This window comes from Plectropomus leopardus, chromosome 16, assembly GCF_026936395.1.
Source record: "Plectropomus leopardus strain MGB_pleo_1.0 chromosome 16, ASM2693639v1, whole genome shotgun sequence".
In the NCBI taxonomy this organism is placed as follows: Eukaryota; Metazoa; Chordata; class Actinopteri; order Perciformes; family Serranidae; genus Plectropomus; species Plectropomus leopardus.
The window spans coordinates 9398608-9955971 of NC_142191.1; the positions used below are offsets into that span (position 1 = coordinate 9398608).

The window sequence follows — 557364 nt, forward strand, 5'->3', positions numbered from 1 at the left end:
AAAGAAATCAACTTTGAATGTAGTATATTGACAATAATCATTTTTTGTGTTTTCTTCTAAAAAATCTAAAAACTCAGTGGCATCATTGTAAAAACCTGGCATTGTGAGGTTAACATTCTGAAAATTAATGAATATTTGATATTTATGATTATGACTGATATTGGTTAAAAAGATGAACTCTAAGAAAGCAGAAAATCATTTAAGTCTATATTTTTTATAGCCTGATTTTGAAAAGCGCATTTTGTGTGCACATATGAGTGTGTGTAATATTCAAGCAGGCTCTAAGGGTTAAATGTGCTTATGTATTGATAGTTAAAGTACAAGTAAATGCTGTTTTAAAAAAAAGCAGTTTTATCAGAATTCTTCGAATTACAAGGCATATTTCTTCATAACATGTACACCACCTTTAAAAATGGCACATAGTTTACACAGGATCTACAAAAATTAAGTCGTCTTTACAACTTAAAGGTTTTAAAGAACAAATCCAGTTTCCTTTCATTTGTCCATCTGTCCGTCCCCTCCTCCCTTCCTATCACTTTTCCTGTTTTGTAGTAACTAAAATGCTTAGGGGAAATGTAAATGTTGTAAAATGTTACTTGCAAACCAAATTATTATTCAAGACTTGTGTTATGTGCTACAATAATGCAGCCGGTTAACTGTAAATTCCTGGCTTTTGAGTCTTGAAAAATCTGGGAGGCCTTTGCAGCAACATAAGGAGAGCTGCTGGTGAGGAGCACCACCAAGAGCCCACTTTGAGTATTACACAAGTCAAGTGTCATAACCTTAGCTGATCCTGATAGTTAAATTTGTTGAACTACTAGTATATGCCTATTTAAGATAAGATGTCTGTGTTTTATTTGCACCACACTAAGCAAATAATCGTCAGCCACAAGCCTGTTATATTTGGTAAAATTACATTGTACTTGAAAAGAACACACAGAAGGGGACATGGTTCTTTAAAAGTTTTATATAAAATGTACTAAACTGGTAATGACCAACAAACAATTCCACCCAAAACTAGGTCATTTCCTTTTTGTTGTGTATATCTTTGTAATGCAGTGTATACAGACTATGACAAAGTACAAAAACACTCTTATTTACAAGTTTACATCTCAACTTCCAGGAAACAGGTATAGTTTTTGTAACATACATATACACATTAGTGGAAAAACAAGTAAAACAAACAAATGAAGGAGAACAAGCTTAAAGACAAGTGAGACTGTCTTAAATGACTATTGTACAATTATTTGCTATTCAAAAAAAAAGAAAAAAAAAACTAAACGAAAGCTCAAAAAATTTCCAAGTGTGGCTCATAAACCTTTTTAGATTTTTCATACAAATTCTTACAAACTTGAAACATACAAGAGCTAACAAAGAAAAAGAAATATAAAAAAACAGCTTGAGAAATTCCACTGTGCCCTTTTTAGAACAAAACCTTAAAGCAAAATATTGACAGCCCTTTGCACGGAAAGATTTTTGTCAGATCTATCCATGTTTGTGGGCCTCCATTTCTTGAAAAGACTTTTAACAGTGAGCTCCACTCTGGTGCGAGTCAGCGGGCACATGTTCTTGCTCTTTTTCGACCAGCTGAACTGTAGTTATCGTTGGGTATGTCACCGCTTGAACTGGGATCAAATACTTAACACCCCCTGTGTTCAATCCAGTTATGTTACTTGCAGTGCTTGGATATACAGCAGATCCTGGTTCAGTCAGGATGTGATATAGGACATTCTGACTTTGCAATCCTGTTTGCAGCCCAACAGGGTTTGGAAACAACAACACTGGCGTAGAAGCAAGGGGTTCTGTAGGTTGACCTGTGACTACATGCTTGACATCTTCAGTGGTTGACTCTGTTTTGATAACATCATCATGCGGACGATATTTTTCCTCTGTGTCTGGTTCCGGCTTCATATCGCTATAATGTGGATCGTACTCCTCCTCTTTAATTTGTATGTTTTCCTGGAGAGGCTTGTCACAGCCTGCATTCACTAGACCTCCTCTCACCGACATAATTGACCCAGGATCTGTTGGGAGCTTTGTGTCCTCTTCATGGACCTCAGCTCCCTTTTCAGTTTTGTCATCATTAGGAGACTGGACGGGATTGACATCTGAATGTTGACTCTTCTGTGCAAGACTGCCTTTGTTCGTTTTCTTGCCTTGTTTTTCCTTAGAACGCTTGTTAGAGTTCTTATTTTGTCTCTTGGGAGGTAATACAAATGGCAACTTGAAGACCTCGTGTGGTCTGTTTCGATTTTTTTGATGTTGCTTCACCATGATTTGGACTTTAGATGAAGTGGCTATAGAAAATTCCCAGTGCCTATGATGTTGCGAGCTAAGATCAAAGTTATAGTCAAGGATGTCAAACACAGTGTGTGGCAAATAGTGTCCCATTTTCTTTGAAGCAAATTTATATATCTCCAAGACGACAGCTCTCGTCAAAAGGCTCAAGTCCAGTTTCTCTTTCTCACCTGATTTTGATGTCAAGTCCAGATCTAAACCTATCTCCGCGCAAATCGGAAAAAGATTCCCTTTATTTTGTTTTTTTGTCTTTGAGCTTACTCCACTTGTTCTATGACTTGGTAGTGTGGCTTGTTCCTTTTTAGTTTTAAGTGCCAGTTGCCTTTTTTTGATTGTTTCCTTCCTTTCACTTATCAGCATGGCAGCAGCCTCATTCGATTTACTTGCATGGTCAGGCTGTCTGTGAGAAAATGGCTGAGTATCAAAAACTTCATTGAACCAGGCAGGTCCGTCATCCTTACATGCTACTTCTCTACACAACAGCTGTGAAACAGCTACATCTAGGTTTTGCAGGCAAATGTTGAAGTTGTGTTCAATGAATGCACAAATTGTCATGTTTTTTGATGGACACAACTTTTTGGCAAAATCAGCCACTTCAACCATAATCCCATATGTCAATAAATGCAAGTCAAGTTTATCTTTTGGTTGGTCTTTGTTCACACACAGGTTCAAACCAATTTCTTTGCAGCGTGGGTAGCTGTCCATTATTGTCTTCTCTATTGCTGAGAAAGCAATGGGAGGCTTTTGTTCTGCACAGGTTGCATCACTAGTAACTGTGTCAGTCACAGTATGTGGCCCAGCACGATGCATTTGCCCAGAGTCAGATTCATCCTGACGAACCTTTTCATTTCTGTCTTGGTAGCATTTTGGGCAATATGTAAGTCTGTCATGAGTAGGTTCTTGGATGTCAGGGAGTTCAAACTGCATATTCATTTGAAGAGCCCTGTTCCTTATATGCTCAAGCATTCTGACTTTGTCAAAAATTTGCTGTGCAAAGGCAGTGTGATACAGCTCATTCCTAAGACCAAGATGGAAATTATACTCCAGTATATCCGCAATAAAATATTTCTGGGCTGACAGCAGTTCTGTGGCAAAAGTGTTTAATTCAACCATGATGCCATTTGTCAGTAATTTTGGATCCAGATTTTGCTTTACACCAGATGCTACATTAAAATCAATGCCCAATTTTTTGCACCTGGAGTAACAATAAAGTTGGCAACATTCTTCATGAGGTATTGAAAGAATTTGCTGAATGAGATTGGCCCGTAGTTTCCACAGAAATAAGTTGAGCTTGTTTTGGTGTTCATCCATGACTGCAGCCTGGGAAGACTGAACGCTGCATGTATTTAAAGCTTGGTGATTCTGGCAATCCTCTTTCGGTTTTGCTTTTCCTGTGCCCTTTATTTTTTGGTGTGTTTTTACCCAAAGTGACAGATGCCTTTGCCCAGTAACAGCAGGAATTTGTGCAACAATACTACTGGCAAGGTCTGGATCATCACTTTGCAAATCAAGATCTAAATTGTGTCTGAGGATGTCAAGACAAATCTGCTCAAATGTTCCACACAACTTTTCTGCAAAGTTTATCACTTCAGTCATTGCTCCGTTGGTCAGTGTGTTGATGTCCAGTGTTTTGTTTTGGTGACGTTCGTTAACTTGTAGCTTCAGACCTATTTCCTTGCAGAAGGGATAGAGATCCACAGTCGTCTTTAACATATGTTCTTTGGTTTCAGCATGTGAATCAGAACAACACACTGGACCAACATCACCCTTCGCCATTCTCGGTGCACTGCCAATTTCAAGATGGACACTGCCCAAGCTCTGATTTGTCATATTTATTGATGGCATTAGATCAGAAAGTTGAAAAACCTGTTTTGAGAATTTGACTGCGTCTTCACAATCTTTCAGCTTTTGTACCCTATCCATAATTTCACACGTGATAAGATTCCTCTGGTGCTGACTCTGCATGCCAAAGTCAAAGTTGTACTCAAGAATCTCCATAATGAAATCCTGCTGGGATGAATTCATTGCTAAGGCAAATTTAGCAATTTCGATCAGAACAAAGCTACGCAAAGAGTCAACGCTGATGTTTTTCTTCGGACCAAATCCAACATTAAATTCAAGGCCAAATTTCTTGGACCACCAAAAAGGACCAAACTCTTTGTTTGGTGAGGAGAGGATTTGTTTTACACGATTAGCACGCAACTTCCACAAGTTGTTTTCTGTTCCCACTTGATCTTGCCCCATGTCACACTTATTTGGTACATTTCTTGGAGTTGGTTTTTGGTCTTCACCTTCTGAGTCTGAGATGTCACTGGAGTCTAGGTCAGACTCTAAAGGACATGTGTAGTTGCTCTCTATTCCCATTTCCTTTTGCTCTGTGGCTCTTTTCTTTGTTTGTAGTGCCAGCTTTCTTTTTGTGAAAGCTTCTTTCAATTTACTCCTTCGAAGAGATGTTGCCTGTGGCACATCTGTTGCATATCTAAGTTGTTTGTGAGGAACTGGTTGTATTGAATAGACTTCATTTAACCAGGCCAGATTGACAGCATTTTTTTTCGCTACTTGAAGAAACACCATGGCAGGATCTACATTTCGCCTCCGCATGCAAATTTTGAAGTTGTGATCAAGGACATCATTAATGATTTTAAATCTTGTCCCACACAATTTTTTGGCAAAACTAACTACTTCATCCATAATCTCATATGTCAACAAATGCAAGCCAATTTTATCTTTTGGCTGGTCTTTGTCCACACACAGATTTAAACCTATTTTCTTGCAGCAAGGGTAACTATCCATTATTGTTTCCTCTGTTGATGAATGGGTAGAGGACAGGTAATTTGCAAGCTTTTGTGCTGTGCAGGTTGCATCAGCAGAGACTGTTCCAGTCATGCCAGTGATGGTAGGTGGTTGAGGATGATGCATGTCACTGTCAGATTCATCCTGACAAAGCTTGTGATTTCTGACTTGATAGCATCTGGCACAATATCTGGTAGATTCTTGTATGTGCCCTAAGTCAGGGAGTTTGAAAACCTTTTTCGGTCGAGTTACACTGTATCTTTTATAATTTATTTTACTGGTAACGAACTCCCAAGTTTTTGTTGCAAAAGAACTGCGATGCAGCTCACTGTTGAAATTAAGATTAAAATTATACTCCAGTATCTCTGTGATGAAATACCTTTGTGATGATAGCAATGCGGTGGAAAAAGTGTTCAATTCAACCATGATGCCATTTGTCAGTAATTTGGGATGAAGGTTTTGTTTAACTCCAGACCCTACATTAAAATCAATGCCCAATTTCTTGCATCTGGAGTAAGAATAAAATGGGCAGTGTTCTTCATGAGGTATCGAGAGGATTTGCTGAATATGATTGACCCGCAATTTCCAAAGCGCTAAACTGCGCTCATCTTGCTGTTTTAAGTCAGCGGAACTGTCTTCGTTTTGGTCTGTGATTGCAACCTCTAACGGAGCATCAATACATGACTCTAAATTTGGGCTGTCCTGGTATCGCAGTTTAACCATTGTGGAGGGATCTTTTCCTGTGTGCTTTATTTTTCTGTCATGATATAACTTACATGACAAATTATTTTGCTCCAGAACAGCAGGGATTAGTGCAACAATGTTTCTTGCAAGGTCAGAATCTTTAATATGCAAATCACAATCAAAGTTGTGTCTGACAATGTCAAGGCATGTTTGCTCAAATGTTCCGCACAACTTCTCTGCAAAGTATATCACTTCAGTCATTGCACCATTGGTCAGTTTGTTGATATTCAGCTTTTTGTTTGGTTGACAATTGTTTATATGTAGTTTCAGATCCATTTCCTTGCAGAAGGGATAAAGATCCACAATCTTCTGTAAATTATGGTCTTTGGTTTCAGGATGTGAATGAGAAGGACACACAGGAGCAACATCACATTCATTTCTTGATGTACTGCTGAGCTCAGGATTGACACTGCCCAAGCTCTGATTTGCCATATTTATGAACGACATGGGATCAGGAAGTTGAAAAACTTCTTTCGAGAATTTCACTGCATCTTCACAATGTTGCAGCTTTCTGACTCTCTTCATAATTTCACATGTGAAAAGATTCCTCTGTTGTTGACCCAGCAGGCCAAAGTCAAAGTTGTACTCAAGAATCTCCATGATAAAATCCTGCTGGGATGAATTCATTGCTAAGGCAAATTTAGCAATGTCAATCAGTAAAAAACTAGATACAGACTCAAAACGGATGTATTGCTTTGGGCCAAATCCAACATTGTATTCAAGACCAGCTTTCTTGGACCTGAAGAATGAATAAAATTCTTTGTTTGGTGAGGAGAGGATTTGTTCTACACGGTTAGCACGCAACTTCCACATGATCTCTGTTTCAGTATTCTCTCCGAAGTCACATTTGTCTGGTGTATTACTTGGAGTCTGTGTTTGCTCTTCACCTTCACAAAGCCCTCCTTCACCAGGCTGACTTGCAAATGGTGGGTTCACACTTGATGTTATCATTGGCACATTGGATGACATGTCAGTTGGGGAAGGTAAAGGTGCACAAAAACCCAAATAACTTGACTCTGATTTCCTAGCAATATCAGAGCACAAAGAAAACCTTTTTGGGATTTGTAAGTGATTCTGACTGCCAATGTTTATTGGATTTGTGACTTCATCTGAGTCTCCATTAGACTCTCCCATTGGGAATGTGTGACAATTATCTCCCTGTGCTTTTCCACTGGTACACAAATTAGTGTGATGACAAAGTGAGTCTGTCTCTATGTCTTCAAAGTGCCCTATTTTGTGCCTTTTGTTTTCACTTTCACTTGTTCTTAAAAGAGCCCTCTGTTTTTGTTTACTTTTTAATTCAGACCGCCTTGTTTTTGTCACCTCCTTTAAGTGATACTGCAGGGCTTCCATATTGGAAGATGTTAAACCGTCGGTACTTTTGAATGGATTTGTCTGGAGGGAAGATGGCTCATTTTTAAACTCCGGGCTTATTTTCCTTCCAGGAGCAGCAAGTCGATTACTTCTTCTCAACAGTTGTGATATCTTGAACCAAATTCGATTTCTTCTTGGTTGACTTTTGAGATCAACATCCAAATTGTGCTCCAACACACCAAGAACAATAGGGCTGAAGGATGCAGTCAGTATTCTGGTGACATGTTCCAATTCTAACATCACGCCCTTTGTTAACAAATCTGGATCTAGTCTTTGTTTTGACCCCACATCAAAGTTCAGACCAATTTCTTTGCAATAGGGGAACGCAGAGATAAGAAAATCATCCTTCAGATCTTCTGCTGACTGTCGTTCTTGTGAAAAGATGAAGTCATCTTCTTGTTCACTATCATCAGTATAGTCCACCTCTTCTGAGAGACTTTCTGCCTTTATGCTTTCTTTGGATGTTTCTTGCAAACACTTGAATTCGTCTTCTTGTTTATTGACAGTGTCATCCATCTCCATTGGGAACCTTTCAGTCTTGCGCTCTGTAGATGCTTTGGTCAGTCCATTGTTGCAGTTGCATTCTGGCTTAGATGTGTCAAACAGAGTGAAAACTTCACTTCTATCCTCAGGAGGTTTCCTGATCAGCTCTTTAACTTTGTAATGAATTTGAGTCGTAAAATCAATTCGCTGTTGCTCATTTTCCAAACCAAGATCAAAATTGTTCTCTAGAATGTTTGTCAGAAAATGCCTTTTACCCTTGTTTACTGTTTTAGCAAAGTCACAGACCTCAAGCATGACAGCGTTTGTCACTAATGGTAAGTGTATTTTTTTCTGTGTGCTGGATGCTACGTTAAAATCCAATCCTATTCTATTGCTACGATAGAATGGTTGAGGACATCTTGAATACTTCTTAACATGCATAATGCGCCACTGCCATACTTTGTTTGCATCCATCTTTTTTGTCCTGCAGGTGTCCCTGTTGTCGATCTACTGTGGTTTCCTGTTCTTCTTGGTCATCTATGTCTTCCTTTCCTGTATTAAGTACAGGAGAAACAAAAGGGATAAATTATTCACACTATATGTCACCTTTTAGTCACACTATTTTAAGACTAAAAAAAGACATGTCAGACTCATAGATTCTTAAATCTGAAGATATGTGGGTTTCTCACACAAGAAAGATAACGAAATTATGACTTTTATCGGTTGAATTGAGAATGTATCACAATTTCAGATAAAGCAGTCAGTGTTAAATACTTTTGACTTCATAGCGGCAACAAGAAACAAGCAGTGAAATTTATCTGCAGCACACCAAATAAATTACCATAAAACATAGGCATATCCTATTTCCTTAGTATTTGAAAAGAACACACAAGTAGAATGGATACTTTCATGATTTTATATAAAATGTATAAAAGCAGCAATGAGCAATCGACAGATCCATGTCATTTTAATTTCCATAGTGTACATCTGTATTATGCAGTATATAAACTATGACCAAAGTATGAACACGTTTATCTTTAAAAATTTACATCAGCTTTCTGAAATGGCCACAGTTTTTGTAACTAACTTATTTTCCATTTTTATTGTAACCTCGCCATAAAAAAAAAAATAAATAAATGAATAGTATAAAGTCAGAAAAGGCACTAATAAAATGTTGGAAAAACAAGTTTCAAAAAAACACTTCAAACAAGAGCCCACACTGCCTTAAATGGCTATAATACCATAATCTGCTATCATCAAAGTAATAAAACTAAATAAAATAGCAAATCTTTCGATTGTTAAATTTTTTCAGAAACTAACATCAGAGGAAAAATAAACTGTTAATGACAAATGTATCAAAGCATTTTACTGACAGCCTTTTTCATTGAAATATTTAAGTCAGATGTATTCATCTTTGTGGGCCTCCAGGACAGAATGTCTTTGATGAATAGTACAAATGAAAGAATAAGAATTTATGAAAATACACTTAAAAAATTAACATCTTGTCCTTTTCAGAACAAAACATCCAAGCATAACATTGACAGCCCTCTGCTTTTAAAGTTCTGCCCTATCCAAATTTTTGGGCTTCCATTTTATCAAGAAGAGTTTAAAAATGAGCTTTTTTAAAGCATACATTTCTGCAGCAGTCAGCTATTTTTTCTCCTCACCATGAGCGCAACAAATACATTATGTTGAGTGTAACGTACATCTTCTTCTTATAGGATCCTTACTTTAGTACTGTTTAAGAATCTAATTCCTGTTAGATGCCCACTTCATCTTCTGTGAACTCATGGTCCAAATCACCTGGTTCATGTTCTTGCTCTTCTTTGATCCATGTACCCTCATTGCTCTGATCTGTAGTTACCATGGAGGATTCATGGGATCCTGCTGATTCAACTGGGAATAAATTATCATCACCGTCTGTGTCCCTTTCGGTTTTTACGTTAGCCGTAGTGTTCGGATCGACAGCAGATCCCTGTGGTTCAGCCAGGACGTAATACTGGAGATACTGACTTGCTATTTCTGGTTGTGTTTTTTCACAGTTTGGCCATAATATTATTGAGGGATATGCAAAAGGTCCTGTAGGTACAGCTGGATCTACGTGTGCAAAATCTTCAGTGGTTGACTCTGTTTTGACATCATCGCAGTGTGGATGATATTTTTCCTCTGTGTCCGGTTCTGGTTTCAGATCGACAAAATGTGGATCATACTCCTCCTCTTTAATCTGTATGTTTTCCGGAAGAGGAACATCATATCCTCCCCTCACTGGACTTCCACACACCGGCTCCATCCCCCAAGGATCTCTTGGGATATTTGGGTCCTCATCATAGGACCAATTTTCCTCTTCAAATTGGAACCTATGAGGAGCATGGTGAGGACTGTCGTCAGAATGGCTTTTCACTCTACTCTTTCTTGGTTTTTCCCAGGAAAACTTTCCAGGCTCCTTATTTTGTATCTCCTCAGTAGGAAACACAAATGGCAACTGGAAGACCTTGTCTGGTTCGTCTATTTTTTTTTTCTGTTGTTTGACCATGTTGTGAACTTTGGATGAAGTAGCTCTGGAAAACTGCCAGCGCCTGCAATATTGTGAGCTAAGATCAAAGTTATAGTCAAGGATGTTAAACAAAGTGCGTGGCAATCTGCATCCTTTTTGCTTGACAGCAAATTTATGTATCTCACATACTACAGCTCTTGTCAACAGGTTCAAGTCCAGTTTCTCTTTCTTGCCTGATTTTGATGTCACATCTAGATCTAAACCTATCTCCGTGCAGACAGGATAACTATTTGCCTGTACTTTACTCTGACGTTTTCTCTTTACTTTTACAACACTTGTAGTATGACTTACCACTGTGGTGCTTTCCTGCTTTGATTGAAAAGCAAGAATTCTTTTCTTAACAGTTCGGTTAGCACGCAACTTCCACATGTTGTTCTCTGTTTCTGTTTCCTTTTTTTCAGTGTCATATTCATTTGGTTCATTTCTTGGAGTCTGTGTTTGCTCCTCACCACCATGAAACCCTATTTTATCAGGTTGAATTGCAGCTGTGTTCATATTTGAGTTTATAGCTGGTAAACTGGATCTGATGTCTCTGAGGACCACAAAGCATGATCTAATATCCGAACAATTTGATTTTGAACAACTTTTTATGTTATGTAAGTGATCCTGATTGCCAGAGTTTTCCTCTGGGTCTAGATCAGACTCTCCAAGAGGACAGGTGAAGTCCAATTTTGTTCCCTTTTCCTCTTGTTCAATGACATAGTTATAACACCTTCGCAGGGTGGCTCTTTTCTTCTTTTTTTGCCGTGCCCGCTTGCTCTTTTTGACAGTTTCTGTCCATTTCCTTGTCTGCATGGCAGGTGACCCTTTCCGTTTTATTGCAGGCTTGGGTTTTTTGCGAGGAGCTGGCTTTGGAACATAAACTTCACTGAACCAGGCCATCTCACCATCCTCAAGTGCTCTTGCTCTGTCAAACAGCTGCAAAATATTTGCATTATGTCTCTCTGTGTCAACATGGAAGTTGTGTTTTAGGATGGTATTGATGATTTTGTTTTTTGTGGAACACAATACTTTGGTAAAGTGAGCCACTTCAAGCATAATCCCAAACGTCAATCCACGTACGTCAAGTGCATCTTTAGGTTGGTCTTTGTTCACACACAGCTTCAAACCCATTTTCTTGCAAAGAGGGTATCTGTCCATTATCATTTCCTCTATTGCTGTGAAGGTAGAGGATGGATCTTTTGATGGCTTTTGTGCTTTTTTGTGGGCCTTTCTGGTGACGGTATGTGGACGATGATGATGCATTTGACCCTGGCCAGTTCTGTTGTCACGAATCATATGTTCTCTCTCTTGAGCGCATTTGGGGCAGCGCATAGCTCTGTCACAAAAAGTTATTTTCAAGGACCTCATATCAGGGAGTTCAAAACCCATTTTGCTATGCCTAATGATTCTTTGTTTAACTCTTCTTATCATTGAATTCATTTTAGAACAAACTTTGTGAGCAAAGGCACTGCGATATAGCTCACTGTGGAGATTTAGATGAAAGTTAAACTCCAGTATTTCTGTGATGAAATACTTTTGGGCTGACAGCAGTTCGGAGGCAAAAGTTGACATTTCAACCATGATGCCATTAGTCAGTAATTTGGAATCCAATTTTTGTTTTAGACGAGATGTTACATCGAAATCAATACCTAATTTCTTGCATCTGGAGTAAGAATAAAGCAGGCAATTTTCTCCATGCGGTACTGAGAGAATTTGCTGAATATGATTTGCCCGCAATTTCCACAACCATAAACTGAGCTCCTTTTGGTTTTCTATGTCAGGAAAACTGCCTATATCTAAGACAACATCGTTCCTTGACCTTCCTTGATCTTGTCTTTTGGCCATTATATTCCTGTAGTTCAGTACACAGACTGACAGATTCCTTCTCTCAACTACAGCAGGAATTCGGGCAACAATATTTTGGGCAAGGTCAGAATCTCCACTCTGCAAATCAGGATCCAGGTTGTGTCTGAGAATGTCAAGACAGATCTGCTCAAATGTTCCACATAATTTTTCTGCAAAGTTTATCACTTCAGTCATTGCTCCATTGGTCAGTTTATTGATATTTAGTTTTTTGTTTTGATGATGTGGGTTAACATGTAGCCTCAGACCTATTTCTTTGCAGATGGGATAAGGATCCACAATGGCTGGTGATAAATGTTCTTCAGATTGAGCATGTGATTGAGAATGGCATGTGGGAGCAACATCACACTCCTCTGTTTTATATTCATCGCTGAATTCAGATTTGACGCTGCTCACTATCTGAACTTCTTGGTCCTGTGTGGTCAATGAAGATGGCAAATCAAAGATCTCCTCTGAGCATTTTACTCCATCTTGACAATCTTTCAATTGTCTTACTGTATCCATAATGTTACACATGAAATCATTTCTCTGGTGTTCACTCTGAAAGTACAAGTCAAAGTTGTACTCAAGAATCTCCATGATAAAATTCTGTTGGGATGAATTCATTGCTAGGGCAAATTTAGCAATTTCAGGAAGAGTACATTCAATCGTAGAGTCAACACTGATGTTTTGCTTTGGGCGAAATCCAACATTGAATTCAAGGCCGACTCTTTTGGAATGGGTGAATGTGTCATCCTCAGAAAGGATTTGTTCTACACGGTTAGCACGCAACTTCCACATGTTCTCTGTTTCTATTTCCTCTTGTTCAATGTCACATTCATATGTTTCATTCCTTGGAGTCTGTGAGTTTACAGCTGGTAAACTGGATGAGATGTCATTGAGGATCAACAAAGGTGCTCCAGTGCCCAGATGACTCGATTCTGACTGTCTGAGAATATCAGAGGTCAGAGAACAATCTTTTGGGCTTTGATTTGTGACTGTGTCCGAGTCATCATCAGACTCTCCAAGAGGACAAGAGTCATCATAATCCCACTCTGCTGTTTGACTGGTACATAAATCAGTGTGATGAGAGAGTGAGTTTGTCTCTCTGTCTTGAGAAAGTCCTTTTCTGCACCTTTTGTTCACTCTTTCATCTGTTGTGAACAGGGCCCTCTTCCTCTGTTTATTTTTGAAATCAGGCTGTCTTCCTTGTGTCACCTCCTTGAAGTGGAACTGTGAGTCTACCGTATTGGCTGTCTCGAAGGAATATGGCTCATTTTCAAAGTCCAGTCTCATATTTCGAAAAGTGTTGATAAGTCGTTTTCTTCTCCTCAGCAGTTGTGATATCTTGAACCAAACTCGATTTCTTCTTTGTTGACTTTTGAGATCAAGATCAAAATTGTGCTCCAACACACCAAGAACAATAGGGCTGTAGGATGCGGTCAGTATTCTGGTGACATGTTCCAATTCTAGCATCACACCCTTAGTCAGCAAATCTGGATCTAGTCTTTGTTTTGACCCCACATCAAAGTTTAGACCAATTTCTTCACAATAAGGGAACGCAGAGATAAGAAAATCGTCCTTCAGCTCCTCTATTGACAGTGTGCTTGAAAATATGAATTCATCCTCATGTTCATAGTCTTCATGGGGTGCTCCACCCATCTCTTCTGAGAGGCGTTCGGTCTTTATGTTTCCGTTGGATGGTTCTTGTGAACACATGAATTCATCTTCTTGTTCACTATCATCAGTATCATCCATCTCCATTGGGAACCTTTCAGTCTTGTGCTCTGTAGATGCTTTGGTCAGCCCATTGTTGCTGTTGCATTCTGGCTTAGATGTGTCAAACAGAGTGAAAACTTCATTTCTATCCACAGGAGGTTTCCTGATCAGCTCTTTGACTTTGTAATGAATTCGAGCAGTAAAATCAATCTGCTGTTGCTTATTTTTCAAACCAAGATCAAAATTGTTCTCAAGAATTTTTGTAAGAAAGCGACTTTTACCCTTGTTTACTGTTTTAGCAAAGTCACAGACCTCAAGTATGACAGCGTTTGTCACTAATTGTATGTCTATTTTTTTCCTTGTGCTGGATGCCACGTTAAAATCCAATCCTACTCTACTGCAGTGATAAAATGGTTGTGGATGTCTTGAATTTTTCTTAACATGCATAATGCGCCACTGCCATACTTTGCTTGCATCCATCTTTTTTGTCCTGCAGGTGTCCCTGTTGTCCATCTACAGCAGTCTCTTGGTTCTTCTTGATCATCTATGTCTTCCTTTCCTGTATTTAGCAGAGGAAAAAAGGACAAACTACCAAATCAAATTCATTATATGTGAAAACCTAATAAGCAATAAACAAGATTCTGACTGCAGATCAGAAAATGTAGTATGATTTCAGTTTGTTACATACCTTGTAAGACATGATTTAAAACAGCCAAGAGCTCCTCCAATATTTTTGGCCCACACTGTAGGTCTGCATCCTACTCGTGTCAGTGATGGGACAATGCTGGTAGAGGGCAACCCGAAATGAAACAAGTTTGACTGTTAGTTAACTCGTCCCATCCAATACAATACATAATTATTTCTGAAGCACACTGAAAAACAAAACTAGTAAACCAAAATCTTATACAATCTAAAAACTATGTATCAAAAACTATAAACACACTACAGGAAAGCACAGTTGGTAGAAAAAAACCCAAACTTGATTGATGTCTATGACCAGCACAAATTTCTGAATTGTTGACCAAACATATGATCACCTCCAAAATAATCTACTTAGCATGTATCATATGGGAAATAATTAAGTTTCATATGCGGTTTTTCGCCCAAATCATAGTATTGTGTAAACAAGGTGGAATTCAAAGGATTACAATTCAAAAACATCAATACTAATTTGGTATTTATGATCAGGTCTGAAGTTGTTTGGAACATTAAACCAAAGAAATGGTAAAAATGCAGTTTTACAGCAGTTTCAAGAAGGTCCCATTTTGGGACCTAGGGCCTAAAAGGAAGTTTTTCTGATTATTTGAATTTATACAAAAAATAAAAATGCATAGAAGTCAATGTTGTTGCTAAATATTGACATATCCAAAACTATGATAATCCCTGCATTGTTGTTTTAATTAAATAAAGGTGGTAAATATCCAGTTCCCTCATCTTAAAGTCTATGGGTTTTTTGAATGGGTCTTCGATAAAATGCCCTAAATTAGGTCTGAGGTTAAAACAGACTAAAAGGTATTCAGACTTTTTGTTTTGCAACATGAAATACGTCTACTTAAACCCGATTTGTGAACTTTTAAGGTTTTACTTGTCTTTAAAAACGGTGGCTGCTAACAAGTGGCTAATTGGGCCTACAGTCTTTGTCGGCATCACACCGGACACAGAAACTCATTCAACCCACTTAACTGCCATAACAGCTTTACAGAGTCGCACTCGAACTTGTTCAAAACACAAAAGTGGTGTTCATCTGTGAAGATTATCATGATGAACAAAAAGTGTAAGTCTCATGAATTGTGTTCGTCAGAGAGCTTATTTTTGGCGATAACCTAAAATCCAATGCAAAACTCCCAAACACCCTGCATCCCAACACCCATACTCTCATACTATTGAGTATGCCAGAAAAAGATTTAGTATGTCCCAGTACTATGTATGTAAAATGCAGTATGCCAAAAATACCAAGATATCCTACTACATTCAGCCGCATTTTGCTGTATGCAAGCCAGCATGCTGTTCTGGCTATTCTGGCTATCCTTACCCACAATCCCCTGCATCTACATCTTGGAAGCTGAGTGACAGCTGACAGAAGCCACAATCATGAACGACAGTGCAATCTAGTGACTGCCGACCAGTCACATGGTAATAATAGCAATAGGCTATATATTGTTTAAGTAACAAAAAAAAAATATAGATAAACACCACCAAAAATAAATAAAAATAACAGTGATAGAGAAATGCATATGTAGGCTGGTAAAGTAAATATAATTTTAGAATCCACAATGTATGCAGTTATAACTAAAAAGTTAAAGGTTGTTGAGTAACAATAGAAGAGCTCGCTGTTGAGTTTGGTGAATGGCGATTTGTTTTATTTTCATGGTAACAGTTATATAAGAAAGAGGGTCAAAGTTCAGGGTGCAGTATTATGAAGAAGTAGTATGTCCTGATTGTGTGCACACTGCATGCAACAGTACATACTTTGCAAGGGCAGCCATAGTACCTACTAAAAGTAAAAAAAGAATTACGCGATTGTTTGCAATCTATTCCATATTATTAGTGTGAGTACAATATTAGTGCATTGGCATTTTCATTTAAGCACAATTCAATTCATAGTTCACTCTGCCTGTTTTACATTTATTGTCCAAAACTACCTTCCGTGACAGAAACCATCTTTGGAAAACAATTATTTATGATGTACTTTGAGTTTTTTTAGTTAAGCCTATGACCATACACTAACATGGAGGGGCGGGTCTTAGGATCTGCACTGCAGTCAGACACCAGGGAAGGTGGTCGAGATTGCATAACCGCACTTTGGGGGAGCAGGCATGCCGTCCACACAGTCTATTGTAAAGCCCTAAATAGCAGATTGTACCCCGGGGGGTGGGGGGTCAAGCAGCCTTGCACAGACTCGGGATCCCGTTTGATTTGACTATAACATGAAATCGACCGCATCTGCTGCGTCTCCGTCCAGCAGCCCTCGGAGCTCTGTCCAGCAGGAGAATTAATGCTCCTAATAATAGTTACTGTGCACGACAACGACAAAAGCAAATTATAACGAACAGGGGCACCGCATTGATAACAAAAACACGGTCACCTAGTGTGTCTACCTTGATCTATTTCGTTAATTATAAAATTAATTATCCATCTGACCGAATCTTCTATATTTTTCATGTGTAACCGGATTTGTAAAGCTATCACGTTGAGCTTTTTTGGGCTGTTGCCATGCTGTGGCCGACACGCTGCCGGTGGGATCGCAGGACAAACGTTACACACCACCAACTTTCGGTACTGCACACACCAAGTACAGCTAAAGTACATTCCACTTCGAGTTCACGATGAGTACTTTTTATCGAGTATATTTTGTGTACAAAAACATGAGCTTTTATTTGCTATACACAACATGGCAGGAGAGAAGGTACAGGGATAGACTTCATTAAGAAAAGCACAACCGCCGCTGTTATCTAAGCAATAGGACGAAACAAAAAGGTGTAAACGTACCGGATAAAGACGAAACAATCACCCAGACATCCTTCGTTGTTAAGACCGCGTACTGTTTTCCGGACGATGTTTTTTCCTTGTAAATAATCTGTAAATGGAAGAAGAAACGATAGAGAAAGTATTTGCAGGAAGTGACGAAGGAAGGTTTCACAGCCGGAACTTCAAATTAAAAGTGTTTAGGAATTGATAACTGGCAACGAGAAGCATAAATGCAGATATCTGTTCATAAAGATAAGATTGCCAGTAATTAAGACAATACAACAGAACTATAGCATTGCAAAAATGTTTGCTATGTCTTCACAATCTGTTTGATGCAATATTTTTTTTGTATGAAACCCTTTCCCTGTTGCCTGTTTTTATGTTATAAGAGTTCACACACACCTGCACACTGAATAAATTAACTGAGCAGCAGAAACTCTTGGTTTTGTGTTCCTTCAGTTCTGGAGAGTAAATATATACAAAATGAACCCAAATCGAGCAGATTATTGCAGTTTAGTCTAGAAAACATGCAGCCACTTCAATATATAGACATTTTAGTTACTTTTTCAAAAACAAAACACAAAATACTATAAATTAAGTTTTGTGTCATTATTGGCGTTCAGTGTCAGGGTTTACATTATGTAATACACTATTTTTTCAAGCAATGTGGCGAGGGCCTTTGACATTTTATCTTGTCAAATTAAACATTAAAGAAATTAAAATTAAAATTAAGAAAATTCTGACTTTTATGGAGTCTGGAGGGTCTATGCTGCATCTTAAAAGAAAGTAGAGGAAAGCTGCTGGTGTGGAGCCGGACCAAAAGCTGTCTACCAGTATTACACAAGTCAAGTGTCATATCCTTAACTGTTTCTGAGACTTAATTCGGTTGAATTGAGAATAAATCATGATTTCACATAGAGCAGTCAGTGTTGAAGACTTCCATAGTGGCAACAGGCAAAAACAAAAGAGTAAAATTTATCTGCAGCACACCAAATAAACTACCATAAAACATTTGCATATCCTATTTCCTTAGTATTTGAAAAGAACACACAAGTAGAGTGGATACTTTCATGATTTTATATAAAATGTATAAAAGCAGCAATGAGCAATAGACAGATCCATGTCATTTTCATTTCTATAGTGTACATCTGTATTATGCAGTGTATAAACTATGACCAAAGTATTATCACGTTTATCTTTACAAATTTACATCAGCTTTTAGAAATGGCCACCGTTTTTGTAATTTACTTTTTTAAAATTTTCATTGTAAGCTATACATAAATAAATAAATAAATAGTATAAAGTCAGAAAAGGCACTAATAAAATGTTGGAAAAACAACTTATAAAAAACTCTTCAAACAAGAGCCCACACTGCCTTAAATCTGCTTTCGACAAAGTAATAAAACTAAATAAAATAGCAAATCTTTAAATTGTTGATTTTTCCAGAAACTGACATCAGAAGAAAAATGAACACTAGGGAGAAGTTACAAGAATTTAAAACTATAGCATATAAACTGTTAATGGAAAACCTATCAAAGCATAATACTGACAGCCCTTTGCATTGAAATATTTTTAGTCAGATGTATTCATCTCTGTGGGCCTCTGGGACAGAATGTCTTTAATAAAAGTAACATGAAAGAAAAATACATTATGAAAATACACTTAAAGAATTTACATCTTGCCCTTTTCAGAACGAAACATCCAAGCATAACATTAATTAATCAATGACCTTTTTTAAAGCATACATTTCTGCAGCAGTAAACTATTTTTTTCTCCTCACCATGAGCACAACAAATAGATTGTGTTGAATGTGACGTACATCTTCTTCTTATATGATCAGTGATTTAAAACCGTATAAGAACCTAATCCCTGTTAGATGCATCTTCTGTGAACTCGTGGTGCAAGTCACCTGGTTCATGTTCTTGCTCTTCTTTGATCCATTTACCCTCTTTGCTCTGATCTGTAGTTACCATGGAGTATTCATGGGATCCTGCTGATTTAACTGGGAATAAATTATCAACACTGTCTGTGTCCCTTTCGGTTTTTACGTTAGCCGTAGTGTTCGGATCGACAGCAGATCCCCGTGGTTCAGCCAGGACGTAATACTGGAGATACTGATTTGCTATTTCTGGTTGTGTTATTTCACAGTTTGGCCATAATATTATTGAGGGATATGCAAAAGGTCCTGTAGGTACAGCTGGATCTACGTGTGCGGCATCTTCAGTGGTTGACTCTGTTTTGACATCATCGCAGTGTGGATGATATTTTTCCTCTGTGTCCGGTTCTTGTTTCAGATCGACAAAATATGGATCATACTCCTCCTCTTTAATCTGTATGTTTTCCGGAAGAGGAACATCATATCCTCCCCTCACTGGACTTCCACACACCGGCTCCATCCCCCAAGGATCTCTTGGGATATTTGGGTCCTCTTCATAGGACCAATTTTCCTCGTCATATTGTAACCTATAAGAAGAATGATGAGGACTGTCGTCAGAATGGCTTTTCACTCTACCCCTTTTTGGTTTTCCCTGTGAACACTTTGCAAGTTTCTTATTTTGCACTTCCTTCGGAGGAAACACAAATGGCAAATGAAAGATCTTGTTTGGTTTGTCTATTTTTTTTTTCTGCTGCTTGGCCATGGTTCGGACTTTGGATGAAGCAGCTATGGAAAATTCCCAGCGCCTGTAATATTGTGAGCTAAGATCAAAGTTATAGTCAAGAATGTCAAACAAGGTGCGTGGCAAATGGCATCCTTTTTGCCTGACAGCAAATTTATGTATCTCACATACTACAGCTCTTGTCAATAGTTTCAAGTCCAGTTTCTCTTTCTTGCCTGATTTTGATGTCACATCTAGATCTAAACCTATCTCTGTGCAGATAGGATAACTATTTACCTGTACTTTACTCTGACGATTTCTCTTTACTTTTACAACACTTGTAGTATGACTTAGCAGTGTGGCACTTTCCGCCTTTGATTGAAGTGCCAGCTTTCTTTTCTTAATAGTTTCCTTCCTTTCATATATCTGCACTGCAGATATCACAGATGCCATGTCTTGCTCTGTGAGGCTCTTTGGGCTGCATGGTTGTATGCAAGGTGCTATATCAACTGAGGCTGATTTAATCTGATTTGATTTCATACCCCGTTTACTTACAAGTGGAGGTTTTCTGAAAGAACACGACTTAGCATCAAAAGGCTCACTGAACCAGGCATTTGTACCCTCTTTCTGTGCCATTGCTCTGCTGAACAGCTGTGTCATATCTATGTTTTCCCCCCGCATGCTAACATCGAAGTTGTGTTCAAGGACTGCATGGATGATCTTGCTTTTAGTTGAACACAGTTCTTTGGCAAATGTAGCCACTTCCATCATAGCCCCATCTGTCAAGTAATTCAAGTTCAGCTTCTGTTTTGGTTGGTCTTTGTTCACACACAGGGTCAAACCCATTTTCTTGCAAAGAGGGTACCTGTCCATTATCATTTCCTCTATTGCTGCAAAGGTAGAGAACTGATCTTTTGCAGGCTTTTGTGTTTGGCAGTTTCCAGTACTCATGGTATGAGGACGAGGATGATGAGTGTGATCAGGTCCAGTTTCATCCTGACAAAGCCTTTGTTCTCTCTCTTGATAGCATTTTTTGCAACATGTGGCTTTCTCAAGAGCAGCTTTTTGTATAGAATTCACGTCAGGGACTTTAAAAAGCTTTTTTCTCCGTTTTATGTATCCTTTTTGCCCAAGCATTGGATGCATTTTACTCCAAGTTTGCTGTGCAAATATACTGCGATACAGCTCATTATGAAAATTTAAATTAAAGTTGAACTCCAGAATCTCTGTTATGAAAAACCTTTGAGCTGATAGAAGTTCTGTGACAAACATGCAAATTTCAACCATGATGCCATTGGTCAGTAATTTGGGATCCAGTTTTTGTCTTACGCCAGATGCTACATTGAAATCAATTCCCAATTTCTTGCATCTGGAGTAAGAATAAAGCGGGCAATGTTCTACATGAGGTATTGAGAGGAGTTCCTGAATATGATTGGCCCGCAATTTCCACAGCAATAAATTGAGCTCCTTTTGGTTTTCAGGGGAGCTGCTGACATTCAGGTCTTTGACTGAAGCCTGGGAAGAACCAACACTACACACATGGAAATTCTGGATGTCTTGGCGATCCCGTTTGGTTCTACCATTTGTTGGTTTTACTTTTCTATTGTTCTTTATCTTCTTAAAGACTTTTACACAGGTTGAAATATTCTTTCGCTCCATTACAACAGGAATTTGGTCAATCAAATTTTGAGCAAGGTCACAATCTTCACTTTGCATATCAAGATCTAAGTTGTGTCTGATGATGTCAAGACAGATCTGTTCAAATGTTCCACACAACTCTTCTGCAAAATTTGTCATTTCAGTCATTGCACCCTTGGTCAGTTTGTTGATATCAAGTTTTTTGTTTTGTTTATGTTGGTTAACATGGAGCTTCAGACCTATTTCCTTGCAGAAGGGATATGGATCCATAATGGCTGGTTCTTCAGTTTCCGCATGTGAGTCAGGATGGCATGTGGCAAGATCATTGTCCTCTGGTAGTGACATGCTGTCAATTTCAGGACTGACACTGTCCACACTCTGAACTTTCTGGTCCTTTGCAGTCAATAAAGATGGCAAACCAAAGATCACCTTTGAGAATTTGACTGCATCTTCACAATCTTTCAGTTTTCTTACTGAATCCATAATTTCACATGTAAAAAGATTCTTCTGGTGTTCACTCAACCCGCTAAAGTCAAAGTTGTACTCAAGTATCTCCATGATGAAATTCTGTTGAGATGCATTCATTGCTAGGGCAAATTTAGCAACTTCCAGCAGAGCAGAACTATGCAAAGAGTCAACAATAACGTTTTGCTTTGGGCCAAATCCAATACTGAATTCAAGACCCACTTTTTCGGAATAGGTGAATGGACCGACCTCAGAGAGGATTTGTTTAACACGGTTAGCACGCAACTTCCACATGTTGTTCTCTGTTCCTGTGCCCTTTTGTTCAGTGTCATATTCATTTGGTTCATTTCTTGGAGTCTGTGTTTGCTCTTCACCACAGAGCCCTTTTTGTTTAGGCTGACTTGCAGATGTGTTTACATTTGAGTTTTTGGCTGGTAAATTAGATCTGATGTCTCTGAGGACCACGAAACATCCCCTTATATCCAGACAATTTGATTTTAACTGTCTAAGAATATCAGAACTCAGAGAAAACCTTTTTGTGTTCTGTAAGTGATCCTGATAGACAAAGTTTTCTGAATCTGTGTTTTCGTCAGAGTCTGTATCAGTCTCTCCAAGAAGACAAGTGTCGTCCCATTTTGTTCCCATTTCCTCTTGTTCAATCACAATGTTACTGTTATTATAGCTTGGTAGGGCAGCTCTTTCCTTTTCTATTTTCAGTGCCAGCTGTCTGTTTTGGAGTGTTTTCTTCCTTGTCCTTATCTGCATGGCAGGTGACCCTTTACAGTTATTAGCAGGCTTGGGTTTTCTGCGAGGAACTGGCTGTGGAACAAACACTTCACTGAACCAGGCCATCTCACTATCCTCAAGTGCTCTTGCTCTGCCAAACAGCTTCAAAATATTTATTTTTTCTCTCTCCATGTCAATGTTAAAGTTGTGTTTCAGGATGGTATTGATGATCTTGTTTTTTGTGGAACACAATACTTTGGTAAAGTGAGCCATTTCAAGCATAATCCCAAACGTCAAGCCACGTATGTCAAGTGCATCTTTAGGTTGGTCTTTGTTCACACACAGCTTCAAACCCATTTTCTTGCAAAGAGGGTATCTGTCCATTATCATTTCCTCTATTGCTGTGAAGGTAGAGGATGGATCTTTTGATGGCTTTTGTGCTTTTTTGTGGGCCTTTCTGGTGACGGTATGTGGACGATGATGATGCATTTGACCCTGGCCAGTTCTGTTGTCACGAATCATATGTTCTCTCTCTTGAGCGCATTTGGGGCAGCGCATAGCTCTGTCAGAAAAAGTTATTTTCAAGGACCTCATGTCAGGGAGTTCAAAAACCCTTTTGCTTTGCGTTGTGATTTTTTGTTTAACTGTTCTTATCATTGAATTCATTTTAGAACAAACTTTGTGAGCAAAGGCACTGTGATACAGCTCGCTGTGGAGATTTAGATGAAAGTTAAACTCCAGTATTTCTGTGATGAAATACTTTTGGGCTGATAGTAGTTCGGTGGCAAAAGTGGAAATTTCAACCATGATGCCATTAGTCAATAATTTGGAATCCAATTTTTGTTTTACACCAGATGTTACACTGAAATCAATGCCTAATTTCTTGCATCTAGAGTAAGAATAAAGCAGGCAATTTTCTCCATGCGGTACTGAGAGAATTTGCTGAATATGATTTGCCCGCAATTTCCACAACAATAAACTGAGCTCCTTTTGGTTTTCAATTTCAGGGAAACTGCCTACATCTAAGACAACATCCTTCCTTGACGGATCCTGTCTTTTGGCCATTATATTCCTGTAGCTCTGTAAAAAGATTGACAGATTCTTTCTCTCAACTACAGCAGGAATTCGGGCAACAATATTTTGGGCAAGGTCAGAATCTCCACTCTGCAAATCAGGATCCAGGTTGTGTCTGAGAATGTCAAGACAGATCTGCTCAAATGTTCCACACAATTTTTCTGCAAAGTTCATCACTTCAGTCATTGATCCATTGGTCAGTTTATTGATATTCAGTTTTTTGTTTTGATGATGTGGGTTAACATGTAGCCTCAGACCTATTTCTTTGCAGATGGGATAAGGATCCACAGTTGCTGGTGATAAATGTTCTTCAGATTGAGGAGCGGGAGCAACATCACACTCCTCTGTTTTATATACATCACTGAATTCAAGTTTGACGCTGCTCACTATCTGAACGTCTTGGTCCTGTGTGGTCAATGAAGATGGCAAATCAAAGATCTCCTCTGAGCATTTTACTCCATCTTGACAATCTTTCAATTGTCTAACTGTATCCATAATGTTACACATGAAATCATTTCTCTGGTGTTCACTCTGAAAGTACAAGTCAAAGTTGTACTCAAGAATCTCCATGATAAAATTCTGTTGGGATGAATTCATTGCTAGGGCAAATTTAGCAATTTCAGGCAGAGCACATTCCAATGTAGAGTCAACATTGATGTGTTGCCTTGGACCAAATCCTACATTGAATTCAAGGCCGACTCTTTCGGAAAAGGTGAATGGACCAACCTCAGAGAGGATTTGTTCTACACGGCGAGCACGCCACTTCCAGATGTTGGCCCCTGTTCCTATTTCTTCTTCTAAACTGGATGAGATGTCATTGAGGATCAACAAAGGTGCTCCAGTGCCCAGATGACTCGATTCTGACTGTCTGAGAATATCAGAGGTCAGAGAACAATCTTTTGGGCTTTGATTTGTGACTGTGTCCGAGTCATCATCAGCGTCTCCAAGAGGACAAGAGTCATCATAATCCCACTCTGCTGTTTGACTGGTACATAAATCAGTGTGATGAGAGAGTGAGTTTGTCTCTCTGTCTTGAGAAAGTCCTTTTCTGCACCTTTTGTTCACTCTTTCATCTGTTGTGAACAGGGCCCTCTTTTTCTGTTTATTTTTGAAATCAGGCTGTCTTCCTTGTGTCACCTCCTTGAAGTGAAACTGTGAGTCTACCGTATTGGCTGTCTGGAAGGAATATGGCTCATTTTCAAAGTCCAGTCTCATTTTTCGAAAAGTGTTGAAAAGTTGTTTTCTTCTCCTCAGCAGTTGTGATATCTTGAACCAAACTCGATTTCTTCTTCGTTGACTTTTGAGATCAAGATCAAAATTGTGCTCCAACACACCAAGAACAATAGGGCTGTAGGATGCGGTCAGTATTCTGGTGACATGTTCCAATTCTAGCATCACACCCTTAGTCAGCAAATCTGGATCTAGTCTTTGTTTTGACACCACGTCAAAGTTTAGACCAATTTCTTCACAATAAGGGAACTGAGTGGTAAGAAAATCCTCCTTCAGTTCTTCTGTTGACAGTGATCCTGAAACTCTTAATTCATCCTCATGCTCACGGTCTTCATCAGGTGCTCCACCCATCTCATCAAAAAGGCATTCTGTCTTTATGTTTCCATTGGATGGTTCCTGTGAACACATGAATTCATCTTCTTGTTCACTATCATCAGTATCATCCATCTCCATTGGGAACCTTTCAGTCTTGCGCTCTGTAGATGCCTTGGTCAGTCCATTGTTGCTGTTACATTCTGGCTTAGATGTGTCAAACAGAGCGAAAACTTCACTTCTATCCTCAGGAGGTTTCCTGATCAGCTCTCTGACTTTGTAATGAATTCGAGCAGTAAAATCAATCCACTGTTGCTCATTTTCCAAGCCAAGATCAAAATTTTTCTCTAGAATGTTTGTTAGAAAACGACTTTTACCCTTGTTTACTGTTTTAGCAAAGTCACAGACCTCAAGTATGACAGCGTTTGTCACTAATTGTATGTCTATTTTTTTCTTTGTGCTGGATGCTACATTAAAGTCCAATCCAATTCTGTTGCTGTGATAGAATGGTTGTGGACGCCTTGAATATTTCTTAACATGCGTTATGCGCCACTGCCATACTTTGTTTGCATCCATCTTTTTTGTCCTGCAGGCGTCCCTCTACAGTGGTTTCCCGTTGGTCATCTATGTCTTCCTTTGCTGTATTAGTACAGGAGAAACAAAAAAGACAAATTAGTCACACTCCGATTTTAGTCATACACAATTTAAATGTATAACATATGTAATATTTGTTAGACTAAAAGAAAGACTTGACTGTGACAGAGCACCGAAGAAATGAGTCCTCCTTAAGGGAACTAACTATTATATTTTCCTTTCCTGAAACCTGCAAATAAGTTAGCAATCCTGAGTTTCCAGTTCCTCTCATCTCAAAGTCAATGGGTTTTTTGAATGGATTTTAGGTAAGATGGCTGAAATAAGGTCTTTGGTTACACAAGAGCGAGAGGCTATAAGGTATATTTACTATAATATAGTATATTACAGTATATTTACTATAATAGAGCATATTATAGTATCTGTGTCATCCTACAGTAAAATATCATCCCTGGGCCACTCTGTTTCAGACCAGTTCACATAGTGTGATTCCACTTTGCTACATACCTTGTGAGACATGATTTAGTTCAGCTAGGAGTTCATCCAGCATGTGGCTCACACTGTGAGTCTGTATCCTAATTAGACGTACTCCAATCGGCAACAGGACGATTCTGGTTCAGCGCAACCTTGGATGAAAAAAGTTTGAATGTTTGTTAACTCATGTATGCAACGCTCACGAGTGAGAAAAAGAAGTGAGAAACAGGAATAACTGACAACACATGTAAGCAATAGCTTAAGGTAGTCCTCTAACAGCCAGGAATGAGATTCTGACATCCAGTAAATCTGCCAATTTAAGTACATCGATCTGCTATTTAATTCAGACTGAATCAATAAGGAAACCAACAGTGTATGTGGCTCTGACAGAGGGAGGGGACAGACAGAAATTTAGGGTTTGTTGACCTGTCTGCAAGCAGGTTAGGTTCACAGTTACTATGGTAACTTACCCACACTTAGAAGCCTCCAGCAGACTGAGATTTTTGCAATTTTATAAGTTTAGTGCAAGCTACACTGTGCAGCATGGACCTAAATAAACTTGGGTACATCAGATTTGATGTATGACACTGTACAATGACAATACTTACTGAACTGCAGGCTACGACCTCCATCCATGAACAAAAATGCCGTCATCCATCTATGTTGCTGTAGCGGTGAGAGCAAAAGGAAGAAGTGACTTATTTAGGAATTAATATACACCAGACAGACAAAGAACAATCCAATTTCCAACCTCTCATTCCAACAATTAAAAACAAATGTGATATTTAGCTCATGAGAGATTTATATTCTAGAAGACAAGTTCTTTTGCCTCAAAACTGAAGCCAAAATGTTAAACCAAAACAAATACATTCAACTTTATCTAATTCTGAATGGAAAAAAGCCTCACTATTTAACTAGAAATGTTTTATGCAATTTATGCAATCAATGGGTCTTTGACGAAAAACACAGTTGAAAGTATTGACAATTATTTAATCAATGAGTTAGTGTTAAATTATCTGGACAGAAAAAGAACATTTCTTTAACACACTTACGAGTCTGAGGGTCTAATTAGAAAAAAAACAGACAAAAAATTACTTATAATAAGTATATAATAGTATATAATATAATATAAATATTATAGTCATAAATGTAAATGGACTGGGAAAAAAAACAATATACAAGAATTCAAAATAGAAATAGAACATTATATCCAAACATTACAGGGACTGAAATACAGAAAAGCTGAGAAAACACTGGACATTTATAAATGGTTAAATATTTTCTTTTATACCTTGGTTTTTATACTGTTTTGGGGGAGTTGTTTGTAATGTTAAGCTTTGTTTTGTCTTTTGTTTTTCTTATGCTTTGTTTGCAGTGACCACTACTTCCTGTTTGTTAACTTGTAAATATGCATGAGCCATGTATGCAATAGATGATAAAAAGCGTGGGAAAATATGGCGTAGAAGTGCACTAAGATGCATGTGTGACGGTGCAGCTTGCACTTAAAAACCGTTCAGTCTGCAGGAGGCTTAAAATACGACTTTAGATACCTATCTTTCTGAAAAGGAAACCAGCTTCCCTTATCTCAGGTTAATTTACTAAGAGTAAACCCATGGTGTGAAACAAACAAACACAGTCCTGGTGTAACGAGGATATTGTGGCATTTAAAGCTTTAATGCAAACCGTTTCCGACAAGTCCTGAAGCTAATTCAAAACCTCTTTCTTCCTCAACCCGTCGCCTATTAACGTTATTAAACACGTTTTCGGAACTGCAACAAAACAGGTAAATCATAAGTAGGTTCTGATGTGAATTTACGACGAAAATTGAGCACTTGGGTCGTGTTTGAGCCACTGCTTAACGAAACACAACATCAAGGGAGACAGAAAGGCCTTGTTCCTTTTTTTTGTAAAGCACAACCGCTGCCATGATCGAAACTGGACGAAAAAGCGGGTGTGAATGTACCTCATGTAAGCTGAACAACCACAGAGACATCCTTCATCGTTGTGAAATCACGGAAGACCTCTTTTGGTATAAATACAGGCCCGGAATCTGCGACGCAACTCTGTGCGACTCAAAATAAAAACAGAGGCGGCCTCACTTCCGGTAGCGTCACGTGATCATGTCAAAGTTGAGATTGTTCCACGATCGATGGATCGATAGATAGACATTGTTGAGTGAGTGACGGTGTCGGTGTTTAATACTCTAAAAATAGCAATGGGCGACTATAAAATATGAGCGAGATTTATCTGCAGTACACTGAGCAAATAATAAAAAACAAGCTTGTCCTATTTGGTACAAGGTCATAGTATTTGTAAAAAGATCACACAGCAGAGGATGAGACGCTTTTAAAATTTTATATAAAATGTAACAAATCAGCAACAGGCAATAGACAAGTCCATACAGATCAAGCTCATTTTCATTTATAGCGTATATCTGTATTATGCAGTGTATGAAAAAAATGCATTAAGTAAAGGCACACTCATCTTTACAAATTTACATCACAGCTTCAAGAAATGGCCACAGTTTCTGTTATTTACAAACCATTTCATTGTCTTTGTGAGCTAAAACATGAAAGAAACCAATAGTATGAGATCTAAAAAGGCACTCATAAACATTTAAGTGGAAAAACAAATCTATAAAACAAAAACAAAAAAATAGAAGAGATCAAGTTTATCTAAAAACAAGACTGTCTTAAGTAACAACAGAGTTATTTAAGACTGGTACAATAATCTGCGAACCACAAAGTAAGAAAACAATCTTAAAAAGTTTAATTGTTCAAAGAGACCACAGGAAAAAAACACAACTAAAAACTGCTTTAAAAAATCCACACTATGGCACATAGTTTTTGAACAAAGCATCAAAGCAGAACATTGTTAACCATGAATCTATCATAAATCAACCTGTTGTCAACCTGTTGCTTTGAAACATTTGCTATCCACAAAGTAACAAACAAAAAAAAGCAAATTATTCAAATGTTAAATTGTCCAAAAACTGACATCAGAGGAAAAATGAACACTACAAATAAGTTTCAAGAATTTAAAGCTATGGCATATAAACTGTTAATGAACAATGTATCAAAGCATAATATTGACAGCCCTTTGCATTGAAATAGTTTAGTCAGATGTATTCATCTTTGTGGGAACCCAGAATGTCTTAAATGAATAGTAACAAGAAAAAAAAGAAATTCTGAAAATATATTGAAAAGTATTTACATCTTGTCCTTTTCAGAACAAAACATCCAAGCATAACATTGACAGACCTCCGTATCAAAAGATTTTCCTCTATCCACATTTTTGGGCTTCCATTTTTTTCAATAAGAGTTTTACAATGACCTTTTTTAAAGCATACATTTCTGCAGCAGTAAACTATTTTTTCTCCTCACCATGAGCGCAACAAATAGATTGTTTTGAGAGTAACATATATCTTCTTCTTATATGATCTGTAATTTAAAACCCTATAAGAATCTAATCCCTGTTAGATGCCCACTTCATCTTCTGTGAACTCACAGTGCAAGTCACCTGGTTCATGTTCTTGCTCTTCTTTGATCCATTTACCCTCTTTGCTCTGATCTGTAGTTACCGTGAAGTATTCATGGGATCCTTCTGATTCAACTGGGAATAAATTATCAACACCGTCAGTGTCCCTTTCAGTTTTTATGTTAGTCGCAGTGTTTGGATCTACAGCAGATCCCTGTGGTTCAGTCAGAACATAATACTGATTTGCTATTTCTGGTTGCATTTTATCACAGTTTGGCCATAATGTCACTGTGGAATGTACAAAAGGTCCTGTAGGTACAGCTGGATCTACGTGTGCGGCATCTTCAGTGGTTGACTCTGTTTTGACATCATCGCAGTGTGGATGATATTTTTCCTCTGTGTCCGGTTCTTGTTTCAGATCAACAAAATGTGGATCATACTCCTCCTCTTGAATCTGTATGTTTTCCGGAAGAGGAACATCATATCCTTCCCTCACTGGACTTCCACACATCGGCTCCATCCCCCAAGGATCTCTTGGGATATTTGGGTCCTCTTCATAGGACCAATTTTCCTCGTCATATTGTAACCTATAAGAAGAATGATGAGGACTGTCGTCAGAATGGCTTTTCACTCTCCTCTTTCTTGGTTTTTCCCGGGAACACTTTACAGGCTTCTTTTTTTGTATCTCCTCAGTAGGAAACACAAATGGCAACTGAAAGACCTTGTCTGGTTTGCCGATATTTTTTTTCTGTTGCCTGACCATGGCTCGGACTTTGGATGAAGTTGCTCTGGAAAATTCCCAGCGCCTGTAATATTGTGAGCTAAGATCAAAGTTATAGTCAAGAATGTCAAACAAAGTGCGTAGCAATCTGCAACCTTTTTGCTTGACAGCAAATTTATGTATCTCACATACTACAGCTCTTGTCAATAGTTTCAAGTCCAGTTTCTCTTTCTTGCCTGATTTTGATGTCACATCTAGATCTAAACCTATCTCTGTGCAGATAGGATAACTATTTACCTGTACTTTACTCTGACGATTTCTCTTTACTTTTACAACACTTGTAGTATGACTTAGCAGTGTGGCACTTTCCGCCTTTGTTTGAAGTGCCAGCTTTCTTTTCTTAATAGTTTCCTTCCTTTCATATATCTGCACTGCAGATATCACAGATGCCATGTCTTGCTCTGTGAGGCTCTTTGGGCTGCATGGTTGTAAGCAAGGTGCTATATCAGCCGAGGTTGATTCAATCCGATTTGATTTCATACCCCGTTTACTTACAAGTGGAGGTTTTCTGCGAGAAACCAACTTAGCAACAAAAGGCTCACTGAACCAGGCATGTCTACCCACTTTCTGTGCATTTGCTCTGCCGAACAGCTGTGTCAAATCAATGATTTGCCCCTGCATGCTAACATCAAAGTTGTGTTCAAGGACTCCATTGATGATCTTGCTTTTTGTTGAACACAATTCTTTGACAAATTTAACCACTTCCATCATAGTCTCATATGTCAAGTAATTCAAGTTCAGCTTCTCTTTAGGTTTGTCTTTGTTCACACACAGGGTCAAACCCATTTTCTTGCAAAGAGGGTACCTGTCCATTATCATTTCCTCTATTGCTGCAAAGGTAGAGAACTGATCTTTTGCAGGCTTTTGTGTTTGGCAGTTTCCAGTAGTCATGGTATGAGGATGAGGATGATGAGTGTGATCAGGTCCAGTTTCATCCTGACAAAGCCTTTGTTCTCTCTCTTGGTAGCATTTTGGGCAAACTGTAGCTTTCTCAAGAGCAGCTTTTTGTATGGAATTCATGTCAGGGAGCTCAAAAACCCTTTTCCTTCGTTTTTGGCAGTCTTTTTGCTCAAGCATTTGATACACTTTAGCCCAGGTTTGCTGTGTAAATATACTGCGATACAGCTCATTATGGAAATCTAAATTAAAGTTGAACTCCAGAATCTCTGTTATGAAAAACCTTTGAGCTGATAAAAGTTCTGTGACAAACATGCAAATTTCAACCATGATGCCATTGGTCAGTAATTTGGGATCCAGTTTTTGTCTTACGCCAGATGCTACATTGAAATCAATTCCCAATTTCTTGCATCTGGAGTAAGAATAAAGCGGGCAATGTTCTACATGAGGTATTGAGAGGAGTTCCTGAATATGATTGGCCCGCAATTTCCACAGCAATAAATTGAGCTCCTTTTGGTTTTCAGGGAAGCTGCTGACATTCAGGTCTTTGACTGAAGCCTGGGAAGAACCAACACTACACGCATGGAAATTCTGGATGTCTTGGCGATCCCGTTTGGTTCTACCACTTGTTGGTTTTACTTCTCGATAGTTCTTTATTTTATTAAAGCTTTTTACACAGATTGATATATTCTTTCGCTGCATTAAAAACGGAATTTGGTCAATCAAATTTTGAGCAAGGTCACAATCTTCACTCTGCATATCAAGATCTAAGTTGTGTCTGATGATGTCAAGACAGATCTGTTCAAATGTTCCACACAACTCTTCTGCAAAATTTGTCATTTCAGTCATTGCACCCTTGGTCAGTTTGTTGATATCAAGTTTTCTGTTTTGTTTACGTTGGTTAACATGGAGCTTCAGACCTATTTCCTTGCAGAAGGGATATGGATCCATAATGGCTGGTTCTTCAGTTTCCGCATGTGAGTCAGGATGGCATGTGGCAAGATCATTGTCCTCTGGTCGTGACATGCTGTCAATTTCAGGACTGACACTGTCCACACTCTGAACTTTCTGGTCCTTTGCAGTCAATAAAGATGGCAAACCAAAGATCACCTTTGAGAATTTGACTGCATCTTCACAATCTTTCAGTTTTCTTACTGAATCCATAATTTTACATGTAAAAAGATTCTTCTGGTGTTCACTCAACCCGCTAAAGTCAAAGTTGTACTCAAGTATCTCCATGATGAAATTCTGTTGAGATGCATTCATTGCTAGGGCAAATTTAGCAACTTCCAGCAGAGTAGAACTACGCAAAGAGTCAACACTGATGTTTTGCTTTGGGCCAAATCCAACATTGTATTCAAGGCTGTCTCTTTCGGAAAAAGTGAATGGACCGACCTCAGAGAGAATTTGTTTAACACGGTTAGCACGCAACTTCCACATGATGTTCTCTATTCTTGTGCCCTTTTGTTCAGTGTCATATTCATTTGGTTCATTTCTAGGAGTCTGTGTTTGCTCTTCACCACAGAGCCCTTTTTGACTTGCAGATGTGTTCACATTTGAGTTCATGACTGGTAAACTGGGTCTGATGTCTCTGAGGATCACGACACATGCCCCAATATCCAGACAGTTCGATTTTGACTGTCGACGAATATCAGAACTCAGAGAAAACCTTTTTGTGTTATGTAAGTGATCCTGATTGCCAAAGTTTTCTGAGTCCGTGTTTCCATCTGAGTCTAGATCAGACTCTCCGAGAGGACAAGTGTAGTCCCATTTCGTTCCCATTACCTCTCGTTCAATGACACTGCTACTGTTATTATAACTTGGCAGGGTGGCTCTTTCCTTCTCCATTTGCAGAGCCAGCTGTCTGTTTTGGACAGTTTTCCTCCTTTTCCTTATTTGCATGACAGGTGACCCTTTCCGTTTACATGCAGGCTTGGGTTTTGTGTAACGAACTCTCTGTGGAACAAAAACTTTACTGAACCAGGCCATCTCACCATCCTTAAGTGCTCTTGCTCTGCCAAACAGCTTCAAAATATCTGTGTTATGTCTCTCCATGTCAATGTTGAAGTTATGTTTCAGGAGGGTATTGATGATCTTGTTTTTTGTGGAACACAATACGTTGGTAAAATTAGCCACTTCAAACATAATCCCAAACGTCAATTCACGTACATCAAGTGCCTCCCTCCGTTTATCTTTGTTCACACACAGCTTCAAACCCATTTTCTTGCATAGAGGGTATCTGTCCATTATCATTTCCTCTATTGCTGTGAAGGTAGAGGATGGATCTTCTGAAGGCCTTTGTGCTCTTTTGCAGGCTTCTTTAGTCATGGTCTGTGGGCGAGGATGATGCATTTGACCCTGGCCAGTTCTGTTGTCACGAATCATATGTTCTCTCTCTTGAGCGCATTTGGGGCAGCGCATAGCTCTGTCAGAAAAAGTTATTTTCAAGGACCTCATGTCAGGGAGTTCAAAACCCCTTTTGCTTTGCGTCATGATTTTTTGTTTAATTCTCCTAGTGACTGAATTAATTTTAAAACAAACATCGTGTGCAAAGGCACTGCGGTACAGCTCATTGTGGAAATTTAGATGAAAGTTAAACTCCAGTATTTCTGTGATGAAATACTTTTGGGCTGATAGCAGTTCGGTGGCAAAAGTTAACATTTCAACCATGATGCCATTAGTCAGTAATGTGGAATCCAATTTTTGTTTTAAACCAGATGTTACATCGAAATCAATACCTAATTTCTTGCATCTGGAGTAAGAATAAAGCAGGCAATTTTCTCCATGCGGTACTGAGAGAATTTGCTGAATATGATTTGCCCGCAATTTCCACAACAATAAACTGAGCTCCTTTTGGTTTTCTATGTAAGGGAACCTGCCTGCATCTAAGACAGCATATTGGGAAGAGCCAACACTACATGCATCTAAATTTTGATTGTTGTGGCAATCCAGATTTTTCATCCTTGACGAATAGCGTCTTTTGTCCATTATATTCCTGTAGTTCTGTGAAAAGATTACTAGATTCTTTCTCTCAACTACAGCAGGAATTCGGGCAACAATATTTTGGGCAAGGTCAGAATCTCCACTCTGCAAATCAGGATCCAGGTTGTGTCTGAGAATGTCAAGACAGATCTGCTCAAATGTTCCACATAATTTTTCTGAAAACCTTATCACTTCAGTCATTGCTCCATTGGTCAGTTTGTTGATATCCAGTTTTTGGTTTTGATGATGTGGGTTAACATGTAGCCTCAGACCTATTTCTTTGCAGATGGGATAAGGATCCACAGTTGCTGGTGATAAATGTTCTTCAGATTGAGCATGTGATTGAGAATGGCATGTGGGAGCAACATCACACTCTGTTTTATATACATCACTGAATTCAGGTTTGATGCTGCTCACTATCTGAACTTCTTGGTCCTGTGTGGTCAACGAAGATGGCAAATAAAAGATCTCCTCTGAGCATTTTACTCCATCTTGACAATCTTTCCATTGTCTTACTTTATCCACAATGTTACACATGAAATCATTTCTCTGGTGTTCACTCTGAAAGTACAAGTCAAAGTTGTACTCAAGAATCTCCATGATAAAATTCTGTTGGGATGAATTCATTGCTAAGGCAAATTTAGCAATTTCAGGCAAAGCACATTCAAACGTAAAGTCAACACTGATGTTTTGCCTTGGACCAAATCCTACATCGAATTCAAGGCCAAGTCTTTTGCAAAAGGTGAATGGACCAACCTCAGAGAGGATTTGTTCTACACGGTTAGCACGCAACTTCCACATGTTCTCTGTTTCTATTTCCTCTTGTTCAATGTCACATTCATATGTTTCATTCCTTGGAGTCTGTGTTTGCTCCTCACCACCATGAAACCCTATTTTATCAGGTTGACTTGCAGATGTGTTCACATTTGAGTTTACAGCTGGTAAACTGGATGAGACGTCATTGAGGATCAACAAAGGTGCTCCAGTGCCCAGATGACTCGATTCTGACTGTCTGAGAATATCAGAGGTCAGAGAACAATCTTTTGGGCTTTGATTTGTGACTGTGTCCGAGTCATCATCAGACTCTCCAAGAGGACAGGAGTCATCATAATCCCACTCTGCTGTTTGACTGGTACATAAATCAGTGTGATGAGAGAGTGAGTTTGTCTCAGTGTCTTGAGAAAGTCCTTTTCTGCACCTTTTGTTCGCTCTTTCATCTGTTGTGAACAGGGCCCTCTTTTTCTGTTTATTTTTGAAATCAGGTTGTCTTCCTTGTGTCACCTCCTTGAAGTGGAACTGTGAGTCTACCGTATTGGCTGTCTCGAAGGAATATGGCTCATTTTCAAAGTCCAGTCTCATTTTTCGAAAAGTGTTGAAAAGTCGTTTTCTTCTCCTCAGCAGTTGTGATATCTTGAACCAAACTCGATTTCTTCTTTGTTGACTTTTGAGATCAAGATCAAAATTGTGCTCCAACACACCAAGAACAATAGGGCTGTAGGATGCAGTCAGTATTCTGGTGACATGTTCCAATTCTAGCATCACACCCTTAGTCAGCAAATCTGGATCTAGTCTTTGTTTTGACCCCACATCAAAGTTTAGACCAATTTCTTCACAATAAGGGAACTGTGTGGTAAGAAAATCCTCCTTCAGTTCTTCTGTTGACAGTGATCCTGAAACTCTTAATTCATCCTCATGCTCACGGTCTTCATCAGGTGCTCCACCCATCTCATCAAAAAGGCATTCTGTCTTTATGTTTCCGTTGGATGGTTCCTGTGAACACATGAATTCATCTTCTTGTTCACTATCATCAGTATCATCCATCTCCATTGGGAACCTTTCAGTCTTGTGCTCTGTAGATGCCTTGGTCAGCCCATTGTTGCTGTTGCATTCTGGCTTAGATGTGTCAAACAGAGTGAAAACTTCATTTCTATCCTCAGGAGGTTTCCTGATCAGCTCTTTGACTTTGTAATGAATTCGAGCAGTAAAATCAATCCGCTGTTGCTCATTTTCCAAACCAAGATCAAAATTTTTCTCTAGAATGTTTGTTAGAAAATGACTTTTACCCTTGTTTACTGTTTTAGCAAAGTCACAGACCTCAAGTATGACAGCGTTTGTCACTAATTGTGAGTCAAATTTTTTTTTTGTGCTGGATGCTATGTTAAAATCCAATCCTACTCTATTGCTGTGATAGAATGGTTGTGGATGTCTTGAATATTTCTTAACATGCATAATGCGCCACTGCCATACTTTGTTTGCATCCATCTTTTTTGTCCTGCAGGCGTCCCTGTTGTCCCTCCACAGTAGTTTTCTGTTCTTCTTGGTCATCTATGTCTTCCTTTTCTGTAATAAGTACAGGAGAAACAAATAGGATCAATTATTCAGAGTATTGTCAGCTTTTAGTCATACACAATTCAAATGTTATTAAGTATGTCATTCTTAGTATGCATTTTTATGATTATGTATCCCCTGTAAGAAGTATGTATCTATCTCAAGGAAGCACCTATCTGTCCATGGCAAAGTCTTAGTGCCTTAAAGTTATGTTTGACCATGGATACCTGAGCTGGACCAGTGCCAGTAAATTTAGCAACACAAATATATGCGACACTTCTCAAGGAACTCCTGTACCTGACATGTTTTTAACAGATACCTATCATCGATGTCACAGCATTGTATAAATACTACTACCTTTCTATGTGATCTGTGTCAGCCAGCTTTCTGTGTTCTGTGTCAGTTAGTCTGCATTTAGTCTGGTCTCTGTCTGGGCTGACCCAGGCACTCGTCTTTGTTGTACTTGTCTTCATTTGTTGTCTTTGTTATACTTGTCTTTGTTGTAGTCTGTTGTCTAAGTTTGTTGTTGTACTCATCTATATTTATGCCGTACTCATTTATTGTACTCATGTTTGTTGTAAATGTAATCATGATTGTATACTTATACTTTTGCTTGTATTAGCTTGTGCTGATTGAAGCTTCAACCAGTGTGTCTGCCCTTTAGAATTCATCACAGAAAACTCAAACTATCAATAATGTTTGCAAGACAAAAAAAAAGATGTCAGACTTATAGATTCTTAAATGTGAGGGTATGTGAGTTTGTCACTTTATTAGGGCCTGAGCACCATATTGAAATCCAAGGATATATTATTTTCTTATTATCATTTGTATAAATAAATTGCCTTTTGAGGGCTTTATCATACTCAAAAACTCAAGAGATTTTGCAGCCTTATCATGTCTGGTGAAAATTTTGATATTTTAAGCGTTCAGATGCAAATATTAAAAAATGGCTCTAGAACACCCCCTACACCATTTGTGCGCAACAGCCCCCATGCCTGCTTTCACCTCCATTAACGAAAATCGGTAGGCACATGTAACACTTTACAGAGGTCATAACTTTTCGATCTTCTCCCACAGATTTCATCTGAATTGACTTCAAAATGTTACAAATCCTCTCAAAAGGCCAGGGAAGACAAAAGTTATTCAGTCTGTGAGTTTTTGTCACACTGTGTGGGCGTTGCTGGGCCAAACATTTCCATGTCTCAACATGACCTAGGAAGTAAACAGGGAGTAGTTTATACCTCTTAGGGACATGGTCCAATCTCTACCAAACTTCACGTCACCCTGAACACATCTACATGACAGCCGTTACCATTATTTATAGCGCCCCCAACTAGTAACATGAAATGCCATGAAAATCACATGCTTTCTTCTTTGATGGACTGCTCCTGCAGGTTTTATCTGATGAATATCAAATCTGCTGGGTACCACTCAAAGAACTGTGTTATTAAAAATTAGTCCTGAAACTGAGGAAACTAACTATTACATTTTCCTTTACTGAAACCCGCAAATAAGTTAGCAATCCTGAATTTCCGGGACCTCTCATCTCAAAGTCAATGGATATTTTAAATGGATTTTAGGTTAGATGGCTGAAATAAGGTCTCAGGTTAACAAAAGAGTGAGAGGCTTTACCAGTTTGTTCTACAACACAAACTGCAAATATAGTAAATATTATAGTAAATACCCACTCGCAAACACAGACTTTTGTACGCATATTAAAAAAAGCGGTAACTAAAGAGTTGCTAAAGATACTACAGAATGTAATTATGCCGGGCTGCACCGAATACCGCATTAAAGCCTCCTTGCGTAGGCAACAAATTGTGCAACTGTTCAGTCATAGCTTTTAGCTTCTGCTGATTGCATTTAGGTCTCAAAATCCTATTTGTTAAGATTAGCTAACTGAACAAAACATGTATAAACATTTATTTGGCAAAGAGTTTATTTTCTGCCATAATCCAAAAACCAATAAAAAAATCCTTTGGTCTCTTTGACAGAGGGAACCAGGGCGATGCTAACTTCCGTGTCATCCTACAGTAAAATGTCATCCCTATTGACATTTCCCATCCTCTATTTCAGACCAGTTCACAGAGTGGGATTCCACTTTGCTACATACCTTGTGAGACATGATATAGTTCAGCTAGGAGTTTCTCCAACATGTCTGGATCACACTGTGAGTCTGCATCTTAGTTAGACGTACTCCAATCAGCAATGGGACGATACTGGTTCAGTGCAACCTTGGATGAAACAAGTTTGAATGTTTGTTAACTCATGTATGCAACGCTCACACAGCAGTAATTGAAACCATGACCTTTCTAAAAAAAAAATTTAAAAAAGCTGATTGTGTACCTGAGATTAAGTGGGCATCTCAATGCTAAATATTCCAGTACAAAATATTAAAGCCACTTGAAACCTAAATCTACAGTGTAAGTGTACAGTGTACAAACTGAATATATATTCATTTCAGTTTTTGTAGACTTTCCTTGTATCAGGTTTAAATTGTAGGTGGTTATGCACATTTATGATGAAAATTCTGCAATTAACTGTGCAAACCAATCGTGGTTGAAAAACAAAAAATCCACATCAGCTGTCCCACCCAAACAGGTGCAACAAAACCTCTTTCCCTGGATGCAAATCCCAATGTTATGACAATGTGTTTGTTAACTCATGCATGCAATGCTCACATGGCAATTGAAAAAATAGGAACAAAACAATAGAGTAACTGAAACCAGGAAATTACTAAAAACACATTGATTTTGTACCTGAGAGTAAGTGGGCATCTCAATGCTAAATATTCTAGTACAAAGTTTTAAAGCAAATTGAAACCTGACGAGTAATGGATGAAATTCGGGGGTGCACATCCTCAATGCGCATCGGGGGATTAATATTAGGATATTTAAACAAATAAATTATTTGTGCACCGTGCCAGCTTGTAGCCTGTTCCCAACCATGCTCCTCGTTAGAATGAATGAGTCCTGCGCTGAATTGCATTTGCGCATCACTTATGATGTGTACACTGATCAAATGAAAATGCTTCCTGTTAACGTGGATATATTCACCCTGTGATGATGCTTTTATAGCAATGTGTGCAGCCGATGGCTCCATTTACATTAGGAAAACTGGCTCTCACTGTGAATTGCGCTTTAAAGTCGGCCTGTTTAACTCCACTGTATGGGAATTTGATAGACCTGGCTGACATGTGGATAATTCAGTCCCATAAAGCTAGAGGGCTCGGCACAGGGTCGACTGGCACAGTCCCGATCAGTTGGCCAGCTCCCTCTGGAATGCCTCTGTCGCTAGAAAGCCCAGTGCAATATCTTCTAATAATGCTAAAGTTGCCATTATTCTTAACTTTATTTTCTCCACCATTTCCTGCATGCTTTCATATCAATTCATCTAATTGCTGACAGGTGGAAGTGTTAAAAGTTCACTGATAGAGAGAGTCATTGTTTTGACGTTATTAAAAAGTTTCCCTGCATCACCTCTAAGTGTCGTCAACGGATCAAAAGCAGTAGAAACGTGCACACGCCAGCCATGAAGTTGGCGTGGAGCACCACACATTTCTACGCATACGTCTGAATCCCTCTGAACGTGAGCGTGGAAAAGATCGTACGCCATGATTGTGTGCTTACACACTCTCTGTACATGAGGCCCCTGAACCCTTTTAACCCCAATGACCCACACTAATCCAATTTGTGTCATCTACTCACATGTGGCCTTAATGACTCTGTGGCACACACCTGCACACGGTTTAAAGCATGCACTCCCTTGATCAGAACTGAAGAAGCTTCTTGGATGAGAGGAGAAACATCTTCAAGAAAATGAAACTTAGTGCAGATGCCGACGAGGCAGCATTTCAGATAATTATAATGCCTGGATTATTCACTTTGAGTGCTAGTTTGCCTAGGTCACCAAATGTGCTACAGTCATCACTGATTATGTTATATCTGAAAGACAAAACAACTATCCACAGAAATAACTAACAACACATATAAGCAATAGCTTAAGGTAGTCCTCTAACAGCCAGGAATGAGATCCTGACATCCAGTAAATCTGCCAATTTAAGTACATCGATCTGCTATTTAATTCAGACTGAATCAATAAGGAAACCAACAGTGTATGTGGCTCTGACAGAGGGAGGGAACAGACAGAAATTTAGGGTTTGTTGACCTGTCTGCAAGCAGGTTAGGTTCACAGTTACTATGGTAACTTACCCACACTTAGAAGCCTCCAGCAGACTGAGATTTTTGCAATCTTATAAGTTTAGTGCAAGCTACACTGTGCAGCATGGACCTAAATAAACTTGGGTACAACATCAAGTTCGATGTATGACACTGTACAATGACAATACTTACTGAACTGCAGGCTACGACCTCCATCCATGAACAAAAATGCCGTCATCCATCTATGTTGCTGTAGCGGTGAGAGCAAAAGGAAGAAGTGACTTATTTAGGAATTAATATACACCAGACAGACAAAGAACAATCCAATTTCCAACCTCTCATTCCAACAATTAAAAACAAATGTGATATTTAGCTCATGAGAGATTTATATTCTAGAAGACAAGTTCTTTTGCCTCAAAACTGAAGCCAAAATGTTAAACCAAAACAAATACATTCAACTTTATCTAATTCTGAATGGAAAAAAGCCTCACTATTTAACTAGAAATGTTTTATGCAATTCATACAATCAATGGGTCTTTGACGAAAAACACAGTTGAAAGTATTGTCATTCATTTAATCAATGAGTTAGTGTTAAATTATCTGGACAGAAAAAGAGGGTCTAATTAGAAAAAAAAAAACAGACAAAAAAATACTTATAAGTATATAATAGTATATAATATAATATAAATATTATAGTCATAAATGGACTGGAAAAAAACCCAATATACAAGAATTCAAAATAGAAATAGAACATTATATCCAAACATTACAGGGACTGAAAAACCGCTGAGAAAACACTGGACATTTATAAATGGTTAAATATTTTCTTTTATACCTTGGTTTTTATACTGTTTTGGGGGAGTTGTTTGTAATGTTTAGCTTTGCTTTGTCTTTTTGTTTTTCTTATGCTTTGTTTGCAGTGACCACTACTTCCTGTTTGTTAACTTGTAAATATGCATGAGCCATGTATGCAATAGATGATAAAAAGCGTGGGAAAATATGGCGTAGAAGTGCACTAAGATGCATGTGTGACGGTGCAGCTTGCACTTAAAAACCGTTCAGTCTGCAGGAGGCTTAAAATACGACTTTAGATGCCTATCTTTCTGAAAAGGAAACCAGCTTTCCTTATCTCAGGTTAATTTACTAAGAGTAAACCCATGGTGTGAAACAAACAAACACAGTCCTGGTGTAACGAGGATATTGTGGCATTTAAAGCTTTAATGCAAACAGTTTCCGACAAGTCCTGAAACTAATTCAAAACCTCTTTCTTCCTCAACCCGTCGCCTATTAACGTTATTAAACACGTTTTCGGAACTGCAACAAAACAGGTAAATCGTAAGTAGGTTCTGATGTGAATTTACGACGAAAATTGAGTACTTTTGGTCGTATTTGAGTCATTGTCTAGCGAAACACAACATACAGGGAGACAACAAGGCCGCTTGTGCCTCTTTTTGTAAAGCACAACCGCTGCCATGATCGAAACAAACGAAACAAACGGGTGTGAATGTACCTCATGTAAGCTGAAGAATCACAGAGCCATCCTTCATCGGTGTCAAACCACGGACATATTCCCAAACGACCCTCTTCTTTTGTATAATTACAGGCCGTTAATCTGCAGAATGGCGACGGAGCTCTGAGTGCGCGGGAACTGACGAAGGAAGAGCTAAGTGTAAGGACTTCAAAATAAAAGCAGAGGTGATGTCACTTCCGGTAGCGTCACATGACAGTTTGAGAGTGTGCTGCGATCGATTGATAGATAGAATATATTTTTATTATATTGTCATTATTGCTATGTAATTATTAGTGGTAGAGTATATAGTATATGAGGTTATAGGATTAAGAGTCCCAGGTCTAGGGTGTGGGAGTAGAGAGGCAGAAAAGCCAGCTGAGGCCAAACAATGTGGAGAAAATATCATTTCTAAATTAAAATGCTTTAACTAAATGTCTCTGAATATTATTGTTTATTTCACCTTGTTATCCATGTCTATTGCAGTTATAATGACGTTCAATGAGAACTAGCAAAATATTTACCAACAGTTCAGACCATTTATATGTGTAACTTGACTAGACACCTCAAATTTATTCTCAGTTAATGGATAAAACCACTACATTGCACTATCAACTTACTGACGCATAGCACCACCATCATTGGGTCATATAGTAATGATAAGAAATAGTTGCCATATCCTGCAAAAACTAAATAAACTGATGCACAACACCTGTTACATACCCTTTTGGGCTGGGGAGAAGGAAGCTTTCTACACAAACAATTAGTAACCTAGTGACTGCTGAAAAAAAAGTTGAAAATAATATAGGAGGTGGTGCGCACAAACATACATGCAAACTAAAAAAGCTCCGCCCCCCTCCCTTTTTGAAAAATCGTCATGATTTTTTACAAGATTGTTGGAAGTTTTGTGCATCCATTTATCATTTTAGACTACATATTTTGCATACTGCAATTCATACAGCAGAGCCCACTTTGGGTTTTACACAAGTCAAGTTTCTTAAAATAGCAATAGGCGGTTATCAAATGTGAGTGAGATTTATCTGCAGTACACTGAGCAAATAATAATAATAAAGAAAAAACAAGCCTGTCCTATTTGGTATAAGGACATAGTATTGAAAAAGATCATACAGCAGAGGATGGGATGCTTTTGCAGTTTTATATAAAATGTAACAAATCAGCAATGGGCAATAGACAAGTCTATACAGATCCAGCTCATTTTCATTTATAGTGTACATCTGTGTTATGCAGTGTATGAAAGCGATGAATAAAGTAAAGGCACATTCATCTTTACAAATTTACATCACAGCTTCAAGAAACGGCCACAGTTTCCGTTATTTTCAAACCATTTCATTTTCTTTGTAAACTAAAACATGAATAAATGTCAGTAGTATGAGATCTAAAAAGGCACTCATAAACATTCAAGTGAAAAAAAACAAATTTATAAAACAAAAAACATAAGAGATCAAGTTCATCTAAAAACAGGAAAGCCTGTCTTTAATAACAATGCTGACAAATATTGGTTAGTACATTAATCTGCTATCCACAAAGTATGAAAATTAAATTTAAAAAAAATAGACCACGAAAAAAACTCCATTAAAAATACTTAAGCTTTAGCATCAGAGCATGACATTGACAACACATTGCATTGAAACATTTTAGTCATATCTATTATATTTTTTGGGCCTCCAAGGCTAGAAAGTCTTAAATGACTATTATACGGGAAAGAAAAAGATCCTCATACAAATATATAAATAAATGATATAAATTAGTTAAAACAATTTCCATCTTATCCTTTTCAAAACAAAACCAAATAGTAAAATATTGACAGCCTCTGCATTCGAACATATTGGTCAGATTTATCAAGGATTTTGGGTCTTCATGTCTTCAAAGAGTTTAATGTTTACCCTCTTAAGTATACATACAGCACTGAAATAAATCATGAACTACATTCTCTCCTACCAGTAAAGGCAGCTGATGGCATCTGTTTTGTGTAAAACACACCTTCCTCGTATGTGATCCATAATTTAGATCTTCAAGGTTATAAATCCTGTTTGATGCAACCTTCATTTTCTGTGAACTCCATAATGGTGCAAGTCACCTGGTTCATGTTCTTGCTCTTCTCTAAACCATGTACCCTCTTTGCTCTGATCTGTAGTTACCATGTAGTATTCATGGGATCCTGCTGGTTCAACTGGTTTAAAATGATGAACACCATCTATGTCCCATTCAGTTTTTATGTTAGTCGCAGTGTTTGGATCTACAGCAGATCCCTGTGGTTCAGCCAGAACGTAATACTGAAGATACTGATTTACTGTTTCTGGTTGTGTTTTTTCACAGTTTGGCCATAATATCATTGAGGGATAAACAAAGGGTCCTGTAGGTACAGCTGGATCTACATGCGTGACATCTTCAGTGGATGACTCTGTTTTGACATCATCACAGTGTGGATGACATTTTTCTTCTGTGTCCGGGTCTTGTTTCACATTGCCATAATGTGGATCATACTCCTCTTTAATCTGTATGTTTTCCTGAAGAGGAACATCACATCCTCCACTCACTTGACTTCCTCTAATCGGCACCACTATCCCAGGATCTGTTGCAGACATTGTGTCCTCATCATGGGACACGTTTCCGTTGTTAGTTTGGACACCATCAAGAAAATGGACATGACTGACATCAGAATGACAATTCACTGGGCACACGCTACCCTCATTAGTTACATTGTTTGTTTTTTCTCCAGAACGCTTTCTAGGCTTCTTTTTTCGTCTCTCCTTGGGAGGAAACACAAATGGCAAAAGAAAGACCTCGTCTGGTCTGTTTCGATTTACTCGACGTTGCTTCACCATGGATATGACTTTAGATGACACAGCAATGGAAAATTCCCAGCGCCTATAATCTTGTGAACTAAGATCAAAGTTATGGTCAAGGATGTCAAACACAGTGTGTGGCAAATAGTGTCCCATTTTCTTTGAAGCAAATTTATGTATCTCACATACTACAGCTCTCGTCAATAGTTTCAAGTCCAGTTTCTGTTTCTCGCCTGATTTTGATGTCACATCTAGATCTAAACCTATCTCCTTGCAGATAGGATAACTATTTAACTTTGCTTGACTCAGACAATTTCTCTTTACTTTTACAACACTTGTACTATGACTTAGCAGTGTGGTATTTTCCTCCTTTGACTGAAGTGCCAGCTTTCTTTTCTTAATAGTTTCCTTCCTTTCATATATCTGCACTGCAGATATCATAGATGCCATATGTTGCTCTGTGAGGCTCTTTGGGCTGCATGGTTGTATGGAAGGTGCTATGTCAACCGAGGTTGATTTAATCTGATTTGATTTGATACCCTGTTTACTTGTAGGTTCAGTTTGTTTGTAACATGACTCAGTATCAAAAACTTCACTGAACCATGCATGTCTACCATCCTTCTGCACAAACGCTCTGTGGAGCAGCTGTCCAACATCTATGTTTTTTCCCTGCATGGAAATGTTGAAGTTATGTTCAAGGACTGCATGGATGATCTTACTTTTTGGTGAACACATTTCTTTGGCAAATTTAGCCACTTCAGACATAGCACCATATGTCAATTCATTCAAGTTGGGCTTCTCTTTAGGTTTGTCTTTGTTCACACACAGGGTCAAACCCATTTTCTTGCAAAGAGGGTAGCTGTGCATTATCATTTCCTCGATTGCTGCGAAGGTAAAGGACTGATCCTTTGCAGGCTTTTGTGTTTGGCAGTTTCCATCAGCAGAAACTTCAATAATCATGTTATGTGGGTGAGGCTCATGAGTGCGACCAAGTACAGCTTCATCCTGACAAAGCTTTTGTTTTCTGTCTTGATAACACTTTGGGCACCAAACTGTGGTTATTTTATCAAGAGAAGATTTTTGCAAACACTTCTGTAGACTCTCAGGGAGCGTAAAATGTCTGTTCATTTTAGTTGTACTCAATGACTTTATTTTGGGCCAAATTTGCTGTGCATAGGCACTACGATACAGCTCATTGTGGAGATTTAGATGAAAGTTAAACTCCAGAATCTCAGTCACGAAATTCTTTTGGGTTGATAGAAGTTCTGTGGCAAAAATGCAAATTTCAACCATGATGCCATTGGTCAGTAATTTGGGATCCAGATTTTGTTTTATGCCAGATGCTACATTGAAATCAATTCCCAATTTCTTGCATCTGGAGTAAAAATAAAGCGGGCAATGTTCTACATGAGGTATTGAGAGGATTTCCTGAATATGAGTGGCCCGCAATTTCCATAGAAACAAATTGAGCTCCTTTTTGTAACCAGTGTTGGGGGAGCTGCCTACATTCAGGTCTATGACTGGAGCCTGGGAGGGACCAGCTCTGCACGCATCCAAATTTTGGACATCTTTACTCTCCAGAGTTCCATTTGTTGAAAAGTCTTCAATAGTTTTGTTATGTCTTGTCTGTATTTTCTTAAAGGCCTGTGCACACCTTGATATATTCTTTCGCTCCATTACAACAGGAATTTGGTCAACCAAATTTTGAGCAAGGTCAGAATCTCCTCTTTGCAAATTAAGATCCAAGTTGTGTCTGATGATGTCAAGACAGATCTGCTCAAATGTTCCACACAACTCTTCTGCAAAGTCTGTAATTTCAGTCATTGCTCCCTTAGTCAGTTTGTTTATATCAAGTTTTTTGTTTTGTTTACATTGGTTGACATGGAGCCTTAGACCTATTTCCTTACAGTAGGGATATTGATGCACAATGGTTGGTAAAATATGTTCTTTAGTTTCTGCATCTGAATCGGGATGGCATGTGAAAGCAATACCATTGTCCTCTGTCGTTGATATGCTGAGCTCAGGGCTTACACTGCCCACACTAAGAAGTTTCTGGTCCTGTGCTGTCAATAAAGACGGCAAATCAAATATCTCTTTTGAGAATGTGACTGCATCTGCACAGTCTCTCAGTTGTCTTACTGTATCCATAATTTTCCACATACAAGTATTTCTCTGGTGTTGACTCTGAAAGTACAAGTCAAAGTTGTACTCAAGAATCTCCATGATGAAATTCTGTTGGGATGAATTCATTGCTAGGGCAAATTTAGCAATTTCAGACAGAAGATGTAACTGAAAAGGGTCAACACCAATGTTTTTGTTTGGGTCAAATCCAACATTGAATTTAAGGCCGACCCTTTCGGACCAATGGAATGGACCAAACTCAGAGAGGATTTGTTTAACACGGTTAGCACGCAACTTCCACATGTTGTTCTCTCTTCCTGCTTCCTCTTGCTCAGTGTCACACTCATTTAGTTCATTTCCTGAAGTCGGTGTTTGCTCTTCACCACTAAAAAGCTTGTTTTTTTCAGGTTGACTTGCAGATGTGTTCACATCTGAGTTTAAAGCAGCTAAACTGGATCTGATGTCTGTGAGGATCACGAAAGGTTCCCTAATCCCCAGACAATTTGATTTTGACTCTCTAAGAATATAAGAGCTCAGAGAACAACTTTTGGGGTTTTGTAAGTGATCGTGATTGCCAAATTTTTCTGGATCCGCAATTTCGTCTGAGTCTAGATCAGACTCTCCAAGAGGACAAGTATAGTTGCTCTTGGTTCCTATTTCCTCTTGTTCTGTGTCACTATTACTGTAACTTTGCAGGGTGGCTCTTTCCTTCTTTGTCTGCAGTGCCAGCTGTCTTTTTTTGACAGTTTTTTTCGTTTCACTTATTTGCACAACAGATGATCGATTCTGTTTCATTGCAGGTTCATAGTGCTTGAAAACAATGGACTCTGGAGCAAAAACTTCACTGAACCAGACGACCCCACCATCCTCATGTGCCCTCGCTCTGCCAAACAACTTAAAAATATCTATGTCATGTCTTTCCGTGCCAATGTTGAAGTTGTGTTGGAGGACAGTATTGATGATCTTGTTTTTGGTGGAACACAATACCCTGGTAAAGTGAGCCACTTCAAACATCATCCCAAACGTCAATCCACGTACGTCAAGTGCATCTTTAGGTTGGTCTTTGTTCACACACAGGTTCAAACCCATCTTCTTGCAAAGAGGGTACCTGTCCATTATCATTTCCTCGATTGCTGTGAAGGTAGACGTAGATTTTTTTGTAGGCTTTTGTGCTTGGTAGTCTGCATCAGTAGAAACTTTATTAGTCATGGTATGTGGACGATGATGATGCATGTGACCCTGGCCAGTTTCTTCCTCATAAATCTTATGTTCTCTCTCTTGATAGCATTTGGGACAATGTATAGCTTTCCCAGCATCAGTTTCATTCATGAACCTCATGTCAGGGAGTTCAAAAGCCATTTTCCTTCGTGTGGGGGAAGATTTCATTTTTGTAACTGCCGCTCTGATTTTCTGATAGATTTTCTGGGCAAAATCATTGCGATACAGCTCATTGTGAAAATTCACATGAAAATTATACTCCAGGATCTCTGACATGAAATATTTCTGGGCTAAGAGCAGTGATGTGGCAAAATAGCAAATTTCAACCATGATGCCATTGGTAAGTAATTTGGTATCCAGATTTTGTTTTATGCTGGCCCCTACATTGAACTCAATGCCTAATTTCTTGCATCTGGAGTAAGGATAAAGCGGGCAATGTTCTCCATGTGGTATTGAGAGAATTTGCTGAATATGATTTGCCCGCAATTTCCACAAGAATAAACTGAGCTCCTGCTGGTTTTCAATGTCAGGGAAATCTAAGGAATTTATAGCACTATGTGCATCTACATTTTGATTCTTCTGGATATCCTGTTCTGCCTTCTTCATATTACTTTGTCTTCTGTGCCTTATTTTCCTGTAGGCCTTTGTACAGATTACTAGATTCTTTCGCTGTACTACAGCAGGAATTTGTTCAAAAATATTTCTCGCAAGGTCAGAATCTTCACTTTGCATATCAAGGTCCAGGTTGTGTCTAAGAATGCCAAGACAGATCTGCTCAAATGTTCCACACAACTTTTCTGCAAAGTTTATCACTTCAGTCATTGCTCCATTGGTCAGTTTGTTGATGTCCAGTCTTTTGTTTTGATGATGTTGGTTAACATGTAGCCTCAGACCTATTTCCTTGCAGAAAGGATATGAATCCACAATAGTTGGTTGTTCTTCAATTTTAGCTAGCGATATGGGATCACCATTACACTCCCCGAGTCCTGAAACATTGCTGAGCTCAGGATTGACACTGGTCTGAAGTTCTTGGTCCCATGCAATCAATAAAGATGGCAAATTAAAGATCTCTTCAACATCACACTCTTCTGTTCTATATACTATATCACTGAATTCCAGTTTGACACCGCTCTCTGTCTCAACTTCTTGGTTCTGTATGGTCAATAAAAATGGCAAATCAAAGATCTCTTTTGAGCATTTTACTCCATCTTGACAATTTTTCAATTGTCTTACTGCATCCATCATGTTACACATAAAATCATTTCTCTGGTGTTCACTCAGAAAGTAGAAGTTAAAGTTGTACTCAAGAATCTCCATGATAAAATATTGTTGAGATGAATTCATTGCTAAGGCAAATTTTGCAACTTCAGGCAAAGCACATTCAAATGCAGAGTCAAAACCGATGTTTTGCTTTGGGCCAAATCCAACATTGAATTCAAGGCCGACTCTGTTTGACCAAACAAATGGACCAAACTCAGAGAGGATTTGTTTGACACGGTTAGCACGCAACTTCCACATCATCTGTGTTCCGATTTCCCCTTGTTCCATGTCACATTTGTTTGCTGTATTTCTTGGAGTCTGTGTTTTCTCTCTACCCCCACAAAGCACTTTTTGATCACGTTGACTTGCAAATGGTGGGTTCACATCTGAGTTTACAGTTTGTGAAATGGATTTCATGTCAGTTGAGGTCATGGAAGGGGCATGAATTACCAGACAACTTGAATTTGATTCTATAGCAAAGTCAGAGTTCAGAGAAGAATTTTTGGGGCTTTGAAAGTGATCCTGATAGCCAGTGTTCGCTGGATTTATGACTGTGTCTGGATCATAATCAGACTTTGGACAAGAGTCAAAATAATCCCAATCTGCTGTTTCACTGGTTTCTTCTTGTTCAAATTCAGATTCATTTGGTTCATTCTTTGGAGTCTGTGTTGGCTCCTCATCACCACAATGCCCTTTCTTAACAGGCTGACTTGCAGATGTGTTCACATTTGAGTTTACAGCGAGAAAACTGGAAAAGATATCATTGAGGATCAAGAAAGGTGCCCCAATGCCCAGACAACTTGATTCTGACTGTCTAAGAAAATCAGAGGTCAGAGAACAATTTTTGGGGCTTTGAAAGTGATCTTGATAGCCAGTGTTTACTGGATTTATGACTGTGTCTGGATCATAATCAGACTTTGCATGAGGACAAGAGTCATAACAATTCCACTCTGCTGTTTTACTGGCTGCCTCTTGTTCAGTGTCGCAGTCATTTGGTTCATTCCTTGGAGTCTGTTGTTGCTTCTCACCACCATGAAGTCCTTTTTTATTAGGTTGACTTGCAGATGTGTTCAAACTTGAATTTACAGCTGGCAAACTGGACGAGATGTCATTGAGGATCAACAAAGGTGCTTCAGTGCCCAGACAACTTGACTCTGACTGTCTGAGAATATCAGAGGTCAGAGAACAATTTTTTGGGCTTTGATTTGTGACTCTTTCTGAGTCATCATCAGACTCTCCAAAAGGACAGGATTCATCATAATCCCACTTTTCTGTTTGACTCGTACATGAACCAGTGTGATGAGAGAGTGAGTTTGTCTCCATGTCTTCAGACTGTCCTTTTCTGCACCTTTTGTTCACTCTTTCATCTGTTGTGAACAGGGCCCTCTTTTTCTGTTTACTTTTGAAATTAGGCTGCCTTCCTTGTGTCACCTCCTTGAAGTGATATTGCAAGGCTCCCGTACAGCACAGTGCTTTTTTGAAGGGGACTGTCTGGAAGGAATATGGCTCATTTTCAAAGTCTAGTCTCATTTTTCGAACAGTGGTGATAAGTTGATTTCTTCTCCTCAGCAGTTGTGATATCTTGAACCAAACTCGATTTCTTCTTTGTTGACTTTTGAGATCAAGATCAAAATTGTGCTCCAACACACCAAGAACAATAGGGCTGTAGGATGCAGTCAGTATTCTGGTGACATGTTCCAATTCTAGCATCACACCCTTAGTCAGCAAATCTGGATCTAGTCTTTGTTTTGACACCACGTCAAAGTTTAGACCAATTTCTTCACAATAAGGGAACTGAGTGGTAAGAAAATCCTCCTTCAGTTCTTCTGTTGACAGTGATCCTGAAACTCTTAATTCATCCTCATGCTCACGGTCTTCATCAGGTGCTCCACCCATCTCATCAAAAAGGCATTCTGTCTTTATGTTTCCATTGGGTGGTTCCTGTGAACACATGAATTCATCTTCTTGTTCACTATCATCAGTATCATCCATCTCCATTGGGAACCTTTCAGTCTTGCGCTCTGTAGATGCCTTGGCCAGCCCATTTTTGCTGTTGCATTCTGGCTTAGATGTGTCAAACAGAGTGAAAACTTCATTTCTATCCACAGGAGGTTTCCTGATCAGCTCTCTGACTTTGTAATGAATTTGAGTAGTAAAATCAATTCGCTGTTGCTCATTTTCCAAGCCAAGATCAAAATTGTTCTCTAGAATGTTTGTTAGAAAACGACTTTTACCCTTGTTTACTGTTTTAGCAAAGTCACAGACCTCAAGTATGACAGCGTTTGTCACTAATTGTAAGTCCAATTTTTTTTTTGTGCTGGATGCTATGTTAAAATCCAATCCTACTCTGTTGCAGTGATAAAATGGTTGTGGATGCCTTGAATATTTCTTAACATGCATAATGCGCCACTGCCATACTTTGTTTGCATCCATCTTTTTTGTCCTGCAGGTGTCCCTCTACTGTGGTTTCCTGTTCTTCATGGTCATCTATGTCTTCCTTTCCTGTATTAAGTACAGGATAAACAAAAAGGATAAAATATTCACACTATATCTCAGCTTTTAGTCATATGCAATTTAAATGAATAACGCATGTAATATTTGTAAGACAAAAAAAGATTTGATTCTTAAATGTGAGGATATTTGCGTTTGTCACTTCATTATTGTTTATTTCAAACCTTCAGGTTTTTGGATTGCTAATTAGAAAATACAAGTCATCTCATACCTCTTCCACAACAGTGTTAAGGTTAGTCTATGTATTGTATGTCTATAACTCTGTTTATATCCAATTTTTCTGCACAGCTGCATTTAAAAATCACGCACCACGAATATTGTCAGGACATAAAATTTGTAGAATTAAATCAGTTATTAAACAGCGGTAGCTGCAGAGAGTTGTTGCTGATACGTTTGATCCAAACATTTTCAATAACTCAGGAGCATTGTAAAGTGATTTAATGGAAAGAAATAAAAACATAGGCAATCATTACTAAAATCATTGTTTTTTGATCAAACAAAAAATTGTCCTTCTGTCTACATTCATTGCTGTTTAGACTTTTAACCCACCTGCTCTGCAGTCAAAAAACAGTTCGCAATGTCTTGCTGTACAAGAGACACCCAACAGGATGGTCTAGCAATAATCTTACAGCACCACAAATTACAGTCACGCTGATTAAAAAATTACTTCTCCTGTCTTAGTATTTGCACATACCTACAAAAACTGTACAGCTTTCTATAACTTGAAAAACAGATGTGTTTTGATATTCTGTAAATATTTTTTTTTTATGAATTGCTATTCTTTATTGTCCTTTTGTATCCTTTATTTTCATACTTTTAAAGCATACAGTTGCAGTACTAGTTTTTTAAAATCTTTTCTTACTGTGTTTATTCTCATGCAACACACTACCAAGGCAAATTCCTTGTATGTAAAAACCTATTTGGCAGTGAATTTGATTGTGGAAGAGCACCTAAGAAATGAGTCCGGAAACCATGGAAACTAAATTTTATATTCTCCTTTTTGAATGGAGTTTAGATTAGATGGCTGAAATAAGGTCTCTGCTTAACACAAGAATGAGAGGCTTTAACAGGCTTTGTTCTACAACATAAACTCTAAATATAGTAAATATTATAGTAAATACCCAGTCGCAAACACAGAATTTTGTATGCATATTAAAAAAGGCGGTTACTAACAAGTTGGTAAAGGAGACTACAGCATGTAATCACGCCGGGCCGCTACGAACACGGCATCAAAGCCTTCCTGTGCAGGCGGCGTCAAATTGTGCAACTGTTCAGTCGTGGGATCCCCTGCTAACTTCTGTGTGCCTACAGAAAATGTCATCCCTGAGGCACTGTATTGCAGACCAGTTCACAAAGTGGGATTCCACTTTGCTACATACCTTATGAGACATGATTTGGTTCAGCTAGGAGTTCCTCCAACATGTCTTGCTCACACTGTGAGTCTGCATCTTAGTTAGACGTACTCCAATTGGCAATGGGACGATACTGGTTCAGTGCAACCTTGGATCAAACAAGTTTGAATGTTTATTAACTCATGTATGCAACGCTCATGCAGCAACCAAAAAAATAGGAGCATAAACAACAATAGAGTAACTGAAACCAGGGAATTTCTAGTACAAAGTAAGTATTAAAGACAGTGGAAACCCAAATCTACAGTAGCCTTCAAACAATATAATATATTAAGCATCAGAAAGTATAAGAAATGACTTGATACAAATTTGTAATATATTCATTTCAGTTTTTGTTGACTTTCCTCACATTGGGTTTGAATTGGTTATGCTGGGCAAAGATGACGCGTGCATTTGGGAGAACCTCCTCTCTCTGTCAAATGTCATAGTTTGACAACTGGGTGAGTTTGAGAGTGAATGTTTGCATCAAATCCAACAAATGCAACTGCCTCCTCTAAGCTGCACTCTGAGAGGAGAGGAGGGAATAGGAGTGCAGGTGGGCCATTAATTACCATAGCAACGGTTACTGACACACAAACACAGAGAGGTGTGTGTGCTCTTCAATACACAGATTCCTGTGAACAGATTCAAACTTACAGAAATTTAAGTTTTGAAACAACTTCTTTGTGTCTCTCTGTCTGTTTCTGTGTATCTCTCTGTCTCTGTGTGTCTCCCTGTCTGTCTCATTGTGTCTCTATATCTGTCTCCCTGTCTCTAAATAAACGAACACAAACTGTGCATAGTGTAAGGAGCTGTTTGATTCAACGTCTTGAATTTAAAGGGATAGTTCAGGACTTTTGAAGTATGAGACAATTAATTTAAGTCATTGTATAGCATACAGTAGCTGGCGGTTGGTGCATTTCCTTGTTTGTAGAAACAGGCAGGGCACATACCCCACAAATCAGCATTTCGATTGTGTTTGTGTGTGCACGTGTTTTCCAACACAAAGGTGCTTGCAGATTCAAGCCATCAGAAGTTTCATATTTAAAGTGTCTCTCTCTTTCACAAACAGATACTTACACACATTTAAGAAATATTTCTAAACATCTCTCTCTCTCTTCAGTCCTGTTGCCAGGATTATGTTACTCTCTAAAGATTTAACACTCCACCTGAGGGGCCACAAGGGCCAATGCTGGTAATATAAAGGGTCAGTTAACCATTAATTACTAGTGGACAAGTAGACCAGGCATCACTAACTGGCATCTTTGTATTGGAAAAATCACACACACACACCAGGATGGCACTCTGTGTGTGTGTAAGTGCCCGTTGCCATGGTAATTAATGGCCCAGGTGCACCCCTCCTCTCCCCTCTCCTCTCAGGTCAGCTCAAAGGAGGCAGCTGTATTTGATGGAAATGTCCTTGTCAAACTCCTCCATTTTACAGCCATACCTTTCAACAAATAGTCAAAATATTACAAAGGGAAGACAGAAAGACAGAGACAGGCAGTAAGACAAAGAGAGATAGACACAGCGAGTAAGAGAGACAGACAGACAGAGAGAAAGACAGACAAGGAGATGAAGAGAGAGAGAAAGGTAGAAAGACAGACAGATAGAAAGACAGAGACAGACAGTGAGAAAGACAGAGGATGGCAGACAGACAGAAAGAGACACAGATAGACAGTAAGAGAGACACAGAAAGACAGAAAGACAGAGATGAAGAGAGAGAAAGGTAGAAAGACAGACAGATAGAAAGACAGAGACAGACAAAAAGACAGAGAGAAAAATAGAAACAGAGAGAAAGAAAGAGACGCAGAAAGACAGAGGCAGACACAGAGAAGGAAAAACAGAGAGACACAGAAAGACAGACAAAGAGATGAAAAGAGAGAGGAAGGGCCAATTAAGGGCCCCCTCCACCTGAGGGGCCACATGAAGGCAATATAAAGGGTCAATTAACCATTAATTGCTAGTGGACAAGTGGACCAGGCATCACTAAATGGCATCTTTGTATTGGAAAAGTCACGCACACACCAGGATGGCACTCTGTGTGTGTGTGTTAAGTGCCTGTTGCCATGGTAATTAATGGTCCAGGTGCACCCCTCCTCTCCCCCCTAAATAAGAAAAGTCATAGCAATAATGTCCTGAACGAGCTTAACTTTCTGGTCTAAATAGCACAAAGTATGCATTTGGACAACAATAGTGTGGATGCTTAAGCACCATCGATCAAATATGAGTTTGGCACATACTATAACGGAGAACTGTCCATTAAGGTTACTTAATATTTCATAAAGCACAACCGCCGCTATAACAGAAAAGAGGTTAAATAAATGTGTGTACACGTACCTAATTTAGGCTGAAAAATTGCTGAGACATCCATCTTCATTGTTAAAACCACGTATTGTTTCCAAGGCGATGTCTTCATGTGTAAATAAAGGCTCAAAAGTCTTCTCGACTGTCGAGGAAAGGAGTAAACAATTGCACTGCAGGTCTGGGTGTACTGGAAGTGACCAAGTAAGTTCCGGGGAGGGCGGCGGGACTTCAAAATAAAAGTGTTTTAGAATTAAGAGAGCAGTGTGACAAAGAAATATATGCAGCATTTCTTAATCGTTTCCCTGCTGCCTGTTCTTTTCTGGTGCAAAGTAATAAAGGAGGTAAAAGATGGATTTATTCATCACAAACCTCTACAATATATTTGCAGTACTGCACATGAGCGTGCACACTGAATGAATTCAAGGAAGGATGCTTCATGATTGATGGCAATTTTTTTCTGTCTTCAGATGTACATTTGTGAAAACTCAAAATGTTCAGTCCTTTGCAGATTATTTCAGAAAAGAGAACATGCAGCTGTCCTTTATGTTGAGGTAAAATTAAATATTTTATTCAACAAATTTGCATTGTGTCGCATCAGATATCAAGGATTCCACCTATATTCTGTAATATTTTTACAAGCACTGTAGTGAAGGCCGTATAGCTGAAGATCCCCTGACCCCCCATAAAACCTGAAAGAAGCAGACTACTTTTGTTTTGATGAAATACCTGCAGAAAAGGCAAGTGCATACAAATTCACCACAATGCAGGTAATTGTTTGGTGCCCAAATCTTTCAGATGGGGAAACCTAAAGTGCCCCATTTCCCATGTGTGAAAGCCACTGTCCATCACCTGTTTTGTGCTAAATTGTATGCTTAAAAAAAAACAAAAAACAAAAAAAACTATTTCTGACGACAAATTGAGAATATTTGATAATCTGAGGTAGAACGGTCAGTACTGAATACTTTTAAAACAGCAATAAGCACATACAAAAGATCAGTTAGATAACTCTGCATCCCATTTAATTTACAACAACACATCAATCCTATTCGGTACAGGTTCATAATATTTCAAAAGAACACACCAAAGAGGATGGGATTTTTCACAGTTTTATACAAAATGTAATCAATCATCAATGAGCAATAGACAAGTCAATCCAGATCCAGGTCATTTTGCTTTTTGTAGTGTATATTTGCTATTATACAGTGTATTCAAACTATGAATAAAGTACAGGTGCAGTTATATTTCTAAATTTACATCACAAACTTAACTATTAGCCCCAGTTTTTGTAATTAACAACATATTTTATTTCCACTGTAACCACACGAGTTCCAAAAAGGCACTAATATACAATACAGTGACAAAACAAGTCGAAAAATAAGGAGAACACGCACTTTCAGAAAACAGGTGCGACTGTCTTAAATGACAACAGCTTAACAAATACAATACAATAATCTGCTCTCCAAAAAGAAATAAAATACAATAAAAAGGATACCATAACTCAAATTGTACAAAAAAGAAAAGGAAAAAAATTAAAAAGAAGACTAAAGAATTTCCGGCTATGTCCCATACACTGATTGAGGAGCACTAAGGCTCTAACTCCTGTAAGATGACTGTTTCATTTTTTAACTCCATCATGGTGTGAGCCAGCTGGCACATTTTCTTGCTTTTGTTCAATCAATGTGCTCTCATTACTCTGACCTGTGGTTATCATGGGGTATCCCACTGCCTGGACTGGGATTAAATACTTAACACCTTCAGCATTCACTCCAGTTTTTATATTACTCGAGGTGTTTGCATATACCGCTGATCCTTGTGGTTCAGCCAGAACGTAATACTGGACACATCGATTTTCTGATTCTGTTTGCTGTCGTTCAGAGTCCGGACATAATATCAGTGAGGTATATTCAAGAGGTTCTGTAGGTTGACCTGAGACTTCATGCTCAACATCTTCAGTGGTTGACTCTGTTTTGACATCATCACATTGTGGATGATAATTTTCCTCTGTGTCCGATTTCATATTGCCATATTGTGGGTCGTACTCCTCCTCTTTAATCTGTATGTTTCCCTGTAGAGGGTCAAAATCTTCAGTGGTTGACTCTGTTTTGACATCATCACATTGCAGATGATAGTTTTCTTCTGAGTACGATTCTAGTTTCACATGGCCATGTTGTGAATCGTTCTCCTCCTTTGTATTCTGCATGTTTGCCTGGAGAGGGTCAAAATCTTCAGTGGTTGACTCTGTTTTGACATCATCACATTGCAGATGATAGTTTTCCTCTGAGTACGATTCTAGTTTCACATGGCCATGTTGTGAATTGTTCTCCTTTGTATTCTGCATGTTTGCCTGGAGAGGGTCAACATCTTCAGTGGTTGACTCTGTTTCGACATCATCACATTGCAGGTGATATTTTTCCTCTGCATCCATTTCCAAATTGTCATACTGTGGATCATGCTCCTCCTTCTTAATCTGTATGTTTTCCCGGCGAGGACTGCCACAAGCTACATCCACAAGATTCCTTTTCATTGGCTCTATCATTTCATCTGCTAAGAACTCTGTGTTCTTGTCATGGGACAAACCTTCCTTGTTATTTTTGAAACCATACAGAAAATGAAGCTGATTGGAATCTGAACAGTATCTCACTTGACGTACAAATCTATCCTCATTCATTTTCATGTTTGGTTCTTCCTGAGAAGAACAAACTTGATCAAGTTTATGTTTTTGATTTCTACCTCTACCCTTATTCGTCCTCTTGTTTGCTTTTCTCCGTGAATACTTTTTAAGTCTCTTACTTTGTCTCTTGTTGGGGGCAAGAACAAATGGCAACTTGAAGACCTCGTCCGCTCCGTATCCATATTTACGATAATTCTTGACCATGGTTTGGACTTTGGATGTAGTAGCTATGGAAAACTGCCAGCGCCTGTAATGTTGTGAGCTAAGATCAAAGTTAAAGTCAAGGATGTCAAACACAGTGTGTGGCAAATAGTATCCTGTTTTCTTTGAGGCAAATTTATGTATCTCCAAGACTACAGCTCCAGTCAATAGGTTCAGGTTCAGTTTTCTTTTCTTTGCTGATTTTGATGTCACATCTAGTTCCAAACCTATCTCCGTGCAAATGGGAAAGCAGTTCACTGGTACCCTACTCTGATTTTTTGTTTTTGATTTCTCCACAGTGGAAGTGTAACTTGGCAGTGGGGCTCTTTCTTCCTTTGATTGAAGTGCCAGCTTCCTTTTTTTGATAGTGTCTTTCCTTTCACTTATCCGCAAAGCAGATGCCTCATCCAGTGTACTCACATGTTCAGGTTGTGTTCTGTGAGAAAATGTCTGAAGAACAAAAACTTCATTGAACCATGTGGGCCCAGCATCCTTTTGTGCCATCGCTCTACGGAACAGCTGTATAATATCCATGTGTCGCCAATCTTGTGTGCCAAGGCTGAAGTTGTGTTCAAGGACTTCTTGGATAACCTTGGGTTTTGTTGAACACAATTCTTTGGCAAAGTTAGCCACTTCAACCATTATCCCAACTGTCAATCCATACATGTCAAGTTTATCTTTTGGTTGGTCCTTCTTCACACACAGGTTCAAACCCAATTTCTTGCAAAGAGGGTAGCTGTCCATTATCATTTCCTCTATTGTCAGAGGAAAGTCAGAGGACTGATCTTTTTCAAGCTCTTGTGCAGGGCTGTCTGCATCAGCAGAAACCTTAGCAGTCATGGTATGTGGAAGATGATGAAGTATGTCTTTCGGGTCAGTTTCTTCCTCACCAATCTTATATTCTCTCTCTTGATAGCATTTGGGGCAATGGGTTGTTTTCTCATAAGTAGGCTCCTGTACAAACCTCATGTCAGGGAGTTCAAAAGGAATTTTCCTTCGAAGGGTGGAATCTTTATATGCAACCCTAGCTCTGATTTTATCCCAAGTTTGCTGAGCAAAGGCACTGCGATACAGCTCATTATGGAAATTCAGATAAAAATTATACTCCAGTATCTCTGTGATGAAATACTTTTGGGCTGACAGAAGTGCTGTCGCAAAAGTACAAATTTCAGCCATGATGCCATTGGTCAGTAATTTGAGATCAAGATTTTGCTTTACTCCATAGCCTACATTGAAATCAATGCCCAATTTCTTGCACCTGGAGTAAGAATAAAGTGGGCAATGTTCTCCATGAGGTATTGAGAAGATTTCCTGAATATGATTGGCCCGCAATTTCCAAAGCAATAAATTGAGCTCCTTTTGGTATGTGGTGTCAGGGTAAGAGTCTTTATGTTGGTCTATGAGTGAAGCCAAGGAAGAACCAACACTACATGCATCTAAATCTTGATCATTCTGTTCATCTGGTTTCTCATTTTTTATGTAGTCTTTTCTTCTCCTCTTTATTTTCCTAAAGGCCTGTGCACACTTTGATAGAGTCTTTTGCTCAGCCATTGCAGGAATTTGTGCAAGAATATTAATGGCAAAGTCAGAATCTCCACTCTGTGTCAGGTTGTGTCTGAGGATATCAAGACAGATCTGCTCAAATGTTCCACACAACTGTTCTGCAAAGTTTGCCACTTCATTCATTGCTCCATTGGTCAATGTATTGATATCCAGTTTTTTGTTTTGATGACGTTGGTTAACATGTAGTATCAGACCTATTTCTCTGCAGAAGGGATATGGATCCACAGTGATTGGTAACATATGTTTTTTGGTTTGAGAATGTGAATGCGGATGGCCAATGGGATCAACATTACACTCCTCCATTCTAGATACATTGCTGAGCTCAGGTTCAATACTTCCCACATTCTCTACTCCCTGGTCCTGGGCTGTCGATAAATATGGCAAATCAAAGATCTCTTTTGAGAATCTTACTGTGTCTTGACAGTCTTTCAGTTGTCTTACTGTATCCATCATTTCACATGTGAAAATATTTCTCTGGTATTTACTCTGGAAGTACAAGTCAAAGTTGTACTCAAGAATCTCCATGATGAAATTCTGTTGGGATGAATTCATTGCTAGGGCAAATTTAGCAACTTCAAGCACAGCAGAGTTGGGCAAAGAGCCGTTACTGATATTTTGCTTTGGGCCAAATCCAACATCGAATTCAAGGCCAACTTTGTTTGACCAGTAGAAGGGACCTAACTCAGAGAGTATTTGTTTTACACGGTTAGCACGCAACTTCCAGATGTTGTTCTCTGTTCCTATTTCCTCTTGTTCAATGTCACATTCATTTGGTTCATTTCTTGCAGTTTGTATTTGCTCTTCACCACCACAAAGCCCTTTTTGATCAGGCTGACTTGCAGATGAGTTCATATTTGACTTATCGGCTGGTAAACTGGACCTGATGTAGGTGAGGCTCACGAAAGGTTCCCCACTACCTAGACAACTTGATTTTGACTGTCTGAGAATATCAGACCTCTGTGAGGTTATGTCTTTATCCAAACATATGTCAGTGCAGAAAGGAAGGGAGTTTTCTTTGCTTTGGTGATTTGTGTTTGACTTTTCTTCACTGATATTATGACTTGGCAGTTTGGCTTGTTCCTTCTTTGTTTGCAGTCCAAGCCTTCTTTTTTTGATACTTTCCCTCCACTCACTTCTCTGCATGACAGCATCCAACTTCAGTTTACCTACATGTCCAGGTTGTCTGTGAGTAGACTCTTGAGCTGTATATACCTTACTGAACCAAGCAGGACTGCCATCATTTTGTGACAGCTCTCTGACGAACAGCTCTGCAAATTTCACTTCTTGTCCCTGCATGTTGAAGTTGTGTTCAAGGACATCATTAATTATCTTATTTTTGGTTCCACACACTCTTTTGGCAAAACGAGCCACTTCAACCATTATCCCAAGTGTCAATACATGTGTGGAAAGCTTATCTTCAGGTTGTTCTTTGTCCACACACAGGTTCAAACCTATCTTCTTGCAGAGAGGAAAACCGTCGATTATTATGTCCTCTGTTGTTGAGAAGTTTGAGGACGGATTCTTTGCAGATTTTTGTGTGGTGCATTTTAAATCAGCAGAGACTGTGTTAGTCATGATATGTGGACGAGTATAATGCATTTGACCAGTGTCAGATTTATCCTGAAGAAGCATATGTTTTCTGTCTTGATGACATTTGGGGCAATAGCTGGAAGGTTCAGGGATGCTACTTAGGTCAGGGAGTTCAAAAGGCATTTTCATTCGAGAAGGGCTATTTTTTTTATACGAATTCTTTCCTCTAATTTTGTCCCGAGTTAGCAGTGCAAAGGCACTGCGCTGTAGCTCACTGTTAAAGTCAAGGTGAAAATTATGCTCCAGTATCTCTGTGATGAAATACCTTTGAGCTGATAGCAGTGCTGTGGCAAAGGTGTTCAATTCAACCATGATGCCATTGGTCAGTAATTTGAGATCAAGATTTAGTTTTACTCCAGAGCCTACATTGAAATCAATGCCCAATTTCTTGCACCTGGAGTAAGAATAAAGTGGACAATGCTCTTCGTGAGGTATTGAAAGTATATGCTTTATATGATTGGCCCGTAGTTTCCAAAGCTTTATATTATGCTTATCTTCCTGATCAATGCCAGTGTAACTGTAATCATTTTGCTCTGTGACTGTTGCCCCACAAGGACCAGCACTACTTGCTTTGGAGGAGCCAACACTACTTGCCTCAGAAGAACCAGCACTACTTCTATCTAAATTTGGGCTGTTCTCGCAATCCAGTTTTACATATTTTAAGGGTTTTTTTCTTGTGCCCTTTATTTTCTTCTCGATGCTAAAACAATTTGACAGATTTGTTTGCTCCATTATAGCAGGAATTTTTGCAAGAATATTTCTGGCAAGGTCAGAATCTCCACTTTGCAAATCAAGATCAAAGTTATGCCTAAGAATGTCAAGACAGATCTGCTCAAATGTTCCACACAACTTTTCTGCAAAGTCTGCCACCTCAGTCATTGCTCCATTGGTCAGTTTGTTGATGTCCAGTCTTTTGCTCTGGTGATGTTGGTTAACATGTAGCTTCAGACCTATTTCCTTGCAGAAGGGATAGAGATTCACAGTTGTTTTTGACATATGTTCTTTGGTTTCAGCATGTGAATCAGGAGGAAACACCAGAGCAACAACACACTTCTCCATTTTCGATGCACTGCCAGGTTCAGAATGGACATTGCCCAAGCTCTGATTTGTCATGTTCACTGATGACATGGGGAGATGGAAAACCTCTTTTGAGAATTTGACTGAATCTTCACAATTTTGCAGCTCTTTGACTCTGTTCATAATTTCACATGCAAAAAGATTCTTCTGGTACTGACTCTGTGGGCCAAAGTCAATGTTGTACTCGAGAATCTCCGTGATGAAAACCTGTTGGGATGAATTCATTGCTAAGGCAAATTTAGCAATTTCAAGAAGAACACAATTAGGCAACGTGTCAACACTGATGTTTTTCTTTGGGCCAAATCCAACATCGAATTCAAGGCCAAATTTCTTTGATCTGTAGAATGCTCCAAACTCTTTGTTTGGCGAGGAGAGTATTTCTTTTACACGGTTCGCACGCAACTTCCAGATGTTGTTCTCTATTCCCATTTTCTCTTGTTCAAAGTCACATTTGTTTGGTGCATTTCTCAAAGTTTGTATTTGGTCTTCACCACCACAGAGGCCTCTTTTCTCAAGTTGACTTGCAGGTGGTGTATTCATATTTGAGTTTTCCTCTTGTTCCATGCCACAATCATTACCAATGTCTGAGTCTAGATCAGACTCTCCTTGAGAACAAGAGAGGCTATTCTTGGTTTCACTTTTCTCTTGTTCCATGTCATATTCATTGACAATGTTTGAATCTAAATCAGACTCTTCAAGGGGAACAGTGTAGGTGGATTCTCTTTCCATTCCCTCTTGTTCCATGTCACAGTTAATTTGTACATCACTTGCCGTCTGTGTTTCCTCTTCACGTTCAAGACGTCGTCTTTTCTTTGGTTGACTTGATGAATTTTGAGCAAGCACAAATGGCAGTTTAAAGACCTCGTCTTCTCTGTCATGTTCTTTAGGATATTGTTTGACCAACTTTTTGATTTCAAATGCAGTTGCTGTGGAAAATTCCCAGCGCCTATGATGTTGTGAGCTAAGATCAAAGTTATAGTCAAGGATGTCGTACAGAGTTTGTGACAAATTATGGCATGTTTTCTTTGTTGCAAATGTATGTATCTCAAAAACCGCAGCTCTCGTCAGTAGCTTCAGGGAGAGTTTTTTTTTCTTTCCTAGTTTTGATGTCACATCCAGATCCAAACCTATCTTTGTGCAAATGGGATAACAGTTGGCATCCATCTTTTTTATCCTGCAGTTGTCTCTGTTTTTCATCTATAGTGATCTACTGGTGTCTTCTTGGTCACGTGTCTTCCTGTGTTTAGTTAGGGAGAAAAAAAGGAAATAAAGGATATACACTGCATCTCAGCCTCAAACAATATTTAAATGTATTTAATTGTTTAACATTTATCACATTAAAGTACCAAACTTTTTACAGTTGTGGCTTCCCAAATCTGAGGATTTGTGGGTTTGTCTCTTTCTTGTTAATTTAATACCTTCGGGTGTTTGTACTGCTGATGAGAAAAAATCAGAGGTCTTTGGTTCTCTGTTACTTGTGATAGGCATTAAGCAATATCTGACACTGCCTTGGTCAAATGATTGGTCATTCTATGTAAAACACTATTTTAATTGCAATTAAGTGATATGCATTTCTTTATTTCTTTAGAAATTAGAAGTAGTGATTCCCAAGCAGCAATGTGCAGGGGCTGATGTGTTTTGATATGTTTTACTTTTCCTGTAGTGATGGATACTTATTATATTTAAGACTAATTAAACCCCGGTTAAAAAGTTTTGTAAGTACGTACTCATGTGTCAGTAAAAGATTAAGACATCTCTAAGCATTTCAAGCACTGTACATGCTTTTAGTTATTTGTTTAAAAGAAATGTCTTGCTACTTTTTGGTTTGGATGCAACTGTTTGAATAAATTGGCTTAAAAGCTTTAGCCAAATTAATATAAACTTTTATAAACCGACGGAGTTTCTCTCTAAACAATTGTAAATGTAGTGTTTTAGAATTTAGTTTGAAACATACCTCATGAGACATTATTTAGATTAGCTGAGAGTTCCTCCAGATGTCTGGCCCACACTGTAGGTCTGCACCCTCCTTGGACAGACAATGGGTCTGTGCTGGTACAGGGCAACCCTGAACGAAACAAGTTTGGATGTTTGTTAATTCAAGCATGCCAAGCTTGCAGGGCATTCCAAGAAGTATTCAGATATTTTAATTCAGTAAGAGTAATAATACCACAGTATAGAAAAAATGTTCCAAGCGAAAGCCCTGCATTCAATATCTTACTCAAGTACAAGTGCAAAATTTTAAAAATATACTGAAAGTAGGCCTACTCAAAGTTCAAGAACGTATTTTGCAAAAAGGCTCATTTCACACTTGTACATATATTAAAATTGTAACTGTTTGTTTTGGTTTTGAGTTCGATTATCAACAGTCTCTCTACAGAATCATTGACCCCATCTTTAATACAAATATCAATAGAGTGCATCTTTTCCAGATGATGAACCCATCTGAACACATTTAAGATGGCATAATGTCAACATCTCGTTTTCTACCCCCAAAGTCCCAAATCTGGTGACCTGTGTAAACTAATTTATTTTTTCTGCATTAAGGAATGGTTAATTCAGATTAATAGTTACAATCCATGTTCATGCCAGCTTCCCATTGCTGTGTATGGCAATACATTGTTGCTGTTGTTGTTGTTGTTGTTGTTGTTGTTGCCGCCATTGTTTCTTTTCTTTTTGCGATTATCGCACTAACGGCTGATCATTGCTCACTTTTCAGCCATTGTTTGATGAGGAGAAAGAGGCGAGTCCTGCCATGTTTTTCTATGTGAGAGTAGCACGACCCCCGCCATGATCGAAATAAAGCATAAAAAACGTCTGTATACCTACCAAATTTGGGTTGAGTTGTGGGCTGATCAGTCACGGAACCATGTTAACAACCAGGCACTGTTTCCCAAACGATATCTTCATGCACAGTTAAAGGATTAAAGTCTCTCAACTGCAGCAGCGATTTATGCGGTTCTTCCTCAAGAGATGGCGGAAAAAGAAGGTCTTAGCGCGGGAGATTTCAAAATAAAAGCGTCTAAGAACGAGAGATTTGGAAGTTGGAACGTTTTCGAAACGTTTCGTCACTTCCGGTTTCGTCACGTAGTTCGAGCCTACATCGGAATAAAGTTAATATGTATGTAAAAAAAATAAATAAAAATAAAAATAAAGTTAATATGTATTATTACTATTAGATAAATGAGAAATCAAAGCTGAATTTGGATTGAAATGTCTCGAAAATTGTACAGTTTAATCACATTTCGATAAGGTACCATAAGAGATTAAGTTTTTTTCATTCTGGCTGAAATTGCTGTGCACCATTTGCAATACAAAGAGGGGTGCAGGCACAAAGCACCAAGTAAGAATTACCATACCAAGGTGAGAAAGCAATGAATATGCAAATATAAAATAGCTGCAACAAATAGTAAGTTTAAGAACTAGACCAGAGCAAGGTTCAAAAGGTAAAATATATAAAAAACTTTCTGACAGGTGTTTTCAAATAAATATCAAATAAACCAAATGTGTCTGAACACAGTAAGGTCATCCTTAATGGGAATCCACTGAAAATTTCATAAAATCTAACATTAAAAAAAAAAACAACAACTTTGATTTATTTATAATATGGGGACATTACAAATTTGTTATGTAGTTTGAGGGGACTCTCCCTTTGTATTTCTCAAAAAGCGTATGAGAAAATCTCACCAACACTTGAATGGTCGTAGTGAGGGTCTCCCACCAAAGGAATCTATTGGAAATTTCAGCTAACTTGTGAATCAGGTCAGAGAGGATCCTTTGATTTTTTACCACTGAAGCTCACTTTTCTAACTAAAAAAATGTAAAACAACTTAAAAGTTTTATATAAGTTTTAATTTCATATAATATGTAATATAATGCCTTTGCTTTGCACTTTGGAAAATAAATAAATTCAAGAGATGCTTTTACAATTGCCTTTCTAAGTGGTAAATCTAAAAATAAATCCAAACAGAGCAGGCAACAGCCGTTTATTTCAACAAAGAAAACACCCAGCTACTTAAATACATAGGTTTTTTTTGCCAATTACTCCATAAGAAAACTCAAATATTTCATTCAACCATACGAACCAAAAAAAAAAATCCTACAAATTAGGTTTTGCATTAGTGTTAGCATGAGATGTCAGGGATAATTCTCTGTAATATTCTTGTAAGCAGTGCAGTAAAGGCTTTTGAGATGGCCTTGTAGCCTACATACTGAATGTTGAGAAGCATTTGACTTCCAAAGCACAAATTCTTTACTTTTTGAGAGAAATGACACAAATACAGGAGAAAAATCATATCCGTTTGACATAGACTGCAGAGAAGTTTGGCATAAACTGGGAAATGTTGGCATTTTGCCACCTTGTAGTTAACATTTTAATGTAAATCATCTACAGCTTATGCTTACATGTTGATACTTAACCACTGCTTGGTTGCATAATTGCATCTTGTTGGTGCCACACATTAAAATGTTCTATTTTTCTTTATCTTGTATCAGGGCAGATACAGTGTTGTGCTGATTGGGGTGTGTTCAGAAGGCTCTGAAAAGCTGGTTCGGCATGTATCCCAGGTGTAGGAAGGAAGACTGGGCTTCTCTCTCGAGGTTTGCCAGCTCCTGGACCGTTGGGGCCAAAACGTCCACGTGACCCTTGTAGTTACCACCTAGTAAAGCGTAACAGATTTGTTGGTCAAAATCAATGTAATATATGTGTTTAGCCAAGTTACCAGCGAATCCATGCAATAACTGTGGATAGTTTGTATATCAAAAACCAGCAGTAACTGGAACTGAAAACCATTCTACCAGTATGGGTAACACACTCATCAGTGACTGTTTAACACATACCTCCCAATGCCCTACGCTGACCATAGGTGACCTTTCCATCAAAATCATCCACAGGTACTTTAATGTCTGGCTCACACTGGGTGATGGTGCACTTTAGATGTTCCTCAATATCTGACAGGAGCTGCAGTGAGAGAAAATGGACAAAGGACACACTTTTAGTCCACAATAGGTAAGTGCAGAAAGATATCAAATTGTGACAGGGTCAAAAATGCTTTCAGTGCTTTCAAAAGAAGCAAAATTATAACCCTTTGAAAGCTGAGCAAAACACAGGAAGAAGTAACAAGTTACCAGAGAAGTACCTGAAATTTAACAATAAATAAAGAAAAAGAAAAAAGGTCAGAAAAAAATCAAATAACTATATACTTATAAAAAAGAAATAAATATGGACAAAATAGTTATTTATAATAGTTCTATATATATATATATAGTTATTATCATCATTATTTTTTATTATTGTTTTTTTTTTTTTTTTTTCACATTTTCCCATTTTTTATTCTTTTTCATTTCTACTATTATTAATTAACTTACTAATATTTCCTCTCTCTTTTTAAAAACTATTTTTCAGGTAATTTTCTTATTTCTCATTTGTTTCATAATTTATTGCAATTTATGTAACATATCTTTCCAAGTTGCTAACTGGCTTTTTAGCTATGTTTTTTTTTTTTAAAAAAAGCAACACAATTTGCTCAGTTTTCAAAGTTTTAAATGCAAGTAAAAGGCGCCAAAAGCAGCGCAAGATGACTGATGTTGACCCAGGTTTCAAAGGGTTAACTGCTCACTAGGGTTTCAATATAAATACATTAGATATCACAACAGACACACTCCAATCCCTGGGGTGCTGTTTCTGCCAGGATGACAAATGCATCTGCTTCCTATCAAATAATTTAAAAAATCTCTCTGCTGAATCAGTTTTATTCCTAACAACAAATTTTACACGTTGCCTCAGCCTGATTAAGTTTGTGTCTGCATCTTTGTTCACCTCTTTCTCGTTGTACCAGATAGTGCAACCTCCATCCTCCTTCAGCCGGGTGTTGTAGCAGCCTCTGCCTCGGTTTGGGCAAACGTGGTACCACACCTACCAATTCAGAAAAATTCAAGTCAAACTATTTTCAAACCTAATCAGAATTAGTTTTCAGCGTACGTCTATTATTCACCCTACCTTCTCCTTCTCCATAGCAACCAAGGAGATGGCCAGTCCCATTCTGCAAGTTAAAAGGAAAGGAGATGATTTGAAATCAAAAAAAAGAAAAATAAAAATAAAAATCAGTATCAGTTGACCCCTACGTGAGTATGAGGGCAAAGACGGTTAAAATGTTTGAGACAGATGTATCTATTTTTGCACACAAAGGGAGCATAAGTAAGCAACTAAGTTACAATGAAGACTGTTTCTATACACGAATGTGATTTTCAGAACGCTATATATCACACAACGTAAAAAATATAATAATTCCAACACTTTCTGAGCCGTAACACACAAACTGAGTCATTTTCAAGAATGCCAGTGCTCACCTCTCGGCTCTCCCAACTCTACCGATACGATGGACATAGTTCTGCTTCTCATCTGGCAGGGTGACGTTAATCACTGGAGAACAAAGATGAAAGTTGTCAGAGCTGATGGCAGAAAGTGGACTTAAAGATACAAAATACAGCAAAGTATTCTTTTTTAATGAACACTGCATATAATCAAGGTATGTAGGAGTGGAATATAGTTACCATATGGAACCCCATGGACGTCAATTCCTCTGGCAGCTACATCTGTGCAGATCAAGTGCCTCACTTCTTTTCTCTGAGAGCACAGGAAGATGTTTTAACATTGACAGACAAGTTGTAATTTGTAAAATGGTTACCATTAAATTGTTCTTTTACCTTGAAGCGCTCCAAGTTAGATTTCCGCTCATTGGGCTTACGATCACCATGGAGACAGACGCAGGAGAACTGGTGGCCTTTACTGTCCGGACCTGAAGAAAGGAAACCAACAACAGATTACGTCTATATTCTTTATCAGTGACTACGTTTACAAGCACACTTGTATTCCTATTCAGAATTTAATACAGGTCATGTAAACAGCATATTCTGTTTTGATATTCGGACTTAGGGTTTTATCGAAATAAAGCATTTTCAGTTTAAGACATGTTGGACTTCAGCCAGAAGCACTCTTTGGTCATGTATACAGCGCATTCGGAATAAACATATCATGCTTTTTACTGAAGTTTGCATCCCACGGCCTCTTGCCTGTTGTTATGTGTAGCTCTGTGTTGTACGAAACCCATTTAGCCACCAGTTTGCACAGCTGGGATAGAGATGCATGCCTAAACAAAAAGCCCACGTCTTGTTCACAAGGAGAAACCCATCTTGTAAACAGTATGAAAGACCTGAATGTCAACAGGTTTTTAAGATATGTAAAAACAGTCCAACACATCTATCAATGGTGGAAAACTTTGAAAAAAATATTTAAATGCAAAGCAAAAAAAAATGGAAACAAGCAGCAAGTTCCATTCTTCCATATTTTGACACGATGAACAACATGTCAGGGCATGTTAATCTGAGTATACACGGCTGTATGTAAACAGGAATATTAGTTGAACATTCACCTTCATAAACCATGTAAAAAAAGTTTAGTAGAAATATAGTCTTTTGAGGAATAATGTCAAAAAACAGAATATTTTATGCATGTAAACAGTCGGTGTGTGTATGCAATGTGATGTTGCAACTTTTAAAATATCAGGTTCACTGATTGCAGAAAAGTGAAACTTTAGTGGGCTTAATGCCTCCTACCTCCACCCTGCTGAATGAAGTACTGCTCCATGTTGTCACAGTCAATCTTGGTGCGACAGAAGATTATGGCCTGGTCCATCTTGTGCTCTTTGATGGCCCTCACTGTGTACTCGCCCTTCAGCACCTTGATTGCTTCTGACCACATTTCTAAAACACACACGCACGTTTTTGTTCTCAATCAGGTCTTTTCATAGAAGGCAATGACTACATGATATCTGTGTTATTGTTAATGTTAATGTGATGTACACTGATAGGAGATGCCCTTCAAGGAATATATCATTGACACATCAGCCTTGAGTGATACATTCAAATGTTGCAAACTGTGCTTTGTGTCTGCTCATACCTGCAGAATTGGCTCCTGGTCTGGTGTTGTCTTTGGCGTGAACTTCATCAGTCTAAACAAAGCAAAACAGATAAAAGGAGAAAAGCTTTGTCAACATAATCATCTAAAGAAATAGCAAGATACAAGCTAATGAATGTGTTAAATCCTCTACGGTGCATCAACAGCACCATCCATTGTGCCCTTGGCCCGACACGACGGACTCACCCGGATGTGGTTCCTGCCCAGGCGCTCCCAGATACGATCGCTTTTGGGATTGACAGGCACCACTACATGGTGGACAGTCTCGGGGACAGAGTCCTCCCCTTTCAGGTCCACCCATGTGGGAAAGTGCATAATCCGCTCAGACAGCTTCTTCACATCAAATGAATGCAGCGTGGCTGAACAAACGATCACCTTGGAGAGACGATGTCAATTTAAGCACATGGACACAACTTGAAAAGAGTTCACTTGGACTTTCCCTGTCTTACAGAAAAAAATATATTTTATCTTATGTGCTACCTGGTGAAGACCAGAGAGTTTTCTTTACATACAATACATTTGCAATGCACATAAAAAGTTTGAAGAAAATACACAAAGACTGCTCTGAATGTCATCAAACTGTTCTGCCTAGATTGCAGTTTAAAAAGTGATTGTTATACATGCAGTTTATCTTCAGTGTTACCTGCAGCCTCTTGCCATCAGAAGTGACCTGAGGGATTTGGTTATGGATCCTGTTGATAAAGTCTGTATAGCCTGCGGTCAGAAGGCCATCCTAAAGGAGAACACAGACAAATAATAACTGACTTCAGGGATTGTTATGCTATGAAAATCAACGATTTAAAAAACAGTCAGTTTTATAGGTTGTGAAAATTAAATCAAAAACAAAGATTTTTCCTCTTACCTGTAGTGCCATTAATCAGTCTAGATCATTTTGCTGTGAGTTACAGAGTTAGAGTTACATGAGAAGGTGAACACCTCCTTCCGTGTCAGGATTTGGTTGGCGGGTGTGATTCGGTAAAAACAAAATAGTTCCTACAGAAAACTGCTCACGACAAGGTTTGTGGATTTCCTTGTATAACCAGCTCATAATTTCTGGAGAGAGACATTGCTGTTGAGTTTTTTAAAGTATTTTTTTGTGCTTTACGCACATCAAGCCAAGTGCCATCTTGTTTCATCATATTGGAGAGAAGAAAGACATCTCTATGGCCGATACCTCCAACACTTGGCAAATAACAACATCTAGATTGATAAACCACACGACAGGTAAGAGGAAAATTTTTTTGATTTTGGTGTGAAATGTCCCCTTAAAATACAGTAGATGTGTTGTACATACACACTCATCCAGGACCAGGAAGCGCACTTGGGAGAGACTGAGCTTCCCAGTGGATATAAGGTCGTCCAGTCTGCCAGGTGTTCCCACAACAATGTCAATCTAATAATAAGATGAAACAGGAGAGGGGACGTCTGTTAGTGAAAAGTGGTTTTAACTCTGTTTTTTCTCTTAATAAACTCTCAGTAAACTCAATTAAATGTGTGTTTGTAGACACTTTATATCACCTACCCCCTGTTCCAGAGCAGCCAGCTGGTCTTTGGCAGCCACACCACCAATCACCAGCAGGTTCCTGTGACAGATCAACCAATTACTGCATATGCTCATGTCAATATTTAAAATTAGGCACTGGTACCATCTGCTGGTATAAAACAAGAACTACATATATACTGGACAAAAACCCCTAACAACTGCAGCATGCATTGACTAAAGTAAAACAGTACATACAATAATATAATAACTTGAAATTCTATAGCATCCAAAAATGCTGTAGGCATAGTTTTGACGTGGCTCATTATTACATGTGCATTTTCTGTGCAATTCATAGTTTTTACAATATTTATGCCGACAAATGTTGACACCAGCTCTGTTTAGTTATACCTGAGTTTCGGGTTATCCACATATTTCCCACATTGCTTGACATTGTTGAGGGTTTGTTCCGCTAATTCTTTAGACGGCTCAATGATCAGGGCTTTGGGAGCGTTGGATGATGCCTTCACCTGACTCACTTTGGCACTTCCTGCACAAACACAGAGCAAAAACAACTATTCAACACTGGAATATGCCAGTGACATTGTCTTAGTGGTGATGAATTCATACGTGCATAAGCTACAGTAAAAATAAAGCTCTGTTGTCTTGTTTTAAAAAGCCTGGTGGAAGAAAGCTTTTATTGTGAAAAGATCTAATGCATTATCTAATGTCATCATCAAATTATCTCTGGTGTCTGTATGAGTGTATGATATTAACATAATAACCACGTTATATTTTCTTGCTGCACTTGAAATGAGGTAGCATCCACACACCTGTCTGAGTTGATTTGACCATGTGGCCCTCTGGCGCCTTGTCCAGGGCAACAAACCCACTCTTAGGGGCATTTTTAAAGTCTTCTCCACCAAAGTTGAACTTAAGCTCTGCATTCTGGCAAAAAGATAAGAAAAACAGCAATTTTTAAAATGCAAATCAGGCACCAGTTTGGCTTCTTTTGCACCATTTTGATGTGTTACCTTGAGCACACAGGAGGCAAAGAAGGCCTGATTCTTCACATGCTGAGGAATGTCAAACGCCAAACCAAGGTCATTACCTGAAGGAGGAAAACAGAGAGAGAAGGGGGCAGGAAACATGAGTAAAATTGCTTATTCAACGCCGAGCCTGCATGACTTGCACAATCATGATAATGACAATGATAAGTAGTGAGACTACCGTTTTTAGAGAAGGAAATTTGGCCCTTGTCTAGATCCAAGTAGCATCCGATAGTGTCGTGCATGGTGAACTCCTGCAGAGACAAAATGCCAAAGCGAAAACAGGTTTGACAATGATACTCCTAACTGTTTACATATGTATATATTATTAAATTATTGTTACCTCTCCGTAGCTGTCAAACTGCTTGTTGTTGGATTTCTTTCCAGTCCCTCCAAAACCAAAACCATACTTATCAGTTCCTAGAGAGAAATTAAGAGTTTTAATTTGATTTAATATTTTTCTATCAAGACAGTATATTTTACTTGTTGTATGTTCTATAACATGGCAATTGTGACGTGCAGAGGAGCATACCCAAATCCAGGGCTGCCTGACTGGTGGACCAGCCAATGCGACACAGACCCTGGTCATGACAGGTCACCTCATAGTAGTATTTCCCTGGACACACAAAGAAAAAAAAAAAAGATACTTTCATTGTTAGTCTGTCAAATAAAAATTTGGTTCTCTGTGAAATGCACGCATTCTGCCTTGAAATCCAATTTGCCTTGTTCAAAGTATTTGTGTGCATTACACACCTTTGGTGACCCCTTTTGTAGAGCGACAGCCGTGCCACTCTTTGAACTCCCTGCTCTGGCAACACAGTCCATCTGGACCGATTGCTGTAGAGGTAAAAACAAAAAGTGTCAGGAGGGAGAGGCCACAAAGTATCAAGCTGGTATATGACACTACATGCTTATTTTTCTCCTCTTACCAAAGGCTGTACTACGGTCATAAGGATTCATCTGCCAGCTGTTGAAAACTGAAAAATTAGAAATAAATAGGGTAAAAATACAGACAAGGAAATGACCTGAAAAAGTTGTGAAAGGTTTTTGAAAGCAGCAGACAAGGTATGTCCATCCAGGGTTCAGAGGGTTAAAACCAGGAGATGGCAAAACTCACAGTACTATCTACAATTCAATCTAGACTCGTACCAAGATATTTACATCACATCAATGTATTGTGCAGCCCTGACTGCAACCAAATAAGTCACTAATATTAGAGTGATCTTACTGGCTCCTCCAGTCTTGATGGACGCTCTGCCCTTTTTGCCCTCCTGTTGATCCTTCAGGGTCTCATACACGATCTGGATCACTGGGATACTGAAGGCCTGAGGATGGCAAGTAGATGTGCCTTAATGTTTACATGCATCCTGCAGTGGTTAAACGGATAGTTACGATTTTGTTAAGTGGGGTTTGATGAGGTATTTATCCATAGTCAATATGTTACAAACAGTAGATGTCAGTCAGCACACCCCCTCTTTGGTGAAGCAGATTGGAGTCCGCCACTGAAGCTAAGCACTGTACTGCTTTACAGAGGTCAGCAAAAAAAATTATTTTAGCTGCTTAAAAAAAAATCTATCTCAGTCTAAGGGTGTGCTATATTAAGAGTATTTTCACCACTTTACTTTGAGATCAGACACTGATTTCCAAAAGGGAAAATGAAAATTCAATTGCTCTTTTCAAAAATAAAAATAAAAATACTGATTTAACTTTGCTAAATTAGGGAGCTGCTGGTCTACTGTTGCCTCAATGAGCTCAATTTGTTTGTGTTATTGTGTTATTTAAAAAGGGTTAACTCAGATTCACAGACGTCACACAATAACACAAACAAACTATCTGATCAAAGCAGCAGAAGATCAGCAGCTACAGTGTTCAGTGAGTTAAAATGACTATTTGTCTCCATGGAGTCCGGTGGCTTTGACAACAGACGGGGAACTGAAGTAACGGAAAGTAACGGAATAGAAAAGCTGTAAAAAACACTCTCAATATAGTGCAAACTTAAAACTGCTATTGATTTTTTTTAGGTGACTAAAACAGATTTTGTTGCTGACTCCCAATCCACAGCAGTACATAACTTTTTTTCTGTGTCAGACTCCAGCTTGCTTCTCCAAACTGTGGGCGAGCTGACATACACTTATTGTTTCTAATACACTGACTATGGACAAATACCACATACAACCCCACTCCCAAAAATCTGAACCATGCCTTTAAGTTGTATTTTAAAATAAGTGCCTGTCAAGTACTTACTCCTGTTTTGCCGCTACCAGTTTCTGCTGCCTAAAAAAAGAGAAGAGAATGACATGTTAAATGTGCAAAGTGTAAAGTTTGAGTCTGAAGGAAACAGAAACAAAAAGGTTAAGTGCAAAACTTCACACCCACTTCACCACTTGTTTCAGCAACTCCCCTCGGACAAACGTTTCACATCATCTCTGACCGTTTTATTTCCATCACTATATACTTTTTAAACATGGCAAAATACTCACTACTTTTTCAATGTAACTTTGCACACGTGGTTTTGTTGATCTATAGAACTGTTGTGTGATTTAATGTGAGTCTCGTGGGCGTGAATGCTTTTTTCATGTTGTTTGAGCCCCGAGCAGAAGGAGTTTTCTGTCACTATATGACAGACAGACAAAGATTTTTTAATCTTGAAACTTACCATAAGTACATCTCCTCCTCCAAGAATAAGGGGGATAGACTCTGCCTGGATGTCAGTAGGTAGCCTGAAATAAATAGTCCAGTGTTAACTGTTACAGCAACAAGTGGCAGCTATAAAAAAAACAGGACAGAAAGCAAAAAAAACAGGCATGATTTAGCAAAAATATCCCGGCCGGCTTTACTCACAGCCAGTCCATCTCTTCCACAGCCTGCGCGATTTCAGGCATAACTCCCATTTCTGCCAAACAAAAGACATATTTTAGAATTGAGTACGCTCTTGCAGCTTCTAAATGTGAAGTAAAACACAAACGCGACGTCAACATTATGAAATAAATAAAAATATCTCACCAGAAAACGCTGCCATGATTGCACTTACGAACGCAGCTGAACCGGAAGGAACGTGTCTCGGTGCAACTCTATTAGTGGGCTGCTCCGGCAGATGTACGCCATTGGTTCCGTTTAGCGAACTAACGGTTAGTTTATAAAGTACACTAAACATTTTACCACGCATATGCAGAGACAGTCAGGAGCACATACTCATATTTTAATATCACATCATAGTAGCAAGCCATTATTGTGGTTTTTTTTTAAAATTATAATTAATTTTCTCTAAGCGGTGAGCTACAGTTTCAAAACGCGGTCCCCTTATATGTTTGTCCCCTGCGACTCGCCGTAGACGACTGACAGCTGGAGTTCAAGTAAATATGGCCGAAGAAAGCTTGATAGAAAGCGAAGATGAAAACATTTTGTACGATTTACTTGTTATTACTGAATGGCCGCCGGAGACGGACACTCAGGTTTGCCAAACTTTCATTTTTAACCGTTTCCAGTTTATTATGTGCATTTTTGTCGAACATTTATTAGTAAAAATGGTCCCCGAAAGTCAACTGCAATCAGTTGTGTGGGGTTAAACCGCTCAAAGCCACGTAGCATGAACATACATTGCTTAGATAAGTCCTCACGTCGACATATAGTGTCGTTTTCATATTTTATTATATTTACTTGTGCAAAAGGCAGTTAAATTCCATTTATGAGACAACGTTCGTATTTTGCGCCATTAAGGGGCTGTTCTTTATTTATCACAGGAGGAGCTGGTTTATCTTCTTTGAGTCTCCCTGAATGACTTTAAAACGTAAAATTCTCCCTCCACCAAAAATGTATTGTTAGGTTTTTAAACCCTTTGATGTTTGAAAGTTAAAAGTCTGTTTTAATGCTGGAGTATATATATATATATAAAGTGAGTTTGATGACATGTCAGTATTTAAAGCTTAGATGTGTTTTTTTTTTTTCTGATGGACTTCATACATAATCATCATACATGATTTGTCCAAATGCAGTCTGAAATTTGAAAATCCAATGACAATTTCTGTTTTTTACAGATTATGATAAATGGTGTACTTTTGGCAATGTTTTTGATTAAATTGGTGGTAAAATAGATACAAAATATAATCATTTAAAGTTAAATTAGTCAAAATATTTGACATGCCTCCTCCTTTTTGCACCACTTACTCCCCTCTCAGAAATAACGAACAGTCTTTTAGGAAGCTATAGCTTAATAAGTATGTGGCTGCTAGACCAACTTTGGCAGTGTCATACATAAATGATATTACGGAGTAAAGAATTCATGGCTATTCCTTTTGAAGTTCAGTGTTAACCAATAATGAGTGATGACCTCGACACTACTGACAGGCTCACTTTCTAACATTTGCAGTTACGAGGCAACAAGGAGCACAACACCTCACTTATTGCAAAAGCAGTCACGGGTAAGTTCTGATTTTTTTTGTATCCTAATAATGAAACTCATGTTGAAAAGGGGCACTTTAATATATACCTAACATCTGACCGTTGACCCTTTCTAGATTATATGTGTTCGCTTTTGAAATTAGCAATTACTTTTTTATTGAAATAGGGAAGGCCACTGAGAGCAATCTCTCTTTTACAAAGACACCCTGATTTCAGTGCAAAAAAAAAAAAATAATAGATGCGCACAAAAGTTACGGTATACATCAGTAATTTATAAAATAATAGGAGAACTGAAAGGTTACAGTATGTATCAACAAATTATACAAGGAACAGGACAAGGACATTAAGAACTTACCTACTTTGCAACTCTTCAAACTTAATATACGTCTTGAGTTTGCTTTCAACAGAATACAGTGTAGGACCGGTACCAAGCTATGTTGAAATTTGCTGCTAAATTCGCCTGCAGTTGAAGCTACTGTGGTTTTTTCTGTATGTGTTGTAGAAAATTCAAAATCTACATATCTACCCCAGTCTGAAATAAAGAAAGGATGCATTATAGGGATCTTATCATAGGCCTTAGTATGCAAGATATCTTAATTATTTAACACATTATACCTCATCACATTTGCATGTTTGCACAGTCAAGATTATGCTGGCTTGACTGTGATGAGTTTCTTTATAGCTCAGGAAATGTATTAATCCCAAATCCTACAGTAGGAGGTGTCAGAGTCATTGATGAACATGGTTATTAGTTCTGGAAGGTGCTGTTGTCTGGTATAATAAGACATCCTTTGAGTGGATAGAGGTAAATAGACTGTTTTTCAGGTCTCACACTATCACAAGTACTGTCCCTCTTGGTGCACCCATGTTTGAAAAAAGCATGCAAAAGTGTCCTCAAGGAGCCCCATGAGGTACATAAAAATTATTAAGTGCCCTTTTAGTAAAGTTAATGTGATTTATACCCCTTTCCCACCAAAATTAACACTAACACAGTTTTTTTCAGACATGAGTAAACCTGCTAGTAACAGACTAAAGAGTGCATTCCCATTGCCAGTGGCTTCTGTTGCTGATTGGCTGTTTTCAGTCTTGTAAAGTTCTCCAAGGGAGTTCAAAAGAGGAGAAGTCACAGTCTCAAATGACATCACAATATTGGGGTATAACACATGGGAAATCTGGTCTGTAGGTGCTGAATGGCTCAGTAGCTGGCGCACTATCATAGAACCAAAAAGCCCGTAATAGAGAACCAAAAACAAATGCTGTCTACGTGCAAATGTTCTATAGTATATATGCCACAATCAATGTGAGCATATCCAAAAGTTCTGTCAGGCTGAGTACTTTGAAGGAGGCTAAAAATACAGCACCCAAAAAGCACCTGAGCAGACATTAAACCTTTATTTTCAGCGCCATCTGCTGTAACCCTCCAACATCGCATTTCCAGTGACATTGTGCATGTGTCATACCCCACACTCCCGTGGGGTCAAAAAACGTGTCCCAGCCTTGTAGTTGCCATTATTGTCGGCACAGCTGCCTGTTCCATTAACACAGACAGACCTCTGGTGGCGTATGATATGCATTTATTGATTTTATGGGCGATCATTAAAATAAAAATCAGATTCTAATCTCAATTCAGGTCGTGAAAAGAGACAGACTCTATGACAATCAGTAAAATATCTCATTACTTTTTTCTTACAGGGCCATTCCGCTTAATCTTGCACTACTTGTGGTACAGGTAAGTTCATCATTATAATGCTGACAGGTGCACAAGACGCACCAGTATTATTACTCAGCGTAAAGGACTGACATGGCTCATGAAGCCGTGACTCATGCTGCTTATTATGATTTTTAGAATCATACAGTGACTCTATACACGCTTAACCACTTACAATTATAAGCACAGTTATTCTTTTTAATGTCTGTCAGTCAGCTTATATATGAATCTGGGACCTTTTGAATGTAAATGTGATGTGCATGTGAGTGCATTTTCCAGGCGCTGATCAAGGAAATAATTTTCAAGGACCAGTTGTAATGTGCTACAAAAGAACTTAAACATTTACACAATAAGAACTCTGTTGTAATGCTGGATGATGGATATAGTGCTGTGTCCTTATAGCAGCACTTACGCTGTACTACTTAAAAAAGAAAATAATCACAGCACTTTTTTTTTTACCCATTGTAAATAATCAGATGTAACCTTGTTCAGTTCAATTACAGCCACATAATATTAACCTGGAATCAACATATTTGTAAATAACAGCTTAAAGCTGTACCTTGTTCCCTCAGTGCAAATCCTTCAGATAAGTTTAATTTGCCACATGCTTGCAGAAGCTACAATTTAGGAAATATGACAATAAAAACTAAAGCAAATACATTTTTGCTCTGGGAATTATCCTGCCTGTGGTTTCACAGTTTAGTCGGGGTGTACTGAATTAAATATTACGTTATATTAGGGCTTTAGGTGTCTTATTTTTTTCCTAACTTAGATTAAAGGGAAAGTTTATTTGCATCTATTTGCAACAAATGTGAGCAGAACTATCTGTACTTCCTGAGATCCTCTGCACCAAAGTTTCATAGATAAAATCCTGTATTTAAGATGTATATATTTGTTTACACCCTGCTCTCACGGCACACTATCTGTTGGAGCCTGTTAACAGATGGCTGGATTCATCCAGCAGTGGATTCTTTAATGCTGTAGCACCGCGGCCTGCTTATCCGCTCAGCAGGTGGTTAGCTAGCACCATCAATAACCTTGTTAAATATTTAAGAACTCCTCTAGCCTTGCTTGTCTTTTAGCTCTCTTCCTTTTTTGGATGAGAAAGGATCGCAGATTTTATTAGAAATTACCAAACAGAGTGAGCAGACCGCCCTCCACATGCTGTGACATTTCTATTTTCAGCAGAAGCTTCTAGCAGTTTTTCTGTAGCCCAAAAACAGAAAAGACCAAAATACAACGACAATGAACTTTAAAAAGCATAATTTTAACTCAGCAACAAATAAAAACAATTCAATCCAATACCATATATACGTTTGCACTGCCGATGAACCTGAAATATCTCAGCTGTCTGTGGAGTTATTACTCCAATAATGCGCTTTCGGATTCACATTTCTGGCAGTTTATTAAGTGTACATTAAATAATCACCAAATGTAATCAATGAATCAAGCTAATTTTAGTGGCCATTTGATTTTTAATTAAATTTATTACTATTTTATTTAATTTAACTGTAAATTAATTTACATTAAATATACTCGAGTTTGATTGAATATCTTTTTTTTTATAATTAATACTTTAAAATTTCAAGATGTTAGCAAGCGGCCATTCAGAATTTCATTTCATTACAAATATTAATTTAACTTAATTGAAGTTTTAGTGTTATTGAATTTATTTAGTTTAATTGCATTACATTTGTTCATTTAACTTAATTGACATTTTAAACTAATTTGTATGTAGTTTTATTGAACTTAATCTAATACAATTTAAAAAAAAAAATGTTTTCACTTAAAGGAACAAATCACCCCAAAATTAGAAATGCATATTTTTCTTCTTTTGTGTTGTGCTATTTAATAATCTAGATTGTTTTGCAGTTGCAGTGTTGGAGATATCAGCCGTAGAGATGTCTGCCTTCGACATGAAGGCAGACATTTCGCGCTGTCACAAGCACCCGCCTTTTGTCAGTGAATAGATGCAATGATATGGTTGGTGGCTGTAGCTCGGTTGAAAGAAAATAGTCCCTCCATGAAACTGCTCACAACATCTGTGGATTATCTTGAATAACTGGGTTGTAATTTCTGGAAAGAGACATTGCTGTTGAGATTTTCAAATTTATTTCTTGTTGCTTCGAGCATAACAAGCCAAGTGACATCTAGTTTCATTATATTGGAGAGAAGACAGACATCTCTACGGCCGATATTTCCAACACTCGACAACTCAGATCAAAACAATGTGAACAGATGAACAGCACTACAGGTAAGAGGAAAAATATGTATTTGTTTATGTTTTTTTTCATTTAATTTAATTCTAAGTTTATTTTATAATTTAAATTTAAGGTTTTATTTAGATTTGTGCTTACTTACTTTTTCATTTTGTAATCTAATGGACTCATGCTCGCAATTCCATGTAATGATAAATATGTTATTTCTCATTCGGTCTCTCAGATAAAAGTACTCTCAGCGACTTTGTGAAAAGTTCTTAAGCGAAAACTCTATTCTGGGAACTTCTCACACTGTTGAGAAGGACTCCTGGGAAGATAAGACACTCACTGTAGATACTGCACTTATTAATGTGTTCATCGTCTGATTGTTTTGTTTGTTTAATTCTGTAAAACTCAGCCCCTCCAGCTCGTCTCTGCCTCTCGGTCTCGTCCGCCTGGCAAACAAGCAGATCAACTGGCAGCTGGTGCTTGCAAGGTACAACACACACACACACACACTCTGATCAATACCTGAATGTGGGCTACTTTGTTGCTGACATGCACTAAGCCTTCCTCTCCTCTGGATTGCTCTCCCTTTGTGTTTCCCATCAACCAATCATTTAATTGTACTCGTTACGACAGACAAACGTAGAAAGGCTGTTTTTAATTGGCTATCGATTCCACCATGTAAGACAGTGTTAAGCGTGGTCAAACGATGCTGCGGATGTCCATTAGTTTGATGTGCTTGATCCTTCCATTTGGGTTCTGGCTGCCCTTAAATCTCTCTTCCTCATTTCATTCCCTCTGAAACTATCTTTGCTCTGTTTAATGCCCCCAATTATTATTGTTCCTGCTCTCTTTTAGCCGTCCAATGTGGGTCCTTATTCCAGACTTTATCTTCCATCCAAATGGCCCTGTTAGACACACACACACACACACACACACACACACACGCATACACACACACACGCACGCTCTTATCTTCCTTAATCACCCCAGACGGTCTTCATTTCATCCCCCGCCTTTAAAAATCTTGGTCATTTGTTCACTTTTTTTTCTTCTGCTCTTTTTGTGTGTTCTCTCTCTTTTATTTCTTTCTCTTCACTCCTGATTGTTCCCTTGTTCTCTCCACAGTAATGGCAAACTGTTGGCGGTGGTTCAGGACCAGTGTGTGGAGATTAGGTAACTATTATTGAACTCTTTCTGTTGTTTGAGGCTCTCTGTCAGTGTGTGCAGAGCGATAGAGAGATGTTTAATTAATGGGGTGGTTTATTATGTTTCACTTAAAAAGAGCCACAGTCTCAGGTTGTATGTAAAGAATGGAGTTTTTATTTAAAGCATCAATACATTTAGTAACAATACAATGAGTTATAGTAAAAATATTTGTGTAGGCAAAGGCAGCGGAGACTTACTTTCATCTCTTTGCTGGTCATTAAAAAAATAGGCAGTAGACGGTAAGAATTATTTTCACAAAAATTTCTTTTCTTTTCACACGTTTAAAAAATTATAACATTATAACATTAAAACTATACACACAAGATAGACCATATTAACAACAAACCACCAACATGCCACAAACAGATGCCACAAAATGAGTAAAAAAAACAACACAGAGACAAAGACACTATTACCAAAGAACAAAACAAAGAAAATTACATTCATCATGATCATCAGTCTTAGTCTGGAAAATAAAAAAAGGAAATGTCAAACTTTCTTTTTCTTTCAGTTCAAAAATAAATCTCTTACCCAGTAAAATAACTGTATTTTGTGGCGTCTTCGTTTCTTCTGATCGGATAGTAATCCGGTGAGATCCACCCTCTGATGAAAAGTTGTAGAAACTTCTGTAATGTCAGAGATGCTTTGGCTTGTTGTGACTTTTATTATTTGATTGCGCCATGGTGTAGCTTCATTTCTAAATGAGAGTGACAGAAAGCCCCTGTATAGAATACCTATTGTGGCACTTAAGGCAACTCAAAAATAACGCTAGCAAATTAAAAATATGAGTGCTCCCTAAATGCTTCATTTATTTGTGTGTGTGTGTGTGTGTGTGTGTGAAGGATAGACGAGGAGACCAAAGCATACATACACATGAGTATGTTTGTGCTCATTTCGAGTGGTTGTAATTATTTTCAGACACAAATCCAATTTCCCCCGTACACAGAGAGAATGTGCTCACTCAGCAATGAGCTCTATTGACACAATGTAGTGCTTCAAATGGGGGAAAATTGAAATGAAAATCGATGGCGATGAAGCAGGTATACAAATACGTATTGCTCTCGAGAGGCTAACAAGAGTTAAACTGAACGCAGAGCTTCGGCTCAGAAGACTGCTTTGCTCTTGACCCTCTGCTTAATTGGAAGTCATTTTAATGCACACATCATTATGTAAAAACCCGGAGTGTGTTTCTGTTCTTCACTACGCTCGGGACTGTGTTGTGGTTGACCTGCTGTAATCGAGAGCAATCAAGCCTCTCCTCTTAAGCCCCGGTTTGATTTTGTGAGTTTCTGCGGTGTCCTTTGTTCGCACCACTGTTGTTTAATCACAGAGTGTTTTATAGCCTTGCTTTATGGCATTTGTTGGTGTGAGGGGGTGTTAAGTCAGCTCAAGGCCTTATCCACTGAGCTCTGTTTAAGAGTCTGTCTAAACACTGCCTACTTTCGAGGCCCTGTCTGCTTGATCCATTGAGCTACTTCAGTTGGCAGCCCATCAGTGGCGATTAGAACCAACCTTATACCAGGGCATATGAGGCTGAGAGTGTGTGATATTGCACAGTTGAGTGTGTGTATCCTTGTCACGCAGTTTAACGCCACAGATGTTTCATTTTCTGTGTGTGTTTGCTCCTCAGGTCTGTGAGAGATGACTTCGGCTCAGTCATCGGGAAGTGCCAAGGTAAGATCATCTCCCCTCCTGTTTTATCAGCCGCATGCAGACATGTTTTTTAACCTGTCGTCTTCATTTACAGTATCATAGCTGTGCCTGAGTGTCTGAGCCTGTTTGTGCACATGTACTTTGAGTTTGTTTCAAAGAGAAATATCGACCACGGGGGCTAATTGGAATGTGTGAGGGAGACTGTGAACAGCAACACAGATAATCACCCTCATCCCCCACACTGCCAGTCATTAAACGCAGCGTCGTAGTGGCTGATAAAAATAAATGGCCTCCATTGTTTGATTAGCTATTAAAATGGCCTGCTGCGTCGGCTCTAATTGCTCGAAACAGGTGGAGGCCCAAACTTTTTGCAAGTTGAGAAGTTTTAAACACAAAAAACACTAAAATGTTTGGAAATAATTCCTACTGACGTATATCTTATTCACATACCATAAAACTGCAAATAAAAGCCTAATCCCACTTATACGTCCAGTCCCTTTTACTTGCCAGGTGTGACCTCACATTTTGACAAATAAAGGCCCGTCTCAATTAGAAGCCCAGTCTGGTTGTCAAGTTCTTTGAATAAAATTTATAAAAATGTATAATTTATAAAACCAGGTTGTTGGCTATCTGCTGGAGATACTATAGTTAAATGCTTAGATCACGCTACAGCATGTATATATGTTTAAACTTTTGACAGTATGGACATGCAAACAAACGTTGTTAGCTTGGTAAGAGTCTCTACAGCTCAATCATTCAGTTCATTTTAGTGAAACTGGCAGAGTAAACAAGAAAGATGGAAAAAAGAGATTAGTAGATATATGAGACTTTTTTTTTTTAAAAAAGCCAGGGAAAACAATGTCCAGTGAACTATATTCATAATTGTATATTTAAAGTTATTTTACAGAAAAATATCATTTTTAAGCTATTTTTTTTAGTTCATTTCTTGCTTTGTATTTAATTATTTTTGTTTTGCTTTCTCATTTGTATTTGTTTGGGTTTTTTTTTTGTATTTTTTGGGACAATTTTTCAGGTAATTTTCCTGTACTTTCCACAGATTTCTTACTACCCTCTGGGTCATTTCCTCTTTTGCTGCTCATTATCTTCTTCCCATGTTCTTAAAAAAATAGAATTAATTTCTTTGTGAGAGAAATTAAAAGCCCTTACCATATAGATGCCTGTCCTAAATATAAGCCCATGGAGGTCAATGATTTAGGCAAATAATAGCTGGGGCTATTCATTGAAGTTTTATGGAATTTTAATTAATTTAATTTTTTTTTTTTTTTTTTACTTATGGGAGTTGTAAACTACATTCACAGTGCATCTATGATTCAGAGTCTGGGGTGGGATTACCTTCACAATGCTGTCAACATGCAGGTGCTTGAGCTGGCGGCTAGCTGCTATAAGTGTTAACAGTACAAATAGTGCTAATGCTACAATCCACTGTACTCTGTACAGTGTAAAAAATACATAAAAATCACCATGAAAAATATAAAAAGTGCAGACAGGAGGTGCAAGGAATTAAAAATCAAGTTCACAAATGCATTTTGCTGTCATTACAGGGTGGAGTAGGCAGTGTTAAAGAGGAACGTTTTTAGCTTTGACTTCAGAATCGAAGTTTGTCTTACATCCTCTGGAGGTTATTCCAGGTTTGTGATGCAAGATGACAAAATGCCCCTTCTCCATGTTTAATTCTAACTCCAAGAAAAGATCAAAAAACCCCAAGAATGACATTTATGTGGATTTTGTTTTCCCCACTTCTCGCCCCGATCATTCTCCTTTCTTTTCTTTTTTTTCCTCATTTTTCCCACCCCTCCTCTGTCTGTCTCTCTCTCTCTCACACTGTATTTGTTCAGCTCTGGCTCGCCGTCATTGTGGGCCGTTGTTCTAATGGTTCATCGTGTGGATAACAGTAGCCCCTGGGCCCGTGTAAAGCCCAGCCTCTCTCCTCTTTTCCATTCCATTTCATCTCTCCCTTTCATTTTACTTTTACTTCATTTCATTTCACGGAGATTTGTCCTAATGGATTTTGCTGTGATCCTGGCTTTAATGGCATTTGCTTTTAATGGAGGAGAGTGCACATGTGTGCGTTCGTCGCTGCTTTACTTGCTTGCGCGCGCACTTATGCATCCTCGAGCGAGAAGGTGCATCCACACCTGTGTATCACTCTCTGTCTCTTTCCCTTTACCTTCCCGCCCTGACTCCTGTCTGCTCCTGTTACAGAGGAGTCGTCTCTCATCCCTGTACATAATTCATAAGTGTTGAGCTCTGCTAAATGCATCTGTGAGGCTTTAGATAGAAGGCTGCTATTGGGTCGCTGGGTATAATTCTCCCCAACTTCCACCCCCGCCATCACTAGGAGGAGGAAAAAAACAACAACAAAAAAAAAGAACCAGAACAGTAGCATCCAATTTTCCAGCTCCCCAAAAAAGCCATCTATGTGGAAATGGAGCCCTCTCAGCTGCAGAACAACACACTGTATACAATTCATAATGGGAGTGAGATAGGAGGGGATGCCGGTGAGAGTGAAATGGGAAAAAAAAGATTGAAATAGGAAGCAAAAGAGCCAAAAGAACAAGAAGAGAACAGAGTAGATGCTTGGTACCTATGGCTCTCATAATGGCTCCGTGTTCTCGTCTGCTCCTCCTCAGACGAGAGTCTCAGAGGTGTGTTAAAATCGCCTACTTCCTGAGGTGCGCTCTGATACTTAGGCCTTAAAATTTGGGGAGCTATTATTTCTCTCAGTGGGTGCCGGATTCATTGTTTTCTCCCTTCTCTCTCTCTCTCTCTCTATCTGGCGCCTCTCTTTCTCTCCTATCTCCCTCTCTCTATGTCTGTCTCGCCTCCCACTTCTCCCCTTTGTTCTTCATTTAAAATTCTAGTCATACAATATCCGACGCCTCCATTCGTTTGCGGTATTGCCCACCAGGGGTTGCAGCAGCGTTCCTCAGCCAAGAAATTCAATACAATAAACGCCAATAGCGCTGTTATGTGATATCAACAAAAACATAACTTCCTTTTCATAACTTTATTGCTTAGCAGACACAGCACCCGTGGTGGCATATTATGTTTCACACTGTTCTCCGATGCAGAAATCTCAGCCTGCGTTTAAGCCTGTATCTAGTAAATATTCTCAGCTTTTTTTTTGTGCCCAAGATTGTGTTTGCCAAAGAAAAGCCTCCCCTTGTATCCCTCAAAGTGTTTAATGTGTCATAAGATAATCAGGTATTCAAAACAGACTCTGGATCGGAGGCCTGCCAGACCGCCCCAGCTCTTCCATCAGAGGGAAGTATGACAGCAAAGCCTTGAGAAAGTGCCAGCAGGCAGGGATGTGCTTCATCACAGCGATATGGTTACACTCACAGCACTGCTGAGCCAGCAGATTGGTAAAACAGTAGCCTATACTTCAATAAAATCTGGATTTATGATCTGGGTTCTCCTCCCCCTTCTTCTTCTACACTCTAGCTTTCTCCTCCTCTCATCGCGAGCGCGCCTGAAAGTGCGTGCGTCTTTGGAAGACAATTATTGAGATGTATTACTTTAGCTATCCGTCATAGATGAATTGGATAGGTCCTCAGACACACTGTGTTGATGTATGGCATTAGCTTTATCCTTCTCCTCCCATCTGTATTCATCATCGACGCACCACAGAACACCAGGGATTATTCAGAGAGTCTTCTCATCTGGCATAAAGGTCCAGTGTGCAGGATCAGAGGGCGAGATATTGGCAGGAATGGAATATAATATCATAAGCATGTTTTCTTTGGTGTTTAATCGCCTGAAAATAAGAGTAGATGTGTTTTTGTTGCCTAATAATGAGCCATTTATATCTTCATAGGGAAATGCTGCACCACTATGTTCTTACAGTAACCCAGAAAGGACAAACCAAACACTGGCTCTCACGGGCCATTTGTGTTTTTGTGCAAACAATGTCCGAGAAAACACTAATCTGTGTCTTTTAACTGCTTTATTCAGTGTTTTTACAGGTTTGATCACCTGGGGTCTCATTCATAACTATTAAAAAATAAGCCCTGTAAGAGGTATACGCCACTTTCCATACAAAATTTGTCATCTATAAAAACAAACTTGCCAGGAGAATGTACTGAAATGCTGACCCATGTGCACGAACATTTTGGAAGCAGGTAAAACTGGCGATGCAGATGATGCAGCAGTGAATTAAAGCCTGATTGTAGAAACTGATTATGAGAGGAATCATTATATGTTTAATAATACATAGGGAACCAGTCATCAGGGGGTTCTATGCATGCACATTCATGAGATGCTTTGCCTCGACTATTTCAAGTTGAATGTGTGTGTTTAGAGGCCGAGATATGAGGATGATCCACATGTAGACAAATCCACGTTTGGGATTTATAAAAAGAAATTTCACATTGGTAGGCATATGCACAGTTTTTTAAATCTAAATATTCTTTGGTGCACACCATATTTAGCTTTTGTCCATACTTTTAGTATGTATCCTACCTACTGTCAGGAATTTTGCCAGTTGAATTCAATTTGGCTGTTTAATATGAATATTTGATTCCAAATATACTAAACAAGCTAATGGTGCTAACAAGAGTTCGCACATGCACAACATTTTTTGCAGACACTAGATATCAAACAAAAGCTGTGAGCTGTAAATTCACCACTTCTTTACCTCACTGTGCTGTTTCTTTCTCACTCACTCTGTGCAAATGCTGCATATACGCAGCTGCAAAGAGTAACGTGACAGTTAAGAGCACTCACTCTGCAGCAAAATCTGGGGACCAAAACGTCTCCATTAGTACACTGCAAAGAAAAAAAACGACTACTCGACTTGATGCAATCTCAGTCGACTGAGGGTCTCCGACTGATGATTCGAATCTCCGACTTTCAAGGGGCGGTCCTAACACACTGTTTTATAAATGAGACCTCTGGTCCATTTGTTTTTTGAGAGGAACAGACCCTCGGCTCCCGGCAAAAACCTCCTGAATAATGACAACTGAAGGAATCTTAATCAGCAGTTTATGGGAGAAGTTTCAGCTGGTTTCAGTCTGCAGTCATCGCCATTAGATGCCACTGATTCCTACACACTGCTCTTTGAAAAGAAATCCCCAACTCTCTGAATCTCACTCTGTCTTTTTCTGTCTGAGCTTTCAAGTTTTCTTTCCATCTGCCACAGTGCCAAAGGATCCAAACCCCCAGTGGCGGAGGGTGGCGTGGAGCCATGACTGCACCCTGCTGGGCTACGCTGACAGCACTGGCACCGTGCGCCTTTTCGACCTCATGGGCAGCGAGCTCTTCGTCATCCCGCCGGTAAATGTGCAAGTCTCTCCTCTTTAACATCATTAGAAATATCTCCCTTTAAGCTATCCTTATGTCTGAAATATATATTTTTTTGTCTTGTGCATGCATTGATGCTAATTATAAGTGATCAGGATTCACTTGGCTTCTTTTCAGTTTTATCTGCAGATGATTGGTTCAGATTTCTAATACGGATTCATGTTTTGAGCACTGTACATGCTGAATCTGTTTTGTTTTTGAGTTAAATCATCAGACAGATTATAAATCGGGTAAATGCAGCTTCTTGTTCTGACTAAATGCTAATATGCTTTAGCAGATTTGGCTGTATTTGTAGCTTGACGGTGACACAGTTTTGAGGATTCAGACAACCATAATCTTGGCTCCAGAGATTGGTTCTGTTCTTTCAGTGTAGCACACATTTACTGGGCACTTTGAGCTGCCTGTCACCTTTTTTAAAGAAATGTGTCCTTGTCAGACACCCTCTGTGCTCTCTTTGTCTGCCATGTATGCTTTCTTTATTATATGATGCTTCTTGTCATCTCTTTCTTCTTTTCCATTTGCCCTTTTCTTCTCCATCTCCATCACCTCCTCTCTTTAATTTTTCACACGTGCTGCTCCCTAGGTCCTCCCCTCCTTCCCTCCTCGCATGTCTGTCTCTCAGTAGCTCTGCCATTTCAGCTCTGCCATCACTTTAATGCCCTCTGTGTGCTACATATTATCATTCCTCCATTTCTATCCGTCATTCCTTCCGTTTCTCTATTCGTGCCGTCAGAGACGATGAGCGCAGACACTCGTCCTTCTCCCCAGCCACGCTCATCTCTCCAACTCCGTGATCTTCATCCCTTTAGTGCAGCTCTACTTTGTTATGTATCTACAGTATGTGTGTCTGCAACCCCCCAGCTCTGCTCTGCTGTTTCTCTTGTTTGTCACCGTTAAGTGCACACATCGGTGACTTGCTGCTATTTCTGGAGGAGAGGATAAAAAAACGTCAATTTGACAGAAAGTATGCATGGATGAAAAAAATTAAAATTTGCTTCCCTGCCTCCCCCATCTCTCATTCGCTTTCTGTGTCTCGTATCTTTTGTTCCCTGCCTTCCCTGTCCCGTCACATTCTCTCTTAATCTTTTTTTTTTGTGTGTGTGTTCTTTAAGAGTTGCCGCTGATGTGATGTATCTTTGTTGTTTGTCCTTGTAAAAACTTGGTGGGGGCACAGACTGATAGATAATTATACATTGTTTGCAACTTCTTTTGATTTCCTCTGCCATTTACATCACACCGCCGCTGACTCTTCTTTCTCATCTCTGTCTTGTTCCAGGCGGTGAGTTTTCCTGGGGATTTCAGTTGTGCTGTGGCGGGCCTGATCTTCCTGGAGTACACGGCCAGCGCCCAATGGTCAGCTGAGCTGCTCGTTATCACATACAGTGGTGGGCTCAAGAGTTACCTCGTCAGGTGAGAGACTAAACTGTATCACAAATACATCAAAACAAAACAGGGTTTAGGCTCGGGCGGTATGTAATACTTTATACCTTCCTGAAATTTCACCAGGGTATGTGGTATATGGCGGTATAAAGGGTTGTTGGGAGCTCCTTTCTTGCTGCTGGGTTTCATGAACCATTAACGTCAGAGCGTACATATTTTGACCCCTTTGTCTGTTTAATACTGATTTTTGGTACCTTTCTCTAGTCACCTGCGGGTCCCGTCAGCTCCAACACTGATTCATCATGCTGTGTCAGCCAAAAAAATTTCAAATCGGGCCGTGTAGTGTCATTTTTGCAGAACATACTGCAAAAACACGTGTCCATGCTTTAAATTTACATTTCAACTGTGTTTGCCTTTCTCTGCAATTGACATTTCAACTTATTACACTAACATTTCAAACCTTTTCAGCTGTCAGGTCTTCACCTCTCAACTTTTTTTACTCAATTTTGTCCACCTGCTTATGGTCAAGCCGACACTTCAAATGACATCATCTTTCAGTTTATACACTTAAACAGTTGCAAAGTCCTTACAGAAATCCTCTTCATCTGACATTTCCAGCTCAATTAAACACCCACACTCCTGCATTTGAAACACTTTAGCTGAAAAGTTTCAGATGCAAGCACTTTTAAGTTAATCGCTTTCTAGCCATCCCATTTCTGTTGATTTTCTTAGCTGCTTTATTATCATCTGATTTAAATGCGTGTACTGTACATTCAGACCTTTATAGGAAATCGCAGCCTGTCTGTGGTAAGATTTGATGCTGCATGCTTGTCTATATGTAAACGTTAGGGGGAGTGATGTCTCTCTTTGCATACCAATTCCCCTCCTTGCCAGTTCAAATACACATTTTGAATATTTGATTAATGACATCTGATTTTTCTGCATGCATACCTGCAGGAGTCTGCGTGTGTGCTTTCCTCATGGCTGCACACGCCTTCCCTTTTAATTTGGTGTTATTTAATATGGCATTATTTCAGAGATTTCCCATTTCAGTCTGTATGATTGCCGCTGTCACAGTGAGCCCCCGGTGCGCCGACACTCAAAGACACGGGATGAGATTGTGCATGTGTGCTGAATCTCGATCAGACGACATCCCGCACATGACTTCCCACTCAGTTCTGTGTGTGCAGTGATGTTTGCCGAGAACGGAGGAAAATGCTGATTTACTTTTCTATTACGTGCAGATAAATAGTGTTAGCTGCCTTTGAAGCTGTCTGTGTCTGAATGTGTGTGTGTGTGCGTGTGTGTGTCTGAGGAGGTAATTAAGATGTGGGAGACATTTGCTCCAGATTTACTCTGAAAGTGCTGGCTTGTTTTTAAAGGTTCATTTTCAGAATGGATCTCATAGTCACTCCTTCTCTTCATACGACTGCATTCCAATATTGTCGCTCAAACACTTTGAATTAGAATTTCAGAATTATAGCTGAGCGTTGACAGTAAGTCCTCTCTCTCACTCTGTCTCTCTCTCTTGCTCTGACTGTGCCAGCACTTTGGTATGTGTGTGTTTGTGTTGTGTGTGTAACATACACACAAACATTTTACTGCGGCATAAACACCTAAATGTCTGGAGGAAGTTGAACAGTTTTGTGCTCTTTTTCTAACCCCGGGGTTCCTGCAGATCCTTAAAAAGTCTTAAAAGGCACTGAATTCATTAATTTAAATTAGGGCCTTAGAGGTCCAGTGTGTTGGAGTTTTTAGTGGGATGTATAATCAGAGATGGAATTTGGTATAATAAGGATGTTTACTTTAGAGAGTAATCACCTAAATGTAAGAGTAGTTGTGTTTTCATAACCTTAGAAAGCATCATTTATATCTACATAGGAAGTGGGTCCTCGTCTACAGAGTCCCCCATGTTGCACCGCCATGTTTCTACAGTAGCCGAAAACAGACAAACAAAACCTATAGGTGCATTTGTGTTTTCAAGTCAGCCACCATAATTAACAACCCTTCTGCGACAGCATTTCATTTTTTAATAAAATTAAAAAATTATAAAATTCTTTGCACCACACTCTCAGAGCGCAGTTTGTATGCTGGGCACAGACGGAGCAGCAGAACACCAGTCATGGTAAAAGAGAAGCTTAACTATTTATTCTACTGGGTGTAAAAGTTTGTATTCACTTGCAGCAGCTGCTCCTCTCAACCATCTCGCTGATCTGCTCAGCTCAGTTTTCCACGCTGTGAGTCACAAACTGCTGCTGAGGAAAAAATGAACTCATGGAGAACTTTACGTGCGCCGCGTTCACGGATCTGCAAAAACTTCTGATATTAAAGAGGGCACAAAGAAAGATACAAAAGGACACACTGGCCTTTAGAAGGAACAAAAACAGAAGTTTGCTGTCGTCCCCCACCCTGCGTCATCAGCTACCGCCACACAAATAACCTTAAACAAGATCCCACTATAAGCCTGAGAGACGTAAAAAATAGGATTATTAGGACTATTTGACCACTGAATGCACATGTCCAGTTACTGAACACAGCTCATTGATTGTTTGCAGTGAATTGGCTTTTTTTTCAAGGCTTTCTCTTGTTGCTTGTGTGTAAATTTTTTTATACGATTTGCTTTAACTTTTTGATGTTGTGTTTTGGTCTGTTTATTATTTTATGTGCAGCTCTTTATGCTGCATTCTTGGCCCGGACTCCTGTGCAGCACAGATTTTGAACCTTAATGGGAATATTCCTGGTAAAATAAAACTGAATAATAAAAAAATATATATTATTATGTGTGACATTACAAAAGTCTTAAGTCATAATTTTAACTTTCCTAATGGTGCAGGAACCCTTTTTCCCACTTTTATTTTCTTTACCTCCTTGTCTTCTTATCTCAATACAGTTTACAATGCAGCAAAACATTTCCCTGATGACACATGCCCGCACAAATTATACAACATCTCCTCTAGTACCAATCTAATTTAGATTGCCCACTTAAATTAGATTACATATTTTGCCATGTCTCATTTTAATTGCAGCTGGGATCTAAATTGCTCCGTCATCTTCCTCAAAACAGCTTTGCCGCACCATTAACGTTTTGCACGTGGGTGTTCGTGTTTTGATTGTTCATGTGCCAGAGTTCAATTATAGGTGACTCGTCATTTGACTTTGCGCTCTCTCTCTCTCTCTCTCTCTCTCTCAGTGTGGGAACCAATCAGAACTTCCAAGAAAACCACAGCTTCAGTTTCTCTGCTCACTACTCCCATGGCATCACCTCGGCTATTTACCACCCTGGACACCGGTAAGTTAGTTGTTTCTAACAATCCAACACCCTGTCAGCCTTGTGCGCTCGCAGAATGTAAGTAAATATCCTGAATAATGAACATTTTTGCCAGAATTTAGCTTTAAATCCATCAATGGCAGCATAATTAATGCCTCTAGCATTCACTTGACACCCTTAGTACGTTTATTTTTCTCTCGTGGCCTCCACAGTCCAAGCCAGCTTCGATTACAACAGTGTTTCATCAAGAGTGTTGTTCGTACATTTATATTCAAACATCTACAGACATCCTTTGAATCAATTTTCATCCTTAAATCCATTCCAGATGATGCTACATGATGCCATGTACATCTTAAATATCTGCATTTGAAAGCTGATGAGTGATTTCAAACACTTTCATCATTTGACATCATGGGGCAATGTGGAAAGATGCCAACATGTTGTCAATATGCTCGTAAATATGTATCGTATTGATCCCCCGTGCTGAACTTTGTGTGGTTTTATTGCATCTCAGTTGACTTGAAGTGAAAAAAGCTGTTTTGCAGACATGTTGAAACACTTAATAAAGGGATCGTTCAGATTTTTTGGAGTGGGTTTGTATGAGGTACTGATCCATAATCAGTGTATTACATACATGTTAGTCGGCACGTCCCTGGTTTGGTGAAGCAGACAGGAGTACTGACACAAAGACTAAGCAATATACTGTTGTAGATGGTGTCAGCAATAAAACATATTTTAGTCTCTTATAAAAAGTCTAGTGGTGTACCAGACTCAGAATTATGCCAGTCGAATCTGATTTGGCTGTTCAATACAACTACTCAATGATTTGTTCTGTTTTTCATACAAAGTTTTAAAGATAAAACAGGACATTCAGCGTACAGCATTTATTCATAGGCTTGTAAACAAGCTAAAGGCCCTAACGGCAGATCGGCAGTGTGCAACAACATTTTTTGCAGACACTAAAACAAAAGCCACAGCGTGTATCATATTTAGTTGCTGTGAGATCAGTAGACATCACTGAACATAGAGCTGCAGGTCTACTGCTGCCTCAAGCAATTGTTTGTGTTATTGTGTGACTTGTGTTATAGTGTGACTCTTGTTCACGTGATTGGTCAGGACTGTTCACATATGTATTTAAGACGACATCTTGCAGTGTAAATCTGGTCTGATGAAGAACAGTCTTGCTTGAAACACCATTTTGGCCCTGCAGTGTTTGAGCCATTGTGCCTTTTTACTTTTCGCTCATGTTTGGTTCAACACCTGCTCCAAGTTTGGATTGATTGCGCGTGCAAACTTTTGCTTAAGAATTTTAATTCTGCAGTTACTGAAAATATCCTTAATAAAAGACCATAAAAAATGTTTTCTTTATAATAAGTGTTACGCCCCCATCCTCTCTGTCAGGCCCTGCGCAACCGAAGAGGCTTAAAATAGCGCGCCTGAAGAGCATCTGAGCAGACACTTTCCCTTTATTTCTAGCGCCGTCTGTTGTAACCCTCCAACATCGCAGCTCCAGTTGCATTGGGCGTCTTGTCATACCCAATAGCTGTCATAGGGCCAAAGAGTGTGTCCCAGCCTCTCATGAATCGTCAGCGAGCTAAAATTGCGTCTGGTGGCTTTGAAGAGACAATAGATGTGGACTTGAAGCTGTTACTGGCTTTCCTGTTGGAACAAGCTGTCTGTGGAAAGATAAAGCGGTGAAAATATGCTCAATATAATGCGCACTTCAATTGATATCGACTGTTCTTTCTAAGGCAGGACTTTTTTAGTTTGCTGAAATACACTTTGCTTCTGCCCTTGCCCACAGCTCAGCTTGCTGGTGTGTCGGACTTCATCCTGCTTTTCCAAACTGGGGGATGTGCCAACCCCCATCTGCTGTGTTTAATACACTGTCTGTGGATAAGTGCATCATGTAAAAAAATCTGAACTATCCCTTTAGTAACAGGAACACATAATGAAATAAGCATAAATCAACACCAGAAAAAGAAGAAAAAAAGTCTAATGCAGACATTCCTGCACAGGCATGAGATGTTACATTATGGAACAAGGCCAGCTGGCCTACTCAGGAATAAATGAACCAATCACTTTAATGCAATACCTGCAGGAATTGACTATCGCAGTCTCTAATGCGTCCTTGGCCCTCCTCACCACGTGGCATTCAAAGGTTTCGGTTAATTATGTCTGGCTCACACCCGTGACCTTACTGTTTTCCACCACGCTCCCCCAGTTTGCACGCACCAGATTTAGTTTGGCCCGTGAAGCTCGGTTTGGCAGCTTAATGGATTTTGGCAGCTACTGTCAAGTGTTTGCCAACTGATAGATGAGATGAAACTTTAATGATCCCTGTGTGAAAACTGGGTCAGCAACAGAGAGAATAGGATAGAGGTAAGAAAAAGGCAAGGTGAGAAGCTGGGTATGAAAAAGTAATTTCAACAGCTGAACATACAGATGGAAAAAATCTGTACAGTAATAAAGATGTAAAATGTTAGTAGACATTGCGGAAGTGTTTACTAGTGACAAGTTTAAATTATGCGGCACATGTGGGAATACAAACACTCAGAAGTGTATTCAGATGTGCAGTTAGACATTGTGATCTTTTCATTTTCAGAGAGAGAGAGTTAATAAGGAATCTGAATCAAGATCCGGTTCCCAACTGTCTGAATTACTTGCCTCTGAGCTCATCAGTTCCTTTTATCGATGCTGACTCCGGTTGCTACGAGATTTTCACTATATGGCAACCAGACAATATTGTCATGTCACAATATTACTGTATTACAGAGTCATTATTACTATCAGTTACAATGACCCTTAAATGAATGAGAACAGAAGGTCGTTTTTTTTTTTTTAGTTAAACAGATAACTGAAATAAAGGTGAGATTCTCAAATTCACACCTGCGGCCAGTTTAGAGTCACTAATTAACCAGACCTGCATGCCTTTAGACTGTGGGAGGTAGCCAGAAAACACATGCTGACACAGGGACAACATGTAAACTCCACACAGCCAGCCGGGGGGTTTCGAATCCTGTTCTGCAATATGGTGCTATACACTACGACACCGTGCAGTGCTAAATTCAGTTTTATAGTTATTAATATACTGTATAAGTCATTAAAAAGTCCTAAATTTGAATTTGCAAGGTCATAATTTTCATATTTTATCTAATATCATTAATCCATCTTTTATTTCTTCTTATCAAATGACTCAAGCTCTTCTGCATAGAAGTCACATTTCTGATGTTATAAATCTTAAAATGCAAGTGCAACCTCATAGTCTTTTTTTTTTTTTTTTTACTGTGCACATGCACATACTTGTTGGCAAATATGTACATAAACCAAACTCACTCTGCAAAGAACCTCAAATACTACCAACTTTCATCTGCAATGCTTGAATAAGAAAAAGATGAAAAATAAATCTTAAATTTGACAACAAATAATGTTAAAAAGGTCATAAAAAGCATTACATTTTAGTGTCTGATACCTGCAGAAACCATCAGCTCTTGTCTCTCACTAAATGTCCACTTTCTGTGCACCAGGGGGCAGTGTTGAGCTGGACAGCGCTGCTCCGTCCACCTCTTCCCCCTGAGTTCCTGACCATTGTCGCATCTGTTCTGTTTTACTGCAAAGAGAGAGCCACAGATCACTGTGGTCATTGTGGTATTCTTTGTGTCTTTAGAAAACATCGATTCCAGCCAGACTTTTAACTCTGATAGATAACTTTTAAATCCACAACTTGGCTACTTCAGTGTCACTTCAGTGGTGGGAAAACTCACTGATACCCTGGCTTAAACTCCAGGCTGAACGATGACCTCACCGTGACCTCATTAATTTGCTGTCCTTGTTATGCGGCGTAAATTGATGTGTCAGGGGGCACAGTCACAGAGGTGGTAACCATGAGTGTGTGTGTGTGTTGTCAGGTTGCTGCTGGTGGGCGGCTGTGAGTCAGGGGACGATTGTACGTCCAAGGCCTCTTGCTGTGGGATCACGGCCTGGAGAGCTCTGTCTGGATCGCCACACTACAAGCAGGTCACCAGCTATGAGGACGCCACTGGTGCGGTGAGGAGACTATAAACATGTTTGTGCACGAGTTGTTCATGCAGTATCTAAGACACACACACACACACACACACACACACACACAAGTTATTGACATCTCCTCTTTGTGTCTGTTAGAATCAAAAGAGAGGATTCTTCAAGATCCCCAGCTTCAGATTGTTTTCCAGACAGGGAGATGAAAAGGTACTGCAATTCTCCTTTTTTCCTTCTTTCTTAAAAGCGTAAAGGAATACTTCATTCCCTAAATGGCTATTTGTATATCAAGTACTCACCCCGTGTTATGTTGAATTAGTAAAAAAAACAATGTTTTTTTTCTCGTTTTGGGTGAATGATGAATCAAAAAACTGAAAAAAAAATTCTTGGGGGACCGTTTTCACAAGAGCAAAACTATATAAAAACATCAGTTTACAAACTCTCACACAACTCAGTCATGTGTTCAGTGCTTCCCAAACAGACAAGGAACTGAACTAAAAGAGAAACGTATTTATGTTCTCTTTAAAGCCAGACTCCATTGACAAAAACATTAATTTCCCTCGCTGAACACAGGAGCTGCTGCTACCCTCTGTCATAAAAAAAACCTTTAAAAAGTCATACAATTTTACATTCTCATTTTTCGGGGCTGGGAAAGTCATGGAATTAGTAAAATCCTTTAAAGTTTGGAAAACTGATAGGATTTTGTTGTGTGTAGCTCTGATATGCTCCGATGTGTGACGTTTTGTGTACCATCACATACGTGTCTTCACTTTCCCCAGCGTTCTGTTTCTGTCTCCATGTGTGCCAGCTATCTGGATTATATTTAAATATTTTAAATATGATATGATATGAGAGGAAAATAATGTAGGGGAAACATGTAGGGTCATGAATTCCAAAGTTGCCATACCTATGCTATGCCCCATTACGACTTGTCAATTGTTAATGCACTTAACACATGGAGCAAACTTTGTGTTATACATTATAAATGGTCATGGAAATTTTTAGATGGTTTCTTGAAAAGTCATGGAATTTTTAAAAAAGTTTTGCCCATGAAAATGTGTGGGAACCCTGCAGTTAATGTGTGTTATTGTGTGACCAAGGTAAGTCTGAAACAATAAATTCACACAATTACACATGCAAACCAACTGATGGAGTTCAGCAGCAGACCAGCAGCTCCTGTGTTCAGCGAGGTAAAATTACTGTTTTTGTCAGTGAGTTCTGGCATTGAAGAGAGCGTAGATAAGTTTAACTTTTAGTTCAGTTCCTTGTCGGAAAGGGCTACCTGTTTGGGTAGAACTGAGCATACAGCTAGATAAATGAGACTTAGATTATACCAAACCAGTTATTTGAGAGTTTGTAAAAAGATGCTTTGATATACAGTACTGCACAAAAGTCTTAGGCCACAATAGATTTATTATTTTGGCAAAGTTGTAATGAGGATAGATATTTTGTATTTCTTTATGAAGATACAAAGAATTCAGAGAACATGTACAATGCATTAAATCACCTAAAAAATCAGAACAAAAAGGCTTCTTTAGACTTAAGTCAGTATTTAGTTTGAAATATGGAATCATACAACCATAACAAAAGGTAGCTCAAACAATCAAAATTGAGTTTTGGACAATGCAACTTGGTGTAAATACACCAGGGGATTAGTATTGTAAATTTCATTCTGTCAGCCCAAGAGAGTTCAAGACATATTTTAAGTTGCTTTATTTTGAGATATTTTAGTTTTTAATACTGTATACATGTTTCCTGTATGTTCTGGTTGTCTTTTAGTAAAGAGACTATTGGGAAATAAAGAATGGTTGATTGTAATATGCTTGCTAAAATAACAGTTTAAGGTGGCCTAAGACTTTTTGAACAGTACTGTAGTTATGCTGTTGTTAAATGTGGACCCCTATGACTTCAATTCATCAAGTATTTTCTCTGTTTTTCGATTCTTTGTTCACCGTGCAAGCATGTGAGAGGAACAACATTTGATTCACAACTTTAACATAACACAGGTTGAGTAATTAATGTGTAAATTGTCATTTCGGGGGGGGGTAAAGTAATCCTTTAATATGAAGGACCTGGCCTAAAATTGTGTGTGCATCTGTGATGTCCAGGACGGTGTATTCCGCATGAGCCTGAGCCCTGATGGCACCCTGCTGGCTGTCATCCACTTCTCTGGAAGCTTGTCTCTTTGGGACGTCCCCTCCCTCAGACAGAGGGCCACATGGAGCCAAGACCAGCAGGTACACCTTTAAGCTGCTACATGTGTATGTATGATTTTGTATATGCTGTGTGTATTATTGTTGTGTGCACTGCTATTATTTTGTGAATTAGATGCATGACTGAGTGTATTAATGTAATCTCTCTATGGCCCAAGTATGAGTGTATGTGAAGCGAGAGATCGTGTGTGTGTGTGTGTGTGTGTGTGTGTGTGTGTGTGTGTGTGTGTGTGTGTGTGTGTGTGTGTGTGTGTGTGTGTGTGTGTGTGTGTGTGTGTGTGTGTGTGTGTGTCCACCCATTAGACATTAAGTGAGGTGGCTTAGAGAGAGCTTATATTTGCAGAATGTTTTGCCGATTTGCGCAGCTTGTGTGTATGTTCTTTTTCATCGCTTGGACTGAGCCAACAGAGCTACTCTGTGTGTGTGTGTGTGTGTGTGTGTGTGTGTGTGTGTGTGTGTGTGTGTGTGTGTGCTGTAAGTGTAAACAGGGTTAGCAGATTAATTTCTTCCCCTTCTTCTTCTTTTCCTCCCATCCTCTTTGGTCCCTCCATCCTTCGGTCCTCCCCGCAGCCAGGATTTGAAGAGATCAACCCAGAGTGGAAGACATCGCTGGAGAGAAGGAAGAAAATAAAAGGTAGTTTGGTCCGAAGGGCAAAAGTGAGCAGACTTTGTTGCTGACACAGCAGTGCACACTGGATACAATTTAATGATCTTTGACATGTCTTCTTCTCTGAATTATACAGTTATTTAGACATACAACCATATAGCTTCTGCCAAGGCCAGAACATATTTTCCTTCTTCAGTGTCCACGCTTGTAAGTGTGTGTTTCCATGCTTGTGTAACTGCCTGTATGTGTCTGTGTGAGTGTCTGTTTATGCAGCTTTGCTGTCTTTTTTGACAGTTTTGGGCCAGTTATGACAGCAGTGACAGTTTGTGTTAGCAATAATCTGTGTGAGTCTTCATCTCATGCATGACAAGTGATGAATATGTCCACATGTGTAAATATGTCTTGGAGAGGGAAACCAATTCAAAAACGTTATTGGGGATTTAAGTAAATGACCCAAAATAGTGCAAGTTTTAATACAAATACAAATCTCACTCAGGTTTGGCCCTCCGTCCTCTTGTGTGCAACCATATTTGTAAGACTTGTGTCTCTCTATTATCTGTCCCAGATAAGGAGCAGTACTTCCCGCTGGTGGATGTGAGCTGGTGGAGTGACCTCGTGTTGATTCTGGCTCGCTGCTCCGGCTCCGTCACCGTGTCATCCGTCAGGACGCTACGCAACCTGCTGGGGAAATCCTGCGAATGGTTCGAGCCCTCTCCTAGAGTCACTGCGGCACACGACGGGGGCTTCCTCAGCCTGGAGGTAAATGTCAAGAAAGAGGTACACATGTGTGGTTAGGTAAACAGATAGAGGGACTTTGTAAGTTGATAGAAATGACATGCGAGACTTAGTAACCATCTTCCAGCGCTTGTCATACATCAGAGATCTTGGCCTTCAGGGCTTCAAAAGGCATATTACACAGTAGAGGACAATTTTTCATTCTTTCATACATTCTCTAAAGCAGCTATTCAGTTCAGGGTCATACAGAGCGAGAACACAGGGCGAGAAAAAGGGAACACACCGGACAGGTCACCAGTCTGTTATGGGGAATTAAGTTCTTTTGTTTTAATTAATAAAAATTTAAAACGAAAGTGCACTTTGTTTATGGTGCAAAGCAGAGTCAGATGCTTCACAGTTCTCTGTTGAAAGATTATGTCTCAGTGCAGAAAAGTCAATAATGGGACATTTAAAACCAAATTCTTGACATTATGATCGCCTGTAGTAATGTTGTAAGGTCGTCATGTACAATTTCAATGGCTGAACCAATTGGATGGTGAAAAGGAAAACAGATATAATCGTGGATCTTGTTTACATTCTCAGCTAGGTTAGGCTTCTATTTTTTACTATTATTGAATTACATAGTAATTCTATAATAGAATTAAATTAATCTGTTTCTATTAACAATGGATCATGCAAATACTCTATTTTTTAAAAGTAGTAGTGACAGTGAGAAAAACAAACATGCGGCTGTTGTAGGGAGGACACAGGGGGCGCCAGCTCCACAAAGTGAGCTGCAGAGCGCTCGAGAAATCAGAAATTTAAATGCATCAATAATCATATTATAATTGCATTATAGCCCTCTGAATTGTAAACAAATTGTTAGGTGCCCAGAGATTCCCACTAGAGCCCTACGTGAGGCTGTTTTCTTAATCCCACTCCCACTGGATTTTTGACTATTACCACCCGGACCCGCGGCCTGGAGGGTGTGGGGGTGCGCTATAGGCCTGTTAAGGTTGATTACATATGTAAAGCATGTGACAGTCATTACAACCCTATCCTACACAAAAATGCAAATATTAATCACATTTTGTGGCATGTTCTAAGGTAAATAACACTCCAAAAACAGTTGTTGTTATGTGGTTTATTTTCTGTCACAGAAAAGTCAGAGCATGTGCTCTTCTGCTGGCCGAGCCGGCAAACTTCCACTTCAGCACTCTGCTAACTTGAATGGGAAGACAAACAAAAAATTATTTTAAGTTGGAAAACATACACATAACATGCTATTACTGCCAAGTAAAATCAGGCCTTGAAGTTCACACAGTTAAGTCATTCTGACCAATTTTCATTGAAAATATCAGTTTGGGTTCTTGGTTTAAATGTAATTCACCGCTTCTTATTTCCTCATATTCTAATGAATCCAAAGCAAAGATAAAACCGCTTGCCTCCGTGAGATTTGTTTTGGCCTGCTGGTCCCTACAGGACGAGCAGGACCCATATACCAATGCAGTCCTCTAATTCCCATCCCTTCTGCAAAGTGAGGTTTTGTACAGTAAAGTCAATGTGTGCATTGATTTGTGAAAGATCGAGCTGATGTGATTTCCCAGAGGACATTTTTTTTTCTGACAAATACAAATATGAACCCAAAGCCCTATATGAATATATTTCCCAGTTTGTCAGTGTTATTGTGTAACAGCATGTGTACATGTGTGTGTAGAAAGTGTGTGATGATGAAATATGTATCCCCACGTCTTTATTCCCTAACAAAGACGCTGTTATCACATCACCCTCCACTTTTATTCCAGTCTTTTCTTTATTTTCTCCTCTGATTGCAAAGAGAGCGAGAAAGAGAGATTTCTTTACCAGCCAGCTGCCAACTTTTTGGAAAGGTTTCATCAGCCTGCTTCAGTGTGGAGCTGAGGGGGGGATGGGAGCCTGTGTAGCTGTATCTAAAGCGGAGGGTTTTTGTGTGTGCTGAAATTACCTTGAGCGTGGGGCTGTGCATGAGCATGGAGCTTGTGCTGCTTGTACGCCTTCACAGATGTGCAATATGTGACCTTGTGTGTTTACGATGATTACATGTGCACATCTTCCTGTGTGGGATGAGTTGGGGCTGTGTATTAGTGCAGCACTGTGGAAGCTGTCTCAGCTCCTCATTGATTAAAGCGCTTAATGCTTTACAGGTGCTAAATGTTTCATAAACCCTGGCTGGGAGCTCCTCGGCTAGGAGCTACCATTTTTTTTCTCCAGTGTGCTAAAACCCAGAGGGGCATCTTTACAAAATATGAGGACTTGCTGCGGATGAAAAATGGGCAAATAATATTCCCCCAACTGAGGCGATGAAAAAAAACTACAGAACAGGACAAGTTTGAGAAAGAACTCTGGACAGCTTGGATTTAGTTTTTTTTTTCATCAAGCAGCTTGACCTTGCTGTTGTTTTGTGTTTTAGGCAGCCTGCTGATCTGGCATGAGGGTGTTAAATTGTGTTTACCAGCTTAAGCACAGCTATATGTAAACAGTGCTGCATTGCTTCATTTTTCATTCATCACTTCCTGCTGGCAAAGAAGCGTCCACACTCAGCATCAGAAAGTCGTTCTGGGCAGGGGCTGTAAATCTGACAGCCTCAATCATCGGGAATGGGCGTTCTTCTGTTTTGCAGCCCTCGCTTTATGATTCGGTCCAACAAGACAGATGTATTTTTATGTAAAGAGACAACTGTGGCTTTATGATCGCATCCAAGGCATATGTTAGCAGTATAACTCAAAGTTATGTTTAAATCATTTCTTGTTACTCTTGTTCATCAATTCTCTTGTGCTCCATCATTTTTGAATCCCGCTGCCTCCATCCCCGGGTGAATGGGTTTTAAACTTATAGATATCACCATGAAACTTCCCCAGTTGATTACTCACATTAAGACAGTTTTTTTGTTTATGACAAGTTTTCTGAAAATGTATGTTTAAATATGCAAACGAGGCGTTACTTAATTAAACTTTTTTTAATTTTGTCTGATTTTTTTCACAATTTTGTTATTGTTTTCCGTTATGTATTTCTGTCGTTGAGTCTGTTTTTTCCTTTACATAACTTAGTAGTACAGGAGTTACCCATGAGAATACGCAAAGCAAAAAGTGTAGGTATAATAAGCTAAAGCTCTAGCCTACACCTTTTCAGTCTTTATTTTCTTTCTTTCCTTTTGTTTTTCCTTTTAATTTAATGCCTTGATGTTATTTTTTTGTTAAAGAGGAATGAAATAAATTACCTAAAACAAACAACAACCTAAATAGACGCTGATTTGCACACATTGTCACAATAAAAATCTAAATGTTGGATAAAGCCAGGTTTAACATTTTTGCTTCTTCTTTTTTTTTTTTTTACATCAGAGTTTGATGTAAAAAAAAAAAAAAAATGCTCCCATCCCCCCGTTTTTTTTTTTTAATTTTTTTTTTTTAAGTATGAGTATGAAAAAAAACCCTAATTTTAAACAACTGACTTTAAATATATATATTGTAAAATTTCATACATATTAAGACAAGATAATAGGTGTTGGTGTATAACATAACAGTTTTTACCAAGCCACCAATTTCATCAAGCCTCCCTAGTTGATCATTTACATAAAGCCATTAATTTTTTGTTCTCCGAAATTTCATGTTTAAATATGCAAATTATGCATTATGTAATTAAATATAATTTTTGCACACATTTCCAGAACAGAAATCTGCATTAAAATAAACGACTAAATGTTCATTTTTGATGTTTTCATTCCATTAGTCTGAAAGAAGCAAAAATGTCAGCAATATGTCAAAACTGACCGGTGCATGAATAGACTGTGTTTTCACCTGTAGTCTCACCTTAACTTTTGTCATCTCTCAGTTTACCTCCATCCTCTTTGTGACAATATATCTTTTACTATCCGCAGTGTGAGGTGAAGCTGGCTCAGAAGCGTGGGCGCCTGGAGAGCAACCTGAGTGGCGGGGCCAGTGAGGATGAGGAGGGCGATGATGGCGGAGACTCTGACTCAGACGAAGAGTCCTCAGCCAAAGCCCGCTACTTCGGCTACATCAAGCAGGGCCTGTATTATGTGACAGAGATGGAGCGGTTCGCCCCGCTGCGCAAACGCCCCCGCACTGTAATCAAGAACTACCGTCTGGTCAGCCTGAGGTCAACCACCCCAGAGGAACTGTATCAGAGGAAGGTAGGATTATAAATGACTGGAATATTAGTGTTCACATTCACCGGCTGATGCTTAACCCGACTCTTTTGAAACACTAATCTTGTGCATCTGGTTTATACTGTGAGGGCAATAGCTCTGAGTTCATCTCCAGATTTTTTATACAGAATGCTCCTCTTGACATAGCTTTTTTGATAGCAGGATGAGAGCTCAGTTTATTAAGTAGGGATGTAGATAATTTCACTGGTGTCATACTTTTGAATTTTAGACTTTCTCCGAATCCTGAATCCACGTTGTCACAGTTTCTGTTTGAAGGAGTTTGATCAGGCAGAAACGACCCCTTTATGGCTGTGGTTAAAAGTAATCTTAAAGATTTATATTTAAATAAATGTCAATTAAAGGGAGAGCAAATAAAATACATATTTTTTTATGTATTTTATATATTCAAGATTTATGTGATGCAATAACACCTCTTGTAGCGCCTGCTGCATCATCCAGAGGGAGTCAATTCCCACCGACAAGCACATAGCCATAGCATCATGTGACCTATAAAAGCGAAAAAAGTGTTTCCATTTGCAGTTTTGCAAAATATCACTTTTGGGAATCACTTGAAATACCACCTAATGTGAGCGTTATATTTTTTTGCGATTAATGGGAGCTTTTTTAAAACTGACTTGTTTCCTTTAGGTGTGTTTTGTATTCACAATTTCAATGTGCACAATGTGAGGGTTAATGGAAACCCACCGAATGACTTTGGTGACTTTTCCTGTAACTCCAGCATGTAGTTGACATTTGTAATTTTGGGTAAAATGTCTCAACTGTAGGATGAATTGCCATGAAATTTGGTTCTTGCATTCATCTTCCCCACAGGGTGAACTGAAATTACTTTGTTGATCCATTCACTTTTCATCTAGCCCCATCATCAGGTCAAAGTATCACTCAGTCAAATGCTTTTCTGAGCCTCCATGAGCCTCAACTGCACATTGTTTTGTGCTAATTAGCAAATATTAGCATGCTAACATGCACACTGTGCCAAAGATCAGCCTCACAGAGCTGCTAGCATCAGTCTTTGAGGTTTGAATGAGCAGCCAGTTGGTCGCTTGGTTACTGAGGTGACTCTGTGGAGAAGTCACATAACGGTATTCATATTTCATAACATTTACATAATTGGTGTGACCTGTCTGGAAAGGTACTTTTTATTTGACAAGTCAGGTTGCAGTATCAGTATGTTAAACCCAGCAGGAGTCCTTAGAATGAGGCAGCATATCTCAGTCTGAGAGTCACAATGAAGAGTCGCATTTCTGTCACTGTTTACTTATTCATCGCAGCACACACAACAAAATCTTATGTGCTTATGCGAGAAAAGCCCTCGTCAGTGCTCATGCCTTCATGTTTGGATTTGAATGTTCTTTTAGCTCAGCAATCTAAACAGCAATTTCAGAGCTGACGTGCAGTTCTCCGCCTCACACAGTGTTATAAATTCATTTTGGCAAAGAAATTGATAATACCTATTTAATATTTCAAACATACTCCATTCCTAATTATACCGCCTCTTTTGTAAAGCCTTTATCTTATGCAAAGTGATACATGAGTCACATGCGCCTCGCTGTAATGCCAGTAATAATTTTTTAAGATCAGTTCTCTTCAGGGGCGGATATCACATTTACCATGAAACTCTTCATTTCTTTTTGCAGCTTAATTTAGCAGCAACTGAAGGACGTCACATGAATCCGTTTGGTCACTGACTGAATTACAGCGGGCTGATCTGCGAAATTGGTTTCTGACTAAATAAATCCTGTGCCAGCTCAGTGAAGTGCTATTGTTCTGTTGGATCGGCTCCAGAGCGCTGTTGAGGAGAAATGAAAACCAAGCAAGATGTTCAGTCTGCTTTAAGGCTATTTCTCAGTCCCAGGGGTTTCTCTGAAATGCTAATTGCTGCATTAGAAATATGGCTGTTGTTGCCACTCGCTACAAATTGCAGCAAAGGCAACAACATGCTCTGTCATAAAGCACAATATCGGCTCTCGACGGTCCCAAGTTTAAGCATGGTTCATCAGTCATTTTTATGACCCATCATCTACTTCCTTCTTCATCATTGTCATCATCATTAGATGTCATTAGTCATCGCCATCAATCCTAACAGTGGAGAGTTACAAAGTAATGTATCATTATTATCTCTTTGTAACACTTGGTACCCGCGGCACTTCCCCAGCTGCTGCTCTCCTGTTGGAATTGGTTTTTTTTTTTATATTCACATGTACCACATGGAGGCGTGTAAAGGGGAGGAAGCGTGTGAGTACTGTGTGCATGCATACATGGTATGCATGCTAGAGCTCCATCAACACTGGATTGTTGTGCCAATGCTGATACAGATATTTGGATGCATTTTAAAAAGAAGTTTATAACCTGTAGCTTATGTTATTATTGCAAAATACACAATATATCACTATGTATTTGAATTTAAATCTATCTATCTATCTATCTATCTGTCTACCTGTCCTTCTATCTATCTCTTTATCTATCTTTCTATCTCTCTATTTATCGGTCTGTCTATCTCTATCTCTTTATCTCCCTATCTCTCTCTAATATGGTAACACTTGTGACAAAGATGTGATTGACAGTTTAATAATAACATTTACAGTCAAAATGACACTGAAAATATAAACTTCAATGAGATTTGAAAATTATAAATTATTCTAAGCATCTTTTTCTAAATTATCAGACAGCATATCAGACAACATATACACCAATATCAATATATTTGTGATCGGCAAATATTGGCTAATAAAATTGGCCAACCAATATATCAGTAGGGGTCCATTGAATCCATATTTGATTAATTGTGTATGTCAGTACCTGCATATTGCTTATATGAACAGTTTTACATTAACACTCACCCACACGCAGAAATCAGTGACCTGATCTCTCCTCAGAGTTTCACCTCACTTCAGGTTTGTAGTCCGGCTGACTGCGAGTCGACCAGAACCAGTGATTTCGAGTTATTTCCTCAAGTCAGCCTCTTCATGTGTTTTGGAGTTTGATGATGCGTTTTGTGGCGTAACCCTGCCTGCGTGAGTACCATACTGGCAGGGCTGCTAACAGTTTTATTAGCCGAATCCGGAGAGAGAAGGAAGCAGTTTTTGATGTCCTCCTACGTGAGGTTTAACTGTGTGGGGTTCTTATTGCCCTCAAGGAACCACAGTCTGGCTAATGTGTTGCTTTGTACTCCTACACAGAAAGAGCTGGATACTCTGTGTGTGTGTGTGTGTGTGTGTGTATACACATGTACTTTCACACAAATTGAGTGGGCCTGGATAAACTGAGGTGTCATGCTGCTGTTGGATCAAATTATTTCGCGAGACATTGATATGGCACAAAACCTACTTTAGCATCATTATATGTTAACATCTAAGCCAAACTAATTTCATAATAATAATGATAATAATGAAAACACCAACCAATACTACAACATCTGCCAAAGAATAATATATGCTGTGTATCGTAACAGTCGACACCATACTAGCAGTTGTGTGACTGTTTTAGAATACATGCATGAATTCAGTTAAATCCTAACATGTACACAATGAATGTTCTCCTTAATACACTCATGTGTTTAAGGGTATGTGCAGTATCTTTCAACCTGGACCCTGTTTAAACGTGCTTGTGTCTTAACAACGAATGGAACAGCAACTTTTGAAACTATTTTAAAATTTTGTCTGGCATGTTTGCGCTGTCAACTTGCGTTCACTAAAAGTGTTTGGTTAGAGATAAACCTTTTTTGTTTAACCAGAAACAGCCCTGAATTCACTAAGTGGTTTTCCATTACAGATTTGCATAAAACGTAAAAGATGTTTTTAAAATGTTGATAAAACACAATTGCGAGATGATTCTGTTTCCATTGAGTGATGTTATGTGACTTCTCCTCTCCTTATAACATTCCCAGAAGCATGGCGATGGATGTTCAAAACAGCACGTATATTTATATTGCAGCCACAGCACTAGCTGTCATTATTTCCAATCGGAGGTGATGTATGCCTGTTAGGCAAGCAATAACGGAAAGGCAAGCCCCTTATATGTAGGAGTGGCCACGTATTTTTTCAGTTTTGTTTGTGTGGCATTGAAAAAGTCATAAAAACCCTATGTTAGCACCTCTATTGGCCAAACTTTTTAAGTTATCTACTGGTTTGGTTTATTTCCAAAAACCTGCAAAACTGATACATATTCTGTTGTGCAAAGCAGCACATTTACAATGCCAACATGCTTAACTAAGATGGCCAACATTGTGAACCACTTAAAATCAACATGTTAGTTAACGTTGTCATTATGAGTGTGTTAGCATGCTGCTATGTGTAAGTACAGCTGCTTGCATGGCCATAGACTTTTTATTATTTTTGTGAAGTAATACTGACGCTGTGTATGATATATAGTCCCAATATCTGGCTCCTGGTTCCTCCTTCAGTTTTTCTCCCTCTGTGCGTCTGATTGTCTTTCTTCAAATATCCCCAAATAGTCCCTCCCTTCAGCCATTGTCCTTTTCCCTCTGTAGCAGACCCAATCCAGACTGTCACACCACACATTGCTGCACAGATTGAAATCTGTGTGTTAGAGCTGTTCCTATTCAGTCTTTGTGCATTCAGACGGCATATTTGGGATTTCGCAAGTGCCATAGCTTTTGCTTCTTTGTCCATCAGTTTGATGGAAAATTGGGCCATGGACTTTTCTCCCGTGTGATATTTTTTTGCCTAGACATTTGCTTTATATATATTCATTTAGTGCTGTTTAGGAACACAGTGCATGAAGATTGAATCAGTAAAATACCCTTGGGATGATAATTGGATATAAAACATAAAAATACCTCATAGAATTTGAAATAAATTAAACTGATGCACAGTTCTGTAGTTCTGCTCTATTTTTTGTACAGAATCAGACAATTAAATGTGTTTCTTAATTAGAGTTTTGTCTGCTCAAAGCTTGAAAAAGCTTCTCATCAAATGTTTTCTTTCATCTCACAAACTGGATCACTTCAAAATACATCGGCCCTTCTTTCCTGATCATGTTCATTTTTTGTTTGTTTGTTTTTTTTGTTTATCCCACAGATTGACAATGAAGAATACGGCGAAGCTCTGTCTCTTGCTCAAGCGTATAATCTGGATTCTGACCTGGTCTACCAAAGACAATGGAGGAAGAGTACCGTCAGCATCGCCTCAATACAAGATTATTTGGTAAGAGATAGAATGAATGAGACATGAGGAGAGTAAGAGGAGAGATGGTTAAGAAGAGAGAGAAAGAGAACTGTATTAGACTTGGTGTTTCTCAGTATATTAGATTTGTGGTAAGAAATATAAAGTATCAGTGTCCATACTGTCATGAAAAACCTGGAAAAGTCATGAAATTTGCAAATATCAACTTCCAGGCCTGGACTATGTATGGAAAACTAAATATACCATGGAAGTTTTAGAAGAGACATGGAATTTTGTTCCACAAACCTGTATGATAACACATGATGTGTTCAAGGACCGATAGATATTTAAAACTTAATAATTTATGTGTTTACAGTTTCTTGCTGTGCTAATTGGTATCATTTTTGGACATTTTTAGAGAGGCTCGTGGATTTGGAAGGCTTTCTTCAAGAATCAGCCAAAAAGAAAAAAAAAAAAAAAATTAAATTGCCTTTTTTTTAATTTTTTTTTTTTTTTTTTTACAGAAAAAAGGCAGACATTTTTTAAAGAAAAAAAAACAAAAAAAATTCACCAATGATTTTAAAAAACAGCCAGTATTTTAAAAGAAAACATTGCTGTGGGTTTGGAGGGCATGTTTTCTTTAAAAAAAATGGAAGTAAAATAAATAAAAGATACAGCAATATAAAGTTGTATGCTCCTCCCTTAAAGCCAAAATAAAAAACTTTAAAAAAAAATTAGTTCCTTCCCAATGCTTTAAAAAATTGTTTGACATATTTCTTCTTTTTTTGCAGCAACCAGCTCTCTCTCATAAGTAACAAACATTTCCTTAGATATATTTAAAAATTCAGTTCTAATCGTGTTCTGAATTCATTTTTTTTTCATTTTTTTAAATGATATATATTTACAAAAGCTTAAATTTGCCACAAAGTCACGAAAAGTCATGGAAATTTATTGGTAAAAATGTGTCTGAGCCCTGTCGTGTGTGTGTGTGTGTGTGTGTGTGTGTGTGTGTGTGTGTGTGTGTGTGTGTGTGTGGGTGTGTGTGTGTGTGTGTGTGTGGGTGTGTGTGTGTGTGTGTGTGTGTGGGGCTGAGGAGGGTACAGCACACGTTAAAGTGCAGCACAGCCCCCTTACTCTATTTCACGCATCATTTTTACCAATTTGTTGAAAATTTTCACACCCTTCCCATCCTAATTCTTTATCTCATTTTATCCCATCATTTCTTCTGAACTTATCCCCCCCCCCATCCCACCCAGAGCAAAATCTGCAAGCGCTCATGGGTGCTGCACGAGTGTGTGGAGCGCGTCCCGGAAAATGTCGATGCGGCCAAGGAGCTGCTGCAGTACGGCCTGAAGGGGACCGACCTCGAGGCCCTCATCGCCATAGGAAACCGGGAAGATGGGGGCAGGTAAGCCCTGAAAACACACTGAGGCAATCCTTAAACATAAATAGTATGAATGCCAGTCGATGTTTGTTCCTTCTTCTCTTCATAAACCCGAGGCTCATTCTGCTTGTCTCATTTTGTTTATCCATATTTACCTATTGGCTACAGAATGTGTTTCCTCACCATCTCGCAGGTTTATCATGCCAGGCGATGTTGACCTCGACGACCTTCCCTACGAAGACATCCTGTCAGGCGAGGAGGAGCTGGAGAGGAGGAAGGAGAGGGAGAACAGGAAGAGACGAGAGCTGCTGGCCAAGGTCGACTTCAGCAGGTACACAGACAGTCAGACTGTTGGTTAGTCAGCTCAGTTATTCAGTCAGACAGCAGATCAAGACAGAAAGTAGCAGAAGGCAGAAATGCTGCCAGTGTTCTGAATTTACAGAGACTACAGCATTTATTTGAACAAAATCACCAAGGATGGCTTGTGGTTACAGAGAAACCATCCTTCAGCCAGAGGACCGGAGCTCACTTGGCATGTATCTACCTTGCTGAAGTGTCCTTGTGCAAGTTTCCAAAGCCCTAACTTTATGCATACAATCCTTTTACAGAGTGGTTCTTCTTTTTAGGAATGGAAGCTGCATACATTTGTAGGTGGAAATGTTGGTCTGCTGTTTCAACCTAGTCACAAGTTGGCATTGTATGTTTTTGCAAACCACAAATAAGTTTTGTACTAATATGTATCATATCAACGTTTCTAAAGTGATGCAGTATGAGCGGACTTTCTCATCACCAGGTGGAGGGGGTGGGGTAAATGGCGTGACATCTAAGTGATGCTTGTCAAGCTTCAGACAAAACTTTTTTTTCTATAGCGACCTGATTCTGTGTTTCCTGCAGCTTTTCAGTTCCCAAACGTGGGTGTTTTAAAGAGACTCATCTGTTTTTCCACAGGGGATGTATGTACACATTGCTGGGTTTCCAACAGAGGCAGTGCCCTGAAAACTGATCTTCTCCTAACCATAAACAAGTGTTTTTTGTGCCTAAACCTAACCAGATGTAAACCACCGCATTGTTGGAATATTAAGAAACATAGAACAACTTATTCACTACATAATAATGAACAAATTTAAGAAGTAATTTCAGAGGTGTGCAGAAATGTACAATGCCAACATTTTTTCTTGCAGTTGGGTTGGTCTGTTGGTTGTGTTGATGGTTGTTGTGTTACTGTGTCTGATAGTTTGTCTGTTGTTGTAGATTTTTCTCTCATAATTAACTGAGAGAGAAATAGAGGGGCTGAGCGGATCAATACATTGTGCACAGCTGTACAGTGAAATCGGTCAAATTTGCGGTATAGTTGCAAGGTTGTGCAGAATTCACAGGGATTGGCTGAATTTGTGTGAATTGCTGCGATCGCAACGTCGTTCAATCCTGAAGGGAATAATTTGAAACAAAGCATTGTGGTGCTATAGAGAAGGCTTACAAATCATGTTCCCGATATGACAGAAAATGTTTGTGTGGTCCTGACATCACAGCAAACATCACTTCATCATTTTCATATTTTATTCAGTGAAAACATCACATCCAGACTAAAATGAACCAAGCCACAGGTGTGAAAGCACCCTTAGCCTTGTCAATAAACTGCTCAGCACTGTTTGTATAATTTCCCACTAAACTTTTAAGACCGCACCACCAAAATCCAACACCAGCCTCCGACTCTCAGTAGCAGTTGTTAGGTGGGTGGTAATATCCCACCAAGGGAAACCTGACTCTGACCCATGTGTGTCGCCAAGTCGGCAGGTTGTTGCCTACCTACAGAGCCTAAATTAAGTAATTAGTATTCACAGTATGAACTATAATGATAGGGGCTGCGAATGTGACTCGATTTGTTGAAAATAAAGAAAAGGAGAGATTGTGGTGGCGGTATTTAAAGTGCAGACAAGGAAACAATGAGGAAACGGGAGAGAGGGCTGCCAAATTTAACACTGATTGTTTGATTAGGTCGCACACCGGAGAGCGGGGATCATAAAGGCTGGGACATTAATGAGGGTGAGGGAGCGAGAAGGAGAGCACGTTGGTGGAGATTAGTGGGTAATCTGCTGAAGGTAATTTATGCCTTTGTTGTTGAGTGCCCAGGGAAAGACTAATGAAAAACCCTTTAGTGATCACTAATCACCTCTCGTACGCACACACACAAATACACACACATGCATCATGAAACACCCACAAGCTTAATATGAGTCCAAACACGTTACATACATCTGTAAAAATAAAAACAAAAGGAGATAAAGTGAAGTAAATTATGCATTTTTAAAATGTTTGCTTATGCAAAAAAGCGTTGTGCATACAGGTATTTCAAGCTTTAGTAGCTGGATTGTGCTGCTGTCTCTATTGTTCTCCTCACCTCAGATACTTAACCAGTGAGCCTCCGGTCTGCATTTGAATGAGGAAGAGCAAGAACGCTGTATTATCTCCCCCTCAGCGCCACGTTTAATTTTTTGTTTTTATCCCTTTGCCTGTTTGATTTTCTTTCTGTTTGGCTCATTGTGTTATAAAACTGTTTAGCTTCAGTGCAGACCTTTAGTCCGTGGTAGATAAAGAAAAGATGGAGGATGAAAGAAAGATAGAAGGGAGAGTGAAAAAATCGATAATTCGCAAACATTAAAAAAGGCCATTACATTAAATCGTCAGGGAATTACCTTCTTTAAAATTGCTGATGTTCCTCTTTGCTCTACCTCTGACTCTAAGTGTCTGCCAGAAAGCTCATATGTATCCCCAAAACATTTTTTATGCATATATATATACATATATATATATGTGTGTGTCTGTGTGTGTTTGCGTTTGGGTGCAGCGAAGCTCCTCACTAATGGATGTGCCCATGTTGCCTTGAGGCCCGAGGCTGAGGTCTGAGACAGATAATAATTCTCTTAATTTCTTTTTAACTACACCACCATTATAGAAATGGCTCGGTATCGATCACAGCTGCTCCGTGTGTGCTTTGTGTGTGATGCTCTTGTGAGTTGATAAGGACTGCATTTAACTTCTGACAGTCACACCGAGTGCATCTTTGGTCCCTCTATGTCTTCTTTGGTTGTCTGTGTATGTGTGTTTGTATATGTGTGTGCTTGGAAGACACAATTGACTTAGACTGTTTTCTCTTTCACCAGTCATCCAGTGAAATAAAGTGTGATTATTCTTGAAGCTGCAGTTGGAACTTTTACAAAAATGACATTTTGTCAAATTTGCTCTCACTATCAACACAGTAGTACATAAGAGAAATGATCTGTGAAAAAATCATGTTCATCCTCCTCGTAGTGCTTCAGATAGCTATTTTTTCAAAATCCACAGCAGCTAAAGTAAGCAACCAATCAGAGCCAAGGATTCGTGAACTGCGGTCAAACAAGGCAGCAATGATCAGATGAATCCAGATGTTTTGAGAAAGATATTTTAGTGTACTGTTTGTAAAATGAGAAAGTTTTGCTTTGGCCAATGGGTGGTGCTTCCTTTTTGGCTTGACTATTTCCAACATGCCAAGTTAAAACTCAAAGTCCACATTAAATTAATTGTTCCGGTAGCTCTTACCTCATTGCTTCATGTTCAGCTGTTCATTTTGCTGATAAGTTCGTAGTAGTTATTTGATTTCATGACACCCTGACAGCTGTGTGTGCCAGTCAGTGTGCTCACGATCAATGGCGCTGCTCACAGTTGGTTAGATGGGTATACGGGCATGAACTCAATACTGCAGAATTTTCCACTGCACAGACTCTGGCTCCCGTGTCACCAGCAGCTGTAGCTGGGACATTTTGATTTCATTTTTGTCCGGTTTTTATTCATTTGCAGTAGTTTCTTGTAAATGCCATTTGATGCAGTACAAGGGGGCAGAGCAATATGATTTTTTTCACAGATCATCTGTCTCATGTACTACTGTGTGGAAAAAAGTGACTGTTTCAGTAATTATGACAAAGTTATTCCTATGAAAATTAGGAGGCTGCAAAATACAGCTTTAACTCTTGGAAAAAAAAAGACTTTTGGAAGTCACTGTTAAGCCCCTTTTGCGCTGCACAAAAAAACCTGCTATTATCCGCTCACATATGGATTTTTAATGTAATGGGGAAGGTCAGAAATGGCATGTACAACTGGTCAAATGACTGTGCGGAAGACCCAGGTATTTATTGCCTCTGACTCCGATTGGCATTGATGGAAACACAACACTTGGGGTAATGTACTCATTTTTGGCCTTTAATCGGCCAGATGCAATGACACGCCGCTGCTAATTACTGTTCGTTTCTGCCCAAGCAGCGATAATCCAAATTAGTCTGCTTTGAGTTTGAAAGAGAGACTGAATAAGTAAGAGAATAGGAGAAGTAACTGTAAAGTTTTCACAGACCTCCATCCATGCTGCTTTCTACTGTTTACCACTAACTTGTTTTCCAGCCTGTCCATGACGTCGAATAAAACACACCAAAAAAAACCGCTACACACACAGAAAGGCATACTCATCTGCTGCAGAGCCGTGTACACAGCTCTAGTCTACTGGCAATGGGAAAGGAGTATATAGCCTATTTTTTAGCAAGTTTACCTGAAAAACCTGCGTAAAAGCGCTATTTTTTTAGGGAAAAGGGGTATTTAAGATTAACACTTTTCATTATATTATAAATAACTAGTCAAACTCAATTAATTCTTTCTTCCAGACGATGTTAATTTCCTTCTCAGCAGCATATTTTGTTTAAAGGAAATGATAGATGTTAATGCAGCTCTCTAGCTTCTCTTGTTACTACCAGCTTCACCCCTACAGGCAGTGTGTTGCACACACGCTGCATTCAGTTATCCTGAAATGTAATGTCACATAAAATACAGATTTCCTCGGGACTCAGTTATTGTTTCATATTCTTAACTGTCATGCTCTAGTCTGTTTTAAAACTGTTTTTGGCTTCATGCAGACATTTTTATCTTTTAGCCTCTTTCTCATCAGTCTGTGGATGCATAATAAAATATAATTCAGAATCTGCCATGGGCCTTTATATCTGCTGCTCTGACTCTCTGCATACAATGACAAGACGGACAATACTGCAGTAGTCGTGTGTGTGTGTGTGTGTGTGTGTGTGTGTGTGTGTGTGTGTGTGTGTGTGTGTGTGTGTGTGAGAGAGAGAGAGAGAGAGAGAGAGGGGGAGAGTCTGCTGCAAGGTGTTTATGCTCTTATCTGATCAGATTCAGACCTCAATCACAGGTCTCATTTTCTCATTTGCTCCAGCAGTGGTTGTGTGTGTGTGTAGGCGCGCGCAGGTGACTGCTTATGCTTTTACTGTGGCATCCATATGCGTGTGAAGACATGAGCCGAAGTATTTTTGCCTGTTTATGCAGTCCAATTTTGTCCCTCACACTGTGTGATAATCGCTTTTATCACACAACGCGTTTCTGTGTGTGTGTGTGTGTGTGTGTGAGTGTACATGAATGCGAATGTGTTGGTCTGTTTATGCGGCTCAGTCTCTGTCCAGTACAGTCATATCATTCAGGGTGTTTGTACAGAGATGGAGAAGAGCGATAGCATCTGATTGTAATAACCTGCAGTCCTAATAGCGCACGCATGCATTCACACACCTTGAGGCAATCAGAGTCTCATCTCTTTACGTTAGACAGCATGTGCAGTGAAGTGTAACAGTCTAAAGCACAGTTTAAGTTGCGTGCACATTACATCTGAAAGCTCACAGCTTTCAGTCTCCATTGAGATGTGTCGCAGTGTTTTTGTTCATTCATGACCCTCTCTTAACCACGTTTTCCCCTTGAGTCACTGTTTATTGTAAGGGCAATACCGGGAACTAATATAAACCTTCGCAAAGGCACAGGCACTCTGCTGCTACCCTTTTTGTGTAAAGCCAGGTTTCCCATTTGTATGTGTAACAGTGTACTACATGCTGTTTATGCTGCACGTCAGTGGAATCCAGCAGCAGGATTAGCAATTTAGAAGCGAGAGACGTGGACCTGAATTGAACATTCGGCCACCTCTAACCTGTTGGTGGCCGTTTCCACAGTGCCGCGCTGGTGTTTGTGTGTGAAGTGCAGACAGAGAAAGAGAAAAAGAAAAAAGACTTTTTAATCAATGTTTTGTGTTAAATCCCCAACTGGTAATTAGGATGGGGATGACATAGTTAGGCAAACACTTTAGTCACAAACCAAAGTATTGAACAGATGGAAATTTTGACCTGCTTGTGGCACTAGAGAACGTCCGAGGATCACCAAAGATGTAAGGCTACATTGTCTGGCCAGCATGATTAAAGGAGTGTTGTGTTTCCATCATTGCCAAACGGAGTCGGAGGCAATAAATACCCGGGTCCTCTGCACAGTCATTTGACCAGGTGTATATGCCATTTATGACCTATAGGAATGCCCTCACTCTGAAAAGACCTGTGATTGGCCAAAGTCTCCAGTCACAGGCTAGATTTTCTAAAGCCTGAAAACAGAGCCAAGAGGAGGTGATGCAGAGCTTAAACTGCCTGCCACAGTTTTAAAAGGTTTTTAAACCTTGAGAATGAGAGCTGTCCTTTCACCATGTTTACTTCTTCTAAGGTCATTTTGTTTATGTTTGAATTTATGATTGAGCCATAATTCAAAACCCCAAGAGGAAAATAGACGGGCTAAACTACCCTTCTAACATCTCCTCTCATCTTCACTCCTTCTCTCTCTCCCTCTTCTATCTATACTTTTTTTTTTTTGCTCTGAAGAGGCAGAGCAAAGCAATAATTACCACCAGTACGAGTGTTAAGCCGCCACTCTTTGATGTGCCAGAGAGTGTGTTGAGCCAGTGTTAATCTCTGTTAGTCTGTGTAGAGGAACCCTGATAAGGCCTGATAGCGCACTCTGTAATGAGGGATTAGGGATTAAGACGGCGGTGGAGAGGTCAGCTCCCCGTGGTCACACTGCGGTTGATCCGGGCCAAGTTTTTAGGGCTCCACCTGGTCAGGTTTGTTTCCTTGTGGATCGTGCTCGGAGGGCGTGTGAATATGTGGTGAAAAGTGTTTTATTTTACTGTGTGAGCTGACCACACGCTGTGGTTTTCAGCCCTGTGGTTCCCCTCCCCAGGGCATACCTTGGGTGATTGAATTGTAGGTAGATCCTATATAACCTAGCGCCTCAATGTTTGTGGACATCCAATTTATTTATGGTCGTGATTAAATGACATTGAAAATGGATTTGATTCTCGCAGGGCAATCACTCACCCCATTGACAACTAGCATCCCATACATAACAACCCAAGGGTTCTTGTGGTCATAAGCAGTTGATTTGCTGCCCTCAGAAAATGATTAGGTCTAGAGGGCACTGTGTGGTATTGTAGTCACCGGTCCCAGGCATTGTTATATAGGCCCCTGCGGGTGTACTGTATGGGGTCAATTTACAGTTAATTTAAAGCTGGAATGTGTGTTTGTGCAGTGCGCAGACCAAAGTGTGACAGCAAAACACCATTCAGATCTTGTAATTTGAGTTTTCAATGTGGCGTTTTGGATGTTAATTGTGATGTGTTGAAGTGAATGTGCAGGCTGATTAATGTGTATGCATGTGCACGTTCAGGCTGACTCTGGAGCAGAAGGAGCTTTGCCGGAGCCGACTGAAACTACTCTCTTACCTGGACCGGCTGGAAACATACGAGGTAAAAACAATCAACACACCCTTCGGCTCCTGGAAATCTTGAACATATTACACAGCCTGAAATCATACTTTAATTCAGACTGCAAGTAGAGATTGTTTTTTATTATGAATTAATCCTCTGATTATTCCATCAATCAATTGTTTGTCCATGAAATGTCAGAAAAAAAAAGAAAAATACCCCAAATGGCAGATCTAAATACTAAATACTTGTTTCAGCTCTAGATTAAATAATAAAAACATGACACTGACAAATGTGAAAATCTGCTTGTGAAGCAAGGAGTTAAATATTATTGTCTACATGGCAGCCTGTCAGCATCATCTTCAGTCCTCTGTCAGTGTCTGCGCTGGAACACTTTAGCAACATCTAAACTGTGGTTAACATGTTTAAAACGGAAGCAAATAGACTCTAAACCCAAGAACTTGACCAGTTCTTGGGTCTAAAAAAAAATCAGACTTAGTCCTACCTTCCACTGTACAGCTATAAAAAAATATATATATATATTTAAATCGTTTTTTACAAGCTAAAGTCAACTAAAGCCCTCTGAGTGCATTATCAGACATCTATGGAGCGATCGCCAAACACCTCCTACTAAATGTTCAACACAGCCCAAAAACTGTCATATACAGTAAGAGCCAATTCAAATAAACAGAGACTGTTCAACATTTCGCCTCATTAATAATAGGTGAGAGTCAGGATGGGTGGATGGCAGCCGAGCCCATACACTGTTCACACACACACTATAAGTATCGTATCGTTACCCCTGTATTGTGATATGTATCGTATCCTGAGCCACAGTCCCCCCAACCCTCATGACTTAAAATAAAGTGTCACAAAAAAAGAAAGAAAAGAAATCATCAGTGTTACTCATCATCATGAAAAGTTATTATAATAGTGTTTTAATTGGTCTGACGTGTAGCCAGCGAACTCTGTGGAGTCTGAATGAATGTTTTCTGGACTTTCTCATTATGAAAATGGAGCACACGAGATTTCGGCTTGCTTCTGTGAGACTTTATGTGAAGCAGACTGTGTTTGAAGTGTTATTAACTGCTATTAATATAATGAAGTTTGAGGGTCACTATAGTAAAATATTATGTATTCAATTAGATGTTTGTGTAACTTAATGTTTTTGTCAAACATTCTTCATTGCTTGTTTTCCCATTGACAACCGAATGCTTTCTCTTTTCACATCCCTCCGCAGCACCGAGGCTTTTCTCATCTGCCTTTTATTGATACTCTCTCTTAACCCTACTAATCTCTTTAGAAATATTGAAAAGTTGAGGGAGATATTTACGTGAGAGGCATTTCAAGTATGTAAATAAAAGAACAAAGGGTTTAGCTAGATGAGAGACAAATCTGACACAAGAAAATACAGTTTTTCTCTCATCTAATATGAATGGGCCCACAGTATGTAAGTACTGTGCAGCTTATATATATGTATATATACATAGACATGTACAGTTGTCTTAATAAAAATAAAAATAATCAGTGATTATCTGGATAGCAATCACATTGACCAAAAGTACTATTTTCTTGCTCTTTTAAAATTGACTTAAATTCCCTGATTGTTATCAGCTCAGACAATGTCAGTTCCTTCTGTAAATTATTCCATGAAGAGGAGGCAACATAATTAAAAACTTTTTTGCCAAGTTCTGTTTGAACCTTGGGGGCCAACATCAAGAAAATATTGTGAGAGCGCAGACCATTTTGGTTTTGTTTTTACATTTATATGTACACAGATAAAAAGGAACCAGCCCAAGCAGAGATTCATATACAAAAAACAAACATTGCAAGAATCTGCAGACAAAAAAGGTTTTCAGTAGTAGCATGCAGTGTACGGTGGTGTACGCAGTTTCATAAAACGTAGAGCACAATGATATACAGTATCCAACTTCTTCAGGCACTGGTCGGGTGCATTCATAAAGAGAAGATCGCTGTAGTCCAGTAAAGGTAAAAACGTTGCTGAAATCAAGTGTTTCATTGTCTGAAGGGAGAAACAGGATTTATTCCTGAGTAAAAAACTTAATTTAAGTCTCAGCTTGGAAAAAAAAGTTTTCAGTGTGTAGTTTGAAAGAAAGTTTCTGATCAGTGATAATGCCTAGATACGTATATGTTGTGAGCATTTCAACTTTAATCCCTTGAACTGTTGAAATCTGCTTTTTTTTTAGCCTTGAATCAGGTAGATGATGCGTGTACTTTATCAAGGACATGCTCCCAAACTTCACCAGGAATCTCCCAGATCCAACTCCCAAAGTATTTTAATAGTGTTTAAGTAAGAGCAGTTGAAATTTTAGGAAGAATAGATGGTAGCTTTTTTCTATTTGAGAAAAGCAGGAATTTAAATAGATACATGCTTAAAGTTGAACTTTGACACTTCCAACCACTTAAAACTCTTAGATTTCAGATTTACGGTGAAAAATGTTAACACGTACGCCCTTTTTCATCCACCATACATCACAAACGAACGGGTCCATACTTCCTCCCGTGCAGGAGAGGAGAGATGAGATTTCACCCTGCTACATATTCAGACAGAGTGACGTCTTTCTCTTTATTCGGACATTGTCATGGTAACTGCAGCACTCGTCAGATTCCTTTTGCCCCAATCCATTTTCGCTGGCTGTCTATGAATATCATATTAGGGTTTTTATCATCCCGACTTTGGCTGGCTCTGTCTGCATACGGCCCATTCAAAGGCTATCCATCACACACACACACACACATCGACACAATGATGCACACACACACACACACTGGCAGAGAGGATGCTACAGAGATTTTATACACACAGACACACATAAATCCCTCTAAGCCAAAGGCCAGGACAACAAATGTTCCCTCCTGACATCCACGCACACTTCCACACTCTCATACCTTCCTCTGATGGCTCCACCTAAAAGGACAAGACAGCTGTATGTGAGGAAGTTAAATAGCATCTCTGTTGACTTTGTCTCTGTGCATTCATCTGCAGTCACATCTTCGCACTCACTCTTTTTCCCTCTCATCTGTGGTTTGACTTTCTACCCACTCACACTATTTTCTCTGGAAAGATAACCCTCTGCTTCACAAATGTCTTTTTATGAACCGCGGCTGTATTCCTCAATTCATCTCCTCTCTCTCTCTCTCTCTCTCGCTCTCTCTCTCTCTCTCTCTCGCTTTACACTCTCCAGGAGATACTTGGCGGTCCTCACGCAGCGGAGCAGAAATATGATGCCGAGTTCTTCAAGAAGTTCCGCAGTCAAAATATCGTTTTGTCAGCAAGAAACTACGCCAGGGTAACGTCACACTCTTGTGTTCTCTCGTTGTCTGACTTAATTTGGTTGTCTCAGCTGTCTGAATCTCCACTCCACTAATGTGATAAAACGCTCATGAAACAAAAGCAGTCTAATGCAACAGTCCTGCAATAAATCCCAGCCATAACCTTCATAAAGGTAAGATTTATTGCTGAATTGTTGTATTAGGCTGCATTAGTTTTGGCAAGTTTCAGCTAATAAACTGGCAACTCTGCGTTTCTCTGTATTTTCTACAAAAGTATTTCTGATTTGTTTCTTCTATCAAGTGTTAACACTGACATCACGGTTCACTTGGGTGCAGCCATTATGGAGGCTCTGGGATGTAGACGACATAATAGATTGCTCACTGATTGATTAAATTAAGCCGATTTTAGGTTGTCTACACCAGTGGTTCCTAACTGGTGGGTTGCGGTCCAAAAATGGGTCACAGGTCCACTCTGAAAGGATCACAAGTGATAAGCACATGGCTTTTATTTTAAAGTGTAGTTTCCTGCTGTAGATTGAATGATTTCTTTTTGAGAGAGAGAGAACAGAAACTATTTTATTGACCTGTTCTTGGTTTATTTGGCATGTTAACATGCTGTGCCTTTGCACTGGTCCTGAAGAACTAATAAGCATTTTTTTTAGAAGTCATCCCAAAAAAAATTAAAGGAAAAAAAAGACCAGTAATATATAAAGAAAAAAATGCTTGAAGTTTAAAAAAAATTATCCATAATTTAACAGGGCAAAAAATCACCAAAAATGTGGAGCGTGTGTTTTTTTGTTTAAAAAATTTTGGTGGTGATTTTTATTTTTTTTTTAGCCCCCAGTGTCCTCAAATCCTAGACACACTGCAGGTATTAAGTAATTGCACTTAAATCTTGCACGATATTTTATTTCATTGTGTTTTAAACCCACGTGCTATTTTAATTTTTTCAAATAAAATTGAAAATGTAATTTCTTTTATGTGCGGACCTTGAGCTAATGACTAAGGAAAAGTCTGGGCCCAGTAGCTGGACCAGTACAGAACCACTGGCCGACACCTCTTAAATGTTCAGGGTAACTTGTGGAAGCTGCCCTCTATTTCCTAACCTGACAAAGTGAACTACCTGGTATTTGATAAGATATATATATTATATATATATATAAAATGAGGTCCACACAATTTTTACAGAAACTCTAGAAGTTTTGTGCTACTGTAGTAGGCTCTGAGTTTTTTAGCTAAGAATGCAAGAAACAGCAGCTTTATATCAATAATTTTACATGCTATTACACTACAAAAGTAATAAGGAGTTGCTGTTTTTAACAGAAATGCGCAGACTACACTCATACGTCATTAAGCTTCTTGCCCTGGAGTTCATTTTGGCTAATCACAAACGCCTCCTGTCCACAGACATTTAGTCCCTGATTAGTAATAACTCTTGGTAGTACTCCAAATTCTTTTCCTGGTCTGACCAATTAGTGCAGCCAAAAATATGCCAATAACTGACCATTTAGAGCAACTAAAATGAAGAACAGATGCTAGTTCAGTTGCATTGTTTATATTCAGTATCTCCAAAATGACCGACTTCTGGATTGATGACATGCCTTGAAAAAACTCAATAATTTACCTCTTTAAAATTTACTGCTTTGTGTCAAATTATTAGCTTATGATTGACATGAATTGTATGCCTTTCCATTAATAACATAATGATATAAACTCAGTTCTTTTGATTTACTTAAAGGTTTCTGTTGCTGGATGATGTCTTTGTTTGTCTGCAGGAGAGTAACGTTCAAGCTTTGGACATCCTGTTTACATACCACGGAGCCGAGCTCCTCCAGCATCGACTGGCTATCCTAAACAACTTCCCAGAAACCACCTCTCCACACGAGTACACCATCCTGCTGCCTGAAGCCTGGTGAGACGCACACAAATACACACTCACTGAGTTGAATTACTTCCTAAAATGTGGACTAAATTGAATATCCTTTTTTTGTATTCAAAGCTTCAGAGGTTTTCTAATGACACTTTGAATGTCTGTGATCATAATTTATGACGTTATCACCCTAAAAAAAATCCTTGAACATAATCAGTTTGAATAAACTGAGTTATTAGATGAAGCAAGTAAAGTCTTCCTTTATTAGATTAACCTTTTTTTAATGGATAAATGTAAGTAATGGTGCTGTTAGATTGCTTCTAGACTGCCACATTAATACAGATGCATGCCTTTGTGTGCGGTGTGCAAGAGAGCATCAAGTTCTTCAGCCTTAGTGAAAATGCTGTTTTTGGGGGGCTAAATGCCAAAAAATATGGATTCAAGCAGAAAATATTTTGTGATACAAAAACATGTTGTGAATTTTGAAAATTATTTCATGGGGCTCCCAGTAGCTCACCCAGTATAGCAGGTGCCCCACGTACAGAGGCTGTGTCCAAGCAGCTGCAGCTGCTTCTGCGGGTCCAACTCCAGCCTGTGGCCCATGTCGTCCCCTCTCTCCGTCTTTCATGCTTAAGTTGTTCTATCCTAATAAAGGCAAAAAAAGCATATTCCCTTCATCGTTTTTTAATACATTTTGACTAATAGACTTTACTAGATAAATGTTTAGTCCAATACAAATAATATTTGTGTAGCCTATTTTATGCAGAAATGCAGTTTTTAATAGAGTTATTGGGCACGCAAAAATAAATAAATTGTGTAACATTCAAATATTGATTCACTATTTGAATGTCAATGTTATGAATGAAGCTTTGCACTATTCGGTGCAGCCCTAACTAAAATATTTCTAGTCTCTATGTCTCTATGTATAGTATTTTTCACTACACTATGGAACAAAAAAATAATTATTAATGGGGACAAATATTTATATTAAATATGAAAACACTTTAAAAGTACTTGGAAATACTTATTTTTAACATAAACGAATGCATATGTGCAGATCAGAATTGCTGTAAAAAAATATAAATGAGCATTTAAAAATGAAGCCGAACTGAAGAACTATTTTATACTTTTATCTATTTCTTAATTCCCTCTTTGCAACATTTCACTTCGTGTAAAAAAGAGAAAGCAACTGCAGTATGAAAATCCACGCATTACCTCAGGGACACACACCCTCTCTGATGTCTGGAAATCAACATTTACACCTCTCAGCATTGCACAAGTTGCTCATCTCACTGCATGTCAAATTAAAGATCACCTAAATCAGGAATCGCACCTCTAAGCATGCACTCGCAGGTCTTTCTCACTTCTTCTTTGTTCTCACTGTCAGAGAGCAGGAATCTTTCTTACACAGTATTAAGGGCACACACCGCGCCACAGAGGAGGGGCTGACATTGGCAAACACAAGAAAGACACTTAATTGCCGCTGAATTTATTTGCAAACAGAATTTAACACTCAAAGTGTTACTTTTACTCAAAGTAATACAGTACTTGCGGCAGTGGTTGCACTTGTTCCAGTTTTCTCACAGTTCGTGCTTTTGGATCGGAAGAACACTGACAGGGAGTGAGGATATGTGAGAGGAAGATGATGGAGGAGTGTTTGGGAGGTGAAGAAGTCATTTATCACCTCTTTTTATGGTTCACTAATAGAGGTGACAGACTGATGAGTGCAGCCAGCCATACATTTTGACTTTTTTGTTTCCTATAACTCCCTTTTTATGCCTCTGTGCCAGTGATAACCGAGGCCAGAGGAATTATGTTTTTTGGGTTGTCTGTCGCCCCTCTGTCCAGCTGTGAATGCAAGAACAACGCTTTGAGAGAATTTCTTTAAATTTTGCCCAAAAATTTAGCTGGACTCAATGATGAGCGGAAAAGATTTTGGTGGTCAAAGGCCAGAGGTCAAGGTCACTGTGACCCCGTCAGTCTCATTGTTGTGGATGATATATGACGATATCTCAATAACACCTTGAGGGAATTTCTTCAAATTTGGCACAAATGCTCAAGTAGAATCAAGAATGAACTGACTAGATCTTGGTGGTCATAGGTCAAGGTCACCATGAGCTTACATTGATCTCATTCTTGGGAATACTATATCTCAAGAACATCTTGAGAAAATTTCTTTGAATTTAACACAAACATTTGAAAGACTAAAGGATGAACTGATTAGATCTCGGCAGTCAGAGGTCAAGGTCACAGTGACCTTACATTCATCTGATTCTTGTGAATGTAATATCTCAAGAACACCTTGTGAGAGTTACTTCAAATTTGGCATTAACTTTTGAGTAGACTCAAGGATGAACTGATTAGATTTTGGTGGTCAAAGGTCAAGGTCCCCATGAACTTGCATTCATCTCACTCTTGTGAATGCAATATCTCAAGAAGACCTTGAGGGAATTTCTTCAAATTTGACCCAAAAATTTACTTGGACTCAACAATGAGCTGATTAGAATTTGGTGTTCAAAGGTCAAGGTCACTGAGACCTCTCATCGGCCTCACTTTCATATATAGAAAATCTGAAAATGGCCTGGTAGGAGTTTCCTCAAATTTGTCACAAACATCCACTTGGACTCAAGGATTAACTGATCAGAATCTAGTGGTCAAAGGTGACCTGACATGTTTTTTTCCCATAACTCAAGATCCTTGGGTGTCCACCTTGAAACTGTGCTGATTGTATAGATCCTCTGTGTGTGAAGCATCCATGTTTTCACAGAAATGGATGTAAACTGTGAGCCTAACTTTAATAATGCATGGAGGCATACAGAACTCGCCTTTTTTCTCTTTGTTTTCTCAGCCCTCCATTGATACTTCACATACTGTGCAATATGTCATGCAATACACCGAGTCGCTCTACTCATATTTATTATTTAACTTATACCTCCTCACCCATGTACATAGCTGTATATAAGTCTATTTTTATTTTTATTTCTATCTTTTTTATTCATATTCCTATTTCTATTTTTCTACCTATTTCGTACTTAATTCTGTAAAAAGCTTTTGTACTTTGCACTGAAGGAATGGAGAAGCTCTCCAATCTCGTTATACACTGTATAATGACAATAAAGAGCATTCTGATACATTCTCTGTGCTGAGTGTATTCATACAGTATACCACACAGAAATTTGTATGAGGAAAAACATGAACACAAGGCCAAAGTCCGCTGCAGTCATGAGCTACAAAACATACATGTATAGAAATTATTATACGGCTTCCTCCAACACACACACACACACACACACACACACACACACACACACACACACACACACACACACACACACACACCACTGCTCCCTTTTATTAGCCATGTCTGCGTTTGTATGGAGGTCAGGTGGCTGTGGCTCTGCAGTGAGCATCCATCATGGCTCTGCCGCTGTGGGGCAGTTTCTTATTTTCCCCAGCCTGTGAGCACCAACTGCTCCTCCCAACAGCGCGTCGCTCCTCCACTGCAGCAGACGGATTCGGCTCACGCCATCTGTTCGGAGCCCACTTGCTATATACTAAACTCTTGCTTCACTGAGAGGGGAGAAAATATCCTCCTGTAATATTGATCAGATCTGCAAAAGGGACGCGTGGAAGAACGCAGATATTTTGTTGGAAACTTCGCCCCTACCGTGAAACACGGTCGGCCTGGTGGAAATAAAAATAAACTGCAGCTCCAAGTTTGCTCCGCATCTCCATTTTCCTCCCGTCCCGCTTCCCTGCCTCTCTCAGGCTGACGTGAAGTAGATTAGGAGAGCGGGCACAGAATAATTCATTCCTCCCATCGATATCCGAGCTCTCACACCAATATTTACTCTCCACCCTCTAACCTGGCTGTCTTTAATGAGAAAAGAGGACCGGGGAGTTGAGAAACGACAGAAAAAAAGGAGGCTCACTTCTGTGGGCACTTTAGAAGAAGAAGCGAGACTTCTCGATCTCTGTCATCTCAGTGTTTAAACTCCAATCTGAATGGATGAACTTGTGCCGGAGCGTTGGTAAAAATCTTCCTACTTTTTGTACGTTGATATAAATCACACCCGCTTGCTCGGACACATCTTATGTATTTTGTGATTGGATAGAATTTATGGCCGTGTTAAAAAACTGCTGCATCTCGTGTGCACTCGGCCTTTAACTGCACCAAAGCTATAGATGATTTGTAGCTGGCGCTATCTCCTTGAGTTTTACAGCAACAGTACATATTTTTCTGTCCACAGACAAATAGATAACAAGAAGGAATGCATTAATCCCAGAATAAGATATAAAACAGCTTCTGTTCACCCATAGTATGTGTGCATGCATTCATATACTCCTCTGAATGTGTGTGTCCAAGTGTCTGAGTCTTGTCAGCGCTGACATCTGAGGTTACAGAGTCATCCCTCACTTTGGTTTCTTTTCTTGTGTGTTCCCTATTTATCTTCCTCAGACCTGTCACACTCAAGGAGACCTGGAAAAAGTAAAGCTTAGTACCAACATGGCGTTTAGAAAATAAAAGTCCTGACTATTTACAACCGAGGCACGACTCAAACTCTTCTCCAAAGTTCTTTGAATTGTTTATTGCTTTGCTTTTTTTTTTTTTTTTCCCCACCCGATCTTTCCTTATTATGCTCTGCAGGTTCCATTTCCCATATGTTGCCACCTTCCACCACAGTTTTTCCTGTATTTTATGACCATGTTTAGTTTTGAGACAGTAAATGTCTTTGCTGATTTATCAGGCGCCATTATAGGCGGATAGCTGGGGTGTGGTGCGGTTTATTATTTGACTCTTGGCTAGTCATTGGTCTCTATTTGGATTTGCTCATGAGCATTTTTTGCCCTTAAACAGATCCCTCTTCCTTGAATTTAATGTTTCTCTCCTTTTTCCCCCCTCTATGTCTCATTCTGCCTTTGCCTCTTTCTCTCTTTTTGAAGAAAACTAATCTTGGATTTGCATTTGCATAGCGCTTTTTTAGTCTTATGACCACTCAAACTGCTTTTATGCTACGTCACATTTACACTAACATTCATACAGTCGTGACTGAGGCTACCGTACAAAGTGCCACAAGGTGTTCACACGCACTCACAAGCAATTTGGGGTTTAGTATCTTGATGTTACCCGCTCTGCGTCCTGAGTCACAGCCACCGCCCCTTGTGTTCATCCCAGATCAGAAAATAAAATAATGATGGAAAAACATTGCACAGGGTGTCCCTTGACCTCTGACCTCAAGATATCTGAATGAAAATGGCTTCTGTGGGTACCCATGAGTCTCCCCTTTACAGACATGCCCACTTTATGCCAGTCCCTTGCAGTTTTGTTGCTGTCATTTATGGACTTCAAAACTGTTTTGAAATGGAAAATAATGGAATTGAAAACGTGATTGAAGAATGTGATTAATCTTGATTAACTATAGAAATTCTGCAATCGTTTGCAATTAAAAAATGAATAATTTGACAGCCTTAATTAAGAATTTAGCTTTCAGAATATTGCTTGTGTTCCTGTACCCAGTATTTTAGATTTTAATGTTCATCATTTATCATTACTGTCATTTGTGTCCTAATTTGAATTTGTGATTTTTTTTTGTTTTTTTCTTCTACCTAGTATGCACCACTGGTGTTGGCACAGTTGCTTTTTCTTTATGCTTTGGAATGACGACTTGGTTAAACAATTATACATATACCTCACACTTACCCTTAAGACCCTTTCTTATTGCTAAAGCTTTAAAAAAATAATATTTTTGTTCATTTTCTCACGTTTATTTGCCTCTATCTGCTTCTTTCCTTTACTCTCTCAGCCTTGACGACAGCGGTGAGTTGATGTTGATTCCATGGGACGAGCAGAGACACAGAGAGATGGACTGGTGCGAGGCGGAGGAGTGCAGGTAAACAGTGAACATCACCTCTGACATAAACGTTATCACGTTCCACACCAAGCGTTGTAATAATAACGTGGGCAATACTTTAGCTCAGCTGATATCACAGTAAAATCTCTCCATACCCGTGATAACAAAGCCTCTCACAGCGTAGAATTGTTAAAATTCATGCTCCATACAGGCCAGATGCTTGTGCTGGCATCATTATGGAAAACAAAACATGACATCCTATTATCTAAATGTGAAACAGAACCATAACAAACTAATACCAAATCTTGTTGCACTGCCAATTTATGCCGTTTGCTTGCTTCAGTGGGGAGGCCAGCTTCATTTACAATTTCATTTAGCAAGCTCGTTTTATTGCTCTTTGGTGTAGAGTCATAATATCAGTTGGCTATTGTGGTGTGCTTGGCTGCGGACTGCAGGGTGAAATTTTGATACTGTGATTGTGTGATGGCAGCAGCAATGTTCAGGACTGTGTTTATGACACCCACGCTCCCTCATTTGCAATGATATATCCCCATTCTTCCCATTGTTCTCTCTTCTGTTCATGTTTGCTCTCCCTTCTCTCTCTAAACCTTTATCCTCCTCCTGAAAGGATGACTGCAGTGATACGAATGTTTTTTTGTATTCTCAACAAATCCAATAAGAGGGGTAGCTGTCTCTTTTTATTCACCATACATGTGTTTGCATTCCTGGTAAATGCAGGGTACGAACAGTCATGAAATGCCTGGAAAAGTCATGGAATTTGAAAAAGCTATTTCCATGCCTGCAAAAGTTTTGTAAAAGTAATCATATACCCTGAAGGTTTTGGAAAAACCCTGGAATTCTTTTTTAAAAACCTTTATAATAATGACTGTTGAAATTTGATAATCCAGTGATAATTTTTGTTTTTATTGTTTTTTGGTTGTGATAAATGGTGTCATTTCTTGATGTTTTTTTTATATATATATATATATATATATATATATATATATATATATATATATATATATATATATATATATATATATATATATATATATATATATATGTATGTATATATATATATCAAAAATGCATTTTTTAAAATATTGCTACAAAATTGGAAAAGGTGACCTTTTTTTCCTGACCTTTCTTTTCTTTTTTAAAAAAACATGCCTGCAGCCATTTAAAGAGCCATTTAAAGTTCTTTGCCCCTCCCCTAAAGCCAAAATAAAAAAAACAAAAGTTCCTCCCTAGAGATTAAAAAAATATTTTACATCCTTCCACCTTTTTGCACCAACTCCTCGACCCATATTAATATCAAACAGTCCTAAAGTTATTTTAAATATTCAGCTCTAATTCTTTTCTGAATACATTATTTTTTAAAATACATTTTATTTGAAAGAGCTTTTATATAGTAATGAAAAAGAACTGATGAGTATTGATGATTGTTTCAGAGGATTTTTGGTCTTGAAAAATTTGCCCCAAACTCATGGAAAAGTCATGGAAATCGATTGATAGAAATATGTATGAACCCTGCAAATAAATCAAGCAACACTCGCATGCATCTCCCTCCTCTCTCCCTGCATGTCCTCCTCAGAGCGATGCTGGACCAGAACTTGTTTGACGATGACAGCTTCCTGTATGAGGAGGCCCCAGAGCTGCTGAGGTTCCGCACAGCCACGGCGTCCATCGAGCTGCTGACCGACTGGTACCAAAGCAGAGCCAAAGATATCGACTCCTGCTCCAGACAGGTGGGAACACTTTATGTCGTTGCAGGTTCCCAGCTGTGGCTACAAATATAAACAGTGCCGACATCTGACTGCATCAGGAGAATTTAAGTATCAGACAGCTGATTGACAAAAAAGATGCTTTACCCAAGAAGGGTTTTGGCTTTCAACAGGTCTCACCAACCTTTGTAGGAATTCAGCTACACAATGACCATTTGTTTTTCAATTACTCACTCACTTTTGCTGTTGTTTACCCTTTGAAACCTGAAAAAATTTGCTTGATTTCTTTTGAAAATATGGGAAGAGGGCAATGAGGAATGTCTCCAAAATTTGCAAGAAATTGTTAAAAAGAAAAAGAAAAGTAGAAGAAAGAAGAGTAATGTTAAAAGAAGGAAATGGCCTCTGTTTAAAAAGTAAGAACAGTTCTGTAGCATGATATTTAATACAAAATTATGATAATTGTGTATGTATATAGTTTTCTAAATTCACTAATTTCAGCTTTTTGGCAAGTTGCTCATTGCCTTTTTGTTCCTATGTTTTCAAATTTCCTTGGGGTTTAAAATTTTAAATACTTGTGAAAGGTGTCTGAACACAGCACAAGAAAACTGATGTCGATCCAGGTTTCAAAGGGTTAAACTTTGATTCCTATGACTTCAATTCGTCAAGAAATGTATCCGTTTTTGGTTTCTTCCTCAACCATTCAGACGTGCGAGAAAAACAGTTTCCTTTACAAATTCAACTAAACACGGGTTAAGTTATTGTTAAACAAATGACCTTTTGGGGGTGAAGTATTCCTTTTAGGTGAAACATTTTTCACACTCTGCAAAAGTTTTCGTCTCCTTGATTCGAACTCAGGACAGCAGCAGAAAAGAAATAATAGAAGTCACACAATTGGGAAGATAATTGCACACTTCTTTTTCATGATTGGGGCAGGAAAATGTGACAAGCTCGGATTCAGACTGCAAAAGAGACGTTGCCAACCTCTATCAGTCAAGGTCACTTTGATCCTTTCTGTGACAGCCATTAGCATATTGGCCATATGGACTTCTAATGAAGAGTAACCAAAGCTTCTGTCATCTGCGTTCTGTCGCTGTAACTGAAAAATAGGACTTGATAGGACTTGTTTAGCGGAGTAATGGGATGTAACCGCTGGAGCTGCCCACTCTCCACCCACACCATCCACACGGCAGCCCCGTCCCCCTCTTTACCTCCTTCACAGTGATGGATCAAGGTTGTCACAGCGCTCTCTTTGTCTTTGTGAAATGTCTAACTAGGGTGCAGTCATATCTTTCCCCCTCATTTCTTCATTTCATGCCTTTCACTGGGTGTATGGAGGGGTGGGGGAGAAGGGATTTGGGGGTCCATTGCTCATTTTTGAAGACACTTGGGGAATTCTGCTTTTCATTTTCCACTCATAGAGAAATAAAAGAGAGTAACAGGAAGTCTCTGTTAATCTCTAGGAATCACGCTCGCTCTCTCTTTCATTCTCTCCCTTCCTTTTTAATGTGACCTGATCCCCCTCTGCTCTCTCACACGTTACTCCAAGAGCCTCTTGGGATCATCCCAAACTCGCGTGTCTCTTGCGCTTTTTCACAGACGTAACAGCGAGAGACACTGGAACATCTCTGCCGAGCTTCCTTTTTCCTCTTCTTTCTGCCCTCCTTACTTTTTTTATCTCATTTGTTCTCTCTTGTTTGCACCCTCCTCCCATCGCTCATCTGGCCGTGTTTATGCTTGGGAGAGCGTTTTAATGGAGGAAAATGGGGTTTGATTAAAAGGAGCCACATCAGAGGAAGCTGGAGTGTTTTAAACCAGTCACAGAGCCACAGGAAGCGAGGCACTGAATGGGAAGATTGACAAGATGACTCAGAGGAAGAGAGAGAGAGAGATGGCTTGGAAAAAGCAGAGAATGGAAGTGCAACAAGAAGAAAAAAGGGGAGATAAATGCTGGGCCAATGCGACATTTCTTGTTATAATAGAGTGTATTACAAACAGAAATAGGGGAGGACAGATGCTGAGGTAAAAAAGGAAAGCAATCTCATGGAGAGAGCTGTCTCTGGGAACGAAAAAATCACAGGTTATAAGGGGGTGAAAGGGTAGAAATAAAGGATATTAAAGACAAGTGTTGTTTGGAACACTGTTGGCAACAAAATGACACAAAATGAGAGGGTGGCTGCGGGAGGCAGACTGAAACAGGGGAGACAGGCATACAGAGAAGGCAAAGGGCCAGATTCAGAGTTCAAGAGGAGGCCAGGCATGGTGTTCTCGCAAGAGGTGGGAAGCAGAATTATGTTTGAAAGAAAGGGCCGATATAGGACAGGGAGGAGAGACAAAGGAGGATCAAATTGAGTTGGAAAATTAAACTGAAGAGTCGGTGAAATCTGGCGAGAGAGGGAGACGGCGCAGAGAGAGTGAGACAGAGGACACACGTCGTGTTACACGGTGCGGAGAATGATGAGGGGAGGGCATGGAGACGAGGTGGTAATTAAAAAGTGTGAGATTTTAACATCTGAATTGTCTGTGGTGAGCTGGGGAGTGTTTCTCTGGAGAGCAGGGAAAGAGAGAAGGAGGGAGGGGTGGAGGGAACGGGGAGGATCTTTACTCACAGTTAGATCAATAGACTTCTCTCTCTTGTTGTATCTAATTGCTCAGGCTCTGACTCAAGGTGATTTGGGTTTTCTCTCCTTCCGCGTGTGTGCATTTTTACAAATGAAGGCGTGCAATTATTTATTCAGCGAGAAATGTGTCGAGATCAGCTCAAGATGACAAGGTGTTGCAGGCCCGGCATGCATTTACTTGTGCTCGTGCACAAGCGAGATGCTGCGCTAACCACTGTGCCAAAGGGCTCTTCTTCTCTCAAAGGTAGAGAGAAAGCAATCATCACTACAGGGCCCAGCGGCATCTGCTATTGATGTGCTAGCGTCCACAGGTGGCTGAGCATCGATTGGCCGGGCGCGCTGCCAGCATATAGGTGGTCGGATATCGATTAGTTGCTCTTCTGGATGGGATTTTATTGATTAGAGTAGCAGGAAGCCCAAATCTTCCCTCTTTTATTGTCAAAAGACTAATGATTGGATATTAGTAATGACTGACTGGTATTATTTAGTCTGGAATTAGCTGGGATATTGTTGTTTTTGTTCACGTCCCGGTTCAGCGACCTCAGCAACAGTTTTTCAACGACATGGCACCCGTGCTCTAAACAGCCTCTTTAGTCACCTGCTGTGCAAGTTCTTTGACTGGGTTAATCGCATTGTAACAAGGCGGAAAGGTACACAGCACAAGATTCAAGTATAGGTAGCAGTGTCACAACATACCAATACTGACAGTAATCATGGGATTTAGAAATGTTATACTGATATCATGTCAGTTATACACATATAATACAAATTTAGTGTAAATATTTTAGCGCCTTTTTTTCCCACAAATTCGTGGCGGCCACCACGATTAAAACATCTGCCGCCACACCCCGTCGTTAGCTACAGCAACATATAAATTCAAATGCTGTGGGAAACACTCTAAATCATTTAACATTTTATCTCTTAAACTGTATTCCTATATCTAGGGCTGCCAAAATATCAGAATTTCACCACACAGTTCACTATATACAGGGCCAAAAGAGTTTGGGATAATTATATTATTACAACATCTAAAAATTTTGAAAAACAAAACAAAACAAAATGCTATCAGGAAAATTCATATTTAACTTCTTTGATTGTGCTTTTTTGGGTAAGTGACAAGTGCCTGGCAAATTACGCTCAAAATATGAATGCATGGAGCTGGAGAGAGAGTCTATAACCATTATTATATTAAACCGTACAAAAAGAGCAATAACATTTACTAGTTAGTTAAAGGGAGAGTGCTATACATCTACTAGATGGATTGGCAATACATTTTGGTAAAGATGTTCATGTTCCCCAGAGGATAAAGCCTTCTCGCTTGATCTCCTGACTTTTCCTCTATCAGCACCACCAGGTTATGCTTCAGCATGAAATATTTTGACAACAATTGGATGGATATTGATACATTGTCCTGTTCATATTTATGGTCTTTGTGAACTTTTGTGATCCCCTGACGTTTCATCTAGCATCTTTATCATAATGTCAGTTTGGCCAGTACATTGCTTTGTTCATTATATAAAAGTTTACAATAAGCACTTTGGCCCCACAGAATTACGAGCATGGCTGGAGACTCATGACTCAGCACAATAAACACCAGAGAATTACATAATGTCATGGTATCATCGATTTATAGAGAGGCTGACCAGCTGGATACTCTCCTACAAATGCCTATAACAAAATAAGAAAGATGTAAATGCTTCACACTGACTGTTCAGCATTTTTTTGTGCTTTTCCCCCCTCCTCCTTCATTGTCATTTCGTTGTGTCCACCAGGTGGACTGCGCCCTGTCGCTGGTGCGTCTGGCGAAGGAGCGGGAAATCCCTGGGCTGGAGCTCTTGTGTGATGACTTGGTCACCATGGAAACACTCGTATATGAGACATCATGTGAATTGAATCTGACATTCAAAGATTTGCAGCAGCTAAGTGACATCGACAAGCTCCGCCTGCTCATGAAAAATGTAAGTGACCTAATTTACATTTCACATTCTTTCCATAATATGCTTTGAAATCAGTAATGGGTTTGAAATGTATTTCTTCATATGGTTATATTAATGACAAGAGTCTGAATTGATGTTTTTTTTTTGAGGCATGTGCTGATGTAGCATTATCTGAGCCAAAGTGATGTTAGGTATGAAAGATCATCCTGCTTCTGAAATAAAACCGTCCCTCTCTACACTCTCAAAACACGATGGCCATGGAGATGTGTCATTGTTATTATTAGTTTTGCATCTTTACATATATTGAAGCATATTTCTTTAAAAGCATTTTCACAGTTTCTCCCAAACCGCTTTTGGAAATGAATAAATGTATCTTGTTTTTAAAAGGCAGTCTCTCCTGACAAAAATATTGCTGACCCCACTTTCCACGGTGTTAAATGTGCATTTCCCAGCATGCTGCTTTTTCTAGTTCAGCGATTCTCAACCAGGGGTCCTTTAGGGAGCTCCAGGGGGTCCTCAAAAAAATGAGTAACAGATTATTTTCACTATTTTATTCACTATAAAAGAGAACCCAATGTGAATAAGGATGCTTTTCATTATACTGGCTCAGTGGTTCTCAACATTTTTCATTTTTAGAACCCCAAAATTTATACACATAAGGTCCCAGAATCTGATTTCATAAGATTTCATGACAGGGGCCTCCATCTGAGAGATTTTGGTTGCTGTTTTGATCAAGACCTGAGTTCTATAGTTGTACTACTACAGTACTACACACCTACACTTGAGGAGATAACAGTGAAGAAAGTGAAGCCTATGATTATAAATAGTCACTCATATGATGCCCCTTTCCCACTGCACAAAAAAACTCACTTACACCCACTAAGATCTGGCTTAATTTTATTTAGTAGGAAAGGTTACAATTGGCTTGCACTCTCAGGTCAAATGACTCTGCAGTAGTCGTGGGTATTTATCAGCTCCAGCTCTGATCTGCTTCCATTGGCAGTGATGGAAACATAACACCCGGGTGGATGTGCTAATTTTTGCACCTTTGCGGGCACAATGCAATGATGGACCAGCAGAAAATACTGTCCGCCTCCGCCCGAGCAGCACTTGAACATTGTTCCAAATTGAGTGGGCACTGAGTCTGAGAAACAGACTACATAAATTATATAAAAAAGAAGTAACCATTGTAACATTTTCAATGGTCTCCATGCTGCTTTCTACTTTTTAAAACCTGTTTTCTGGCCCGTCAGTGAGAATATGAAACACCAGGGAAAAGAAAATAACACAAAATGGTGAACTTGTCTGCTGCAGAGCTGTGAACACAGCAATGAGAAAACAGACTGTCACCTATTTTTAGTGTGTATTTTGTATTTAAAAAAAAAACATGTTTCAAAGGCAGGTTTTCTTTAAAAAACTGTCAATTTATTTTTATCACTGGCGTTTTTTTCCTATAAATTTTTTGATGGAAAATAAATTAAATGAATGATGATGATAAACTTTGGTGATTTTTCCTTGACACATAAAAAGTTGAGAATCACTGATCTAGTTTAAAGTTTGGGGTTTTAATTGTTAGTAAAAAATGAAAGTGCTTGCTTTAATTTCTCTGCAATTACATTTGATTTTACAGTTCCAGAGTGTGATTTAAATCCTTTATTGATGCTTAAAATAACATTATGTCTGCTAATTGAACCTTAAATAGGCAACTAAGCAAACAGTAGTAAGTACATAATTTAAACCTTTTTTTTAAAACGATCTTATGGTAAATCAGTTTCTTTTAACTCTTGAAATGACATTTGACAACACAAATTTTTCATCCAACAACAGCAAGACACTGACTGTATGAAAGCTACAGTGTAGCAGGTACTACAGTTACAAGGCCCCTTTGGAGTACATAATGTGAGCTGTCCTCTAAATTGTAGCTAATAACTGCCAGCTTTAGCCTGCGAGGACCACTGCCAGTAGGATCTGCCACACAGGCAGGCAGCCAGCAAATGTTGTTGACTGCACTAACACATGCTCTTTGACTGGTACTCCCTTTGGGTGCTGTATGAGTGTATATGTGTGTGTGTGAGTGTTTACCAAACTTGCCTCGATTAAATCTCCCTCTTTGCCTGCGTCTGATGTCTTCCTTTATCAGAGACACCGTACAGCAAAGTGAAATGTTTGCATGTGGGTGTGCAAGTTTGCATTTAGCGTCTGAATATTTTTTGACTCTAATATCTCCTGTGGAAAAAAAATGTGCTGCATGATCTCTTATCTGTATATCCTGAGTCAGAGCTGTCGTGAGGTGGGTGCGAGGCCCTGCACGAACTTGACATGCATCTGCCTAAATCACAGCACAACCCACATACTGTAACTATTATTGTTCAAGTTCAGGTTTAATTGCATGACATGATTTCATTTAAATGCAGTCTTGAGTGCCTTGCAGGGATCTTAAAACATAAATCTATTTTTGAACAAGAAAGAATTTATTTCCTCTGTGGCAGCAACGTATAATATTAACAAGTATATGACATTTGGCTAATGGTGCGCTGCACTGAACTGGGAAATTGGAATGACCAAGTTCCCAATCGCAAATTTTACCTGACATGCCCTCTTAAGTTGGATTTCTGATTCAAAGGAACTTCACCAACCGCAAACTCAAAATCCAATACGACTGCTGTTTACAACAATAAAGCTGAAGTAATATACTCTTTATTAGCAATTCTGTCGTATTTTTGTCTCATTGACCCTTTGAAACCTGAGCACATTGGCTTCATTTTTTCAAAAACATGGAAAGTGGGTAATGAGCAACAAAAGAAGAAATTACCCCAAATTTAGCAAGATATTATTACAAAATACAAGAAAATTACCCGAAAATAATATATATTAAAAATAAATAAAAATAAAACCCCAGAACAAAACAAAAATGTAAAACAGCAATGAGAAAATTACCTGGGAAAAGTGCTTTAAAAAAATTTGGATTTTAAATTATGATAAATTTTCCCAAGCTTTTTTCATTTTCCCTTGACATTTTTCTCATGCTTTTTAAACATAATTTTCCAGATCAAATGAATTCTTGCAATTTGTGAAACATTTCTCAGCAAGCTGCTTATTGCCTGTTTGAGGGAAATTACACATATTTGCTCACAGTTTGATGGTTTAAGTACTTGAAAAAAGGCATTTGAAAGCAGCACAAGAAAAGTGACATTGTTCCAGGTTTCAATGGATTAAGTAAATGTCCTTCTATCACCAGTCCAGCACGGAGCGCTATGTGAAAGACGCCTTCCAGTGGATGGTGCCGTTCCTGCACCGCTGTGAGGGACAGAAAGAGGGCGCTGCCAAAGCTCTGCTCACAGACTACCTGGTCGGCCTGGCCCAGCAAGACCTCACCCTGCCCCTCATCATCTTCCAGCACTCCAAACCTGACGTAAGTACTCGAACGCATACAAACACGAGTGTCGGGGGCGTCACACTTGGCCAGGCATAACACACACACTGTGCCTCTGACTGTTTGTGCCATGTCAGGGCCGGTGTTGTACTCCTGCGCTGTAAATGTTATATTTATGATCTCATAAGGGCACAGCCAAGGACATGTCTCCTGGCTATTAGAAAACATGCACCACACACACACACACAAACACTCATCGGGAAGAAACTACTCAAATTGATACAGAGCCTTGGTGTTTACGTGCAGAAAGACTACAGGCCAGTCACGCCTCGATACACACACACTGACCTCTCCTCTCCTCTAGTGCCAGCAGAAGATCATCGGGGACCCTGACCAGCTGATGGCGGTTGCTCTCGAGTGCATCTACAGCTGTGAGAGAGATGACCAGCTCAGCCTCTGTTATGACATCCTGGAGTGTCTGCCGCAGAGGGGCTACGGGTCAGACACACAAACACACACTTATGGAACATGTTTAAAGTGATTCACACTGGAGATTGTTTTGTACTTTTAGTACACAGAAGGTACCAGAGTGCATAAAACACCGTCAAAATAGAGCTTGTTTATCAAAAAAGCGCAGGTGAAGGAGACCCCGCACCCCCGACAGAGATCCTAGCTCAACCCTAAAATTCAAGCAATGTCCTAAAATCTGTCCTTGATTCTAGAAATGTCCTAAAATCATAGAAACTTGCTAAAATCCTAGAAATCTCCTAATATTAAAGTAACACCCTAAATCCTAGAAATCCTAGAAATTTCCTAAAATCTTTAAAATGTCCTAATTTCTAGAAATGTTCTAAATCCTAGAAACATGTTTGGGACTGCTGCAACTGGCCCCTGGCCTCCTGATATTTTTCTGTTTCTCTGCCTTAGAGACAATAACAACTCCCCACTCCCCGAGTTCTTTACATAGAAATCAGTCCACAGGCTGTTACAGGCAGCTGAGGGAAAGTTACATACAGAACCTTTAATGTAAACCATGATAAAGATAGTCATGAGGTCCATTACCTCATACATAAGAATACATCAGTTCCACCCCTCCCACCTCTTTCCTCTCCTTCCACCTTTCCGCCTCTCTCCCAGGGCCCATCAATAAACCTAACTACCACCTCTGTTTCCGCTTCCCTCCCTTTGCACCTTTTCTTTTCCTCCTACTTCTCTCTCTCCGTCTTTCATGCTTTACTCTGACTCTAAGGAGCCATCAGTTAGCCTGGCTACAGTCTGTACAATATTTCCCACCTCCTGCTATTGCTGTCTCTGCCGCTCTCTCTCCCCCACCTCTTCTGTAACACATTTTATTTCATATGGCAGGAGGGCCCGTCCTTTAAGTCTCCCACGAGGCTGTGTGGGTACAGTATGCAGTGCATTTGAAGGAGAGTGAGTGATACAGTAATAAAAGAATGAGAGGTAAAAAGCAACAAAGAGAAAATTGTTGATAAAAATGGACCTGCAGAGTGTCTTAGTACTTTAAATGAATTAAAAGGACTCAATCATAAATGGATTATCCATCCTGTGTGCACCTTAATTGGAAAATTGAATTACTACTACAAGTAGTGCTGTGATTTTTTTCTTCTCAGCAGCTGGCTGCAATGAAGCAACCATACATTTTAACAATGGCATCTTTTGCCCTTTTCAACAGGCTCACGTAGCTCGCTTTGGCTGCGCCGCGGTGGTCTGTGCTGTGATTTTATGCTTTTCCACTGCACACTCCCAGCAGGGAATAACTGCAATGAAACAAGATATTATGGTTCGCCTTAGGAGCAGGGCCGCTCTCAACCAAGGTGTATTATTGTACTAAACCGAACAAGTCAAGTGCAGGTGACTAAAGGTGCATTAGTGTCTTGCTATGCAGCTCAAAACAATTAGTAAAGTCAGCAACTGGCGTCTAATAAATTGGTGGTTATTACTAGGGGTATAAATCACAACTTTCATCACCATATGATGTATATCAGTTCTTATATCAGTTCCTATATTATATCAGATAAAGAGCTTCTAGATGACAAATTTGGAAGAAGAGGTAGAAATAAGAGCAGAGGTGGACATGGAGTAAAATGTTTTTAGTGATCTGATTCATTTCAAGAAAGGAGGTGCAGTTTATCACACTAAACTAATTTTTAGACTCAGATGTTGCAGCACCACTTGGATTTTCAGTTAGTTTTGATGTTATAATTCTTAAAGGGACAGTTGTCCCAAAAATTAAACATGCATGTTTTTTTATTTTATCTCACCTGTAGTGCTATTTATCAATCTAGAATCAATCTAGTTTGTATTGGTTTGAGATGCTGCGTGTTGGAGATATTTTTCATTATACTGGAGAGAAGGAAGACATCTCTATCTCTTTATTTTTGGGGTGAACTGTACCTTTGAGGCACAGTTGATCTAGACACTCCACCAAAACAGGCACCTCGATTATTCAATGCTATTAAGATTTATTCTCCCATTAGTCGTTTAATACTGCAGTTTAGCATTTGAGCGTATTAACTTCTCAAAACAGGGTCTTACTGTATATAATACTCATACATGTTTCTTCTTAAATCAGCACATTTCATACTAAGCATTTCACTTTCCCAGACAGGCCTCTTTTCTGCGGTGTTTGGATTAGCATTGCTGCAAGGCTCTGCTGTATATGCTCTGCCTTCGGCTTCACATTTCTCCCAGGAGTGATTTCTCTGACTTGCTAATCTCCAAAATTGCCATCCCAGCGTAGAATATTACAGAAATGCGAGCTAGGAGAGAAACCACGACTTAGTAGTTTCAACCCAATTTTCTTTTTTTTAAATATTTTTTTGTGTGTGAGACAGCTTAATTAGGTCTAAGTCTGCTCAGAAGAATGTGATGTGCATTCACCCTAAGAGAGTGGGGAATGCGGAAATGGGCAGGGGATTAGATGGTGAGGGAGGGAGAGAAACAGAACGAGGGAGAAGAGGATATTAAAAAGAGGAAGAGCAAGAAGGAGGTGGAGCTGCAGAGACGGCCGGAGCACAAGACGAGAAACAGATTGAGAGGTTAAGATTTTTCTGAGTGTGAGAACAAAGACATGGTGTGCTCACAAACACACACACACACACACTCACACACTCACTGACGCACACACACTGACGCACTAACGGAAGGTTGTTTCATCAGGGTCAGTACTCTAGTGGCGGACAGGCCAGTCTGACCCAGAATCCTTTGCCTCAAGGCAAAGCATCATGGGGTTTTATTTTTAGTGGGGAATCAGTGCAACCTCACAGTGGTAGGCCACACACACACACACACACCCACACATAGAGCACGCCGTGTACACAGAAGAAGCACACAGGCATGCACTGTGCACACACTTTGTTCAGCAGAAGAAATTTATATTTAAAGGGTGTGTTTGGTATTTTTCAACCTGGATGCTATTTTCCCATTTTTTGTGTTTGTATCTTTGTGACAAATGTGAACAACAATTTTTGAAATTAGTCTGGTACTGAGCGAGACGGCTCCAAGCAGCAGCAAACAAACAGGCTGCAATGTAACCACTCTGGGCATGTTTGCAATTGTTGTCAATTTACATCCACTTGAGATTGTTTTTACTACTGATGGGCTCTGATTGTTATTCAGGGTAACTGACATCATTATAGGAAAGAACCCACTGATATGAACCTTTTTGTTTAAGGGAAATATTCCTACCAGCAAATTTTCACATCTGAGTGAATTTAGAGTTCATTTCAACCAAACCAGAGTTGGTGATTGTTGAAACAATGGATAGACAAACCAAATTTTTTGAGTTTTATTTTGTTTCTGTGACTTCAGATGTCTGTCTATGTAGACGTATTGTGGTGGGTTTGGCAATAGCAATTTCAGGGCTATTTCTGGTTAAATAACAATTAGGGCTGTCAAACAATCAATTTTTAAAAAAATTGTGATTAATCGCAGAATTTCAATAATTAATTGCAGTTAATCACATCTTATTTTCAGTTCTATTATTTTCCAATCCAAATCAATTTTGAAGTTCATATTGACAATATTGACATAATATTGACAAAATAAAGCAATTCTTTCCAGATTGTCTTGATGAGGAATCAAATGACAGCAAAAAACTGCATGGGACTAACATAAAGTGGTCATTACTGTAAAGGGGAGACTCATGGGTATCCACAGAACCCATTTTTATTCAGTTATCTTGAGGTCAGAGGTCAAGGGATCCCTGTGAAATGGCTATACCGTTTTTTTCCCATCACAGACATTTAGCATAACTTTAGAGCGTTATACAGCCCTCTTGTTGAGAAGCTAGCAGGACTTGGTTGTTTTGATTAACGCTGGCAGCCCTAATAGAAAGGATCTTACTCTTTAAATAAAAGGTCTATCTCTGTAGGGATCCCTTTCCATAGTTTTGTCAGACACTTAAAATCACAATCTGAGCCTGTCAGTGGCAAAAACAAGCACTTTCAATGGATGTAAATTGGCAGTTAAAATATGCCCAAAGTGGTTACATTGCAGCCTTTTTCAGCCCACTGAAATAAAATTGTTGTTCCCTTTTAGTCACTTAAAAACAAAAACATGGGAAAATGGGGCCCAAGTTATAAAACAAGAAAAAAAACCAAAACAGTACTTATCCTTCAATATTCAACTTTGTTTTCCTTCTCGATGACGTGAAGCTAAAATAACAAGTGCTTCTGTGTGTTTTATCATTCTTCAGGCCAGACACGGACATCACCTCATCCCTCCACGATCAGGTGGACAAACTTGAGAAGCATCTCAGGTACGTCAACACACGTTCACACCATCTCTCACCTGTCATTCCCTCTTTCTCTCCTCCATCTTCTCCTGTCCGTCCAGTTCAGCCGGGCATTCAGATCAGAGCTTCAAATCCAAACATAGGCTTGTTTCAGTCTTGCTGGTATGAATATTTGCTGTTTATTTATGTCTATTTTTTCTAACAGTTTTAATTGAATATCTTTTAGTTTTGGACAAAACATAATTCATTCTGGCACTTCGTCCAAAAATCTCAGCCGTACTCGTTAGCAGGATATTTTAAGTACTGAGGAGGAGCCCATCAGTTTGGTGATAAGTGCCACATTGCCTGGGAAGTGTTCACTTTGTTGCAATGCTTATTACTTCCCTCCCCCATTATGGGCCTGATGGAAAACACCAAGAAGGAGAGGAGACATGGATGTGCAGTCAACACACACACACGCACACACGCACACACACACACACACACACACACACACACACACACACACACACAGGCTTGATATCAAAGGACCTCTGTCTGTCTCATGGTATTCAAACAGCCTCGGGCGTTTCTCTGTTACGGGTTAAAATCACCTACGTGTCGCTCTCTCTCCTCCACCCCTCCCCTCAGGGTGAACTTCCAAACTCAGAGCAGTGATGAGGAGGAAGGAAAGAGGGTGAGGATGAAGGCAGAGGGAGGGCAGGCAGCCTGAAGGGAATGTAGATGATGATGAGGAGGAGGAAGCAGCAACAGGAAAGCCTGCATTGGCCTTTTGCAGACAAATATCCGCGCATATTTACACGTAGGCACACACAACCATGCGCAAACGCACCCCGGGGAGCTTGGGAAGTGTGTTCATGTATATTTTGTGCTGAAGCATTGTGACTCACACACACACACACACACACACACACACACACACACACACACACACACACACACACACACACACACAAACACGCACAGACACACTCTTACCCAGATGAATCAGGCAGTAAATGCGAAGTGTCTGCTCACCGAGCGCCTCCAGAATAAAAGCTGTTTTCAGCTGCTGCCACAACCACTCGCTGGCACATTAATATGTGGACGGGGAACATGCAGACACTCACACTCACACTCGAGCAAGCACACACTCACACGCACGCACACACACACACACACACACACACACACGCGCACACACGCATGTAAATATCAAGGCTTGTTGTCTGACTGTCTTTTGCTCACACACACATCCACACACAGTCACCTGTTTACTATGGTAATGAGTTGCAGCAGAGAGCGAACATCTGTAGCAGCACGACCCTGTTGAGACCGGGGGTGCCATGCTAATCCTACGCCAACACACCACACACACACACACACGCACACACACACACTCACTTTCTCCCTCGGTCATATATGACTGCCAGGATTCACATGCTCCCAGACAAACATGCTTACAAAGACTTGCTGTCTTGTCGGCGTGCCGTTTATCATGTTGCTGTTCAGTCTTGCTCTACACTTTCTCCATCTGCAGCGTGGCTTGCAAATGACTTTGTGCTGCCAAAATAATGAACAGCTTAGAGCGTACACATCTTCTGTCTTTCTCATCTCTACCCTCCCTTGAATTTTTAAGTTTTATACCCCCGTTTCTTCGTCTTTGGCATTTCCTACTGTGATATGTACTGCTGCCAATCATTCTGTCCTCTGCTTCTACTGACAGAGTGTGTTGATTAATGTGATTTGAAACTGTGTTTGTCTGTTTTTACTTTGTGGTCTCTCTACTTTATGACACCAGTGATTATATGAGTTTGTTTGTGTGCTTGTATTTCACAGTGTGGTGGAGGTTCTGGAGAAACACGGCCTGCAGAAGCCCATTTCATATGTGAAGAACAGCCAGAACAGTGAAGAAGAAGCCCATCAACTAATGGTCAAGCTGTGCCGCCACACTGGCCGCAAGTAATTGAGATAATATATAAGAAGTTTATTTTTAAGGTTACTAAGTGCTTTACAAAATACATGAAAATAAAACAGTAAAAATATAGTTACAATCATAAAAACAGTGTTAAGAGCTGAAAAAAATAGCATGCAGAGAGGCAAATGGACCAAAAGGAGATAAAAAAACAAACGTTCCAGTGATTCTTATAGGAATGACTGGACTTCTGGCTGGCTTGCATACCTACACAGGCATCATAGCATCATGATTCAAATACTCACTTATATAACTGGTAGCCAAACTATGTTGAGCCTAAAAAGTGATTTAAAAATCTAAAAAATTCAATTCTGAGGTTAACTGGCAACCAGTGAAGGGATGCAAGAATTGGGGTTATATGGGACCTACGATTGGTCCCAGTTAAAATTCAAGCAGCAGCATTCTGCACTAGCTGAAGCAGAGCCCCTGAGGATTTTCTAAGGCTGGTAAAAAGTTCAAGGCACCAAAAGATAAAGGCATGAAGAGGCGGTTCTAGGTCACGAAAGACACAGCTGATTTAATTTTGGTAACATTTTTTAGGTGGAAGCAGCAAGATTTAATAACATAGTTAAAATGTGGTTCAAAGTTCAGTTGAGAATCAAATGTGGTACCTAAATTCCTGACTGTAGGTTTGATATTAGCTGCCAGCAGACCAGTAAACAGTAAATGATTTGTTTGCTAGGTGATCAGGGCAGAAGATTACTTCTGTCTGAGTTTAGCTGCAGAAAATTATAACTTATCCATTTCTTAATAACAGTTAATCACTCATTCAACTGCTGGGATGGAGAGCATTTGGCTTAAAAGACAAGTAACTATGCGTATCATCAGCAGAAAATTGAGAGGAGACAAAGAAATATAAACCTAGAAATACACAATACATTATGACACTTAAAAACACAAACATCAGTGTCAAGATACCTTGAATGTACTTAAAATGTATGTCCTCGTGTGTCCAGAAACCCTCCTGTGAGTGAGACGGTTTGGAGAGGTCTACTGCAGGACCTGCTTGACATGCAGCAGAACGTATACACCTGTCTGAAACCGGAGATTTGTCACCAGGTATAAAAACAGCGAAAGATTACACTGAATAATCAAATTGGTGCCCTAAAAATGTGTTGATTAAAAAAAGCGAAACCTGTAATTGTAGGTGACAAAGTGTCTGAGTGCACATTTTGCTTCTAACACGACACTTTGGTCCATAATTAACACACTGAGCTGTGTGTTTTCACAGTGTTCAGTTAAACGCCATCTCTTTCCTCTCCTCCCTGGCTGCTGCAGGTCTTTGTCGAGTCCCTGCTGTGTTCCAGCCGCGTGGAGAACGTACGTCTGGCAGGGCAGCTCATGCACTGCTCCAAGGTATATTGAAACATGTCTGGCAACTCCACTTCACACTCACAATGCTCATTTGTGTCTCCAAGTATTTAAACACCCATAATGAATTCATATGCCACAGTTTTGCTGATCTCTAAATGTTATATTAATGTTTCCAGGTCAGCCAGGATGTTCCCATCAGCTTGTCTTTCCGGGGTAAAGGTTACGCTCTGAAGGTGGCCTACGACAACAGCTTGGAGTTAGTGTTGGCTGCATCCAGAGAGTACTTCAACTCATCTACAACGCTGACAGACCCCTGCATGGGCCTAGCCAGGTGAGAAAGGAAATATAAAGAAGTATTCCTCTATTAAGGAGGACCTGTTTGGTTTTTTTTAATGGTCATTTGGGTAACTTGAGTATTTTTGATCCTGGACCCTATTTTCCCATGGTTATTCTGCCTCATTGTTATTGATAAAATGTACAATCACAGAGTGTGTGTGTGGGTTGGTGGGTGGGGGTGGGGAGGTTGTCTCACCTTTAAGCTAGCATCAAAGCGACATCTGTAAAAGGGACAGCCGTCACCACGGACCATCGACAGGACAGGCATAATGCTTTGATGACGTGTTATGTAGCAGGGGGATTTTTAAAAAAAACAGCACCTAACTTGAAGAATAAGAACAGCAGCTGAACATTTCTGCAAACTGGGGAGACACAAAGATTTGGGAACCTCAGAGCAAAGGATCAGATCGAGTAGAAACTAGAAAGTCCTGCATGATGCCAATGTTATACGTCACATGTGCAGCTTACGCTGTTTTGTCAAACATAACCCCTTTTTTTGCCTCCGGGACCCTGGCATGCTGTAAAAAATCACACCAAAAAGTCATTTTTTTTGCCACTGACAGGCTCAGATTGTTATTGTGTCTGGAAAGAATCCCTACAGAGACAGATCTTTTTGATTGGAAGCAGGATCCTTTTTGTTTGACCAGAAACAGGCCCGAAATAGTCATTGCCAATCCCACCACACTCCATTTAAGTAAACCGTAATTTTATCATCATAAAGCACACTTATTTTAAAGTCAACACAAACAAAATAAAACTCACAAAACCTGTCATGGTTCCTCTTTCCACTGTTCCAACAATCACCGACTCTGTTCGAAATTAACCCTTAATCCACCCAGTTAGATGTGGAATCGTGCTGGCTCTATACATGCTAAAATTGCTGTTTACTTAAATGGAGTCTGGTGAATTTGGTAATGGAGATTTCGTGGCTGTTTCTGGCTGCATAAAAAGGATCTCACTCTTTCACAAAAACGTCTCTCTCTGTATGGATCCCTCCATAATGTTGTCAGACACTTAGAGTAACATCCTGAGCCTATTTGTGGTTAAAACAAGCACTTCTAGTGGATGTAAACTGATGGTGCACAAATGCCCCTAGTTATTACATTGCAGACTGTTTGGCGTTTTCGTCTGCAACGCTCTTGCTCAAGACTGAGCTAAGACTAAGAATTGTTGTTCCTGAAAGTCATTTAGACACAAAAACATGGGAAATGTAGTCCAGTTTGTAAAATACCAAAGTGAGCGCTCTAATTATTTAGAGCCTGACTTCACATTTACTTAACTGTGTCTGAGAGTAAAGACAAGAGTGACACGCAATATTGAGTTGAAGTTATGTGTTGGATGTAATTTCTGACCAGCTTGTACAAACGTTTCCATGCGGACGTGCTTGTATGCTTCCTTTGAGATGTTGACCTTGCTTGTTGTTGATGGAGGATAAACACCATTTATTCCTGAGTGGGTGAATGTATGTTTTCGTGCTCTTGTGTCTGACCAGGCAAGAAACTAATGGTGGCTGCTTTTATTTCATCTCCTATAGTACAACTCATGAAGTTTATGCCGAGTGTAAGTGTTTGTATGGGAGTGCATTTGTGTCTGTTGCTGCTTTCAGATCTCAGAAGGGGGCCAGTGGGTGTCTAACCTTACCGTCTGTTCCTAGTGGGGAAGTGGGACAGTAATTGGGTCGTCATTCATTTATAGTAACTAATGCAGAAGCCCCCCTCCACACGCTTGGACAACATCATCCATTGTAACACTCCCACTGTGTGTGTGTGTGCGCGCGTGTGCATGTGTGTGTTTGCTGGATGTGGATTTGAGACATGAGACAGAAAGTAGAGTCTGAACTTGTGCGTGTCGCTTTGAAATTAATAGTCCATGCAGACTGGCTGCCTGTGTCCTTTAGATTAAAATACCTGCTCCACAGACACACATTTTATCCTACGTACTAAATGCCAAAGACAGAGACACACACACATGCTCAGACAGATACACAAACTGCACCTGGTGGCGTCCTGAAAGGATGTGGTCAGCGGCACCAGGCAAGAGTTTACACAAGGACAAAAAGATCTCTCTCAAAATAACACAGGAATCCCCCTCTTACTGCTAAAGTGAACACACAGCATCACTCAGGACAGATAATAGAGATGCAAAAACACCATCAACAGCTCCTTAACGAACTTTTTTGGTTCATATATCATGTGAAGCTGCAGGAACTGATATTTTTACAAGAAAAATTGGTCAGATGTCTGCATGTGATGTGAAAGAATTTGTGCATAATGACAAACTCACAGAAAAATATCATCCAGCACTGAGGTTATTTTTCACTTTCACGTCTTTCTGCTTATTATTTTGGTTTTACAGCCCTCAATTTTAGAGTTTTGGTTGACTCTTTTGGTGCTCATCAACCTCGTTTACACCAGCATCAGGAAGCTGTTTCAGGTTTTAAAAGGTAGATGTGCCTTTCCTTCGGTATGGTTGGCGGATGTAGTTTAGTTGAAAGAAAAAATGTACTGGTGTAAAACTGCTTGCAGCAAGGTCTGTGGATTATCTTGAGTAAGTGGGACATGATTTCTGGAAGGAGACATTGCTGTTGAGTTTTTCAAATGTATTTTTTGGCACTTTGAGCACAACATGCCGAGTGCCATATAGTGCCATATACTGAAGTGCAGCCAGACATCTCTATGTCAGATATCTCCAGCATTCTGCAATTCACGCCCAAAAAATCTAGATTAGTAAATAGCGCTACAGATAAGAGGGAAAAATATGTATTTGGAGGTGATCTGTCCCTTTAAGGTTTATTATGGTACTTTTGCTCCCAGTTGGTCCCAGGGAGGTTGGCCTAGATGGATGTCTCTATCAGAATTGTACAAGGTCAATTCACCATGCCAAACAAATGTGAAAAAAATGTGTTTTTCCAACTCATCTTATGTTCCAGCCAGAGTCAGCTTCCTGTCGATTCCACTCTAGATATATGTGAAAGTTGTCAAAATGTCTCAGGTGTAGCTTTTCAAAACTTGCCGGTACTCTGGTGAGAACGAGGCACATATTTCAACGAGCATTATGCAGAAAGAAAATGGAAAGATGTCAGAAAAAAGCCCAGGAGGGGTGATTCATTTTGTCGCCAGTTTTCTCGCTCGTATTTGAGAAAGCTCATCTTGCAAGACCTTGTTTGAGCAGCAGAGGAGGGAGCTGGAGCGGAAATGACACAGAAATGAAGAAAGAGAAAGAGTGATTGCGTCAGTACGCCGCTGCTGCTTGATGGGCTTGTGCACGGCTCGAATTTGCTCAAAAGAAGGACAAGGTCTCTACTATGGCGCTCCATTGATAACTGCATCACAAACTTGTACTCTCCCGAGTGCCTGTTTAACAGGAAGTAGTTATCTGCAAATTACAGGGTGCATGCTACAGAGCAAATCGTGACTCTTGAAACTGTTTTTTGTTTCTTTTTATCATCATCTTTTTTAAGGCGATCTCCGCACAAACACACACGCCTGCATACACTTCACAGCCCAAGTATATAATCAACATGCCCTCTTTCTGTCTCTCATTCGCCCATCCACAGCCCTTTCCTCTGCTCTCATTTGCCAGGACAAACCTCTTGTTCCTGGCAAGAACGCCAGCAATGCTCAAAGAGTGGGTAGCTCTGGAGAGTGTTTTGCTGAGTGTGTGTACTCTCATCTATTCACAATATCGATTCAACCTATTTTGAGTATGTCTTTCGGATTGCTTTCATAACAGATTCTGATTCTTGCCTTTAACACACTGTGAGGGTTAAAAGAAACTGCGTGCTTCTTTTTTAAGCACACTCCAAGGACATGTTTCCTCTCCTGTAATTAAATGACACTGACGTCAGAGCGCCTCGCTAAGCTGTTGTTTTATGTGGGATTTATTTATTTGTAAATGAATCATTTCATTTTTTTCCCTCTCCCCTCTCAATCTTTGCTTTATTTTGCTTTGCTGTATAATTATACGATGAAAAACCAAGAAAACGAGAGTACTCGCATCTTAAGCAGGCGCACACACACACACATTCAGTGTACTGTTACATATGCTAAGTGATGTGCTACATAATCCTATTAAGGGTAATGAGTGTGGATTGTGTTGGAAAAGAAAACTCCCCTGTTGTAGATCTGTCAAATGAGTCTAGACTTTGTAAATAAATCCGTTCGAGCAGTCTCACCATGTCTCTGGTCACGACGTGGAAACTTCACAAACTTCAGATTTAATAAGCAATTTCTGCTGCGGCTTTGAAAGTGTGTACCTGAATAAGTGAAACTCATTTTGTCCTACCCGCCAAGTTTGTAATGCAATCAGAATTGTTGCTGCTGCTTTACAATAATTTTCAGTGACTGTTGGTGTTTGGTCAAACTAAATTCATCTAATGTGAAAAACAGTGAATGATTTTTATGGCTTTTAGTTTCACCTTGCCTTCCTGATACACAGTGAGAAAGTTTGACTTTTTTGGGGACACTGGTATTTACTTTCTCGTGGAGAAGATGGATAACACTCTAATGTCTTGAAATTAAATATGTCATATGATTGGGATGTTATCAGCCCATTAAAAAGCCATTTTCTATGGTCATGAGCCTTATAGATATATGTCAGTAGAAGTCTGCTACTGGTATATTCAGAAGGCTGTTATCAGCCCATTCAGTGGCTATTACTATTTTTTTAGGTTCCAGTTTCCTCAGTTTTAGGTCTCCGCCACAAAGCAAATAATTGTCAGACTTTATTTTGACCTCAAGTTTTTATGATCAGATTATACGAATTTGTGTGTATTTAAAATGTAGACTTCCATGTCTTGATCTCACAAGGTCATCTGGTTGGGTACCCCTGTGACAGATTAATTTAACTGATTAATTATCACGTGATTTTTTAAAAAAAAACGGTTGTTGTTTTCATCAGGGCGTGTCTCCAGCTGATCACAGACTGTTCTCCGACCATCCAGGAGGAACTGGACCTCATCAGCGCCCTCAGCCAACTGGAAGACTTCAGCGTCAGCATCCTCCCACTGCAAGGTACCACACAATGGGTTTGTCTGCGTCTGAGAACTAAATGTGCACAATGACAACAAGTGTTGTTGGATTTGTTGTCTGTGCTGTGTCTGCTCATTCAAGTGTTCTTAATATAAATTCAAACATGTAGACGATGTAAGGACGCCGTCCCCCACCTCCCTCACCCATGTACCATCCAGCCTGTCTCCCTCCCGTCTGTCAGCTCCTCCATCCCTCCATATGTCACTTCTTCTTGCCACTATATCTAAATATATGGTTATTTATGGATCAACTGTTGTGCAAACAACATCTGCCTGATGGCCTAATTAGGATTGAAGTGTTTGGGCTCTGCATGTGTGCTTTCTCTCTCTCTCCCCCACACACACACACGCACACAAACAAACACACCCTTACACACAGAACATGTCATTTTTTATATTTCCTCTCCATCTGTAAACCGGACCGATCAGTATTCACCTCCACGCTCTTCCTTTCTCTCTTTCCGGGCTCCACATCAGCACCCTATCGCAGCAGTTTCCAGACATGGCTCTTTGTTATAGGAAACTGTGGAGCCACAATGAACCAGCTTGGCCCCTCATCGCCTCACCTCTGAACCGAGGTGTTGTTTGCCTCCGAGGCCCGTGCTCCCTTCCCCCTTTTGCCCTCATCAAACTGAGCTGGCAGCATAAAGCCATTGTGACAGAGAGAGCCATAAACTGCCAGCTCTCCCTCCCTCACTCTCTGTCCTTCTCTCTTTCTGCATCACTTATTCCTTAGTTTTTCTTTTTTTACTCTGTTCTTGCTTCCTTGCTTCGCTTTCTCCTCACTCCCTGATGTCTACTTGCATTAGTTTTTCACTGCCCACTATTCCTTACCTGCGAGACTAAGTGAGAACAGCATCATCCCATGCTTGTGAACGCCCCATCTCAGGGACGTCTTGAGGGAATTTCTTAAAATTTTGGCACAAACGTTCACATGGACTCAGTAATAAACTGATCAGATTTTGGTGCTCAAAGGTCAAGGTCATTATGACCTTGTCTGTCTTTTTCTCTTAAATGCAGTTTCTCAAGAACACCTAAAGGGAATTTTTCAAATTTGACACAAACGGCCACTTTGACTCGAAAAGCTGATTAGATTTTAGTTGTCGAAGCACACTGTGACCCCGCATTTTCATGAACACCACATCTCAAGAATGCCTTGGGGGAATTTCTTCAAATTCGGCACAAACGTTCACATGGGCTCAAGTTGAACTGATTAGATTTTGGTGGTAAAAAGTCAAAGGTTAAGGTCACTGTGACCTTGTCTTTGTCATTCTCATGAATGCCATATCTCAGCAACACCTCAAAAGATTTTTTGTTCAATTTTGGCACAAACATTCACATGGATACAAGAATTAATTGGTCAGAAGTCAATATCACTATGACTCTGTCCATTGCATTCTCTTGAACACGATAGCTCAAGAGAGCCTGAGGGGAATTTTTTCAAATTTGGCACAAACGACCTCTTGGACTCAACAATGAACTTATTATAATTTAGTAGTAGTAGATCAGTAGTAGATCACAGACAAGTAGTAGATCACAGACAAGGTCAAAGTGATTGTGACGATCACTTTGACCTTGTCTGTCCCATTCTTGACAGCGTGATATCTCAAGAAAAACCTTGAGAGATTTTTTTCTTTTCAAAGAAAAATGTGACACAGGAAAGAAATATAGAAAGCAAGAATGAAAGAAAGGGAGTTGAAGTAAAAGGAAAACTCTTCAGTTATTACTCCTTTGTGCTATATGGGTTTTCTATCACTGATTATTGTCCAAAGCCTGTTTTCAAAGTCCAAGCTCCATGGCTCTGTATTGCCTGAGGTGCCCTCTTACAATCTTGTACCAACTCAAGGACACACACACTTACTGTCCACATAAAATACACTTTATCTCTCTTTTTCCACTACAGCCATATCCCTGTAGTTCACACAGTCACAGATAAACACGCACAAGTATGAAGTGAAAGAATTCAAGCATAGGTAATCCATCTTACCCAGCCCCCGACAGCGCCTTAGGCGACAATTCATACATACCACCCTTCCCAGAATTCCCTCTAGGCTTCGCCCAAAGTGATGCCAAGCCATAAAGATCCTCAGCAGGGTGCAGAGAAAGCAGGGAGGCCCGTGGAGGCACTAAACATGCTATTTCTCAGGGTTTCAGAATAAAAATACAGAACTGGATTTCTGGGAAGTTTCTGTTTCTGGAACTCAAATTGTAAAAAGTTGAAATCCTCCCAAAAAAGTTCACCACAGTCCTGTTGATTGGAAAAGAACTGATATGCACAAGTTACTGTATTGTAATTACAAGGTGCTGTAATTGCGAAGTGAAATGCAAATTGTAAATGCAAAACACTAAGCACTGAATCTCTAATCTCCCCAAATTATATTCAGCACTTGTATATACTGTTCTGTTTGTAACATATATGTACACTGTGGAGCTCCCAGGCTCAAACAAAAAAATAATGTATGTGAACAATTACCACTGATATTGATTAAATTGATCTAAAAAGGTATTGACTGATAAAGATGAGAGTCTGAGTGCTGTCCACATGAATGGCTGTACTTATTCTGCAGCTGTGTTTGGATGACAGGACCCAAGGTTTCCCAGCAGAACATAGCGTATATAATGTCAGCAAATAGTGAAAAATGACCCTCATGAGTCCGAGGTTTGTCTGACCAATAGTCCAAAACTCAAAGACATTAAGTTTACAATTATATTTTTAAAAAGAAAGAAAAATAACCAGTTAATTTCAGCTATTTTTGCTTAAAATGGCAAATTATTAATCCTTGTATACAAAATGGTGGCCAAATAATTGACGCAATTGATTAATCGATACATCTTTGCAACTTCAATTTCTTCTTTCAAGTAGTAGTAGTCAGATTTTTTTTTTTTGATTTTTTTTTTAAGATTATTTTTGGGGGATTCTTCCTTTTATCGATAGGACAGCTGTAGAATCACATGAAATGTGGGAGAGAGAGGGAGAATGACACGCAGCAAAGGGCCGCGGTCTTGAATCGAACCCGGGCCGCTGCAAAGGCCTTGGCATATGGGGCGCACACTCTAGCAGGCGAGCGAGAGGCCGCCCCAAATAGTCAGACCTCTATCATTTTTTACTATTTAAAATGTGTTAGCTTCTATATGCACTCATTCTTTTTTATTTTTTCTGTTATGTGATAATGCAAAAAAACAAAAAAAAAAACCCAAACCAAACATCTATCATCATCAGCATTGGCCAATATAATTAGGGTTGGGCTTTACTTTGCGAACTGTACAGCATGTGATTACACTGCAGACATAACGACAGCTGCTGCATCCATCATTTACGCTGCATCATTTGTATCGTCAGCTGCAACTTTTCCAGATTGAATACAGTAATTAGCAAAACATGTCTGACACCCCTCCCCTTCTGCCTTCTTCTCTCCATCCCAGTGCGCCTGCGATCAGACCGTCTGTCTCTCATAGAGGAGTGCATCGCCCACTGCCCCACGGCGTACAAGCAGTCCACCACACTGCTGAACCTGGCCTCGCTTCTCAGGGTGGCAGGTACTCACACACACACACTTGGCCTCATCACATCATCTTTCTTCTATTTTCTTTCGGGTTTTATCACGGGAACGAGGGGAAACATTCAATAAACATTCACTGACTTTTTCTGGTGGCAGTTTCATGACAAAGCTCATGAGATTAAGTGAGAAAGGACCGCCCACATGAGGTGCACAGACGCATCCTAGCAGCATGCGTGGGTACGTTCAGCGACAGTTCTCACACAAAAGGGAAAATTCATCTTCATGAGCGGCTTGCAAGCAAAAATCCATACTTAACCCTCTATGGTACGCACTATGATCCCAGTTGGTAAAAAAATGTTTGGGGTGTTTTTTTGTCTTAAAATAGACCAAGTAAACATAATTAAGAGACATTTTCAAAAAATATTATTTTTTTAGTAGTTTTTAGGGTTCGTTGCCATATGGCAACACCGTACCATAATGGAAAGTAATGAAAACATGAGTTTTGTTTAAAATTGTATGTAACATTTATTTTAAAACTCATGTTATAGTATAAACAATCCCCAGTAGCCTGAACAGGGTTAGGGTCAAGATGTTACCCATTTTACACTCTCTTACTGGTAATACCTGTCACTTCACTTTCATCCTCACTGTCCTCCCTCTCCTCACTGTCTCCATTGCCCTCACTGTCTCTGTCCTCACTGTCCCCACTGTCCTCATTCTCTGGCTCATAATCTTCATCGGTCTCACTGTCTTCATCACTCTCACTCTGTGTTTCCAGCAGCTCATTTTCCTCGTCACTGAATTCTTTGTCATCTTCACTATCATCTAGTGGGAGGGCTAGTTCAGCCTTTTTCCGCGATGTACCATAAAAAAAATTTGCATTCATTCTGTAAATGGAAGAAAGATGTGTCAAATATCATCATATGCAATGTGGAAAGGACTCACAAAGTGCATTATTATAGTTTAGAGACTATAGAAGATCAGTGTACACCAATGCAATTGCAAAGTAGGCCTATATACAAAATGTTATCAACATGCCAGGCTAGCAATCCATAATGGTACGGTGTTGCCATATGGCAACGTACACATTTTTAACATTTTCTATTATTTATTGATCGACTACAGTGCAAGAAACTACATGATAATGAACTTAACTAACCTATTGTTGAGTGTATATTTTTTTTCCCATTGAAAAACTTCAAAAAAACACTTTTTTTGTTGAATTTTTAGGCGTCAAATGGTGAGGCTCCTCCCGTCCATGATGTCTGCAGAAAAGGGTTTCAAAATGGCCTATAGAAAGTAATGTGACAAATTTAAACACTGCAATTGGTTTACTTAGAACCCCATCTCTTTTTTAATGCATTGCATCATAACTTTGAATGTATTATCTGTGTGTAGAAGGCTTAAAATGGGGTTGTTGCCATGTGGCAACGCTGTACCATAGAGGGTTAAGCACTCACATAGACATCCGAAAGGAGAGAGTTAATTCAATTCCCCAGACACATCATTTTGTGTGCTCACTAAACCTTTTTTTGTGCCAGAGTTTCAGGGGCAGTCAAGGGCACGTTCGGTTTTAGGGCTTCGGCTCAATCATAATATACCCCTTTCCTCTACCACTCAGCCCTGGCCCTCCATTATGCGCGTTCACATCCAGTGTTCAGATTTTTTTTGGGATAGAGGAGTCCAGCAAAGTGTTCTGGCTACATCACTCTCCAAACGGAGGTCCTTTTAGAGGCACACTCCTGTTTTAAGAAATCAATAGCAAGAAGGCTTTATGAGCGATAAAAGAAAACAGCAAATATATAGTTTTGTAATCAAGATAAAAAAATGACAATAACCATCGTATTGTCTGAGTTTGATGGAAAATGACACCTGAAATATTAATTTGTCTTTTTGATATCAATTTTTTATCACATAAATTAAATAAATTAAATAAGTACAAATGCAAATTAGACTTTTGCGAGAATAATAAAATCAATTGTATTTTATCAGTTTACCAGATGCAATTTTCTGCAATAATAATGATTGATGTGAGACAAACAGACTGAAAACTTTATATTATTACAACATTTCAATATCTATTACAAAGAATTATTACAAAAAATTACAATATATGTTTTCGCAATTCTCTGGATATCGCAACATGTTAAAAATCGCAGTTATATTGTATTGTGACTTAAGAATCGTGATAATAATGTATCATGTGGCCTCGTGATTTTCACCTCTAACCTCTATGAATAGGAAAGATGGATTTATGTTGTTTCTGAATGGCAGTCCATTCATAAATACCACCTCAAATAATACTTGTCATTTTTATGTTTGTACTTATATCAGCCCAAACAACTGATAACATTTTAGAGATATTAAGAAATATTACGAGTTTCGAGAAATCATCCATGTAAAAAATTCAGAGTTCTTGTGTTTGTTGTACAATCGAGGCTCTGACTGTTCGGCCTCTTTGAAGCTCAGCTTGTTGCCTCAGATAAAAGTATTGATCCAAACCGCCTTTAAAGCCGACAGGGACCCCTCTACACCTGGCATTAAAATGCATTTGTGTTCACAAAAAATACAGACATTATTGTTTCGATGTATAAATACTCAGTGCACTGTGGAACAAGTTGTGCTTCGAGAGGACTCAGCTCTTTCCGCAACATCCTGCAGACTCTCAAACCTGCCCAGGGAGGCTGCTGGAGAGCCTTGTCCAGATTTGGTAAACAGATCAATTTTTTATGGTGTTTTCAAATTACAGTGTAGGTACGATTGATTTGTACCGTGCCCAAGTGTGATTGTCCCCCCTCTCCACTCCTGTGCTGCTCAGCCATCACATAAGTGATGTTGTTTCTGAGCTCTCCGTCTCTCCCAGGAGCTGTCGCACTGTCATAGAGGAGGAAATAAAACGGCAAATATTCAGGTTTAAGAAGCTGGATCAAAGAATTCTGCCTGTTTTTTTATCTTAAAAAATTACTCAAATGACTGTCAGATTAGTTGATGATTAATTTAATAGTTGCCAACTAATTGAATAATTGTATCAACCATAGTAAAGCCAAAAAACAGAGCAATCTCCATATTGGATAAAATTAGATCACATTATGCGGCAGGAAGAGACGACACTGACAATATTAGGATATCTAAGATGATATCTAGTCTTATCAATATAATATTGATTTGCTGCTTTTAATTCTTTGGAACTGTGATTGAATTATAATTCTCTGTTTAGTTTTTCTGTATTCAATGATAAACTGACAACATGAGCTGTTTCATTTGTTGTGTTTGTCTGTAGTATCGTTGTAAGTGTTGAATGTATGTGTGTGGACCCCAGGAAGAATAGCCAGTGCTTATGCTGGTGCTAATGGGGATCCAAATTAAGAAAGAAAAGACGCGGGCGGGGATCGGGGTTCTGTGCACACTTATCAAACAAACTGGACTTTGGGGTCAGGTGTTCTCGGTCCATAATATGAAAGCCCGCTAAGTTAAATTTTTCTCTCTTCCCCTCTATAGACTCTGTCCTTTCCTCTGTTTGCCTCTTTTTTCATCCTCTTATGTTTGTCTTTCTGTAGGAGTTGGCATAAGCTTATGACCAGAAAAATGTTTACACCAGTTTGCTTGTGGTAATTCCAAATGGGATTCTCCGATATTTAGTTTATTTTTTCATGAGGGTCTTTTTGGAGCTTTCATATCTTTTGGGATTACAAACGGCGCCGCAGTATCACTGAGAGCACACACTGCAGCTAACTGATGAGTCCAAACATGAGACGTGACTGGTGTTGGCTGTATTTTGGTTTGACTTTGAATTCCTCGTAAAAATAAAAAAATGTATTTTGTATACTGGGAGCCTCCTAAACACCCACAGTCAACGCCATGAAAACTACATGAAACTACCATGTGTGAAAGTTTAAGATGTTACTTCTCACGCTCCGAAATGACACAAACACCGCCGTCTCTCTGTCTTTTTCTCTCTTTGTATCGCCATGTTTATTCTGTCGTCTCTTCAAGAACACGAGCTCGCCTCTCCTCCTGCGTGCGTCTGTCTCTCCGTGTGCGTTGCTTTCCCCTGTCTTCTGTCCTCCATCTCCTAACTTGTCTTCTCTCTCTGAGGCCTGTCACCAGCTAAAGGAAACCTGCTAACCGGCCTTGTGGCATTTCTGCGTCTGTGCCGCTCACATCGAGTCAGCAGGCAGCTCTCACTGTGTGGTTTTAGGAAAAAAAGAGGAGGCAGAGTGAGATGAGAAGAGGAATAAACAAATTTTTAAATAAATAAATGCAGGGGGGAGGCTTTTGAAGGGCGCATAGCTGCGGGGCTCTGTGGTGAATATTTAATGCAGGTATCACCAGCGCACCGGTTAAAAACCCTAAGGGTTCGGTTTCCGCCTCGGTCTACAGAAGAGCTCTGTAAATCATTCTGTCTTGTGGAGGAGAGCTACAAAAAAAATTTGTTTTTGTCTGAATAAATCAATAATCATGATATTCCAAATGAGAATTAAAATTGTGCTGACTCAGAGGATCCGAAAGAGCCTCGAGAGTTCATTTTGAAGTCAGAGTTTATTATATTTATTTGTTGTTTTTCTGACATTTCTCACCTTTTCATCCCACCCTCTGATTGGCACGACAGGTAAAGGCTTCAATTGGATTTCCAAAGATGTCTGATTTAGATCGGCTTGAAATAAATGCCAGAGAATGTCTCGATAAAAGGCCTACACACACACACACACACACACACACACACACACACACACACACACACAAACCTCCTCTATATTGAGGTCTTGACAGCTTTTGAAGACACCCTTTCACCAGTCACCCTGAAAATATTTGACCAACACCTCTTCCCCCTCTCGCTGTAAACACAGCATTTCTATCTGTCACTCACTTCACACACAAACACACACACACAGACCAATCGAGCGCCATTTCTTCATCTCAGCCCGCGTTCTTTGATCTGCAGTCGGCAGGTTTGTTCAGAAGTCCTGTTTCTCCCGATGCCTCTTTTGATCGTCCCGTCCTCTCCCTCTTTGTTTACTGAACTTAGGCAGAGATCAAAGATTGTCCTGAGCCGCCACTTGAATGTTAACACCACAGCCAATCCCGCCAACAGTGAGATATCAAACGGAGATTTATCCCGGTTTAGCGAGACAGTGGATGGTATTTTTAGGCCTCCGTGCGGGCGATAGCCAAGACTAGAGAAATGATGTCATTATTTTAATGTTTTTTTTTTTTTTTTGACCTTCCATCAAACATATTCTCACTCTGAACTTTCTCATGGTGCCGCTCTGTCAGGACCTGTCGCATCAACTCATAATGTTTTGGGTATCCCTGTGCGTCAGGTGTTTATGCTCCGGGATGCCGTCTTGGTGATGTTAACAAATGCACATGGTGGGATGAAGCAGCAATGTCCATGTGTTTACACAACAGCTTCAACTGTAACGACATTTGGGATTAACAACCAAAGTCATGAATGGTGAGGTTTAGGCAAAAGAAGCACATGGTAATGTATAGAAACATTTTTTAAAACACACACACACACACACACACACACACACACACACACACATACGAGAAGCAAACTGCAGACTCCCACACCAAAGTCAGTTGCTTGTGGGAGCCCCTCCACCTCCCCACCCACCCGAAAAGTGACCTTGTGCTCCTTGTTTTACACCGTTACCGGCAGCATTATTACCTGATGCTGTCCTTCAGCGTTTCTGGTGCACATGACCGGTTTTGTCCAGCTGTGTTGTCAAGTGCTTGACCTTGCATTTATCTCATTCTTGTGAATGCGATATTTTAAGAACACCTTCAGGCATGTTCTTCAAATTTGAGACAAATATTTTCTTGGACTCAACAATGACTGGATGAGAATTTGGTGATCAAAGGTCGAAGTCAGTGTGACCTCTCATTCATATCATTTTCTTATCTTAATATCTGAAGATGGTCTGCAGGAGTTTCCTAAAATTTGACACCAATGTCCACTTGTACTCAAGAATGAATTGATTAAAATCTGGTCGTCGAGGGTCAAAGGTCAACGTCACCTCATACAACATGTTTTTGGACATAACTCAATACAACTCATTTTTCACAAACATGGATGTAAACTGTAAGTAAATCTTGACCAGTGCACAGAGGCATACAACCACGTGGCGGTATATATGGTTTTTTATTATTTTATTCTCCCTCTTTGAGATGAACAGACACGGCAGTAACCTCATTTATGGCAGACACAGATTAATATGTAGTCCTAGACTCAGCCTGTGGTGCAGCTAATACAGTTAGACGCCCTTATGTTCCAACCTTGAGCCTGTGTGTGTGTGTGTGTGTGTTTATGTGTGTGTGTAGTCAGATGGAGATTTAATAAGAGGTTTATTAAGCCAGATGTTGTACGTGATATGCAGGATTATGAGATTTGATTTTTAGTGTGTTGGCTTTGACATGTTGAAATTTCTTAAGGTGTAAAAGATACTTTCAATTTTGTGTGTTGATGTCTGCTTATACAAATATCTGTCTGTGTATTCAGGTGATGACAAGGACGCGCGGAAAGGCCAAGTGCTAACCCTGCTGGCAGAGCAGGCTCTCCAGTGTCTGGACTTCAAGGCCTCCTACATCCATTGTCAGGACCTTATGGCTGCAGGTATGTAGCTGACAGCGAAAAACTTATGACGCAGCGCACCAGCAGGTAGTCGACAGGAGTATCATAGAGTGCACTGGAGCTTGTAGAAAAGCTAATAGGAACCTCTCTCCTGCCTTTCCTTTTTTTGGGTCAATTATATCATTACATGCTGGCAAAGCTTCCCCAAAACTTTCATTATCTGCTAAATTTCTTTGAATTTTAAAGGAATACTTCACTTCCCAAATGACCATTTGCGTGTCAGTTTGACCTCATACTTCACATTTAAGCTGGAAATCCTCTTGCTGCTTACATTTTACATTTTATCTATTCTTTTATCGCAGGTTGCTGTGTTTTCCTGCTCTCATTTGTTGAGGGACTACTTCACTGCCAAGTTACCATGTGCATATCAATAACTGTCTTACATTGAATTTGTGAGTGAAACTTTGTTTTTCTAGTGTGCCTCTGGTGAAAAAAAATCCAAAAACGTATTTGAACAAATTTTTGAATTTGAGTAAATAGGGGAAACATTTAACAGCAGTAAAACTATATCAAAACATCCGTTTGCAAACTCTCTCACAACTCATGCTGTATAATCCAACTCTCATATATCCAGTTACACTCAGCTTCCCAAACACATGCATTTTTGCTAAAACCTTATTATTTTAAACTGATCTGAAAGGGAAACTTATTCGTGCTCTATTTAAAGAATCAGAATACCTTTATTGTCATTGCACTGGTATATACAACAACATTTAGTTGAAGAAGCCAGACTCCATTGACAAAAACTTTAATTTTACCTCACTGAACAAGGGAGCTGCTGGTCTACCTGTCATTAGTTTGTTTGTCTTATTGTGTATATAACACAAACAAACCAACTAAATGATGCAACGTTAGCAGCGCCTGTGTTCAGCGTGTAAAAATCAAGTTTTTGTAAATTGAGTCTGGCTTTGAAGAGAACGTACTATACATCAATGTCACTTTTAAATCCCAGTTGTAAAGGACTGTGTTTGGGAAGAACTGAGCATACGACTGGATAAAAGAGACTTTGATTATACCGCACAATGTGTGTGTGTGTGTGTCAGTAAACTGATGTTTTTATATACTTTTGCTGTTGTTTAACATGTCCCCTGTGACTTCAATTTATCAATAAATTTCTTTGTTATTGGATTCTTTGTTCACCGTGGAGGCATGCAAGAAAAACAGAGTTTTCTTTATGAATTTAATGTAACACATGGTGACTGCACAAACTGTCATTTGGGGGCAGATATATTCCTTAAACATCCTGGAGTTAGAGCTTCAACAGAGTCACTGTCATCAGAGTTCCTTTTTTTTCTTTTTCATTTCTAATCTGCTCTTTGTCAGCCTTTGCTTAGCTCGTTTTGTGAACAATGAAGCAGCAACCGTTTCACAATCTTGGCTCAAAGAAGGGACTGTGTCAGTCATTAGTGGAAGGTTATCTTTTGTGGTGAGGAAATGCTGCAGAGCTCTTGACTGACAAATCATCCACTCACTTTCCATCCGAGGCATAGCTCAATCAGATATAGGTTACTCTGTATTAAATGTTTAGTTTAGATCTTTATTTTGAACATGCTTAATAAAGTGGAATAATAAAATAAAAGCAAGAATAACACCAGAAGGCCCATCAGACATATTCAGTAAACAACTTAAGTATTTCATGTCCGAAAAGAAGTAGGAGGAAAGTAAATGCTTGTCAAATCTTAACCCCCTAATTTCTAATTTATCAAAAAACTTAATACTAAAAAATACACATGCACTATAGCATTATGTCAGTTTTCATTTTTTTTGAACACACAGTATTTTTCTTCTAAGTATCAAAGGAATACTTCACCCTCCAAATGGTCATTTGTTTATCAATTATTCACCTATAATTATGTTGAATTTTTGAAGAAAGCCACATTTTTTCTTGCATGTCTGATGAATGAAGCATCCAAAAACTGAGAAAATTTAACAACAGCAAAACTGTATTCAATTCAATTCAGTTCAATTCAATTCAATTCAATTCAAGTCAATTCAATTCAATTCAATTCAATTCAATTCAATTCAATTCAATTCAATTCAATTCAATTCAATTCAATTTTATTTATAAAGCCCATTATCACAAATCACAGTTTGCTTTAGAGGACTTTACAGCATATCACATCCCTCTGTCCTTAGACCATCACATCAATTAAGGACACCCCTCAGCCCCCCAAAAAACCCTATAACGGGGAAGGAAAAAGGTAGAAACCTCAGGAAGAGCGACCGAGGAGGGATCCCTTTTCCAGGACAGACAGACGTGTAATAGATGCCCTAAAGAGCAGTAAAAGTATAGTAGATGACAAAATGATACATAGGAAAAACATCTCTTCGCAAACGCTCACAACTCGTGCATTATAATCCAAGTCTCATTTATCGAGTCGTATGCTCAGTACTGCATGCGTTCGACAACTGTGGCAAATGTTGGGATCACTTTCAGAATGATTTGATGAACAATGGAAACACTGACAGCCAATCAATATCTATTTTCCTAAGCTCGGCGCCACTCTCTACCGAACGTTGTGGTTCATCAGTGTGGATGCTCACATTGTTATAGTTGTTCTTAGTGTGGACGATCCTTTATGGTTTCAAACACTTGAGAATTATTCACTTTGGGCCTCTTACATCCTCCCTTGGATGGCAAAAAATCAAGGTTGAGTGACTTTATGTCTACTCATGCACAAGAACAATAATTACGACAACCACATCACAATAATATTCCAATTTGGACCTCTTGCTCCCCCGAGTTCCCCTGAAAGGATTCAGAGTGGTCACTGTGATAATGATATTTTGTTCGTCCCAGCTTCGTGTTACGCCACACATAAATTAAAGCGAATAGAATTTCACACAGTCTTCCCACAGTGCTGAGTAACGGGAGACAGCGTGGATGAGAAAAAGGTGTCTGGGAGAAAGAGAAGGTGTAATCAGATAAGCACCGGTGTTCTCTGTCTGCGAACGCGGTGGGAATAATTGAATCTGTTTGCAAGAATGAAGTCTTGCCGCCGTGTTGCTTTTTGACTGTGATGAAGCTGGAACAAATGTAACACAGTTATTACGATGCGGCGGGCTGGTATTTTCTTCAAGGGGAAGCGTGTTTTAGACTTAAATGTGTATTAATCCAGGGTGGGCGGGTGAGAGTGGGGTTTGTAATAGATAACCAAAGAACACTCTTAATGCCCTTGCTGATTGTGTATGTTATTAATGTCTGTGCAAAAAACAAGAAAGAGATTTGGGGGAAAAATGTGTTTATACCCCAAGGGCTTGGAGGGTTACACCTTATGGTGTCATCAATATCTCAGCATTATATCCTCTACATTTTTATTCTGCAAGTTCTCAGATTTAATACTGTGTGTGTGTGTGTGTGTGTGTGTGTGTGTGTGTGTGTGTGTGTGTGTGTGTGTGTGTGTGTGTGTGTGTGTGTGTGTGTGCTCTACCTTGTGTGTCTTTTGTGTATATAGACCTTGGTCTTCTATCTGTTGGGATTCAGGATAGATTAGCAGAGACTGAAGGACACTGATGGAAAAATGAAAAATGAAAGCCGCTCAGTTATAACAGATGATATATATATATATATATATATATATATATATATATATATATGTGTGCGTGTGAAGAGAGTAATTTATGTTTTATATTTGACCTTATATATTGTGCCATCTGTGCTTTTACTGTGTAACATTTTTATTGATTCTTTTATCACAGGTTGCTGTGATCTCCTGCACTCATTTACTTTAATTAAAGAATTTATTCAATTACTCACTTTGTGTTAAGATGAATTCATGAGGAAAACTTGCCTCCAGTGGGGGAAGAATCCAAAAAACGGGCAGAATTCTTGATGAACTGAACTCACAGGGGTCCACATTTAACAACGGCAAAACAATATCAAAACATCTCTTTGCAAACTCTCACACAACTCATGCTGTGCAATCCAAATCTCATTTATTCTGTCATATGCTCAAAATATCCTAAATAGACAGCTTTTTCACACTAGGAACTGAACTCAAAGGGATTCTTATGCTCTCTTCAAAGCCAGACTCCATTAACAAAAACAGTCATTTTACCTTGTTGAACACAGGAGCTGCTGAATTACCGCTGCCTTGATAAGTTAGTTAGTTTGGTCTAACTAACTTGTTAGTTTTTGGTGAATCCAAATTAACCCTTTAATACTCCAAAGTCACACAATAACATAAACTAACTACCTGATGGAAGCTCCTGTTTTCAGTGAGGTAAAATGACTGTTTTTGTCAGTGGAATTTGGCTTTAAAGAGAGTGCAGGTTAAGTTTCACTTTCAGTCCAGTTTTAAATACTAAGGTTTTAGCGAAAATGCATGTGTTTTCAAAGTACTGAGCATATGACCGACTAGGTGGGACTTAGATTATACTTCACAAGTTGTGTGAGTTTTCTGATATTTTGATCTAGTTTTGCTATCATTAAATGTGGACCCCTATGACTTCCATTCATCAATAATTCTATGTTTTTGGATTCTTCATTCAACATAGAGACATGGGAGAAAGTCTTAAGTTTTCAGCATAACACAATATGAGTACCTGACATAAAAATGGTCATTTAGGAGGTGAAATATTCCTTTAAAGCCACATCATCCATTTTTTTCACTTCTTCTCCTATCCTACTTCACCTTACCCTCTGCCCCCCTTTGTTCTCCTCCATCTGCTCTTCCTCCAGGTTACAGTCCAGCGTGGGATGTGTGCAGTCTGCTCGGTCAGTGTGAGGGCTACGGAGACCTGGAAGCCCGGCAGGAGCTTTTAGCCTTTTCTCTCACACACTGTCCCCCTGACAACATCCACGGCCTGCTGGCTGCCTCCAGTGACCTGCAAACTCAGGTCACTCTCTACCTTTCATTATGGTTTGACCAGTATGGCTTTTTATAAACCTGTACGGATACCTACAGTTTAGTTATTTCATTAATTTGGACACACCGTAAAATGCATAAAATACAGTTAAATAATGTTTTTTTTTATTTAATTTTTTTTAAAGTGTCAGGAGAGGTCAAGAAGCCAGAGGCTTATACAAATGGACTAAATAAATCTATGGTGGCCTGAGACTTTTGCACAGTACTGTGCACATCCGGAAATAATTTTACATCATGAATTAAATTGTAATGATAAAACACTTATATGTATATCTGTATCATATCTGTATATTCATATTGGGGAGGGAATACTGACAAGAAAGGTGAATCTGATTGATCTGTCTAGTATAATATTAATGCTTTCGGGAATTAAGAATCTTAAGAAATTGCTTAAGGATGATGGTATAGACAAAGGCAAGAATATGTATTTCTATATAAACACACACATCTGATGAATATTTATGTCATAGACTGAGAGAAGTTCAGTTTCCTGAACAGTGGAACAGAGGCCTCATTAAGGAATGAGAAAGTTTCCAATCTAACAAAACGGTTTTGCTGTAAATAAAGTTTATGAAGATCAGTGTATGTACTTTTTTCTACTTTTTACAATTAGAACTAATACCTGTATTTTGTGCCAATAGTCACTAACCTCAAATTTGGGAAATACTATGCAAAATAATGATATGAATAAACCAAAAATCATAACATGTAATTTGAGGGACCCAGTCAACAGCCGAACCATAATTAGTAACTTCTAATTGCTAATTAGTGGTACGAATACTGAGTCGAGCCTAGCATAACAAACAATCCAAATTCAGTGTAGTTAATGTGTCATATCTTATCAGAACCGAACATTGTTAAATTTAAAATTAATTCAATTTTTATAATTTTTCTTTTATCTTTTGAGCAACACAGTGAAAGCTCTCTCCTTTAACAGCAGCAATTATAACCACAAATTTAAATGAATACTTTTATCCAATGAGGTTGTTCTGCAAAAAATTAGCAAGTTGTATAATAACATAACAAGTCTCATCTGTTGTTTTCCTTCTTCCTCCCTATTTCTGTCCTCTAGGTTTTGTATCAGGCAGTTAACTATCAAATGGAGCCTGTTATTACTGAGAGTGGGCGAGAGGCCGATGAGACCGACTCTGTGAAGGTTTGTGTGTGCTATTATTCTCCATATGCTTTTTTTTTCTCCCCAGTATGTTAATGTGCTTTGCTCTTTTTCTGAGTTGTAGCTGTCTCTTTTACTATTCCTGTGTGGGTGTGTCTCTTTCGTTCGGTTTGTGTGTTTTCCTATTGCTCCATATTTGATGAGGTGTAAATCTAGTGTTAAGGTTGCTCAGCTCGCTTGGTTTATTAATGCCTCCCCTTCTCCTCCCCCTTCAGCACCTCCAGCTTTACGATGCCTTGAGTGGGTGTTAATGTTTCATGACTTGCATTGCATCCCCTTTGTGTGTGGATGAGTGCTCATTTGAAACTGTCTGTTGTCATTTTATCGTTGTATTGATGTCCCTACTCCTCACTCAAGTACATTTAAACCCCAACGTGTGTGTGTGTGTGCAGTCTGGAGGTGCATTTTTATTTATTTGTGTGTGTTGTTTTTACAAACATCGTGAGTGTTTGTGTGTTTGAGCTCCTTTCATTCGCTGACCCTCAATCCCCTGCCAAATAAAGTATTGATGAAAGGCACTAAACGATTTGGCCCCAGCTCACTGGCCCTCTAAATTTGGTTTTAAAATCCTTTTCAATTGTGCAATAACCAACATACCATGAAAACCAGTGGCACGCTTTCAGACATAACCCAAGACTGCAATTCACATTACAATGCACTGTTTTTTTATTATTATTTTTTGTTGATTTTAAACATGATGACAACTTTTGAATCTCACCTTAAAACACATCTTTTTTAACTTATACATATTCCGTTTGATCCCTTTACAGCTTGATCCAGTTACTAAAATTTTGTACATATGATTTTATACACTGTAATACACTGTTATGTGCCAGATTAATTTAAGCTTGGAAGCACAGACGTATAAAATAATGGACATAGCTACTGTGTCGTCAACCACTGGTTTGTTGATTTCCGTTTTAGAGCCCAGAGTTTGGCATTTTGGCCATCTCCATCATCAGAATCAGAAATAATTGATGGGGTGTAAACTTTGTAAGTCATTTCATGTCCTATTTTCAAGCTTTGAATAGCTTATCATTTACTTGAAATTATGTATCTATATTTTTATAGACTCTGTGGAACTGAAAAAAAGTAAAAGCGCAAGTATATAAAAATATAAATGTAAAAATAGAAATAAAGTAGTAGTAGTAAACAAGAAGCACAAATGTATGTAAATATTGTTTACTACAACTGCTATCTCACTTTTGGCTTTAGCCTTATATTTGACAGACAGACTTGAGAGTAGTATCTATTTCATCTACCTCTATGTCAGAGAGCAAATAATTTCCCCCAAAATGTTGAACTCTTAAGTAAGTAGCAGTTTGTGTTTTCAAAGTGTGTCAAGAAAGTAATCATTGACATTTGATTGTGTAATCCTCACCATCATGAGAGTTAAACAGTTATTTGTGTAATGATTCTGACCCAGAGTGACGCAGCGCTACACCACCGAGTGCTCCCTGTGTGACTTCTGGCACATTTTGTGTTCACGTACTCACAGTATGTGCCTCATGCAGGGCAGGGACGTCTCTGCGCTGCCTGAACTGTGCATATTGTAATTCCCTCACGCACAAACAAACCGACAAACACAAAGAGCCCTGCCCTTATTGAAGTTCTGCTCTCAAGTACCTAATAAAAATACAGAACACAACCATGTCTAATGTTACACTGATACTCAAGAGGCCTCAGCTCCAAATTTGTCCTTTGGTCTCATATAACAATACAGATGTAGCGATCAGAGAGCTCCTCTGATGCTGCGTTTTCATTTGTAAGGAAAAGAAGTGTTCAGAGGATTATGTACTACTAATGCAGGATGATTTCAAGACTCTACTACTGCAGAGACACCAGAATAACGTGGCTGTTTTATTTTTTTTGGTCCATCCTGTCACTGCTGTCACCTGCTTGGCCTCAGGCTGGTGCTCCCTCTGCGGGCTCCCCTATGGGGACAGCGGGCGACCTGCTGCACAGGACTACGGCCAAGACCATGGAGGTGCTGACCACCACAGGACTGACCACCAAGGCTGTGCTGACCGCTGTCAGCGACCACCGCTGGTGGAAGGACTCACTCAACTACCTCCGGCCGCTGCACGTAAGAACACTTTGGTTTCTGTATCTGTTGTGAAGCTGAGGACAGTTTTCTTTGTCAGGGGCAATAAAGTCTCTAATGAATGCACTAACAAACTAACTCGACAGTTTAAATGTGTGTGCTTTTTATGTGTTGTATTGACTTATGTGTGTTTATGGATGCATTAACAGTAATGTGCAGTAAAAGGCGTGATCAAGCAGCTAATGATAACAGAAATGACTGCTGATGTATTTGCTTTATGCTTGTTTCTAACTCCACAGCTGCACAGCATGGGGACACCTGAAAAACTGTATTTAACCCAGGGGGCGGTGCCTTACCAACCCTAGTGTTGTTGTGCTCTCATTGGGTCATCACGTCACGTTTTGGATTAGAATGCAAAACGGTATCTTAAAAAGTTGTTTGTTAATGTAATCTTTGCCTTTACCCCCAAATTAAACCAACAGGAGACCTCATGCCTAAACTCCAAACACTGATGTTTTTTCAAAAAAAAAATCATCATTGGTTTTCGGAATATGCATTTAGCTTTTGCTTTTTGCACTGCTGGCACGGCTGCGACTAGACTTCCCTGAAGATTTTCAAATATGGGATGCGATGATGTACGATTTTATCACAGATTGCGATAAAAAATAATCACAATAATTGGATTGTGGTAAATTTTCATTATTGAGATTATCATGAATATCATGTCCAGCGGCACCCAAAGAGATTCACATCAGGGACCCTGTCCCGGATCAGAGTACATTTGACCCCAGAATCCAGATCGACTGATTAGTGTGAACAGTATGTACCACTGTTGACCCGAGTCCACTTGAGAAATGGTCTCCAGTACGGTTCATTTGTACTCTGGTAAAGTACGCCTCAGGTGTAAACACCAACTGTACCAAAACACAGAAATGGTGGCTATTTAATGCGACTACCTGAGTTTGAAATTTACTGATGTCTCTATATCTGATGGCAAAGCAGCCCACCGTGGACAGATTCAGATCCGGCTTATCTGCCACCTTCGACCTGCATGTGGAGTCCCAGCAGGAGGGCGAGAGCAGTGGCTCCTCCTCTGGTCAGGTGCAGAGCCTTGTCTCGCTGCTCCGCTGGTCCCCACTTATAACGGTCACCAGTGTCTGACTGCAGCGCTCTGTTTCCTCCACTGGAGCACAACATAATTGTTACGTAGATGATCCAACTGTTGCTGAGAACAGGGCAGTAGTACTCGGGCAATTTCTGAAATTAGTTAGTTTTTTTTCCTAAAAAGGACATTCACATTTTTTTTACAAAATGTGAAGGGATTCCTGTATTTTTTTGTGCAATTTTAGGCATATTTTGCTGATTTTCAGGATAATATGGTCAATTGTAATTATTTTAGTCAGGATAATCTTGATATGAAATTTTCATGACATCTCACGCCTCCCGCTGATAAATTCTTACAATTACCATGATAACGTTATTCTTGAAAACATGTAAAGTTAAGTAGTAATAAAATACATTTAAATGGACATTTAAATGGATTAGATCATGTCCAGCAACAAAAAATCTACTCAGATTGGGCTTCTCTATTCAAATATCAGTGAAGCGTCCTGTATCAATAGATGCCCAAACAAGTTTGCAAGGCAGACTATCAATTTCAGTGTGTCCACGTGTGAGGCCAAATATGCAAATTATAGGCAAACGTGAATAGTATAATTATGTATGCCTTCTCAGTTGTGTATTATTTCTGTCCAATTTCCTAATTTTCCGAGTTTTAGAAATAAAACAAGCCCATAATTTGCTACTCAGTCCACATTCTCTTTTTTCATCAAACCAAAATAATTCATGTTTTTGTATAAAGCATGAACGTGCACTAACAAGCTGAGACAGTCACGGAGCTCAATGAAGCGTGCACTGCTGCTTCCCAAAAATCCACGCCCATCTGGGTGAAACACCAAGTTTTCGGGGAGTCCCTTACAGCATATGTGTGTTTGACTGTGTGTGTGCATGAAAAGAGACGGTTGCACGTCTGCCCCCATACCTCACACACGCACAGACTTCATAGGCCTCAGTCAAAAACAACAATCCAACAGCTCATCTCTTGCATAATTAATTAGCCTGCCTATTGAATATTTCAATATATGGCGGGTTGCCGGCGGCTGGGCTGGCGTGGTGGTTGCCGGGTTGGAGATTGATGGTGTCTCTGGTCTCAGCAGCAATTTGGGAGGGCGGCTCGTGGTCGCGAGTTTCTGAGAAAAAAAAGACAAACGTAGAGGATGCGAGCTGTGGGACAGAGAGAGATGACAGTGCTGTGGGCATGTTGTGAAAGTTTAATGATGTTTTGATGGCTCCTCAGGGTCACGACGCAGGAGCCACCAGTCAGGAAGGGGCGTGTGAGAACTCCAACCTGCAGCGTCAAGGCTGTAGCCCCTTTTATCAGGAACTCATTGATGATCCCTATGTAGACCTGGTGAGCAGCTAAAGAAAATTATTTTTTCTTCCTTCTGCATCCCTGTTGTCCTTATTTCTCCTTTTTTTTCTACCCCAGGCCACCTTCTTAAATTACCGCAAAAATGCCTGAGTAGGTTTATAACTTAAAGGCATTTAATTAGTTTTTTTCTCCTATGACTTATAAATTCCTTCAAAAGCAGTGTTGAGACAAAATGAATATTGATTTCAGACTAAGTAGTTTTAATGCCAAAAGCAATTTGGGAGATCTTTACAGAAAAAGGAGGATAAACTTGAACAAGTATTTCACTGATATAAAGAGGATCCTCACATAAAACTAGGCCGTCTCTACAGTAGAAAGATGGAAATACTTTTGAAATCGATGTTACATGACCAGAGAAAACAGAGAAAAAGTACTGTGGCATTCGCTTTGCTCAAAAGGTAGGAAACCTACATCTACCAGAATGCACCACGGTAAACTACACCATTAAATGCTCCTGCTCATGGATGACGTAAATTGAAGTCGTCTGTTTGAAAAACTGGCGGCCAGCTGGTAACAAACAGTTTTGTATTACAGTTAAACAGTTAAGATGAAAGATGTTTCCGAAAACATTTGAGGCATTAGGTGTGGCGCCCACTTCTTGAACTCTCGCTATTACAGCTAAACAGGGCCCTAAAATATGTTTCTGGAAACATATTAGGAGAGAAATAGGCAGTGCAGGAGCATACTCTTGATTTGTATTTGATCAGCACTGAGTAATTTTTATATTTGATGGGATTTTTGGGATTTGGGAGAGAGAGAGAGAGAGAGACGGGGCTGTCTCTTTATCGGCCTCTGTACTCTTTGTGTCAGTGGTGGCAGCATGGCTGCAAAAATCTGCAAAATATCCCTTTACAGGGTTCCCACAGTCATGAAAAACCTAACCCTAACCCTAACCCTAACCCTAACCCTAACCCTAACCCTAACCCTAACCCTAACCCTAACCCTAACCCTAACCCTAACCCTAACCCTAACCCTAACCCAAAACCTAAAAAAAAAAACCACTGAAAGTTTTAAAAAGTAGAGATAATGTCCACGTAATATAACACAACGGTAAATTTAATTTTTGTCGATGTAGCGTTTCTGTTTGTGTGTGACGTTTTGTTTACCAACACATACATTTATTCATTTTACAGTTTACAAAAAACACTGTGCAAGTGAAGCAAGAAAAAAAATGGGGTCCTTGAAAAATCACAGAATCTTTTTGAAATTTTGTCCATGAAAATATGTGGGAACCCTTTCTTTAAGAAAGATGGTACAATAACAGCGAATAAAATCAGAGATGTGATAAAAAAAAAACAAAACCAAAAAATACTGAGAAATTCTGTGTGTTAGGTGGAGAAGCAGAGATGAAGAGCATAAAAATCCCCAAAGAAAAGGATGTCGGCAGAAGGAGTTATGGAAAAGAACAAAAGTAAGAAAAGGAGTAGTTTGACCTTTATGCCTAGAAAATGGTCGCCCTGGGCTATGACTGGGCTTTTTACTCAAAGACACAAATCATGTGGATAGCTAAAAGAGTGGACGCGAGAGGAAACAGAGAAGGCCGATACATCTCTTCTCATGACATTTTAATAGGCCTCTCCAAATCCCTTCCTCCGCTCCATCTCCAGCATTCATCCATCTTCCATCATCCATCTACCAATAATGGCTCCCCACGTCCATCTGTCTATGAGCCGGCTGATCAATGGGATTGGTTTTTACCTTAACAGTTCCAATGAAGGGAGCAGGGAGGGAGGAGAGGCTGATTGAGAGAGAAAGAGAGACAAATACAACAAGACAGAAAGATGGATAGAGCCAGAGCGGCGTGGATAGACAGGGAACATTGTGTGTCAAAGCGATCGCTCCGAGGCCGGCGAGAGCGCAAACTTCACCTCTAAGACACTTGAGAAATAACTCGTACGAGAATCCTATAAATGAATTATCAAAAGGCGCCGTCTGAAAAGGCTTTATTTAGCTCTGAACTTCATTTGTTTACTCCCTCTCTCGTCTGTCTGATCCCTGGGAATTAAGACGCTCAGTCACCTTAATCACATCTCTGCGTGTCATTTTCTGATCTGCTCTCCCAACTGTTGGGAGTCCCTCAGTACAGCGATCGGTATTTATTCATCACTCTCTCTCCTCCGTTCTTCCTCACAGAGTCAAGATGTGTATTCGTCCTACAAAGATGTGCCTCAGGAAAACTTTGCAGAGGTTTTGCTGAGGACGGGGAAACTGGCTGAGGCCAAAACTGAAGGAAAAACCCTGTTTCCTGCGACGGAGGGTAAGCGTGCAGAAACAGATGTGATACACACAGACACAGAAAGTATAGAGTGGCCCTTTTCTTAAAGGGATAGTTTGGATTTGTGGGGTTTTGTAAGGTTTTTATATACCTTAGATGTCAGTCAGCACGTTCTCATTTTGGAGAAGCACGCTGAAGCACAGACACGGCAGTTAAGCAATGTGCTGCTGTTGACAGATGAGCAGCACTTTATATATTATATAATAGTTTAGATAATAGCTATATTGAGAACATTTTTACTGATTTACCTTTCTGTCAGACAGCCCAATATCAAAGTTTCAGGCATTTATTTTATAACCCAACCCTGATCCGCACTTCTCCAGAACTCTTCCGGTTGCCACTTGCGTGGCGGTGCTGCAGATTCGGGGGCCTTTTGCAACATTTCATATCTTTAAATTAAGAAGATGCTTTAAAACCTTTATTTGCGAAAGACTTATAAGCTGGGGGAGTGCTATTTCTCAGATTTTAGGATGTTTGGGGGGATTTTAGGACATTTCTAGGATTTTAGGACAGTAGGGGCTTTACGTAGGACCTCTGTTACGGGGTATGGGGGATCCTCTACTGGCACTTTTTTTGATAAACAAGCCCTATTTTGATGCTGTTTTATGCATTCCGGCACCTTATGTATACTAAAAATACAAAAACAGCTCCCAGTGTGAAGCCTTTTATTTTTATTGTAAATTAGAAAACGATTGGGGGGCAGATTTGGCCCACTTTGAAAGTGCTTTTTAAGTGTTAAAGATAGGTTGAGTGTATTTTGTGTAACTCGATCTGTTTGTTAATGCTCCGTCTTAGTGAAGTGTGGTATTTGCAGAAAGTGCAGTGAGGTTTCCTCCCCTCCCCCTCCTCCCCCTGCTCTCTCCTCTCCTCATCTGTCTAGCCAGGGAGCCCATACGTGGTGGACGAGGGGGGACAACATGGGAACAATAGCCTCGCATTGATTAATTAATGTATACCCACGGCAACAGTAAATAATGATGCGTCACTGCAGCGATACCAGAGAGATAGCATCAAGTCAAAACATCAAGGCCACGCTGCGTGATGGATCGCAGCCGCTCGCCAAAATCAATGCCACTACAAAAATAAAGAGCAAATGCATGTGTGTGTCCGTGTGTGCGTGTGTGTTTGAATACTAATACATGGACATAGAGGAAGGCGAGGTGCACACTTTGACCACATAGTGCGAATGCATAGATATGCACACACACACACACACACACACACACACACATTCCACCAAATCCATGCTGCTGTTGTCATTCAAACTAATATCTCTCTCCTTAAAAGTCACCTTCCCTTCGGAGCCGCCGCTGAGCACAACGTGTCGAGAAAAAGAAAAGGCATTCTGGACGGCACCGCGTCCGATAACAACCTTCGATTAATGACTCGCGTATCGGCCCGCCACACTGCCTGTCCTCAAAAACAGACTACGAGATGGCCTTTAAGAAAATAATAATATTGATTTTTCACCTAGCCCAGATAAGCTGGAGGTAATTAATGATGACACAAGTGGAAAGTGACTCAATGGGATTGAGCTGAGTAAGGTGCATAAACCGAGCACTTGGTGTGAAACAGATGGAGACACACACATACATAAACACACACGCAGCATGCCATTGGTCGCATGTTGACCAGGCCGTAATCAGTTGTTTTTCACACTGCCTGCACAGGTGAAATAGTAATAAGTCACTGTCTCACCATCCCGCTAACAATGTGCCCGATTTAGCTGACACAGGAGCAGGCGTGTGTGTACGTGGAGGCAAACAGACACACACACACATACACACGCACACATACACACGCACACGCACACACACACACACACACACACACACACACACACACACACACACACACACACACACACACACACAATCCTCTCCGCGATGTCTCTTTATCACTCTCCCTGTTTTCCTCTCTCCCTCACAAGCAGAAATACTGTATGCTTTTAAGTCAGGGTTATCTCTTCTGTGTGTGTGTGTGTGTGTGTGTGTGTGTGTGTGTGTTTACCCCTCTGGTAATTCCTGTCCCGATGGTATCAGTAGCTTTAGAGAGGCGTGTAATCAGCTCATTCTGAGGTGTAGCTCATTGAAACCCGGGGGGTAGGAGAGGAGGGGAGAGGAGAGAAAAAAACAGGAGAAAAGGAGGAGGGTGGGCACTCTCCTTAAGAGAGCTGTTATGGCTCTTTAAGCTGGCGCATCACTCCACCTCCCCCACCCTCGACTCACACACTCCGAACCTCCTGTGTCAGGTATCTGCCTGTGTGTGCACATATGAATATTAGTGTGCATTTTGTTCTACAGGATCTGTCTCTGCCTTTGCCCCCGCCTCTCTCCCAGTGTCCATGCTCCACTTTTCTCCACTCTGTCTGTTCCATTTTGTCTCAGGCTCTTATCACCAACACAGGCTTTTGTTCTCCTTGGGTCTGAGACTACAAAGTGATTCTGTCTGCCTCTGCTTCTCTCCGCCCGCTCCCACTGTTTCCTCACAGTCAGTGAGTGAGTGAGTAAGTGAGTGATTAACTTAGGGAGTCTGTGTTTACAGTGTTTGGTCTTCATTTACTTTTAATCATAATGGTATGTGTCTCCGTCTGTGTTTATGTGAGTTTGCATTCGTATGTTTGCCTGTTGTGGCCTCGTGGCCAGCAGTTTGGGACAAAAGTCCCTCCCTGTGCCCAAAGCTCTGTATAGACTCCAAATCCCATCAGCCTCTGGGGCACTGAAAACATGAGTGTCCCAATTCCATATTGCGTACTAACTCTAAGCTGTTTGTGAGTGTGTATTCGACTAAAAGACATTGGAAAAATGTCAAAATTAAGTGTGCTCAAATGAGTCGGTAGGAGGAAGATGCTCGATTGTTTGAGGTTGTTGATGGTAAATTACTTTAGACTTGCGTATGTATTGCACCTTTGTAGTCTTCCAACGACTCCGAGCCCTTATACACAACACGCAGCTAGGGTTGCTGTGGTATGAAGACTTTCACGGTACGATAATCGTCTCCGAAAATATGGCAGTGTCACGGTATCATGGTATTACAGAATTATTGTCATTATTATCTGGTAAATGACCCTTAAAGGAATGAAAAAGACAGAGGTTTTTATGTTAAACAGACGTTTTATTACAGTAATTAAAACCTGAAACCATTTTTTTCAAATGAAAGTAAATAGTCTCTAAACTAGTAGCTAAACTAAAGCTGCACTTTTTTCAATACCGCAGATAAGTAAATGTACACGGTATGATAACCGTTAATTTTCATACCACAGTATACTATACTACACTGGTATATTGCTGCAGCCTGTTCACACACATGCATGCACATATTTATACACTGTCGGCCAAGGCTACCATACAAGGTGCCGCCTGCTCACCTGGTAAACATTCACACACAGTCACAAGCAATTGGGGTTCAGTTTCATGCCCAGAAACTCTTTGACATGCAGACCGGAGGAGCTGGGTGTCGAACCGCCAATCTTCCAGTTAGTGTATGACCCACTCTAACCCCTGAGCCACACTGGGGACGTCATCAGAATAGATACTTCGATACCAAGTCGACAACATGACGGTTATTGTTTTTCTCTAGTATTGTTGGCATTGGGGATGCCATTCTTCAGACCTGATGAGCAGCATATACACCCATAAGTGTTCAAGTCTCCTGTTAAACACTGAAGGAAAAAGAAGAACGTCTACCAGCACTGTGGAGCAACGACTTGTGGAAGATGGCAATGAATGCGGCTGCAGTGCAGCTCCACCTCAATTATTCTATATATATCTTTATTTATTTATTTTTTTATTCAATGCAATTTAAGTGCTGAATATTTATATTATGCTACAAATACCAGCAGCGTAATGATGTGCTGAGCATCCACTTTGCTATGAGAGCTGCATGTTTAGCATTTTTTTCGGGCGGCAGAGTTGAAAATGTTAAACTTTGCGGAAAACACACGTCACCTTTTACCCAGCAGTCCAATCATAGTGGAGGAGGGGTGGGACGAATAACAGACAAACCGTCACATCTTGCATGTAGAAGTGCAAAAACAACAATTGGGGAACATGTTATATACTGTAGGCTTTATTTAATTATCAAAATTATAAAACCACACAGACTAATACTTTGCATTTGAGGTGGGTCATTAGGGATCAATGATACAATTTGTATTATATTAAAGTTAAATTAAAAAGTTTTGTTTTTTTGCCATACAAAATTGGGTATCGAGAATTGGAAAATTTCACAGGTATTGGTATTGACTTCTAAATTGCTGATATTTTGACATGCCGAGTTGATGCATACCATCCGGCAATGCAATGCACGTAAATAGCAGAGTAATACACGGCGGCAGCACATATAACTCCCATATAGGACGGAAACATTTTGAGGAAATGTTTGAATGACTGTAAAAACATTTTGGGGTTTTGTTGAGGCTTAATGCTTGGCCATGGTGGGTAGCATAATTGGCAGAAGTATTCTGAAGTTTCAGTTTGGCTCATGTCCATGGGCACACATTTGCATCATTTTCTCTTAAAGTTTAGGCACATAAATTGAAGACAGTATGACCTTTAGCCAGAAACTACTTATTCTTTCAAAAGCCCTGACTGTTGTAGTTTTTAAATCCATACTGAAAACCTGATTGTCCTCAAGCACTTTAAACTATTTTTTTTTACAATCCAAGGCATGATTATCATTGTATTATTACTTGAATTTAAAATCTTTTTATTTATTCATGCTGACTATGTTAACTTTTCTTAATTTTTGCTCCATAAAATGCATTGTTTTTAAGTTTTAATTGTGTTACTTTAATTTCTCTGTACAGCACCTTGAATCTACAGTGCCAATTTGTGTATAAAATTGGCTGCTTTATATATAAAACTTTTTTTTTTTTTTTTTTTTTTTTTTTTTACCTATTCAAAGTCGACCGGATCAGTGGTTCAAACAGAAAAGTCAAAACCAGTTAAAGATATTTTAGTATTCTCATAATCAATCTCCTCTGCCTGTCTTTGCTGTCAGTATGCAGAGGCTAATTTGGCATTCAGGGGATTCAACTTTAAAGTGCACTTAGATGAAGTTTGGACTCATCTGGAAAGCACTTATTAGAAGTGGGCATGTACTTACTCTTTGAATAATGAATACTCCCTGTGCAAGAATCCATACACATGCACGCGCAACCAGCCAAAATTTGTACACAGCATATGCAAACACGCACACAATAGCCCAGCGAGAAGATGGACAGAATCCCAGAACTCTGGGGGGGATTTTTAATGATGCTTCTTGACTTTGTCTCCCCCCTTTTCTTCTCATCCCTCCTCTATTTTTACCTTCTCTCTCTTTTGTCTGGCCCGCAGAGAGGTGTTTTCTGACAGGCACTGTCGTCTGTATTCAACAAACGTGGGATGAAACTGATCCAAGAGGGGAGGGTTGGCTGTTAATCCTCAGTGCTTTAGTTAAAGTCTTTTCTTCCCCCTATCTCCCTTTCTCTCTCTCCATCCCTCCATCCTTTTCCAGTTCTGCTGCAGCTGGCCAATGATGCATTTCCCAGGGACATGATGCTGGCTCTGTCCTACTTACTGGCCCTGCCTCAGGTAGGTGGACACACAGAGCTTTATTTTAGACACACACACAAACAGACTCTGGTGATATAAGTGTTTTAGTGGGATTCTTGCAAATGGCTGCGTGACTCCTTTACTTATTTCAACATTTCTATATGAGCTGGTGTGTTCAACAGTTTGCATCATCAGCGCATCAAATCAAAGTCGCACTTAAAAGGCACCACAGTTAAGTTGGCGAATGATATGTAATAGCAACAATACACGCCGTATCTCACATAGTTTCCCTCAAGTAAGCAAACATTCACACACTGCAACATGTAGCCCCTGTCGACCTTGTCTCTGCTGTCAGGAACAGACTGTGCATTTTTTTCTTAGTTTTTATTTCTGTTTCAACAGTTCATGCAATCATATTCACAATCTTGCACACAATTTTTCCTTTTTTTTCTTTAATGTTTTCTCCTTGTCCATAAAGTGCGACAGAGGATTAGGGCCATGTTAAAAAAAGTTATGTTAGAGTTCAAGAATAAAGTCATAATTTCGAGAATAAAGTTGTAATATCATGAGGAAAAAAGTTGTAACATTACGAGAATGAAGTTATAGTTTTGCAGGAAAAAAGTTGCAATTTTATGAGAATAAACCCGTAATATTACGAGATTCAATTTGGAATTTTATGAGAAAAAAGCTCTAATTTTACGAGAGTAAAGTGCTGTGGAGGTGTTGAAGGTGCAAAACCAAAATCAACAACGCAGGGTGGATATCAATTGGAGAAAGGGAGAGGACAAGTTAACACCTGGGCCAGCTTTTTACTGGAAGGTCCAGGTGAGCGTAATTAAGACAGTCACCCTCTAAAACTACGTTCATAAAATGACTACTAAATCAACTTTATACCTTATATGTCAGCCAGCTGCCTGATGAGGCTGGCTGTGTCATAATATGTTTTTTTTTTTTTCTTTTGGGGGCGGCAGTGAACTGATCCGTTAACACTTGCTGCATCTCCAGTGAAACAGTAAACTGCTGGAGTGAATATTACTGTGCATTTCCTAGAGAGCTTGTTAACTTGGATTAGGCTGACGTTACTGACAAACTGTGAGTTCTGCATGGTTTAATACGATGAACAAAGGGTTTGATCTACTGAATGCTGGACTTGTTTTGGTTTTTAAGTGCTTAGTTTTGGACATTATGAACTAAACTGTAAAAGGTTTTTTTCAGTAGTGGAAGGAAGTGGAGTTTATTTGCATTTTGCTCTTTTTCTCCCACCACCAGCAAACTCTCTCACTCAAATCTTGCCATCCATCTATGTAGGTACTGGACGCCAACAAGTGTTTTGAGAAGCAGTGTCACTCCGCCTTGTCGCTCCAGCTGGCTGCCTACTACTACTCCTTGCAGATCTACTCACTCCTCATGCCTTGCTTCAAGGACAAGAACCACACTCTTTACCAGGTTAGTGTGGAATAAGAATTATGTGTGTGGGTGGTTGCATGAATGGAGGTATTGGATAAAATGCAAAGGTAGGAGGTGTCAGAGTCTCCATCCGTCTTGTAATTTTCACTACGAAAGTGGCATGAATAGCACTTAATAGAAAATTCTGTATATATTTTTTAACCTGAAATGCTACAAATTAACATGACCATAAAAACATAAAAAGGAAGACATAATAAGATTCAGCCAACAAACAGCAGGCATTTATCACACAGATTTAATAAATAAATAAATAAAAATCCAAAAGTTTAAAGATGTGGCTTCAGCAGCAAACCCCCAAGATTGATCTGCTTCGAACAGATGGATTTTGAAGAAGTTTCTTGAAACCTGAGAAGCTCAGTGCAGATTTTTAGCTCTTTGGTCAGAGCATCTCACAGCCAGGGGCACCGCGGCAAAACACTGCACCGCCCATGGTTTTTAAGTCTGCTACAGGGTTGCTGGAGGAACTAGCAGAGTGAAGGCAGGTAGGAGGGTGCGTATGGCTTTTTTACAAAATCACAGAGGTAACAGTGGGCTGAGCCATGGATCCTTTCAGTGATGATTTGATTTTGTTTCATTAATATCTCTTTGAACCAAATGGGGTATTCTTCCAAGAGTCTTGAAACATGAAAGCATTACTTTAATAGATGCAAACAGAAACAAACAATACTTGTACAAGTAATATACTTAAAACCCACAATTAGCCCCACATATTAAACAACACTCAAAAATAATATTAAAAGAGAAGTTGATGCCCTGAATACAGCAGCGATTCCACCCTATAAACAATGAATTATACCATCATTTACCACATATTTCTATTGTCTTATATGCATTGGCTCAAAATATTTGTAAAACTATTTGTGTTAGAATTTAAAATTATTTGTTTTGAAGTCAATGTGAGAGTGACAAGAAACTGATGTGGGAAAATGCTTCTCACATGTTTGCATGCAGACAGTTAGGGACTCTGAGGCCTCTGAAAGTACCTAACCAAGACCATGGATGAATCATAAATTCATAATTACTATTATTACATATTCTGACATTCAAATACTTTTATATTGAATATTGTTTCCATGACCAGAATGTTGTGTCTTGAAAAGTTAATAATAATAATACATGAATAATAATGAGTGCTTACTATTAAACATATAATCCAGAGAGGATGGAAAAATCTGGCTATTATCACTGAGGAGTAAATGTATGTGTAAGTGCTGTCACAATACTGGAAATTCTAGGGTTGATACAATGCTTTTAAATAATTTCAGTATTCAATACCATTTTCAAGAAAAAAGGGATTTTTTTGGGGGGTGGCGGGGTGTTGACACTGAGAGCAAAAAGGCTATAACATGACAACTATGTCTTAGTTTGGTTAGTAATAGAGAACAACAGAATGACTGTAGTACACATTAGCAATAAGAGAGAGCTTGAAAGCACACCAGTAACCGTTGTATCGATTCTGCGGAAAATGAGTATTGAAATCACTCAAATATTCGCAGTTAGTATTGATGAATTAATATTTTTGCCAGTATTAATATGTAGTTAATGGGTGATCTAGTGCCCATCAGGAAAACCTCATTTTTTAAAAACTGTTTTAAGCAGTTTTGGAAAAAGTCAGGTTAGGGTTATATAAATGAGCGTGTCGTCTGCATAGCACTTAACCAATACTAAGCCATTTAGCAATATTAATTCAAGAGATGAAGCAAAAATAAGCAACATCATCAATCTGTTTACATAACTTTAGGTCTATATGACACAGCATGTGATAACTCTACTTTCCAACTGGCTTATTGAAGCTAATCTTACGTATCTAATGAAATGCAAACAATCTGTAAACACACGTTCAACCCTGTAACACCTTTTCTCCTGTAATGTTTGCTTTTAAGTAGCATTGTGGTTGAAAAGTCATCTTGTTCCACATTGTCTGACAGTACCATATACTCACATACACATATATACTTATATTTTATTTCAGTTCATTCTGAGATATTTAGTCTCTTTGGAATCTTTGCAATCTCAAGTAGAATTTGAAATAAAATGAAGAGTGTTTGGCTGAATTGCACAACTATTTTTAGGACTGTCATTCTTGTGGGACAGTGAATTTGAAAAGCTGCAAATAATCATAGTCATTATCATCATCATAGGCAGGTTTCACTTCTATCTGAGTGTAAAAAAATTACTTTTAATCACTTTTTGGGGGTTTAACTTGCTCAAACACCATTGAGCTTTGTAGATAGAGAGCATTATCTGAGGCAAAGTGAGAATACAAAAAGGAAAGAAACTGAACACAATCAAACATGATAATAGAACAAACTGGAATAATAACGCCCAGGTTGAAAATAACTCTTATTATCCCTTTACACATTAGCATAGTAATCCACTTATTTATGCTTTAATCCAAAAGCAGCCCTAGAATGTGAGTCTGTGCTTTTGTTTGTGAATGACTTTGCATGTGTGTCTGCGTGCGAAATTGATTTAATTTCCCCAGATGTCTTAATTATAGCAGCCAGACATATTGAATAATTGACTGTTTCTCAGACTCTTTGGATTGTATGAAATTCGACCATGGGTAAATGTCAAAAGAAATGTATTCGTCGGATATTGTGATGATGATATTGTGATGTGATGACACGAATGTGATACTATTTTCTAAAACAATGAAAGCCATAAGAAGCTGAAGTCACATTGGCTGCATTGACATTAGTTATTTTTCAGAATATGACAGTACTCTGAATTTAATGCTGGTTATGTTAACAGCATACTCTGTTTAGATGTTACAAATGAGGCCTATTTCCAAATGTAGCATTCTTCGATTAAGACGTGTGATACACCAGTATTACTCAGTTTTAATAGCATTATTTAGGCATGTATACAGTGCATTTGGAATATCCGTCTCAGTTGGGGTTTTTACCACAGTTTGTGACACATGGCCTCTTGCCCGTTTACAGTCAGCTCTGTGTGTTGTACACAAACCAAACCGCCAACAGTTTTCAGGGCTGGTGTAGAGATGCATGCCCAAAATAAAAGCCAACATTTTGGGCTGTTGGGAGAAACTCACCTACTTTTAAACATGATGAAAGACTTCGATATCAACAGGTGTTTGGATATGTCACTTTGCAGTGGAATTCTGTGTCTACATATTAAACTCTAGGTATCCCTCTGTGTCTGCTTTTGACGTTCGGGATGCTGCTACTGTGTTTTCAGTCCAAGCAAATGGTGGGATTGAACTGCACATGATTATGTTTAGACAGCACAAGCACATGGCAACTAATGCCGGTGCGCCAACAAATGCACATGCTGGCATGGATGGTTAGATTTAGGTACAAGAGGCACATAGCGAGGTATAGAAAAAAAAGCCCATCACATTCAGACAGGAAGTGATCACCAGACTCTCACATGACAATCGGGGGTCTGTTTGATCCATCCATCGACCAAGGGACCTTTTTGCTCCTTATACTGCATCATTTTCGGCACTGTTTCAACCTGATATCATCCAGCAGCGTATCATGTGGGTGCACCAGGTTCTGTCTGGCTGCGTTCTCAAGTGACGCTGCCTGTCCGTGTATCATGCTGCCATGGCAGTTGCTGTTCGGCCATCTGGCAGTGTATCATAACACGATGAACGGTTCTTATGCGAATGCAAACGGTGGCTTTGGATTATAGGATCTTATACTGAAGACACTGCAAAAACAGGAGTATTTGACAACTTTAGAATGAGAACGGGCTGGATATGCGCAAATATCGCAACACTGATCTTTCGTTGTTGAAGAGGGAGGAAAGCTATGTTTTTATGGCCCAACAAGTCGACCACCATATGAAACTGATTAAAAAAAAACTATTCTTATATGAAGAAGCAAAATTGCACCAGCAGCTATCCCACCTATTCCACTTTTACAGATTTTGGTGTAATAACTGGCTTGTTTATTGGAGTATGCAGGGCTACACAGACTATTTTGTGCTTGTAAACGTACTCTCAGATGTTCTATTTCTTCTTACAAAGTGAGAAAAACAAGACTAGAACAAGAGATCAGAATATAAAAGTGGGATGAGGAAGAACAAGAGGAGAGTGGCAGCAAAAGAGTGGCGGCAGGGGTGTCTTGGTGGAGAATAAGAGAAGAAATGGTTCTGACCTTTTCCTTGAGTGGACCGTGGCTCTCGTGGGTTTTAGCCCAGGTGGAAGGAGGGGAGGTAAAATGTTGAAATAAAAGAGCGGAAGAGGGAAAGAGGCCAGCAGAAGAAGTGGATAAGTGTGTCCCAGTTGACATTCAAGGTCAGGACTGCGCACTACAGCTCGCGCTACTCCCACTCACACATCAACAAGTTATATTCAACACTACTCATCCCCACACATGCTCCCTGCAACCTAATGGCAGTAATCACTCCCCAACCTCCTGCCTAAAGTGAAGTTCAAGTCCATTAACTTAAAATATATACAGCTTTTTCTCCTCTGCTCCTCACTTTGCTAGTTGCACCTTCATTTTTAGCTCATTTTTTCTGCTTTTTTTTATATCTGTCATTTCCTTTGAATTTTTTCCTCTTTAGTGTTCTCTCCCAGAGTGTGTGCTTGTTATCGTTGTGTTCCAGGTCTTGCCTTCACTCAGCTCTTATTGATGAGGCAGTGGCAACTTTTACTCTAACACTGATAGAAGCAAGAGAGAGGAAAACCTTTCAGCCCTTCCACCCTTGTTTCTTTCTCCACATTCACCATCTTTTTCCTGGATTTTTTCTTCTCTTCCACTGTGTGCTCCCTGTGTTTTCCTCTCCCTTCTGTATTTTTTTCTCTGTCAGTTTAATGAATTGCTTTGTTGGCATGACAGTTGTGTTTTTATATGTCTCCACGCTGCTTCTTTCTGTCCACATTATGTTGCCCTTTCTGCTATCGTTCCTCTTTCTACTCTGTTGAGAGTCTTTCTCCCCCCCATAGGCCTGTCTCGCTCCTGTCAAATCTCGGGCCTCTCCGTCCACAATGCTATCTTGACTCTGCATACTTTATACATTTCTCTTGTGCTTTCTTTAGCTCTCCCGCTTCTCTTATCTTTCAAGGGCACACATTGTACAGCGTGTGATATTTAATTTCAGATATGTATGACAGGGTGCGTGTATCAAAATTTCTTGCACGTGCCTTCTTTGCATTGCAAATGAGATCGGGGGGGAGAAAAACATGTAACGCAAGCATGTGTTTTTATCCTTTTTATTTATGTATGTGCATGTAGCATTGTTTGCGTGGATGCTTTTCTTAGTGTGTGTGTGGTGTGTAACTGCAGGCTAACATGTTTGTGTGTGTTCGAGTGTTAGATCTGTTTTCGTGTGACAGCGGGTATGGTATTTGTGTGTGTGTGTGTGTGTGTATGTTGTGGTGGTGTGTCAAGCTGTCTCCCAGTGTTTCCCACTCTCCACTTGAAGAGCAGTAACACTGTGTCTCAATAACTCTCACGCTCTTTCAGTTCTCTTGTCACTATCACATAATTTCATACCTAAGCAATAAGACGGCAAACACTCAAGACACCGGAGTCATTCAGTTGCAAATAGGAACACAACTCTCTGAGGGTTTACTGGAGGTGTTTGATGTGTTTTTAAAGCCTCAATCAGCAGCCTGTTTCCTCGCTATTTTGTAGAAATAAAGGTTGTGGAGCCGACACATTTCCCTGCAAAGAAAACATTGAAACTCAAGGCGAAGGAATCAATTATTGAATTAAATATGCTTTCCTGTCAAACCACAATAGCCAGCAGTAAAATATAGGATTTAAACAATAAAAACAATACAGCCATTGCAGAAATGCATAATGTAAAAGAGCAATAAGAAAAACCACATTAAACACACATACAGTACATACATATTTATAAATGTCACTTGCAATAAAACTCAGCATCAACCCCCATTGTAAAAATGTGTCATAGTTACCACGTGTTAGAATATATATACCTTTAGGGAGGATTTTCCAATGCATCAATCATGTTGTTAGCTATCTTATCTAATCAGCACTGCCACGTCTTTACATCAGCTGAGCACATGCAAAATGTGTTTACCAGGTTGTTGTCTAAGCATTAAAAATTTTTCAATTACCTCAGAAAAGATGGTGTGTCACATTTCAGTTAGGAGTGCACCGACTGTGAATTTCTGGGCAGATACCGCTACCAGTGTTTAAAATAACAATTTGTCTGATAGCCAACACTGACGTTTTATGATGTTGTTTATTTTGTTTTTGTTGTCATGTATTCCTCCATTTGTGCCAGGGAAACAAAGAAATATGTACTATATAAAAATGAACAGTTTTTAGGTCATTCAGCCATCATTACACTGTCATATATATATATATATATTCTGTTCACCTCTGGTTTTTAAGCGCAAAATTGATGTGATGTGATGTGAATGTCATCTTATTTGACGATAGGCCGATGACATTCAACAAGGTGAATATTGGCCAATTATGATGTGCAGCTGATAAATTGGCGCATTCCTAATGTCACTATTAAAATTTTAGACACAACATGTGTAACACTGTCATTACTTAATTTGTATAATTACTATAAAGAAACAAGACCATCAAAGATTTGCAGTCAGAACCACGATTTGCACTGAGTCATTACAGCTAACAGGAGCTGATTTTAAACAATTCTGTGGACCTTCTAGTCGGTGTGAGACAGAAGCTAAAGTAACATTAACATTAATGTCATCTCTTAACTGCAGTCATACTAACGCATCCCAGTTAAATCAGCGGCAGTGTATTGATGTTTGAAATGCATTATGTTGCACATTAGTTAAGTTGTACTTTATTAATCTCTGTGGGGGAAATGTGTCTTCTGTGTTTGACCCTCCTACTGTAACTATTTATCAGCAGTGGGAAGCCACAGTGTAGCCTGGGGACTAATTTCAGTTTTGAGGTCAGGATTTTGGTCAAGGACAGTCACAAGAGTAACATAGAGTACAAAACCTATGTGGAAGGAAACCCACAATAACAGAGCGAGAACACGCTGACTCCCTTCTTCTTAAACGACAAATACAGGTTGTTTTTTTTTCAACTTGAAACCATTTTTCCCGTGTTGTTCAATCTAAGTGACCAATGGTAACAACAAATTCATTTATATATAAACAGTGATTTTTAAAATTATCATAAAACACACCTTATTCAACATCAACACACACTAAATAAAACCATCTTGGTTCATGTGTCCACTGTTCCACCAATCACCAACTCTGATTTGGTTAAAATAAACCCTCAATTTACTCAGTTAGACGTGAATCTATGCTGGCTCTAAAATAACTGTGTATTTAAGTGGAGTCTGGTGGGTTTGGCGACTGTGATTTTGAGGCTGTTTCTGGTTAAACAAAAAGGATCTCACTTTTTAACAAAAAGGTCTGTTACTGTAGGGATCTTTTTCATAAGTTGTCAGACACTTGTTAACAATCTGAGGCCGTCAGTGGCAAAAACACTTGAAATGGACATAAACATTCACAGAGTGTTACATCGCAGCCTGTTTTGCTGCTCCCGGCTGCATAGCTCTCAGTCAATACTGGAACAGTTAAAGAAATGTTGTTCTCATTAATCACATGGAGACAACAACATCAGAAAATAGAGTCCAGTTTGAAAAATACAGAAGTTTCCCTTTAGAGGAAAACAGTTTTTTGACAGGTTTATTCTTGTTTTTTTTTTTTAGCCATCATTAGTTTTGGCCAATTGGAAATACTAATTCTCACCATGTGAGAGATCTGGGAATGTGGCAACATTGCTCAAAGACGGAGGAACAATTGGCATCGATGCTCTGAACGGTAGCTGCCAAGAAGATGATTCTAACCAGCTGGAAATCTCCTACACCCCTCTGCTTTCAGAAATGGCTCAACGAAATGATCATAATCATACCAACGGAGAGAATATGGTTCTAAAACACTAAATAATCCAATAAATTTTTGAGCATATGGGGCCCATTAATTGACTATTTCAAAGATAATCAGTGACTGTGTTTGTCTTTTCTTTACCAGCACTTTTGTGTTCACTGACTATGTGACATCTTGAGTAAGTAATCTTGAATAAGTTGCACCAGCAGCTTTTCATTTTTTGCTATAGTCTGTTTTTTGACTTTGGTTGTTTACATTTCCTGTAAATGAGACTAAAAAAATTAAAAATAAACGTGTTAAATAAAAACGAAACAACAAAAAACATTGCTTAAAGAATGTCAGGTGTTGAGAGAAACATATGTAGTCAGATAGATATATAGACGTTTGCTTTGTTCTCCATACGTACGACCAAATATCATTATTCTATTTTAAGATGATGTTGGTATGAGACATTTGGAAAAAAACTGGTTACTTTACAACCCAACTAAAACCAACAAAATGTCAATGCCATCTGTCATCCGTATTCTGCGTCAAATTGATGTTGGCATTTGACATTGTCCTGATATTTAAGTTTGGTCACCCGATGTCCCAACCTAAATCCAACCAAATATCACCGTCTAACAGGGTTGGTGGCCTGCTGCTGCAGTTTTACCGTGTTTTGATATAAATACACACACACTTCCTGCACAATGAGGACTTATTTCTGAAATCTGGTTTTACCTCCAAATTAAGAAGTACTTAAAGGGATAGTTTGGGATTTTTGAAGTGTGGCTGTATGAGATACTTATGTAAAGTCTGTCTCTGATATACAGTTGCTGGTGGTTGGCGTGCTCCTGGTTTCCCAAACTATCCCTTTAAGTATGATCTGGGACAACATTCACTTCTTTGCCACTTTCCTGATCTTTTTATTGCTCATGATTTTTTGCTCTGTCAGACATTTTAGCAACATTGCCACATCCCCAGAACTGAGTAATCCATTGGTGTGCATACTGTGTCAAAACCAATAGAAACCATGACCAAAACTATGAAAGTAAACCAAGTTATTATAAAATGAAAATGATCCAGATTTAATTTAGAATTGTAATTATTTTTCTTCTACCTCTCTCCCTGCATCACCTTAATCCTTTAAATGCTCTTTAAATGTATTCCTAAATATTTTTACTCAGAAGATTTACCAAAATTGGTGGTTAACTTGAGGCTGATTCACATTTAGCATTTGTATTTAAACTGTGGGAAAATAAGCCAGCGGTCCCAGAGTCACTCTAATATCTTTCACAATATTACATTAATACTCAAGGTGTTGTAGCTTGTTTACTCATGTATATTATCTAATTTTGTAGCTTTTTAAGTGAACTGAAATATTGTCCTTTTAGTCTTGTTTAGTTGTCTTGCAATGCTGGCTACAGCACACTACAACGTGCAGCTTTTTGCCTCTTGAAGATTCTGTTGCCCACTATTGACTTTCAAGGTCTTTAACTGTTACTTTCCCATCCGATTACGGCTCCCAGGCATGACGGAGCAGCACCAGGCTCAATGACACGGATGCTGGGTTTCCATTATTCCCCAAGGCATAATGAGCTGATTTCCACTTGCTTGCACTGGAAGTTTTCATTATACAAACTAAAGTGCTCATTTGCGAAATCGAGGCGCTCTTTTGCCGTAATTGTTCTGCTGGTGGTGTTTACACCATATTGCACAATAGCCTTGTGTTTATGTAAGTGTTAAGTTCTGTTTACCTGCACTTGTCAGTGTTTCAGTGCGTCCTTGCGTGCTTGGTGTAATTGTGGCCGTGAATGTGCAGCCCACTGCACAGCAATGTGCTGACGAGAGAGATTGAGATTTTTCACTCAACCATTTATCTTCGCCTGCAGTCGCCATTCTCTCACTGAGTATTGATCACTCACACTCTGGCTGCACACACACAAACATGCATTTAAAACGTACACACTTGTGCTGTGGACACAGTGACTCTAGAAGACACCATGCGGAAAAACTGCTTAGTTCCTTAAACATCTCATTACGACATTTCCCTTCATAATAAAAGCCCATAAATCAGGGAAACTCAATTTGCCTTGCTTGGGGGCCACTTTTGTAAAATGACAGGATGCCAGGGGCCAGTCACAGCATCCCCATACATATTTCTAGGATTTTAGGATGACTTTAGGATTTTAGGACGTTTCCAGGGTTCCAGGACATTTCTAGGGTTTTTAGACATTTCTAGGATTTTAGGACATTACTAGGATTTCAAGACATTTCTGGGATTTTAGGACAATTCTAGAATTTGAAGACATTTCTTGGATATAGGACATTTCTTGGATTTCTAGAACATCTCTAGGATTTCAGGATATTTTGGGGATTTTAGGATGTTAGGTGCTTAGCTAGGACAACTATCTGGGGGCTGTGGGGGATCCTCCACTGACACTTTCATGATATTTTGACACTGTTTTATACACTCTGGCACCTTACATATAGCAAAATTACAAAAACAATTCCCAGTGTGAATCACCTTATTTTTTTAATGTGAATTATAAAATGGTTGGAAAACCACCGGGCATGCTATCAGGGGCCAGATTTGGCCCGCAGGACTTAAGTAGAGTATCTCCGCTATAAATTGTTTTTAGATGCTTTACTCTCAGTCCACATACACAGCTGGAGTCAGTGAATTAGAAATAATATTTCACATGAATTTGTTTTTAGATTCAACCTGAAGGAAATCTAAACAGTGTGGACAGTTTTCAGACTGGAAAGATAAAGTTTACTGAAGCACTCACCAGATGGAAAGTGTATTAGGAGAAAAGATGAAAGCGTTTCCCTAATAGAATCTAGTTTGCTTGATAAAAATGCACTTTGCTTACATCTAGCGACATTTTGTATTGCCTGTGGTCATCGCAGATGTGTTTTTTTTTCCAATTCACGGCCACAACAGGAATCAAGCTGCCGGCTGTGCGGGAGCTGACCGTGGATGTGCCGGACCTCTGCGTCCAGCTCTCTGTTGTTGAATTGACCGGAATAATGAGTTAGTTTGAATGACTTCCCCATCATAGAAAAAGCATTGCAAACTCAATGGCCTCGCTTTCCTCTTTTTTTTGTACAAATTGTGCACTTGTACAAACTGTACCCTTGTACCACAATCATTAGCAGTCTATATTTCACCCAAGGGAGCCCTGTAGAGCAGAGTAGCTGCAGAAAGGGCCCTATTAGAAAAATATGCACTCTTAATGCACTGTTGCAGTTATCAGGGAGGGTTTTAGACCACGTAGTCTCCAATCCTTTGATTAGATGCACTGGATTGACTGTGCAAAGTCAGTCCTGCTCCTCTTGCTCGTGTCTTTGCAGTCTTCATGGCAGGCTTGTATCTTGCTTGTGATCAGTCCCCTTCATGGTGTATTATGACCCACAGTGCAGCCGAGCCTGTTTATGGAATGATTATTCCTTTAAAATCGGTGCCGGGTTTCTCTCCCCTGTGCATTCCTCCTAATTATGAGCACATACTGTATACACCATTTGCCGAATTAGTGCTAATGAGGCCACTGACTGTATAGCTAAGTGTTAGGCATGACATAAACACAACTCATTAAGATCATTACTAGCTTACACTCCGCAGAGGGAAGGCTGTTTCTCTATAACCTCTGTGTGATCCTTACCTCACAAAGAGACAGACAGAGAGACAATGTGTTAAAATTAGCTTGTGTGTGGCACTGATGATGTGATGATAACACACACTGAATAATGAATAACTGAGAATGTGACATTAACCCTTTAAAAACCAAACCCCTCCTTTGAAGCAATGTGAAGCAGATTTTGACTATTTTGATCGTCACACTGTTGCAATGAATATGTATTATGGATACATGACTCTGATGGGATGCCAGACTGAAGAGAAAGTAAGGATACATGCTTTTTTGCTGCATTAGAGGTGAAGCTCCAGGGAAAGCAATGCTGTTTAGCCCGTCCGTTAGTCTGCTTTTGTCCAGACTGAAATATCCCAGCTAGGGCCGTCAGCATTAACATGTTAATTGTAATATGAGGTCCATACATAACAGGGTTTTTTATTTCTTTTTTAATTGTGTTAATTGATGACTGGCATTGCTGTCTTTAAGAGGCTGTACAGGACTGAGCTCTAAAGCTAGAGTGATGATACGGTTATCCAGTTATACCAACCATGTCATGCTTTTCAGTGAGGGGGCCAAAAACCACTCCAAAGTTAGGCTAAATTTTAGAAATGGAAAAAACGGCATGGCAATTTCACTGGGGTACCTCGACCTCTGCATCTGATTCTTAATCAAGACAATCTGGTAAGAATAATGGATTTAAAACATGATAAAAAATGTGGTTAAACACATTTAACTATTGAAATTTTGCACTTAATCACAATTTAAAAAATGTATTGTTTGACTGTCCTAATGCCAGCAAGTACTCAACATTTTCTTTGACATTCATGGTCCCCAGTGGATGATTCTGTGAGTGTAAAGTTGGATACCATTCACATTGAACTGGTTCCAGCAGTACCAGGAACCAGTACCAGATGGTAACTTTTTCTGATATTTAACTCTGTCAGTAATAACAAAAATGTAATTGCACCTGTAAAAACTAAGTCTTAACTTCCAGCTGCTGGGCGAAAGTTAAGGGAGGCTCTGTGGGTTTACAAACTAGAGCAGATTGTGCTGTTCTCTGGCTCTGTACAAAAGCAGCACACTCTGCTCCACCTAGGTTGGAAAATGCAGATAAATGTTTTTTTTTCAGTGTATTTTTATTCAGTAACAACCTCTCATTTATGAGTATATTATGGAAAAAAAAAGACTTGAAGGGTAAAGAAACACTTCAGGTCGCGGTTAAGCCCATGAGATTTGAGCCTGCACAGAGACGGTGCAGACAGATGCTCAGATTAAAATGAGAGGATATCTAATGTGTGAGATGAACAAGTGAAAAACGCTGACACCTTTGCGGTGTAGACACAGGGAAGGTAACTACCTTGTGCAACTGTGCTGCGTTCCGGCTGTAACCCGTTTTTTTTCTGGTCTCTGTTTACAAGAGTGACTGTAATCAGCTCCAACAGCTGGTACGCTACACACTCTCATCTTGATGTGCTCTTAGGTAAAGAAATTAATCATCAATTAATTTAATCAATATTTACTCATAGAACTGATGTAATTTGTTAGATGTACTCTTGAAAGTACAGTAGTTTTGTACCTAACCCTACTTTGGCATCCCCCTGACTTTTCTGTCAACAAATGTGAGATTGGCAATTTTGGCTATTAGCGAAATATCCCCCAAAAATATTGTGAAGATTTTCATGACATTTGCTACAGCAATTCAGACTCCTCAGAGGATGAATCTTTGTGAAATGTTATCGTCCCAGCACCAAGAGTAGGTCAAATGTATCTCCCCGCAAGTGAAAAATATCCACATCTACTTGTGAGATTATCTGCAAAACTAATAACATTGCAGTTGTCATAAATTCATTCTATTGGCCCCACTCTATGTCTATCAGTGGCTTTTACTGTTTCTCAACCAATGAAATGTATTCTAAAACCCCCTGTTGTCATTGGATCCTTTTAAAAACACAGCGTTTTTTCTAATTCCTGAAAAATAGCAATTTTGGAGAGAAGAAGTTTGAGCCCGACATCTGCGATATTCGTATTCATGCGACTTTTCATAGCAGCAGCAGTCTGTGAAAGTTTTTCATGTGCTAGCATCTGCGGGTGAAACAGCAGGTGGCAAAAGGGGAAAAAACAACTCTGTATGATGCAACATTAAGATTTGGTTAATCACAATGATATAACTGACATACTCAAAGAGTTCCCTTATAAATGTTTCATTTTACAGATTTTAACCACGCAGCTTTGGGAAAAGGCAATAGGGATTTTTATTGGGGCACGGTTGTGATAGATATATAACAACATGGGAAATTAGGAGTGAAAATGAGAGAGCAATTTGGTTGAAAAGATTTGAGGCAGGAGACGTAGACTTTTTATTTTCACACTGTTCCCTCTAAGCAGCATCACAGGAAGGAGGGGAGCGCAGAGAAAAGAGCCTGTGGCATCGGTGGAATAGCTGCAGGGGGAGTTGGAGAGAGCCGGCTTCCTCCCAGCTGTGCCACATCACACGCTACCTTCTGAAATTATACTTGACATACAGTTTATACATCCTTCCCTTTGAAGAAAGAGTATAAGTGGCTTTTTAAGAGACTTTGTAATTAAATAAGCAAGTAATTATATAAGATGAAGAGAAAACGAGGAACGAGTGTTGTCTTTAGTAAATTTGAAGACTAAATGGGATACTTATTAGAAAGAAGACGGATTTTGGAGATCATCAGTAATGAGGGAGGAGGGGATTTGAGAGATGCGAGAAACAGTAGTGTTTGGAGAGATAAGGGAGGGTATAATCCAGATCGCCAAAAGGACAAGATGAATGACAGACAGTGAAAAAAAAGAGAATGCAAACAGTATTTTGTCATGAAAGACTTATTTCAATAATATTTTTCAAACATCAGCCTGTCTATCAAAGTTCCAGCAGACTTTCTTCTGTCTTTCTTTGTTCTCCTTTGCATGTCATTCTCCCTCGACTGAAAAATTTGAAAATGATGCCAGCATTAACAAATACCATCCTACTTTTCCTCTCCCCTTTATTACTTTCCTCCTCCCATCTCCTGGCTTATTTCCTTCCCCCCTCTGCACTTTTAATATTCCCCTCTTTCTACCTCTTCTCCTCACCCGCCCTCCTGTCCCGCTTTTGAACTGTGAATCTGCCACCATGACTGCCGCTAAGGCCACATCTGAAGACACACATATACACACACACACATACTGAGAGCAGCAAGAGACGCACACACACACACACACACCTCTGTTTTCAAGCGCACACATTTCCAGCAGCCATAATTACCTTATGCAAATAAGATCAACAAATAAACCATCTCATCCTGCTGGGCGACAGCATACAAGATGCCAAAAACCAAATTCGGGAGCTCATTTAATTAGAACAGAGGTGATGAGAGAGATACAACGTTCACCTACCGCTCCCTGCGCATGACATTCTCAATCATAAATGTGTAGCCACCGTCAAATTCCCCATAGGCCTGAATCACCATCGCAATTATGGCTCCTGATACATTTACCCGTATTTTCCCAGCGTGCAGGGGAAAAGGCACATATTGAGTTGCCTTATTTAACTCAGGTGATGCTGTCAGTGTCTTCCTGGAAGCAAAATTGTACAAGCTGCAGAAGTTAGGTTAGGATAGTTGATCTATTCCTACCTTTTACAGACAATTTTTGAAAATTACAGTCATTTTTTAAAATAGCCTCATTAGTTCTTCACAGCAAAGCAGCTGTCAAGTTTTCAATACCACAAAGTGTAGGGTGTTTGAAGCCCGGTGTGTCACTTAGTTTAATCATGAGCCTTAAAGGGTAAGATATTTTTCAACTTGGACCCCAATTTCCCATGCTTTTGAATCAAAGTGACTAATGGAAAGAACAGTTTTTGAATTTGGCCCAGTATGAAGTAAGACAGCAGCCGTAAAACAGGCTGCAAAGTAACTATTTGGAGCATGATTGCACTGTCAATGTACGTCCACTAAAAGAGCTTGTTTTTGCTACTAACAGGCTCTGATAGTTATTATTAATGTCTGACAACTTTTTGAAAGGATTTCCACAAAGATAGCCCTTTTTATCAAAGAGTAAAGTCCTTTATTTAAACCAAAAACAGCCCCAAAGTCACCATTGCCAGCCACACCGGACTCCATTTAAATAAACTGTAGTTTTATCATCATAAAACACACTCAATTCAAAGTTGACAAAAACCCATAAAAACTGCCTTTCCACCGTTTCAATGATCACCCACTCAGACTTTAATTGATACCCTTAATTCATCCAGTAAGATGTGAAAATATGGCTTTGTACACGTTAAAATGACTGTTTATTCGAGTCTGGTGTGTTTGGCGATAGTGATTTTGGGGCTGTTTTTGGTTTAAAAAAGGATCTTACTCTTAAACAAAAAGGTCTGTCTCTGTCGGGACCCTTTCCATAATGTTGTCAGACACTAATAAAAACACATTTAAATGATGTTAGACTTAAAAAATACATGTAAACATGTTAGTCCAATGGAAATCATACTTTCTCAAATTGGACTAACACACCTAGATAATGCAGTTGGAAGTCGATTTACTCTTTGATGCGCATGCTCCATAGTCCCCACGGCTGGCTTTGACCTGAAGTCAACCAGCATAAATTTGTAGGAGAAAGCCAGGCAGAGTAAAAGAAGAAGAACCGAAGAAAACAAAACAAGATGTCACCGTCTGACATGCAATCCATTTGCTGCTTTCTAACTTGTTTGGTATGTTACATAATTGGTCAGCTGTAAGAAGGTCCAATAGCTACTAGCTGAAAGGGAACATAACACTTACTGCTAGACATACTTCTGTTAATAAATTAATTCTCCCCTGGTGCTTGTAAACTGGGACAAGGACAGTAGTAGTAAATGGCCTAATTCAGCTGTAAATGCCGCTCAACTTAACTGTGCATGTAAACGTATTGAGTAGCAAAAACAAGGACTTTTAGTGGACACAAACTGATGATGCAAACATGTCCTGAGTGGTTACATTGCAGCCTGTTTCGCGGCTGATGCCTGTAGTCCTCTTGCTCCATACTAGACAGATTTACAAAAATGTTTTTTTATTAGTCAGCTTTACACAAAAGCATGGGAAAATGGGGTCCACGTAAGAAATTACCAAGCTTACTCTTGAAGGTATATCATTGAATTTTGTGACACACTGGGCATCAAACACCCTGCACTGTGTGCAACTGGAAACTTGACAGGTCTTCAGCTGCGCTGCCATGATGAACTAATGAGGCTATTTTCAAAAATGGCTGTAATTTTCAAAATCGCCGGAAAAAGGTGGTTGAAAACCAACTATACTAGACAGACTTTTACAACTTGTATAATTCAGCTTCCAGGAAAACAATGACAGCATCACCAGAGTTAAATCAGGCAACTCAATATGTGCTTTTTTTCTACACACCATTAAAATCACTAAACTACAAAATACTAAACTTCAAGGACATTTTGCTTATGCCTTAGAGTGCAGTACACCTTCTGTAAGGCTCTATACAGGTAGCACTACTCTTTATGCTTGGCTGAGGAAGAAAAGTATGTGTATTGATTAAATACAAAATTCAATAAAGTGCAATGGAAAAAGCCGCAGTAAATAAACCATGATTAAGAATACGACTTTAAATGTCACTCGAGCTACCATTTCACTGAAGAGGTGAAGAATGGCAGCAGATGGGCATGAAATTAACATTAACCATATTTCCATTATGTTTGCACATGGTTTCTCAGTATTTACCAGGTATTAAAAGTTAATACTTGACATTATAAACAAATGTTTGCGTCTGCCTTTATTAGTCATTCTCCAATATCATTTCCTCAAGCTAATCTTAATGTTAGTATATACCAGTTAGTAAAGGATGTTTGCTGATTGCCATAGTTTTGGAGATGAGGACAGACACAGTTAAAGAGTTTAGAAGTACTTATGTGTGGATAGGTTGAAAAGTGGATTTGGTATTTTATACTTCTGGTTTAAGTCAAAAATGCCAGGTTAAAAAAATTACCCCAAAACTGAGGAGAACCAAGACAGTTTTGATGTTACTCCCATAAAATCTTTGAACTTGAAACCAAAACCCAATTTTATTCTTTACAACATGATTTAATACAGGGTTTTCCACCATTTTTAGGCTGTGGACCCTTTAAGACACAGAGACATCAAACTGACATCAAAGAACTGTGTAATGACGAAAGCCAACTGTTGCGTCTCCTCCCGTCACCATAAAGTTACACATGAGCACACCGCAAAGACTACAGCCATTGGTCAACCAACACATATGTTCTGACCATGCGTGAGAGGAAATAACTCTTCATACCAACAGACGGAGGCTATCTGTATTTGCCAGTTCAAAAGGGAAATTGTAAGACCGTCTTGACAGTAGAAAGGAAGTTGGCACATTACCAACACAATGTGATGCTGAAAGGACAAAGCAGTTTTACCATGTGCCAGTGAACAACAACACAAACTACCGTCAAACATTTCTTCCCCAAAAAGCTCAATGACAAAAAAAATCCAATCTTACTTAATATAACAAGTTTGCTCTGACCTCACTCCTTCATGACTTTAGCAGTTTTTTATTTTCCTCATGTAAGGTTGCTAACAGCACCTCTACAAAATGTGGGATTGTCTTTCGTGTGGCTAGCTGGCTCTGGAGATAAAGAAGTTTGTGAGACAGAGGTCCGTGCAAAAAAAACAAACAAAAAACAGGCATTTATTAACAAAACATGCCACAGAAACTGAAATGCAAAAGTCCTGGGAAACAACTGAAAAAGACTCCTCCACTCCAGTCAAATCCCAGGTGTCCTGATAACCCCTCCTGGTCCCACCCTAATTGGACTCATTCACTTCAGAGGGGTAGGGTAAACCAGGAGAGGGAAATAACAATTAAATTCATCCTAGAGATCAATATCAGTAATCAGCTGGCAAAACTTAAAACAGTTATACATGATTACTTTATTGATACCCCTAAGATGATCTTCACTCCCCAATTCCCAATTTGTCACCAGGGCCTGATCACAGCCACAGCCAGAGAGACTCAGGCTGCTGAGCCCTCCCCCTCTCTCGTCAGCCCAGGCTGCAGCAATCACAATGGCCCTGGTGAACAAAGAGCAAAACATGCTGATTAAATATTAACCAGGTGACAAGAACCAAAATATAAAAAACAAACACAAGACCTGGTTTATAAAAACCCAGTTTTGAGTCATTTCAGTGAGTACAATACAGAGAAAACACTAAATTGACAGCTTCAGTCTGACTAACAGGACACAGCTGTCCTAATCAAGCCTGCAGACAATGGCTGCTAAAGGGGATCAGGGCATGAGAAAGGGTATGGGGAGAGAACCCTTTCACACCTCACTTGCGTATCTTTTCCCATGTGTTAAGTTAAAACCGCCAATCAGAGTGATTTTATTCTTTGAGAGGCACGTCCATCTCCTCAACATGCTGAATTGGCTAAAAAAAGCAGACAAGGGCCAATAGTTCAGGAGCCAATGCAGCGGCTAGGGCGACAGACGCTAACCCTTGACTCAATATTGACTGACGGCCGACCGTCACCTTGGTGTGTCGGGGCCTTTAGCTGAATGAGACAGTGCAGGGGCCCCCTACTTCATATATAACTTTGAAATGCATATTAATTGGGCCTACAATAATGTGTTGGGTGGCCTTTATATGCCTACAGTACTAGGCTGTTAAAATAATCATTGACGGATTCATATATATAATAAATTAATTTGACTAGGACTCATTGGTAATCATCAGTGTTTTTTTCTGTACATTAAATGCGTTTTCTCTTTTTTTTTTAAATTCATTTTTATGAATAGGTCAGTTTATCTATGCTCATTATATGTTGGTTTCATGTAAATGTGTATTTTCAGACATTTTAATTTTTTAAGGAAAAAAAAAACTTTTAAAAAAATTATTAAACATCATTTAGATGGCCCCCCTGCAGTAACTCCTAGGACCTCCTATGGATTGCGGACCGCATGTTGAATAGCCGTGATTTAATATATAATTTTTCATGAACTCAATAACGATGCCGAAGCTTTCAATGGAAAGGACTGGAACAAATATAAACGATGGTAAATAGCAAGCTGGAAGACATTTTAAAGATTTAAGTAGTTAAAATCAGCAGTCAGTGTGTTCACTCCCCCGTTGTAATAGTGCAGGGATCTACAAGTCCAGTTTGTATTTGCTTTTCTTCAGAGAAGTTTGTATGATGATAATTCTTAGGATTACCAAATGTGGCTTTTAGCAGCGTGTCCGCCCCATATCCTTTTACCCTGTGAGGCTCCCAGCATGAAATAACACATTCAGCAGCAGTTTGTGTGTAAACATAAGATTTATTCCCCTTTTCATAGGCTGACCCCAAGGAGCTGATTCGATTGGTCACGCAGCATGTGTCTGCGTATTCGGATTGGCCGGAGGAGCTGCAGAAGTTGATCAACCAGCTGCATGTGTACAATGAGCGCCTGACAGACTTCACCCAGGCCCAGGTGTTACAGGGGCTGGGCCGCGGAGTGGACGTCCAGCGCTTCAGCTCCGACGCCGACTACAAGAAGGAGACCATCCTCGGACTCACAGAGTAAGTAGGGAGAGACACTTATCCTCAGCTGAAGGACGGCACTTTGAATTGTGTTGTCTGCTGGAGGTTGTGGTTAGAAATAAACACACATAAATTGGATTTGCTTTATTTGGTATGCATTTTTCATACCACTTAAGCGTATGAGTGGGAGTAATGGCTCTTACTGCTTCAGTACAATGAAATCTGATCATTATGTTCCTCTTCTCTACGTGTGTTTGTAGGACACTGGAGGACGACGTGTACAGAATCGCTCTGTCTCTGGCTAAGCGCTACAGTGTTCCTCTGTGGGAGGTCTACATGACTCACCTCGAGTTCCTCTTTACAGATAGCGGGTACATACACACACACACACACCACACACACTCTTTTACTCAGGTCACTTTGGGTGAAATTACATACTTAAGACTTATCCTGCCAATAACCAGCAGGCGATTTGAGGGGACAATGATATATCTCCCTTGTTGGCAAAATGACCATAATGTGTCTCAGTTATTAGCTTGTCATCCTTCTCCATCTGGGTCCAGACCCAGAAACTGTCAGACAGAAAACATTTTAAGCTTTCTGTTGACGTCATTATTGTTTTTGTACTCTAAATGTTTACCAAAATTTGTCACATTACATAATGACTGTGATCGAGCAATGATTTTGAGAAAAAATGCCTTTAAAGTTTGCAGAATGGCGGATACAAAGATACATGAATTGGGACCATATGCTGTACTGTTGGGGCTTTCCCAGATTGAAAAACATGCTGAAAAGCTGGGGGACATTTTTATTTTGTTACCAGCAAGGTAAAAAAAAACTTGCATACCCAACAAGGGGTCCAAGAAGATGAGAAAATATGTCAAAAGAACAGTGGTTTGTTTGACAAACACAGTTAGTATACAGACTTAGGATGGATAATACGCAATAATATTCACATCTTGGATTGGTGGATTGGTGGACCCTTGTGAACTAAAGGAATATAGATATTGGAGGAATGGACACACATTTGGGCTTCAGGACCTCTTCAAAGTTAATGTTAAGGAGTCAGACCTTTATTTCAGTCTCCCACATTTACCATGCCAGTAAATGTGAATAAATCACCAACCAAGCTAACTTAGTGCAGCATGTCTATGTTGACAATAGTTTAATATTAAACAGTATTGTGATGTGCAATGCTACACCGCTTGGAACTAGTTCAAGCAAATCCCCAGTGGCCTCCCGGTAAGTTTTTAATATTCTAAAAGTCAAAACTTTGTTTATTTCAAAAAAGACTAAAACCCAGGGAGAGTTGTGCTGAGTTTGACCAGAGTGAGGTTGACAAGCTTCTCATAATGCCTTTATAAGCTTCAAAAGTGTGTTTATTGTATTGGCAACATATTCCAAAAAGCCCAAACTTTGTTTATTTAGAATCAAATGAAAACCCAAAGTAACCCAAAATGGAGATGTTGACAGAGAAGTGTGATGTGGTTGGCAGGTGTAGTTCGTTATACTGAAAATAGTTCCTACATAAAACTGCTGACAACAAGGTCTGTGGATTATCTTGAGTCATGATTTCGAGAACGAGACTTTGCTGTTGAGTTTTTCTAAAGTACTTTTTGGTACTTTGAGCCCCACAGGCAGAGTGCCATTCACTTTCATTATATTGGAGAGAAGGCGGATAACTCTACGGCCAAATCTCCAAGACTCGGTAACTATGACCAAAAAAATCTAAACTGATAAAAAAAAACACCACAGGTAAGAGGGAAAATGTATTTTTCAGTTGGGGGTGAACTGTACCTATAACTTAACCCCTAACCTTGACCACTGACCAAAATGATCAGCTTTTTCCCACTTTGGGACACAGCTTATGTCCCCATCTGGACACGCCATCCCCAATTAACTGGTGTTTAGTCTGAAAATTTGTCTCCAAAAGTAGCCAAAGTCATGCTTGTGTCCTCATCCCTCCTGTTTTTAAAAAGTCTGAAAAGTGAAATAAAAAAAAAAAGTGAATTTTATGCAGCACCACTTCCTCCGAGTTACGACAAAACTCGCCTACATAAAAAGCACACTCAGAGCATCCCGGAGTAAATCAAACATGTTGTGAATCTGTGTGCGTATGTGTGTGGTTGTGTTTTAGAGGGGGAGAGGACGCGAGTGTGTCAGAGTCTATTTCCATAATTTATTTGCTCTCTGACTTCATAGCGGGGGATCTGACTAGCTCTGCACCTTTCCTTGTTTTAATAGAATGCCTTTTCAGCAGATGTGCATGAGTGTGTGTTTGTGCGCACACGCATGTGCATCCATGATAAATATCCCCCATCGCATCCTGATATAAGGAAATGGTTTATGGACTCCACTTAACGATAAATTACAACCTGAACCACAGCTGCTGTGTATGAGAGTTTCCACCAAAATCTCAAGATCATGACAAATGTGTGAAGAATATTCATACTACAATCTTGACGGGAAGCACCTGCAATATGCGTTTTGATTTAACGGATGGATGGACACGGGGACTGATATAAATAGAGCAGGCGAGAGGAATCTTTAACAACAGCAACGCACACGGACAGAAGCAGAGGTGCGAGATGGAATTCAGACTTTTATTGATTCCTGAAGGGAAATACATACTTTCACTCATCCTGTTTAGTAGCAGCAGACAGCGACAGCGCGGCACCCTGGGATCAGGTCCAGCTCTGAGGCCAGGACTCGGGTTAAAGGCAATAAGAGGAGTCTTCCGAATGCATTACATTTGTTTTGAATGATTCTGGCAGACACTTTTGTCCAAAGCGGCGCTCAGTAAGTGCGTTCTAACCCAAAAGAAACAAGAGCTAGATGTCATTGAAGATTGGAACTGCAACCATCCAAAATAAACATTGTTAGAGAAAGACATGCAGTCGATCTGATATCCCAACTTTAGTGGGGAGTTTTTCCACCATTAAAGCCAGAACAGACAAGAGCAGAATCATGTTTTTATACCTTATTTTTTAATATGGTTTATCATTGGACACTGTCTTAGCGCCACATTAAAACTGTTTCACAATTAAACTCCAGAGATTGATAAACAAAAACTTCCTAGTGGTAAAACACAGTAAGTTTTAAAATTAAATTTCCCCCCTTAGATTGTAACCCCCCCTAATTTTTGGATATTTCGTAATAGTAGGTTATTTTTTACCATTAACATTATTTTTTTCCATTTGAAATTCCACAAGATCTGTACATATTAATAATTTTGATTGTAAGAATAATGAGTTTGTGTGATCCATATATCCAACATTGTATTACTCATTTTTGGAAAATAGAAAGTGAGTGTAAAGAGAAAAAATAAACCATTTATTTACGGCAATAAACACAAACGTATTGCAGAATTGGTAGCAGGGTAAAATTGTTCGTACACAAGATAACCTAAGTCTTAATGCCACTGTTGAGATCTGCAGCCCTTGAATTATAAGCACATGTGGTGATAAAACAGTCAAAGGGTTACAAATGGAAAAATACATAAATGTATCTCAAGTCTAGAGTGAGCCGCCTAATGTTCAATGTTAAGTGTTACAAAAGCAGGATGTAGAGAGAGGTCGTTAGGTAGAGAAATACCCACTGAATCAGTGTGTGCAGGGAAGGACGGGGGAGGGGAGGATGGGGCGGATGGATGGAGGAAGGAGAGATGGATGATAGAGCCCTAGTGTCCCAGAGACAGTCCTATTAACTCAGAATAAACGCTTTAGAGGAATCAATGCAATGCTAAACACCACCGTCGTCAGCTGTTCTCTCTGCGTGTAGGGCTTTGTAGGTGTACGGCGGGACATGAATTTCAGCCATTTTTATTGACGTTTTAACGACAGCTATTAAATCATTTAAATGACTTTTCCAAAAATAGACGTGTTACTCAGAAATCATCTGCCAATTCTGTACTCTATCTCTCTTTGGTGCTACCTTTTTTTTAGTGCACTTAATGTCTTACAAAACAAAATACTGGCATTTTACCAGCATAACATTACTGGAACCCTGTTTGTTTTGCTGCATTTGTTTGTGGATGTCAAGATTTGGTCGATGAATGTAGGTTGAAGAATTGAAACTTGGGTTTCTTCAGGCAGGGCACACAAATAATGTGTTCCACATCAGTTGACAGTAAGCTGATCCAAACAAACCTCACGTTTGACATTTCAAACAGCAAGCTCCATCTTTCAGTTCCTACCTGCTGCCAGCAGCTGCCAACCGCCTGTGCTGCTCTCTCTGCAGATCAGTGATCGTCCGTGATAAAAAACATAAAGTCTTTTGTGGCGCTTTCCCTTCTGACTCATCCCTAAGATGTGTTTTACTTTGAACCTAATGAGGAATCCTCAGAGACACAGAGGACACCTTTGAATTCTGTACCAGCTCCTTCCAATCGCACATCTGGTGAACTCATCTGGTAAATAAAAGTTTAAATTCAGGCAGCACTCGGAAAGCGCAGACCTCCAGCAAGGCCTAAACCCCCCATATTTGAAAGTGTAATTTCAACTGTCAAGAATGAATACGTTGGTCATGCTCAAATTTGTTTTTGCAATAGAAAAGCTTTTCCTTACTATCGTTGACCAATGTTTTATGCTTTATTTTTTAAATGAATCATTTCAGGCACAGTTTTTGCACCCATAACATTTTAAAAGTATTGTTTAGGCACTGTTATCAGAAAAAAAAGCTATATCACTACTCCGCACTGTTGCCATTGTTAGCACTACACTGCTAACAGCCATTACTTTGGCTCAACTAACACCAACAGGCATGTGAAGGCGATTCTGCCATGGACTATTTCAAGAAAAATAGTTTTTGTATCTGCCCTTGATTCAGATACCCTTCAAAAATGAATGGGTCCATCTTTGGTCCATGCAACATTCTTCCACCAAGTTTCATGAAAATCAGGCTGGTATTTTTTCCATAATCCTGCTGAAAAACAGATGCACAAGCTGAGACAAAAACATAACCTCCTTGGCAGCTGTAATAGTTACATCGAGGGATGTCAGTTCATTTAATTTTGTTTTTGATAGCTGACATCCATAAACTACTAACTGGGTAATTTTTTCAGATAAAAACACAAAATGACATGAAATACAAGAGGTCATGCCCCAACAAAGGTCCTAGCTAAGAACCTAATGTCCTAAAATCCTACAAATGTCCCAAAATCCTGGAAACATCCTAAAATCCTAGAAATGTCTTAAGATGACCTAGAAATTTCCTAAAATCCAAGAATCACCTAAATTCCTAAAATTTGAGAAACTTCTTAAATCCTGGAAGTGTGCTGAAATCCTTGAAATGTCCTTAAAATCCTAGAAATGTCCTTAAAATCCTAGAAATGTCCTAAAATTTAAGAAACGACCTAAAATCCTAGAAATGTCCCAAAATCCTAGAAACATTTTTGGCGCTGCTGCAGCTGCCCCCCTGGCCTCTTTTATTTTTGCAAAACTGGCCCCCAAGCTAATCAAGTTTAGTATCTGCTGTAGACCCGGTTTGAAATATTCTCTCCAGTTATCTGCTGACATCCCTTGTTACATCAGAAATCGTCAGTGTTACACACCATACAGTCATGACTTTTTTGGCTTCCCACGTGGTAAAACAATATGACTGAATGGTCTTTAAACACTGCTGGTTGATAAGCACTTTACAGCTCCGAGCTGATAATGTACTACATCACTAGATCAATATAAAGCACCCCAAGAAGCCTAATTATTCTCTTTCTGTAGTTCCTGCACTGCCAGAATCCAAATACTTGCTGCTAAGACCCCTAAAACAACTTAGCTACTTCCTTATTTAAAATCAACTTCATTTGAAACCTTACTTCTACTTTGCTCAGTCTAACCTTCCAGGGACCTTGTGGCATGCAAATTATATCAATACTTTAAGAACATTGTGAACTGCAGTCACCCCAACCACAGCAAAATTCCCTCTCCTTCCTCTGTCACTGCAGTTTCACCTTCACTGTTTTATCCTAACAGGGCTCTTCTTTCCTGTCATGCATCCCCTGTATTTTGATTTTACAAAATATAATTTATTAGGAAAGGGGCTGATTGTTGATTTTCAATATCAGGTCATTTCTAGAAGCAAGACTTTTGTTTTTGGCATATGCATGAGTGCACTAACATGCCACTAGCTGTTAAGCTGAGTAAAAATGCATGCTGTTATTTGTGTCATACTGTTTGAGACATTCTACATTTAATTAATTCAGATATTTTCCTCTCATTACTCGCTGTGTGTTCATATGAGTGTGCTTAGCATGCTAATAAGCTTTGCTGCCCAGGGTAAAAAACAAACAAACAAAAAAAACATTCAGTAGGAATGAGGATCATGCTTTTGCTTCACACAGGTTAGTAGCCATACATTCAGCTGCTGTTTGTCCTGATGCTTTGGGATTATCGATGTGCTGTCCTCTCTGCAAGGTTTGAGCCCTGAGCATGACCATGACCTGGAGCATGACCATAAGCAGGCTTCTCAGAGTCATTGGGGAGAACTGGGGAGAGCAGGACATGGACTGACAAACACGACTGCATAACCTTGAGTGACGGTTTCCAATGTACAAAAGCTGTACTTCAGACTGAGTTGAAACGGGGGCTATTGCGTGGCACTTTGGCAATCCGGCTTGACACATCAGACAAAGCAGTCGGCCCACTTATGCCATCAGGCCATGCAACCTGCTGTTTCTAACTACCACATGCTGCATTGAATAAGCTCGTTTTTGAAAATTAAATACATACTATATAAAAGACGATTAACTGAAATGGATTGAGAGTGATTATACTCACATCATGTAGGTGAAAGGCTATCAAAAGACAGCCTGAATGAAAAGAGGTGACGCCTGCACACTTACAACATACCACACGTTTCATAAAGACAACAATTCGGTCTTGGATCTTCATGGGGTCAGAAAGTTTTTATAGGTGGAAACCACATCTATATTCATACATAATACGTACCAGAAGGCTGAGCTCTATAATGGCAGGTATGGTTTACCATCTAAACCAAGGTGATAAAAAAGTTGATAATAAACAATTCAGTAAAGTACGCAGACGGAAAAAAAAAGACAAAAACCATATTTAAAACTATCGAACAAAGATCTTTATTTATAAAACATCACATTCATCTTCCCATATATCAGTCTGCATCACCTGTATTCAAAAATATATTTTATTAATTTTTTTACATTTATTAAATCAGAGGCATAACAGAAGAAATCTTGAATGATGAATTAATAATGTTCAAGCTGTAGACTCATATTAGAGTTGAGGTTTTTTTTTTAAATGGAGCCCTCTAAATGTCAATTTGGCAGCTATAATCAATATTTTTATTAAGCCTCTCAGCGTTTATGCATTACCCGCGATGTGATTAAGTGCTCTCTTGCATTAAAGAGAGTGGTGTCATGAATAACAGTAGTCAGTTAGTTAGTTCACTTGTTAGTTTTGATTTCTGTGTCATGCCATTTCTGGCCCATCCCATATGGGATTGCAAGACACCATCACAATACAAGGCATGTTTCATCCAGTTTTACAGATATCGACAAAAGAAAAAGTAGGCACACAAATAATATATTAATTTTACAGATCTACAGCTTGTTTTCTCATCTTTCTTGCTTTCTCCAGATAATGAGCTAATCTAAATGTTTCATAAGTGAATAACCACCTTAATCTCTGTGCATAATGCATATACTAAATCAATATCTGTTCTTATGTTACTAAACAAAAAAATGCGCAGTTCCACGTAAAAACAGCGGTAGAAAACAAATTGTATTCTGAATTTGTTTTCTATATCAGCATATCGGTATAGATTTTACAATACTGCTCCTAAATAACGGTCCAGCTCCAAAACTATAAAATCACTTTTTTTCTCCACTTTCATGTTAGCGGTGGAGCTCCAGACACGTATCTCCTGTGCAGCTCTATGAAATCTTCATATCTCGATGTCCGTGAAATTGTCTTTTGTTTATCTCTGACCCTCCATAATAACATTGCCGCAAACGATGACTGATAAGCTTTACACTGGTGAGACAGTGGAAGAATTTTAATGTATCCTAGCAACGCGTGCGCTGCTCGGCAACAGCTGTAGTTGCTGCGGATTCACGTGAATGTGCATAGCTAAGACCAGGCATAGTTAAGACTAGGCTTACGCTTGGTTGGTGCAACTGTCCTAAAGTCTGTTCTTGAGATTAGTCTTAACAATGGCCGACTGAGCAGTTGGGACCAGTCTCAGTTTAAGACCAGTTGGTGCAATCAGCTCCTTGCACTTGAGTTACATGTTCTGTATACTGTATGACTCTTTCAGGGTTGCTTGTGTGTTTGCAGATGTTATGTAAGGACTTAGTGTTGTTGTGTGTTTGTTTTGTGTGTGTAAATGTGCAAAAGGCTGCAAAATATTGCCTCACAATGAAAAACTGAACCAGTTGTATGCCTCTTATTGTCAATTTCTAAGTGCTATTGTCTTGTGCAGCACAAAAACACTTTAACAAGCCCCCCCGCTGGACAGTCATTTGTAAACAAATTATCAGCACCGATTTTAAAATAAAAGAAAAATTACAGCTGTCGTAAATTCAAACAATGACGTGCTGAATGATCATCACCGCTCCACTAAAGGCCCCATAGAGTTTGATTCTGGCTGTCAGATTACCACAGCAATGAAATATGCTGAATATGAGAAGCCTGTTTCTGTTTGGACATGGTGGAAGAGACAAGAAAAAAATATGGTAATGCAAGATGGGGAAGGAAAATACAGAGGACGCTGCGCCGTATTAAATCGGTTCCTTGCCGTGGCTTTTGAAAACGAACAAGAAAAGATTGTAATGAGAAGCTCCTGATTTTACAGCCACATGAACACAACAGAGATAGAGCGCTGGGATTGTGTTGTGTACAGAGAGAAAACACCGGCGAGTGGCAAAGCACGCGTGCAGCAGATAAAACTATCAGCGGGGACAAAGAGATGCTGAAAGCTGCGGAGAGAAGAGAGGAGGTGCTCACAACCTTAGAAAAAAAAAAAAAAAAAAAGAGGCGCCTAAACACTTTTCTGTCGCTGGATAGAGAAGAAAGACAAAGAGGAGATGACAGGCCGGCTTTGAAGAACTACAGTAACACACTTAGCTGAAGCGTAGTCTGACATGAACACCGGGCGCCATTCACAGCTGTGTGTACGTCTGCCTGTGTGCACTTGCCAAAGAAAACTTTTAACACCCCTCAAACAGGCCTACCTGGACAGTTTGTCGCCATTGTTCTCTCGCCTTGGTGCTTTCAGGAGTTAACATGATTAAATAATGAAACATCACACTTTGATAGGGCTGCCTGTGGAAAAGAGAGTTAGTTGCTCTGTTGACTCGGGTTTTATTAGAGCCCCTGTTGTGAGCATGATTAGTGTTATTTACATTATCGGGCTTATTGTCAGCTGCCTCCATGCTGCCGCCGCTGTCTATGTTTTTTTCATTAGCGAAAGCCTCCCAGCGAGCTCAGATGCAGAGCCCCGAGGAAACATTGTCCTCTTTGATGTCGTCCCGTTCTAACAGATAAACAGTCTCGCACAAACACACTCCCGGACAGCCGCAGATTGCTCAGAGCCCCTCGGTGACTACCAGCAACTCTCTTTGCCTTTTCATTCTCTGTATCTTCACTTGTTTAACCTTTGTTTTGCGTCTCTCTGAGGTTTTTCCTTCTTTCCCGACTCTCCTCTCTCTGGTGTTTTGCTTGTGTTCTTTTCACTTGTCCTCTCATCCTTTAGACCACCTGCTGCTGCTAACTGTGAGTTCTGTGGCAAAACATTTTTTTGTTTTTTTTGTCAAAGCAAAGCGTGCACAAGTTGTTTGCAACTTAAACAAATGGCTGGATAAGTTTCCAAACACAGATGTTTTCCACCCCATCACATTCTTTCTCTCATTCACATTTTGTCCCAACTGTTTTTATGTCAGCGCTGACCAAGTTCTTAAACATATTCTCACTGGTAATCTACGAAATCCTCCTCTTTTTTTTTCTTCGAGGGGCTGTATCTTTGGTGATAAGCCTGTGTGCTGTCTCTGCACTGCTGTCTTCAAATGCTACTCTGGGAACAAATCTTCTCCAGTGCTGATCGTCTTCCTCCTTTGATTTTCTTGCTGATGAAACTTGGGTTTTTGTCAGTTTTGCTGTTTGCTCTTATCTGTTACAGGCATGGTGGTTATCGCTGCGTATGTGAACAACTTAGTTCTTAATTTGTTTTGTTGTTGTTTTTATCAAACAAACCGCTTATTCTGATGCCAGAAAAGAACTGTTTAGTGTTTTATATCTTGTGTACCAATGGATATATTTTCCGTGGAGAAAACATATCTCACACAGCAGGTGTTTACAGCAGGAAATGTGAAAGCTTTGAGTTTTTGATTAGCTGTGTTATTGTTGAGTGTTTATAATACCATGAAAACTTTATGGATTATAGGGATGCACTGATTGTGAAATTTTGGACCGATGTCCAAACTGTGATCGATGTTCAAAATAACAATTTGGATAATAGCTAAATAGTTGTTTATTTTGTATTCTTCCTTATAAAAATGGACTTTTAAAAATCCTTTCATCCTTCATTACACAACCTTTGAGCACAAATCCAGCCATACACATTTATGAAACAACTTTTAAAATAACCTTCTTTCACATAAAAAAGCATTTTTTAAAATGATTTAAAAGCCTTTTAAATATATATCCAACTTTCCTCACCAATGCCTATTTCACATCACAGTCTTTTTTTTTCTTTTAACAACTGTATTTATTCAAGTTTCTTGGTATAAAATACATTTTGCAAAACTATTTTGAACACATCATGAGAACATTATGTTACCTTCACCCAATACTCCTTTTTACTGAATAGATCTTGAACACATCATAATGCTACCTCTGGCCACTGCTGCCAACTAGCTAATGTTAACTATCTGTCCTCTTACCGATTTCACCATGGATTGTTGTAGAATCATTTGGGCAAAATTAAAATGCATCTCCCGATGTGTCAGTAGTGAGTTTCCTACATCCCCTCACACCAAATGTGTCCTGGGAAAGATCTCTGTTCATCCCTTGCATGTTTTCTTTCATCGTGGGACGAGGGGATGCTGTTAGTCTCGAGCCCTGCTTTTTAGCCTCCACAAAATCGATATGACGCAGCGAAAAACATTGACCACTGCCATTGGTGAACGTCCTCTTATTTGCCAATAGGTCGATGACAGTCCACAAGGCAAATTTCAGCCAATAGGATGTGTGGCTGATAAATTGGTGCATCTCTAGTGGACTATTACATTCCTTGTAAGATTGAACCTTTCAAACTAAAAAGTCAAAATACGCGTCAAAATTTTTTTTCCCAAAGATGTTTTCTGTCATTTTAGGTATATCTTATCACCTTGATGTTTGTGAAAGTATTCTTTTTCCTGATAAGTTTGGTTTAAATTAATTATTTGATGCTATAACAAGGGGATTTGACAACATGATTGAAGGCTGTGTGTGTCAGATGAGTTTCTGATGGTGGCAGCCGTATCTCAGATATTTCTAGTTCAATTCTGTAGTGGGAGGAAGTGGAAACACGTTGTCCATCTTTATATACAGTCATTATATACAATATAATAATGTCTGTGTGTGAAGATTGTGACAGTCTCTTAGACACATCTTTCAACCATCTTCAAAATCTGTTTTTTCTTTTCAACATTAACCAGCCTAGCACATAGCGTATCTAAGTATAACATGAAAGGGGAAAGTTGACAGAGGTTCTGTGGGAGCTGGCTCAACTCTTATTGGAGCACAAGCAAAAAGAGGCAGGACTTAGGAAGGCTTATTTGTCTAGAACTTTTAGTTACATACATTCATGGTTTTATTTCGTCTCATTTGTTCCCTTCTCCCCTTTCTTTTCCAGTCTTTCCACCAAGGACATTGAAACTCGGAGCGAGTCCCTTGGCCTGTTTGGCACTCTGAAATGTAACCCTGAGGCTTTCTACAGCCACATGACCAAGTACGTTCTGCCCTCTGTGGAGGGAACTGACCAGGCCCGCCTGCTCTACTACTACACCTTACTCGACGCTGCAGGCTGCGAGCCTTACGTCACCACCACAATCAAGCCAGAGTCCCATGTCAAACTGCTCAAGAAGCTTCGAGCTGTTGCCAACGGTGAGACAGGTTTTTTTTCTCTGTCATTGTAATGCAGATCGCATAACTACTGCATAAGTAGTAGATGGTTTACAAGAAGGAAAAAGGGCATGGATAATATGCCTGTTGTTCTTACAAAAGACAGAGATTTGAGGATTGGAGTGGTCAAGAAGTGATCAGAAATGTAACTGGGAGCAAGGTCATGTAGTGCCTTAAATGAAATCAACAGGATACAGAATACAGGATATAGTTTATTCTAAATTTTTCAGGAAGCCAATGCAATAATAGGGGTAATGTGGTGACTAATGGCTAGCTCTAGTTTATAGCCTGGCAGCTGCACTTTGAACCACCTGTAAATGAGAAGCTTGCAACAGTTTGACTGATGCATGTGTAAAAGGGAATTACAGTAATAAAAATGGGAGAAAATGAAAGTTTGAATAATAGTTAAAGATCCATAGAGGACAGGATGTGTCCTATATTTACAATATTTCTTAGAAAAAGAAAACAGTACTGGACAAGCTTAGTAACATAATGGTTTAAAGTCAAACACTGGCCAGAGATGATACCATGATTCATACCAGTACATTTGATATTTGAGTCAAATGGGCCAATAAACTGAGCACCTGCAGTGGCGAAATTGTCAAGACCAACTAAAAGAATTTCTTTGTGGTTAGGGCTTCACTTGAGGAAATTAAGATATGTCCAGTCTTTGGTGGTGGTTAAGTAATCATGGAAGAAAATAAGTTTATTAAGGTTATTGGGCTAGGCTGAGAAATAGATGTGTGTCATTGGCATAAAAGCAATATGAAGCATCTTCAAAGAGGCTGAAGAAATGACACAGAGAAAACCTGTTCAATAAAAAGAGGATTGATCCAAGGACAGACCCCGGAGGGACTCCGCACAATATGGGGAGCTGAAGAGGATACATAATTGTTGATACAAACATTGAATTATCTCTTTGTAAAATAAGAATGAGTTGTTAGTGTGTCTGTGCAATGTCATGGACATGGCAGGAGAACAGGTAAACAGTAGACAGCAGTAGAAACAGAGGTCTCTGAAAACTTTGCACTGGTTTCTCCTCTTTATAATTCTCGTGCTTTTTCAGTCTCTCTTTCTAACTCGGTGCAGACTAATTCAGATCGGTGTTTTAGTTCTGCTTAGGAGGAGCCGGATGGTAATTCATGCTGATTGGAGCAGCAGGCGATAAAAACACGTGTCTATTCCAGAGTCATTTGGCCTGGGTTGAATGACGATCATATGCATTCTCATTGCGCTAAAAGGCCAAATATTAGCAGTTTTTTTTGTGCAATGCAAATGAGGCTCAAGCTTGATGGGCCAAGAAACCCCAAAACAAAACGACAACGGCTGACTAGTTCCAATGGTGTGGGACACAAAAACTAGATCACGAACACTTAGCAACAGCTCAACATTGACCAATGACAGACTGACGGTCTGGTGTGTCAGGGCCCTTCGTAATGCCAACTCAGTACTATTTTTGCAAAAAGTAACCCTTTGACCCAATAGAGGTAGTTTGAATCTAAGATCAGATTTACTTAGACTTATTTATCCATCTTATTCATTAAAAATACACACATTTCTTATTCTATCATCTATGAAAGAGCTACTGTATGTTTCATAAGTGAAGGAATTCCTTTACTTTTGCTGAATAAATTCCCAGCTTAGAAAAAACGTAGTATTTCTAATGCAACAGAATTGACAGGAGCAATGCTGCTAAGAAAATGTGCAGAAAAAGCCTATGACTCCAAAGGTTAATGAGGTCTATTATTGGTGCAAAATCTGCTACAAGCATTTTATGTCAAGAAATCAAGTCCCAAAATCCCTCTTGACATGATTGATGACTCACATACAGATGCTGACATTCCTTCAAGGTGGCAGATAACCTCAAGTCACTGACTGTCATGTAAAGTCTTTCAAAAATACAACAGCTGAATGGCTAAACTTGTGGCAAATTTCTGGTACCAATTCTTGTATTTTTCTGAAAGGGATAAATGAAATAGACTCGATGAAATACTGCTCTTATCTCTACCTCATCTTTTCTTTTGTCTTACTCAATTTTACTCTTCCAGCTCTAATGTCAGTTTCAAAAATAGAAAAGCACCAGGATTGACACAAACAAAACTATTCACATTTACCTGTAAACGACAAAGGAAGCAATCCACCTCTGTATTAAATGTCAATCTACCAAACACGCTAAGCCTCCGAAACAGCAGCAGAATGGCAGTAAGATGCTGTTTCCACTTAGATTCCTGTGGCAGCACCCTCTCCAAGGACGTCATGTCCAGGTTGTAGTGTGTCACCGGTTCAGCGGTCCGGTTAGAGTGCTCAAACTTTGTTGTGTACGGGTGGAGGTGGTGTCACTTCTGGATGAAGTTCAGTAAAGGTCAGCCGGGTGTCAGCTGTGCTTTCACGCCTCACTTCCTCCCCTCTGCTCCTGATAACACCACAGCTTTTACCGCTGACACATGTCTCTGTTTAACACACATACACAAAACACATACACGCACTTCTTTGAGTTATTTTGACATAAATGAAGAAAAATGCACTTTAAGCTCACACTGCCACAGTGAAATTTAGTTTCCCCCGCACACAATTAACACATGACTTCACCAGTTTAGGGACTGACTTTTTAACCCTTAGTTCACTGTTTCCCAACAGTACCAGACACTTTGTCCAGATTTTGTGATTTTGTTGGTTTACACATTAGATAAATCACCACAAATTTAGTTTTATTTCACAAAATGTATACAACACCTTGGCTTTGAACACAATGAAAAAAAACAATAAATAGCACTGAATCCAAAAGAATGCATATTATTGCTTCATGATCAATGATGATCAGATCAAATAATACCAAAAACAAGATAACAATTAAGCAGCAGGAAAAATAGAAAAAATAGGAGCCCTGTAATAGAAATTCAAAATAAAACTTGTTTTTTTACAAACTTGACCTGTTTGGGAGTCACTTGCTGTCTATTCAGAATTACACACTTACAATGGAAATGCAAAAGGACGCAGCATCATTTGGCTCAGCGTGGCCATTAGCACTTATGGAAAAAAGGCATTTGATGCTCTTATTAGAGTCGCATGTACACGGCTTCATGAGGAGAAATCCAAAGCTTGCAGGAAGCTGCAATGCCAGGTATGGTTGCTGAGCTGTGATTTGACAGTTTCTGTTTGGGGGAGGAGTTTCGCAAACTGTCATTTGTGCAACTGCCGTAAAAAGGAAACTTCTGAATACACATGAGCACCCACACATACTGTATATACAAACACACATGCTACCAAAGGGATTTATACCTAGGTAGTGCCATATCTGCTTAATTTGTGACATTAACACTTACAAACTAACACTGTCTCTCTCTTTCACACACACATTCACAAATACTGCTAAAACTTAACGCACACATTCATACTCTTGTTGCAAAATTGACACACAGGCTGTTCTCGTGTCTCCGGGGCCACCAACTTTCTAGTAATTCCAACTCTAAAGACACAATCGCACTCCAAATGACTCATTTGCAGTCGTGAACAGACACATGCGAGTTAACACACGCACTTAGGAGGCACTGGGATAATGTAGAGACAGGTGGTGTTTGTCCAATATTCATCACAGTTTCAGACACAGTACCAGGTGACTGTCTGAGCAGGCTCTCCTGAGGAAGCCTATGAGATGCTGCTCGGGGCGCGGAAGAGACGGAAACAGGAGTGGGTGGGGCAGGGACAAAACAGACAGAGTACATGTGTAAGTGCATGTAACTCTCATCTGTGCTTTAAGTGTACGTCTGGGCCTGTCTGAAAGTAGTGTGTGTGCGTGCAGGGTTTTATATTTGTGTGTGTGTATTTGTGCGTGAGGGATTCCGAGCAGCGTTGACGGAGCCCTCCCCACAGGCAGACCAGTGTTAAATATTTAAAGTCCAGACAGGCTGTGGTGTTGCCACAGTAATGTGTCTGACTGATAACGCTGGAGACCAGGAGCACGCCACTCGCTCTCTCTCTGTCACACACACACGCACACACAGCCCTTCAGTGGTAGGAGACAGACAAACTTTGCATGCGGACAGACTTTCACGCACAAGCTATTTGTGTTGTCTACATCAACCTTTTACTCTCTTTTGTGCGTTTTTCTGCAAATTTCCGCCATGTAATGGAATATTGAACAACCTCGGCAATTCAAATAACTGTAATTATCCCGTTGTGCTGCACAGTTAGTACATATTGTATGTGAATGCAGTAGTAAAGTAGCACTTTCTGAACAGTGAAGTGTCGGATTTGCAAGTAGTTTGGATGCTGGTTCTTCTCACACAATGCAACAATTTATTTCTGCCTCAGCAGCTTAACACATATGTGCTAATGCTGCATGCAAAATGCCTGAAAATACCTTTTATCTTTTAATGTATGTTTTTTAAAAAGTCCAATGTGTAGGATTTTAAAGGAGAAATTGAAGGATTTTCTTTCTTGTTTAATCACCTGAAAATAAGTATCGTCATGTTTTCATTACCTTTAAATGAGTCATTTATATCTACATAGGAAGCACTGCTATGTTACTAGTTAAGCCAAAAAAAGGACAAACCATGAACGTTATTGCATCGGCCACTATAGTTGGCAGGCCCTGCACTACAAGAGGGTCTAAAAAAAAATTTGTAACGTGAAACTGTTTTATTCAGTGGTTTTCACCAGTTTGAAATACCAAATGTTTGTTTTAGAGAGGAAGAGACTTCTGTGGATAATTTGTCATCAGGTCAAAACCTCCTAAACATTTGTATCTTAAGTAATCAGAGATAAAAGGTGAGCACATATTCGTAGGTGCCGTAGCTTCAGAGAAACACAAATTTGTAACGTGAAACGTGTTTGTTTTGGGGAAGACAAGACTTACTGATAAAAATCTCCTAAACAATGCAAACTGAGGGGATTTTAACCAGAAGAGTTTCAGCTGGTTGCAAATTCCCATTACTAGTTGCCACCAAATCCCCTTAAATATTAATTGTAAATCTCAAAATAAAAGCTGTCCTTATGTAATCGTTTTTCATCTTGTTAAACCTTTGAATATTTCCTTTTAGAAAACATTGAACAGGTGAGCCACAGAGGGTCGTATACAAGGACAATGAGGGGGACTCCAAGTGTACTTTTCATTTTTGCACATACACGCTTAGTGCACTATGAGTACGAGTGCTGGGTGAAGTGGGAAGCACACTGTCAGATGTATTTTATTATTCAGGGTGTCTGCAGGTCCTTACAAAGTCTTAAAGTTCAGATGAAACTGCATTTCGTAGTATCTAGCTTCAGTATTGTGATGTATTTCTGAGTGAGACAGAATAGGCGGCCGTGGTATAACATTTGGAGGAATACACTTTGATTGTTGAAAAGTGGGCATGTCATATCAGTGAGGCCCCAACAGGATTGTAGTATCCATCAGGGGGAGAGAGATACTAAGTCCATTGTAAGCCCCATGTTACATTAGTTACTTCCACTTTTAGTTGACGTAAATAGACAGTGACCGATTGCCGATTATCTTTACATTGTAGCCTGTTTTGGTGCTGCTTCTGCAGTGTTCTTTTGCAATACTGGACCAATTTTTAAAACTGTTGTTCCCATTACTCACTGAGACACAAAAACATGATACAAAAAAGGGTCCAGGTTGGAAAAGACAGTAGTTTCCCTTTAACAAAGTCATGTTTCTAAAAATTCAACCATCTCCTCTGCAGGTTTGAACTACCGGAAACTGACTGATGAATCGTTAGATCCACTGGTTACTCTACAACCAGTTCTGACCAGTCAGAACGTACTGTCCATCTCCAAACTTGCTAATCGGCTGCCTGTGCTTGGTGGTGGAGGGGCAACGGTCTCTCCCAGTGCAGTCCATGCAGTATGGCTGCAGAAGCTGTTCTGGAAAGGAGACCCCCAGTTGCTGAAGAGACCCCCACAGAACGACCAAGACTACCTCCATGCCTACGACACCTGCAGCAAATACCTGGACAGGCTGGTCCCGGCTGACGCCATCGACTTCCTGGATGGCATCACCTTCTCACCTGATGCAGCGGAACATGTAAGCCTAAATTTGATCTATTAATAGTGATTTTTGTGTATTTAATTTTTTCATGCCTCAGCACTGGCAAAAACCGTGGCAAGAGACATATTTTCAGGTTGTCTGTTTGTCCCATTCTCGTGTACCAATATTTTAAGGACACCTTGAGGTAATTTGTTCGAGTTTGGCACAAATGTTCACTTGGACTACACAATTAGATTTTGATGGTCATAGGTTAAAAGTCATTGTGACTTCATGTGTGTCATTCTTGTGAACGCAACATCTCAAGAATTCCTTGACGGATTTTTTTTTTCAATTTTGGCACAAACGTCCTCTGGACTCAAGAATGAACTGATTCTAGTGATCGAAGGTCAGAATTCAAGGTCACTGTCACCTCATAAAACATGTTTTTGGCAATAACTCAAGAATTTATATGTTAATTATTGAACAGTTTTACACAAATGTCTCATAGGATCAAACGATGGAGCATTTACATTTTACGTACAAAAAGTCAAAGGTCAGCTTCACTGTGACATCATAACATTCAACCAAAACACTTTTACTCAGCGTCATAACTCACAAACAGAAGGGGAGACATTTGGTCAGATACTGAATTAGTAATACAATCTTGGTTTCCCACCTGAAAACTGGTTGTATAGATCTCCTGTGCTGCTGGGGAAATATGTGTGTGAAGCATCCATGTTTTCACAGGCATGGATGTTAGCTGTAACTGCAACTTGACGTGTTTGCAGAGGCATACAACTGCAAGGTGGAAATTCTAATTACCCGCTGAAATCCAGCCATCTTTATTATATGATATGAATTACTGAATACTAGACAGAAAAGAGGAAATACATTATGATACAGAACAGTGTGTTGAAGGCTCAGACAGGAGCTGGTGGGAGTTGGGCAGAGTGACAATTTGTAATTGCAGCACAGAAGGTAGTTGGTTCCAGGCAGCCACCCAGACAGGATTCATATTGTCTTAAAGGAAGGATTGCAGGGATTCCCAATCTTCCATAAAACTGTCACATTCCTCACACTGTGCCCCTCATTGTCTGACCGTCCGTCTCTCATGCCCCCCCTTTGGCTCAATTTTTGAAGTGTCAAAAGCCCTTTACTAATTTCAAATACATTATTCTGTTCACATTCACACTGTGTCGCCGCAAAGCACATACCGGTCATGATTTATAAAAGAAATTATAAAATTGCACAAGAAATGTCAGCCACATAATTACAGCACTCTGAAAAATTGTCTTGCAGGGGACTTAAAGTTCCTCAGCACACCTTATCAATAGTAGCCCACTGTTTTTCTCTCTTCACACTGGCACACTGCCATCCCCCCTCTCCAGACCTTCCACTTTTGTCATATGCACCCTCTCTTTCCCCGCAACTCCGCAAGAGCTAATTGATCCCTCTCTACTTCCGAGCCAATTAAACTCCAATTCCCAGCAGGCACTCTTTTCCCACTGTGCTTTTTAACATGCAGATTACCTCTCAGAAACCCACTGTCTACTTCCTCTTCTTTCACCATCCTCTTTTCTGCTTTTTGAACCCTCAAAGGGAAAATTTTGACCCCTCTCACCGTTAGGAGTCTGACCTTTCACATCCCCATTGCCCCCCATGATGGGTTGATCCATTTTTAACAGACCCAATGGGTGAGATGGGTGGCTGGGACTTATCTTACCTCCTTTCGGATATATATTTTGAAGAGAAACAGAGTGTTGGCATTTCCCCCCCTCTGAAGTATTGATCTTAAATAGCCTCTTTAGTGGAAGCATCCTCCCTTTCTTCACCTCCAGCCTCTTTTGAAACCAAGCAGCCACCTGCAGGGCTGAAAATGAAGCCAATGTAGAATTGCCACCTGAGGCTGGCTACAGAAGTGTCAGTCCCCATGTTAAAATGTCTAACTTTACAGCAGAAATGTGTAAAGCGTGGTACAGACATTGGTTTTGATCTCCATAGCGAGTTTCCCTGTTCATGACAACTGTACAATGAATGAATTTTTATATAACTCACCTGATTAAATGTTATTGAGGTCTTATGTTATGCATAATTAAGGGCAGAGCCACTTTGAGTGACAGGTGGGTGCTGTCCACTGACAAATCGCTACCACAGGGACAATTTTTGTTAGGTAACGTAACCATGGTGTAACCCCAGATTCACTGAGTATAGGTGTAGGCGCAGCTGTTGATATTTCAGTGTTACAGGTAATGAAATTGTAATATTTTGGTCACCTGTTCAGTGTTTCTTTGTACAAAAAAGACACTCTAAGATGTTCAGTTTTTCCTGTAAGTACATTTTGTTTGAATTTTGTTTACTGGTTATTCTTAATTAACATTAGCATTATCACAGTTAAAACCATTGCCGTAAATGCGCCATGCTAACTAAGCAAGCAGGTAATGGTAGTTTTTAATACTTTTATCTAATCCTCTACCCACACACACATAAAACAACAGATTAGGCACACGCACTCACGAATGCATATACACACTTATAACCTTAAAAGAAATTGTACAGGTTTGTCAGGAAACTCAGTTTGAGTGATCATCCTGTCCTAGCAGAGAGAAGCGCTGTCACTCTGAGTCAAGATATCTAGCAAAAGCAGAATGAGTAGCATGTGTCTGAGGTAGGTGGAAATGTGAAGTTGGATGATTTTTAAATGTCTTCTCGGTGTGTGAGTGTGTGTGTGGGGGGCTTGTCGGCGCCTGTGTGCTGCCATGCAAGAGAGTAAAACCTCTTGCAGCCAAAGGCTCTCTCTTCTCCCCATGAATGGTTAACCTGCTCTCACTGAATAGAATCAATTACAGCAGGCTGGCAGCTATGATCTCACTCACACACACACACACATACACATACACACACACACACACACGCACGCACGCACATGCACACACACACACGCCACTCAAGTTCCTGGAGGTATTTTGGTGCATATATATTGGTTTATACCTGCCTCTCTTCAACATGTTAAGTTTGAAATTACTATACATAACTTGTGCACCCCTCTTTCCTGCTCTCCGCTCAATTCGACCCCCAACCTCACCCCAATTTGCTCCCCTTATCCCATCCCTCCTCCTCCTCATTCTGTTCCTTCCATCCACCCTATTCCGTCTCCAGCTGAGCATCCAGGCGAGGTCAGAGGTGATAAAGCGAGCCACCAAAGCCCTTCGCCAGCTGGGCGAGAAGAGCCGGAAGAGGGGAGGCGATGGTAGCAATGAGCAGGAAGGGACGGACCCAGCAGGGATGACTTATGATGAGGCTCTAACGCACCTGCAGCAATCACAGGCCCACCTGGACACTCTGAGCCATGCCTTCATTCTGTCACTCAAAGACAGCCAGCAGGTAAACCCCATCTGCCACACTCTCAAGCCGTTTCATGTTTTATGAGTGAGATGAGAAATGTGTGGGAAATGATCGGAAAAGTGAACACGCAAAGTAGTGTGGACATAGACGCCCAAATCGTTCACAGAGTTCAAAGCTTTAAAGGAATGCTTCAACCCTCTTTTGACCAATGGTGTATCAAAAAATTACCCTGTGTTGCACTGAATGCATGAAGAAAACGTTTTTTCTTGCCTTTGGTGAATTAAGAATCCAAAAAGAGAGAAAAGTCATCATGACTTGAAGTCATAGGGGATCACATTTAACAACAGCAAAACAATTTCAAAACATCTATTTACATATCTCACACAACTCATGCAATATAATCCAATATAGTCTCATATATCCAGTCAGTACCTCCCAAACAGCCCACTCCTATGTTCTCCTCAAAGCCAGACTTCACTGACAAAAACATGAATTTTATCTCGCTGAATTCAGGAGCTGCTGATCTACCGCTGCCTCAATCAGCTAGTTTGATTGTGTTATTGTCACATACTGTTTGGGTTGCAACAGTATGAGACTTTCACGGTTTCACTCAACAGTTTCAGAAAATATTTATCACGTTATCACAGAATAATTATTATTATCAGTTACAATGACCCGTAGAGGAATGAAAACATATGTTTTTTAGTTATGCAAACATTTTATCACAATAATTGAAACATGAATCCTTTTTCAAAATGAAAGTATGTGTAAAAAGTCGGTTATTTTGTTTTTCTTTTTGTTGATTTGAAGGTAAATTGACCCAATAGACTTTCTCTGAAACTCTTTTGATTAAGTGACTTGTTCACATTCTTTGACACAGACACACACTCTTGATCTCTAATCTTATTCCCCTGCCTGATCATAGGGTCACCTTTCGTTGGACATAGAGATTGTGTCTGGCTGTACTTTGTTTGGGCTTTTGTGTGTGTGTGTGTGTGTGTTGTATATTCCCAGGTTGGTTCTGCTCGACTAAGCTCTTCCCAGCCTCACTGGGACCAGTCAAGGATACAGTATATTAATGTAAATCTATGGGCTGCTGTTTGAAATGAGCCCTGCCATATGGCTGTATATGCAGTACGTACACCACGCTGTATCTCATTAAGCAAAGTCACACTGACTTGCCCCACTGTCACCTCCCCTAGCTGTGTGTCTACGTGTGTGTGCACATAATGAACGTGGGGCCACAGAGAGGGGACCTTATGATATGGAAAGCTGAGTGTTGCTGTGCGACCATTATACACCCATGAAAACTGATCATTTCTAACCCTCAAAATGTGCAAGTTTATAATATTTAGCCTCAGTTTTATGTGTGTTTAAAATCAGATACAAGCAATACTACAAGGCGCGCATACACACACACACACACACACACACACACACACACACACACACACACACACACACAGAGTAAACTCTACAATGTGACTTCACTTCTACTGGTGGAGCAAGTGATTATATCCTTGGAGATAGATAAAAAGGATATAAGAACCAGGAAAGGGCAGATAGGTAGAGAAAGATAGATAGAAGGAGCCCTGTAGGCTCTGTTTGGCTATACTGTGGTCATTTATCAAGTGTACGTGACCAGCTGCTGGGAATAATAGTGGATCGTACAGGAATTCACCACAGGCGCCTTGACCTGCCATGAGGACAGCAAATTACACACTGCGGATATTGTAAAGTAGTTAGTACAGTTCTTCTTTGTGGAGCCTCCTCATCTTTCTTTGATATTATGTAAAGTGAATCAGATACTGTAGAGTATATAAACCCTGTCCATGATGATAACTCACAATAGTGCTGTAGCATGCAAAATTACCACCATTGTTTTTAAAAAATAACGATCTCTCTGTGCATTTTTCTCCTTAATGCAATAACAAAAATACAGAGATGACAAGAAATTAGGGAGGAGATGGATGGGAAATGACATGCAACATCAAGACTGGATGCAAACTGGGGACATTAGTGTTTATCGTTGGCACTTTAACCCCTGTACCACCAGCGCACCCTAAAATGACCACCAAAAACAATTTCTATTTGGTGTATGGTTGTTATTATTATTATGTATTTTTTTGTGAAATATGGTGATAATCCAACAAGTGAAAACAAGACATAATGAGACATAGAATGAAATTTAAGACAGCAAAACAAAACAATAAAAAACAAACAGGGGTCAAGCACAGGCTTAAAATTGTGTGTATACAGGCAATGTAGTAAAAAAAACAACAAAAAACCCCCCCAAAAAACTGAGATATGGCAAAAATGTGTATGCAGATAAATGAGTGTGTGTGTGTGTATGTGTGTAAGATCAGGATGATGTGCGTTTGTAGGTTGGATAGTTATAAAAATGGATTTTATTCACACACAACTGCACATAAACTGCATGCACATAGTTTTATAGGTATATCATGGTGTAATTATTTCAAAAAGAAAGAAAAAAGAAAGAGAAAAAATATGTTATTATTGTAATTAATTAATAATGACATTATACATTATGGTACCAAATTTAAGTCTTTTGTCATGCCAACAACACCTAGAGAAGGAAGCAGCCAAGTGGCATCTTGATTAGACGCCCAAACCACCTCTTTGAGCTCCTCTGAGTTAAACCAGCCACCCTGTGGAGAAGCCTCATATCTGCCACTTGTATCCTGAATCACTCTCAGTGTCTCTAAACTTGCGAGCACAAGAAAGGATTGGAACAGAGTATTGGGAGCTGAGTTTTGAAGCCCAGCTCTGTCTCCACACAGCCCAGTCACAGGGATAAAATGTTGGCATTGTGCATTTCTGCAAACCACAGATATGTTACAGTTGTGCTCCTCATCCTGCAGCAGGTACTCCCACACACTTGTACTGAAAATGTTCATATTTCCATGGTCTCAAACTTGACTCACAGACTATATCATCATCAGCTGCAAAAAAGTGCTGCTACACAAATGTTACCCAACATAACAGTCTTCAGATAGGCCTTGATATTCTGCCTATGAATGTAATATATAGACTATAAAAATAATGTACATAGCCATCGGGACATCACTTATTGGTTTTTGCATTCTATGGCTGTTGTGGTTAGGGAGCCATTAAACGATCCAAGCAATCTCAAACAGACACCAACATTTTTTGCTTTTATATTTCACATGATGTACAACAAAGACTGTTGCTAGGAACTGGCTCTCTCAGGCATGATGCAGCTGGTGTTATTGCATCGCATTACTCTTCAAAAGCTGAGCGGATCATCTGGAAATTTTGAATACACAATTCCTTTGTGAAATCGTGGACTATCACCTCCCAGATATCCCTCATATTTGGCCGCTCCAACGTATAAGGTGCTTGCCTTTCCATTATCACTGGCATAAGACATCTAAGTCACCTTCAATTGGAAATAATGACGGCCAGTGCGATTACTGCAATAGAAATAAACCTTCTAATGATTTGAACATCCATCACCATGCTTCTTGTTATCATGAGAGGAGAAGTCGCAACATCACTCAATGGAAACACAGTCATTTTAGTTTTGTGCAAAACTGTAACGGAAACCTTCCTCATAAAAGCTCCCTCATTGAAATGTTGGTTGGAGAAATTTAGTGCTCTCAGTTTTCTAAGTTTTCCAGCTTTGATATACCTGAGACCAAAATGATACATGACACAGCAACACCTGTCCTTGTTTTTGTGTTTCCCTTGGCAGACAACAAAAGTACAGCAGCTATACATTACCAGCACCACTGTGCATCCAGTTTCTTGAAAACCTGTCACACCCCCAGGTTTTCTCTTTTGTGACTACAACAGCTGCAGATTTTTTTTTTGCGTTTCCCCACTGATATTTGTCCATTATTTATTGTGGAGTTGCCCCTACCAACCAACCTTAGAAGTCCTGTATCTCAAGCTCAAGAGGGACCATTACTGTCAACAAGACCGTTCTTGGGTTCCCGCAATGACAAGCACTTTCTGACCACAGCTCTTTGCAGCGGCTATTAACATAGAGAGTTTTAACAGGATGTATTCTGACACCATATACTTGGGTGAAATGTTTACCCAAAGGCGAGAGTTCTGCAGATGGAGAATCTAAAATCTGTGATTTCACAGAGAGAAAAAAACCAAACATCATTGAAAATGGAAAATTATTTATGCTGAAAAGACCACTTAACGCATGGTTTGTTAATGATAATTATGGCATGCAAGCATCTGCTGTGTTGTGTGGTTTACTCATATAACCTGTTGTTAGACAGTGATGCTACTTGCAGTCCTATTGATGCAGAACATGTCAAGATACAACCACGACAGCAGTACATGCTTCTGTCAGACAAAAAACAATTTTAACTCACCTATTATGCCTTATCATAACCCACAGCTCGATAATACTTCAACGAGAACAGTCCTCATTAACTTGCCAATGTCCAGGCAATCTAAAGTCAGTGAAATATTTAGTCCAAACATATTGTTATATCCAAAGATAACCACAGACTGCCGTTACATCATTTCAGATGCTCATATTTCTCCACATACTGCCCTTAATATCTCCACAGGGCTCCCATGGTCATGGAAAACCGTGAGAAATCATGGAATTTTACATTATCCAGACCTGGATGTACAAAACTGAAGCCAAAAAATCCCAGATACAACCGCTGCTGTCTTGTGCTGATGACGTCATTTTGAGCCAGAGTCTGCGCTGTAGTGATTCTCGAGTTCCCGCCCTTACATCCGTCTGAACAATCGTCAGCCGCGGCGTTGATTGTGAACTCACCAGTTGGCACACAGCTAACAATCATGACCTAAAATGCCTGTTTTGTAGCATCAAAAAAATCATTTAAAACACTTTTAAAGCACTTTAACAAACATCAGCACAATAAAATTCACTTTCAATGACAGAAATCACCTTTGGGAAGAAATGATTTGATGTGTACTTTGAGTTTTTAGTGTCCCGTTTGCTAACATGGAGGGGGCAGGCTTTATGACCTATGCTGCTGCCAGTCACCAGGGATCAATTGAGATGTTTTGGCTTCATTTTGGTTGAGCTGTTATGTTGTCCATTTTTGATATACAGTCTATAGCACATGTACTAAAATGGAACAGCTGTCATTTTCTTCTGATATACCTTGGATTCCTTGAATTTTACAGTAATATTTCAGATTACAAAATATTTATTTGAGCACACACGGACTGACACACACATGCACATGACCCCGTTTCCGACCCTCCAGGTTGAGCTTCTCAGCCGTTTTTTATTGGAAGAATGAAAAACAAGCAAAGGTGAGCAGGATAGTAAATAAGGTGAGCGAGTTTAGGTCAGTGCCGCCCTCTGGGTTAATATCTGTAGAACTGAGCACTCAACAGCAAACTTCACTCACTTAACTTCCTACACCACAATGTGTTTTTTTCTTCTATTCATATCTCTGATTTTTTGCAGCCATCTCACACTACCATTTATCTCTTTTTATCTTTTCTATGTATTTTTGACTGTGAGCGTATATATTGTAAATTTCACCTTTATTTCTGTCTTTTTTCCCATGAAATATTTCCCCTTTTCCATTTTTTTTTCTCTCTGTGTTCCAGCGTTACAGTCAACTCTATGATTTGTCCCGATCTGAGAGGTTAAAAGTGCATGAGCTGGCAGTCACCATGGCAACTGATGGGGAGCCTCTGGAGCGCATTGGAGAGCTTCTGCGTGTGGCTGTTGGACCCCTTGACCTCTCCGTTAAAACAGTGCTTTGTGACGCAATAGAGCGAGTAGTGGCTGCACTCAGGTATTATCCCTCTCCATTTCTCTATTAAATACACATGCACAAAGTCACAGAGAAGGAATCATTCAGCATTTTTGGAAAATACACTTTTTTTTACTGAGAGTTAGATGAGAAAATTGATAACACTCTCATGTCTGTGCCCCAACTACGGAGCTGGATCCGGGAGGAGATTAGCTTAGCTTATCTTAGCTTAGCATAAAGACTGGCAGCAGGGAGAAAAACTCTTGGCCTTTCCTCTTCAGTTCAGTAAGCAAGCTACCAGTGCCTCTGAAGTGCAATAATTAACACCTTGTTTGAACAATGTAATCTATACACAAAACCGAAATGTAATGAGAACTCTGTTGGGCACAGTGACTTCCTGAAATCTCTGCTGGTTGCCTGGCAACCTCACAGTCCTGACAAGACTTTTGTGCACATTTAACATATTGACATTATAAACAAAATTAGAAATTTTGAATCACAAAAAACATAACCTTTTTTACTTTTAAGACAGTAAATTTAAAAGTACTAAATGTACTTTTTAGTGTGACGCATAATTTAATGTTGAGTTTAGATGTCATATATCTGATAAAAATAAACCGCGTGACTTAATTTCCTTCATACGCTTGGCTATACAGAAACGCTGACTTAATGCTGGACTGACAAATCACTGCAGTTGCATCTTTTAGTAGTCGCTGAATTCTTCAATATTAACTAACTTTGTGTTTGTCAAACATTTACACCATGTACCACCTCTGAAAAATGACAGGTCCTCCAAACATCACCAAAACGAGTTCAAATCCAAAAAACTCATTTCATTAACCCTTTGAAACTAGGGTAAATTGGCTTGATTTATTTCAAAAACACTGGAAGAAGAGTGAGCAACTTAGGAAGAACTGACCCCCAAAATAAGTAAGAGATTAGTAGTAAGTAAGTAAGTAAGAAAATTACCTGAAAATTAGCATTGTAACACCTTTGAGTGATTTTGCTTAAATCACGACATTTCCTGCTTTGGGAGTCGCATTTTGAATTCTACACCCACCTCTGCAGCTAGTGTTTATATCTTTTGTATTGATTATAAATAATAAATGGTGTTTCACACTTTTGTACTATATTCACCCTTTGACCAAAATGTGGTCAGTATCAGTAGTAGCAGTGGCCTCCTGTTTGCCCTGAGTAGCTCAGAAAATGGTTAATAATAAGACAGAGAAAATGACACCGCTGTAGGCTTGTGCACAGTGTGCTATAAAGATACCACACACTGTGACAACACTAACGAAGGCAGGAGGAAAAATCAAGTTGTCAGGTTGGTGCATGCATTTCCCTTTTTTCTTATTGGAATCTCTTCTAGATTCACTGTTGCGCCTCGTCAGAAAGCATTATCATCTAAATGCCTCTCTTTCAACCTGCTTGGTAAGATTACATACATATGTATGTAAAAATATATTTATTTTTAAACAAGTCAGATTAAGAGAATCATCTATATCCAATTTAAAAGGAGCTTTATGGTGTATATACCAAAATACTGAAAACCACCAAAACACACCACCTACCGCCTGATCTGTGTTGCTTGTTATGTGAAAATATTCAGTATACTGGTCCACTTTGGGCTCAGCATGTTAGTGGGAAAAACACTGTCAAAACAAATGCCTAAAGTGTTGAATTGAATCTACAGTAGCGGCCCATGGGAGTTGGACTCATAGCATTTTATTGGTGTCTTCCTGCTCCCTGCATTCAAAAGGAAGGGAGAGATGATTCAGCCCGACATGTCTGCAGAGCTGCGAGATTTTAGGGCAATGGAAAATACGTGAATATTGTAGGAGTTAAAGGAGCAGTGTGTGGGATTTAGAGGTATCTAGCTGTGAGGAATGCAGAACGCAATCAGCTGAAATTTATGAGCAAAGCATGAACTCCCAGTTAGAATTCCTTTAGTGTTTATTGTTTAGGATGTTTTTACTGGGAGCCAAATTATCCGCGGAGGTCTCTTCCTCTCCAAAACAAATGGAGCAGGTGATTGAAACTGTTCAAAACACTAAATAAAGCAGATTTACACAACAAATTATTGTTTCTCTGATGCTGCAGATGGGCCACTAGCCCAAAACTCAGCAGTGTTTATTAACCTTTTTTCTCTGATAACTTAAAGATGTACTTTGCAAGATTATCCTGAAAAAAAAGAAAAGAAAACAGTGCAAAGACTCACAAAAGTAATCCTTCTCAGTCATATGTTGTCACCCACCAGTAGTGTGTGGCGGTGTCTGTATTTGCAGAGAACCTGGTCTCTGCCTGGATTTTCCTATTTTCTTCTCATTTTGCTTATTTTTGGACATTTTCAACTCTCACAGTAGTTACACCTATTGTTTTATACAGACTGGTCAATGTGAAACTGCAAAGAGCCCTGTCTAGAGCCAGTGTTTGGTTTGTCTGCTCTGGGCTACTGTAGAAACATGGCGGTGCAACATGACGGACTCCGTGGACAAGGACCAACTCCGTAGATATAAATGCATTATTCTACAGTAACAAAAAAACGCAGTGATACTTATTTTTAGGTGATTATACACTAAAGAAAACACACTTATTATATTATATTACATTTCTGAGGACGTATACCCCTAAACCCTACACACTGGACCTTTAAAATCAAAAAATGACAAAATTAAAAACAGTAGGCTTAAATCAGTTTTTTTGTGTGCTCACACTGACAGACCAATGAGCGAGGTTTCACTGACAGGGCCAGATATCATCGGGCCATCCGATTGGCCTGATAAATGAGTGCCAATCGCCTTGATTATATTCCTGCCTCATTTCCCGCTTCTTTATGGCAGCTCAATGGCGCATGCTGCAGATAGATGGCACCTGCGTTTGCACACACACCAGAAAGTACTTGTGCACATGCTCAGACACTCACACAAGTCGTTAAGTAGACATGCGGGCACTATCCGTGATGCACACACACACATGCTCACTCTCACACATACATACACACACACACACACACACACAAACTCTTGCACGCTTCCCTCCTTTCTCTGATTCATTATCTTCTTATAATTAATGCAGCCTGATACAGCTGTTCCCTTCCAGATCTCACTCTGCTCCCACACACACCCATACATGCACATGCACACACACGCACACACACACAGTGCATGATGTGTGTGTGTGTCTTCTGGGTGCACACAGCCTTATGTATTCACTGGAGGTTTTCTCTCCCTTGAACGTCACTCGGTTCTTGCATATGAATATCCCCTTATGCATTCAAGTATGACTCTGCATCTGTGTGCGTCCGTGGTTGCAGGGCTCTCTCCGAGCATTGTGTTTGGCAGGTATGAATGAGCCCCTCTTGTTTTTGGCTCTCCCGAAGCCTTCAGTCTGGCGCAGCAGGCATACCTGAGCTTCACACTAATGGCCATCTTTTGTATCTGTCATAACTCTTCCATGTTTGTTCGTCTTTTGAAGAGAAAATGTGAGCGGTAAAATGCAGTAAAGAAAATGCTGCGTAGTCTTTCCAGTTTTCGCCAGATCATTTGTACTCGTGTGTATTGTGTGTGTGTGTGTGTGTGTGTGTGTGTGTGTGTGTGTGTGTGTGTGTGTGTGTGTGTGTGTGTGTGTGTGTGCATGCAGGAGCCCAGCAGCAAAGCGGAGTGGAGTCGAGGGAAATCACCCCCCCCCCCTCCTGTCTTTGTGAAAAATAGCCCTCCTCTTGCGACATACAGTGCACACACACTGCAGCACAACCCACAGCCACACCAGGGTATCCACTAATGACACTGCAGAAACAACACACATTACCTTTTTTGAAAGCTCACCTACGATTAAGTGACATTAAATCTTAATTGCATCGCATTTGAAAAGAAAAACCTCTTCTACATTATCGTGAGTTTGCACCAACATGAAGCTCGTAACAATGGCGATGGGTTTAAATGTTTTTCTGTTGCTTCATGTCTCCAGGACTTTAAATAATTTCATGATGGTTAATTTTTACAAAGCTGCGTTTGCTTCAAACATTTAATCGCTGCCAGACACGTTTTTAACCAACACTGTCCCTGAGAAGAGAAGCCTTTGATTTCCTTTTTCTTCTCAGTTGTTGTCCCTCTGTATTGTGCTAATTTGAAAATGTTATCCTAATTAGCGTATTATGTAAGATGATTGTAGCGATGTGGTTTGTTTTTTTAGCGGAGACCCAGACGCCCTGACAAATTACCCACAACCCCTAAGGGTCCTGGAGGCCATGGTGACTGCTGTGCACAATCATGTCCAGAATGGGTAAGTTATCTATATTTTCACAGACACTTTTGGCACACATAAATCAAACACGCTTCAAAAAAACTTTCTCTTCCTCTGTTGCCTGAAATTAACACCTGCTGAGTGTCAAATGCCAGTAAAATGTCTGTTTGGAAGTTGAATCAACAAGAAGCACCTGCCAACCTGCCTCGAAGCTTTTTGTTTTATGAGATGAAAACGTTTAGATAGCACCTGCTGCTCCCCGGTCAGCTCTGTTGTGACCAACGACCAAATCAAAGTCAAACAAATGGATCTGTGACAAGATGTCTCCTCATTTGCTGCCTGTCAGTGTAGCTCTGCACAAAGCTCCCTTTCCTCTGCTGAGAATTATTTTCATTATCAAATAACGTTTCATTTATTTTCCCAATTAATAACTTTGTCTATAAAATGCTGGAAAATGCCCATTACAGTTTAATGAAGCCCAAGTTGCCTTTTTACCAGATTTATTGTTTAGTCCAACCAACAGTTTGAAATGCAAAAATATTCAAAAGCTGAGAGATGGCCTCTCTCCTGGGTGCCAGCTGGTGCAGCGTAAACCACAAGGAAATCAAAGTCTCAGCAAATACCTGAATACTAGAATTAAAATTATTTTATTAACACATTATGTTAAAGACAAAAAGGAGTAAGCTAGGGGTTTTGCAGGTTGCTCCGTCAGATTCTCTATGCTTGATGGCAATCAGGTGTGCCTTTTTAAATAATCAGAGGCTGAGTAGCAGAGAATCCAACACTTTCACGTTTCCCAATATGAATGCACTACAAAAAGTCAGCAATAATAGGCAAGAGCGACTCATGTCAGTCACACAAAGAGCAAATCTATAGTTTGCTCATTTTTGTTTTTAATGTAATCTAATAATTTGATTTAATAACAGGACAAAGCATCAATTTTAGAAACTGAAATCAATAAATTTGACTATTCTTTTCGTTTTCCCTAAAAATCACAAATTATTTACTAAAATAACTATTGATTTTTTTGCCAATTGACCAACTGATAAGTTGTTTCAGCTCTAGTTGGAAAAGTTTGTGATGTAAAACAATTAATTCTGTAAATTAGTAGAAATTTTTTTGAGAATTTGTTTTGATATACATTTTTGATTTTGATTAGGTGTGTACATTGATATTTTTTGTAAACATAAATAGTTTTTTATTCTTTGAAAAAACTTTTTTTTGCATTGGTAAATATTTTTCTGGCAAGTTGATGTAATTGTTTAGCTTTGCAAGAGATGAGCCCAACTTTACAATTACCATATACTGATACTAATAATACAAATAATACTAATAATACTATTACTACTACTACTTTTGATAATAATAATTATTTCTATAGCGCTTTTTAGTCCAAAGTGCTTGACAAAATACAATGCAATGAGTATAAGAAAAAAATTATAAGGACATCATGCACCGTAAATGCAATTAAAATAGAAACAAGCATGTAAAAGACAACATTAAAAATTTGAAAAATAAAAAAAGATGATTGATATTGAGGGGAAGTTTGTTCCACAGTGTTGGGGCTAAAATAATAAAAGCAAATGCTTAGATCTAGCTTTTGACTGTTTGATGACTTAAGACTTTTCAGGCAAACCTCCACACTTCATCTCTCTATCTCTGTCTCTTTATCGCTGCCTCACTCGGCCTGTCTGACTGCTGTCCTCCTCTCTTAGTGACAGCACGGTGACTTCAGATGACCTCCTGGCCTGGTTGCATCCATTCTGCGGTGACGCCGCGCTCCCCGTGCGGCCTCGCATCAACGTGCTGCAGATCCTGGAGAGCAACTTCAGCCTCCAAGACAGTGACGTCCGTCTCCTGCTGCTCTACAGGACTCAGGCCGTTCTCAAAGACAGAGAGGTAATGTGACAACACACACACACACACACACACACACACACACACACACACACACACACACACACACACACACACACACACACACACACACACGCACACACTCAGCGTGACTCATCAGCTCCTCACTGACAGACTGCGGATTCGAGAGTGTACATTACTTAAAGGGCCAACTTTAATCCCAAGCACTCTAAAAACATAACTTGTGATACTTGATGTGAAGGAGGCTACAGATGTCTGGATTTTTCTTTTCTTCTCTCCAAGGTCATAACATCAAATTCTCTGCCATAAATTTTGAAACAGTACTAGAAATTGATGGGATGGAGGGAAGAGATAAGTGGAGGGAGAACAGGACAGAAATGGGGTCGTGAATATGTTAAGAGGACAGATAAATTACTCACCCATCCCATCCTGAAACATGTGAATGTTGACATACATATTCCGATTATAGGCTCTGAGCTACTATGAGGTGGTGTGCTGCTGAGGGGATAAGTGGGATGTAGTAATTTTTGTTTATCGCTGCTGCTGCTGCTTAAGTTGAAGCTAACAATGTCGTTTAAAGGAGCCGAGATTGTGATTATTTGACTTATGAATGACTGATGCTGTCTTTTTAAATCTTTATCAACTTTATCAACTATCAACCGACTTTCCTGACGTTGTCACCGTTGTTGAAGACCTTTGCAAACACTCGTATATTTAAAGAATCAGTAAAGACTTGACAACTGTGTCATCTTGGGAAACCTGATTCAGTTGTGGAGATAGAAATAGACATAAGTGGACATCGATCATTGAAAGTGCTGAGAGTTCTTTTGATATTTTTTGCCAGGGTTGTCATGGATCTGAGAAGTACTTGAAAGTGCTTGAATTTAAAAATAATAATAATAAATTGTAAGTGCTTGGATTTTAAAGAGGTCCATAAAAGTTGTTGGCTCAGGCTTGCTTGATTGTCTGAGTTTTTTGCCTTTGTTGGTTATTTGACTTGAAAAAGATCCATCATTATGCAGTGTATTTGTGTCCAAATAGCACGCACCCCTCCCTGCCTTCCTCCCATCAAAATCAACAAGAGATTTTTTCCCCCCATAATGTTACGTAAACAGGCTGGCTTAGCAAATGCTGTTTGTTCAACCCAAATTACAAATGGCCACTAAAATTCCGATGTAATATATAATTTGGCAAAATTCAATCACTGAAAAAAGAAAAGTGGAGACAGTCGGCAAATTATCTCTAGATTGTTTTATTTGATTGTTTGGTTTATATAGCTTCATGTTTTTATTGGTATTTATGACATATTTAACATTTTGATTTAGCACTGGGGCACTTTTATTGTTTTATCTTTTTATGTTTTATCTTGTTCGTTGTCTGTGGTGTCTGAAAAACATGCACAGACAGTATTTTTAAATGACAAGCCATGCTATATTTCTTATATTTAGCTAACATATTCATGTTGAACAGTTTTTATGAGTCTAAGTTAATGTTGAGTATTTATTAAATGTGCAGTGTTTGTATTCAACTTTATCCACCAAGTTGATCTTTGCTGATGTAGCTTTATTTGCAGTGTTGGTGGTCATGTTACTTCACATTACTTTTGTTACCTGTTACAGTTATTAATTACTTTCATCATTAATGATGTAATATAAAGTGTTGTGAATGGGATTTTGGTGACGTTACAGTTTGGTGTTTGGACCAAGAGTATACTGCGGCTCGGTTGCCTCCGGGGGCGTCTTTTCAAGAGTAGACATTAGCTCTGATGGCTGTGTCGTGGTGGCTATAAGAGGCTCAAACTGTGGGAATCAGACCAAACAAGTCCAAGAGTAATGCTGAAGTGTAATTCAGATTTTGAAAAGTGCTTGAAAAGTCCTTGAAATGTATTAATACAAAAGAGCGGCAACCCTTTTTAACTAAACAAAATATGCTCTTTTTTAATTGTTGTCTGTGAGACTCTGTGAAGCCTGCTCGGATTTATTATAAAAATTGTCACTTTTGTAACAGTAATTCATCTTCCGTATTAGGTCCTTGAATCTGAAGGAATTGTTCCCAAAAAGTGCTTGAATTTATGTGGAAACCATGGTTAGTTTTTCTGTATTTAACAAGAAATCAGAAACATTGTAAATGCTTTTCTCTCTTGACTTTGTAGCTGCATTTGATGTTTCTGCGTACTTTACTTCAGGAGCTTAGAGCCCTGATCTGGGATCTTTACCCTCATTAATGGAGATTAATTTGTTCGTTTATATATGTAAATAAAAAACCAAGACATGCCAACACAGAAACACTTCGAAGCGTTCCTAAATCCTCCGTATATTTGCCGTCGTGTTTAATGTACAATATGTCCGATTTCATGCATCCTGGGTGTTTGCACGTGTGGCTCTGCCTGCACAATCCCCCCTCCCCCTCCATGGTGTTACCTACAATTGAGTGGCTAGTCGTTACGTTTCCTGACTGACTAATTAATGGCCCGAGTTGGTCAATTAATGTGTAAATGTATGCGTGCAGCCGTGGGCCATTGTCAGCGCAGGTAGACAGGTGTGTGGGCCCGGACTCTTTAACTAATTGGGTGCACTCCCGACATTTGGCAGGCTCTGACGAAATACACACACACATACACAGGCAGGCACACACACACATACACAGAGGCAGGCACACAGACACACACACACACACACACACACACACACACACACGTGCGCTCTTAAGGGAGTGTACATCCAAGGGATCAGTTAATTAATCTTGTTAAAGATGAATCAACTTCATCTGAAATGAGTCTCTTGCTCTTGCAGCGAGACCCGTTTCAGATGAAGTGCCACTTTCTCTTGTTTCTCCCTGAGGCGACCGAGAGGCCCTTTAAATGTGTGAGCAGGGTTTTCGTAGCCAAACGTCTCATTTAATTTTGATTAGTCTAAATTTTTTGTTGGTGGGGAAGATTTTTCCATATCAACATGTGTGCAAAATTTCAAAGCCGTGAACTAACACTTCGGAGCACACATGCACTCATTCTTTTATTTATTGCGTTTCGCCTCCTAATTGGAGCGACACTTAATTGTCTCCACTGGCTGTTTCACCGCTAAAAGCAGTGGCACGGTAATCATGTTGGTGAGGCTGGTAGCCACCCGTAACCAGCGCTGGCACTCATGTTGTTTCCCCGAGGCCATGCCCAAGACGTGGTGATGCCCCAGTCTGACCTCATCACATCAACTTAGAAGTAGATTGAGAGAGGGGAAGAGGAGAAGTGAAATCAGATGCTGGCAGAGACGACAGAGAGAGAGAAGAGGGAAGCAAAAGGAGTCTTAAAGTCATGACTACAGACTGTATATAAAGATGGACAACATGACAGTTCCCAGTTTTGATCGACCCCCGGTGTTTGTCTGCAGTATAGGTCATAAAGCCCGCCCCTCTGTGTTTATGAATGGGACATAGGACAAACTAAAAACTCAAAGTACACGGCAAATACATTTTTCCCACAGATGGTTTCTGACACTGACCGTAGTTTCATCACCCTGATGTTTGTTCAAGTGATCATTTTTATGACAAGTTTGGTTTCAACCAGTTATTCAGTTTTACAAAAAGGGGATTTTCTGCCATGATTGACAGCTGTCACAGCCAAACCATGCGCTTGCATTCAGTGTGGCTGCTCGCGATTGGTCAGATGGATGTTTTTCTGAATTACGACACCAGCCCAAGATGGCATCAGCTTTAGTTTCATTTAAGCATAGTGAGGATAAATGTGGGGGTCTCATCCATCTTTATATATAGTCTATATTCATGATGGAGCGCCCTTTCAAAATACTATATCCTGGTCAAAACCTCCTTTGGTTTTCAATGCCACAGAGCTGTGTTCGAGCAGATCTGAGTCAAAAATAATGAGGGAATTCTCATTTCACCGCTCTCCTATTGATGACTTATTGATGGCTGCAGCTGATTAGTTAAAATTCTTAAACGAATAAAGAAAACCAACGTTTTAGCTAATCTTAATTGCTAACTGTTGTTGCTTTTAACTTTTTAACTTAAATCATTCCCAAAAGCCTGATCCTTGCGGATATGCTCGATAAAAGCTAGCAGCTTTCTACTGTGTTTTAACTGTGGCTACTGTGGCTGGGTAATATCGGCTAAAAAATTGCATTTAGATATTATTAGGCTTTATCTCAATACAAAATATATATCTTGATATCTTAAATCTCCTCAAAAGCACTTCATCAAAAAAACAAAATTACCCTTCTTTTAACCAAATTCCCCTATTTGATGTGACAATGTTGTAGGAATGACTGTTGGTACTTAAAAAAAAACAAAACAAAACTATCCCATTTTTGATCAATAATCATTAGTACTGTAAACATAATGACTAAGTGGGTAAAGACAGGTATTAAAACAAGAACTGTCTAATAAGTTGAGAAAAGTACATCACTTTACTCTCATGCAAACTTTAAAATCAGGAAAAAACACAATTTATTCCATATCAGCATATAACAATATCCAATATCCTTGACGATATAGTCTCATATACTTTTATGCCCAGCCCTACTGTGTTTTTTTTTCTTCCTAACCAAGCAAGAGCACAGATAATATTGTTGTCTACAGAACACAGCACTGTGGCTTTGTAAAGAATAGGAGGTTTGGACCCGGAAATAGTATTTTGAAGGGGCGTTACTTCAGATTGGATTGTTTCCCTCTGTCCTCCCCGTCCCTCAACTAATCAGCATAGTTCCCCTCTAACTGTGTCCCACTGGCTACACACACATAAACCACTTCCCTGCAGCCCTCCCGTGCAGCACACACATACAATAGGTATGCACACACACACACCGAGACAGACTTCCTGCTGTGATTTCCATGACAACCGTGCTGTCAAACCACAGTTTGTGAGTGAAACTGATACCAGTAGTATGTTTAAGTTCTCTCATCTCTCCCTTTCTGCCGCTGTCTGTTTGCTGTTCTGACAAAGGCATCTGATTAGCGCCGTCGCCTGCGATCAAAGGCAACTGCAAAATAGCTATATGCACACACACACACACACACGACTCTCTCGAATGTGCAAAAGTTTCTGTGCGTTAAAATGCACATACATGCAACCAAACACATGCACAGAAGTATTGTACTGTATATACCTGCCGTATGTATGTCTTAATTCAGGAGATCTAAGTGAACAAGCGTTGAGGAAAACATCACTTTGATCTCAGAAATGAATCTCTCATCTTTTCCCTGTCTCTCTTTCTCTCCATATGTCTGCCTCTCTCTGATGTGCAAAGTCTACCTCTCTTGCTTTCTGGCTCTCTTTCCTCAATATCAACAATGCTAAAATGTCATTAATGAATCAAAAGAGGACAGAAAAAAACACACACATTCACAGAGACCCTCAGGGACCTTAGCAGTCATTAATTATATTTTTTTATTATTTATTTTTGTGGCAAATTAAGAAACAGGAAACTAATATTTCAAAAGTTTTTGGAGGAATGGTTGTTCTAAGAATGAGCATTAAAAGAAATTGAGTGAATTAATTAAAGAGCGGATAAGAGGGGATGAAACTACAGGTTGTCTTGCGTATACTTTTTAATGGATCAAGTCATTATTCAGGATCAAAATTGCTGTCATTCGTCTTTTTAAATATGCTACAAATCAGCCTGGTTAATTGTCATTGATAAATTGCAGACATTACGCTACACTTGCATTATATTCATCTTTTTTTTTTTTTTTTTTACTTGAAAACAGGCAAAAGATTGATGTAGGAATATGGATATTACAAAAGTACAACAAGGGGCCTAGAAATAAAGTAATTGGTTGTGGATTCATGAAAAGGCACACTATGAATATTAACTATGTTTTTTTAGGGGAAAATAGTAAGATATAGTTAGGGATACAAATTAGGGTTGGGTGAGGTATCTATTTTGCTAAATGTGTTGTGATTTTTTCTATGTGGTATGTTAAAAATGATTATGCCCTGAACATTGAGTATAAAGTATCACATCGTTTTGTGTGTTTTTGCATCTGCAGGGCTTCAGAATAAAAGCACCAGTGGTTTTACTTAAGGTGGTTTAAATCCAACAATACTTAATAACAGTATTTTCTTTAACCTTATTAGAACAGAACTTTATTTAACTTTATCATAACAATGCTTTATGTAAATTTATTCTAACAGTACTTTCTTTAACTTTATTCTTTATAACAACAACAGTATTACAACAGTACTTTATTTTTCTTTATTACAATATTACTTTATTTTACTTTATTTTAACTGTATTTATTTTACTTTATCATAACAGCACTTGATTTCACTTTATTATAACAGTATTTTATTTAACTTTATTATAATATTACATAATTTCACTTTATTATAACACTATTAAATGTTGTTATTACAATACTTTATTTAACTTTATTTAACATGAATGTAACAGTACTTTATTTGTATTAATTCTAACATTACTTTATTGAACTTACAAAACTACTTAATTAAACCTTATTATAACTTTACTTTTTTTAGTAATATTTTACTAGTCAACATCATTTTAGATGTGAATTCATAAAAAAATGTGATGTGATATCCTAAAAAAATATTGCAGTATTATTTGTAGGCCATATTAGTCAGCCCTAAAACAAATGATAACATCAGTCTGGTTTTTGTCTGCTGTAATGTTGAAAGAATAAAATTGTTTCTGATTTCATCCGCCCCGCAGAAGTGGCCTGAGCATGACTGCTGACCCTCCTCCAGAGGGAACAAGCAGAAAGAAAATTAGACTGAATACAACAGAATTACTTTTGTTGGCAAAAGGTGATATGACTTACAGTTCTTACTACTGATATGGATTTATTAATATTAGCTCAGGCTGCGACTCCTTTGGTTGGAGACCGTCCAGGCAGTTGGCTGCTGGTCAGACCAAAGTGAACAGAAGCAAATAAGGTCAAGTGAAAAAATACTTCAAGCCAAAAAAGAACTGACTTATTATATCTGCCATAACAGAAGCAAATATTTATATTTTTTTCTATTACAGTTTTTTATATTCCTCTCAGACATCACTTTTGTGTCTGCTCAGAGGCATTTTTTAAAATACACTTATTTGCTGCTTTGCCAAGTTAGATAAGAAGATTAACACCACTAAAGACACTATAACCAGAATGTTTTACAAATCATGCCAGTATTAAATGGTATTCAATATGGTCTCCTAAGTGGGCACAACTGTCTGTCACCCCATCCCCATTGTTTCGAAGTGTTGCAAACCTGGTGTGGATAGATGAAAGAATATTCAAAACAACACAACACTAGATACAATATAGATTTCATGTTTGCTCCTTATTTAGCAGCTTTTTTTGGTAGCTAATTTTCTCCTAATTTGTTGGAAAAATGCCATTTTAGTGTCAGAATATTCAAAAGAAATGTGGTTTGTGAAAAATGTGTTCTCTATGCACTTCAGCGTTCACTTCTTCCATTGGAGTGAATGGTCACAAGACCGCTTTTTAGTCCCTTAAAGGTGTGGGGCAGTGACGAAATCCACGTAACAAAAATACAGGAAGTGAAAGGTAGCCATCTCATTTATCAGTGGTCTCTGAACTCTGTAACTAAGCAAATGTACTCAAGTACTGTACTTTAGTACAATTTGGAGGTACTTGTTCTTGCTTAAATATCTTCATTTACTGCTGCATCACATTTTCCAGTAGGAAATATTGCACTTCACATCCACTACATTTATTTGACAATTATACTTTTTTCATATTATGCAATAAGATGCAGTACTATAATACTAATCTACCCAGTAGTTTATAAGATATCTGAAATTGTCTCCACATTGACAAACTGTGACATTAAAATGCTCTTACATGTATTTGTTAGTGCCAAAACAATAATTATATAATATTCTATGAAAATCACATATGATATAATATGAAAACTTGAATATAAAAATAATAGCCATTCTGCATAATGAGTACTTTGAATTTTGGTTCTGTAAGTACTTTTTGCTGATGACTTTTGTATTTTTTTGAACATTTTGAATGCAACATTTGTACCCTTTACTTGAGTAAAGGATCTGAGTACTTTTTCCACTACTTCTTAGTACAAAGAATCAAAACTGCTGCTAGCCGACTCTCACTGATGCTAAACAAACAACAAAAACTGCTTCAACAAACACAATTTAACACATTAAATAAATGACTTCTGATGCTGAATTTTGTCGGCACCGGACGGAGCCAGGCGAGCTGTTTCCTTTTGTTTTTAGTGTTTGTGCTAAGCTAAGCTAATCTGCTGCAGGATGTGTATTTACCGTGCAGATATTATTATTAATATCACTTACTTTTAGCAAAAAAGTGTCAAAGTCAAAGTGAATGAGTTGGTAATCAAGCTTGGAGTTGCTATCTTAACTTTGTCTGATAGGTCACAGCTCGGTGCAGTATGTACTTTATGTAAATAATACACTAAATATAAATATGTCTGTCGCCGTTTGTTGCTGTTCATTTTTGTCTGTTAAGCTGCCAGCAGGCTCTCAGATCTCTGACAACAGGGCTCGCAGCCGAGTCTAATGCCTGTACATCAGTGTCACCAGGGACTAATTTAAACCACCTCCTGTAAACCTGCAATAACAGATTTTTTTTTGGCCATCGGGGAGCCTCTGAAATGAGCTGTAAACACATCACTGACATATTATCACAGTTTAAGACAAACTTGCTAACAAACAGTTTCCTATATTTTCACTTCCAGCATCTTCAAAGCAACAGTAACGTTCAGTCATGTTTTTTTTTCTCCAATGTTTTTTTTTTTTTTCTTTTTGTCAATTATCTGAGGAAAATATCTGGCTCTGAAGCTGCAAAATTTACTATGATCACCAGCTAGTCGTTGACTTTGTCTGTCGTTTGATGGTGAGCATGTAGTTTTGCAGCACCCCTTCCCCCTCATAAAGAAGGAAATTTGATTTTAAACATCAATACGCACAAATTACTTTAAAAGAAATGTGTATTTCAGTATGTAGTGTGGAATTCTTTACAGAATGATTTAAAGGATATTATCAATATCAGTTAAAAAATATGTATATGGAGAAAATAATTAGACAATATGAAGTTGCCAGGTATGATTTTTTATTGATGGTGAGTTGTTGTGTATGGCTTTGATTATTTTCTTTTTCTCTCTCTCATTTTCTGTAAGTATCGACTGCTAAGTAACTGACCATCTATTTTAATTTCTGGATTTATTTTTTAAGAGGGGGACTGTTAAATAAGATTGTCTTCTCCTCGCTCCTTTTTCAATCATGGAATGTACTTAAAAACCGTCTGTTTCCAGGAGTGGAATAAAAGTGAAAGTAAATAACAAACCGTCCCTATTCCTGACCACAAATTCTTAAAGTGTTAGACCGACTTTGAGAAATCTGATTTAATCTGATTTCAGTCCAGCTAACCTGTTTGCAGTTATTTTGAAAGTCCAGTTTTAGTTGGACTGACACAACAATTCTACTTTTTCTAATGCCTGTCATGTAAACGTACTGAAAGAGTAATACACCACTCACTGCATCAGACTAGTACTCAACAGTGGTCTTGGTCTTGAGACCGGTTTCTTAGAGGGTCTCGGTCTCGTCTTGGAATCGAATGCATTTTTGACTCGGTCTTGTCTCGGTCTTGTTGTGGACTCCGGATTTTCTAACCAAGTCTGGTCTTGGTCTTGACTAGGTCGCAGCCTCTTAATGTCTTGGTCTTGTCTTGGTCTCGTCCTGCTCCGGTCTCAGTCAAGTCTTGGTCTCGGTTAGTACGGTCTTGACTACAGCCCTATACCAGACTGTTGTACTGTCATGTTGTGTTTGACCATTGAGACTTAACGTCGCTATAAAGAAGTGACATCTGGAATTATTTTTGTCCCCTCAGGAGGTTTCTTAAATCTGAACTGAACTGTTACGATGTCCTGAATTTAAATTCAGGTTACAGTTTCTGTGATTATCACAGTTGATTTAACTCAAAGGTTATTGGTTCTTCAGTTTCTCTTTTTGTTTGCCAGTCTGCTGATAACCCACTTGCCTGTGTTTCAAGCCCGCATTGTGTATTCCTACAGATCTGATTCACTTACTGTGTAATCCTCCATCCTTGCCTCATTGCCTTGTGCGCACACCTCTTTGACAGTGCGTCAAGAAATCCTCAGATCCTCACAGTCTGTTAGGATCTGAAAAGGCTTGTATTCTTTGCACATATGCTGTCCAAGCCTTCTCCTCCCTTCTGCCGGCCCGCATCTGCTGTCTGCATGATATTGTCTGTGCATCCTCATCCATATACAGTGGCTTTTTTGTATAATACACCCAGAACACATGGGCAGTCCAGCGTGCCAGCCTTGTGATAGAACCAGACGGATGCTATTATGATGGATGCTGTTTAGCCCAGTGGTGTCCGGACAGGGTCAGGCTGGGCCGTGTCAGTGGAAAGGCCACTGCATGATTCACTGCCGCTGCCTCGCACACACCCAGCGATGATGGATCAGAGGGAAACAGAGAAAAAGAATTAGAGAGAAGAGGGAAATAATGATGGATCAGAGACATACAGAGAGAGAGAGAGAGGGAGAGATTCAGACATGATATTGAAACCGAAAAAGAGAATAGGCCACTTACCATTCCGATACATCATCCTCCCACAGCATCCCAACACACCACTCAGGCGCACACACACTCACGGAGTTGCCAAAAAAGGGAAGTATTAATGAGCCCAATTGAAATGCTGACATTTAGGTAGTGGGGAGGAGGTGTGGGGGTGATACGGGAGGAGAGGGAGGGTGGGTGCGAGAGGTGAAGCCAGGGATAGATTTTGTGCCTTCATTTTGAATGATTAGTCATAACATCAGGGTGTCCAAATGTCACCACTGTCAGGATCGGAGGGTCTGTTTTGTCTCTGTGTGTATAGAGAGTGTTTGGCCTTTATGCTACTAATAACAATAAACTGAGGGTCATTTGTTTGTCGCATTTCACAGACAAAGAGGCGACTACTACCAACTTATACTTATATGTGCATATATGCTTGTCAAAGGGCAACATCAGTATTTTTCAACTTGGACCTTTTTGGAAATTTTTTTTTAGGTAACTAATAGAGAAAACATTTTTTTAAACTGGAAGAGGAGAGCAAAACAAAACAACAGGACCACCATGAGCTACCACAGCACCAAACACCTCCCATGGAAAACTTTTATTTATATAATTTTTTAGATTTTACAGTAGGTTACATGTGGATTGATTGATGGACATAGCTAACAGAGACGAGAGGATTAGGCTACTACTAATCAACTGAATGGAAATGCCACTACGAAGTTGTTATATATATGTTTTATACAAGTTTCATAACGCAAACACACCATAAAAGTAAAAATTGATGAACAGGTAATTCTGTGTACCATTAACAGTGTGCACTGCCATATTTCTGTGACATTAGCTCGATATACTTGGTCTACATGGATCTTGCCTGAGTTTCCAATTTGGAATCCTGACTTGTATGTCCTTTTCCACTTAAGTTTTCCAAGTCAGAGGTAGTTTTTTCCCCAAGTACGATGGAATGCAGCATAATTATTCAGACACAAAAATGGAAAAGTAGGATCCAGGTGTTAAATTACAGAAATTACCCTTTGACATAATGCCTTTACTGCTGTTGCCGTGATGTTTTAGTGTGAAGATAGTAATTACAATGTTAAATCCCCCATGGCAGTTTTAGCATTAATGACCACATCAGGGTTATAACACACACACACACACACACACACACACACACATATAACCAAATAACCATACACACAAGGAAGAGGGAGAGGGGAGCTCAGGCATCGCATCAAGGTCTTCACACCTGTGTGCACTCTAAATGTTATAGGGCACAGGGGAAGGTTACAAGGAAAAATCATCCTGCTTGTGTGTGTGTGTGCATGAAATTTCATCATCTAAGATCATCAACAGTGATAGCTGATCCATGCTACAAGTCCCCCCCCCCCTTTCTGTCAATGTCATGGATCATTTGCTGTGACACTGTGTTTTGGTGCTGTGCTGTTTGGCCTTGCAGTGCGCCGTCTATCTAATATGGATGAACTGAGCAGAGCAGAGGAGGCTGTGTAGTTGCACTCAGCTGTCAGCTTTCAGTCTGCAGCCACACAGCCTCCAGATCCCACACCCCGACTCAGCTCTGACTTGACTTTCCAGAAGCACATTTTTCATTTCTTTTTGTTTCACCTTTTAAAATGCCCTGTGCTTTTTTTTTTGTCTCTTGCGATTCCCTGAAAATTTTGTTGAAAGTATGATTACATAAAGATTTAGATTTTGAGTTTGACAAACACATTCAATTTATTCTCAGAGGTATGGACTTCATTTTGGATTTTTATGCTTCTGTGCCAGTGACAGCCATAGCTGGAGGCATTATGTTTTCGGGTTGTTTGTCCATCTGTGCATCTGTTCCATTAAATCAATCTCAGCAACACCTTGAGGGAACTTCCTTAAATTTGGCACATACTATATGTCCACCTGGACTCAAGGATGAATTGATCATATTTTGGTGTTTGAAGGTCAAGGTCACTGTGACCTCACAAAACACATTTTTGGCCATAACTGAAGACTTAGTATGCCAATTATGACAAAATTGCACAAAAATTTCTAACAGGATAACATGATGAAGTGATGACATTTTGTATCTAAAAGGTCAAAGATCAACTTTTACTATGGCATCATAATGTTCTGCAGAAACACTTTGCTGGCCATGTGTTTGAAGCATTCACATGTAAGAAATTATAGTTTCTATGCATGAATGTCCATATTTAAAACAATGTCTACTGACATGGCTAGTGTAAGAGGAGGTGGTATTTCTAGTTGTTTCTGATTAGTTTGGTGCATCCCAGGCTCAGGAAGTAGAGTTGTCATCTGCTAATGTGTTGGTGGGTTGTTTGACCCCTGGCTCCTGCAGTCTACATGATGAAGTGTCTTAAGGCAAGATACTGGACTCCAAATGTCACCTGATGGCTGAGGCATTAGCATCTGAGTGCATGAATATTTCTCTGATGAGCAAGTGGCACCTTGCATGGTAGTTTCAGCCACCAGTGTATGAATTTGTGTGTGATGCTTTGGTTTGGGCAAATTTCATGCAAAGCTACATGGGACTGAGTATTGTGTTATGCACGTGAGAGCCATATACTCAGACCCATGTGCATCACAAAAATGTATGACTGTATTCAGATTACTCTGCATACTCTGTAACTACATTGGGTCGATGATATGTATTTTTGCAGAAATCATTTTGATAAACAATATTATTGTCATTTTTAAGAACATTTTTTGCCACTGGTATGACTATAATTCAATAGCTTAAGAATGCAAGTACACCTTTTCAGAAAGCAATGGCATTTTTATTCTTAAAAATATTCAGACATTGGAATTTGAATGTGAAAAAAGTCAATATTTCCTAAATAAATTAAACACATATTAGCAAAAGTGACAGCAAAATATATCTCAGCATAGATTTATCTTTCCTTTCATTCATCTTAGGCGCTGTACTCCAAGTCTTACAATGGAGGGTTAAAAATGATCGCTTTTTATTCTGGCGTCATGTTGGCCAAAATGTTACGGACATTCTTTCTAAACAAACATACACATAAATGGGAATATCATGCAATATATTTGGACATGGCCCTTGTTAATTTTTACTGACCTTCAAAGAGACGATAACATTATTATACCAACAGACTTAATGGGCAAAAATATTTACAGTCATAGAGACATCGAGACAAAACACCTAAACACAAGTCCTCCCGTCTCTTTGTCCCCATCTTGGTCTACTTGTCAGTCTCCTGCTTTCTCACTCCATCTTTGTTTCTCTTTCTGTTGAAAGACGATGACTCTCATTTTGTATGCACCAATTAAGCAGAAAATTACAGAAAACCATCATTTCTGGACACGATGTAATGGGGGTGGAGCGTACCAACAATGTGCATTAGCATACAGTCCACAAAGACACAACGGCGGTCTTGTTTTACATGAGGTATTACAAGCCTAAAGAACTGTGAATATTTGAGGTGTGTGAGTTTTGTGAGAGCGCATGCATTTATCAGTATCCACATCCATGCCTGCATGCATCTCCCCTCCTGCCATACTTTAACGAGTCCCTCTCCACCTGCCTGCTGTGTATTTAAATATTAAGGCCACATTTTGAAGTATGCGAAACCACAGCAAGAAGATAAGCTCCAGCCCTGACACACATCCAAGAATCACAATGAAAGAAGGCAAAAAGAGCTGCGCAGATGGATGGCACGCCATTTTGTCATAACGAGAGTATTCGTTTCATATGACAGGAATACAAACAGAAACCTAAGTGGGAGTCGTTGGCTGACAGAGTGATGTGTTGATCATTGCCATTTTGCCCCTGTGGTGCACAAACACACTCACATATTACATATTGACAAATGGGTGGACGGGCTGTCTGGATCTAGTGTTAAAAAGTTAAAAAGTGGAGAGGAACTTCAGGAATTTTCCCAACAGGGATTGTGTGGGGGAAAAAAAAATGATGGAGCTTAGCCGAGGTGAAGGCCATGTGGAGGGGAGAAGCTGGACAGGGAAGTTGAGAGAGATTTGTTTGATGAAAGTGAATGAGCCTGGACTGGAGGGAGAGGGTTATACAAGAAGAGAGAGAGCAGAGTTTCTTTCCAAGTAGATAAATAATAAATGTGATGGGGTTGAGGAAGCTATCTTATGGTCACACTCTAATGCAACAGGTCAGGGGTCACTGCCGTGATAGCCGAGCCCCAGCTGTAATTCCACTTGTTTTGTCAGCTTTTATCTATCCCTCTCGGCTCCTTTTGCGAAAAACTTTATTTATGCTCCGTTTTCTAACTCGGAGCCAGGAGAGGAGAGCACAACACTTTGTCATCTCGGTGGGATCGTTGATGATTCAGTCAGAAAACACCAGACAGGAGGCAGCGCGCTAAAATAAACAAGAAAAGAGGGGATGTGGAGAGGGAGACAGACGAGAGGAGAAATAAGGAGAAAAGAGCCTGAGGACAGCTGAAGTGATAGGAGTGGGCAGCACACAGCCAGATGAGAAGGAGGGAGAAAGACGGCACAATCTGAGATGAAGTGGGGGCACTCATGCACCATTATCTTTTTTGGCAAGCTCTCTGCTGCTCTGTAGCACCTGGTAAAGGCTTTACTTTAACTGTTGTGATTCAGCCTGAGCGTGTGTGTGTGAGTGTTTGTATCCACACTTTAACATCCTCTCACATCTACACTGGAAACAGTGTTTGTAGTTTCCATCTTACATTTAAGGCATTTCAAACTTCTTAAGTCATTGCATGTGTACCTGGTCTCACTCCAAACTTGACAAATACTAAAGCTTGGTCAGTGGTCCTTGTAAGTGACGTCGGATACTGATGCAACGAGGCAATCTTTAGCAGCGGTATGAGACATACCAGGTGACAAAGCAACTGCTGAAGTATAAACAGAGAGAAAGTCTATATAGGGCGAATACGAGGTGAGGTGGATGGGTCAAACAAACTCCGGACTTACACCCCGACTCCAGAAATCAATTGAGGGAGACCCTCATTCTCAATGATGCCGAGCATGAACAAAGACATTAAAAACAATCAACAAGCAAACACATAACAGTTAAATATGAATAAAATCATACAAAACAACAAACAATAATAGCAATGTAAATGGCTAAAAATAAAAATTCAGGATTACAAACAGGTTCTGGTATAGAAGTGTAATTAAAAATGTTTACACTCAATTAAAACAAGATCTGATAAAAGGCATCTGAACAGTGGAAGAGTGTCCAAGTTTAAATTTCTTTGCAGATTATTCCACTGTAGGAGAATTACATTTTTCCTAATTTAGATGAAATAGGTAGAAAACATCTTTTTCAAAGATTTATTGTTGAATAAAAACCCACGCTGGTCCCGCCTCACTGCCAAATGTGGCCAGCCGACCTTTTGATAAAGATGGCAGTGGTGGGTGAATGTAAGGATCACTGGTTATGGACATGGTGTGTTAGAATGTGTAACATACTACGCTACAGATGTATATCATGTGGCAACATATTATGTTAACAAATATTCTTATTACAGGGCAAACTATGATGTTTCCCGTAACCTAACCTAAAAAGGAAGTTTTTTTACATAATTTCTTAGTTTATTTTAAAAAAGCTATATGCATTTAGCACATGGAAGCTGTACATTATCTGTGAAAATGGAAGTTTATTTTAAAAAGACACAATGCATGTAAACAGTAAATTGACACACTGTCCCTGAGCATCCAGAATTGATGCTAGAGGGGTTCCTAGAGCATCATAGTTTGACGTGTAGGGCCATCGACCAAGTGTCAGTATTTGTCTAGTTAGGAGTGAGAATGTTTATGGTTTTGTTTCTCCTCATTGGTTTGTGGACTTCCCTTTTGAAGCCTCTAGACTGTCATTTTGATTGTTGCCATCTTGGTTTTTTGGAGCCTGAAGTGACCATATTAGGGTGGAGCTAACTGAGCTAGCTGATAGCTTGATTCACACTGTGCTTTTACAGTCTGTTGTTAACTGCGATGACGCTAATGCAAATTTCTCCAGCGAAAATATTTCTTAAAACTTACTAACCAGAAAAACGAAACATCTGTGTGAATGTGGGATTGTTTCATAAGGTGTTTTTGGACCAACAGTTCTGGGGATTCCCTGAGAGGAACTGCCCATTGGAGAACAACTACTTTCAAGGGCTTTTGTGTGTGTGTGTGTGTGTGTGTGTGTGTGTGTGTGTGTGTGTGTGTGTGTGTGTGTGTTTGCATCCACACCACTAAAATGAACGCTGAAGTGGTGTGCTGTAAATACAGCAGTACCCGGGCTAACACTGTCACTTTTGCTTTGACAAGTCAAAATTGTTTTGTGTTCCCATATATGCTCAGTGAAGCCTGCACTTCACTGTCTGCCCATTTGTCTGTTTTGTCTTCATTTTTTAATACTTGTTCTCACAGCCGTCAACAGAAAAATGGTGATTGCCATTGCCATTGCTGCATCGGCTATGCTGTATCATTCAGCGTACACTCACATCACCCATAGCTTCTTTTTAGCTAGAGTTAGAGTTAAAAAATCCCTTAAAATGGCGTTCTAAGAACTGCGATCCTTCCTAGTTCTTGTGGTGCGGACACAAAAAGCAATCACATCCTCAATTATGCGTAACTTTCTGCCTTAATAACATTTAAAAGGGTGATTTATATGAAAATTCAGTCCCACTACAGTTGTGATGAATGGACTAAATAGTTATAAAGACCAAAACTGTTTTCGTACCAGGATGTAAACGTGTTTATGCTGTAAAATTGTAAATTTAAAATGGTGGTCTATGAGGACGTCCTTCTGGAATGAGCCTCAAGTGGCTACTCAAGGAAGTGCATTTTTGGCACTTTTGCATGGCTGCATTTTTCAGCCCCAGGAGTTGCCGCTTGGTCAACCGTGTATTTTGTGTTACACATCACATCATTTAGCATCTTTCCTTCTCCTTGGTCTTCAACACTCCTTGAATATTCATCAGCCCCTATATGCATGCATAATTAAGGAGAGATTGGCATAAATGGGATTAATATTAAAATATACTGTAAAGGCTTCTTATGTGTGTGCGCTTGATATTGACGTCTGGTGTCATGTCAAGCAGGTGTGTGTCAACATGACATCAAGCTACAAGCTCGTTCTCCCCTCCTAACCTTGATCTGCTCTTCCCCTCTAACCACTCCCCTTCTGTGTTGTGTCTCCTGAGCTCCCCTCATCTCTTGTCTTCCTCTTCTTCCTCTCTTGAGGTGTGCCGTTGTGTATACTCAGGTGTCATGTTATACAACATGGATCTACTCCAAGACTACTGGGAGAAAGCAAGAAAAAGCATAACAAATCGAGAGCAAAGCTGTATTTGTTTGTCATTGCACTCATCTTGTCATGTCGTACTCTGCATGCACAAGTTTGTGTGTGTGTGTGTGTGTGTGTGTGTGTGCATTTGTTTGTTCTCAACGGGCGTGCGTGTCTTTATCTTTGCGCTTATGTTTCCTCTGCATGCTTTATGTGTTTCACTTTCAAGCTGTAATAAACTCCCCAGCCCCCCACAGGCCCCGAGGCTTTGCCCTTTTGGAGTTTGCTTCCCTTTGCTCTCATTTTGTCGGAAACCTGCACTCTCTTATCATCCCGCTCGCTTTCTCAGCATCACTCATTCTCTCCCTCGCTCTCCCCGCCTCTCTCTCCCCTTGTGAAGTGTGCGACCTCTGCAACTTTATTCTGCCCGTCGCTGGGGACATTAGCCAGAGCGGGTCAATGAATATTGATGAGCTCATTCAGAGCGCTCTCAGTAAAGGCCAGACACGGAGATCTCTGGATCCCACGGCTCCACCGGCTCTCCCAGTCCGATACTCTGACATGCCCACATCCCGTGTTTCCCCCCCTCCTCCCCGCTCTCCCCTCCCCATCTCTTCCTCTCAGGTCAAGGACTGAGATAATTGCCAAGTCACAGAGAAGATTATCAGGCAGATTTGTTGATGGGAGCAAAAGTTCACCTGTGGTTTATCAACAGCTCATACAAATTCAAGAAGAAAGAGTGCATCTTTGACTTAACTCAGGAAGGCTAACAGTCTCAACTGTTACATTACTTTGATTGGATTGCCAGGTGCACTTTCGCTTGTGCTGAAGATATTTTTAAATCAATGCAGTTTTTTTGTAAGATTAAAAAAACTGCCAGTAAGCTCTGATCAAAGATAACATGCATCTTTATTGTTGTAAATAAGCTTGGCGGCTAGCCTGAAAACTATAGACCCTCTTTTTTACTTAATTTTACTGCTCTTGTCTCTACTGCTCTGTCCTTTGGGGACAGTATACATTTAAAAAAGGAAGCATTGATGAAATATTCACAAAAATTGGCTAATATGATGCTGGCAGGAGAGAGAAAGTGTAGGTCAAATATCCACCTATGAAAACATCTGTGGTCACTGGGACAAGAAATAGAATCCAGGATTGAAAAACAATTAATCTTGTGGAGCTGACAGTCACAACATTTTAACATCAAATAATTCACAAGAAGTCATGACAATCTTTATTGTAAAACCTCCCAAAAACAGTTAGCTGAAGAGGAGGTGATGGCCATTTTAATTTAAGACACTGACACCCTTAAATGATGAAGTTGACCCTGGAGCATTTTCCATGCTGTGGTATTTAATAAAAAAAAAAAAAGCGCTATCCGCCATTTATCCTGCTCATTTGATTGAAAGGTGAGAATGCTGGCGCTGGCCGTCATTATTAGCAGTGGTAATAAGATGTGACGAGTGAGCAAGAGAGCGCTGTCATGACAGACAGTGATGGTAGCACCGATCATTAATCTGTCTACCACAGTGTTACGCACAGAGGTGATGTTTTGTCCACCACATACTTCAACAAGTCAGTCATAAGGTCAGCTCTTGTCAGCTGTGAGGACATGACGTGTTCTAGGTCTACATGTGTGTGGCATGTTATGATTACTGGTGTGTGAATGGGGCTTTTGTTTGGTTTGTTCTGAGTTGTGCTGCACATATCAATTTGTGTGTGATGCCTGTTGATGTGTCTGTGTCATTTTGCCTGGAAAAGTGGTAATCTAAGTGTCCTTTCCCATTACTTCAATGTCTCATATGAATTCCATTCCATTACTGGGTTGTTTTGAAGCAATCAATACTGGATTGAACGCTCCCATAGGCTTCCAGTTTTCATCTAAATGTAGTTGGTGTAAAATTGTCTGCTGGAAAAGGCTTGCTTTATATAACATGCTATTACAGCTCTATAATGCGAGGTCAAAGGTCTGTGTTTGAAGCCGTGCTAGCAGTGAGGCTTCATGGATTACCTTGCCGATATGCTGGATGGTAGGTCTACCACTTTGGTCCAGACTGAAATGTCTCAACAACCACTGGAATTGCCATTAAATGTGGTACAGATGCGCATGATTCCCAGAGGAACTTTTCGGTTTTATGCCTCCGCGCCGTCAATAGCCGAGGCTGGAGGCGTCATGTTTTCGGGTTGTCCATCCATCCGTCTTGCACATTCTTGTGAATGTGATATCTCAACGCCTCGAGGGTATTCCTTAAAATTTCAACATTCACTTGGACTCAACAGTGAGTTTATTAGAGTTCAGTGGTCATAGGTCAAAGGTCAAGATCCTGTGACCTCATCAGTCTCATTCTGTGACCACGCTATCTCAAGAACACCATGAGGGCATTTCTTCAAATTTGGCACAAAGGTCAAGATCACGGTGACCTTACATTCGTCCACTACGGACATATTGCGACCATAGATTGTATGTAAAGATGGACGACTTACTCCCGCTATGCTTCAGTGACGTTAAAATATCCAAGATATGGGCGTTGCCATCTTGCAAGGGTGATGTCATTGAGAGCCTGATTGAGCAGCATAGTAGCGATATCCGCAGTGGGGGAGTTCCCGCCGAAAACACCCATCCGACCAATCACAATCAGCTCCATTGAATGCGAGTGCATGGATTGGCACACACAGCTGTCAGTCATGGCAGAAAATCCCCTTTTGTAGAAATCCATGGTCATTGGGGCAAGAAATAGAATCCAGAATGGAAAAATAATTTATCTCATGGAGCTGACAGTCACAACATTTTAACATCAAATAATTCAAAAGGAGTCATGACAATATTTATTGTAAAACCTCCCAAAAACAGTTAGCTGAAGAAAAGGTGATAGCCATTTTAATTTAGAACCTAACTTATCTTAAAAACAAACACTTGAACAAACATCAGGGTGATGAGAACTACCAGTGACAGAAACCATCTTTGGGAAAAATTGATTTGGCGTGTACTATGAGTTTTTAGTTTGGCCTATGTCCCAGTCACTATCTTGGAGGGGCGGGCGTTATGACCTATACTGCAGCCAGACACCAGGGGGCAATCGAGATTCAAAAGTTACACTTTCAGGGAAGCTGTCATGTTGTCCATATTTTTGGACAGTCTGTGTTTGCTACAATCAAAATGCATAAAGTGAGATGAACAGACTGAGACATTATTGGTTAAAACAGATGTTTTGCATTAATTTGCAGTTGAAAAAAGGTAATAAATCCCTACACATGACTTCTATTTGTGATTTCCACCCCTACCTGCGTCCCCCCTCTATTGGCAGTTCCAGCCACAGCGTGTTTCATAAAAGCAGACAGAGAGGCGGGCTGAGCTGTGTCTGTGCTCTCCTCTCTAAAACGAACCTCTGATGACAGTTATTGATGTTAAAAGTTCAAACGATGATTATTAAACTTTGAACAAACTTCAACTCAGCACTTGACCAGCAGCACTGATTGGCCTGTCTCACAAGTGCTGTGAGTTGTTTCTGAGACATACCCTGCTGATTGTGAGTGATTGAGCTGTTCATCTTCATCATTACCAGACTAGAAAGAACTGAGAGTTTCTGTTTTCAGTCCCACGTGTTGCTTTTGATTAATTATTGCAAAGCGTACATATGATGTGTCAGCCTTACTGAACAATCACCGCTGATGTCTGAGTTATGATCGACTCTGACTGGTTCTCATCTTGACTGTAATTCATTTAGTCACTAGATGACTGTATAAACACCTGCCTCATGCCTTGAATGTGCTGTATAGCTTGTGCTGGTTGAAGCAGTTACTGTCTGGTTTAATGTTAGACTGTAACTGTATTATTTTCTTCAAATGTTAGCAGAGGTGGTCAATAGTTAAATGGAGTGTGGACTATGAACAACTGTGAAAAACTCTGGACATTGTGTCCTGTACCAGAGACAACAGTTATTCACCATCGCACTTTATATATAATATTTCAGCCTGGGTATTCAGAGCTCAGGTGTTAGTCTTAATTATGGCTCTGAGGCTTGAGGACACCCACTGATCCCTTAAAATCGCATGCAAGACAACAAGCATTTTAAGACTGCTGTGTTAAATATATCAAACATTTGAGAGTCTCACTCCTAACAGTGAGTAATTTAAACCCTGGTGGAAATGACTGTAATTTTCCAAGTTGTAATGAATTGTACTAAAATAATACTTAGTATGGTGTTTTTACTGCAGCTAATTCACTAGCTAAACGCTTGTTTGCTAGATGATGACTTGAATCATAAGCCTGTTTTACACAGAGATCGTGCTATAGAGCTGCTATTAAGTCCCGTCTTTGTGCTGCCTTTGCATTTTTACACCGAGCCACATATGATTCTGCTCCAGTGTGGGATTTTAGACAGCATGCCGGCATCGTGAAAGCAAATAAGGTGTGACGGGCCCATTGTTTCACACAACAGCTTTTTCTTCTAGTGTGACGTATAACATAAACATCAGCACTGCTTTATAAACAATGACATAACATGACAACAAAAATCGTTTACCAACCCTGTTATAATGTGGCATATCTCATCGTCTGCTTAGAGGGTTAGGAGCTATATGACCTCGTTTTACCCAATTTGCGTACATTTATGTCCACTGTTTTTTTTTTTGTTTGTTTTGTTTTGTTTTTTTAAGTTAGCTTCTAACTTCTGCTAGCTTCCTTTTAAAGGTTGGCACACTTAATGCGTCGTCAAACCCATCCTGCACATGGTCCTGTCCCACAAGCTGTCACTTTTATACAGCTACAAACCACAACTCTGGTAAAAAAGAAGTGCCAAAAACAGGGTTTTTAATGACCACTTGAGGCGGGTTTCAAAAGTGGGTCACTCCCCATGGCTACATCCATCATATTTACCATCTATGTTTAAAATCAGGAAGAGAGAACACCTAACAATATCCATATCTAACATGATATGTAGTCTCATAGTCTCACATAATGTTTTAGATAAAATATGGATATATTGCTCCGTCCTTCTCATAACCAAGCCATTTGCTTGGTTATAAGTAAGTTAGAAGTGCTTCTTTAGTTTTTTCCACTAATGCTGAATTCAAAATGCTTATTTCTTGTGTCTCAGAATAACTTGTGCTTAACAGCAAATATAACCGCTGAGTATCACTTATGTTATATATCGGCCAGTAATGAAAAGTATCAAAACAATTCAATTTAATATTTCATTATTTCATCTCGATGTATTGATCCATGTAGTTCATTTTAGACTAATGAAAAGTGAAATAAATAACCACTGTTTTTTTTTTCTATTTCTTGTAACAAATTGGCCGTTCCCTTTATTTGTTTTGACTCAAGCTCACACGCCGAGCCCACGTCTCTCTAATCACTTCTGAAGGAGGGCTCTCGTTACGAGTGCGGTGAATTTTTCGAGCAGGCCCCTAATTTGCACAAACGGACTGACACTTTGATCCCAGTTTTCTTACTTTAAATCTTGATTGCATGATGCTATGGTTCCTCAGGGTGCAGAACAAATTGGTGCTTGGACAAAAATAACTCTGAGGGCTGTCGATACACACATAATACTTGCGTTGTCTTATAGATATGAATACAGGATTACTGCGAAAAGTCTTATAAGATATTGAATAGATTAAATGAAAAATGAGGCCTTAATTGGTATTCAAATGTCTCTTATTAATCTTTCAAAAGTTGTTTAACAAAATGGACATCACAGGAAGGGTTTTATGAATTGTATTTTCTGATTTTGCATTGTAAAGTTTCAAAATAATTGGTAACATTTGTTCTTTTAAATAACTTACCGAATGCCTCTCACATTCAAGTCAAGTAGATTGGGATAACGGAACCAGTAACACGTAAATTTTGTGTCTGGCCATCTAGTTACATTATATTGTAGATGAGCCAGATATCTCCAGCACTTGACAACTTACAAATAAAAAAATATGTATTTTCACTTTGGGGTGAACTATCCCTTTAAGGTGTTGATGTTAAATTGAAATTCCCCCCGTGCAATGTCTAAAATTGGCAAAAAGCATGTTTTTAAATAAAAGGAAAGACACTTTAGTTTCTTCTTCAACTAACCTTCAAAATTAGCATTAAATAAGATAAATAAAGACAATGTTGCAAAGGGCTCAAGCTCCCTATAGACCCTAAATATGCACGTTAGCTCTGTTGTTGGCAAACATGCTCATTGTCTACAAACAAAAATACCTCAAAGCCTGGTTGGGGCCCATATCACTGGATGCAAACCCTTAATGTTCACTCCTGAAGATTTAGTTAATAGCAGGGCATTCTTCATTCACCCTGCGTGTGTCTAAAATTATCTACAGTATTACCTTCAAGTGTCACCTGTGTGTTGAAAGCAGTTCAAATTTGAGAGACTACAGTGGAGCGCTTTGATGTCAGAATATTTATTTAGTCTGAGTTTATTCCTTTAGGAAAGACGGTGACATATGGAGGAAATTATTCCACAGGAGTTTATTGAAGCTCTGTTTCAGTGGCATTCAAGTGATTGTTTTTGATTGTGTGTGCACACCTGCGTGCCTGTTTGCATGGTCCTTATTATGTTTTTGTGTGTGTGTGTGTGTGTGTGTGTGTGTGTGTGTGTGTTCACTCTGAATGGAGTGAAAGAAGTCTCATGCCAGTTATTCTCAGGAGGAATGGATGACTCTACTTTCATCTGTCTAGCCCTCTTTCTCTCTCTCACACACACACACACACACACATACACACACTCACGCCCACACACGCACATGCTACTGCAGTCTTTTATACTTCATCTCCATTTTTATCCTTTGGTGAACTGTGTATGTGTGTGTTTTCGCCCACGTGGCTTCTGACAGCTCTCTGCTCTGCCTATCGATTTGCCCCAAAGCGGCTCTCGTCTCTCTCCATCTCTCTCTCTCTCTCTCTCACACACACACACACACACACACACACACACACACGCACACTGTTTTATTATCATATGCTGATAGCAGGGTTAGACTGCATTGCAGTTTTTAATCAGTGGAGAGATACCCTGTCTGACTACACAAGCTTTTTTTTGGACAAACTACAGCAACTCTGTAATTGCAGTTTGTCCTAAAGAAACGTGCATGTGACTGTGTTCTTGTACAACTTTATAAAACTTTAGAAGTGATGACATATTAGTCAGCCGTCTTATTTTAGGGTGAAAAAAGGAAACGTCGCCAGTGGTACAGTATAACAAGTGTTTTTGTGCTTTTTTTTTTATAAAGAGAAAAGGCTGATGCCAATGCAGTAAAATACTCCATATTGACCCAATTTAGCTGTCTTAAAGATATAATATCTTAACTCTTCCATATTAAAATGACTAAAAGCATCCAAACTGATGTTATGTATGTTGGTTGAGTTGTGTACTTATCCCACACTAGAGGTCAACCCAGGTCAACAGTATTCAGTATTTAAGTATTCAGATCCTTGACTTAGGTAAAAGTACTCAAACCACAGTGTAAAAATACTCCGTTACTAGAATAATTCTGCACTAAAAAATGTTAATTCAGTGAAAGTAAGTAAGTAAGTATATTCAGGGACATGTATTAAATGTAAAAGTAAAAGTAAAAAAGACCACCCAAAAACTCAAATTATTCAAAATAAATTGGAAAACAACTTAAATGTAAATCAAAAACAGTTGCCAGTTGACTTTCTGTAAGTCAGACAGTGGTTCATCAGCTAATTTTTATGCAAAAGCCAGAGGCATTACCAGACTAATAAGTCATTTAATTAAACCTGGGGCAACATCACTTTTCTTGTGCTGTATTTCGTATTTTAACCCTTTGAAACCTAAACAAATTGGTGTGATTTCTTTCAAAAACATGGAGAAAAAGGCAATGAGCAACTTGGTTCATGAGCCACAAATTGCAGGAATTAAATAGATTTAAAAATTTATGAATTTAAAAGCAAGGGAAAATCATCATATTATCAGAATTTCCAATTTAAAATCATGTTAAATAATTATCAGAATATTTTAAGCACTCCAAGTCTTGTTTGCCTTGTTTTGTTTTTTTTTCAATTTATTTTTCATTTTAATAATAATAATAATAATAATTTTCAGGTCATTTTCTTGTACATTATTACTAATTTCTTGCTAATGTTTGGATCTGTTCTTCTTTTATTGCTCATTGATTTCTTCCCATGTTTTTGAAAGAGATCAAGCCAATTTGCTAAGGTTTCAAAGGGTTATTTTGTTTTCTTTAGTTATTGTTTTGACTGGGAGACAGCAGAATATTACATATTGTTAATTTAAGTGAAAAAGGGTTATGTCATTTTATAACGCTCACTAATTCATTAACAAATCACAGCAGTTGAAAAAATACGACACCCATTTTACAGTATCACTTTACACAGATGCACCACTATACCAACTGATGTTTTACCTTTTTTTTCCTGCATTAAAAAGTAAAAGGTTGTCAAACTAATAATGCAGCTGCTGGTTACTACTAATTGTCAAGATTCATCCACTTCAGCCTCCGTGTCAGCTGACTTCATTTCCATGCTTTCCTCTCGCTTTCCGTGTCCCTGTGTATCATTTTGCTAAAAGCATGGTTACTTCCAGTCACAGTAGGTGAGCATGTTGCATGTGGTCTGCATAATTTTAACTGCGCTGTTTCCTGTGCCAACAGGGAAAAAAAAGGTTTTGAAGCTTGAAATTACAGGCAGTGAGAGCGAGCAGCTTTTTGTTTGTGTGTTTGCTTTCATGCCTCCGTGTGCATGCGCTGCTCTCTGTCACACAGCGGTGTTTATATATGGTATCGTATTGTTTGTTGACCCCTCAGTATCAGCGCTCTCAACTGGCTTACATGAATCGCTGTTTGACGGGAATAATGTGTGTGTGTGTGTGTGTGTGTGTGTGTGTGTGTGTGTGTGTGTGTGTGTGTGTGTGTGTGTGTGTGTATGTGTGTGTGTGTGTGTGTGTGATTGAGTGTGCTTTTTCTGCCTGTTAGGTTTTTTTGCTCATGTGTGTACACCCTGTCTTTAATAGGCATTGTTTATATGTAAATGTGTTCCATGTTTATTTCTTTTTTCTGTCTTTCGTGTGTTTTTTCCCTCTACCTTTTTTCCACCAGTCTTTGGAATGGCTTCATAGCAATGAAATAAATCTTTAATCAGTCAATTAGACTGTGGACTTGTAGCTGGAGAAGTGCCAGTTCACCTCCTGGGCACTGCCGAGTGGCCCTGAGTAAGGCACCAAAACCCCTAAGTGCTTAGAGCGCCTGACTTTGTGTCCGCCCCGTCACTCTGGTGTGTCTCCACAACTAATTTATGTATGTGTGTGTATTTCTTGTGTGTGTGTGTGTGTGTGTGTGTTATGAAAATAATAATAATGAAAAAAATTATGTTTTAAAGGAATACTTAACAACTCAAATGATCATTTGCATATCTCACCCAGTGTTACATTGAATTCATGAAGAAAACAAGAAAATTCTTGATTAATTTAAGTCATTGGAGTCGTGTTTAACAAAAGCAAAACTATATCAAAACATGCAGTATAATCCAATTCTCATTTATCGAGTCATATGCTCAGTGCATGCCGCTTTTTGTTGACACAGACAGTAATTTTACCTCGCTGAACACTGAAGCTGCTGGTCTGCCTGCTGCTTTGATCAATTACTTTGTGTTATGTTATGTTATTTATGTGACTTTTGTGCTTTGCGTACTTCAGATTAATCAAACTGAACCAGTAACACAAATAAAATACCAATAGAGGGCAGCAGTAGACCAGCAGCTCTTACGTTCAGCAAAGTAAAATTACCATTTTTGTCAGTGGAGTCCAGCTTTAAAAGGAGCATCGATAAGTCAAATTTTTTATCTCAGTTTCCTATTTGTATGTTGTTAGGCCCTCTGAGGCTTATCATGAGACCTTCTTTTATATACTTAGCAACTGTTTTGGTGATTCAAATTTGGTCAGGTGTTTAATAACACATCTTTCAGTGATGTGACAAACTCAGAACACATTTTAATTATCACTTTACCTGCATTTTAATTATTTTTTGCTACTTATTTCTAGCCAGCAATTGTAAATTGTACTGGCTGAAATGTCTGCCAACACCAAGGTGATTTATATGTAGCAAAATCACCTAAGTTGACTTTTTAATATCCTCACAGTGGATAAATACTACACAGTGGATGTGGTACAGCAGTGGTGAACATTTTGTTTTTTTAAATGTAACATATAATTCCACAAACTAATTTTAAATAGATAGACTTTATTGTCCTAGTAGGGAACTTGCCTTGGACTACAGTGTCTGCAGTATAATTTTTTATTTTTTTATTTTTTTTTAAACTATGCATACACAGTGAAATACTACAACTAAAAAACAACAAAAACATTCATCCATCGATTGCATCTGCCCATCTATGTACTTAGTTAACACTGAGTCAAACATGTTTATGATTGCCATTTACAAAGAGGAAATAAACACACTGTTTAATGTGTTGCTCACACTTTTGTGTTTTTGGTTTTGGAAAGGCAAAAAACAAAGCTGCATTTAGTTATGTAGAGAAATCCAAACTTTGACAAGCCTGCTTTGGCTAGTTACATAAAATTGGATTGGATTGGAAAGTTGTTATTTGGGGGAAAGGGTTTAGAAAGGTTTGAAAAGCTGTCCCTGGGAGACTGATGAAAAAAGCAAACAGACAAATAAAGAATATATAGTCTTTGTTTGCAAATATACTTTGCAATTAGCATTTATCCCGCTGTCTACCTAACTGATCTTTAGATGGGCAGATGGAAAGGGACTGAGTTTAAAAGTGTTTGAAAGCCGGATAGATGTGAAAGGGAAGAATAATATATGATGACTGATTGACTGAGAGACCGTGTGTCAGATGTAATTTGCCAGCTCCTCTCTGCTAAGTGTGATGGTGTTGGCTGACAGTCTCCTCCCTCCCTCCCTCCCTCTGCCCTGGTGCCCTCCTGCACTCTGTTCTTTGTACAACACCACAGAGGAAATGTTGATTTTAATCACGAGGCATAATTAATTACCATCCTTCCTTGTTAAGAAAATAAAAGCCTCACAGCCACATAGTAATTGGCAGTGATTTAATTTGTGGTCTACTGTAGGTGATGGGTGTGTGCGTGCGTGTGTCTGTGTGTGCAAGCGAGTGAGAGGTGTGTGTTTATTATGTGTCTGGATGCAACTTGTAATTTGTTTTGTCAGGAGCAATCAAATTGTTATCAGGGAATCCCAAGGTCTCACATACCCTTGAATTTTCAAACAATAAATAAAAGCAGCCGTAAAACTTTATAAAATACTTCAATAGCGAGGGAGTGTTCAGTATTCATAACACAGTAAAGCAATAACAATGATGAACAGGCTTTGGGTTGCAGTTTACATTCAGTGATGAATTTGAGCGCTTCAGATTGCAGTGAGGGCTTTTTACAGGTAGTTAAGATTCCATTTCTGTTTCCCAAATGACCTCCATTTCCAGAGGGTCCTGAGCTTCAGCTTTGCTCATTTATTGCTCCATCCCCCATCATAAGGCGCTCCACTAAACCCCTGTGCGTGGATCTGCCATGCCGCTACTTATTTGCATGTGCATTTACTTGTAAATTAGAGGTTTAAAGCCACCGAAGTCTCGGAATCAGGAGGAGTATCAAGACTATATTAAGGAAATCAGCCGATGTGAGCTCTGCTTAATTACCAGTCATCCATTGCACCCAGTGTCGGTCCATTGTAACACAATTACAACAGCAAGTGGATTATATGGAGCCTCCCTACCGACAAAAAGGAAGTTAGGAGTTAACCCCTTAAAACCTGAACTGACATAATTTCTCATGTGCAGCGCTCAGATGCCTTTGAATTAAATATTTGAAACCTCAGCATATTGGTTTGATTTCTTTCAAAAACTTGGAATAAGGGCAATGAACACTTTGGCAAGACATTTTCTGCAAATTGGAAATTAGTAAAAGGTGACAATAAAAATTAACTGAAAAAAGAGAGAACATTTTTTTCGGAAGTTGAAAAAAATGTAAAGAGAATTGCATATATATTCATTAAAATTACATTTTAGAAATATGTAACATAAATATATTTATGAATTATTCTAGCAGTTTTTTTCCAGGTAATTTCCTTGTTTTTTCTTTTTTTCTTATGTATTTCTTTTTGCTAATTTTCAGGAAATACTCTGTAACTTTTACTTTTTTCAAGTTGCTAAGTTGCTCATTGCCTCCTTATGTTTTTTTAAATCAGTCCAATTTGCTTAGTTTTCAAAGGTTTATACATAATACTGTTGGTTTAAGGAGCTGTGTGTGACATTCAGAGCATATCTCTGATTTAGGATTTGATTCAGGTCATCTGATCCAGCTGTAGTTCAGTAGAAAGAAAATAGTTCCTTTATAAAACTGCTCACAACAGGGTCTGTGCATTATCTTGAGTAACCGAGTCATGATTTCTGGAGAGTGACATTGCTTTTGAGTTTTAAAACACATTGTTTTGGTGATTTGGACACCACAAGCCAAGTGCCAGCGTCCAGGCAGACGTCTGTACGGTCAATATCTCCAACACCCGGCACCTCACATCAAAACAATCTAGACTGATAAATAGCACTACAGGTAAGAGGAAAAATGTTATTTTGACTTGTGTTTACCTGTCTCTTAAACCAACAGGACACATACATCAGCTTTTGGCTGAGTCTACTTTAAATCCCCAAAATAAGTGCCTTTTTATATTTCTGCCTCACCAACATTCAGACAGTAACACCTGCTGCAAAAACACAAATTTGTGTGCCTCTGGTTGTTGCCACTGAACTGGCGATGTGTGGCTTTTTTTCGCTTTTGACTGCACAGTGACCTACACGGCGTAAAACAACTCACCTGCAGCGCTCTGCTGTGGCTTTCAACAAATATCTCGTGGGTATATGTTTTGTTTAAAAGGTTTTGCAATCCAGGGGTCTACCACAGTGTTTGGAGATGCAATATGCAGCGGGGCACGTGGCTGCAGGCACCCCAATACACAGAACTGTGGCATTTGTACATTTCGTCAACACTACCTGCTGCTGTCAGGCCATTTGTAACAGCATTGCTGATTTTTATTTGTGTGACAGAAAATCATTTTGAAGACAGTATTGCATTATGCTTGAGAGTAATTTCAGTGGTCTTTGGTATGTTAATGCAGCTGTCCGTTGAAAAGTATTTTATTAAATTATTGTTAATTGGACAACTTAAAGGGACAGTTCAGATTTTCTAAAGTGGGGTTGTGTGGGGTACTTATCCAAAATGAGTGTATTTGATACAGTAGATGTCAGTCTGCACACCCCCAGTTGGGAGAAAAGTAGGGAATATACTGCTGTGGACTGGGGTTGGCAACAAAATGTATTTGTATCAGTTTAAGTGTGCACATACAATACCCAAACAAAATAACTGTTTGAAGCAGTGGTAAACCAGCAACTCCTGTATTCAGAGATGTTAAATTGCTATTTTTCTCAATGGAGTTTGGCTCTGAAGAGAGCGATTTAACAGCTTAGTTTTCCAATTAGAAAACACTATGTGACATTAAGGTACAGCAGTGAAAATACTGTATACTCAAACTGATATTGACTGGAACTTGTTTTAGGTGGTTAAAATATGTTTTGATGCTGCCTCATCCACAGCAGTGCATTGCTTAGCTTTAATGTTGGACGCCAGTCTGCTTTTCCAAACTGGGGTTGCGCTGACTGACATCTACTTTATGTAATATACTGACTGTGAATAAGTACCTCATACAACCCCACTTAAAACAAAAAAAAGCTAAACTATCCCTTTAATTTGCTATCCCAAATATGAGTACTTTGGAGCAAGATTTTTGCCAGTACTGATGCACAGATGGTCTCTTTGCCAAATCAGCTTCATTACCAAACTGTCATAATAAAGGTTAAAAGAAGAGGCATGTGTTTGGAGTTTTACTCAAAGACAGTTCCCAGTATCTTAAAATGTTCAAACCAGACCGTGTATAGACCTTTAAACGGGTGAAATATCGCCAAGCTTTACATAGATATCCAGTCTTATAAATTTGATCCCACCACCGAGGCTGAAACAATGTTTTATGAGTCTGGCTGCCAGTGATGTATGTGTTTTGTTGTGTGTGTGTGCGTGCATGTGTGACGGAGCCTGTCTTTGCAGCAGCCATGCTTTGGCAGGTTGTAGTTTTCCCCTCAGAAATCAGCCGCTCTCTGAACTGTTAAATCACACTAGAAGCCAACCTTTGAGAAGAAAATTAATTACTTTCCCTCCGCTGCCACCTCCTCCTCTCATTTTTTCCACATTAACCCTCCCTCGTTTCTTTTCACTCTCACACTCTCCCTCTTCACTCGGTCTCTCTCTTTCTCATAATAGTATAGAATAAGTTTGGCCACAGGTGACGTTCTTTTTTTAAACCAACAGTGAAACGTGCCATTACTCACAAAGCCTTGTTCGGTCTTTTCAACGCCCTACTTGAAGTTTGCTTTGATGCTCGTCTAGACTGAGTGTTTTTGATTGCGTGGCTCATTCAGGCACCGTTTTGGCAGGGATGCCTTAACCACAAACTCTGCAGCAGTCATTAGGTTGTCAAGTTTTGCCATCACGATAGAGAGCTTCATTTGAAATCGATGAAAGCTGCTCTCTTGTTTCTGCTGCAGTAGCTTTGGATGGTGTCTCGTGGAAGATAATAAATCACCGAAATCCACTTGATGCTGGCATTCATCATCATAATAACCCACAACATTGCATGTGTAGCAGAATTTAAAAGAAACAGATTATGGTTATGGTTTCATCACTAAACACTCGTCATTCAGTTGATTTGTGCTTTGGTGCTCAGTGACCTGGTGATGCCTTAAAATCTGGATCTTCACAGGTTGGCCTTTGCTTTTTGGTCTCAAATAATTCTCTTTTCTCGCCTCCTTTCCTCTCAGGTTGAGATAGAAGATGTGGAGAATGAGGAGAAACGATACGCTCTCTTCCTTGAGCTGCTGGAAGCCGCACAGAAGTGGGAGGACTTTCAGCTGCTCACTCTCCTTCTGCAAGCATGGCCGCCCATGATGAAAGAGGAAGTGTAAGACACTTAATCTTTTTTTCATTGGATTTTTTCAAGGGCAAAGCAATAGTTTGACATTTTGGCAAAAATATTATGGCGAAAGGGTAAATAAAAGGATTGATACTCATGTTGATAAATATGATGCAACAGCTAGCAGCTGGTTAGCTCAGCAAAGAGACTTGAAACAGGAAAACAGCTAGCCTTGGTCTGTCTGGAGTTCAATATTCACACCTAAGAGGTTTGATCTGTACAAAAACCAAAGTGTAAAAATGACTAGCTGTTGTGTAGGACTAGGAAAGGGTCGGATTAGCTGGTTGCCGCTGGATTTTAGTCCTAATGCTGAGCTAAGCAAATTAGCTGCTGTAGGATTATATTTAACATACAGAAACAAGAGCCGTATTGCTCTTCTCATCTAATGCCAAGTTCACACCACGTGATTTTATCCTTAATTTTCCACTTGCCGACAGTTTGGAGATCACAGACAAAATCCGTGGAGAAGAGCAAAGTGATGCTCACTCCTGTGAGCTACGATTACAATTTGTGAATTTTCACCACCTTTGTATTTTTGCATCGAGCCAAACATTAGCAGCATCACGCTGTTCCAGTGTGTGATTTTAGATAACAGGCTGGCATCATGCAAACAAAAAAGCTGTGACGGGCATGATGCTTAACACAACAGTGTCGGCCTAAAGTTTGACATATAACGTATGCCGCTGCAGTGCTTTCTAAACAATAACAGTGGCATGACAGTCATTAACCTCCTCTGTTTAATGGCGACTGACCTTGTCCTGAATCTCATTGTTTTCCCAATTTGCGGCCATTTTTGTCTGCTGTGCTTTTTCTTTAAGTTAGCTAACTGCTGCCTGCTCTTTCTTAATTTTCACACAGTGGGTTAAACATATAACACGCCGTCAAAACATCGCACCTGTCCTGCCCATAATTCCATTCTGCAAATGGTCTCTTTTTAACAGATGTTGTTGCGGCGCTGTTACTACCACTGTTGTCGGCTCAAGGGCAAAGCGACTCTGCCCCTCTGTCCATGGTCGTATACCATTTATAAATAATGGTGAGCAGGTGTAACAGCGTGATAATCCTGTCTTGAACAGGGAGTGTAAAAGGGGCTAAAGACACAATCTGAGAGTTTCACCCATGTGTTGCAGACCGCCAAAAGATGTTTAGCAGGTTAAATCTCCTGACCAGTTAACAAGTCCAAATTCTGTAGTGTGACATTTGTTTTGACTGATGTTGTGGCCAAAGAAAGCTGCAACAACCTAAAGCCTATGAGAGTGCAAGATATGGGCCAGCAAAATATGTGGGGGAGGAGTCATAACACCCACTACAGAACATCAGCTAGCAGAGCAGACAATCTTTGCTCCCTAAACATGAACTCTTCCACATTATTTTATTTTTATTCTTGTTTTTTCTTTGCAAATCACTGCACAAACAACTTAAGAGTGTTTGCTTTTAACGGATATCAATTTTTTGAAGAATAGAAATCCTCTCTTGGCCCTGGTCTTGCATCTTTTTCATTTCTTGTATTTGTTTTGTTGACATACTCTTCAAGGATTCCACTCTGTGAAATGTAATCAATAAGATAAAGTCATGTAATGTGAAAAATACAGTAATCTGATGACTTTGAAAGTTGCATAGTGTGTCAACACCATAAGTCTCTACATTAAAGTAAATAAGCGCATTATCCCAAAATGGCAAAAAAAAACTCTCTCAGGTATGGTAATTACTTTCCAACATCAACAGTGTTGCTTTCTTTCCATCCTTTCTCACCTCACTTTATTCAATTCACTTTCTTTCTTAATGCATCTCAGCATCTTCAGTGAATGTAAGTGTTCAAGTTAAACTGTAAAATTAGTGGTATTTTACCATCTTAGGTCAAAGTGAACTCATATTCTGGCTGATAGTGAGTGTGTTTTACCGCTTAGCCATCAACCACAGTCACTGCCAGCAGAGTTTACACAGTAGCTTGTCTGTTAACAAACTCAAGGACACATAAAGACATTGACATTTTAATGGGCAAACTGTGCAGTGTGTTCTCATTTCACTGAGCGGGAATGGAGAATAGAGGCTCTAATCACTCAGGTCTACATATTGCACATAGACTTTTAGAGATGGAAATGAAAACAGGCGTCTTCACAAAGCTTGAGGCTCTGGGCTTCTTGCACCAGCTGGCATCTTATGAGCCTCAGCCAGTGTTGGCTGTATTATCGATAAGTGCCTAATGATGTGATTGCTCCTCTCCTTCTCTATTGTTCTTGATTAAAAGTGAGTAGTACTCTGAAGCCCGCCGAGACAATGCAGGGTTGTGCTGCGGGGAGTTTATCCTTCCAGCTCAATCAAAGCAGGCTGTTTCAAACAGTTTCGATCAGCAATTTAAAGTTCTTCTCCGCTAGTTGTTTAGAACTCACAAGGACATGCACAGAGCCGTGCAAAGGTGTGTAAGCGCGTGTAAATCAGCTTTATCGACTGATGACTTTGTTGGTTTGTTGATGAAAAAGATTTATATTTACTCATTACTGGTGCTTCAGTTTAAAGGCTAACTCAACCTGCCTGATGGGATACTTTCTCTTTCAATGGAAATTAATGTTAGGCCAGGATCAGACTGCACAATATTTTATCTGTCCATGTGATGACTCTTTTAGATGAGGGCGTCGCAGTACTGCAGTGACTTAACAACCTGCTTGAAATGAAGTAAGGCTGTTTTTGTCAGGCATTATGAAATGTCTCAAGCCACTCTCTAACTATGTAGTTCCAGGGGGTTAAAGGTTCAAAAAGGCACAAAAATTAAACTCAGCGAGTAAAATCAAGAGCTTTTGTGCATCCCCTTTTGCATTTCCACTACATGATTAACAAAAGACTAAAAGTCACCATTTTTCTTATATATACTGTGGACAGAGTCTTATGTTTGTTTGGATGTAATATTTGAATGCAAAACAGAAAAGCAGAGATTTGATGGTTCTTTATTTTGACTTAAGAGCAGAGCTACAATGAAACAACTGTCAGACACTGTAGTTTACTGTATTATTGAAGCTGATAGTTCCAGGGACAGCAGAAAGTTTCACACCCAGAACAGGACAGACTGATGAGCTGAGTTAAGAACAAGCAGCAGCCTCTCAGGCTGAAAGAATGAAGCCAGTGTAAAAATGCCAAAAACTGCATTTCTTCGATTGGCCACTTGAGTTTTTCAGTGCCCCACTAAAGTCCTTACCTCTAGGCAGGGACTTGTTTTGCCCTCTTAAAAGTTCTCGAAAATTGTCCTACAGGGGCGGCTCCTGCGGTGGAGACACGTAACAGACAAGACCCCGTAAAACTAACCCCGAGTTCCTACAGTGGAAACAGACCATTACATGTGGAATCTGTTTTCACTACACTCGCTGATGTTCATTTTTGTACTCATAAATTGTCTGTTGGATTGGGTAATTTTTAGTCTGATGCTGAATTTAACCTGTGAGAATGCTGCCTACTGTGGGAAAAAAAAATCACTGAGAGGGAGACAGTTTAAGTTTTCGGAGAATGTGAAGAATCAGGAGCAAGTGAGAAAACCATGAGTGTTTTTGTAAAGGACAGTAGAGTTGTTATGGACTTTGTGTAAAGCCGGTGTCTTTGCCGCTGAGAAGCAGTAGGAGAGATGGGATTAGGTTTGGACGACGCAGCTGCTTCAAGTTCACCCACAGATTTCACTGACTCTGTGAGTGCGGAGCAGCTGTAGTCAGAGCGTCACTGCTGGGACGGTCGGCTATAATCACTTCTTTTAACTGCACACTGAGCTGTTGTTCTGCGTTTCAGATAAAAATGCAAACATTACGCTGAGTACAAACTCAGTGACTGATTACAGGCTTTGTTTTTGTTCGTCTCTTTAGTCGGCCTCATTTACATTGCTCAAGTTAATTTGCTGCAACATGCATTCACACACTAACTACAGTGCGCTGTAATTTGCCTCTTTGAAGCCTGAAATTTCCGTCTGATCTGTGTTTAGTGTGCATTTTATGTGGAATGGCTGCTGAATCCTGCAGTCGTAATTTGGGACACAAAACTCAGAATAACCTAACCTTCAAACGCCTCATTTCAGATGTTCTGTTAAGATTCGAGGGCGTGCGAGACACATGGTTAACCTTAACTATTTGTCTGACTCAGCGTTTAATCCTGGCTGGGATGGAGGTGTGTTTACTGTGTGTGAGCGGAGATTTGTTTCAGTAAGACTACAAGAGGCTGTTTTGGGAGCTATATTGAGTTGCATTTAAAGAGCTTATCCTTTAGTCCATCCGCATAAACTGAGTCATGATTCAAAGCACGAAAGGAAGGCTGGCTGTGACTCACACTGCACCCTGTGACAGATTTGGCGAGCACGCAGACACTCATAGTTGCATGCAGCAGAGCCCCGACGTCCCCCTGGTAAAGCACAGGAAGCAGCAGTGAGCCAAGCAGCACAAGTGGGCTCTGTTTGCTCCCCTGGCTGCATCATCCGAAGGTGAAGCAGCTTGTCGGGACAAGACACCCCACAGTAGCTGGATGGAGAGCTGCTTTTTCACTGACGGTCACACTCAAGAGCCCTGCTGTCCTCCCTGCTGTCTCTTCACCTCTATACTTTCTTCCTCATTTGCAAGGTCTTTTTTTTCTTTTGCAGATATACACAAGCACACACAGGGTGTCCTTCATCTAATACACTTTCTTAACCCTTTGAAACCTGAGCAAATTGGCTTGATTTTTTTCAAAAACATAGGAAGAAGGCAAAGAGCAATGAAATGACCCAAAAATTAGAAAGAAATAATTAAAATGTACAAGAACATTACCTGAAAATTAGCTTTAAAGAGATTTCAAAAAACAACAGCACAGAATTGACCTGGAAAAAGTGCTTAAACCTTCTAATAATTTAAAAATGTAATTATGACAATTAGATTTTTTTTTTCCTTGGCTTTTTTCCTAAGACATTTTCCCTGGCTTTTTAAAAACACTTTTCTAAATCTACCAATTCCTTGCAATTTGTGAAAGATTTCTTGCTAAGCTGCTCATTTCCTTTTTTCCCCCCACGCTTTTCACAGAAATTGCACCAATTTGTCAGGCTTCAAGGTTCAAATACTTATGTAAGGCATCTGAAAGCAGCATAAGAAAAGCGATGTCACTCAAGGTTTTAAAGGGTTAAAGGTATAACAGTATGTTTCAATCTGGACCCAGTTTTTCCATGTTTTTGTGTCTAATGACACCAATTTTTTAAATTATTCCAGGATTGTGCAAAAGCGGCAAAACAGGCTGCCATGTAAACACTCATGGCACATTCGCATCGTCAATTTGTATCCACTAAATGTAATTGTCTTTGCAATGACAGGCTCGGATTGTTATTTTAAGTGACTGACAACATAATGGAAAAGATACAGAGATATAGAGATAGACCTTTTTGTTAGGAGTGAAATTCTTCATATTTAACCAGAAACAGCCCCGAAATCGCCAAACTCACCAGACTCTATTTACATAAACTTTGATTTTAGCATTGTAAAAAACACACTTCACTCAAAATCAACAGACACAAAATAAAAATCACAAAAACCATATAACTCCAGCAGAGTAACAGGAGGAGGGAGGGAAGCCAGGCTGTGGGCTTGACCCGCTTCAGGGACCCACAGCTGGCTGTCCTCCCTGGCCCACACACCTCTGGGTCCTGGATGCCTAAGCGGAGCAGAACGGGAGGCTTACAGTCTTCGGAGGACAGCCGGGTACCCCGCCAAGGCATAGAAGGGAAAATCAGATTTTTCCAAACCCTTAGGCACCCCTCAAACCCCCTGCTAGAGCGTCACATAGGACTTGGCCACTGGTGGCAGCATTCAACTCATGCAGGCTTGACGGGCGGAGAGAGAAGAGGAAGCACCCACTGGGAGGAAACAGTATATTTTTAAAATTGTTGGCTGTATAGTGTCAGAAACGGGTTGTGATGATGAAAAGGGGAAAAAAATGCAAATTTGTCATTAATCTGGAGAAATATAGGAGTACTGTGACTCTGGGAGGAACTCGAGAGAAGGCAAAAAACGTGACTCTACCAGCAAAAAAACAGGGTTGACAAGTATAATCTTATCTGTCACTGGCAAAAACAAACAATTTTAGTGGATGTAAGTTGAAAGTGTCCACATGCTCCGAGTCTTTACATTGCAGCCAGTTTCATGGCTGCCGGCAGTAGCTCTCTCGCTCAATACTGAACCAATTTAAAAAACTGTCGTTCCCATTAGCCACTTAGACCAAGAGTTCCCATAGTCATGGAATTTGTGGAAAAGTTATGAATTTAGAAAAACAGTTTTCCAGGCCTGGAAATTGTTTGGAATTAACAGAATGTTTTTGGAAAATTTTGAATGTGCAATTGTTTTACCTACTATTTAAAATATCTTCGTAAAAATCACCAAACATGGGGTGCCTGGTGGCTCAGTGGATAGATCAGCAGCCCATATACAGAGGCTGTGTACTCGCTACAGCGGCCGCAGGTTTGAGTCCGGCCTTGGCCCTTTGCTGCATGTCTCCCCCTCATCCTCCCCCTTTCACGCTCAAAATTTCCTGTCAATTAAAGGCAATAAAAGCTCAAAAAAATAATCTTAGTTTTTTTTTTTTTTTAAAATCACTAAACAAATATATACAAATATGTTGTATGACTAATTCTGAATCTAGTGCTGCTCTGTGTGTCCGTTCATTGAATCTTCTTTTTTTTTTTAATCCTCCAAAAAGTGGTGCAGACTTATATTTTTAGTACTTGTTTGTGCCAATCTGGTCAATAATACACCAGCAGAAATGTCTAACTTGAAGAGTGAAGATTGCAAGCGTTAGCAGTTTATCCACAAATGCCTAGGAAGTGTGTGTTTATAGGCCCAACCATTTTAAACAACTCCATCAAGATTTTGAAATGGCATAAAATATTTTGGAAACAATATGGAAAAGTTCTGAAAATTCATTGGTAAAAATGTACGAGAACTATGTAAGACAAAAAAAGCTAAAACAAGGTCCAGGTTGAAAAATACTGAACTTAACACACATTAAATCAGCCTAATATGGCATCAGGATTCAACCACTTTACTTATTTTTTTCAATTTCTCATTATATAACCGAGGATATATCATCATGTTACCATCTACCCTTTATCACGTGAAAACACCCGCAGTGAAACAAAGCATACATTCATATCAGATTGCTCCTCTCATCTCCAATCTCCTTCTCTGTATCTTCAATTTTTAATGTACGACTTGTCATGTTAATCACATATGTAACTTCCAGCCGTACTGGCATGTCGACGGCAATTTTCTAACCAACAACATATTTCTTCCTTTACAGTGGTGTTTTGCTGCCTGTGTCTGATAGATGAGTGACAGATCTATTATAACTAAGGTTAAAGGTTTGATGCAGATTTAATGAGCCACTTATTTATGTACTTTACTTGTCTTTAATTTAACACCCACAATAACGACTAACATTAGGGTTTGCCGGCAGTTGGAGGGAATCGAATATACATTAGCATTAACTGCATGCTAATGATAATGTTAATAGAGTTAATAATTTCAAAAGGTTCCATCCGTCAACCAAGATCTAATTAACAGATAATGAGTTGTTCGGGGGTTCCTATAGGTTTTTTTTTTCCTTTCTATGTCTGATATTAATAAAGATCCATGAAGGTCAAATTGCTGTAACGTCATTGGCATTTGATGGCCTCGGCGAGAGCTAATCGGTTACTCTGGAGGCATTAGCAAAGGTCTCCAAGACACTCATAAAGGAGCGTGTCAACAAAGTGACGCCTGTCAGTGCTGGCAGCTGGTCCCCCGGTGTTCACAGACAGAGAGAAAAACTCAGCATGTAGGTGTTTAATATTAACTGCAGGAGTAAAGTGGTCAAACATTGTGTCTCCTCACTTACATGTCAGCGTCAGAATTCATTAGATCGCCGCATAACCTCTGGATGATGCTGTCTGCGCTAATGTCAGCTCCTGATTTGATGCTGCTATTCTTATGTGGCTGTTGTGTTTATATTATTTATAATAGCATAGGGTCGTCAGCTGACGTGGCCCAGTCTGTGTCTAACACGATTACCATCTGGTGACGTGTGACTGCAGTGTTGGATAAAAAGAATAGCAGTCATTTTAAATATTGTAATATGCAAGGTTCCAGTCGTCATGGAAGACCTGGAAAAGTCATTGAATTTCACGATCACATTTTGCAGCCCTGTAAAGGTCAAGGAATTTGTAAAAATCATTGAAAGTTTTGAAAAAATCATGGAACTGTGTTGTGTGTAATAAGTCAAATGTACATTAATGTGAATTTATGTCCTGTTGGTGGCAATATAACATAGCTCTAATATGTTAATGTTTATTTTAATATGCTGGGATGTTGAAATTATGTTTGAATAGCATTTGAATCTTATATGTTTGAAAAAATATATATATTTTGAGTCCTTGAAAATTCATGGAAAAGTTCTGAAATGTTGTCCATGCTATAGCTTGTTATGATAAATCTTGCTCAATATTAGCTGGGAAATCTTATTGAAACAACACATATTTTCCTAGAATTGGATTAATTTCTAATGCAAATCATGCTTGACAAGATTTCTTTTTCTTTTTAGACCAAAAATGAGACTATTTTCCTTAAAACAAGTCTTTTCTTTTTTTTACTGTCTTGAATTTCCTTTTTTGCAGTGTGCATTCGCACTCACAGGTGTCGCTTTCTGTCTCCAGGGCAGAGTCGGAGCGTAACCCCTGGGTGGTGCTGACCTCGGCTCTGCTGAGCCGCTGCCAGGCGCCAGAGGTCAAATTAGACCTGGGTCAGCAGGTTGTCACTATGGTGCGATCTCTCTATAACACCAAACACAAGCTTCCTGTGGAGGTAAATATCAAACACTCCTTGGATAATCGCCTGTGACTGCATGTGAACTTTGCAATGTCTGAAAAGTAGATCAAATCAATTAAATATGTGCACGAGTATAATTTTTAGGACCTCGTGCTTAACTCTTTTAATTGTATGCTCATTCATTCTTTTATCCCACTTACGCACTTACATTTAGAGATAAATACATATATATATATATTTATTTCAGCACTTTGTTGGGTCATTTTGCTCCTTGTTTTGTTGTTTGTTTTGTTACACCCCCACCCCACCCCATTATTTCAGGAAATTTTCTTGTTACTTTCTTACTTTTTTTTTTTTTGCTATTTTTTGGGCCATGTCTTTAGTTGCAATTTGCTTTTTCTCTGTGTTTTTGAAAGAAAACAAACCAATTTGCTCAGATTTCGCAGGATTAGGGAAAATGTATTTTTCACTTAATGGAGACTTTAAATAAAAGATCTGAATACTTCCTTCACTACATACACTGGGGACACTGAAAATTAATATTTTCAGTCAAGAAAAAAAAAATCAGTCTTAGACCCATTTCTGATTCCTTTGCTATCACCGTTATTATAAAAGATACACGAATAAGCTTGTTAGAATTCAGCCTTGCCGCAGCGCCACCATTTCACCTCCTATCTTAATACAGGAGCCTGAAGCTATTAAGCATGTAACCCACAGCAACATGTTAGCATCAGCTCAGTGCTTTCTGCTATGTACTATAGGCGCTCGCTGCTCTTTGATATCTGACTGCCCCTAATGCTATTCATGCCCTGCTGAGCAGCACCGTGGAAGTGGTAAGCCTAATGCCATTCTGTATGTCTAGCGCCAGCTGACTGTGATATTAGTTTAGCGCTAATGCTATTCAGTGTGAATAGGCTAGTGTCTGCCTGGCTGTCTAATATTAGTGTGGGAAGAGGGGTGGGAGGTGCAGGAGGAGGCCTTTTACTCTGTTCTGAACAGCTTTAATTTGAATCTGCTGGAATGAAACCGCCAGAGCATGGGGGAGTCAGATTGCATTGTGATATCCATATATTACTGCAACAGGACCATGTGTGTGTGTGTGTGTGTGTGTGTTTTTGTGTAGACCTTTTTAAAAGTATTATGTGCCTGCGTGTCTGTACAGTATATGCACATCGATTAACCTTCACTGTTCCTCGCCTACTCTCTTCCCTCTCTCCCCTTTTGTTCTCCCGTTCTCTGATTACCTTTCTCTGTTTCCATCCCACTTTTGCCTTCATCTCTCCCCCTCCGCCTTTCATCCATTCATCCACACATCTATCCATTCATCTACCCCCCCCGCCCCGCCTCTCTTCCTCTCCAGTGTGTCAGACGTACATCTACCCTGCTGCTCCAAAACCAGCCGAGCCTCCAGCAGCCCGCACTCAAACTGATGGCCGAGAGCGGCGACGAGCAACTGCTGCAGCTGATTCTGGGTCAGATCAACAGCATGACGGCAGTAAGTGGCACTGTGAAAATTTTATGACACTATTATAGCGACCAAAATTATCAAGGTTATCGGTATTATCACGGTGCGGTTAAAATGTGCTGAAATAACCCTAAAAGCACTCACTGAAATTATTTCACCAAGTTTTATATTGAAAAGCACAAATACCATTTTGTTTTTATACATATAAAATAACAACATTGCCAATATGGGCCCCACTATTTAATATAATCACAACACCTTAGTTATGCTATGACATTTTTGCAATCTTAAACTTTTTGTGATATACAAAGTATTGTACCAACAAATATATTGCAATATATTGCATATATTGCCATTTAATACCTTTTTTATGCTGTATATTATATAGATATGGCCCTCAAGGAAAACTTTTTCAACATGTATTTTATCTATTAAGATTAATTTATAATGATAAAGATCCTCATTCACAGCAAAATTCAGTGGACTGAAAAAGCAGTTTATTTGATTATCCAAGCAGGTTACCAAAAGTTGAATTTGTATACTTGCAATATTGATTATTTATATAATAAAAATAATGCAGAGGCAGTGAATGGAAAAAACACAAAAATTCATACTTTCTTTTACCTAAAAATTCTGTTGAAATTTGCACTTCATTTGAATAGAAAGTCTACTGCTGTCTATGAGAGCCTTGCTCTGTCTGCTGCACGCCCACTTTGTAAAAAGGATTTCAATAAGAACTCATATTGCACGCTGCACCTGCATCTGGGAGACTGTTGCCACAGTAACTCTGGTTGATGCTGGACAGTATTTACAGTGCATTTTTTTAAGCATGGTAATCGCACACAATTTCAATGCTAAATGAAATTTGAAATGGGACATTGTAATAATCTGCATGGTGCATGTTCAAATGCAGACCAAGTGGAGTCCACAGCACGGACCATAGGCTGAATGCAGATGTTTCACACATTTATTTAAGTAACCAGTTACTAAAACTTGGGGAAAACTAGTAAAAATGTACTCAGCTGCTTCCAAGAGCTGGTCCACCCACCAGCCAAAACCCTAAATGTTTTTGTTTTTTGGCTGGTGAGTGAAACAAATCTAGCAGCCACTTGGATATTTTACTAGCATTTGGGTGGTAGCCTGTGGTAATCTCCATCCCATGTTGGTTGAAATGTGTCCACCATCAGATTTGGCAATGAATTTTCTACGAGTAGCTGTTCAGGGAAGGCTTTGAAGGCTGGATTCCCAGGTGATTACTAGAATTTGTGATTTTTCAAATTCAGCTGCCACCCAAGGTGAAGTGTTTTGGACAGATATGGAGGAAGAGAGTTAAGTTATAAATACAGAATCCTGTCACACTTGAAACATTTTTTTCTGGTACATAAAATCTCCCTTTTTGAAAGAATTAAAATTTTACTATTCTAAACATTTAGTTTTAACGTTGTTTTTTTTTTTTCTTTTCTTTATGGCATGAAAGTTGCAGATTAAATAAGAAAAATATTCAAAACTGCTGAACTACAGTTTATTTTAAACCATTCGAAGTTTTTGATTTTACAGAACAGTTACTGTATTGTGACATACCATTACCGATATAAAATAACACATGCCATGATTCTGATTGTCATTGCCCACCCCCAATTCAATATCATAATTGTTTCTTTTGCTGTGTATTTAAAGTAATAGTGTGACAATATTCCAGCAGGCCTCAGAGACGGTACAACATATACTATATTAAAAAAGTGTGAGACGGAATAGAAAAAGTGCAATACAAAAATATAATAAAACCTTTTTACTGTCATAAGATAAGAGTGAATTTCTCCCGGAGAATCTCAACATTCAAATAAGCCAACCCTCATCCGCTCGCTAACTGTCCTCAAGTTGTGGGAAACCACAATCGGATAAGAGAGTAATAGTTTAAGACTGTGTGGGCCGCTCTCCACTGTTTCCCCATCTGATAAGCAATTGTCACAAAGTGGGCCTCTCAGACCGAGCAGACCCTCCCTTTGTTCCTCAATCAGATAAGAGAAAGCCACTCTATTAAGTGACAGAGCCTCTATTAAATGAAACGTTAAAAGCTCCTATATCGGTACACCTGAGCAACACGCAGCTTTTATCCGGCAGAGAGAAGAGAGATGGGCCGAGGGAGGTGGGGCGTTAAAAGGGGGAAGAGAAAAGATGTGTGATTTAGATGAGGCAAGAGGAAACCAAATGGAGGGGGAATGAGTGTTTAATAAGAGAAATGGGATGAGAAGGGACATTACAAAGACAGAGCAAATGTGAAGTTAGAGAGGACGGAGCAGAGCCTGACTGGGGACGGGATGGTATGAGAGGAAAGACAGAAAAGATAAATCAGGGAGCGTTAGAGAGGGAGGCCGTACGAATGGGGTGAGACAGGTAGTGTGTCACGCTGCTTTGAGAAATAATCTCGCCTCTGCCACCTAAAAGCTGAACGAACAGGGGCATGTTGGGAGCAGCGCAGAACAGTGTTCATCTGAAGATAACATCAACAGAGACAGAGAGAAATCGTCTCACATCTAATACATCTGATAATGTGTTGGCTCACTGTGGAGCTGCACACATGTGGGTGTGTATTTATCTGTGTGTCTCTTTCATTTGTGTGTGTGTGTGTGTTTGCGTGTGTGTGAGCATTTGTCTTTGTCTTTGCAAGCGTGTGTTTGCCAAAGTGTGTTTATACCTTGTGCATTTTGAATGAATTTGTTTTCAAGTACAGTGTTGCTGAATGCCTAAAACTGTTTTGGAGGGTCTGTTCGCTCAAATTAAATTAAACTAGATTTAATGCCACATGGTTGTTTGCTGCTGAGCACCAGTCAAGTAGCACTTAATGGAGCAAACATGTATGTGTCATGCACATAGTATCTGTACAATCAGCAGGGTGGTTCTTGAGGATTTTTAAGTTATGGCCAAAAAACGTGACCTTGACCTTTGGCCTTTGACCATCAGATTCTAATCAGATCATTCTTGAGTCCAAATAGATGTTTGTGTAAAATTTACGGAAATTCTACCTAGACGATTTTATTGATATTGCATTCACAAAATTGAAACAGATGCAAGGTCACAGTGACCTTGACCTTTGAACAAATTGTAAGTGAGTGTTCTAAGTGCGTGAATTTGAAGAAATTCCCTCAAGGTGTTCTTGAGATATCGCATTCATAAGAATGAGAGGGATGAGGATCACAGTGACCTTGACCTTTGACCTATGACCACCAAAATCTAAACAGTTCATCCTTCAGTCCAAGTGGACTTTGATACTAAATTTAAAGAAACTCTCTCAAGGCGTTCTTGAGATATCGCATTCACAAGAGTGGGACATACTGTATGTATCTACGTACGGAGAACCTGAATACAAAATGCCTCTGGTCACTGCTGTCGCGGGCGCAAAGGCATAAAGTCCCATTATCAGATTTAATGACTGAAAAATTAGTATTTAGGTGTGCTCCTTTCAGCCTTCTGTTTCCCCAAAGCAGTTCAACTATATAGAAACTGTTCACTGGTACTTGTACCCACAAAACCTTTTTTTTGTTGTTCAGTTAAGTTTATTTAATTGCACATAAATGTGTATAGAGATGCAGTAAGATTAAGAAGTTTGAACATTTCACAGGAAAGGTTAGAAGCCAAAACTGGCTTACCTCCTCTAGACAGCAATAGTCATACATAAAAAAGAAAAAGATAAAAGCAAAGATTGCATAATTGATCTAAGTTCCAAGATTAAGCAGTGATACAAAATTGATGAAACACAAAATTTATATTCACAATTTGATGCATTACACATGATCAATGAATGTTATGGATCTTTACAAATTATAGTTCTTTTAAGAGGTTTCTTGAATACAACGTTTTGACTACTTTACTCTCTCTTTAATGACAAAAACATTATTTCAATTTTAAAAAATAAACCCAAAATTTCAGCTACTGGCAAAGTGAAAGGAGAGTCTATGGGTTTAAAAACTGGAGTGTTCTGCTCTCTGCCTCTAGTACCCAACCCCACTCACACCCCCCAACGGTCTAGTACCAATGCTCTCTTTCCTCTAAATTTAAAGTCTGTAGACCAAACTCTTTGAAACTCAGTCATTGTTTTGTAAGTTAAAGTCTCACCAAAAAAAAAAAAAAGTGGGCGTTCATACACAAACAGCCCTGCTGAGAGAGTGAGATCATACTGAATCAGGAACAATCATGTCTGGTTATTGTATTTTCTTAGACATGAAACATGATCCAGGAAGTCTATTTTGAGTGACAAATTCAGTTACTTTGAAGTCTTATTAGATGACAAAACACTGCACAGAGTTTTATAATACGATCGAGGACTTTACAAGCCTGGAAAGTCTCGATTAACAACTATTTTATCAATCAGTGCGACAGTCACAAGGCAAACAATATAAATATAGTAAACGTACAATTTAATATACCAGCATTGTTTGTTTGCATGTATTTGGCCACAGTAGCACCTTGCCATATGACTGATAACCAGTTGGCTTAATAATGTATTGGTGGGGATACCAAATGTGGCATATAAGATCATTGCAACCCCTATAGTATCCAAATATGTTAAACACTGTATAGGGTGCCCCAGGAACAAGTATGAAAACCTCGAAATGAGTTAGCATTTCAGCACCTCCGGTTCCCTGAAGTAATGTCTGTGGTTAACACAAGCTTAAGAGACTGTCAGATTTTATTCTATGACATCATGTAAGTTATTTAATTCCCCACTTGCAAAATTTGAAGCTTTTATGTATCTTAGGAAAATGTAGAAAATCTTTTTTGGCGAGGAAGGGAGGGCAAGATCAATGCCAACTTTCACGTCTGCCTTCAGAAAAACATCATCCCCAGGGCACTCTGTTGGACTGAGAAGTAATTTGGGTGAACTGACCCTTTATTCAAAGCTTTTTTTTGAATAAAGGCTTAAAGCTTAATTTTAATTGTGCAACTTTTCGATCTCACAGAGATCTTTGTCAGGCATTTTCAAATCATCATCACAGAGCGAGCAATATAAAGACACAAGCACATTCATCTCTCAAGTGATTTTGTTCTGCTTGATTGAGAGATGACAAACTCTCAGGCTGAGACAATTAAGATTCTTGCCTTGGTTTGATATTTTGATCCAGCACTTGTAAAAGTCTTTTGGATGTGCCTGCCCTCTACCTTGCTTGAACCGACCCTTTGACATGATTGAATAGTCCACTGCTTTGCTTTTAAACCTTTGTTTTGGTTTCACATTTTTCACGATCATGACCAAAGTCAAACTGAAATAAAGCTGGAAATCTGCATTTCAGCACCTCTGGTTACCTCTCCTTAAAGTCAATGGGTTGTTTGAATGAGTAACCTTGAGAAGGTCTGTGGTTAACAAAAGCTTCAAAGACTTTCACTATTTGTTCTACGACATAAAATACGTCAATAAATACCCCACTGTGAACTGAGACTTCATCGTGCCAAACTGGGCCGAACACGGCTTTACGGCCTCATAGCAGTGGTGATGCGACTGTAGTGTAGCTCATTTATAGCCTAGAAATAGCTTTTTACTTCTGGTGATTGCATTTAGGCTTCAAAAATCCTAAAAAGTGGTGTTCATTTGTGAAGATTATCTCAGTGAACACAATGTGTAATTATTATACAGGTTTGATCACCACAGAGCTTGTTTTCTGCAATGATCCAACATCCAATGGAAAAATCCCATAGGCTTTTTTCGGTAAGGGGACCAGGATGTCATTAGTTTCTGGGTTGGCCTACTGAAAAACATCCTCCCTATAGGACTGAAAAATCACTGGGTGAACTGACCCTTTGACTGGACCGAATAGTCCACTGCTATTCTTTTAACCATTTGTTGTGCTCACCTATTTTGCATGACTTTGACCAAATTTGAAATAATAGTAAAACACTGTGAGGCCTTTTTTCAGACCAATACATAGCCTGGACTTGTCAGCAGCCTGCCATTAGATGATCAGCGGATCTCACCAAGATAAATAATTGATTTTAGTTCAGCTTGATTCACTTCGCTGTTCACTGTTAATCGACTGTTGTTACTAGTAAATTGTTTAAAATACAGAAAAACATATGAATGGTTTAATGTCGCTATTTAATTTATTTACCTGTGGTTTCATGTCTACATTTACAAGCCTGAGGTTGGTTTAGGCTACAATGCATCATATATTTATCAACTACAAACTGCAAAGCACAGCGCTCTTGATTAAATAACGTGAAAATATCATGCCACTCTGAGTGATCGACAGTCCTTATCTTCAAGCACTTCCCCAGCCGGTGTGTGTTTCCTGGCACTCTGCACTGTATCTGATGTCATAGATTACTGTGCACATTGTTTTCTCCAGTATCAACACTTTTTTTTCTATTTCATAAAAGAGATGGCCCTGGATCACCAAAAAAAAAAAAAGATTAATTCTGAAGATTAGTTTTTAATTAAAATGGTGTTATAGAAAACCACTTGACACAAGGAGTAAATGAGAAAAAGTAATTTATTTGGCTTTGGTGTGAGTGTAATATGTGTTTATTTTTTCCACATTCACTGTGTTGCGGAGGAGGCCACAGTGGGCATGGAGTACAGGAGGAGGGAGGAAAGAAAGAAAGGAGTGGGAGTAGAGAATACTACATGAAAGGAAGACAAAGAAATAGTGGAGAGAGCTCTTTTCACTGGGAGCAGAAACACGTGGCCTCTTTCTTTTCCCACTTCCTCCCCTCAATCCTTTCCTCTCCTTCCTTTTTCGTTCTGCTCCTCCTAGTGAAGATGTATGAACCATGGAGGAGCAGAGGGGAGCTGTGGAGCAGGGAGCCAGGGGTTAACACCAGCCTGACTAATGGAAGACAGAGATAAGGGGCTGATAAGTGCTGTCCTGCCAATATGAATGAGCTGTCAGTGCAACGAGCAGCATACATAGATTCAGCTGCATGTGCGCGCGCACACACACACACACACACACACACACACACACACACACACACACACACACACACACACAAACAGCTGCAGTCCACACCAAAAGTTTGCCAAAAAAAATGCTGTCTTCTCACCTTTGTTTTGTCTTTGCCTTCACTCCCTCTTTCTCTTCCTCCATCAGATTTAACTTTAATTAATCGACTATAAAGCCGTTAAGCCCCACCCCCCCATGTTACTGTTGCTATGCCTGTCAGGCTTTCAGCTCCCACGTGGCACAGATGCTGTTTACTATGATAACAATTGAAGATGTACCTCCTGAAATTCTCTCTTTTTTTTCATACAATGGCTCCCTGATTTCAGAAGGAGGTCAACAAAAGCAAGCTTCTTATTTTGAGCTACAGCAGCCAATTTTTCCCAATTTTCAATGACTAATGTAGCAAATTCAATCAGCTGTGGCTTGCTAAATAATCCAACACTGTGTGCATGAATCGGTTGAAGCACCATCGGTTGTTTTTTTTAACTTTTTAGATTTCTGCGCTGGCGATGAGGCCAGAGGCATTATGTTTTCAGGTTGTCCGTACATACGGCCCATTCTTGTGAACGCGATTCCTCAAAAGGTCTTGAGGGATTTTTGTCAAATTTGGCGCAAATGATCACTTTGACTCAAGAATGATCTGATTTTATTTTGGTGGTCAAAAGTCAAAGGTGCAGGTCACTGTGACATCATCAGTCTCCTTCCTGTGAACACGATATCTCAGGAACAACTTGAGAGGATTTCTTCAAATTTGGCAAAAACATTCAATTAGACTTAAGGATGAGCTGATAATATTTTGGTTGTCAAAGTGTCACAGACACCTTGCATTAGTCTCATTCTTGTAAAAGCAAGATCTCAAGAAAACCTAAAGGGAAATCCTTCAAATTTGACACAAATCATTCACTCGGATTCAAGGGTGAGCTCATTAGAATTTGGTGGTCAAAGTCAAGGTCTGACCTCATAAAACAAGTTTTTTGGCCATAACTCAAGAACCTTGGGTTCCCACCTCGAAACTGACGGTTGTATAGATCTTCTATGCAAATAAACATCATCCTCAAAGCTCTTTATTAGTATATCTCATTTACTACACTCTTGTTATTGCGTATGGAGAAAGCCAACAGACTCCCTGTTGCCTCTCCAAAGAATCATACACCTTGTCCGTCTGCCCAGTGAAGTGAAGACAAGAGGCGTGCGTGTGCATGAGTGTGTGATTGAGTGATTATGTGTCTAATTGCTTGTCTAAGTGGGCTTGTTTACAGCTTTTGTGCCATATTGGACCTGTTAATCTCGCTGTGTTTGCTCGCAACTCAGCATGTTGATCCCTGATTTGCTCACTGTGCGTTTGTGTGTTTGTGTTTGCTCATGTGCGTCACAGCCCACTTTAATTTTTATTTTTTTGGCTTCACAGGCCCTTCTTCTGTCACTTTCAATCATGTGGCGCTGTAAGCAAGGACTGTTTGGAGTTGTGTGTGTGTGTGTGTGTGTGTGTGTGTGTGTGTGTGTGTGTGTGTGTGTGTGTGTGTGTGTGTGTGTGTGTGTGTGTGTGTGTGTGTGTGTGTGTTTGTGCACGCTCAGTTTGGCGCACCACTAAAGCCCGGGGACAGCTAGGATGGAGGGATGGTAAGCAAGGCCTGAGGAAGGAGAGAAAAGGATGAGAGAAAAGGAGGAAAGGAGATAGTTGTGTGTTGTCTGGCATTCCAAAGAAGCTTTATGATTTAAATGATAAAAGAAGGCTTGGCCATGCATTATGTATTAGGCATTGTACGTGTACGGTAATTCCAATTAGGATCGCAGCCGGGTTTAGCTGAGGGAGAGAGAGAGGGCGGAGAAAGACATATACAGGAAATGAGAGACGTGCTGAGCAAGAATAGAAAACAAGGGTGTTAAAAATTGACCAGAGCAATCAGGCAACATTTAGCGGCCATTGAAGACAAGCGGGAGAGACAACCTTGGCTGTCTCTCACAGGGCGAGACAGCAAGAAATGAGAAGGTAATAACAAGAGCGAGAAGGGGGTTGGACATCTTATGGCTCCAGTTTGATGTGTCAGTTCTCCTGTCACGCTGAGTGTTTGTTCATTCACTCACAGCGCACGCCAGCTACGAGCACGAGCAAACACACACGAGACAGAAGATCCCTCTTGTTTTTGCCTCGCTGAAGAAGTCAAGTGTTGGTTGAACCCTTAGAGAAGATTTGAAGGGGCTTTTAACCTGACACACACACACACACGAGCAAAAATACATACACCGCAGGACAGGTTTCCATGTTCTCCAAACTGTTGACCTTTGAGAAACAAAGGAAGGCATGACGGATGTATTCCCTCCTCAGTCAGATTGTGTTTGCGATGAGCTGTTTGTAAAGGCGAGGCCACAGACAAACCGCCGGGGGAATGAAAGGAAACGATGAAGAGGGAAACCTCACAGGAGGGAGGAGGCAGTTTGGATGGATGTGCAGGTTTGTCAGAGGTTCAGTAGACTGGGCTGTTAGCTGTGGTCGACAGCTGGTGTTGGTAATGTTGGTGTGTTCGTGACAGCTGAATGTTTTGACTCTTAGTTCGGCAGCAAATATCATGTTTTTTCATGACGTGCCAACAGAAGCAAAACCATATAATAACAACCAAATTAATCAATCAGCAGATGTACATGATTTGCATGAATTATTGTGTTAGTCTGACTAGAACGGGAATTTTAAATACATATAAACTGTAGTCGGACTGAAATCGGACTAAATCGAATTTCTTGCAATCAGTCCAACACACCCAGATAATTTGAGTCTAGCTATTGCTTCACTGAAACACCTTAGTTGGACTGTACCTGGACTACGTGTTCTGCGCACGCTCCTAGTCATAGCACCAGCTTCCCTCTGTGGTTAGGGATGGGGACTGTTTGTTATTTATGAGAGGAAACGGGATGCTGCAAATGGGCCAGGCATTTTTTTTAAATGTAAGCACTGAAAAGGTGTTTGTAATTTTGGCTTAAATGAGGGACATACAACTTTAGAAGGTAGTATTTTGTATTTATTTAAAAATAAATAAGTCACACCCCAGCCCACAACAACAAAGTACAGTCCCACAACACCGGCATAGAAGCTAAGTAATGTACTGCTGTGGATGAGATCGCAGCAAAACATATTTTAACCATCTAAAAAAAATCTGTATCACTTTAAGCGTTTTATTTAAATATAAATATTTTACCTTCCGCAACAGCTGATTGAGGCAGCGGTAAACCAGCAGCGTGGTCAGTGGAGTAAAATGATGGAGACTGGTGTTTTTGCTGCCAGTGGCAACTACTTTTTCACACAAATAGTGATAGCAAAAAGCAGATTTTACAGTATTTTGAATATTTCTAGCATTAATTGTAATTAAATATTACTGTTACTGTCAGATCCAGAACTCATGCTCGTTGTGTGTTTTTACTTGCCTACGCGCTGGCATGTGTTTTAGAGAAACAGCAAAGCAACTTGTCAACATTGCAAACAAATATGCATATTGATTCAACGGACAAAGAATTTTGTTCGGGCATACACCGTGCAATTTGAAGCTTTTTTTTAGAGATATTGTTTAATTCCAATTCCTACTGTACAAATAAATAATCTGGGATGTAAAGCCAAACCTCATGATGTCTTTGCTTACACTGTACGGTCCGACTGTTGAGCCAGAATTCGAGTGCTCACACTGTTTCTGTGAATGTGACAATAAAATGGTCCATAGCTCCCTGTGGACCATTTTGGCTATTTACGTTTGTAAAGAAAGATTTGTTTGACTGCTCCAGAGCTGCAGGCAGGTAGAAGTTTTTTGTTTGTTTTTTTTGGGGTTTTTTTGCTATTGGAGTAACAGCTTACAATAATTTAGAGACAGAAGTCCCAAAGAGAGCTTAAAAGTCCAAATTTTGATTCTCTCTTTCTCTCTGTTTCTGCCTCACACACACACACACTCACTCACACACACACACACACACACACAGAAGCAGTACCAACGATTAGCAGGATATACAATTTACGATTGATTTAGTGAGAAAAATGTCATTGTCCTTGAGAAATCGACTCATGGCTCCACTTCAGTTTAGTGAGATCCTTACAACAGTCGACCAACATTTCTGACATGTCAGAAATCATCTCATTGTCAGACGGCTTCTCAGGGGGCAGTTGATCGGGCCATGATTTGTACTAGTTTCCCACTACTGCAGAGCAAACAAAGCCCAACAAAGCTGAAATTTCGGTGCGACTCTAAAATGAGTTGTGGCTCATAAATTGGGTCAGAAACTGGTTCAGATCTTTTAAACATTCTTTAATGTCACATTATGACATAATTTCTTAATTGCTCAACTATTAGATGAAGTAAAAGTTAATGTTTAGCCCTGAGCATTGCGCTGGAGTAACCAAATTTCTCAGTACAGTAGCTGCAGAGGAATGGCTGTAATATCAACTTCACGGAAGAATACAAAGAAAGGACAAGAAGAACAGAAATTGAAGACAGTATGTATAGGCAGTGATTATTTAAACGTCATTACATTCAGCTGTCTGCAATCTCATGCATAGTTACAGTACTGTAGGCATGAACGCTGGACGAACTGCAGTGCCTGAAATGTGACAGAGCTGTTCATGCTGTAAAAAGGACATAAAGTTATCAGCTGCGCTCTGATATCAAGATTCTCCTCCATCCCTCCACATCTCTGCTGCTCCTTCACATCTATTTTCAGCCCGACTGTCAATCCAGCTGACTCTGAGACTCAAATCTGCTGTCTCTCTTGACACAGTCAAACTGTAATAGCCTGGGAGGTGTGTGTGTGTGCATTTGTATCACTCTGTGTGTGTGTGTGTGTGTGTGTGTGTGTGTGTGTGTGTGTGTGTGTTTGTGTGTGTGTGTGTGTGTGTTTGTGTCAGTGTGCAAGGAGGACCAGGCCTGTGCTCAACTGATGTTCTGTGCTTTTCTTTTCTCTATAATGGACCAGGAAATGCAGGAGAGGGAGAATTTGTGTATATTTGTAAGTAACTTATGTCTGTTTACAGCATGTATATATTCTTATTCCAAAACTGGTCTTAGCACAAAACTGAATTTTTGCCTCATCTGTACACACCTCATGTAGCCAAAACTCACTGGATGTGATTAAATGTGTGAGCTTTCTGTTCAGTGGTAACATGTACAGTATGTGCGATATAGAGCTGTTATATTCTGTAGGTATGAGTCCTCATTACGGCCAAACACTGCAGGCAGTGATCTCAGTGATTAACACTCCTTCAGGTCAAATCAAGTCAAATGCATTTGTACGATGTTTAATCATAATAATAACTTCAAAGGGCATCAAAGACCACTTAAAAATTAGTACAGTTTGGTCTTCTTTGTCGCCATGCTAGCACCGAGGCTGCAGTAAGGGTAGTGTCAGTCTGTCGGTCCGCCTCTTTGGTTCAGACTGAAATATCTCAAAAATTATTGAAAGGATTGCATTAAAATTTGTTCCAGACATTCATGTCTCCCTCGGGATGAAGTGTAGGGGCGTGTTTCCACATAGCATTTTTCTTTAGCAGAGAAGCTGTGTCAGGGTGCTGGGGAGCACTTCATAAAAAAAGCGTGTCCAGTAAAAGAAGAGCCCTGAAAAAAGATGCTGAAATTTTCCACTGTGCTTCTGCATGCGGAGACATTTGCTCTTTTCTCATCGGGAACAAGTGAAAAAGACAAGGACACTGAGAAAAAAAAATGTGTGGACACAGGCTAGTCATTCTAGTCAGCACCGATTTTCCTTCACTGCTCCTTTATAATCACACATAGAGCTCTGTCCCTGCTTGCTTGTGTGTCTGAGGGCATCCCTGTGTGTACATCTGTCTGTGTGTGTCTGCTCCTCTCTCTCCCTTTCTTTTTAGACACAAGTGACAAGCACCATGGAAACACTGGATCCATTATTTATCATCTGTCTTGATCAGATCATTTATATCATGTCCAATATATCAGTCATATCGTTCATAGTAGAGTATTTTGGTGTGTTTTTCTGCCAGATTCACTTGCAGAAAAATAGACCAATCGCCTTTGAGCCTGCCACGGAGCTCAGAGCCATGGTGCACCCAGTAAGGTCAAATTTGTTTTAATACCTTCAAACCAAAAATGTTCCTACACTGTACTTCATTATTACTGCTAATTAGCTAATGTTATCAAGCTTAAAAAGGAATATAATAATCATAACTATGTTTTCATTGGTTTTTAATCACCTGAAAATAAGAATCGTTGTGATTTTGTTACATTAAAGAGTTCGCTGTGCTGCTCTACAGGAACCCAGAACAGACAAACCACGATTGTTCTAGATAGGGCCATTTGCTTTTTAATGTTTTCGCCCCTGTAACTGTAATTCTCCTACATGCTTGGCATATTGGAGAAGTTTTGCATCCTCAGTGCTAGATGCCACAATGCATCAATGTTCAAAATAGTTGATGATTAATTTGCTTTTCATGATCATTTTGCGGTTTAATAATTTGAGCACCATTTTCAAGATGAATTATTGCCCAAACTGTTGTGTAAAGACCCATATTTGACTTACCATACTTACATACATATATTTTTCCTGTGCAGCAATGGATTTTTACAATTTTTTTACTCTTTTGGTTTAACCTCTAAACAATGTGCTTCAGTTATCTAGTTGATCACTTCTTGTCTTTGTTTTACAACCCATCTCATCATCTAAGTGTTGTGTTTCTTGCCACGAATAGAATATTATTATAACCAACAGGCAAAGCGGCCAAAAATTTGAAAAATAAGACCCAAGATAAAATAAACTAATCATCCTTGGCTTCTTTATTCACAAAGTTTGACATCATCTTTGTAAGATATTGAGCTTAAAAATAGGTCAGTGTTCACTGCAGAAATCCCATGCAAAGCATTTGCTCTGGGCCTGTGCTGAGGCTCCAAAATATTTTTTTTTTTTTCAAAGTTTTAGTTATTTTGAAGTGCCTCTCCTTGGTTCGAGTGTGTATTCGGCCCTTTGGAAACAGTTGGTGCACTTAAAAAATGAATGCATCTGATGCTTTCAGTGCACGACTGCCTTTCTCCTTTACAACTCTCTCCCTCCATCTTTCTGCATCACACATCTTCCACACTCTGAACTCCCCCCTCTAGCTCTCGTCTATTCTTTCCCTTAATTCACATTATAGCCGACTGACCTCCTCATCCACCTTTATCTCAAGATTCAAAATTGTCTCAGTCTCTCTTTTCTGTCTGGTCGTCCTCCCTCCCACAGCTTGTCATGATTCATCCGGTTCCTGTCTGTCAATGGAAGGCAGAAATTAAATTATTACTCATGCATGACATACTGTATCGCTATAACTGTCACATGTCAGCCCTCTGTGTTCTGTTGGTGCCCAAGAAACCATGAACTTTTATTGTATTTAGACAGTAAATGCATCCACGTCCAGAATACTTTCAGAAACGATCAATCTTGGGACATCTCTTTTAGATCAGCTTGCATTACTACAGTAAAAGTTATTTAATGTGCAAAAACATGATCAGTAACTCCACAAGGAGACGGTGTCATTGTCAATGACAACAGTTGAATGGCTTAAAACTCTCGTGTGAGACGTTCAGGTTCACTATTATCCATCATCAAGGTTGAAGTGATCATTTTTTTAAACAGTTTTATGTTTCTAAGCATGAATTGTCCTTCAAGGGGAGAAAAATGGAGCGAGGCCAGCACAGAGATGAGAGATTTCAGAGGTGAGGGAGAGAAATCCATCCGTCTCTGCTTCCCCTTCTCCACTACAGAAGAGTAGACATGAGCTCCACATTTATAATTGATCTGCCTCAGCGCCAGAAATACCCTGACAGAGACTCACTCTTGTCTGTGTGTGTGTGTGTGTGTGTGTGTGTGTGTGTGTGTGTGTGTGTGTGTGTGTGTGCGCGCGCACATATGCGTGTAGAGTTTTGCAAGTGCAAACTTAATAATAGAGACAGCAAACAGGTGAGAGGATGCAGGGATGGGTTGAGTCACCGAGAGAGGGTCTTTCCACCCCCAGCACTCAGCGTCGCTTCTCCCTGGCCTGTGAAGCACTCACGACAGCCCCGGCGGCATTTAGCTGTTTGAATTTGCATGTAATTCATTGATGTAAAGAGGCGGAAGATGGGATTAAAACATTACGTAAAGGTTTGTTTGTGGCTGTGTGAACATGTGTTCAGAAGTGTTTTTGTAACTGAGAATGTTTCTATGAAAGCTGCAAAGGAAACCGCAGGAGAAAAGGAGAGGGCATAGAAATGGAATTAGAGTAGAACAGACATTCCCATGCATGTCAGCACAGCAAGACGACCTGACCTGACCCGCCGGGGTTCTCCCCTTTTTTTATTTATTCTATTTTTTTTCTACGAAACTGGGAGCTCTTGTGTGTAAATGGCAGGCGTTTTAATGGAATGAATGGAGGGAAGGCGAGAGAAAAGAGGGGGAGCTGAGACTGAGAGCAAGATGTAACGTTACTGTATCTGCCTCTGAAAAACAAGTTAGAGATGCTGCTCAGTGGACAGCTGAAAGACAGAATGAACAGCATGTAGATCTGCAAAAATGTTTTCATCCGATTTAGTGAATAAAGGGTTTATTTTAGGATTTACCTCAAAGAGACAAACAATAACTTAAAAAAAGACACGAAACGAATATGATGACACATAAAACAACAACAAAAGATACAAAATTACCTCAAAAAGATACATATATAACTAGAGAGACATAAAACTACCCCAAATAGACACAAAATAATAACAAAAAGAGGCAAAACAAATTGACCTACAGAAGCAAAGCACAGAATTACCACAAAAAGATACAAAATGATGATACAAAAGAGGCAAAACAATCAAAAAGAGATACAAAGTGACTACAAAGAGAAACCAAACAACTAAAAATTGACACAAAATTACATAAAAAAGCAAAACACAGTTACCTCAGAGAGATACTAAACAACTTTTAAAGGGGCAAAACAAAGACCCTGAAAACAACTAAAGAAGACACAAAATGACTACAATTAAAAAAAACAACAAAAAACACTACAAAAACCACTACAGGCTAAAGGCTGCAAGTATGTTTCCAGTTTCTCAGTCATAAGTAGGAGAGATGATGGGTCCAATTGTCTCATAGTCTGCCCATGGAAAAGTGGACTAACCTACTAGATGACTAACAAAATGAACTGAGACGTTTTGTGAGTTTTAGTTTGTTTCTGTTGGTGTGTTTTCCAATAGGATAACAGTCAATCAAGCTTAGGTTGGTCTTAGTTTATTGAAAGAGAGAAACGGTGTACTGTTGTATTTTTCTGTTTAATAAATATGTATAAAAATTCAAACTCAGAAAGCCCCATTGACGTGTTGTCACCACAACAACTAACAACAATCTTTTGTACCAGTCAAATGATCACGGCAAACAGTTCAATGCCTGTTTGACTCTTCATCTTTGAAAGAACAGTTTGTGTGTTTGTGTGTGTTTGTAGCGACACACCATGGGAATTGTGGTGCACCGCTGGGTCAACACAGGATTTGACCCAACGCTCTGACCTCATCAGGTTTCTTGAAGCGTGTAACGTTGTAATCGCACTCAGTCTGGATTCTGCTGCTGCAGCAGGAAGCTACAACACATTGTTTATGCAGAACGCTGCGGCTGGTAAATCTCCAAATCAGGCAGCCACTTTAAGTGTTTTATCAGCCAGTGGGTGTTTAGAGAAGGTCTGCTGAATGATAGCTGCTTACCTGGCAGAGACTGATTGCATCCTTGCCAAAATCCTGGCTGTTACTCTTGGCATGTATTCACATGGATAAAAAAAAAGAAACGCAATCACACTTAAAACAGAAAGTTAGTTTCTCCTGACTTCATTAACACATGTGTTTACACTTCCCCCCTTCTCTTTTTCCCCTCTCAGGAGACAGCCTCCTCCTGCGACGCCGAGCTCCTCTCTTTGCTCCTGGATGCAGGTCTCCTGGTGGGCTGCGTCTCCTCGGCCCTGTACCCCCTGCTCAGCTCTCACATGCTGTCCCACCAGCAGGAGGGAGGCTGGGACGTGGAGAAGGCAGCCGCCGAGCTGCTGGCGGCGGGCCACGGGCCTGAGGCGGGCTCCCTGCTGCTGGCTTACCGGGGGACCCACCAGGCCCAGATCACCTTCAACTCTGCATTGGCCGTTCTCAGAAAGTGGCTTTGAGGGGGAGGAGGGACAAGGTGTGAGGATAGAGGGGGAGCAGTTTGGAGCGCGGCCACAGACTGCGGTGATGAAGCAGATTTTGGGAAGCAGAGTGTTGAGAGAGGAGTTGGTTTGGATTGAGATCTGAGGAAAGTAGACGAGAATAGAAGTGATATGAGACCTCAGCGTTTTGTTCTGTAATTGGGTTCATCAACTGAAGACACGTCAACAGCAGCTGCGGCATCTGCCTTGAAGGTACAAGAGCGGATACCTTTAATACGGAAACATCTGCTCAATTAGAAACACATGAATACTGTCGCACCATCATGAATGAATGTTGATCAGAAAATGCACTTCCTGCTTGCATTTATTTGTGTTTATTTGTTTGTGTGTGTGTGTGTGTGTGTGTGTGTGTGTGTCTCTTATTGTGTGATAAAGTAATTGAGCAGTAGCCGGGAAGCAGTGGGTGGATATTAGCCTATTGTTCCGTGACAGGTTTGCCTCTTTGACGTCCCACCGTTAAACACCCTGCCTCTGCTCCATTGTTTTCCCCCTAATAATGTCTAATTAATTCCTTCTAAACAAATTAGCCCCACAGCTGCCCCGCGCTTTGTGTTCGTGTGTGTGCGCTCATGCACAAATACTATATACGAGCACCACGGTGATACCGCCACCGTAGAGCTAATGATGATGAGGAATGTGTGTTTACACACACAGTGAAGCTGTCAGCACGGTTATGAAACACAGGTTTTTGTTTCTGTCCCACCTTCAAATAAAAAATGTAATGACATCAGAATGAGTTTGGTGAATTCTTTCTTTATAGAAGTTAAACATTTAAGTCTTTGCAATCATTTTAATAGACGTCTTTGACGCTTTGTTAAAGAAAAGATTTTTCAAAGTCGACCCTGTGAACATTTCACTGAGTTTTACTTTTCTTTTTAATGAATGGGTTTTTAGAAAGATTTGTGCTCCATCTCACAGTGACTGCACTCAAAAACATTTGCATTATAATTACAGCATTTTCTCATCATTGCTAGATAATTGCAGCCCCGTGACCCAAACCTCCAGCATGTATTTTTGCTTGCCCTCAAATGCACTTTCTGTATTGTTATCATCTTAACCCTTTGAAACATAGATCAGCATCAGTTTTCTTCGGCTGCCTTTCACAAGCTGCTTAACCTTTTGAAACCTGAGCAAATTGGTTTGATTTCTTTTAAAAACATAGGAGAAAAGCAGTGTGCAACTTGACAAGAAATGTCCCAAAAATTGCACTATTACTATTATTAAAGAGTGGGTGAGTTTTAAAAGAATAGAAAAAATGCTAATTCATAGTTATTATAATTATGTACTCAAAATTATGTTACAGGGAAAAAATGTTTGGGGTTTTTCATTTGTTTTTTAACCTTTTTTCCCTTTTTTTCTTTGCTATTTTAGGGTAATTTTCTTGGGGTTTTTTTGCTCATTTTGGGCCATGTCTTATTAATCTGATCATTGCCTCTCCGCAATGTTTTTGAAAGAAATTGACTGATTGATGTCTTTATTTCAAACATGATTTTTTAAAAAAGTCAAAAATCCAAACCAATTTGCTCAGGTTTCAAAGGGTTAAAGCATTTTAATGAAGGGATTTCTGGTCATCAGGCACGGCTCCATAGGGAGCAACCAACTGCTTTCACCTACTGTGCTGTCACCAAAAGCATTTTAACTTTTTATAATTGCAACCAGGCAAAATAATATTTTTCTTTAGCTGCAGGGCAAATAAGAGGAGGAGGGGGAATCAAAGTCTCTAATTTATCTTGTTTGTCAAAGTTTTAGAAGTGTGATTTTTTACACTGTGTGTTCAAACTGAAACTAATGAAGTGGTGCTGACTGCGGGTCCCCAGAGCTGCCAGTTTTCTTTAGTATGTGCACTAAAAAATAAACCTGCCCCAAAGAAAAGCATTCCTGTAATGAGCAGTGGGAGGGAGTGCATGGTTCAGATGGTGATTAGGTAATGATCAACTTTTTTCACTCACTCACTCTGAGATCTGAACATTATATTTTATTGAATTACTAAGGAGACAGCAATAACCTTAATTTAATCACTGTGACTGACATTAAAGGCGCTGAAACCTTTTTTCTTTCAATCTGTAGCCGGGTTTTCATGAACATATTTTTATGTGCATTTTGAAGAATCCCATTAGCATTGTTAAGTGGATTTTGTTTTTGTATTGCTGCTCCAATGGCCAATTTCTGAAAATACAAATTCACTGGAGGAGCCATTACTGCTGGGCCCAAAACTGCTAGCTCAAGTATTTCATTTACCGATAGCAGCAGTGACTCGCCCCAACCTGATAATCAGATGGAGATGTTGGACCTAAGAGTTAAAATCCTGACGTCATCAAAATAAAACATCGCTATACTTCTTAAGTCAGAGCTAAAGACTGTGCATACTGAGGAATTTGAAGCTGTCAAAAGTACTTTTTAAACAGAGATTGCGCTACAGGGCCGCTACGAAGTCTCTTCTTAACACCGCTTTTGCATTTGAAATCTCCCACGGGGGTCACATACAGAGCACACCATCAAAACATGTCCTGCCAGCTGCCCCCTTTAAACAGACCTCCATTCAGAGCTTTTACTTCCTCCATTGCCAGCACACATTCCCCAATCATACCTTTTATACAGAACAGTGAGGAGCCATAAGGGCGCGATATTCCCCTCTTGCACAGACAGTGTAAAAGGGGCTAAATCTGAGCTACATGCAGTAAAAACAGAAGTGGCAAATAATACTGCAACAATTCACTTTAATGTGGAGACAATAAAAATGTTTTTTTTTTAAAAAAACACCATATCAGAAATGGAACAGGGTTATCATCATGCCAGAGTTCATACTGTCCTCTCTGGTGAGTAAAAAGTGTACACTGTGATGACAAAATGATAATTACCATCCATTTAATTGGTCTATGATGTTCAAGGAAGTAAGAAAAGTTAAATGGAAACTGTATGATCTGCCTTGCTTCTGAGTTTTTTCTTTGTTTGATTAATTCATTGTAGTGTTTCCTGCTTTACTTTGTTACTCTCCTCTCATTTCAGATCACTTCACTTCCTGCTCTTGTGTGTTTTTCAGCCAGTTTTAATTGTTGCCACGCTCTGATTAGTTTCGCCTGTTTATCATCAGCACTGGAGTCACCTCACCTCCTGCTCACCCGTTCTCACTCTCCTAATAAGTCTCTCGTTCAGTTTTGCATTTTGTTTTCTTTGTTTCTGCCTGCCTTTTCAGCTTTTTGTTAGCTGTAGCTTTGTTGTATTCAAGTGCAACTTTTTGGTGGAGACGCGAGCAACATGAAGCAATGCAACAGTCAGCCTTTGTCGTCATGAGTTCTTTGATGGCTGTTTGGGATGGACAAAGGTCTGACAATATGAGTTTGAGTTGATTTACATTTGTACTCACAGTTAACATCTGAATAAATGGAGAATGTACAATATCATAAGTAAAACTATCTACATGTGAAATTTACATAATAAATAGAGTGAGATAGAGAGTGTGTGTGCCTATACATTTTTGCTCAAACACACCATATATCAAACACTTTCATAACAATGCATACATTTAAAAAATCAACCAAGCAACCTAATTGGTCCACAGTATATTTGGATAAGGTTCAAATTTGCATGACAGCAGTCCTCCCTTGTTATTTGGAGTACTATTCTGCTGTGTTTAATAATTGCACTTGACATAGGCCTAATAATGTTACCACAATATATATGTGAGCTAGAACAACATAACTGTTTAAAATTTATCTCACAGCATAAAAATCAGCAAATACAGCTGAGCAGGTAAAAAGTAACAGCCAACACGCTAAAGGTTTAAACTAAAAGTAACACAAAAATGATTAAAAACCAAAAAGAAAAAAAACAAAGCAAAACACCATGTTCTGAACAGACACATTATACACACTGACAAAAAGTGATATTTGCGTAAATCATTATATGAATGAATGAATTAATATTTTTCATTTCGAAACATGTAAACATAACATAACAGGGAAAACGAAAAAGTCAGCATTTACAAGCAGACAAAATGTATTTTTGTATATTCAAAAACGCAATATGCAAATATATATATATATGAAAATAAAAATGAAAGTGAAAATGAAAATAAAAAAACAAACAAACAAACAAACATAAAACAGCAGAGTAAAAAACCTCCATCCTGATCTAGGCATGATGGGAAGTGTAGGCTAAGTGATTGAAACGTTGTTTTTGAACGGTGAAACGCCACCAGGAAGCACAGTGAGGCACAATAGCCTATTTCGTCAGATAACAACCTGTCAAGAATATTGGAAATGATGATACATCTATCTTTTTTTCATTAATTTTGACTTTTGGACGTTACCTCGCTCCGGAGTTGTTGGAAATGTTTGGCATCCTCCATCAGCTGTGCCGCGACACGGAGCTACTAGCTTAAACAAACAGGTAAAGTTTGCGGATGTAATAGCTAAATATGTACATGGAAAATGATTTTTCTGTCAGCAAATATCTTAGTCGTACCAAGACTGAGCAAGCTAACCACTTGTGTGTTTGTATGTGGTGTATTTATTTAGTTTGGGATACAAGTTAGCCAGCGGACTCAACAGGAAGCAGAAAACGTTGCTACGTTGTTGCTATGGATCGATCTACTTGCTGGAGTAGTAAAGTAGGTTTCCTTTTATATAGGATTCTATCGACGTGAGTGATTGTTTTCCAGTAGTTAGTCAGGCTCATTGTATTTCAATGGAAACGGAGATAACAGCCGCAAAAAGCTTTCTATCTTGAAAGCAAACTGCCCCAGGACATGGATACATTTTGAAAATACAATACCATGGCATCATACAGCCAAAGAACCCCCAAAACTCAAGCTATCTGTCTTTTGTTTTATTGACTTCTGTATTGTACAGTCTGATTGCTGTAGGCAAAAAAAGGCCACAGCTGTCATAATATTTTGATTAAAATGTAGATAAACTCTGATTGGTGCATGGTGAAATCCCCATTTTCCAACTGCCCACTTCAAAACACTAAACAGACAAAAATAAATAAATGAAATAAAAACATCTATCAAAGGAAATAAGAAGCTGACCAGGATAAAAAAAAAAGTTTATATGATTTGAAGTTTTCAAGGACTTTAAAAAAAAATAGTTGCATTCATGTCTGCAAATAAATTCTCCAGATGCAGCTTGTTGAAAACTCGCTGTAACTGTTCTTGCTGGCTACCTTATGGAAGTGTGGCCCCGGTGGCTTCAAGGTGCATTCAAATCTGTTCAGGCAGTTATAAGCAGATCATGTTTCCATATTTGCTCCTTAACTTTCTCCTGCTGTTCTTAATCCCTTAATTAAATGAATAAACTAAAGAATGATTTCAGCATGGCTTTTCTGCTAGGACTGTCTTGCTGCATCCAAAGAGCAGAAAGAAGTAAATTTTTGTTATACCTCAATGGGGACATTTCTTCTTAAATAATAATACTAATATATTTTATTCATAGAGCGCTTTTCAGGGAACTCAAAGACCCTTTACATATTAAAAAGGATAAAAAAATACAAATAAAATACAAGAGTACAAATAAAAACATAATAATAATAATACATAATTAGGTATAAAAGGTCCACTGTGTAGGATTTTAGAAAGATATATTGGCAGAAATGGAATATAACATAATAAGTGTGTCTTCTGAAGTCTCATTACCTGAATCTAATAATTTTTGGGTTTTTGATTTCTTAGAATGAACCATTTATGTCTAGATAAGAAAAGGGTCCTCTTCCAAGGAACCCATTATGTTTCTACAGTGGCCCAAAATGGACAAACCAGACACTGGCTATAGGTAGGACCATTAATGTTTTCCCATTGGCCATCGTACTTTGCAGCCCCTCTGCAATGAGCAGTGTTGGAAAAACACTGATTTTTAACTTGAGTTAAGTTATCAGAAAAAAAGGCGAGCCCACATTAGCAGGTGCTGCTCTAGCGACCCATCTGCAACATGCCAAACAGCCTTGGAAAAAGACGAAAATGTAAAACCTCCTGAACATCTGGCTCTTAAGTTATCAGAGAAATAAAGGTGAGCACACAGCACAGCAAGTACTGGGCTAATGACCTGTCTGCAATGAGCCAAACTGTTTAGGAGAAACATCTAATTTTTATTTGAAATGGCTTTATTTTGTGTTTTTATTGGTTATTATCACCTGGTCCTTTGTTTTGGAGAGGATGAGACCTCTGCGGATAATTCTGCTCCCTGCAACATCTGGATCACAAAAAACGGAGCACACATCAGTAGGTACTGGGCTAGTGGCCCGTCTCAAACAAGCCAAACAGCTTCAGAGAAACACTGATTTGTAACATGAAACTGCTTTATTCGGTGTTTTCAGTGGTTTAAATCACTGGGTCTGTTTTTTGGAGATGAGGAGACCTCTGGGGACAATTGAGCTCACAATAAAAACCTCTTGAACATCTGGATTTTAAGATACCAAAGATAAAATGTCAGCACAAATTAACAGGTGCTGTTCTAGCTGCCTAGCCCCTGATGAGCCAAAAGGGGTTAGTAAAAAAATGATTTAGAATTTGAAACTGCTTCATTAAGTGTCTTTATCTGTTTAAATCACCAGGTCCATTTGATTTGGAGAAGAGGCTCATGGTAAAAACCTGAACATCTGGATCAGAAAATAGGTGAGCACACATTAGCAGATGCTAGGCCAGTGAACTGTCTCCAACATGCCCAACAGCAGAGGAGAAGCACTTAATTTTCACGTAAAACTGCTTTATCTAGTATTTTTACCAATTTTAATCTCCTGGCCTGTTTCTAAGAGACCTCTGTGGACAAATTCGCTCTTTGTAAAAACCTTCCGAAAATTGAAAACTGAAGGAATTTTAACAGGGAGAAGTTTCAGCTGGTAGACGCCTCTATATCCCCTAAATCTTACACACTGCTCCTTGTTTGAGGTCTACTTGTCTATTTTTTCTTTGAGTGCACAGAGATATCTGCCTGCCTCACCCCTCTGTCATTTGCAATTCTTTTAGGCCGGCCAAAATAAGAGTATTTTCAATATCCTGAAATATTCGACATTAATTCACTTTGGCAGGAAACATTTAAAACAGCTGCCGGAGTCGAGTAGCTGGTATCAGGCCAGAAATTGAATAAAGGTCCGCGGCTTGAAGGTATTTACCCTGACAGCAATATTGCTGTGTTTCAAGCACATATATAAGAGACGGGGATGCGGTGGGTGGTCTATATATCAAACGAGAGAGTAATGAATCCCTCCAGCTGTGGAGGAAAATGAGACGATGGTTTTGTCACATGAAAATACAGCCAGGTACAAAACTATCAGATGGGCTTTTTGCAGGCCGGGCTGCATTAGGGAAGTGTCAACATTATATCATATGAGGAAATAATACTGCAGAGATCAATGGGTCAATTTCACCGCCCTCCGCTCCTTCACTCATAGCTCTGCCATTTAGTACTATTGTAAGCCAGTGTCAGACACCGATGGTTATAGAGATGACTGCAGTCTTAAGAGAATACCCCGTTCTCTCAACCCTGCAAAATGAATTTGACTGGTCTCAGATAGTAATCAACCCAGGTTTGTTCATACCCTTGAGCTACAGTGGGAGTCCATTTTTTAGCCCTGGCCAGCATGAAATCAACTCTTTGTGCTGAGTTAACAAGGTTACATGGAGTGTCGTTGTAATCAGTCGGAGCTGTTTAATCCGCCGGTCGTCAGGTTGATGGAATCAGTGCCAGCAGGCTTCGACCTTTGGCTTTTAACACTGTAGCAAAAGTGGTACATCTCAGATAATGTTGGAGCAAAAATTACTCGACAGATGAGTAATTATACATGCGTGTAACTTAGAGCAGTCATTTGGATGAATAAAAAAAAGGAAATTATGTAGAAATATCTACAGGAGAAGGAGCGAGGCTAAAATTTGATTGCCTAAGGCAAGTGGACAGTCGAAAATGAGTACAAAGTGAATTAGCACTGCTGCATTTTTTTCTGCGCTACTTTGACCCGTCTTGATTAGCAGAGTTGACCCTCATAAATCCCTCAGACCACTCTTGACACCAAAAATACCAAATAGCCTCTTAGTAATGAGCACTTACATGTTATTTCACAGCAGTCCTTCAACGAGGGCAAAGGATTAAATGTGAAAAGTTTGTCACTTTAAACACTTTCTGTCCATCATACATTTTATTTATGCTGTTTATTTCACCCCTGTCCCCTCAACCAGCTGCCTGACAGCTTCTTTCTTTAAAGGGGCAGTTCACCCCAAAATTAAAAATGCATATTTTTTTTCTGTTACCTGAAGGGCTATTTTTTAGTCTAGATTGTTTTGGTGTAAGTTTCTAAGTGTTGGAGATATCGGTCATTCTGGTAGATGCCTCTGCAAACTCAATACATAGGCATCTTTGACAAAATGTCAAAACTTTTTCACTTTCTGTTGATAATGTTTATAATCATTTTTTTATGTTTTAAATTTCTGTCTGCATTTTAACCATTATAATCTTTAAACAGATATCTGAATATGTATCCAGAATCTGTAGGCTATAGGACAAGATTTTGGTATCTACCAGCATGTCATGGCCCAGATATCCACTGGCCTGGATCAGCCTGAAATATTAGCCATTGCAGCTTAAGACTTCACGCAGGCCATGTTGTCTGTAAACAGTCATCTTAAGGTCAGATTTTTTTTTGGCTTTGTTGCTTTCAGCTGTCATTTCTGTGTCTGCCTTGTGCATTATATAACTGTGTAACAGGCACGTTTTTGTGCATTCAAATACACGTGAGAGTTTGAATTAGTTTTGCTAAATGCTTTTAAGAACTTCCAAAAAGGTGACGCTGACAAAGCCATGCTGAGTGTTTAAGAGCTCCTGTCTATTTAGATCTCAGCCTTCAAGTCCCCTTTCAGTGTGCACCGCCCTCTCGAATTTAGCTGAAATACAATGTCACTTTTATTGACTGTCACCTTGATTTAGCATTTAAGTCTGAGCTCTTTACTAACATGGAGTAGATCATGAGCTACTCAAACACACCCAGATAAGGCATTGAAATGGGCAGTAATTCTCATCTTAACTGTTTTTCGTTTTACTCTTGACATTAAATGTCACTACTGCAGGATCCATAGAGGAGATTAATGATGAAAATTGCAGTGTTTTATTTATTTACACCTGCCGGAGCTACGTAAATACAACAACCTTCCTCTCACACACTCTTTATGTATCATTTCAGGCATTTTTGTTCTCACACTCTCTCTGGGCTTTGTTTGTGTGCACAGACAGACTGCAGGCAACTCTGGGAAATGTTGTTAGGTCTACCTCCCCTACTGCTGGGGTTTGGTAAACACAGTGTCACAACCTGTCAAGTGTCAGCATCCTTTTTTTTATCTGTCAGACAAAGCTCTCGGTGCAGGCAGTGTGAGCCATCATCGCAATCCATCCAGAAGGTGAGAGAGAGAGGAGAGAAAGAATTTGTGTCCCCCCAGGGGAAGGCTGAATGAGACGGGATCTTACAAACTCTCTCCTCTGCTGAAGAGAGGTTATCTCTTTGAAACAAGGCATTTAACTTGCGCCTACGAACCCTCTGTGGAGTCTGCATCGTGAGAGGAAGAGGAGAGAAAAACATGAAAGAAGAGAAAGGGAGTGAAAAATTGTGTTTGCATTCAAGGAAATCCCTCACACACCTTCTACCTTGTCAACTGACTGAATCCTGGGAAATCATTCACCCTCAAAGGCCATGTTTGTTTCCTTTACTGCTCTATTTTTCATCTAGCCTGTCTTACCCGTCTTTGACCTGTAGCCTTGCCCTCTGAAGACTGACTGACTGTCTAGCTATTCCTTTACTTGTAGTACAGTATGACACACACAAACCGCACTCTTCAAAAAGATACTGTAGGAGGAGTAAGAGCAATTTGAAAAGAGAGTCGTAGTATTGAACATGAAGACTACAAAAAAATGACGGAGGTCATATCAGCAAGCAAGATGGGAAATTACTGAAGGTCAAACCTGATGATGACTAAAGAAAAAAAAAGAAAAGCGATTAATAGAAGACAGCACTGCAGGATTTGCATCACATGGATGAGAATAACAGAGCAGGAGCGAACAAGGACGTTGGTGCAGGACTGCAACCTCTATTAGCACTGCAGTGAAAAAAGTGACAGCTGAAAGGCTTGTTTTTACTGATATATTAATTTAAAAAACAGACCATTATCACATTTTGTGCCTTAAAAAAAATGATGAATGGTTTTTTGGTGAGATGCTTGAAATAAGGTCTGTGGTTAAAACAAGCTGAAGTGACTTTCACGTTTTGTTTTGCAACATTAAATTCGTCAGTAAATACCCCGCTTGTGAATTTGGAAGCTTTTATGCATCTTTCTTTAGCCAGTTGCTAACTAAAGGAGACATTGGAATTTCATCACCCTAAACCGCATCGAACACGGCTTTACAGCCTCATAGTGATAGCGATGTCAAGTCGTGCGTTCGTGGTGGAGTTCATTTAGAGCCTAACATTAGCTTTTAGTACTTCTGGCGATTGCATTTAGGTTTCAAAAATCCTAAAAATCGTATTCATATGTGAAGAATATCTTGCTTAACAAAAGGCGTCATAACGTTTCTTTTCCATGAGCCTTTTTTTTCTGCAATAATCCAAAATCCTGTGGAAAAATCCCATAGGCTTTTTGTTGAGGGAACCAGACTGATGGTTACTTCCGCATCTGCCTACAGAAAGATGTCCTCCCTGCGACACTGTGTGATTTTGATCTTTTCTGTGGTTTTGCTGTTGCTTCTGCATCGCGGATGACTTTATAACATGTGAGTGCTCAAATGTTAGCTTATGTTAGCTAGGTTAGCTATTTCTTTGAACTGATTTTTTTTGTATTTTGAATGGAATGATTTGTTGGGAAAGAGGTTTCATATTTGAGCCCTTGCGTTTAATTATTACTTGAGTACTTGCGAAAAAAAATCTAATGTAAGAATGGGAATGTAAATTGGTCAACAATGGGGGAAAAATAGCACAATTTGAAACACATTTTGCACAGATACAAGTCGGTATAGTCAAGGTCAGACATTTTAGGGACATTTACAGATGAAGAGCACATTTTGGAGCGCAGGGGTACTGAAAGTGAGACCAGCTGCTTCCTCGCAGTAGCCTTGCAACTAGATCTCATGACGAAACAGTGAGAAATAGACCGTCGGCAAAAAGATGGAGAGACATTGATTATATGAACCTAATAATTTTTCTGCAGCCAATGACAAATGAATATCCAGTCTCTGTGTGTAGCGTAGTTTATATAACTGGAAAATCTTTGTATCTTTAGTGTCATATTCAACTTCTAGAGTTTCTTAAAACAAGTGAAACATAAGAAGGTTCACAGAAGGTTCTTCTCAAAAGTCGAAACATGGCAGAATGAGGCTGATTGCGGCACAACCAAGCGGGAAAATGACGCTTGATTCGCCGAAACTGATGAAATGAGTTGATTTGCATGGGAGACGTGTGAGTTTGACTCCCACAGCTGGTGGAAACTCTGATTGATTTTAACGTTTAATTATAGATCAATATGGTATGATGTTTGCGATTCTATAGAAGCAGTTTTGAGCGCGTTTGTGAATATTATAATGACAGAATTAAAAGATGCATTAGAGACGGGAGAAACATGAGGTTGTGACATCACACGAATGCTTCTGCGCTTCAGACAAATGAATCTGTAAGCATTGAATGTTTCCGTAACAGCTGCTTTATTGCATTGAGGAAGAAAAAAAATAACCAGTAATGGGTTGTATTTCACATATCGGCATTAACACCCCATCTTTTTTTACAGGCACACACGCACTCATATTCTCCAAGCTGTTACTGGCCGCCATATGTTTCCCAGACTGTTCAGTTGTTCAGGGGAATGAAAGTAAGAGCTAGAGAGGAGGTGAAGAGCCGGTTTGAGATGTAGGATAGAGCGGTGTGGGTGGAAATGGAAAAGTGGGGATCCAGAATGACTGGACAGAGCTGAGGCAAGAGGCAATGCGGGAGAAAGGGAGAGAGGACGCGAACTGAGCAGATCTACCAAATCAATAAGAGCAGCAGGGGAGATGTTTTTATATTTTTTTTCCTCAGCTCCTGCTGTAAAAATGAGTGCGCTGTCTCTTTTTTGAACACATCAAATGGTGGAGGAGAGCAGTGGATGGAGAGAGCGGGAGGAATGTAGGGAGAGGAGTTGAATGTCGGGGTAATACTTCAGACTAAATGGAGTAAAAGTTTCATCAGCAGTGTGTGTGTGCTTCTACCTGCGTGTACACGCATGTTTCTGTGTGAACGCAATCCACCCACATGTGTACAGAATATCAACTCTGTCTGTGTGTATTTGTGTGTGTGTTTCAATTGTGTGTGTGTGCGTGCAGCATTTAGTTTCTCTTCTCCTGCAATCAGTCGTTCATTGATGTCGCTCTCTTCGGCTGAATGAGATAAATTACCTGCTTTACCAGCAACTGTCGTCTCCTCTGCTCCTGTGTTTGAGCATCATGACACCAGCCTATGACAACACCAACACACACCTCGCACACTGGAAGGTGGAGACCTTTGCCACCTCTCTGAGCATGCTTTGTGCTGAGAGAGAGGGAGGGCTGTTTTCAGTCTGTTTGCAGTTTATAAATTTTTAAAGCTATGAGGCCTGCGTGTGTCACAGGTTTCTGCAGATATGTGCATCTTAATTGGATATTCTTTGTGCTCTTTTGTGAGGTGTTTGAGGTTTTTCCGGTCGTCTTGCCAGGGTTTTAAGAGGACTTTTTAAAGAAAAAAAAATCATATATAGATATGACAACAAAGCAACCTGAAATAAACATACTATTTAGTATGCTTAAACATTCAGTATGTTTACATGCACAGTTAAGTCGAGCTTTGGTTATAGCTCGATTAGGCTATTTAACTCGACCACTGTCCTTGTCCCAGTATGCAAGCACCTGGGGAGAATTGATTTACTGACAGAAGTATGTCCAACTCTGCTCCCTTTCAGCTAGTTGCTTTTGGACCTTCTTCCAGTTGACCTATTTCATCACATACCAAACAAGTAAGCAAGCGGCAAAAGGCTTGCATGTCAAATGGTGACAACATGATTCACATTTTGCTGCTGTACATTTGTACGTACTCTGGATGGCGACAGGTTGAAATGCTGCCGATAACGACATAATATAAGGAGTGTTAGGGTGTCTAAAGGGAAACCAACAGGTTACAGCTCTGTAACATCAAGTTAATCTCAGGCATCATGAGTCCACTACCTGATGTGCAATTTAGCTGACACTGTATGAAGTATTGTGGTAGTTGTACCATCACAGAATAATGGCATTTTACATTGTTATTGAGCTTTGTTTCTCCTACAAATGTGATTAAATCAAACATGAAGTTCATCATGATGCAGATAGCAGTAGAGCTGAGGTTGGGACAGGTTACCGTGGTTACACATCCCCAGTTATCAAGGAGGCTCTCAGGAAGTGGCATGGTAATGACAGCTCATTGTGTCCAAAAAGATACTATTGTCAATGTAAACAAAGTATGTTGAAGGATACACACATTGGGTATGTGGTCTAGAGGTTGAATTTCGGACGCAGCACATGAAAACGACTGAGAACTCCAGTACAGCAAAAAAATTGACGTTGTGGTGGGGTTGTCTTGTCAACAGCTGTTTCAAACGATCAAGAATGAACTCTCAATTTCAGGATTCTCACACTGTTGCATCGGTCCATTCTGATAAATTTTATTCAGAGCTTGGCTTATGGATTCTTATTTTCAAATTCAAGTGTAGATCCCAACATTTGCAAAGATACCAAATATGTCATGCTGAATTTGGAGAGAAATGTGTATAAATTATGCACAGCATATCCAGAATATTTCCACTTGATAAAATGAAAAAGATGAAGCCCTGGGTTTGAACATTTCACTCAGTGTAAACATCATATAGCTTCAGTGAAGAGTTGAAAGAAATTAATAATGAATACGTGATGCTGTCAGATAGCATAAAAATAAAATGTTTTTCTAACCTTAAAAATACATATAAGGGAAAGTACGAAGGGAAAGCTGGATTTTCTGTAACATATACATCAGTCAGCCACAAGACTAAAACCAATGACAGGTGAAGGAGATAACATTGATTATCTTGTTACAATACAGCATCCTTCTGGGAAACCTTAGTTCCTGGCATTCATGTGGACGCCACTTGACATGCATCATCCAACCAAACATCGTTGTAGGGTTGCCATGTGCTGTTGTTGCCAGACATAACCACGTGCAGCGTCATCCAACCTTGTGCATTTGTCAGAATCACCGTAGTGGCATCCTGGAACATCAGCAGCAGAAGTAAAAGATTATGTTAGATGAGATTTGATTCGATTTACTTCATTGATCCAAAAGGAAATTGACTCACAGTAAAAAATAATTACACAAGATAATAAAAACAAGTTAAAAAACAACAGATAAAAATAACAAACAGGTTAAAAATTAAAAATTCAGGATACCTAACTTGTAATATATAGAGGCAGAAATCCACTGACAAAGCAGCAACATACGATGAGTTGGGATGGGAACATGTTGATTATGAAGCATGCTGGGAGAGGAGCTTAACAAAGAGAGGGGAGAACTGCAGGAGGAAGGTGCATTTTCAAATTCTGCCTTCTGTCCGTGTGTTCCAGAAAACTGCGTACCCCAGCTGTAACAGCATATAGCACATTACATGCACCTTTAAGTGTTCACCAGAGGAGCTTCTGCTTTAGCTCTGAGCAAAACTTTTCCAAACAATCTAACATAATGACAGACAAATCGAAGTTAACCAACGTCGGCGTGCAGCAACAACAGGACCAACAGGTGTTTGTATTTCGGAGGGAATTCAAGCCAGAGGAGAATGAGGCAATCAGTTACCATGGCGATAGTAGAGGAGGAGGGGGAGGAGGGGACCGTTCTGCAGAACACTTTCGTTTGGAGAGTGTCACTTACAGGCTTTGATGATGATAAGGGTTGCTGCTGGGGTAAACAACATCAGAGCTTTAAAATACTGAGAGAATTGGGCACTCCAGAGGATCAGGTTGCTCTCGCTAACAGATTTTACTTCTCCTCCTTCTTCTTACTTTACCCCCCAACAACATCTGCCTGTCAGTCTTTATCGCCACACACACATCACCGATCAGGCCGGGCTACCTGCTACTCTCTCCCAGCAGGTGTACTAAGCAGCAAAGATCACCGTAACCATGGCAACACTCTGACACAGACTTCCATCTGTGTGCAGGGTGGGCATTCGGTCAAAAAAAAAAAGTACTGTCAATGGCCTGTTTGTAAAGGGGAAAAAAGGTGTCAGAGTGTTTATCCGATGCTCTTTTTGGAGACTGTGACGTCCTCCGGGGTTCGTTAATGCGTCACACAGTGAACGGATGTCACACCGCCACTGGATAGATGTCATCAAGCATGCTCCAGTGAGCGATTTTCTCAGTTTCCACAGGAGTGAGAGAGGCAGGGAGGATTGGGAGGAGTGATGGAGTGAAAAACCGGCGAGGCAACAATCACAATGGCAGGCAGCGAAGCTTTTGAAGCCCATTGAAATGGCAGATAAAGAAAGGGGAGTGTAGAGAGGGCAATGAGAAGAGAAGAGGCAAAAAAAAAAAAAGGAAAAGCAGTGATGAGATAACACTCCTGGTAAAAGCAGAGTGGGAGGATGATCCAGAGCAAGACGAGGAGAAGTGATGAGTTAAGAAAGGAATACGGAGAGAACTGCAATGGAGATGCGGGCAAAGTGAGAAGGGTGTGTGTGTGTTTGTGTGTAAGAAAACGACAGCTGAAAGAGTATGTGTGTGAGAGAGAAAGAGATGAGAGTAAGAGCAGGAGGGAGGGTGAGGGAGAGATGAGAGCAGTGGAGGATGTTGAGCTGAAATCTTAACTAACAGAAGCGCTGGCACCACACTGAGAAGAAGAACTGAAACCAGACATCAGGGCTTTAGGCTAATTAAGAAAAGAAAGAAGTCTTAAGTGTGTGTGAGTGTGTGAATTAGTGTGTGTGTGTATTTGCCGCCATGTGCATGCCAATGTGGATGTAGTTGTGCATGTGTTTGGGTTCAAAAAGGAAGCAAAGTCGAGGTGTTCAGGTGCGAGTTGTCGTGCTGTAACAATATGTTACCTCATAAGACAACTTACCGTCTCATTTTGCGTCCTCTCTTCCATATTTAGCTATCTGACGCACATCTTCGTCATATGTCAAACCGCTGTCTCTCTTTGTGTGTGTCTCCGTATCTGCGGGTGTTTTTTTTTACCGGCTTAATTACCAAAAGATATCCATCTGTTAGTGAAATGAGCTTCAGGGATCAGGCAGCAAAACAATATTGTCTCCTTGTTAGTTGGGTCATAGTGTTGATTACTATTCAACGTGACTGAACTGCAGTTAGGCTTCAGTAATATCGTGTGACACTTTGTAAACATGATCCATATGTTTTCAAAGTGTACTTGACAGAAAGTAGACAGTTTTTCCTTGTTTTTAATGGATTTGACCATCATTTCTACTGGGGAGGATATTTATTTACTAACTTTATCTCGGGACCAATGATTGATAACTTTTGCCTCATTTCTGCTGCTTGGTATGACTCACTTTAACCCTTTGAAACCTGTGCAAATTGACTTGATTTCTTTCAAAAACATGGCAAGAGGGCAATGAGCAACTTAAGAGTAATGATCTGTAAATTAGCATAGAAATTAGTAAATAATAATTGAGAATTGGTGTTGAATATTGGTCTGTTCAACCAAGCTTGAGGTTTAACTCTTTTGAAACCTGATCAAATGATTCTTGATTTCTTCCACAAACATGAAAAGAAGGCAAAAAGCAATCTAACAAGAAATGTCCCAAAAACAAGCAAGAAAATAACCTGAAAGTAGCAAGAAAAAAAAGGAAATAAAAGGAACCTGGAAAAAGTCCTGGAAAGTGATAAAATAAAATAAAAATACATGGTTCATAATCTAATTGTAAATATATATTTATAATAATAAAAAATATAAGTAATTTGATTTTTTTTAGGTTTATGTCATTTTCTTGTCACATGTTGCAATTTTTTGTGCAATTTTTGTGGGACTTTCCTTGCTAAGTTGCTGATTGGCTTTTTTTCCCATTTTTTTTGAAAGCAATAAAGTTTCAGATCTTTAACACATCTGAACGCTGTTTCAAGAAAACTGATGTCGATTAAGGTTTCATAGGGTTAAAGCCCTAACAAGGACTGGCAGTGGTTGAAACATGTTGGCTAATCTAATATGGAGTGTGTGAATTTCCGTCCTGTTTTTCCAAGCTTGAGGTTTGTCCGTGTTTTTTACTTGAGTGATTGTCTGACTGCTTGTGTTTCTCGCCCTTTGAGATGCCCTTCAAGCAGTGTTGTCTCATGCGCACATTTCAGTAAAATAACTGATAGGAATCATGACAAAAAATAAGAAAAAATAGGAAAAACTCCCTGAACTTTCTTTTATCATTTCATTTGATTGATTGTCTGGTAAATATAAACAGTGTTAAAGAGCATCTTCACACTTCATTGATATTTAAATCGTGTCCTTAAAGTTTTATTCCTACTTTTAAAAATTTTAATTCTGGTTGATGTAACAATACTCGTGGTTACTGGTAATAGCGCGCAGTATTTAACCAGGTCGCTGAACACTTGCGGAACAACAACCTACTTCACTCCTTTCAGTCTGGCTTCAGGTGTGACCATTCCACTGAGACTGCACTCCTGTCAGTCACTGAGTCACTGAGACTGGCTGGAGCTGCTGGTCAATCCTCTGTCCTACTGCTGCTGGACCTGTCTGCTGCCTTTGACACGGTGAACCATCAAATCCTCCTCTCCACACTCTCTGAGCTCGGCATCTCAGGTTCTGTCCTATGGTGGTTCAAGTCCTACCTCACAGGCAGATCCTTCAGAGTGTCATGGCGAGGAGAGGTGTCTAGGTCACATGGCCTATCGACAGGGGTTCCTCAGGGGTCGGTGCTTGGTCCCCTACTCTTCTCTCTGTAAACCCCCCCACTCGGTGCAGTGATCCGCTCCCATGGTTTCTCCTACCACTGCTATGCCGATGACACTCAGCTCTTCCTCTCCTTTCCACCTGATGACAGAACGGTCTCAGCTCAGATATCAGCGTGTCTGGCTGATATCTCCACATGGATGAAGGAACGCCACCTACAGCTAAATCTGTCTAAGACCAAACTCATGGTCTTTCCAGCTTGTCCATCTGTTCAGCCTCGGATCAGTGTCCAACTTGACTCGAGCCTACTTGTGCCCACAAACTCAGCCAGAAACCTGGGTGTCATGATTGATGACCAGCTGACCTTTAAGGTTCATGTGGCCTCAGTTTCTCGGTCTTGTCGTTATGCCCTCTACAACATCAGGAAGATCAGACCCTTCCTGACCCAACAGGCCACACAGCTTCTGGTTCAGGCTCTTGTGATCTCACGCATTGACTACTGCAACTTTCTTCTGGCAGGCTCCCTGCATGCTCATTCAAACCTCTTCAGATGATCCAGAATGCAGCAGCACGTCTGGTCTTCAACCAGCCCAAAACAGCACATGTCACCCCGCTGCTAATTTCTCTTCACTGGCTTCCAGTGGCAGCCAGAATCAAATTCAAAGCACTTCTCTTGGCTTACAAAACAATCACAAGAACTGCTCCAGCCTACCTGGAATCCCTGATCCAGGTCTACTCTCCTTCTCGCCCACTACGCTCTGCATGCGAAAGACGCCTGGTGCTTCCAGCCCAGCACGGCTCTAAATCTCTAGCCAGACTCTTCTCTTCTGTTGTTCCCAAATGGTGGAACAAACTTCCAAACTCTGTGCGTTCTGCTGAGTCCCTTTCTTCTTTTAAGAGACAATTGAAAACTCAATTGTTCCGAGAACACCTAGGCACTTAACCTGACTCTTCTCCTCTTTGCCATTTGGGGTAGAGTAAGTCAGATGGTCCAAAACCCAGCACCTAATGATTATCTAGCACTGACAAAGTTGTGTGATGATGTATGTTGATTGTCATCCTAAGTAGTGATACTGAGATTGTTGAATCTCAGATGGTGAGATCGCTACTGGTTATTACTTTGGTTTCCAAAAATAAAAAAATAAAAAAAAAAGGGGGGGGGGGGTGCTGTGCTGTGCGGCACTTCCTCTGCCACTAGACGGCAATACTTGTGACCAATCACACCTGAAGCACTTTTTGCACTTACTAAGGGTTTTTTCCTTAAGTCTAAATTCTTGCTTGTGTTGTACGTCGCTTTGGATAAAAGCGTCTGCTAAATGAAATTGTAGAATTGTAGAATTGTAGCATAAAGTGCAGTTTAGCACTACAGCAAACGCTCCTTGAGAAAAATAGGCTAAAACAGAAGAGCAGCTGGTGTATCAGTTTACAGCTCACGCAAACTAACTTTTTGTGGCTTCTTTAATTAATTTATTTATTTATGTATTTATTGTGACAGGACAAATAGTCATGAAATGTGGGAGAGAAGCAGGAAGATGCGCAGACAAGGGCTGCAGGTCTGACTTCAATCCGGGCCACTGCTAAGGACTACATGACGAACACAATCTACCAGGTGAGCTAAAGCTACTGGCACCACAAGTTCATGTTGTTTTGATAAATAAGAGATTCAAAGAAAGACGCACATCCCTTAATGGGTGCTGGATCCTAGATAAACGCTCTTCTTTATACTTATAAGTCTGAGGAAGAGCATTTTGGCTTGAAACGTCACTTATTTTTGCAGAATAAAATCCTTTGAGGGGAGCTCCCCGGTGTGCGGACCTCTATTTTTTCACGTTTTGATAAATAAGTCAATAATAAATACAACTGAAAACTGGCTGCATTCTGTAAAATTAAGGCAAAATGCAAAACAAACAAAAAACAACAACCAAAAACATATTATAAATGTACTGTATAAAATATACTGTATGTGTACATAGCAGATGCAAAGATTACTGACATTTAGACCCAGTTTAAGAAATGCTTGATCCTACATTTGCTACAGCCACTCAGTAATATCTTTTCCATGTGATTGGTTGTTCCTTTTCACATGACATGTAGTATGCACTGCTGTGTTCCGAAAGTCAAACTCTGTTTATTTCAGGGCGCAGGCATCACACCCTGAAAAACAGGCACTCTGGAGCGTGTCCCGATGGTGTCGTTCTGGTTTTTGAGTACGTCTGCTGAAATTGAAAACAATAGATCTGAGAGCGCAAAAAAGGCAGCATATGTAAACTTGCATTCTTTCGAAAGGCCAGCAGGAGGCAGCTCCACTAGTTGCAGGTCTAATTGCATGGAGGTCAATGAGAAATTAACCTCTGAATCCGTCAGCTGTTGGTCTGAAGACGATACATTTTTAAGGGCAACAGCCAATATCTCAGGGTCACCCGTGTAGCCCGCAGATATTTGAGCCAAGATAGCCACTTCCATGTCTGCATCATTTTCAGCTAATCTCTACAAACCAATATCCAAATTTGAATGCAGATATAGTTTTTTTAAATGCTTGAGAAAAAAATCCCTGCCACTTACTGATATGCAGACATTTGTATGTGGAGACTGGAGCCCAAATAAGTTTAATTCGAATCTAGAGTCTCTCAATCTCACTGAAAAGCCCAATAGGTTGGACCAGGTTTGGGCCGAAAATATGCTCTGATTGGCTTGATCAGGTAGGGCACGGGCTGTGCAAAAACAAAAAAATCATTTCCTTTTTTAAGATTTTTTTTTTTTAAGATAATCAAAGAAATAAAAAATTGAGCACTCTGCGCTTGATGTATTTATCATTTATCCAAAATGTAAATCCAACTTATATTATAGATAGTATATTTTTATTTATTGATTGATTGATATCATCTCCCATTTCAACACTGGTCCATTTTCTGCTGGGGACAGGCGTTGCTTGCATCACCACACAGCCGGTGTGTCCCAGTGGTTTGAAGCCAACAGCCTCTTTTTGCAGGGGTCAGACTTGGATGGGCTCAGGCTCAGTATTTTATGTCATGATCTTGCATGGGCCAGCTTTGGGCTTCAGCTCACTCTGGTCAGTTTGGTTGGGGATGTATTTTTTTTGGCGCGTTGAGAACTCTGTTCACAGCTGCTCTAAACTGAGTTTGATGTTTAAAATTGGAGTTGTTTCTCTTTTAGAGCTCAGCATCCTGCAGCAGTCAGTGTGAGTTTAGATGTCAGTCCTGTAGCTCTTTCACTTCAGAGCTTTTAGCTTGTTGTCTCTGAGGCCACCGGAGAGTTGCTGTTGATTCAGTTTTGCTGGTGTCCTCTCACCACTCTACACCTCTTCTTGAACACCTGTACTCATTCTGTCAGCATTTCTGTGTCTGAGTCAGCGTCGGTGTCACCGTCTGGGTCATCATGACCGCTCGGTCCTCGCGTCAGTGACATCAGTGTTTGTGCTCCATCTGTCCTTGCCCGGCTGACTGAGCATGTCTGTCTGTGTCCTGTTGATTCCACAAGTCTGAGCATGACTCCAGGCAGTGTGGCTGTCATAAGTGTCACAGTCACCATCATGGTCATTTTCAGTGACACTAATGTCCTCCCACCATCCTAATGTCTCACAGAAGTTGTTGACTTCATGTTTTTCATCTCTTGGAGCATTTACAGGCAAAAACAGGAGGATTTAATTTCAGTTTCTTAGAACTAAAAGGGTTTATGTGGGTTTTTGTTTAACTTTTCACAAGATTTTCTCACTTTCATGAACTAATCATAATTATCTTTTGGTAATAATGATGCTGTCACATAATCACACAAACCATTTTATCTTCTACATGACCGCGAGGCTCATTATTTCCATTAGTTTACCAGTTTCCACCAAAATATACTTTTTTTTTTTTTTTTAGAGCAGTTTGGTTTACTTCGACTCAGGTTAAAGGGAGACTGAGCTATGCAGGAATTACACAAGGTCCCCAAATTCCATTTACAAATATGAATTATAAAAGTAATTATTGTACCACCCTAAAAGGTGGAACACAACAGAGACGTGATGAAAACGTTACTCAAACATGTCAGGTTTGTCAATATCCAAATGTAGTGCAATTTTTAACCAAATTACTGGGAAATTAGCAAAAGAAAATGCATGCCTCCTTCCTCCACTGTTAGGCAAGTATAGGAGCACATTACCTTCAACTGGGTGCCATCAGACCACTGAAGAAGAAGATGTAATTAAAAAAGTGCCATTCATACTTGATATGACAGAAAAGCATGTCGAAAACACGATGGGAAAATGGCATTTAAGTAAGCATTCAAGTATTAACTTGAGTAAGGTTACAGTCTCCGCATCACTACACAGATATGATGTTTTTGTCGATCATCATGTTTCCTTTCATCAGTCTAGAGTTGCAGAGTGTTGGAGATGTCAGCCATAGAGATGTCTGCCATCTCTCCAATTTGATGGCATTTGGCTTGTGGAGCTCAAAGCGCCATAAAAAAATTAAATAAAGAATTGAACAACTCCAGAAACTACAGACCTGGTGTAAGCAGTTTCATGTTGGCACTATTTTCTTTCTGGTGTAGAACACACAAAATTGATTCTAAATGTAACTGCTCACAAAGTATGTGGATTACCTTCAGTAACCAGGTTATAAACTCTGAAAAGAGACATTACTGTCGAGTTTTTCAAATGTATGTTTTTGGTGCTTTGGGCACCACAAGCTGAGTGCCATTCTCCATTATATTGAAGAGGTGGCAGGCATCTCTAGGGCCGATATCTCCAGCACTCAGCAACTCACACCATAACAATCTAGATTGATAAATAGCACTACAGGCAAGAAGAAAAATGACTATTCTTGATTTGGGGATGAACTATACCTGTAACACCAGACTGTAAAGCAGAGTTGCAGAGAATGCAAAAGTGCACTGACACACCCTGACATATGCTTTTTAGGGTGTGTTGTGTCACTTTTTAAAGATTTCTTCAAGGTAGAGACAAAATGAACACATGCAAATGTAAAATGCATTAACAGAAGTTTTTTTTGGAAAAGGATGCGCAACACAAAACAGTATGAAACCAAGTTACTACAGTGGTTACAGTTCATGTCACATGAAAGAAATAGCATGTATGGCTGTGATTAGCCTCTAGTAAATACTTGTTAGACTCCTAAGCTCGTGCTTAGATAACACTAATATTTTCATGGTATTGAATTGTGATATTCTCCTGTACACTCATTAAAATGATGTCTGTGGCTGCAACTCTGAAGAGAATTTAAAATGCTAAGTACAGCATTTTAGTAAAAATTTAAAAAAAACAACAATTTGCTTCATCATCATTTCCTATTCTGCTTTTAAATGAATCCCCAAGATTCAAGTTCTCTATTTTTATGTGCTGTGAATCACTATGTCTGCATATTTGTCTCAGAAATTGCATAAATTCTATTGTAAAATTAACTGTAAACCTACTATTAGTGTGTCTTTATAGATACAGGTGTTTTTCTCAGCCACCGGTGGTGCTGCTGACTTACAGTCCCTACACCCTTTACAGCTTCGTGGTAGCACACTGAATTATAAGATACCCCCCTATAAATCGATGCATGTTCACATTTCAAGCTTAATCTCCACCAGCCGTCAATCAATGGGCTCAAATAGAATCAGCCCGCCTGATTGCAGCGAAGCCGGGGCCTCAGTTCCAGAGGGAGCTGCAACCAATCAAAAGAGAGTGTTGCCCTCAAATGATTCAAACATGAGCGGATCAAAACTAAATTTTTCCCCAAATCCAATCCAATACCCGTGAAAAATGAGAGCAAGAAAAAGATCTGCTGTTTCTTGTTTTGGTTTCTTAGGCAAATAGGGTGTCGATTAAGTTTGAAATCACTAATTGAGTTCAGCCAGATTAATTCAGCTCTCCGGTGACTAATTAAGTTGACATCTGCGGCGGTTTGTGTACTTGCTAATTCATCCCCTCAACAAAACACTTCCTTTTTTCTTGTGGTGAAGCTCTTCCCAATACTCCAATAGTCAATGAAAAAGTTCAGTAATGAATGACACACTTACCTGCAGAGTAGAAGTCTCCTTTTCTTTTTCTCTCTGTTTGCAAAGCACTAAAAGGCGCTGCAAGAAGATTATTTGTCTGATTACAACCTGATTGAGCCCACGCCTCACTCTTTATACACAATCAGCACTGCAATGGACACAATAATGTCAAAGATTTCTATCAATTTACTCATACCATCTCATTGCCATAGCAACTAAATACAAAAACAACCCAGATTGTCTCATACTTTGTGCACCAATTTCACTGATTGTGGAAAATAAGAAGGCAAAATGCAAGTAAACAGCAATTCCATTTTCAATTTATGGAAGAAGGACGTTTTTTTATGAGCAACAAAGGCAGACTCAGTACACAACGGTACTGTAATAAGCCTCTCTTGGGGGCACTCACTACTTGAGTTTTTCTGCATGTTTGAAAAGCCCCTTTAATCTTTGAAACCAATGCACACTGTTTTGGTCTCCATCAAATGAGCCACAGCATGCTTTTTGCCTTGGCAGCACTAAGGCACAGTCCTGTTTCTCTTTTTTTCCCCACCCCCTGGTTTTCCAGTGCCCCTTTGCCCCTCAGAGCAGAGTTACAAGGAGTAGTGGTTGAAATTGTCCTGTATTAAATGGGACAACACTAGATGCTCCCAACACTCCCAATGCCAAAAGCCATCTTTTGCATATGCATGTTATGCATTTTAATTTAATTTTTTTATACACCTTACCATCTGCCTCTTTTGCCTAATCCTAACCAGCATGTGCTTTTGTTGATGTCCCTGCATTGGTTGCCATGTGCTTCTGTTGCCTAAACATAACCATGTGAAGCCTAATCCCGTAATCCCACCATGTGGTTGTGTTGACATTGTGATAGTGACATCCTGGGTGGTCAACAGCGACGCAGAATGATGCCTAGAGCATATTAGGTAGTCCACTGCAAAGTGTTAATATGTGACAACTTGGGATGAGAAGGTGTTAATATTATGTATTTTGGAATTATCACAGTGACATTTGCCATTTATCTGATGGAGATAATGTATTGGTACTCGCGATTTGTTCACGCCTTAAGCTTCATGCTATTAATTGATCAAACAAGTCATCAAATAAAAAGAACACTGCTTTATTACTAGGCTACAAGCGGGCACTGTTGGGGACTTCAGGACTGTCTCACTAGATTTAGAGACTTTTTTTACCCTTTTGATGACTTGTAAAAAGCAATTATAGCGACAAAATAAGCAACATAATCAGCTATCAGAGAAAAGAGAGAAATATCTTGTCTTGTTCATGCCCATGAATGCTACTTGAGTAATTGTAGTCCTTGGCTCTTCTGCCATTAGCCTGGTGTCCCTCCCTCTCTCTCCTCTTGCAACATGCAGTAGGTGTGGGCAGTGGGTGATTTGTTACATTTTAACAGGGGGGATGGTGACCTGCTCCACATTTAACAACATTTATACAGGAAGTACTCAATTCTGATAGATATTTGCATGTTTCAGAATGACCTTCTTGACATTTAATTACGTTAATACAGGTAGTAGTCCATTCTTATAGATATTTGTGCCTTTTAGAATGACCTACTCCACATGACAGAATGACCTACTTTACCTCTAGCTACATTTATACAGGAAGTAGGCCTTTCTGATAGATATTTGTACCTGACAGAATGACCTACTCCACCTGACAGAATGACGTACTCCACATTTAATTACATTCATACGATCTGCTCTGTGTAGCGCCAGCATCTGATTAAGCTCTGGGGCGGCAGCGTGTCCACAGCATCTGATTTTTTAAAACGCACTGTAGTTTTGACAGTTGCGGTCACTACAGGCTAATTTTGGCAGGTTAACAAGGAGGAGAGAAAACGCTGCTAGTTCAGTAGTAGTTAGTTTCTCTAGTTAGGTTGATGCACTCACCAGGTTGAAGCACGAGAAACTGGTGCAATACAGGATAAGCTCCAGCGCTTTCATGCCATTCAATTCCTCCAATTAATGTGCAATGTTGTTACCATTATGCAAATTAGATGTCATGTGGTGACTTTAAGCGGCATTTGGAGATAGTGCTAGCTACTTTCATTGGCAAAGAGTGTAATACACTGCTAGCAGTGCTCTGTAGGCTAATGTTAGCAACCCATGCTCTTACTCTGCTCGTCTGCACTGATATTAGAGACGTGAAAACAACTGTAGCGACTTTGCTGTTTGTTAAATTTTGGGCTTCATATGCAATCAAAGGAAATATTTCAAAATGCGGGATTATCATGCACCAAGTAGTTATAACAAAATAACATTAGATGGCTTGCTAGTTAGCTACAGAGACGTCAGCATACTAACAGCATTTTTGTGTTACACTTGTTTAAAAGAAAAGGACCACAATGTATTCAATACACTGAAGCAGAAAATACATTTGACTGGTTAGACATGTCGGTCGATGGGTTAATGTTGCTTTTCTTCAGTTTACTGCACTGCGTGCCAACTGGGTCTGTTGGGAGTCATTTGATAGCTTGTGGTGCTGCTTATTTGGTGATTTTTTTCATGTCTTTATTAAACAAGGACCATGCATGAAAAAACATTAATCTCAAAATGAGAAAAGATGATTTATGCCAGATTTAGTTATTAGCTAGTTTCCATCTGCAGTCCCTGGGCAGGTACAAACAGAACAAATATCTAACACTAAAAAACACTTATACTAAAACTAAAAACGCCATCCTAACCCGCCACGGTTGTTGTAGAAACATTGTGTAAACCGTCTAGTCTCCCTCCAGCTCATCCCAGTGACTCAGGTGTTAATGTGTGACGGCCTATTGAAAGTGAAATTAATTGAAACTGACGTCCCTTCTTCTGACAAAGGTTTAAAAGTGCTTAAGAGTATATGTGTGTTTATTTGTGTATATGTGTGGTGGGTTGGAGCAAAAACAGAAGTATCAAAGTAAAAATGACAGGCCTGTGATATTTTCAGTGTGTGAAACAATGTCTCTGATATGTGTGAATATATGATGAAAAGTGTGTGCTACAAGTGTGTGTATGTTTGTGTGGGCGTGTGTGTACGTTTTCCAAGTGGATTTTTAGCAAATGTATTCTCAAGACTTGGCTGGCTGAAAGGATGATGACTGTAATCAAGCAGGTGCCTTTCCATCACACGAGCTCAAATGCTGCGATGACATTTCTAAAGGTGCAATGCTAGATGGAATATTAAAACCTCGTGTCACGCCAACTCTTTTAATGGCTTGTCTTTGTGCCTTAAAAGCCGCTTGACATTTCCTATCAGGGTCCCCGGCTGTTTGGTTTGGCTCTATTTTTTTTTAAAGTTTTGCTAAAGTTTAATCCATTGCTTTGGATTTTGTAATGTGCTTTATCTGTATTCGTGTCTCTCTTTTTTTTATTTCGTCAAGTGGTTTTGATAAAACAAAATAAGCTCCAACCAAGCGAGAATGGTGCGAATCAGAGCTTTGATCAAGCCAAAAACTCAAGCCCAACCCTTCATAAAATGGTATAGTCGTGGGCGGATAATGAGACAATGGGCCCCTGGGCACAGATATGCAAAGGCCCCACCACCTCTTTTACAAAGGAGGAAGATAAACTGCATTTGTGGTGGTTTTGGCCTCTTTTTTGTTTTGCATGTCTTTGTAGTCATGCATCTTTTTGTGAACATTTTGCCTCTCCTCATCATTATTATCTTGTCTCTTTGAGGTTATTTTGTGTACTTTTTTGGTCATTATGTGTCTTTTTTGTTATCATTTTGTGTGTCGTTACAGTTTGCATCTCCTTTGCATTGTGGTCATTTTGAGTCTCTTCCTAGTCTATACAGTCTCTACATTTTGCAGGTGAAGGTTTGGGGGGGGGGTTGGCTGACACTTTGGGTTCCTGGGCCGCTAGGCAGGTCCACTAATCCATCAGTGGGCATAGTTTCTGTCAAAGCCCGACCCGAGCCTGAACAATATAAGCAGTTCTCGGCCTGAAAACCCAAACTTCCACTGTAAAAGATATGTATCTTCATGCTGAAGTCAACTTAACCTTTTTCAGTGGGTTAAGACATTTGTGGCATGAGGTGCAATTGACCTATTTTGGAATGAGGGAATGTTGGACGGAGAAAACAAAAAGTCAAAGTGAAACTAAAAACGTTTGTTAATTCATATAGATATAGGGAAATTAGTGTGTACCTGACACACTTAAAGCCCGGGGGGAATGTTTAGAAATTACAGCCTTACTCAAATCTTGCAGGTTGGTTTAGGCCCAATTAGGTTGTGGTAGAGTCAAAGCTCTGGTGCACATTTTTCTCTGAAGTTGTTTTTCCTACACCTAGTTTTGTTGCCTAAAGCCACGAAGTTTAACAGCTTATTGGTGAATGGTATTTTATATTATTTTGGTGACGTACATATAAGTCATTTTGGAAGTCAGAGGAAATTGACCTGCTTGTTGTTTAGTTATAAAAGACCACTGGACAGAGAAACTTAAAAGGAAACTAAAACCCCAAATCAATTGATTCAGGTCTAACACCTGACATTTGAGTGCAAAGTGTTTGAATTCTACACAGTGTGTTATAAATAGTTACTGCCCTCTAAAGATTGAAACTGGCTATTGCAACTGAATTTTGCTATTCACTGATCCTTATACGAGAGTATGTTTTCATCCCCACCCCCCCACGATTGATTTTAGTTTGTGTGTGTGTGCAGGGAACAGGGATGTGCCGTGGATCAAGAGGTGGCACCATAGACTGTATATAAAGATGGACAGCATGACAGTTTCCCCAAAGTGCAGCTATTCAATCTCGATCGCCCCCTGGTGTCTGACAGCAGTACAGGTCCCAAGGCCTGCCCCTCCATGTTCGTGAATGGGACATGGGCCAAACTAAACACTCAAAGTACACATGACATATAATTTTTTTCCAAAGATGTTTTCGGTCACTGAAGGCAGTTCTCATCACCCTGATGTTTGTTCAAGTGTTTGTTTTTATGATAAGTTTGGTTTTAATGAGTAATTATATCATACAAGAGGGTTTTTTTCTGCCATGATTGACAGCTGCGACAGCCAATCTTTGCACTCGCATTCAGTGAAGCTGCTCATGATTGGTTGGATGGACATTTTGGTGGGTACTCCTGCACCGCGGATATCGCTACTGTGCAGACGTGGGTTCTCAATGACATCACCCTTGTAAGATGACAACAGCCGTATCCTGAATATTTTAACCTCACTTAGCGGGGATAAGTAGGGCGTGTTGTCAGTCTTTATCTATAGGCAGCTGACCTGGTGCTGCTTACCCGCCACCCAGCCCTTCCCATTTATGATACCTTTTTCACATTCCAGGGAGGAGGCACTCAAGTCAGAAGTGGGGGGTTTAGGTACTCATTAAGCATTTGTTAATTCATACAAAAATGGGGGATATTAGTGCTTACCCAACCTGGTTCAAGAATGTTGAGAAATTACAGCCTGCCCTGACCCAAAAAGAGTCAAAGCTCATTACACATTGCACATTATTTTTCCTCAGAAGTTAGGAGAGGTTGTGTAATGAGTTAGGACAATAAAACATTGTTTGATTGATTTATTGGCTGACAAGGGATGTGTTTAAGAAGAAGATTAGAGAAAGGGAAGGGGAAGTGTGTGTGTGTGTGTGTGTGTGTGTGTGTGTGTGTGTGTGTGTGTGTGTGCGTGTAGTAGGTAGGTCAGCATCTCTCCATTACTCTATCAGCTTGTTGACTGAAATGGAGCAGGACAGCCCCTCAAAATACTGTTTGTTCTCTCTCTTGTTCTCCTATACACACACACACACACACACACACACACACACAAACTCAATCCTGCTGACCTGGTAAGATCAGGGGTAACAGCATACCTGCCTGCAAAAACTAAAACCCCACGAGTATTTTCATACAGGGAGTAACCATCATGTCTTGTCACACCATGCTGCCTTATTGCTCTTGTTCGACTCCTTTCTTTCCCCCTGCAGTCGCTGCTGTCCTCCTCCGTCCTCCCTCCATCTTTCTTTCTCATCCTGAAGCTCTTTGTGATGCTGAGGCTCATCCAGGCTCCGGAGACGTGCCTGGAATCGATTGTCTGATTAATACAGGAGACAAACACAATTAAAAATTGATTTGTGGCTCATTATTGACCAATGTGAATAATTAAACAAGGTCTCACGGCCATGCATGAAAGTGTGTGTTTTGGTGTGCGTGGCCGTGTGTGTATGGACTGCATATTCAGAATTTGTTGAGACCATATACTGCTCTATAGCAAGTGGCCTCCAGTTTTTATACACACACATTGACTTTAAATCTTTAGTGTTAAATGAACTCTGTCTGTTTGGAGGTGTATAAACACCAGCAGCGTCTTAGATTCGTCACTGTTGATGAGTGTTGATTTTTCAGTGACATTCAATTAGGTGCTCAAAATGTTGATTGTTTTACGCTCTTAAATCCGACGTGGCTTCGGGACAAGAGCTCCATTTTATCTAATGTCAAGTGTTAATTTCACACCGTGCTTGTTAGAAGTTCATTTAATGCTGAAGGATTTATTTGAATTTTGAGGAGTGATTCTGAGAGTTGTGTGTGTGTGTGTGTGTGTGTGTATGTGTGTGTGTGTGTGTGTGTGTGTTGACAGGGGATGTTTACAGGATGGATTGCTTTGTCCATTAAGTCATTACACTGGATACTGTATCTCTCTGGTCTCATTTACAGACAAAATGTTGGAATTTTGACACGTTGCTCCCGCAGTGAAGAAAAACAAAATACACTGACGGCCAAATTGGGATCATTCTGAATTCACCATGGTGCTGAAAACACTTCGCTGGTGCAATTTTCGACAAATTTAAAGACACAATGCATTTTGTTCTGTCACTTACAAAATAGACTGCAAGTGAATACAACATTGTCATTAAAAGACATAGATCTAAATTTGAAACTGCACTAAATCCTGCAATTTAAGCCTGACTGTAAACTTTATACACACTTTTTTTGTAACTCAAAAAGGTTGTAAGCATCATTTGTAATTTGACAAAAGGTGTCTGTATGCCCACAACTGGTGTGATCTTGGCTCTCATTTTCTTATGCAGCCTTAACATCATTACACGTTCAGTCATCATCAACTCAACAACTCGTGTGCCATTTCTGGTCGGAAATGTGAAATATCGCATTGGTACAATTAGTATAGATAATTAAGGAGAACAGAAATGTTCTGCTTGTACTTGAAGCTGTAGTTGGTAACTTTCTTGAAAATATTTTTATGCCTCTGCACCGATGATAGCCAAGGCCAGAGGCATTATGTTTGACGGGTGTCTGTCCGTTCGTCCGTCTGGGGCACCAACTGGCACATTTTTGTGAACGCAATATGTCAACAGCACCTCAGGAATTTGTCCAAATTTTCCACAAACATTATATGTTTGTATATACAAACACATATATTTAAGTGGTTGACGTCAAAGGTCACAGTGACCTTGCATGCGTCTCATTCTTGTGAACGCAATATCTAAAGGACACCTTGAGAGAATGTATTCAAATATGAAAATAAAGTTCACCTGGACTCTAGAATGAGCTGATGAGAATGTGGTCAAGGTCAAGGTCACGGTGACCTCATACAACATGTTTTTGGCCGTAGCTCAAAAACATGTTGTATGTCCACCTTAAAACTGATTGTTTAGAGCTGTGCTGATTGTATAGATCGTCTGTGTGTGAATCACCCATGTTTTGGATGCAAACCTGACTGGTGTGCAGAGGCATATAAGTGAGTGGCGGTATATCTAGTTTGGCGTATTTGCTGAAACTGTCACTATATCCAGATAGTAGTGCATGAGACAGATAATCTGAAAAAATGTCTTCTTGTAGTGCTTCTATTGGCATTTGCTAAAATTTGAAGCAGCTCTAAAACAACAAGTTGGAGCCGAGGAGTCAGTCAGTGCTCATGGACAGCGGTCAAACTGTCAAAATAGGCAGCTCTGATCAAATATGAATTAAGATTTTTTTTACTGCACTGTCTCTTCCTGGTCTTAAATGTTTTTCAAAACATACCTTACATAGTGGATACGTTAAAACTTTGTTTCTTAACGTTTCAGCAATGCTGTGGTCAACGTGTGGTTAGGTTTAAGATAAAGATAAAGAGGGCAGCCCGTTCTCATCCTGAACTCGTAAAATAGCACCGCTTTTTCAGTCCTTTGGGCGTAAGAGTGCGATGACAAGAGGCACTTTTGGCATGCACATGAAATGCTGCTGGACATCGTCACATGAGAACACGGCAGCGCATCAACCAGTTGCGGTGTTATTATTTGCTGGCAGACGGCATCTGCTGCGTCCACCCAATGCAGGCACGTGTGGCGTCACTTTAGAACGCAGCCGGACAGACGTGTCACCTGCGCATGAAACTCAATAGGACAGCGTTTAAAACGCTGCCGGTATCAATTTCATTGTAAGGAGTGTGAGGGCGCCTACAGGTGGGCAGCATGGGAGGTGGATGGATCAATCAAATTAATTAAATTTATGTTTACTTTATATCTAATTGTTAAATCATATATATTTAATTTTGTAAAGTTGCAACTTAAATATGACAAGTTTAATTAAACAGTCTTTCCAAAATTTAGAAACCCCTGTAAACCAAGTTTATTGTGCTATATATCTGCATGGTGCCGGTTGCAAACTTGTCATATTTGTATTTTCTTAAACATGTTAAGAAGACTGAACTGACAGATCTCCTAACATCATCATTAGCAAAAGCCTCTTCATCATGATCAAGTTAAGTCGGACTAACTTGGTTTACTGAAGTTGCTAACGCTTAGAAAGAACAAAATGATATCACTTGTCATTTTTGAGTGGCAACAACTTCATAAAATTAAGTAAATACAGCTAAAGTTTAACTAAAACATACTAATTAGATATAAAGTAAGCATAAATTAAGGTTAATGCTGTCTTTACTTTTTCAGGACAATCAGTTTCTCATATTATTTTAAGTAAGAGACACTTTTCAGGTTTTACAGTGAACAAATAAAACGTACAAATGTAACGTATTCAAGGTTTTCAGTCAGAAATGTACAATGCCAACATTTTCCTCTGGCAACTGACTGTGCTCGCTGAAAGTTTGCTTGTGCTTCCCCAGCCGTGCTTAAGACAAACCAGGTCTTCATCCATCTATCTCACCTCACTGTCGCTTCTGACATTTTCCACATCTAAGCACCCGCCTCCTCACCATTACCCATCATTGTGTTGTCATTGCCTCCACCATCCTATTATGTACAAATGGAGGAGAGGGTCTGACAGTTTGTCAGGCCAGAGAAGATAAGATGGCCATTTAGCAGGCGTTTGCTCTCCTATCGTCTGTCGAGATTTAATTATACTGTTAGCTCTCCTCCCAAGAAAGGCTTTGAAGTCACTATGTCAGGAGAGCGCAGCGACTAAATGTGATCTGCTTTACCGGCAAGTGTACAGTGTTGGAGCTGTGGGGAGATTTAGAGGGGATTTTGGAGTTGCAGTTTTAATCTTGAAATTAATAACCACGTGTAATTTCAGCATTGAGCCAAATTAAAAGTGCCCCATCATATTTAGACCTTGATTTAATATGAATTCACATAATTACAGCTCATTCTGTGTAGAGAGGAGCACCGCTGCAGAGCCTAAATGCAGCATTCCCATCAGGACAGTACAGTGTGTAAAACATGCACTGCAGTCACAGCTGCAGGCAGAAGAGGAGTGACCCTTGTAAAATGTGATGGTACAATGTAGTCAGCAGGGTGGGGGTGTTGTGTAATGAGCAGGGAGACTATCCCTCAAACCAAGGCCCTAAGCTCTGGTAGACATCCAGCCCCACTGAAGAGTCCTTGAGCAAATCACTGAATCTCGACTGAAAAGAGATTTTCCTTGAGGAGGATTAATATTCATTATTATGGCTAGAGCATCCTTTTCAATCAAGAGGAAACACAACAAGCATGATTACACTTACCAGGAGATCCTGTGCGTGATTTTCTCGGGATAAACACACTTACAATATTTTTGCCTGGCACCACGATTATATGTTATGCGAGGGAAATAGATGTAAATTCACAAAATTGAGTTGTCCGCTCCTTTTAACAGCAGAGATGAACTTTGGCTTTCTATCAGGTGCCCTTTCTCTCCCTCACCCTCTTTTCTTGTATCTATTGTTTCATTAGACCCGATCTATTGTTGCATTTTGCTCTTTTGGGCCTCGCTCCTTTTTCTTTCCCTATCAGTTGTTTGCCAGGCGGTGAGTCTGTGAAAGCTGTCTGATTTATAGTAGCGTAGAGAGCCATGCTGGACAGGAGTCTTCCTCTTGGTATTCAGTAAATGTGTGTGTGTGTCTCTGAGACAGAGTCGGAGAGAAATCAGGAAGGAGGAGGGTCAGTGTGTTTTGGTGTACACAAGTTAAGAGGAAAGGGTACTACATCTTGGATTTATGACTAAAAACAGGGATTTGTTTGTGTCTCAATTATTTATTTTCATCTGTCTCTGGCATGGCCATATGCTTTTAAGACAGTCACAGTTTTATTGTTGTCTTCCAAGCAATCCACTTTTTGTGTTTGCATGAGTTTATATGCAATGCATGTAAAGTTTAAATTAAAACCGATCGAATGCATCACATTTAGCCAAGTTTTAAATTATATCGTAGAACAGGCCCGTTTCTAGACTGCTTTGAATGGGGGGGGGCAGTCAGAGATGACGGTGTGTAATATGAGTTTTTTTTATGCTTTGACCAAAGTGTTTCATGTTTTTATCTAAAGCTAATGAGTGTTGTTTTTTTTAGGGTTTCAGGATATTTAGGGCTTAGCTGTGACCTCAGTAGGGGGGTCTGGCTGGATCGCCCCCTGTGAAGATTTTTTGATAAACAAGCTCTAATTTGATGCTTTTTTATGCACCCTAGCACCTTATTTATAGTCAGAATACACACTATTGACTAGAGTTGTATTTATGTGAACAGTGTCGGAATATAACTGAGTAATCTACTCAAGTACTGTACCTAAGTACAATTTTAAGGTTCATATACTTGAGTATTTCCATTTTATGCTAGTGTGTAGGCTACTTCTGCTTCTTTTCATTTCACTTTTTACTCCACTACATTAATGTGACGGCTTTAGTTACGTAGAATCAGCCCAGTCGGCAGAGGAAAATATTGGAATTGTGTTTCTGCAAACCACAGATATGTTTCATTTGCATGTGTCATATCTTTGAAAGTGAGGTAGTAGATGAGCTGACATTGTGAGGTGGAGATGATGGTGGATGGTGTGACAAGTAGACGAGATGCCTGCCAAGCTGCAGACCGCTGTTTAAGACAAACAAATAGCAACACTGGTTGTTTTTTAGTGAGTCATGGCTGTTTCCAGCAGCTTTTTAGTCAACAAACATGGGTGTTTTTTAGCAACCTGTCACTGTATTTCCACTAGGAAAAGTGCAGAGAAAAGCGATTGGTTTTTACAGAGCCATCACTACATTTTTAGTGGGATAGTCCCATGAGAAGTGTTTGTTCCTCACTGAGACATCCTTGCCTTTTCTGCCGGGACATTGTCACAAAAAACGGTCGTTTTTTACAGAGACATGGCTGCATTTTCTGTTGGGATAATGCCACCAAAAGGGGGTATTTCAAGCCAAAACGTAATCTTTTTGTAACCAGAATCAAGAAGTTTGTATGCATAAACCTAAAGAAACGTCAAATTTCAGTTTATTTGCTACATAAGAACAAATGTAATGTACTTGCAGTTTGCAGAGATGTACAATGCCAACATGTATTCATTTATTCAATTGAGTTGTATAGATAAAACCTTGCTCTGACAAGCTACGGTATGGTAAAGCCACCTTTGCCAACATATCAATCTTTGGTGTCAAATTCAAAATGTTTTCATAATAATATGTTTTGCTCTATTAGATGATGGTTCAGCACACAGGTAGCCGGTTTTCCGGTTATCTGTTAGCAAAAACAAGAACAATTGTCCAGTTGAAACAACGGTTCAGACCGGTCAGACAGACTGTGGTTTTTAGGAATAATCCCCTTTAGACTACAACTGCTTTGCTATGGAATTTGAATTTGACAAAATGAAGGATTGCACGGGATTAAGATCGCATACCGACCTCCGAAATTAGCAGAAATTACTAAAGGTGTAGTCCTGTACAAACAGAGCTTAATGTGATAATTTAAAGTGACAACTATAACTAAAACTCTCTAGAACTCAAAACTCACTTTTGAATCAATTTTTCAGAGGGAACTTTTACAGAAAACAGACAAAAGAAGAAGAGACAGACATAGTGAGGAACGATATCTGATATATGTCACCGTCAATCAGACTTATAATCCTTCAGTTCACACAAGAGGCTCTGCATTAATCATCCAGATACATTTATGTGTCTGCAGGTTACTTCACACCTCTAATTATGTCTCATTGTTTGTGTCTGTTTATGCAAGTGCTTGCATGTTAAATACTGTAAATTGTGCATCCTGCATGTTGGCCTACTTCTTTGAGTTTTATCTTTTAACATTTGGTGACATTTTGTGCTGAAGGTTTTTGGGAGATGATTCGGAGATTTTCAGCTCTCTAACTGCCACTCCTCAGTCCTCTCTACCATTATTTAAGTCCAAATATTTTCTGTTTCTTCTATGCACACTAATTGGGATACAAATGCACAAGTCATGCCTGTCTGTCTACCTGCCTGCCTGTCTCCACTGTCTGTCAGCCGATCCTGCCTCCCCTCTCGTTCTCTCTCTGTTTCCAACATTTTCTCACAGTGATATAAAGGAACCAAAAGGTGCTAGGTTGCTAAGGTAACCAGTCTTCCTATCATTCCAGGATCTATCACAAGAGTGCTCGACAAGCCGGTTTGAGGTTGAAATCCATTTGAGCTGGGAAAAATGCGTCATGCTCAAGGCAAAAAATCCTGGAGGAGTTTTAAATGTAAAAAAAAAAGTATTTTTTCTCAGCATAGCACTGTTTTCAAAGTCACATGTTTAAAATTGTGCGTCATATAAGTCTGCTCTATGTTAGTAATTCTCTGTGTTTGTAAAATAGTCAGGATTATACTCAGGTGTGATCAAATATTTTAACAAATTCGCATTAAATATGAAGATATAAAAACAACATTTTCTTACTCTGGTTCTAATTGTCCAAGTTTTGTGTTTCTCCCTCTGAAAATTCTAGTGATTCCAACACAATTCAAATGAAATATCAATGCTTACATAATTTAAAAAAAGAAAACAAGTTAAGGAATTGTTTGATAGTTTGGGAGCTATAAATTCTTACACTTTATTTTTCTGAAAGGTAGAGGCAAAATTGGCATTACTCTTGTAAGTTTGGAGCTAGAGCCAGGAGGTGGTTAGAGTAGCTTAGTATCAAGACTGAAAGCAAGGGGAAACAGCTCACCTGCCTGCCTCCAAAGTTAAAAAATGAGCCGCCAATTCGAGTGTTTTTAATTGACCTTTAGCTGCATCTCCCGGTGGCATTTTAGCTGCCAGTCCATTCTCATACTGAAGCTGCCAATTACCATTGCTTTAGCTGAGAATTCAGTGTAAGATGCCAACACCAAAAGCCACCTCTTGTGGCACCACCGGATGGTCAGACAGCACCTGTTGCGGCAGCATGATACGTTGACAGGCAGCATCAGTTGAGAACGTGGCTGGACAGAACCTGTCATGTCCGTGTGATATGCTGCTGGACTGCGTCACATGGAAATGCTGCCCTTAACAATGTTAGGAGGACGAAGTTCCCAATAGGGCGGCTGGGTAGTGGATGGATCCAATAAACCAAGCACTTTCATCCGGGCATCCGGTGTTTGCTTTCCATCTAAATGTGATGTTTTTTTTCTACACCTTTATTCTACAATCGTACCGCACCTTACGTCCAGGCATTGATTGCAGCATCCCAGAGAGTCAACAGCAAATGCAAAAGGATACCTAGAGCATAATATGTAGACGTGGAAGTCCACTGCAACGCGGCAATATGCGATGACTTGGGATGAAAATGTGTTGAAGGTACTGTTTTGGGTGTTTTTTATCAACCTTTCTTAGCATTTCCCAGCTGCATTTGAGCTACCATTTTGGGTGTTTTTTTCTGATCATTTGTGTAGTCTCTCAGTGACGTTTAGCTGCCAATCTTAATGTTTTTACTGTCCCTTTGTGGCATTTTTCAGTGGCATTTGGGCTGCCGATCCCAGGTGTTTTAACCAAGTCCTATTAGGGTTTCTCAGCGGCGTTTGAGCCATTGATCCCTGGTGTTTTAACTAACCCTTTGAAACTTTTCCCAACAGTGTTTGAGTCACCAAACCCAAGTGTTTATACTAACCCTCTGTTGTGTTTCCCAGGGGCAGTTTAGCCCCCAATCTCTGGTGATTTACAAACTGTGCAGAGTTTTTCAGCAGCAATTGAACCACTGATCCAGGTGTTGTTTTTTAAACCTTTATGGCATTTCCCAGCAGCAAATGAACCATTGATTTGGGGTGTTTTCACCAACCCTTTACAGCGTTTCCCAGCAGCATTTTAGCCACTGAACTTGGCTGTTTTGTAACCAACCCATCCTTGCTTTTTCGCAGTCAAACATGGTTATTTTTAAGCCATAATGACCTTTTCCTGAACATAACCATGTACTTATTTTTCCTAAATCTAAAAACATACGATGCAGTCAAATTTTCCAGTGATTGGGTCGTCTAACTGCAGGGAGTGTGTATTTTCTGACAAATGGGCTTTCGGAGTAATAGCCGTTTGTTTTTTGGACTACGGGCTGTCTTGCAGTCCGATGGGACATTTTTTTCACTAACGGCCTCAGAATTTTAGGCCATCAAAACAATGTGCAGTCTCCCACCAACTAGCCCAGTGAATATGATGCTTTTGGACTGCCTATTTCATATGGAGGGAAATGTTACTTTCCGTTTGATTGCATTAATTGCTTGAATGACACTTTGGGTCTATGGCAAGGACGAGAGAAAATTAAACAGTCTAGTCAAATTGAAGGTAATCCATGACTGTTGTCAACATTTGTAAGGTTTTATATGATCTCCAGTAAGGGTTTGCAGAGCACAGTACAAGCACACACACACACACACACACACACACACACACACACAAACACACACACACACACACACAGACAAACACACTGACACACAGACACACTAGAGGAAAGTCTGGCCATGGTTAGGAGTTAATCAACCTGTTAATTGCCCCTCCGTGACAGGTTGATGTTTTTGTTTTTATCTCTCTCTCTCCTTCCTTCATCCTCTCTTCCTCTAAGATCCTGCTGTGGTAAAAATCGGACCCAATCAGTCATTCGCAGAAGCAATTAACTGCAATTGGCCGGGGCTGGATGGGAATTGTGCTCCATCACAGTGTGTGTGTGTGTCTGTGAGTGAAAGTGTGTGAGCTCTAGTGACTCTCTGTGACTCATTGTTTTCTACAATATTCATTCAGGAAAAGCCATTTGTGGGCTCAAGTTATTGTTGTTAAAGAGACCAGTGGCTAACTGTCAGGTCACAAAGCCTCAGAGTGGATTACTGTTGTGCGTAACTTTGACAGTTTTTTGAGCTTATTATAAAAAGTTAATTTATTATGCAGGCTATAAATGTTACTTAAGCCAAAAGTTCTTTGTGGCAGCTTCTATTAAAGTTTGGGTTTGTTACTTTGAGAAAATCCTTGTTAATGACACCTGAAGCCATAGCAAGTGAAAGCCTGCAGTGACAAACAAAAGACTGACTGTGATTGACTGGTATCATGGTGACAGACTGCTGGAAAATAAATTACAAATATATTTAAAATAACATCATTGTTACTGTATACTGTATCTTCCTATATTTCATTTGCATCATTGGCTCCATGATACCAAGTCGCTTGCTTTCTGCAACATACTTTATCAGCAGATTGTATAAAGCAACCGATGGTAGATCCATGCAGTGTAACTTTGCAGTTAGCTGGCTAACCTTGGCATGGGTTACGGTTAGCTTGTTCACTGCCCAGCTAGCTGGAACTTAGCTGCGCTGCATGGATCTGGCGTTGATTGCTTCGTAGCTGATGAAGTAATTTGCAAACCAGCCCCCAGGGTCTGGATGAATTAGCTGGTGTCATTCACTTAATACATTATGTTGCTATTTTTGCTGGCTAGCAATTCCCCTGTGTTAGAAAGCATGCCGATGTTGGCTAACATTCCTCAGCTAGAAATCACAATATATGCCACGTTAGTGTCTTTCTGCAATTTTTTAGTGAATTTTTATGGTTAAGGTGAAGCTCTCGCTGTCTGCAATGGAAGCACAAGAAAGTGTTGCACTGTGGTATAAGCACCATAGCTCTCATGCCATTTAAATGTTTTGTTGAGGATTTTTCTGTTGAATCTAATTCTGCAAAGGTTTAATAATTCTATCTATGTGCAATAAATGTACAAATCAAGCAGCGACTTTGAGCAACTTTTGAAGGTAGTGCTAGCTACTTTCACTGGAAAAGAGTTGTCAACACTGCCTTGCACTTTGGCTTCATTATGAAGGTAGCTCTGGAGAAAGCCCTTCAGTCAGTGGTTGTAATAACTAGAACCTCAGCAGTAAATGAAAGTCCATCTCTGAGCTGCCACCTTGTAATGTAAACACAGCAAGTCATGCCCCCCAGAACAGCGCTGGGCTTTGAATGCAATTATGTACAGTGGGCAAAAGTGGAACTACAGCATCCAGGTGCCAAAGAAGACTTTTTCCCATAGACTTACATTGTAAAAGAGAGATCTGTAAATCATTGGATACCTTTTTTTTGTGTCACCGCCTCTGCAAAATGACTTGTTATGCCATCAAAATTTTATCCATTCAGTCTGTCAGCCACACAGTTAAATAATTTTATCCAAATTTAAGTTAGCAGAGTGCTAAAGTGGAAGTTAGCCGTTCAGCAGGCAGAGGTTAACCCTCTGGCCATGCTCAGATGTAATAACTCTCTAGTGTGCTTGGTCTTTGGGCTCCACAGTGCAAAAGATCAGGGTAATTTCATAATCACCAGAAGTAAAAAGTGATTGTTAGACTAAAGCAAACTACACAACAGTTGCATCACCAACATTACAAGGCTGTAAAAGCTGTGTTTACCGCAAATGGGCATGATGACATTCTCAAGTGTCATTAGCCACTTGTTAGCAGCTGTCTTTTTTAAGGCACAAAAAAGCTTCAAAGTTTGCAAGTTGTGTTAACCACAGACCTTATTTAAGGGTTTAAACAATATCCCATCCAAAAAAACCCACTGACTTTGAGACGAGGGAACTGGAGGTACTGAAGTCCTAATAGATTTTCAGGTTTTAGGACTCATTACCGAGGTTCTCTTTTTTCATACCCTAGAAATAGAGCTTTTTTGTCTTCATGTGCCATGGACCAGTTCTCATAGGAATGAACGGGGCCAGCCTCCAATGCTGTATCCAGGTTTCTTTATACATCCATGGGACAAGTTTGCCTAGAGCACTTTGTGCCAAAAAGGCTTTTTATGATTAAGGTTAATCATTTCCTATGGATTTTCCTGTAACATCCGGCCCGAGTCCTGCCCACAGAAGTCAATCCACAGGCTGTTATAGGCAAGAGAGAAAGTTGGGGAAATTCTCCACTTTTAAGTAACATTACAAAGTTTTGACCATTGACAATAAAAAAACTGAATAATATACCTGTATGTAAAATGTCACATACAGTACCTTTAAGGTGAAAAATATATGAAATCTAAGATAATATTTGTTTCCTTAGAGCATGCCAAAGGGAAAAATAATAAATTTATTAGTTTCAGGTATTAGATTTAAAGGTGGAACCCATAATGTAGACTGGGGGTTAAAAAGCATGCACATTTTCTCCGCAGGGCGACACTATGTCTCCTTGTTGTAACTGCCTCACTGCGTGATCTCCAGACCACACTTCAGGGAAAACCCTTATCGCTTGTACACTGTTGGTGTTATTCCTTTGCAAAACAAATTAATTACTCTAAAAGTATTGAAGGCTGAGAGCTGCTGTGGGCCTCATTGAGATTTAAAATATATATAAATTGTTATTATTAAGATGTAATTAAAGACCAGCTTGGTCTTATTAAATGAAACACACATACATACCAACTGCGGAGGTTAGATAAGCAAGTGTTAATAGATGAGTGAGAGTGCTGAATGTGAACATGGGCTGGCAGCAGCTACTTGTTAGCCCCTGCCTGATGTGTTCATGTTTTCACACTGATTGTGACACGGTTTGTGCGTTCTCAGCTCCGCTTTTTGGTTCGACCCTCAAGGTCTTGGAGGACTCTTAAAGCGCATCTCAATCCCCTATAGTTGCCCATTGTTGTGCATTGTCGTGTTTCCTGTGCATGGAGCTGACCTGCAGATAATGGAGGCGGATCCTTTTTTTCATGCTACATAGAATATATTACAGAGGGATTTGGAAGATAGCCAGTTACTATTTTAGACGGGTGAAAAGCACTTCTGGGAAGTGGATGGGATTTTTTTTTTCTTTTTGCTGAGTCATAGTTTTACACAAAAAGGCCATAGTGCGTGTGCATATGAGTGTGTATGTGTTTTACTCATCTACTTTATTGTTACACTCGTCTTTATGTGTATGCGTCCTTTGCCCTTCATTGGGAATTCAGAGCCGCTCTATTTTTGTGCCTCTCATTCCTCATCAATATTTTACCCTCTCTCCTCCTCTTCTCTCCTTTTTCTTTTGCTCCCTCGCTCTTTCTTGGGCATCAGAATAAGGTTTTATCTATGCTCCACCACACACTATTGAAGGACTGGCTGGCTGGCTGGGATCCCGCTGGGACGATATGAGTTGCGTCTGGTGCTATAAAGAAACCGCCACTGCCAGATGGTTGCAAACAATCCTTTAGCTGTTTGTTTTTAACCTTTATTTACCCAAAGTAGGTTGACAAAGTCCAACACATGCTCGTAATTTTTCAGCTCACCACAGAGGAGCTGTCCAGTGCGACCATTCTCACCGACACAGGGTCATTTAGCAAATCCACAGGAGCAGCAGCGGCGGTCAAGGGCGGGTCAGTTGATGATAGCTGTTGAATATAGTTTTGTCCAATTCTCCCACCGGGAATGTCAAATCACATTCCCCCCTGCTGAGTCAATTCTAGCTGCCCCATCAACACAAATGACACCCCACAGACAGGAGGAGACAGAGGGAGGGTTAAAAGAGCAGAGACCGCATGTAGCGCCACATAATAGCAGAGTACCCCCCGTACTGATGAACCATGGCAGACGCTACAAATGTAGCTGAAACTCCAAACGTTTAACCTTTGAACGGACATATCTGCAGGTGGCACTCTTTCAGTTTATTCCTCTGCTTGGCTCCATTTCAGCACTTCCTTCAAGGGCAAGTCCAAGCTTTAGGGGAGGGGGGGATTCCTGTTTGTAATTTAATATTACAGGGCTGTAAATTCATGATTAGTTCCCTGGAAGGTTCCTGAAAACTATGGAATTTGGCAAAACAGAGACTGCATTCGAATGATTCCAGTTAATAGATCAATTATTCATAATCATAATCAGAAATGCTCTATTGATCCCTGGAGGAAATTGTATTCTGTTACAGCTGCTCTGATGCCAAGCATAGAGAATTATAGTAAGTAGAAATAAGTACCAGCAAAGAGTATGTAAAAAAAAAAAATAGAAATACAATCATAAACAATTATCACTAGAATTTGAATATTATAAAAATTATAAATATGTATAATGTGCCGTGTAAGTGTGTAAGAATATAAACATATTTTTCCTTATGCTGCAATAACTGCTACACTCTTAGAAATAAAGGTGCTAACTAGAACCATAAAAGATTCTATGACTTCTTCCCATAGGAGAGCCCTTTTTGGTTTCCTTGTAGAACGATTTATTAAGGTTCCAGCTGGAACCCTTTTAGGGGAGTCTGTCAACCCATGTACAATATCTAGAATCAGCTGTGAAACATTTCACCCAGAACCCCCATTAGGAGGTTCAATAGAGAACCATTCAGGGGATGCTGTTGATAACCCTTTTACATTCCAAGAGTTTCATCTAGCATCCATCTTGGGGATTGGGAACCCTTTGATATTCCAAGGGTTTCATCTGGAAGCCACCCAGGGCATTCTACCGAGAACCCTTTTATATTCCGAGAGATTCATCTAGAACTCACTCAGGGGATTCTACAGAGAGATTGATAACATTACCTATAGATCTCTCTTTCATTAACCAGTTTTTAATTGAAATTTTAGTCCTACAAAGAACCCTTGAAGAACCATTTCCCCATTAGCAAAAACAAGTTTCTTCAGAGGCAAATGGTTGTGGTAAGAATAGAGTACTTTTGGAACCTTCATTTTTAAGAATGTAATGTAACCTCGAGTCTAGTCAGCGCACAGCAAGTCAGCAAAAATGCAGAAATGTGCATTTTGTTTACAAACAAGCATATACTGTAAATACATACATATGAAGAGAACTCCAATAATGAACTACTGATGAATAAACATGTGCTTGGGTTTCCCTGGGCCTGTTTGTTTGTGCAAATTCTTGAAATCAGCAACAGATTTTAAATACAGCACAACTAAGTTAACAATGGTCTCAGAAGTTTGTCTTTGTTTTCCTTTAAAATAGCTCCAAATTACATTGTTTATTGGAAATTAGCACCAAATTACATTGTTTATTGGAAATTAGCACCTTGTTTACTGTCAACCAATTTGGTGGGTTTGGAAATGTCACTTCTGCTTATGTAATGTAATTTGCTGCTACCTGATCTTGCATCGTGTTGCAGGTCTTGTCTGAATTTGTCAGATCAAGTCTACAGTCTCTAGATTTATGACTCATGTCTGACTTGAGTACATGTGACTCAAGAGCAGACCTCTGGTATGTAGGAGTCCAATTGTCCGATAGTCCTTTTGAGCATACACACTATTATCATGTCAAGTTTGTGAAACTGTGAAACTGCAAATGTAATCTATGTGGAAGTTATGTCTGTGGTGTGTTCAGGTGTGATGTGGGCAGAGGACAGTACTTCTTCTGTTTCTGTCTGTTTCTGCAGATGATCCGCTCAACTTAGTGATACAATGCAATAACACCTCTTGTAGATGTAGATGTAGATTGTAGAAATACTACCTCATTTTGCAGTACATGGGAGTTTGTTTGAAACTGACGTGTTTCTATTAGGCATATTTTATATTGCAGCTTCAGTTTACGCAATTTGAGGGTCAATGGAAACCTGCCTAGTGAAAGCAAGCCCCAGATTCACTTTCATTTGGAACAAACTTTATTTTTGTTTGCCATTGTTTTTTTTCCTAACTTTCTCTTCGTGGATGAATGCTGCTGACAGTCTTGCTCGTGGGCGCTACCTTTTCATGAAGTCGTTACCTCTGAACACTGTGCCCAGGAACATCCCAAACACAGCAATATCAGAAGAAAATGAGAAAATACAGGCAGTGGGCAAATTCTCTACAGAAAAAATTCAATGCCATACGCTTCAAGCGGGTCATCAGTGATGATTGGGAAGGATTACTTTTGTATGGGTTTTAAAGATTTTGAGGAAAATCCTGTATACTATACTTTAAAGTCGGATACCTATTACCTGCTACTTTACATACATGTCTATTAAAACATCATTACCCATCGTGATTATTCAGTCATCTTTAGACACTGTGAGGATCATTTTAATATTCTAAGTATAAACTCGGTTCATCATTTCAGCACACGTCATGACTCGCATCACAGTATTATTTGAGATAATTGAATCATGATCTCGGATTCAAAAATCGATGTTTCAGTTTAGTGAATTGATTTAATCCAATTAATCATCTCACTAAACTTGAAGGTTGGGCTGCTTTTGATAACATTTACCACTGAAACCCAGAAAATTAATCACATCCCTAAATTATCAGGATGTGGAGCACTTTCTGGACTGAGTGTGTCAGAATTTTATATTGCAGTTACTGTAACAAATGTCCATTAGACACACAGACCTCAGAGGGAACACCTGTTGCTCTATTGTTATACTTTTTTTCATTTCCCTAAAACATTTCTAGCAGTTGTTGGTTTATTCATTTCTGTCAGTTTTAATATGAAACAGGCGTCCTATTTTGGGTCCATTAGGAAAAACTGTGGAAAGCGCTCTTACCTGCAGTAGCCAGCCGAAACCCAAGGGAGCAAAATCATGCTTGCTAATTAACTATCAGGCCACTTTTGAATATTTGGCAGTGCTCCAGCCATGTGTGTTTGTGTGTTTTTTTCCTCTTTTTTTGTATCAGAATAAAGGTGTGATTATAGAGGACATTAGCCCCTCTGCCTGCCTTTATTAGGCCACACATGAAGGGCTTTATTTCATCAGAGCTGACACCCTCCCTAGGAGTCATTTCTTTTTGCAATTTTCTGCTCGGTTTCATGTTCCATTACCGGCAGATTATGCTTTTTTTCCCTTTTTTTTCCTGTCTTGCACATACACTCATTTATGGATGAGCTCACGCACAAACACATTTGCAGCACTTACACACACACACACAGCTGCACACACATATTGTGAATGCTCATGATCCCATGCACTATTGTTATTGGACCACTGGTTGCTGAATGGTGGATGGGAGAGCTCGCCTAGAGGAGAGGACAGTAGTTAAAACCAGCACTGAATTGCTTTCTGTACTATGAAAGTAAAATCAATTCCAAAACCCATTACCTGTACAGATGATTTAAAGGCACTGTGAAAGGAAAGGTGAGTTTTTACTCCCTATTTCATCCTAATTTCTCCGTATGTGTTTATGTGTGTGTGTGTGTGTGTGTGTGTGTGTGTGTGTGTGTGTGTGTGTGTGTTTGCGTGTGTGAAGGGAAACTGGCAGGAAACTCAATAGGATATTATATTGACTTCTAGGGTGCAGATTCAATGCATCATGAGTCTTTTAAAGAGACATCCCACAGATTTGATATTTTCAAGACACTAGATGTGCGAAAATAATTGTGTCTTTTGTAGATCCAAAGGAGCTTTGTCAAGGCTGAGAAAGTAACACTGATGATGTCATATACACGTCGGCCTGTAGCAGAGGTCAGCAACCTTGGGTATGCTGGCAACAATTTGCACACGGAAGCTTTGGATCCACAATTCCTCTGTGAAATCGTGGACTATCACCTCCCAGAAATCTCTCATATGTGGCTGCTCCCGGGTATAAGGGGTTTATCTTTCCATTATCGTTCGCATTACATGCCTATGTCGCCTTGGACTGGAAATAATGACAGCTACTGCGGTGGCTGCAATAGAAATAAACCTGCTGATGTTCTGAACATCCATCGTAATGCTTCTTGGAATGCTATCGCAAGAGGAGAAGCGCATAACATCACTCAGTTGAAAGGCAGTCATCTCACAATTGTGTTTTATCAACATTTCGAGTTTCGCACAAAAATTTCCAACTAATTACTCATACGAGGGACTTGGTAACTGCCTAACTTTTCATTTGGCACAACACACCTGTAACCATGATCAAAAACATATTTTTCAATATTTGTTTCCTTTTTTTACATGCATGCAGTAATTACCGTGATTGTGTGTTGGTCTCTGAGTGCTGCCAAAGCATGGGTGACATACTGAATAACTCCCAAGCCTGACTATGCTCCCTGCGAATACCGTATACGGATAGAGGACTAGTGCTGCATCACATGGAATGGGCAGATGGTAGACGGCAAACTGGATATCATGTAAGTGGATGAGAGTTATATATTAGTATGATAAAAAGTAAAAATATTTTAATTTGTTGCCGCCCGTGATGGAACAACTTGATGTTGCATTGCTTCATCACACAAAAAACATGGCTAAAACATGGAGGACCTGGACTATTCCCAGAATGTAAAAATGATTACATAAAATAATTAACTCAGCAAAAGTGTATTTAATATATAATATATATATATATTTTTTTAAAATTGTCCAACACCATAATGAACTTAGTTTTTTCCATGTCGTCCAGAAAGTTTTGTCCGTGTGTCGACTACTCTCTGCCTGATTCCATGCGAACGCAGCGTGTTGGCATTTTCTTATTTGTATTTAAATATGTCTTACCAACCTCAACTTTATGAGTGTTCTCCTGAATATTGTGAGAATTGCATCACAATTGTAATTTATGGTTGTTCTGCTGAATTATGCAGAGTAGTTGTTTTTTGTCAGCAATTTCCATGATCTTAATGTGATTACAGGATTGTTTGTGTGCTGCTTTGGCAGGTAAAACATCCAGTTGTTTTCTTTTGTCTTATTCAGTGTTAAACTCTGTGGGGTGTTCAGTTGGATCGGCTTTCAGTGCTTTCGGTGTATTTATAATACACTTTTCAGTGACAGTGTTTACAAACAGCTTTATTCATGGAGCTTCTGTTCACTGTTGTAAAGTCCAAAATAGTATTTGACCTTGGATTTAACCTGAATAAATGATGCTTAAAGTTGAATCTCACCTGGTGTATCTCCCTACATTTCACTCTCTCTGTCTCCACGTTCCCTGTGTGTGCCTGCTCATAAAAAAGTGCAGTAAATGTGTTGATTCAGCTTGCACTTTCAGCATTATTTTCCTTGGTTTACAGCAAACACGCCTTGGATATGCCAACTGAAAAAATACTGTTTCTTAAGTCATTCTGGCAATATATAAATCAGCAAACAGCAAATTGCAGTTTGTTGCTAAGTCGATTTCCCCCCTCATGCTTATGCTGTATATTTTCATTTCTACCAGTGTGGGTGTCTTTTTTTCTGCATTGCCTGCCAAAAACTGTAGTGCTGATTCTCCAGATATGTTAAAGACATTCATGTATTAAAAACCAAGGTTATTATATGGAGGCGTGCAGACAATCAGACAAGGATACTGAGCCAAGGAGCGAGGGGAGCCTGTACGTTTAGGCTGCATTTCCTCTGCACGGTGCGGCTCGAGGAGACTCTCCCTGACTTGCTATTTTTTTGGTTTTCCATCAGCAAAAGACGAACAGCACCTGGTACTTTTAAAAAAACAAAATACCACCTCTGTCAAGGTTCCAAGAAAGTTGAGCCAGTTTTAAAAAGTGCAGTTAACCTTTTATCATCTCTTTGTGGTCATTTTTCTTCCTGGTCGGTACGTCTTAATTTGTATGACATTTTGCAGACGTTTTCAGGTTTCTTATGGTCATGAAAAAGCAAATTTTGCATATAGCAATTTCCAGGCCTTGAAAAGTCTTGGAAAGCAAAACATACCTTGAAAGTTTTACAAAAGTCATGGAGTTGGTTTGTCAAACCTGTATGATACCACATGATGTATTCGAGGACCGTCAATAATTTGAAAATCCAACAACAATTTCTGTTTTAACAGTTCGTGGCTGCGATAAATGGTGTAACTTTTGGTGAACTTTAAAGAAAACATGCCTTCCAAACCCATGGTCTTCAAATCAGCAGCAAAATATATACAAAATACAGCTATTTAAAGTTATTTGCAACCTCCATAAGCCACCACTACCCAATAAATAACAAACAGTCCCTAAGCACAGAACTCAAACTGGCTAAAACTAACTAAAACTAGACAAATTTAAAACTACATAAAAATAAAAACTAATGAAAACACTAAACTATAATCACTCTTGTTCCCACAGGAAGAGCTGGAAGTGGCTCGACCTGGCCTGGCCGTTAGTCTGGTGTGATGGTGGGCAAGAATAGAAACCCTGCATGGGTCACTGTGAGGTGAGTGAGACACACTGACGAGCACAGGAGGAGACAAGGAGTGATAGAAAGGGATGCAATGAATGTGGAAAAATTGAAGGATGAGAAAAATACCAAAATAAGCAGCAATTTGTGGGTGTTTTTATTCAACACATCACTGACAGCATCATTGTATTTTTCTCGTCAGACGTTTTTGTCATCAGAGGAAATTTTAGACACAATTGTTCTTAAAAATAGTAACCACTCAAAGAATGGCTGTGTTTTTTGAGTGTTTATTTCTGTTTGCGTCTGACATGTCTTTTGGCAGATGTACCGTCATTAATTTTATGTTTAAGTAGCTCTTATTAACTCCTCGGGAGATACGGTGTGTGTGTGTGCATGTGTGTATTGGGGGCTGGTTTGCTTTACACTGAGGATCTCATTTGGCTCGGTTAAACAACATTAGCACTAATTGTCACAAGTGTCAGCGGTGTTATTGACAAGCAATCAATGATTCATTCCCGACCACCTCATCCGTAAACCTGTTGCTGCTCGTTGATCAGCATGACCTCCTTTTTAGTGTTTATTAATATTTATTTCATCCTTTTTTTTATTAATTTTAGTACTTATAGTTAAGGAAATGTCTTTGAACTTCACCTTAACAAGCGCAGAACAGTTACTCTCTAGTGGTGGTTAGAGATTAGTCTCTTGTTGTCTTTTTGAGCAAATTCACGACCAAAATGATGTGGCCATTTAAACCTGAATGTGGTGTTATGATGAGTAATGAGAGTGTTTTAAAGACAGATTGTGACTGAGATCACTGTATCTGTAGTGAGGAAATAAAACTGATCATTAGCTGTGACATTTCAGTTTCCGGTTGCGGTCGCTAACTCACACACTCATTCACACTGTGTGCAGCCTGCGTCATTGTGCTGAACAGTTTATTTTCCTTAAAAGAGACATTTCCCCTGTGAACTCAAGCTTTCCAATATTTTTATTTTACTTTAGATGTTAGAGTTGATTTTGTTCCACTAGTTCTGTTTACTGTCACAACATCACCACCCTATCGATGCATACACTGTATGTAATCTGGATGGTTTTGTTGAAGATATGCAAGAAATTGGCAGGTTTTTCACATGTTTTTTCAAGTATATTGCCACTTTTATGTCGCTATTGTAATGTATAAGTGACAGGTAAAATCTGCATGCCAGCAAGATGTGCAAGGGTGTCCACCACAGGGTTAATAATAAACTTTCATGGTGATCTAGTGACCTTCCACATAGTTTCACAGTGGCAAGGACACGTCGCATCTTCTGCTTGATTTCATTAGATAAAAAAAAAACTCCATTACATCCATGTCAATCACTTTTTCCCACTACCTTTCCACCCATGGCTGGCTGGATCAAACCTGTAAGAGGGACAAAAATGATCTTCCAGGCCCCCAAATTATCCCTCTCTGTACAGTGTTTGCTGTGTAACAAGTTTCATAGTTAGCTTTTAAAGCTATACTTTGACACAGAGTCCCTCTTTCAAGGAATACCTCATCCCCCCAAAAAACGACTTATACATCAGTTACTCACCCCATGCTGCATTGTATTCATGAAGAAACCTTTTTTTTCTTGCGTGTGTCCACAGTAAACAATGATTTTTTTTTTTTTTTTAAAAAAAGGTGTTTTTAAAGTAAGCCCTACAATATAGAGAACACATCTAAAACCCAGGAATCAGTTACCATTAAAGCAGCTCTGGTCCCCTTGTCTCAAAGTCAATGGGTTTTTTGAAAGGGGTGATGGGTTTGAGGTCTGAAATAAGGTCTGTAGTTTATGAGACTGTCACGTTTTGTTTTACAACATAAAATATGTCAGTAAAATACCCCACTCGTTAACTTTGAAGCTTTTGTGTGTCTTAAAAAAGGAGGTTGCTAACAAATGGCTAAATGAGGCTACATGTTACTTTACAGCCTCGTCGTGGTGGTGACACGACCGTAGTGTAGTTCATTCATAGCCTAACATTAGCTTTTTATTTCGGGCGATTACATTTAGGCTTCAAAAAGTGTTGTTCATTTGTGAGGATTATCTGGCTGAACAAAACATGTAAGAATCATAAATGTTTGTTTACCACAGAGCTTATTTTCTGCAGTGATCCAAAATCCAATGGAGCAATGTTGGCTTCTGTATTGGCCTATAGAAAAACATCATGCCTGGGGCACTCTATTGGCACATTTTGGGTTAAGTCCTCTTCTATACAAGCTAACAGTTCTAAAAACCCAAGATGGCTGCTACGCTCATCAGCAGCAATAATAAACATATTATTCTACTGTTTGTTAGCACTTCTGTCCACTTTGTGTCTCATTAAAACAGTCATACAGTGTTTGTATTCACCAAATACAGCAAACAATGTGGTTATCAACTGGTATTGCTTGGTTTTCGACTTGTACTGGAACGCGGTAAATTCAGGTGTGATGTCATTACCAGCTCCAACTTTTGACTTTTGGCTTTCATCTTTCTACTTCAAACTTCAAGAGTAAATGGAAGGCAACAGTAGTACAACCACTTGGTTGCATCTCTTCAGTTTGTGGAATCACATTGTGTCACATGGTCAGTATTGGACAAACTCTCTACCAGTCTGGCACAACTATTGGTCTGAAGCCACATGACCCAATACCCAACCCACCTTTGTACGTAAACCAATTAGCTGATGTGTGTATGAATGGAAATAATTGGTAGATTTATCTTTTTTCCCACTTGTGCCTTATTGTTCAAAATGTATTTCATGATAACTCTGATGAAGGCCACAAGTTGATGGTCTTATAACAGAGTTGTTGGAGTGTTGCTGGAGTTTTGACCTATTTGGACTTCTTTGCCTTCTCCATGCACCTTGGAAGTAGGTGAAGTTGTGCCAGAAGCCCTGCTTCTACTGTTTTGAAGAGAGCGTAGATGAGTTTCACTTTCAGTTCAGGTGTACTTAGTAAAGTATAAGAAAAAATGCATGTTTGGAAAGCGCTGAGACTTGGATTATTCTGCATGAGTTTTTTTAGAGTTTGCAAACAGATGTTTTGATATAATTTTGGTGTTCTGAAATGCAGACCATCATGTCTGTTTTTTCTACTTGAGGGTGCATTCATGTAAATTTTCCATATTGGGAAATCATTTGTCTGATAACTCTGACACCACATTAATGCTGGGTTAATCTAAGTCTCATTTATCGAGCTGTATGCTCAGTACTTCCCAAACACATGCATTTTTGCTAAAACCTTACAATTTTAAACACGTCCGCATATGAGTAGCACGTGAGGGCAAGCGTGTGCATTTAAACTCTGATTGTGCGTTCCACTGAGCTGTGACTTTAGCAAAAATGCATGTTTTTGGGAAATACTGAGCATATGACTAGATAAATGAGACTTGGATTATACTGATTAAACGAGTTGTTTAGGAGTTTGTAAACATGCGTTTGATAGTTTTGATATTTTTGCTGTTAAACGTGGTGCCCATTTACTTCAATTCATGTAAAGAATGTTCAGCGTTTTTGGATTAGTCATTCACCATGGAGGCATGTGAGACAAAGCCTTTCTTCACAAATTCAAGGGGTGTAACAAGGGGTGAGTAACTGATATGAAAATGCTCTTTTGGGGGGTGAAGGATTCCCATAAGACACGGCATGAAGATGAAAACATTTAATAATAAAGCAGGATCCACCTTAAAGTAATTATCATTTCAGTGGATACCATGTATTTCCAAACATGTTTGTCAGTTAATTCAGCACAACACCTGGGGCGTTTGGGGCACCTCTGGATCTGCAGTTGCTTACCTAAAATGCTATTTTGATATCATGTCAAAAACCTAATGTATATACTGCATTGTATAGCATTAACGATGTGAAAGGATGGTTAGCTTAATATATGGTTCTTTTACAAAAATCATTTTGTAAATCCATTACAGAGAAAGCGAATAAATATTGAACTCTACAATAAATCCTTGAAAGTATTGAGATATTATTTTTATTGCCCATCCCTGTCACACAGTTGTTGCTGTATTGAGTGTGGAACAAGCCATGGTCATAAATATGCACACGCGCTGCGAGCCATGCTTATTCAAGGACCTCTCACCTCTTAAATAGCCTCAGCAGGCCACACGCTGACTGTCAAATGACCACATACTTGTTTTTCAGCTGCACTCTTAAGTTCTGATTGAGAGAAAGAGAGAGAGAGAGACAGTGAGAGAGAGAGAGAGAGACAGTGAGAGAGACAGTGAGAGAGAGACAGTGAGAGAGACAGTGAGAGAGAGAGAGAGAGACAGTGAGAGAGAGAGAGAGAGACAGTGAGAGAGACAGTGAGAGAGAGAGAGAGATTACCAACATCCTCACATGAACCTCTGCAGTGAGAGACTGAAAGAGAGAGAGAGAGAGAGAAAAGAATCAAGGATCTTGATTCAAACTCTCCTTGTGAAAATGAATTCACTGAAGGCATTATTCAACAGAGTGCAATTGTAAAAAGATGCAAGAGAAATTTCCAGGGTGCAAAGAGTAACGTTATGAAATGGTAAAGTATAAACCTTGACTGGGAAAACACTCCGGAGTATAACATGACAAAATGTTAAGAGAATGACATTTAGCAACGGGTTATTCAGAGCAGGGCAGCCAGGAAGGTTGTGAAATGCTCATAATGACATTTACAGTAACCTTTTCCTGTGACTTTTTAAAAAGGGTTAAGACCACAGAGACGGAAAGATGGGGAACTGTTAGGTTCTTCCCATTAATCAAACTGTGATTGCACTGGGCCACAGCCTGAGGGCAACTTCTCCGCTCACTCATTAAGGAGTGAAGAGGAAGAGGACGGAGGCCACACAGTAAAAGAGACAGGGTGGACTGATGGGTACAATGTGTCCTCTAACCAGTCAACCCGGGGTTAAACCCTAGGATAGGATAGATACTTGCTGGAGTGTCTCTAATGCAATTCCTGAATCCCTGATCTCCACAGCGGTGCAAAATCAAGTCATTGTCATTAAAAAAAAAATGAATTCAGATCACTTTTTCTTGTTAAAGTCCCCCTCCAGAGACATTTAAAAGTATGCAAAAATGACTCCACTATGATTAATGTTTTGTTTAACATAATTTTTCAACATTAAAAAACAAAAAAAAAAAGTTCTGAAAGGGGCTGGAAACACATCTAGGCTTCTCTTTTTTTCTCAAGAGCCCCTAAGCGATGACATTTTTCCGTAGGCTGACACAAGTTAGCATTGCCCTGGTTCCTCCTCATCAAAAACCCTATAGGATTTTACCATTAGATTTTGGATCATTGCAGAAAATAAGCTCTGTGGCAAACAAATGTTTATGACACCTACATGTTTTCTTCCATCAGATAATCTTCACAAATAAGTACAGCTTTTATGAATTTTGAAGACAATATGAATTTTGAAGACAGTATAAATGCACTAAACTACAATCACATGACTTCAACATCACCGCCACAACAAGGCTGTATAGTCTTGCTCAGCTTGATAATGTTCTGTAGTCCAAGTTTGTGAGTGGGATATTTGCCGTCGACTTTTATGTTGTAAAACAAAATGTTAAAGTCTCTTCATCAGCTTTTGTTAACCACTGACCTGATTTCAGGCATCTAATCAATAACCCATTCAAAAGACCTGTTCACTTCCAGACAAGGGTACAGAAGATGCAAAAATGCTAACTCATTTCTGGGTTTTAGGACTCATTGCTGGGGCAAAATATTGAGAACTTCTAACTCGGCCATCACCCAACCCACCATCACTTTTTGCTCTAGGTTTCAGCTTTCTCCAGCGTTACTAAAACTAATCTTGCATTCCATTTACTTCAGGAGTCAGAGATTGGGGATTGGAAGGATATTATACCTGTGTTGACTAAGTTTAAGTAGCTTCAATAAGCAATAGCGTTTCTAGCCAGGTCAGCCATTTTTAGCGAGTACAACAACAGCACAATTTGGCTGTATTTTCAGCATTAAAACACTGTAGCAACCTTTCCACAGATAAAAGTTATATGTGCACGGCCAATTTAATAAGACACAAATAAGACAGAAGTGCTAATAAACAGGAGACAGCTTTTACCACTGTTGAAAACTAGAGCAGCTCTCTTTGATTTCGAGGTCCGAACTTTAGGGGTCATTCCATTTGAAATTTTGAACTGGAACACCAGTGCAAACAAAACACACCATAAGTTGTTGAAAGAGCAGTGTGTATCAATATTGCTAGCATTAACATTGGGAAACATTGGAGAGGTTCAGCTGCATGGAGTCTGTTGTGCATGGTATGTAGATTTATGTCGTCAGAAGTATAGTTAGCATCTTTTATTTGTTTATGTTGTTTGTTAGCATGGGGGCTAACTGACATTGGCTGATGAAGCATTAGAGGTTGTTCAACATAAAATAATATCTGCTTGGATGGGGTTTTTTCGTAGATCCAAAAACCTAAACCTCAATCGTGTTCACTGTCAAAAGCTTCAGTGCTAATGCTAAATCTCTCTGTATTGACAATTCCTCTGTGTTTTGCCACAGTCTTTTTCCCATTGTTTTGTTTCTTAGACTACAATTGGCTTTTTAATAAGTGATGTGCATAGATTGCCTGGTGCATGTTTCAATCTCAGATTTTAAGGAAGTGCAAAGACATCACCCTCTTCAGTAAAGGACTGAGAAAACACCTCTCGAAAGACAAACTTTGTTCAGGTACAAGTCAGTATAGTCAGACATTTTAGGGATAAGAAAAACACAGTTGTGACTGGAGGGGGCTCTAAGAATGTTTTTGTGAAGATTCAGTTTGTAGAAATATTTGATCATTGCCAAATTGCTTATCATTATCGTTATAAATGGAGCTGATTTAAGAGAAAGGCAGCTGCTTTGTAACACTGATTATGAAAGACCTATGAAATGTGATGAGACATTTACAACAATGTCCCTGAATGAGACCTACTGCTGTCAAAGAAATGGGAAATGACTGCCGCGGTCAAAATTTTTCATTTTGTTCCTGTCCAAATTAGATTTCAGCTCACAAATGTCGTCCTCAACATATCTGACTCCCATGATGGCTGATTCTTTCTTCCGCTCCAAAAGCAATCAAATATCTTCATCTTTGGAGCCCAGAGTAAACATAGAGGTAGTGTTTGTAAAGCTACCAGATAAATGAAATGTGCTCCTACAGCATTTTTAAGAGGTTGTTGACAATATGCTGCTGACATTTAGCAGTCACTGTCTCTTGACAGAGGTGGATAGGCTCAGAGAACGGAGCGGTGCAGCTGTGGCAGAGCACATATCCCGAGGCCATGCAGTCCCTAAACTCAGTGAAGCGCAGTCAAATGTTAGAGCACCTGCACTCCGAACAGAAAATTTATGGGCTGTAGAAAAATGGTACTGTTGGGTTTTATCACCGAAAAATGTTTTTTTTGCTACTGACCAAACACATTACACACGCTAGGGTAATAACATTGACTTCATAAAGCTGTTATTTTAAGAGCAGTTGTTTTGTAGAAGTTCCCATAAGTTTATTTAATGGAGTCGACCAACTACAGTGGTGGAAAGCAACATCATACATACACGTTATAGCCGCAGTGGTTAATAGATTTTCTGATTCGTAGTTTTAAAAAAAGGAATCGCCAACAATTTTGATTATCAGTGAATAGTTTAAGTCATTTTTCAAGCAAAAATGTTTAACATTTGCTGTTCCAGTTTCTTAAATGTGAGAATTTCCTGCTTTTCTTTGTCATTTGTGATAGTAAATCGAGTGTTAGTATTTGAACTCTTGATTGGAAAAACTATTTCAAGTAGTAGTAGTAGTAGTTATACCTCTTCTCCACAACATTTTAGAGGAAATGATTGCACTTTTAACTCCAGTACATTTGTTCAACAGCTATAGTTACTTTATGATCAGCAAATTAATGGTATCCTATGCCGGAGAGAAGAGCCACTGTATATATTCATACAGAAGTATTCCCACTCAGTCATCATTTATGACCCACTAGAAGTGTGTAGTGGTATATTTATCTGCAGAGACTCTGCCCTCTGCCTGTATTTTCTTTTTTCTTTTTCTTTTTTATTATTTTGCGGTGTTCGGGACTCACCTGGGCACAGTGCCCAGGCGAGGTCGGGACTTTCTAAAAAGGTAGCACCCTGATGCCAGACCGTAAGCAGCAGGCATGCAAGAGGAACCCACAAAAATTGCAAGCACAGTGCCAACAAAATAAATAAATGAATAAATAAATTACTGCCTACAAATAGAAACCAACTATTCCTGCAGTTTTAACTTTAAATATGATGCACTGTTACAGATTAAACTACCCGTGAGTAGAAGCAGAAACCACAGTTACAATTAGCTCCTAGACCTGCAACAACGTTAAAGCACTGCTGACATTAAATGAGTGCTTTTACCTTAGACACTTTAAGTATATTTTATTGTTAATGGGCTACATCTGCACTTACACTGCAGGACCTTTCCTTGTAATGGAGTCTTGTATTTTAAAAAAGGTGTTATTTTTACTTTTATTTAAAGGTGTACTATGCTGGATTGTTTGTTATTTTTTGTTTATATGTTACCCACAGAAATAAAAGTAAAAGTCAACCCAGATTCACTCCTGTTTGGCGGTATGCCTCGCTATATTTGAATTTCTTCGTCTCTTGGATGACTTCTGCTTACATTCTGACGTCTGATCTTTGCCTTTTTACAAAGCCATGACCTCACCTGATCACCTGAAATACACCACCGCACACTTCTAATGGGTCATAAGAGATTATTAAGAGGGATAACATAAAAAAATCCTGCATAGAGAAATTTGAGAAAGGGATCAGAATACCTCCATTACCACCACACACACACAAAAAAACAAAAAATAGAAATATATTAAGTAAATCCATACATGATGACAAAAATATCGCTCTGCTTTAGGAACAAAGAACAAAACATAGCTGTAGGTCAACTCTCAACAAAAGCCACCAAGTTACATTTCATACCAAAACATTTTGTCCTGGTTTGTACGTTGCTTCCAAACTGTGACAGAGAGCTAAATTTGAATTGAGCAGATTCATCAACAGTGGCCAGGTGCAGACAAACGATCCTGTTTGAACAGAGGTGCATATTTGCATGTCAGTTAGTCAACCTGTTGTAGTTAAAGCTGGGCGGGGCTCAGTTACTGTTTGCTGTGTGGGGGTGTTTGTGTGCTCCTCTCCAGCAATCATTTAACTGTTAACCACATGTCCCCAGAGAGCAGGGATTCCCCTTTTTCCTCTGGAGTCTTCCTTTGTTAAAGATGATCTATTATGCTTAACTAATTTTCTGTTATTGTAATGTATATATGTATAATGTTACAATGTTTCTGAAATGTAGCGGATGTAAGAAGTTGAATTAAATGAAGTTGCATGAAATTTAAAGTAGCAGAAAATGCAAATTCTCAAGTAAAGTGCCAGCACCTCAAATTTGTACTGAAGTGCTGTACTTGAATAAATGTAGTTTGTTACAGTCCATCATTGGATGTTACTTATTCATTAGTCGGAGCCTGCATGTCCCAATGTTTTGGCCATTCAGAATATTATTGTTTTTTTTTGTAGAGCTGATTCGATTACCTCCAGTAACTGATTAATTTAATGAATTCAAATGGAAGTAACCACTATCATACTGTCTTTTGGATGTTTATAAGAGAACAGAAAACAAATTTCATGAAAATCACTTCAGAATTAAGTGAGTTACAGACTTTTGAAGTGAAATCTGTATCTTTCATTACATGTGTATTTGTTTAGCAGCAGATCTTAAAATTTTGGCACCCAAGCAGACGCATCACGGCGAGTTTAGAGCAGCGGCCAATGAGGCATCCACATTTGGTGATATTTCACGGTAGAAAGTGCTGCTATACTTCATTACAGTCATTCTCCGGCAGAAACGACAGTGCAGAGACGCCGAAATACTTAAGCCCAGGACAAACTGACCACTCAGTCCAGAGTGGGCTTTTCAAGAGGGAGTCTTAAAGAGACAGGCGCGAAAATAAAATGTATTAGACAAAGGCTGAATACAAATGTTCCAGTACAGACAGTATGAGTAACACAAAGTGTTTTTAAACATAAAAGCATGTAAACATTTTCTAGTAGAAACCCAAAATACAAATATGAACTTGAAGTTAAGCATAATAGGTCCCCTTTAAGTGTAAAAAACTTGAACTCCCTCAAAGTACATTGATCGAAACATTGATACACAAGCAGATTTGCTAGATTGTAAAAAACCTGAAACTGTCATCTCTTAAAACTAAAGTAAAAGATTCTCTTGAGGTTGAGAATACTTCACCTGACCTTTTAGCTACAACTTTTTAGCATGGTAGACGGTCACAAGGTACAGCAGGCTGAATTTTAGCTGAGGTATAAAACTATGTACAAGTGACTTTCACTGTTGGGTATTTCCAGCTCTTCTCAGTTTAAGCGTTTATGGTACCACACCATCATTAAAGGATAAAGGATTTTTCAAAACTTGAATCAATTTCCTAAAACAGCTGGGCACTGTAGACAAGACTTTAGTGGTAAACTTTAGTGGTGGATTATGGACCAAATGACCAGTATGAGATCAGCGCACTAACAGGTTTGTAAACGCTGGTAAAAAGTCTGCGCCAGGATGTTTCGCTAACCTGCAAAACAAAGCAGCTGTGCGTGTCTGACTGTGGATGGTCGAGCTGTTGAATGTGGATTTTGTTGCAGCGATGGTGCTTAGCTTGACAGGTACGAGGCTCAGTTGTCTGTGAATGTAGCTGTACTGTTAGTAAACCACGTGAAGTCGCAATTTTCTCTTACAGAGCTACAAGTCCTTTTAAGTCAATAACTTAGAGGACATTGCTTTCAACCTTCAGACTAACATGATAAAGATTTAAAAAATAATTCATGCTGAAATAGTTGTTTTTCTTTCTTAACAGTGAGATCACTAACACAGAGTTTACAGAGAACCTGGGTACAAATAGTTTTCTCGTCTTAATTAATTACTTATTTTAGGTCTCAGAGTTTGAGATTTTGACCTTATCAAACGATGATCAGTAAATGTGTGCTCATAAATTATACTTTAAGCCTGTCAAGAACTGTGCTGGTGAAATGCAGGTTTATCAATGTGTAGAAATTAGAGTAGATGTAGGAAGAAAATGTCTAAATGAATTTTTAACACTTGATTCACCTTGATTCCACTTTCAGATACCTATATTAGCCCAATTTAATTAAATCTAAAAAACATTTTGACTAAAGTAATGACCTTTCATCAGCTAAAACTAAACCAAAACTGTGACGGTTAAAATGACTAAAATGTGACTCAAATTAATAAGCATTTTTGTCTAAAAACTAAATCTACAATAGCTGCCAAAATTGACAGAGATTTTTGGCAAACATTACTCAAACTGGCTGTTTTGGGAAACAGTTTCAGCAGCATGTTTGGTGGTCCAGTGACTATCTACATCAGCAGAATGATGTATGTTGTATTGAGTAAAATAAACTACAGTGCCCATGTTCATTATAATAAAGTAATATGTTAGCTGGTGCAATGATGCAGCTCAGTTATGTGTTATAGGCTTTGGCTGAACAGGCAATACTTTTGTTGGTTTTGGTCTTTACATGACATTTGTTGATTATGAGAAAAATTCTGAACATCACCAGACGTATCCTTTACATTGTGCCAGAACTTTGTGGAAGTAATTTCACTAATAATGCTTAAATCACCATCCAAGCACCTGTCCAAGTGACTCTTCACATTTTTTCCAACCTATTTCAGCTTTAATCGCTTGCACAACACAAGACAATGTTTTTAGGGCTTTGATAAGTCAGTTTTCCGTGTATTCAAATTACAAATGTGTTGCAGCGGGTAGTTACTTTTAAATGCCAGTATGTATGTATGTACGGGCTCAAACATAGAAACACTACATATGATGCATTCACATGTTTTTTACGACAGATGTTAAGCGGAAACTGCAGTTAGCAGGGTTTTAACAGCATGTAACCCATTTACCACCGCCTCATTTACACCTCCAGCTGTGCAGTCAGCGTTGTTGAATAAAGCACCCATTTTAAAGAGCAGCGGAAGAGGAAGACAAGACATTCAAGTCTACTGGGAGTCCAGGCCAGTGTCTAGATTAGAGGGAGATCCTCTTAAAGGCATCGCACAGACAGGATACTCTGTCTTGTTGCCTCCTCCCCAGAACATCTCCTCTGAGACCACTGATTTAGCTGGCAGCAGGCTAGCTGGGATCCGCTTTGTCCAGATGCATACACACACACACACATGCGCGCGCACACACACACACACACACACACACACAGACACACTAACAAACCGCAGTGTGCACTGAATACATCCATACCACTGCACAAACGAACAATAGCTGGTCCCCAGTGAGTGAGTGTGAGAGGGAGAAGGAGAGAGGGTGAGAGAGAGAGAGATTGGGTTGTCATATGTTTGTCTTACACGACTCGCTATTAAGGCTAACAACTAGCTTTAAGCTGTGGAGGATTTGCTCAGGCACACACACGCGCATGCAGACACAAGACCTCAGTGGATATACAGTATGAGACAGTGGCTGGAGTTGCCTTAGTAACAGCATTTACTTTCACACTGTCGCTGATGGGATACAAAAATGCAGACCTCAATGAATAGACATGCAGACAGCATATGACATATATGGCATATGTATATATATATATATATATATATATATATATATGCATATATAAGTATATATGAAAAACTAAGCCAATGTGGAAGTGCTGAAAACTGCAGTTCATCAAATGGCCACTTGAGGCTGGCTCCTTAACGGCGTAAATCTCCATAGATTCCCCATGTTGAAATGCCGAATTTCACAGCGGAAATAAACAGCCAGGTACAAAAAACACTTTTGGTCTCTATAGATAATTTCAACATTCATGACAACTGTACGGGGTGAGTTTTTATATATATGTCCCCCTTATTTACAATATTTTAAGGCCCAAAGATACTCTTATTTAAGGGCCAGACTGCTTGAATGACAGGCTGTGTGCAAGTTGTAGCTACAGTCTTTGAGTCAGTGTACAGTCTAATCCAATATCCAAATATGGTCTCTTCTGGTTAAAAAAAACAAGATGGCAGCAGCTGAAATGCTGAACATGAGGCCTGATGTTACATGAGGCTAGTTATAACGGTACATATTTTAAGCCAAGCCATGATGTGTTTGTTAAACCTAATCTCATGCTTTTGTTGCCTAAATTTATGGAAATAACCTAAAACTAAGTGTTTTAGGAGTTGTCAGTTTATTTTGAAAAAGACTGTATACATGTGGCTAGATAGCCCCCAGGAACAGTGCCAGGCTTTAAAGCGAATTTTATGTAGTAGCCAAAAGTGGTATTACACTGTTTAGGTCTATTGGCTGATGCCACGGGGCCCGAAAAGACTTTTGCCCATTGACATACACGGAAAAAGAGACGTCTGTGGATATATATTTTTTGAGCGTCACGACCCCAGCAAATTGATTTGTTTTACTATCAGGGTTTAATTCATTTGGTCTGATAACATTTTGAAAGTCTGGAAGAGATTTAAATTATTTTATCCCCATTCAAGTTAGCAGAGCGCTAAACTGAAAGTTAGCCTCTTAGCCAGTGGAAGTCTTTAGTGCGCTTATAATACGGGCTCCACAATGATGACAATGTGGGTAATTTTATCCTCATAAATAGAGCTTTTTTACCTTCATGCAAAACTGGACACCTTTGTAGGAATGAACGGGGGCCCATCATCAGTGCTGTATCTAGGTCTCATTAGACATCTATGGTAACGAGCAGAAACTGTACATTTCCTATGAAAACAGAAGTGCATTTCGAAAAGACACAATGCAGGTAACAAAAGGAAACTGACATGATGTCCCTGAACATCCAAAACTGTTGCAGGAGGATACCTAACGCATCTTACTTTGACGTGTGGGTCCATTAACAAAGTAGCGGTAGCTATTTGACGAATTGGGATGACAACACGTTGTTAGGTCTCAGACTTTCACCCACTCACATTTACTCACATACACATATATGGTTTCTAGAGCCCAAACTGAAGCACATACACACATACAATGTCTCGTCAGATGGCTGAAGCCTCTCCTCAAGCTAACAATGTGGTGTGCATTATCTGCCTGGAGCACACACACAAAAACACACACACGTAAATCTTTTTCCGAGGCCTATTAGTCACAGACCACAAACACACATACAAACTCCAACACCAGCTGCCCCAGTACCCTGATTTCTCAAACTCACAGGGGGGATGTCTGACGCACACACACACACACACACACACACACAATCACCCACCTGGGGCAACCTCAATTTAACATGGAGCCTGTAAGAAATACACTGAACAGACAGAACATTCGTCAGAGGGTAAGACAAAGGAAAGCAAGGAGATAAAATGGGCTGTTTGCCTACATTTATCCACAATAGATGTTTGTTTGCAAGAACGTTGTGTTTGGGTTATTGGAATTAAGGAATCCAAAATTAGATTCTGACTAAAGCACTCTGTTGTTATCTGTTTTAATACGTCTACAAACACGATTTCCATTATTTTTTTTGCCCATTTTCAAAATAAAAGTGTTTATCGAAACTGTTGTTTTGCCGTGCAGGTAGAAAAGAAATGGAAATAGAAAATGAGGAACAAAAGGTGAAGAGAGCAAAGTAGATCAAAACTGGAGAAAACACCAGCCAACAGAAGCCAAAGAGAATTAGAGGAATCTGGAGTTAACAAGAAAAGAAATGTGTCAATACATTCACAGAAAAGCCGATAGAACAAAGTATTTGGGTCAATAGCTTGGGAAAATTTTCTCAAGGCACATTTACAAGATGCAAAGACTTATTAGTCTGTATTTTGACACGATGCACATCTGAGGGGTGAGACGGCAACATCTGTAAACACACAGAATAAGGGGAAGACCTGATTGAGCTTGCAGCAAACATCAGTCCCACCAGAGACGCACACTGGTAACCCTGCATGCTGGTTTTCCTGCACACAATCCCTCACAAACACATGCAAACTCTTTGTCTGCCATTCCACCTGCATTGCAGTTATTTATGACCACACTTACCCCTTTTCCACCACCATGGGACTGGTTCCATTCTGGTCTCTACCCCTAATTTTGAACCATTCAGAACCATTTAGAGCAAGCAGTAACTGCGGCTAAAATCCAAATATCTAGAGGTGAAGACTCACCCAGACAAGCTCTATACTGGGAACATGTTTCAAAACCTCTTCCGCTATAAAATCTGACAAGTCGATTTTATTAAAAAAAAAATTTTTGAAATAAAAAAAACCAGGAAACTGATTGCCTTGAAACCCTCAGTAAATATAAGTATTAGTCTTAAGCTATGTTAACTTTTCATCTAATTGTTAAGTTACCTTAACATTTAGTTTATGAAGGTGTTGCAACTGAAAAATGACAAGTTTTTTAATCAATCTTTCTGAGTATTGTAAATTCAAGTAAACCAAGTTTACTGATGTATATATCTCTATTCTGTTGGTTGAAAACTAGTCAAATTTGTATGGATATATTTAAAAAATATCATTTTTGACTTTTTTAACAGGACAGATTAAGAATGAAGGGGAGAGAGAGGAGATGACATGCAGTAAAGGGCTGCAGGATGAAGTCGGACCCGCGTCTGCTGGGGTATGGACATGGCCTCTGTACATGGGGCATCCGCTCTACCAGGTGAGCTACTGGGCACCCTGTATTTGCATATTTTGTTAAACACGCGAACAAAACAGAACTCGCAGATCTCCTAAGGTAATCATTAGCAAAATCTTGTTTGTTATGATCAGGTTGAGTCTGACTAAACTTGGTTTACTGAAGTTGCTAACACTTAGAAAGAACAAGATCATTTCACATGTCATTTTTAAGTAGCAACACCTTCAGAAAATTAAGTAAAAACAACTAAATTGTAGGTGAATTTAATATTTAGACATAAACTAAACATTTTTAGATTAATTGTTTTGTGTACGTACCTTTTTCAGGGCAATTGGCTTCATACGTTTCTTAAAGTGAGATCAACTTGTCAGATTTTACAGTGTTCTGTACAATCAGAGATGAATCACAGGCAGAACAAAGACACATCACGGCAAAACCTCTCCATGAATCCAACTCTCTGGTCCTTTCAGACTCAATTAAGCTCACGTGAGAAGTTCGACTGAAGTGATTAATTCCACCTTCACTGATACTACAGCAACTCCAGAGAGAAAAGGTTCAACACCTTCTGACTTTCAGAGTCAAAACATCAATCCAGAGATAAAGCCGCTGGTGCCATAACAACACCATGTGTTTCCTCATGATAACATGGAGGACATCTCGCCCACTATGAAATATGATGCAAGAACATGTGTAGTGGAGAAATTTAAAAGACGGAATAATCTGGAGATCAACATGCTTGTGAATGTCTAAATGCCAGCAGGATAAAACCCAAACATGAAAAAACAGCCTGTGGCAAAACACTATATGCTCCCATTGACTCTATACAGCTGCCTTAAGACTGTAGCTCCCAGATCCCATATGGATTTTTCATAAAGCCTTTATGGGTTTGATGCAGATGACCATTTTACTGCCTCCAAATACTGTGCAGATATATGAAGCCCATTTGGCTTCAGGCAGGTCAGGAGGTACTGGAACATTAATAATTCATATATGCTGCATGTGTGTGAGAGTGAGAGTGAGAGAGAGATTATGCTGTTTGTATGTAGGAAATTACCTGTGACCAAAACAACACCTGCCAGACCAAGAGCTTCTTTTTCATATTTCAACCTCCATTTATTTTGAACCAAAAAAGATTAAATCCACTAAACTTAAATACAAAAATAAGGGACTCAAATTCAAATCAATGTATGAATACAATTTACACATACATCCAGTGCTGTGGAGCAGGATGACAGCATTGTGAGAATGACAATACTCTTGTTATGGCAAAAAAGGGGGAGCTTGAACAAGCCAAATGCTTTGTTTAGGCAACTGCGTAGCCAACTGGGGACTATCAGAGGTCTTTGAATTAGTGGATCTGTGTTATGGTCAGTCCTTTTAAAGCTAACAGTAAAAAAATAGAAGGGAGACTTTTCGAGAGCCATCCCAGATCCTATCTTTCATCTTTTTCTTTTTACCCCCACCATCTCTCACCGTCTGGTCTGCCGCAGCAGGCGCCCTATACGCCGAGAGGGGGCCAATTCCATTATCCCGAGAAATTAAACAGAAAACCAAACCGAGCCGTGTGCGCTATGTGCGGTCTGTAAAGGTGATTCGGGTCGGGGGTGGGGGGTGGGGGTGGGTTTTTAGCAGAAATCGTGTGTCCCACTCAGCACGAATTCTGGATCTGAAGGGGCGTTGTCTGTTTGTATGGCCGCTCTCTCTCAGTTTTCAACACAATTTGATGGAATTTCCACAGAGCGCCTCGGGTCCAGACGCAGGTCCATCCATCCGTAACAAACAGTCCAAAACCAACAGGTCCTTTTGCATGTGTGTGTGTGCTTGTGTGTGCGCAAAACTGTGCGTCCGTGCGCAGCGGGAGATGGGGGCGAGAGGAGGAGGAGGAGGGTATAGGAGAGGATATCAAACGGAATCCCTGATCACTCCTTGCCCCCGTTAACCAAAGACAGCTCTTTGAGAATTCCACTGGCGTCCACTCTCCTCCTCTCCCGGATCATGTCCTCCAGGCTGCGAAAGACCAGAGTGTGCACCCCGCTGCCGGACAGATGCACTTTGAGGAAATACTGCTGCTCCGCAGAGTGCGCCTCTCCCCCCGCTTTGAACTCCCGTTTCCCAAAGCGGCACCAAGCTGCGAAACTTTCCGAGTTGGTCCAGCATATCTCCTCGCTGCTCAGGCCCAGGTGTCCCACCGCGTTCTGCATCACCAGGTCAGAAGGCAGCGGTCGGTACCGGTAACGATTGTTCACTATCCTCCCGTGGCGGCCGCTGCTGATCTCAAGCAGGCTGTCCTTGCGGATCTCGCCCTTGTGCAGATGAATCACCTGGTCGTCCTGCTCGTAGATGGCCCAGTGGGGGGCTTGCGCGGTGGCCACGAGCTCCAGCAGGTCCCCCGGTTTGCACATAGTCAGCAAAGTTTTGGCCGAGTACACGTTCAAGTCCTCGTTCTCCCGCAGCTTGGAGAAGATGCATTCCTGCGCGCAGAAGGCGGAGTACTCCACCTCGCTGACCGAGAAGGGTCCCTCCTCGGCCGGGCTGTGGTCCTTGGTGAAGCCGCAGTCAGACGGAGTGCGGTCGTCCACCTCCTCCTCTTCGTCAGAGAAGAAGTAGGCGACGCCGACCCGAAGCTCGTCCTTCTCCAGCCCGGACGGATCCCCCGTGGGCAGCTCGCTGTAGTTGAGGTGGGTGATCCGATCCAGTTGATTTCCCATCAATGACCTGGCAAGGCAGAGGCATGGACTGCGGTGTCTGGGAGAGGGGAGATGGAGAGAGTGATAGGGAGAGAGAGGGGTGTCAATAGCGTAAAAAAATTACAGAACAAGGCGCATTATGCACAAACTCCTGCCTGCATTTGCTCAAAAGATAAGAAAACACTTTTCGGCAGTCACCTGTGTAGAAAGGCAAGAGCTCTCTCGTGTGATTGAGCCGAAAGAGTACACTAACACAATCAATGATCCACTGCACCTTGCTCCCTTCACACCCATTAGTCAATCATTAATTCCAGTGGAATGTAAAAAAGCCTGCGGTTCCCATGTAGGAGCAAAATACAGGAGAGAAAAACAGTGTGAGTGAATAAACTCCTGTTTTTACGCACGGCGCAAAATGAAGAGGAAAAAAGGATACCTGTGCGCTCCCCGGGCAAATGGTTAAATATCCTTATGGTCCATTAGTACAGAGGGCTGCACACGTTCCCTACTGTCTCTCTTCTTCTTCTCCTCTTTCTTCTCACACTTGTCTCTCACTCTTTGCACCGCGCACCGGGCGCTCCGGCTGTCGTGCGTGCTAGTACTTCACTTCTTTCAGCACCAGCTCCATTTAAGTACCAAGGAGAGCTCCGCCTCAGCCCGCGCGCTCCGCCTTCCGCGCGTCTCACTGGAGCGCAGTCACGGGTCCGTTACGCGCGAGCCAATGAGAGCCGTGCAAGAGCACGCCAGTCATGCGGAGGAACCAATCGAGTGCGCGCAGGGCGGCTGGCGGCGATAGGCGGCTGTTACCGTGGCATGGTTTTTGTTGTCAGAGAGCTGTGGAATTCTCTACATGATCAGTCCGCGCAGGCAAGTTTTCAAGGCAACAGCCAGCAGTGATAACAGCCTGCATATCTCAAGACGGGCATATGAGAGAAGCTCGAGTTTTTTTTTTATTGCGCTCTGATGTGCTATAAACATTTCTCGCTATCTCCAAAATGCTCCAAAAGTGCGCCCTTATCGCATGCGCACTGTTGCTGTAGGACATGACAAATGTGTTCCCACCTTCCCTGAATACCAGAGTAGGCTCTGTCCTCCAGTTCCCATGTGTAACTTGTAAATTATTTCCACATGCTTCACTAGCTCACTGTATCACTCGCTCTCGCTTATATCTGTCAGTGTGTGTGCGTGTGTTTGTGCGAGTGGTGAAGACTACAAAGGGAGGGGTAGAGGCAAGTGTGTTTTTGTGTGCAAGGTGGGAAGAAGACAAAGGAGTCTATGGGGAGATTAATACACACCCATAATATTTTGCTTTGCACTGATGGTGTGTCTTTTGACTGAAATGAGATGCATATAAAAAATTCAGCCTGACTTTTGCATGCATAATATGATGTATACTTAGAATTGTAGCATCAATTTTTTCATCACTGCCCACAGCAGAACACCATCTCAAGGTTTATGTCATCTATTTTGTAGCGATTTTGATTCTGTTTATGTTGAAGTCATTTAGTGTCTTTTATGTATGTTTTGTGTTTCCTTGCAGTCATTTTGTGTCTTTGATTTTGCCCCATTTGTTGTCATTTTGCGTGGCCACATTGTCATTTAGTGTCTTTTAAGGTTGCTTTATGCCCACTTATAGTCACCTTGTGTCTCTTTTTGGTTGTTTTGCCCCTAATTGTTTTCATTTTTGTCACATCATTGTTTTTTAGTGTCTTTTATGGTCTTTTTTTGTCTCCTTGTAGTCATTTTGTGCCCCTTTTTGGATGTTTTGACCTTATTTGTCTTGATTTTGTGTCTATACATTGCAGTTTAGTGTCTTTATGGTCATTTTGTGTCTCCTTGTTGTCACTTTGTATCTCTATTTTACTATTTTTCCTTTTTCTGTAGTTGTTTTGTGCTTTGTCTCTGTAACACTCTGTGTCTCTGTTTGTTTTTTTTTTTTTTTTTTTTACCATTTTGTAGTTATTTTGTGTCTGTTGTCATTTTGTGTCTTTGTGTGTGTGTGTGTGTGTGTGTGTGTGTGTGTGTGTGTGCGTGCGTGCGTGCGTGCGTGCGTGCGTGTGTGCATGTGTGTGGTAAAGAATACAAAGGGAGGGACTGGAGGCAGGTGTGTGTTTGTGTGCAAGGTGGGGAACAAGACAAAGGAGTCTGCAGGGAGATGAATACACACTCATAATATTTTACTTTGCACTGATGTCTTGGTACACGCAACTGCAATGAAACGCATATCAAATTTCAGACTCACTTTTGCATGCATGATATGTTGTATACTTTCAAGATAAACTCGAGTACACTTATGTCTCTTTTTATCACTGCCCAGAGCAGATAGCCATCTCAGGGTTTATGTCAAATCTCTCTCCGTAGAGTAAGTCTTGTCTACCTCCACATCAGGAATCTGTTCTTTTTTTTCCCGTCAGCATCCAGAGAGCTCCTCAGAGTATCTCTCTTTTTCTTTTCCCAGATGGTTGGAGATAGCAGCACTCCAGTTGCTGACATAGAACGCTCCCTGTTCTTTGTTTCCACTGGTTGACAGGCAGAGCGCATGGTGGCTTTTACAGTGGGTGAGATATGATTGTGCAGATTTACACACTCTCCCACACACACAGCAATCTATGCAGTTGTGCATATGTCCCTCTATGTATTTACACCTCCTTGTGAGAGCAGGAGTGTGTGTATCTGATCGCTTTTTAGTTTATGCTGCAGAAGCATAGCCTGATTATGCCCCCGGACGCAGACAAGGTCCCACCACCTCATCCACATTGGACTGAAAACACACACTGATTTTGTGCCATTCTTGTTGTAGTTGTTTTGTGTGTTTTTGTTGTCATTTAGTGTATATTTTAGTCTTTTTGTGCCTCCTTGTCCTTTTTTTTTCTCTTCATAAAAATGTTGTGTCTTTTTAGGTGGTTTTGTGTCTCTCTTTGGTTGTTGAATCCCCTTTTTGTGTTCTTTAAAGTTACTTTGTCTCTTTTTAGTCATTTTTGACTCTTTTTTGGTTGTTTCCCCCCTTTCTGTAGTTATTCAGTGGCCATTTGCAATAATTTTGTTGCTTTTGTGCTAGTTTGTGTCTCTTTTAAGTAATGTACAGTTCATTCGGGTGATTTTGACTTTTTTGTTGTTTTGTTTTTTTTGTTTGTCATTTTGTGGCTTTGTTTATTGTTGGCCCTTTTCGTTTTTATTTTTTTGTTTTGGTCTGGTTGAGGTTATTTTTTGCCTCTTGGGGTTGCTTTGCACTCAGTGTAGTTATTTTGTGTCTCTTTGTAGTCGTTTTTTGTCTAATGTAGTTCTGAGGGGTTTTTTTTTGTCATTGAGGCCTTTTTCGTGGTTGTTTTGCAGTTTGTCTTTTTGTGTCTCTTCTTGGTGAGTACATGTTAATTTACGTGGTATTTTGCAGCCCTGTGGCCTTCACAGGGTGCCCTGGTACATACCACACTTGAGTCTGTGCCTGGTCGGCCTGTTCAGTAATCCATCCATGTGCTACAGTGGTATAATCTGTGTTTGTGTGTCCATGTACTTAAAGTCAGACAGGAAAAGAAAAGTAGTACCAGTAGTACCCTGCCCTGCCCCCCCACACACACACACACAAGGTGTCATGAGACTGTCAGCAATGGCTTTGGCTGCAGCTCCTGCGGGCATGTGGTCCTGCCACATATAATCTACAGTGAGCAGAAATGAGTTTCCTTTGTAGGCGCCGCCTTTCCTGGACACACACATATACTGTATTTGCTCTCTCTCTCTTTTTTCTCTGTGTCTTTCTCCCTCTCTCTCTTTTTTGCACTCTCACACACCTAATCATATATGCAGCTGGTGTAATAATAAGGCAGGGTGCAGACGGTGCTGGAATAACTACTGAGACAGGGTGATATTTCACAACCCCAATAATTGGATACGTCTCTATTCCCTAATTACTAACTAAATCATATATGCTGCGGCGCCATACCATGCAGATGAAACAGACTGACGTGCACACACACACATTCAGCTGTCCGCAAATTTATTCACAAGTGTATTCAAACATTAGTGTGTCCGTCTGTCTCACTCACTACTGACTCGCATGCAAACAAGCCATTCATGTGTGTAAACTCTAGTTTCCTGTCTGTCTTTTGTACGAGTTGATATTTTATACAACACCGTAACTGCAGGTTTACTGCAGTAACTGCAGCACATTAGGTGAACTACTGGACCACTCAGCCTAATATTTTGTATGCACATTTATGACTGTATGCTCATGGATCTTTGATGGCTGCAGTTATTCCTAATTGTTGAAAAACTTGTCAAAACTGGCCAGTTGGGGCCAGTTGACCTTCTTCATGGCTCAAAAACTGACATTGATAAAAAAGCTTTAATTGCATTTTGAACCACAACATTAAGATTAATTCCATACCAGAAATGTTACGATCCAGTGAGGTTAGGGATGATATTAGATGAATTTGTGCCTGTTTTTGTTATCCTCACAGCCATCTTGACTTTAAGGAAGCCGGCAGGGACAATTCCAACTGGTGCAGTCGTTTGTGGTTCGTCTGCAATCAGATTTTTTTTTCTGCTGCACAGCATCGTACCACACCGGGAAGTTTATATATTAATTGAGCCCATTACAATTACGGCTATTTTTGGAGTTCCCAGTGAGGATGTAAACATCTCTACACCCCAACCTAATTCAGCAGCATTTACCTCACTTGTAGACAGGAGACTTGTTTTCTACAATTCAAAGTTTGCAAAGAACCCATCTTTTCTTAACTGGATCAAAGAGGTTTTGTCTTTAATACTGTTAGAACAACAGAAATAAGAAATAATTTAGAAATTTAGAGACACCTGGTCCCCCTTTAAAGGCAGTGCTGTACAAGAATTTTGCTGTAATTTTAACAGAAATTTTTTTTTACAGTATATAATATAATATATTTTATTTATATAGATATTTTTTAGTTTTCAGCTGGTATCACTGTTATTAATGTTATATATTTTTGTGTTATTCTTTTAGTTAATTCATTTTATTTTATTTATTTTTGTTACCTATTTATTTGTTCCCCAATTTATTTACTTTTTGTGGGTCTGGGGTAGGTGGGGTATGTGTATTTGAATGTTTGTGTGTATATTGACTGAAAAATACATAAAGTTTGAAGTAAAAAGGACAAAAATATTGAACCTGGAAAAATTTGTCAGAAGATAAAACATAGCTTAAGAAACAAAGATTAAAAGTTTGACAGATATTCTAATTATTGCAGTCAGCTTTAGTAGATAATGTGTCGTACAGTACCCTTCCATGCAGTCACACTCAGTTGCTAACCATGTTTTGCTGAACAGTTACAGTAGACTGAAAAAGCTTCGGTTATATATGTGTATAATAAAGGGCGTCTTTTGAGGAGTAACGGCACTACATGAAGTCATAAACCCTTGAGGCACAAGATGAGTATGTTTTTGTGTTTGCGCTGATGTCAGCAGCACACAGAACAGTACAACATGTCATGTCAACATTTTAACTACCACCTGTATATCAGTTCTTGTGCTGGTGGTATTTCCACATTCTGTTCTCTAAATCACAAAATCATTAAAAGGCTGTTTTTTTTCTTGTGTGTATAAAATCCAAAGGTAGCACAAAACACAATGTAAGCCATTTTTGTGAGAGTCTATTGATCCCTGCGGGGAAAATAATCTTTTTGCTTGCGCCTTTCCAGGGAGGTCAGAGAGCAGGGTCAGCTACAGAGCAGTGTCAGGTAAAAAAAAATAAAAAAATAGAGCATTATTATCAGCACAGACCTGAGTCAATTTCCTGTTGTAAGAGGAATATTTGGTAAGTCTGAGTCCAAAGGTTTGGTTCAGGTGGTGATGGAGCGGTGAGGTGGTGCTCCTTCAGTCATCACCAATCAAATCTCCTGCAGTGTGCTCTTTCTCCTTTGAAGCACTCTGTGTTCTTGCTCTGACAAATTCACCGCAGAGTGAAAAGCCTGGAGAGGATCCATCAGAAAATCTTCTCTCAGGAGAAAACTGAATATTATTTTGCAGGAATAAATAAATGGCACCTTAAATGAAATTAGTGTGCTTCTGTGCCATGTTTTAATGGTTTCAGGAGAGCTGTTGCCCAGTGTAAGAAACACCTTTGTGATGTATTAAATGTTAAGTTCAGTATTTTTCAACCTGGCCCCTATTTTCAACTTTTGTGTTTAAGTGACTAATGAGAGCAACACATTTTCAAATTGGTCCAATATTGAACGAGAGTGCTGCAGACGGCAGCCACAAAGAAAAGTTGCAGTGTAACCAGTTCAAGCATTTGTGCACGTCAATTTATGTCCACTAAAAGTGCTGTTTTTGCTACTGACTCAGATTGTTATTATAAGTGTCTGACAACATTATGGAAAGGTTCCCAACAGAGATAGACCATTTTGTTAGAGAATAAGATCTTTTTTTGTTTAAGCCGAAACAGTCCCAAAATCGCCATTGCCAGCCCACCAAACTTTATTTAAATAAAAATGAACTTTAGCATGTGTAGAGCCAGCATATGTTTACCTCTAATGGGCTGAATTAAGGGGTTTATTTCACCCAAACCAAAGCTGTTGATTGTTGGAACAGAGGAAAGACTTTAAAAGAAGTGTGTTTTATGATGATAAAGTTACTGTTTATTTAAACAGAGTCTGGTGGGTTTGACAATAGCAATTTCAGGGCTGTTTCTTTTTAAACAAAAAGAATCTTACTCTTCAACAAAGACTTATATATCTGTAGGGGTCCTTTCGATATGTTGTCAGTCACTTAAAATGATAATCTGAGCCTGTCAGTGGCAAAAACAAGATTTTCTTTTGTGAATGTAAAGAGCTCTCCTGCAAGAATCAAAACATTGCACCTGGCACAGTAATATGATTTAAGGTGCTTTATATACTTATTAACATAAAAAAATATTCATTTTTCTCCTGAGAGAAGACTTTGTGGTGGGGGTTATCCAAGAAACAGAGCTCAAAACTGCCATCACCAAACCCACCACACTTCATTTTCATAAACTGTAATTTTATCATACACACTTAATTCATAGTCGACAGAAACAAAATAAAAAACACACAAAAGCCATTTGATTCATCTTTGCACTGTTCTGAAAATCACCAACAAGTGGTTACATTGCAGCTGGTTTTCTGCTGATTGATTGTCTGCATTGGTCTGGCTAAATACTGGACATATTTTAAAAAATGCTGTCACCATTAGATGCAAAATCAAAAAATAGGGTCCAGGTTGAAAGAAAATACCAAACTAACCCTTTAAGTGAGGAGACAAACAAACAGGAAGCAGAAAAGTCAGGACGCGTGCCTATAAAGGTTTCAGCAGCATCAACAATTATTCTACAATTACCTCCTCTGTGTGTGTGTGTGTCATGGTGCATAATGACATTTATGTAAATGCTGGATGACAATTATTCACACCAGTGCCACGTGTGTATATCGTTGGAACAAATGTAATTTATTTTTCAACAATATCAGAATAAAACTTGCCACCGTGTCATAGCAGTGACAGAACCCCAGACTTTGGTTGCCAAGGTTTTCATCTGTAATGGGGATAAAAATATTTTTAATGAAAGAGCGGATATTAATTTTTCTTTAAATGAACACATCAGCAAGAAACATTTTTAATTGGTGTTTTTTGGGGACGTGGATTTAATATGAAAAAAAATCAGATGCCACTTGTGTCAGGAAACAATGTGTAACAGCAATTATACCCTCCAGCATGTCTTTTGTGTTTGAGTTGATTGTAGGTGCTTAGGTGCTGCAGATGGTAGCCATCAACATCCTCATCATATCTATAATCACAGTGAGGACTTTGCTTTGGGGTGTTATTTCTTGAACTGAGTATAGTCTTTATTGTAGTGGGAGACGGGAGCAATGAGGCTCAGTGTGTTTGCTTGGTTAAACCGCACAATAAGCAATTATAGCATAAAAATCTGCACCAGCAGATTTTAAATGAATGAAAATGATGTTTTTTTTTAATGCTTGTTTAACCATGGTGATGTAGTTCTGCTGACAAAAATGTTTTTCCTCGTTTGAGGGACACCTTACTCCATTCACACGTGGTTAAGTGTCTTGCTCAAGGACTCCTCAGCAGGGTGGAAGCTTTATCACCATGGGGACTTAATCCTGAGCCCGTGACTAAGGACAATGGACTGTTTGCCTAACATTTGTAAGTGCATGACACTCTAATAAGTCAAGTCAAGTCAAGTCAGTTTTATTTATATAGCCCATTATCACAAAACATGGTTTGCCTCAGAGGGCTTTACAGTGTACGACATTCCTCTGCCCTTAGACCCTCACATCAATTATGGCAAAAAACGAAAGGGAAAGAGAGGGGGAGAGGGGAGGGGGGCCAGGGGACCACAGAACAATAGAAACAGATGCATGTCATATTACAATAATGGTAGGTGTGAAATTAGTAATTGCTCTCTATGATGATGTTGATAGAGATGATAACAGTCTCATGCATATGTGAAAGGGAGTTGTTCAAAGGCAAGATCACAGCATCGGCGCAACCAGGACCAGACCACGATCAGGGCGAGCGGGGGGCACAGAATCAGTACAGCCACAGCACGAGCACAACCAAAGGCAGGGTCGCAGCATCAGCACAGCTATCACCACGGTCAGGCACAGTCAAGGTTACGGCCAGGATCCAGGGAAACTGGACCTCTATACTGAGCATTTATAGAGTTTGAAGAGAGGTGTCTTTTGTTTTTGGCCTTTTCTAGCGTACCCAGCTGACTAGCTTAGGTCCTACAGTTCGCTCTTAGACGTAAAGGTACCAAAAGGGTTCATCCTGAAGGGCTGAGGTTCTACCCAGAACTGTTTGTTTCTGCAGAAATGGCTCATTGTATTACTGAGAGTCCCATTAAGAGCTAATACCATGGTTAGTGGGAGAGATATCCATGGGTAATGTAATCAGTTACTATTTTTCGAGCCCCCCTGGGTGAGTTCTAGATTAAACCCTCTCAAAACAAAAACCTGGACCCTATTTTCCCATGTTTTTATTTCTAAGTAACTAATGGGAATAACATTTTTTAAAACTGATCCACTATTGAGCAAGAGTAAAAGCCAGGCTGCAATGCAACCACTCTGGGCCTGTTTGGTTAAACTAACCCCTAATTTAACTAGTTACATGTGACAGTATGCTGACCGTATACACATTAAAGATACTGTTTATTTAAATGGATTTTGGTTGGTTTGGTGATGGTGTTTTCAGGGTTGTTTCTGGTTAAACAAAAAAGATCCAAAGCTTAGCCAAAAATGGTAGATTGTGTACCACTGTTACTGGAAAAAAAAGTTGTGAGCCTCTAAAACAAGGCAAGGCAAGTTTATTTATATATCACAGTTCAGCAAAGTGCTCTATAAAAAACATTAAAAGCATTGAGACATAGTGCAAAAGTAACACATTTTAAAAAAGATGTTTAAATGCAATTAAAAATTAACAAGCCAAAAAATTACTAAAATGGATATAAAAAAACAAATTAAATAAAAGTTACAGTGCAGTGTAAGAAAACGCAAAGGAATAAAGGACCTGTAGTTCTTGAGGCTGATGTTGACGACTTTATACCACATTGTTCAAACACTGGCTAATGGTGTTGAATAACGTGAGCTCTGCTTTACCATCTTGAAACGTGCATGAAACCCAGTCAATTACATCACAGTATAAATGGCTGTAGGGAACAGATATTATGACAAAGTTAATTAATCTATGATAAATGTAATAGTGTGTGGGCTTAAAAACTGTGCTTTCCCAACATTTACAAGCTGTAAGAAAGGACTGTTTTCCCCTTTTCGACTCCAAACCCTGACCATGATCAACTTTTTCTATATTGAAATGGGCCCAAAGTGCTGCATAAATAACTGGATAAATGGCAAAAATCCTTGTGGAAATCAATTAGGCTGTCCCACCATATTAACAGTGCCATAATGATGTTTGCCATCATGTCAGAGCCTCATCTGTCTCCCCAAACAAGAGGAGAGGGACTTTTAGAGATTGTTGTTACAAGTGATAACAGAAAAGGTTTTGTTTTTGTTTGGAGAAGAGCATAAAGCAATGGAGCATGCTCGCCTAAATTTGCTGTCTTGGAACAGTGCAGCTTTAATAGAGATGTTCAGTAATGTCTGAACAGTACAGTCTTTTACCGGCTTAAAGACCCTGGTTCGCATCCAGGCAGTCGCATATGGCATCAAGCTGTCCCAAGACATCGTGCAATTCAACAGGGGAAGCAATTGGCATAGTTTGCTCACGAAACACTGCTTTTGCCAATATGAAGGATTGAATTGGCAAAAGTCTTCCTGTATAACACCAGTTCCAAAAGTCTCCCTCCATGCTTCTCCAAACACAGCCGGTCCTCCCATTGTGATACGTAACAGCTTCATCTGTTGTACTGTGTTCCTCTTTGCAGTGCCCATCTCAAAAAAAAAGAGGGAAAGTGTCAAGTTATTGTCAATAAGGGAGTGTTTGTTGTTTATTAGCAGGGAAGGGGTGCTGCAAACCAGGGGAGGGATGTCAAATAGTTTAAAAAGCACTGGAGAGGTGCTTTTTTGGCTCAGAGAAGGGACATATAGCTTAAATAGCTGTATTTTATAGTTATTTTAAATACCCACTGAACCCTAAATCCAGCCTGCAGGTTGTTGCATCGGCATCAATACCTGCATTTGGTGTGAATATTAAAAAATAAAAATGGTGGAGGGTCATGCATTATCCCCCAGTCACTTTGGAAGGCTTCAGGGATCGTCAAGATTTAACAAAACAAAAAAAAGCCCCACCCCAGCCTCCTTTCATAAATAAAGTTCAGTCTATACATTTGAATGTGAAGTTAGATTTAAAGTTAAGCCATCTGTTAAAGATTATTTTTAATTGGTTTGTCTACACTTTGATAATATATAAACTGAGTGATTCTTCTTTTTCTCTTCTGGTGCAGGCAGAGTGATTCAATAAATAAAGTATTTGCAATAGTTTAGATCTGTTTATGAACTGTGAGGGATTTGGTTTTTTTTTAAACAAAGATATTGTTGGAAAACCAAATTCTCTTTTGTCTGACACTATACCTCTATCTTGTGTATGTCTGGGCAGGTTTTGTGTGTTTTGTGTGTCGTGTGTTTTGTTCCAGCTCCATCTGTCTCCTGCTGAAAAGCAGGTCTTCCGTCGGGTCTTATCAGCTCTCCTCAGACTGCGGACTGTGACTCATTCAGGAGGCCGTCATCTGACACATCTGAAGCCCATCGATGTGGCCGTGAATGTTAACTTGTGCAGATTCAACTCCTCTCCATCTCTAACTTATTACAGTCGCTCCGCTCTGAAAAGACCTCTACCTTTCACAGACAGTGTGTGTGTGTGTGTGCAGGAAAAGGCCGACATGCTGAATGCTATCTCCCTGCGCTGAACTGACAGGACAGAGTTACAGCTCAGTGTGATCCCACGTAGTTAACAAAATCATAGCGTCCAATATGCTGAGTTGACAGAAAGATTGTAGCTCAATGAACAGTGCAGTGGCACAAATCAAGTGAGATTCTGCTCACCAGACCTGGTTTATTAACCACCGTAAGTGTAATCTTTAATGTGTTTTGCTCCCTCTTTTCACCTCTTAAATGTTTCTAATATACCCTATTCAGCTGCTCGATAGAAACTATAAGTATCTCAAAGCAATTTCACGGCATGATAAAGGTAGAGTTGATAGAGAACATTGCTTTATAATGCACAAAATAGCCAATCCCAGGAACCAAACTCCAGCTAGCTCTTTAAAGTGAGATTAGGTATATAACTTTGGCTGAACAGCGGCTATGACAGTAATGGTTAATGCTAAAACCAACAGGTCCTCCAAGTTAAATACCTAAATATGTTGTTTGTCCATGCCCTTTAGACTGATGCGTTTCGAATGCCCCTATCAACAGGACGAAGTCATTAAAAATATTACTGTTTATAAAATAAATACAGTTTATAATGTGACAATGATATGGTTAAAGGAGTTTTCCCCAAATCAAAAACACATTTTTCCTCTTACCCACAGTGCTATTTATCAGTCTAGATAGTTTTGGTGTGAGCTGCAGACTGTTGGAGATATCAGCCGTAGAGATGTCTGACTTCTGTGCAATATAATGATACTAGACGGCAGCTTGTGGTGCTCAAAGCTCCAAAAACGTTTATATTTAAAAATTAAATGGCAATGTCTTTTTTCATAAATCATGATCCAGTTACTCAAGATAACTGTATCACCACACAGAAGAAGGTGATGAGATTTCTCTCATTTCTCAGAGATCTTTTTAGTTTATTTTGTTTATTTTTACTAATTTTTTGTCTTCATTTCCCTTTTTTTAATTCTTAATTTTGAAATTTTATGTACTACATTATACATTATAATGTCTCACAATACATATATTTCTGTTTTTGAACACTTCCTAGACGCAGCACATTATACACATTTATATTCTTAATATGTTACATACTAGTCTAATACTAATATTGTAGCATAATGCACATATTTTTATTATATATTTCTACAAATGTCTTATTTTCATCCTCCTTTTTAAATTTCTTATAATAATTCTAAAACATTACATACTAATTTATACACTGTAATGTCACACAGTGCACATTTTTCTATATTTTTAGACACTTCCCAGACTCAGCACATTATACACTTTTATATTCTTAAGATGTTACATGCAAGTGTTAAATATTGTAGCATAATGTACATATTTTAATTTCATTTCATTTTATTTAATTGTATTTATCTTTCCTAATTTCTCATTTTCATCCCCCCTAATTTATTACAGTTCTCTATGCTTTATATTGAGAGACTGTAACAAGTCCCCCCAGGGGTCAATAAAGTATTACTGATTCTCATTCTGATAAGACTGAAGAGTTTCTACAAAGAAAGTGACCGTACAACGGTCACATCAACCTTAAACGTAAACACACTAAATAAATGAGGTAAAAAGTCTTTACTGTTTTTTTTCCATATTTCCAGGCCTGCTTACTTCCCAATTTCCCCATATTTTTTTCATTCTTATATTGGTTCTTCCTCTCTTCCCCTCTCTCCCCTCTTCCTCTTTATCTCTCTGGTTGGTGTACTCCATTGGTATGCAGGGTGATGTTGGCTGGTGTTTGCAGGCGAAGGATAAAGCGGTAATCAGTGCCAATGAAGCAGCTCTTGTCCCAGAGCACAAATGTGCCAACATCAGCAACACCACCAGACCATGTGTGTCAGCGTGTGTGTGTGTGTGTGTGTGTGTGTGTGTGTGTTTGTGCGAGAGCAAGGGAGCAGTATCAGAGAGGTCAGACGGAGGTCATTGTCTGGACTGTTTTTTTCTCTTGTGCACGGTGCTGGCTGTGCGATATGATCACAGCCATCAAGTGCAGCCGTTATTGTTTTGGGGTCTCAGGCTTGACCACATTAAATTGATTGGGAGGAAGAATTGTTTTTTTCCAGAGTCATATGCTCACACATAAATCTCAGACCAACTGGCCCTATTGGCAAAGTCCTGATGCAAGTGATGTGAAATTTATTCTAGGATGACTGGAAATATAACCAGACGCATTTGTTATTTTTGTTTGCATATCATTGGAGCAGCAAGGGATTGAATGAGCAGTACAATATGTGTGTGTGTGTGTGTGTGTGCGTGCGTGCGTGCGTGTGTATGTGTGTGTGTGTGTGTGTTGTGAAATTGAGTCACATAACAACAGCTAATACGAAAAAAACATCACTCAGTTCCAAGATACTTTCCTGAGTCACATGATCCGTTTATCAGTGACATGAATCTGGAAGGTGAACATGTAACGTCTAGTGCCGGGATACTCAACTTGCTTTGTTTGGGGGCCACTTTTGCAAAATGACAGGAGGCCAGGGGCCAGTCGCAGCAGCCCCGGACATGTTTCTAGGATTTTAGGACATTTCTAGATTTTTTAAAGGATATTTCTAAGATATCAGGACATTTCCAGGACTGTAACAGCTTTCTATTATTTTAGACCATTTCTTGGATTTTAGGACATTTCAAGAATTTTAGGATATTTTGGGGATTTTAGGCCATTTCTACAATTTTAGCACATTTCTAGAATTTTAAGACATTTCTAAGATTTTAGGGACGTTTCTAGGATTTTAGCGTATTTCTCAGATTTTAAGTCGTTTTTAGGATTTTAACATATTTCAAGGAATCTAGGAAATTTCTTGGACTTTACGACATTTCTAAAATTATGGAACAGTTTTAGGACGTTTCTATATATTTTTTAGGATTTTAGGATGTTTGTAGGATTTCAGGGGATTTCTAGGATTTTAGTATGTTTCATTAGAGGACATTAAAGGCTAGGACCTCTGTTGGGCGGTGTGGCGGATCCTCCACTGGCCCCCTTTTTTTAATAAATAAGCTCTATTTTGATGCAGTTTTAAACACTCTGGCACCGCACTTGTACTGGAAGTACAAAAACAATTCCCAGTGTGAGTCACTTGTGAATTCAAAAATGGTTAGGGGGCTACCCATCACCCTTTTGGGGGCCAGATTTGGCTTGTGGGCTGAAAGTCGAGTATTACTAATCTAGTGCCGATGAGCACAGCACTGAACTATCAAATGCCTCAGCAGCGCAGCTAACTGCTTCCAACTGTCAGCCCCCATTTGTCAATGTGTGTAAAACCTCACCGAAATAAATAAAGGTTAAAATAATTAACGCCCAGAGATCAGTGGCCTTAACGGCGATTATCCTCCTTTGTTCTTTTGTACATTCATCACCCATTTCTGAGCACATTAACTGTTTTCCCACTACTTTCTTTTTATCTCTGTTAATGAAGTTGTTTGGTTTAAAATGTAAAATAAGTATTTCACTGTCAGAAAGATAATCTTTTCATAAAACTGAGCTGTCTATGCAGCAGAAAAAAGGCAGCAACTTTTGAAATTGGTGCCACATGATTAGAGAAATGACAGAAAAATGGCTGTGGCATATGCTTTTGCTCAAGAGTTGGAAAACCCACAACTACCAGAATGAACTGAGCTAGAGTGGACCAATACATGCCCCTCTGGCTATTTTTTCACTACTATAAATAATATGGCGGCTGGCAAACGACCTCGAATTACAGTTAAATGGTGAGCTAAAATATATTTCTTTTAGGCAACAAAAAGGCAACAAAGTAACAGAATCTTGGTTCATATTTCATCAGCACTGCTAAGGGACTGTTTGTTATTGATGAGAGTGGAGGGAGTGGTGCAAAATCCATGAGGCATGTCAAATAATATTAAAAGCACTGGGGAGGGACTTGCACTTTTTATTTTGGCTTAGTGGAGGGGCATACAACTTTAAATTTTAATTTATTTTAAATATTACTGACCCCAAAGTCCTTTTGGCAGGTTACAAAGGCATAATTTAATTAAAGAATAGTCAAAATTTAACCATTTATTTTATAGCAAAAAAAAACCTTTAAAAACAGAAATTGACAGATTTTCAAATTTTGACAGTCCTGATACACATTTGCAATAAAACATTTTTTAAAAAATTATTGTTAGATTCTGAAATTTCCAACAGTTCTTTAACACATTATGTGGGACAAACAATTCCATCAGAAAAAAAAAAAAAAAAAATCAATGGTGGTATTTCAGAAAAATCACTTCATTTTGTGTCTCATTTCAAATTTGGCCAAAAATAAATCTTTTTCACGAAGTAACCAGCATGCATGAGGAGAGTGAAAACATATATCAAATTCAAAAATCATTTCAAAAACTCTAATAACTAATATATGGTGAAAGGAGAGTCATGCATTTTACCCCACTTAATCAGGAAGGCTCAAAGAAAAATATCTTTGGCTTTGGGGAGGGTCGAGTCAAAAATAAACCCCCTTCATCGAGCAAATACAGCACAGTCCCTTAGTTTCCATCTCAGTATTTTCCTTCCTTTTCACAATAGTACATGGCACCTACTTCTTATTCACAAATTGTCATATTACAGCCAAACAGTGCAGAAAAATATGTTTCTGAAAGCATTTTAAGCAACGGCTTAGAGAAAGGAGCGATAAGCAGCGATAGATCCGTTTTTTTACTCTTTCTATCCGTGTGCTCGCGTGCGGAAGTAGTTCACAACCTCTTCCTCCAGAAAAACATGGAGCAACAACAAAACGCGACTTCTGCCAAATGCGCAGAAAGAGCTCGGGCTTGGTGAGGTGGAGAGGGTTAACCACTTTTAATTTACGCACACCTCCCATACTGTTATTTTACAAAGCGCGTGGTATAAATTGTGTTGAAGAGTGATGATGATGATGATATGAAGCGCAAATCCAACGTTTGTTTCTACATTTATGTCCATGTTGCCTTATAGCCGAGGGGCCATCAGAGCATCTGTGGACAGGAGTGAAAGACGCCACAACAGCAAACAGCAAAGGTAAGACTGATATAAAGCAATTCACTTGTCTTTTTAATGTGGTCAAAAGCAGAAATAAATACGTTTTTTAGTTGCAAATTTATACTTGATCTGATCTGATGCAGTAGGATTCATTTAGCTGCTGTACATTTTTAACCATTGTATTGCGCTTCTGTCAAAGCTACAGATGTTTTTGACCGAGCCTCCCCGAGCAACCTGAGGAAAATGCATGACCTTCTCTCGGCCATACGTAAGTTAGGCCACAAGATTTCTAAAAATAACCCTTATATATATGAAAGTTCAAAGTTAAAAGCTGAAGACAAAATCCTGGATTTGGAGAAAGTCTCAGTTTTTAATTCTTGCAGTGCATTTTGTTCAGCTAGTGTCAATGCTTTGTTTTCGGCAAATTATTAAATGAGACGCAGAAGAATGATTTTGATGAAATATCGCAGTTTCAAACTCAGATTTGGTTGTATTTTTTTCTTACGAAGACTATGTCGCACATGATGCTTCCAAGGACGGTCAGAAATGAGAAAAACCAATAAGAATTTCTGTTTTTACAGTTTCTGCTTATGACAAATTGTGTAATTTTGGCTTTTTTTTTTTTTTTTTAAAGAAAACCTGCCCGTAGGTTAAGTTTATGGGCTTTTTGGTTTTTAAATTGTCAGTAAAATAAATACACATTGCAACTGTTTAAAGTTGTGTGCGCCTTCCCGAAGCCAAAATGAAAACTTTGCATTGCAACAACACTGCGGTTAAGCTTAGGCACAAAAAAACTTGGCTGTGGTTAGAAAAGGATCATGTTTTGACTTGAACTGTCTGGCTTCCGGCGCCTCGCTGAAAAAGCAGCAATATTTTGGCAAACAAAACAAAACAAAACAAAAACTGCTTTTGATGGCAATATCCCCGCTGGAAAAACAGGATGGGTTGTGACAAAACACTTACATTAAATGTCTAAAAAGAAAAACAGCGATGACTCAATCACTAATCGTTTTGTCGGTTTCAAACAGGAATCTGCAGCTTGGCAGGCGTCTCGCTGAGATGTCATGTTATCCACCGTCCCCTCCAACTCCAGATGACAAGGTCAGCTCGTGCTGCATCACTTGAAACGCTGATATGACACATATGAAAGCGGCGATGCGGCTGTGCAGGTAGGGCCTGATGGCATGTTATTTTCTAACACTTCTGCGTTTTGCTGAAACCTTCATTGTGCATTAGTCTGAAATTTCTTTGGACTCTTGACAGTCTCATTTTACCTCCAAATGCTTGCTGTTTTCTTTCAACAATGGCAAAAGCTCACACATTGCTTTAACTGCGAACATTTCACAGCACTAAAAGTAAACACAGAATGGGGTCAAATTTATAACAGGAAATGGAAGGAGCCAAAAGTTTTTACAATTTAGCCAATTTCAGCAGGACTTCTTTTTGTGGTTTAGCTGTAACAAAAAAGCATGTGTGTCACTCAGGATGTTATGTTTTCATGTAAAAAAGCTCTGAGCAATTATCATGATTAACTCATCTCTACCAAAAACTCAATCATGTATGCAAATGAGCGTTAATGTGTAAACGGCTCCAGAGGGTCGAAGGTTTGAGTCAGCAAGTCTTTCCGAGAGTAACAGAGGAATTAACATTCATGAATTTAAATCACAAATTGGGCTTTTATTGTCAAAAGATGGATGCTACCAGGGGGCACTCATTTTGTGATGGCACACAGCCAGCATTTTAGTGAAGTGAAGTGTTTTCATTGGATGCACAGGCAAGCTGTGTTCTTACCTCCATGTGGTTTGTTTTTTATTGACTTGCCCTGTATTGACTGTTAGGACAGACACAGCGGGGGTCAGTCAGTTATTAACAGGCACCGCAGTGTAATTTTGATGTCAAGCATTTGTGTATTTTTGCGCTCCCCACCTGCTTAGAACATGCCTGAGGTGCACAGCGCAGGGCTGCTGCTTTATAGAAGCAGCCTGTGGTTTCTGCAATTATCATGGATTTATCAAGAAATGTGCACATGAGCAGACTTTATTAAAAGAAGCATACAGAACCGTCTTATGGATGACATGCCAGTCATCCTGTACGGGCATCCTGAATGACTTGTGGTCCCAATCTCACGATCAGCTGTCTATATGACTTGCTCCTGCGTAGCTTTTTTTGTGAACTGTTCCCTGCAGTGCCACAGTTCTCCTTGGACCACCGCACCAGGGTAAGCAAAAGTGTTATCTCCCGCCAAGTTAATTTAATTTAAGGTGGCGTGTATTTACTTGTGCCGATTCTGCACCTCCTTGCACAAGGACATCGAATCCCCTTGGGAGAAGCTTTTGTGGCAGCTGTGCTGAAAACTGTTCTCATCAGGAAATGCAGAGTGCACAGCTTTTGCAGAGGAGTAAAGGCGGTGATGATAAGATTGGTCATGACTGATGCCAGCCGCTACCAAGTTTACTGATAACGTGTTTCCCCCAAATTCCCACCCCCTTGCAAGCTGTGCTGCACTTGTATGGCTCTGGATTGAAACTACCAAGTCAGTTGCCAAAGCTTGGTTCTTGAAAACATTTTTTTTTTTTTTAATGCCGTTTTCATATTAGGTATGATTTATTCGTACCCCTCCCCCCTCTCTCCTCTGCCTCTCAGCTTGCACATGAGTAATGTTGTTCCATACTCTGATAAACTTGCATTATCATACACGTGACTTTTGTTTATCTTGTCATCACAGTGTGGAGCTTCGCATTATGCCTGCTATAAATGATTTTTTTTGTTCAGACAGTCTAAAAACAACCCTCTCGCTTTCCTCCCGTTCTCATCCCCAGGTTGTAAAATACTGACCCTTTGTCACGCCTCTTGGCAGGGGCAGATTGGAACTGAAATTCAGCCTTTTTTTCACACTCTTAGCATTGATTTCAACACTATTACAGTTTTTGACGCATAAAGAGAATCTGATGATACGCAGGACTTGCTGACACCTGCCTCCGCAGTTTGTGTCTCTAATTCACCTCACAGTCACATAATATCACACTCAATAGGCTTGTGCACCTGTATTTGGATATACACTTGTTCCCGCTCCCTTTGCCTCTATGTTCTCCCTGTCTTGTTTAGAGCTGTGTTCAGTTATGAGTAAAACATTTTCGTTGCTGGACTCTCTTATGTGCCACAGAGGCCATAATGTAGAAAAGAACTGATGAGTGGTCAAGAAGAACATTATCAAATTTTCTGATTTATTTTACCCATGGATGATGTTGAGTGACCATATTTGTACCAGAAGCAGTGTTTCTCTATGCGTGTGTGTGGCGGTAGCTGACGGGGGCAGAGATTGTTATTTATTTATTTAAATCATTATCATATAATCATGTCATTGAGGACATTGAGGCTCTAAAATCCAGAGGTTTTTTGAGTCCATTGATGCAGCACAGCAGTTTCTATGACAGTTTCCTCCTTCGCAGCAGTTTGTCACTGGCGGGGTGGACTGCAGTTTTTGCACTTCAGTGCTGACTTAATTTTTCAGTCCCTAGGATGTGTGTAGGGCTTTGAAGCCATAGTAGTAGTGGCCAAACAATAGTACTGAAATTTCTGTCATGTGATGCCACTGGGCTCAAAAAGACTTTTTACCATAGACTTACATTGCAAAACAGATGTCTGTAAATCAGTGGATACATTTTTTGACTGCCACAACCCCTGTGAAATGACTCATTTTCCTATCAGGATTTAATCCACTTGATCCGATAACATTTTGAAAGCCTAGAAGAGGCGCACAATTAAATCATTTCATCCACATTCAAGTTAGCGGAGCGCTAAACTGGAAGTCAGCAGCTCGTCCAAGCGAAATAGGGCACCAGTGAGGAACTTCCATAGGAATGAATAGGGTCCCACCTTCAGTGCTGTATCAAGGTCTTTTAATACATCCATGGTTGCAACTTGGCTGAAGGGTTCATGGCAAAGAGCCATAGAGGGATATAACAAAAGTGTCTGACAAGTTGGGAATGAGAACGTTATCACCCATGGTGTTGCTGTCCAGAGGACGAGATGCAGAGAGGCACGATGCACGTTAATACTGTATAATATAATATTGCATCATCCGTATCGGCATATATGTTTTTCACTGACGAGGTGAACATATACAAAACATCAGGCCTAATTTGAAGTTTTTTTCTTATTTTGCACATTGAATGAATATTGAATGCATTGAAAAGCGTTGTATTTTCTGTCTCCATCTGCTGGTGGGCCATCACCATAAGAGTATACATAATATGATGCTAATTTCACTACAGAGGAGACTTGGTGATCCCTGAAATTGGGTTTACACACACACACACACACACACACACATATATGTATGTGTGTGTGTGTGTGTGTGTGTTGGTATCAGTTATTGGCCAAATGCGTCAGATATTGGCAAAACATTCAGCGTTGTGCATCCCTAACGAGCATAAGCAGATTCTGAAGGAGAATGGCAGTGTTTGAGAAAGACCTTTGCAACTCTACCTGTCAACAGTTATTAACACTGAAAGAAGTCCAATTTTGTGTTTTGGTATTTTTGGTTTTCACATCTGATGCAAACAGTTTCCAAGTACACATGAACTGTGTTTGAGACCACATTTTTAAGTAGGCTCGGGCACTGATCAACAAACCGTGCCTGTTCACATCAATCAGATGAACTGAACTTACGGGTCAAGTATTTGGATTTGAGCCCGGATCCGTGTTGTGAAAGCCTCCTAAGGCTAAACTTTGTTTTCTGTTAATTACCACTGCCATATTCAGCCATCTGAGTTGTTACCAGCGTGCAACAACAGGTTTGACCTTGGTGGTCTGACTTCAAAAAAGGTTTGTGTTGAGTTTCTTTCAGAACGTCTCCATTCATTCGCATTTGTTTTCCTCCTCCTGTGACTGTACTGGTGTGTGTTTGTCTGTGTGTGTGTGTGTGTGTGTGTGTGTGTGTGTGTGTGTGTGTGTAGATACAGCATGTGACTGCCTGCTGTGTGGCCCAGTCCCCTGTCTGACACGCCAGCCTAATCTGCTATCAAACAGCCCTGCAGACCTTTGCCTCCTACAATGACTGCCTAGCCCTGATTAGTGTGTGAGTGTGTATGTGTGTGTGAGGAGAAGTGGAAGACAATAAGGCTTGATGTAAAGGGTTCAAATCAGGGGCAAGGTAGAACATTCCTGTTATGGATTGCGGGGCCTAGAGACTACACACACACACACACACACACACACACACACACACACACACACTGTACTTGCACATGTTCATACCCACACGTGCCTGCACACACAAGCACACAAAGATAAATGAAAGGCAGAGCTTTGTTGGGGGATTACCTATATTTCTCTGTAAAGTTTTGATGGTAACGATGCAATCTCTTCCAAAGAGCCCCCTAGTGGCTCAGTAATATGTCAGGAGGCACACACGAATAAAAGCCCTCTTTCACAGCTTTACAGGCTGTAAATTTAAGAGCCAGGCTTGTGTTGGCTTTTAGTCTTAATCACGCACCCTTGTTCCGTTTGTGTCCATGTATGCAATTTTCATCGTCCGAGTACAGTTTCACTTGTGATTTTTACATTTTCACTCTTTGGCGTGAGCGCCATACGAAGTTTTGGCACAGTGAACATCTGGATTTAGATGCTGTTGAGATTAGCTGTGACAGAAGACAGATGTCTTTCACAGCATTCATTATTTATACCTAGACATCGGACGATATATCATTCTATCATGTATCATGATAAAAATCAACCGTGATAAATATATTGATTTCTATTATCAGGATAATTGTGAATATGGTGTTCAGCAGCACCTCAAGTGACTTAATCAAGCATTGGCTTTTTGTACACTAAAAAAAAGATCCTGTCTGTGGTGCTGTGATGCAGTAAAACTGTTCTTTTTAACAAAATATACTGTAAAGTCAGGCATATTTTAGTGGCAATTTAAGACCTCTAAGCAAATTTAGAAAATGTATAGATTATAATAAATTTATTATAATCAGGATATTATAGGAATCATTTTGGCCAGATTGATCATGATGTGGAATTTTCATGCCATCCGTGCCTATTTATACCATTTACTTGAAAATTTGGATACCAGCAAAGGAAATAATAAGCAGCAGTGAATTAGCTGCTTGGCATCAGCTGTCATTTATCAATCAATCATTAATTTGTCACATGGAATTATACAAGGTGGCACAATAGTGAAATGTGATCCCATGAAACCCCTTTAACTTGTGCTTTGTGATTTAGTCCTTTTTTGCATCTTCTTACATTATTAGCTGCTGATGGTTTCTGGTTGTCAAATGATTTAACTGTTATACACATCCTGACCTCAACAGGACGGCACATAGTTACTTCTCCCAAACACGGCGTCCTGTCAGCTGCTGTTAGCAGTGATGCACAATCCTCTGCTCCTTCTCTCGCCAGACTTTTCTGCTCTGTCATAATCAGCATATAGAAAAAGAGTCACCTGGTTGAATGGCGCTGTCCAGGATTTTGCCAAGTTTCTGTCAATCATAGGTTCTTACATTCCTGATATCCCCTTAAAAGTGATGCAGCACAGAGGTCATCCCGTTTATTTCGTTCCTCTCCTTCTTTTCTTGATGTTTGCTCACTAGAAGTCAGCAGAAGGAGAGTTTACAGGCTGGTGAGTGGATTTCCTCATCCTGATGAGTGGCCTGAAGCCACATGTCACTGCCACCCAAGTTAACCACAAGAAGCACCACCAAGACTTGCAAAATAGACACGAGAGCATAAATTTAGACAAGCTGACAAAAAGGCAGCAGGAAGCATCTGGGCCTAATTTTTGGGTAAAAATAAGCAACAACAAAACACCCTTAAGCAGTGGCTGTTAATGTCCAGTGAATGTCCGGTGCCTCCAAGCTGAACAAAGAATCCAAAAACTCAGTCATAGGGGGTCATGTTTAACAACAACAAAACTAAATCAAAAATTCACAAAAACTCAAACAACTCCTGCAGTATAATCCAGTATGTTCAGTGCTTCTAAAATATGCATTTTTGCTAACACCTGACCATTTAAAATGTTACTAAGGAGTGTTTGCTTTTTTGGATTATTCGTTTAACATGGAGGCATGCGAGAAAACTATTTTTTTCACGAATTCACCATAACACTGGATGAGCTGATACACAAATGGTCATTTTGTGGGCAAGGTATTCCATTAAAAAACTCTCCTTTCTGACTGGAAAAAACTCCACTAACACCCACTGACATCTCGCTTTTGCATTTAATGGGATAGGTTACAGTTGGCATTTACTCCTCGGTCAAATGACTATGCAGTGAGCGTGGGTATTTATCGGATCCGTGCCAATCGGCAGTGATGGGAACATGGCACTCGTGTGGAGACCATCATTTTTGCCCCTCTTTCGGTGTGATGCAATAATGCACCGCCACAAAATACCATCTGTCTCCGTCCAAGCAGCACTCAAATATCGTTCCAAATTAGTCAGGACAAATACTCTTTTAAAGAGAGACTGAGTGCATTCATGTCGCTCAGTTGACAGTAAAAAAAAAACAGAAAAGCATATTGTTCTCTACTAGCAATGAAAAGGGAGTCTATCATTTAAAAAAAGAAGGTTTTTTGGTGTTCAGAAAACCCTCCAATATGCACTAATTTTGGTGAAGAAAGAGTATAATGCATCTTCCCGTTGCATCTTCCCGAGTCCAAACCACCAGAGACTGTCAGTTAGTAAGGTCATTAGCTCAGCTGATAACGGGACAAGTGCACATGATTTATTAAAAAAACATGCCCCAAGTGGCAGCGCTTCAGAGCCCTGTAATGCTGCTTAGTGGGTCTGGATTGCCATTGGTCTCTGTGGGAGGGTTTTGTTAGTTCTGGTTTGGCTCAGACACAAACTCAGACCACTTAAGCTCATCCTCAGATAATGATTCGGCTTGCTCCTCTCTGCTTTGTCTCTGGTCTTTTCTTCTCCCTCTCACCCGCTGAATCAGAGAACAAACAAACAACGCAGACCGCAACTAACCCAGAAGAGAGCTTTCTCCTCAGTTCACCTCCTGAAGCTTTACCTCGTGATCCCTCGCACCCTCGTAAACCCTCAATGTTTATTCATAAATAATCTGGCATTCACAGAAATCAAATATCCCTCTTTCAACACAGCACAAAAACTTTGTTTGAATTTGCATTGTTTTATTTGTGTAGGTAATAATGACATTAGTTGTTTTATTTAGGTGATTTTTTTTTATTAGTCTGTTGCTTTTTCATGTCTTCAGCTTTTGTCTTTGGTGTATATTCTCCAAGCTCAGGGAAAGATAAGCACCAAAATAACATAGTCACTGTAATACAAATTAAGTGTCATCCACAGTGCAAAAATAATGAAATAAAACAACACAAGAAACCTGCAAAAAGATTTGAAATGACTTTCGGTTTGTGTTGCATAATGAGCTATGAGGATCTGCCATCGCAATTAGTGCGGCTGCTCTTTTGTGTTTTGCTGTGTTTTCGCTAATTAGAAAGTAAAAGAAGGAAATGGACAGAGTCTCCTAACAGGACCCACTCTGTACAACCACAGACAGACAGATAATGTCTCTTTTAATATTGTTTTTTTTAAATGACCAAGAGAATTTACAATGTATTCTGTGCATTACAACAGAGATTAATTCCTGTGCTTTGCTGAAATGTATTAAAAGAATCAAAATGTCAGATAAGATTTTGTAAGAAGGAGAACAAAAACCTTTTTTAAGAGAAAATCCCTAATTAAGAACAACTCTGTTAGAGCAACTGTAGAACAAAGTATTCAGGATGAAATTTCAAGCCATTTTCATGTCTTGTACATTGTGAGCCAATCTGAAGTTCAAGGTGACTGACTCGAACAGGCTGAGACATGGTGGTCGTCCTCGGAGCCATCCACTCAAATAAAACACGTCTGCTTTGTCAAAAGGATTTTCACGCTTTAAAACAAAAACAACCCGAATTTACCCTTTCATGGCCACTTGGGGGCAGCAGCAACAGGCTGTAAACACAATAATGCGTTATAAGCTCATATGCCAAATCTGTTTGACAAAGTTGCTGATTGACACATGCAGCAGATTTTGGAACAACGTTAGCATTCATTTGGAGTCTTGCATCCACTATTCACTCTTCTTTTAGCTCTGCTTTGGTTTCTGCCAAAACCTGAGGGAAATATCTGGCTCTTGAGCTGCTAAATGCTTCACTATGTTCTTAAGTTGATCATCTCTGTAAACAAATATCAGAATATTTTGGTATTGCAAGCGTTAGGGTTTGTTATAAGTCCCGAGTAATGTTGACCAGTCACAATTGATCGGGCTTGATTGCCTTTAGATAAACTGTTCATTTGGAGAGAAAAAGAGGCGTAACACATCGGCTGAAATGTAATATTAAAACCAATCGTCTGATGATGGTTTAGCTTGTAGCTAGCGTTTTACTGGCTTTTTTTTTTTTTCAGATTTGGCACAAACGTTGGAGTGGACTCAAGGATGAACTGATTAGATTTTGGTATGGTCAAAGGTCAAGGTAACGGTGACCTTGGCATTTGTCTCATTCTTGTGAAAGTGATATCTTGAGAACACCTTGAGGAAATTTCTCTTTAAATTTGACGCAAACATTCACTTTCAAAAACTGATTTGATTTTCAAAAGGTCAAGGTCACGGCAAACTCACCTCAAGCATGTTTGTGGCCATAACTCTCCAACTTTGAAACTGTGCTGGTTGTATAGATTTTCTGTGCTGCCAGGGGAATATGTGTGGGGGTATATATAGGTTTGAACTATTTTTGGGAAATAATAGTTGAAAAGGATGTGATGAAATCAGAGTGAATCAAAACAATAAACTTAAGCTGTAAAAACAAAATATTAAACTCAAAGACACTAAATGCTCTGTAAAGATGAGAGAATCTGCAGAGTTCGGTGAGAATTTTCATTGGGTTCATCACCACGAGTGTCACCTTTTAAATACATGTAGTTACTTAGCCATTGTTTTTCTTTTTTTGTTGATTTTAGCAGCTCTAAATACTGAGAAATATAAGAATCTTTGAGTGTTTTAGATGAAAGAGATTAGGACAAAGGTGCTAGAACTAATTAGCATTAATACTACACTCACAAAAGAATCAGGAACAATACATTATCTCAAGCAAAAATGTTCAGACAGCCGAGGAGAGGTTTGTTTTTGTACAAGGAAATAAGAAAGAAAATCGAGGATAAAAGAACAGGGAATAGCTTGTTTTTGGCAACAATGCCCAGACAGGCAGCGAAAATATCCTTCTTTTTAGAAGTAAAATGTGAACTGTACATCTTCCAACCTTCAATGCCAGAAATTTTTCAAAATGACGGTGGCTGTACCTCAGAGCAAGTGGAAACTGTAGTAAAATGTAGGGCAGAGAACCGACCCTCTTCCTGAGAGCTGGGGGAAAAAACGGCTGCTCAGTCAGTTGGAGGTCACAAGTTGACTGCCTGAATGGATTTTTTTATTCCAGACACAGGTAGAGCAGGAGAGTCCCGCTTCCAGTTCCCTCCCTCCTGGGCTTCACGTAGCCCGTTGAAATGCTGAAGGCTAAATGTAGACACACATGAGCACACTCATACACACACACCGCTCAGAGCCTCATCTGATTTCCCAGGTTGTCCTGTAGCTTTGCAGGTATCTGTGCATGCGAGCATATGTGACTGTAATATTTTCCTCCAGTAGGAGTCTCGTGTGAATTCCTCGCCTCCACCTTGTGCCCTTGGCCGCCCTCTCCTCTTTTAACCTCGTTCTGCTTTGCTCTCCTCGTCCCACCTCTGAGTACGGCCCACTGCTCCTCACTCTTGACCGCCCCTTACTAACACACTCTTTGTTTTTCCTTTCTTTTTATCCCCATCCTTCAACCTTTCCCACTTTGCATCACATTTTAGACCCACTATTTCACGCATCTCTTTCCCTTTCTGCCCGCTTCTTGCTCGTGAATGCATTCTCTCCCCTCGCTGACATTTCTAGTCAATAATCTGGGGGTATACCATGTGCTTTGAATCTAAAAAGGCCTGCCATTTTCTGCAGCTTTGAGTGCTCCAGCCTGCCTCTTGCAGTATCGTTCTTCTCCATAAGCAGCTTCCCATGTCCGTTTCCTACCCCGCCTATTTCTGCTTTCACTGAATATACTTCTTTTTTTTTTTTTTAAATTGGCCACCAATGTCATGCAGTATCCTTCAATTTCTCACTACTTTTCTCTTTCTTTCATTCCTTCTTTCTGCCCCCTCCAATCCCTCCTCCCCTCTCTTCCTCTCACTGTGTGAAGGAGCCTTTGTTAAATGTGTGAAAGGAGCAGAGGGAGAACTTGGCAGAATAAGAATTCAATCAGTGAATGCCACCAAATAAGCACAAAAGGTGAATGCCGGCTTACCCAGACAATAAAGCCATGAGCGTTCTGAAAGACAGCAGCATCTTTTTCAAAATATCTCTATAGTTTGCCACGATGGTGTTATGCACAGTCATTGTGGAAACATTAGCTGTCCTGGTATACAAACAGCAGGCGTTTCGCAATTAACATTTTCATGTGAGTTCTGAACAGTATCTGCTCAGCCAAAAGGTTAACCCAGTGTCTGTGGGTAAAATATCTACTGCGGTAAACAAAATATTAAAATACAGTACAAGTTATTGTTGTCTTTCCTCATTCACTATGACGGCCAAATTCTGTTGTCGGGATTATAAATATTAATATAAGGTAACAACTGCCAAACAATTAAAGTGTTTTTTGGCTTTATATAATTTTTATTTTATTTTTTTGACAGGACAGGAAGGATGAGAAATGAAGGATGGGAGGCCAGAAAATTGCTGGCAGGAGTCAAACTGACAATGCAGCAATTACATGGTCAGCTTAGCTTTAAACCAGAACACCCTAAAGTATTCATTTGAAGACGTGCACAGGGGAACATATTTTTGCTGAGGCATGCAGCTCAGCAAAGTCCTGCATGGGTCTGATTTTCAAGACCCGCTCCTGAACTGATACCGGGATGTGCAATACTGCATGCTCCTCACCAGTTGCAGTTGGCAGCATGTTTAAAATGACAAGATTTGGGCCATTTCATACATGTGCAAGGTTTCCCATGCATTAATTTATTTGTGGCAGCCTGCCATAGTTAAAACATCTGCCGCCACATGTTGATTTTAGAGTTTTGTTATTATAGTTTTGTATAGTTTAATTATTCTTTACACCACATTCTCGGAGCACAGATCGTACTCTGGGCACAGATGGAGCAGTAGAATTTCAGGTGCATTTAAAACTGAAACTTCACCACTTCTCAGCAGCAGCTGCTCCTCTCATCCATCTATCTGATCTGATCAGCTCTCATCCATATGGCAGATCAGTCATCCCATGACTCCACAAACTGCTGCTGAGGAAAAAACAAAATCATTACATGCACTGCGTTCATAGGCCTGTAAAAATGTCTGAATGTAGGCTAGACTGAGGACACTGAATGATAAAACACAAGATTAAAAAAAAATGTTTTCTGCTACACCTTGACCCCCAGTCATCAGCTATTTTGTGAATCTACATTAAACATCAAATTTTCATATATTCAGATGTTCAGAATTTAAAACAATTATTTGAATAGCCCATTAGTTATGTTGAAATTAAGAACTACTGTGTTGTTCCACGCTGTGTCAGCAGGGGGTGCTGCTTTTTTTAAAGGTCTGGCATGTTGGATTTAGTGGGTTTGGCAGAAGTGGAAAATAATTTACATAAGTATGTTTTCATGATTGTATCACCTGAAACTAAGAATAGCTGTGTTTTTGTTGGCTTAGAATGAGGCGATTATATCTACATACACAATGGGTACTCTTCCACGGAGTCTACCATGTTGTTTCTACAGTAGCCCAGAACGGACAAACCAAACACTGAGTCTGGATTCAAGTTTTCACTTTAGCCATCGTAGTTTTCCTACATACTTGGCACATGAGAGAAGTTTCAGTTGGATGCACTTTGCAACTTAACCACTACATGCCACAAAGTCCTACACACTAGACTTTTAAATGGCTACGGTTATTTTGTTTTAATAATAATTGTAGAAGATGGTCACAAAGTTCCTGTAGGTTTCAGGAACAGAGAAAAGACATCCATTGCAGGGGGAAGTCAGAAAAAACAGCTTGAAAGCACTCATGGAAAATGGCTACTCCAAAACTGCAGTACAATAGATGCATCAGTTTAACCTGCAGTTATATAAATGAAAGCCAGTGTTCTGTTTGAATGGAACAATTTGCCCTCATTATTCATGGCGTCACACCAGTCCTGAGGATTACCTATATTTAGAAATTAAATACTTTTCATACACAATATAAAGTACTCCATACATCACTATTAAGTCTCAGATCTCACCCTAACATCGTAGCACACCTAGGCTAAAAGCTTCCAGCATATCCAGCCTGTGGAGCTTTTACCAACATATACTCGCCAAAAAGGTAAAAGACCAAAAACTACTTTAGTGTTTTTATGTTGGATATTTTAAACCTTTGAAACCTGGAGTGACATCACTTTGTGCTTTTTTCAGATGCCTCTCACAAGTATTCAGACCTGCGAACCCTGAGCAAATTGATGTGATTTCTTTAAAAAAAAAAAAGTCCTCTTTGTGTCTTATTCCCGTTTTACCTATTTATTGCTTTGTGTGAGTTGTACTTATGTGTGGAAATTGACGTGTGCCTTTAAATTGCCCTTCGGGAATGAATGAAGTGCTTTGAATTGAATTTAACTGAACTGAACTGACTTGACTTGAACTGAATTAAACTGAATTAAACTGATTAAAATCAAATTGAAAAGGCAGTGATCCACTCAGGCAAAATATGTTGAAAAAATGTAAAAAAGAGAAAAGCTGGGGAAAACATGTTTGCAATAATCATAATCACATGAATAAAATTCTTACAAAGTTATTATAATGTTAAGCACTTTTTCCTAGTCATTTATTTCCTTATTTATTCATTTATTTCCTAATTTTCAGATAATTTTCTTGTACTTAATACTAATTTCTGACTTTTTTTTTCCCTTTGCAGCGGCTGCTAAGACTTTGTACAGAAGTAATCAGCTGCTTTTGTTGAGTCAAAAATATTCAATCAATACATTCTTTAACTTTCACTTTAATTTGCTGCCAGACAGTTTTTTTTGGGTTGGGCTTCTTTAGAATTGAATTTTTTTCTCTTTTATGTTTTCTTTTATTTATTTTTTTATCTCTGAGGACCTGGCTGAAGAGTGAACTAATCCTATACCAAACAAAGTCATGAAGGCCCACTGAAAAATTCAGATTTGTGTTCTCTTGTCTGAAGGCCTCAGTAACACTCATACACACACTGTGGTCTTTGCCAGTAGGCTCCACTTCACACGCCTGCTGTCATGTGCAATGAAAGCTAGTGATGAATGCTGTGGCATTGTTTCCTTCTCACATTCCTGTGCGGCTGGCTTGTAGACACATTTTTTAATGTAAGTCCAAAATGGATTCTTGACAGTGTTATTCTACATTTACCTCATGAATATGTTTGCAGGTGAGTGTGTGCATGTACGGGATTATGAGCCTGGCTGCATCTGGCATGTTTAATACCTCGCTTTGTGGCTGTTTGTTTAGTTTCTGCTTTACCTGTGCGAGATTAGACGCGGTTGTTTGAATTCCTGTGCAGGGAAGCTTTTGTCTCCTAGTGACTTTCTCTCGCCTTCCCCACATCATGCGTCTTTTTATTGCCCCCCCTCGCCATCCCTCCTCCCTCTTTTCTTTCAGCATCCTATTTTCCTCTCTCTGTGATATTTTCCTTGCCGTGTGGTGCCTGTCATGCATTTTAGCTGTTGTGCTGTCAGTTCAGCAGCCAGTCTGTGGCCTCTGCTACTGTATGCATATGCAATTTCATTACTGATGCTCCCCACTGACAGAAAGTTCAGCTCTGTATGGATCTCTGCTTCTTTTCAAATATCCCAGGAGATATTGTCTTGTGTGGTGGTTGTGGTGCAGAATCTTTGAATCTGTGTGTGTGTGTGTTTGGGTGTGCAACAGTAGAGAGAGCTCTCCGAGCAGATGGCTTTTTGTGCATACCTCTGTGTCTGTATGTGTGCAGTTCATTATCATGGTTGTATTGCAGCATGTACAGGGGAGAAATACATGTACATCCCATAGATCATATGTAAAGATTTTATTTATCTGCAATCTATGTTACAATGTAAACTAAAACTGATCATCAAAGTCTTTACAAAACTAAGATATATTACAGTGATATTGTAGTGGATTGTACTGTATTAAATCACACAAGTATACCTACTATCAGGGTTCCTACAGATCCTTCAGTTGTCTTAAAAGACATTGAATTGCATTATTAAAAATTGAATTGATGTTAAAAGGTCTTAAGTCAGTCTTTCAGAAGTCTCAGATATTGGGTATAGGATTTTTTTTTTTTTCTGACTTTTCAATGATTCCTCAAAATAATTGGTAGCTTAAAAAAACAACTCTCACATAATGCCTCTTGCGTTAACGTCACCAAAAAGGCATGTTTTATGAACAGTAAATATTAAGGCAGAATTCTTTCTAACCCTATCATTGATTCACGTTTTTTTCCTCTTTCTAATAATAAAAGCATTCTGAAAAGCATAACCACACAATGCACTGCTGTTCCCCCAAAAACATCCTAAGTGGGGCCTCAACTGGACAACTGGATACTGTTTGTTAGGACAATCAGCGAGCTACCTGTACCTCCCACACATATGCCACCAGGTGTAACAAGGATCACCACTGCTCTCTCTGTGTTGCAGCTTGTTGTCATCCCTTGGGCGTCAAATACGGCAGCTTAGTCAGCGACTGTCTGTTTCTGATTTTGAGGCACAAGGCACGTTTTGGCGTCTGTATGACATACACCAGGCTCTCAGTTAACAGTAAACCCATCTGCTGCAATGAAGCAGTATAAAGAGTAAGAAAGTCCACGGAAGAAGGGATGGGTGGTGGATCTGGTCAAACAAACACAGAATTTTACCCCAGGAGGCCTTTGTTTGTGTCCCATGTGAAACCCAGATTCACTGCTGTTACATAAGGTTGTGTGACATACATCATCACATATTTCTTAACATACTAAGTAGTTCCATGACAAAATGTATTATTTTAACCCAAACCATAATCTTTTTCCTAACATAACAAAATAGTTTTGTTGCCTTGTCTCTACATGAGAGACATTTTTAGACTGCGACTCTCATCTTTAACTTCAAATGCTGTCAATTTGCCGCTTGGGCTGAACTTTAAATGACGGTTGATCATGTGAAATAAGAGAGCATGCATTTAATTGTTGACATCATATGTGCTCAGGGGAGCATGGCTTATGAATTTTGTTTGTCCTTTTTAGCAGATCATGACAGAAAGGCACCGGAAGGCTGAAAGAGAGCAGGCACACAAACAAAAATGGCACTCTTTGAGGGACAGGCCTAATCTCTCCATACACAGACAGGTCGTCTGTTGTCAGACAGCAAAAGCAAGAGGCGAAATTAAACTTGAAAGTTATACTTTGTTGGCAAACGGCGGCCATTTGCATTTAAATATGTTTGACCTCCCCAGAAGCAAGGCCCTGCTTCGTCAGATGGGTTGGCAGTAATTATGTCCAATTACAAGTATCTGTTTCGCCTTCTCTTTTAATTCTCAGGTCGCCCATGCGTGCGGATGAGGACGCGTTCAAGAGCCTGTCATTTAGAGCAGGCAAATTACAGACTTGCCTGGTGAACAGAGCATCATGCCTCACTTTTTCCTACACAAATACATGCTGGCAACCATATCAGCCAACTTAACAGGATTGGTTTCATGCAGCCCCTTGTTATGGTCTGAGGAGGACCTTGAGTTGTTGAGTGACTTTTCTGGTTAGTAATTCTACAGGTTGTGCTGAAATGCCCAGGGCACAGTAATTAGATTCAAATCCTAATGTTGCTTTTTCTTCTCTTAAAATATTAGACACAGGGTTCCTTAAGGGCAATCCAGAAGACTGGGTTATCAGGATGAAACTATTTATTATAAGCAACACAAGATCCAAGGACAATTACAGCTGTGGAAATTTAAAGAAGATGTGGACTGTTTGCGTGTAAGTCTACCGGTTTATTCTGTTATTTTACATTATTATGTATCTGGAGATTCTGCATCTCTTTTTTGTTTTCAGGGAAATCTGCTTATTTTTATTTTCATGCCTCCATACTGCAATAGCTATGACTGGAGGCATTATGTTTTAGGGTTGTCCTTCCATCCATCCTATTTTTGTGAACACAGTTCCCTGAAAATTCATTTGAAGGTTTGATTAGATCAAGATTTAGATTTTGAGTTTGACAAAAACATCCAATTTATTTGTAGAGGTATGGACTTGATTTCTGATTTTTATGCCTCTGTGCTGGTGGCAGCCGTGGCTGGAGGCATTAAGTTTTTGGGCTGTCTGTGTGTCTGTCCCACTCTTGTGAACTCAGTATCTTGAGAATGCCTTGCCTCATGGAGGCATACAACAGTGAGGTGCTAATTCTTGTTATTTTATAGGACTTTGAGTTTTTTTTGTTATATTGAACGTGATCATGTGTTTCCTATGTTGAGATAGATGAAGGTCTTGTGATCTCAGTCCTACTTGCAATTTTTGCTGCTTGGGCGCAAGCCATAGGCATTAATACAATAACGCAGGACTTATTCTGCAAAAAGTATTGGCAGCAGGAAGTGGTTTAGTGGTTTAGGCAAAGAAGCTAGTGGATATATGGAAATACTGGCGCTTTCTTCGTGGGTATTTACCTGCATATCACGTACATTACACTACTGAGTGGAAAGGAAATGTACACAAAGAACCCACATCTCAAGACCTGAGAAAAAGCTTTAAAAAGTTTTTTTTTAATGTGTGGCTCATATAGATCAGTATAATGCTCCTATAGAGTTTTTGTCTTGGAAATTTTAAAATTGCTTTTATTTCCTCAGTTGGATAATGATATCAGCATGAAAGCGCAGTGCAGCCATTAACACTAATACATCGCCCACTTGTGCTTGTTGGTGATGAAAACAAATGAACCTTTCTCTGCAGGAGTCAGCAAATTACTGACTGACTGGTACTGATGCTGTGGGTCAGACAGAGGATCGGCAGAGGTAAAGGGGCAGAATTGATATCTGTCAGTGTTTGAAATGTAAATGAAATAACATGAATGTAGTTAGATGTCAGCCTTTGATTACAGCTAAAGTTTTCATGATTAGTGTTGTTAGGTTCCCATTTTTGATTTTCTCTCCTTTAACTCACAAGCAACGGCAGCGTTGAAGCCAATTATTGTGACCAAACCATGGAATCACAGCTCTCACATGATGCCCAGAGATTTCCTCTAATAGACTTTGTGAAAGAGATGTCTGTAAGTTCGTTGATAGAGTTGTTTGAGCATCACAGCCCCTTTGAAAGCCGCATCAGAAATGCAGATGGTATGTTTGTCAATACAATCATAAAAATGGGCACTCCTTTTTCTATTAAACTCATTATTTGTAGTGCACATCAAGCACCACCAGAGCTGAGTCTCTGGTGTCTACTAGTGGAACAAGCAGCTGAGCTGAAAGACACTGAGACACCTAATGGTGGAGGGAGAAGTCACAGGACTGTAAACAGCCGGTGGCCAGCAGAGAGAGACCATGGGGTATAACATTGTAAGGATGAATAATGTTTTTACATCTAACTTGGTAACTGAAGGATTTATTTAGACCACATTGGAGCTGGCGATTGTTGGAACAGTGGACTCACTAACTAGATCACTGACAAGATTAACCAAGACAGTTTGGGTGAATTTTCTTTTGAATGTTGAGTTTGTCTTAATGATGAGTTAACAAGGCAGTTAATTCTCATTAGTTTTCCGTGACTGTGAAAAAGTTGAATTCAAAAGGTGTACAGTTGTATTACATTCTTAACATTTTGTTAGTTCTATTGTGTATTCTATTGTGTATGTCAGCGCCACTACTGTCACATACCGTATACCTCAGTTAAATTTCAGTTAGGAGGAGTATAAAGGAGTATAAAGTATTACATACTACCCAAGCCTAACTGACACCTAATGACACTACTCTGGCTCAAAAAGGACTTGGGTATTGGCAGTATCAATTTTGTATGTTATATTTTTAATCCTTAATGATAATTTATAACGGCATAATTAATCGCAAGTGTTCAACCAATTGTGTTTTATATGACATGTCAACTGGGATCCATGAGTCAATTTTAGATGTCAGGTGGGTGCTTCATTGTTATCAGCCATACCTTTATGTCCCGGTATTAAAAACAGTTTCATCACAGACCCTGTGCCAGTTTGGCTAATTGTAGACCTGAATTAATAGTGTTTTCACATTAGTCATACATCAGCTAATGACACAGGCAATTTTGGCCATGTATTAATAGTGGTTTTCATTAGCCTTGACGCAGCTAATGTCTCAGCTCATTTCATTCTCGCTTTCTGATGCTTTGTTGTCATTACTTCTCTGTTGGCTAATGACCCAATCTCTTGTGACCACGCTTTTACATTTAGCTCCCATTTTAGCCCATATAAAATCCTTATGTTTGGCAATCTCTAAGACTTAAAATGAAAGTGTTTTCTATTTATTTATTTATTTTTCACATTTAACTTTCCAAATAGTTATTTCTACATCTTCTGTCTCTCCTGTTGGCTCATGATTGTGTGCTCCCAGTGCTTTCCACACCACATTCTTGATCTTTTTTTAAACGGCAAACCATTTTGTTTGGGTTAGAGGGGTTTCAATCAAAACCCAATTATCGTCACATTCACAGGCTCTCTCTCACACACACACACAATGGAATGAAATCCTCTGGCCTATACAGTAGTTATTGGATTCTTTGCCCCTCAACTGCACCGAGTATCATCAGCTGTATAAATATTTTTCATTATATCAAATAATTGACTAGAATCTGTAGAGCTGTCTGTACATCGCTCCCTCACCTGGGGATGTCACTTCATTTAGTGGCTTTTTCTGCAGTTGTGTGTTGTGTGTGTTTACGTGTGTGTTTGTGAACGTGCCTGCTCACAAACAGAAAAGCAGCAGAGATAACTGATCTTCCCATTTCCTCATGTAAATAGAAACTGGGTTTCGGGTTTTCACAGCTTTCTGAAAGCCTCGGGATCAAGGGCTGATATCCCTCAGATTTTACATGCACACGCATATGCGCGCACACACACACACACACAAACATACATGCACACAGGTAGACATGCAAACATATCCATTCATAGTCAGTGTATGGGGTATATTTTAAATGAACAGTATGTGAGATTTCGGGGGATTTGGTGGCATCAAGTGGTGAGCATTGCAGATTGCAACCAACTGAAATTTCTGTGGGTTAGAATTCCTACAGTGTTCATTGTTCTGGAGCCACATTATTCCCAGAGGTCTCTCAAAAACAAACAGACCAAGACATTAAAATCAGTAAAAACACTGAATAAAGCAGTTTTACGTTACAAAGCAGTGTTTTTCCAATGCTGTTTGGCACATTACAGAGGGGCACCTGACCCAGTAACTGCTAAAGTGCGCTTACCTATTTTTGACAGGAGCAGAAATATCCATTTACGATGTTTTGCATATTTTTTGTTTTATTTTCCCAAATTCAATTTTTTTCATCAGTCTAATCATGAGATGGATGGATGATTAATAGATATTAACAAATTTTATGTAGAATAGCTTTGTGCCAATTTTAATAATAAAATAGTTTTGAATGCAACTAAGTGGGATGTTTTAATTCATAAAGCATGTTTTATACTTCCTATATATATATATATATAATAATTTCCTTATATGTATTTCCACTGTATTACCATCATATTTGAAAAGCAGACACAGTCATATTTGTATTCTGGGCTGTTTCGATGCATTTTGGTTACGGGTCAGAATAGGCCTACAGGTGCACTGCACCTTACATATACTGTGGAGTTGTGAGTGACGACTGGTTTGATGCAGAATCATCAGACTCTGCCTCTCGATGACCTGAGAGGCACAAAGAGACAGGATTTGACCTAGTTTGGTTGACTGAGAAAAAGACTACGGTCAAGCCAATGTTAGTTGTCATTTGTATTTGCGTCATCAAACCTGCGGAGACAAAAGTTGGTGACAGACAGGCAGAACAGAGCAAAGTGTCGGGGGGAACTTGCTGTTCCCTTGGTGTCGGCAGCTCGGCCAAGGTGTGGGGAGATGCTGAGCCTGAAGGTCAGAAACATGTGCGTTTAAATGACAACATTGGCGTAGTGAACAAACACTTCCAATGTTTGCGTCCACATTTTGGCAAATTCCACGATATTCCACATTTTACAGCTGATTCCATTTTTATTGTTATTTTTTATTGTGTTTTCTTGCCTTGCTTAAGTTGTAGCGCCCTACTTTCTCTCCAAAATAAACACATCCGGTGATTTAAACTGGTTGAAACACAGAATAAATCATTTTTTGTTTGAAAAATCTGTTTTCGCAGCAAAACACGGTGGACACTGTACTGTATTTAGATATGAATATTCATTCAACTCTTCTGGAACATTCAGAGGTAACAAAATTATCCTTATTTTCAAGTGATTATACACTAAAGAAGACATACTGATTATGTTCCATTTATTTCAATATGTCGCCTTAAATCCCACACACTGGACCTCTAACTTGAGCTCTGTGACTAAAGCTTTTATTTACGTCTGACAGTCTGCAACAAGCAGGACCTCTGTCTCTCACACGAGCGCTCACACACATGCAAAGACACACAACATTTTGTAGCTTCTGCGGCTATTAGCAGTAATTATGAGTGAGTGACGAAAACGGCCTCCGTCATTTGTTACTTACACACCGAGGCACACGAACAGCAGAGCACAGAGGGAGGGAGAATGGGATGAGAACGAAGAGGCGGCTCTGTTGACACACAAGCTTCATCGCTTGAGAATCATTTTTCAGAATCTCTCAGGCACTCTTGCATTTGTCTTTCCCCCATCTGACAAAAATTATTGAAGTTTCAGAAAAGGCCTGGGTGGAAGACAACGATAGGTAGAAATCGTTACGAATGAAAAGGTGTTAGAAAATGGGAGTTATTTATGCTTTAAATGTTGACATCACAGCAACACAACGACAAACTTTTAAATTTATACTCACTGTATGGTAAAGAAAAGTCTCCCTGTGATAAAGTATGATAAAAACAGAAACAAAAGATCAATAATATGCACGTGTGGCACAAATAAATTGGGGCTGGGAAAACCCTTGAGAGGCCTGTGAAAAAATCTTGTTTAAAAACAAATTCAAGATGACAAGCAAAGGCATAGCTGCACTGGATAGCAATCTAATTGACAGCACAAAACAACATGGTGGAAAATAACAAGATCCATGAAATGAGCAGGGAAATAAACAATAATTGAAGTAGCCACAATGCAGAGAAATACTGTAAATCTTCAGGGAAGATTGTGTGCTAATAAGCAGTATATAGGGTGTGAGTGTGAAAAAATATATATGTAGATGGAATTTAATTTTTGCCATTTCCTTCAGCACATTATAAAAAAATGATCTAAATTGTGTCTATTTTATACATTTTTAAGAAAATAGTCAAAATGCTGCCTGAAAATAGCCCACTGTCTCATTGTGTTGTTCTGAGCTTCTTCACTCTGAGTTAACATCTATATTTAAAAAATGTCAATGGTTAACCGCTGAGAGTATTTTTTAACTGGTTACACATGTTGGTCTTCAACAGTGATACTCAATTTATGGCCCACGGGCCAAAACTGGCCCTTGATAGGTTGCTGGGTGGCCCCTAGACCATTTTCTAATTCACAATTAAAATAAAGTGAATCACTCTGGGAATTGTTTTTGTACTTTTCGTTTACATAAGGTTCCAAAGTGCATAAAACAGCATCAGAAGAAAGCTTATTTTGTTTGTTTATCAAAAAAAGTGCCAGTGGAGGATCCCCTGCACCCCCCAGCAGAGGTTCTAGCTAAGTGCCTTATGTCCTAAAATGCAAGAGGGGTTCTGAAATCCTAGAAATGTCCTAAAATCCTAGAAACATCCTAAAGTCCAAGAAATGTCCTAAAATCCTCAAAACAGGGTGAGCTACTGCAGCTGTCCCCTGGTCTTCTGTCATTTTGCAAAAGTGGCTCTAAAGAAAAGCAAGTAGAGTTTATTTACTATGCATTTATTTACCTCATTTTTAATTAATTGACCAGTTAGTTACCAGTTAATGGGTAACTTGCTCAGAAAAGCAAAATTAACTGAAACTAACATCCCTAGTTTTTAACATGCAAAGAAAAGTGCTGCAGTGGTTCCATCACAAACAAGCAAAGAACAGCCGAAGATTCAAGGATGAAATTGATGTTTTTCTTCTGAGGCCATGTTGTTCTCCAATTGGTTTGACTGGAGATGTGTTTATTTTCAATGACATTGACAAAACTCTTTTATTATCACCTTGAAATGATTGCAGAGGCAGAAACATTGACCCTCTGAGCCAATACTTTTAGTTTTCTTTGCTGAGATGAAAAGGAATGAAGTGCCACTACCAACAGATCCCTCTCCTCATGGCTGATACTGCGGATGTACTCTTAGACGTTTATGTTTATGATGAAAAAATACATGTACAGTCTGTATTTACTGCATATCAAATTAATCTTGCAGATATGGATGCAATTTCATTTCCCATCTCCCACATCTACTGACAGGTCTGCAGGCTTAAATGTGATGCTGGTTTGCACCAACAAGATCTTTTATCTGAGAATTGGTTGCATTGAAAGAACTTATCAGGCAGATTTATTCATGTTGTTTTGATTTGGATTTAAAAAAAAAAATCCAAGATTTTGACAAAATCTCAGAAATAGACTCTTGTGATTCCATGAAAAACATTTAAAAAACAGAAACATTTGAAATACAGATTTAAAATTATGAACATTATGAATGGGTGAATAATTGTAAAACAACACAAAAAGCTATTTTATCTCTTATATCAATAAGTAAGGAGATTCAAACAAAATTCTAAAAGAAGTATTAGATTTCAAAGTGGCAATAGACGAGGACACGTAAGAAATAACCTCAAGATAATTAATCTGATGCAAATTTTTAAATTTGAATAATGTTGCGAGAGCACAGATCATTTTGTACCATTTAAATGCATGAACAGATCCCTCCATGCTTCATTTCCTTCATACCATAATCCATGCTCAAGTGTCCTTATAGCTGCAAGTACCTCTGCCCTTCTCCCATGTTTTTGTTTACTGATCTACAGAACCAGTATGAGGAGTACAATCTGCATTGTGTTGAATATTATATACAAAGATGGATTCCATTCAAATTGAAGTACACGGCAACCTGGTTTTATTGTATTTTGTATCAGCTTTGATGCAGAAAGGTTGAAAAAACAATAGTAACTATAGAATTGTAATTATAGAATTTTCTTTTGTGTGAGTGTTTGCACTGAAGGTTGCTTTAGAAAGTGTTATTAACTATGTTTTCAGTATTAAAATGTGACCTTGTGAGAGTTCATTGAGGCAGTAATTTAGCTCGATTTACTTTACATAACCCTACATAAGTAAAGCCTAATTCATAAAATAACATACATCCTAAAAACCTAACAAAATTACACTTAAGATGGGGTCGGCAGAAATTGGAAAAAAATTTTTTTAAATACAACCTCCTCCTGAAGGCCTCCCCTTTTTGTCCTAAGTCCTAGCCCACGGGCGAGTGAGTGAGTGAGTGATTTATTTTAATTTTGGTTACATACATCATTATTTCACAAACATTTTCTCAGTCAGTAACATAAACAGAAAAAGCTGAAGGGACGAGCATGTGCATTTGTAGAACAGTCAATAGGAACATCCTCTCTCTAAAATGAGCTGTGATTGGCCAAAGCGGTTCGATTTTTAAAGCCTGTAAAATGGAGACACGAGGAGGTGCAGAAGATGGGTGTTCTCTCACACTCATTAAAATACAATGTGCTCGAAGTTTACGATGGGATTTTTATGCGTCTTCGCCAGCATTAGTAGAGGCCAGAGGCATTATTATTTCGGGTCGTCTGTCAATCCAACTGTCCGTCCGTCTGGCACATTCTCGTGAATGTAACATCTCAAGAGCGCCTCAAGGAAATTTATTCAATTTCGGCACAAACATTTGAGTGGACACAAGGATTAAATTATTCGATTTTGGCGGTCAAAGGTCAATGTCACTGTGATCTTGCATCTTTCTCATTATCGGGAACACAATATCTGAAGATGGCCTTGAGGGATTGTCTTCAAATTTGGCATCCACTTAAACTCAAGGATGAACTGATTAGAATCTGGTGGTCAAAGGTCAAGGTTACGGTGTCTCATAAAACATGTTTTTGGCCACCTTGAAACTGTGCTGATTGTGTAGATATTCTGTGTTGCCGTAGGCTAGATGTGTGTAAAGCATCCATGTTTTCACAGACATGGATGCAAACTGTTACTGCAACTTCACTGGTGTGCAGAGGCATACGGTGTGGCGGTATATCTATTTACCCAATGACTGCCTACCCCAGCTTTAAAGCCATATTTTGTATTTGCAATGTAGAGCACTACAACATAGCAGTCTAAAAGAACAGTGAAAGGAATTACTGCTCTTCTAAGTAGCACTTTTCACAAAGCGTGTTTTGAAATTGGACGAAAGTATTGATTTCTGGACTTTAATCAGGTTCAAATTGTTTTTTCCAAATATTCTCACACAGTAATTTAGAGGCATTGAAATTATTTGAATTCAAACAAGAAAAAACACAGTAACCGCCAACTCTACCAACATGGAAACATTAAGTGCAACTCCAAGTTACATCACATCGCATGAGCCAACAAAGCCAAAAAAGTCAATACTTGTATCACAATAGAATCATAACATAAAACCATATTTTCTACATAATATATTTTTGTATTTATTGCCAGGCAACAAGCTTGATTCATAGTGAGATCAGCATCTCAAAACATTTCTCAAATTTATCTGCCTTTCTGTTTTGCAACCTGTAAAGTTTCGTGGTGTCGTGCAATATGCTTTTTCAAGTGGGATGACTTTAAAGTTGACAAGGTCAGAATTGAAACTTGAAGTATGCGCAGTAAGAGGGAGGTATGGTGCAGCAAATGCAGATGGACAGAAGGTAGACTCACATAACAGGTGAATCATAGTCATCACAGAGCGTCGTTGAAAAAGAGGACAGCAGTGTATGTAACTGCATTACGGCTGGCTTTTGTCTCGCTGTCTGCCATTTGAAAAGACACTTTTACTATGACAAAGCATTCATTTTTTTATTGTGTTTTTCTGATTTAATATTTGTATATCTGTTGTCTCTTTCTTTTGCTCATGAGTGTGAGATAGCGTGCACTGTAAGGTAATTCTCTCTCTCCTGTAATTCTCATTCAGTCTCCTGAAAAGATTGAGAGCTTTGGAAAGTCTTCATTTTATTCAAGTGCATACACACAGACAGCAACGTGAATTTTCGCACATAAAGTGGGGGAAAAAAAATGCTTCTTTTATGAATTGCATCTACTCTGTTTGTATTTGATTTACTCTCTCTTGAGAGGCCCGTCACTGAGAACAAAGCAGTGAACACTACATGATATATACTATTAATAAATGGAAAGAAAGTGGACCGAGGGGGATGCTAGCTCAACGACGGTGCACGCGCTGTGGGTATCGATAAACAGAGGACAGAAGAAGGGAAAGAAGAGGTCTTGCCTGAGGATGTGTGAATGAGGTGGTTTACGTGTGCGCTCATGTACGTGCGTGCCCTTGAGCACGCTGACAAAATATCTGTAAAGCCTGTTTTTCTCTTACCTGGCTTGCCATGCATATTTGTGTTTACTCCGACTGCTTCCTGTATTGATTACTGAGGCAGGTAGTGAAGTGCCTGCAGAAGGATGCTTAGAAAGAGCTCATTCTTTTTTCCCTTCTCTCTGCTCCCTATTGTTCAAACACACACACACAAAATTTTGTACTTGTATCTTTGTGAGGACCCTCATTGACATAAAGCATTTCCTAACCTGTGGCACTAACCTTAAAGAAGTATGTCACTGATATAAAGAGTCTTCACATAAAACTAGGCTTTCTCTACAGCTGAAAGATGGAAATACTTTTGAAATTAATGCCACGTGACCAGAGAAAAAAGAGAAAAATGTCTGTGTCATTGGCTTTTGCTCTCAAAAGTTAGAAAAGCTAGAACCATCAGAACAACCTGGACCAATAAATGCTCCGGTTGGTTTGTGACGAAATGCAGCCTCATCGCAGGACCTCGTCTGTTCGACACATTGGCGAGCTTAAACGTGTCTGAAAACATTTGAGAAATATGCAACACAGTACCAGAATCTTCAGTTCAATATCTCACCATTACTGCAAACCGGGGCATTAAAATATGTTTCTGAAAATATTTTAGGTGAGAAACACGCGTGCAGTAACATAATCTTCATTCATGTTCGATCACCACTGCCTAGTTTTACCATTTTATCAGATTCAGGCTCGTGTTTGAGAGACAGACAAGGTCAGGTGTGTTTCGTGATTCAGGTCTATACTCTTTGTGTTGGTGGTAGCGGCACAATGGGTGGCGTAGTTTATGTAACTTTATTTTATGGCAGTACCTACTTTATTTGTAACTGTGGTTCATTTAATAATTTTGTATTTTTGTAGTTTACAGGAGTTTAGAAGAGATTTAAAAATATCGAGGTATATATTGTGTATCGCGATATAGCCTAAAAATACTGTGATATTATTTTAAAGCCATATCGCCCAGCTGTATTCTGTACCTCTAAACTTGCTCTGAGATGGTATTTTGGAGTGGTTGGTATTTAATGACCTTGGTCATGAAGGTGTCCTCCAAGTTATCTACACCTCCAACAGTCAAAGGTGCAGGCTACTTCCAAAACAGACACCTCTTTTCACAACCACACACATGCATGCACGCACGGACACACACACACAAACACACACACACACACACACACACACACACACACACACACACACACACACACACACCACTTTACTATTTGCATTGTAGAGGCAGGGCTGAGGTGACATATTAACAAGCAGATCCTCATTGAACCTGAACCTGCTCTGTGGAAACTCCTTCTCACTCCTTTCTCTGCAACCTCAAACACAAGGGGGCCAGAGAGAGAGCGATAACGGGTGGTAGGAGAGGTGTTGATATGGAGGATAGCGGCTGGTGAGGAGGAGGAGATGATGAAGAAAATGTGGAGATGAGTAGAGATTGTAAGGGGGGAGAGAAGAGAAAGGGGGGCGGGCAGGAAGACAGAAGGTAGAGGAGCGAGAAAAGAGGTTACAGAGGTGGCTGCTACATCCAGGATGATGAAAATTAAAATGAGGATTAGAGAGACAGGGAGGGCAGAGAGACAGAGAGGAGGAGGAATGGTGTCACAAGAATGCCCTCACCTTCCTTCTCTCCGTGTCAAGTAATATTTCTTTCTCTCTCTTCCACTCTCTCCTCTGCAGTAAAAGAAAACCTGCAGCCTGTTTGCTGGTCATGCCCCCAGCGCCTGATGCTCATCCTACTGAAGCATTACATTAACTGAGGACTCTGCGTGTGTGTGTGTGTGTATGTGCGAGAAAGAAAGAAAGAGCTGTGAGGGGGTTTAAGTCAGACGGAGGATTTCTCCCTTCATGGACACAGATCTGGGAACAGCTTTCCCTTAAACCAAATCCTTATTCTAACCATCCGAGCGTAAACGGAACTACAGACTTACAGTCAGCGTGTACAAGCAGCTTCGCCCTCAGCCTGTGGGAAGCAGCCGACACACACACACACACACACACCCACACACATACTTTCATGTACACATATAGTCTTGTACTTCTATCCTTCTGAGGACCCTCATTGACATAATGCATTCTACACCCTCTTGCCCCAAGGGACTGTTCGTCACTCATGAGACGGGAGCGGGTGGTGCAAAAAGAAGAATGCATTTTAAAATTTTTTAATGGGGAGGCATACAACTTTAAATGGCTGAATTTTTTCAGCCACAATGCCTGTTTCAAGAAGGCGTTCAAAAATGAAAATGTCTTCTTCAAAAATGTTTGGAATCTTTTTAAAGAATTGTTTGGTATCATTTTTTCTCTAAAAATACCTTTTTTTTTGATTAAACTTTTAGTAACTAGTTGCCTTTTAAAATGTTGGTATTTTCAAAAACTTAATTTTGGCTTTTTTATATTTTTTTGGCAATTTTCAGACTTTTAAAGTTTTTGGCAATTTTTTTGGCCTTCAAAAATGTTTATTTACTTTTTATTGCTACTTAACCTTCAAACAGGCCTATGTAAGTATGTAGTTCTTGTCAAAATGTCCTCACTTTGAAAAATGTCATTATGGTAAAATATGGATTTTTGGTCCTCACTATGTATCATTTACAAGTACACGCACACACACACACACACACACACACAGTCTAGACACATCCACGTGACTGTGTTCCCTTTTTCTATATCAGCAGGTTCCATCTTTGATGTTATTTTTCTCATGGTTGGCCACACTGAATGCACACTGTGCCCTGCTCAATTTTCCCTTTTATGCCGTTTTGTGTGTCTGTGTGTGTGTGAGTGAGTAAGTGTATGGTGTGTACATCCCAATGCCATCACCGTGTGCTCTGTGCATATGGCGAAAACAACTTGAAGAAGGCGAGATTAGCATTTTGCCACAGTGATTAGCATTCACCGCCCACATTCGCCGCTTAATGTTCACATTCAGCGCAAACAGTTGGTCAGCGTGAACATTCAACAGATGCTTAGATTCACTTGGAACACATCAAAATGTTTGTTTGCGTGGTCAGCCAGACAATGCGGGTGCAGCCCAGCTCTCTCCCTCTCTCATCTCTTTATATCAGCACACAGTGTGCCCGGAACGTCTTTCACTGTCATCAATAATACAGATAACACTCTCCATATAATATTTGACTTCAGCACCATTAGGAGGGCTCGTGTGCAGACGTGGGGAAATGTGAGACGTCCCTGTTTGCGTGTGCATGTTTCTTTTTCACAAAAACGTAGGTTTCATGCAGATGTCCTCATGCTGATGTCTTAATGTGTTTATGAGTGTGTATCTATAGACTTTTGGTGTGTTCATGTGTGAGCAGTGGTGATATATGAGGGGGCTGACCTTTGGGCACGCCAATGCTAGATGAATAGTTCATTAGGGTGCTGAGGCACCAGCTAACGGTCACATTCTCAAACAGCGAACAGGCACTCTGAAGAGACCAATTAGGATTGATCATCAGCTCCCATTAGCGTTGTTATACCCCGACGTGGTGCGATTGCTTAATGAGAGTCACAGGAGAGATGAGAGGATAAATGAAAGAGAGATACAGTCTTTCAGTCTCCATTGGGAGGAGTTTTTCCCAAAGCTTTCTCTGTATGATATTTTATTTGGTCATGTATGAGAGGATGGAGTGATTAGTGTGTGTTAATAGATCATAGAAAAGAGAGAAAGTGCTGGTTTTCTGAGAATTTTGCACCTTAGCCAACATAGAAGATGTTCTGCTTCATTTAACAATATTATTTATTTATGATATGGCCTTCAGTTTCAGTTATTTCAACTTCACCTAAAAGAAGTTCTGCTTTTTCAGTTTCAGTTTAGCAAATGGCTCAAAATACTATAATACCCAGGAGCCTCAGCTGACATTTCTGCGGAGACGAAGCCAGTCAGGGGAACGAGTCATGGCACAGAAAATTCAAAATGCTTTGTCGTTGGGTTTTGGAACGAAAACAGTGCAGCACACTGCTGAATTAATGTCCAAATAACCTCCAATGAAAAATGAATCAATTTCAAGTGCCTATCAGTGGGTATGGGTGGTATTTCGGTATACCTGGGTATTTAGAAATCCAGACGGTGTGATTATAAATACTGTAAAAAAATACAGACCCTCATTTTTCTATTAACTTCATACTGGAGAGGCTATATCGTTAGGCATGCAGTGCGCGTCACGTGTCCTAGCGGTAATGCCTGGGCTACACTGCATATGTGAGCAGTGTGAGTTCACACTGAGAGGATGTTACTGCGGCGCTGCTGCAGAGCTGCCCACTGTTAGAACAAGTGTATTTCCATAATTAGGGCTGTCAAACGCTTATTTTTTTTTAAGCACAATTAATCACAAAATTTTATTGCATGTTTTCAATTCCATTAATTTGCATGAAAAAATAGTTTAAGTCCATATTAACTAGGTGGAGCAATTCTTATAAGATTGTAGACAGATAGATAAATAGATACTTTATTAATCCTTTACAGGAAATGGCATTTAGTGGAGAAGTTTATTCACAGCTATCGACACACAACCACACATAACATAAAAGCATGGCTGTAATTGTCTAAAGAAAAAATCTTAAAAATTACATTACTATACTATGCTATGTACATACTAAAAAATACGCACTTCTAAAAGATATCCAATAATAATAATAGATACTAATTAGAAACAGTGACTATTTATTTCATTAGGAATCAAATGACAGCAAAAAGAACCGCAGGGGAAGAGCATAAGGTGGGGATGTCTGTACAGAGGAGACTCATGGGTAACCCATTTTTCTTAAAATATCTTGAGGTCAGAGGTCAAGGGACCCCTGTGAAATGCCCTGCCATTTTGCTATTGTCAAAATTTAGCCTAACTTCAAAGCGCCTTACTGAGAGGCTAGCATGACATGGTTTGGCACCACTGGATTCCCCAGATCCTCTAATTTTATATTATACGAGTTTCATCATTCTGGCTTTAAAACTCAGCCTGATACAGCCTCATGGGAAAGTGATTAATGTGATTTTAAAAAGATCAACGTGTTAATTGTAGAGGGTGATTAACATGCTGACAGACCTAAGAAAAAAAAAACAGATACCGCCCAAACCTACTGATCAGGTTTTTACATATTGTATTTTTTCGCTTCAGCTGGCCATTAGTGCACATGCAACAGAACTTTTTTTAGGGATGCACAACATCGTCATCGGTACTTTCAGATAGCGCCTTTAAAATGAAATAGCATCAAACCAAATGAATATTTCTGCTGATATTACAGTCCAATAAGATGACACTTTAATTATGCAACATAGAAGAATTTTGCTTTAGTTTTGACTAAACTGAGATGAATTTTCACAAGGTGGATATTTATTTGGCTGATTTCAATACTTTTAATTTGAGATACTAAAATTTTACTTCCTTTGTAGCCCAAAAAAATCAATTAAGAGATAAAGGATTCATCATTTCCCATAAGCCTGTTTGTTCCAGCAATGTTTTAAACTGCATATAACCTCTGTGATGCTATATTTGGTTAATCAATACAGTACAACTACATAAAAAGATGAGAGATCCATAATTCTTCTTTTTAAAGTTTAATATGTGCTTTAAGTTTAATTGTGAGATTTTCTTAAGTCGGCAATAGTCATGTCTGGAAGTGTTCTGTTTTTTGGTGGTCTGACCGTCTTATTCTCATGAACGTGGTATCTCAAGAACAGCTGAAGTTTTTCTCAAATTTGGCACAAATGTACACTTAGATTAAACAATGAAATGAAGAGATTTTGGTGGTCAAAGGTCAAAGTAATTGTGACCTTGCATCTGTGTGATTCTTGTTTAGGCTCTATCTTAAGAACACCTTGAGAGATTTCTTTTCAAATGTGGCACAAACATTCACTTGAACTTGATGATGAAGTGAACTGACTGAATTCTATGGTCAAAGGTCAAGGTCACTGTGACCTTGTGTTTGTCTTATTCTTATGAATATATAAAAGCCTTGAGGGAATTTTCTCAAATTTAGCACAAATGTCCACTTTGATTTGAGAATGGACTGATAAGAATTTGGTGGTCAAAGGTCAAGGTCACCGTTACCTCTCAAAACATATCTTTGACTATAACTCAAAAATTCATACATTAATTGTGAAAACATTTCACGCAAATGTCTTATAGGATGTTATGTTGAAGTGGTGACAGTTTATGTACATAAGGTCAAAGGTCAACTTCACTGTGACATGAAGTTCTGCAAAAATAATTTTCGGGGCATTACTCAACGTCATAACACAGGAACAGATGGGGGACATTTAGTCAGATACTGATTTGGTGTGACTAATTTTGAAACTGTACTGATTGTATGGACCTTCTGTGCTGTCGGGGGAAGATGTGTAAGGATGTAAACTGTAGGAGCAGCTTGAGTGCTTTGGTAAAAGAATGCAAAAATTAGAAAATTCATGAAGAAATTGAAGTAAAGGTGGGCTGCGTTTAACAACAGCAACACTATATCACATCTGTTTAAGAACTCTCACACAATTCCTGCAGCATAATCAAAGTCACATTTATCCAGTCATACGCTCAGTACTCCCCAAACACATGCATTTTCACTAAAACCTAACTATTTAATAATTCTACAAAAAAATAGTCTCATGCATGGACGGGTAGCATGCCCGTTTGAACTCTGCTTGGGGAAATGCATGAGTAAAGTTCAAATGCACGCATACCAGGGCATGCTACTCGCATGCAGAAATGTTTTAAAGAGTAATGTTAAGTGAAAATGCATGTGTTTGGGAAATACTGAGCATACCACTGGATAAATGAGACTTGGATTATACTGCACTAGTTGTGTGAGGGTTTTTAAACTGATGTTTTGCTGTTGTTAAATATAAATCCCTATGAGTTCGGTTCATCAAGATTTTTTGCTGCTTTTGGGTTCTCTGTGTTCTGTGGATGTATACAAGGAAAGTGTAATACAGGATGAGTAATTAATATAAAAATTATGATTTGTGGGGTGAAGTATTCCTTTAAGGTGTCTTACCAGAATTTTCTGAAGTAGACATGGAGTGCATTGCGCACACTTGGATTATCCTGCATGATTTGTGTGATGAACTGATGTTTTGTTGTAGTTTTGCTGTTAAATATGAACCCCTATTACTTCGAGTCAGCAAGAATTTTTGCTGTTTTTAGACTCTTCGTTCACTATGGACGCATGCAAGGAAAGCAAAGTTTCCTTTGCAGTTCAGTGTGACACAGGATAAGTAATTGATATACAAATGATAATTTTTGGGGTAATGAGAGTACATTGGGAGATTTTGGAGGTATGCAGCAGACATTTTTGCGTACAGCTGCTCAACCTTAGTACAGATCATTCAACCAGGAGAGTTACATGTTCATCCAAGCCTTGGAGCTGCCAGTCACTGAACATTGTCTATGAAGAAAATAAATGTTGCTTTTGGATGTCAGAAATAACTCCCATATCCTGAAATATATCCAATATAAGGGACAGTTAGATAAATGTAAGACACCTTTGTCCTCAGTCTCTGAAAAGCAGTTGAAGATGAATAAGGACCCATCAAAATGACACAGGAGCCTGCAACATTTTAGATCTACGTTTAATATTACCAGGCAGTGCTGTTTTTATACCATACTTTAAAACACCAAAGCAGGCCTTGCAGCTAAGCTTGGATAATTCAGTTAGCATGCCTGTGGCGAGATACATATAGAGAATAAAAAAACTCCCATTGAATGTATGAATAGAGAGAAAATGGAAACACTAATGCGCATGTGAGAGCTTTTCTATTTTCACATCATCCAGAATAACACCCAGAGCACCTGCTGGGAGTAAATCAACAACAAGTAGTAATCAGTGTGCATGCTGGTGTATGCGGGCATGGTGGTCAGGAGCATTTTTGATGAGTGTTAGGCCTGTCTTTATTGCTCTCTCATCCCCTTTGGCCTCTCTCTGCCGCTCTCACTCCCTCCCCGCCCCCTCCATCCGTCCCCTCCGGTGTTATGGTGACAGATCCGAGTGGCACGGCTTATCCTGCCACACTGGAGCGGCTCTTTGGATCATCAGCCTCGGTGGAGCTAAGTCCCCCAGATGAGAGAAGGAGCGGAAAGACTTCTTTTTCTTTCTCCCCACTTTCTGACACAATAGAAAGCCATTATTCCCTCCTGTGCTTTGTTCTTTTGTTCCCCTAATGGCGAGCACTCACTGATCCTGCGGCTGCTCTTTTGACTCCGAGAGGCGACTTTGACACCTATTGACTCACATACTTTAGTGTTTATGTCCCAAACAAGAAGAAGGAAATAAATATTCTATTTGAGAGCATTATGATTTCCAAATTTTGTAAGATAGCCTCAAATTGTGAAAGCTCTGGGGCTTCATTTTATATTCATATACTGTGTATAAAGTAAAGTTCAAAAGTAGGTAAAAAAAGCATTTAGCAAGTTGACACTCACATGGCCAGTAAATACAAATGTAGGTCATTTGAGTTTTCAAAGCTATGATTTTCCTCTCATTTCAGCTCTTCCCTCATAAAACAATCAATAAATTATGAACTGCTCATGTAATAAATAATTGAATATACTCTGTCCGATTTGACTTTCACCTATTCACTTTTGATTCTCCGCGGACACGTAAAGACGGTCTTGAGAAGCACGAGACGTCCATCCCTACAGCTTGACGAGTTTATTTTAATACCACTGAATGATGGTGAAAGAATGCATATATTTTTAGTGGAAATAAAGTATTTTTCGATCCGTTGTAGTCCAGGGCATTGTTCAAAACAAAAGGATTGACAACCACTGAGTAAAAAAGGCTTGGCAGTTTTAATTATAAAGCACATTTTATACAGAGGGAGGTTCAAGGTGCTGTACAGGGAAAACACACAGTACAAAAGGACAATTCAATTTAAAGTAAGTAAAACCAAACAAATCAAAATTAAAACAAGAAAAGATAAAAGACTAAAAGTTCTGATTCTCTTTTGATTTCTATGTTTTAGTGGATAGACTTTGTTCATCCCCAGTAAGCTAGCAGGTAGGAATTAGAGAAATGTTCAGGGGTATTAGCAGGACACCTGATTATCGTTTAAAGTTGTGACCTGAATAAGGTACATTTAGGCTGATAGTAATGACATAAAATGACAAACAGTAATGGTGCATTACATTCATGCTTGGTTTGTTATAAATGTCCAGTGCATGTGAAGGTAATTTACTAACACTGAAAACTACTACACAGAGAGGTAATTACAGAGTGTAAATCAAACGTTGTATAAATAATGGACGTGGCTACTGTGAGGTCATTCGTTTGTTTATAGATTCCTATTCTGAAGCCTCAGCCGTCGCCATCTTGGTTTTCTGGGAGCCAGAAGTGACCATATTAGGATGAGAGTGTGGAGCTGTTGAGGAGTGAGCAATGGAGCTGACTTAAATATGTGTAACTTTAAGCCTTAATGTACAGTTAATAGGTGATATAAACTTTCAACCCCCGTACAGTTGTCATGAATGTTTAAACTAGCAATAGAGACCGAAACTGTTCTAGTTACCAGGCTGTAAATGTGTTTATTTTTGCAGTAAAGTTTGGCATTTTGTCATGGAGGTCTTTGGAGATTTACTCTGTTTTGGAGCCAGCCTCAGGTGGCCATTTGAGGAACTGCAGTTTTCAGCACACATTGGCCCCACTTTTTAACCTCAGAGCTTGCTGCTTGATGTAAATACACTGAGTCGGTAATGCTAATCACAGTTGAATTTCAAGAAATGATTTAAGATTTTACCTTTTAACCACTTAATAACAAATGTGGAATGGACATTTCAGATTAGGGATACAGAGAGAGCGTCTCTTATAGCTTCTGAAAGTGTATTCCATAATTTGGAGCATAGTTAACAAAATCTGCGCTGCCTATTTTCTTTATGAACATTCAAAGTAACTGGTAATATACTGTAGGCTGAGTGTTTTCTAATTTCTGTATTCATACATTGTTTTTCTTTGTCTAGGTTGCTTTTTGTGATACACATTTTAATAATGTTGCTGTTTAAATTCAGGCAGAATTCACATATTTTTTTAACTGCACATCCTGAAATAATATCAGCGAAGGACTGCACCCGTTTAGACAGGTCACAGGTATTAAATTTAGCACTAAAGCCAGCCCATTATATGTGGGCGCTCTCTGCTTGTCAGTTGGGTCACCTGGAGGTTTGCTTCTGGATTCCTTTTTTAAGAAGACAGAGAGAGATACCTCCCCAACGGTGCAGGAGCCCTAATTAATTTTTCATATTAGTTACTTTTTAAATCTAACTCTAGCCAATAGGCCCTTGGCGGTGCTTTGAATGTGCGCACTAATGTTTTTATGCTCTCCCTCACCACTGGCTATGATTTAATAACATCTTCCTCAGCGCTATGTCCAGAGTTTTTTTTATTAGAGAGCCTTAATTAGCTACAACTTGGAGCCTCCCTCCTCCGTCTCTCTGCTCTACTCCCCCTCGCTGTTGCTTACAGCCAGAAGACAACTCCTGCCTGTCACTCTTCTTCTCTTCTCTCTCCTTCCACTCCTGCTTGCAACTTGTTTTCGTCCTCCTTGCACCCTCCAGTCACTCACACATATAAGAAATGACACGTCCCTGCCTTGGGCCAGCACAGTCTGAGCTATATCTGTACGTCTGTGTTTGTCTGCGATTGTGTCTGCATGACTGAGTGTGTTTGTGTTGCTATGTGCAACCTAATCTGATATTCGCATGTCCTCTCTTTAACCTGTGCACATAACAGACCACAGGGGACAGCTAAAAACAGCAGAAAATAAGTACGGCTGCACACACACTCAAAAACATCTGACGCATCTTGGTAAACACTTAAGTGATGAGTTTGCGGCCTGTGGACATCAGGAAGTAGGAGGAGAAAGGAGCAAGGGAGAGGGAGGGAGAGAAGGCAACAACAAACATAAGCCCCTTTTACACTGCCTGTTCAAGGCGGGAATATCACGGTTTGGTGATGCTGATTTTGGCTTTTTCTGGTTAAATGAAAAGGGTCTTGTCTTTGCAGATAGGTCTATCTTTAAGTATTCTTTCCATAATGTTGTCAAACACTTATGATAACAATCTGAGCCTGTCAGTGGTGGCCTCTGTGTGAAAAGGGCCATAAACAGACAGACGGGCAGCAAGATCGATAGAAAGCGAGATATTCTCTCCAAGCTCTTGTTCTTACAGCAGGATTTGTTGAGATTGCACCTTTTTACGCACCTCCAATACAGACAAAACCATATTAGAGTATGAGATTGTGTGTGTATTTGGTTAAGCAGCTGCAGATTAGTGGAAGTAACGCCGCCGTATTGTGGTTATAGAAGGAGCAAAGCTGTAAAGCAGTGCAATATCCGAGTTGGAATGAAAAACAGCGGCTGCATGTGGGTGTGAATGTGTGTGGGAGAGAGAGAGAGAGACGCATGAGTGTGTCTTACTGTGGCTTGCCTATACACATGAGTCATGTGTGACGTGTTAAATAACCCTCTATATCCCACTGAAACACATTGAGATTAATCAGGGTGACTGTCAGCATGAACAGAGTCCCAGGACACGTTGCTTTGACTTGATTAGGATGATTGTGGAAGATAAACGAGCTGCATCACAATCACTCCTCATTGCGGAGCCACTGTGTGCCCGCTGGAAGAATAAGGGAAAATTACCAGTCAAAGAGGTTAGCCTGCAATCATGTGTCCCGCAAAAACGCTTTGGGTTTAATTTTAAATAATTCTAATTTAGAATGAGTCTTGTGGACAATGCGTGTTATCCCACCATGCTATTGTGCCTGGAGAACACTCCACTAATCATGATTTGAGTAGTGTGTGCGTCTGCCTGCGCACACCCAGGGAGTAAAGGAGCACAGCTATTTCAGCCCACACAAATGGCCCCCTCAGCCAGTAATGGCGTCTCCTTGAGGCGATCTGAATCACAGTCGAGGAGGGCATTCGGCAGACTTTGGAGTTTGCATGAGCGGTAACTTTTCCTCAGGTAAAAAGAAAGATTTGTGAGAGTTTCTAAAGGAAGGTTGATATTGAAGGCAGATTAGATTTACGGCATCAAAGCTGAATTTCTTTGGGTTTTATATTTTGGAGTGGTGCAGCTTGTTCTGAACTTGAAAGAGTTTTTTTTTTCTTCTTTTCTGTGTTTAATATGTAAGGCTGCAGCTCTCAATCTCTGCATTCTGCAATATTCACTGTGGAGAGTCAGCGACCTTTTAGTATCTTACATCTGTGTCCCAGAATACGCAGACAGAGTAAAAATGTAGTGAGATCCTTTAATTAGCAGTAGAATACTAATACAAAAACCCAAAATTAAGAAATGTGGTTGGTTTGATATCTTTTGTAAACATGGGGGAAAAAGGAAATCAGCAACTTTGCAAGAAATGTTTTGCAAATTGCAAGAAACTAGTATGTATTTTTTTTAAAAACTAAGGAAAAGTGTCCAGAAAACCATAATTATAACTGTCATAATAATATATTTAGAATTATATTTCAGGAATATTGTTCTTTTTTGAGCACTTTTTCAAGTTGTTTCCTCGTTGGTTTTGTTTACCTTTTTTCTTTTTGTGTGCTAATTTTCAGCTATTTTTTTGTATATTTTAAAAATATTTTCTTGATAATTTGGGGGTATTTCTTTTAAATAAAAAGTTAATAAAGATTATTGTTCTTTTTTTCCCAAGTCATTTCCCAGTTGGTTTTATTTTTACTTAACTCTAATTTTTTGAAACATATTTTCTTTGAACATTAAAAATACACAATTGGCAATGACAAACTTTTGATGAGTCATGTGCCACATGTTAAATAACCCTTTATATCCCACTGAAACACATTCAGGGAAGTCAGGGCGACAGTCAGCATAAACAAAGTCTCAGGCCATTTTGTGTGCTAATTTTAGGTTTTTGTTTTTTAAAGAAGGTCTCAAAAGGTTAAATAAAAGCACAAAAGTAAAAAGCATAATGTAGTCCCGGTGAAGCAAAGTCAATGATTGGTTCCTAAACACATCATAAATGTTAGAAAATAGTTGTGTGCTGAATTGTGGAGTGAGACCATGAAACCATGTTAATCGTAACATATTTTCAGTTCCTTGAGCAGAGATGCCCCCAGCATCTCAGAGCAGAGAATACTGCTCAGTTTTTCAAGATTTTGAGACCTAATTTTATATTCTCTGCGATTTTTTTTTTTGTAATGATTCAAATTTGGCTGGAGAGTTAACAACACATTTTTCTGTGGTGTGACAAACTCATTTCAAAAATATGTATTTGTTCTTTGGCTGGACTTTGAAGTTTCAAAAGTAAAAAGTATGAATTTTGCAGAAAAATTGCCCCAGTAAGTGTGACATATTATTTTTTCCTTTATTGGACTGTTGATACTGATGCAACAATGTGTAAGAAGCATTTTAGAGTTGTATCTGGTCCAGGTGCAGCTGGTTTTAACCAAAGGGTCAGACGCTTCGGTTTGCTGAGACTCAGCCACCATTGAGGGGGCTGTGAGAAGATTAATGGGGCAGGAAAGGGGAGGGACTGTTAGACTATTTTCTAATCTTTGTTTTTGTGTATGGAGAGTTTTACCTCTTTGGATCTCAATTAGTCAATTGAAAACATTTGAATGGTTAAGAATGAAATGTCTCCTTGGTGGAACTGTTAATAACTCTTAGATGTCTGAAACCTTCTGTCAGGGATTGCAGGACAAACTAGAGACCATCTTGGGATTTTACTGGCCATAATACTGTGATCCATGACTTAAAACAGAAGTGGGTCAGGGGCTTAAAGTGGTGGGGCCATGGCTCCGTCCCCATCCCCCACCCTCCTACTTCCAGCCCCATTGCTCAGATCACGCCCATTTTTATGCCTCCCTGCCAGTGATAGCTTTGACCAGAGGCATTATGGTTTCTGGTTGTCCAGTTGTCCGTCTGCTTTTCCCATTTTCGTGAATACTTTATCTCAAGAACACCTGTGAGGGATTGTTTTAATATTTGTCACAAACGCCCACTTGGACCGAACCATGAACTGATTAGAATTTATAGTCAAAGGTCACCATGACCTTGTGTTCATCTCATTCATGTGAACATAATCTCTCAAGGTCGCCTTGAGGGGATTTCTTAAAATTTGGCACAAACATCCACTTGGACTTAAGAATTAACTGATTACAATTTGGTGGTAGTAGGTAAAAGGTCAAGGTCAGTGTGACTTCACAATACAGGTTTTGGGTCCAAACTCAAGAATTCATACAGTAATTATGACATAGTTTCACACAAACATCTAACAGGATTAAACGAAAAAGGTCAGCTTCACGACCAAATCATAATGTTAAACATTTCTCAGGCCATAGTCATTAAATGTCAGGAACAGAAGGAGAGACATTTGGTCAGAGACTGAATTGATGACCCTAACCTTGTGTGTCCACTTTAAACTGAATTGATTGTATATATAGATCTTCTGTGCTGACGGGTTGAAGATTTGTGTGTGTGGAGGGATATAACCACAAGGTGATAATTATAGTTAAACTTGGCCTTCATTTATCTGTAAAGTTTTGTGACATAGGCAGGCATACAAACACCTGACAAAATACTCCAATTGGCTTTAGTGGTTGTTCCTGCTACAAATAGGTACCACCAGGACCCCATTTTCTTCCTGGTAAAGATTGCAATTATGTAAAATCTAGGACATTTCTAGGATCTCAAGACATTTCTTGGATTTCAGGACGTTTCTTGGAATTTACGACGTTTCTAGGATTTTAATACATTTTTAGGATTTTGGGACATTTCTAGGATTTTTAGTCATTTTTTGGATTTCAAGAAAATTGAGTAAATGCACTTTCCACTGCTGCACACAGAGCTGCATACATGCTGTATACACTCAACCCACAGATTCACACACACAAAGCAGTGTGTGACTGTCCCGCTGTATTATTATTCAAAAGGTTCTGTCTTGGCTCTTATCTCCAGCCACAGCAACGGGATGGCTTTAGAGTATGGACTTAGTTTGAGGGACCTCTGTCACCGTCAACAGTTTCTCCGAAGAGACAGAAAACACAAAACAGAAGGAAACGGCTTATATCAGCTAAAGATTTTGCTGAATTGAAAATGAAAAGCAGGAAAAGTATTGAAATACATCTAATCCTTTGACTGGTCATCTCTTTTCTGTCTCTCTCATGGGATGACTGACTCACTTATTTTATTTCTTTTAATAGATCTCTGTGTTACCTCACCAGTGGCCACAGGTGTACCATAACTGTTAACACCTTTCTTTTCCCGGAGTCCCATTTCTCTCCTTACTCATCTCACTTTCCCGCCCCCACCATCAAGTCTAAACCCCTAAATTCGCTCCATCCCTCAGTCTATCCCCCTCTCCTTGTCTCAGGACAAAACAGTCACAACCACGGCCATTTTGACCTACTTTCAGACAATACCCCTTCCAGTTGGCCCTCCACCCCCTTTTTTACTTTTCTCTCACAGACGCTGGTCTTTCTTTGCAGATGCAGGGAAGTTGCGAGGAGGAAACACTCATGGGGAAGTCAGTGTTCCCCTGTGTCTCAATGCCTGAGAGGTAACCTATTTAGGAACAGAGAGAGAAGGAAAGATGCTGGGGTTGAATACCAATTCTGTTTCCGTTTATTAGGTCAAAACCAGTTAGTGTATACGTTTAAAACATAAAAAAAAAAGTAGAGGAAAAAATACGGTTGAGGCAATTCACTCCCTTTTCCCTTTTGGCTACAGTGCAGTTCCAGAGAGCAGGCTATATGGATGTTTTCAGATTTATTGCAAAATCAATACCACTACATGGATCATATTCAGTGACCCCAAACAGAAAGATGAGAGTACATCCAAGGGACCTTTCCCCAGCAGTTTCGTCTCACTTTACATCAAATCGACTCTGTGCAAGCATTTCTCTCTACAGCAGAAAGTGAACACAGAAGGGCTGGAATTTCACAGCTCTGTTACCACTCTTATACAACTAATTTAGTGTCAGAGGTTGCCTGACTTGCAGGATGCTGCAACTTTGATATAAAAAAAATCGTACAGCACCTGTTACTGCTTGTCATTTAATAACTTAAATAAGAAAAAAGACAAATGTACCTTTTAAGAGAGTATTGCAAATCATAATCTTAGTGGTCATCATACACTTAAACAAGATAAAGAGAGTTATATACAGAAAAAAAACTTAGATAACATAAATTTATAATGAATTCAAATGATTATGAAGTACAGGAGCTGCAGGATTAATGGAGCTTGTACAGCCGAGCAGGATACAGACGAAAGTCAGACCCTTATGCTGCCCTTAAACTACTCCCTACACCCTCACCCTATCCACTTCCACTTTTTTCCACATTCACACAGAGGGTCCTCAATAGGCTTAGGTAGTATCACGGTAATAAGGTGTACCAAGGTATATAGAAATTCCGAAGGTATGTTTTTAAACACCATCAGAAATACAGATGCTCCTCTTTCTATTTAACTCATTTTATGTAGCGCACAGCAGGCACCACCAAAGCTCAGTCTCTGGTGTCTACTGGTGGAACAGGTGAACAGCTGAGCTATAAGATACAACACCTTGTGGTGGAGAGAGAAGTTATAGGACTGGAAACGGCTGGCAGCCAGCAGAGAGAGAGGTAGTTACTTTTTATTTGGGAGCAAATAATCTGTACTCTGGTTTAGAAAACAGTAGACATCTACATTTGATTACAAAGTGTTTGGCGACCCTTCCCAGTGTTCCCACTGGCTTTTGTGCCAACATACCTTGGTGTCTTTTACCCACACATCATGCCATTCTTTCAGCAGTGTTATTGCCAGCAAACATGAGTGTTTTAAGCCAAAATATGATCTTTTTTTGACCAAAAACAAGTGATTTTTCTACTTAAAACTAATCTTTTTACCCCAGCATTGTTGAGTAACAGTGTGGAGGATCTAATTTAAAAAAGGCCCTTAGTCTGTCTTCATAAGATAAAAATGGCTGCCATGAGTTAAACCTATAATACCTGTCAGTTGAGCCTCTAGGAGTCTACTTTTTTCTAGTTTGAGAAAATGCATGAGACCATCTGCTCCACAGAATATGTGATGGTGGTGAATCTCACTTCTACTTCAACAGAATTAGACAACAAGAGAAGCAAAAGCAACTGAGTTAGCTTGTTGTTTGTATAAAGAGAAGTCCTGTTGGACAACGCCAAAAATAGCTGTTACAGCAAAGGGTTCAAAGGCAGTATGTCTGGAAATGTCTCAAAAACAGAAGTCCAATAACGGTATAGTCTTGGACAAATCCAGAAAATGTGAGCTAGAGAGCCTGTACATGAATTACACTTGTTAAATTAGGATGTGAATTGAGTTTAACAGCTTGCTTTAAATATAATATAATCTGTTCCATATGCTATAAAATATCTGTTTCAGCAAGTCATTTAATGTAGAAATTACCCATGATATTTTATATTTTTATTGGAAGAAAAAAAACTTCCATTCGGTTGAGTTAATTCCAGTTGAGCGCAGTGCAAATTAACTTCTTTTAAGTTGTTTCTTCAGGTGTAATTTTTCATCACAATGCCAGTAAAGTGAATTGCCTTTTCTCTGCCTTGATTTAAGTTATTTCCTGAAAGTTCAGCAGCTACAGTAGAAACATGAATTAACTTACTCCAGTAAAAAAAAAAAAAAAAAGATCGAAAAATGGGTCGATTTTAGGTCGAATATGAGACTTAATGACCTGTAAAGCTCTGTAACAGTTGCAGTAAAATTGAGTTTTATTATGCTGTGAAACTAATTCCAGACTTCAGCAGAAAAAATAAGATGTTGGAGTGAATCTCAGGACAGCAAGAATCCCTGAGAGGGATTTTATCCTGTGCATCTTCTCTGGACACAGTCTACATATGTTGTTACTATAACAATGGACTTTTTTTTAAACCATACTAGTCTTTGCTCGGTTGTCCAGATGGTGCAGTTGGCAAACAACACATTTGACAGCAGAGGCATAGCATTTTCTCTGAGACGCTATCAAAATGCAGCGTTCATCAAATACACAGAGAGCCTTTGAGCATACTTACAATATTGCACTTTTGTAGTCATTTGAACATCAGTTATGGTCAGCCAGATAAAGTGAAATGTCAGAGGGAATATTAATTGGTACTGAATGTAATGTGCATACAGCATGTGTGTTTATTCATCTTATCTGCATATGATTGCACTGATACATTACTGATGATCTTTCTAATGCAGGCTCTGCCCTTTTTGGACTTTATGGTTAATACTCTCTTCCAATCACTAGCATGCAATAGCCCACTGAAATTTACATAAATGTAGCCCATCAATCAACCCACAGACATGCGGAGCCCACAGTATATATGCTGTCCTTTCTCTTTTCAGTGCCTGCGATACCTACTGTCTTTCGACCCCTGCAAGGGTAGGCCATGGCTCCACTCAGTTCTGTTGCATGTCTGGGGTCCCTACTTGTCCGTGGCAGCGGCTGAGATCATAAAGAAGTAAGTGGGCTACGGTGACAAACCTCGTGTGGCTGGGTTGATGTTCTGTCACAACAGGGCATTAATCGATCCGGCTCCACACACAATTCCATACAGTCCAGAAGAGGGCAGTTGCAGTGAAACATCCTCTCATGCTGAGCAAGGGCACATCTACAGGGATTGTTCTTAAGGTCACCGGTGTTTCAGGTCTCCTGAACAACACCCTCGCTCAGGCAACCCAGCTGAGGCTGAATAACCCTCAGCTTCTACCCAGGCTGCACTCGCCCACGCTCCACTCTCTTGATCCAGAGCCACCTGGAGCCTGTCTCTGCTGCCTCTGTGCTGTTACAGATGGCCCTCATCCTCGTCTCGCCTGTGAAACCGAGTGCAGAGGGAATGTCCTGCAAGGCCTCTGCACCCGACCTCCACAGGCAAGCACCTTGCCTTCCATCCTCGTCTGTGGCAGTCGCTGATAAGGTCCCCGTTCTTACCTTTCTTACGCTCGAAAGCCTCCTCCATGTGATCCTGACAAGGAAATCAGCATGTCTGTGTTGTTGGTTGCCTCTGAAACCAGGACAATTTCAGGTCTGAGGGTGGTCTTTGCGAAATGCTTAGGGAACTTGAGATGCCTACACAAGTCCACCATCAGCTGCCAGTCCTGTGCTGTGTAGAGGAGCCCCAAAGTTTCACTGTTGGCCTGATTTGATGGTTTTTGCTTCCAGCAGCTGGTGATGGCACTGCAGATGGTCTCAGCAATGGTTGTGAGCACCTAGTCATGCTGCAGCAATATTACCCCTCTCCCAGAGCCTCTGGACAGCAGTTCAAGATGTATCTGAGGGTCCCTTTTCTCTGGCAAAGGAAGCATGTTAGAGTATCAACCATACTCCAGCAGGGAAGGTTGGACAGACCTGGAAGGACATTTTAGATGGCTTGGACTTAGAACGTGATGGGGAATGGCTCTGACTTCCAAAGATCAGTCTACAAAGGCCTGTGTGAGATAGAGGGTTACCATCTGTAATCTCAGAAGGGGGAATTTGTGCCCTTGATAGGAGAGTATTAACCATAGGGTGTAGTAGAGCTCTGTTTGTGTTCATTGAACTATGGTTACAACATCGTAACCTTCAGTACTCTGTGACAGGGAGCAACCACCACATTCAACTGTACGATCCAAGCAACATGAACATCTAAAAGAGCCATCCAGGACACACAGCAGGCTTACAAACAACATAATTGTACAAGGTCAACTCTAAAGAAAGCAGAAGAAAAGAAAACGATCTCTTTTATTTCCAATTCACGCAACAGTTTCCCAACACTGTTGAGGTCTGATGCACACAGGATATATAAGAGACTTCGTGTAGACATGAGCTGCGACTCTCTATTGTGGAATTCGTATTGTACATTAGTTATGAGATAGTGGTAAAAGATAAAGATGTTTTTTCCTCATTCTTTTTTTCTCTTTAAAATTGATTCACTCAGCATGGCCCAGGCAAGTCAAGTGTGTTCAGCAAAAGGGAAAATTAATAAGATACAGTAAACATTAAACATTCATTTCCTTCAGGGCATCTGCTACATTCCATTATTCATCTAAGAGCATGCTATATGTAAATGAACAAATTCTGCTTGACTGGGACATGAAACATGAACACTTGTATCCCTCTCTGCCTTGTATATCCCTTAAATGAAGGATTTGAAATCAGACATCATGCATATTCATAGTTTTAAGCTCTTTTTTCACTGCCTGTAGGTGCTGTAAAGGGTGTTTTGATTCTTGGTATTCACTCATGTTTCCTCTTGCATGCATGGCTGTTAAAGAAGACACGGTATAATGTTGGGTCACATAGAAACATATTTGCATATGGGAACGTGATTAAATACCCCCCCAGTGACCCATGCATGCTACTCTAAAATCTGCATAACTAGAAGCTGCCCAGCACAAGAGCTCCTCAGCAGTTATTAATGTAGGAGAGTATTTTTTTTTTTTTTATAAAAAAATACAAAACGTTTAGACTGAATGCATCTGCAACATTCAAAATACCACACAGGTTGACTGTGCAAGCAGCTTATTACAACCCATACTTAAAACAAAGCAGCATCTTCTAGTGGCCATAGTAGTTACATAGGCCAGTTGTGTAGAATAAGATGTGACAAAATGTTTTCTAATGTTAAACAAATATTGAAGAAGAGCCTATAGAGTGGAGGGGATTGGTAGAAGGGTCAAACAAGCACAGGACTTTCGCCCATAAGTCCAGTATTCAAAAAGAAAAGGCAGAAGTGCCAAAAAAAAACCCTGCAATTCCTCAAATGGCCACTTGAGGCTGGCTCCAAAAGCAAGTCAATCCTTGGAGACCCCCATGTTAAAATGTCCAGCTTAACAGCAAAAGTATACACGTTTAGAGCATGATACAAAAGGCTGTTTTGGTCTCTATAGCTAATTTTGAGATTCATAGTAACTGTACTTTAATAAAACTTATGTTATGTTAAGTTATGGATAATTGCATGTGTGGCCACAAGGTGCCACTCCGGTCTATAGTCAGATCAAAAGCTTCTCCCTCTCATCCAGATACGGTCACCTCTGACTCTAAAAGAATGGCCGAAATGTCAAACAAGGCTTTAAATTGGGAATACACAAACACATAAGTGACATCAAGGTGGTCACTTCAATTATTTGTACAGCCAGATTTATAGTTTGGATTCAGCAAAGCCACACAATAACACTAACTAACTAACTGATCAAGGCAGCAGTAGACCAGTAGCGCATGTGTTCTGCAAGGTAAAAGTACTGTTAGAGAGCATAGATAAGTTTCATTTTTATGTAAGTACCTCATCAGAAAGGTCTGTTTCTTTTTTGGGAAGTACTTAGCATACAACTGGATAAATGAGACTTGGATTGCAGTGTTCTTGTTTTGTAAGAGTTTGTAAATGAAAGTTTTGATATAGTTTTGCTGTTGTTTAACGTGGACCCCTATGATTTCAGTCCATCAACAATTTTCTCTGGTTTTGGATTTTAAAATATTCTTCATGAATTCAAAATACCACTAGGTGATTAATTGATATACAAATGGTAATTTGGGGGGTGAAATATATGAAGTACCCTATCCATTTTTCAAATTATACATGCAGTAATTACATTTCTTCAAAAATGTATTTGGCAAAGCAAATTAGTAGTGTGCTTTTGTAAAGTAAAAGGGTTGTCTTTTGATTGCAGCAGGTTTCTAATCTCACACTGCACCTGTTTGTGTAGCAACATCCTTCCACATAACACAACTTAGATTAGATTTTTCAGTCCCTGCACTGATATATGTTGGATGGCTCAATCCCTCTAGTGATACAGGGCTGCATGTATCAATCCCCTGTGCTCACATGGCACTGAAGCCACGGCCCTGTGAGGTGCATCCACTGAAAATACACCCAGCAGCTTGTGAAAGTCTGATACCAAATTTGATCTCAAGCCTCAATTCCAGGCGAGCGGTGACCCCACACAGGATTCAGCACTCGAGACTTCGAGGGGGGGGGGGGCACTGCTTTGCCTGTGGCTGTTTATAATGCTCCTCTAATCTAAAGCTGCCTGTGTCTTTACCAGGTGCATACATTCCTCTGCATGTACAGAGACCCACTTAAGTGGCTCATCGCACACAGCAACATCGGGCACACTTCCCCCGCCATGCGCTCTGTCAATGTACCTGGCAGCGCATCCACTCACACCATTTACATTTCAAAGTCAGACACATTTGCACAAACACACACATAGTTGCCATCTGGTATTTCTGGTTTCTCTCACACCCACCCATTGGTTTCCAGACCATATGAGTGAAGCCTACATGGTGTTTTCAGCGGATTGAACTATAAATGCTCATGTTGATGCATGTTGGAATACAGCAGTAGGAGGGAATGTTTCTGCATGTATTCCTTTAAATTAAGCTTGTGTTTGTGCGAGTCACAACCCCGTGGCTATGTGTATGTGTTGAAGCACCTGTTAGTGCAGTTTATATCCAGCTGTGCGTGTCACCAGCTCTTCAAAATATGCACGTGGGCGTTGTGCAGGCCTATATGTGTCTATGTGTGCGTTTGCTGGCTTATGGTAGAGCTGTGGCATTGAGGAGGCCTTATCTGTCGTGTTCAGAGAGGTAGCTCTCGCAGCAGATAGAGCTCTCAGCCGGAAGCATGGGCGCCGCTGAAAAGACTTCTGACACACACCTACAGCTCTGGCTCAGACAGCAAAAGAACGAAGCGAAGGGAGACGTGGTGGAAATATCGAGAAACAAATTTCACAGTCAGAGGTGGGAGGGCATGTGATTGAGGGGGGTTTGTGTGTAGATATGTGTGTGTAATATATGATGCAAATTGTTTCCAATTGAAGTGAAGCAATGCAAATGTGCATTAATGTCTGTTTACACGTGGGATCATGCCTGAATACATATTGTCTCAATTTTGTGCATTTCATTTGTGAATGCACTCTTATAAGCATGCCTTCCAGGGGTGGAGTGTGCATGATTTACCTTGCATAACTTGTGCGCATATGTGTATGGAACGGTGAATGGCTTTAAAACGTCTGTTGATGTTAACATTAATAAGTCAAATTTGTTGGGGTGCTCCATGAAAGTCGCAGACTCAAATAATTAGTTGCAGGTCCTAAATCAATTGAGACTGCTTCAAGTCAAGTCGTTTTTTCTGAGCAGTATACTTCTGGGGTCATTTTGGTCCCCAGATTTTGCTGAAGAGTGAGTGCTCTTGACTTTAACGCTGCTCTCTGCAGCTATTGACATTCTGCAGGGGCACAGAGAGAGAGACCGCACAGTAAGGTGAAGAGGTGATGAATTTAAAGCTTGCAGCACGTTAACAAGACAATACTTTCTAGCTTTTGTTTTTTTGTGTGCTTTTGTTTCTCTTGTTTTAACGCACTTGATGCATTAAGACATTACATGTTAACCTGTTAAAGTAAGTTTATGTAGCATTTTGGTTCTGTGCACTTTGGCGCCTACCAAAGGTCTCTGAGTGCAACGCCTCCTCCTCATAGAAACCATGCATTTGTTGACAAGCTGAGGGATGTAGAGTCAGCAAAGTCATTGAGAGAACCATGTTGACTGACATGGTATAGCAATATTTATGGATTTTGCACCAATATGACTGTGCTAGCGTCTACAACCGATTGTTTGCAAACTGTTTGCATGTGGAGTATGTGTGTATTCAAGTAAACTGTTGCCATGATGTCTAGTGAACAAATGGCTGCATTGGACAGGGTAATTAATTACATGCTAGGTTTATAAGGTTCAATACCTTTATGACTTACTTGAAGATTGACAAAGACAGACGTACTGAGCTAAATGGCCTCTTTTTAGGTGAAGGCTGGTGTGTGATGTAGTGCTGTAAGCCGTACACACTTGTTATGCGAGAACTGCAGCCAACTGGCCAAGTTTCATAGTGCTGAAAGGAGGTGACTTGGGTGCTCTGTGGGAATAGGATAGATGCCCTTCTCCCTTTTGAAAGATAGTGATCTATTAGATCAACTTCGAAACTGCTACTTTAAGGTGGAAAAACGAAATAATGTTGCTTTAAGAGGAACAAATTGGGCTTATTAATTAATTTAGAGCCATTCGGCATTCCATATATGTGTGCATTGTGTGCAAGGGTCCACACACTTCTGGGGTGTCCACAAGGCTGAATGCGAGTCGAGGTTAATGTCCTCACCCCTGGGCAGGCAATGCAGCACTCACTCTCTATTAAACTGTCCTTCATGTGGGAGAAGATGAGCCTCATTATATGAGAGTCCCCAGCTAATGACCACTAATCCCTCCCTACTGAGGAAAAAGTGCGTGAGAGAGAGAGGAAGTTGGGTTGAGAAAGCTAAGCTCTGAAATGTAAAGAAAGATGGATAAGTTACAGAAAAGGAGGGAAAGAAGAGCGTGACTACAGGCGGGCATTAATATTCTAATGTTTGGCTGTTATTGACCTCTCCCTCTCTCCTTGCACCTCCTCTGCTCTCACACACACACACGCCTCCCCTACCCGTCCCCTGTCCTTCATTCCATCATGCAGAGATCAGTGCGAGGGAAACGGACTGTGAATGCATTAGTGTCATCATCATCATCAAGGGACACGAGGCCTCATCTGTCATCATCCCGCGACAGCTAGGGCACTTCTCCACAGGGCGGGCTATTACTCTCCATTACCCCGCCGCACACACACACACATGCACGCACCCACACTGGGATGGGTAATGAGGGGGTGCATCAGCGGGCGTCCTCGCCCTCCAAAATCTGATACATAATGTTTTTTCATCACTGTCTGGTTAAAAATGTATAAATCAATTTCCCTCACAAAATAGTGCGCCATCGACCAGAGGCCTTAAGAATGTTTTTTTTTTTACCAGACTGCTGCCTCAACTGATCCAGAATGAAATGAAATCGCCTCCCCCCCGCGCAATACCCTCCGCCCTACACGGTTATCAGTCGGAGATGGAAAAATACACACACACACGCACACGCACACAGTGATGAAGACGAGGGGAAAGATGGGAGAGAAAGGCGTGAGATGAAAGCGTGAGGAGGGCAGAGTGGAGATTTTTCAGCAACCGGTATGATCAATATTTCTCTATTCTTCATTCTATTAGAGCAGCTCAGAAACAATTTTCTGTTAGCCCTCACTCGGGCTGGAATAAAATCTGCTTTCTCTCCCCAACTCTCTCACCCCGGCTTTATTTTTACTTTCCAACAGAGGTGACAGTTGGGAAATTGTTAGCATTAGTAAAAAGGATGCTTAGTTATTAACACTAACAGTGTGTCTCTGTAAAAGAGCTTCAGCAGTTAAACCAGCCCTGTGTACGTACATGTGTGTCAAATCTAATGTCCTTTAATGCCAGTCTCCAGCCGAGTATACACTGTGTGCTTTTGGGCTGTCCCAGATGAAAGTAGACCAAAGAAACTTAGTATTAAAACGCTGGTCCACGGTCGCACAGTGAAAGGGGTTCATGACAGCCTAGGATCAAATTCTGACAGTGTCAGAAATTTGGGATGACTGTATGACTACTGTTATGACGTAAACCTCTAATAAACATATAGAAGTGCAACATAAAATGACGCACTGATCAGCACGACAATGCTAAATGCTAATAGATGTAATGCATACTTTGAGCTTTGGTTGCAAAAGTGGCATGCTAAGTTGGCCTCTTTTCCCCAGCCACGACCACGTCCACATTCTCCTCTTACCCTTCTTCTTCAGACTTTTTTTCGACACAAATAAATGCCGACTCATGTTTGTTTTCACTTTTGTTTTACCACTTTAGCAGAGTAAAGGGATGACGCAGGCTAATGAAGTTTTGCTCTTGCGTATTGACATCAGTGGATGTAATCTGAAAAAAATAAAAAATAAAAAAATGATATGGCATAGTATCGTAATATTTTTGCATTTTGGGCAAGTTAAAGCAAAGTAACAAGTATTCATAAACAAAACGCAATTCTTCAAGTTTCTGAATGCTGACCATCTGAGTTAGTGTGCAGCTATACAGTATATTATTTTTTGGCATTTCGCCTGTATTTGACAGGACAGGATGTGAGTGTGAAGGGGGGAGGAGAGAGGGGACGACATGCAGCAATTGGCCTAGGGCTCAAAGTGAAACTGCTGCCTCTACTGAGCCACTGGGCAACCGTACAACTTAAGAGTTAAATGACTTAAAGTCAACTCATTAGGAAGTCAAGACTCTTGTTTAGGTAAAGACCTCATTTGTGTGCTCGAAGACTTATGCCCGGTCTCAAGTCTGCAGGTTTGCTCTGCATTTATCCTTCACCCCTGTCACTTTACACTGCACCTAAAATCTGTTGACTGACAGCTGTTACCCAGCAGACAGATCCTGTAAAGTGCTGACATCCTGATACACAGAGTGACAAAAACATTTTGGATAATCCATTAACTTAATAAAAATCTGTTTTTGTAGGTTGCCATTAAACTTTATGCTCATGTCTACGACGAAAAATCTGAAGAGTATAAATCGTTAAACCTTGCATGATGAGTGACTGGTACCATTGCTGCAGAGGGAGCTGCATCCTGCATGTTCCCCGACTTTCCCGTGTGTACAGCTGACTTGCAGCTGATTTATCTTACATCAGTTGTCATGGCCCCGAGGAGGCCAACCTTCTCTGTCAGCCATGACACTCAAATATCACAATAACTCGAGAAGTCAGAGGGGAAGATTACATGGTGCATCATGCCATGACAGGAAAAGACTCTGAAAGGCACCACTTGTTAACTGCAGGCACAGCAGGCTCACCACTATATAAGATGTATACTTTAAGAGATTCAACTTACCTTCATACTCACCGGGTGATTTTTTATGGACTGTAGGGGTTTGTTAAACCCACAAGTTCACCCTGTGCACCTGCTGTCCAGTCATACGTAGCAACTGTTGATGGGTTTGGGTGAATCAGTGAAATTCAGGGTTTTATTAAGAGCCAGACTAGAAATAATAACTAAACCTTTTTTTAAAATTTCAATGAGATATTGGCACAGCGTTTGATACTGACATTCATGTCCTCCTCATGATGAATTGTAATAAGGTCAGTGATTCCCTGACTTTTAATCCACTGCCATCATCAGGTCAGAATTTCTCAATTTATCTAATACTTTTAGGTCTAAATTCTGCGAAACTAATGGAAGTAGCTTACAGCATTAGCTAGTACTTTTTTAGTGCTAATTAGCAAATTTTAGCATTTAATGCTGAACTAAGATGATGATTATGATAATCATTACACCTGTTTGTGAGCAGGTTAGCGTTTTGCTCAAAGCACTGCTGTGACTGAGAACAGCCTCATAGAGCTGCCAGCATGACTGTAGACTCCGATGCCATGTCTCACATCGGATACGTCCCTCAGTACATTTACATGAACTGCGTACACTGTGTACCTACTTGCGTAGTGTGCAAATTTTGGTTTGTTGACTCAAATCAAACACAGCCTTGTCTAAAATTTGACAGGTTTTTATTTGTCTGTGTTGCAAATTGCAACCGGATGGAGCATTATCACCAACATTTGATGAACTATTGTCAATCGCCAAAATATATACTTGCCAGTGTTGGGAAATTTTACTTTGAAATGTAATAAGGTATAGACTACAAGTTACCCTGTTAAAAATGTCATAAGTTACATATCTATTTTTACTACTTTAATTATTAAAGTAATGTAACTCATTACTTTTGATTATTATTTTACTGACTTTTCTAACAATTTTTTTTAAACGGGGAAATAAAGCTGAAAAGACCCTAAAAACGTAAGCACATGAGTGTTTCGCTTAAATTTGTCTCAATAGTTTGCTCATGTTGTCCAAAAATATATCATAAGAAGGCATTCCTGCGTAGAAAGAGATGTAAAGCAACAGAACAAATGTTTTATTTAAAATTGAAACTTTTTACTGAAAATATTTTTTTTCATATAAAAACTCCTTTTCACAACACTCTGATCAGTAATTAACTATTAATTAACTTACTGTTAACTCAGTTTTAAATATTATTGTTCAGATATGCAAAATTGCACATTTTTAAACATAAACACAAGGATAAAAGCAGTTTTTCAAAAGTTTTTAAACTTGACTATCATGTGGAGAAGTTCATAAACCTTTTTTAAAAAAACCCATGAAAAGATTTTCTCAAGTGATATTAACTTTTAATGTGTATAAGCATCATCTTGATTGCAAATTATTACCACTCTTGAGTCAGAAGAAAACTCTCAAAGTAAGTGTAATGACATGAGTAGCATCATCTCATCTCACTTTGAGATTATCCACTTGTTTCAGAAGTATAATTTAAGGACTCCAAGTTGAAATACTGTGGTAAAATAGGCATTTTTGCAGTGCAGACAAACACAAACTGCTTGTGCTCATATGTAAAGCAACTCATTCAAGGGCATGTCAGTTCTTGACTCATCAGAAAAAAAAGCACTGCAATTTTCTGTAACGATTACCCAAAGCCAATCACACAGGAGCTGATTAGCACTCGAGTGCCTGCTTTGGTTGGTCGCGCTCATTTCCAGAAACGAGGAGGCCATTTCTGGGAAAATAACACAGAAAACACACACGTACACTCGCTCCAATAACACCCACACAACCGATAACGATTGTGTTTAGTCATAAAAATAAAAACGAAAAGCCAGAGAGAGTTGAAATGAGCATAATTTTTACCGTGAACTTTCTGTGACACTGGGAGGCCTCAGCCACTCTGATTGTGAGGTGTCAGAGGTTCAGTGAGAGCAACAATGCAGCACGCAGCTCTGGATGCCATTTGAGTATAAAAGGAGGACAAGAAGGTCAAAGAAAAAAAGGACAAATAGAAGATCAATTACTCATTAGAAACCATGCCTTTCCCTTTTATTTGTGTTCCATTAAGCAAATGTTTATTTTCGAACCAATGAAGCTGACTGGATTGATCCGCTAAGAGGATAGAGGGGTAAAGATAGAGTGAACGAGAGTAAGTTTGTGTGTGTATGTGTGTGTGTGTGTGTGAAAGAGACAGGGAGAATGTGAGTGACAAAGCGTTTGCTAGGAAGATTTGCACAGTATTGATCTGTTGACCTGATGATCACTTTGATTTAGTGTCACTCTATTCAGCCAGATTTCCAGATTTAATTAGGAACTTTGAAGTCACTAGTGCAGTGCCTGTTCAAAAACAGCCTGTTTGAACAGGGTCGATTGCTTGGCCTCTGGTATTGCTGCGTGCAGCTTTCTTGAAAACTGCTCATCCAAAAAAACGTAATAATCAACACTGCGCTGCCTTGGATCCTGAGAAATACATCTTCCATGACATCTAAAACTTTACTTTCCCTTACAAATATCTGCAAACAGCTCCTCTCATCCATTGATGCGATCTGATCAGCTGTGAATGGATCAACAGGTCAATCATCCACCCTGCGAGTGACAAATGCTGCTAAGGAGGAAGAAAGTCACACCTGCTGCACTGCATTGAGTGACGCGAAAAATTGGCAGATTTTAGAGCCATCTTGCAATGGGATCACTCCAGCCACGCTAGAGCGAGCTGTGGCTCAAAGTGAATGTCATGAGGACATAGTGAGGAGACCAGTGCTCCCATCCCGACATCCCTCACCCCTGCCTTCTGGCTCCCTTGCGTGGACTTCAGTCATCTTGGTACTTTGGCCTCATTTTGATGTCACCTACACACCTTTAAAAATTTTGTGACTGTGTCTTGCACGATTGGGAAGTTATTGAGTTGACAAAATCATATACAGAGACATATCTATTAATAACATGGTAATGAAATCCCTAAAAAAGTTATGAAATTAGAAAAATTGTTTTCCAGGCCTGGAAATGGTTTGGAATGAACAGGATGCTTTGAAAAAAAAATTAAATATACATTATTTTGGCCAATTGTTTTTTAGAAATATGTCTACAAGAATTCTAAAACATGTCCAACATTATGTGAAAAACGTTCCTCATATTACTAAATTTAAATCTAGTGCTGTACTATTTGACCAATGTAACGTCAGTAGTATTACGCAATACACATATACCAAACCAGGTGTCTAAAAAGCAAGTTGCCAAGCGCTAGTAGTATGCTTATTTGCAAATGCCTTGAGAGTGTTTTTTAATAATGAATGGCTGCATCTGCATGTAGGCCCTCCCATTTTAAACAATGTAAAGTGCAAAGTCATGAAAATGTGGTACAATATAATGGAAAACTTTTGAAAATCCATTGGTAAAAAAATGTGGAAACCCTGTAACAAAATACTCAAACAGCTTCTGTTATAGTTCCTGCTATAATTGGTATCACTAAGACCACATTTTGCCATGTATGATAAGACAAACACACACATCCAGACTCACTGGATAAAAACAATACCAACCTTGGTGATGGTATTGCAGCAGGTCTATGGGAAAAATAGTTTTTTTGGGCACCACTGCATCAGGTGATGTACCCATATGTTCTTATGCCACGGTTTGGCCACAGTGTCGAATTCTCAATAAACCAGTGTTCACATAACAAACTACTAAGAAACATCTGTAGAAGAACCTGTAGATCCATAGAGCTTGCACTCAAAACTGCACTTCCTTGGGTCCTCAGCAATAAACCAGCCAAGTATAAAGTTGTGTGTATGAACGGTTGAGACATTCGAAGGACAGACATACATATTAGTTAGATAGTACATGTCATAACGAATCAGAGTATCCCTCTCCTCCCAGATTCCCCCTTAGATCATTAAATCCACGAGACGCATCCAAGTAATTCTAAGTCAGATGTTGGGTGGATTGACTCTTTTGATCTCACAAAATGAAAGTAAATTTCAAAGTGTGATACTTTTGTCAGAAACGCTATTTCAGAACACACAGAACTTTTTAGATTACAGGTTTCACATTTCTACTTTTCTCTCCCAGAAGAGAAAGTTTCAGTATACTCAGCATGAAAGTCTGGCACCTTTTAACGACTCTCTGGGTCTGTTATTGTCACTCAAATGTCCTAATCCTCTACGGATGCAATGACCTGTGGGAGGGAATCTAGTGGTCTGGGACTCAAAAGTGGACGGACAGTTGGATGGATGTGCACAAGGATGCGTGAAAGAAGGTGCCCCGAAAATTGGATTTCTCTCGCCTCTGCCTCTTAGACGAGGGAGGGTAAAAACAACAGGAAAATAGAGAGTGGAGAGGGAGGGGCAAAGGAGGGTTATCGCCAGGGGCCCTGTCAGAGAAAGCGCTGAATCGTGTAGTGGCTCTTTTTCTCCTGCCCAAATTCCACACCCCATTACCCCCCCATAGCTACACCTGGCCTTAGCCACAAAGGTGTAGGGGTGGCTTCGGGTGGTGAACGCAGAGGAGGGTGACACATACACACACACCCAAATACACCTTCCTCTTGAGACAAGCTGTAACAGCGAGGCTGGAGCGTCGAGATGAGGTCCCGGTTCGCCAGATGTAGGACGCAGACGGAGCTACTCAAGTGAGCCAGACAGGAAAAGGGGTGCAGAAGGACGGAGAGAAGGAGGGAATGATTGGAATGGGATACACAACTCATGATAAACACATCCATCCTCATTATTGTAATAACCTTCCTGCCACGCACCAATGCAGCATCTCTCTTCCTCTGTCGCACCATCGCTCCCTCTCTGTCACACACACACACACACACACACACACACACACACACACACACACACACACACACACACACATAGAGCAGGCATTACATATCGGTGCACAAAAAAAAAATAAAAAAAAAATTCAGAATTCCAGTTTTATACGCCACCCATGCTATCTAATCTCAGACCTGCAGAACAAAATCACTTTTTGGTCCAATATTGTCAGTCAGGAGAGGTTCCATCCCAGTACTTCTGTTAGATTACGAATTAATGTTTCCTGTGGCTTCTGCATTGTAAGCTCATCACCTATTCCTGCTCTGTCCATGGTCCATGAGAAAAGCTGAGGGAAGCACTGGTAGGATTAAGTCACTAAAACACACACACTCACACACAGAAATACAACCTCCTGTAAATTCAACATCCTCCCTGCTGCTCTCTCTCAGCCACTCATAGCATCATACTGTATATTGTGCATTACTTGCAGCTGCTGTTTGCCCCATCTCAAGATCCCATTCACAAAAGATACTGAACTTATGATATTACTGCACAAACGTGCAAATAATGTTTTTCAGCAGAGAGCATTTTGAGCTTCTTTGAGTCTGATTGCAATCATCTATGTGGCAAAGAATAAATGTTGCCTTGGCACTAAGGCAGTGATACTGAATTTTATTTTTATTTATTTATTTAAATCTGGCCTCCAGTAGGATGCTGGATGGCTCTCCGACTGTTTTATAATTCACAATAAAAATAAGGTGATTTACAATGGGAATTGTTTTTGTACTTTTAGTATGCATAAGTTGCCAGAGTGCATAAAACAGCATCAAAATAGTGCTTGTTTATCAAACAAAGTGCAAGTGGAGGATTCCCCACAATCCTGACGGAGGTCCTAGCCAAGCTGCCAGTGACCTAAAAATTGGAGAAATATCCTAAAATCCTGGAAATGTCCTAAATTCTAGACACATTCTAAATTCCTAGAAATGTCCCAAAATCCCAGAAACATCCTCAAATCCTTGAAATGTCCTTAAATCCTAGAAATGTTCTAAAATCATAGAAACATGCTAAATGCCCTGAAATGTCCCAAAACCCTAGAAACAATGTTTGAGGCTGCTGCGACTGGCCCCTGGGCTCTTGTCATGGTGGCCTCCAAGCAAAGCCAGTTGACTATCCCTACTATAGGGGTTTGCCATATCATATCATTCACAATAACGACTATAATTTTAAGACATTGATATGACTTGTTGACATAATGACAGTTACACCCGACAACAACAACGATGGCTGAAAATGAAATTGTTACAGGCTCCATGGTGGAGTAGTTCGGCTCTAGGCGACTTCAGTAGTGTAAAATCGGCCATGTCATTAGGCCTGGGTGTCCCAAATGTTATATGAACAGCCCCAAAGTCTTTTAGCTTCTTTTCACTCTAAGTAAACTCTGCGACTCCTCTGTCAGCTGCAGAAGCATAGCATCTCCCTCTCCTTTCTGTGTGCACATAGGAATCAGGCTCGTCAGGTCATTTTGTTGTAAGCCTACGTGATGCTCACAGCTCTACAATGAATATATATGTGAATGTGGGATAGTCATTGTAATGTAACAGCCTGTCAGAATAAATGCAGCTGTGTGTGTGTGTGTGGCTGGGTCTTATGGTCAGCATTGAGTGACACATGCTCTATTACATATATAGATTCAAGGGTAGTTATAGGGTGGCTGTGGCTCAGGTGGTAGAGCAGGTCATCCACTAATCGAAAGCTTGGAGGACGGTTGTGGCTCCTCCAGTGCACAAATCGAAGTATCTGTGGGCAAGATACTGAACCCAAAATTGTTCCTGATGGATGTTCCATTGGTTTGTGAATGCATGTGTATGGTATAAAAAGAGTTAGTAGAAGGTGACACCATGTACGGTAGCCTCAGTCACCGGTGTGTGAACTGGTAAATGTGACTCCTAGTGTAAAAGCGCTTTGAATGGTCCAACAAAAAAAAAAAAAACAAACAAAAACAAAGAAGTTTTACAAGTTAGGCTTGGGTGGTGTCATGTTATTATGGCATACCAAAGTATTTAGAAATCACAAAATTATATTTTTCTATATAGGTGCTCCTCTTTCTATTAAACTCATTTTATTTAGTGCACAGCACACACCACCAGAGCTCACTCGCAGGTTTGTACTTGTGGAACAGGCATCTGAGCTGAGTCCTTTTCTGTGTCTGAATGTAATTATATATGTGGTAAATTATAAATGTTGCTTTGGCACCAAGAACACATCATCAGACTGAAGAGTAACACTGTCTGAGGAGTAAATTTGTCTAGTAAACATGAGTTTTATAGCACAGTTCAACTCTACACTTCACTCTACTCATCCAGACTGTTTTGGTTCTTCTTTTGTTGGTTCATCAGAGACCAAAAAAGAGAGAGGTGAGAGGGTGAGAATAATCAATATCTCCTCTTAGTGCATCTCCATCACCCGTGTTATTAATAACTAGATTGAACTAAACTGATATGAGCTTGTAGGAAGCCTCAGGGAAGACCTGGCCTATCGACCTCAACAACTGACAGAGCGAATAGAAAAAAGATGGGGGTGAGGATGATTAGGGTAGGGAGCAAGTTTTGATATAGAAATCATGCGAAGGTAAACAGAATCTAGTAAACAAATGCCTGCCCAAAAAGTGCCTTATTATTAAAAAGTACAAGCTATCTTCGCTTAAATATGTGTCAATATGTGTAATATGTTTCGTTTACTATCACATATGTTTCTTAGTTTTCTCCCTGTGTTCTCTGCCTTAGATTTTGTTGGAATAGAGTTTTAATCAGATATATTTGAAAAATATGAGTAGGGCAAGAAGAAAACATTTTTATTATGCGTCCTTAAAAAGTCATGAAAGAGTCATGAAATTATGTCCATTAAAAGGTGTGGGAATCCCTTCCAACTAATTGTTAACGTTTTTTTTTTTTTGGATTTTGACCACAGACTTCTCCTTAGCTATTCACTTTCACAAGGAAAAAAGTGCCTAAACATTTAACAAATGACATGAAAATGAAAATTGGTACATCAGCATTTCTATGTGCTAGTTCTTTGAGTTCTGCATTGTGTGTTGGGATAACAGTGGCAGTAAAGAGTGAGAGGAAAAAAGTTTTGGGCAGCATGTGATTGAAAGAAGGCTGTGGAGTGCAGAAGCGGCAGCGCTAGCTTGAGCAGCAGTCCAGAGTGTTGGTGATCTCTCTGTTGGGGGTAACTGTCAGTCTGGCAGCTGGTATAGATCCAATCTAACCCCAGTCCGTCTGGCAGCTTTAGTAATTGTTCATATACAATTGGCACTGCCCAGCGAGAATAGTGTGTGTGTGTGTGTGTGTGTGTGTGTGTGTGTGTGTGTGTGTGTGTGTGTGTGTGTGTGGGGTGTTGGTGGTCAGGGCCTTTGGATGCTTGTGAAGAACACATGGAGGGCCAGCGGGGGTTGTTGCCCTCTGCCCTTTGGCTTCAACTGGTGCCAGGTGTTAGAAATCACCTGCTGCTTTGTGCACAGGTTGCAAGGAAATGCTGACACACACACACACACACACACACTCACAGTCTCTCTCACCACTGACGTAAGGCTCAAATGTGCCAAGAGACGCTTGCAAGAGAGGAGATGGTATTTTCAGGATGGTAATATTTACTCATATAAAACATTAAGAACATCTTCTTTGGTACTGAGCTACAGCTACTTTTAGTTACGCTTTCTCTTTTTCCATCTATTTTATATATTGTAAAGATTTTAGAAAAAACAATGTGGCATGCTGCAACTGTGTTTTCTTAAAGTCATACTTCTCTAAAAGAGCAGTGTGTAGAATTCACAGGATTTAGCTCAAATTTCTCCCATGTGTCAAGCACCTCCCCATTAAAAAAATCCCTCTTTGTTCATTGTTCAGGAAGTTTTTACCAAGAGTAGAATTAAACCATGGTTATTAAAACACAAATTGCAGTATGCATACGTGCTGATTAAAAATGACAGATGGAGATACAACAACTTCCAACACACTTGCTTTAACACTTTAAAACCTGAGCACGATAAGGCAATGAGCCAAAAATTGGCCAAGAATTAGTAAAAAAGTAAAAAAAAAATAAATAAAAAAAAGTAAAAAAAAAACAGAAAAAGAGGAAATGACCTGAGAATAGTGCTTAAACATTTCAATTAATTCTGTAGCATAAATTTGAATTTGTATTTTTTATAATTATAAATGCAGTTTTGCCCTGTCTTACTTTTCTTTTCCCTAGACATTTTCCTTGTCTTTTAAAAAATCCTTGTCTTTTTCTAAATCTGCTTTTTTCTTGCAATTAGTGAAAAGTTGCTCATTGCCTTTTTTTCCCATGTTTTTGAAAGAAATCGCACCAATTTGCTCAGGGTTTAAAGGTTTAAATACTTGTGAAAGAAAGCAGTCTGGAAACTTGTCTGAAAGCAGCACAAGAATAATGATGATGTTCTAGGTTTAAATTAACAGGTAAATAGAAATTTTAAAAAACATTCATGAGTTCTGTAAATTTAAAATATTATTTCTCAAAAAAATTACATTACATTTGGTGACGAGTAAACTATGACCTGTTTGGGATTTGAAACTCATAGTTTAAGACTTGGTTTAATTATTTTTTATGTTGTACTTCATAGCCTTATAAAGGAATACCAGTATTTGTTGACACAGATAGCTAAGATATCAGGATGTTTTTGTTGGTTTGAGTACACTTACTTCAAATTCAGGCAGCCCAGCAGGAGAAAAGTGTTTCTGGACCCTGCTAATGCATTCAGTGTGATTCCAAATAACATGAAGTGGAGGATTTTCAAGTTCCAAACATCGTTTTAAAAAAACTGTGGTCAGAGGATGTGTTTAGCATAATCAAATGTGCTTCAGCTCAACAGAATGTAGTAGAAAAATCATAGCGGGGTGCATAATACCCCCTCGTGCTTCCTCTATGGTACTAGAAGTAATCATTAGGCCATCAAACTGATTTGATGGTAGTGTAGGTGGAGGAAGCCTGTAGGGTACAGCTGTTCTTCCAACTGAACAGTGCCACACAGTCGCATCTTGGATGTGGAGCTTATTGAAGAAATTTAATGATTTGAAGACCTCGTTTTGGCGACAATGAATGTCACGCTGAGTAAATACAAGATCTTCTCAGAGGGAAGATGGCAAGGAAAATATTTTCCCCCGAAGATCAGAAAACAAATCCTGCCATACCACAGTAAAAAAAAAAAAAAAAAAAAAAAGGAAAAAAAGAAGCTTAAGAAGGTGTTACAGCATGTTGCAGCTTTGAAATACAAGCAGAAACAATCTTAAGACTCATCGAGGTGTAGAGAAAAACTTGTTGGCGCAGTCTCACATGGGACATATTGCAGGACAGATGCAATAAAGAGCAGGGAGGCTTAAGGCTCTGCATGCTGCAAACTTTATGGAGTCAGAAAAATCTGTGGAGGATAAGAGAGATGGCCATGAAAAAAAATGAGATCAGCAGGTATAGAGAAACAGCAGGATGTGCCAAGCTTGTCTCTCAGGCTGAGCAGGGTCAGTGTTAGACTCAAGAAAGAGAGGAAGGGAAGAAAGTACTGAAGTAAGAAGTGGAACCAAATTACATTAACTACACCTGCAGCCTGTGATGTGCTGTGATATCCCCCATGTTCTGTCAGTGGGTTAGAGAGGGATTATGTCTGGAGAGCTAGGCTTAGAGATTCTGGAGTGAATGTATATGTGCAGCTTCAGCAGCAATATACATGCCTTATATTTTAAAAAAAATAAATAGAAAAAAATCATATCCTTCTGTTCTGATCCCTGCTCATCATATTTTCCCATTTGTGGAAAAGCCCAGGTTCTACTTTTGTGTGGTGTCTTGATGCAGAAGTGGTCAGCAGTAGGAGAGGGTTGGCTGGTAGGCAACAAATCTACTTGGCTATGGTTAAGAGAAGATTGTGGATATTGCAAAAAAACAACAACACCTGGGTTTGAGTGACACAAACGCGCTTGGAAAGGCATCCGCATGTTACCAAAAACACTCGGCTTTGAGTGCCATAATCTCGGAGGTAAGAAAGGGTCAGTGGTAAAGTTTAGGTGACAAAACTTCTTAATTATGGTTCGGAAAAAATCGTGGTTCACATCAGTCACATGAGGTGTCTCAAGCAATGGGTTGGTGGTTAGGTTTAGGCATCAAAACTACTTGGATATGATTATAGAAAGAGCAAAGATGTTGACAAAAATCAGACAGCTTTGAGAGTCATAAATTGCAAGATAAATTTTGTTGTTTGTTGGGTCAGAGTGTGTTAAAAAACACCCAGCTTTGAGTGGCAGAAATGCACTAATAAGGAGGACTCTGCTTTTAGGTTTAGGCAACAAAATTTGCTACTACTTGTTTATGGCCAGGAGAAGGAAACAGATGCTGCCAGAAAAAACACTTGGCTTTGAGTGCCATGAACAGTTAGAAAGGCAACGGATTGTCAATAACAATCACTGGCTTTGAGTGCAACAAATGCGGCCTGCAAGGCAGCAGCGTGTCACAACAGGCTTGGAAAGCCACAAACGCCTCAGTCGAAATTGTTGTTTATTGATCTAGAACACTGCAATCTTGGGTCAAAGTCAGATGTTTGTTTAACCTATCCACCTCCAGTCTCACCCAAGTGGACTTTGGGTGCCACCAATGTCATTGGAAGGGCAGTGGTGTTTCAATAAAACACACCCAGCTTGAATCCCAAAAATGCTGCAACAGATTTTGTTGGCTTGTCTTGAACACTGCTCTCCTTGGTCAAATTCAGATGTTTGTTGGACCCATCCACCTCCAATCCTGCCCTGACTGAGTGGACTTTGAATGCCACAAACACGACCATTAAGGCAGTGGGGTGTCACACCAATTTTTGAGTGCCAAAAATTCCTCAGCCTATGTTGTCGTTTGTTGGTCTCAGAAACTGCTCTCCCAGGTCCCAGGCGTTACTTGGACCCACTCATCTCCTGTTCCGCCGTCTCTGAGCTGACTTTCACACTCTTTAAACTATGTCAGTTAAAGAGCATTGAATAATGACGCGGGCTGGTAAACATTTGAGTTGAAGGGTGCCTCGATGGTGCCCAAACAGTGGATTTTGACGCTCTGGGAGTGAGACAAGGCTGAAAAACATCTTACTCCCAAAATCACGTTATAAAAATAAATAAATTGAAAAAAACAAACAAAAATATGACAGTAGTTTGAATTCAGTAAAACTTCATTGCACAGGGAATCTCTGCCAACTAAGCGAACATAAAGGCCATGGAGGGAGGCCAGAGAACAACTGCTGATGCCTAGTTGTTACATAAAGTGGTGCTTGCAATGGTGCCATCAGTTCAGATGTGTCGGATTCTGGTATTTTTCCAGATGGGGGGAAGCGACATAAAGCCTTGCAACAACACTATTCACCAGCCAGCACAGTGAAAAGAACAGATGTCAGACAGTTGACCGGTGCGCAAATGCTTTTTCCCCTGCACATCAGGTCTCTCTCAGTCCAAATCGTTAGGGAGTTTGCCATATTTGAGTTTTTTAAAAAGTCTGCTAAAATAAACAAAAACATCCATCTGTATTGAGTTTGCATCTACTGTACTGTAAATTGATGTCGATTTAAGACACTGAAGGTAATTTTAGAGCTGCTGTTATTGTTAAAACAGGCTCCACTTTGAGGCTGCATATTCTAACTCTATCTGTACTGTTCAGAGGGCAGACAGTGGTAGATTTGGGGAAAAAGCTGATAGTCCAACAGGAAATAGTGGGCACCACCTTAAAGCCTGGCTTGTTGTTATGGTCAGAGGTGCAGCAGACTGTATATTTTCGAAGCTCACAAAAGGACACAGACGACAAGCTACGTAAAAAGAAATTCTCAGCAAGACTGAGTCTGCAGTAAAACTAGAGCAGCGGGGTCTGAAAGCTTCAGTTTTGTGTGGTGAGATTGAATTGTTGCAAAGTCATCTACACTCGCAGATAAAGCAGTGATGGGAGCTAATGAGATGTTGGTGAAAAAACTGACTGAAGGAAGGACTTGGTTTCTTTTTGTACAGGCAGGTTTCTACCTGGAATGTGAGGCAGATAAGGAGGTGGATGTTTGCAGATGTACTGGTTTGCTTGCATGCCAACAGTAACTGCATGTATATTACTGTATGTTATCTGACAGAGATTTTTGCTTTATGGCTACTTGATGTCCTCTCACTACTATTTAAAGGAGCACCAGTGATTTTACTCATCAGATTTATTTTACTCATTGCAGTGTTATTCATCCATTTAAAAACAATTTTATAATATGCTCTGTCGCTCTGGAGGAATCTTTTAAAGGTGAAAAAATAACCCTGATGATGTCATCAGGGCAACTTTTTCATCCAAGTCATTTTTAAAGGACATAAAGTTTGAAGAGGCGGAGGTCGTGAAATTTGAAACATTTTCTACACAGAGATGGTATAATGATAGAAACTATTGAGTTACATTATGGGGAATGTAGGATCCAATGTTTGATATCAGCCTAGTCGCCAGAATAAATATTGGCATTGTAACCACATAAATATAACACTTGAATGTTATTTTGTATGTACATTTCAACAAGGCTGGTTTACTGATTATGGTTATGTTTAGGCACAAAAACATTTGTCTTGATTAAAAGAACCGATGTTGTTAGTGGACTGCTGCTTGGAAGCCAATTTGCCAAATGCCACTGGAAAAGCCGTCAATGTCTTGCTGAAAAACAAGCGCTTTTGGTTGCACAATCACTAGAAATGCAACTGTTTTTCATCTGTCACTCATAAGCTCCTGATGTCTCGCTGAAAAAGACAGTATGGTAGTTTGTTGGGATCGAACAGTGGTCTGTAGTGGTCTGCTGCTTGGCAGCCGTTTTGGCAACTGCTGCTGGAAATGCCGTCAATGTCTTGCTGAAAAACAAGCGCTTTTGGTTGCACAATCGCTAGAAATGCAGCCGTTTTTTGTCCGTCACTCATAAGTCTGCCATCTTTATAGAAGTGCGTGACTAAATCCCTGAAGTGGACTTTTAATTGTCAGCTGGATGGTGTGAATGGAACCCTGTCACCAGACAGGAAAAGGCAATATTAAACAAACAAAACAAAAACCCAGATTACATTCAGTAAAAGTATATTTATTTAAAAGTCTATTTAATATGCTTTCTGCTACATCTGTACATGGCAATACGGTATCATTAAGGTTTAGTGTGCTTATGGCAAAACTGTGGTTACTGTAAACCATGGATACATAACATTTGTACGTTATTATGTAGGATATGGTGATATGTTGTGTATGATGTGTAATGTTAGGCAACCAAAACACTTAAGATTAGACTAAGATTGTGGAAGAATGTTATCCACGAGCACTGAATCTGTTCTGTGGTCTCATGGTGGAACAACACCAAAGCAATAATTTTTTTTCATTAGCCATTTGTAAATTACTGACAGCTGACAGCTCTGAGTAAAGCTTTATACTCACTGATAGAATTTGGTTTTTAAACTGCTGAGTGGGCTCTTTTCAATCAGCAGGGTCAGCCATCCAATTAGCCTGTTGTCGAGACCAGTGGTGACTTCAGAAATTATTGAGTTTGGTGAGAACGAGCTTGAAGTCAAAGTGTAGGGCAGTGTGTGTGATTACTGAAGGGCTGGGGGAGGGGCTGTTTCTGGGACGCCACAACATATTAACTGAGTCTGCTGCTAGTATCATGGTCATATCTCAATGAAATATTGGTGAGGGAATGTGTGATAAAAACCACTGACAAATGCACACTTCCAGCCGGCATTTTCAGATTAGGTGGTAAGAAAATGGTGCTGCTCACCACATGGTCTTGTAGATCTGTATCAACATAGCCTGATGTCTCCCACCATAACCATATTGCTGAGGACAGTAAATCATTTGAATTGGGTTGTTTGTAGCTGCTATGGTGCAAGGGATTGTTACATGATATTAAAATAAAACAAAACGTAGTGTAAAATTGAAAAAAGTAAGATAATGCAGGGATGAAAGTCATTTGTTTGCTCTCCTTCTTCTCCTTTGCGCTCCCAATCCTAACTGCATACATCATCCACGGTATCCATGACAATAAACACACATCCCCCCTGCACATCACGGCTATAAGAGATAAAGCAGCCCGCCCAAAGGCTAGCGGTGCAAATTCCAAAACAAACAGATGTGAACAGTTTCCTTGCTCACACTGCAGAACGGATAGCACGAATCATAAAGGTAATGAACGAACTTGTCAAACGTCTCGGGATCAATGTGTGCGGGACGGGTTCCTCCCAAAAGCCCATTACATCCACAAAGTCACATATTTCTTAGTTTGAGGGGACGTATTACTCATGTGCACGAGATAGTTGTACACAAGTGTGAAAATTGGATTCACGTTAAATGGGACATGAAGAAGAGGCGATGGGGAGAAATGGCCAAACGCCGATATTGGATACATATCATTGACTGCTATGTTGCATAACGGTGGCAGAGATGCACACTGTCACATACCTCGCTTTCTGCCCTGTATAATATGCTTTTGTTGGCACTGAAGAAGCAAAATCGAAGGCTGAAACAAGATGTCTGCCTGAGGGACATAATAAAAGTCAACCAGGATTTACTAGTCACTGTTAAAAGCATTAATTTCTTATGATTTAACCTGGTAGATGTACAAAAAAGGGGAGATCAATTGTTAGAAATACGGCTATCGTTTGTATGAAACCTTTCCCAACAAAACTTTTTATGATGAATGTCCATAAAAATTACATCACAACTGTAACAACTTTCATCTTAAGGCTGGTTCAACCACTCTCATGAATCAAATTTATAATGTGACCTGAACAAGGTTAAATATCCCCAGATTATGTGTGTTTAGAGAGTCAGTAGAGCAACATCTACATGTTCTCGTACAGCATCCAAGATTTTTACTAAGGCTTAATTTTTAACAAGACACTGTTCATCCATGCAGGTTGATTTACAATGTGATTTTTGATTTATATTTTGCTGCACTGCATGACCTAACTTTTTCTCCCTAAAGCCTTAGGAGCTTTGAGGCTGCCATAATCAATATTTTATATTAACAACAGATCAAATAATGTGAAAGGTGTTGCTCGTAGTGATAAACCCACAGATGAATATCGCCCAACTCTGCAGTTCTGTGTTATAATGGAAGGATTACTGAACAGGCCTACAGAGCACAGTCCCAGCACGGGGCAGTAAAAAATTTTGAACAAAAGCGGTCAGCTGGAGATGCATGACAGGTGACACATTATAAGTGTGAACAGTGATGTGTCCATGCTGTTCAGCTGTGTTTGGATCACCGAAACTCATCTTATTGCCAGGTTTAAACAAGCTAAAAAAACACAAAGAGAGGCAAGGGAGCTGCAAAACTGCAAAACATTCAAAATAACTACAAAGAGACACAGAACAACCAAAATTGCCTAAAAGAGAAACAAATTATAGAACAAAAATGATCTCAGAGACCCAAACAGCTACTATAAGACAATAATCCCATGAATCTCCCCTTTTACAGACATGCCCACTTTAAGCTTGTCCCATGTAGTTGTTTGCTGTTTGATTCATAATCAAGACAATCTGGTCAGAATTGCTTCACCCTGTTAATATGGACTTCAAAGCTGTTTTGTCATGCCAAACAATGTCATTAAAAACATGCAATTAAAAATGCAGTTAACTATAGAAACTCTGTGATTAATTGCAGTTTAAAAAAATGACAGTTTGACAGCCCTATTGATAATATGTTTTTCTGTGGTGCAACAAACACATATCTGTTTTCGCTTTACCCGCAGTTTAATTGAAAATATTCTAATCGGCAGCCCAGGTGGCGGTGACCCATTTGATTCATTCACCTCTGTTTCCAAAAACCTTAGCAGCCCTATTTTAGTAGTATATTAATATGTTAGGAGCTTGTATTAACATTAGGACAGTCATATTTAATGACAATACATCATATTTTGTGGACTTTACAGTTCACACTAATTGGCATTTTAACTCCTTATGCACACTCCCTGATTGTTGCACAGTAGTGCAGCAGTTACCTCACTGTTAGGAGGTGAGGAATTCCTCACTGAGGCAATATGGTGCATCTTTCTACACATTTGTTACAAGCCTGATGGGCCTGTAGATAGAAACAGCAACACAGCGCCCATACAAACACGCTGGCTGACTAACCTCACTAAACTTCTCTCAACTCCCCTGTTTTTTGTTTTTTTCCTGACTCCGACTGCTCTGCTGTCCTTTAACTATAAGCTTCAGTGGATGGGGTGATGCTGGCTCCCTGTTAGAGGGCTACCGAGAGGGAGCACAGAGAATTGGGACTGATTGCATTTCAAACACAGCGAAATCACAGCTGAGCACTGACCAAGTCTGGCCCCGGGGACTCACAGCTCAGGCAGACAGAGAGAAAGATGGGCGGGGGTGAAGAGGCGACTGGCAGAAAGGGAAAAATGTTTGTGCTGCAAAATGTGATCATTGTCTAGCCCCGTTTTGTTTTAATTATAACTGGCTCCGCTGGAGATGCATTTGTGTTTGTGTAAGAGAAGAAGTAAAGGCATAGGCTCAAGTGTTTACTCAAGTAATGTGCACATCTGTGATCATATATGAGCTTTAAAATAAGATACGTTAGCTTCTATGTGTGACTTAAAAGAAAAACAATAGGAGTGTTTCCCATCACTTAAATTGGCTGAGACAGATTCAGCCGACACGCATCAAAATATCGAATCTCACCATCAGCGTCCCTCTCTGCTCTCGCTCCTCTCCTCCTCCTCCATTCACCCCATCCAATGTGCTGTCAGTACACAAGCACAAACTCAATCTGCTTCTAATGATTGCTTTATTGACGAGGCGAGTGTCTATTCACTCACGCAGGCCTGCAACAACTACAGGCCAAATCAGCTGAAGCGAGGGGAAGAAGAGACACTGAGAGAGCTGGAGATGAAGAGGATCTGAGCTATATTTACTCTGGACTAAATAATACTCTGGACGGAATAATGGTGAGCTTGGCTGGGTTTCAATTCCAAGTATTTGTGGCCAAAATACAGAAAGAAGTCATTTATCTCAAAACTGTATACCAAGTGGATTTGATCTACAATGAGCAATCATGAGTGATGCAAGATAAAGTAATATTTACATACAGACAAATAACGGGAATTACCCGAAGTAAACAAGTTGTACTTAAGAGGCATCTCCCTGTAATACGCTTGAATGCAAGCTGTCCTCAGAAGTGTATAACATTCAACTTTTACGTTTACTTTCTTTGTAATGTTACTTTTTACAACATTGAAAATAACCTGTGCAGTTCTTAGCTTCCCCAACAGTAGTGGCAAATAATGCCTGGCGTTTCAGTTCAACATGTTAATGTTAAACAAAGGCAACCTTTAAGGCAGAAAAATGAAGCCAAAGTGCCACAAACTGCAGTTCCTTTGGTGGCCACTTGAGGCTGGCTCCAAGAGAGAGTCAGTCCCCAAAGACCCACATGCTAAATTGCCAAACTTCATAGCCGAAATAAATATGTTTACAGCCCGTTAACATTTTTGGTCTCTATATTCATGACAACAGTATAACTCACCAGTTCAATTTATTTAGGTTTAAAGTTAGGAATAATTAAAGGCGCAGCTGCTTTGGAGACAGGTGGATGCTGTTTGTTGACATGACGTCACCATGGTGTAACACCAGATTCACAGAGTATTGGCGTAGCCGTAGCTATTGCTATTTCAGTCTGTTTTTAGTTCATGAAAGTTTACTGTAATGTTCTAGTGGCCTAAAAAAAAGTCTTGTTCAGTGTTTGATTGTACTAAAAGACCCTTTAAGGAGTTAGATGTTTAGCTTTTCCAGTAAGCACATTTTCTGTAATGGTTGTAACTGTTATTTGGCAGAGTCAGTAATATCTATACCCTTTGCTGCTGTCAGCTAGCAGGCCGCAGCAGGTGTGGCAATTTGCCACTGCAGTAGTGGCGACACTGCGAGATAGCAGAACAGATAAAGCACATACTGGATTTGTGTGTTTTCATTATTTTCCGCCATGCTATAGTCATAGATCTCAGAGCAAAGTCAGTCTGTCAGTTGATGACTTTTGGTCCCAACTGACAGTGTTTTTTTTCAAAATATACAAACAACGACAGTACAAAAATACCATTTTACGTCACAAATAATTAAAAAATAAATTCACAGACAGGATGAGAGACAGGATAGCATTAATCATATCAGGATGGTCTATCATAACACTAGTGTGGTGAAAATAGAGATCATAGAGGCCATTATTAAATCATGTGGGATGGGATATTTTTCATGTAGTTGATAAAAGGTTGCCATATTTTATAGAAAAAATATATGAGCGAGTGAGTATATAAGTGAGTAAGTTATCTTCTCTAGAGAAATACAACTGTTCACTTCTGAGAGCCACAGTCAAGCAGGCAATGGGAGATCTGACCTCCATCTCATTGCAATGCATTTTTTGGCGATGGCCAGGATTTCTATTAGCTTGATGTGAGTGGCTATGCCTGATATTAGAATTTGAGAGGTTGCCCAGAAGGCATATCTCGGGATGCTCAGACTGACTTTTACTCTGGTGCTGTCATCAGGTCAAAATTTAATTTTATTTGCCCAACTTTGGGTCACATCGCTCAAAGCACCAGTGTGCTTTAATGCAGCCCCACTAAGCTGCTAGCATGGCTGAGTTTTCTTCATGATGTTTTTACCACTATGTTTAAGACACGCATTTTGATTTTGATATTTCCACTCAGCGCACATATCCATCATTAGAAAACATGATTATTTTTTGTAGCCTCACTCAGATACTGAGATGTTTCTCTGGAAGCAGCGTTTTTTATTTCTTTATGACATCTTTATTTTCCTGATGAAATCCCCCGAGATAATTCCTGAGCTAAGACTATTCCTCATGAGGATTTAAACCTTTTTTTTCATCTACTATAAACTTTCAGTGTCAGCCCGCAGTGGTTATCATATCTAAGAATAATTCTTGACAGCCGGCCTCAGTCACCATAACAAGATTAAATCTCCATGAGATGCTGGTTAAATTGAGCTCAAAAACAAAGCAGGACTCCCATTGCCCACCCACTTGGATTACACTTAAGTACTGTGTCTCCTTACAGGCATTGTAGTATCTTGTTAGATTTCTGCATACACACACACTGTCAGAGAAGTTATTGCTTCTTTTCTCATGAGGCACACTCACTGTAGATACAACATGACAGACGTGAGGTCTCAGAACTCTATTATTCAGCACATTGCTTTTTAACCTGCACAATCAGGATAACTTTGTGTTTGATGTGTATTTTGCACTGACCGCTGCCTAAGCGAACATCTTCTAGCCTTCTTCTAAATATTTCATTTGGTATCAGCAATTACATTTGTCCAAAAGACTTTTTTTGACGCCGAGAGTATCCTTAAATGTTTCATAACAGCGACACTACTATAAACATTGGTTACTTATTCATGAGTGTCTCCTGAAACATGCCTTGAACCTTTTAAGAAAGTGCTATGCAAACTCATTTCAAAGAAAGTGATTCAATCTTTCATTTCAAAGGGGACTGGTAATCCCAACACTGGAAACTGAATTGAAGCTCAGACACACACACACAAAAAAAACCTCAAACAATCTGATCTCTGTATCTCTGAGAGCCGCAAAGATCAGACGGAAGCACATGCTCGGCCTCACAGATGAAAACGGTGGTGGGAAGAAATAAAAGCATTTTTTATTTATCAGTTCTGTGTATCTGTAAGATAAATGAGCAGCATTTCTTCAGCGGAGAAAAAAAAAGCTCACGTTACGAAGAGAAACTTTCTGAATTAATGAAATGTGTTGGAGAAGTTCTTTATTAACATCTGTTTGTTGCAGCTGGGGGATGATCTGCAATGCAGCGAATTAAAAATACAGTTTTTTTTGTTGTTTTCTGCAGCGAGCGAAGTGGTAAAGGTCAACACGCGGATATAATCGACAAACTAGTTTGTCAGGGATCAAGAGATGCGATTGTTGCGGGAGATGTTTCAACCAATCTGTGCCCACATTGTGTATTCACCCTCAGTTCGCACATTTGAATAATGACTCAGGGAAAAAAAAGAGGCTTTGAGTGAAATGTTATCACTTCTCTGCACCATTCTCCTGCAGATGCCTGGCTATAAATGCATCCCTGTGTCCTTGCCACGTCATATAGAAGCTCCCTTTCAACAGAAACATGGAGCCAAGAGACTACACATTGTTTCTTTACATCTGCAAAGAAGACATCAAAGTGTGTGTGTGTGTGTGTGTGTGACAGAGAGTGTGTAGATGTGTCACTGCTGTAGAGCGTCACAGAGGCTGGAGAATGAAGTTGCTGACTGTTGCTGGAACAGGCCCTGTAAATCTGCTTTTATTCCCCTCCTCCACCCCCTCTTCCTCTTTGTCTCATCTTCAGATGCATTCCAAGAGAGGATCACTGATTGGGTGTGTGTGTGTATCATTACGGCGTATACATGTGTTAATGTGGGTTGGGGAAATAGGTGTGTTTTTGCCTGCGAGTCAACATCTGTGCGCCGCGTTCGGCTCCAGCGAATAAAGCCCTTGTACATGCTGTTGTCTGTTTGCGTGGGTATTTCTGGTGATTTGTAAAAGCAAGAGGATCACAAATTCCTCTCAAAAGCTTCCCTCCTTCTTTTTCCCTTTTTTCGGTCTCATTTTGACGCCGAATGCCAGCGCTGCCAACAGATCTTCTTTGTACTGTATGTCTTTGTGTAGAAACCCACACCCTGCGTTTGCCCATTACACTGAAACTTCAATGCACTGCATGTAACACATTTGTCCTAATTCAATATATAAGGACACCCTGAGTTTGGCTGGGGCTTGCAGTGATCACCTCATGGCTGCGGACTCATTTAAACAACTTTGAGAGAAAATAAATAAAAGAAAAACCAACATAAAGTGTCTGGATAAGGTTACAATCTCTCTTTCCGCCTGCTAACATCTGTGTTTTTGATGTAATGGCAATACTTATACTGTGGTCGCAGATATTTATCGGCTCTGACTCTGATCAGCATTGATGGAAACACAATACCCAGGTGAACATGCTTAGCCTCCTTACCTGCGAGATGCAATTATGCGCTGACTAGGGCTTAATTTGAGCCGGATCCCGCCGAAACACATTCTGGCACCTCCCACGTTGGATCTGGAACCAATTTAATTGGATCCGACACCTCCTGTGTCACTCTGAAAACATGTAAATGTGTTTTTGTCTAATATATAATGCTACTTGTCTTGTTAGCCTCTATTTCCCACTGAAGTCGCACAGCAATCACTTGTTTGCCTATTTTAGATGCATTTTAAATCTGATTTTAAAAGTGAGGAAAAGAGAGAGAGAGAAAGATGGCAATTCATGTCGCAGTGCATAGAGTTTGGGAGTTTTGTGTTCTGCGCGTGAGCTAATTTGATTTAAAACTGGTTTGAATTAAGATAGACTGCCCTCAGCAGCAAGGAGGAAACTGGTAAAATGGCAAAAAGACAATGAAGTTTGATGAATTTCCTCAAACCAGCCAACTAGTTGGACACTAAGCAGGCCAGAGTCATTTCGCCGGATCAACAGTGTGTGAAGGGAGTGAAGAAACAAGCAGGGGAGAGGAGACTGGACAAAAAAAAGCACGAAATAGAAAGGGGTTTTTATTGTCTGTCTCTGCTGCATCTGTGTTGATTATTGACCCTCTGCGTTGGTGCGGCGCTGTCCGTTGTACTGAAACAGGATGGAGGTACAGATAGACAGATGTCATTTAGCCTGCGTGACCCTCATGGTTCTAAATAGAAAATTCGGCTCTAATTCCTAATTTCACTCGAGAAAGTATGCACTACAAACTGTTTCTGTGCGTCTCATCCTGCTGATTCTGAGTAAACAGAAATAAATACATTTATAGCTATAAATATTGTGCTGTTTGTGAAGACAGTGTTGATCACGGTTGTGTAGTTGTAACAGCGAGCACCCATGTAGTCCAGTATGTTGGATTTTTTGATGTATTAGGTGGTGGTGGTTGTGAGCACCATGTAGCTCCAATAGGTGTTCAAGACCCTTAACTGCGTACACCACAGCCTGTTTTTCAAATCATTTTCACACTCATCAAACCAGTCAGTGACCCCTTTCACCCTATGTGGAAGAATCTGAATTCATTTATTCATTTTTTTCTCCTTTAATTTGTCACCCGTTGACTCATAAGTAGTCAAGAAGACTGTTCCATATGAGCAGCAGGCACATACAGCATGTGAAGATAACCTGACTTAAGCAACCGACAGGAACTAAACATTTCTGACATATGTGCTGGTTATATGTCGAAATATAAGGGTTCAGTATAAATATGTATAAATGTAAAGTGTTTGAGTTGGATGTAATGAATAAAAAGAAGAGAGGCTGCAGGAGACTGAAAACTCAGCTCCGTCTGTCTTCAAAGTAGAAAAACAGCTGAGTGTTTGATGGTGATTTATTACTGCTTTAGAACATAATCGTCATGAATTTTACAAAATTTTGTTGCTCTATTTCAGTGTTTTTTAAATACGGGAATAGGTACCCCTAAGGCAGTGGTGTAGTGGTAGTGGATGAGGTGGGTGTACTACTAGATAGATGAGTAGGTTACCAAGGAGAAAGTGGGTTTATTATCCTGTATATTTCAAAGTTTTTTTGGCTTATTGGTGGGTAAACTGTTAACCAGTGGTTCCCAACTGTTCCAGCCACAGAGTCAAATTTTCTCCTTTGACATTCAGGGTCCACGTATGTCACAAATGTAAACAGCATGTTGGCTTTGAACACAAAGAAATAAAACAAAATGAAATAATAAACAGAAACAGCACTTCAAAATAAAAGCTCTGCCAAAAATTCACGGTAGACCTTCAGAATGATGTGTGTGGGTTTTTTTTCACACTGCAAAATCTGACAAGTAAATTCAATAATCCATATTTTACATTAAATGTGTTTATTTTCAATGCAGTCGCCATATAAATGTAAACTGCCTCAAGAACTGCAATCACGCTCACACTGACATTTGTTCACTCTGACCAGGAAACCAGTTTTGATATTGAATGACAGACAAAAATCAAAGAGTGATTTTGTGGTTGAAATGTGTCAGAAATGCAGCTAGACATAAAATAGAGAGTGAAAACAGAACCACTAAAATGCCGTCAGTATCAGAAAGAATACTTCAATGGGAGTTAACTCGTTCTATCGTAGGCTTTTTTTTTTAAACCAAAAATGTTTTGCTCTGAAAGTTTTGGCTGAAAAAATTTTAAAAAAAGGGTACATTATTGAAAAAGTTCCAAAACTACTTTTCTAATGTATGCCCCTTGTTCTCCCTTGGTGCAGGAACTATTTCATCACCTGGAGCCATCCTGCAGGAAAACAGAGGTCGAAAGTTCTTGCATTAGAAATTCTGTCAAGTGAATAATGTAGGGACTATTTCTGTAGATAGAGAGGACTGTGAGTTATGCAGAGGGGACATTGTCTCTGCAAAGACATGTTGTCTATGTTATATTGTATATATCCCATTCACTTCCACTGTACTCGGCAAAAGTCAAAACTTAAAACTCAAAATAATACATTGATGACAATTTATCCCCACCTGACTGTAGCCCTTTTTACACAGAAATCACACTACAGAGCCACTACAAAGTCCCGTCTTTCTGCCCCCACTGCTTTTTTACACAGAACCAAACGATGGCACCATCCCGGGTCTCTTTTTTTTCCCTCAATTTGTGAACATTTATGGCAGCTGTTATTCTTATATACCAGTGCCACCCATTATCCCGTTCTGCCGGCTGTTCTGTTTATACAGACGCTTTTTCGGTGCTGTTACTACCCCCCGTGGTGGCTCCTAAAAGTAGGGCAACTGTGCCCTCCCCATTCTGCAATTGTACATTATATAGGGTGCCTATATAATGTATGGCAAGTAGAATTTAAAACTTTATTAATGTCACACTGAATGAAATTTAAGGCCCATCCTACAAAAACCAAAATTGGAGAAAAAAATAAACCTGGCATGACATCTGTTACTGAGAGTCTGGGAGAAAAGTATGTATTGTAACATGAAACATCACTTCATGGTGTCATTGAATTGAGGCATCTGGTAAATTTTAATTAAAAATATATATATATTTCAAGATTTTACACGTCGCACAAAAAACTGATTCATAAAATCCCACATTCCATGTCTTTGCATTTTTAAAACTTTTTTTTTTTAATATTGATTTAAATATTTTAATACCAATTTGGCCTTATATTTAGATTAATGATTTCAATGCCTTTTAAGACTTTTTAAGGATCCACCGAAACCCTGTTATATATGGAACGGCAAGGCGGCATAACAGCTCGATGATTAGCCCTAATATATGTAAAACGAGGGAATTTTAGTGGTCGCCCATTTGTCAGATTTTATTCTGGATTTCTAGTCAAGTAGTAAATATTTGGCAAACATTTGTCAACTCGCCTTTTGTCACCGTTCTCCTCTCACTTCGAGGCAAAGTGGTCAGTCAGTTTTGATTTATTTAGCTCTTCCTCTCTTGTCCAACATTATGATAGTTTAAGAGTGAGCTTTATCAAAGCAGAGAGGCTTGAACATCTTGTCTGTGTATGACCTGACGGCTGGCTAACTAATGCTTGCTGAGAGCTACATGTCCACTGTTTATGTCTCTATATTTACAGTTTGACTCGCCTCTTCATCATGATGGATGGGCTGATACAGCAGCAGAGTAGACATGCCTTTATTGTATTGTTACACTGAATGCATTTTCAGATTGTGACAAGTCAACCCCTCAGTTTTTGTGTGCTGTGTGTGTGTGCGTCAGAAGGAGGGAAGGAGAGGGAATTTGGGCCGCGGTTTAGGTTCAGCCGAGCTTGGGTTTGCACAAATTGGAGGAGGTTGGCCAAGAGCTGAAATTTCGGGCCTGAGCTGGACTCTCATGGGGGTACATGAAGACTAATGAGGTGTCAGAGGTATGTTGGTTGTGCTCTGGCTGTTTAGGATTGTGAAAGTAGGAATGTGATTGTGTTGCAGCTGTGTTGCTCAATATGAGTGTGTGTGCTGTATGTTAGTGTGCTGCATTAACCATCCCATTCCCACCTATTTGTTTGATGTAGCTTATCGGATCGGCCTTGCTGCAGCACTGCTGAGAGGTTGACTTTGTTCAGGGGGAGTGACAGCACACATTTATCACAAGTCTCTGCAAATTAGCATGCTAGCACGCGCCGAGCAGCTAGCACTTGCTCCTGGGGCACCTGAGTTGTTATTGTGCATTGAGTGAAGGCATTATCACTGCCCTGACTTGGCACTCTGACACAGGTTAGGGCTAATCATCCCCTGCGGGAGAATCAATAGCCAGCGCAATTCACAAGGAAGGGAAAAGAAAGCAGAGAGGAGAGGTGGATAAAAAGGATTTAGCACAAGCAACATACTAGTGGTTTTGATGTGTAGGGTCATTAATTAAAAATACTGTTTAATACTGCAAACGCAGACTTTTTTTTAACGAGTATTCCTTGTTGGTGTGTTCAAAGAGAGTTTTACACATAAGATGTTTAAAGGCTGATTATCAGCTTTATATCTGTGTACCACATATACATACAGGTACTACCACTGGTGTATGGAGTACCTGAAAGCCATGTTTTCAGTAAAGGTACAGATATCTCACCAAAAAAGTACTTTGAAGTTAAAGTTACCTATAAGAATATTACTTTAGTAAAAGACTCAAAGTATCATATGTTTACTGTACTTAAAAATCAGAAGTGATTTTATGATGTTAAATGTACTTATTAAGTATTGAATGGAAAAGTACAAGTAAATGCTGGTAACAAAAAAGCAAGCAGCCATTATTTGGAGAATTATTATTATTATTATTTTTAATTCAGTTTTTCTTTCCCCACCATTCTTTAATTCGTCTGTCCGTTCCCTTTCCTATTTTGTAATATAACTACAATGCAATGTGAAATGTAGTACAGTGAAAGTAGAAATATAAAAACTCAGAGTACAGATGCCCCCCCCCCCACAAGTAATATGACAAAGTATTATTACTTCATTACAATACACCACTGGGTCCTGCTAAAATACATGTGCCTCTTTAACCCTCTCCAGTAGCAAGGATTTTAGGAGCAGTGCAGTGCAGAGCGGCTGTGATTAGCTTGCCAGTGGCTTGCCAGTTGATACACACAGCGACTCACATGCACTAACATGCACAGCTGGACCGAGCAGCAGCTATTGGCAAGACAGTGACATACACTCACAAAGTTTGGGTTTATTAACATTCACGCTCACAGTTAAATGAACAGTTACGGAATTCACAGGAAAGTAGAAATATCAATGTATGATTTTACTTAATAGAAAATATAAAAACTATACATATCTATATACAAACACGCACCCATACATTTATTTTCATTCCCAGCATACATCATACACTTAATTTACATACAATGCACACATTTTAAATCCCATAAAAGCAGCAAATATGCACATTTATATTGATGCTCTTACAGCTCTTTTAACAATGACTGAATTAGAATTGGCTGCTTCAGTTTCAGGGTCTTTGCATTGTGCATACCAGCTCGATGTCGCACTGTCATGGCTTAACTGTGGGACTTAAATAGATCGGAGCCCTCGTTAATGTTAATAGTAACACCTGTGCTTTTCCTTTTATGACAAGGCTGTGAAAAGGCCTATCAGAGAGGTATTCAAACTGAATGTATATATATCTTTTTACCCACCTCTGTATATACTATGTTAATACACTGTGGTATATAGCTGTAATAATGCTTCAAATAAAACAGGTTATTAAAGCGAACGCATTTTAAAAAGTATATAAGCAATTAAATCCTTTGGGATGTAATGGCAATGCCAATTAGGAGCCTTACGAATGTCATAATTTATGGTGTGAAATAGGCATTTAAAATCTGACTAAGCTGTTATAAATTACATAAATATATATGTTTATTGGCAGAATGCGACACATTTGCCTCAGTGTTTAAGGAAAAAGTTTTTTGGCAAAGTTTCACTGTGTTTGTTGGAGCCAAATATTTAACGAGAAGATGCTTCTGTCTTCCCCTCATGCACAGGTCTGTCACATCAGCAACTAATTAACAGTCTGATGTCAGCTCTGACACTACACGCTCCCTGCCCGCATACATCCTAATCTAGTAAAGACTCCCTATGTTACTTCCTGATCGTCATCCGTTACAGATAACAGTTGATGGCAGCTCTGCTTGGAAGAACTATTAATGAGTAGATGTTCTTTTCATAAACCGGCATCATTCACTCAGGTGTATTGTACCGACAACTCCCAGTGTGGACCTGAGATTCTGCTCATTTTAGTGAGGGCTGTTGTTAAATTATTTATTCAGGTACTGGGGACCAGTCTCATAAAAAGCCTGGAGATACTCTGCCTGCAAGGTTTGGCCAAATAAAATTGTGTGGCTCCATTATTAGGCTGCACTTTGTGCATATGTGAGAATTCTTCCTTTATTTGTTATTCCTGCAACTTTCACAATCTGCAACTTATTTTTGATTACTTACATGTGTAAAGTAAAGAGAACCTCAGGAAGCAAACCTAAAAGCTGGAAATTCGTTAGCATTTCAGCACCTCCACTTCCCTCGTCTCATAGTCAGTGATTTTTTGAATGGGTTTTTGGTTAGAGGCCTGAAATAAGGTCTATGGTTAACACAAGCTCGAGAGACTTTCATGTTTTTATCTATGACATTAAATATGACAGTAAATACCCCCGTCACAAACTCTGATGCTTTTATGTGTCTTAAAAAAGGATGGTTGCTAACAAATAGGCAAATGAGACTATAGAACAACATCACGCCAAATGGAATACAACTTTACAGCCTCGAAGTGGTGGCAATGCAATCGAAGTGTAGTTTATTATAGTGTAGCATTAGCTTTTTACTTCTGGCGATTACATTTAGGCTTTAAAAATGTTGAAGGTGGTGTTTATTTGTGGAGATTATGTTGCTGAACAAAATATAATAATACACAAATGGAGTCTCTCCAATTAGAAACTTAAACATATTACAATAACTGATAATTATTTTTCGCCAGGTCTAAGCTGTAAGGGCATATCTGTTTGGTTGTGTGTGTGCATGAGAGAATTTGTGTAATTGTTTTACCACAGCTAATATGGCAAATGACCAGACCAATCAGTCTTTTTTTCCCCTTTTTTGGACTGTTTTATAGCGTCATTGACTGCTGACTCCTCTTAAATGTGCAGATGGGGCATGGAAAGAGACCTAGATGCAGCATTGGAAGCAGGGCCCTGTTCATTCCTAAAAAATGCTCAGTGGCACATGAAGCCTAAAAAGCTCTATTTTGGCAGTGTAAAATGACCTGTGTGATCGGCACTGCCTCTGCATCATTGGGCCATAGAACACATGCACTAGAGACTTCTGTTGGCCAAAACCGACTACTTCTGGTTTAGTGCTTCACAAACATTAATGGGCATAAAATTATTAAATCATGTTGCTTCTTTAGACTTTCCAAATGTTATCGGACCAAATGGCTCAATGTATACATTCGTTTCTCACAAAACTACCACCCACTTCTGAGAGTACAGAACTTTTTATCTAAAAGAAAACCTCAAATGTTGGCACACATAAAAGTTCAAACTTCTTTGCTCTACTCTGACAAACATATTGGTTTAATATTCGATTCAGCATTGTATTCAACACCCATTCATATCCAAATAGTCCCCGATTAATAATGTCTTAAAATGCTAAACAACTTTTGCTTTGCCAGTGAACAATAATTCTTCATTTAACTGCCTAATTACATCAAAGTTACAAAGCGAATCATACTTTGTCCTTTGGGCAAAGCAATTACATTGCAGTTTACATTTGTTTTTGGTTTAATTTGTTTTCAATTTAGTTTGACCTGGCCTTTGTTACAGTCTTTAAAAAGAAATTGGATCCTGAACCTGCTTCAATCAAACAGAAACAATCAGCACGTTCTCACAAAGGATCAAACAGCGTAAATCCATCAGGAGCACTCACTGAATAAAACAAATTAAAACCCGACCAAACTCTGCAAAATTATTTATCAATGAATCCATGTATTTCATTGTCAGTGAATTACTGAACCAGAAAGAAAACCCAGTGGAGTCGCCATACACAGTCACACACAGACAGACCGAATATTCAAAAACAAGAAAGCCAATACGCACTGTCTCCCTCTCGCTCCCCCTGTCTATCTAACTGCATTTGGGCGAAGTGCCTGAACCAAAGCAAATTAATTAGGCAAACAAAGTGCATACTGGGGGAAAATTAGACCTCCATTTCTGCATTGCATTCATCATTTTTGCTTTTGTCTGTCTCTTTTTTTTGGGTGCTGCTCTGGTGCTTGATGATGCAGGCGGCACCCCCCACCTCCAGGGAGAAGAATAGTCAGCTGTGTGTTGGTGAATATTTTGTTCTGCCTCATCAGTGCAGATTGTTTGTGGAAATTTGAAAAGAGCCCTTGGAAATATTGGATATTTTCGGAACAAAATACTCAGAATATCCAAATAGTAAAACCATTGTTTCGAACTGTCTGGGAAGATGATGGGCCAGGGAATGAAAACTATTTGAAATGAACCATTCTTCCATTTAATACAAATTTCTTTGGCAATAAATTTACATAATTTATCCATCTGAGACTTCAGAAGTGATTGGAACTGTTAAAGGATAAAAAGAGAAAGAAAACACATCCTGTTTTTGAAACTTTGTAGAACTTTTGTGCTTAGTATGTATATCGTCTGTACTGCACATCTTTCTCCAATCCTCAGTGTGAAAGCTATACGGTGCCAGGGTGTCTATTGCCTGTCAGTGTTGTTTATATATTTAGGTGGCATGGCTGGTTAAACCTTTTGGGGGGTCCCGGGACAAAGTTTGCTGTATTGACCCCCCATTTACCACCCTCTGTGGACTGTGTTTATATCCTGTCCTGATGCTTACCATACACTGGAAAACTTTAAAAAAAAAAAAACAACCCAAAACCTTTTCTGACACCCTCTCAGACCCAGATTATTTTTCCTCACCAGCAGTTTGTGACTCATGGGTTAAATAATTAATTTGTCAATTAATTTAGAGCTGATCAGATCAATGAATGAGAGGAGCAGCTGCTGCAAACGAAGGCAAACTTTTCGACCCAGCAAACTGAACGGATAAGTTTCACTTTCGCTGTGCCTGAGGTTCTGTGCCCAAAGGACGCCCTGCGCTCCTAGTGTGTGTTGTAACTGAACAGTTCTTACATTTCAATAGTGCCCCTAATGAATGATTCAGCTCCAAAAATCGAAAATCTGTTTGTGATGGCAGATGTTTTAATCGTGGCAGGCCGCCACAAATAAATGCATGTGTGGGAAACCCTCAAATCTAAAGACAGAGGGAGTTCTTAGTCACATGCTAACTGTGTATCCAACATCATTATTGTTCATGCTTTTGCTCCACACACATGTGACATAGAAAACATCCTGAATGTGACAGCTAATAGAAGACTACATTATAAGGGGCATACTTTAATTACTATGCATAACTCCACACACACCCTCTCCAGTGAAATCCTGGTGGACACTGGTATTTGATGTACTAGCATATCAGCTGTATGTGTTTGATATCCACAATATGACAGTGCCTCTGAACCTGCTCAGTGGATTATGTTATTTCTGATTAGCTCTCTCAATAAGTCATCCACCAACTCAGAGCACAAATCAATACGTACAAACACTGCAAAGACAGACAAAACAAACCAATCATGGATTAAACAGATTAAGTTACAAATACCATAATCATGCAAATTGATAAAACAACAGATGAGAGAATGAGGTGAGTAAAATGAACAAATCCTGGTCTTAGAAATTAAATGAACAGTTAACCCATAATGAAGTCATGCTTATTCGTGAGTTAGGTGATAATCAACACTGCCCTCATGTCGGCAGAGTTCGGTATCGGCTAACCTGCAAAAAAGGTGATTAGTGGGTGGAAATTTGTTTTAATTTTATACCTTGGTTTGGGTTCTGGGTTAAAAGAAGAACATGGGGGGCAGATTGTGGGTGTTGGATTATAAATTTATTCAAATAAAAAAGAGCAATGTTCATGTGATTTAATGTTTTAACATTTTAGTTATCTGATTGCTGACTTTGTATGTCGCCTCTGTCCTCTGCGCCACCTGGAATAGGAGAGCCTCTTCAATCAGTTGTGTTACTAACAGGATTGTTTACTGTGGAGATGTTCTGCTCAATCATGAGAATAAGTAAAAAAAAAAAAAAAGATTTAAATTATATTTTCTCCATTACTTTTGTTTTAAATACTGTATATTATCTTAGTTTCACATGTTTGAAATTGTCCAAAATCATCACTTTAAAAGTACTTACCAACCAAATTATTTGAACAACGCAGTATTAGTATAGGGTGTGTGGTTTCGGGTCTGGTCATAGATCTTGTGTCGGCAGGTCAGGTTGCAAAACTTATTGGTCACATGTGCAGGTAGCAGGACGCATACAGTATTGTATGACACATTTCTAGGTCAGCAGGTCTTCAGGACACTGCTGTATGGTATTTTTGAAGCTAACTCCAAAAAACAGCGAACTTTTGTTTTTTTCCTTTTTTTTCCCTTTTAAATGTCTGAGTCCCTTTGTATCAGTAATTCAGAGGTTTTTTGCATGTCTGTGAATGCAGCACAGGCAGAGCTCTCCATGAGTTTTTTTCTTTCCTCAGCAGCAGTTTGTGATTTGCAGGTTGGATAATTGATTTGTCGATCTGTTCACAGCTGATCAGATTAGATCGATGCATGAGAGGAGCAGCTGCTTTGAGTGAATGCAAACTTTTAGACTCAGCAGAAGTTTCAAGATACAGTACAACATGTTAATTAGAGAGTTTCAGAGATGCTGGTAGGCAGATTTTTTTTAAGCTAGCCAGGCAAGCTGCTTTCCATCACTTCCAGTGTTTATGCTAAACTAAACTAATCATTCTTAACGTGGACGAGTTATGACACAATGGGTCCCTGGGCACAGAAATGCAAAGACCTCACCACCTCTTCTACACAGGAGCAAGATAGCTTTGCCAATTTTTGTTGCTGTTTTTGTTGTTTTGTGTCTCTCGGAAGTATTTTTTTGCAGTATTGGGTCATTTTGTGCGTCCTTTTGGTGATTTTGTGTGTCTTCATAGTTGCTTTATATCTCTATCAGTTTTTTTTTTTGTTTTATTTGTTGATTGTTTTGAGTCTCTTCTTGGTCAGTAGGCTAAGTGTTAATTTGATTGACATTTTGCAGGTGAAGGCAAGGGGGGCACCTGACACTGGGCCTGTGTGGCAGTAGCCTGATGAATGTGCAGACGAAAGTGATATCTGTTTTCTCTCCGTCAAAAACTTTTACTTCCGCTCATTATGATCTCCTGCTCTTTTTTTAAAATAGACACTCCAATAAATGAGCCATCACTTTTTAAGTGACCTTGCATAATAAAAACTTGACTCACCCCGAAGATGTTTTCAAACTGTCTTGTCATGACAGAAGAGTTGCCTTGGCTAAAATTGAACTCAGTACAGTTTCAATAAAACTTTTATGGGACTGCTTAAACCTTAAAAATCAGTCAACCGGCTTTCATATTGATTGCATCACATAAATTAATCGGCATGGCCACAGTATATTCATATGGAAATATGTGATGGAGATACAGAGTGTGTGAAATAGAGGCTCTCAAGTTTGTCCCATTAAAGTTATGGCACACTTATCAAAATTAAGAACATTAAAACAGATTTCAATCATGGAAATATCCTAAGATATTCGAGCTGCTTCAAGTGTGTATTTAAATGGATTCTGTGAAAACTGAGACTCTTTAACAGTCTTAACCTCTATGATCATGATTTCCTTTCCTCTGAGAGTAACACTTTATTTGGAACTGACCATTTTCATTTCCTTAGACACCAAAAACATAAAGTTAACTGAAAAAACAACCCCACGCACAGATGCAAACAAACAGACGCTGTGAGTCTGTATATGCATATGAATGATGAAAGACTTATCAGAATCTAATGGGCCCATGCTGCCATTCAGCATAATGAAAGTGGTATCAGTTTCTAATTTCATATATAAAAAAAAAAAAACAGAAGCACCAAATTAATTTAGATAATGGTGAGTGGGAGAGAACGGCAACAGATTACTGATGTGCTCAACATGAAGAGACATGATGCGATATTCCCTGCAGAAAAAAATTCAGCTTCACTTATCTCACAATAACACCTTTTAAGCTGCTTGAGAGAGGCAACAAATAATGTCTGTTGCTCAAATGACAGTATTGATAGGCGTTCCTAAGCTCAGAGACTCTCTTACGAAAGTCAGGACAAAGTGTCTGCAGTAATAAGCACGGTAATACCGCTGCAACTTGCAAGTTTTTGCGAGAGACAATGGGCCTCATGAAGCAACATTCTCTCAAATTTCTCATATTTTATCTCAATTTTCTGTTAAGAAAAAGAGAAGTTAACTCCTGGTTCAACAAATGCTCTTAACCATCCGCATAATGCTGTATAATGCTGTAAATGCCGTGTTAGCAGCAGTGGTGGAAGAGGAAGTGTTCTGATCATTTACTTATGTAAAAGTAGGTAACCACACTTGCTCTGTTGCTAGCAAAATTCCTTCACTGAAAATGTTACTTAAGTGAAAGTATTAAAGCACAATCAGGAAAATGCACTGAGATACTAATATTAAAAGTACTCAGTGCAAAAAAATTTAAACCAATTTAATATGTCCAAAAAATTAGATGGAAGATCAATCTAAGTCTTCATATTTAAGAGCCTGAAACCATTTTGTGTTTTTGCATGAAAAATGGCTTTAAAGATCATCAGAATAGTTGGCAATTATTTTTTTAATTAACAGACTAATCCTTTCAGCTTCACTTTGTATATGTTCATATGACTTGTGCGCAAGAATCTTAATTTGTAAAATATTTAAGTGTTTTGCTCAGAATTTATGTGTGGCTTTAGCTGACCACATTTTTGCGGGTCTATGAACGTAGCACAGGCAGAACTTTGGGAGTCTGAGTTGTGGGGTGGATATTTGATCTGTCGATATGGTCAGAGCTGGTCACAAAAGATCGCCAGATGAGAGGGGGAGCTGATGTGAATGAATGCAAACTTTTAGACCCAGCACATTTGACGATTCAGTTTCACCTTCAATACAGCTGACCCTCTGCTGCTCCATCTGTGCCCAGAGTATGCTCTGCGCCCCAAGAGTGTGGCACAGCGTATAAGAAAACAATATATATATGTGTTAGTAATTATGGTCCAGCTCCAAAAAATGTAAAATCAATACAGTATGTTGCAGTAAATAGTTTGACTGTGGTGAGCTGCCACAAATAAATTAATGTGTGGGAAAACCCGTAATTAACTAAGTGTAGAAGGGTGGTAAATGTAGAATAATTCCCTCTGAAGTGTAAAGTAAAAAGTACCTCAAATTTTTAGTTAACCACAGTACTCAAGTAAATACTTAGTAAGTAAGTAAGTACTTTGTTACATGCCATCACTGGTCAGCAGAGCCACACTTGGTCACTAAGATTACATTAATTGGGATCAGTGGTCCAAGTGTCAGTATTTCTTTTGCCCACAAATTTATGACTGTCAAATTCAAAAGTTGTGTTTTCTCAGTTTGGACAAACATTTTGTGGACTGTTAAAACTAGATTTTTTTCTTTTCCTCATCTTAATAAAAGTGCTCTCAACCACTCAAAAATGTTCTTACCTAAGAGAAGAGCACAAATAATAAAACATTGCTGAATTCCAGAAATCAATGGTTACTAACAAAATGAGAACAAATCATGGATAAGAAGAAGAGCAAATTTGTTTGCATTTCACTTCCTGCTCGAAACCCAATGTTAGCAGTTCTGATGCTTCGTCTGTCTTCATTTGATTATCCAGGCAGCCTGAAAGACACTTGCATTGTTGGGACATGAAGGGCTGCGGCTCGCAGACTTTTAGGCAGCCGAGCAGGAGGACGTGTCATTCACTGAAGTAATGCCGCGCCATATCAAAGCTCAGACATCATGAAGCTAATGCAATCCAGGTAACAAGCAACCTTTGATGCCACGTTTGATGGCGAGCAGATGTTCTGCAGATGATATAGACGCGTGTGTACTGTACATGTGTGTGCACGTCTCCAATTTTTTACTAAAAGCCGAACAGTTTCTTTCTTCCTTCTTTGTCTACAGGTGTAAGTGCTGCAGTGGAGCAGGATCAGGAAGTCAGAAATGTAAGATCAAAGGTAAAGTAAAGAGGGACAGGAGATGAAAGAGGACAATAAGGCCAGCTATAGTTGAAATGAGTGGGTTTGGTGAGCTGCTTTTTTGCCTGTGCTAGGAAGCAGGCCCAACTATGGCTTCAACGTCCTTTTTGTGATGGCAACTATCAGACTTTTTGAAAAACACCATTAAGGGTTCTGCTTTGTGCATCTGTTACAAAGGCCAGTGTGGGTGCAGGTTGTTTTCATCCCTCTGGCAAACACGCTAATGTCTGAGTGTGATTACACATTTGATTAAACCACAACTTTGTCAAATCGAGGACAAATGTGTGGGGGCTGATCATGATCTGCCTTTTATCTCTCTAAAATGGATTGCCCTCGAGGTCCAAGTTGAGATTGTTTTAGCTTTACAAATTGTCTGAACTAAGGTAGCCCTGTCAAAGCCTGAGCACTGGGCCAGGTAACCGCACGGGGGATACAAAATAGTTTTGTAAGGATTTCATTAGGATAGCATTATTCATCATTCGCTCAAATGTATCCTTGCTCAAAGTCATTTTTGCCTAATTCCCTGTTAAGCGGAGCTGAGAGTGCTTTATTTTATTACGATCAGGACCATCAGAGGGCTCCCCAAGTGAAGCGGTTTGGGTAGGAAAAATACCTTTTTAAAGGTTGATTAAATCATTAAATGAAGAACTGATTAAACTGTCAGCGCTGTGGTGAAAACAGAGAGCGAGAAAAAGCGGGAGCTGAATGCCAAAATCCATTTATTTACCCAGGGGCTTATTAATTCTATTTTCCCCGTCTATATGCACCAGCAACCCGACTAAACAGAGGCAAAAACAAGTGGCAAGGCAAAACAAGGCAAGGGGATATGGAGGGTAAATTTAAGAATAAAAGTTAATGGAGCAGAGAGCAGTGGTTCCAAAGTTTATTGTTTTGTTTGGTGCACAAATGCTGGTGATTAAATAAGTATTGCAAGTTATTTGCATGTTTGTTACAGAAGTATTTGCAGTGTTTTATAGACATTAATGTTATACAGTATCTTAAAGTAGCAGTGGGCAGGATTTATTAACATCTAACTATGGTTGCTGATGCAAAAATGCAAATGGCCATATCTAGAGCAGTGTTTTGTTTATCTGTTCCAGGTTACTATAGCAACATGGCGGTGCAACATGGGGGACTCTTTGGATCAGTCACTATGTCAGCTCATTCTAAGGTAACAAATACACAACAATTCTTAGTTTCTGGTTATTAAACACTAAAGAAAACACACATATTATTTTTCATTTCTGCTAGAATGTCCCTCTAAATCCTACACGCTGGGTCTTTCAGTACAGTCTTTCTAAAAGGCATGATTGAGGTGCCATGAGCAGCATTGCCAGCACTTACTTGCTGGGCTTATCAAAGACAGCAATCCCAAAGGTGTACACTGAAAAGACCAGAACACAAAACATCTCATCAAAGCATTTACTGCATGGGAGGTGGACCGAGGTGAATGAACATGGGAGACACGTGTTTGTTCAGGCCATAACAGGTGATTTCCAGTTTACGATACAATAGATAACATTGCAGTTCAATTACTGGGTACAACGACCGGAGTTGGATCACACAATGTGTCTCATTCAGGCCTGCACACGGTATATCAGCAGTTGGTCACATAGAGTATCTAACCATGGTAAACGATTTAAAGCGTCTACAGTGTGCTGCATTCTGAACATTGTTTGCACCATTGTGATGGTCCAGTTGAAAGTGGGATTGCATACAATGTTCCCAAAGATTAGGAATGAATTTCAGTGCTCAAGACATTGGATGGTAACAACTGTGCAGACTGATAACAGCGTAGAATAGTTTTGTTGTCTACCAGCTTGCATTGATATCTAGCTAATCCTGATCATTAAAGGGACCTGTTATGCCTATTTTAAGGTTCATACTTGTATTTTAGGTTTCTACTAGAACATGTAGAACACTTAAATGTTCAAAAACACTTCATTTTTCTCACTCTCTGTGTTTGAACACTTTTGTTCACCCTCTGTCTGAGATGCTCCATTTTAGCGCCTGTCTCTTTAAGCCCCCCCTCCCGAAAAAGCCCAGTCTGCCCTGATTGGTCAGTGTTTTTCTGGGTCCTCCTATCTCTTTGTTACTGCACTTTCATTGCAGCCTGAATGACTGTAACAGAGAGTAGAGAACCCCAGTAATGAGTCCTAAAACCTGAAAATCCATTAATGGTTCAACACCTTTGGTTCCCTTGTCTCGAAGCCAGTGTGTTTTTTAAATGGGTTTCTGGTTAGAAGCCTTAAATAAGACTATCATGTTTTCTTCTATGACATAAAATACATTAGTAAGTACAAACTTTGAAGCTTTTATGTGTCTTGAAAAAGACAGTTGCCAACAAGTGGCTTAATGAGACTAGAGATTGTCATCACGCTGAACCACTCCTAGTTTGGCTTTACACCTCGTAGCTGTCGTGAAGATGAGAGACAACTGACAAAGGTGGAATCCAAGGAGGTGTCAATCAAAACAGGATATGCCACGCCCACACAGTTTGAGAAAGTCTTCCTCAAAATAAGCTGTTTTGAACTCGGTTTTCTAATATATGGGAAAATTTATTTTCACTTCAATTTTAGTAGATTATTAATGAGACACTCAGCTTTTAAATAATATGTGCATTCTTACTAATTCAAGACATGTTTCCAGAGGCTTTAAGTTTGGGGTCTCTGCGACAGAAGTACACTTACAGAGACGTGATCTAAACCTCCGTGTAGCAACCATCAGCTGAGTGAATGTCCGTAGTCACGTATACAAATGTCTCCTAAACTGTATCGATCTTTTGGGTTCACAAAAGAATTTCAGCTGAAACATGAATGATTCTCCTTCATCCATATAGAGAACATATAATTCTTGATTTATGAAAATCTCAAGTCTGACGATTAAGGCTGCAGTGATATGTTGCGCAGAGTTCTTGGAAATAATACGTGGCTTGAGAACGGTGTCATGGGTAATAAATACTTAAATCACAAGAAGCCTCTCTGTCCTTGGAAGGCTGAGATCTCATATTGACAGGAACATTTTCTTCTCGGCCTCCTTCCCTCTTCCACAATAAAAATAAAAAAGGCAGCAGGGTCCCTTAAGTAATGATAACACAATACTTTATTGATCCACGGTGGGAAATTCTCTTTCAGCTAACCCCTCGCCACAGGCCATCCCACAGCCTTGAGTGAAAGACGAGTAAAAGAGAAGACAGGAACATCTTCTTCTTATCTTATGAGGCCTTAGATGACACTATGGTGCTCAGCATTCATTCGGAGACACTTGACAGTTCTGAGTGCAGGAAAGAAAAGGAAATGTGCCTCTTTGATTAGCTGTTTGGGTGCTTGTGAGAAGCAAAGCGAGAGTGACATAGATTATTTTCTGCAGCAAAGGGAGCACAATTAGGGCACTCCGTGAAGTGGCATTATGAGAAATGCGGTATAGAAATGCTGTTTGTTCTCACTGTAATTGCCGAGGTGTTTTATGTGATTGCAGCCATTTACTTTCAGGTTGCATACCAACAGGGTGGCTCTGCGTGCCTGTGCATGCATATATACAAGTGTGTTTGTGTTACTATTTTGGGACATAATTAAGATGCACTTTAGATTCACTTTAGACTCTCAAATTGCTCTAAGGTGAGACTTGTGGGTCGGTCCAGCAAGTTAGGCATGTAAACCCATCCCATCTCTCAATTTATTGCGCTTTCACGAAGAGAATGGTGCAGAACTCAATAATGACAATATGCAAAAAGCCCCAGAATCTAATTTCTGCTCTATCCATCTGAATTACAATACCGTCATTATTATTCCAATGCTGGAATTATACACTCCATCAGCTGGAATAAGCAGTTTCCACCAACGAGCTGCTGACTTTGTGCACATATTGCCCTTGTTGAAACTGTGTGTGTGTGTGTGTGTGTGTGTGTGTGTGTGGCATGTTTATGAGGGCAAACACAGACGCTTTTGCACATGCATGCACACTTTATCACATTAAAAGGTTAATTTTTCAGACCTGCAGTAATTATGCCCGAGATTATTGCCTGTGTCAAATAGCAACTTTCTCAAAAAGGAGTAATGTGCAAAAAATGTGTGACATACAATGAATGCTGAATACACTGAATGTGATGGGTTTTCCTTTGGGAGTGACTGTGATCATATTGTACTACGCAGAGTTGATTAAACCAAAGTTGGACACTCAGTCAGATTGTTTCTGTCTTTGGCCAGCTGTGCTTAAATAAGGACAATCACTGCAATTGTCAGCCTGTCGTTGTGTCAGATTTGCACGTTTGGTTACAAAAAACATGGAAAGAAACCAATGAGCAACTATAGAAGAAATAAACTAAAAATAAGCAAGAAATCAGTAAAAAAGAAAATTCTAATAAATAATAAAAAATGAAAGTAAATAAAACCTGATGAAAGTCTAAAAAAAATCTAATTATTTTGTAACATAAATTTAAATGTCTTTTTTCCATGTTTTTGAAAGAAATCGCACCAAATTCAAGTTCAAAGTTTTAAAATCTTGTGTCTGAAAACAGCACGTGAAGTTACTTCAGGTTACAAAGGGTAAAAGAACATATTTTCAGTCAAGAACATTGTATACACTACCACTACAACATAAACAAGAAGCCTACATGTGACTTTAATTCATTTCAATACTACACAACATGAGTGTCTCACCATATGACCTGTCCTCTAGCACCACTAACCTTATCCCAAGAAAACATAAAGTAAAATATGGTTTTGTGATTCAAAACACCTCGCTGCTCACTGTGGGATATGGGTAATAACATAGTCTATTTTGTGGCACCACCCTCAGGCCAAATGTGACATTTTTGCCCCTAGTGGGAAGGATTTAAGGATAGAAAATGTGTCTTCATTTTTCATCCATCCAGCAGTTTTATTGTGTGGTGTGAAACAAGCAGTGCGGTCTCACAGGGCCACCAGCTTGGCTATGGACCTTTGGTCATGTTTTTCTTATTCTCTTTCTTATTGTTGTGCTTTCAAAAGCAGTCCCCAAACGAACAAAACTTGGTCTTGTTGTCAGTTTAGATTTACATGACATAGATGCTTTTGAATGATGTGACCTTAAAAACTCGGTGTCCTTGATGTTCATCCCCAGCCTTTATCAAGAAACATTTGTCTGATTTATATTTAAAACACTGAATATCTAGTCTCCTGTCCACAGTCCGCATTTAATAATGTAGCGCTTAATGGCTTTTATTAATGAAAATGTTTGTACTCAGAGGGAAATGTAGCCTAGGTCCAAGCTATTAGATATTAAAGAAAGATTGGGCACATATTGAAATTCAACTGAGGTTTTTTATGTTACAAAAAAAAATTCTGGGACAGTTGATGACATTGGGTCATCCCTGAGATGGTTATATACACGGATCCTACTTTTTTTTAGGTCATTTTCAAAAATAAAATCCATAGAGGAAAACTTTCTATAGCCATGGTTTGGTTCAAGAACAGTGTGTGCTGTGTGATACTTTTTAAGGTGGTGATGGCGGTTCTGCTCTAAAGTCTTTAAAGAACAGTAAAAGCATCTGGCTCTCAAAGTGTTTTTACCCCATAACTGAAGTGCGTAAACAACAAACACTCCCTTGAGTCTGTCCAGATTGTTCAAGTGTACTCAGAACTAAAAACAGAGACATGAGGGGATGTGAGCGGGGCGGACAGCCTGTACCAATACTGTATATAGCTTAATGCCACATCTGTCATTCATTTGGGGCTTTTATCCAGAGCATCTTGAGTGCATCCATTTAGTTCCCAGTGGGAAATGAAGCTCTAACCCTGTGGTGCTACCACAGCCACACTCTACCCATTACACCACTGAACACACTTTTGAAGCAGCAGGTTGACAGGAAGGCAAAGGGGGCTACTCATCTGAGTAAAATAAGTTTGGTGTGAATCATCCTGTAGACCGGAAACCAGTCGAACCAAACAATTTACTGATTGAACTGCGATATAAACACCTCTTATAGCAGCACAAATCAATACTTTAAGGTGAACAATGTGTAAATTGACTACATGTAATATGAAAGGTGTCACAAGTAACCCACAGAGAATTAACACCCAATTTCTCCTCGTCTCCGTGGAGCATCTTTCAGCTTTTCTCTCATCAGCTTTGTTTCGAGCAGCAGCAGGCGGCAGTTTTCAGCTAATAAGCTCAGATAAACAAACTAACAAACTGTATGATATCTCCCAGGCAGCAAATAGCAGAGAGACAAAGACAGGAACTATGTGTGAACATGGTCCCTTAAATAAATAAATAAACATGCGGGAGAATTTAGTAGCTAAAGAGACAGATATTATCAGGATATTAACAGGAGCTGGTGCTGACCAAAACAGCTACAAGGAGAGTTAATACCAAATGCAGGCATTCATCAAGTGGCGCAACTTCAAATAATTGATGATGTTTCTCCATGTCTGGTAGATATCACCTGGCTGTTAAATATATGAATTTTATAGTATAATAATATGTCGTGTTTACAGCTTGTTATGCTGTCCCCAAATGGCCAAAAAATGAATAAATGCCAGTTTTGTCATTTATGTTTAGACAAAGCAGGTAGCAGCAAGAATGCATACAAAGTATAATGTAACCCAGAAATAATGTGAAATTTTTCTGGGTTACACAACAAGACATGGAAACGAGCACATTGAAAATATTTCAAGTTTAGAAAAAGAAAAAAATGCGAATTTTCTTCATATACATTCAGAGTTTAGACAAAAAAGGAAAAGAGAGAATTCCTGCCTGCAACGTAACATGATTGTGACTGCATACATATTCCTTGGGCCCTTGCCTCGGCCCAAAATACAAGCGCACTCTTGTACACACACACCTTTAGACACATATAACCAAGTGGTTAAATTGTGCCGTGGCTGTCCAGGGCTCAGGCCCATAGGCTCTATTACGGCAGCCCACCAAGGTAGATAAAATCCAAAATCCAAATTTTACAGCGGTCTGGGTCTAACCTGTGTAACAGCAGTAACAGAAAGTTTGCTGACCCAGCAGAGAGCTAGGAGAAGTACGTACTGTATGCGCAGATGTTTTCCTACAGAAAGTAATGCACCACAATTCATACATGTCCCTTGTAGTTATGAGCTAGTAATGTTAATGTTAAGCCCACATATTTGGGAAGGCTGTGTTCATGGTCCAATGTGCAGGAGTTAAGAATTTGGCAGCTTAGGGTGGTGGATAGGTCACAAAATACAGGACTTTCTACAAGGACTTTCCCCAGGGGGCTGGTGTTCAGAGCCATGTCAACTTTTTTCTAGCCACAGTAGTTTGACTTGTCTAAACCTAACCTCAGCAACTTTACTTTAAGTATGTAACATCATTTGTGCAGTGCTAATTCGTAGGATGGAGGAAGAATATGTTAAGCAGGGTTTATGCTGGCTGAATTTGAGTCGCTACAGCCACAGTCTGTTAGCTGCCGACCGCTCTCCTTTCAGTGTAGTGAGGCCAAAATAAACTTCTACCGAGCGGGGTGTGTCAAAACAGCCGTCCCTATTATTGCACTGAAGGGCGTCCTTCACATCCTGTAAACCAGCCTTTGATCAGCACCACGGACAGAAGCTAAAGCACTAAATTTATCAACACTTATCTAGAACCCCTTTTCTACCCAAGGTAGCTTGTGCATGCCCGTTTTTTAAACATGGTTAAACTGACTGGAAATAAGCTATAGACTGCTTTCCCATTGCCAGTAGACCAGAGTTGTGTACATAGCTCTGCAGCAGAAGAGTATGTCTTTCTCTTCGTTGGGAGGGCTTTTTTGCCTGTCACTTTTGATATCACGGACCAGTAACAGTAAAAAGCAACATGGACAGAGGTCTGTGAAAACTTTACGGTGGTTACTTCTCTTTATATATCTCTTACTTGTTCAGTCTCTCAGTGCAGACTAGTTTGGATCAGTGTTTAAGTGCTACTTAGGCAGAGGTGGAAGGTAATTAGTGGCCGAGCGTCATTGCATCTTGTTGGTTAAGGGGCTAAAATTAGCGCTGTCACCCAGGTGTTGTGTTTCTGTTAATGCTAATCGGAGCCAGAGATGATAAATACCTATGATTACTGCAAAGTGACTGGGGTATGAATGCCAATTGTGACCTTTTCCGTTACATTAAACAGCCAGGTATTAGTGGGTGTTTGAAGGTTTTTGTACAGTTGAAAAGAGGCTTAACAGTGTGTTGTAGAATCAAACTACCGCAGCCTAATTTCTCCAAGCAGCAAAAACTTGCCCCCTGACATGGGCACCTGAGAGGCTCTGGGCCTCGGTGCGTGTCACTGGTTGCACTGTTGATATTTACACCACTTGTTCCTGATGAGTTCTGATATCAGTCAGAGGGTGCACTGCCACACAAACACATTCCCACACACATGGCTGGTGCTTGCTAACACACAGTTGTCACAGTTGTGCAGTCTGAAAAGTTGGTTCAGTACAATTAACACCAACGGTAAAACTTGTGCAAACAAAGAGAGGCATGTATTTGCTTTCCTTTTTATCTGAACACACCATTAAAGTTTTAAAAGAAAGGGGTACCAGTATCTAATAAGGTTTACTTTGGGTGTAACTAATGCCTGTATAAATAGTTAATTTAGTGAGACTTGATAAATAAGTGATAATCAAGAACCACTTCTTGGATTGAAAGATCAATTTAAAAAAAACAAAAAAACATAACTGTTATGGAAGAGGAGGATATAGTTAACTTTTGACAAACCAAATATTCTTACTAATGAATTGTTATTGATCTATAAAGCATTATATTACTAATAATAGTATAGTAGTAGTATAGTATAAAAATGTACTTTATCAAGATAATGGCTTCCAAAGTGCTCCAGATGAATGTAGTATGTGGGGAAAAAACAAAACTTCCTTTGGACAAAAATGTCTGCCAAATAACTTTAATGTAATGCATAACAAAATTATTCATCACCCATTAGAAATGACAGTACAGCTTATAGAGCATATATGAAGAATGCTTCATATTGAAACTGTGTCCTGCTCTACTTTGAATAATTATATTAGAGATTGATGAGTTAGTATTGAACAGTTCTTTCAGGGGTTTTAAGACTGACATGTTGATGAAATCTCTGCAGTGTCTCTATTGTCACACATTATAGAGGGCCTTCTGCTCTCTCCTACATGAAAAAGCCTTCTGGAAAGGATGTTACAAAATAAGCCTCAATCAAATAAAGCGAGACGTAATCACATCACCATTTAAATGGAAATCTTTGCAGCATGTTACTCCAATCCACAGTCTCAGTACTTATCTGAGGCATGGTCCTAGTCATCCATAAACATGTAAACACTCACTGGTGTGTGAGGTATATTGAATTGAATTCCTGTAAAGCCTGGAAGCTCGTGTGTGTGTGTGTGTGTGTGTGTGTGTGTGTGTGTGTGTGTGTGTGTGTGTGTGTGTGTGTGTGTGTAATCATACAATATTTATATTTGTATGAGTATGAAGAGCATTAGAAAAAGGGTATGTTTTTCTGCACTATTGCACATAAACGCAGACTCGACTCTTTCCTGTGTAGGTTTATATCGACTGATAGAAAGGAATATTTCAAACAAAACAGTTATTGAGCCAAGCTAAAGAGCCTGTCTTTAACTGAATGTTTAATGTATTGTGCATTTTATTTTTTAACAGAAGACATATGGACAAGTGTAAATGACCAAAATAAGGATGGCTGAACTCTATTTAGCTGCTTTGGTTACAGGATCCATTGCTAATGTAGCAGCATAACCTGTGCTTTTCCTACTATGACAAAGTTTTTGCTGTGATGAAGTCCTAATTGCTACTGTTTCTTGGTGCTATAAAATTGACATATATATATATATATATATATATATATATATATATATATATATATATATATATATATATATATATATATATATATATATACATGATATAACAATTTGCTCATTTGATTTCAATAGCTTACTCATTTAGGAACAGCGAACCAGTTTCAGTGTGTCTTGGACATCCTGTCATAATATTCACAGTTGTTAGTTTGTGCAAAAGAGCCCTATGAAAATCCTTTAACATCATTTTCAGTGACCTCTTGCCTTAAATGTACACACTCAACGGTTGTGATTTCAATTGCTAGCTCACCACTGAGCTTCTAATGTTACAGCTCAGCCGAGGAGGATGCCATTATTGTTTACACCTTGCGCTGTCACAAGCACGAGCCTCTTGCCCATGAGTAGATGCAGGCTTCCTTCTGCGCAGCGATACAGTAGCCAGGTGTAGTTCAGTAGAAAGAAAGTAGAGTAGTGCTTTGGATGTTGGGGATATTATTACTCTGCTCCCCCTATCTTCAACACAGTGTAAATCTAGTCTTTTTTTCTCTACTTCTCTCCCCTTCCTGTTTTGCAGACACCCTGTAGCCAGAGGGCACAATCACACAACCAGAAAGCCAATCAGGAAGCTTATTAAACATGACACTCAGTGAGCACACACTCAATATAGGCGAAGGACATAGGCTCCGAGGTCTACGTGCCAATTAGGAAAATCAGATCAATCATAGCAGTCAATATGAACTCTCCCTAACTCCTTCTCCTCCTCTCTGCTGCTGTCTGTCTTTTTGCCTCTCTTGCACATTATCTCCTCTAGTCACCATCCCCATCGTCTCTTTTGAAAATACTTCTCAGCCACGCGCACCAGCACTGCTGTTGCACACGATCACACACAGCTTGCTACAAAATAAACAGGGAATAGACAGTCAGCGTCTACGCATGCACACACACTCCAGCAAGCTATTCATCACAATTTAGCCACAGCATTAGACATTGAGGGACAATAAGACCCTCTCTAGAATACCATCTGAAACACAAACAGCCACACACTTCGCCTCCCATGACACTCATTTTACCCTCCATTTGTCAACACACTCTCACGCACTTTTTAATTCCCGCTAAGCTGTCTGTCATCTCTCTTTTTCCTCACTAAAAACTAGACTATGCCATTCAAGTGAATTTAAAGAGAAAATCAATGAAACTGGGAAATGCCGAAGAAGGTTGTGTTGTAGAAACTATAATCCCAGCATTGTGTGACTAGATTACAAAATGTAGCCATAATCAGTTCAGTATTTGATCTATTTATATTTTTTTTATAGTTTGTTCTACGATTTACATAGAGTGGCACCACCAGAAATGTGGCACACCAAAACCAAAAGCCATAACCGAATATCAGGAAATTAATTATGTTTTTTAAGCACATACATATATATGTATACCAAGTTGGTCATTGCCTTTTCTTCCTATGTAAGGAATCAAACCAATTGCTCAACTGCCAAATTGCTCAAGTGTCAAGACATTGAAAAACTTGTGAAAAGCATCTGAATGCAGCGTTTAAAAGGTTTAATTCTATATTTCTGTTCTTGATTGTTGCAGTACTTTGGTGTTATGTGTGCGATCCCCTGAGGAAGACTTACAAAGCAGCCAGCAGCAGTCAGCAGCTAAATCAAAGAGGAAAAAGAGCAGCCACATTTTGGGGGAACAATGAGATTCCGGAGTTCCTTACACTTCAGGAAGAGGACGAGATCATTTGCATTATAACTGAGAAGGTAAATGATTGTTATTGCCATGTTATGCCATTGTTATTGTGTATAAAGACACACATACAGACAGACACATATATTTTCTGTCGTACTAAAGACTGATGATGATTCAGCATTGACTGATTTATTCAGCAATTCCAGCATGCTGTCTGTAATCACCCATTTAATAATAATAATAATAATAATAATAATAATAATAACAATAATAATAACTTTATTCATATAGCACCTTTAAAAACAGCATTTAAAAAGTGCTTTGACAAACAAAGCAAAGCAGAGGCAAGAAACCCCAGAGACAATAAAGATTAAAGCCAAATAATAATGTCGAACAAAGGAGAAAAATTAAAGTAGAATTAAACAAGAGGTTAGAGGGATTTGTTTTGTTCTGTGTAAAAATGCAAAGGTGACATAAAAAGGGGACTTGGTAGCGGGCCTTTCGCGCAATCTTTTTCTCTGTCTCTTTTTGGGGCTGCAGCAATTGGTCAGTCTTATGAAATAGCCTGTAGATGATGATATGACTGCCACTTTTGCTATGATAGGTGTCCCAAACCTCATATGTGAGGATGTTTTTCTTTATCTGGGTCTAGTACAATGTAAAAAAAAAAAAAAAAAAGTTTATACAGAGAGTATCGATATCAGTTTGGCATCTGTGTGTGCAATACAAAAGCTATCCAACGACTAATGAAAGATTTCAATTTAACTTAATGTAATACCTTCCCATTAACTTAAAATATGACTTGGAACAGAGTGTTTTGAAATTAGATTTAAGTTTAATGCACAGGCAATTAAGCACCACCATTAAAAGTTAGCATAATTTTTTTTCTTGTTAATGTAATACTCTATCACATTAAGTCCTGGATCATCTCTTTAAATCTCTGCTAAGAAATATTCTTTGTACTTTTTGAGCACTGACAGCTACACCAGCACATGCACTGTCGGGAAATGCTATACTCTATACCTCCGGGAGAGATGAAGCACAGCAAATATGTTTTATTTTTGTATTTGTCTGTCATCCTAAGTTCACATGATCCCTCTCCAGTACCCTCTCCACCTTCTTTCTCATCAAGCCACTGATGGAGTGCTACAGGGAAAAGGGACTTCTTCAGGTCTTGTCAAAAGCTTGTTGAGAGGTGGTAATAGGCCTGCTAGACTGGTGATGATGAAAAAGAGAGATCTGCTCACAAGATCTAATTTCACAGCCAGTGACCAGAATGCTGTAGGCAAACACTTGTTTTGTGTGCATAAAGTATTAAAGTGCACTAGCACCACCCATAGACAATCTGTGTGCATGAAAGCTTAAGCCATTAAAATAATGTCAGTGAACATCTTCAGGATAAATACGCACAACGTTATACAACTAAAACATATATTAGGTTTGAATATTGTAAGACATCTAATGTTGATGACATCGGAAAAAGCAATTTCACATAATAATCAGTAACAGAATTTCACGGCCTTTATCAGAGGATAATTTATATGTGGCTGAAAACTCATAAAAGCAAGGGGGAAAAAAAAGCCGGAAGGTGGACTTGGAGTCAAGATTATTTTTTCAAAAATATATGTAATTTTTATGGATAATAATGCATCATGGGAACACTTTATCTTGAAAAAAATCTGTAGACTCTTTCTCTTAAAAATTTAACATAAAATAACAGGTGATGATTTGGTAGAGGTTTTTATTTGTCCTTTGTTCCTTGTCATTTTCAATAGAGCACCAACTTCACGGCCCCCACAGCTCACATCCAGGTTGTAACGCTCACTTTTATCCAGCAGATGGAGCCACAACTCAGAGCAAAACTTGTAAAGTTTGACATTACTAAATTGAGCTTTTAATGTTATCACCAGCAATAAACTGGCAGTCTGTCAGGTCCACACGAACCTGCAATCCAGACTAATTACAAGATGTCTGGTTGTTGGATTGTATTCAAGGAGCACCAGTATTTTCAGAGCAGTGCAAAGCAATTTACAATCTTTCACATTCCTTATTGTGCACACTGGGTGTGTGCATGGGTGTGTAAGGTGAATACCTCAAACTTAACACAAACAAACATTCATGCAACAAAGGTGGGGGAGCAGAAATGCAAGGTGCTGACTAGGTTGAGGCTGAGTGTCAAGACATCTAGATAATAAAAGGACCAACACTACGAGTTCTGAACATAATTTTATTTACATTATGTCATACATTACAAACTCTTTTGGCCATGTCACTTTGCGCCTGTTTACGCCTGGCATTAACATGCGTCTCAGGTGATCCGATCAAAAGTGGACAGCTCTATGTCTGTGTGCTAACATCTAGTAATAGTTTGCGTCTCCATGTGCATCGAGTGTACACTAATGATCAGATCTGCTTTATATGCAAACAAAGACCTGAATCATTTATATTTACTTTTTTTTTTTTAACCAGCGGAAGGTTTTTAGTGCTGTATGCACACTTGAAGCCTTTATTATCTGAAATAAGCAACATTTTATCTAAATGTACAGCTGCATGCAGGGTGGCCAAGGACACATTGATGTTCACACTACTGAAACAATATTGCCATATGTGGCCCAGAACACTTAGTAATGTAGTTTGAGTGGGTAGATCACTTGGTGTGCACTATTTTCATGCTGGCAGTGTGCCGAGTTGGCAGAGTCTGCACAGCTTTTGATGGGTTTTGTAGCCAGATATACCAGATCTGCCACTAAATTTAAGCTGCAAGGTATAACGACATGTCTACTACAAACGCAAACAAATAAAGGGAGATGGAGACAAAGCAATCTGTTGAATGTCATTCAAGCTTCAATAGAATCATATTGTGAACATTACTGTCCATGCAGGTTATTATTTATCAAAGCCACCATAGCTTTTGTCCATTAGACCAACATTGCTGTTTATTTTGTCTGCTGTGTCGATGGGTGCACCGCTGCACTGAGATGGAGCGCAGTCACAATGTGTCTTGCTGGTCGTCTAAACTTGTATTTACAGCTGTCCACTCGTGACTGGATAACCCAAAATGTGTTAATACCAGATAAAAACAGGCTTTTTGAGTCACTTCAAATGTGTGTGACTGTGACTAGGGGTTGACAGATACTGGTTTTTCAGGGATGGTACCAATTATTAGTAGTTAATGGGATCAATAACCGATATTTGGAACCGATATGCATTTACAATAAAAAATGAAAATCTGTCACTATTTAAAATTTGGAATACAACAAACTCCAACACAAAACTTTGGTTAAATGCCTTTAGCAAATGTTTACTCAAAACTGAGACTTTCCACATTATATACACAAAGTTCCCTGCAATGTTTTTTTTAAAATAGTCATTTGAAAATTTAAATAAAAAATGAATAAATAAAAATAGCTCCCTAAGGTTTTACAATGTAAAAGTTCCGCCCATGCTGACACTTTCTAAATATGTTTTTTTGCAATCAGTAAAATAAAGTACTAATAATCTGCAAAATGCCAAATATCTCTTTGGCAAAACTTGCAAAAATGTTGTACTGTTTCTGTTGCTGTATTTGTATATATATATACACACACACACACACACACACACACATTATGTCTTATATTTTATTTATGTATATATTTTTATTCTTTTTTTTCTCATTGTACCTCTTTGCACCATGGGCATGGAGTGAAACGTATTTTCGGTTTCTGCATGTCTAACACACATCACAGAATTGACAATAAAGCTGACTTTGACAATAATCGGCCAGGCCGATAATCTGCTCACGCCTTCCTTTAAACCTGTTTGTAGGACGACAAGCTTTTCAAATGAACAAAAACAACATAGCTAGACAAACATGGAAAACTCAATAATTTATTTGACCACATATGAAACAGACAGAAACAGAGACGTGCTGGGACGGAAAACCAGCAAAGCCAGATCCCAAACTTTGCTCATGTTAGTGTCAGAAAAGAAGCTGCTGTTCGTAAGATCACGCCACATTTCAAGTCCAGTCTTTGGTTAAAAAGTGTGGCAGGAAAATGTGGGCCACGCACAAAACAGGTGGGTCATCTTGAAGTTTCCTCTCCACAGTGACACAAGTGCAGCACAGCAAAGATCCCGCGGCTTTACTGGGAAGACCATTGTGACCAGACAGCCCCACACCTAACAGATAAAGAAAAAATGATTATTAGACAGTTATCACAACGAAAATGATGGAAGAGGAAAACACTGCTTTGAATATGAAACAGTAGTTGACAGATTGTCTTACATAATTGGGCCTCCGTATGCGGGTAAAAAAAAAAAACAGGCGTAAACTACCTCTAAATGTACATTAAGATTACTTTTGTCGCTCAATATTATATTTGTTTCCCCACATATTAAATACCAGACAAATCAATATCACACAAACTGAGTTATGAGTGCAAAACTGCACTCATAACTCCGTTTAACAAGACACATTTCACGTTACCATTCAAGCCAAATCCAGCTTCTTCTGAGTTTCTGACAGTTTGTCTTGCAACCTTTTCTTTCTCCAGTCCAGAAACTTCCTCCTCATTCTGTTGGCCTGCCACCCGGCCACGAAGCCGGCAGCGAAGGAGACAACGACGGCCACTTGCAGCGTCCTCTCCGAGACTTCAGCCATGTTCACCTCTGCCTGACAGATGCACACATTTGCGATACCGCATGAAAAGCGTCGGAGCTCTCATACAGGAAGTGAATCGCTCCTGCTCACGTGATACGAGGACGTCGCTCTCGCGCTCTTCAAAGTAAAGGTACAGAAAACCACTAAAAAAAACTAATAATTCATATTTTATATTGACGCTGAAAACCTTTTTTTTTTAATGTCATGCTGTTCTATAACATTTTTAGTGATATTTATTTATAAATCACTATACTATGACGTTGCCCATGATTTTATTTCTAATATATAATAGGGTTTTTTGATACGACATAATATTCTGTGACATTTTAGTGATATTTTAATAACACACTAGATCAGGCCATTTTCCCCCGATATGATACACTAAGACATTTTTTTAATTGTATGTTTTCATGATATTTTCCACAAAATGCTACGATGATTTTTTAATTTTTATTTTTTTCCACCACTGTATACTTAAAATGACTCTACATGCTATACTAAGTGGTTTTCCAGTGTTTTTTGCACATTTTCACATTTTCTCCATGCTATAGCCTTGCTCCTATGATCATTTTTTCAACATGCTATTCTATGACTTTTGGGGCAGTTTTTGGATGTTTTTCAACACTATATACTATAACATGCCTCTACATGGTATACTAAGTGGTTATCAGCTGTTTTTGGACATGTCAAATTTCAGCATTTTTCTCCATACTATAGCTCTTGCTTCTTGGGTCATTTTTTCGACATGCTATTTTATGAGGTTTCTGGACATTTTTGGATGTTTTTTCACCACTGTATACTTTAACAGGCCTCTACATGCTATCCTAAGTATTTTCAGTTCTTTTTTGGATATGTCAAATTTTGACATTTTCGCCATACTATAGCCTTGTTGTTTTGGTCATTTTTTCGACATGCTATTTTATGGGATTTCTGGCCATTTTTGGATGTTTTTTCAACACTATACTATAAAATGCCTCTACATGACATTCTAAGTTGTTTTCAGGTGTTTTTTGGACATGTCAAATTTTGACATTTTCGCCATACTATAGCCTTACTTCTTTGGTCATTTTTTCAACGTGTTATTTTATGGGATTTCTGGCCGTTTTGGGATATTTTTTCACCATTGTATACAATAACATGCCTCTACATGCTGTGCGAAGGGGTTTTCAGCTGTTTTTTGGACATGTCAAATTTCAATATTTTTGCCATACTATAACCTTGCTTCTTTGGTCATTTTTTTTCAACATGCTATTTAACAGTGTTTCTGGTCTTTTTTTGATGTTTTTTTGCACAACTGTATACGATTACATGCCCCTAAATGCTATACTAATTGATTTTCAGGTGTTTTTTGGACAGGTCAAATTTCGACATTTTTGCCATACTATAGCCTTGCTGTTTTGCTCATTTTTTCGACATGCTATTTTATGAGGTTTCTGACTGTTTTTTGGATGTTTTTTTTCAACACTGTATACTATAAAATGCCTCTGCATACCATTCTAAGTGTTTTTCAGCTGTTTTTTGGACATGTCAAATTTTGACATTTTTGCCATACTATAGCCTTGCTTCTTTGGTCATTTTTTTTAATGCTTTTTTATGAGGTTTTTGGATGTTTTGGGATGTTTTTTCACAAGTGTATACTATGAATTGCCTTTACATGCTATTCTAAGTGGTTTCAGCTGTTTTTTGGACATGTCAAATTTTGACATTTTTGCCATACTATAGCCTTGCTTCTTTGGTCATTTTTTCGACATGCTTTTTTATGAGGTTTCTGGACGTTTTTGGATGTTTTTTCACAAGTGTATACTATGAATTGCCTTTACATGCTATTCTAAGTGGTTTTCAGCTGTTTTTTGGACATGTCAAATTTTGACATTTTCGCTATACTATAGCCTTGCTGTTTTGGTCATTTTGTTGACATGCTATTTTATGGGATTTCTGGCCATTCCTGGATGTTTTTTCACCACTGTATACTTTAACATGCCTCTATACGCTATTCTAAGTGGTTTTCAGCTGTTTTTTGGACATGTCAAATTTTGACATTTTTGCCATACTATAGCCTTGCTTCTTTGGTCATTTTTTCGACATGCTTTTTTATGAGGTTTCTGGCCGTTTTTGGATGTTTTTTCACAAGTGTATACTATGAATTGCCTTTACATGCTATTCTAAGTGGTTTTCAGCTGTTTTTTGGACATGTCAAATTTTGACATTTTCGCCATACTATAGCCTTGCTGTTTTGCTCATTTTTTCGACATGCTATTTTATGGGGTTTCTGACTGTTTTTTTGGATGTTTTTTTTCAACACTGTATACTATAAAATGCCTCTACATACCATTCTAAGTGTTTTTCAGCTGTTTTTTGGACATGTCAAATTTTGACATTTTCGCCATACTATAGCCTTGCTGTTTTGGTCATTTTGTCGACATGCTATTTTATGGGATTTCTGGCCATTCTTGGATGTTTTTTCACCACTGTATACTATAACATGCCTCTACATGCTATTCTAAGTGGTTTTCAGCTGTTTTTTGGACATGTCAAATTTTGACATTTTCGCCATACTATAGCCTTGCTTCTTTGGTCATTTTTTCAACATGCAATTTTATGTCTTTTTGGGATGTTTTTGGATGTTTTTTCACCACTCTACAATTTAACACGCCTCCACATGCTATTCTAAGTGGTTTTCGGCTGTTCTTTGGACATGTCAAATTTTGACATTTTTGCCATACTATAGCCTTGCTTCTTTGGTCATTTTTTCGACATGCTTTTTTATGAGGTTTCTGGCCGTTTTTGGATGTTTTTTCACAAGTGTATACTATGAATTGCCTTTACATGCTATTCTAAGTGGTTTCAGCTGTTTTTTAGACATGTCAAATTTTGACATTTTTGCCATACTATAGCCTTGCTTCTTTGGTCATTTTTTCGACATGCTTTTTTATGAGGTTTCTGGCCGTTTTTGGATATTTTTTCAACACTTTATACAATAACATGCCTCTACATGCTATGTTAAGTGGTTTTCAGCTGTTTGTCAAATTTTGACATTTTCGCCATACTATAGCCTTGCTGTTTTGCTCATTTTTTCGACATGCTATTTTATGGGGTTTCTGACCATTTTTTGGATGTTTTTTCAACACTGTATACTATAACATGCCTCTACATGCCATTCTAAGTGGTTTTCAGCTGTTTTTTGGACATGTCAAATTTTGACATTTTCGCCATACTATAGCCTTTCTGTTTCTGTCATTTTTTCGACCTGGTATTTTATGGGGTTTCTGGCCGTTTTTTGATGTTTTTTCAACACTGTATACTATAACATGCCTCTACATGCCATTCTAAGTGGTTTTCAGCTGTTTTTTGGACATGTCAAATTTTGACATTTTCGCCATACTATAGCCTTGCTTCTTTGGTCATTTTTTCAACGTGCTATTTTATGGATTTTGGGGCCGTTTTTGGATGTTTTTTCACCACTCTACAATTTAACACGCCTCTACATGCTATTCTAAGCGGTTTTCAGGTGTTATTTGGACATGTCGAATTTTGACATTTTCGCCATACTATAGCCTTGCTGTTTTGGTCATTTTTTCGACATGCTTTGTTTTATGAGGTTTCTGGCCGTTTTTGGGTGTTTTTTCACAACTTTATACGATGAATTGCCTTTACATGCTATTCTAAGTGGTTTCAGCTGTTTTTTGGACATGTCAAATTTTGACATTTTCGCCATACTATAGCCTTGCTGTTTTGGTCATTTTTTCGACATGCTTTTTTGTGAGGTTTCTGGCCACTCTTGGATGTTTTTTCACCACTGTATACTTTAACATGCCTCTATACGCTATTCTAAGTGGTTTTCAGCTGTTTTTTGGACATGTCAAATTTTGACATTTTCGCCATACTATAGCCTTGCTTCTTTGATCATTTTTTAGACATGCTATTTTATGGGATTTCTGGCCATTCTTGGATGTTTTTTCACCACTGTACACTTTAACATGCCTCTATACGCTATTCTAAGTGGTTTTCAGCTGTTTTTTGGACATGTCAAATTTTGACATTTTCGCCATACTATAGCCTTGCTGCTTTGGTCATTTTTCAACATGCTTTTTTATGAGGTTTCTGGCTGTTTTTGGATGTTTTTTCACAAGTGTATACTATGAATTGCCTTTACATGCTATTCTAAGTGGTTTTCAGCTGTTTTTTGGACATGTCAAATTTTGACATTTTCGCCATACTATAGCCTTGCTGTTTTGCTCACTTTGTCGACATGCTATTTTATGGGATTTCTGGCCATTCTTGGATGTTTTTTCACCACTGTACAATTTAACACGCCTCTACATGCTATTCTAAGTGGTTTTCAGCTGTTCTTTGGACATGTCGAATTTTGACATTTTCGCCATACTATAGCCTTGCTGTTTCTGTCATTTTGTCGACATGCTATTTTATGGGGTTTCTGGCCATTCTTGGATGTTGTTTTACCACTGTATACTTTAACATGCCTCTATACACTATTCTAAGTGGTTTTCAGCTGTTTTTTGGACATGTCAAATTTTGACATTTTCGCCATACTATAGCCTTGCTTCTTTGATCATTTTTTCGACATGCTTTTTTTTATGAGGTTTCTGGCCGTTTTCGGATGTTTTTTCACAAGTGTATACTATGAATTGCCTTTACATGCTATTCTAAGTGGTTTTCAGCTGTTTTTTGGACATGTCAAATTTTGACATTTTCGCCATACTATAGCCTTGCTTCTTTGGTCATTTTTTCGACATGCTTTTTTATGAGGTTTCTGGCCGTTTTTGGATGTTTTTTCACAAGTGTATACTATGAATTGCCTTTACATGCTATTCTAAGTGGTTTTCAGCTGTTTTTTGGACATGTCAAATTTTGACATTTTCGCCATACTATAGCCTTGCTGTTTTGCTCACTTTGTCGACATGCTATTTTATGGGATTTCTGGCCATTCTTGGATGTTTTTTCACCACTGTACAATTTAACACGCCTCTACATGCTATTCTAAGTGGTTTTCAGCTGTTCTTTGGACATGTCGAATTTTGACATTTTCGCCATACTATAGCCTTGCTGTTTTGCTCATTTTTTCGACATGCTATTTTATGGGGTTTCTGACCATTTTTTGGATGTTTTTTCAACACTGTATACTATAACATGCCTCTACATGGCATTCTAAGTGGTTTTCAGCTGTTTTTTGGACATGTCAAATTTTGACATTTTCGCCATACTATAGCCTTGCTGTTTTGGTCATTTTGTCGACATGCTATTTTATGGGATTTCTGGCCATTCTTGGATGTTTTTTCACCACTGTATACTTTAACATGCCTCTATACGCTATTCTAAGTGGTTTTCAGCTGTTTTTTGGACATGTCGAATTTCGACATTTTCGCCATACTATAGCCTTGCTGTTTTGCTCATTTTTTCGACATGCTATTTTATGGGATTTCTGGCCATTCTTGGATGTTTTTTCACCACTGTATACTTTAACATGCCTCTATACGCTATTCTAAGTGGTTTTCAGCTGTTTTTTGGACATGTCAAATTTTGACATTTTCGCCATACTATAGCCTTGCTGTTTTGCTCATTTTTTCGACATGCTTTTTTATGGGGTTTCTGACCATTTTTTGGATGTTTTTTCAACACTGTATACTATAACATGCCTCTACATGCTATTCTAAGTGGTTTTCAGCTGTTTTTTGGACATGTCAAATTTTGACATTTTCGCCATACTATAGCCTTGCTGTTTTGGTCATTTTTTCGACATGCTTTTTTATGAGGTTTCTGGCTGTTTTTGGATGTTTTTTCACAAGTGTATACTATGAATTGCCTTTACATGCTATTCTAAGTGGTTTTCAGCTGTTTTTTGGACATGTCGATTTTCGACATTTTCGCCATACTATAGCCTTGCTTCTTTTGTCATTTTTTCAACGTGTTATTTTATGGATTTTGGGGCCGTTTTTGGATGTTTTTTCACCACTCTACAATTTAACACGCCTCCACATGCTATTCTCAGTGGTTTTCGGCTGTTCTTTGGACATGTCAAATTTTGACATTTTCGCCATACTATAGCCTTGCTGTTTTGCTCATTTTTTCGACATGCTATTTTATGGGATTTCTGGCCATTCTTGGATGTTTTTTCACCACTGTATACTTTAACATGCCTCTATACGCTATTCTAAGTGGTTTTCAGCTGTTTTTTGGACATGTCGAATTTCGACATTTTCGCCATACTATAGCCTTGCTGTTTTGCTCATTTTTTCGACATGCTATTTTATGGGATTTCTGGCCATTCTTGGATGTTTTTTCACCACTGTATACTTTAACATGCCTCTATACGCTATTCTAAGTGGTTTTCAGCTGTTTTTTGGACATGTCAAATTTTGACATTTTCGCCATACTATAGCCTTGCTGTTTTGCTCATTTTTTCGACATGCTTTTTTATGGGGTTTCTGACCATTTTTTGGATGTTGTTTTACCACTGTATACTTTAACATGCCTCTATACACTATTCTAAGTGGTTTTCAGCTGTTTTTTGGACATGTCAAATTTTGACATTTTCGCCATACTATAGCCTTGCTTCTTTGGTCATTTTTTCAACATGCTTTTTTATGAGGTTTCTGGCTGTTTTTGGATGTTTTTTCACAAGTGTATACTATGAATTGCCTTTACATGCTATTCTAAGTGGTTTTCAGCTGTTTTTTGGACATGTCAAATTTTGACATTTTCGCCATACTATAGCCTTGCTGTTTTGCTCACTTTGTCGACATGCTATTTTATGGGATTTCTGGCCATTCTTGGATGTTTTTTCACCACTGTACAATTTAACACGCCTCTACATGCTATTCTAAGTGGTTTTCAGCTGTTCTTTGGACATGTCGAATTTTGACATTTTCGCCATACTATAGCCTTGCTGTTTTGGTCATTTTGTCGACATGCTATTTTATGGGATTTCTGGCCATTCTTGGATGTTTTTTCACCACTGTATACTTTAACATGCCTCTATACGCTATTCTAAGTGGTTTTCAGCTGTTTTTTGGACATGTCAAATTTTGACATTTTCGCCATACTATAGCCTTGCTTCTTTGGTCATTTTTTCGACATGCTTTTTTTTATGAGGTTTCTGGCCGTTTTTGGATGTTTTTTCACAAGTGTATACTATGAATTGCCTTTACATGCTATTCTAAGTGGTTTTCAGCTGTTTTTTGGACATGTCAAATTTTGACATTTTCGCCATACTATAGCCTTGCTTCTTTGGTCATTTTTTCGACATGCTTTTTTATGAGGTTTCTGGCCGTTTTTGGATGTTTTTTCACAAGTGTATACTATGAATTGCCTTTACATGCTATTCTAAGTGGTTTTCAACTGTTTTTTGGACATGTCAAATTTTGACATTTTCGCCATACTATAGCCTTGCTGTTTTGCTCACTTTGTCGACATGCTATTTTATGGGATTTCTGGCCATTCTTGGATGTTTTTTCACCACTGTACAATTTAACACGCCTCTACATGCTATTCTAAGTGGTTTTCAGCTGTTTTTTGGACATGTCAAATTTTGACATTTTCGCCATACTATAGCCTTGCTGTTTTGCTCATTTTTTCGACATGCTATTTTATGGGGTTTCTGACCATTTTTTGGATGTTTTTTCAACACTGTATACTATAACATGCCTCTACATGCCATTCTAAGTGGTTTTCAGCTGTTTTTTGGACATGTCAAATTTTGACATTTTCGCCATACTATAGCCTTGCTGTTTTGGTCATTTTGTCGACATGCTATTTTATGGGATTTCTGGCCATTCTTGGATGTTTTTTCACCACTGTATACTTTAACATGCCTCTATACGCTATTCTAAGTGGTTTTCAGCTGTTTTTTGGACATGTCGAATTTCGACATTTTCGCCATACTATAGCCTTGCTGTTTTGCTCATTTTTTCGACATGCTATTTTATGGGATTTCTGGCCGTTCTTGGATGTTTTTTCACCACTGTATACTTTAACATGCCTCTATACGCTATTCTAAGTGGTTTTCAGCTGTTTTTTGGACATGTCAAATTTTGACATTTTCGCCATACTATAGCCTTGCTGTTTTGCTCATTTTTTCGACATGCTATTTTATGAGGTTTCTGGCCGTTTTTGGATATTTTTTCAACACTTTATACAATAACATGCCTCTACATGCTATGTTAAGTGGTTTTCAGCTGTTTTTTGGACATGTCAAATTTTGACATTTTCGCCATACTAAAGCCTTGCTGTTTTGCTCATTTTTTCGACATGGTATTTTATGGGGTTTCTGACCATTTTTTAGATGTTTTTTGCACGACTGTATACTATGAATTGCCTTTACATGCTATTCTAAGTGGTTTTCAGCTGTTTTTTGGACATGTCAAATTTTGACATTTTCGCCATACTATAGCCTTGCTTCTTTTGTCATTTTTTCAACGTGTTATTTTATGGATTTTGGGGCCGTTTTTGGATGTTTTTTCACCACTCTACAATTTAACACGCCTCCACATGCTATTCTAAGTGGTTTTCAGCTGTTTTTTGGACATGTCAAATTTTGACATTTTCGCCATACTATAGCCTTGCTGTTTTGGTCATTTTGTCGACATGCTATTTTATGGGATTTCTGGCCATTCTTGGATGTTTTTTCACCACTGTATACTTTAACATGCCTCTATACGCTATTCTAAGTGGTTTTCAGCTGTTTTTTGGACATGTCGAATTTCGACATTTTCGCCATACTATAGCCTTGCTGTTTTGCTCATTTTTTCGACATGCTATTTTATGGGGTTTCTGACCATTTTTTGGATGTTTTTTCAACACTGTATACTATAACATGCCTCTACATGCTATTCTAAGTGGTTTTCAGCTGTTTTTTGGACATGTCAAATTTTTCACATTTTCGCCATACTATAACCTTGCTGTTTTGGTCATTTTTTCGATATGCTATTTTATGGGATTTCTGGCCATTTTTGGATGTTTTTTGCACGACTGTATACTATAAAATGCCTCTACATGCTATTCTAAGTGGTTTTCAGCTGTTTTTTGGACATGTCAAATTTTGACATTTTCGCCATACTATAGCCTTGCTGTTTTGGTCATTTTTTCGACATGCTATTTTATGGGGTTTCTGGCCATTCTTGGATGTTTTTTCACCACTGTATACTTTAACATGCCTCTATACGCTATTCTAAGTGGTTTTCAGCTGTTTTTTGGACATGTCAAATTTTGACATTTTCGCCATACTATAGCCTTGCTTCTTTGATCATTTTTCGACATGCTGTTTTCTGTGGTTTCTGGCCGTTTTTTGATGTTTTTTCAACACTGTATACTATAACATGCCTCTACATGTCATTCTAAGTGGTTTTCAGCTGTTTTTTGGACATGTCAAATTTTGACATTTTTGCCATACTATAGCCTTGCTGTTTTTTGTCATTTTTTTGACATGCTTTTTTATATCTTTCTGGCCGTTTTGGATGTTTTTTCACAAGTGTATACTATGAATTGCCTTTACATGCTATTCTAAGTGGTTTTCAGCTGTTTTTTGGACATGTCAAATTTTGACATTTTCGCCATACTATAGCCTTGCTGTTTTGCTCATTTTTTCGACATGCTATTTTATGGGGTTTCTGACCATTTTTTGGATGTTTTTTCAACACTGTATACTATAAAATGCCTCTACATGCCATTCTAAGTGGTTTTCAGCTGTTTTTTGGACATGTCAAATTTTGACATTTTTGCCATACTATAGCCTTGCTTCTTTGGTCATTTTTTCAACGTGCTATTTCATGGATTTTGGGGCCGTTTTTGGATGTTTTTTCACCACTCTACAATTTAACACACCTCTACATGCTATTCTAAGTGGTTTTCAGCTGTTCTTTGGACATGTCAAATTTCGACATTTTCGCCATACTATAGCCTTGCTGTTTTGGTCATTTTGTCGACATGCTATTTTATGGGGTTTCTGGCCATTCTTGGATGTTTTTTACCACTGTATACTTTAACATGCCTCTATACACTATTCTAAGTGGTTTTCAGCTGTTTTTTGGGCATGTCAAATTTTGACATTTTCGTCATACTATAGCCTTGCTTCTTTGGTCATTTTTTCGACATGCTATTTTATGGGGTTTCTGACCATTTTTTGGATGTTTTTTCAACACTGTATACTATAAAATGCCTCTACATGCCATTCTAAGTGGTTTTCAGCTGTTTTTTGGGTATGTCAAATTTTGACATTTTCGCCATACTATAGCCTTGCTATTTTTTGTCATTTTTTCGACATGCTTTTTTATATCTTTTGGGGGCGTTTTTGGATGTTTTTTCACAACTGTACGCTATAACATGCCTCTGCATGCTATGCTATGTTGTTTTCAGCTGTTTTTTGGACATGTCAAATTTTGACATTTTCGTCATACTATAGCCTTGCTTGTTTGGTCATTTTTTCGACATGCTATTTTATGGGGTTTCTGACCATTTTTTGGATGTTTTTTCAACACTGTATACTTTAACATGCCTCTATACAGTATTCTAAGTGGTTTTCAGCTGTTTTTTGGGCATGTCAAATTTTGACATTTTCGCCATACTATAGCCTTGCTGTTTTGCTCATTTTTTCGACATGCTATTTTATGGGGTTTCTGACCATTTTTTGGATGTTTTTTCAAAACTGTATACTATAACATGCCTCTACATGCCATTCTAAGTGGTTTTCAGCTGTTTTTTTGGGTATGTCAAATTTTGACATTTTTGCCATACTATAGCCTTGCTGTTTTTTGTCATTTTTTCGACATGCTTTTTTATATCTTTTGGGGGCGTTTTTGGATGTTTTTTCACAACTGTACGCTATAACATGCCTCTGCATGCTATGCTATGTTGTTTTCAGCTGTTTTTTGGACATGTCAAATTTCAACATTTTCACCATACTATAGCCTTGCTGTTTTGGTCGTTTTTTCAACGTGCTGTTTTCTGTGGTTTCTGGCCGTTTTTTGATGTTTTTTCAACACTGTATACTATAACATGCCTCTACATGCTATGTTAAGTGGTTTTCAGCTGTTTTTTGGACATGTCAAATTTTGACATTTTCGCCATACTATAGCCTTGCTGTTTTGCTCATTTTGTCGACATGCTATTTTATGGGGTTTCTGGCCGTTTTTGGGTGTTTTTTCAACACTTTATACAATAACATGCCTCTACATGCTATGTTAAGTGGTTTTCAGCTGTTTTTTGGACATGTCAAATTTTGACATTTTCGCCATACTATAGCCTTGCTTCTTTGGTCATTTTTTCAACATGCTTTTTTATGAGGTTTCTGGCCGTTTTCGGATGTTTTTTCACAACTGTATACTATGAATTGCCTTTACATGCTATTCTAAGTGGTTTTCAGCTATTTTTTGGACATGTCAAATTTTGACATTTTTGCCATACTATAGCCTTGCTGTTTTTTGTCATTTTTTCGACATGATTTTTAACAGCTTTTGGGGGCGTTTTTGGATGTTTTTTCACAACTGTATGCTATAACATGCCTCTGCATGCTATGCTATGTTGTTTTCAGCTGTTTTTTGGACATGTCAAATTTTGACATTTTTGCCATACTATAGCCTTGCTTCTTTGGTCATTTTTTAGACGTGCTATTTTATGGATTTTGGGGCCGTTTTTGGATGTTTTTTCACCACTCTACAATTTAACACGCCTCTACATGCTATTCTAAATGGTTTTCAGCTGTTCTTTGGACATGTCGAATTTCGACATTTTCGCCATACTATAGCCTTGCTATTTTGCTCATTTTTTTGAAATGCTATTTTATGGGGTTTCTGACCATTTTTTGGATGTTTTTTCAACACTGTATACTATAAAATGCCTCTACATGCCATTCTAAGTGGTTTTCAGCTGTTTTTTTGGGCATGTCAAATTTTGACATTTTCGCCATACTATAGCCTTGCTGTTTTGCTAATTTTTTCGACATGCTATTTTATGGGGTTTCTGGCCATTCTTGGATGTTTTTTCACCACTGTATACTTTAACATGCCTCTATACGCTATTCTAAGTGGTTTTCAGCTGTTTTTTGGGCATGTCAAATTTTGACATTTTTGCCATACTATAGCCTTGCTTCTTTGGTCATTTTTTCAACATGCTTTTTTATGAGGTTTCTGGCCGTTTTCGGATGTTTTTTCACAACTGTATACTATGAATTGCCTTTACATGCTATTCTAAGTGGTTTTCAGCTATTTTTTGGACATGTCAAATTTTGACATTTTTGCCATACTATAGCCTTGCTGTTTTTTGTCATTTTTTCGACATGATTTTTAACAGCTTTTGGGGGCGTTTTTGGATGTTTTTTCACAACTGTATGCTATAACATGCCTCTGCATGCTATGCTATGTTGTTTTCAGCTGTTTTTTGGACATGTCAAATTTTGACATTTTTGCCATACTATAGCCTTGCTTCTTTGGTCATTTTTTAGACGTGCTATTTTATGGATTTTGGGGCCGTTTTTGGATGTTTTTTCACCACTCTACAATTTAACACGCCTCTACATGCTATTCTAAATGGTTTTCAGCTGTTCTTTGGACATGTCGAATTTCGACATTTTCGCCATACTATAGCCTTGCTGTTTTGGTCATTTTGTTGACATGCTATTTTATGGGTTTTCTGGCCATTCTTGGATGTTTTTTCAACACTGTATACTATAACATGCCTCTACATGCCATTCTAAGTTGTTTTCAGGTGTTTTTTGGACATGTCAAATTTTGACATTTTTGCCATACTATAGCCTTGCTGTTTTTTGTCATTTTTTCGACATGCTTTTTTACAGCTTTTGGGGGCGTTTTTGGATGTTTTTTCACAACTGTATGCTATAACATGCCTCTGCATGCTATGCTATGTTGTTTTCAGCTGTTTTTTGGACATGTCAAATTTTGACATTTTCGCCATACTATAGCCTTGCTTCTTTGGTCATTTTTTCAACATGCTATTTTATGGATTTTGGGGCAGTTTTTGGATGTTTTTTCACCACTGTACAATTTAACACGCCTCTACATGCTATTCTAAATGGTTTTCAGCTGTTCTTTGGACATGTCGAATTTCGACATTTTCGCCATACTATAGCCTTGCTGTTTTGCTCATTTTTTCGACATGCTATTTTATGGGGTTTCTGACCATTTTTTTAATGTTTTTTCAACACTGTATACTATAAAATGCCTCTACATGCCATTCTAAGTGGTTTTCAGCTGTTTTTTGGACATGTCAAATTTTGACATTTTTGCCATACTATAGCCTTGCTTCTTTGGTCATTTTTTCAACGTGCTATTTCATGGATTTTGGGGCCGTTTTTGGATGTTTTTTCACCACTCTACAATTTAACACACCTCTACATGCTATTCTAAGTGGTTTTCAGCTGTTTTTTGGACATGTCAAATTTTTCACATTTTCGCCATACTATAGCCTTGCTGTTTTGGTCATTTTGTCGACATGCTATTTTATGGGGTTTCTGGCCATTCTTGGATGTTTTTTACCACTGTATACTTTAACATGCCTCTATACACTATTCTAAGTGGTTTTCAGCTGTTTTTTGGGCATGTCAAATTTTGACATTTTCGTCATACTATAGCCTTGCTTCTTTGGTCATTTTTTCGACATGCTATTTTATGGGGTTTCTGACCATTTTTTGGATGTTTTTTCAACACTGTATACTATAAAATGCCTCTACATGCCATTCTAAGTGGTTTTCAGCTGTTTTTTGGGTATGTCAAATTTTGACATTTTTGCCATACTATAGCCTTGCTGTTTTTTGTCATTTTTTTGACATGCTTTTTTATATCTTTTGGGGGCGTTTTTGGATGTTTTTTCACCACTGTATACTATAACATGCCTCTGCATGCTATGCTATGTTGTTTTCAGCTGTTTTTTGGACATGTCAAATTTTGACATTTTCGTCATACTATAGCCTTGCTTCTTTGGTCATTTTTTCGACATGCTATTTTATGGGGTTTCTGACCATTTTTTGGATGTTTTTTCAACACTGTATACTTTAACATGCCTCTATACAGTATTCTAAGTGGTTTTCAGCTGTTTTTTTGGGCATGTCAAATTTTGACATTTTTGCCATACTATAGCCTTGCTGTTTTGCTCATTTTTTCGACATGCTATTTTATGGGGTTTCTGACCATTTTTTGGATGTTTTTTCAACACTGTATACTATAACATGCCTCTACATGCCATTCTAAGTGGTTTTCAGCTGTTTTTTGGACATGTCAAATTTTGACATTTTTGCCATACTATAGCCTTGCTGTTTTTTGTCATTTTTTCGACATGCTTTTTTATGGGATTTCTGGCCATTCTTGGATGTTTTTTCACAACTGTACGCTATAACATGCCTCTGCATGCTATGCTATGTTGTTTTCAGCTGTTTTTTGGACATGTCAAATTTCAACATTTTCACCATACTATAGCCTTGCTGTTTTGGTCGTTTTTTCAACGTGCTGTTTTCTGTGGTTTCTGGCCGTTTTTTGATGTTTTTTCAACACTGTATACTATAACATGCCTCTACATGCTATGTTAAGTGGTTTTCAGCTGTTTTTTGGACATGTCAAATTTTGACATTTTCGCCATACTATAGCCTTGCTGTTTTGCTCATTTTTTCGACATGCTATTTTATGGGGTTTCTGACCATTTTTTGGATGTTTTTTCAACACTGTATACTATAACATGCCTCTACATGCTATTCTAAGTGGTTTTCAGCTGTTTTTTGGACATGTCAAATTTTGACATTTTCGCCATACTATAGCCTTGCTGTTTTGGTCATTTTGTCGACATGCTATTTTATGAGGTTTCTGGCCATTTTTGGATGTTTTTTCACAAGTGTATACTATGAATTGCCTTTACATGCTATTCTAAGTGGTTTTCAGCTGTTTTTTGGACATGTCAAATTTTGACATTTTTGCCATACTATAGCCTTGCTTCTTTTGTCATTTTGTTGACATGCTTTTTTACAGCTTTTGGGGGCGTTTTTGGATGTTTTTTCAACACTGTATACTATAACATGCCTCTACATGCTATGATAATTGGTTTTCAGCTGTTTTTTGGACAAGTCAAATTTTTAAATTTTCGCCATACTATAGCCTTGCTGTTTTGCTCATTTTTTCGACATGCTATTTTATGGGGTTTCTGACCATTTTTTGGATGTTTTTTCAACACTCTATACTATAACATGCCTCAATATGCCATTCTAAGTTGTTTTCAGCTGTTTTTTGGACATGTCAAATTTTGACATTTTCGCTATACTATAGCCTTGCTGTTTTGGTCATTTTGTCGACATGCTATTTTATGGGTTTTCTGGACGTTTTTGGGTGTTTTTTCACCATTGTATACTGTAACATGCCTCTACATGCCATTCTAAGTTTTTTTTGGCTGTGTTTTGGACATGTCAAAGTTTGACATTTTTGCCATACTATAGCCTTGCTTTTTTGGTCATTTTGTCAACATGCTATTTCATGGCTTTTTGGGCTTTTTTATGCTACTTGCTACTGAAGGGGAAGAGAAGGACCCAATAGCAAACACACAGACGGAGAAATGATCAATCAACAGAATTTTAATAATTATGAAAATGCAATGAGAAAGTGAGTGGAGTTTCGGGGGATGAGAGCCAGGGAACGGGAGGGTAGAGGAAGCTGGTGAGGCTGGAGGGACTAATTGCAGTTTTCAGGTGGGGAGAAGAGTGAGCAGAGAGCGGGTGTTTTCCGAGGTGGTGAGGGAGGCGAGGTGAAGCGTGAGACTGGTGGGGTAGAGAGCAGGTGTTTTCTGAGATGGCGTGGGATGCAAGTGGTTGAGTCTGAAGGCGAGGGGCTTGGCGGCGAGGTGCTGAAGATTGGTTTAGGAAGGCACTGGAGGAAACACAAAGAGAGCACGATTGAGCACAAAAATCCAGAGCCGAAAAAACATGAAACACTAGAAACATTTCTCAGAAGAGATGACCGATCTACCACTGGTGAGGTGGGAAACAATCTGGCGCCGGTGAAGAGTTAAGCAGGAGCTTTTAAGCTGCTGGGGAGGTAATTGGATATGAGGCGCAGGTGAGGAAGTTTGCTCAGAGCTCCATCACTCAGAAGCCACGCCGAGCGTCTGCAAGACAGGAGGACAAACAGAGACACCACCAAAGACACACAAAGAAAAACAACAACAGCACAACACAAAACTACAAAGCACCATACCGTTTTTGGAAATTTTTACCACTGTATACTACAACATGCCTCTACATGCTAAACTCGATGGTTTTCAGCTGTTTTTTGGACATGTCAAATTTTGACATTTTCGCCATACTATAGCCTTGCTTCTTTTGTCATTTTTTCCACATTCTATTTCATGGGGTTTCTGGTTGTTTTTGGATGTTTTTTCCAACACTGTATACTATAACATGCCTCTATATGCTATGTTAAGTGGTTTTCAGCTGTTTATTGGACATGTCAAATTTCAAAATTTTTGCCATACTATAGCCTTGCTGTTTTGGTCATTTTTTCGACATGCTATTTTATGGGGTTTCTGCCTGTTTTTGGATGTTTTTTCACCACTGTACACTTTCACATGCCTCTACATAATATTGTAAGTGGTTTTCAGCAGTTTTTTTGGACATGTCAAATTTTGACATTTTTGCCATACTATAGCCTTGCTTCTTTTGTCATTTTTTTTGACATGTTATTTTATGGGGTTTCTTGACATTTTTGGATGTTTGTTACACAACTGTATACTTTAACATGCCTCCACATCCTATTCCAATTGGTTTTCAGCTGTTTTTTGGACATGCCAAATTTTGACAATTTTCGCCATACTATAGCCTTGCTTCTTTGGTCATTTTTTCAACGTGCTATTTAACGGTGTTTCTGCCTGTTTTTGGATGTTTTTTCAACACTGTATACTTTAAAATGTCTCTACATGCTATTCTAAGTGGTTTTCAGGTGTTTTTTGGACATGCCAAATTTCGACATTTTCGCCATACTATAGCCTTGCTTCTTTTGTTGTTTTTTTTGACATGTTATTTTATGGGGTTTCTTGACGTTTTTGGATGTTTGTTACACAACTGTATACTTTAACATGCCTATACATCCTATTCCAAGTGGTTTTCAGCTGTTTTTTGGACATGCCAAATTTCGACATTTTCGCCATACTATAGCCTTGCTTCTTTGGTCATTTTTTCGACATGCTATTTTATGGGGTTTCTGCCTGTTTTTGGATGTTTTTTCAACACTCTATACTTTAAAATGTCTCTACATGCTATGATAAATGGTTTTCAGCTGTTTTTTGGACAGGTCAAATTTTGACATTTTCGCCATACTATAGCCTTGCTTCCTTTGTCATTTTTTCCACGTGCTATTTCATGGGGTTTCTGATGGTTCTTGGATGTTTTTTTCAACACTGTATACTATAACATGCCTCTATATCCTATGTTAAGTGGTTTTTAGGTGTTTTTTGGACATGCCAAATTTCGACATTTTCGCCATAGTATAGCCTTGCCATTTTGGTCATTTTGTTGACATGCTATTTTATGGGGTTTCTTGGGTTTATTGGAGTTTTTTCAACACTGTATTCTATAAAATGCATCTCTATGCTATTCTAAGTGGTTTTCAGCTGTTTTTTGGACATGTCCATTTTTGACATTTTGCCATACTATAGCCTTGCTCTTTTGTCATTTTTTCCACATGCTATTTCATGGGGTTTCTGGCTGTTTTTGGATGTTTTTTCAACACTGTGTACTTTAAAATGCCTCTATATCCTATATTAAGTGGTTTTCAGCTGTTTTTTGGACATGTCCAATTTTGACATTTTCGCCATACTATAGCCTTGCTTCTTTTGTCATTTTTTCCACATGCTACTTCATGGGGATTCTGGTTGTTTTTGGATGTTTTTTCCAACACTGTATACTATAACATGTCTCTATATGCTACACTAAGTGGTTTTCAGCTGTTTATTGGACATGTCAAATTTCAAAATTTTTGCCATACTATAGCCTTGCTGTTTTGGTCATTTTTTCGACATGCTATTTTATGGGGTTTCTGGTTGTTTTGGGATGTTTTTTTCAACACTGTATACTATAACATGCTTCTATACGCTATTCTAAGTGGTTTTCTGCTGTTTTTTGGACATGTCAGATTTTGACATTTTCGCCATACTATAGCCTTGCTTCTTTTGTCATTTTTTTTGACATGTTATTTTATGGGGTTTCTTGACATTTTGGATGTTTGTTACACAACTGTATACTATAACATGCCTCTACATGCCATTCTAAGTGGTTTTCAGCTGTTTTATGGACATGTCAAATTTCAACATTTTCGCTATACTATAGCCTTGCTTCTTTGGTCATTTTTTTCAACATGCTATTTAACGGTGTTTCTGCCTGTTTTTGGATGTTTTTTCAACACTGTATACTTTAAAATGTCTCTACATGCTATTCTAAGCGGTTTTCAGGTGTTTTTTGGACATGTCAAATTTTGACATTTTCGCCATACTATAGCCTTGCTTCTTTTGTCATTTTTTCCACATTCTATTTCATGGGGTTTCTGGTTGTTTTTGGATGTTTTTTCACCACTGTATTCTATAACATGCCTCTCCATGCTATGATAAATGGTTTTCAGCTGTTTTTTGGACATGTCAAATTTTGACATTTTCGCCATACTATAGCCTTGCTTCTTTTGTCGTTTTTTTTAACATGTTATTTTATGGGGTTTCTTGACGTTTTTGGATGTTTGTTACACAACTGTATACTTTAACATGCCTATACATCCTATTCCAAGTGGTTTTCAGCTGTTTTTTGGACATGCCAAATTTCGACATTTTCGCCATACTATAGCCTTGCTTCTTTGGTCATTTTTTCGACATGCTATTTTATGGGGTTTCTGCCTGTTTTTGGATGTTTTTTCAACACTCTATACTTTAAAATGTCTCTACATGCTATGATAAATGGTTTTCAGCTGTTTTTTGGACAGGTCAAATTTTGACATTTTCGCCATACTATAGCCTTGCTTCCTTTGTCATTTTTTCCACGTGCTATTTCATGGGGTTTCTGATGGTTCTTGGATGTTTTTTTCAACACTGTATACTATAACATGCCTCTATATCCTATGTTAAGTGGTTTTCAGGTGTTTTTTGGACATGCCAAATTTCGACATTTTCGCCATAGTATAGCCTTGCCATTTTGGTCATTTTGTTGACATACTATTTTATGGGGTTTCTTGGGTTTATTGGAGTTTTTTTCAACACTGTATTCTATAAAATGCATCTCTATGCTATTTTAAGTGGTTTTCAGTGTTTTTTTGGACGTGTCCATTTTTGACATTTTTGCCATACTATAGCCTTGCCTCTTTTGTCATTTTTTCCACATGCTATTTCATGGGGTTTCTGGCTGTTTTTGGATGTTTTTTCAACACTGTGTACTTTAAAATGCCTCTATATCCTATATTAAGTGGTTTTCAGCTGTTTTTTGGACATGTCCAATTTTGACATTTTCGCCATACTATAGCCTTGCTTCTTTTGTCATTTTTTCCACATGCTATTTCATGGGGTTTCTGGTGGTTTTTGGATGTTTTTTCACCAAAGTAAACTTTAACATGCCTTTACATGCTATTCTATGTGGTTTTCAGCTGTTTTTTGGACATGTCAAATTTTGACATTTTCGCCATACTATAGCCTTGCTGTTTTGGTCATTTTTTCGACATGCTATTTCATGGGGTTTCTGGTTGTTTTTGGATGTTTTTTCACCACTGTATACTTTAACATGCCTTTACATGCTATTCTAAGTGGTTTTCAGCTGTTTTTTGGACATGTCAGATTTTGACATTTTCGCCATACTATAGCCTTGCTGTTTTGGTCATTTTTTCGACATGCTATTTTATGGGGTTTCTGGTTGTTTTGGGATGTTTTTTTCAACACTGTATACTATAACATGCTTCTCCATGCTATGATAAATGGTTTTCAGCTGTTTTTTGGACATGCCAAATTTCGACATTTTCGCCATACTATAGCCTTGCTTCTTTTGTCATTTTTTTTGACATGTTATTTTATGGGGTTTCTTGACGTTTTTGGATGTTTGTTACACAACTGTATACTTTAACATGCCTCTACATCCTATTCCAATTGGTTTTCAGCTGTTTTTTGGACATGCCAAATTTTGACATTTTCGCCATACTATAGCCTTGCTTCTTTGGTCATTTTTTCAACATGCTATTTAACGGTGTTTCTGCCTGTTTTTGGATGTTTTTTCAACACTGTATACTTTAAAATGTCTCTACATGCTATTCTAAGCGGTTTTCAGGTGTTTTTTGGACATGTCAAATTTCGACATTTTCGCCATACTATAGCCTTGCTGTTTTGGTCATTTTTTTGACATGCTATTTTATGGTGTTTCTAGTCGTTTTTGGATGTTTTTTCACCACTGTATTCTATAACATGCCTCTCCATGCTATGATAAATGGTTTTCAGCTGTTTTTTGGACATGCCAAATTTCGACATTTTCGCCATACTATAGCCTTGCTTCTTTTGTCGTTTTTTTTGACATGTTATTTTATGGGGTTTCTTGACGTTTTTGGATGTTTGTTACACAACTGTATACTTTAACATGCCTATACATCCTATTCCAAGTGGTTTTCAGCTGTTTTTTGGACATGCCAAATTTTGACATTTTCGCCATACTATAGCCTTGCTTCTTTGGTCATTTTTTCGACATGCTATTTTATGGGGTTTCTGCCTGTTTTTGGATATTTTTTCAATACTCTATACTTTAAAATGTCTCTACATGCTATGATAAATGGTTTTCAGCTGTTTTTTGGACAGGTCAAATTTTGACATTTTCGCCATACTATAGCCTTGCTTCCTTTGTCATTTTTTCCACGTGCTATTTCATGGGGTTTCTGATGGTTCTTGGATGTTTTTTTCAACACTGTATACTATAACATGCCTCTATATCCTATGTTAAGTGGTTTTTAGGTGTTTTTTGGACATGCCAAATTTCGACATTTTCGCCATAGTATAGCCTTGCCATTTTGGTCATTTTGTTGACATACTATTTTATGGGGTTTCTTGGGTTTATTGGAGTTTTTTTCAACACTGTATTCTATAACATGCATCTCTATGCTATTTTAATTGGTTTTCAGTGTTTTTTTGGACGTGTCCATTTTTGACATTTTTGCCATACTATAGCCTTGCTTCTTTTGTCATTTTTTCCACATGCTATTTCATGGGGTTTCTGGTTGTTTTGGGATGTTTTTTTCAACACTGTATACTATAACATGCTTCTACATGCTATTCTAAGCGGTTTTCAGCTGTTTTTTGGACAGGTCAAATTTTGACATTTTCGCCATACTATAGCCTTGCTTCCTTTGTCATTTTTTCCACGTGCTATTTCATGGGGTTTCTGATGGTTCTTGGATGTTTTTTTTCGACACTGTATACTATAACATGCCTCTATGTCCTATGTTAAGTGGTTTTTAGGTGTTTTTTGGACATGCCAAATTTCGACATTTTCGCCATAGTATAGCCTTGCCATTTTGGTCATTTTGTTGACATACTATTTTATGGGGTTTCTTGGGTTTATTGGAGTTTTTTCAACACTGTATTCTATAACATGCATCTCTATGCTATTTTAAGTGGTTTTCAGTGTTTTTTTGGACGTGTCCATTTTTGACATTTTTGCCATACTATAGCCTTGCTTCTTTTGTCATTTTTTCCACATGCTATTTCATGGGGTTTCTGGTTGTTTTTGGATGTTTTTTCAACACTGTGTACTTTAAAATGCCTCTATATCCTATATTAAGTGGTTTTCAGCTGTTTTTTGGACATGTCCAATTTTGACATTTTCGCCATACTATAGCCTTGCCTCTTTTGTCATTTTTTTGACATGCTATTTCATGGGGTTTCTGGTGGTTTTTGGATGTTTTTTCACCACTGTATACTTTAACATGCCTTTACATGCTATTCTAAGTGGTTTTCAGCTGTTTTTTGGACATGTCAGATTTTGACATTTTCGCCATATTATAGCCTTGCTTCTTTGGTCATTTTTTAGCGTACTATTTTATGGATTTTGGGGACGTTTTTGGATGTTTTTTAACCACTGTATATTATAAAATGTCTCTATATGCTACACTAAGTTGTTTTTAGCTTTTTTTTGGACATGTCAAATTTCAATATTTTTGCCATACTATAGCCTTGCTTCCTTTGTCATTTTTTCCACGTGCTATTTCATCGGGTTTCTGCCTGTTTTTGGATATTTTTTCAATACTCTATACTTTAAAATGTCTCTACATGCTATGATAAATGGTTTTCAGCTGTTTTTTGGACAGGTCAAGTTTTGACATTTTCGCCATACTATAGCCTTGCTTTCTTTGTCATTTTTTCCACGTGCTATTTCATGGGGTTTCTGATGGTTCTTGGATGTTTTTTTCGACACTGTATACTATAACATGCCTCTATATCCTATGTTAAGTGGTTTTTAGGTGTTTTTTGGACATGCCAAATTTCGACATTTTCGCCATAGTAAAGCCTTGCCATTTTGGTCATTTTGTTGACATACTATTTTATGGGGTTTCTTGGGTTTATTGGAGTTTTTTTTCAACACTGTATTCTATAACATGCATCTCTATGCTATTTTAAGTGGTTTTCAGTGTTTTTTTGGACGTGTCCATTTTTGACATTTTTGCCATACTATAGCCTTGCTTCTTTTGTCATTTTTTTTGACATGTTATTTTATGGGGTTTCTTGACGTTTTTGGATGTTTGTTCACAACTGTATACTTTAACATGCCTCTACATCCTATTCCAAGTGGTTTTCAGCTGTTTTTTGGACATGCCAAATTTTGACATTTTTGCCATACTATAGCCTTGCTTCTTTGGTCATTTTTTCAACATGTTATTTAACGGTGTTTCTGCCTGTTTTTGGATGTTTTTTCAACACTGTATACTTTAAAATGTCTCTACATGCTATTCTAAGTAGTTTTCAGGTGTTTTTGGGACATGTCAAATTTTGACATTTTCGCTATATTATAGCCTTGCTGTTTTGGTCATTTTTTCGACATGCTATTTTATGGGGTTTCTGGTTGTTTTGGGATGTTTTTTTCAACACTGTATACTATAACATGCTTCTACATGCTATTCTAAGTGGTTTTCAGCTGTTTTTTGGACATGTCAAATTTTGATATTTTTGCCATACTATAGCCTTGCTGTTTTGGTCATTTTTTCAACATGCTATTTTATGGGGTTTCTGGTTGTTTTTGGGATGTTTTTTTTCAACTCTGTATTCTATAACATGCATCTCTACGCTATTTTAAGTGGTTTTCAGTGTTTTTTTGGACATGTCCAATTTTGACATTTTCGCCATACTATAGCCTTGCTTCTTTTGTCATTTTTTCCACATGCTATTTCATGGGGTTTCTGGTGGTTTTTGGATGTTTTTTCACCACTGTATACTTTAACATGCCTCTACATCCTATTCCAAGTGGTTTTCAGCTGTTTTTTGGACATGCCAAATTTTGACATTTTCGCCATACTATAGCCTTGCTTCTTTGGTCATTTTTTCAACATGCTATTTCATGGGGTTTCTGGTCTTTTTTGGACGTTTTTGCATGACTGTATTCTATAACATGCCTCTCCATGCTATGATACATGGTTTTCAGGTGTTTTTTGGACATGTGAAATTTCAACATTTTTGCCATACTATAGCCTTGCTGTTTTGCTCATTTTTTCGACATGTTATTTTATGGTGTTTCTGCCTGTTTTTGGATGTTTTTTCAACACTGTATATTTTAAAATGTCTCTACATGCTATTCTAAGTGGTTTTCAGCTGTTATTTGGACATGTGAAATTTTGACATTTTCGCCATACTATAGCCTTGCTTCTTTTGTCGTTTTTTTGACATGTTATTTTATGGGGTTTCTGGGCGTTTTTGGATGTTTTCTCACCACTGTATACTTTAACATGCCTCTATATGCTACACTAAGTTGTATTAGCTTTTTTTTGGACATGTCAAATTTTAACATTTTCGCCATACTATACCCTTGCTATTTTGGTAATTTTTTCGACAAGCTTTTTTATGGGGTTTCTGGCCGTTTTTGGATGTTTTTTTTTCACTGTATATTAAAACATGCCTCTACATGGTATTCTAAGTGGTTTTCATCTGTTTTAGGGCATGACAAATTTCAGCATTTTCGCCTTGCTGTTTTTTGTCATTTTTTTTTACATGTTATTTTATGGGATTTCTGGCCGTTTTGGGGTGTTTTTTCACCACTGTATACAGTAACATGCCTCTACATGCCATTCTAAGTGGTGTTCAGCTGTTTTTTGGACATGTCAAATTTTGACATTTTCGCCATACTATAGCCTTGTTGTTTTGGCCATTTTTTCGACATGCTATTTTATGGGGTTTCTGGCTGTTTTTGGATGTTTTTTCAACACTGTAGACTATATCATGCCTCTATATGCTATACTCAGTGGTTTCAGCTGTTTTTTGGACATGTCAAATTTTGACATTTTCGCTTTGCTTTTTCTGCCATTTTTTCACCATCCTATTTTATGGGGTTTCTGGCTATTTCTTAAATGTTTTTTCGCGACTGTATTCCATAACATGCCTCTACATGCTATACGGTTTTTAGCTTTTTTTTCCCCGCCATATTATCGTATGCCATTTTTGGACGTTTTTTCAGGATGATATAATATGAAGGTTTTGACCTTTTTTCTCTGTACTAAGACATGTCTCAACATGCTTTTTTTGTGATTTTCAGATATTTTTTGGGCATATCATTTTTTGATATTTTTCAACATACTGTTCTATGTTGTTTGAGTTCGATTTTTGGACATGTTTTTGGCCAGTTTTTCAACATACATCGTATTTACTTTTCAATTTTTTTTTCATATTTTACTATGACATAATTTATGTAATGTAATATAAATATAATATGAATAATCACTGAATATTAGCAGTCAGTCCACATTGAACATTAAGTTTTATTTTGTCTTAAAAAGATGTTTTTAAAAAACTTGACATTAAACAGAAAAGGAAGGTCATCAGGACTTGAAATTGATCAAATGTAGTTCACAGGCCTGATTTTGTAACACATTTGGAGATTTCTAGCTTTAAAGTAGGGGTTCTTTTGCAACACAGGTTCTTCCTTTCTTATTTATCACTTATATCAAGGTATCATATTAGGTAATTAAAATACCAAATTCAATAGCAGTTAAATGCAGCCCATTAGCTCCCTGGGGCTCAATAATGTCATGAATTACAGAATTCATACATACATATACATGCTGCTAAATCTGTTGCACAAATTTAAGCTCAACACATGAAACACAAAATTTAAAGTAAGTAACAAATATTGTACAGTAAGTAAAAAAGCATTGGATCTATACACAAGTAGTTTGTTTTATACTACATGTGACCATCAACGTATAAACCAGTTGTTTATACAATTTCATTAAAAAAAAAAAAAAAAAAATCTATTTGGTGGCAGCAAAAATTGTTAATGCTAGTGATATTTAACTCAATAGTCTTTTCATTTTGTGGAGATACTGCTTTTTCAGAGGGTAGAAAGAAACATAACTCTGAGGCATTTATGTTTAAAATGACTGTAGAAGCATTTCATGGGCAAAATGAAAACTCTAGTATTATCTTGATATAGTGATGAAATTGTAAAGTACTGTGTTTGTAGTGGCAATAACTATTTCAGTGAGCACCAAATTGTACTGTATGAGTTTGCTATGAGTTTGCTGCAAGTTACTTTCTCTTCAGTGACACGTGATGTAAAAATCATGAGAAAATGGGTGTCTGTCTCCTTTGCATCCTGTCAGTATGAGAGCTGTGTGGTTATACATAGCTCTGATGCCTTATCGCTTCATTGTTGTGTTGTTATTTGTGGTAAAATGCTCATGCTGCAAATTACTTGTTTCTGATGCTGTTTTCCATGTTCTAGTATGTCAAAAAAGTCAAAAGATTGCAATAATTTGAGAAGAATTTGATAGATTGGTTACAGTTTGTGTAAAGGGGTTATTCCTGGGTCAACATCATCCGTTTTCAACAACTAACTAACAAAACTATTATTTTAAAACTCCAGCAGCATTGTGCCTCAACCTAATGTACGCTTTAAGATTAAATGATATTGAGGTAAAGCACCATACAAGTTTGTAAAGCTCCCTGTTTCTGATCTGCACAAATTCTTGCTGTTGAAAGTCGGATTCACTGAAGCTTTGTGCAGACAGCAGATAGGACAGGTGACATTGCAATATAGAGTATATAGCAGCTGCCATCTTGGTGGAGCCTAACTATTTATTATCTAAAACCATTTAGGTACTATGGAAATAATAAAAAATTCTTCGGCTTTAGCCAATAGTCCAGTTTGTCAGTAAATAAAATAAAAAGGATCCAAAGGTGTCCATTATGTATTGCAGATGGTTCAGAATGTTTGAGAGAATGAGCAGTGATACAGTTTTAGTGAAAGCCGCTCGGCTCCTCTGCAGCAAATCACAACCGATTCTGTTTAAGCCTGTCAATGTGATAACATAGTTTAAGTGCTGGTCCCAGCTTTAGTCCCAGATACTTCATCATCATCTCACTTTTCAGTAGGAGCAGAGCATCTCCATCTATCTCCTGAAAAAAATCACACAACCATTTGGTGATTTATATTTAGGACTGCAAGAACTTAATATTATGAGACACCTGTAAATCTTTTTATCTCCAAATAGATACTCACATGCCTCCTGAATGCCTCAGCGTGGGGTCCCAAGGCTTGGGGGTCAGCATCTTTGATGAACCAAATGACCTCCTCAACACCCCAACGGGACGGATCCTTACCAGCAGGACGCTTAGACTCTCCAGAGTCTTGCATCGGACTGTAGGCTACTGTAGGTAGCACAGGGGAAGAAATGAAGGTGAGATGCTCAAAGGCTCAGCATAATGGAGATCAAACTAAGAAAATTAACAAAGAAAACACATTGAGAGTGTTATATTATTTAAAAAGACATTAGTTACACATAGTCAAAGTCATAGTAAAGTATTTCATAAAATTATCGTTAAAAAAACGTATATATAGCTTCTATATTATGTTAAAAGTATTGTAAAAAAGTTGTAACATTTTGATTTAAAAAAAACATAATATCACTTTATTATGTCATCTAAAATACCATAAACACATCATAGTATACTATGTCACCAAAAATATGACACAACTCAATACTATGGTATGTCATCGAAAAAATATGATTTTAAAAAGTCATAGTATAGCGTGTAGTCCAAATTCTGAAAAAAAGTCATAGTATAGTATGTCATCCAAAAAATATGACAAAAAAATTCTATTATAGTAGGTTGTCCAAACATGATGAAAAAGCTATACTATAACATGTCTTCTAAAATATGATAAAACCGTCATACTATATTACAACATAGTATAGTAGTAAACATAAAAAAGTCACACCATAGTGTGTTGTCCAAAGTGCCATAAAAAGTCATAGTATAGTATGTCACCAAAAAATATGATTTAAAAAAAGTGACAGTATAGTATGTCATAAAACATTTTAAAAAATCACCTCATAGTATGTCGTAATATCATCATAAAAAAAATCATAGTACATTATGTTGTTAAATATTCATGAAAAGTTTTGTTTGTTATTGTTATCTATTTGTAGGCATGTCTTAATCTGAGATGTACTTAAGTATGTGGAGAACACTGTGCTGTAAAGATATAAAATCAATAAAATGTTTTAAATAATTGCCATGAAAAGATGTAATAGTAAACTATGTCTTTCAATTGTAAAAATGTCCTGGTTTATAATTTAGGAAAAAAATGATAGTATAGTATGTTGTTAAACTGTCATAGAATGTCATAGTATTGTATGCCATAAAAATATCAAAAAATGTCATGTCAAATTTTAGCATGTCTTTAAAATAACAAAATAATGTCATAGTAAATTATCATAAAATATCATGAAAATGTCGTGGTTAAGTTGTGGTTGAATTATAAATTAAAATAGTCTTAGTAGATTACGTGTCTCAATTATCATAAAAAGAATTCATTCTTTAGTATGCCATTAAATTATCATAAAAAATGTCTAGGTATAATATGTCAGACAAATTACCAAAAACAATGGTATTGCATTTTGTAAAAATGTCATAGTGTCAATTGTCATGAAAATAGAAAAAAATGTTATTAAACAGTATGTTGAAAAACTAATATAAAAAAAATGTCGTAGCTTAGCATGCCACAAAAAAGTACCATAAAAATGTCAGATAATAATTAATAGCATGCCAATTTTAAAAACTCGCAATAATAATATGAATAAAAATATTTTAAAAATGTCATGGTATAGTACGGTGTGGATTTCAGAAATAATTTCATAGTTTAATATGTCATTAAGGGCAGATCATGTTTTTTTTTCTATAAAGCAGTTGAGCTGTAAATGGAAAATAATTATTCTAATAAAGCAATATTGTAAAACACAGACTCACCATTCCTGTTTGCTTCCTGGAAGTTTCCCGGGCTGGATGCTTGTCTGCACAAGCCCACTGATGTAGAGCAACTGCTGCCACGGTAACCATAGGACTGCTTTGGTGGGTATTGTGATGTCATGACATTGAAGGCGGAGTCACTGGGGTCTACAGCGTAGCGCTTGGAGTCCACCGGTGGGTCACATAAGAAGTCATCAGGCATCGATGTCTCTGCTGGAAGAAAAATGACAGAAGGTGGCATCATTAAAGAGAGCTTACACCCCAAAATCAAAATCATCATCACTCATCTCTGAGTCTAAGTGGACATTTGTTCCAAATTTAAATATAGTGTTCTTGTGCTATTGCATTCACAAGAATGAGACACATGCAACCTCACAGTTACTTGGACCTTTGACCACCAAAATCTAAACAGTTTATCCTTGTGAACATTTGTTCCAAATTAAAAGAAATTTTCTGCAGATATTGCGTTCATGAGAATGGGACATCTAGTTCCCATTCTCGTTAGAGAGAAGACAGACATCTATCATATCCTATCCCATCTCTACGGCCAATATCTCCAACACCCAGCAACTCACAACAAAACAATCTAGACTGAGTAAGATTTTGGGTCGAAGTGAAGTCAAGTCAGCAAGCTGAAGTTTTCATTTGTGCTGTGAAATATATCAGCGCCAATGATTTTACTTTGCTTTCAGACCAGTATAACATCAGCAGACTTGTGTGCTGCATTAAAAAGCAGCAATATTTTTTATGTTCCCCAAGTACTGCATTAAAAGAATACTCAGGTAAGCTGTGTTAGAGCCCCTTCAGCCACGGATGTGAGACGGCTGAAAGGTAGTCAGTAATTCCTCTGAATCTGCTCCCTTTGTGCAAACCGTTTTCCATCTCGTCAATAATGGAGATGCCTGCTGGTTATGCCAGAGCTGAGCGGATATGGATTCACCTGATGACAGCTTTATAAGATGGAAATACTCCACTAAGATGGTTCTGAATTGCCTGTACTTTGTGCTCACACAAAAGGTCAAATGTATTTTATTGTATTCTGAAAAGAATAATGATGTGATAAGATCTGAGATCTGAGTTTGGAGGCTTGTATACTGACACACACAGTGCCTTGCAAAAAAAATAAAACAGTTAAAATACACACAATTTTCTCCTTGTCTCCTGAATTTTCATATAGTGAATACTGAATTTCCTCTATCAAGAACTTGATTATCGGCCTGACTCATCTTTCAACCAAGTTTTTGACAACTGTCACCAAATTTACTACACATAAAATAATGTTAGTTTCAAATCAACAAGTGTCTGGAGCTGTGGCTCAGTGGACTAAGCTGAAGGATATGAGTCAAGGGGTTGTGGGTGTGAGTCTTAATGGAAACATTTTCTTTTATTTATGCCCTAAAAATTAATTTAGCAATAGATTCATACAGTTTAGACACTGATTGTGATATTGCGTCTATCAGTCGACTTTCGACAGACGTCGCTGCCGATAATGAATTTTGCCCCTAAAATAACTTTGTTGATTATTGGCTCAACTCATCTATCAGTCAAGCTTTTGTACAAAAGACCACATAGGTTTCACCTTAAAAAAAGGTGTGTAGAAGCTTAGCCTAGTGGGCTGACCATTTACTTAGAATGCAAGAGATCAGCAGTTCGAGTCCCCCTAGAAATATCTTATTTGATTTGGCGGTAGATTCATACAGTTTACACACTTGTTGTGATATAACCGAACAAATCAGGCACGTATGGTTGAGTGATATGTCGTTTTTCACAATAAATGAGGCAGAGCTGCCAACTCTCACGCAATGAGAGCGAGACACACACGTCTACCCCCTTTCACACGCTCTCACACCACACCACCTATTTCTCACTCCATCAAATCCAAAACAAGAAAAAAACTTGTAGGAACTCGTGAAAAGGGGCCGGTCAAGTCACCAGTAATATCTTTTGGACTTCCTTCAGAATTTTTCAGAATGAGAGTTCTTCGGGCAGATCTGCCTATCAAATCTGCCTGACTAGTAGGGTTGGGATCTGAAACTCGGGTCCAAATAAGAACCGAATAGCCTACTTAACGCCGGGTATCGGTTCTTAAATGTGACATAAAAATGAATTAATGCAAACAAAGGTTATATATATCTGCAAGGCTGTGGCTCTTTTGACTACCTTCCTGGACTTTTTCTCATCTGTCAGCAGGACCTGTGACTTCACACACCAACACCACAGTGAGCTGGAGAGCCAGCGTGCATGACTAGCATGTCACAGCCATATAGTCTATGGTCACAGCCATACAGCAAACCCTCCCGAATTCACGGGAGATTCCTGTTTCATGCAGCCCTCTCTCGTTGTCCTCCCAGCGTCACATTTCTCCTGTATTACCCCCTATTTAGAGCCCTGGGCCATGCACTTGGTCTCCATGGGGAACAGGCTACACGAAAGAGGGAAATCTGACCGCTCCAAAAATTTCACTTTTTGTCCTGTATTTTACTGAACATCCGACATGCAGCAGCTGCTTAGAGAGTTAATACTAAAAAACGTGCCTGAAGACAGACCAGGTGTGTGCGCATTTGGATACTAGAGTGTGACTCAGGCCACACATAGCCTGTCCAACCAAAGTAACTGAGCCCAAGAAATTAATTTTACTATGTTCAACCACTGACAAAAAACAGAAACATATGCCTTACACATTTTGCTGATCACACAGCTGATCGATAGATCGCAGCAGACTGACAGCCCAGCGCAGTAACAGAGACAGAGACAGACAGCAGTTTAACAGCAGTGTAACATAAAGTAGGCCTACAGTTACTGCGCTTCGGTTAAGGCATAATTCACTTTTAGTTCAATAAGTGCAGTTTGACATTCACTCTAATGTTTTTCATTGCACATCTGTGCATGAATCATACGTTTTTATTTGTTGTTGTAACGCTAGAAAGAATAAAGACTTTTTTTTTTAATCAAAACTTCTTTTACACAAAATAAGCCAGGCTATGCCATGGTTCGTGTAAGGAAAAAATAATGCTGCATGACACATTCACGTGCACAGCACCACCACCACCACCAAAACCTCTTCCAAATTTCACTCCAAACTTTTCTGGTGAAGTGGTCCTGAAACATGCAAAAGCAGTTCGGCAGATGCATCTGTCAAAATCAACGAGTATCGGCTGGACTCATCTATCAGTTGACTTTTGACAGATGTCGCTGCCAATACTAAATTTTACCCTGAAAATAACTTCAACTATTGTCTCAGTCACACTTTTGTAGACAAGACCACTTCTATTCCACTTTAACTAGGTGGGTAGAGGTTTAGCTCAGTGGACTAATCTTTTAGTTAGAATGCAAGAGATCGGTGGTTCGAGTCCACCCAGAAATTTTTTTTTCATCTTTTTTTTCATCTACGTCATAAATTGATTTGGCGGTAGATTCATAAAGTTTACACACTTGTTGTGATTTTGCCAAACTAATCAGGCACGTATAGTTGAGTGATATGTCGTTTTTGACAGTAAATGAGGTGAAGTGGTCCTGAAACAGGTAAAAACAGTATCGGCAGATGCGTCTGTCGAAATCAACAAGTATCAGCCAGACTCATCTATCAGTCGACTTTTGACAGACGTCGCTGCCAATACTAAATTTTGCCCTTAAAATAACTTTAACTATTGGCTCAACTCATCAATCAGTCAAGCTTTTGTGCAAAAGACTACTTCTATTCTGTCTTAAATATATAGGTAGATGTTTAGCTCAGTGGACTAATTTTTTAGTTAAAATGCAAGAGATTGGCGGTTCGAGTCCACCCGAAAAAATTTCTTTTTTTTTCATCTACGCCATAAATTGATTTGGCGGTAGATTCATACAGTTTAGACACTTGTGATATTGCTGAACATATTAGGCAGGTATAGTTGAATGCATGATTGTATCAACTTCTCATCTTAAAGGTGTATGAGGTTTAGTTCAGTGGACTAATTATTTGGCTGGGAAGTGAGAGATCGCCGGTTCGGGTCTCACGAGATTACATTTGTTTTTATCGTGCCATAAAATTTAATTTGGTGGTAGATTCATACAGCTTCGACACTGATTGTAATATTCTTGACTCTAATAAAGTTATTAAGAGTAAATACAAAATAAAAGTTAATCCACAGGATGAAGGGAGCCTTCTTAAAAAGGCATGCTTCACTTTTTTCTCAGTTTAGTGGCAAGTATTATTTCTGTAATATTCATTATCACAAAAAATGTTTTTATATTGATAGTATTAAAGTTTACGTATCCATTTTAAAGTATATGGAGGTCCCCACTGTAAAAAAGCACATTTGCAGTAATTTTGTGAAAGAAGACCGCAAAAGTAATTTTCTCTTTATTTTTTTACAAATAACCACAACTTTGATAGGGTAGCCTGACAGTCCCCTGTTAGCAATGCTGGAGTGTGCTAGTGAGTGTGCGCGTGTGTGTGCGTGCACCACTCTGCTGCTTCTGTATGCCTACAGTCTGACATCAAACACTTTTTCACAATTTGCAAGAACAAAGAGCAAAGCGCTGGTCCTTGACACATGAGATTCCCATTCCCACCTCAAATACACTACAGGCTCTCTTTAAATATTTGCTTATTCAGAACAGGACAGACCGAGAGGGAAAAAAGTGTGACAGAAAAGATGGCTTTGTGAAACCTATTTTCTTTTGTGAAAGAATAAAAAAAATCTCCAGAGCTTAAGCAGGAGAGGAAAGCTAGAGAGAAAACTGAAAGAGAATAACATATGTCTGGCTCGTTTGAAGGTGTGTTTTTTTCTTTTGAAAGTATGTAAACATGCACAATAAACCCATCGACACTTGTGCGGTTTTTGATTCAACATGCAGACATGCACAAGAGTGAAATGTCTAGCGGAAAACGTCCAATATCTTGACGCAGACAACAAAAAGTCTTCTGTGTATTTTAGAGAACAAAGAAAAAAGACACCATGCTGACATGAGTGTATTTAAGTCACAGTCAGAACAGACGGCTAAAAAAGACAAGATACAAAAATAAAAGAGGAAGCCATGGTGTGTGTGTCACACTACCAAGTCAAGCTGTGAGTGTGTAATAAGTGAAGAAATATTAGGAGCATGCCACTCATACTGAATATTTCCAGGAGTCGAGGCTTAAAGAAATCAATAGACCTTTTCCAGGATTTTTCAAGGACCCTTTTTTTTTTTTTCTTCCTCCACTTGGCCAGCAATTTTTGAACATAGACTATTTGAATATAACTTCACTTAGCTGGCATATATGAAGAGAGAGAGCCAGAACAATGAAAAAAGGGATGTGATGTAAACATAACGTCACACACAAAACATTACATCTTCAGGTGCAGAAAATTAATTTGCAATAATGCTACATAACATAGTGAAAGGTGCGTGTGTGTGTGTGTGTGTGTGTGTGTGTGTGTGTGTGTGTGTGTGTGTGTGTGTGTGTGTGTGTGTGTGGTGTTACGTGTTAGGACCTGTGGTGTGGCAGAGTGGGGGACAATAGCAGCATCCTGTGGGATGGAGCCCAGCTCAGGTTCTGGTGTGCTGCTGGGAGGTGAGTTGGCGAGTGGGGACATCACCATCCTGGGCTTCAGCTACACACATACACACACAAACAAACACACACACATGAATCAGCAAAGTTTGCATATTTAATTCTTATTATACATGAGAAAAAAATGGTGGATTGATAAAAATTCTAACCATTTGAAACCTCGAAAAACTGGCTTTATTTATTTATTTTCAGAAGGCAATGAGCAACTTAGGAAGAAATGACCTAGAAATTAGCAAGAAATTAAGAAAAAGTATCATAAAATTACCTTAAAGTTAGGTAAAACAAACAATACAGGAAAGTTAAAAAAAAAAAGAAGGAATTTATTTGGGCACAAAAACTGCTTAAAAATATAATAATTATGTAAAATATACATTTTGAATCATCCCAATTCTCAGATTTCAGATGGTTAATAGTGTCATTTTTTAAAAATTGGTTTATTTAAAAAAAATTATTGTCAGAATAAACATATGAATTCCTGAGTAAAGGCCAAAAACATGTTTTGTGTCACAGAGACCTTTGACTACCAAGTTCAGTTCAAGTTCAGGTGGACATTTGTACCACATTTGAAGAAACCCCCTGAGGTTGTTCTTGAGATATCAGGTTCAAGAGAATGAGACGGATGTATGGATGGACAGACAACCCGAAAACATGCCCTGGACCATGGCTGTTGCCAGTGCTGAGGTACAAAACTACTTTTAGTAGTGCCAAAAACTATACCAGTTCCAGTAACAATGCAATTACTGATGACAAAAACTAACAGCAACACTAAAATATTTATAAGTGGCCAGTGTTTTAGCAATAATTAAAGGTACCTTGTGGAGTTTTTGACCACTAAAGGTACTACAGAACAATGTTTTGATGAGTGGGTGTCTGATTTGGCTCTATAAGCACAAACATAAAAATGTGCATGTTTGTAACATTTACATTTCTATCACTGTTACTGTTTACTATTCGACAGTTGCTGGTGGCATCATCAAAACAAACCTACAGTAGTAAAGCAGCTGCGCAGAAGAAGAGAACTGCTTGCACGTGAATGTTAACATATGTGTTCATAAACTGTGTGTGGAAACATTTTATGAGGAAGAAGTGCTTTCATCACATAAACATTGTGCCTCATGCAAGAAACTATGTAAGAACAAATTATCACTTATTTTTGCTGGTATCCACATTTTGTTCTTATTTTGTAAGTGACCACTGATTTTTAGGATTCAGCAGTGTTTTCCTATTTTTGCTCCCCATAGGTAAGAGAATTTTTTTTTCTTTTACAAGTGGTCAAGAGCACTATTACCAAGATAAGAGAAAAACATCTCATCTTCACAGTTCACAATTGTCGCCCAGTGCAAAGAAAAAATCATTTAATCATATTTAGGTGGTGTTTTAGAGTGATTATCATGACTGGGTTATTTCATTTTAGGGCTAAAGAAATACTACTACACTTGGTGCGATGATTCCAATTTCTGTTTTAAGGGCACCTAAAAAAGCGTCTTTGAAAACTTGGTCCTGTTTTTAATATTTTTAATCTGCTTCCTCTTGGCACTTTCACTTAAATGTTGTATGTACTGTACTGATAAATCTGTCTGTCTGTAACTAACTGTCGTTATATTGTATGTTGTCCAAAACAAGTCTCTCTTGAGAATGAGACCCTGTGTCTCAATGAGATTATCTGAAAAATAAAGGTTACAAACAAAGAAAAAACCTGTAATTTTAGTTACTGTGCATCCTCCTGCTGACGTGCAGGAATGTAACTAAGTACATTTTCTTTTAATAGAAGATATGAGAGAGATTTAAGAGAATTTTGCAGCCTGAGGGGCATTGTTTAATGAAAAATCAAAATGTGAAGAGAAAACTCTACAGTGTAGCTTTAAAATACTGACACAAAGAATTAGAATTAAAATCAAATGTCTGATTGACCTTAAATCCAGGTTTTCTGCCTCTCTTTTTCGGGACCTTGATAGGGGACAGAGGTTCAACGTAGTGACTCTGGAACTCAAGCTTTTGGACAGGAGGCCGTCCCCTCTTTCGGCCCGGCACCTTAGCCTGAGGCCCCGCAATGAACTGGGGGCCGAGAGCAGGCGTCTGCATCTCTGAGCCGGCAGACAGGGAACTCATCAGACCTGAGAGGAGACAAGGGAGATTATTAAAATGCAATCTCAAAGTAACAGGAAGTGGCAGCTTTAAACTGTACGCTCCACTGCCTCAGCTTGGAGCGGAAACTTCGATGTGAGACTACACACACACACACACACAAACAGAAACTATAGGAAACAGTCGAAACAAAGCCACATAAAGCTTTGTACTCCATCACACCCCTCCCCCTCTCCAACTGCAAAGATTGCAATAAATATCATTACTGCACAGACACAAAGCCACACACGAACGTGCACGCACACGCACACACATAGACACACACACACAGGGTCATGACTTTCATAATGCATCCCTCACTCCATCATTTCATTCATGCAACACAGTCAATAACCTGAAATGACCTTTGAATGTGAAAGTCACTCTGTGCTGATTGCACATATCAAAAACCTATTTTCTTTTATTCCTGATTGCTAAATAATCTTTAGGAAAATTTTCAAAGAGACTAAGATATAGAATAAAATCATCTTCCTGTGATGACAAAAGTGCCACTGCAAACAAAAAAAAAAAAAAAGAAGAGGAAAAACAGAAACAGATGCACACAGAACATGTGAATATGCACGAATCCTCTCCCACCAAATCCCATTCAAAAAGCTTCAAATTTAGCACAAACTGATCGTTATTGCCTACCATGCACGCAGCCGTCTGGTAATCAGTGTCTGTGTGTGATGCTTCGCTCCAGCAGCAGGTTTTCTGAATAATCCCCCTGACGGATCTCCGACAGCTCTGCCTCTACTGTTCTCTGCTGCTGCACACTGTCAAGACGCCGGCAACTCTGCGTGCGTCTCTCTCTTCCTCAATCTCCAACCACCTTCCTCCGAAACAACACCCCCCTCCTCTTCTAGCCTAACCCCCTTCCTCTATGTCCCCTTTCGGTCGTCATAGCAACACGCCTCTAACATCCCGCGGCAGCCGGCAGACGTGCTGAGCTCAAAACGATGTCTGTGTGTGAGGAGGGGGAGAGACTGTAATGTAATTACAGTTGCCGCAGCTCAGGTTTTTTTTTTCTTTTCTGTCTTCAAAAAAAGCTTACAGCGGGCGACGAGGGATTCACTCTGTGCGGTGTTTTGTGCTGCAAGCGTTTCGGGTTACAAACTGTAATCTGCCCTCAAATTATTTCTGGAGAAATTTCTGCACAAGGGGGAAAAAAAATTCTACCAAAATGTGAAATCTTTTAACTTTTTTTATTCCTCACTAAGAAATAAAGCAATGGAAAAAAAGAAATACTTGTCATTTTTTTATTACCTTGTAGCTATAATAAGAAAAATCAACTTTTTTTAAAAAATAATTTTTTAAATGTTCATGGGAGTGGTAAAACAGACAGAAAAAAAAAAACAAAATTACAAATCAATTACTGTTATAATATTTATATTTCAGTAACATGTCACTTTGTGAGCCTGGAATTAATAGTTTTAGCAGTAGTACGAGTGCTAGTATTATTTCCATGTATTTATTCTAGATATTTAACATTAAAGTACTGACCGGACCGTGTGTCACAGCTAAGCTAAAATATATTTCTGAAAATATCTATAACAGGCAACGCAGGAACAGAATCTTGGTTTATATTTGATCGCTCTTCTTTAAAAAAAAAATATATATATATTATTTTAAATTATGTCTATTAATGTCAGACAAGAGGCTACCAATGAAAGCTAACTCTGCTAACTCAGGTGCATTTACATATGTTTAAATTACAGATTAATGTACATTATCCCAGCTTTAATAAATAAATTACAAATCAGCGCTGCTTAGTTTTACTGTTTGATCAAAGTGTTTTCGGCCTCCATTCTCACTATGCAGAAAGCAGCATGGCGCCAACTTCTCCTTCACAAACTCTCTAAGGGTGTTAAAATATGTTTCTAAAAACATTTTAGAAGGGAAATAGGCAGTGCAGTAACGTTATCTTGGTTTATATCAGATCAGCACTGCCTAATGTTACAATTTGGTCGGATTTCGGTCCAAGTTGAGAAAGAGAGATGGACGGGTCTCTTAATCTAGCTCTATACTCTTTGTGTCCACAGTGGCGGCGACATGGTTGCCGAGCAATACAAAAATGCTGAAGTACAGCCTGTAGTTCGAGCAAAAACCCAAGTGCAGGGATATCCAGGCACTGGGTAGACACAATTTAACTACCCACATTGTTTTGATATAAAGCTGGTTGAAAATCGAAGAATCCCTTTAACTGCAACACATTTTTCGTTAAGGTATTGTGACTCAAAACGCTTGAGCAGGACGTTGACTCTTAAATGCTGAAACTTTTCCTTTACAATCTGGCTTCCAGGTGAATTTCTGTGTAAACTTCAAAAGGATCCAGCAGAAACCCTTCAGGATTCCTCCACTGCTTTTGTTTGTGATGAAAGATCATCACTGTCAGAGCTCACAGCCTTCCTTTTATTTATACACTTCCTCCGCCTTTGTGTCAGCTCATGTACGTTTGTTTTTATCTATAATGAAAAAATCTACACATGGAAAGAAAAAAGCCAAAGGCGAGGTTGAGCGCGTTTTACCCACTGAGGTGCAGGTATTAAAAGCAAAAGCATGTTCCAGAGGGCTTATTCGCTCTTACGGGCTACAAGCGTATAAAGCACAACTCAGGTGTTTTTTACCCCCCTTCGCCGCCACATATCGATTAGTTACGCTCAGGTTGCTATGCCGATTCCTGTTCGCGGTCAAAGAAGCCACGCTGGTGGGTTTAAACACTCAATCAAAATCAGGTTAACCTTTCGCAGAGGAGGATCAAACGCTGGCGCGCCCTCGCTCGCACGCAGAGCCGCTGCCAGCATGTAAAGAGATTTGTCAAGAGTCGGCTGTAAAGCGGTCGCTCACAAGCTGTTTTAGCAGTGAATGTGACAGCCCGGACAAATTGTAGTATTTCATTACTTGAAGCGTGATAATAAAAATAAACAGCAGGGTCAAACAATAAGGCTGGCAATGGTGGGAGGCCTGTGTGTGTGTGTGTGTGTGTGTGTGTGTGTGTGTGTGTGTGTGTGTGTGTGTGTGTGAACCATAAATCATAAAAGTAATTACACAGAGAGATTAATCCTGATGTCCCTCCTCAATCAGTCCTGTCCCATTACAGCGCATCACATTACAGACAGAGACAGACTGAGAGAGAGCAGATAATCATCTTTTACTTATAAAAAATTGGATACAAGGAGAGGGGGGGCATTAACACTGGCTGACAGTCTTTTTCTTTTGCAGGCGAGGGGGAAGATGTGCGCCGCTGCACCCTCACACAATACATCTGGGAGTGCAGCCTCATTTGTTTATGGCTAATTAAGCAGTTAGGAGATCAGTGAACCCCTACGCCCAATTTCATCTTCCGACTATGGGATATTGTCTCGGTTTTTGGGAGCTGAATGTTTGAGGAGGGCGTTTGGAAGCTGTTGGAGCTTGCCGTTATGGCCACAGTAATGCAGCAATGATCAGCGATGATTAGCATAACTTAATCAGCAGCTTCAGGGGACGGAGATTTGTATCTGTTTTCACTTATGCAGAAGGGAAACTGCAATGAAGTGAATTATGCTAATGCCTCGGTAAACTACACACCTACACACACACACACACACACACACACACACACACACACACACACACACACACACACACATAAACAAACAGTCACGCAACAAAATGCATGCATAAAATAACTGCATTTTAACTATAAACTATACACCCTCGCCTAGAATAGATTAGTGTGTGTATGTGTGTGTGTGTGTGTGTGTGTGTGTGTGTATGTGTGTTCTCTAATCAATGTAACAAACCCCCCTGAATTTATTTACAGCTCAGGCAGGGCGTCGCCATGGTAACAGACAGTGAAATCGGATCCTGCGCCAGAGTCATGTGATAAGGTGGGAATAAATAAAACGCATAAACAACAATGTGTGTATTAAATAAAGCACCCTCCCTCCCTCCTTCACTCTCTCTCTCTCACACACACATACACACACACACACACACACACACACACACACACACAGACACACACACACAGCCACTCCTTATCTCCACTGAGCTCCTTCATAACACAACACACTCCAAAGAAAGGGGAGGTGGAGAGTATTGCTCTTTTCATCAACTGTGGGTCAGAGCAGGGGAATTTAATATATTGCATGCAGGACGATTTACACGCAGACTTCTAAATAAACCATGCACGTTTGAAAACAACTCCTTGAGTTGCTCTATTTCCCCTTTACTGTGTTAAAAAAGCAGTGGATAGTAAAGCTACAAAATTACAATTTTAAAGTATTTTATGTCAGTTAAAGAAGTGTTTCTCTGATATAAAGAGGGTCCTCACATAAAGCTAGGTGACCTATGTAGAAGAAAGACACAGATACCTTTGATGTGACATGACCAAGGTTAAAAAAAAGAAAAAAAGGACTGTGGCATTCACTTTTTCTTAAGAAGTAGAAAACCTACAACTACCAGAACGCACTGCACCGTGCTGGGCCAGTAAACGTTCCCACAGGTGGGTGGCGTAATGCGAACACATCTGTTTCACACAATAGCAGCCTTTTGGTACCAAGAGATCTCACATAACTGTTAAATAGTAAGCTACAACATGTTTCTAAAATTTAGGGAAAGAAACATGCGGCTCAGTAACGAAAACTTGGTTTATATTTGATCAGTGCTGGTTAGTTTTACCATTTGATCTCTGGGGTTTTTTTAGCCTCTGTTTTCACTGTGCAGGAAGCAGTACGGCACCCACATCCTCTTCCTCAAATCTCTCACTTTACAGCTGAACATGGCAATAAAGTATGTTTCTAAAAATTTTTCAGTAAAGAATCAGGCAGTGCAGTAACATAATCATGATTTATATTGGATCTACATTGCCTGGTTTTACCATTTCATCAGATTTTGGTTTTAATTTACAAATCACTCTGGGCTTGTTTGCACTACAATGTACTATTTGAAAATGCGTGTTTTTGCTACTGGTGGGCCCCATTGTTGTCAAGTGTTTGACATCATTATGGAAAGGATCTCTAAAGAAATAGACCTTTTTTCTGGGTATTCAGAAAAGAACAAAAAGGTGTCTCTCTGCAGGGATCCTTTCCATAATACTGTCAGACTCTTAAAATAATAATCTGAGCCTGTCAGTGGCAAAAACAACACTGCTGCAGCAGTGTTGCTCAACACTGAACCGATTTCAAAAGTTGGTGTCCCCATTAGTTACTTAGACACAAAAACATTGAAAAATAGGTTGTAAAATACCTAACTTAAACTTTAAGTGAAGGATATAAATACTTTTTCCACCACAGATGTTACATAAAATCCAAAATAAATGTATATTACATCAGATGCCCCTTCAAATGACCCCTTCAAAATAAAGCGCTAAGTACTTTTAAGGAATCAACTCTTACTTTGAGTGCAGGAGTTGGGGGCCCGGCTCCTCAGTCTCCGCCCAACTGGCTCTGGCTCCGCCTCCAAGTCCACGAGCTGCCAGCAACCCCTCCCCCTGTTATCACGTCGATCCAAACGCAGACGAAGGCGCACGCCTTTGCTGAGGACACCAGGTAGCCAGGCAATTGGACGAGGAGGAGGAGGGGCCAGTTCCAAGTAGGAGTCAGGGTTGAATTCCCGCCCGCCTCGCAGTCTCATGCCCTCACAGCCCGCCAGGGAGAGGCGAGATACATCACACTGGAAAAAAACAGAGAAAACTGTGAAAAATACATCAAACATTGGACAGGCCCATCGACCTGCTGTCTTATGTGAATATACTCACAGTTCATATTTTAATCAGCCTGAATTCTTCTGATGAAGTGCTCCATTATTCCATTTCTCAACATTAATCGTATTCTCGACAAATTAATTTCAGACCTTTCAATTCTCAGACAAAAACGACTGTGGAGCAGCGAACAGCGGTCAGACTGAAGGAAAGACGCAGACGGAAACGAGCAGACAGGGAGAGTGGAAAGAGCATCGAAAGAGAAAAAAGAAACTGGGGGGTGTAATTAAACCAGTGTGTCCAGAGGTCAAAGAAATAAGCTGGTGGCTGATGGGAGAATATGGCTTTGCTAATGATAAAAGTATCCGTGACAATGTGTCTATTGTGCCGTAAAGTGAATGCAATTTGGCCTCCAGGGTGCTGGATTTACTGATTAACGTTAACTAGGAGCTTTTAGTCTCCTCTGTGTGGAAGGGAACAAAGGTGGGTGAAGAGGGGAACGAGGGAAGATGTGAAACTTCATGACAATGTTCCCATTATCACAAATTTACCCATTCTTCCAGCAGATCTAATGTTCTGCTTCGTGCTTGTTAGACTGGCAGTAGTTACTGTTAGAGAGGATACACAGGGCTTTATTTACCACTGTCAGGCTTAGGGCAAACAATGTGTGTAATTCCAAATTGATTAGACGTTAGATTTTGGGTTGCACCATTAGACAACATGACCTCCAAAGCGTTCTGTCTCTTCACAAAAATTTTATTAATGAAGTATATACAGCACATTTGATATGGCTTAAACAAAGATTTATTCAGAGTCTGTGGATTATCAGCAAATACAATTTGACAGGGATTAAAGACGGGCCACAGCCACAGACCACCTGAGGCTTAAAAAAACATTCAAAAAGCTCAAAAAGCACAAGCACTCTAAGAGACTCATGCTGTACACAGAGAGGACAGAATAACAAGGTACAGGAAAAAAGGTGAGTTAAAGAAAAATGGTGGGGAAAAGTAAAAGAGCAAAATGTTTGAATAGTATATCATATTAACAAAAAATCATCCACTGCAAGGTTAGTGGTTTGCAAAAAGTGTAAATGAATAAAAATCAAAGAAGTGTGAGAAGAAAAAAATGTGCAGTGAAAAACTGCGTCATTTAAAGAGCAGATAACATTTTTTTTTGGGCTGAACTGTCAGCTTCCATCAGGATGGAGATGAAAAAAAATCTGCCCTCAACCCCAATACTTTAATATTTACAAAAAAAATCAGAAACATCAAAGAGTCATCTTGAAAAACATGAAAGAAGATGGTTCGTACACACACACACACACACACACACACACACACACACACACACACACACACACACACACACACACACACACACACACACACACACACACACACAGTAGCCGCTATCTGTAGTACCGTGAAACAACCGGAATGAAAAAGTTAGATTTGATGAAACACAGTGCAACCCAGCAACAACCCCCCCCCCTCAAACACTCACACACACACACACACACCCACACACACACACACACACACACACACACACACAGGGGAATGCTGCTGTTTCTGTCTAAAGGCTGGGAGTCCCATGAGAGCAGAAAACTACTTTATCTTGCCACTCTACCAAAACACTTGTGGCTTGGAGCCCTGCCAGGAGTGAAGCTGCTGAAGAGATTTCTTTAACAAAATCAAACACAAACGGACACACACACACACACGCACACACACACACAAATGCACACACCACACAAACACACAGCTGCTGTTCATTCTCTAAAGCTCTAAGAGACACAAGCAGTGATGGAGAAAATGCCTGAGTGGATTGAGAGAAACACAGTCTTATAGCTTTACTGGAACGACCTACATAATAAAACTTATGTCAATATTTCTCAGGTAAGACAGTGTAAAACAGGTTAGATTAAAGAATTTTTAAGATTTTTTTTTATGTTACACAGAATTAAACTGAAGACCAATCTTGCAAATACCAAACGTGTACGTAATTCTTCTCCTACTCCCTCAGCTGACTTGAACGACTGGTGTTTTTTCACTGTGTTCAGACACTATGGCGCCTCTGCTTTCTGTTTAGGTGCACACCTGAATGTAGGTCAGATATCTGTTGCTGCTGACCCTGGTGCCGGTATCGGAAATGGGGGCTGAAGCATGGTGGAGACGAGGGTAGAAACAAATTGGGAAAAATCTGGCGTTTGTTAGCAAGTTTTTTTAAGTGATTTTGTTTCTCATCATACTGCATAAAATACACCTAGCCTTGTACACATTGTCTTTTACCATTTTCAGTCATGACAAGGTGTTACAAATTCAACTGAGATTTTACAATGCAACATCAAAAAAAAAAAAAGAGTCTCAAAATCCTACTTCCCATGCTAAAGCTTTTTGAAAATAAATTATTGTAAAAGATTGATTTAAGATACTCTAATACCAACTAAGGCCTTATTTTTAATTTTGATTTTTGATGAATTCATTGCATTTAAAGGTCCGCAGAAACCCTGAGTAATCATTACAGGTTTTGGGTCACATAAAATCAAACTGCAGTCACATGTGCTGTAGACAAAACATCACCTCCTGTCTGCCAGAAAGGATGCCATGCTCCTTTTATAATTTATTTTAGGGTCAAAAGTAAAATTTGGGGCAGAAAACCTGGCAGAAAATCATCCAGCATCCTGCTTTCAGTCTTGTTTATGAGTGTCATAAACTGTTTTCTTATTGTAAACACGGGCCTTCAATTGCGAAAATGCCGTGCTTGTGTGATAGGCGTGAAAGCCTCCTCACTTAGTTTCATACAGTCACTTCGAAATGGCCAATAATGAGCCACCCTGTAACTATTTCCCTCTGCAATTCAATGCTGATCAGCTTTTCTTTATTAAAAGGCTTTCTCAAACAGTCCTTACAAAGGACAGCGAGACTCAAAACAATCTGTGGAATGTCCCTGTGGTTGTGCCGTAACCGCAACAATGAAGGTGACTTCTCTGCAATTCTTGTCTTTTCAAGAGTACAGTACTTGAGCAGAAAAGAAAGCAATTAAGACAACAGATTTAGCTGGGCTCCACAGTGGGATTTGCTGGTGAAATACCTTGAATAGTTCACGCACAATTGCAGGCATCTCAACACAATCACAAGAATAAAGGTTAGTATTGTATGTTTGTGCAAAACACTGATAAATCACAATTGTATGTCATTATGTAGTAGATACATTGTGTTTCAGCAACTCTGCAGTTAACGTGGATAGGCTCAAAATGACCACAGAGAGATGCAAAGGAACCGCAAAGAGACAAAAAATACCATAAATACTTTCAAAACAACCACAAAGAGACACAAAATTACTACAGTAAGAGAAAAAATTACTCCAGGGAGACCCCAATGACTATAAAGATGCACAAACAACCACAAGGAAAATAACTCCAAAAGCGGGCAAAACCACCACAAAGTGAATGAAAATGAAAAATGAAAATAACCAAAAGAGACACAAAAAGACCCCTAAGAGTATTAAAGGAATTACAAAGACAAAGAAAATAACCTAAATAAGGGGGCATAACAACCATAAAGAGATAAAAAATGACCACAAAGAGAAAAAAAAAGATGCATAACATTTACAAAGTGAAGCAAAACACCACAAAGTCTCTATGTCTTGCTCCTGTGTGGGAGAGGTGGTGGTTATCAATGCATGCAGCCAACTGTATTCAACTTTTTTTGTTGTCATAAAAAATATATTGAACAAAAACTGAAATGCAATACTTTCACATCAATTCTTTACAGGTTTAGGGTCTAAGGTGTAAGAGGTCTTTTTTTTTGCATAAAAAACTGCACATTTGAGAGTAGCCCTTTATTGTTAAAAGGCCCACCTGTGTAGCACTCATGCTGTTTAATCACCACCTTAATATGCCACACCTGTTGTGTGGATGGATTACTTTGGAGAAGGATGAGTGCTCACTTACACAGATTTTAAGAAAATATCCAACCAAAATTAGAGAGAAATATATCTGTGTACATGAAAAAAGTCTAATTAATTAAAAACTGTGAAAAATAAAAATAAAAAATAGATAAACAAATAAAATAAAGACAAAAGAAACAATAAATAAAAAAGAAAACAACATGGAAAATTTTAAATAAAACATTAAAAAATAAAATAAATAATAAATAAAATAATGATATAATCATGAATATAGTTTTCTTGAAGTTTTCCATTTTTTAAGTACATTTTCCAGTAATTGTCTTGTAGCCTTTTTCTTAATTTTTGCAAGTTGTGGGAATTTTCTTTCCAAGTTGCTCATTGCTTTTTTTCCCTCCACCTTTTCAGAAGATATCAACCCAACATAATCACAGGCTAATTTAAGAAAATGATTGATTAAAAAAAAAAACAAAAACTGAAATTTGCAACAGACCGCCGTATATGACACGCATGTGTGGGATATGCAGAGAATGGCTCTTAGAATTATTTCTTGATTTTGGTGTCAGTGTTTTTCATAAAATTAAACTAAATTACCTTTGTTCCCGTTCACATGTATGTGGCGCCATGGCCCCTAGTCACATAAGTAAATTAACATTTGAAAGATTCACTGAACTACTGCTATTTTTTTCATACCACACATGGCATGTCACTATTTCAGCACCAGGCGCTGTCCACTACAGTGCAGCCCGCTGTGTCTGTCTCTGTCATTCACTCTCACTCTCAACATGGATAAAAGTATATTCAGCATTCTTCAGATGGGGTAGATTCTCTATTTGGACATTACAGTTTATTTGTGAGACTGTCAGTGCGGTATTGTTAAAAACAAAACAAAAAATCAGATTAGCAAAATAATCTGGTGGGCCAGATATTATTGCTGGAGGGCCAATGTTGGCCCGTGGGCCGGACGTTGCCGACCACTGGTTTAAATGCTGGTGAACGGCGTCTAAGCTCAACACAAGAAAACTGATGTCGATCCAGGTTTACAAGGGTTAAAGTAGCATCGTGTCATTCGCAGGGAGCATATGGCATCTCTTTAATTATCTCTGTAGACTTCTATAGGGACTGAACTGAGTTTACAGCGACCTTGTTACAGGTTATACACTATAAAATGAATGGTCTGCGACTAATAATTTAGCACTGGCATAATCTATGCACAATCATGTTACAAAATGTTAGAATAATATGCCTTTAAGTTGGTTTATTGAGACAGAGAGTCATGTCTTTACCTGACTCGATGGGCTCCATTCAGCGGCAGCGATCCATTCCTCCGTAGCCGGCTGCCGGCGTGCAGACGCTGCTGAGCCGGAGCATGGAGCACCAGAGGCGGCAGGAACAGCGGGGAACTCTCGGCTCGGGTCAGTCCGGGTTCCACCCCTGCAGCTGCGGCAGGGAAACGCGCGAGCACCGCGGGCTGGCTAGTCCAGAGTCTGGAAGCAAATCCGCAGTTTTGACCTTCCCGACGCTGTCCGGAGGTTTTGGCAGGAGTTGTAACGTCCTCAAGGGCGCAAGTTGAGGGGAACCGTGCGGCTGAATCGTTAACGGGGCTGCTGGTGAGGATGATTCTCCTATTAGGCTTTAAAGCTGCAGCTCATTTACCTGCAGAGGGAGAAGCAGCACAGTAAATAAAAAGGAGCACTCAAAGCGGAGAGGTTCAGCCCCCTTTTTTGATATCACAAAAACACTCCTTCATATGGAGTGGTTACTTGAGCTGAACCCAAATTTCTAACAATTTCTTCATTCCTTTTGGTATTTGTTGTGTAATAATTAGACCCATACATCTACAAAAGAACACAACCGCAAGGAGACACAAATTTACCTCAAAGAGAGGCAAAATGAACTCAATGACACACAAAATGACCTTAAAGAAATCCAAAATTGCCTTAGGGAGACCACAAAAGAACACACACAACTACAAGTAGACGCCAAATGACATCAATAGGACACAGTTAACTAAAAGACACAAAATTTTGTTTAAACAATGCTGTGGTTAACATGTGGTTAGGTTTAAGCACAAAAAGCGCTTGGTTGTGGTTAGGAAAAAAACGACAACCAAAAAACTACCGTTTTGTTGTTGTTGGTCAGTGGTCTGCAGCTTGGCGGGTGTCTCAAAATGAATCGTCAGTGGGCTCACTGACCTTCACCTCCAAAATGTCAATAAATTATCTGAAACTGGGAATAGGAAGAGGCTCTAAAATGACCCCAAAAAGATGCAAAAGAGCTGCAGAGATACAGAACACCTACAAAAAACTTACAAAGCAACCACAAACAGACACAAAAGGACAAAAATAAAGACAAAAATACATTAAAAAGATACAAAATTACCTCAATAAGACACAAAATTACTGCAGCAGGAGAAAAATAACTCCAGGGAGACTCAAACAACAACACAGGCATATACACAACCACAAAGAGACACAAAATTACCTATGGGAGACCCATATGACTATAAAAATACACAAACAACCACAAGGAGACACAAAATAACCTCGAATGGACGCAGAATGAATTCAGAGAAACACAAAATTACTGCAGTAAGACACAGAATTACTTCCGGGAGACCCAAATGACAAAACGAAACAATCACAAGGAGACACAAAATAACAAAACCACCACAGAGTGACACGACAACCAAAAAGAGACACAAAAAGACCCCAAAGAGATATAAGAGATATGCTAACTGCCAAAAATTACATACAAATTTAACCTATCTTTGAAACGTATGTATGTATCCAGGAAGAATATTAGCCACATCATGATGTTATCTTTCGAGACTCACCTAATATTTGTAAAAACATACTGACAGGGAATCCCCACACCTGTTCACATGAAGAGGAAACTGGTCTGCGTGGATATTGGGTCCCTTCTTACTCCATCACAGGAATATTCATCACCTGAGCACAATAAAGCAGAATAATTAATATCCTGAAACAGGGACACAAGATTGGGTTATAGTGCAGGACTCACCTTCATCGATAATGTTGATTTAAAGGAACACTTCCACCTCCCAAATGATCTTTTTTTATCAGTCACTGACCTCATGCTATGCTGAACATTGTTTTTCTTACATGCTTCCACCGTGAACAAAGAATTCAAAAACTGAGAAAATTCTTGATGAACTCAAGTCATAGAGGTCCACGTTTAACAACAGCAAAACTATATCAAAACATCCATTTGCAAACTCCAGTACAATACGTAAAGAATAATCCAAGTCTCATTTCTTTCTTTCTTTCTTTTTCAGTGTAGCCTGGCTTTTGGGCACAGAGCAGAGAAGTTTCAGTTTTTCTGTTTGGGAATTACGCAGCATAGGACTGGATACATGAGATTTTGAATATTCTGCACAAGTTGTGCAAGTTTGTAAAGTGGAGGTTTCGTTTTAAACGCTGATCCCTTTTATTTCTATTCATCAAGAATTTCTCAGTTTTGAGTAACTGATATATAAATGGTCATTTGGGGGGTGAAATATTCCTTTAAGTTGACAAACAGGATTGAAATAAATAAAATAAAGTGGGGTGACCTGTAGCTGAGTTAGTAGAGCAGGTGCCCCTAACAGAGGTTCGGTCCTTGCTGCAGCAGCCACCTGGAAAGCCCACAAAACTGGTAAAAAGACAAAGAAATTCGTTAAACAATAAAAACACAAAAATACAGTCTGATATTCATTTTTCTTACATTTCCAGATAAACGAAAGGCCCTTTCAAAATAAACTACCTTCAGTATGTGCGGTAAATAATGACACAATCTCATTTAAAAGTTTTTATTTGAAATGATTTTAAATACAAATAATATATTTTTCCATTTACAATGACAGTTCCTTTGTAAACAAAAGTGGCAGATAGTCATTGGGTAGTCTGTCCAAACTGAGGCGGCCTGCCGGCCAGTCGCCTGGACAAGTCTGTCATGGGAGAGATGGTGTCGTATTTAACCTCACTGCAGTTTTTTTCCACACAGCGTAAATCACTGATGCTACATTCTATTGCAGATCGATAAATACTCAGAGTACAATATTACCTTTTAGCATACACCTGCTTTGAACACAATTACAGAAGGGTATAGTGCGCGTGTGAGTTTGTGTGTCTGTGTGTATGTGGTGTCGGGAGAGCGTGCCAACAGATTTTCTTACCTTTATCTCTCCCACACTGACATGACACACTTGTAAAAAAAACTGATGAGTGTGAATATTCATGGCGAAAGATTCTTTCAAACATCGACGAGTTGTCAACATACAGCTCTGATCTTTTTTTGCTTTTGAGTCGAAAAATGTAAAACAAAAAAAACAAACAAAAAAAAAACAAGGTTAGATTGAAAACAAGACAATATGTAACATTTGTTCTAACTACAGTTTAAGTGAGATGAAAACCAGCTACTTTTAAAATGAAATGGGGATGTTTTTAGTTAATTTTATTTTCTATAGACCAACACCCATTAACCAAGTTAACTGGTTAATTTTTTAAAGAAAAAATGCTGTAAATTAATGACGTACTTCTCTTTTAGTCCAGCACTCCACTGACTTTGTGAGCTTTTGTGCCACTTTTCCAAGCGTTATCCATTTAGAGGTGTATGCCTTCTCCAGTCGCCACTGCTTTTCCGCTTTGCACTGTGCAACGCCTGAGCAGGAGCGAGCTAGCAGTGCCGCTAAAATTTGCAATTGCCACTAGTAAGTGTCCTGAGTCGTGACGATGGGATGGCGTTGCTGCAGAAACAAGGTCGCTACTCTCGCCCAGTGAGTAAACGGCTTACTTTTGAACTGCAAAACCCCTTTACCTTTGTTAACTATGTTAGCACTACTAGATGTGCTTCGCTGCTAATGGTGCTAACAGAGCTTAGAGTGATACCATAGTTTACAATGCTAAAAAGGTTTTGCTGTTCCATTAAGGTTTTGCTGTAGGATTAAGCCGCTTACTTATCGGGGGGACCTCGAGGGAGACCAGAGGGTGGGAGATTGTTTATGCAGCAATGCAATCATGGGTCGGGATAACATTACCAGCGGTAATTGCCAAATGGGCGGCAGCTCGTTCCCACCACGCGCCCGTCGAGGCCCCACCGTCTGCGACTGCCACACACGCCCTCATTCTGTTGGAAACACCAACACTACTACTGAACTAAGAGTAGCACAATTTAACCTATAGACCAACATCCCTAATCCTTGGACAGAAAAATTTAAATACTCAAGATCCTCAGGATGCAAAAAAAAAAACAACAAAAAAAAACAGAGAAAAGTCTGAGATGGCAGTTACAAAACGGAGTTTGTTCTGCTTTAATAACTAAGGAGAAAAGGTGCTTGTCAAAATATTCTTACACTAAAAGGTACTTTAATCAGGTTTTTTGTTCAAGACACTTTTCAGATCATGAGTGCTGTGAGCGTCACACTCCAATCCCTCTAACACAGGGCGGGTCACATGTCCCGTACGACTGCTAATCCTCTTTCTGCAGACAAAAACTGTACTTATTGAAGGCGTTGTCATGGCGAGATCAGTGATATGTATTCCAAGACTGAAGAGCTATAGGTTACTATGAAGACCGAAACAAAAGAAAAACACTGTTACAAACACAAAAGATTTCTTTTTCTGCTCTCCCAAAAACCACTGGTGCATAGCACCCGAGGACTTGTGTATGTTGTGGTATTTCAGTTGTATTCATAAGGCCTTTTCGGACAATGAGTATACACTGGAATGTGCTACAATTGTAAAAGGAAAAAAAAAAGGATGAAGAGAAAGGAAGTCACTTCTCTGAAATGCCACAAGTATGTACTATATATCTATATATCTGAGCCCCTTTAACAGGACTGAAAACTCATGATTTGCATGTAGTATATGGACAAGAAGAGTACTCAATGATTCAAATCTTAACACTGCAAGTTTTGTCTTTTTTTTTCCCCATTATACTTTCATTTAAGATCCACCTGCTTTCAGAAAAATACACGTGGATCACAGAGGCATCGTGAACTGACTAGAGATCAGTATCTGTCTGCAGACGTGTCCTTAAACATACAGTGAGTACAAGTAAATACAAGTGACTGGCTGGTTTGACAGCGGAAGATTTAAAAAAAAAAAAACCCGACGAGACTCAACTGTGCCCCCGTGCGCTGACAGGAGCAAACGCCCCAATGGCTGATGTGATCCCCAACGAATGAGGCTAAAGCTCACACTTCTGCAGTTTTAAGTGTACAATAGAAAGTATCATTGGTGTGGAAAACATCGGTGCTGAGTGATTTTTAAAAAATTAGGAGCGAGAGCGACGTCATGAGTTCCGTACGGAGGTCATGTGTTTTTGTTTTTTTTTTGTTAATTTTGCAAACGGAATTAACTGTTATACATCCCCCTCTCCCCCTTGAGAAAAGAAGAAAAGAGCCCAGATAATAGGTCCTCCAGTCCACAGTGTGTCAATCTTTCACACCTGTACAAACACATACAAGGTTACAAACACACACACACACACACACACCATCCACTCGCACTCTCACGTGCACGCCCACACACACACGGGCCTGGGTAAAGTATTCACAGAATTCTCTTCCGCCAGAAACGGAAAGTGAATGAACAAGTCTCTGTAGAAAAGGGGAAACGTCGGGGTCACAGTCTATGTAAAGATAAAATGGAAGAGGAGGAGGGCTCTGTGTGTATAAACTGTCCCCCCTGATTTGGTGTGTGTTTGTGTGTGTGTGTGTGTGTGTGTGTGTGTGTGTGTGTGTTTGTGTGTGTGTGTGTGTGTGTGTGTGTGTGTGTGTGTGTGTGGCGGCACAGCATCGCCTCTCCCCGTTCGCTGCTTGAGTGCTGTTGTGGGGTTAGAAGTGGGTAGGTGGCCAGTCCGTGGGGGGAGGAGCGTGTGTGTGTATCTGCATTCAGTCGTTGTCCTCGTCGTCGTCTTCGCTCTCCTCGATGCCGTCGCTGTCCTCCTGCTCTTCGTCCTCCTCCTCCGTGTCTGGGATGTCCCACTGTGGGTGGTTGTCCAGCATGGCCTTGGCCTCGTGGACCTCCAGCTGGGAAGAACAACATTTTTAGACGTTTTAGAGACAACGCCTTCAGAAAGCAGTATTCATCAACATCATGGAGCAGTGATACTCAACTTATGGCCTGTGGGCCAAATCTAGCCCCCAATCGTTTTCTAATTCACAATAAAAAATAAAGTGATTCACACTGGGAATTGTTTTTGTACTGTTAGTATACATAAGGAGCCAGAGTACATAAAACAACTTTAAAATAGAGCTTGTGTATCAAAAAAAAGTGCCAGTGGAGGATCCCCCACACCCCTGACAACGGTCCTAATCCTAAAAACATCCTAAAATCCTAAAAATGTCCTTAAATCTTAGAAACATCCTAAAATCTGAGAAATGTACTAAAGCCTACAAATGTTCTAAAATCCTAGAAATGTCAAAAAAGCCTGCAAACATGCTTAAAGCCTAGAAATGCCCTAAAAACATGTATGGGGCTGCTGCGACTGGCCTCCTTTAATTTTGCAAAAGTGGCCCCCAAGCAAAGCAAGCTGTGTATCTCTGTCATAGCGCCTGTGTACACTTCGTATTAACATACGTTTTTGGTGATCCAAACACAAGTGCACAGCCAAGACACATCACCATTCACACCAGTGTCTATCATGCGTCTCCTCCTCTTGTCGTTTACTGCCCACATCACCTACCCTAGAGGGTCAAAGGGCCTAACACACCGTGAATATATCCACACTTTGCTTGCTGCTTGCTCGTCACATTAGTGGTTGTGTCTGCACAGCTGGAATTATCGCTGTCAGCAGAACTCAACGTCTCCCTCCGTAAGATAAAACGATGGATGGTCATGCAACACTTTGGCTAACTCATAAAATGGGCATATTATAGAGCACGTTTGCAACAGCCCCATCTACAGACGTGTTTCTATGGCAGAAAAAATAACTTATTTTTAGTTTTGTTAATAAAGCTGCAAAGTTTTAGACATTTGCATTACACTGAATGAAAATGTAATTTTGAACTAAATTGAATGTGCAACAGACACCGCATAGAATCACTCTGTCTAAATAAACTGACATACATCACTTTATATAACCTTACAAACTGCGTTCAAGATACAGTGTGCCTGAAACTCATTAATTTCCCAATGTGTCTATCAGGTTTTGAATGAATAAATAAATGACACTGCGATTCATTCATGTACTGTCCGGCTTGTAACAAATCCCATTTTTCCAAAAACCTTGGCAGCAATTAACACCATTGTTCACTGAGCTGCTGTTACATTTTGGCCGTGGCTGGTTAGTCTATTGTCTCAGCCGATTTAGCTGGAAGGATGTTTTTGGGCAATGGCAGACATCCTCCAAACAATCACATATACACACATACATGCACACACAGCTTTCTTGTCACCTTGAGTGGTTTGATCTGGTCCAGTCCCAGGTAGGAATCAGAGCGGAGGATGACAGAATATTGGTAGTTGCCTGTTTTGGAGGGCGCTGGAAACTTCAGCTCCACCTAGAAAACAATGCACACACAAACACACACACACACACAAACACCTGTCAAATCAAATCACAGGAGCCCTCCAGGTGCAGTCACATAACTGTGAGACTGAGGACATGATTGTTCGATGTTTTACGTGTACTGTAACAGTAAAACTTCGCACTGCTACACTGTGGCTGGATTGTTCCTGTTGATGTCAAAATAAAAACTTGTATCACATAAAGAACCAAGGTGACTGTCATCAGCAGTGAAGAAGGTTGGCCTTTGTTTCAAACAAAAAAAAGAAATTAAAAAAAAAAAGACTTACCGAAGCAACAGAAAAAGGCAGACCTGAAAAGGACAAACACTCTAGCACTTCTGTATATTTTAAACTTAATAAAAAGTCAGTCTGCTGTTACTGATGATGCACAATCATCGAGCTGCAGAGAGACTCAGAGTGGTACCTAATCACAAATGAACCATCTAAAACCTGAAACAATGAATGATTTCTTACTTTAAATGATGATGAAAATGTAAAAAGACTCCACAAACAAGGACATGTATTGATAAATTTAAGAGTGCAGTTCCTATTGTGTGGAGCAACAGTTCAGCCAAAACAGTACAACTCACAGTAGCAGATTCCACTCACAAGTGATCAGAGCCATGACTTTCAAAACTGAAAATATTGTAAATCTCTTGCAATCAAACATGACATTAAGTAAACAAACATGGTGGACGACAGACAGAAAGCCCTTGCTGTTGTTTTTGCACTACTTTTTACAGGAAGTTAAAGAAGACAATGACATTTAAAAATAAGGATGAGGTCAAGGAGACGGCATAAACATGAATGCACATATTACGGTGTGAGCTGGAGGTGAGTAAATTCTGCATTGAATCCCGTTTTATATTACTAGAATTACATCACAGTTGTATCACCAGATATCCTCAGAGTTCCCCACACACACACGACAGGACATCCCATCGTACATATTAAACACATCTAATACTTGACGTGAAATCGGTACAGTTAGGATGGACTTCCGAGCAAACTGGAGATGTAAAAAAACACTTTCAACATACCCCACACCACAGGAAATCTGGCAAGATCTTTGGAGCCATCAAAAAAAGATTGGGGCTTTGCTGAAGGGAGGAGGGAATCAGGCCTTAAATCCCCAGATTCTCATGTAGTGTATGTCTGTGTCAACAATAGAGAATGTCCTCTGCTAGACTGAAATCCCCTTCAGGCAAATTTCTGATTTGTGATATTGCGCTATATGAATGAAATTGACTTGACATGGTGATGGGGTCCAACTGTAAATATTAGACCAACATTACCTCAGGCTGTGATTACTATGTCGTGCAATTACATATGGCAAACATCTAATTATCAGCACAATGAGGCCAATTATTATTCAGCGGGTGAGCGGAGAATGAGCCGTGAACACAGCGCCAATTTACTGCCCTGCCTTTTTGATGAAAGCAAATCTCCTACCCTCGTTCCCAAAATCAAGTCTGTCAAACACGCAGCGTGTACGCAGCCACACAACACAAACAACAGAAGGAATTGTTGAAGTGACAGACTAATTGATTGCGAGACAGCGAACCGTTATGCATGGGCGGGTCACCTCTTGCCATTACATTCCTTCAGAGCGTCGACAGCTGGTCATGCAGACTTACACGGGCCTCATTAAGCTTTTACCTCGCTGTCAATCCTCATTGTTGCTGGAGGACACCAGGATCAGAGGTGCAAAACAAACACACAAACACACACGCACCCACACCCCCCTCTGAAGAAATAATGACACAAGTGCAAAGGGTTGCCTAGCAACAGGATGTGTGAGGGGATGCAGTGCACAGGAAACAAGAAATGTGAGCACACACTTAAACTTATTAAGACCTTTTTTTTTTTTTTTTTTAACTCCAGATGGATTATAGCAAAAGCCACGACACACCCGAGGGGCGTCACGAGACCAGAATTTCAAACTTTTATTCAAGACGAGTATAAAGAAGCAATTTCTTGACACCTCTTTTTATATAACGGCAAAAAAGAAGACAAGTCCCTCGCACACAAAGTGGGATAATTTTTCCTTTTTAACAAACCACCTGCACACAGTGACAGCAGGAAAAAAACGTGCAGAACTAAGGCCTCCGCTCACATGATGGATTCGCTGCTGGAGAGAATGCTGAAGCTGAAGCTGGAGGACCAGTTGATTTGTGCAGCCTTGGGTTTAAAATCTGACTGTAGATCTATTTTTTTTTAAAGCCTCTATACTTTTGATTCTATTGAATGTAGAATTTACAGAGATTTAATCATTTAAAACAAAGTATTTCAATATAACACAAAGATAAACCTGACTTTATACTACAATACAAAAACTGAATAAGGAAAATTATCCGACTGTTTCTTCCATTAATCAATAAATTGTATAAGTGATTTATTGGGAAAAAATGCCAAGGTTTGCGAGTCCCAGCTTCTCATATGTGAGGGTTTTCTGCTTTTTATCAGTTTAAAATCACTGTAAATTAGGGCTGGATGACATGACCAAATATCTCAATATAAATGTGAAAAAATTACATTCACAAAACATTTATACAATGAGATTTCTAAATAATAATCATCAGCAATGTGGATATAATGACCAAGTGGGTGAAGTCAAATAATAGAGCAGCCAGAGCAGTCTGGTAAGTTCAGAAAATCACATCACTTTCCTTTAACGCAGCTTTAACAACCAGAAAATGAGTTGTTGCCCAGCCCTACTGTAAACTTACTATGTTCTGGTTCAGGTCTGTTTGTTGGGACAACACAAGTCAATGTGACCGTGTGCTCTCAAAAATATTATGCCAGCTGTATGCCCTTTTACATAATACAAGATGAGATAAATCAGAAAACGCACATACTATACAGACACAGGCTTGCCTTCTGTGTATTATCTAAGCTTCTTTACAGGTCAAAAATGACTGACCCTGAGTCCTAATGGACTTGGGAAATTTGTTCCAAGATCTGATTGGACCTGATCATTTTTCAAAAATATAAACACTTAAACCAGTACAGGTCCTGGACGGGGTGGAACACACAAACTCACCTCTTCTGTGTCTTTTAGCGTGCAGACGTGGTACGGCATGGAGACGAGCGTCTGATCTCGGCGGTCGGCGATGTAGAGCCACCACCACTCCTGCTTCTCTTCAGGGAAGTAGAGGCTGTAGACAGGGTGCGTCACCTTCGACTTGGTCTCCAGCAGGGCCCGCTCTCGCCGCTGGATGCTCTGCTGCAACGCCTCCCACTCCTGGCGAGGAAATGTGAAAGAGGGGAGATTACGTTAAGTACAGTTACAACACTTTTAAATTCTTTGGCTTGACTGTAACTCGTTGGTCTTCTCAGTGGGGATCATATTCGGGTCATCTTATGTTCAGGACAATAAGGGCTACAGACTGAGTGCTTTTTGTGCTTCCAGATGCAGAAATTATCAGGACTTAAACACGCAAAACAACATTGAATGATATTTTCATCGCATTGTTCAAGCCTGGTAGCGACATACTGCCCCATTTAAAGTTCTCTGACCTCTTCATCGTCACCGGCCATCTCGTCCACCTCTGTGTCACTCTGTTTGTCACTGTCTTCGTCTCTCTCGCTGGGAGAGTCCTTGTTGGCTTCGCCCTCGTCTGACTCGCTGCCCTTGTCTGAGACCTCATCCTCTTCCTCCTTCACTGCTGCTGTTGCTGCTGCTGCTACGACGACTTCCTGTGTCATTGAAAACAAGGATTGAATATGCAAATGGTGGTTGAATGTGTAAAAAAAAATCAATTTTCAAAATCAAAATTCAGCTGTAACTGGATACGTACATTTCCTGCCACGTTGCCGTTGGCCTGCTTTGTTTTGGCAGGTGCAGGAGTGGCCTTCTTCTTGGTTAATTTTTTCTTCTTGGACTTGGCTGTCTTCTTAGCCCCTTTACTTTTGTTCTGCCAAACTTTTGTTTTGGTTTTACTCGTGTCCCCCTGCTTAGCACACACACCCAAAAATAAAGTTTTCTTAATATCTTGAACCATTAAGCTTTTATTTAAGGCTGAATCTATGTGTTGTCTAAATGGCTGTGTGTGTGTGTGTGTGTGTGTGTGTGTGTGTGTGTGTGTGTGTGTGTAAGAGTGTGTGTGTGTTATCCTTACTGTTTCCTCTGTAGTGGCAGTCTCCTCTGCTAGACACGGTGTCGACTCCTGCTCCTTTTCAAACACCTCCTACACACACAGCACAAAGATGCTTAATTCATGCTTTTCAACAAAGCGTACAGCCAACAGCACACTCTAGTGGTCATCCATGGAAGTGTGTCTTGTAGTCAGCAGCATAAAATACATATTTGATTCTAAAATCTTACTTTGCTCAAGTAAACCATTCATATGTGAGATATTAAAGCAATTATTCCTCACCGCCATCCGTTTTCTGGTTAAGGTGACGGTTACTGTGACAATAGAGCCTGCTGTGATGTTATTGCTGTCTTCATCATCAAGGACTGCAAAGACACAGAGAGAAAGACTTCAACATCCAATAAAAAGTGCAGAATCTGAAAAGTTCCACGATATACAGTAGGTGTGCTGCTGAACATAAATGCTCATAACAGGCTCCGGATCTCAGACCTGACAAAGCTGTGAAACAGAAGCACAAAGGCACTGAAACTGTAGACCACGAGCTCCAATAAAGTTAAGATTTGAGGTTTAGTGTTTGTTCTGCAAGAACAGTGTACTGTTCTTTTTGCCTCCGCTCTCTGTTGTATATTACTTTTCTACTCTGGACAGCATCTGAAACAGTCAGGAAAGTTTTTCACAGGCTGCCGCTGCAGCGTCTCTTTAAACATACAGAATCGCTGTTAGTTTAGTTGGTCCTTGATTTGATATGCAGCACAGTTTTCTATGAGGGGAGCACACATTTTAAACATTAATATCATTGTGGGAAGTCAAAATCGTGATCAAGATTAATTTTTTATTAACTGTGCAGCCCTACTGGTGGCCAAACAAAGTGTATTTGTGTGTATTTTAGGACTGACCCTGCAGTTTGGTGTCCATGGTGATGTGAGGGAAGCTGCCCAGCACAGCCATGACTTCATCGTACTTCTCCTCCCCAAGGAAGCGCAGCATGCTGCGTCTGTCGGAGTCCTTGAGACTCACCAGGTCCTGGAGGCTCCGGACTTTATACTAAAGAGAAAAAATTATAAATGGATCCATTTAACAACAAGCTCTCCATGTTTTGGTTTCTAAATTGCTCCAGTGCCAGGAACGGTATGTGTGCATGAACAGATGCTCTGTGGTTACCTTCTTAGAGATGCAGTAGCGGAGGTGCTCCTCCTCAAAGTGGGGCAGCTGCAGCAGTGGTGACTTTGACTCCTGCAGACCCTGCACTATCATTTGGGTCAGTTTCATGCAATTCTCTATGGTTACCAATCGAGGTGCGTGAAAGCCTGGAGGGGTTAAATAATCAAAGAAGTTGTTATGTGGGTTTTTTAGGCTTATGAGAGTTTTATTCAATAACTCCCACTCACATTTAATTGGATATGTGTGAGTGAGTGTATGTGTGTATGTGTGTGTGTGTGTGTGTGTGTGTGTGTGTGTGTACCTCCTCTGCTGTTGGCCATCATGGTAAGCTGACAGCCCACGTTGATCATCTCCTGGAGGAGAGCCGGACTCTTCCTCACCACAAACCTCTGATCTGGAACCAAAACACTCACATAAATCATGTCCTAATAAAGTATTCCTGACCTTCCTCATATTACATATTGTTTGGATTTGTAAAAAAAAGTTTATTATGCAGATAATAGCTATCCTCCACTTTAAAATTTCATGAAAACTTTTCCACTGTCTGGATAACAAGCAGCAGAGTCTCACATGTGTGTTCCCATCGTACACTGTGCATCAGCTACTGTAGCTCTAACTAAGCCATCTCTAAACCAACACAGCTTGCCAAGATGATGTTTTTTACAGCTCACAAACAGCAGGAAAAACTGACAAAACTGCTCCAAACAGCTTGTTTGTGTCTAATGTTACCTCTGTGTAGGAGTTTAAACATAAACTGGGTACGGTTGTATATTCATGATATAATCTTGTGACTTAACAACTTCACTCCAAATAGCTTGTGCTGCTGTTTAATTTCCCATTTTTGAAGCTCTAAAGGCAATTTCCTGACCACTTATGGTATGGAGCTGAATGAGCTGTGTTTTTAACGGGCATGGGGGCAAGCTGAATATAAGAAAATGTGGATTCTGGGGTTTGTTTTCAGAAGAGGGACAAACTGTGCGCTCGTCCAGGCAAAAATACTCAGGTCCTAGACAAAACTAGAATTACCACCATGTACAGTTTACACGATGATGTCACAGTGAAGCTGGCCTTTGACCTTCTGGATATAAAATGTAATAACTTAAGTATTTTATCCTATTAGAAATTTGTGTGAAATTTTGTCAAAATTTCCAAATCAGTTTATGAGTTATGACCAAAAAGATGTTTAGTGAGGCCATAGTGACCTTTGATCAGCAATTTCTGATCAGGTCATCAGGTCGAGGACAATGTTTGTGCCAGATTTGAAAAAAATACCCCTCAAGGCGTTCTTGAGATATTGCGTTCATGAGAAGGGGACATACAGATAACCCAAAAACATTATGCCTCCACCTAAAACTAAGGAGGTCTGCTCACTCTGGGCTCCAAATAAATCGTTTGTTTTTCTTTTTCTTTTGAGGGCAACATTTTGATCTACAACACCTTCATTGGGAATAATTCCATCCATAAAAAAAGAGAAATTAACAAATTATTTGGCACCTAGAGTGTGCAGACCTCCTTTTGTGTAGAGCAGTTAAGTATTTCTTCCAAGAAATTTTATTCATCTGACCATTTAAGAGAAACTTTTAGAGCAAAAATTGTAAAATGTACCTTCTTCCAACTCCTCTGATACATCCATGCGTGCCAAGTGAGCGAGCACTAACACCCTGGCCTTCAAACTGTAAGGATAGCAGAATGGAGGCTCCTTCTTCTTCACGTTGATATTTCCTAACTCACGGATCAACTGCAAGACAGACAGGAGAGGGTTTTTTATGACTCATACTTGTGGTTAATCTGCTCCTCAGCTGCCCTTTTCCCACCAAAATAACAGAAATAGGCAGATTTTTTTCTACATGGGAAAACCCATAAAAATTTGGTGATAGATTTCTTCCCAATTGCCGGCTGACCAGAGCCGTGTACACAGCTCTGCAGTTGATGAGTGTGCCTTTCTGTTGTTTCTTACTGGTGTGTTATTGTCTGCATCACAAATGCACCAGGTAACAAGTAAGTCAACAGCAGAACGCAGCATAGGGGGGGCTTTAAAAACGTTACAAAGGTTACTTCTTTTTTATATCCCTTATTCAGTCTCTAGTTTTAAAGTCAGCGCAGACTAAATTTGTACAATGTTTGAGTGCTGCACGGATGGAGACAGATGGTACTTTGTGGTGGTGCGTCATTGCATTGCACAGGAAAAGGAGTGAATGTTAGCATATCCGCCCAATGGAAGCTGATGCCGACAAATTCTTGTGAATATGGCTGAGTCATTTTTCCCAGGAATGAATGCCAATTATAACTTTTAACCATGAATTACAAAAGCCAGATGTGAGTGGGTTTTCTGTCCGGAGGAGAAAGGGTCATAAACATATTTACCTTTGAATTCGACAACAAGACACAAACGCTTGCAAGTCTGACGAAGCTCTTACACACGTATCAATAAGCATTCATGTTTGTTATTACCTGTGGCACTTCAATGTTGTCTGTCGGTCGTATGGTGGCTTCTTTATTGCTGCGAGGGTCAAACTCAAATGCTGCGGTCAACACCATGGCTAACCCTGGAGAGAAGAGTCAGTGCAAATTAGAATGGGAAAAATAATGCCCAATAGAGTCTAAATATATATAACTGATGAATAATCATTGCACAAAAAATATTAAGGTTGCAAGTTAGAATTTATGAGAATAAAATCGTATGCAGTTGGTCAAAGTCTTCTCTGAGTGCAGCGAAGAGAGGGAAACTCACGCTTCATGTTCATGTTGGGCGTCTTGTACATGAAATGCATGAAGAGCTGGGTGGTGTTGATGAGGATCTGGTCCCCGCTATATCGGATGGAGCGGTACCACCATGTGCCCTACAATACAGAAGAGAAAAAAGTGAGAAATGTAGACAGAAGCAAGGTCAACTGTTTCATACAACCTGCTGTAAAAAAAAAAACCCGGTGAGGACTTACCACAACAACTGGAAGGATGACCATAAAGGCTAGTCCATATACCAACAGCACCTGCACAAGAGAGCAAAATACAATTGCATAAATATGATTACGCTGGCTTGCTGCCAGTATAAAACAAAGCTTTTCAAGGAAATCATGAAAGGTTTATCCATTGACATAATCAATAAATATATACCAGCATTGAGTTCTTCTGGTCCACAATCCAGGCAGGCAGGGCAATACCAAAGCTGGTGGCTGCATATGAGAAATATGAGTCAATGGATCAAAATGGCAAAATCTCTTATTTATGCATTGCAGTAAAAACAGCATCAGGCTTTGTGGAAATTCCGCACCAATGTGTTATTATTTTAAAATGAAAACAATTTTTGTACACAAGAACATTTTAGCACAACATCAGATTGTCTACTCTGCGGTTGATTGCTAGGGCTACATCCACCATGACAGTCTGAAAGATGTTTTTCCCCGCAATTTGAAACTATGAATATTTCTATACTCTATATTTTTTAATCTCTTTCAATAACTAAAATTTAAACCACATCATCCGTTTATGGAAGCCATCAGAATCTGTGTACACGTTATTTTTGGAGCTCAGTAAACATGCATTATGAACACCCACAGCAGAAGAGTGTGTGAAAGTGGGACATGTATTTTCATCGTAGGCTCAGTTATCCCTGAAATAACTGTTTAAATTCATCCTCTATTGTTTAACACATTCATGACTACAAGAGGCTGACTCATAGACAGTTTGTCAACACATATAAAATGCAAATGTGTGGGATTTTGGGTAGCTTCGCTCACCTCCTGGACCATCTGGGTTACCGTATATTTCCCAGTTCTGTCTTGACTGTTCATTGGTCAGACTGTGGAAAAAGAGTGGAAAAGGAATCTCAAAATTCTCTGATTTCATTACTGATTCATGTGCTTATTGATTATGCAGATGCAGTCGTGCTGTCCGGCTCACACAGTCAAGATCTGATTGACACTTACGCAGCATAGGCTTTGGCGATTCTCATGAATGTGGCCTCATCACCACCTTTGTCAGGATGGTACTTGAGTGACAGTACATGGTATTGCTTCTTGATTTGTGACAGTGATGCACCCTGGAGACAGAAATATACTTATAGAAACTCCTTACCACACAACATACAGTATGAGTAACAGATTTAAGAGAGCAGTGTGTAGGATTTAGTGGCATCTAGAGGTGACGATTGCAGATTTCGACCTGCTGAATTCCTTCAATGGTCATTTTAACAAAAGTCGAATTATCAGTAGAGGTCCCGTGCTCTCCAAAACAAAGAGATTGAGTGATTCAAACCGCGTAAAACACTGAATAAAGCAGTTTCATGTAACAAATTAGTGTTCCTCTGACGCTGTTTGGCTTGTTGCAGACCAGTAACTAGCCTCAAAAGAGTCAACATTTTAATGGCATCATGGGTGTTGAGACCAGGCAAACTGGTCGCGTCAAACATTAAACCTGTGACCAGTACATTAAAGTACATGTGACTAAAGTACATTAAATATGTGTATATAATATTATGACACAAAAAATACGACAACGGAGAACCCAGATTGTTCGGCAACATAAGTCATATTTTAATTAAGAATGGGATGGACTTTAATTTTTAAAACTTCAACAATTAGTGTCCTTATTTCCCAAACACTTACAGAGTGTTGTTAAAAGAGAAGGTGATGTCACAGTGCTAAACATGCCTGTCCCAACTTTTTTGGAAAGTGTTGCAGTCACTAAACTTAGAATGAGTGTATATTTTTTTAAAAAACAACCCGTTTTATTAGTTTTATTATTAAATATCTTATCTTTGTACTGTATTAAATTGAATATATAATATAATATACAATATATTCACTTTTTTGGAATTGAGTTGTAAGATCCCGGTGTTCAGGAGGTTTATTTGCAGAGGAATCCTCTTCTCCGAAACAAACGCATCTAGTGATATAAACCGCTAAAAACACCGAAGAAAGCAGTTACCGGTTAAAAGAATCAGTGTTTTTTTCCAGCAGTTTTTGTCATGGAGGAGCTGCTAACTACGGTGGCTGATGCACAAATGCAATATCGGTTTGTCTGTTCTGGGCTACCAGCATGGTGGTGGAGCATCGCAATCTCAGTAGATGAGGATCCACTTTCTATGTTGATAAAAACAGCCCATTCTAAGGAAAAAACAATTTTTATTTTCAGGTTTCTGCAAATATATGCCAAAAATTCTACACATTGATCATTTAATCAAAAATAGAAAATACTCTGGAGTCTCAAAAATCCTGAGAGATGATATTTTTAGCTTTTGTTTCATCTTAGAAAAGTTATGGTTCTAATATCATCTTATCGTGAGATAAAAAGTGTCTTATGAGACTTCAGAGGCTCTGTAGTCTACAGCAGACTTTGTGTTTTGTGTGTGTGTGTGCGTGTGTGTTTTTACCGGGTCCAAGTTGAGGACTTCATATGGATTATACTCCTGGTACTCTCTGTCCAGCTTGGACACCTTGTAGGCCAGCAGCAGGAACACAGCCCAGCCAAATAACAAAGCTGCTTTCCTGATGAAAGCAACACACAAACAGGAAAAAAAAGATGTCACACACAAACATCGGTGCTCCCTGGAGACAACATCAGGCCTTTCTCATTTTTACAAAACACTTTCACACTGCAGCTTGCAATATTATCACTGTTTGGAGTTGAGAAATTGTGCAGAACCAATCTGCAATGCAAACTTGACTACAGAAAGCGTAATCTACTGCATAAGAGCAGAGGGGCAGGACAGGTTCGGACATTGTTGTTGTTTGGTATTTATGCATGGAAGTTCGAACGTGTTTCCATGACAATGGCAAAACCCTATGGCCTGCTGCAGCATCTGTTGCCATGACAACTGCTCGCTGGCCTGAGTTGTCTGGGTGGCTCAAGCAGAAAAACACATGATAGATTCCTACAATAAACACCGTCGTTATGATACAGTCGTGAACATGACACAGATACTGAGATTTTGAGGGACAGGCTGATTCATTCCACTTAATAAGCGTCTGCTTGCACCGACTTCAGTCACAAATGCAACCATGCGAATAAAGAGTCATGAATTTTAGAGAGTAAAAAACACAATGTAGGTCTAGTGACAGAACAGGAGTGGAAAATGGAAGTATGAGGACGTACAGCTGAGGAGGCAGAGAAAACAAAGAGGAGATATTCACACAGAAACACTGACGAGGAGGAGAATGAGAGAGAGACGATAAGTGAGTTGCTGAACCACATTTTTTCATTAACCCACACGCGCAGAAGGAATAAACAACACTGAAGAAACAGGGTTATGTTAAGAGAAATGATAAACAGTGCAACACGGTGTTTACACCGACAGCACACGAAACCGAGACGTTTACACACGTATAAACTGGAGTCTGCCTACGCAACACACAGCTTGGCCTTTGCTTCATCTTCACACAACAGTGACATCTCTGTCCAGCTAGAAACACACTGAGTGAACTGAGAAAGGATGACTGAGCTCATTCAGTGCCAACAGCTCAGGCTAGTCACACCCAACAATGTGCTGACAACAAAGGAGAAAAGAGCGAACAGCCAAGCAAACACACCTGTTATCGCCAATCAATCGTATGTCAGGACATTCATATGAAACTAAGGATGCATTTGGATTAGTTGCAGCAGACAGCATAATAACAAACAACAGTGAATAAGTCAAAAAGTCTCAGCACAACTTTAAGTAAGAAGAGCCTAACTTGGCCCTCCCTAAATTTAAGTACATCATGTTTATTTTCACAGTGAAAACTACAAATCCAAATCACAGGACTCACTTTAGTGTTGGTACAATGCTCTGCTGTGACTTCATCAGCCTGAGCCGGTACCACAGACACCTGCCGTGTACCCTCCTCAGGCTCTTCAGACGCAGTTGTTCTGGAAAGACAAGAGAGAGATTATTGACACATGTTTAGTCACAATCATTACTGATAATGCCACAGTAATGTAGGCAGGATCACTATGCTTTGGGGTTAACAATCTAGCTCATGGGTGAGTGATATTTTTGCAAAGAATTTGTAATTACTGTGGATATGTTGGTTCTTGAAATAAAATGTGTATTAACTCTTAATTGTTAGGGTCTTTTTTTAATTTATAAGGGAAGGGAAGGGGGCGGTGCAAAAAGGGAAGGGCAAGTCAAACAATTTTTAAGCACTGGGAAGGGACTTGTGGGTTTTTTGTGGCTCAGCTTTTTAAAAAGAACATACAAAAATAATTATACCATTTATCAAAACCAAAAAAATTAAAAACAGAAATTATGATTAAATTTTCTAATTACTGACAGTCATTGAAAACACTGTATGGAACAAACACATTTCAAAAAGAAAAAAAAAAACTAAGCTGCTTAAAATAGTGATATTTCATCAAAACCAATTTATTTTATGTCTCATTTAAAATGTTGCCAGAAATAAACATTTTGCAAGAGCTAACAGCATGCATGACAAGATATCAAATATCAAAGAGGTACAATTTCAAAATCTAACTAGGGGTGGGGAAAAGAAATCACAACATTGCCATATTTTTGCATGATAATATCAAATCCTTACATGGACGCCAAGTATCAGTTTTTAATTATATACATTAATAACACAAATACAAATTTATCTCCCAGTAGCCTGCTAGAATTATAAAATCAATTGTTTTTTCAGTCCATTTGCTGCAATACAAACAATGTAAATGAGATGAGCAAACTGAAAACTCCACATCTAATAAAAGTAATAAATCTCAATATCCTGAGATATGTTATTATTGCAGTGCTCAGCATGCCGCAACACATTTAAAATCGTAATTATACTGTATTGTGATTTAAGTATTGTGATAATATTGTATTGTAGGGCCTCTGGTGATTTACATCCCTTCTTACAACTAACGTTTGGTGAAAGGAGGGTCGTGCATTTTACCCAAGTCACTCAAAAGGGTTTCCTCACATTTTCACGGAAAAAAAGAAATTCAAAAACTTGTCCATAACTTTTCAAAGACCCTTAATAATTTTTTTCTTCTTTTTTTATATCCAAGATAAGTACAAAACATCAGATTAATGCTACTGCACAGGTAACAAAATAACTTATCTGAAAGATATGAGTATTTTACAAGTACGTATGTATGTAAGAAAATAAAAAACAAAACAAAAAAAATCAAATCAACGATAAAATAAATAAGAAATAAACATACATATAAATTTATGATAAACTGGGGTACAGGAATAAAAGTAAGGAGATATATTCAGTCAGAGAATTCAGGGAAGAAAGTTATATAATATTCCCAAACACTGGATATATCGACATCGGTTATCGACCAAATGAATTGTTACATATCAGCATATTGGATATCAGCAAAAAAATCTAATATCGTGCATTCCTACTTTCAATGAGTTTTTACTAATTCTATGTCTTTTTCAAACCTGAGAATCGTGATTGTTAAATTCCATGACTTTTCCAGATTATCCATGACTCAAGGAAAAAATATTGTAGCTTTCGGGAGAGTCACAAAAAAAGTCACACCCCAGTCATGCACCTCCTCTGATACATGAAGAACAGTCCCTTCATGCCACGATGTTACCTAAGCTACCCTAAAATATTCAGCCTAATAACAACATACCAACATAGCAAACAACTGTTAGCAACAACCTCCAACCTGGGGTGACCTGCCATTATTCCCAGTGGTCCATCTGAGTAAAGTATGCTGGCGTGTGTGACATAACTCGTATTAGATATGCTCTGATGTTGACAAACAGATAGCTGGACTGAGATAAGGATACCTGAGGTCAATATAGGCGAGCTTGAGGAGCTGGCGTTAGGTGTTGAAGCCTTAGCTCAACTTGCTACCACCTAGCTTAATTTTTACCCACTGAAGCGGGGAAACTCTGACTTAGATATGTGAAGTTTAAGACAGGTGAATAACAAATAACTGGTAAAGCTGGCGGGCTAACTTGTAGTAAACTCTGAGCTGTGACAGAGACGTGGACATCATGTTTGCTAGCTAACATTTACAAGTTAATGTAACGTCGCGTTAGCTCGCGTAGCCTCTGCGTGTAGTGAACAAGCTAGCCAGATTAACTCCTGACTGGTGAGCCGTTAACGTAACAAACAAACCGCCGGTTGAACACTTGACTAGCTGAGTTAGTTAGCTGAGTTAGCACCGAGACAGACATCGGGCCTTACCAGCATTCTGATCCCGGGGCCAGAGGTAATATGTGGCCGGGATCACAATGAGTCCGACGAAGGACGTTAGGAAATAGAAAAACGTGTTGCCGCTGTCATCGTACTGGAACTGTTGCCCGGCCATTTCGTAGCGGCGCTTGGGTCGCCCTTCTTCTCCACCGCTGCGCTTCCCCCTCTTCTAGCCCAATGTGTGCGAATTGACAGACCGTTAGCTAGCCAGCTAGCATCGAGCCAACACAGCTCTGATCATCGGTGTACGTGGTGTACGCCTGCGCAATGTGGCCTTTCTTCTTCGCTGGGGGTTTTAGTGGTTGATCATGGGCGCTACTGGCCCCTAGAGGTCTATGGGGGTAGGACAGTTGAGTGTGAATGGCTTTTTTTTTTTTAGCTAAGGGACTGTGTTTTATTTTTTACAACTAACAAATTAGTTCTTAGATTTTAATACACTTTAAGATGTGAAAGTTAAGTGCATTCTTGTTAAGTAGTGAAAATGGTTAATTTAAAAAAAGAAAGACATGTAGAATAAAGGGATTTTGATGAAATATCACTATTTTGAGCCTCAATTATATATATATGTGTATGTATATATACACACACACACACATATATGTATTTTTATTTATTTAATATTTAAAATATTTGGCATACCTCTCCCTTTACACCACGCCTTCCCCTCTTATAAATAGAAAACAGTCCCTAAAAATGAAGAATGGATACAAACTTCTAAACTTATTAATAGCTGAATGAAGGACACATATGCCTCTAATTGGGGGAAAATGCATCATCCTCCCTCCACCATAAATAACCAAATGTTTTTATGTTTACACCAAAATCTAGGTAGTATCAGAGCCAATGCAACAAGAAAACAACACAGGAGTTAAAGACATAAATTAAACAAAGAGCTAATTTCTTAAGCAAAATGCAAATCCTCTTTAAAAAATATGTGTT

General features: G+C 39.3%; 11 protein-coding genes and 3 long non-coding RNA genes across 18 annotated transcripts; 4 read left to right on the forward strand and 10 right to left on the reverse strand.

Moving 5' to 3' along the window:
* Window positions 1-952: 952 nt before the first annotated feature.
* Window positions 953-17414, reverse strand: LOC121964225 (uncharacterized). Of its 2 annotated transcripts, XM_088089731.1 has the most exons (4): window positions 17279-17414; window positions 14478-14573; window positions 14255-14348; window positions 953-8244 (listed from the first exon to the last, which is right to left on the reverse strand). In XM_088089731.1, exon 4 carries the CDS (start codon window positions 8164-8166, stop codon window positions 1525-1527), a length of 6642 nt encoding a protein of 2213 aa, XP_087945857.1. In that variant the 5' UTR covers window positions 8167-8244; window positions 14255-14348; window positions 14478-14573; window positions 17279-17414; the 3' UTR covers window positions 953-1524. The 2 variants fall into 2 exon arrangements, with proteins under 2 accessions (XP_087945857.1, XP_087945858.1); XM_088089732.1 differs by lacking the exon at window positions 953-8244 and having other exon boundaries at window positions 8595-14348.
* A 2183-nt stretch (window positions 17415-19597) lies between these two features.
* Window positions 19598-25852, reverse strand: LOC148186824 (uncharacterized). The gene is made up of 2 exons (XM_088089733.1): window positions 24484-25852; window positions 19598-19720 (listed from the first exon to the last, which is right to left on the reverse strand). Exons 1-2 carry the CDS (start codon window positions 25438-25440, stop codon window positions 19709-19711), a joined length of 969 nt encoding a protein of 322 aa, XP_087945859.1. The 5' UTR covers window positions 25441-25852; the 3' UTR covers window positions 19598-19708.
* A 2853-nt stretch (window positions 25853-28705) lies between these two features.
* On the reverse strand, window positions 28706-42658 carry LOC121955217 (uncharacterized). Its single transcript, XM_088089730.1, has 4 exons — window positions 42500-42658; window positions 41182-41239; window positions 38943-39063; window positions 28706-36841 (listed from the first exon to the last, which is right to left on the reverse strand). The coding sequence occupies exon 4, from the start codon at window positions 36824-36826 to the stop codon at window positions 29840-29842; it is 6987 nt and encodes a 2328-aa protein (XP_087945856.1). The 5' UTR covers window positions 36827-36841; window positions 38943-39063; window positions 41182-41239; window positions 42500-42658; the 3' UTR covers window positions 28706-29839.
* A 975-nt stretch (window positions 42659-43633) lies between these two features.
* On the reverse strand, window positions 43634-56954 carry LOC121955829 (uncharacterized). Its single transcript, XM_088089205.1, has 3 exons — window positions 56142-56954; window positions 53793-53913; window positions 43634-52404 (listed from the first exon to the last, which is right to left on the reverse strand). The coding sequence occupies exon 3, from the start codon at window positions 52333-52335 to the stop codon at window positions 44560-44562; it is 7776 nt and encodes a 2591-aa protein (XP_087945331.1). The 5' UTR covers window positions 52336-52404; window positions 53793-53913; window positions 56142-56954; the 3' UTR covers window positions 43634-44559.
* Window positions 56955-57100: 146 nt separating this feature from the next.
* LOC121955449 (uncharacterized) lies at window positions 57101-66197 on the reverse strand. Its single transcript, XM_042503415.2, has 3 exons — window positions 66037-66197; window positions 65165-65275; window positions 57101-64447 (listed from the first exon to the last, which is right to left on the reverse strand). The coding sequence occupies exon 3, from the start codon at window positions 64405-64407 to the stop codon at window positions 57724-57726; it is 6684 nt and encodes a 2227-aa protein (XP_042359349.2). The 5' UTR covers window positions 64408-64447; window positions 65165-65275; window positions 66037-66197; the 3' UTR covers window positions 57101-57723.
* Window positions 66198-67178: 981 nt separating this feature from the next.
* ddx1 (DEAD (Asp-Glu-Ala-Asp) box helicase 1) lies at window positions 67179-76801 on the reverse strand. The gene is made up of 26 exons (XM_042503859.2): window positions 76715-76801; window positions 76553-76604; window positions 76368-76431; window positions 75956-75985; window positions 74940-75036; window positions 74641-74688; window positions 74465-74548; window positions 74244-74327; window positions 74055-74131; window positions 73893-73965; window positions 73697-73773; window positions 73496-73610; window positions 73074-73212; window positions 72705-72765; window positions 72477-72575; window positions 71826-71915; window positions 71369-71557; window positions 71165-71216; window positions 70822-70968; window positions 69913-70004; window positions 69760-69832; window positions 69556-69628; window positions 69206-69248; window positions 69026-69121; window positions 68047-68167; window positions 67179-67865 (listed from the first exon to the last, which is right to left on the reverse strand). Exons 1-26 carry the CDS (start codon window positions 76728-76730, stop codon window positions 67735-67737), a joined length of 2223 nt encoding a protein of 740 aa, XP_042359793.1. The 5' UTR covers window positions 76731-76801; the 3' UTR covers window positions 67179-67734.
* A 237-nt stretch (window positions 76802-77038) lies between these two features.
* nbas (NBAS subunit of NRZ tethering complex) lies at window positions 77039-298975 on the forward strand. Its single transcript, XM_042503247.2, has 53 exons — window positions 77039-77163; window positions 78078-78129; window positions 79802-79838; window positions 82434-82511; window positions 83150-83197; window positions 84861-84904; window positions 90045-90178; window positions 91482-91615; window positions 94776-94874; window positions 98762-98900; window positions 99018-99083; window positions 100982-101110; window positions 101657-101720; window positions 102259-102452; window positions 106321-106596; window positions 111669-111794; window positions 113009-113160; window positions 113330-113467; window positions 120694-120772; window positions 123937-124041; window positions 125800-125936; window positions 131699-131785; window positions 133341-133494; window positions 137861-138046; window positions 141264-141437; window positions 141763-141896; window positions 146116-146178; window positions 147973-148095; window positions 149065-149167; window positions 149387-149464; window positions 149599-149753; window positions 154658-154770; window positions 158211-158324; window positions 164793-164906; window positions 169606-169763; window positions 170865-170948; window positions 172876-173052; window positions 175367-175480; window positions 177635-177758; window positions 183273-183349; window positions 184619-184756; window positions 204567-204790; window positions 205012-205122; window positions 216614-216864; window positions 222567-222907; window positions 226007-226231; window positions 231794-231984; window positions 236134-236223; window positions 237900-238083; window positions 270722-270861; window positions 279548-279695; window positions 281020-281154; window positions 297925-298975. Exons 1-53 carry the CDS (start codon window positions 77071-77073, stop codon window positions 298198-298200), a joined length of 7110 nt encoding a protein of 2369 aa, XP_042359181.2. The 5' UTR covers window positions 77039-77070; the 3' UTR covers window positions 298201-298975.
* Window positions 298976-302268: 3293 nt separating this feature from the next.
* On the forward strand, window positions 302269-363704 carry LOC148186825 (uncharacterized). 3 transcript variants are annotated; one of them, XR_015779056.1, is made up of 5 exons: window positions 302269-302631; window positions 304789-304849; window positions 317621-317734; window positions 347605-347692; window positions 363204-363704. It is a non-coding gene; the product is annotated as an uncharacterized LOC148186825 (long non-coding RNA). The 3 variants fall into 3 exon arrangements; XR_015779057.1 differs by lacking the exons at window positions 347605-347692; window positions 363204-363704 and adding an exon at window positions 328066-328182 and having other exon boundaries at window positions 302277-302631; XR_015779058.1 differs by lacking the exons at window positions 347605-347692; window positions 363204-363704 and adding an exon at window positions 318263-318820 and having other exon boundaries at window positions 302277-302631.
* Window positions 363705-364392: 688 nt separating this feature from the next.
* On the reverse strand, window positions 364393-366601 carry lratd1 (LRAT domain containing 1). Its single transcript, XM_042503827.2, has 2 exons — window positions 366425-366601; window positions 364393-366049 (listed from the first exon to the last, which is right to left on the reverse strand). The coding sequence occupies exon 2, from the start codon at window positions 366010-366012 to the stop codon at window positions 365224-365226; it is 789 nt and encodes a 262-aa protein (XP_042359761.1). The 5' UTR covers window positions 366013-366049; window positions 366425-366601; the 3' UTR covers window positions 364393-365223.
* A 15080-nt stretch (window positions 366602-381681) lies between these two features.
* On the forward strand, window positions 381682-415398 carry LOC148186826 (uncharacterized). The gene is made up of 4 exons (XR_015779111.1): window positions 381682-382329; window positions 382490-382558; window positions 383319-383459; window positions 410693-415398. It is a non-coding gene; the product is annotated as an uncharacterized LOC148186826 (long non-coding RNA).
* A 55927-nt stretch (window positions 415399-471325) lies between these two features.
* LOC148186827 (uncharacterized) lies at window positions 471326-483227 on the forward strand. Its single transcript, XR_015779062.1, has 4 exons — window positions 471326-471467; window positions 471613-471665; window positions 472787-472857; window positions 483061-483227. It is a non-coding gene; the product is annotated as an uncharacterized LOC148186827 (long non-coding RNA).
* A 3789-nt stretch (window positions 483228-487016) lies between these two features.
* lnc.lemp (lncRNA encoded micropeptide) lies at window positions 487017-487804 on the reverse strand. The gene is made up of 2 exons (XM_088089364.1): window positions 487631-487804; window positions 487017-487323 (listed from the first exon to the last, which is right to left on the reverse strand). Exon 1 carries the CDS (start codon window positions 487802-487804, stop codon window positions 487634-487636), a length of 171 nt encoding a protein of 56 aa, XP_087945490.1. The 3' UTR covers window positions 487017-487323; window positions 487631-487633.
* Window positions 487805-512871: 25067 nt separating this feature from the next.
* On the reverse strand, window positions 512872-535179 carry scml4 (Scm polycomb group protein like 4). The gene is made up of 7 exons (XM_088089363.1): window positions 534804-535179; window positions 529304-529580; window positions 523710-523912; window positions 521709-521838; window positions 516263-516475; window positions 514512-514660; window positions 512872-514408 (listed from the first exon to the last, which is right to left on the reverse strand). The coding sequence occupies exons 2-7, from the start codon at window positions 529539-529541 to the stop codon at window positions 514283-514285; spliced, it is 1059 nt and encodes a 352-aa protein (XP_087945489.1). The 5' UTR covers window positions 529542-529580; window positions 534804-535179; the 3' UTR covers window positions 512872-514282.
* Window positions 535180-537314: 2135 nt separating this feature from the next.
* On the reverse strand, window positions 537315-556689 carry sec63 (SEC63 homolog, protein translocation regulator). Of its 2 annotated transcripts, none has more exons than XM_042503280.2 (20): window positions 556417-556689; window positions 554035-554134; window positions 552660-552774; window positions 551215-551327; window positions 551026-551087; window positions 550403-550461; window positions 550228-550278; window positions 550020-550128; window positions 549740-549834; window positions 548894-549026; window positions 547590-547682; window positions 547289-547434; window positions 547024-547171; window positions 546410-546492; window positions 546152-546220; window positions 545831-545983; window positions 545550-545729; window positions 545074-545274; window positions 541919-542023; window positions 537315-540550 (listed from the first exon to the last, which is right to left on the reverse strand). In XM_042503280.2, the coding sequence occupies exons 1-20, from the start codon at window positions 556538-556540 to the stop codon at window positions 540413-540415; spliced, it is 2277 nt and encodes a 758-aa protein (XP_042359214.1). In that variant the 5' UTR covers window positions 556541-556689; the 3' UTR covers window positions 537315-540412. The 2 variants fall into 2 exon arrangements, with proteins under 2 accessions (XP_042359214.1, XP_042359213.1); XM_042503279.2 differs by having other exon boundaries at window positions 545831-545986.
* Between the last annotated feature and the right edge of the window lie 675 nt (window positions 556690-557364).

Excerpts from the sequence above, each read along its gene's own strand:
- sec63 (XM_042503279.2), bottom strand. The coding sequence starts at position 556,540 with ATGGCCGGGCAACAGTTCCAGTACGATGACAGCGGCAACACGTTTTTC. Across the intron at positions 552,775-554,034 it reads AGCATTGTACCAACACTAAA|GAAAGCAGCTTTGTTATTTG; the intron begins GTGAGTCCTGTG and ends TGCTTTCATCAG. Across the intron at positions 545,275-545,549 it reads TGGCCGGTGACGATGAAGAG|GAGTGGGAGGCGTTGCAGCA; the intron begins GTCAGAGAACTT and ends TTTCCTCGCCAG.
- LOC121964225 (XM_088089731.1), bottom strand. The coding sequence starts at position 8,166 with ATGGATGCAAACAAAGTATGGCAGTGGCGCATTATGCATGTTAAGAAG.
- LOC148186824 (XM_088089733.1), bottom strand. The coding sequence starts at position 25,440 with ATGGAGATGGATGATACTGATGATAGTGAACAAGAAGATGAATTCATG.
- LOC121955449 (XM_042503415.2), bottom strand. The coding sequence starts at position 64,407 with ATGAAAAACAGAGACAACTGCAGGATAAAAAAGATGGATGCCAACTGT.
- ddx1 (XM_042503859.2), bottom strand. Across the intron at positions 74,328-74,464 it reads TACAAAAGGGGTCACCAAAG|GGAAATACTACTATGAGGTG; the intron begins GTGTGTAATGCA and ends TTGTGTGTCCAG. Across the intron at positions 71,558-71,825 it reads CTGATGGCAAGAGGCTGCAG|GTGATCGTTTGTTCAGCCAC; the intron begins GTAACACTGAAG and ends CGTCTCTCCAAG.
- lratd1 (XM_042503827.2), bottom strand. The coding sequence starts at position 366,012 with ATGGGAAATCAACTGGATCGGATCACCCACCTCAACTACAGCGAGCTG.
- nbas (XM_042503247.2), top strand. The coding sequence starts at position 77,071 with ATGGCCGAAGAAAGCTTGATAGAAAGCGAAGATGAAAACATTTTGTAC. Across the intron at positions 91,616-94,775 it reads CTCAAGAGTTACCTCGTCAG|TGTGGGAACCAATCAGAACT; the intron begins GTGAGAGACTAA and ends TCTCTCTCTCAG. Across the intron at positions 133,495-137,860 it reads TCGACTCCTGCTCCAGACAG|GTGGACTGCGCCCTGTCGCT; the intron begins GTGGGAACACTT and ends TGTGTCCACCAG.
- LOC121955217 (XM_088089730.1), bottom strand. The coding sequence starts at position 36,826 with ATGACCAAGAAGAACAGAAAACTACTGTGGAGGGACAACAGGGACGCC.
- scml4 (XM_088089363.1), bottom strand. The coding sequence starts at position 529,541 with ATGAGACTGCGAGGCGGGCGGGAATTCAACCCTGACTCCTACTTGGAA. Across the intron at positions 523,913-529,303 it reads CCCCAACTCCTGCACTCAAA|GTCTGATGAGTTCCCTGTCT; the intron begins GTAAGAGTTGAT and ends GTCTCCTCTCAG. Across the intron at positions 521,839-523,709 it reads GCAGAAAACCTGGATTTAAG|CTGAAGCCCAGGATGGTGAT; the intron begins GTCAATCAGACA and ends GTATGTGTGTAG.
- LOC121955829 (XM_088089205.1), bottom strand. The coding sequence starts at position 52,335 with ATGGATGCAAACAAAGTATGGCAGTGGCGCATTATGCATGTTAAGAAA.
- lnc.lemp (XM_088089364.1), bottom strand. The coding sequence starts at position 487,804 with ATGGCTGAAGTCTCGGAGAGGACGCTGCAAGTGGCCGTCGTTGTCTCC.